Below are 576,716 nucleotides of genomic sequence, written 5' to 3'. Positions count from 1 at the left end.
GTTTTAGGATTTGAGTCCTCTTCTAGCTGCCCGCAGAATTAACAAGAGGATTAGGTTGGCTCATGAGCACCTTCTCATGCCGAAGTAGACACCAGGGAACTGAAAACACAGCTGGGACACTTAGATTATGCATGTGACAAACCCTCGAGGAACTGCCAGCCAGATGCCCACAGAAAAGCCAGCATTCCTTGTGCAGCACAGATATGAAACTAATGATGCATTCCATGATTCAGCCATTGAGATAAAACCATCTGTTGGTTTATTCACCCACCATTTTGTCACTACAGATGAGCATTAAGAAAAAAACATGGCACGAAAAGCAATTTACATGGGGAGGTTTCTGGTGTGTAGATACGCCCTAATGACTACACACATCCCTAAATTTGAAACTGTCTATTACAGCACTATCTTATGTTGCACCATCCACACAGTATGTATGTGACCACAGCAGGTTGAAAAATTAAACTACTGGCTGCAGTAAACTTTCAGATTAATTAATTTATGAGGATAACATGTAAGATGTAAGAAGACTTGAGAAAAGTCAATCAGGTTAATATTACTAGCTTTTAAAAATTGTAAACAAATGGCATTGTCATACAAAATGGCTAAGTTTGTTCCTATCAAATGAAAAGATGCAAAACTGAAAAATTAGTAGTCCAACCATAGCCAACTTATTATTCTGAGTGCTTATATAGTAGTAATACTCATAACAGTGACATCAACATGAAAGTCTTGGTTTTTTAGAAAGCTAGAACTTTTTATTGGAAAGCAATATTTTAATTCAGATGTTGTCACTCACTGTCTTGTTTTGCAAATGTATCTACCCAAAAAAGCATTGTGGAGACTTGTAAATTTTCCAGTTAATCTATGCTATAAGCAAGTGAATAATAACATTTTATGGATCATTAAGATTTAGAAAATGTTTTTATACAATTTTACCAGCATACCTCAGAGATATTGCAGGTTTGTTTCCAGACCACCACAATAAAGCAAATTTCACAATAAAGCAAGTCACATTCATCTTTTGGTTTCCCTGTGCATATAAAAATTATATTTATACTACACTGTAGTCTATTAAGTGTGCAACAGTATTATGTCTCCAAAACCAATGTACATACCCTAATTTGAAAATACTTTGTTGCTAAAATTAAAAAATGCTAACCACCATCTGAGCTTTCAGCAAGTCATAGTATTAACAAAGGTCACTGACAACATATCACCATAACAAACAGAATAATGAAAAAGTTTGAAATATTGTGAGAACTACCAAAATGTGACACAGAGACATGAAGTGATCAAATGCTGTTGGAAAAAATGGTGCTGATAGACTTGCTCAACAGTGTTACCACGAGCCCTCAATTTGTAAAAAACACAGTATCTGTGAAGCACAATAAAGCAAGGTATGCCTGTTTGTTGATTCCATTAACCACCCAGTATGTTAGTTACTATCATCTGCATTTAACCATGAGACTCATGAGTATAGGAGAGAGACATGGCCCTGTCCTCTTGCCCCATCACAGAACGGGTAATCAGAAGAGTTTAGACTTGAACCTAGATTTTCTAAATCCAAATCAAGTTGAATTTCCAATAAGTGAACAGATTTTTCTATTTACTAGTTAAATTAACATGTTTTCCCTCTTCATATGAGTATTGCATTGACAAAAGTTAAATACCCACTACATACCTACAAGTATGCTGTAAAATTTTTAAAAATATTTTTAAATGTAAATAAACACAGGAAATCTTGACAATTTTCATGTTAAGAACCTTAATTTCATAGCAAAATTATTTGGCACTTACCACCATTAGAAATTTATATATTATTTAAGACAATTATTTTCCTTACAATCTGTTTGGCTAGAAGATGAAGAAAACTAAAATTGGCTAACCTAAGATTTTAGAAGCTTTAAGTATACAAGAGCTGAACCTTTTCTCTGGGATGTAACTATTATTTGTTTTTCTCTCTCTCTTTCTGTCCCCAGAAACAAAATTAAAAACAACTTTTACTGCTTTAAAATAGACTTTGAACAACTACTTTAAATATATGAATCCATATATTTATTTTATTATAAATGACAGGAAACATGAAAAGTTCCAGAGGACTATAATAAAAAATCAATTTATATAAAAAACAAGATATTATAGCAACACTTCAATGAGTATTGCTAAGAGACAGGAAGAGTATCTTCTATCTAGGACAGAAAATGCAAAGCATTTTCTTTCGATCACAGCTCATTTTATCTATAACTTAAAATAATGAACCTATCCCTTGGAACTCTGGGAGAAATAAGCAATTCATTTCCCAAGCGTGAAGGGGAAGAATCCTTGTGAAAATGATGTACCTCAGTTTTTCCCCAAAGTTGGCAGCCCTCACAGTCATTAAAAGACGTACAAGGCAGCAGCGTTTACCTTTGGCTCCTGTCCCACATCTCTTTTAGATCCCTCCTCCCTCCCCTCTTCCTGTCTTTTCTTCCGATGTGCTAGAGCTGCTTGCTAACAGGATCATCCCTCCAGATGGAGTGTATTGTCTGCGTGTGTCCATTTATTTTCTATGGGTCTTGAGGATAAGTACCCCTAAAATCTAAAGAATTACTATCTTAAGACAGTTATTGTGTGCTTATAGGTTATTTAATTTTGAGTAGGCAATCTATACTTTTTCATTAACTTGAAATCAAAGATATTTACTGTAAAGTATCATCTTGTTTCAATTGTTTTCCTAATTTTCCTGGTTTCCATTCATTCCACCAAAAAGTAACTTATATTAGTCTCAAGTGTTCTTTCACCTATACTTTAAGCATATATGAGAAAAATATATAGTCTGTCTTCCTTCCCACTAGAATTTTATTTTTTATTTTATTATTATTACTTTTTTTTTTTTTTTTTTTTTTTTTGCGGTACGCGGGCCTCTCACTGTTGTGGCCTCTCCCGTTGCGGAGCACAGGCTCCGGACACCCAGGCTCAGCGGCCATGGCTCACGGGCCCAGCCGCTCCGCGGCATGTGGGATCCTCCCAGACCCGGGCACGAACCCGCGCCCCCCGCACCGGCAGGCGGACTCTCAACCACTGCACCACCAGGGAAGCCCCCTCCCACTAGAATTTTTTACTCAGATAATTGAATAACATACAAATGTTTATGTTGCCTTTTTAAAAAATTCACAATATATTCTGAAGATTTTGCATTCAACTACATAAGAGATTCTTCTTTTAAATTGTTAAAATATGCTTCATTTATATTAACACTATAAGAAGGCCTGTATGTCTCTAAAAAGCAGTTTAAATGTTACACAGAATAATACCTAATCAGAGAAACGCAACTCAAAACTACAATGAGGTATCACTGCACACCAGTCAAAATGGCCATCATCAAAAAGTCTACAAGTAATAAATGCTGGAGAGGGGTGTGGAGAAAAGGGAACCTTCCTACAATGTTGGTGGAAATGTAAATTAATGCAGCCACTCTGGGAAACAGTATGGAGGTTTCTTAAGAAACTGAAAATGGAGTTACCACATGATCCAGCAATCCTACTCCTAGGCATATATCTGGAAGACTAAAGCTCATTTGAAAAGATGCATACACCCAATGTTCATAGTGGCAGTATTTATAATAAGCAAAACATAGAATCAACCTAAGTGTCCATCAGCAGAAGAATGGATAAAGAAGATGTGGTGTGTATACATATAAATATATATATATATATGTGTGTGTGTGTATATATATATATATATACACACACATACACACACACATACATACATAATATACATACACACAATAGAACATTAGCCATAAGAAAGAATGAAATAATGCCATTTATAGCAACATGGATGGACCTACAGATTATCATACTAAGTGAAGTAAGTCAAAGACAAATATATCACTTATATATGGAATCTAGAAAAATGATGCAAATGAACTTATCTACAACATAGATATAGAATCACAGACACAGTAAACTAACTTGTGGTTACCAAAGGGGAAGGGGGGAAGGGATAAATTGGGGATTAACAGATGCATACTACCATATATAAAATAAACAGCAAGGGAACTGTATAGCACAGGGAACTGTATGTTGTAATAAACTATAATGGAATAAAATCAAATAAAGAATATAGATATATACATATATGTATAACTGAATCACTTGGCTGTATACCAGAAACTAACACAATATTGTAAATCAACTACACTTCAATTTTAAAAAAGAATAATACCTAATCAAATTGTATAATTCATTTAACAGAATTTTTTCCTCCTGTGGGCAAATTGAGTCTATAAGGTGACATCTACAGGTAATAAGCAATTGCCCTTCAATACAAGACCAAACACAGTAGATACACACTCAGTAGTAAACAAAAGAGCTAGTTACCTTTTTAAGAATGACAATATTTTAAGTGAACATATGTGTGTTTAACTCAAATGAAATACATCACCTCTTAATAATTGCATACTTAGGATTATTACCTAAGTAACAACTATTTTATGTAATACCACAAATCATGGAATTAACATGTGTGTGGGTGTATAAAATTTTTCCAGTCCAGCAGAAAAATCAACCCTGTAATGTAAAGAACACTGAACTGCACTTCCATTCAAGCCTTTTTAAATGTAAAATTCACAAAGTATAACATGTGTTCAAAAAATTACACAAATCATAAATGTCCAGTCTACAAATTTTCACAAAGTGAACACACCTGTATAACAAGCATCCTAATAAAGAAATGGAATACTTACCAGCACCCTGAAGATGCTCGCATGAAAAGAACAGCCAGAGGTACTATCTTGACTGAAGAAAGAACAAGTATCTTTTATGAGACATTGAAGAAAAATTATTAAAATCCTGAAACTATTAACTCGAATACTTCACTCCCTCTCCATATAGGAAGTCTATAACCTCCTACCCTCTCAGCTTTTCTACAAAATGCTATAAATATAGTGCATGCTTGAAATCACAGGAATGTGAAGGTTTGAAGAATGGGGCATATTCAAGAAGGGCACAAAAGTCCAAGTTCTCAATCCCAAGGGAATATAACAAATTCCGTACTAATTTGTGTCTGGAATTTAAATCTCAGAGATTAGATTAGATGGAGATGGATTAGATCTCCATCTCCAAGATGGAGAACCAGAAAGTGTCAGGGCTTCTAGTGAGTACCAGCTCTCAGCATCTTTTGAACATCGGGCAATTACAACTAATTAACTGTTAATTACAACAATTGACAATAAGGAGGGCTAACCATGACTGAGTGTTTTGCCATGACATAAGCTCTTCTAGACACTTTATAGGATTATCTCATTTAATTTTCATATCAACTTTATAAGGTAAGTACAAGTATTATCCCTATTTTAAAGATGAGCTAAGTAAGGTAGAGAGGGACCCTATTTGGAATGGGTCATCCAGCTTGGAAGTGGTGGAGGCAGTATTTTAAAGCCAGGCAGTCTGATTTCCACTACAGGAGGGGCTCACAACAAGTCTCTGACAGAAGTCGGAGGGTTCTAAGAGTCAGCTTGGCAAGAAGTCATGGAGCATATGAGGGACCTCAGTTGATCAGGCAGCAGAGTACAATAGGGCTCCAGGCACAGGAACTCAGGAAACTGGAGTCCAACTCAGTATTCAGAGTCCCAAGGGGATTTAGCATGGTCAGTGTTAGGGTTCTCATCACCCATTCCACTGGGACTCCCTGGTGATAGTTTAGAGGGTCTCCAAAATTGAGGCGATTTTCCTCCAGCAGATTGTATTCTCTCAGTCAGCCTCTAACACTGGCCTCTGGGTAATGATAGGCTTCTTTTAGTTTAATGATCCTTTCCATGGAGGTATCACAAGGCTCACAGATCTATTCTTTCTTGAGAAGAGAATTCCCTGACTTCTTGTGTTAAAAATATACATATATGTTGATATGTATATTTCAATGGCTTTAGACAACAAAAGTTTATTTTGTGATTATGGAATCCCATGTGGGTAGATTTTATTTTTTAGTTATGCCATCTAGCACTGGTGATTGTGACGGAAAACTGATAGGAAAATGGCAGAAGCACACCTACTGAGAACTGCCTCAGCCTGTAAGTCCTAACTGCAGAGGAATCTGAGTAACAGAGCAGTACATGTGGTATCTGGTGAGCTCTATGTGCCCACCACACACAGCTTACTCTTTCAGAAGTTGGAGACATTCCTGTTGCCTTTCCTTGTTCTGGATTATTGATCCTGGCATTCTGTTTGGTCAATTGTGAGTCTCAAATTTCATTGGCCGTTTCTCCAGGGAGGCCTCCAAGACCCTTATACAAATTTTATTTCTTGTAGGGAATGCTGTAATATCCAAGTGTGGATATGAACCTCTTTTAAAAAAAATGTATTAATGTAATTTGAATTAATTTTCTAACTCAAGGAAATAATTCCTATGGTTTTCTCTTGGTGCCAGTGACAGCACTTTATAGATATTGGAGATGAAACATTCTAGAAAATATACTGATTGAGCTCTTTGGACCAATAGCTTTGGTTCTCAATTTCCATGACTCTTACTGATTATCACTCTTCAATTTCTGATCATTTCTCCCACTTAGGTGATTAAAAACCTTCTAGTCGTTGGCTCTTTTTACTTTTTAATATTTTTTCTATTCAATTCCTCTTCACATGAAATATTATAATAGTTTCATATCAATAATATAGAACTTTACTGGCAATGAGGCTGTTTGCATCCCTGTATTTATGGTGCTCTTAGAAGTTTTATCTTGCCTGGTTGTACTCAAAATTCATTGTTTGACTCCATTTCCAAAGCTGAATAATAATAATATCTCTTTGTTAATTATTTAAATCAAGGTTAACAATTGCACACAGAAGAAAATACTACTCCATCCTCCCCATGCAGAAACCAATCTAACTGAGACTTGAAAAGATGCTTCCAGATATAGAAGCATATAGAAATAGTGAGTTTTTCAGATGTATGCTAGCAATAGTGTGTTTTTCTAGACTAGAAATAGTGAGTTTTTCAGATGTATGCTTCTGCAGCATTTTTCTAGACTAGAAATAGTGAGTTTTTCAGATGTATGCTTCTGCAGGATTTTTCTAGACTAGAAATAGTGAGCTTTTCAGATGTATGCTAGCAATAGTGTGTTTTTCTAGACTAGAAATAGTGAGTTTTTCAGATGTATGCTTCTGCAGCATTTTTCTAGACTAGAAATAGTGAGTTTTTCAGATGTATGCTTCTGCAGGATTTTTCTTTTCCACATAGTCCCCAGAGTGCTTTATTGAGGTCCATGTAGTCTTGATCCAGAGAATTCCTGATAAACAAATGTTTGATAATTGTAAGGGCTCCAAGATTCCAGGACCAATCAAATTCTTGGGTATAACCTTTAGAGGGAAACCTAAACCAGATGGTAAATTCAAGAATTAAATTGGCCTCTGAATCACAGATGGCTTGAAACCAAACAAACTAAATATGCTAATATTAGACTAATAAGAACATGGATTCTTTCAGATGTAAGTGAAATATGCATATACATTTATACACTACATATACATACACACATCCACACACAAAGGTACATATATAAAACCAAATCAAACTAGCTAAAGCAAAGAATGGGAAGTCAAGGACTTGAAATTTGAGCATGACTGGATGAAGGGACCCAAAGGATATCAAGACCTTGCCACCCTATATTGCTCTGCTCTGCTTGGCCTCATTCTTAGACATTTCCCTCCACATGCAGCTGATGCTTGCAATCCTGATTGTTCCTGCAATCATTGTTGTGAAGATCAATTGCCCAATCTCCCAAGGTGGGGTTGGTGGATAGGAGGGTTAGTCCCACCCCAGCTGAACAAGTTTATTTTGGAGTGATAGGAGTTTCCCATTGGAGGTGACTCAGAGAACAATATTTTTCCTAATAGTGGAAATTAAAGGATATAATCCTGAGCTCTCTCTCCCATTAGTGAATTACCTAGCACAAGCCTAAGCCTCGAGAGAATGAGGCAAGCTGCCTCCAGATCATGGACAGCAACCTCAAACCATAGCACCTTCTTTACCAAAATTATGTTTAATGTGTTAGGATGATCGTGGTTGTTTTATCATGACTATCTTTGCTTATATTTTCCTGTGTAGTATTTTAATTTACCACCTTTACCCTTTTGGACTCTACTTTTTACCTCTTATTGTTCATATGTTGCTAATTTTACATTCTTGTTATTTCCATACTCTTTTTTAAAAGTATCAGCCAAACATCATAGCAGGGGCAGATGTGAGGTTGATCTATGCTGTAAATCAGGGATATTAGGTAGCTGTCTCATGTATGATACTGGCCAAAGTTCAAATACTGTCTGCACTGAGCTGGCCCAAGAGAGATTCCTCTAGCAACTAATGATGCTCAAAAGAATGCCTGGCAAATTTTAGATGTTCAATAAATATGTACTGAGTCAATGACTATCTTCCCCATTTCATCCTTATTTGGATTCCTTAACTATAAAATTAATCTACAGTGAGAATAAATTACCCTCCTTCAATTTACAAATGAAGAATGGAGGGCAAGATAGGCTAAGTAACCTGAGAACAATAAGTGATTCATTGAGTCAGGCTTAGAATTTGTGTACATATCATGTAACTTGATTGAATAGATGTTAATTAATGATTGCTATACGCAAACCACTTTGCTAGGTGATGGTGAGATAGATAATTAAGATGTTATTCCTATCCATCCTAAGCATACAATCTAATTAGAAAAATATAGAATCTAAACCATAGCATGAAATACGTACTACTTAGATTTAAAGAAGCAGGAAGTCCACAGGACGGTGAGATTGATTATGATGAATAGACCTAGTAAAGATTTAAAAATGAGGTGACTTAATTTTCCCTTACTGGATAAGACTTTAAACGGTAAAGAATGGAGAATGCTGGGCTAATGTAATAATACAAGTCATAATTTAAACCAGTGAAAGTTGAAGGAACTTGGATATCCGAAGTGATAAAGTATAGGTAGTGATAAATTTAGCATTACAAATTTATTAGAGTCCATGGATAGGAAAAAAATAATTTCAGAGACCATAGCCTCATTGAAATTTTTGAGGAGAAACTTGTCATCGTTCCCCATTTATTTTAGAATTTCTAGCTTGAACCCTTCCAGTAGAGCAAGAATAAACTACCTAATTCAGTAACCAAGGATCTCTCCACTCAGCTTTCTCAATCTAGTTCACTGTTTACAGTGGTGAGAATACTGCCCTGCCTAAACCCTGAAAACTGTTGAATAAACTCATTTTGACCTAACCCATTGGCTGGGCTCAGTCCTTGTTCCAGTGCCTCAGTTTTACAGATAAAAATCCTTATAGCGGCATAGTTAATTGAAATCTGCATTGGCCTATGCTAAGTGGCTTTTAAGATGCACACCCAGAATTAGATCAGTTGCCCCCAGCTTCTTAGCCTCTAGTCTTGTTTACCTTACCCTTGTTCAAACTTATACTTAGTCTCAGCTGGGCTCCCTTCACACCCAAGGTCTACCTCCAGCATTTCCATTTCTTCTATATTCCTACTAGTTTCTTCTACCTCTAGGTTCAGCCCACCAAATGACTGGTACCACACTAAGATATCTAAACCCTGTTGGTTGAAATAACAGAGAAATGCTCTCTGTGTCCCAACACAGGCAAAAATGAGAATTGGACAATAATAGCATTTGTTGTTTGACTGGTGTATACTAAATAAGACAAAATGATCAGTCACTGTGGACATTTTGTTTGAATCCTAGATCAGAAAAGATTGCTTTCTGCCTCCTTAGAAGTTACAGGCATTTTGGTCATGCTAATAATCATTTCATAAACAATAAGTAGTCTGTACTGTTACAAGTCCTACAGATATTAAAGGCTGAAAATGTACAAATAGCAATCTAAAGCTGGCTATTTGTAGCTAAATTATAAGAGAGTCTCAAAAGATGTACCTTCGATTAGAACATTACTCACAATTGCAGTAACACATGCCAAAAGAAAAATTTTTCATGTATCAGAAATTGGACCCAGGTAATTTGCTTGACATCACCTAACAACTTAGAAAACAAATCATTGCATCTCTGCTAGTGTTTCCTGAATGATGAATGCAATCAATATAAGTGATAGCTCTTTAGACGAGAGCCCCATCTCTTCTTCCAAATAATGTGATGGTCTTAGGCCTTTTGCGTCCATCTTAGTTTGCATGTCTAGCTAAGATAAACATGGTATTTACACATCTCACTGCAGGATCATTAGCAATTTCCCTTTGGAGATAAATATTTTAAAATGCCATACTGCCATAAGCGAATCTCAACATATAATTTATGTATAAATAAAGAATAAAAGAATGAATGAAAACTATTCTCATTTTAATACAGAAATCTTTCTATAAATTTGTTTCTTGAACAAGTTTTTTATTAAAGTCCAAAATATTTATCTCAGTATATTTTGATAATTTACTATTTTAACTATAGTTTATGTAAGTTTTAAATTTATTTATAACATGATTATTTAGCTCTGACTTTATGAATTCTTTTAGTTTAATACTTATTTCCAATAAAAACATGCAAAGACTCATAATAATAAATAATAAAACTGTAAATGCCTGTTTGCACTGCTTTAAGTCTAAATTTACAGATCTTAAAAATAAAAATTCTCTCGTTTCTATCTAGGTTTCAAAATATTTTTTTTAGACATCTTTATTGGAGTATAATTGCTTTACAATGTTGTGTTAGTTTCTGCTGTATAACAAAGTGAATCAGCTATATGTATACATATATCCCCATATCCCCTCCTCAAACTAATTTTAAATGTGTCTAGAGTGTCATGATCAAAAGCAACCTTTTCAAAATGTGATGTATAGCTCAACACTCATATCTAAAACCAAAAAGACTCTCTTATTGATCTATTGACTTCTGAGGGCAATTATGGTGGTTTCAGACATTAAAATTGCTATTAACTACGATATTGTTTGGGCAGTGGCAAAGCCATGCTATTAGTTAACGTTCAAACTGATATTGATTGGCTTTTTTCGACAATAAATATAAACTTGCTAGACACCATTGTTCAACTATTTCTTTTCTGACAGTTATGGAACTAGCAAAAAGAGATTCAAAATGGAAGAGATTCAAAATGGTGTTGCATGACCATTCCCATACCTGAGACAAAATTACTGCTTTATTTATGTCCATATAGCACTCTGTATGTGCCTCTAGTGGAACATTTACTGCATAGTATTTGTTTACTTTTGTACATGAATTCTAAGTTCTTTAAATTCCAGTGGCCTACTTAATTGGAAGGCTCTCAGATATTCATAATTGAATAAATATTTTCAAATGAATGAACTTATGATAGATAAATTTCAATCAGCAGCAATAAGTCTAGAGAGGTGTGACCAATAAGGTGTTGGGTGACGATTGAAATGTTCTAGGTGAATGCTATTCAATACAGGAACCACTAACCACATGTGACCATCACACACTTGATATGTGGCTGATATCACTGAATTTTAAATTTTATTTTTCTTTAAAGTTAAATTAAAATATAAAGAGATATACAGTGAGCAGTTATTGTGCTGGACAGCACATTTCTAGATGTTCTTTAAGGAATAAACTTTGGCAATCTTCCAAAAGTATAGATAATTTTCTTCTATAAGTGTCAGGAAATCCAAAAGCTGAAATGGGAATTCAACTATAGATTTCTCTATAGCTATGAGACAGATGTCATAGTCAAGTTTTCATTGATAATGACCAAAAACCACTGAATAGCTAAATAGTGAGAAGATATTCCACAACCAGATCTAAAGACTCCAAAATTCTTGCCTTTTGCTGTCATGATTATTTACTGAGCCCCAGAGCCAAAATCAACTGAAGCAGATGAACAGAAATTAAATGCAAAAGAGGGTGGCCAACCCTATTGGCCAATAGAGTTGGCCAATAGAGTTGGCCAACTTAGATACTTTTCAGGATTATTTTTTCAGTCACTGACTTCTCCCAGTTACCACTCTAAAGAGTATTAAAAATGCATAATAATTTCAGTCTTTTACATGTAGCTGTCCAGTTTTCTCAGAACCACTTATTGAAGAGGCTGTCTTTTCTCCATTGTGTATTCTTCCCTCCTTTATCAAAGATAAGTTGACTATATGTGCGTGGGTTTATCTGTGGGCTTTCTATCCTGTTCCATTGATCTATATTTCTGTTTTTGTGCCAGTACCATACTGCCTTGATTACTGTAGCTTTGTAGTATAGTATGAAGCCAGGAAGCCTGACTCCTCCAGCTGTTTTTTTTTGTTTGTTTGTTTTTTCCTCAAGATTGCTTTGGCTATTCAAGGTCTTTTGTGTTTCCGTATAAATTGTGAAATTTTTTTTTCTAGCTCTGTGAAAAATGCCATTGGTAGTTTGACAGGGATTGCATTGAATCTGTAGATTGCTTTGGGTAGCATAGTCATTTTCACAATGTTGATTCTTCCAATTCAAGAACATGGTATATCTTTCCATCTGTTTGTATTGTCTTTAATTTATTTCATCAGTGTCTTACAGTTTTCTACATACAGGTCATCTGTCTCCTCAGGTAGGTTTATTCCTAGGTATTTTATTCTTTTGTTGTAGTGGTATATGGGAGTGAATCTGTAGGTTGCTTTGGGCAGTTAGAACACTTCCTACCACCATACACAAAAATAAACTCAAAATGGATTAAAGACCTAAATGTAAGGCCAGACACTATAAAACTCTTAGAGGAAAACATAGGCAGAACACTATGACATAAATCACAGCAACATCCTTTTTGACCCACCTCCTAGAGAAATGGAAATAAAAACAAAAATAAACAAATGGGACCTAATGAAACTTAAAAGCTTTTGCACAGCAAAGGAAACCATAAACAAGATGAAAAGACAACCCTCAGAATGGGAGAAAATATTTGCAAACAAAGCAACTGACAAAGGACTAATCTCAAAAATATACAAGCAGCTCATGCTGCTCAATATCAAAAAAACAAACAACCCAATCCAAAAGTGGTCAGAAGATCTAAATAGACATTTCTCCAAAGAAGATACACAGATTGCCAACAAAGACATGAAAGGATGCTCAACGTCACTAATCATTAGAGAAATGCAAATCAAAACCACAATGAGGTATCACCTCACACCAGTCAGAATGGCCATCATCAAAAAATCTACAAACAGTAAATGCTGGAGAGGGTGTGGAGAAAAGGGAACCCTCTTGTACTGTTGGTGGGAATGTAAACTGATACAGCCACTATGGAGAACAGCAGGAGGTTCCTTAAAAAACTAAAAATAGAACTACCATACGACCCAGCAATTCCACTACTGGGCATATACCCTGAGAAAACCATAATTCAAAAAGAGTCATGCACCACGATGTTCATTGCAGCACTGTTTACAATAGCCAGGACATGGAAGCAACCTAAGTGTCCATCAACAGATGAATGGATAAAGAAGATGTGGCACATATATACAATGGAATGTTACTCAGCCATAAAAAGAAACAAAATTGAGTTATTTGTAGTGAGGTGGATGGACCTAGAGTCTGTCATACAGAGTGAAGTAAGTCAGAAAGAAAAAAACAAATACCGTATGCTAACACATATATGGAATGTAAAAGAAAAAAAAAGAAAAAAATGGTTCTGATGAACCTAGAGGCAGGACAGGAATAAAGATGCAGATGTAGAGTGGACTTGAGGACACGGGGAGGGGGAAGGGTAAGCTGGTATGAAGTGAGACAGTAGCATTGACATATATACACTACTAAATGTAAAATAGCTAGCTAGTAGGAAGCAGCTGCATCGCACCAGGAGATCAGCTCAGTGCTTTGTGAACACCTAGAGGGGTGGGATAGGGAGTGTGCGAGGGAGACGCAAGAGGGAGGGGATATGGGGATATATGTATACATATAGCTGATTCACTTTGTTATACAGCAGAAACTAACACAACATTGTGAATCAACTATACCTCAATAAAAAATGTGTAAGAGTAGACTTTGATTAATTTGTTACTTTTAATTGAAACATTTCTATTGAGTCCATTTCTCAAATCATATAATGGCTTTTGAGGGAAAATAGGATATTAAATAATACCATTCAATTTTGGAATACATTGCATGCAAATAGAACTCTAAGATTTATATCAGTTGTCTTCAAGATGGTATTTTTCAATGAGGGAATCTATGAAGATAAGAATGGTGGCCACAAATTAATATTTCATAAGTATCAATCACAGTCATACCTTTGCTGTGGATCAGACTACCCAGGTTGCCTAAAATACTAGACTGTCTTTAACTGAAATTACATCAACTTACTGGCTAAACTGAATATCTCATGCTGAGCAGAGCACAGTAATACATGCCTTTCATTAATATAAAATTAGTTATGTATTATTTTCTAAATACTATTTGGTGATCAAAACCTTCCAAATATGTGATAGATGAGAGAAAGTAATTTTTAAAATTTTTATTGGAGTATAGTTGATTTACAATGTTGTGTTAGTTTCTGCTATACAACAAAGTGAATCAGTTATACATATACATACACTTTTTTTTTAGAATCTTTTCCCATATAGGTCATTACAGAGTATTGAGAAGAATTCCCTGTGTTATACAGTAAGTCCTTATTAGTTATCTATTTTATATATAGTAATATATATATATTAATCCCAATCTCCCAATTTACCCCTACTCCCCGACCCCTCCCCCTTCCGCTTCCCCCCGTGGTAACCATAAGTTTGTTTTCTACATCTGTGACTCTATTTCTGTTTTGTAAATAAGTTCATTTGTACCATATTTTTTAGATTCCACATATAAGTGATATCATATGATATTTGTCTTAGAGAGAGAAAGTAATTTAAAAAGACCCTTAAATGAAAAACTTGGGAATGGTAGAGTTTTAAGAAGCCATGATTAAAGACTGCAAATTAATATAATTGAAAATTTCACTTATAACAAGAAGTACAATGTCATCTAGAAATGAAACGTGAAATTATAAATCCATAATGATCTGCCAATTTAAATGCAACTTAGAAGGAAGAGTATTTGAAATTTTAAAGCAAACTGTATGCTTGCTCTTATGTATGTGTACATTTTTACTTATAAATTGTTAGGCAGTCACTTGAGAATATTGCAGCACTTCATTCAAAATTTGAAAAGAAAGATATATCAGCTGTCTCAGTTGACATTCCCCTCGTATGTAAAAAGCTAATGTATACTCAGATGGCTCTTAAACTTTGCTTCTATCTCCACTCTTTCCCTCATGATCACAAAAATAACTCAGTGAAGATCCTCTCAGATTTAAGCAAAACAAAATTCTTGTGATCCCAAAGATCACCAAATAATATAACTGAATAATTTTGATAGTTTTAAAACTGATTTGATCTGCACATCCAAAACCCACTGAATTTAAAACTCAGAGTTTAATGATTGGATTAATCTTTACCATCTAAAGTGTTTGATTTATACTGGCTGACATTCTCTAACAATGATTTTTCAGGATGAAGTTTCCTTTTAAATTATTCAAGTTAATCACTGACATTGAATGATAAGCTAGCATTAGCAGATGTAGATACATGCAGAGTATTTACTGCCTATGTTAAATTCTGCAGGATATTATACTTTTAAGGACCAGGATGGACAAAGATGAAAATCTGGTCTCATTCTGTTGAAAACCTAGTGACTTTTCTATTAGCATCAGTCCACTTTGTCAAAAGTGAGAAGATTTACATAAAATTACTAAGAAACATGGAACATTAAATTAAGGACTAATTCTGTGGTTGTATGCTTTCCATTTATCATCTACATTACCAATGAATCATTTTAATTTAAAATGCATTAAATAAAACTATTTTATAATCTAACCTACTTTCTCAGAAATTATTAGAATAAAAAGTAACTTTTTAACAATTAAAAAGTTTTACAAACTTTAATAAAAATTGTTTATAAAAATTGCATCAAAATGTGCTTTTGCCTCTCTCTCATATATGTGAAATGAGGTGGGAGAAAATATTTGGATGCAATGTGACCGACAAGGGATTGATTAATTCACAAAATATACAAACAGCTCATATAGCTCAATATCAAAAAACAACCCAATCAAAAAATTGGCAGAAGACCTGAATAGGCATTTCTCCAAAGAAGACATACAGATGGCCAAAAGGTATATGAAAAGATGCTCAGCATTGCTAATTATTAGAGAAATACAAACCAAAACTACAATGAGATATCACTTCACTCCAGTCAGAATGGACATCATCAAAAAGTCTACAAATAATAAATGCTGGAGAGGGTGTAGAGAAAAGAGAATCCTCCTACACTGTTGGTGGAACGTAAATTGGTGCAGCCACTATGTAGAACAGTATGGAGGTTCCTTAAAAAACTAAAAATAGAGCTACCACATGATCCTACAATCCCACTCCTGGGCATATATCCAGAGAAAACCATAATTCGTAAAGGTACATGCACCCTAATGTTCATTGCAGCACTATTTACAATGGCCAAGACATAGAAGCAACCTAAATGTCCATCGACAGATGAATGGATAAAGATGTGGTGCATATACACGATGGAATATTACTCAGCCATAAAAAAAGAATGAAATAATGCCATTTGCAGCAACATAGATGGACCTAGAGATCATACTAAGTAAGCCAGAGAAAGACAAATATCATATGATATCGCTTATATGCAGAATCTAAAAGAAAAAAAGAAAAGACAAATGAAGTTATTTCCAAAAACAGAAAGAGACTCACAGACATAGAAAACAAACGTATGGTTAACAAAGGGAAAAGGGGGTTGGGGGGAGGGATAAATTAAGAGGCTGGGATTAACTTATACATACTACTGTGTATAAAATAGATAACCAACAAGGACCTATTGTATAGCACAGGGAACTATACTCAATATTATTTAATAACCTATAAGGGAAAGAATATGTATATATATATACACACGTATATATAAAATATATACATACCTATATGTATATATGTATAACAGAATTGCTGTGCTATACACCTGATACATGATACTGTAAATCAACTATACTTCAAAAAAATTTTTTTTAAAGAAAGAAGCAACAGATAATTTAAGAAAGTGGTTATAAAAAGATCCTTAAATGAAAAACTTGGGAATGGACACAATCTCTAAATTCGAAATGATTTTCTGCATTTAAAGGATGGAGCTTTTAGGAAATGGATTAAGTCAAACAATTTATTATATTAGTTGTTCACTAGTGAATTAGAAATGGTTCCTGTCCTAGTTTAATATGTCAAGGAAAGAAAACACTTTCCAAAATAAGTGTCTATGAAATGCTTGATTGTTCATATCCTTAGCCAAGGAAGTTCACTAAGTCAGCTTATCTTCTGGCCTTCAAATTAGAAGACTTCTCTGTTATTAAATTAGCAACAAATTAATAAACAAATTACCCTTTGGCAACTGGGTTCAAATACAATAAGGCTAAATTTTGATTACCTTTCCCAAATCAAGTAACTGATTTTGTACCATAAGAATTTATTGACATAAAAATGTCTGTGAACATTTTAGCAATTCCCTATTTATTAAATCCAAGCATTGCAATTTTTAAGCATTAACATGCTTACAGTAATGAAATAAAGAATGATTGCCAGCACAAAAAGATCAGTGACCTTATCTATAGTTAAGGTCTAAATTCGGCTTTATTAAACTGATAGCCTGGTTCTTTATATCATTGTGTTACTGAGAATGAGATATTAACCAGATATTACTCAGGTATTAAAAATACTCTGCATTTGTTTGCTAAGGCTGCCTTAAGCTACCACATATTACGTGACTTAAAGCAATAGAAATTTATCCTCCCACAGTTCTGGAGACTAGAATCCTGAAATCAAAATTTTGGCAGGGCCATGTTCCCTCTGAAGGCCGTAGGAAGATGTCTTTCTTGCTTCTTCATAGCTTCTGATGGCTCCCAGCCACCCCTGGGAGATAATAGGAGTTAGAATTTGAAAGGTGTCTTTGTAGATTTAATTAAGGACCTTGAGGTGGGCCCTAAATTCAATGACTAGTGTTCTTATAAGAATAGGAGAGGACACATGCACACACACAGACGGGGAGAAGGCCATGCGAAGACAGAGGCAATGCTTGGAGTGATGCAGCTACAAGCCAAAGAATGCCAGGGGTGGCTGGGAGCCATCAGAATTTGAACATATCTTTTTAGGTTACAATTCAATGGACTGAAGTCTCTAAGTGGTTAGACCAAAAATATTGATTTGATTCAATCCCTTTTCTATTCTAAGAAATGTTAAGATTTTGCTAAATACATCAAATGCCTAAGGTATGTGAGAAATGAGATGGGGGATATAAAGAGGAAAACTAGTTAACTTATGATCATCTTACAACTAATTTCAGAGAGTATTTCTAATAGGATAAAAAGAAAAAGTGTCTGACCCCCACTGATAAAAGTACATTCCTCATGAAAGAAACAAGAAGAGCAGGTAGAAATATTCTGTGGTAAGGGTATTACCTTAAGATAAACAGCTTACTTGGAAGTTCAATTTAATAGACTATTGAAATAATTTATATACTAATTTTATACATTTTCTCAGTGTAATTCTTTAGATACAATTATATCTACCATTTTTTGTTATATGAATTTTATTCTCTTAATGGTATTATGACTATGAATATTGAAAAGATTTTTTTCAGATGTCCTCGATCAATACTAAGCCAAAATCTCTAATGGCTAAAATCCCAAAACCTGGCAGTACCAAATGCTAGCAAGAATGCAGAGCAAGAGGAAATGTCGCTCATTGCTCGTGGAAATGCAAAATTGTACAGCCACTTTGCAAGACAGTTCGGCAGTTTCTTACAAGAATTCTATCATAAGATCCAGCAATCTAGCTCCTACATACTTACCCAAACAAGCTAAAGACATCCACACAAAAATCTGAGTATGAGTTATAGAAGCTTTGCTCATAATTGCCCAAAACTGGAAGCAACCAAGATATCCTTTAAAAGTGAACGGGTAAAAAAAAAAAAAAAAAAAAGTGAATGGGTAAACTGTGGTACATCCATACAATGGTATATTATTCCACAATAAAAAGATATGAGCTATCAAGTCATGAAAAGACGTGGAGGAAAAAATATACTGCTAAGAAAAAAACCTGAAAGGGCTACATACTATGATTCCAAATATATGACATTGCAGAAAAGGCAAAACTATGTTGACAGTATAAAAAAAATCAGTGATTACCAGAGGTTCAGGGTAGGAGAATGAATAGGTAGAGCACAGAGGATTTAAGTCAATGAAACTACACTGTATAACACCGTAATGGTGAGTACACATTATACATTTGTCGAAAACCATAGAACTACAAATACAGAGTGAACCCTAATGTAAGAAATATAATTTAGTTAATAATGTGTCAATATTAGTTTATTAATTGTAAGAAATGTACCACACTCATCAAGATGTTAATATGAGAAACTGTGGGGAGAGGGAGTATATGGGAAAGAAATTCTCTGTAGTGTATTTTCTGAAAATCTATAACTGTTTTAAAAATTAAAGTTTATTAATAAAAAATTATGTTTCTTCTTATCCTAAATCAAGTTTGATTGAACCAATGCAGCCCTTGAGAGTTATGTAGGATTACCCTCCTGACCCATGATGCCTGGTTTATGAGCAATCATTCTATTTTCCTCTTCTGTATATTTTCTGGAGCTCTGTTACAATAATGTTTAAAAGCCAAGAAATAAACCTGTATTTGAGAACTAAATCTCTAAATGTAAACTTATTAGCATTTTAGATTCTCTATCCAGCAGGAAATTACTTAATCAATTTATTTTAATTTTTTGGCCTGTACGATCTCTCTCAAAATCTTTAAAATGGTATTAGACAGGGGCTGAAATTTTCATTTTTTTAAAAAAATGCCATTTCCTATAAATTTTGTAATATTTTATATTCCAAGAACAATTGTATGTGTTAAATGACAGCAGCAATATTCTAATATGTGCTTAATTTTTTCATTTCCTCTGTCTCTTTGGGCATTGGGGCAGAGCTATCCAATGCCACAGAATGTACTTTTTCCCTTTTGGTGCTATTATTACTGCCCTTATTTGAAGTTTTCCATACTTTTGTAATAATACAAGACATTAATCTAAGGAGCACATCTTGGAGTCACACATAAAAATAAAGATTTCTCTCTTCAAAAGTATGTTGTTTATCCTTCTATAATACTACCACAAACACCAAAATTTTTAAAGTGTAAAACATGGAGAAAATCTGCTCTTTGGAGTTTGGAGATTTTGTTTTCTTTTGTATGGGGACAAATTATGCCAAACAACAATGTCAAATCATATTGACTAAACTTATTATGGTTTCTATGAAGTTATATTATTTTAAATAACTATAATACTGCCTTCTGCTTTTAGTTTAAACATTTTATAATAAAACTTTATAAAGTATATGGTAGAATTTGAGTTATAAAGGAGGAAATAGTACAAATAGTTCATTGAAATAGTCTGTTTTAACCTTGTTCGAACACTTATGTTATCTTCTGTAGAATGAAGCATATAATTTGCTTTTGATTTCCCATTTCCCCAAGACTATTTGAATGTACAGCCTCCATAAACTATTATCTACCTAGGGAATATGGAAGTTCTTTGTATAATGTACTACATAGCACTGAACTGAAAAATCTAATTAACGTACATGGTAGAGGAATCTACGTGCGTTCAATTGTCTGTGTTATTTGCTGACCTGTAGATAACTTTCAGCTTACTATTTTCAAATAAATAATAAAGTCCACTAATAACAATGGCTTTTCATTAACTTATCGCCCTGTGATTGTCAACTCAACTGTGTGCCTCTCTCCTTAATTGGGACCCAAAATGCTTAGGTAAGTTTAAACTATCATGAAATATTTACTTGGTTGCATTTGCAAATTATACAGTACTCATGTGAATAATTGTGAAGTAGACAAAGCTTCTATGTTTGCTTTTCCTTCCTCCCATTTGATGGTCCTTTGCCCAGGTGCCTTTTGCCTCCACCACCATTTTCTTGGCTTCCTCAGGACTCGTATTATGGCAATTCTATATGGCATCCAGTGTGTTATAACGTTGGATATTTTCCCAAGACTCTTTGGCAAGGGCATGAACTGTCAGCAAGCACCAGTGGCCCCCGGGGTGTAGGCTGCTGCAGCCTTAAACAATATAGACCTAGTTGTGCTAAGCAGGCATGGCTGAAGCAAAGATTATACAGAAAAAAAAATAGGTTACAGGAAATTATTAGTGTTATGGTTAGATAGGAAACATAAATACACTTCCCCAACTAAGCTACTTCTTATGTTGTCTTGATCTATGTGACTTTGAGGTGAAGGAATGAACTTTGGAGGAGCTAAATTTGGATTCCTATTGTTTGTCCATAAGCTCAAAGATCACTACACCACATGGTCTCACTTTGTCTCTAAATAGTCTTAGTATATATGAGAAAGTAGACTTCCCATGGATGCAGCCTTATCAGACTTAAGTGATTCCTTGGAAAGAGGTAGTAGAAACAGCCAGTGTACACAGGACTAAAAATGTCTGCTTGTAAAAGGTGGCCAAAGCTTTAGTCTTAGATATAACCCACACTCAGTTCAGTACTGGGGTGCCAGAAACAAAGTTTTTAAGCAATAACTTAAATTAGGAGGGTTTTTTTTAACACACTAAATGTGAAACAAAGGAACCTCAAATAAGACCTGTTTTGGGGGTTTCCAGTACTGCACATTTGAAACTTTGCAAGACCACATTTTTTCCAAACACCCTTCTCTCAGAGAGAAGGTAATATTCACAGGCGGGCAATGGCCATAATCCAAATATGGTAGATCCACAGTGCCAAAATTAACTTGACCCAGTAGGGTTCCAGTTCATTTTCAATGTTCAGGTAAGGACAATTGGCAGCAATTGCTATCCTGGTGAAAACAACACTGAGATGATATCCTCAGTACTACCGAGTCCCTGCTACGCTCCTTGGCAAAAGATACTGGGTTCTGGAAGCATAAATTGGCCTGAGGTAACTCCTCAGGAAGATGGAAATTTGCTTGTTGTTTTTAACTTAGTGTGACTAAGGCAAGTGCTGTGATAATCTACGTCTTATTCAGTCTTTGGTCTCCTTAAAAAGTCAAGCATGTCATAAATCATACCAATGTTTTCTTAGGTTCCTCTCCCAAGGTAATAGAAATAAAAACAAAAATAAACAGATGGGAGCTAATCAAACCTTCAGGCTTCTGCACAGCAAAGGAAACCATAAACAAAATGGAAAGATGACCTACAGAATGGGAGGAAACATTTGCAAACAATGAGACCAACAAGGGATTAATCTCCAAAATATACAAACAGCTCACACAACTCAACAACAAAAAAAAACAAACCAAAAAAAAAAAAAAATGGGCAGAAGATCTAAATAGACATTTCTCCAAAGAAGACATACAGATGGTCAACAAGCACATGAAAGGATGCTCAACATCACTAATTATTAGAGAAATGCAAATCAAAACTACAGTGAGGTATCACCTCACACTGGACAGAATGGCCATCATTTAAGTCTACAAATAACAAATGCTGGAGAGGATGTGGAGAAAAGGGAATCCTCCTACACCATTGGTGGAAATGTGAGTTGGTGCAGCCACTGTGGAAAACAGTACTAAGGTCCCTCAAAAACCTAAAAATAGAGTTTCCATATGATCCTGCAATCCCACTCCTGGGCATATATCCAGACAAAACTATAATTCAAAAAGATACATGCACCCCTATGTGCATAGCAGCACTATTCACAACAGCTAAGACATGGAAACAACCTAAATGTCCATCGACAGATGAATGGATAAAGAAGCTGTGGTACATACCCACAATAGAATACTACTATTCAGCCATAAAAAAAAAAAATGAAATAATGCCATTTGCAACAACATGGATGGACCTAGAGATTATCATACTAAGTATCAATAAGTCAGAAAGAGAAAGACAAACACCATATGATATCACTTATATGTGGAATCTAAAATCTGACACAAATGAACTTATCTACAAAACAGAAACAGACTCAAAGACATAGAGAACAGACCTGTGGTTGCCAAGGGGGAGGGGTTGGGGGAGGGATGGAGTAGGTGTTTGGGGTTAGCAGATGTAAACTAGTGTATACAGAATGTATAAATGTATATATATGAATCACTTTGCTGTATGGAAGAAATTAACACAACATTGTAAGTCAACTATACTTCAATTAAAAAAAGGTCAAGCATGTCAAAGTTGGCTTTGAGAATATGGAAGCTACTGGGTAGCTGAACCTACTCCAGACAGACACAGATCTCACTGAGGCGGTTGATGCAGCCCAGCTCTCTATGCATTGAGAACATCTCTAATTGAGACTTGGAGAAAGACAGGAGAGAAGGCTTTGGACTTTTCACTCACAAAGAAGGGAAGAATTTTGGATTTCAATCATTTGTCCACTGTACTTTAACTTGCAAAGGGAATATTTGAATATTAATTTTCCCATAAAATTGATGAGGTAGCCATATTCAAATTTATATTCCTATGTTGCTAACATTTTGTTACTGAACTATGAACATTTTTCTTGAAACATCTTTATGCTATATTTATTGAAGTATAAAGAACTTCTGATGAAACTGGATAAAGTTTTAGGTAAATAAAAGAATGAATTTTCAGGGTTAGTTGCATAGCAATCATGAATTCAGTATCATTATTGTCCTGTTCTGACCATTTTAAGAGTCTTTTGTTCCCAGAAAGATATTCAGATGCAGCGGCTAGGATCAGGGGAGTGACCACATGAAGGTGACAGCTGGAGACTCAGATTTGGCTTATCTCTCTGAGAGCTATATCCACACATGACAGACAAGATAATTTTGGCACTGTGGACCTACAATCTCTGGATAGTATGTATAGGTGGGGTATTAGCTCCTCTCCAAGAGGAGGGTGCTGGAAGAAAAAATGCTGTCTTCTTTCAAAGTTTAACAGAGAATAAGGTTTGGGAAAATTTTAAGAGAAAATGTCGGTTTCCTTCCACGTGGAAATTGATCAGAAAGCGTAATATTCCCAACCTCTCTCCACGCCCTTTACTCACTCTGCGCAAAGGGAGATGCAGTGACTTTTCTAATTGTAAATGTGATAAGGATATAATGGGCTTGCTGAGCTCTTGTTTTCTCTCAGGAGCTGCTTTTTGCCTGTAGGATGGAGACCTTCTCTGTTTCTACAGCAAGATTTTGACTTAACAGTAAGAGCCTTCTTCTGGTCCTGTTTTGCCATAATTGAATAGGTACATCTGTCTAATTCTAGGTTTCATTTCCCAGGCCCACTTGGTGGTTACATTAAGCTACATACTCCAACTTATAGTAGCAATAAAGATGATGTTTCTGCTTTACATTTTCCTTACTCTTTTTTGGGGGGGATTTATCATTTTTTTAGATGCCACTGAGGAAAAAACACAGTGTTTCATAACCTCAAAGATCCTAACACCTGTGCTCAGTCTAGTATCTGGAAACACATCTCTGAACAGTTGTATTTTAATTGGAGTAGTTATGAATTTATTCCCCCAAAACGTATGACTATTGCTAACCAACACTACCATAAATTAGCATAGGAATCATACCTCACATATCATCATCTCTCTGGGCAATGTTTCCCTGATGAATGTCTATTTTAACATCCAAATTTCATAAAATGTACATTTTTCTCAATACAATGTTGACTAGCTGATGTTTACACAAGAGTAGTTTATAACTCTGTCTCCAAAACTCAAACAAGATGATATGCAGGGAAAGTCTTGGATTACAACCCAGACGCAATTAAGAGGACATCATCAGAATTATGTATAGACATTTTAAGGATGCCAAATGTTAATATTGGGCAGGTATGTATGTCTGAGATATCACTAGAGCTGAAGGAGGCATCAGTGCCTAAGAGGTCACAAAGATGCTAGAACAGACATCCTTGAAAGAGACAGTGATATGAAGAGCTACTCTTTTTGAAAGTTTCTTGTTTCTTTATGAAACATAATCACAGAAAAAGGGAAAGTCCATTTTGCAGTTTTTTCATTCTTATTCATTGACCACCTCCACTGAAAGTATGAAAAAGCCATCAAGGGCAGGGGAATCTATAGCATCACCTCCAAAAGTGTTTTAAAAAACTGTTTCCTGCTTTGGTATTTGTTTGATGTTGTTGCTTTTCAACCCAGCCCAACCATATCATCACTTTTTTGTTTTGTTTTTTCTTTTACAGCAATGGGCAGCCACATAACCTAGACCTGGCCAATGAAATGTAAATGGAAGTCTGCATGGCACTGTTTGTGGGAAATCTTTTATTATTATTATATAAGTTTCAGGTATATAGAATTATGGCTCAATATCTGTAAACACTACAGAGTGACTGACCACCATCATAAGTCTAGTTACCATCCATCACCATACAGTTGACCCTTTTCACCCATACTGTCCATATTCATGGCCTTCTGTCACAAAAAATGACATTTTCAACGATCCAACTTATTTCTTAATTTTGTTCAAGCTTCAATTTTCAACTTTACTTCATTGAAAACATTCATTATGTGACATTTTCCAGTTGTTTTATTGTATACGTTTGTCTGCTTTTAAAGATAAATTTATTTAATGTCAGGCATTACTTACCATGTTGTAGATACAGTATTTGTGACTCTATTAACTTTACATGTTAATGTACAGAAAGCAACTTTTAAATTATCTAATCAGCATAAAATGATGCTCTAAGCATTTCACACCTGTACATATATATGCGTGTGTTACACATATATACATATATGGTTTTCCCAATTAAAAAAAATATGGAACCAGGAATAAGCTCTTATTTAGCACTGTCACCCCAAACATCCGATGTTCAGAAATAGATTGGTGTTAAAATGCTTTACCTTCTAGAAAGCACTTCTCAAATGATACAATGTTAGCACATGCATGCACGCCCACACACACACAGTACTAATTTAAAATAAACTTGCTAGTTGGAGCTGCATGCATAAGTTCTCAATTGCTTTCAGTTCCCAGTATTACTCCTTTAGAATTACAGAATTTAGACAGAAATAATCACTTTTATGACTATTGGTAAAAATGAATTATTGGTATATGATGCAAGCAAACTACAGACTTTAACAATGGTACATTCAGGGAACTATATTCAAGATCCTGTGATAAACCATAATGTTAAACAATATGAAAAATAATGTAAATATATATGTATAACTGAATCACTTTGCTGTAGAGCAGAAATTAACACTGTAAATCAGTTATACTTCAATAGTTTCTTTTTAAAAAACAGCTAAAATAAAATAAAAAAAGAGATAAATGATAAACAATGGTTCATTTTTCATTTAGGGATTCAGATATCAGAACCTTTTTTTTTTTAATAGATCTTTCCTGGAGTATAATTGCTTCACAATACTGTGTTAGTTTCTATGGTACAACAAAGTGAACCAACCATATGCATACATATGTCCCCAAATCTCCTCCCTCCCATCCTCCCCATCCCACCCCTCTAGGTGGTCACAAAGCACCGAGCTGATCTCCCTGTGCTATGCTGCTGCTTCCCACTAGCTATTTTACATTTGGGAGTATATATATGTCGATGCTACTCTCACTTTGCCCAGCTTCCCTCTTCCACCCTGTGTCCTCAATTCCATTCTCTATGTCTACATCTTTATTCCTGCCCAGCAACTAGGTTCATCAGTACCTTTTTTTTTTAGATTCCACCTATATGTGTTAGAATACTGTATTTTTCTTTTTCTGACTTACTTTACTCTGTATGACAGACTCTAGGTCCATCCACCTGACAACAAGTAACTCAATTTCGTTTCTTTTTATGGCTGAGTAATATTCCATTGTATATATGTGCCACAACTTCTCTATCCATTCATCTGTCAATGGACATTCAGGTTGCTTCCATGTCCTGGCTACTGTAAATAGTGCTGCAATGAACATTGTGGTACATGTCTCTTTTTGAATTATGGTTTTATCGGGGTATATGCCCAATAGTGGGATTGCTAGGTCATATGGTAGTTCTATTTTTAGTTTTGTAAGGAACCTCCATACTGTTTTCCATAGTGGTTGTATCAATTTACATTCCCACCAACAGTGCAAGAGGGTTCCCTTTTCACCACACCCTTTCCAGCATTTATTGTTTCTAGATTTTTTGACAATGGCCATTCTGACCAGCATGAGGTGATACCTGAATTGTAGTTTTGATTGGCATTTCTTTAATAATTAGTGATGTTGAGCTCTTTTCACGTGACTCTTGGCCATCTGTACGTCTTCCTTGGAGAAATGTCTATTTAGGTCTTCCGCCCATTTTTTAATTGGATTGTATATTTGATATTGAGCTCCATGAGCTGTTTGTATATTTGGAGATTAATCCTTTGTCTGTCGTTTCATTTGCAAATATTCTGTCCCATTCTGAGGGTTGTCTTTTTGTCTTGTTTATGGTTTCCCTTGCTGTGCAAAAGCTTCGAAATTTCATTAGGTCCCATTTGTTTGTTTTTGTTTTTATTTCCATTACTCTAGGAGGTGAGTCAAAGAAGATCTTGCTGTGGTTTATGTTAAAGAGTGTTTTTCCTATGTTTTCCTCTATGAGTTCTATAGTGTTTGGTCTTACATTTAGGTCTTTAACCCATTTGGAGTTTATTTTTGTGTATGGTGCTACAGAGTGTTCTAATTTCATTCTTTTACACGTAGCTGTCCAGTTTTCCCAGCACCACTTATTAAAAAGGCTGTCCTTTCTCCACTGTATGGTCTTGCCTCCCTTGTCGTAAATTAGGTGACCATATGTGCATGGGTTTATCTCTGAGCGTTCTATCCTGTACCGTTGATCAATATTTCTGTCTTTGTGCCAGTACCATACTGTCTTGATTACTGTAGCTTTGTGGTATAGTTTGAAGTTGGGGAGCCTGATTCCTCTAGCTCCGTTTTTCTTTCTCAAGATTGCTTTGGCTATTCGGGGTCTTTTGTGTTTCCATACAAATTGTGAAATTTTTTGTTCTAGTTCTGTGAAAAATGCCAGTGGTAGTTTGATACGGATTGCATTGAATCTGTAGATTGCTTCAGGTAGTATAGTCATTTTCACAATGTTGATTCTTCCAATCCAAGAACATGGTATATCTCTCCATCTGTTTGTATCATCTTTAATTTCTTTCATCAGTGTCTTATAGTTTTCTACATACAGGTCTTTTGTCTCCTTAGGTAGGTTTATTCCTAGGTATTTTATCCTTTTTGTTGCAATGGTGAATGGGAGTGTTTCCTTAAATTCTCTTTCTGATTTTTCATTGTTGTTGTATAGGAATTCCAGAGATTTCTGTGCATTAATTTTGTATCCTGCAACGTTACCAAGTTCACTGATTAGTTCTAGGAGTTTTGTGGTGGCATCTTTAGGATTTTCTATGTATAGTATCATGTCATCTGCAAACAGTGACAGTTTTACTTTTTTTTCCAATTTGTACTCCTTTTATTTCATTTTCTTCTCTGATTGCCATGGCTAGGACTTCCAAAGCTATGTTGAATAAGAGTTGTGAGAGTGGACATCCTTGTCTTGTTTCTGATCTTCGTGGAAATGCTTTCAGTTTTTCACCATTGAGTATGATGCTTGCTGTGGGTTTGTCATATATGGCCCTTTATTGTGTTGATGTAGGTTGCCTCTATGTCCATTTTCTGTAGAGTTTTTATCATAAATCAGTGTTGAATTTTGTCAAAAGCTTTTTCTGCATCTATTGAGATGATCATATGCTTTTTATTCCTTAATTTGTCAATGTGGTGTATCCCATTGATTGATTTGCATATATAGAAGAATCCTTGCATCCCTGGTGTAAATCCCACTTGATAATGGTGCATGATCCTTTTAGTGTGTTGTTGGATTCTGTTTGCTTGTATTTTTTCAGGATTTTTGCATCTATGTTCATCAATGATATTGGTCTATAATTTTTATTTTTGTGATATCTTTCTCTGGTTTTGGTATCAGGATAATGGTGGTTTCATAGAATGAATTTGGGTGTGTTTCTCCCTCTGCAACTGTTTGGAAGAGTTTGAGAAGGATCCATGTTAGCTCTTCTCTAAATGTTTGGTAGAATTGCCTGTGAAGCATTCTGGTCCTGGACTTTTGTTTCTTGGAAAATTTTTAATTATGGTTTTAATTTCATTACTTGTGATAAGTGTGTTTATATTTTCTAATTCTTCCCAGTTCAGTCTTGGAAAACTGTACCTTTCCAAGAATTTTTCCATTTCTTCGTGGCTGTCCATTTTATTGGATATAGTTTTTTGTAGTAGTCTCTTATAATCCTTTGTATTTCTGTGGTGTCAGTTGTGATTTCTCCTTTTTCATTTCTAATTTTATTGATTTGCATCCTCTCCCTTTTTTCTTGATGAGTCTGGCTAAGGGTTTATCAATTTTGTTTATCTTCTCAAAGAACCAGCTTTTAGTTTTATTGATCTTTGCTATTGTTTTCTTCATTTCTATTTCATTTATTTCTGCTCTGATTTTACGATATCTTTCCGTCTACTGACTTTGGGTTTTCTTTGTTTTCTCTCTCTAGTTGTTTTAAGTATAGGGTTAGATTGTTTGAGATTGTTTTGTTTCCTGAGGTGAGACTGAATTGTTATAAACTTGCCTCTATTTTTTTTCTTCTTCGTTTTCTTCAGAGATCTCTTGGTTATTTAGTAGGTCACTGTTTAGCCTCCATGTATTTGTGTTTTTTACAGTTTTTTTTTTCCTGTAACTTATTTCCAATCTCATAGCATTGTGGTCACAAAAGATGCTTCATACGATTTCAATTTTCTTAAATTTTCTGAGGCTTGATTTGTGACCCAAGTAGTGTTCTATACTGGGGAATGTTCCATGTACACTTGAGAAGAAAGCATATTCTGCCACTTTTGAGTGGAATGTTCTATAAATTTTAAATCTATCTTGTCTATTGTATCATTTAAAGCTTGTGTTTCCTTATTTATTTTCTGTTTGGATGATCTGTCCATTGGTATAAGTGGCGTGTTAAAGTCTCCTACTATTATTGTGTTACTGTCAATTTCTCCTTTCATGGTTGTTAGCATTTGCCTTATGTATTGAGATGCTCTTATGTTGGGTACATAAACATTTATAATTGTTATATCTTCTTCTTGGATTGATCCTTTGATCATTATGTAGTGACTTTGTCTCTTGTCATAGTCTTTATTGTAAAGTGTATTTTAACAGATATGAGTATTGTTACTGTAGCTTTTTGATTTCTATTTGCATGGAATATCTTTTTCCATCCCTTCACTTTCAGTCTGTATGTGTCCTTAGGTCTGAATTGGGTCTCTTGTAGACAGCATATATATGGGTGTTGTTTTTGTATCCATTCAGCCAGTCTGTGTCTTTTGGTTGGGGCATTGAATCCATTTACATTCAAGGTTATTATTGATATGTATGTTCCTATTACCGTTTTCTTAGTTGTTTTGGGTTTGTTTTTGTGGGTCTTTTTCTTCTCTTGTGTTTCCCGCCTAGGAAGTTCCTTTAGCATTTGTCATAAAGCTGGTTTGGCGGTGCTGAATATTCTTAGCTTTTACTTGTCTGAAAAGCTTTTGATTTCTCTGTCGAATCTGAATGAGATCCTTGCTGAGTAATCTTGGTTGTAGGTTTTTCTCTTTCATCATTTTAAGTATATTCTGCCACTCCCTTCAGGCCCACAGTTTCTGCTGTAAAATCCCCTGATAACCTTATGGGGATTCCTTTATATGTTATTTTTTGTTTTTCTCTTGCTGCTTTTAATATTTTTTCTCAGATGCCTATTAAAAAATTAGTTATTACTTCCATCTGATCATTACAAATATGAGACCTCCTAAAATATACTAAAGATAATTACCTATAAAATTCAGAAATGGAACATAAACAAGTTTATAATATTAAATATTCAAAATACAGAGAAATACATATGCTAAACTGTTAAAAATTAGAAATATTGGAAAAAGTGGGCTATATGATACACAAAAAATTTTTAATGAGGAAAAATGAACTACCTCAAAAATTTTTGAAGTACTCCTTTTCCCTGTCTCCATGATGCTACTACACCTTGTGGTTTTCCTCCTACCTTTCTGGATACATTTAATAAATCTCCCTTAGGGAATGAGCAGAAAGAGCCTTAAACTCAATGTATTCATTAGGCTACTTTTCTTCTTACTTTATTCATATTTCCTGGTTACTTCCTCCACTGGGAGGTCCCTCAATTACCTCTATATTCTGATAACTACAAATCTGTAATCTCTAGCTGTTACCACTTTTGAATATCACTCCACATATCCAACTTCTGATGAACATCTCCATTAAATGCTCAATATGTCCAACAATTCAATGTTTTCTCAGAAAGTCCTCCTGTATTCTCTAGCTCAGTAAATGTTCCACCATCCACCATCATATCCAAACAAGAGTGAATTTTACTCGTCTCACTGAAACTCACATGTAATCATCAAATGTCATTGACAGCATTTCCATAATACCAGTTAAATCCATCCAATTCTCTCCTCCCTGTTCGTAACCTTGCTGAGGTTGTCATGATCTTCTAGACCATCATCATCCATTGGACTAATTGCCTCATTTTTTGACAATCTTAAATAGGCTATTCACACTGCGTTGTGGACACTTTAAAATATAACCATGCCAGTCCTCTGCTCAAAATCAGTCAATAAGTAAAACCTCAGTTCCTTATAAACCTTTTCAGACACACCTTCTATCGCATGCCCTTTCATATTCAGTTCAACCATACTGAATGTTTCCTACACATGAAGTGCTTTTTCTGCATCTAAACCTTTGAACAATATTATACAAGCTGAAATACTGCTCCAACACCTCTACTTTTTTCTTTACCTAATTACTTGTATGAATATTCTATAGTTCTAATTAGATAGGCTTTCATCAGGAAGTTTTCTCTGACATCCCAACACCAGGCTAGGTGTCCTTTTTATGTGTTCTACAATATCTGGCACTTAGCCCTCTTTGTCTTTTACTACTTTGAACTGTAATGGATTAATGCATTTAACAGTGAGGGTGTGAACTTTTCACTAGTTACAAACATCATTTCAGGACCTTATCCTTGTTATATTCCCAGTGTTTGGTGCAGGTCTTTATAGTGAGTGCTCAACCTCTATTTCCTAAAAATATTGAAGACTAAGAGGAAAGCAATATCACTGCCAGGAACAGGGACATTGACAATGGAAGCTGATTTGGGGACTGAAAGTTATTTCAGTTATATATTGAGATTAAAGCAGTACTGGAATTCCCAAAGGAAAGTTTTGGTAGAGATTTGGCAATATAGAATTGAGCTTTTGATTCTAGGCATAGGTTTTAGCCACACGAATGCTGGTGGTAACTGAAGTGGTAAAAGCAAACTAGGTTCTGAACATAAAGGAAAAACAAATCTTCAGAAGAAATTATGAAAGTGCTAAAATGATTAGTTTTATTGTGTAGAAATCAATATTTGGCTTTCTGTTAATATGGTGGACATTACTGGGAGATTGTTTGCTTTGCTGACTAGCTTCATAAATCAGCTGATATAAAGTATCATTGTTTAATATCAGCCTTTACTTTTCCTCAGAATAATAAAGTACAAAAACTCTAGATACTTTAATTAAAATTTAATATCTATTTTGGTATTAAGAAATAGTTAATAGTATATATTTGACGCATTAAAAGAATATCTTTAAGATAATAGGGAATTTTATGAATTTCCTTTAAGGGATCCTTGCATAGGCAGAAAGTATTTGTGATAACAGCCATAAAACCATGTTTTTGTATGACACAACATCTAATGGACAGATGTTTAGAAGAACACTGATTTTTCAATGTTAGTTTCACAGTTTTCGGTAAATGGGCAAAAACTGAGTGAAGTTATTTATACTTCTCTAAATAATTCCACTTTCCCAAATGGATTCACAATGATTTTATGAAAGCTTCTCCCCTCCTTCAAAATAACGTTTGTCAGTTACACATTCCAGTCACCACTTACAGTTAACACAGCAATACTGTAGGAAATGGAAATAAACATTTTCAGTTGAAACCATAATATATGAAAATCTCCAACATCAATAAAGGAGGAAATTTTTCTGAGTATTTAGAAATGTTATCTTTTTCAGGGCTTCCCTGGTGGTGCAGTGGTTAAGAATCTGCCTGCCAATGCAGGAAACATGGGTTCGAGTCCTGGTCTCAGAAGATCCCACATGCCGCACAGCAACTAAGCCTGTGTGCCACAACTACTGAACCTGCACTCTAGAGCCGGCAAGCCACAACTACTGAAGCCCGCATGCCTAGAGCCCATATTCCACAACAAGAGAAGCCACTGCAATGAGAAGCCCATGCACCACAATGAAGGGTAGCCCATGCTCGCTGCAACTACAGAAAGCCTGCACACAGCAATGAAGACCCAACGCAGCCAAAAATAAATAAATAATTTTTAAAAAATATAAACCTATTGAGTTGATAAAATATCAGAAGTTCTAAAATAATTTAAAAAAAGAAATGTTATCTTTTTCATTTTAATAAAAGTTTCATGTTGAAAATTTTAGTATTCTAACAAAAAATTCGTAATAGCACGAGTTGTTTGAGATATAGTTTGTAAAAAACCTAATAAGGGAATATAATTTGAGCTGATTAGAAAATCTCAGGGAGGGCAGACAGCAGAAGCAAGAAGAACTACAATCCTGCAGCCTGTGGAACAAAAATCACATTCACAGAGAGATAGACAAGATGAAAAGGCAGAGGGTTAAAACCCAAAACAATTAAGAAAATGGTCATAGGAACATACATATCAATAATTACCTTAAATGTGAATGGATTAAACGCTCCAACCAAAAGACACAGAGTTGCTGAATGGATACAAAAACAAGACCCATATATATGCTGCCTACAAGAGACCCACTTCAGACCTAGGGACACATACAGACTGAAAGTGAGGGGATGGAAAAAGATATTCCATGCAAATGGAAATCAAAAGAAAGCTGGAGTAGCTATACTCATATCAGATAAAATAGACTTTAAAATAAAGAATGTTACAAGAGACAAGGAATGACACTACATAATGACCAAGGGATCAATCCAAGAAGAAGATATAACAATTATAAATATATATGCACCCAACATAGGAGCACCTCAATACATAAGGCCAATGCTAACAGCTATAAAAGAGGAAACCAACAGTAACACAGTAATAGTGGGGGACTTTAACACCTCACTTACACCAATGGACAGATAATCCAAAATGAAAATAAATAAGGAAACACAAGCTTTAAATGACACAATAGACCAGCTCGATTTAATTGATATTTATAGGACATTCCATCCAAAAACAGCAGATTACACTTTCTTCTCAAGTGCGCACAAAACGTTCTCCAGGATAGATCACATCTTGGGTCACAAATCAAGCCTCAGTAAATTTATGAAAATTGAAATCATATCAATCATCTTTTCTGACCAAAAAGCTATGAGATTTGAAATGAATTACAGGGAAATAAACGTAAAAAACACAAGCACATGGAAGCTAAACAATACGTTACTAAATAACCAAGAGCTCACTGAAGAAACCAAAGAGGTAATCACAAAATACGTAGAGACAAATGACAATGAAAACACGATAATCCAAAACATATGGGATGCAGCAAAAGCAGTTCTAAGAGGGAAGTTTATAGCTATACAAGCCTATCTCAAGAAACAAGAAAAATCTCAAATAAACAATCTAACCTTACACCTAAAGCAACTAGAGAAAGAAGAACAAGCAAAACCCAAAGTTAGCAGAAGAAATCATAAAGATCAGAGCAGAAATAAATGAATTAGAAACAAAGAAAACAAGGTCAATAAAACTAAAAGTTGGTTCTTTGAGAAGATAAACAGAATTGATAAACCATTATCCAGATTCATCAAGAAAAAGAGGACTCAAATCAATAAAATTAGAAATGAAAAAGGAGAAGTCACAACAGACACTGCAGAAATACAATGCATCCTAAGAAACTACTACAAGCAACTCTACGCCAATAAAATGGACAACCTGGAAGAAATGGACAAATTCTCAGAAAACTATAACCTTCCAAGACTGAACCAGGAAGAAACAGAAAATATGAACAGACCAATCATAAGTACTGAAATTGAAACTGTGATTAAACATCTTCAAAGAAACAAAAATCCAGGACCAGATGGCTTCACAGGTGAATTCTATCAAACATTTAGAGAAGAGCTAACACCCATCCTTCTCAAACTCTTCCAAAAAACTGAAGAGGAAGGATCACTCCCAAACTCATTCTATGAGGCCACCATCACCCTGATACCAAAACCAGACAAAGATACTACAAAAAAAGAAAATTACAGACCAATATCACTGATGAATATAGATGCAAAAACCCTCAATACTAGCAAACAGAATCCAACAGCACATTAAAAGGATCCTACATCACGATCAAGTGGGATTTATCCCAGGGATGCAAGGATTCTTCGATATACACAAATCAATCAATGTGATACACCATATTAACAAATTGAAGAATAAAAACCATATGACCATCTCAATAGATGCAGAAAAAGCTTTTGACAAAATTCGACAATGATTTATGATAAAAACTCTCCAGAAAGTGGGCATAGAGGGAACCTACCTCAAAACCATAAAGGCCATACATGACAAACCCACAGCAAACATCATTCTCAATGGTGAAAAACTGAAAGCATTTCCTCTAAGATCAGGAACAAGACAAGGATGTCCACTCTCACCACTATTATTCAACATAGTTTTGCAAGTCCTAGCCATGGCAAGCAGGGAAGAAAAAGAAATAAAAGGAATACAAATTAGAAAAAAAGAAGTAAAACTGTCACTGCTTGCAGATGACATGATACTATACATAGAGAATCCTAAAAATGCCACCAGAAAACTAGTAGAGCTAATGAATGAATGTGGTAAAGTTGCAGGATACAAAATTAATGCACAGAAATCTCTTGCATTCCTATATCCTAATGACGAAAAATCTGAAAGAGAAATTATGGAAACACTCCCATTTACCATAGCAACAAAAGAATAAAATACCTAGGAATAAACCTACCTAGGGAGACAAAAGACCTATTTGCAGAAAACTATAACACACTGATGAAAGAAATTAAAGATGATACCAACAGATGGAGAAATATACCATGTTCTTGGAATGGAAGAATCAACATTGTGAAAATGACTATACTACCCAAAGCAATATACAGATTCAATGCAATCCCTATCAAATTACCAATGGCATTTTTTACAGAACTAGAACAAATCATCTTAAAATTTGTATGGAAACATTAAAGATCCCGAATAGCCAAAGCAGTCAGGAGGGGAAAAAACGGAGCTGGAGGCATCAGACTCCCTGACTTCAGACTATATTACAAAGCTACAGTAACCAAGACAATATGGTACCAGTACAAAAACAGAAACATAGATCAATGGAACAAGATAGAAAGCCCAGAGATAAACTCACACACCTATGGTCAACTAATCTATGACAAAGGAGACAAAGATATACAATGGAGAAAAGACAGTCTCTTCAATATGTGGTGCTGGGAAAACTAGACAGCTACATGTAAAAGAATGAAATTACAACACTCCCTAGGGCTTCCCTGGTGGCGCAGTGGTTGAGAGTCCACCTGACGATGCAGGGGACACGGGTTCATGCCCCGATCCGGGAGGATCCCACATGCTGCGGAGCGGCTGGGCCCGTGAACCATGGCTGCTGAGCATGCGTGTCCGGAGCCTGTGCTCCACAACAGGAGAGGCCACAACAGTGAGAGGCCCGCATACCGCAAAAAAAAAAAAAAAAAAAAAAAAAAGAACACTCCCTAACACCATACACAAAAATAAACTCAAAATGGATTTGAGACTTAAATGTAAGAGTGGACACTATAAAACTCTTAGAGGAAAACATAGGCAGAACACTCTTTGACATAAATCACAGCAAGATCTTTTTTGATCCACCTCCTAGAGTAATGAAAATTAAAAAAATAAACAAATGGGACCTAATGAAACTTCAAAGCTTTTGCACAGCAAAGGAAACCATAAACAAGATGAAAAGACAACACTCAGAATGGGAGAAAATATTTGCAAATGAATCAACCGACAAAGGATTAATCTCTAAAATATATAAACAGTGCATGCAGCTCAATAGTAAAGAAACAAACAACCCAATCCAAAAATGGGCAGAAGACCTAAATAGACATTTCTCCAAAGAAGACATACAGATGGCCAAGAGGCACATGAAAAGCTGCTCAACATCACTAATTATTAGAGAAATGCAAATCAAAACTACAATGAGGCATCACCCCACCCCAGTTAGAATTGGCATCATCAGAAAATCTACAAACAACAAATGCTGGAGAGGGTGTGGAGAATAGGGAACACTCTTGCACTGTTTGTGGCAATGTAAATTGATACAGCCACTGTGGAGAACAGTATGGAGGTTCCTTAAAAAACTAAAATAGAATTACCATATGATCCAGCAATCTCACTACTGAGCATATACCCAGAGAAAACCATAATTCAAAAAGACACATGCACCCAATGTTCATTGCAGCACTATTTACAATAGTCAGGTCATGGAAGCAACCTAAATGCCCAACGACAGATGAATGCATAAAGAAGATGTGGCACATATATACAATGGAATGTTACTCAGCCATAAAAAGGAACAAAATTGAGTCATTTGTTGAGACGTCGATGGATCTAGAGACTGTCATACAGAGTGAAGTCAGAAAAACAAATATCGTATATTAATTCATGTATGTGGAACCTAGAAAAATGGTACAGGTGAACCAGTTTGCAGGGCGGAATTTGAGACACAGATGTAGAGAACAAACGTATGGACACCAAGGGAGGAAAACCACGGTGGGGTGGGAATGGTGGTGTGCTGAATTGGGCAATTGGGATTGACATGTATACACTGATGTGTATAAAATTGATGACTAATAAGAACCTGCAGTATAAAAAAAAAAAAAAAAACAACTAATACTAAACTTTCTTTGGGTTATTTGTATGGAAATATGTTAACATAAATGTTTCAGACATTATATGAAATTTCTAAAAATCTTATATGTTCTGGTATAACGTTATGTCATAATTTTAGTTATTACTTTAAAATATATATCTCAGAAATAACAAAAAAAAAGAAAATCTCAGACATGTCAATGATTACTATTAATAACAGGCATGATATTTTTGCTGTTACTGTTTTCCATAGTGGTTGTACCAATTTACAAATCCCACCAACAGTGCACAAAGGTTCCCTTTTCTCCACATCCACACCAACCTCTGGCCATTCATAATGGTATCAATTCTAATGCAAGTCAGTGTTTAGGTTTTTCTTCAGTTTCTATTTAATTCATGCTTGATTTTCGTTTTTACTTTATCCAAGTAGATCTAAAAGTCATCACAAATTTCTACTATACAAGATGTTAATGAGTTATAATATGTAGTCCAATAGTTCTCTCCAATTTTAGAGTAAAACAACTTTAAAGTTAATCTTATTAAAAAATAATTGAACATACCTTATGATTCTTGAAGTTAATCTCTTTTCATAAGTTTTAAAAACTCATAAGGACAACATAATGTCTTAAATGAAAACAGGATTAACTTTTCTAAAAGTAGGGTCAGTAGATTTAACCTTAATAAAGGTAGGAAATGGATTTTAAATAACTTTATTTACATACATAAAATCTTACTGTGTCAAAAAGTTACTGAACCCTTGAGCTGAAGCAATGCAAACAAAAATACAGTCTACTGCCTCTTTTTATTCAAGACTTTGAAAACACAGGGTTTTTAAAGTTTATTTTATTTTATTTATTGTGTTGGGTCTTCATTGCTACACGCGGGCTTTTCTCTGGTTGCTGCGAGTGGGGGCTACTCTTCATCGTGGTGCACGGGCTTCTCATTGTGGTGGCTTCTCTTGTTGCGTAGCACGGGCTCTAGGCGTATGGGCTTCAGTAGTTGCGGCACGTGGGCTCTAGAACGCAGGCTAAGTAGTTGCGGTGTACGGGCTTCGTTGCTCTGCAGCATGTGGGATCTTCCTGGACCAGGGCTTGAACCCATGTCCCCTGCATTGGCAAGTGGGTTCCCAACCACTGCACCACCAGGGAAGCCCGAAAACAGTTTCTTGATAAGTGATACGTTCAGGTTCAAATATAGGATTGATCAATTATGGAAATGCATTGGTTTCTTGACCTTTTTAAATTACGCTATATAACCATAAAAAAGGTGCTGTTTGAAACCAAAAATATAGAAATTTACATCTTTAATATGAAAGCTGTGCTTTGTTTTTTGTTGCTGTTGATTTGAGTTTCTGCTGCCTCAATACTCATTTTGGATCAAACTTAAGCCCACATTTCTTTTTCAACTGAAATGAGATTATTTCCTTCTTTGTTCAGGATGCTCGTAAAATATGAAAACTCTTGCTCATATATGTAACAAGTTGGAAACTGCAGCAAAATGTTTATTGCTGTACTGTGAAGGGCTGGCTACTCTTCTTCACATAAATCCAGAACTTATCTAGAAGCAAATCAGTAATCTCATATTGAGTATGATCAGACTACGGTTCCTCCTCTCTCTTAAAGTCAAGTTTCCAAGCCAAGTAGAAGAGTCAGAGAAAAGACCCTCCCCTGTCACGTACCTGTATTGAAAGTAATGTTCAATGTTAAGCAGTTCTCCCAGGTAGTTTCAATGACACTTGATATTTGCCTTTTCTCAAATCTTGCCTTCCCGTCACTCAAATGCAAGCAGCATTGAAAACATCAAGATTTGTTTGCATCACGATTTTCACAAAGTTTCAATTTATTTTTTTAACCTTTTAAAAATTTTTCTTTTAACAATAAAATATTGTTGACTATAGATTCTATGATGTTCAGCAGATGTCTAGAACTTACTCATCTTGCATAATTGAGACTTTATGCCTGTTAATTAATATCTCCCTATTTCCTCCTTCCCCCAGCTCCTGGCAAACATAATCAAGGTAATTCTACCTTGATTCTATGAGTTTAACTATTTTAGATACATCATATAAGTAGAATCATGCAGCATTTCTTTTGTGATTGGTTTACTTCACTTAGGAACTCTTACAACTTAAAAAGCTAATAAAACCTGACTTAAAAATGAGCTAGACACTAAGGAAAACATATAAATGGCCAATAGGTGTATGGAAAGATGCTAAACCTCACTAGTCAGAGAAATATGAACCAAAATCACAATAAGATAATGTCTCACACCTGTTCCTATGGCTATTGTCAGTTTTCTTTAAAGTGGAAGAACCTTGCCACTAGAGGTCAAAACATTTCCCCCGTGCCTTGAAGAGACTTGGCAACTGGTTCATATGAGGAAAATTGTTTGCTAAGTAGGTTGGTTTCTAGAGCCATCTTTCATCTTCAAAGAACTCTGCAAAATCTGGCCTTTTTTGAACGTGTTTCTACAATTTACCGTCAAACTTGCATGATCCAGGTTTTGTAATTTAAAAAAAAAAAAATGAAAAGCAAAAAAAGAAGAAGAAAGGAAGAAACTACAGGACCAAGGAGGAACTACTTAACCCCAGGACAGCAAACTAGCCTGTCAAAATGCAATTTCCAGGTTTTTGAGTGGGAAACCCCAGCTCTTGGTTCTGTCCCCAGATTTCACACTGGGAACTGCTAGTAGTTTAGTCTGCAGTTTCCCCTGTAGTTTCCCATTTGTTTGGAACCTTCCCCAGATTTCACGCTGGGAATTGTTGATGACTACAAGCTGGAGTGGGATTGGGTCTGACTTAAAAATGGGACGGGATCCGGGATTGGATTAGGTCCAATTTAAAAACCAGACCGGGTCTGATTTAGGCTGAACTGCGTCCAGTGAAAGGCCTTAGGTGAATAAGATTTTGTTTAAACGGAACCCTTTATACCCAGAGTGTATAAAGGTGCCACCCTCCTACACATGTTTATTTTATGCCTGAGAACTCTGATCCCAGAAGCTGTAGATATTTACAAAAATGGCATTATCTTACTAAGCTTGCTTTGTGTCCTGAGAGCCTAGCTTGGTAGCTGTCAGGTTCAGTCTCTAAAATATGGACAAATAGAAATGTAAGTTGCACCCAATTTGCGGCTAGATGTGGCTAGATGGGTTGAACTCCATTTGCAGCTAGGACCTACCAAACTGCTGTGAGCCCTCAGGGGAAATTACAATGGCCATCAGGGGGACCATTCCAAACAGATAAGAATTAAGAAGTGCACTTAAAAGCATAGAGCTCACAAATCGAACAGAATACAAACAAATAGAAGGGGATACCTATTTTAATTAGTATCCAGAAGCCTCCAATATGCATCACTGAAAGATTTTAGAAGGCTAACAAAAAGTTAAAAAGATAAAATGTATCTAAAACAAAAGCTAAACCCCATTACTTGAGGAATTGGAAACTGTCTAACAAATCTGCAGATCTTAGAAATTCCAAGTTCACCTGTACCTTTCCCTTTTTGCCAGTACATCAAACTTCACCTATTTCCCTCATAGTGCTTGAAAAGATCAAGACAGAAAACAGAATTGTCCTGCACTTAACCTGTGCCTTTGTGATGTAGATTTCCCAACCCCATCTTCTCTAGAACCTAATAGCAATTCTTTGAAATGCAAACTTTGGGGAGAAGGTTCTCAACAGAAGAAAAAGAAGTATTTAGATATTAGGCTTGTGAGAAATCTTACAAATCTCCACAAATATTAGTACTTATAATGTCTCTGTGTCTATATGTTTGTATGTGTCCATATAAATACACATATGTTGCAGATGTATGTTTTTCTATTTCCAGATGGTATTGCCAAAATTAATTTGTAAAAAAAAAAAAAAGCTCTATGTTTAGATGTTTTGAAGGCAAGCTTTTGTAAGGATTGATCATTCTAAAGTTCTCAGAAATACAATAGAAATTAACCCAAATGCTTTTCAAGTTCATGTGATCTGGGATAATCTTCAGTAATTTAAGTTTATTGGTTTAGTTAAAATAGTCATGTGTTTAAAGTTATTGACATTAAATATAATGCAGATAAACTTTTATTCTGCCTTGGTTTACGAGTCAAATTTATGATTATCTCTGTTGTGAAATTTGTCATCGAATAACAGCTTAGAATGATGGCTAATTTTGTCTACTGTCTCATGAAGTTTGAGGGTAATCTAAATATAATTGTTGGGAGCCAATGATTTAGATGGAAGTGAGATAAGAGTTTAGAGATAAACTTTTTGGCAACAATTATATTTAATGGTATGTATACCCAAAAACTGCTTCCAAAGTCTTTTTGTAACAAAATTTAGTTACCAAAGTAACTAGTTCATTCTAGTTACTAAGTTAAATTATGATAGAAATTTATTAAATATCTAGATCATTTCCAAATAAACTATGGTGAAATATTAATTACTGATCATAGATTTAACTACTTTGGGCTATGTATTGCAAAGAAAATAAAACATGTCTACTAGTAGACAATTTTTATAATATTGAATAATTGTACTGTGAAAAAGCATGTTTCTAGAAATAAATTTGCCAGTCTAAAAAAAAAGCTGGTATGATGTATAGTTCACAGTAGTTATTTCTCAGTTTTCAGTAGACATTAATGTTTCTAAGGTTTAGGAATTCTAATTAATATATGTATTAAAGCCACTAGAAATAAGGTAACCAACTCTGTATACAAGGAAAGTAGGATGTGTTTTTTGGCCAAGAAAAGGTATGAGGTATGGAGATGAGTTCTTGTTAAAGGACATGAGAGTAATTTTATCTGAACTAAAATTTGATTATTTCAGAATAGGAAAGAAGAAAATAAGGGGTAAACTAGGGACCAAGAAAGCTGGGAAGAAAACAAGAAATCTTGTATAATCAAGTTGGCTAAAACTGAATTGTTATTGTGGGAGTTTTAAGAATGAGCTTTAATATCAATAGTGTACTTACATAAAACAAACAATTTTCTTTCATCTGCTAAAAGAACAACACTTTATTGGACTATTGGTCTGCTCTTGGTAAGAGATTATGAAAGATTTTCTTTGCCTTTTAAAAATAGTATGCTTAGAAAACAAGAATTCTGTGTTTTGCCAAAATAGTTGTCCATGTTTATTAGGTTTTTGATTACTTAAACTGGTACTCTTGACATTTAAAAAGCTAAGCTTTCCTCAAAACTATGTCACCTGAAACTGCTGTCATCAAAACTAAGGTTCACATCAAAAGGACTGAAACTGAATATCAGCCCTAAATGACTTTCATGCAAAGACAGCAGCAACAGAATCTACAAAGATTGTGGCACATTTGGATTACTTCCATTCTGCTTCTGCTAAAAATAACCCCTCATTGCCATATTTTTGCCATCCTGATGTCCATATAACATGGCAACAGTCTGTTCCTGAATCAGAAGTTAAGATGGATAAATGATGACTAAATTATATATATTCTAAATTATATATAAATTATAGGAACCCCAACACAGCCACTTGGTCTTTCCCAGCTCCCTGGGAAACCCCATTTTCAGTCTTCACATACCTTTACACACCATAGTGCACCTAAGAAAATGTATTTTTGTCCCCAGAGGCCTCAGACCTCCCCCCACCCTCTGGACCCTTTAAACACTTCATTCAACTGCCACTTAGTATGAGTTATCAATATGCTCTTGTTACTGTATATATGTCTTCTGGATGGGCTGAAGTCTTCCCCTATCGCAAGGCTGATTCCCTCACAGTGGCAAAGAAACTGTTAGAAAATGTGTTTCCCATTTGAGGTATACCTTTCACAATAAACAGTGATCTAGCCACCCACTTCACTGAGCACATCATATGAGCCTTAATGAAAACCTTACAAACTTCTTGGAATTATCACTGTTCCTATCACCCTCAATCAGGCAAGGTCAAGAGAATTAATGGAAAAAAGGGATCCCAAATTCTTCCAGTTTACTCAAATACCTGGGTACAACTCACTAACACTTCCAATTTTCTCTCACCCCTCTGATTTGGAATCACTAAGAACACAGACTGCCCTTAAATATCCTTGGTAGGAACCATACCACATTCTTCTCACTACCCAAATGGCAATCAAATTTGAGGGACTGGAACCTTGGATATACATCTCACAACTGCAGAAGAGCCCAGCTGACACCTGGTCCTATACAAATGCTGGAGACCTCTGAATCAAATTAAAGGGGAAGTAGCTGACATCAAGGTAGACTGCTTCCACCCCAGACAATGAATTCAGACTTCATACCTTAAACATGAAACACTTTCTCCTCCTTTTTCTTTCCTCTACTCTGGCATTGGCCTGGAAAGATAACACCCTCATCTGTATCTTCTAGGCCATTGATATGGGGGTAAATTTTTAGATTGCTGGACTTATCAAAGATTCCTATCTAACCATCTGGACCAGACTCCCCACCCCCCAAGCGATCTCACCAGCAGTACCCATCTTTGCAAGGCATTTAGAATGACTGTTTCAGGATAGGAGATTCTCTTTGCACATGCACTAAAAACATGACTGACCCTTGATCTGAATGGGTAAATGCAGCAATCTCTGTGAAATGACCCATTTCCTACTTAGAAGTAAATGTCAATACAAATGAGAATATGATCAGAAACCTTTCCATAACCCTTAGATATTTGCAGATTCCATTGTTAAGACATTAGCTGCCCAGCAAAGATCCTTAGACTCTCTGGCCAAGGTTGTACTTGATAATAAGATAGCCCTTAATTATTTTTCAGTTGGGCAAGTAGGTGTCTGCACTGTGGCCAACCCTCCACTGTGTACCTGAATCAACACTTCTAGGAAAATTGAAATTCAGTTATGTAAAATCATTGAGCAAGCCACTTGGCTTAAAATGCTGACTCCTTCAGTGTGGGCTTTGATGGGTTTGGGTCTTGGTGACCATGACTCTAAAGTGCACTCTAAACATTGGGAATTATTCTCCTTATAATCTCCCTGTTGCATTGTATTCGCTAAAAAGCTTTAAACGCATGTCCTCAGCTGCTAACCACCGAACAAATGATCTCCCTAAGACTGGGATATCAGAAAAGCAAAAAGAATGACAGACTTAAGGATTGTGAACCTGAAACTTTCACCTGTGAATGTCACAGGGCTTAAGGAAAAACGTCATGCTCTGTGGATGCAACAACAAAGATCAAGAAAGCTGAGGAAACTACTGAGTAATAGCTAAGAATGGTGCTAATGCCTTAAATTTATCATATCTCTCAGGCTGAAATTTTGATCAAAAGGAGGCATTTTTTAAAAAGAAGAAAAAAAGAAACTAGACCCAAGAGGAACCACTTGCCCCTAGCACAGCAAAAGAAGACTTAATTGCAGTTTCAACCTCTCCCCAGAGTGGAGGTCAGCACTAGCGAGGTAACCTTGCCTGCAACAATCCTGTCTTTTGCTAATAATCATCTCATCCTGCCTTGTTTCAATAAAAGCCTTCCATTTTGTACAGCTCCTCAGAAACCTATTTACTAGATGGGATACTGCCCAATTCATGAATAACTGAATAAAGACAATTAGATCTTTACATTTACTCAGTTGAATTTTTTTTTAAACACAATATTTCTAAAAGAAAGTGGGGGGGGCAGGTAATAAGTCATGAAGCAAAAAATTCCTTCTTTAAAATGTTTACTTCTTTTAGTCTGTCTGTAGTACATAAGGGTAGACTCTGTGAAGTAATTTGTGAGTGATAGGCTGATATCAGCTCATCACCTCCATGCAATTCAGTGCTCACCAATCATGAATGGCCTCCCCAATTTTGTGTCAAAAGAATGAGACTAGACTAAATGATAATGGTGCTACAGTGCACTGTCATACGGTACAGAAAGACCACTAATAAACTTGCTCATGTCCATCACCATGAGTGTTGATATCACATGACGTGTTCAACTCAAATGATTTTTTAAATCTCCCTTTCTTGTGTAATCCCCCAAGTTTCTGTGGAACCCTAGTTAAGAATCAAAAGTCTCAGTTGTTATTTTAAAAAAATCTATAAACCTGAAATTTCTGGATTTATGGAGCACAGCTACAATGAGGAATGAAAATTACTCATACTGGCAAGTATAGATACTGAGTCTCCATAACTCAGTGGCTCCCCTAAATGGCTTATAAATTATGGAGCAGTGCTCAGTCTCTGCAAAACCAAAATATCAAAATATATCCAACTTGGAAAAGAATATTTAGGAAGATGCCTATGACGTTGTGAGGCACCCCAGATATCAGTGCAGCATCTAGTACTGCTTCATTCTTCTATACATTCTTACTCAAAACCAACCTTAATTGATGATTAAGATTTATATTTTCTTTGAATCATATTGACAACTTAGTCATTTGTGATAATGCAAAAGGAAATAAAATTTTGTTCTTGTTAAGTTTGAAGTGCCTATTAAACAACCATGTAGAGATATCAAATAGGGAGTCAAATATGATTAACAAGCCTGGAGCTGCAGTGTAAGTCAGTGTTAAGTATACATATATTCAGGATCTAAATATATATTTCTGTATATTTATGAACATGAGTATGAATGAAATAACAGGAAAATAAAGTCCAAGAATTAAGCCTACAGTATTACAATATTATAAAGATGAAATAAAAGAACAATCAAAATAAACTTAAATGCAGTGGGCAGTGAGAAAGTCAGTTTAGGATATTATTATAAAATCCAAGAGAAAAATGTGCCCCAAAAGGAGAAAATGGTCTCATTTTAACCAATGCTGCTAAACACCAAGAAAGAGAAGTATGATAGATTTAGAAGCATAGGAAACCTGACAAGAGCAATCTCATTGTAGGGTTGAGGTCACTCCACTAATTGAAGGCTGTATGTTAAGGAAATGGAGAAAACAAGACTTCAAGTCAAGGAGGTATCTTTAAGATACAGGATAGTAAATATTTATAGGCTGATGGAAATGAAAACAGAGGGAGAAAACAAGGGTGTAAGGGCAGCAGTGGTTCCTAGGGAGTTCCCATTTTTTAAGGCAATAAACTCCCTTTATGTGCTTCAACGAGTTTGGGTCTTGTGTCTTACAACTGAATGAGCCTGACTGATACAAGCCACCACCAGGATTATTTGGAAGTTGGAGACACATTCAGAAAGAGACACTACTTCTGGCAGTTCTCCAAATAAAAGTGACACAACCAAGGAGAAAGCTTGAGTATTTTCCAGTCTGGAATGATAATGGGGACTTGAAATTTTCTGTAAGTGACAACAAATAGTTCCCATTTACCCACAACTCTCTAGATGTAAATTGCTTCCAAGATGTGCCTAAGGAATCTGGACACTATCCACTGGGCTTTAGAAATCTTGGTGAAAAGTCCCTGTCCACCGTTTGCACAGAAGGATGGCAATTCACCCCTGCCCCCAGTGTACTGAAAATCAGAGTCCTAATTTGGGGACTTACAAACTCTGTAGAAGTTTCTCCCCATATAGTGTTTGATATTAGGCAGTGTACAACCCTGATGACTTGGAACTTGGAGTCAGATTCATTTCAATTTAAAAGTTTTTGTTTTAGTTTTATTAGTTATACACTTGAGTATTATGGAGAAAATTCATACCAAATACATATTTTCTAAACCAATGCCTGATTGGAACTTTGTAAAAATGAAATTAAATATGTGTTTATTCCTACATCTTCTTTTAATTCCTCAAAATGTGCTTTTAATAAATAATAAGCATTCTAACTTGATTTTTCCCAATTAAATTTCCCAATTAAATTTCTGAATTTTACTTAGTATTATACTGACAGTCTATATGTGTTCTGTGTTTCAAAAACAAAAGGCAAAAGTTCTGGTCCAAGAGAGCAGTATAGGAAGACCCTGAACTCACCTCCTCCCAAAGACATGCTGACTCTAAACCTACAGATAGAGCACTTCCTCCTAAGAACTGAGGGATGATGGAACAGTTTCTGCACAACAAATGATAGAGGAACCACAGAGAGATGGAGACATGGTTTCCACAAAAACCCACCCCTGACACAGCAAGCTGCATTAGGGAGGGATGTTTCTGAGTGGTTTGTGTGCAGACTTACCTGCCCTGGGGCTCACAAAATAGGCAAACAAACAAAAACTACCAAACCCCCCCCCCAAAAAAAAAAAAAAACCCAGCAGCTTAAAGGACACCTAGACTACACATGAAGGAAATCCATTTACTAACCCCATACATCTACCAATGGGCAGGGAACTTCTGGAACTCTCTCCAGAGCTGGAGGCACCAGAGAGCACGATTTTTTGTGTGTGTGCTCCCCCTCCACCTTAATAGTACAGGTAGGGACACAGTCCAGGCACTCTGACTAGCCTGCCAAGAGGGAGGGGGTATGTGGACATCTGTATGCATATGACTGATTCACTTTGTTGTATAACAGAAATTAACACAGTATTGTGAAGCAATTATACTGCAATAAAGGTCTATTAAAAAAAAAGGAACTGGGTTTCCCTGTTGGTGTAGTGGTTGAAAGTCCGCCTGCCGATGCAGGGGACACGGGTTCGTGCCCCGGGCTGGAAGGATCCCACATGCCACGGAGCGGCTGGGCCCGTGAGCCATGGCTACTGAGCCTGCGTGTCCGGAGCCTGTGCTCCGCAACGGGAGAGACCACAGCAGTGAGAGGCCCGTGTACCGCAAAAAAAATAATAATAATAATAAAAAGCAACTGATGAAATATTTAAAACTTGTAACAAATTCTGTGAAACAGAGTACTGAGATAGAGACATTCAGAGATAAAGCTACATCATTATACTGAGTAATCAGGAAAGATCTCTTTGAGGAGGTGACATTAAAACTAACCTTGAATTTTAAGAAAGAACCAGAGAATAGCTGGCACTGCACTGTAGACATGTGAAAGATGATTAAGGCATGAAAGACCCTGGCATGTTTAAAAAAAATAAAAAACATGCTGAAGAGGATATCAAAGTGGTAGTGGGAGAAACAACTTTTTGGTGGTGGAGGTGGGAATCAAAAGTTCAGTTTTGGTTATGTTAATTTTGTTAAATTTTTTTAGACTTCCATACAGAGATGTCTAGTAGGTGGTTGAATATATGTATTTCAAGCTCAGAAGAGTCTAAACATAAAAAAAAAAAATGAGAAGTAACAGTATATGGGTTATATTTAAACTCATGCAAATGAATAAACTCATCTAGTAAAAGAGTATATAAAGAGAGGGTCAAGGACTGAAATGGGAGGAACAAAAGTGTTTGGAGGGTGTGAGGTCAGCTGCTCTAGGACCACTATTAGGGGTAATGCTAAGAACATAATATGGTTTATCAGTTATATTCTTCTCCCAAAATCAAACACTGGAGTCTGTTAAAACAGAGTGGAATTTCATGGTCATTGTGTATGTCTAATATTATAGCTAAATTGTTTCTGGCAACAGAAACAACCCAGGGTCCCTGGCCCCCATCAATAACAGCTGTCTTCCCAAGGCAGCCTTGGCATGCTAGGCCCACTCCAGCTCCAGCCATTCCACCAGGATGGCCCTGGTGTGGTACACCCTGAGACCCCCTGCCATGCATCTGCTCCAGCTCCAGCCAGTCAGTACACAGTCTAACACAGGGGACACTCCTACACAAGGGCACACCTTCAAGACCAGGAGAAGTAGCTGTTTTGCTTAAGTCATAGAAACAAACACCAAAACTCAAACAAAATGAGGAAATAAAAGAATATGTTCCAAATAATAGAACAAGGTAAAACCTCAGGGGAAAAAAAACCCTAATGAAATGGAGATAAGTAAATAACCTGCTAAAAGAGTTCAAAGTAATACAGTAATAGTTACAAAGATGCTAACTGAACTCATGAGGAAAAAGGAGGAAATGAAACAATGAAAATGTCAACAAAGAGAAAATATGAAGAACAACAAATCAGATCGGAAGAATACAATAACTAAAATGAAAAAAACACACTAGAGGAATCAACAGTAGATTAGATGATGCAGAAGAACAGATCAGTGATCTAGAAGACAGAGTAGAGGAGATCACCCAGCCATTAAGGAAAAAACAGGACGTTTAAAAATGAAGATAGTTTAAGGGACTTCTGGGACAACATCAAGTGTACCAATATTCCCATTATATGGGTCCCAGAAGGAGAAAGAGAAAGGGGCAACAAACTTATTTGAAGAAAACAATGGCTGAAAACTAACCTGGAGACAGAAGCAGATCCAGCTCAGGAAGCAGAAACTTCCAAACAAAAGTGAACCCAAAGGGTTTCCCTGGTGGTGCAGTGGTTAAGAATCCACCTGCCAATGCAGAGGACACAGGTTCGAGCCCTGGTCCAGGAAGATCACACATGCCTCAGAGCGACTAAGCCCATGTGCCACAACTACTGAGCCTGCGCTCTAGAGCCTGTGAGCCACACCTACTGAAGCCTGCACACCTAGAGCCTATGCTCCACTACAAGAGAAGCCACTGCAATGAGAAGCCCGCGTACTACAATGAAGAGTAGCCCTGCTCACTGCAACTAGAGAAAGTCCATGCACAGCAAAGAAGACCCAATGCAGCTGAAAATAAATTTATAAAAAAAAAAAGTGAACCCAAAGAGATACACACCAAGACATAGTATAATTAAAATGGCAAAAGTTAAAGAGAATTTTAAAGACAGCAAAAGAAAAACAATCACATAGGGAAACCCCATAAGACTATCAACTGATATTTCAGCAGAAACTTTGCAGGCCAGAAGGGTATCAGAACATATTTAAAGTGATGAATACATTAAAACAAAACAAAAAACAACCTTACAACCAAGAATACTCTACTTAGCAAGTTTATCATTCAGGATTGAAGGAGAGATAAAGATTTCCCTAGACAAGAAAAAACTAAAGGAGTTCATCACCACTAAATCAGCATTACAAGAAATGTTAAAGGGTCTTCTTTAAGCAAAAAAAAAAAAAAAAAAAGGGCTATAACTAGAATTAAGAAAATATATGAAAGAAAAATTTCTCACTGGTGAAGGCAACTATACAGTTAAAGCAATGGACCAGCCACTTAAAAAGCTAGTATAAAAGTTAAGACAAAAGTAGTAAAATCAAGTATAACATAATAAGTAGTTAAGGAATACACAAAATAAAAAGATGTAAAATACAGCATCAAAAACAAAACATGCTGGGGAGAGTAAAAAGGTAGTGCTTTTATAATGCATTCAAACCTAAGTGACTATTAGCTTAAAATAAACTGCTATATCTATCAATAGATATATCTATCTCATGGTAACCACCAAAAAAAAAAAAAAAAAAAAAATCAAACCACAGAGGAAGACCAAGGGAAGAAGAAAGGGAAGGGAGAAGAAGGACAAAAAGCAACCCCAAAACAATTTTTAAAATTGCAATAAGTACATACCTATCACAAATCATTTTAATGTCAATGGACTAAATACTCCAATCAAAAACAAAGAGTGGTTAAATGAATTAAAAAAAAAAAACCTCAAAGGCCCATCTATACACTGCCTAGAAGAGACCCACTTCAGATATAAAAACACACACAAAGTGAAGCAATGGAAAAATACTCCATGAAAATGGAAACAAAAAGAAAGCTGGGGTAGCAACACTCAAAGTAGACTTTGAAACAAAGACTGTAACAAAAGATAAAGAAGGATATTACATAATGACAAAGGGGTCAATCCAAAAAAGATGATGTAACATTTGTGAATATTTATGAACCCAACATATGAGCACCTAATATAGGAAGGAAATATTAAAGTTATAAAGGGAAAAATTCAGAGTAAAACAATAATGGTAAAGGACTTCAATACCCCACTCATATCAATGTACATATCATCCAGACAGAAAATTAATAAGGAAACACTGGCCCTCAATGACACATCTGACCAGCTAGACTTTATACAAAACATTTCATCCCCAAACTGCAGAATACACATTCTTTTCAAGTGCACATGGAACATTCTCCAGGATAGACCACATGCTAGGCCACAAATTCAGTCAACAAATTTAAGAAGACTGAAGTCATATCAAGCATCTTGTCTGACCACAAAGGTATTTAACTAGAAATAAATTACAGGAAGAAAACTGGAGAAAACACAAGCACATGGAGACTAAACAACATATTACTAAACAATGGTTCAAAGAAATCTAAAAGGAAAACAAGAAACCATGAAACAAATAAAAATGAAAACAACTTTCCAAAATCTACAGGACACAGCAAAAGCAGTTCTAAGAGGGAGGTACATAGCATTACAGGCCTATCTCAGAAACATAAGAAAACCCTCAAATAATGTAACATGACACCTAAAGGAACTAGAGAAAAAAGTCCAAAGTTAGTAGAAAAAGGAAATAAAGATCCAAGAAGAAATAGATGAAATAGAGACAAAAAAATGAAAAGATCCATGAAACTAAGAGCTGTTTTTCTGCAAATATAATATTGATAAGCCTTTGGTTAGACTCAAAAGGAAGAAGGTATGACAGACACCACAGAAATACAATCATGAGAGATTACTACAAACAATTATATGCCAACAAATTGGATAACCTAGAAGAAATGGACAAATTCCCTAGAAACACCTTCTTCCAAGACTGAATCAGGGAGAAATAGAAAATCTGAACAGATCATTTACTAGTAATGATATGCAATCAGTAATCAAAAAACTCGCAGCAAACAGAAGTCCAGGATCAGTGGCTTCACAGTGGAATTCTGTGAAACATTTAAAAGTTAATACCGATTCTCAAACTATTCCCAAAAAAATTGAAGAAGGAGAAACAATTCCAAACTCATTCAATGAGGCCAGCATTACCTTGATACCAAAACCAGATAAAGACACTACAAAAAAGAAAATTACAGGTCAATTTCTGATGAACATAAATGTAAAAATCCTAAAAATATTAGTAAGCCAAATTAAACAAGACATTAAAAGGATCATATACCATGATTAAATGGAATTAATTCCAGGGATGCAAGGATGAATCAACATCCACAAATTAGTCAGTGTAGTAACCATGTTAACAAAATAAATAAAAATCATATGATCATTAATAGATGCCAAAAAAGCATTTAACAAAATTCAACATCCATTTATGATAAAACCTCTCTTTAGTGGGTATGGAGGGAACATACCTCAACATAATGAAGGCCACATATGACAAGCCCATAGGTAACATTATACTCAATAGTGAAAAGCTGAAAGCTTCTTCTTTAAGATCAGGAACAAATGCCCACTCTCACTTTTATTCAACATAATATTGGAAGCCCTAGCCATAACAATCAGACAAGAAAAACAGATAAAAGGCATCTACATTGGAAAGGAAGGAGTAAACCTTTCACTATTTGCAGATGACATGATATTATACATAGAAAACCGAAAGACTCCACAAAAAAAACTTTACAACTAATAAATTAAATCAGTAAAGTTTCAGGGTACAAATCAATATACAGAAATCTGCTGCATTTCTATACACTAATAATAAACTATCAGAAAGAAATTGAGAAAAAAATTCCATTTACCATTGCATCAAAAAGAATACCTAGGAATAAATTTAACCAAGGAGGTGAAGGATCTATATCCTGAAAACTAACACAATGACGAAAGAAAATTAAGATGACACAAATAAATGGAAAGATAAACCATGCTCATGGATTGGAAGGATATTGTTAAGATATCCATACTACCAAAGAAATCTACAGATTCAGTGCAATGTCGATCAAAATACCCATAGCATTTTTCACAAAACTAGAACAAATAATCCTAAAATTCATATGCCTCTACAGAAGACCCCAAATAGCCAAAGGATTCTGGAGGAGGAAGAACTAAGCTGGAGGTATCACATTCCCTGATTTCAGACTATTACAAAGCTATAGTAATTGAACTATATGGTACCAGTACAAAAATGGACATGTAGCTCAATGGAACTGAATAGAGCACTCAGAAATAAACCTGTGCTTATATTGTCAATTAATATATGACAAAGGAGGCAAGAATACAGTGAGGAAAAGACAGTCTCTTCAATAAACAGTGTTGGGCAAACTGGACAGCTACATGCAAAAGAATAAAACTAGACCACTTTCTTATACCGTATACAAAAACAAACTCAAAATGAATTGAAGACTTAATCATTAAGACCTGAAACCATAGAACTCCTAGAAGAAAAAACAGAGTAAGCTCTTTGCCAGTCTTAGAGTTTTTATTTACAGATCTAATTTGGGGGGGGGGGTCTGTTTCCTCAGGCAAGAGCAACAGAAATATAAACAAACAAATGGGACTACACAAAACTAAAGAACTTTTGCAGAGCAAAGGAAATCATCAACAAAATGTAAGGGTGTTCTAATGAATGGGGGAAGATATTTGCAAATGGTATGTCTGATAAGAGGTTAATATCCAAAATATATAAACAACTCATACAACTATCAAAAAAACCCCTAAACAATTTAATGAAAAAATGGGCTAAGGACCTGAATAGACATTTTTCCAAAGAAAATATACATATGACCAACAGACATGTGAAAAAGTATTCAACATCACTAATTCACCAGGGAAATGTAAATCAAAACCATAATGAGATATCACCTCCCACATGTCCAAATGGCTGTCATCAAAAAGAAATATGATGATGTGGAAAAAAGGGAACTTTCATGCACTGTTGGAGGGAATGTAAATTGGTGCAGCCACTATGGAAAATAGTAGGGAGGTTCTTCAAAAAAATAAAAATAGAACTACCATATAATCTAGCAATTCTACTTCTGGTATTTTTCCAAAGAAAACAAAAACACCGATTCAAAAAGATGTAGGCACACTTCTGTTCATTGGAGCATTATTTACAATGGCCAGGGTATGGAAGCAACCTACATGCCCATTGATAAATAGATAAAAAAGATGTGGTAAACATATATACAATGGAATATCTCTCAGCCATAAATAAGAATAAAATCTTCCCATTTGCAACAATATGGTTGGACCTAGAGGGTATTACGGTAAGTGAAATAAGTGAAATCATATGGTAATTGTCTTTCTCTGTCTGACTTACATGGAATCTAAAAAACAAATGAACAAACATAACAGAAACAGAAACAGATACAGAGAACAAACTGGTGGTTTCCAGAGAGGATGGGGGCGGGGGATGAGCAAAATAGGTGAAGGGGATCAAGAGGTGCAAAGTTCCAGCTATAGAAGTCACAGGGATGTAATGTACAGCATAGGCAATATAGTCAATAATACTGTAATAACTTTGTATGGTGACAGATGGTAATTAGACTTACTGTGATCGTGTAATGTATAAAAATATCGAATCACTATGTTGTACACCTGAAACTAACATAATATTGTAAGTCAGTTATACTTCAATTACAAAAAATCATCCATATTTCAAAGTTAGCAGATATATACTTATGTAGAAGAAACTTTCAATCACTATAATTAGTTACATCTGCAGAAAACTTACAGTTGTTGTAACCCCTCTTCCCTCAAAAATCAAACTGCTGAGTATTTGAGGTTTCCTTTTGTGATATTTTTAGCAAAAAATAATAATGAAATAGAGTGAACTATTAGAAAGTGTAAATGAATTTCAAATATGAATAATTTGCATAGTTAAATATCATTTGTGCCCAAAGTGAAAACAATAGCTTTGGAAAAGTAAACCTCTAATATTATGCTTCTCAAGAGATTTTTTGTTTTTTGTTAGGTCATGGGAAATGTTTCTCTGTGTAAAAGAGAAACGGGATTTCAAAAAGCTAGGACTGTGCTGTTGCAAAAGAAAATTCATTCAGATGACAAAAATCACAACATCCAGATAAGTTGCTTTTTTAAAATGCCTAACGTTGAATACACATTTCCTGGCTTAATCTGTAGCCAGTTCCCCTAGTTAGCGTAACATATAAACCATCAAAGACACACCCTTCCACACAGTGTAACAAAGGATTTCTCTTTGAATCTCCATCTCCCTCCCTCCCTTCCTCTTTCCAGATATTTTACTTTATATCTCTTTTATTTTTCTGTACTGAGACAACATGGAAGAAGATGGTTATGCCATAATTCCTAATTGGTAAAATTTATCCCAAGTTTATCCCACATTACAGCTGGAATCCCTGGGATCTAGTTTTGAATTCCTGGGAAAGGGACATGATTTGACATAGTTTGTGTCAACCCCTGGTCCAATCTCCTATCATCACAAGCTAATAAGATAATAGAAACATAGATATAATATAAACAGGTATTTTAGGAAACACCTCAAAAAACCTTATGGCCAAATATGGAGAAAGATGGCATGCATTCTCAGAGAAAGGGACTCCAAAATATATCTGTTCAAAATACCTTTAAAATGTATTTAGAAAGTAATATGACAGATTATCCTCTTTTTAAAAAGCCTTTGGAGAATGGCTTTTATATTTAATCAATATGACAATTTCATCTTTTCTGCACTTAGATCATGTCTGATAAAGGTTTTTAGCCCTCAGAACTGTAGTAGCCAAAGATATCCTCTTGGTTTACCTCCATATACCTTGGCTCAGACTAACACTTGTGATACAAATGTGGACAGAGTGGGTAGCAGGCAAGGCAGGACCCAGAAAACTTCAACTTCACTAGGTCCATAGAATAAAATGACAATAGGGTGACCAGGGATTTTAAATAGTGGTTAATGCAGCCCTAGGAATGACTGATGTACTTGCTTTTACTTTGAAATCAGCTTATACAAAATTGATTAAAAGGGTGTGAATTTCCATTTTCTACTTAAGCCTTTCCATGAGTGTATTTTTCACTAGGCTCTATTAAGATGTGGAACATAAATCATGGAAAACAAGGTATACTTGAAGCAGAAAATTCAGGACCAATAGATTCTTAATGAAACTCAACCGCTCAGTGTCCCCTAAGGACTTGTTATGGTTGTGGAGAAAGGACAGGCCTTGGAGCCAGTTAGACCTGGGTTTGAATCCTGACATCTGCCCTCAACTTATCCTTTGGGACAGCCATGGGTAATATCCTTAAATTACCTGAATGTCAGGTTCTTTATTCATCATGAATTTCAAAAGTAGTGCTCAAAGTGGTGTTCATGTGAATTAAAATTGATAATTGCACATTGCTAAGAGGAATGTAAAATGGTGCAGCCGCTTTAGAAAACAGTCTGGCAACTTATCCAAAGTTTAAGTGTAGAACTAATATATGACCCAGCAATTCTACTCCTAGGATATACACCCAAGAGAACTGAAAACATACTTCTACAAAAGATATATGCCTGAATGTTCATAGCAGCATCATTAAGAGTCAAAAAATGGAAACAACCTATATATCCATCAGCTGGTGAATGGATAAACAATGTGATAGTCACAATGAAATATTTCTCAGCAATAAAAAGGAATAAAGCATTGATACATGGCTAAGCCTTGACAATGCTACCCTAAGCGAAATAAGCCAGTCACAAAAGACCATATGTTGTATGATTCTATTTATATGAAATGTTCACAGTAGGCAAATCTATAGACAGAATGTAGATTAGTGGTTGCCTAGGGCTGGGGAGAATGAGAAATAACAATTAATAGGTACAGGGTTTCCTTCTGATGTGATGAAATGTCCTAAAATTACATTGTGGCGATGACTGCATAACTCTGACTATATTAAAAAACATTAGGGCTTCCCTGGCGGCTCAGTGGTTGAGAGTCCACCTGCCGATGCAGGGTACACGGGTTTGTGCCCTGGTCCGGGAGGATCCCACATTCCGCAGAGCGGCTGGGCCTGTGAGCCATGGCCGCTGAGCCTACACGTCCGGAGCCTGTGCTCCGCAACGGGAGAGGCCACGACAGTGAGAGGCCCACATACCGCAAAAAAAATAATAATAATAACATTAAATGGCATACTTTAAACGGGTAAGTTTTATGTTATACAAATTATATTTTGGTAAAATTCTTTTAAAAAGTGATAATGGGTGAAATATGTATCAATTTATAATTCATTCATGCCAGGATAAATTTTATATATAGACTTTCCCTTCATATTTCTAGTCATAGCACCTCATCGTAGCTTAGAATAAATAGGAATAGGAATAAAATAATAAATACTCTAATTACTATTTAAATACCTTAAATAACATTAGTGTTAACTAATAATACTATTTATAAAAATAGCTATGAATTATACTAGGCACTGGGCTAAGCATTTTGTATTTATAAATATCCTTAATAATCATGTGAGAGATATGTAAAATGGATTAAGAGTACTTAAAAGCTGGGGCTCTGAAACTGTTGATTATTGCCCCAATTTATAAGTCTAGTAAATAGTAGAGTAGATAAACCCAATTCTAGTTGATTCCATATGTCAAACTCTTCAACAATATGCAGCCTCCCCTTCAGGGCCCTGATGGATATATGTAAGTAGTTTTAGAACATCTCATTTAATCATACATTTATAATTTCCCCCCAAATTTTAGCTAAGTTCATTACATAAACTAGACTGGACAATATTGTTTCTTTCTGTAAATTCTCAGTACCTCCGAGATACCCTGAGAGAATATTAACTCCCTTCTGAATTAGATATTGCAATGATGGGCATACTCTTAATTACTGATTGATTTGTACAAACCAGGTCCACATCAACAGGCTCCACAGCACCCCTTCACCAGGATAATGAAGTCTAATTCTGCATCCATAACAGAATTTCCTTCATCATCAACTGGGTAACCACTGGGATCCTGGGCCAATGCAACATGCCTCAGCAACATTGGCAGGAGTCCTTCCAAGATAATATTGTGCAGGCAAACGATTATCTATTAATGCACTGTCAGAAGAGCATATGAGGTTACTTCTATCTTGCACAGTGGATTTCTTAAAATTTTGTTAACAAGCAGAGCTTTAGTTTTAAAATGTTCCCAATAATAAAAGTTAACGTTCACCAAAATGCTAACTATAACATAGGTATTGGTTTTTCACATGTATAATCTCTTTTAATTTAACAATACTACAAACTAGGTACTATCATTACTTTTTTACAGATATGGAATATGGGGTAGAGGGAAGTAGAACCAGGATATATCAGGCAGCCTAGCTTAAAGCCTATAACCTCTTAACAATTACTCTACAGTGACTCCAAATGCTTAAAAAATCAATATCAGTAAATAAAAATCCTTAAACAATGTCACCATAAAAATCCATATACAAGAAGGTTCTATAATGTCTAAGAAACCAATTAAAAATTTCAGTGTTGGGACTTCCCTGGCGGTCCAGTGGCTAGACTTTGCCTTCCAATGCAGGCGGTGTGGGTTCCTTCCCTGGTCGTGGAGTTAGATCCCAAGATCCCACATGGCTTGCAGCCAAAAAACCAAAACATAAAAACAGAAGCAGTATTGTAACAAATTCAATAACGAGTTAAAAAAAAAAAAAGTTCCCCTACTTAAGAAAAAAAAATTTCAGTGTTGAGATTTTATTTTGTGATCTTTTTTTAAACACTCCAGGAAAACTAAAATACCATGATGCATGAACTGTATACTGGGTTTTTAAATAGTTAAGTCTATAAATAATTATGTAAACAAATTACAAACACAACATAGTTAAATAGATTAGTTTTGTATTGGTGTTGTTAAAAACCCATTGCTAGTTTTGTCTGAGTGTCTGTTTTGTTTTTGTTTTTTAAAACTTGTTCTACATTCAATCAATGATTACAAAAATTAAGGGTTAGTGTTAAATTAATAGACCTTTATATTTCAAATTTCACTAACTGAGTAGCTGGGGGTCCACTGAGACTTTTATCATGTCAATGTTTAAATAAAAACTTACCCTTGAATGCCTTTAGATGGGGCATGTATTCTTCATGTATATCCTATATCAGCCCATGAATTTATGGCATTGACAAACATGTTATATTAGTTGAAAATGAGTTTATTATGTTAGTTCAGAATGCAGCCCCAGTCATGCAGATTCCTGTTAAAATTGAGGAGGGGGAAGAAGAGAGGATGCCATCTATACAGAATATTTTCGGACATTTTGATTCATTTGTAAAATATATAAGTATTTTCTTATATTGCTAGTATAAAGAGTTTGCTTTTAGTACTCTCGTAAGTCTTTTGTCAAGTAGAAGGAAAAGTAGAGGGAAAAGAAATGCTATCATCACACATAATTGATCTCTACATAGTAATGAGAACAGGAGAGTCAAGATAAAACGAAGGCCTCTTGATTTATTAATCCCCAAAAGCTATTCTTAGGTTAAACTTAAGGGTGAAACTGCCCTAACTCTACACTGGTAGGAATAAGGGGGGACAATGACGAGTTTCTAGCAGTCTGGAGTAGGCCACTGAGAAATTCTGAAGTAACAGCCATAAAACTGGCTTGGGTTTGTCCGTACAAGTCTGAAACCTTAAAGCAAGAGGCAAAACTGAATCCTTTCAGAATGGTGAGTATAATAGCAGAAATGAATTCAAGGTGGTATTCTGAAAACCAAAGTAATTAAGATAGGAATCAATGAACAGAGTTCAAACACCCAAGAGTTAGGACTAGAGGCAGAAAACAGGCTAAAATGGGTCAAAGAGCCAGCAGGATAAAAAGGAGGGCAAAGCAGATGCCTGGCTAAGAGTTTTGCCAAGCAGCTGGGTGTTCCTGCACAATGTCAAAACAAATGGAGGTTTTCAACTCAAGAGGTTTCAGTTGTTCAAAAGCAGTATCTAAGTATATGTCTATATGTTTGGTGGTGATAAGAATTGGATATTTTTTAAAAGACAGCTTAACAGAAGGTAAGGTTTTAGAACATTGGCAAGAAGTGAGACAAGCTTCCAGAAGACAGTATTGTCCCCAAACTGGTATAATTCCACAGTAAACTAATACAGTATGTAACTTAAAGCTGAAACTCAACAGTAACAAAATTAAGATAACCACAATACTTTCTAACATGCCTTACAAAACTATGAGTATGATAAATTGGTGATAATCTGAAATTAAAGCTCATGAAATTTTTGTATGTGAAAAAGGAAAAAAAAGATTAAGCAAACTATTGCAAAGCATAAAGTAGTACCTGTATTTATCATCACTACCTCTTCACGTCACTAAAACACAGATAATTTGAAGGAAATACTGTAGCTAATATATTATCCAATAGCCTTGTGAAAATAACTTGTATCCAGGATACAGTTATAAAATTTATATCACAAACAATAATTTAAATTATAAGTTATTAATTTGTGGCTTCACAGCAGACAACTAGCTAGAAGATCTCTAAGCTAATTATTACCAACCATAAGCCTGATGACCAAGCCTTATCCCTAGCCGATTTCTCAAGGTTTACATCAATTGTGTGTATTGAATAGGGAATGAAAATATTTTTTAAAAAAATCACTCCAGTGCTCTTGTTGAAAATAAATATTTTTTTCATTTGGACCCAAGTAAGTAGATTTTTCAAAGATTAGCAAATTTGTTTATAAAGTGACGTTCTAAAGCAGTTGAATAAACACAATTAACTTTTCCTGGAAGTGTATTATAAATAACTTACTGTTGATGTGGCACTCTAAACCAGTTGAATAAACAGTTAAACAATTTACTTATATTGTAAATTAGATAACTGATACAATATTAAATAAGCTTTAAAATTGGCAAAACTTTGGTAATTAGTTATATCTATGGAAACAACTTACTGACTATACTGGCATCATTTTGTTTACGTATATTGGCACATTTTCTGGCTTTATGAGGCATCCATGCCGTGTCTGAGCATTTCAGTTTTAAGTCAAATATAATTCTTTTTGTGAAGTAGGTTGATACTAAATTGTCATGGATTCCATTGAGATAAGGTCAAAATATGATTTTGTAAATTTTGCATGTCAAGAATTATGCTGAAATACATACAGGAAAAGCAAAAGAAGCAAATGATAAAATCTGCATCATAGAAAGAGCTAGACTGTGAAGAAAGAAGGACCTAGATTTGTCTCAGCTCTCCAACTTTTTTGCTACTTCAGAATTTTATACAATTTACACACTCTCTTTCAACCTTAGTTTAGTCAACTGAAAAATAGGTTTAATAACACCTGCCTTGTTGGGTTGCTAAGAGTATTTACAATAATATGTATAACTCCCTTAGCATGGCACTTAGCATACAATGAAAGCTGTATAAATTTGTTCTTGCTAATATTTGTATAATTATCATACTGTGAACTCTTGACCAGAAATTGTATTTTTCATTTAAATTATTTCTCAATCTAATTTTAATATATTTTGTTATTAACATCTAAAGTCTCTTATTCTCTCTAGTAAGTAGGCACTGAATCTTTTTCCAATCTTGACTATTTCTTCTGGGCTTGCCAAATAATAGCCTTTCTTTAAACTACTTCAATACCCTTTCATCATATGTACCCCGTAATATTAACATGCATATATTTTAACAATGCCTTTACATATTAGTTATATTTTTCCCATTAATTAGAAAATAAGTTTTGTGGCAGTCCAGTGGTTAAGACTCCACCCTTCCAGTTCAGGGGGGCATGTGTTCAATCCCTGGTTGGGGAACTAGGATCCCACATGCCTGCGGCATGGCAAAAAAAAAAAAAAAAAAGTTTGGTACTATGCTCCCAACGCTGTGTGTTAAGCTCAGTGGAGACAAAGGAAACAATGTCTATACTTTGGGGACTTCGAGTCTAGCTTGGAATACACGTGTTACCATGGTATGATATGGAGAGGTTCAGGATGCCAAGAGATTATATCAGAGTTACAGTTATAGTTTTTTTCTGATAACATTAACTACATGACATATGAAAATGAAGTTACTTTAAAAATGTTCTAATAATTAGAAAGATGAAGCTGAAAATCACAAGAGGTACCATAAAAAATAGCAAAATTCTGCAACCTACTCAATGTGAAATGAACTCAGAAAGGAATAAACAGGAAAAAACAGTTAAGAGGTTGTGATTCAATATACACTTCTCCTCAAACTAAATGGATGCCACCTTATGGTTTAATCACAGATGTTAGAGTGGTAAGAATTGACTCTAGCTTCCTGTTGGGAAGTTAATGCCCTTCTCTGAATAGTTCCCAGCACCTCTAATGGATACATATCTTATTTGACTTAGTGGAACGCAACTTCTAACTTCATTCCCCAAACCTATTTCTCCTACTGTGTTTGTGAGTTATTACCCATTACACAGCTCAAGACTCTCTGGAAATAACTGATTCCTTCTAATCCATTATTCCCTCATAAACTATAACTAAGAAAGTTTTATTTTCTTTCTGCAATGAATGTCGCATCCATTTCCCTCCTTTCGCCTTCCCTGTGTTACTTGTCTTGTAGGTCACACCCTCATCACATCTTGACCGCTCTTCTAATTATCCCTGCCTCCAATCTCTCTTCTCCTTTCTTTTCTCCTTTCCCTCCTTCATCCTGCCCAAAAGTAATTTCCCTACATCACAACTCTTACCATAACATTCCTCCATTTCAGTAAACCCTTTCTGGCTCCCAATGGTCAATAAAGATTCATCTATTTAGCCTTGTTTTAAAAACATTTGTTTCAAGCACACTTTTCTGCAATCCTTATTAATCTTAGGAAAGAATACTGATTTTCTTAATTTCAAGGACAAGAGATGGCATCAGATAGAGGTCTCAAAAAATTCAAACAAAAATTTAAGCTACGTTGAAGGAATTATATTTGCCAGCACAAAGGAGGTAATGGTCCATTCCATTATACCTGCCTTAGAAAAAGGGTAAATAATGAAAGTTTACGGACATATTTTTTAATATCCTGTTGCCAGAAACAATTTAGCTATAATATATAGACATACACAATGACCATGAAATTCCACTGTTTTAACAGACTTCAGTGTTTGATTTTGGGAGAAGGATATAACTGATAGACCATATTATGTTCTTAGAATTACCCCTAATAGTGGTCCATAGAGCAGCTGACCCCACACCCTCCAAACACTTCTGTTCCTCCCATTTCAGTCCTTGACCCTCTTTATATACTCTTTCTAGATGAGTTCATTCATTTGCATGAGTTTAAATATAACCCATATACTGTTATTTCCCAATTTTTTTCTTTATGCTCAAACTCTTCTGAGCTTGAAATACATATATTCAACCACCTACTAGACATCTCTGTATGGAAGTCTAAAAAAATTTAACAAAATCAACATAACCAAAACTGAACTTTTGATTCCCACCTCCACCACCAAAAAGTTGTTTCTCCCACTACCACTTTGATATCCTCTTCAGCACTTTTTTTTTTTTTTTAAACAAGCCAGGGTCTTTCATGCCTTAATGATGTTTCACACGTCCACAGTGCAGTGCCAGCTATTCTCTGGTTATTTCTTAAAATTCAAGGTTTTTTTTTTTTTTTTTTTTTTTTTTTTTTTTTTTTTTTTTTTGCGGTACGCGGGCCTCTCACTGTTGTGGCCTCTCCCGTTGCAGAGCACAGGCTCCGGATGCGCAGGCTCAGCGGCCATGGCTCACGGGCCCAGCTGCTCCGCGGTATGTGGGATCTTCGCGGACCAGGGCACGAACCCATGTCCCCGGCATCAGCAGGCGGACTCTCAACCACTGTGCCACCAGGCAAGCCCCAAGGTTAGTTTTAATGTCACCTCCTCAAAGAGATCTTTCCTGATTACTCAGTATAATGATGTAGCTTCATCTCTGAATGTCTCTATCTTGGTAATCTTTCACAGAATTTGTTACAAGTTTTAAATATTTCATCAAGTTGCTTCTTTTTTAATAGATCTTTCTTTACTGGAGTATAATTGCTTCACAATACTGTGTTAGTTTCTGTTGTACAACAAAGTGAATCAGTCATATGCATACATATGTCCCCATATCCCCTCCCTATCCCCATCTCTAGGTCATCGCAAAGCACAGAGCTGATCTTCCCGTGCTATGCTGCTGCTTCACACTAGCTATTTTACATTCGGTAGTGTTTGTGTCGATGCTACTCTCAGTTTGTCCCAGCTTCCCCCTCCACCTCTCAGTTTGTCCCAGCTTCCCCCTCCACCTCCCCCTGTGTCCTCAAGTCTATTCTCTGTGCCTACGTCTTTATTCCTGCCCTGTCACTAGGTTCATCAGTACTTTTTTTTTTTTTTTTTTAAGATTCCATATATATGTGTTAGCATATGGTATTTTTCTTTTTCTGACTTACTTCACTCTGTATGACAGACTCTATGTCCATTCACCTCACTACAAATAACTCAGTTTCATTTCTTTTTATGGCTGAGTAATATTCCATTGTACTTATGTGCCACATCTTTATCCATTCAGCTGTCAGTGGACATTTAGGTTGCTTTCATGTCCTGGCTATTGTAAATAGTGCTGCAATGAACAGTGTGGTAAATGTCTCTTTTTGAATTATGGTTTTCTCAGGGTATATGCCATATATGACAAACCCACAGCAAACACCATACCCAATGGTGAAAAACTGAAAGCATTTCCACTAAGATCAGGAACAAGACAAGGATGTCCACTCTCACCACTATTATTCAACATAGTTTTGGAAGTCCTAGCTATGGCAATCAGAGAAGAAAAAGAAATAAGAGGAATACAAATTGGAAAAGAAATAAAACTGTCACTGTTTGCAGATGACAAGATACTATATATAGAAAATCCTAAAGATGCCCCCAGAAAACTACTAGAGCTAATCAATGAATTTGGTAAGGTTGCAGGATACAAAATTAATACACAGAAATCTCTAGCATTCCTATACACTAACAACAAAAAATCAGAAACAGAAATTAAGGAAACAATCCCATTTACCACTGCAACAAAAAGAATAAAATACCTAGGAATAAACACCTAAGGAGGCGAAATACTTGTACTCAGAGAACTATAAAACACTGATGAAAGAAATCAAAGATGACAAACAGATTGAGAAATACACCATGTTCTTGGATTGGAAGAATCAACATTGTGAAAATGACTATACTACCCAAAGCAATTTATAGATTCAATGCAATCCGTATCAAACTACCAATGGCATTCCTCACAGAATTAGAACAAAAAATTTTACAATTCATATGGAGACACAAAAGACCCCGAATAGCCAAAGCAATCATGAGGAAGAAAAACAGAGCTGGAGGAATCAGGCTCCCCAACTTCAAACTATACCACAAAGCTACAGTAATCAAGATAGTATGGTACTGGCACAAAAACAGAACAATAGATCAGTGGTACAGGATAGAAAGCCCAGAGATAAGCCATCAGTTGCTTTTATCTGTCTCCTTTATCCAATTATAAACTCCGTGAGGGCAAGGACTATATCTTTCCTGTTCAACAATCTAGCTCCAGAGTCTTGCATAGTACCCGGTACATAGCAGTATCTCTGAAAACATTTACTAAGTGAATAAATAGGTGCAAAAGGAAAAAAAAAAAAAAACAGCACTGAAAGACTATGTAAGATATCACTGCAAGTGAGAATGCCTTTACCAGCTACTTTTAAATTGCATCTGTACTGCATTTAGGAAACCTCAGTATATGAAAAAAGTCACATTACAAAGAATTTGTGTTAATAAAAGATAAACCAAAGTGAATATTATATGAAAGTTAGTGCTTTACAGATATTAACTACTTAATCCTCTTTACAAACTTATAGGGTACCAACTAATACCATACACACATTAAATAAAGAAACTGAGGGGCAAGTCTGTGTCTTGCCCAAAGTCACATTGTTAAAAGTAGAAAATCCAGGATTTGAGTGCAGGCAGTCTGGCTTCAGTCTGCATGCTAGCTAAACCACAATAGTTTTGCCAAAATGCCTTTATATCTAGGCATCTCTCTTAGCTTTTTTTAAATGTAGTTTCATTTGCAAAAAAAGAAAAAAAAATGTGAAGTGCAAGTAAGCCCTCAGGACTATATCTGTGGTATAAAGTATAACTGTATCCCTATCTAGGGCTAACAAGCTCTGCCAGGTTAGAACATGGGTATGATTTTTCCCTCATTGACTTAGGACTGGACCAAACAGGTTCCACTTTTCTAATTAGAAAAAGCCATTTCATCATTTAAATTTTTTGCACAATCATACATTCATCCATTAGTTATCTCCAAAAGCGCTGTCAGCAAAAATTGTATCTTCAAAAAATGACAAGAGCTTATAAACTTGGCCTTACATATGAAAGTTAATAGCCAAGAGCAACTGTGTTTCCTAATCCAATGTAGTCCTTAAAGAATTCTAGAATTATTGATGCCATAAAATTCATTTAATTAGAACTTTAGCATTAAGATTCAAGGAAAACTAGTAGATATTGAATCCAATTCTTGGAATAGCACTTTACCTGGTATAAAAAACTGAATTCCAAGAAATAAATCCTTTGTGTGTTACCTACATCTAATTTTCAAGTACAATTACCATATACAGTGTCGCACTGTTTGTTTTTTTTTTAAGAATTTCCTTTTCAAAATGTGAATGAAAATAAACATCACTATTCTGAAAGGCTTAGCAAATACATCCTGTACTTGTCTTAAGAAAAATTGTTTAGAAACACTACAGATGGTATTTAGGCATTCCATTTTATAAGCAATTGATGGTTTCCTTTATGATTTCTACTTTATCAGGGATAAAGAGCAGTAATTATAAGTATCTTGTAAGCAAGTCAAAGCAGGGCTAAACATGTACATTTCAATTGTCATTCAGTTATATAAGTTTAAATTTAAAGCCTTTACTTAGGTCTAAAAAGGATACCATCATGGTATAAAGCTCACCATTATTCCCCATATAACATACCCTGAGAAAATTACCCACTCATGGGAAGTGTGGTATTAGCTGTATTTATACTTTCTCAGTCTCTTTTGTCAAGAAAAGTGTTTCTACCAGAAGAATACCAGTACACAGTTATGAGTATAGATTAGGGTACTGAGAGTAGCATGAGAGTGGAAACACAGTTTTGTAAGTTATAGTAAGTCCCCAACATATTGTCCTTACAAGGCTCATTAAAACTTGCTCTTGTTACATTGGGCATTAGATTCTGACTATATTAATTAAATGGGATCCACTCAGTCTACTTTCACCCTATAATAATGCTTGAAGTCATTAGGACATTATGAAAACAAAAATATGAATTGAAGATTACCAAACCAATTAATGGAATGAGAACTTTTAGAGTTTACTGTTTGTGGTAGACAATCCTATGATGATCCTTGAATAACATCCTCCTCATGAGTGTACACAGGACCTTTAACTTGATTCTAAACAGAATATGGCAAAGGTGGGAAATCACTCCTGTAATTATGTTAGTTTATATGACAAAGATGAAGGGATTTGGCAGATGTAATGAAGGTCCCTAATCAATTGAGTTTAAGTTAGTCAAAGGGGAAAAGAGGAAATTATCCAGTCAAAGGGGAAAAGAGGAAATTATCCTCATTGGGACTGCATAAACAAGTAAACTTTTTAACAGTGGGTCTAGAGTTTAGAGCCATAACAAGTCAAAGAGATACTCTTCCTGGTGTCAAAGAAGTAAACCACCATGTTGTGAACTGCCAATGGAGAGAGGTAGCCGCTAGGAGATGAGAATCACAGTCTTAACAAATATAAGGAATTCAATTCTGTCAACAATAAGTTTGTGAGAGGACCATAAGCTCTAGATGAGAAGCCAGCCCAATATGACATCTGGATTTCAGTCTTGTGAGACTAAGCAGAGGACCCTGTTGATCAGCGCTCAGACTTCAGACCTACAAAACAGTGACATGATAAATGGGTATGTTTTAAGCTATGAAAGCTGTGGTTGTTATGCAGCATAGAAAATATACTAGGAGACAGGACTACTGGAATGGGGGAGTAAGTACATCTGAAAATCTACTCCTCCATAAGAGCAATAAAAACACTAACAAAGATTCTCAAAATTAACTTTCAGAACTCTGAGAAAAAAAAAAAAGACTTACACCAACCTGAGTATTGCTTACTCCAGGAAAAGAGTTGAATCCTGTTAAGAACAGCTGGCCCAGTCATGTTTTAACCTACATTATCCCATCACCTTCTCCCCACCTCTGCTCTGGCCTTGAAAAGTCAGTCTTAAAACCAAGATAGCTATGAAAATTGCTAGACTAGCAACCACTGGATGGGAAAAAAGAGGTTTAGAATGGTTTTGAACCGAAAGCCCTATTCCTAGAGAACTTGTCATTATTTGACTTATGTGGTTACTCCCTGAAAACCCACACTCATAGAACCTGTTTTATTTGACCTGATTTAGAACTCTCTCAGGGAAAACAACTTTTCTCCTAAGATTTTTGTCAGGGAAAAAAAAAAACCAGTTGCAATTGTCTAACACTATACCTGCTTGAGGCAAGAACAACAATGAAGCATACAAGAAGCTTAAAACAAGGGATGGAGGGAGGATTTAAAAGGAAAAACTGTGGGATTAGATGCCTGTAGGGAAATTTTAAAAACTGACATATTCCTGGGAACCTAGAAAGTCTTGAAAATGTGGTGATAAGTAAAGGCCCGAGAGGCCCTTAATCTCCCATCTGTAGCTCACCTCCAGGAGCTCCACAAGCAGGAAGTGATGGCTATGATAAGTTGTAAACTGCTGCACCCCAGTACTCCCAGAGTCCCTTAGAAAAGTGTGGGAGACTTACCCTTTCAAGACCTTTAAGGAAATCTCTGTCCAATTCATTAGCTGGCCACTAAGCTACCTGGGCAGAGAAATCAGTGGCCACAATGACAAAGAATACAGTCCAGCAGCAACAAACACAGGGGAGGACATGGTGGGGGGAACAGTTCTTTTAATGTCTTATTTAAAATGTCTTATTTTCAAACAAATTACAAGACAGGCAAAAAAACAGGTTGCATAGCTATACACCAGGGGGGGAAAAAAAATCAGTAGAACCTGTCCCTGAGGAAACCCAGACACTGGAGTTACAAAGCAAAGATTTTTAAACAGTTACTATAAATATGTTGAAATAACTAAAGGAAACCATGTCTAAAGAACAAAGGAACGTATGAGAATGAAAAAGACTATCATTAAATAGAAATTATAAAAAAAAGAACCAAATAGAAAATCTAGAGTTGAAAAAAATCAAAAGTTCACAAAAGATTAGAACAGAAATAAATGAAATAAAGAAAAATAATAGAAACAACCAAAACCAGAGGTTATCCATTGAATCACATGGCTCCAGAACTCATACAACCTGGCTTCAAAATTTACTACAAAGTTAGAGTAATCAGGACAGTGTAGTTCTGGCTTAAGAACAGATATATATTCAATGTAATAGAAAAAAAAAAAAAAAGAAAAATGACAAAAAACTTTAGCTAGACTAGTTGAGAAAGTGAGACAAATTACTAAAACAGGAATGAAAACAGAAGACATTACTCACTACCTTATAGAAATAAAGATTAAGGGAATATTAATTATTCACAATCCTGTCAAATTAAATAACTTGATGAAATGGACAAATATTCAGAAAGACATAAAGTACTAAAACTGACTCAAGGGCTTCCCTGGTGGCGCGGTGGTTGAGAGTCCGCCTGCCAATGCAGGGGACACAGGTTCATGCCCCGGTCCGGGAATATCCCACATGCTGCGGAGCGGCTGGGCCTGTGAGCCTTGGCCGCTGAGCCTGCGCGTCCGGAGCCTGTGCTCCGCAACGGGAGAGGCCACAACAGTGAGAGGCCCGCGTACCGCAAAAAAAAAAAAAAAAAAAAAAACTGACTCAGAAAGAAACATCTAAATTGACCTATAACAAGACACTAAATTAGTAATCAAAAAATTCTCACAGAGACAGGCCTTGATGGTTTCACTGATAAATCCTGTCAAACGTTTAAAGTAGTAACGGTTGTTCACAAACTCTTGTGAAAAAATTGAAGATGGAACACTTCCCAACTTACTTCACGAGGCCAGTCTTCCCAGAATTCCAATACCAGTCGAAGATATCATAAGAAAAATACACGCTAATATCCCTTATGAATATAGACACAAATTCTCAAAATATTAGAAAACTGAATCCAGCAACAAAAAGAATTATAAAAACGACCAAGTGAGATTTATCCCAAGAATGCAAGGTTGATTCACTATATGAAATCAGAATATAGCTTCTTAACACAACGGGGAAAGAATAACCTTTTTAACAAGTGGTGCTTGGACAACTGGATATCTGCAAACAAAATAAAGTTGCACCCCAACCTTACACCATATAAAAAGTTACTTCAAAATGGAGCAGAGCTAAATGTAAGACCCAAAACAATAGAACTCTTTGAATACAATATGAGTCAATCTTTGTGATCTTGGATTAATGTTTCTTAAACATGACACAAAAGCAAACACATAAACTGGACTTCATCAATATTAAAAAGCACTGTGATTCAAAGGGTATCATCAAAAAATTAAAAAGACAATCCATGGAATCAAGGACATATTTGCAATTCTCATATGATAAGGAAGTGGTATTCAGAATATATAAAGAACTCTTATAGTTCAACAATAAAACAGACAAATAACCAAACTTTAAAATGGACAAATGATTTAGACATTTCTCCAAAGACAACACACAAATGGCTGATAAACACATGAAAAGATGTTTACTATCATAAGTCATTAGGGAAATGCAAACCACAACTGCAATGAGATACTATTTCACCACATTAGAATTGTTAAAATAAAAATATAGATGATTACCAGTGTTGACAACTCAAACTCTGGAGCAAGAATACTTGTATTCAAATGCAAGTGTTGTCATCCACTATGACCATAGACTAGTGGTTCAGCCTCCCTATGCCTCAGTTCTCATTGGGAAAATGTTAGTAACCTTATAGACTTGTTTTAAGGTTAACTCAAATAATAAGTATAAAAAGAAAGGACAAAAAAGTTTTAAAGTGGTAGAAGTATATAACACTTTAAGTCTTAATAAAAACACCTCACAAAAAATCTCTATCTCCCCTAAAAAAGAAACACAAAACATGAAACTAGAAATTAGAATGGTAACATAACTCTTTATAAAAAAATGTAAAGAATTCTAATATTGATCTTGTCTTACCTGTGTACAACTACATTTGAAAAGCTGATAAAATGAATTTCCAAACTGACCCTGGAATAACAAAAACTAAACATGTTGTTTTACCAGAAAGGAAACTGGGGGGAAAAAAATAAACCACCACCACCACCAACCCCCACCACCCCCACCACCCCCCTCCCCGCCAAAAAAAAAAACAAAAACCTGAAATTACTAGGCTTAAACCTTTTCATAGGCACACGTTACCAACCTTTCATGGATTAGGAAACTCCACTGTTGTTTAAACCACTCAAAATGTAAGATAAGAAATTCTTTACAGTACCAGCATGGAATTAATCCCAACATTAATAGTACAATAAAAGATCTATAGAATCAATGTTATCAATAAATAATGATGCAAATTCCTAAATAAAATTATAGTAAATAGAGTTCAGTAACACCAAGTGAGGTCATTTTGGGAATGTCAGGATAAACTATTTGAACTATTAATATAACTTAACATAATACCAATTTGGAGGAAAAGGCCTATTACGGGACAGATCTAGATTGCCCTTATACGGACCTACACATCTCAGAATCAGAGTCAGCATCATGTTTAATGAAGAATTACAAACATTCTATGGTAGGCAGTATTATAAGATGGACCTTAAGATTTCTGCTCCCTTAATGTATATACCTTGCATAATTCTTTCATTGAATGTGGGCAGAACCTGTAAACATAACATGATGGATATACTAATATGTATAAAATGGATAACTAATGAGAACCTGCTATATAAAAAAGTAAAATAAAATTCAAAAAAAATAACATGATGGGATGTCATTCCTTGATTATATTTTGTTACATACAAAAGGTATTTTACATGAATAATTACAGTTACCTATCAGTTGATTCTGAGCTCACAGAAAGGGAGATCATTCAAGTGGTCTTGTCCTGATCATGTGAACCCCTTAACAGCACCTAGAACCTTCCTGGAATAAATAAATAAATGAAAGACAAAGGTAATAAGTACTAAAAACCCATCACTTCCTATTTTACTACTGTCTATACTTTTCAGGTTACTTATGTCTGATACACCTGTATGGAATAAATGCTATAGAATAGGGTAAAAAAAAAAAAAAATCTGAAGCATAAGAGGGTATGTGGGTGGGGGAGGGGATCTCCAGGCAGGAACTGTAGGTGGCCCCTAGGATCTGGGAACTGCCACCAGCTAACAACCAGAAAGAGAACAGGAGTCCTCAGTCCTGTAACCACCAGAAACTGATTTCTACCAACAATCGTATGATCTAAAGAGGACTTCAAGTTCCAGGAAGTATGCAGCCTGGCTAATAACTTAATTTCAGCCTTGTAAGATTCTGAGCAGAGAATCCAGCTAAGCTGTGTCCATATTTCTTATCCACAGAAACTGCAGAATGACTTTGTTGCTTTAAGCCTTAAGTCTGTGATAACTTGTAATACAAAAATAGAAAACCAATACACATTCTCACCAAAGTTAAATGAAACAAAAACTTCCAACTCAACTCCCAAGTTAATATTCATCTTGAAATAGTGTGGTAGGTAGTATTCTCCGAAAAATGGTCGCTGTAGTAATTTTAATCCCACATACTTTTCTAGGATTTTGTCATTCCTTCATCATAAGGTGGAGATTTTTCCTGTCCTTGAAACTTGGTAGATTTTTGTGATTCTCCTGGTGAATACCACAGAAGCGACACTGTATGAATTCTGAGGTTAGGTCCTGTTGACTGAAAATATACGCGCAACCTAAAAGTTGAGAGTTATGTTTTATTCGGTGGAAATTTTTAGGACTTAAGCCTGGGAGGCAGAATTCAAGTAACCCTGAGAGAACTGCTCCCAGGAGGCGAAGTGGGGGAACCAGGTTATATAGACATTTTGCAACAAAGGGCAGGTACCCGGGAACATCAAAAGATTATTATTAAATAAAACCAGATATCCCAAGTTAAGGAATTCAGCGCTTTTCCATGTATGGGAAGATGCAAGAGTCTGGGCTCACGGAAATCATTCCTTTGATATGCACCTCAGCCACCTGGGGCCAGTATCCTGTGCTTTCACATCCTGAGTTTCCTCAGGGCTCACCGTAGGGAGTGGCTGCAGTCTGATAGCTGCTAGATGGCAGGTATTCTTTCCTTCCCGAGTTCCCGCAGGGCTCACCAGATCACATTCGTGGTGGCTGCATTTGCTGACGACTGTGACATCCTTTGTTTAATGATATGGCAGGAAATATTCCATTTCTCAGTCCTAAAAGGCAGCTTGGCTTTCACCTGGTTCTCTCCCTCTCGGGATATTTCTTGGAAGCCAGCCATCATGTTGCAGAGAGGCCTATTGTCCAGACATCTAGTCACTTTTGTTGCCACGAGTAAAGCAGAGATGAGGTGTCCTTGCCAACTACTACCCAAACTGCAGATTTGTGAGCAAAATAAATGTTATTTTTTTAAATTGTGGGTTTTTTTAAAGTAGCAATAGATACCAGAACAAAAGATAATAATTTTTAAAGATTGAGAAGAGGCAAAGTTAAATAATGTAATTCACCATTTCAAATATAACAAAAAATCTAAATGAATCAACTAAAATAAAATCAAAATACTTCAAGTGGGCTTTGTGGTAGTTAATTTTGTGTGTCAAGGGGCAATAATGACTTGTACGAGTGAGGCAGCTCTTAACAGGGGTTGACCTCCCCCCAACCTCACCCCCTACACCCAGAGGACAACTGTTAATGTCTGGAGACATTTGGGGTTCATAACTAGGGGAGTGCTACTCGCATCTTGTGGGTAGAGGCCAAGGATCCTCTTAAACATCTTTAAATGCACAGGACAATCTCCAAAATAAAGAATTATTTGGTCCAGGATACCAACAGTACCAAGACTGAGGAAACACTAGGCTAGTGAATGGCAATGGAAAGGAATGGGCATCTTTAAGGTATAGTCAACACCCAGTGTCCTCAGGTGATTGCCCACATCCCCCCACCGGGATACCAAAATCCAAGGATGCTCAAGTCACTATATAAAATAGCTTAGTATGGTGGGCCCTCCATATGCACGGATGTGAAACCTGGGAATATGGAGGGCCAACAGTATATGTCAGAGGTAGAATTAACAGAACTGCTTATGCAAGAACATGGAAAGGGAGGCACAATCCCTGGCTTTTTGGTGATCACTAACAAATCTGAAACCAGATTTGTCCAATTCCAAAGCCTTTGCTTTTAACCACCAAGAACAAAAAACTGAAGTGACTATACCAGCCCAAAGAATCAGACTTCTAAGTTGTCTAGATATCAAAAGTACAGAATGAAGAGTATTATTGGGTATCAGCTTCCTGACGTCTGACTGTGGTCTAGATCCTACTTCTACTGCAGTCATTTTTTAAGTACCACAGCATTTTTTTGTGCTTGCTTCAGATTGATTCCAAGCATGAAGCCAGGAATTCAAAGTATCTTAATTAAATCTCTCCTGTAGATTTGAATTTACTTGTCATCTGGAATGAAAGAGGAGCTCAGAGACTTTTAACTTAATTGGGGTGCAAGCCCTTTTGTTTGGCCCCCATGCTGTTTGGCACCCCTGGTCCTGTTGCCTGTCTGAGACAAGCTTCCCTTTAGACTGCAGTCAGCAAAAATGAGACATCAGGAAAAGTGCTGATGCCTTAAACCACTGCAACCCCAAACCACTTAATATACAGGTTTAATGCATTTGGTAATTAAAATTTAATTCTTTAAAGATATACAATAGAAACAACTTCTTTTGCAAGCATTCAATCCATTGTGCTGCTAAGAATAAAGTTGAAAAGGGAATTGAAATGGGGTTGCTTCTCCTTTTTAATTAAGCATTAATCACACCCCGATCAGTAAAACTGTAGCATGTGCTTTGCCCTGGCTGATTGATCACCATTCTTGCCAAGTTTTGAGCCTTCTCTCTCAGAGAGAGCTCTTTTATCACAGAAAACCTGTGAATACAGAGAAGCCCCTATAAAAAAAATGGTCTATCATTGAAGTATAAATGATATTTCAAGAAATTTAAGCTATCTCCCCAAACAAAAACTCAGCATAAAGCTCAAAGTTAGCAGATGAACCAGGGTCCAAACCATATTTTTATCCTCCTGAGACTCTTAGGTTTAAATAATTTACTGAAAGAGCTCATAATATATCCCATTTGAATAAATAATCCAGTACCTATTTAGTAAGGAAATATAGAGCCTAATGGAATTTTGGTTCCTAGCTATATCCTGCTCAGAACAAAAAAATGTTGCCCTGTCAAGCAAATTTGAGAAATACTGCCTTTCATATTCACTCTCCAGGAGAGACACAATTCACGTTAGCGTTTTAAAGCTCTGAAAAAATCCTGCAATATAACTTGCAATAAGAAGAACGAAGTGTCTTACTTTGTTCAATCTAATATTTCCAAGCCATGGAACTCTTAAAAAGTGACACCCATTAAGATCCTGCAGAACTAGTATTCCAAAAAACATGTTTGGAGAAACACTTGATTCTTCCCTCCCAAACTTTGACATCTGTTTATGTAGTAAATCTACTGAGGTGAGAAGAAAGTACTTTAGCTGCCTCATAATAATTCATCTATTCAATATTTACTTACATGTACCAAAAGTCATATACAAAAATTTTCATAGCAGCACTATTTTTAATGGCCCCAAACCATAAACACTCAATATCCAGCAACAGTAGAATGGATAAATATATACGGCGTAGGCAGTCAATGAAACACAGAATAGCAATGAAAATGGATCACTGATACACATGACAATATAGACAAATCACATGAAAATATTGAGTCAAAGACATAGAACACGTAGTGTACAATTTTATTAAAGTCCAAAAACAGGTGTCATGGGTTGAATTGTGCCCCCGCCCCCATTCATAATGTTGAAGTACTAACCTCCGGCATCTCAGAATGTGACTTTGTCAATAGGGTCGTTGCAGATGTAATTAAGATTAAGTCATACTGGAGTAGCCTGGGCCCCTAATCCAATAGGACTAGTGTCCTTATAAAAGGGGAAATTTGGACGCAAGAGACATACACATGGGAGGAATACCAGAGATTGGGGTGATGCAGCTACAAGCAAAAAAAATGCCAAAGATTGCCAGCAAACCACCAGAAGCTAGGGGAGAGGCATGGACAGATTCTTCCTCACCGCCTTCACAAGGAACCAACTCTGCAGACACCTTGATCTTGAACCCCTAGCCTCCAAAACTATGAGACAACACATTTCTGTTGTTTAAGTCACCCAGTTTGTGGTACTTGTTACGGCAGCCCTAGCAAACTAATACAACAGGCAAATCCAATTCATGGCATTAGAAGTCAGAAGAGTGACTATCTCTGCGAGAGTGGGGCTGGGGAAGGGATAGCGATTTCAGAGAGGATGAGCTGGGAGGGTGGTGGTGTGCTTCTGGGGAGCTGACAGTATCTTCATCTGAATGGTAGTTACTGGTTATGTGTGTATGTCATTATATTAAAGCTTAACCAGCTGTACACTTAAGATTTGTGCACTTTTCAGTTGTGAGCTATGTTTCAATAAATATGATTTTAAAAATATTTACCAGTAAACACGGTCCTATCCTTGAGGAACTTTCCCATCCTTAGAGATGAAAAGAAGGCAAAAAGAAAGTACAGTGGGAAAATAACTTCTGAGGAATGGGTCAGTACAAGTACAGCCGAAGCACGCTCAGTCTTGGGGGCAGGGGGCTACAGGGATAGAGTTCCAGAGGAATCGATGACAGGTAGCTGGGACTTGAGGAATGAGTACAAACTGTAAGATGAAGGAGTGCAAAATACATTCCAGTCAGAGCAAACAGCTTGTCAAATAATGAGGGGAAAAAGTAAAAGCAAAAATAGGCAGGAGAGAGCATGACTCATGTAAGGATCTAAAAGTTTCACTGGCTGAAGCACAGAGTGGAAGGTGTGGGGAAAACACATGGAGAAATGAGCAACAGCTGTGAAATGGAGGGCTTTGGAAGAGGCTGAAAAGCTATGGAGGCATGAATAGGACTTAATTAGAAATCAGAGTTTTAAGTTTTATTTGTTCAAATATTTAAAAAAACTAATATAAATTGATGAAAATATGCCCTCCCTTTTTCCAGGTGGCACTGAACTCTGTAAATTCCAGAAAATAACTTTGTTCCAGCTAATCACAGGGTTCATACTTTACAAAGAGAATAAGGACCAAAGATGGGGTGTGGGCTTTATACTTTTGAAAAAGAGTAATCAACTTTCACCTAGAAAATAATGTAGAGGTCAGTTCTAAGAGCATTAGTTTTAAAGTTAACTGCACCGGCCTTTGAGGCCTTGTCCTCTGACCTGCTAGCAGTTGGCCTTGTGTGCATCTCTCCAGACGTTCATTTCCCCATCTGTGAGTTGGAGAAAAGAATAACTCCTTTCTCCTAGGGTTGCTGAAAGCGTTAAATGAGATATACAAATAAAATACTTGTCTTAGTTTCCTATTGCTACGGGAACAGGCTACCACAAAGTTAATCGCTTAAATAAACACCAAGTTTTTTTTTACCTTATAGGTCTGTAGGTACAAAGTCTGCAGAGGGTCCCCCTGGGCTAAAAGCAGGGTATGCGCAGGGATGTTTTCCTTTGTGGAAACTCTAGGGAAGAATCCATTTCCTTACCTTGGCCAGCTTCCAGCAGCTGTCTGTGCTCCTTGGCTCATGGCTGCCTACCTCCATCTTCAAAGCCAGACACAGCAAGACGAGACCTCTCACCTTGCCACCCATCTAGCCTTCTGACTAGAGCTGGAAAAGGTGCTCCCTTTTTAAGGACTCTTGTGATTAGATTGGACCCACCTGGATAACCCCCAGCTCAAGGTCCTTAATCTCAATCACATGTGCAAAGCCTCGTTTAACATTTAAAGGAACAGATTCATGGGTTTTAAGAATTATGTCATGGACCCCATGGGGTCCATACATCTATCATAATACTGAACAGAACGCCCAAATAAATGAAGCTCTCAAAAATTGTCCTCTTACATTTAAATTTTTTTTTTTTTTTTTTTTTTTTGCGGAACGCGGGCCTCTCACTGTTGTGGCCTCTTCCGTTGCGGAGCACAGGCTCCGGACGCGCAGGCTCAGCGGCCATGGCTCACGGGCCCAGACGCTGCGCGGCATGTGGGATCTTCCCGGACCGGGGCACGAACCCTTGTCCCCTGCATCAGCAGGCGGACTCTCAACCACTGCGCCACCAGGGAAGCCCACATTTAAATTTTTAATGTTTTTATTTTTACCAGTTTTATTGAGATATAAATGCTGTACAATGCTGTATAAGTCCTGTTTTTGAACTATCAAGTCCCAGTTAACAATGAAGTCATTGGTATGGAAAATTTACTCCAATAATATTTGAAGTTTTCCTACAAAACTAAGGGTTTTCAATATCTAATAAGACTTCTTTTGAAAAAAAAATCTAAATACAGCAGACAACCTTAAATGGTGGTAGAGGGGAACAAACTAGTTCCCATATCAAATCATCACCATTTCCAACCTCAAATGTCAGTCTTGTATAGGATGGGAAAGTGCCCTCCCCTCAACACCAACAAAGAATTATCCAGTACAAAATGTCAATAGTGCCATGGTTGAGAAATGCTGGTGTAGGGCAAGAAAACTTTTAGAGCAGGTTTCAATGCAAATGTCTGGCAGAGAATTAACTGGCATATATGTGTAGCAGCCTCCCTTCCTGTACCCACTAGATGCCAGTAGCACCCCCACCCCGTCCCCTGCCCCACCCCCAGTTGAGACAAAACTATCTCCAGACACTGCCAAATGTCCCCCAGGGGTCAAAATTGTCTGCGGTTGAGAACCACTGCTCTGAACTAAAATATATAAACTCTCTGGTTAATGGAGTCACATTTCAGAAACAGCACTGAAAACAAAAGCCAGAACACACTGCCAAAATATTTGTAAAAAATGAACCTACTTGTGATATATGCTACATTTCATTTGCTTAGATGCATAATACACTAATAAGACTGAAGAGTAAATACATATTCTGATGCTTGCTTTTCTTAAAATGTCATTTTCTCAGCAATATTGCCTGAGTATGTAGGTGAAGTGAAAAGAAAATGTAAATGGAAGATGCAGGTGCAAAGTAACACAAGAGAGCCTGTCTTCTATTTAAGTCTTTTGAATAATCTGTACTTCTGTCTTACACTGAAGGAGACACCAATAAGTACTTCTTATACACAGAAACTTCTGTTACGCCTTTTAAAGTTTTAGGCAGATGCTAAAAGGGGCCATCTTCATGAAACTGTGGAGGCTGGATAAAGAAAGTACGAGTGATTGAATGGTATTCAAGACTGAAAGAAAGAAAATGTCCTACACAAAACCTATTGTACAGCAGAGTCTGAATGTTTTCCTCTTTCATGAAATGGAGTAATTGTGTTCCATCTTCACTCCCACCACTCAAAAAGAGCTTACTTCTAGTATCTCTAGAAGTTCCACTAATGACAAACACCTGAAGTTTTGAAAACAGCAAAACCCAAAAACTCTTGGAATCTTATGTGATTGAAATAAATCTTCAAATAAAACACACTGTAAAACCATCTTAATGTTTCTAATTAATGTTTCAAATTATTGTTGGCTTTTCTTTTTTTGTCTTCCACTTCTTTTCTGGAATAGATTTATTTTCAGTTTTCTAATCTACTACAAGATACAATATATGCATTTATTTTAGCAATATGATCTTTAAAAATGATAAAACCAGAAAGTTGGAATTAATAAAATAATTTTATTAACTTCATGACTAAATTCTATATACAAAAAAGTATATATATTATGACTGTTTGGTAAATACCAAATTGAATAGAGTGAAATATTACATTCTGAAACTTAGCAAAATAGTGTTACTATAAACCAAGTCTCCAGTATTAGGTCTAGCCAATAAAACACACAGCTATAAAAGACCTGTGTGCACATTGGACTTTATCCAGTAATTACTGCAGATGATGAGATAGTTTGGAATATGACATTTTTTATTCACATGTTATGGCCCAAATGAGAACACCTGCCCAAATGCATTATGGGCAGGCCATCTGCTGTTTGTCTGACAACTGGCCTGAATAAAGAGAAATAAAGTCTTCATAGATATGTGTATAGATGGAATTTTAATAGAATATATTTATAATGTTACTAGTAAACTGAATAATAAAAATATCATTGTATTGTTCAAGTTAACATTTGTTATTTTCATCACTATTATTAGAATTTCATTTCTTTTTGGACCACAAATAAAGATTTTTTTTTTCTGAATAGTTCCCAAATGCATAACGGCAGGTAAGCCAGACAGATTGTAGCCAGGAAGAGCCTCTCAACTGGATAATTAATATGCACACCACACCATAAACATTGTGACAGACTGCACATTCAAAAATAGCTGCACCCTTCCAGCTGACACACCCTTGCTTTTACAGTACGACCTTGGCTCTCCTTCAACTGACAGATCATACCTATGTCCACTCCCCTTGAATGTGAGTAGGTGTGTGACTCACTTGTAACCAACAGAAGTGGTGGCAGGGATGGGACTGGCACCACATGGTTTCTAAGGCAGCTTCCACCTTGTTCACTGAAACACTTGCACTTGGAACCTTGAACTTGCATGTAAGCTGTCATGGTTGTGAGGAAGTCAAGCCACGCAGAGAGGCCAAGGATAGGCACACCTGTCGGCCATCCTAGAGTTTGGGTCCTGCCAGCCCAAGGGCAACATGTGAGTGAACAAGCCATCATATGATACTAGGCCCCAGGCATCAAGTGAAACCCCTCTCCCAGCTGCTGAGTCTTCCAGCTGAGGCCCCAGACATTGTGGAGCAGAGACAGGTCATCCCCACTGTGCCTTCTAGAAATTCCTGACCCACAGAAGCCATGAGCACCTGAAAGCTTGTTTTACACCACAGAGTTTGGGCTGGTTTGTTTCACAGCAATTGTCACTGGAACAAATGGGCTAACCATAAGCAAACATATTTTAATATGATCTTCGTATTAAATTTAACAACACACAACAAATCCATGGGTAGTATTAAACTTTATTGATACTACATTGACCCAAAAAGTAGACTTTAAAATCAGGTCCCTACAAATTTTGCTTTGCCAGTTACATGGGTGCTAATTTTTATTTTATTAACATTATTTTTAATAAACAACAAAAAAATGTTAAACCCTAAATCCGTAGGCCAATGCTAATTTTTAATTGCAGCTATTTTTTTCTTTCAAAGATAAGTTAATTGAAAGTCAGTTGCCTTTAGAGTGTCTATTTATTTGAACAGTTTTCATCAGATTTTCTAGGTAGAGTAAATCACTTGGGTTTCCCTCCAAGCATCCAAGGTCAAAAGAAACACATTAAGCCATATTCAACAGAGAATCTCCCAGATGTTCTCTGAGAATCTAACACTACAGACAGTTTAGCAGTAGTAGCACTTGGCCTCTAACCTGACTGTAAAAGTATTCCATGTTCATAATGCCTGTAAATTACTTGGTTCCAGGATTTCCTTTTAGTGGACTGATGACCCTGAGCCTCTAAAGCTATTTAGTATAAGTGGCCTGAATCTGGCATTGCTTAGAAATTTAAGCTGGGCTCAAAAGGACTAGAAGTGAATCAGTAGCCTCCTCCAAGACTGAAATGCTGTACTGAAGCCTAAGAGCTCAGTTTGAAAGAACAATTCTAGTCAAGATCATTGTTTCCATGGTCGCCTTCCTAGTGTTGATAACCTGAGTGAGAGCTGATTGCAGAAAACTACTTAATAACTAACTTCCTGACTCAAGTGTTCCATGGGTAACAGTGTTCAGCTAAACTCAGTGGGCTTGTATTTATACCACGAGGTTTCTCTAAAACCTCAAAGAGCCTCCCTTGTGTTTTATCATATTTAAATTTAAATTATTCCTAGAGGATATCTTGAGAGTGGATACTATTACCTCCAGTTAAGGGCAAAAGTTCACAGAATTAATGGGGAAGAGCATTTTCTCTTCTGATTCATGTTTCACAGAGCAAGAGGTTCAACTAGAATAACACTCCCGGTTTCTTGCCCCATTCTACCACTCCCTCCTCTCCAGAGGGGAATATGGGAGAAACTTTGCTGGGACTGAGGTTGGTGGGTAGTCAGTGTATCCACAAGGTGCATAAATTCTAAGTTCCTCCATGCTAGTGGATTTACAAGGACAAGTTCTCCTAAGGGAAGACTGAAGACTTGGCAAACTTGGGGACTGTGACTGGGTAACTCTGACTTATTAGTCTGTCTCTTGTTATCAGTGATATTTTATTCTTTCCAACCTGACTTTTATTCTCTCCTTTGGTTCCAAATTCTGGTAGGGAACAGGGATATTATAACTAATCCCTCTACTGTCAACAGGATGAATAAATATGTCAGTCTGATTCTCTATTACAGGGAAATTCATCGTACAGATTTGCCAGGTTCTCTCAATTCCCTCATTCCTTAGCATTAATTCACATTGTCCTTCAGATCACAGCTATGCCCTATATAGTGATGGCTGTGTCTGCCCACCATTATCATTGTAGTCTGCTTCTTACATCCTTCCTAAATACAATCTCTGCATATTTCCATCATACCATCTCTTATACAGACTTGACTTTTCACCCATCAACTTAAAGCAATTAGAGAGCAGTAAACTCATCATTCTCATTTTTGTGGCCCCCATATTTAAAGCAGAATATTAAGCATGGGAGGCACACCATAAACACTTGTTAATTAATTTTAGGTATGAAGGATGTGGTAGGCAGAATTCTAAAGATGTCTCTCCAAGTTCTCTGTCTCCTGGTTATTCATTCAAATACTAACCTAACTATTGGTATGAAGGGACTTTGTAGATGGAATTAAGGTTACTAACTGGCTAACTTTAAAACAGGGAAATGATCTTGGATTTACCCAGGTGGACCCAATATAGTCCCATGAGCCCTTAAAAGCTGACAAAGAAGGCCAAAGAGTCAGTCAGAGATATATAGCAGAAAATGGGGAGAGAAGAGATATGAGGCCAAAAGGGAGGTTAAAGAGACCTGAAGCGTGAGAATGACTCAACCTGTCATTGTGAGTTGAAGATGGAGGAAGGTGGCCATGAGCCAAAGAATTTTGCAACTCGTAGAAGCTGAGAATGACCCCAGTCAACAGCCAACGAGGAAATGGGGGCCTCACTCCTGCAGTCATGTGGAACAGAATTGTGCCAAGCTTTAAATGAGCTTGGAAGAGGATTTATCCCCAGAACCTCCAGAAAGGAAGTCACCCTGCTGACACCTTAATTTTGGCCTTGTGAAACCCAGAGCAGAGAACCAGCTGAGACAAGCTGTGCCTGGACTTCCAGTCTACCGAACTATTAGATAATAAGTAGGCGGGTTTTTTAAAGCTGCTAATTTGTGGTAATTTGTTATGGCAGTGATAGAAAACCCATACAGAGGTTATTAACCAGGATAATAATTAATCAGTTCTGTGTAGGCCGCTACATTCAAGTGGACACTTAACAAGATAAATATAGAAATCTCCAAGGAATGTTAAGACCATGATATAGTTCCAAATCAGGGGTTATCATCCTTGCTGATGGCATTGGCTATTTACCATCTTAACTCCTTGTCAGAAGAGGAGTCTCATAATTATCGTAACAACTTGAATATGAATACGTTCAATGTGTTAGGCAGAATTCTGATTGTCCCCAAGATCTTTGCCCCCCTGTGTACATAACCTCCTCTTGAATGTAGGTGGGACCTATAGAATATGATGGGATAGTCGCTCCCTTGATTCTTTTAAGGCATGTAAGATCCATCATAGCAGACTAGAGTGGGATTTTCCTGCTGGCTTTAAAGAATAAGCTGCCATGTTTTGAAAGGGCTACATGGCTAGGACCTGAGGGAGGACTCCATGAACTGACAGCAACCACTGATCTATGGCCAACAATTAAATAGGGATTTCCCCACTGCAAGGACCAGAATTCTCCCAACAACCTCAGTAAGCTTGGAAAAGAACCCCAAGCCCCAAGTGAGAATCCAGCTATGGCCTACATGTTGATTTCAGTCTGGTGAGACCCTGAGGAGAAGACTCACTAGAGCAGTGCTCAGACTTCATAACTCAGAACTGAGTGATAATAAATAGGTATGTTTTAAGCCGTGAAGTTTGTGTGGGCAATTCATTATGCAACAATATAAAACTAATACAGTTCTGCTTATTTAACCCAAGCCTATCATTTCATAGACAGTGTTATAGAGGATAATCACCTACAAAGGCAAAACTGCTGCTAAATTACAGAGTTGGGATTAAAAGCCAGGTTTTGACTTTGTGCTTCCATGTATTATGCAACTGCTACCTTGTCAAATGGATTATTCATGTATTCCAAACCATTCTACACCTGATTTTATCAAACTTCATCAAACTATTTACTACACTATGATACTGATAAGTTATACATACACGTTCACATACACACACACATAGAGACACACACAAAATTACATACCATATTGTCTCATCCCAGGGAGCCACTGTCCTATCAAGGACAACTTAACTTATTGGAGAGCCACTTTGGACACTCAGTATTAACTTGCACAAGACAGTTGCAATTCTCCTCCAGGAACTTTAAATTTTTGACTATGTGTAACTGATTTGATATTCTCTTTGAGATGAAAATTGCCACAAAGAAGTTTGCCTATTTAGAATTTGTAGGATTAAAACAGTTGTAAGACTAGAGCTTAGGTGTTGTCCATAAGCAAAAAGAGCATCTTCATGTAGACAGACCCATGAAACTCTTTCTCTGTAAATGCTTGATAGATATGTTTCTGAGCACTATAACATCTATTGGTTTGAATACTGGTGCCACAAGAGCAGCTGTGTGTGCATCTCAAGGACAGTTTTCCATCAGTGTTCAGCTTTGGGAGTATATATATGAGGATGGTCTATATTTACTGTGAGACTCCTTTCCCTGAGACTGACCGTGACAGCCAATTATTGCCAGATGGAATAACAAGAAAAGAAGACAAGAGAACGTTCATCTGAAAAAGCACGGCTTTCCTTTTCTTGTTTTTCCCTTCAAATGTCATTAAATCAGAATCCAAAATCTGACTCTCATAGTTATGGTTTACTTTTACAAATCGGGAAGAAATTAAACAGGACAGGGAAACAAATTCAAACAGAATGTTCAGCAAGGAAAAAAATAAATTCTCTAATTAGAAAGCAGGAAGGCCAGTTATTAAGGGCAAAACTACTCACTCCAAGCAAAAGAGCCTGCTTTCAAACTAAATAGATGTCTTTATTCCATGATTAACAGGTGGGAAAAGGGTCTCCATCTGAACTTCTTTCCTTTGACCACCAAGATTTTGAGCTAAGATTTAAACTGGAGTATATTTTAAATACATTTCCATTTGAATGTTAATAAGTGGAAAGACAAAGCTATTTCTCAATTAATAGAGAGTTTTCCAGTGTCAGCAAGAGTTTTCCAGTGTGGCGTTTTAAGACATAATGAAATGTGTATAAAGTATAAAGTAATACTTCTTGGACAAGGAAGGAATTGTGGGAAAGGAAATTCACATAAATATGAATATTTGGAGGCTGGCTTATATGGCCTCACACCCCATAAATGACTCAATATGAGATGCACTGTACCCATTTTCCAATTAAAGAATACTGTATGCATGTGCATAAGTACAATAAACCTCTGTAAAATCTATAAATTCTCCACAAAAATCTTCAACTTTTTAATTAAATTTTATTCTATCATTTCTCTTAAACCTTAGAAAATATTTTCCTATATGTATAAAAATTACATTAAGTGGCAGTGCTACATTCCCTAAGAAATGTTAAAAGATGTGTTATTTTGCAATATCATTTTGCAATGATCTTTGAAAAAGATAGCTTTTCAAGGTACTTATGCTTCTCATGAGGTTTTTAACTAGGTTTCCAGAGACATAAAGTTTATCTTTGTTGAGAGATTTGGTTGCTTATGAAACAAATTAAAAATATCCATTCATAAATATTAAAATCTCTACCCAAAAAAAGTGGTGCCAATGCACGTCACAGATTTGGGAATGTTCTGATGAGTTACTTGAAGTTAGCAGAAATCAACTGTTATCAACATCAGCATGTTACAAACCATTATATATAGAATGAATACACAACAAGGTCCTATTGTATAGCACAGAGAACTAGATTCAGTATCCTGTCATAAACCATAATGGAAAAGAATATGAAAAAGAATATATATGTGTATATATATATATATATATATATATATATGTATAAAACTGAATCACTTTGCTGTGCACCAGAAACTAACACAACATTGTAAATCAACTATACTTCAATAAAAAATAAAATAAAATCATCATCATGTGATAACAGATGTGATAGAGTCACATCCTCATGGTGTAGTTGCCTCAGGAACCGGCTTTTCTTGTGTGACCTTCTTCTACAAAATAGTTACCAGAAGGCCCCAACAGATTTCCCTTTGTGTCAGTGTTCAACAGGGGATATACACCTATCCCTAAACCAATCATTGGCAAAAGGAGCACCTTGCTGGTTTAAATCAATCATGACTCATCACCTGAAGCTGGGGGAGGCACCTACTTCCCTGAGCATGTGCTCACCAACTTATTACTGAAAAAAACTTGGTTTCGGACAGGGAGCATGAAGGGAGAAGCTATTGGATAGGCCTGGTATTAGCAAACTACAGACACACTCATTTGTTTGTGCATTGTCTATGGCTCCTTTCACACAACAGCACAATCAAGTAGATGTGACAGGACCACGTAGATACAAAACCTAAACTATTTCTTACCTGGCCCTTTGAAGAAAAAGTTTTCCAGTCCCTGAGATAAGGTAATCAGGTGTCTTCCATAATTTACAGGACAAAGACCAAAACATTCTAGAACTACCTACTATAATTATGATAAAGAAATAATTGAGATGGTGTCTATAAGCTACCCACAGAAAGACAACTTACTGCTTTAAAATCTTTTTCTTTAGCATATTTAGCCAGCTGTTACTTATCGAATACAGATGAGGCTTGGGAATGCAATTGGAATAGAGAAAACCTAGAAAACAGGTAGCACAACCAGCATTTGTAGAGGAGAGGGGAATGTGGGATGTGGAAGACCCTAGCTACTTCCAAAATGACCGAGTTTTCCAGAGAAGAACGTGATGAATCTGCACAGTAGGCCATGCCTCTTCCCTGTACCCTCGTAACCAAACCAAAACATTACTCTAAGTGTATACTTCCAAGGGATTTTTGAGCCCAAATACAGGTGTGGAACTCCAACAAACATTAAAATCTGTCTAGCAAGATTGCCCTATTGGATAGTAACATATTAAAACTGTTTTCCAATGGTCAGAACATGAAGTTCCTTTCCCTTTGCCAAATAGAGTACATAAGGTTCTCTTATGTACGCCAAGAAGGTGAAGCTAAAAGGATCAGAAAAGGATTGGAAAAAATTATGAGTCACTTTTCTCCCTCTTGCAAGATCCCCAAACACTGGCAGTTGGAGAGGAAGAGGTAGACATTTCAGGTTTGATCAAAATGACATGAGTCAGAAATGCTAAAAAAAGCCAATGAGCTGCAAATAATTTTGATAGAGCCAATAAAAAGAGTGGATTCCAAAACTTTCTTCTTCACAATATTTGACAGAAGGGGATAATACGAGAAAAGCTTAGGTTAGCTGCTGCTTCTGACATAAAAGAGAACAGAGATATAAGCAATGTGTAGGTACAGTGAACTAATGAAACTCCATCCCCATCTTTTAAACTTTTCCTGATGTGCACAGGATTCTTTCTTGATGTGCACAGTCACTTTGACTCATATAGACACAGTTCTGAGGATTGGGTTAGAGGCATGAGAGAGTTAGTGCACATGTGTGTGTATGTGTGCATGGATGTAACAATATTTCTCAATCATCAACGAAATCACCATGATGTGAAAGAAAAATTAACCATCATCTGGTTTCTTTGATTAATAAACACTCTCAAACCAGATTCTCAGTCTCCAAACTGAAAGCTTCTGAGATTCTTTATGAAGTCTTAGAAACACAATGACATATTTCATGAAACTTGGCTGAACCCCAGGCTTGCTTCCTTGAGCACATCAACTCTGAATGAAATAGTTTATTGCCTCATTATAACAATTCCCTTCCATTCTGTGCTATAGAACAAAGCTTTAAGAAAAACCAACTTCTGGATGGCTGTCACTCAATTTTTTCACATGTAGGTTTTTTTTTTTTTTAACATCTTTATTGGAGTATAATTGCTTTACAATGGTATGTTAGTTTCAGCTTCACAACAAAATGAATCAGTTATATATACACATATATTCCCATATCTCTTCCCGCTTGCGTCTCCCTCCCTCCCACCCTCCCTACCCCACCCCTCCAGGCGGTCACAAAGCACCGAGCTGATCTCCCTGTGCTATGCGGCCGCCTCCCACCAGCTAACTGCCTTACGTTTGGTAGTGTATATATGTCCATGCCTCTTTATCGCTTTGTCACAGTTTACCCTTCCCCCTCCCCATAGCCTCAAGTCCATTCTCTAGTAAGTCTGTGTCTCCATTCCTGTTTCACCCCTAGGTTTTTCATGACATTTTTTTTTTTTTAATTCCATATATATGTGTTAGCACACGGTATCCGTCTCTCTCCCTCCGACCCACTTCACTCTGTATGACAGACTCCAGGTCTATCCACCTCATCACAAACAGCTCAACCTCGTCTCTCCCTACGGCTGAGTAATATTCCATTGTACATATGTGCCACATCTTCTCCATCCATTCATCCGATGATGGACACTTAGGTTGTCTCCATCTCCGGGCCATTGCAAATAGAGCTGCAATGAACATCCCGGTACATGACTCTTTTTGAATTATGGTTTTCTCAGGGCACATGCCCAGCAGTGGGACTGCTGGGTCATACGGTAGTTTCATTTGTAGCTTTTTAAGGAACCTCCATACTGTTCTCCACAGTGGCTGCATCAATCCACATTCCCACCAACAGTGTAAGAGGGCTCCCCTTTCTCCACACCCTCTCCAGCATCTACCGTCCCCAGATTCTTTGATGATGGCCATTCTGACTGGCGTGAGACGACATCTCACCGCAGTTCCGACCCGCATCTCTCCAATGATTAGCGATGCTGAGCACTCCCTCATGTGCTTGCTGGCACTCTGCACATCCTCCCTGGAGAAATGTCTATCCAGGTCCCCCGCCCACCCCTGGATTGGGTTGCCTGTTCCCCTGTCATTAAGCTGCATGAGCTGCCCACAAATCCTGGAGATCAATCCCCTGCCAGTTGCTTCACCCGCAAACACCTTCTCCCATTCTGAGGGCTGTCCTCCGGTCCTCCCCATGGTCTCCCCTGCTGCGCAAAAGCCTCTAAGCTCCATTAGGTCCCATTTGTCTACCTCTGCTTCCATCTCAACATCATATTGAATGCTGATTTCTAATCAACAGTATTACAGAAGGGTTCTATTTCATTGAGTTAAATATTTTCCCTCACCCACAAAATGTATTTATAGTAAATAAAAGTAGGTTTTTAACAAGATAAAGATCACTTTTCTAAGTTTTTGTTATTGCAAACAATAACTGAATTTAAATGAAATTTATTCATTTATAATTTATTCATTTATAATTAACTTGCAAATTGTTTATCTTTAAAGCTTCAGTTATTATTTTCATTTTAAAAAATAGTGTTTTGAATGTTTACTTTGTTAATGTGACTCAATGTAACCTTTCTTTAAGGCTTTTTATCTTTTCTATTACAGAAGTCCTCAGTATTTACCTCTTTCTAAATTTGCTTGCCCTGCCCCCTTAAATTCAATAATACTATAGAAAGAAAAATAAAAACACATCATACACTGGAGGAAAAAAAGTTACATTTTCTTCCTAACCCCCCGAAAAGGAAGAGGTGGAAAGAAAATTAAACATTTTAAACTACGTAACCTGATGCAGGTATCTAGAATGTGCTCTGTAGCAAATAGTTATGGAAGCTTGTTATACAATGGCATATGTAGGTGGGATCCCTGTGGTCTATTTGTGATTGTAAATCATTTTAAGTTAAGCACTTACTGAAATTGCTTTATCTGATGGGGAATAGGAAACATTGCAAGTGACACAGACACAGGTTCAAAGTGATAAAACTTCCATGTAAAAGTGGCCTTAAGGTTAGTTGTGTATGTGAAATAAAGAGTGATAACTGGAACAAATTGCACTAGTTCTCCTAATGGTGAAACAAAATTCTGCTCTTGATTTATATTAATACAATATTCTACATAACATTTCAGTTCATTAAGCTAAGAGGTTTACAGAAAAAAATTCTGTAAGTGATACAGTTCAATATAACAATCATCAAATATGAAGAACTGTCCTCTCAGATATCAATCTGGTGTGATTCATTTTACTGTAAACAATCATATGAATCTAAAATTAAAAAAACTTTATATAGAAACATATATACCTAGCCACAGGCACTCTTGTTCAGTCAGAGACAATATTATTGACCAGACCTAACTATTCCAACTATAATAACTATAAGCAAATATCTTTTAGAGAAATCTCGACAGCTATTGAATTACTGGACCAAGTCTGCAAGTTCTGACAATCTTGGTTATGTTGTTGTCTCAATATAATCATTTAGGTTTTGTTAGAAAAGTTAATAGTATTAAAGTACCACAATATAAAAAGAGAGGAGAGGAGTAAATATTAATTATATTGAATTAATGTTGAATATATGATTTTGTAAAAGGCTAGCCTAATTAATATCCATAGGAAGAAAGTAATTTTTCATAAATTAGGATGTCATTATTCAAAAAAAATTTTAAGTTGCCTGAAAACCCAAATAAATACACATTGAATAATAACAATAGCCAGCTATTATATAGCATTTAACATCTTCCAGACACTACAGTAAGTGATTTACATATTTTAAATCATGTTATCTCAAAACAACCCTAGGTAGTAGAAGCTATTATAATTCCCATCCTACAGATAAAGAAACTGAGTTTAAGTAATTTACCAAAAGTCACACAGCCAATATTTGGGGAAATTATGATTCAAACTCAGGCCTTCTTGCTCCAGAATTCATGCACTTTACCGTAAAACTTTTAAGATAATTCATTTGCAACAGTACCTATTGAAAGAAATTGATAAGGGAATATATTTCTTTATATAAAAAGGACTACTAGCCACAATAATTGAAATTATGAGACTTCTTTTCTATTACTTTATTATGTCTAAGGTGTTACACAAACAGATGTTGGAGAAATATTGAATATTGGAGAAAAGTAAAGAAGATCAATTAACACAAATATTTCATCTGAATATATTCATGGTTTGAATATGTTCTGAACACTTAGTGCCTTGACAAATATTATATTTATGTAACTATCAATTCATTTATAAAGTGTTTTTTTCCCTAGGGTTTACTAGAAGTCAATCAATTTTAGTCTCTGGAAGAGAACAAAAATATGAAATAGAAAAATGAGTAAATTAATTGGAATATCAGAATTGCTGAATTCTCTTGTTTTAGTGGAATATTAACTACAGCTCAGTTATATTTCTCCTGTTCTGAAATATATTTCTACTTGGTATCTAAAACCTCAGGAATTTCTATATTTGAGTAACCCTAACATAGATATACACGAAGCACTTAAGTATTCTGCAACCATCAAATGCAAAGTAGATCCCAGTCAATCAGCCAGCTGCATTTACCACATACTGATCTAGGCATTCAGCCAGCTATCATCTGCATATATTTCTCAGAAAATTGTATAACACCTGATGATTCTCCTAGCAGATCTGCATACACATTTAATAAGAAAAGACCACTGAACACCAGACAACACCAGATTTGGAAATTCTTGGTATAAAAAAATAGATGGTGGAAAGTTGAGTAGGAAGAGAAGGAAGCAGACACACAATGGCCTCACAGCATGACATGACCTAGGTGGATTGACCATAATCTGGAGTCTGGTCTTCAATCTCTCAAGGCCAGAAACTGGGACATAATACTGTACTCAGAAATACGTGATAAAATTACTCTAGCTAAATTCTCACCCAAAATATGTATAATTAAGAATATCGGGCTTCCCTGGTGGCGCAGTGGTTGAGAGTCCGCCTGCCTTTTCAGGGGACACGGGTTCGTGCCCTGGTCCGGGAAGATCCCACATGCCGCGGAGCGCGCAGGCTCAGCGGCTGAGCCATAATCGCTGAGCCTGCGCGTCCGGAGCCTGTGCTCCGCAACGGGAGAAGCCACAACAGTGAGAGGCCCGCGTACCGCAAAAAAAAAATTAATTAATTAATTTTAAAAAAAGAATATCAACTTATTGATTTCCTCCAATATTTTGAGCCAAATGATTGGATCAGTAGGTGATTGGTGGCACAGAATTAAGGCAAAGCCCAAGGGCTGACATGGTGAATATTTTACTGGAGCCATGATGAGGTCTAAAAAATATATATTTGCCCACAGCAAAAAACACTTTGCTCATGAATGAACTGAGTCCCCCAGATGTCATATCTCTCTTGCTGGATAATGCTTAATCTGAAAGTCCAAAATTTGCTTCTCTTCAAGGAGCTTCTCTGTACAAGCCAATTCATTTTTTCTTTAATTACAGTTTTCTAAGTAGGTCTAGAGAATGTGATTTCTATTCTCAATAGATTTTTGTTTTATTTTGTTTTATTCTCAAAAAGAAAACATGTTTCTCCAAGTTCTTTAGAGGCACCTCCTCCATTATATGGTCTGATCAAAATATTAATATAGGGTTGAATAATTCAAGTTTTAAGTAAAGCCCAGGTCAATTCACAGTAGATCAATAATACCTGGGTCAATGCCATCAAAGAATCCACAAAGGCCAGTCTGAGTCAACATAGTTTCTTAAAATGCTTCTTTCTTCTCATCCTCAATGTGTTTGTTTCTCTGGCTTATATTTCTCCTGCTGATCTAAAAACACATGAATTTCCCCAACATCACATTACCATCTTCATTTTTCTTTCCACTGTTTCTCAAGAGGAATCTCCTTCAATTCTATCGCCACCACACCCCAGCAGGTGACCTACAAATCTCTATTTCAAGCACTAACTTCTCTCAGCATTTCAAAATATCTATGTCACATGGATCACGTTACCTCCAACTTTCAATCTTCAACATAAATTCATCATCTTCCCACATTATTAAATTTTCCACATTATTAAAGGACAGAAAGAATATGAATTACAGTCCTCCCTCGGTATCTGTGGGAGGATTGGTTCCAGGACCCACGTAGATACAAAAATCCATGTATGCTCAAGTCTTATAGTGGGCCCTCCGTGATCACTGGTTCGGCATCACATATTCAACCAACCTCAGATCCCATATGGAGTTTGCAATCCGCAGTTGGTTGAATCCATGAATGCGGAACCCACAGATACAGAGGGCCTACTTTATATATTTTTTTAAAAGTCCAGGTATAAGTGTACCTGCGCATTTCAAACCTGTGTTGTTCAAGGGTCAACTGTTTTTGTACTATCCAAGCAGAGTCCTACCTGGTCCCATTTGCTTGCTCTATTTTTTTCTGCTTTTCCTGTACGTGGGAATTTTCAGATCCCAGGACAAGCAGTGGGCCATTGTGGAAAGAACCTTAAAGTAACATTCAGCTTTCATGCTTCATAGCTTCCCCTCCACTTGTATGGAATGGGTCTACAGGGACTCCTCATATAATTGTATGCACCATCAGGAAAAGAACTTACTGGCAAAGTCAAACAGTAAACAATGGTGCTTTAGAAAAGTTATATTTTGCCACGTATAAAATTATAAGCATATAGAAAGGGCAGCAGTCCTGAGTTTACCACTGTCCCCTCTATAAATGTTATAGGACTTTTAAACTTTGGGGATTATCAAGTTTACCCTCCCATTTTGTAAGAAAGTGATTGAGGTTTAAAGAGGTTATACAAATTGTCCAAAAGCCAAGGAGCTAATTATCCATGTCTTCAAATTCTTCAATGCCTTTTTAATCTCTCCATTTACCCTCAGATGCTAGAAGAGTGTTCTGAGACAGTGGACTCCAGAAAGATGCTTTTTTTCTAGAAATCTAGCCATTTTTATTAAATTTGTCTGGGAACTCACGGAAAAGGGAAACAGTTACTAACATTTTGTTTCTGTGAATTTAAGTGGCAGAAGATGGAATAGTGCAATGAGATAAAGAGCAGGAAAGAGATGGGGACAAATAATTCAGTTAGATAACTGAGCCCTTTTTAGCACCATAATCCATGGGATATTTCCTCATTTCTCTCAAGTATTTAGAGTCATTAAACATTGGTATAGTTTCCCAGCTTCATCCCCACCTTTTCTCCTATCAATTCCTGACATTCAAGTATAATATTCTTTAAAAAGTTAGGTAATAAATATTATTAACAGAAAATACTATATACAGCAAACATTAAACGTACAGCCTGGAATACACATTAAAATTTCTTAGGTGGTTTTAGCTACAAAACTCATTGCCATTATCTCTAACCATTGATGTTTATTTAGTTTTCTAAATGGACCTACAAAACTTCAGGGCACCAGAATGTCGTTCCCAACTTTCCCAGGATTCCACTGCACACAGGGAATCCTGGATGCAGCCAAGAGGTCATAGTCATTGGCTCAGGTTCTGCTTCCAGATCACTTGGGCTGTGAACTTTCATGTCTCAGATTCTAGTAGTAAATTTTACAACACATAACTCCATGACATCACGCCAAAGCAGAGGAGCTGTATCGCTTTTATTGATAACTGCCATTTGTTTTCTCATTTTCTATCTTTTTTTGGAGAGGTGGAAATAGAATCAATTTCCCTTTCTATAGGTTCTCCAAAGGCTCTTCACCCTACTCAGTCAGTCCTCCACTGATGACCTTCTTTATATCCTACCCCTATATCACAGTCTTACTATGCTTTTAATTTCCAGAGAGAATAAAAATTCCTACCTGCACTAGTGAATATCAGATTCAACTATGTTTATATGAGAGATAACTGTCAAATGATGGTAATAGACATAGTTTTTATTTGGGTATAAACACATGCACATATACACAGATTCACATATTCATTCATAGGTTCGCACACACACACACACACACATACACACACACACACCAGCCTGATTGTAGCATTATTATCTTCCATAAAATAACAATAAAGGAAACAAAATAAACAATTACAGAAACCATTTGTTAGCTTTTTCATTTCTACTGCAACTGCACTTAAGTCCATCTATGCCTATACCTGCAACTGAGAGCCCTGCTCAAAGAAATGAGGCATCAGCTCCAATTTGATATATTCCTAGGTCTTGGCTGAGAGCATTTCATCAGAGACGAACTGCACCTAATGCAATCACCAGAATTAAAGCAGTTAAGAGAATGCAGCTCCCTGCCAAGAAACTCTGCCATGTTGTGCTCTCGTTCGCTTGCCATTCCAGAAAGTATGTAACTAGTACTAATAAGTTACTGGCTGCAGTTCCAGAAAGAGCAGCAAGAACAAAATTGCTGACCTTGGTACATTTGTCCTCACTCTATAATCCATGAAATTCTCACTGATTGATCTACAAGGTAATGCATCCATCCATTCCATTACCATTCTCTCCAAGGGCCTTTTAGGAACTTTCAAAATCAATGTAATTCTGTAAATAAAATGAATCTCCATCAATAGGACTATAAATATGAAAACAGGAAGAGCTGTCATATTTTAACCAACCAGAAAACATGAGGGGAGGGTAATTCTAACACGATGATCCAATTTTACTTCAGGAAAATAATGTAATTACTATAAAAATAATAAGGTATTACATTAATTAAAGTTTATTTAAAGCTTTTTAAGGTTCCAAATTTTAAGTTAAAGATGACTCAAAACATTTCCCTAATTTAGGCTTATATGTAATTAAATTCTAAACATATATATAGATATGGAAAAATTAAATGAGTGGGTATTTTTCAGTGGAAATTAGAATAAGGGACACATTTCAGTTGCTTATAATTCTGAAACTATTAAATAAAAGAAAAAGATGATTTAGAATGTAAATTGTGGTACATATGGAAAAATAATCTATTTTAATGATGAAGTTTTGTGACAAATGCTTTTTCATAAGAAAGGCAAAATTGAGCCTGACAATACCATCTTTTAATTTGAGTGTAATTTTTCAAACAAAATGATTTTTCTCAGTGTTTTTCTGTTTAAATTCCCAGAGACAAATTGAGTTTTTGAGATTCTTGTTTAGCAAAGAAATGTTTTTGATGTAGATAAAAATATACACTGTATATCTTTATACATGTGTGTGTAATAGAGCTAGATGTGCATACACACAAGTCATAATGGTAAAGAAATGACTACCTGAATGAGCCATTTCTCCTAGAAAGGCCAGCACTTCCAGATATACAAGAAAGGAACACACACATACACACACACACACACACCCCTACATATCATTACTGTCATTTTTAAAAATGAAATGTGCTTAACACTTTTCAAGCAAATGCAGCATTTATTTCAGAGGTGGATGACGACTTTATTTTGGAAGGTTAGTAACAGACCACTTTAGATTTACAAAGTTAGTTCCAGGGCCTAGTACACAACAAAGGTTGAAAGTAAAATTGTCCTGCAGAATAAAAATTTGGGGGTTTGAGAAAGGTAGTTTGAGAGAAGTTAGGAAGAAAGATCTTGAGGACTAGGTGGATTACTAGAGAAAGGCACCTGCTGAAAAATGCTCTAGGTAGGGAGACATAAGAAAACATAAGATATTTAATATATTCAGGTTGATATTTTTGGCGTGTTGTAATTCTTATCCATTATCCTGAATCTTTCATTTACAAAATGCTAATAATAATAGCTGATTTTAGTTGATTTCTTTGTAGAAGGGGCGTAATGAAGAAAAAGTCGGGTAGAGAGAAAAGAGGAATTGCAGAAGCAATGATAGATAAATAAATAAGAATATAGTAGGAGAAGGAATTCAGAATTAAAGGTGTCTGGACAATATAAATTCCTCGATAATTCTCAGCAATAATGAAGAGAGTGCTGGTTTCACACTATACATGAGCTATTTTAAGTGGATATTAGAGGAAGATTTGGGGCCACTCAGGATACCCAAAACATCTGACATCTATCATTCATCTTTGGTACTAGTTAAAGATATTAAGCACAAAATATTGCTGTGTTACAAAAACTGATAATTTAGTGTAATACGAATGTAAAATGAGGTAAGCAAAAAAATAATCTTTCTTTCTGTATCTCACAGTAAGTAGCATGTGGACTTCAAATTAGGCACATCTAACTGGATTATCACACTGAGAGAGATTATAAAATGTGCTTGTCTTAGCTCTGGTTGCTATAACAAAGTACTAGACTGGGTGGCTTAAACAACAGACATTTATTTCTCACAGTTCTGGAGGCTGAGAAGCTCGAGATTAGGGTGGCAGCATGGTCTGGTTCTGGTGAGGGCCTTCTTCCTGCCTTGTAGATAGGCGGCTGTCTTCTTGCTGGATCCTCACATGGCAGAGAGAGAGGAAGCAAGCTCTCTGGTGTCTCTTCTTATAAAGATGTTAATCCCATCATAAGGGCTCCACTATCAGGACCTCTTCTAAACCTAATCACCTCTCAAAGGCTCCACCTCCAAATCACCGTGGTCTAGGGCTTCAATACATGAATTTAGGAAAGACACAATTTAGTCAATAGCAGTTCCTAACGACAAAAACTGCTTATACATTATATATATGTATATGTATATATGTGTGTATGTATGTATATGTACACGTATATGTATATACACACACATACACATATTAAACATATTCATACATATAGTAACATGTATATATGTGTAATATGCAGCTTTTTAATTGAGGGTATCTGCTTCTCTATAAACTTACTCTGTAAACAGCCTACTCTACATAGCTCACACTTTACACACTTTCTACCCCAGCACGTATAGGCGTGTGCATGCGCACACACACACATACTTGCACACAAACACAGGATAAACTACTAAGTGAAAATGTAACTTGTAACAAAATAATTGTTTCCCTGGGGAAAGTGTCAAGGTCCAGATAAAACACTCAGAGGTGGATTCTTTTAGGGTAGTGATTAGCATTCATCTAAGAGGTGATGCACCCCATCCCCAGGATGTGTGCTACATGGGAAGTGTTTTGTAAGAGTATATAAACAGTGAGCTTAGACAGTGTACAAGTTCTTTCTGAGTCAACTTTATAAATGGTACTCAACTACTTTGAATAAAGCATTGAGACTGCCCAGAAAATCAAAGATAATTACTGAATAAAAATAGAAGTGAATCCTAATTTCAAATCAAAATATTTTAATATTGTGCTTTTAATTTCTCTTCTTCCATAATATTGGAGAAACTCAAGAGTTGACTGTATTTGTGTGAGTAAACTAATATACAAAGAAAATATGCTTTAAGGCAGTGATGGTATTTTAGAAACACTTATCCACCCATTCATTCATTCAGCAAATATTTAGTGAATGCCAACCATGTCTTGAATACTATACTAGGCACAAGGAAGACAATACTAGGCACAAGGAAGACAAAAATAAGTGAATCTTACCTGTTCTCAAACAGTATCTGATCTATGTTAGTAAGAGAGAATCCACTCTAACGGAGCAGCATGGTATACTATGATAGAGGTAGACTGGACTGCTGTGACTTCTCAGAGATGATTTCAAGTTAGAAAAGACTTCCAAGAATGAAAACCCTGATGTGAGAGAAGCAACTGGCTAGATGAAGGAGTAGGAGACAGGTAGACAGAATCCAGTAGGAACATGACAGTCTATGCGTTGGAGATGGAAGAAGATAACTGGGCGGAGTGCTGGGGGTCACTCCTTGCTTCCACAAAAGCAACTCTGTTTTTGTCTGTTTTTTGAGTTTATCTAACACTGTATTTCAGTGAAGTTTCATAAAAATAAAAAAGATCAAGAGCTTGTAATAAGGAACTGTTAGGAGTTTGAAATAGCCAGAACTGAGAGGGCATGTGTGAAACTGGTATAACATTAACAGGATTGGCAAAGAACAAATTGTAAACTTGATTAAATGAGAACCTAAGTATAACAAGATGAGATGGAACTTTCCTCTTATATAAGGATAAAAGACTCTAATCAAAACTGGCACCGTCACACCTCAGTAGGAAAACAAAAGAGAGAGAGCCATTTACTTAACACTAGGTATGGTTCCTCTTATAATGCAAGCACTGGTTGGGTGTGTCAACAAAAAGCAAAATTCTTCTTACTCACAATAATGATAAAATCTGTTGTTCCAAACAGAACAAGATCAAGGTCAGGCTAGTAAGAAAAACACATTTTTCTTAACTTAATTTTTTTCCATGTGAACTTTCCTCTTGATGTGATTGATATGTTCACATCTTAGGTAACTTGATAAAGGCTAACACTCTCTAGTGGAAGATAGAACTGGAATTAATGCCACTTCCCATCTCCTATAGACTGAATGTTTGTGTGTGTGTCCCCCCCCACCTCCCCAATTCTTGTATTGAAATCCTAACCCACAGTGTGATGGTATTAGAAGGTGGGGCCTTTGGAAGGTGATTAGGTCATGAGGGCAGAGCCTCTTGAATGGGATTAGTGCTGTTACAGAAGAGACACCAGAGGACTCCCTTGCTCCCTTCCGCCACGTGAGGACATAGCAAAAAGATGGTCATCTATGAACCAGGAAGCAGGCTTTCACCATATACTGAATCAGTAGTACCTTGGTCTTGGGTTTCTCAGCCTCCCGAACTGTAAGAAATAAATGTCTGTTGTTTATAAGCCATCCAACCTAAAGTTTTTTCATATCAGCCTGAAGGGACTAAGACACCATCCTAGATCCCTTATGGCATGATCAGAGGAGAGCTCCATTAGCATTTGGCTGAATCTTAGAGTGTCATCCAATTTTGCAAGACTTGGATGAAATCTCCTCCGCTTGTGAGACAGAGGAAGTACCTTGAGGGAAGGAATAAAAACCCCGGCACAATGGATTTAAATGGACAGCTGATGAGGGAAGGAAAGGTAAAAGGGACTACTGGCCTTAGTCTGAAAAGGTTTTCACGTTAGTAATACAGAAGACTAAGTCTATACTGTGTCTGTCTTTTTTCCTCAACTGATGCACTAACATTCTGAGAGCAATGTGGCCCTCTGGCTGCAGGATCTGTATTACCTATATTGTAGTCTAGTATGTTTATTCTGAAGAAAATGAGCAAGGCAAGATGGCCTAAGGAAGTGATGACGGACGTAGAGGCACAACTACAGAAGTGGGGTGTCAGTTTCACCAAACCACCTCCACCCTCACTGGGTAGATTATAAAGGGAAATCACCACTGTTTATCAACAGTATCCAAGAGATCCATAAGATGACAGTGGAAGAAGAGATCATCTAAATATAAAAACAGTAAGATCAGGAAAAGAAACAACTGGATATCTAGATTAAAAAAGAACAGTAAAAGGACTTGATCATGAAGTTGCTAGAGGACCACTGAAGGATTTATGTGGAAGAACATAGATGTTTGTGTATGTGTACACACTTGAGAGCATTATATGTCCTCTTCCTCCATATAGACTTATTCATCAATGTTTGAGAATATGTGTCTTGCTTAAAAAGCTTATTCCCATTGCCAAAGCCTCAGATCTATCTCTATAGATAGATAGATACATAAATAAATACATAAATAGATATATAATCGATATAGATGATATAGTAGTAGATATAGATATGTTCAAGAACTGAGAGGAGTCTGAGATTTTAACATCTTTGCAAACTAATTTATCCTGACAGTTTTATTAATGCTGGCAGAAGATATGAGACTCCTGGATCAGAAACAAAGGACTTTATTATTCACAGCACAGGAGGCAACATGAACTTCATGTTCACAGGGGTTCCTATTGGTGCATTGCCTAGGTGAATGCTACACATAAAGTCAGGAATGCTACACATAAATCCTGTGTTGTAGCTGATTAGCCCTAAGTACCTCCATTCTTATAAAGCCCCAATCTTATAAAGGGGGCTACAAGAAAACTTGCCCAACCTTTGTCTTGGAAAGACATATTACTTTTATTATCCTGGACAGCAAACTTATGTGTTTTCTACCTTAAGGAAATACTGGTTGTTATAAAAACTTCCCATATTTTCCAGAATAAAAGCTTATATAAGATATTCAGAAATGAAAGAGACAAATGGTGAATTATATGTGTGTATGTACATTTTCTTCTAATTACTTCATAATTTCTAATGTTTAGTTCTTTAATCCATATGAACTTTAAGGTCTCAGAAGACATTTGCTGTTACTTATAGCAAAGCATCCTAAATAAAGCAGAGAAGTGGACTATTCTAGCTATATAATTATGTATCAGTTTACACACAGGCATGGAAAGGAGACCAGATATAACAGAGATCAAACAGTTGGCAGTAGATACCTATAGAGAGGTGTCCATAAGTGAGTGTATTCAAAGGGCTTTCATATTTTGTTTCAAGTGTCTACATGTTTGCCTCTTATACAAATAAAACATGGATTACATAAGTATTAGTCAGCTTTCTCTAGGTGATGCTGAGGTTACAAAGAATCTCAAATTATTGGTACACAATAGTAGTAAATCTTCATTTCTAACTCAGTTATGCTGGGTTCACTATGGTTCTGTTCTACACTTCAGAAAATAAGCTGAAAAAATATCAGCTACCTATAATATAGGTTTCTGCGTAGGCCTGGAATATATCCCATTCTCTTATATTTCAATGGCGAAAGCAATGACCACAGATAAAGTCAGTGAGGCAGGGTTATTTAATCTATTTTCAGGGAAGGTTAGGAAAACAATTAGGAACAATAGTAAAATAATAGCATGTGCAACTTTTAAGAAAAATAAAGGGTCATTTTTTAAATGATGCAAGAATAAAAGAAAAGATAAGGGAAAAAAGAAAAGAAGGAAGGAAGGAAGGAGGGAGATTTAGCTACTGTGTTGCTAATAAGCTGGATATCAACCAGACTGGAGATAGAGAGACCACCTTCAAGGCTCTTGCTGTTATCTACACAAAAAATGAAAAACTGCTAGGAGGCATATCCAGTAATGAGGTAGGACCTATAGTGATATGACTTTCATCATTCTTAAAGAAACAGAATCTAAGAAAATTTTTACAATGAAGATGATGAAAAGATCAAATATTAAATATTTTAATTATAGGATGAAATCACTGAATAAATTGTTACTCAAGGTAAATTTTCCCTGTGTGAAAATTCAACTGTTTACCCAAAGTCAACATAGTAGCATTTTCAACATGCTAATTTATTGCTACATTAAATAAAAGGGTTATAAATTGTGATGTATACTAAAGTTATAAGAATAGACTTATATTGGAATAACTCAAATAATTTGTAGTATTGCCTATCTATGAAGCAAATTTTGCTATCTTATTATTTTAAGATATTAAAATAATGTTATGGGCTGAATGTCTGTGTCCTCTCAAAATTCATATATTGAAGCCCTCATCCCCAGTGTATTGGTATCTGGAGATGGGACCTTGGGAGGTACTTGGGTCAGGATAGCAGGGCCTTGGTCTTATGAAATTAGTGCCCTTACAAGAAGAGACCCAAGAGAGCTGACCCCAGCATATGAGCACACAGAGAGAAGGTGGATATGTGAGACGCCACCAGAAGTTGACAATGCTGGCACCCTGATCTCAGATATCTGCCTCCATAACTGTGAGAAAATAAATTTTTATAATGTAAGGCACTCATTCTATGGTATTTTGTTATGGCAGCCCAAGCTGACTAAGATTTGTTAACAAAATAAATAGGAGTCCAGACATGGCAGACCAAAAACAACAATTTAAAAACCCCCTTCACAGTGTTTCAATATTTGAAAGGATTCAATAAGTATGTAAATAACGGATAAATAACACTCTTCTTTGGGAACCAAGCTTCTTTGGGAACCAAGCCTTATCTATCTAGCCCAAATAATACAAAAAGCACTTGCCAAACTGGAGTGTTTAGATAATATCACATATCTTTTTACAATTTGATTTTGTGCTTTCCTCAGCTAATCTGAAGAACAGATTTTTTTCAAACAGATTGGTTAACGCCTGTTACTACAGCCAACACAGTATGGCTCCTTATGCTACGCTCCACTGAATGTTGAATGAATGAATGATTTCATTTTTACTTCAAGGTAAACTGTAAGTCCCCATGAATCTGTCTTGTCACCCCTCAGCTCCTGGACTTTCTAAAACGCTTTTCATCCACATAGATTCACTCTATACCCTATTTAAAGTATAGAAAAAACTCAGGCTGTTATAATATCCATTTCACTATTAAAAGCTGCTCTAGTTATGCACAAAGGTGGAGAGAAGATGGGATCAGTCTTACCAGTGACCTGTGTGGATGACAGTGAGCACTGTGGATAATAATAAAAAACAATAACTAACATTTATTGAGCAATTTATATGTGCCAGGCATGGTATTAAGAATCTTATAATAAACACTTAACTGTTAAAATAACCCTCTGTCAAAGATACTGTTATTATTGCCACTTTACAAATGAGGAAGCTGAAGTTAAAGGAATTTAAGTAAATATCTGGGTTATTTACTACCCATCATAGACATGATCACATAAAAAAGAAACCAAAGCTGGAAAAAAATACAGATTAAGACACAGCTACCAATTTCCTCTCTATTCTAGTTCCTTGATGCCGTGAAAATCTTTGTGTAGAAAGAAACTCCCTGGCTTTCCAAAATATGTTTGGTTAAAGAGATCTTTGTCATAGAAATACAGGCTCTATTAGGATCACACACACACACACACACCACACACACACATACACACACACACACACACACACACACACAATACTAGAGTTTCATTTATTACTCGACATGATGTATATATTTTTTGCCTTGCAACTTCCAGGCATTCACCAGTCACACTCCAGCAACATCACACCATTTCTGTATTATCAGAAATGTATCCAAATATGATTTCCCCAAAGATAAGTGGCCCATAGGGAGAGTTTGATGAATGCCCTCCTGCAGAGGATTTTTAATGGATTTTTACTTCTGCCTAACCTTCTTTAGTTGAGGCTCTGTTGAAGGTGAGGCAATACCAGATGATCTGTTAGGGCCCTTTCTAAGCCTCAAGCTCTATTATAGAGATGCTAATATCCTGAGGAACTCAAGAACCTTCACCATCTATTATATCTATTGTTCAAATTCATGGAATTTCCTCTGGTGCTGTTGCATAACATTTTCTTTTTTAATATGTTAAATTATTCAATTCACTTCCATTCTTCTCTACCCAACCCCAGCCCCTTCTAATACCATGCTTTCTGAATATATGCTGCCAGAAGGAATAACTCTTGCAAATTAATAAGGCTTGTCATAGAAAATGTCAATATAATATTGGAATAACAGAGCAATAAACTGAAAGCAATTCCATAAAGTAATGGTGCACGTCTAAAAAAAATCTGTCCTTTGTCAGGTTTTTAGTGAGTTTTAATAAGAGATCTAATTTTGTTAAAGTAAAAATTATTTTATTAATATGTTTTATGTGATAGGATTTTATTAAAATAAACTCTCCATTGTTTTCTTTTTTATCATTAAGAAAACTCTCCTTTTTTATAGAAATTATTTCTGTGGAATATACAGCAATTAATAGTGAAGAAATTCTAATAAGATATAAAACAAGTTTGTTTACTAAATATATTTCAAATATCTTAGTATATATATCTCATGTGGCTAAATTTGGCACCCCATGGAAGAAGTAAACAACATAAAACTACTAAATGGGGCCTAAATTATTTAGATAAAGAATAAATACATCCCAATTCAAATTTAGGGGGCTAGAAGAATTACACAGTTCTATAAGTCTACAATGAATTCCATAGTATTGTCATTACTAAGGATGAAAACATTAAAGTAATTTTCCAAATAAGAGTTTTATGAAAATGTTATAATATATGCATAAAAGCACATATATATGTATATATGTATCTATATAAGAGATGATATGTGAGAGTACATTTTGATGTGTAAATTGCACATATTATTGACCCTCTTAGGAAATACTGCATTCCCCATACTTTATACCCCCTTTGCAATAGCACTTATTCCCTCCTAAAATAGTAAGTATGCAATTATACTTAGTATGTTAATCGCTTATTGGCTAACTTCCACTACAAAATATGATCATGCAGGGTGGGATCTTCTTTTAAAACTCTTTTATTATATGAAAATTTAAACATATGGAAAAGTAGGCAAAATAGTATAATGTACCTCCCCACTCAAGTACTCATTACCAACTTTATTATCAACTCATGGACATCTTTTTACATCTATACCCATATATTCTACATATACTCTGGATTATTTTGAAATAAATCTTGGACTACCTATCATTTCATCTGTAAATAGTTTAGCATGTACCTCTATAAGACAGAGACTGTGTAAAATATGAAACTGTAATGCTACTCTCGCATCTAAACAAAGTTAACAGTAATATCTTAATTCCATCAACTATCTAATCAGTGTTCTAAATTCACTTGTGTCACTTATTTTTTACAAATGTTTGAATGAAGATCCAAATAAGTATCTTCACTAAAAAAACATACATATAAGAATCTAAGACACACGGTGAGTATTAAGCTTGCTTACTACTAGGCGAGGCAGGGAAAATTTGATCCAACACAAAGAAGCTAGGTTCTGTGGGACAAGGTCTTCAGAATAAGTAGCAAAGAATAATCACAGACCATTTGTTGAAGTATGAGAATTTACTCATGTGTAGGAATATACAACAGCCCCTTAGAAGATTGTCACCTAACAGAAGGCAAGGACAGGGTTGTGTAAAGCCTTATAAGGAAAAGCAATTGATCTTTTTAAAACAAATCCTTTGGCTTGCTGGTTCACAGCAGGGCTGAGCAGAGGCAAGTTGCTGACCCCAGTTCCCTTTATTGAGTACAGATAGTGTAGCTGAGTCACAAACTGCAGACTGTCACAAAGTTCATTATCAGGCTGTTGTTCTGCTGATTCTGACCAATTTTCCAAGAAGACTTGGTCCTACCTGCTTAACTTGCAACCTCCTCCACCTTCCTGATTCTGGATCATGTAGAAGACAAATCCTTTGCTTGGGCTCAAAGCTCAGAGAGATTTTCTTTGTTAATACATTGAAACTGTTTGATTCATCTCTTACATCTTTTATAAGTTTCCACTCTTCTCCAGACAAGATAAACAAATTGCCAATAAGCACATGAAAAGTTTCCCAACATCATTAGTCATTAGGGAAGTGTAGATCAAAACCACAATGAGATACCACTTCACACCCACCAGGATAACTATAATCAAAAAGACAGTAACAAGTGTTTATAAGATATAGAGGCACTGGAACCCTCTTATACTGCTGGTAGGAATGTGAGATGGTGGAGCCACTTTGGAAAATATTTTGGCAGTTCTTCAAAAAGTTGTACATAGAGTTACCATATGACCCAGCAATTGGATTCCTGGTTATATATCCAAGAGAACTGATAACACATCTATACAAATGTTCATAGCAGCACGATTCACAATAACCAAAAGTGAAAACAGCTTAATGTCTACCAGCTGGGAACAGGTAAACAAAATGTGATCTATCCATACAGTGGAATATTATTCAGCCATCGAAAAGAATGAAGTACTAATAGATACGTGAGTATACACATTAATGAATCTTGAAAATATGCTAAGTGAAATAAGCCAGACACAAAAAGCTACATTTTGTATGATTCCATTTATATGAATGTCCAGAATAGGCAAATCCAGAGAGATAGAAAGTAGATTACAGCTTGTCAGGGGCTGTGGGAAGGTGCATTGGGGAGTGACAGCTAATGAGTAAAGATTTTCTTTGGGGGGTGATGAAAATATGCTAGAATTCAATAGTGGTGATGTTGCTAAAAAACATTCAATTGTCCACTTTAAAAGGGTGAATCTTATGCTATGAAAATTATCTCTCAAATTTTAAAAGTACTTAAAACTTTTACACCAGTGCTGTATTAGTACAGTTTTGAAGGAACAATAAACCAGACTCCAACGTAATTTGTAAAGATTTAACATAACATAAAGGAAGCATGTGCATTTGTAAGAGTATGTGTGTTCATAGGGAAATACACAGACATGTTAACAAGCATTGTGTCTAGGTGGTAGAATTGGGGATGAATTGTATTTTCTTTTCTCTTTTTTATATTTTCTAAAATTTCCACAATGAGTCAGAACAAAAATAAACATATTTTTTTACAAACAACCCAAAAACTCCCATCTGTAAATATGCATATATTGATATATTTGGTAGTGTCCCACAGTTCTCTTAGGTTCTCTTCATTTTTCTTCATGGTTTTTTCCTTTCTGCTGCAGAGACTGGAAAATTTCAATGACTTATCTTCAAGTTCATTGATTCTTTTTTCTATCTGCTCAAATCTGTTGTTAAAAATTTCTAGTGAATTTTTTTATTGTGATTATTATACTTCTCAGATCCAGCATTTCTGTTTGGTTCCTCCTTCTTATAATTTCTATCTCATTGTTGATAATCTCTATATAGTGAGACAAAATTATCTTGGTTTCCTTCAGTTCACTGTCTATGATTTCCTTTAGCTCTTTGAGTATACCTTAGACAGTTACTTTATAAAGTCCGTGTTTAATAAGTCCAGCATCTGGGTTTTCTCAAAGATCATTTCTATTAACTTCTTTACTTCCTGTGAATGGGCCATACTTAACTGTTCTTGAGTGATATCAGCAACATGGTGACATAAGACGTTCCTTCTTTTTCTCCCTCCATCTAAATTAATGAATTAGTTATTCATTCACTAACAAAACACCTTGGAAGGTCTTTTAGGTCCTAGGACCTTACTCTTAGGGACTCAGGAGAAGTCCTGCCCACGAGTGCAACTGATAAGAGACAGGACAAACCTTTATATAGACTAAGAACCAGCAGAGCCAACAAAATAGCCTAGACCCTTTCACTACTGTCTGGCAAAAATTGGATGAGTCCCAACCCAGGCAGGCACTCATGAATGAGAGAAAAACTCACTGAAGTCTACCCCTCTTGAAGAGAGACTCTAGTACACCATTAGAGAAAAAAAAAAAAAAAGAAGAAGAAGAAAAATATGGGTTTTACTGGCAGGGAAGGTGGTAAAAGAATCTTCTATGGTGCTGCCTCTACCCCAAGGAAACACTAAACAGGACTGACTTATCTGGCAGAGGTGACCTGTCCTGTGGGGAAAAGGAAAGCGGTGAGTGCTCAGCTGTGCTAGCCAGGCATGGACCTGGCTGGAGAAATCCATTCCTCTCCACCAGTCCACAAAGAACTGAGGTGGGAGTTCTACTACTAGGGGGAGGAAGGATATTGGAAAAGAGGCAGGTAAGAATTTCAAACAGTGTTAAAGGGATTGTGCTCAGCAGGAATTCCACCCATAAGCCTCTGAAAATACCACTCCTGGGGATCTTCCTACCAGATCCACAACACCCCCAACCCACTGAGTGCTAAGCCCACACCTCCCCCCAACTCTCCTTGTGCGTGCTCCTAAGTGTATCTGTGAGAGCAAGCTCTGGTAGACAGGGAGTACTCAGAAAACAGGGAGCAGTCAGTGAGCAATGAGGAAACCACAAACATGAACTATAATACCACCTCCTCAAAAACACAAGAAAGATTTCCAATAGCCAGCCTGGTGAATTATAAGAACCAGACAAGACATAAAAGTTTACAAATTCAGCCACAAGTGACAGCAAGAAGAGTGGAGTAGGTTCACCTTTAAAAACACAGAGGCAAAACTCAGATACCATAGAACAAAACCATAGAACATAACACTCCTTCTGCTGAAGGCAATGAGCACAGAGTTAAGGAGGAACCTGCTCCTTCAACTGGGAGAGCACCAGTCCATAACTACAAGGAGTATGAAAAGCCAAGGAAATATGGCATCACAAAAAGAAAATAACAATTCTGCAGCAACCAAGCTTACAGGCATAAAATATTGTGATTTAACTGATAAAGAATTTTAAATTGCAGTTATGAAGAAAAGCAATGTTACAAAAAAAACTTAGAAAGGCAATTCAATAAAATCAGTAATAAAGTATATGAACAAAATGAGTTCTTTTCCAAAGATATTGAAATTATAAAACAGAACCAAACAGAAATTCTGGAGCTGAAGAATTTATAAATGAGATGAAGAATGCAATAGAGAGCATCTGTAGCATGGAAGAGCAGATGGAGAAAAGAATAAGTGACATGAAGGATAGGAATTTTGTAATAGGAATTTTGTAATAACACAGAAGAGACAAAAGAACAGAGATTTGAAAAGCATGAAGAAAGCCTATGTGAGCCATAGAATTCCATAGAAAAGACAAACATAAGAAAAATTGGGGTCCCAGAAGGAGAAGGCAGCAGAGAGTTTACTTAAAAAATATAATAGCTGAGAACTTCTCAAACCTAGGGAAAGACTTCTACATACAAGTCCATGAAGCTAATAGAGCACCATATTTTCTTAATGCCAAAAGGTATTCTCCAAAACACATTATAATGACATCGTCAAAAATCAATGATAGGGCTTCCCTGGTGGCGCAGTGGTTGAGAGTCCGCCTGCCGATGCAGGGGACGCGGGTTCGTGCCCCGGTCCGGGAGGATCCCACATGCCGCAGAGCGGCTGGGCCCGTGAGCCATGGCTGCTAAGCCTGCACGTCCGGAGTCTGTGCTGTGCAACGGGAGAGGCCACAACAGTGAGAGACCCGTGTACCGCAAAAAAACCCCAAAACAAACAATGATAAAGAAAGAATCTTAAAGGCAGTGGAGGGGGGGAAATGTAGCCTACAAAGAAACTACCATTAGCTATGAGTAGATTTCTCAAGAAACTCTACAAACCAGAAAAGAATGGAATGACATAATCAGTGTTAAAAGATAAAATCTGCCAGCCAAGACTACTTTTTCCAGCAAAGTTATCCTTCAGGAGAAATAAAGGCTGCCCAAGACAATGAACAGCTGAGGGAGGTCACCACCACTAGACCTGCCTTGAAAAGGTGCTGAAAGGAGTTCTTCAAACCAAAATGATAAGATGCTAATCAGCAACATGAAAACATATTCAAGTACGTAACATACAGATAAAGGTGAAAATATATATAGACAGACTTAGAAAATTGTAACTTTATATTAGGATGATGCTTTAATAATTCAACTATAGTATAAAGGCTAAAGGAAAAGAGTAGTAAAAGTAACAATAGCTACTATAAATTGTTAACAAATATACAACATCAAAAGAGGTAAATTGTAACATCAGTAATATAAAAGGGAGGAGTAAAAGGTGGAGACTTTATAGGCAATCGAAGCTAAATTGCTATCAGCCTGAAATGGAATGTTTTATTTTTAAGTTATTTTATGTAAGCCACAAAGTAAAAACCTGGAGCAAGTCCACAATAGGCAAAGAGATGGGAAACAGAGCATACCACCATGCAAAATAACCAATTTACAAAGCTAGACAGAAAGAGAAGGAAAAAGAAATAATGGAAATACAAAACAACCAGAAAGCAATTAATAAGATGGCATTAGTAAGCCCTTACATATCATTAATTACTCTAAATGTAAATGGACTGAATTCATCAATCAAAGGCACAGAGTAGCTGGATGGGTCAAAAAACAGGACCCAACTATATGTTGCCAACAAGAGGCCCACTTGATTCTTAAGGATGTACATAGACTCAAAGAGAAAGGATGGAAAAAAATTTTCCATGTAGGTGGAAAACAAAAGAAAGCAGGGGAAGCTATACTTATCTCAGGCAAAATAGACTTTAAGCCAAAAATGGTAACAAGAGACAAGGAAGCTCATTATATAATGATAAAGGGATCAATCCATCAAGAAGGTATAGCAATTGTTAGTGAATATGCACTCAACATTGGAACACTTAAATATACTAACAGATATGAAGGGAGAAATAGACAGTACAATAATAGTAGGGGATTTCAACATCCCACTTTCAACAGTGAATAGATCATCCAAACAGAAAATCAACAAGAAAATGATGGATTTGAACCAAACATTAGACCAAATGGACCTAAAAGATGTCTATAAAACATTCCATCCAACGGGAGCAAAATACACATTCTTCTCAAGTGCACATAGAACATTCTCAAGAATAAATCATATGATAGTACACAAAACTAGTCTTAATAAATTTAAGAAGATTGAAATTATACCAAGTATATTTTCTGACCTCAGTAGTATGAAACTAGAAATCAACAACACAAGGAAACCTGGAAAATTTACAAATATGTAAAAACTAAACAACACACTGCTCAACAGCCAACAAGTCAAAGAAGAAATCAAAAGAAAAATCAAAGACTACCTCAAAACAAATAAAAATGGAAATATAACATACCAAAACCTACACTGCAAAAGCAGATCTGAGAGAGAAGTTTATGGTGATAAGTACATACATTAAGAAATTAGAAAGATCACAAATAAATAACCTTACTTTACACCTCAAAGAACCAGAAAAAGAAAAACAGCTTAAGCCCAAAGTTAGTAGAAGGAAGGAAATAATGAAATCAGAGTGGAAGTAAATAAAACAGAAACCATAAAACAATAGAAAATATAAATAAAACTGAATGCTTTTTTTAAAAAAAGATAAACAAAATTGATAAACCTTTAATGAGACTAAGAAAGAGAGAAGACTCAAATAAAATCAGAAATGTAAGAGGAAAAATGACAAACGATACTACAGAAATACACAGGATAATAAGAGACTACTATGAACAATTAGATATCAACAAGTTAGACAACCTGGAAGAAATGGATAAGTTCCTAGAATCATACAACCTACCACGAACGAAACAAGAAGAAACAGAATGTCTGAACAGGAAGAGTAAGGAGACTGAATCAGTAATCAAAACCCTCCCAACACAGAAAACCCCAAAACCAGATGGCTTCAATGGCAAATTCTAGCAAACACTTAGAGAAGAATTCATGCCAATCTTTCTCAAACTCTTCCAAAAAAAAAAAAATTGCAGAGAAGGGAACTCTTCTAAACCCATTCCACGAGACCATTCCACGAGATGCCAAAGCCAGATAAGGACAACACAAAAAAGAAAACTACAGGCCAATATTCCTGGTGAAAAAAGATGCAAAGTGTCTCAATAGGGCTTCCCTGGTGACGCAGTGGTTGAGAGTCCGCCTGCCGATGCAGGGGACACAGGTTCGTGCCCCGGTCCAGAAAGATCCCACATGCCGCAGAGTGGCTGGGCCCGTGAGTCATGGCCGCTGAGCCTGCACGTCCAGAGCCTGTGCTCCACAATGGGAGAGGCCACAACAGTGAGAGGCCCATGTACAGAAAAAGAAAAGAAAAAAGTCTCAACAAATATTAGCAAGCCAAATACAAAAACGCATTAAAAGGATTATACACCATGATCAAGTAAGATTTATCTCTGGGATGCAGGGATGGTTCAACATATTCAAATTAATAAATGTGATAAACCACATTAGTAGGATGAAATATAAAAATCATATGATCATCTTAATAGATGTAGAAAAATAATTTTACAAAATATCCTTTCAAAATAAAAACCCTAAGACTGGGTATAGAAGGAACATACTTCAACATAATAAAGGTCATATATGACAAACTCACAGCTACAGTTATATTCAATACCAAAAAAATTAAAAGCTTTTCCCCTAGAATCAGGAACAAGGGTGCCCACTCTCACCAATCTTATCTAACATAGTACTGAAGTCCTAGCTAGAGCAATCAGGCAAGATAAAGAAATAAAAGGCATCCATATTGGAAAGGAAGAAGTAAAATTGTCATTATTTGCAGTGATATGATCTTATATATTGAAAATCCCGAAGATTCAACTTAAAATCTGTTGGAACTAATTAATGAATTCAGTAAAACTGCAGGATATAAAGTTAATACACAGAAGTCAGTTACATTTCTATACACTAACAGTGAAACATCTAAAAAAGAAATAAAGAAGCTGTCCGTTTACAATAGTATCAACACAATAAAACATTTAGGAATAAATTTAACCACGGATGTGAAAGATCTGTACAATAAAAACTACAAGACTTTGTTCAAAGAAATCAAAGAAGACACAAATAGAAAGACATCTCTTGTTCATGGAAGAGTTTATATTGTTAAAATGTCCATTCTACCCAAAGACATCTATAGATTCAACACAGTCTCTATCAAAATTCCAAAGGCATTTTTCACAGAAATATAAAAAATGATCCTAAAATTTGTATAGAATCACAAAAGACCATGAATAACTAAAGAAATCATGAAGAAGAAAACCACAGGCACCACACTTCCTGATTTCAAACTACTACGAAGATATAATAATTAAAACAGTATGGTACTGGTATAAAAATAGACACAGATCAGTGGAACAGAACAGAGAGCCCAGAATCAAACCCCTATATATATGGTCAACTAATATTTGATAAGGAAGTCAAGAACATCCAATGGGGAAAGGATAGTCTCTTCAACAAATGGTGTTTGAAAAACTGAATAATCACATGCAGAAAAATGAAATGAAATTAGACCCATATCTTAACACTACTCACAAAATTAACTCCAAATGGATCAAAGACTTAAATACAAGACCTGATATTGTAAAACTCCTAGAAGAAAACATAGGGAAGAAGCTCTTTTACATTGGTCTTGGCAATGATTTTTTTTTTTTTTTGGATATAACACCAAAAGCACAAACAACAACAGAAAAAAAAATTAAAACTACATCAAGCTTAAAACCTTCTGCAGTGCAAAAGAAACAATTAACAAAGTAAAACGACAATCTACAGAGTGGGAGAGAATATTTGCAAACCATGTATCAGATAAGGGGTTAATATTGAAAATTTATAAAGAACTCATATAACTCAATAACAACAAACAAACAATGTTTGACTGAAAAATGGACAGAGGAACTAAATAGACATTTTTCCAAAGAAGGCATCTAAATGACCAACAGGTACATGAAAAGGTGCTCAAGATCACTAATCATCAGGGAAATGCAAATCAAAACCACAATGAGATATTACCTCAGACTTATGAGAATGACTATCATCAAGAAGACAAAAGATAACTGTTGGTGAGAAGAAAAAAGAACCCTTGTGCACAGTTGGTGGGTTTGTAGTTTCGTCCAGTCACTTTGGAGAACAGTATGGAGGTTCCTCAAAAAATTAAATATAGGACAACTGTATGATCCAGCAATCCCACTTCTGGGTATATATACAAAGGAAATGAAAACAGGTAATTGAAGAGATATATGCACTCCCATGTTTATTGCAGAATTGTTTACAATAGCCAAGATATGGAAACAATCTAAATGTCCAGCAACAACAGATGAATGGATATACAAAATGGAATACTATTTAACCATGAGAAAAAAGGAAATCCTGCCATTTGCAACAACATGGATGGACCCCAACATTATGCTAAATGAGATAAGTCAGACAGAGAAAGACAAACACTGCATGATATCCCTTATATGTGGAATCTAAAAAACAAAGAAACAAACAAAAAAATGGATTCAAAACAACAGAGTAAAATGGTGGTTACCAAAACCTGGGGAGGGGGATGCATAGGGGGAGAGGAAGAGCTGTTGTTTAAGGGTAACTAACTTGCAGCTAGTAGATAAATAAGTCCTAGAGATCTATTACACATTGAAGACAACAAAGCTGTATTAAAAACATTAGGCTTGCTAAAGACTGGGTCTTAAGTGATCCCACCACTAGAAGAAATGATAATTATGTAATGTGATAGAGGTGTTAGCTACTGGTACAATGACAATCATATTGCAATATAAATATATCAAATCAATATGTACTGCACCTTTAGCTTACACAATGTTATATGTTAATTACATCTCAAAAATAAATAAATAACACCACAAAATTCACTGTTCATACTAATATTCAGGCATTTTTCTTGAATAAGGGTTCCTTTGATTGTTATAAGACTTTGGTTAATTACCAAATTCTGAAAGAGTTGATTCTGACCAATTATGCCAGTGTTTTCACTGCTTTTAGGAGGTTTTATTCCACTATTCTAGAAGTGCTTCTCCATGGTTCCTTTTTGAGGAGAATGATATTTATAGACCATAATATGGTTCTGGAAATGCTCATTGCTATTGCTCTTTGGTCTTCTATTCTTTCTAGACTGTCTCTGTTTTAGGACTGGAATATGAAAATTAAAATAATAACACTTCATAAGTTCAATACATTTAGTCCATACTTTAGGACTACAGGATTTTTACTTATTTTTATCAACCTTAATCTGTATTTACTTTCTCCCATAATGAAAACCATAGATCTCAACAAAACCAAGAAATTTTTGTTAGCATATTATTGGGATAGATTCCTAGAAGTAGGATTACTAGGTCAAAGGGTAAACATATACATAGTTTTGCTAGATATTGTCAACTCCGCCTTCACAGAGATTGAACCAGTTTGCATTCCTACTGCAAATACACAAGCATGTCCTTTTCCCCCACTGACACACCAACAGAATATGTTGTCAAACATTTAGATTTTGACACTGAGAAATAGTATCCTGTGTAGTTTTTTTTTTAATTCTTTAAAGTCTATTTATATTACAAGTGTTTTTTATTGAAATATATTTGACATATAACACTGTGTACATTTAAGGTGTACAACATGTTGATTTGATATATTTATATACTGTAGTACGATTGCCATTGTGACGATAGTTGGCACCTCTATCATGTCACATATCCGTGTAGTTTTTTTTAATGAAAAAAAATCTTCGTTAGAGTGCTATAAAATGTAAGGTGCTATAATATTATAATATAGGTAGTTTGCAATAAAATTTTATTAAACAATTACAAAAGATTTTAGTTGTAACAGATTCTCTCTTTTAAGCCTGACCATTCTCTACATTACATTGAACTTTGTCTTGAGTAGGTTTTTTGTTTTGTTTTTATTATCTGTTACCATACAAAGATATTACATTATTATTGACTATATTCCCCATACTATGCATTTTGTACCCATGACTCATTCGTTTTGTAACTGGAAGTTTGTACCACTTAATTTCCCTTACCTGTTTCTCTCATCCCCCTACCCCCCTCCCTCTGGTAACTACCTGTTTTTTCTCTGTATCTTTGATTCTGTTTCTGTTTTATGTTTGCTATTTTGTTTTGTTTTTTAGATTCCACATACAGGAAATCATACGGGATTTGTGTTTCTCTGTCTGACTTATTTCACTTAACGTAATATCCTCTAGGTCCATCCATGTTGTCGCAAATGGCAAGCTTTCATCATGTTTTATGGCTGAGTAATAGTCCATTGTATTATATACCACATCTTCTCTATCCATTCATTTATCAATGGGCAATTAGGTTGTTTCCATATCTTGTCTATACTCAATAATGCTGCAAGGAACAGGGGTGCATATATCTTTTCAAATTAGTGCTTTTGTTTTCTTTGATAAATACCCAGGACTGAAATTGCTGGATTGAATGGAAGTTCTATTTTTAATTTCTTGAGGAAACTCCATACTGTTTTTCATAGTGACTGCACCAATTTACAGGCTCATAAACAGTGCATTAGGGTTCCCTTTTCTCCACATCCTCGACAACACTTGTTATTTGTTGTCTTTTTGATAATAGTCATTCTGAGAGATGTAAAGTGATACCTCTTTGTGGTTTTCATTTGCATTTCCCTGAGTATTAGTGGTATTGAGCATCTTTTCACATTCTTATTCGTCACTTGTGTATCTTCTTTGTAAAAATGTCTACTCAGGTCCTAGGCACATTTTTAATTGGGTTTTTTTTTTATGTTGAAGTGTACGAGTTCTTTGTATATTTGGGGTATTAACTCCTTACCAGATATATCATTTGCAAATATCTTCTCCTAATAAGTAGGCAGCCTTTTCATTTTGTTGACAGTTTACTTCACTGTGCAAAAACATTTTAGCTTGATGTCATCCCATTTGTTTATTTTTGCTTTTTTTTCTCTTGCCTGAGGACGCATATCCAAGAAACTATTGCTAAGACTGATGTCAAAGAGTGTACTGTCTATGTTTTATTCTAGTTTTATGGTTTCAGGTCTTACATTTAAGTATTTAATCCATTTTGAATTTATTTTTGTATATGGTATGAGAAAGTAGTCCAGTTTGATTCTTTTGTACATAGCTGTTCAGTTTTCCCAACACCATTTATTGAAGAGGCTTTCGTTTTCCTATTTTATATTCTTGCCTCCTTTTTATAGATTAATTGACCATATAAGTGTGTTTTTTTCTGGCCTCTCTATTCTGTTACATTGCATTGATCTATGTGTCTGTCTTTGTGCCAGTACCATACTGTTTACGTTACTGAAGCTTTGCATTATAGTTTGAAATGAGGAAGCATGATGCCTCTAGCTTTGTTCTTCTTCTCAAGATTGTTTTGGCTATACAGCATCTTTTGTTTGTCCATACAAACATTCCTCATGAGGATCACATACTGGGCCACAAACAAGTTTCAGTAAGTTTAAGAAGACTGAAATCATATCAAGCATTTTTCTGACCACAATGCTATGAGACTAGAAATCAACTACAAGAAAAAATGCAGAACACACAAACACATAAATGCTAAAAACATGCTACTGAACAAGCAATGGGTCACTAAAGAAATCAAAGGGAAATCAAAAAATACCTGGAGAAAAATAAAAATGAAAAACACAAGATCCAAAATCTGTGGAATGTAGCAAAAGCAGTTCTAAGAGAGAAGTTTATAGCACTACAAGCCTACCTCAGGAAACAAGAATAATCTCATATAAAAAACACCTAACCTCACACCTAAAGGAATTAGAAAATGAAGAACAAATAAACCCAAAGTTAGTAGAAGGGAAGAAATAATAAAGATCAGAATGGAAATAAATGAAATAGAGACCAAAGAAACTACAGGAAAAAGATTAATGAAACTAAGAGTTGGTTCTACGAAGAGATAAACAAAATTGATAAACCTTTAGCCAGACTCATAAAAAAAAGGAGAGGGCCCAAATAAACAAAATTAGAAATAAAAAAGGAGAAGTTACAACTTACACCACAGAAATACTGAAGATCATAAGAGATTAGTGTGGACAATTATACACCAATTTAAAAAAAAACAACCTAGAAAAAATGAACAAATTCCTAGAAATGTACAATTTCCCAAGACCAAATCAGGAAGAAATAGAAAATATGGAAAGACCAATTACCAGTAATGAAACTGAATTAATTAAAAAAAAAAAAAAAAAAAAAAAAACAAAAACTCCCAACAAACAAGGGTTCAGAACCAGACAACTTCACAGGTGAATTCTACCAAACATTTAGAGAGGAGTTAATACCTATCCTTCTCAAACTATTTCAAAAAATTGTAGAGGAAGGACTGCTTCCAAACTCTTTCTAGGAGGCCAGCATCACCCTGATAACAAAACCAGATAAAGACATCAAAAAAAAAGAAAAAGAAAAGAAAAGAAAAAATTTACAGGCCAATATCACTGATGAACATAGATGCAAAAATTCTCAACAAAATATTAGCAAATCAGAACCCTAGTGTAGTTTTATTTTGTAATTCTCTCATTTTCAAAACAAAAAAAGTTTAACATATTTTTATTAGGTTGAAAGCCATTTGCATTTTTTCCTGTGAAGTATCTGTTCTACTCTCTAATTCATTTTTTAATGAGGCTACTAGTCTTTTTCTTCTTTTTAAAAAAGTTACTTATGTAAGTTACAATTTCTTTTTTCAATTCTGCTATTTGTTCTTTTACTTTGTTTTGATGCTTTTTTACATGCAAGAAAAGCATTTTTTTAAATCATCAAATTTATCAATATATTTTCTTAATACTTCTAGATATTAAGTTGCAGTGAGAAAAGTTTCTTGCCACTTTTAGATTATAGAAGTGTTCACTTATGTTTCCCTCTAGTTACTGCATGGTTTTATATTTTACATTTGACCCTGATTCATTTGGAATTTATCTGGTGAATGGTGTAAGAAATGAATGAGAGCAGAGTTCTTAGCTTTTTTTTTTTTGGCTGATATTTTCCAAGTACCCACAACAAGTAACTAGCCCATATTAGGGGCTCTGAAAATATTCAGTGAGTGTATGACTAAGTGAATAAGAGGAAGTTAGGAATAAACATTCATTTAACAACTAAAACACCCCAGGTGATTTAACTTACATTATTTCAGTAAATCTTTATAACAACCCTCTAAGGTGTTTTTGTTTGCAAATTTTTTTAATCATTAAAGAGGAAACAAGTCCAGAGAGATGAGGCACTTGGTTCAAGACTGAACCACCGGTGAGTGGTAGAGCTGTAAACCAGTGTGCCATTCTTGATTTGTCTGACTCACCATGCGTGCATGTACATGGATGTTCACTGCAGGGCAGTGTGCTTTTCAAGATCCTAGATCTGGATTTAGACAGATTTATAGGCTCTTACCTTATCTCCACCACTTTCTAGTCCTGGCCAATTTATTTAACTCTCTATGCCTTGGGGTTTTGTTTTTGTTTTGTTTTTAATCTATGATATTGTTCCTACTTCATAAATTTATTGTGAGAACTAAATGAGAAAATGCATGCAAAAGTCTTAGATCATGGTACATGTAAGGGCTTGGTAAATATTAGTCACTGTTATTTATTCACTTTCTCTTTTCTACCTTTCTTCCACTGGCTTGATCATCAAATATCCAAAACATCTTTAAAGGGTTTGGTTATATGCAACGCAGCCAATTTCTTTCTACTGTGTGCTTTCAGGTATATCACTTTCCCAACAGCCCTCTTGACAGTGTACACTTAAAATTCTTACCATTGAAATTTTTAGAATTTTTTAAAAGTCTTAAAATTCTAACCCACTAATGGTTTAGCTCTAAGGTAGCTACCTTATTTTTGGAAAGGCATAGTTAAAATACATTTGAGCATAAGGAACCAGACAAGTTAACGGTATCAGCTGGATGCAATGTTTGACCCTCAGGGGATAAACACAAGAGGGGCATATTTCCAAGTACAAGGTTAGCAGTGACATATCAAGACGGCTAAGGATGTTGGGCAGCAGCATATTGGGGAAGGGTCAAAGAGAGCACATGGGGTGGTGAGCTATTTCGTGTTCAACTCTATTTCATGTTCCAAAGCTTAGACCTGTGTTCCTTGTGCTTGACCTACATGTTCAGAAATCCTCCCCACTACCTCTTCATACAGCCAACATTATCCTTCTTCTTAGGGTATATATCTGGATCATTTTATAAGCAACTCCCCTGGCCTCACCCATGGTCAGTGCTGTGAACACCACACTATGGGCAGTCTGAAGTTGGGACTGAAAATAGGAAGCCGACTCTTGAATCAGCCTCCAACCAGTCTGATAATCTTATGGGGTAAGCAAGCAGGGGGTTACCTCAACCATATATGGGTCCTTACCTACTACCTTTCAGCCCAGCCTTTGGATCTGGAACAGAAAGAAGATCACCAGTAGACTGGGGATTAGGCAGGGCAAGGATGGGAGGAAGGGATTACAAAGGATGTGAGGAAACTTGGGGAATGATGGATATGTTCATTATCTTGAGAGTGGTGATGCTATTATGAGTGGATGACTACATCAAAGTTTATCAAATCATATACATTAAACATATGCCATTTATCATATGTCAAATACACTTCAAAAAGGCTGTTTTTAAAAAATAGTCATGGAATTAAAAAATAAATAAAAGCATACAAAACAAAAGAGAGAGAGAAAGAGAGAGATTTAGGAGTTAAAATTGACCTGGTTGGGTGACTAGTTAGTGAAGCAGGCTAAGCTGACTTTCCCATCTTGCTTGGAGAACCAGGGTATGGGAGAGAGGCACAAGTTTGAAGTGAGAGAGGTATGTGAAAGGATTCTGAAAACTGTAGGGGAAAAAAGTACCAATACTAGTAAGAAGTACTTATTTTTCTAGATGCTGAACATACAACTGTTTTAATTTTATTTTCTTGTGTTAAGAACATCATCATGAGATCTATCTTATCAAATTTTAAGTGCAAAATACATTATTGTTGACTACAGACACAATGTTGTACAGCAGTCATCTAGAGTTTATTCATTTTACATAACTGAAACTTTATACATGTTGATTAGTAACTCCCCATTTCACCCTCCTGCAGCCCCTGGCATCCATCATTCCACTTCCTGATTCTATGAATTTGACTAATTTAGTTATCTCCTATAAGTAGAATCATGCAGTATTTGTCCTTCTGTTATATGCTTTTTCAATTTAGCGTAATGTCCTAAAGGTTTATCCAAAGTATAGTTAACTGTCCTCCCAAGACAGAAAAGCTATGAAAGGAAGCACAAAATTAATACTTGAGCAGTGGCAGAAACGAGTGCTAGGGGAACTCAGAGTGCGCTGTTCTGCTATTGAGTGGTAATGGAAGCCTGCTTCACTCCTTCCTGAGTTAATTAGTTAGAAAAAAATGTCAGTCCCATACAGGCACAGTGTCAAGTTAATTACATGAAATATAAGACCCATTTGAGTTGCATTTGCTAAAATCTTAGAAACATTCCAGTATTAGTGATTGCTTTATACTTTTACTGAAAGAGTGATTTATGATTAGAAAAATGGTGAATAAAACTAATTCATAACAGAAGCTCATAACTTTTAGAATAAAGTCTTAATAATAAGATTTTTGACAAATATTTGAGGACATTAATTAGTGTTTTTGAGGAGGGACCAGTAATTGAAAGGCGTTGTCTGTCTTATTACCCTCTACCTTTGAGTTATTTGCATTCGTCTCATTCAAACTACCAGCCCAGTAAGGATGGAATGCTTGTCTCATTTCTGTATCTCCCAGACAGCTCCCAAAACTGTCCCTAAACAGAGCTTTGAAAGAGGTGATGCTGAATAAATATTTATTGAATGGACTGGGATAGATGCCCTCTTATCCAAAGCAATCATGTACTTTTTCAATTAATAAAAAATTTTAGGGCTTCCCTGGTGGCACAGTGGTTGAGAGTCTGCCTGCCGATGCAGGGGACACGGGTTCGTGCCCCGGTCTGGGAAGATCCCACATGCCGCGGAGCGGCTGGGCCCGTGAGCCATGGCCGCTGAGCCTGCGCGTCCGGAGCCTGTGCTCCGCAAAGGGAGAAGCCACAACAGTGAGAGGCCCGTGTACCGCAAAAAGAAAAAAAAAAAATTTAATTAAAGCTGGAAGTCATTAACATAGAATATGCATGTGCTTCAAACATTGTATTTTAATTGAAAATAATGTAAGTACACATTAACTCCCCAGGTTTTAATGTAGACACAAGGTCTTCTTACCCTGTTGTCTTTTATGTATAAATCACAACACACATGGTATATGAATTCAGGATTCGATTTCTTTAAAGTGGAGTGAAAACTTAAAGACTCCTGTGAAGCAAGCCAATGCAGAAATAGAATGATAATTTTCTCTTAAGTTTGTAAGATTTCTTGCTTAAAGCTAGAATAACAGCAATTTCTAAACAATTTACCTTCACTAAATTTTCCAAATTCAATTTAATTTCATAATAGCAACTCTTTTCCTTTTAAAATTCATATTTCATTGCTTTATTGGATATTTAATAAAAGTCATATTATAAGTCATGTGTTCATTGCTTTTCTCTCCTACTAAAATATAAGCTACATGAATATACAAAATTCATCAGTCTTGCTTATCAATCTATTCTGAGGGAGAATGTGCCAGAGTAGTTTCATTCATTCATTTTTGTACAAATGGTTAAGATGTAATTGGCAGAAACAGGACTAGAAACAGATACAACTGACTATATTGTGTACATTAACCTAACAACCAAGGTAGCAAGAGGAGCCTCTGAGCTATGAGCCTTTGGTTTGCATCAGGCATCAGTCCATATGTCATACAAAGGGAATGGAACTGCCATTTAATCTAGTGGATGGTTAGATGTTTCTTAAATTACAGAACTTCCCAGTATTTATTTCACCATAGCACCAAGGAAAATAACACTGTTAAAAATATTAGAGTAAATGATCTGACAGTTCTGAGAGCTCTAGCTGCCCAAGTCTCTGTCCAGCCATCCCAAGGGCTGAGGCACTCAATAACCCATCGGTGAACACTTGCTGCAGGTTGGGAAGTTCTGACTCAAAGCTTATACTTTTATGACAGCTTCTGAAGTGGCCCAGATATCATCACCTCCTACACCATTGCTATTGATAGTGGAGCACTGCTATAGCCAGACCAGGTTTCCATTCCTTTTGGGTCCTAGTGCCTTGCTGGCTGACTCCTTCAGGAAGTCAGTGTCAGTGTCACTACTTGTTGAAGCTCTGGCTATCTACAAAAATGTGAGCCAAATGAAGCCTCCTGCCCTGGCTTCCCATGGGGATCTACTTTCTGTTGACATACTTGCTCATTCAACCAGGCCACAGTGATTCCTTACCAAACAAAGGAGAAGGATCCTTCTCTCATTGTCACTCATTCAGAGGTGTTGCACAGCAAAACTGGTTGAGCCCCAAATGCTGCAGCTTTCCAGTAGGAGATATATTTAAATTCACCCACATCCTTTTCTCCAAGAAGTACCCACTTCAGCTGGGTGGTGGCATCTGGATGGTGCCCTGGATCAACTCTCCCCACTCCACGATGACCCAGGGCCTGTTGTTCACCTCAGACTCCTCTCTCCAACTTCTCTTTTTTAAAAACCTGGCTTTGATTAGGGATCCCTTAGTCTATCTGATGCTATCTTTCAATCCCAAAAGAAAAAACAAAAGAGAAAAGACCCAATCTTGAATTAATCTAGAAATGAGATGGTACTAGAATGGTACTGATCTGAACTAGAATGGTGGCAATAAAAATAGAGGTAAGTGGACAAATCATAGAGATATTTAGAAGACAGATTCAATGGGACTTGGTGATTAGGTGGAGGGAGAGGTATGGGAGCCAGGTCTTAGTTTAAGCAACTGTGTTGGATGCTGATACTACTAAATGAGACAGGGAGCGGGTGGGAGACAGCAAGAGAAATAGGTTAAAGGACATGTTGACTTTCACTTAAATTTGGAATATCCACATGAAGGTACCACATGGGTCAGCTCTAAGGAGAAAACTGCTTATATAGGGCACTGATATGCACTTGGTAATTGAATCCATGAGATTAGATCACTCAAGAAAGTTCTGTAAATTATGTAAAAGGAAGATTTTGAGTGCACTCCTAAATAACACCAAAATTTAAGGAATAGACAGAAGAAGATGAAAAAACAAAATATTCTTAAGGGGAAAGGTTAGAAAGTTAGGGGAAGTATTAAGGAATCCAAAGGATAAGAGCATTTCAAAGACAGTGAGTGGTCAAGACTGTCCAATGCCACTGAAAATACCCACTGGATTCAACTAGCAGATCGATTACTTTTCAAGAGCAGTTACAGTGAAGTGGTAAGAAAGACACTGCCCTCGTCTACCAATTCTAAGACCCATGGGGTGTAGATGATGAAACAGCTTGTATTTGAGAGAGCTGAAGGAGAAAGAGTGTTCTCCAAGTAGAAGAGCCTCAACTCTGGGACAATAAAAGAAAAATACAATAAAGAAATGAAGGATTTGTCTTTATTGTGGATCAGAAACAATAGAGAGCAGAGTGGAAAAGTTTGGGCAGAATGGGAGGTTAAGTCATGGGGGAAGAAGGCAGAAGGGAATAGCACTGTGGGAGAATATGAATCGGGGAGTAAAATTTTGAGGAATAAAAAAGAATGACATATAAGAAAGACTTCATGAGTTTAGCTGTCTACAAGTTCTCCAGATGAATAAGTCCTAGGGGAACTGAAATGGATGAGGGTGTGGAAAAAGGAAAGGAGGGCAAACAGATTCTCTGGAGTTGTAGAATAAGTCTGCCATGAGCTGGCTGGGAGTTCTGCTAAGAGGGAACTAGCAGTAGAACTATTTTTCACATGACTCTCACTCTTATTTAAGAAATTAGCAGCCTTTGATGGTAGGGAAGATGCTGTCAGATAGAATCCTGATTATTTGCACAAGACGCCAGAAAAAGGCTTTGAGTTCCAGGCTTCTGGCACAAAGTCTCCCAAGGAACAGCAATTGGTCTTTCCTGGGCTCTTCGAATTGTGTGCTAAGTGATCTCTCTTATTCACCTTCATCTCCTATAATCCATCCTTTACAACAGTTCTATGAATCTTTAATGCAAGTATGACTGTATCAGTTATGCATTGCTGCATAACACATCACCCCATAACTTAGTGCCTTAAAACAATGGCATTTATTTAACTTAGAAAGCCTTGGGAGGCCATTTGGGCTGGGTTATTGAAGATCTTCTGCCAGCCTCAGAAGGATTCACTCAAATATTTGCTGTCAGCTGGGCACTGTCACTCTCACTCACATGTCTGGCAATTGGCTGGGTGTCACCAGCTCTTTGCTGGTCTTGCCTTAAATGACTGAAACAACTGGAGCTCCTCTTCTTCCAGATCTATTTATTGAATTCCTACTATACCTTCAATACCTAGGTCAGACATCACTTCTTTATGAAGCCTTAAATGACTCTGCAAAACAGGTATTTACACCAATCCTCAGGGCTTCCACGAGCCATTACACATATCTCTAATAGCAATTCTTTCAATGTATCATCATTGCTATCATATGTGCACATACCCTCACCAGACTGTTAAGGGCAAAGACTTCATCTTTTCATTCACTTTGGCTGGCATGGTGTTTGTTTGCATCAAAGAAACACTCAATAAGTGTTTTGGGTGAAAGGATACCTGATTATGTGCTATCTTACACCTCCTTGAGGATTCAGAAGGGCTAATGGTATAGAGAGGGGTCTGCTGAGTGAGCTATACTCCCAGAGTGAGTATAAAGTTCCCCTCTAGTGTTGAACAGATCACTGCTTTAGTGGCAGCCAAGGAGACTGCAAAATAAGGAATAGGCTAAAATATATTGGAAACAAAAGTACAGTTTCTTTACAGACATGAACGTAGATTAATTGATTTCCTTGAAATTAATTTAAGTGGTAGTATAAATAAATAATTGATGAAGAATCTCTTGCCAGTGGACTGAAGGTATATTATAAACTATTGCATACGGCACAAAAGCAAAAATGCCATGCCACTTTGTGATTAAAGTGTCTAAACCAGACTACATAGCTTAAAAAATAATACCAACCTGTCTTTTTGTAATGGTTGAGAAAACTGAAACTGTAACTGGTGACATGAAATAACAAGGAAGTTAGTTCTCCTATAAAGAAAATCTGTATCATTTAATAATAGTAGGCTCTCCAGGGGCCTAGCCAACAACCTCATCTTGATTAGCGGACCATATACACAACTAACAAAAAAAATAACTGAATAAATATGTGTAACTTCTCAATGAATGCATAAGGCTAGTTGAAGCTGATAAATTAAAGCAGAAATGTGAATTGAATTTGTATCAGCTCCTCTGCCTCCATCACCAGGTGTTTTGAATTTAGCATGAAAATATCTACAGTCTAAAATATGAAAGTCTCCTTCCACAATTGGGAATCTTCTGTGAGTTACTATAAAGAATCTCTAGGAACTAGTCATACTCTGTTGCACCAGTTCATTCACTTGATATATCTCTCAGACATGGAGAGGGTAGATGAGTGGAAGCTCAATACTGTTCTATAATTCTAATTCTGGCATGTTATACTTGAATACACACCTAGCATGGCAGCTCTCCTAGCTTGAATCTAAGTGAGGTGCAGACTTTTCTTGGACATCTCTGGAGAACTTATAGAGCAGCAGGACAAGAGAATTCTAAGGGAGCTTCTGAAGAAAAACAAATCCTGAAGAAGGAAGGAGCCAGTGAGTTTACTTTAATAAGTAAAAGCAATGAAAACCAAAAGCCTTGGTCATCGGAAGAGAGGGAGTATCTTAAGCACATTGAATTCTGTTACTTGGGTCTGTCCCATGTTCTCGTGCACTATGACTCATGATTTATACTTACAAAATGAGGAATTTTAAATTATTCCAAGTACAGGTGAACAAACAACAGTGATTTCCCCCACCCCCATTCTAAAGCATGTTACAAAAAGACAACCTATTTTATACTTTTGTGTCATGAAGACCCCAGTCTTCAGTGATGGTGCCTGGCAGGGCTCAGCTCCAACTATTGGCTGGGATGTGTAGAATGGCCTGGTCCCTCTTTCCCCAAATGGCTTCTTCCAAGCATGGTAACTGGGGCCCAGAAAGAACCATTCCAAGAGGTAAAGGCAGAAACTGCAGATCTCTTAAGGCCCAACCTCAGACACTACACAACATCACTTCTGCTGCATTCTGTTGGTGAAAACAAGTCACATAACCAACTTAGAATCAAGGGGAATAACCTTTCAGTGGAAAGCGTGACAAAGAATTCATGTTCATCTTCACCACAATGTGAGGAACCCCCTAGAAACTCCTGGAAATATTTGAAGAGCACTTTTTATGAGGTCAATGACTTACATTGGAAAGAGGAAGCAAAAGTCTGTGGAACTGGATTATTAGTGTTACTGTAAACCTACCTGTACCTAGTAAAGCCTGGGAAAATTCAAATAAAGCAGGGCTACTTCTAACACACCTTTCCAGTCAGTTGCTTTACCCAAACTATACAAATAAAGTACGCATAACACCCCAAGTGCCCACTACATATGTCTCGGTACCCATCCTCAGCACCATACTCTCAGCCCAGAACCTGTCAGCAAAGCACCTGACACTTTTTTTCCTTGCTGACTTTACGGCTACCTATGGTCTTTACCTCATTCCTTTCACGCACTACCTTAAGAGAGTGCATTAACTCCATTCTTCCTGACCAAGTGGAAAAACCACCTTGAGTACTGAATGTGTTCTATTCCTTTGGTCTTTTACTTCTTGGATTTTGAGCCCTTTCCAGTTACTCTACCTTGTGTCACCCAGGAAAAGCATGCTCATTTTACCTTCCTCCTTCTTGCCTTTCATTTCTTCTTTATTGGTCAGAGTCTTTGTTACATGCAACAGAAAAAAGCTCTTGTTGACTTAAATATTAAAAAAAAAAAATTAAAGCATATGTTGCAGCCCTTAACAACTAGAAAGATATATTGAATCTCTAGAAAGGTTGGGGGAAAAGCAGGTATGGAAAAGACTGGAATAAAAGATGTAAAGCAGCAGCCAGAACCATAGCCAAAATTATGCCACAAAGTCAATCCCCTAAAATCTTAATGCCAACCTTGGACACTTGATGTCATTCCTGGAGCGCTGCCACAGATGCTCCTGGAAACTTGATTTTCTTGCTACTGCTGCTGCAGCTCATCACTACCAAATGGAATCTCCACTCCTTTCACTTGCTTGAGTCATTAATTACCCATGCAGATTTCTTTTGGAGTGTGATGGGAATGTTCTGGAATTAGTTAGTGTCAATGGTTATACAACTCTGTGACTGTATGAGAGACGACTGAAGTGTATACTTTAAAGGGGTGAATTTTTTAAAATAAATAATTACCCATACAATCCCATGGTGAGTGCAAACAAGCCTACATCACATGTTCCCATTCTAGCTGGAAGAATGGCTAGACCACTAAGTATCCAATTCTCAGATTCTGTAAAGGGAGGAAGTGACACTCTGTTGTCTACCAACACTCATGAGGCAAGAGATTCCCAAATATAAGAAGGAGAATTAAGATGATTTCCAGGGGAAAAAAACCAAATAATTAGTATAATTCATCCCTTAGACTGTACAATATCCACATGAGACCTTCTTCAAATTTTTCAGGTTTAAAAAATGCTGCCACATAATTAATACCATAACTATCGCCTATATGCTGAAAACACCTATAGCCTTTATTTAAGGAGGGATGATCCAAATTTTAATCAACATCCATTAAATCCTGGATCTCTTGCAACTATAGGTCTGCCATGATCCTATTTCAATATTCTGTGACATGTGTACTAAACTGTAAATTGAACAACCACCAAACTACCTGATATAAAAGTGACAGAAAGAAAAAGGAAATAAAAGGAAACACACATGTATATACACATACATAACACACATACATACACACACCCCTATATGGCAAAGAAGAAAATGTAGGAGAAAACTACAATCTTATCTCTATAGCTATTCATAAAGGTGTTTTTATTTTTATGACTCCCTTCTTATAATTTTTTCCCATCAGCTAGCCAGTTAGTTTTCCCAGTAGACTGATCAAATTATAATTTATAAAAGGCTCTGTTGGAATAGCATTAAATTAGACCACTTGCCAAGGAAGTACTAGAGAGCAGCCAAAATATTAGATGAGTTCTATTCAGAGACTTCCCATCCTTTAATGTATATCACATATGTTATTACCCTTGATGGTGAAGATCAATCATAAGAGCCAGCTTCATAGCCCTCCTTTTTGAATGATAATTCAGTGGCTTGAGGAGTCCAAAATGGCTAGGCAGAAGTTTTATCTTCTAATTCAACATAGAACTTGCTGTGTCCCTGGTAGAAACATTTCTCCCTTGAGTACAAACACCTCTGCACTAGTAGAGTATAGTGTTTTAGGGACAGGAAATATTTCTAGCCATAATCATATGTCACTGAGAACATGCAGCTCCCAATTCCATCCACTAGTTCCTCTATTCATGAGTGACACGACACCCTGTATTAGCTGCTGGTTAAGAGTATCAATGCATCCTAGAGGACAATATCCTAAATATGCAACTGTGACCTCTTAGCAGACATGATAATCATTTAACCATTCCCCCATCCTTAAAGGTCAACAGCTAGTAGATCGTGGGGTATATGGTAAAATTCATGAATCTGATGGGCAGCTGCCCAGTAAATTGAGTTCCTTGGTCAGGAGCAAGATTGTGTGCAAACTTCATGATGTTGTAAAAGGAAATCAGTAAGTTCATGGTCTGGCAAATGCATGAAAAGCAGGGCAAGCAAATTTCAGTGCAGAGTAACTAACTATTTTACACAGTAGAAGTGTCTAAAATAATCAACCTATGATTATATTTCTACTTTAGGGTCATATTTTCCACAAGCTTATCAACAGTTTTCTCCACTAGGGGCCTTCTGATGAGCTTTCGTGTGGAATAAAAGAGTCTTACATCCAAATACATATTCACTATACATTTCACTTCTTTTTTAATTCTTCTTTTAATTTCCTTAACTTCACCACCAAACTATTAGCCATGGCCCAGGAAACAATATAGCTACTCAGATCAGGCCATCTCTCTGTCCAGGCAATACGGACATGGAGTGTTTTGCTCCAGGTTCTGTCCAGTGGGAAGATTTTCTTTTCCATTTTCCTTCAAAGCAAACTGTGAAGTCAGCTATTATACTGCAACAGTACACTTCCATAATGCTAGGCCCACTTTTCCTAGCAACTCTTCATGAGGCTAAAAGATGGAAATTGAGGGAAGGATGGCATTGCAGCAAAACAGACACATCCAAGTCACTTGCACAATTTGTTTTTCATGTCCTGCTGTGGCCTAGTACTGTTAACACAGTTTATAAGTCCCTTTTTTTTCTGAGATTTGCCTTTACCCTCTGTTACTTATGTGTCTTTTCAAGACTAAAGCAGAATGTATCTTATATTTTCTGCTTTTGGGGTAGAGGAAGAAAGGTTAGCCAGACCAATAGCTGCATACCAGTAGCTAGGTGCTCTATTTATTTGCTCCCATTAAGAGGCCACATCTGGAAACTGCAGCTGCTATAGGAGTAACAATCTGATTAAGCTTCCAGCAATTCACTACCATTCTCAAAGTTCATATCCAATCCCTGTAAGCAATAGGCAAGCTGGCAGATTAAAAGGAAATGTGAAGAACTCATTACCCCTGTTTCTTTCAAGACCAAAAATGGCACTGATATTTGTATTTCCCTTAGATGTACTATAGATGTACTATTTATTAGGGAGGCAGAGCTCCAGAAATTTCCACTTAGTCCTCTTTAGCATAACAGCTCTTGTTCTCTAGGGCAAGAAATAGAAGAGTGGATTCTGCCTATTGCTAAGCATATCCTGAGTGCAGAAAAATAGGGTGGTGTCAAGGTCTCACAGGGCCTGGCATATGGCAGATGAACCAAGATTCCATTTGTGTTCTGACTCTCAGGGTGTCCTGGGTCACCAGAAATTAGAATTAACACAGATCTAGTAACAGCAACAACAACAAAAAACTTTTGAAGTCTTTGTATAGCCCTTTTCCCTGTGCCAACCAAGGACCTTTGAGATGCCTGGTAAATGACCAAGGACCCCTGAAAAAGGCTAGGAGTCAGAGACTCTGTTTGTACTATCATGTTATCGAAGGTTGTACCCTCAAAGGTGCTATTTTTTATTCAAGGTCTCTGGGTGTGTGAACTAACTTAGGTCTGGAAATTGAACATAGATCTATGACTGTCAAAAGATGAATCAAGTTAGATTTCTGTTCACCAGACCTGGAAATTTTCCAGTTATACAAATCAAATACGAAATTTGTAGGTTTCTCATCCATTTTGGTCCAAGGATCCCATGATTAGTTTGGCAATACCAAAGATCCCAGCTGGACTAATCACTGTTATCATCAGGCAGGCCTTGCAGACTATGACAATAACTGTGCCCTCCTTTGATCCTAGAAGTTAGATATGGCTAGTTGGAAGCTGCTACCTTGGATCCTGTTACCTCCACTGGAGTCAGAGAATCCACTTCAGTGGCAATGTTTCCATTATTTCTGGCTTAGAGAGAACAGTTATGAAAGTGATTTTCAAGAACACTTGTAGTCACCCAAAGGCTTAGTGAAAGAAATACATTCTGGGCCTTCTTAGGGGACATAATCTGGGGATAGATGGACAGGTTACCATCCTTCAATATTCCCATCTTCATAAGTCAGTAAATAGCTTTTTCTATATTAATTCTCGCATTAGAATCACCTGAATATTTTTTAAGTATCAATACCTGGATCCTACCCCTGGACATTCAATGCGATTGACCTGGGTTGGCTTGAGCATTGGTATTTTCCAAACATTCCAGGGGATTCTAATGTAGAGCCAGAATCGAGAACCGCTGCCACTATATCCCTATGGGTCTATGGCCTGCAAACACTCTTGACAGTAAGTTCCATAACGATCAGGATTCTTAATTCAAGCAATAGAATCCAACTCTGATTTAAGCAAGGATAGATAGCGAAATGATATTCAAGTAAGTCACAGAATTGCGGGGAACACTGGAGAACATGGCTTGGAAAATGCACAAATAATAAGGCAGGCATCAGTCAGGATTAAGGTAAAATCCTGCAACAAAACCAGTCTGGTGTGTACATCGCAGCTTGCTCTATGACAGCTGGCCACGAGCGCTGGAGGCTGCTGCTGTCCTACCCTCTGCTGCCCTGATTCTTTATATCACTGGATCATGATTCCTCACACGGAACAACTATGACTAGTTAAGCCTATGACATGGCTATACCCCTTGTTGCCCAGAAGGCTGGGAGAGGGAATATCTGCCCTTTTCAACTTCTTATTGGAAGGTGCTCTCTGAATTTCACCAAAATTCAAGGTAAATAACTCCAAAAATATCAAAACAAGGTTCAGCTGCTAGGCAGCCAAAAAATGATAGACACTTTCCATATCCTGTTATAAACATCATACTGAAACATACCAATTATACAGCACCATTAGGGAAGGAGAAACCCTGTGAGTTGGAAATCTTGAAACTTATACTTTACATGCGATGCACGTGTTAACTCGCAAAGTTAAAAATCTTTCTAAAATAGATTATACATTCTCTCATACTTACAGGTGACACAAAACAAAATTTAAACTTGTGTTCCTGAAATCATTAGGAACAGCAATTGGTAACTTGGGGTATAAAACAATAGTTACTGAGGTCCTGATAGCCTTCTATTATACCGTTAAAAAGTCCCAGAATGCTAGAGCTGTAGTGCCCTGTTTTTTTATCCTTTTTCTTCCCCTTGGCTTCCAGGTTCTTCAATTGTGTTTTTTTATTTTTAGTAGTCCAACTTTCTTTTAATTTTTTCTTTCTAATCTGCTGTAGGCTGGAAAAACAAGTAACTCTGAGAATTGGAGAGTTTAAATTGGTAAGTTAAAGACTACATGATCTGAGCCTCGTGTACTTCTGTGATTACAGTACATAAATTCACTTCTACTATTTGGAATGCTCAGGAGGCAGTTATGTTTACTTCAGTGGTTTCCAGGTATCCTAGTGACATTGGGAAATATAATCTCCAGATGCATGAAGAAGAAAAGAGAAGGAACTTTTCTTTGGTAAGATTCTACGAGAGCCACTTTAAAGACATAATCTCATTGAGGGTAAGTTTTACGGAAGGGGAAAGCTGAAGCTGGAAGGCACCATGATAGATTAAGAGGTAGAGTCTATTCCCCTTCCTCTTGAATTTTGATTGGACTTTGTGTCTCCCTTGATGAAAAGAAAGTGACAGAAGTTCTGGAACTTCTAAGGCTAAGTCACAAGAAGGCTTGCAGTTCCTGCCTGGGTCCGTTGGGATGTTCACTCTGGGAAAAGCTAGCTTCCATGCAAGGAGTGCAGTTCCCCTGAGACTGACATGGTGAAGATGTCAGGCACTGGCGTGCTTTTCCACAGCCCTAGCTGAGCCCAGTCTTCCAGCCATCTCCAATATGGTGCCAGATATTCACAAGAAGCCATTGTGGCCTCCCCACAGCAGCCCACCCACCACCCAAATACCACTGAGAGACAGCCAGTGCCACCTGGCGCTAAGGAATCACCAGCTGTGCCCACTCAAATTCCTGACCCACAAAATCATGAGATATGACAGAATTGTTGTTTTAAGCCACTTGGTTTCTCGACAGTATTTTACACAGCAATAGATAACCAGAAAAGACATTAAATAAATTGATTGGTTCCTTTAGCTAACATGTATTCAAATCAGGAGTCAAACTCATATTGTCTTAACACCCCCTAATTTCATAGTGCCTCCAGTGAGAGACTAGGATGTTTATACTGTGAAACTATTTTTTAAGTAGACAAAATGTCAAAGTCTTTTTGTTCTTTTAATATCTGATTTTTGTATAAAAGCTTATAGCTTAAAAAATGTCACACTTTCTCATATCTTTCATTCTTAAAACCATACATTGAAATAAATCTTATTGTTTCTATTTTATAAAAGAAAAGGCTACAAACAATGAAACTGTGTCTCCAATCTGGGTTCTCTGACTCCAAAAGGGACACTCTTACCATTAAAGTAAAATACTTTTTCATCTATTCCATACTTAGTCCTTTACAATGAAATTTTTAAAGACAAAATAATCTATCTTCAGCTTGGATTCCAGTGGAGGGCTTAGTGTTATTGCTACCTTCATGCCAAAATAAAACTTCAGGATGAGAAAGCAAAAATGTATGCCAAGGAAATTAATATTGTTACCTTCAATTCTAATTCTGGCTTTAAGTTTTATAGTATCCCATTTACTATAGTTGTCCCTTCCTGCACTAAATAGTTCTATCTTGCTACTCAGACAAGAAATCCAGAAAGTGTTTCTATCAGCAAAATGTTCATTAGCCCCCTTAACTGCTAAAGTGATGTAGCTCATGGCAGTGGGCATTGATATTAAGTTCCATCCTTTCCAATTAAAATATTATATTCCTCTTCCCGATCATTCTTTAGACCTTAGCTGATCTCTCATGTTCATTTTTATGACCAATCCTACTTGCCTAAAAACTATGAAATCAATAAACGAGTTAGACAATTTTAAAGAGCAATAGGTATTTCTTTAGAGCTTCAAAATATATACCTTGCATTTTTTTTAGTGAGTTTTTCTAAACATCCATTTTTAAAGATATCATTAGTCAATTTAAAACCTTCTCAAAATTGAGCAAAAGAATACATTCTATATAAACTAGAATAAAAATAAGCTTCCATTTACACTTTTATTCATATAGATGATGGAATAGTAGATGTTGCCTACTTCCCCCTCAAGTCCCACCTCATAACATTGATGTAGCTAACATATACTCAGTTTCCTCGTACAGTTAAAATCCAGCCAAAACTTACATTCAGTGTGCAGTGCACTATACAGGAACTTATTGTGAAGAGCAGTTCTAGAAAATATTCAGGTAAAGGAACATCAGGCAGAATCCTGAAATGAAAAAAAAAAAAGTGTTGGGCATTACTTTAGGTGATTGACAAGGATAAAAATCATGCAGCTGTAAAGAATAATCTCCCTAGAATGGGAAGGTCTGTTTGATTGAAGGAAAGTTTTACCCTAAGAGTATAGACTAGGGAGATGAGAGCAGACATAAAATGCAAGTTACAAAGCAGCTATCCATCTCCTGTGATACTGAGCTTACACTCAAATATCTCTTTATCCTGGCAAGATTTGCTGAATTGTATAATATTCATCAGTATTAATTCTTGGACCTGAGTAATCAACACTCATCTTTAACTGGAAATTTTCTCTTTCAATTTTCCTTCTTTTTTATCCTTATTAAGTTTTGGACAACTTTATCTGCTTCAATTAGATATATACTTTTCAAAACCGATTTGGACCATGACCAAGCAAATATAGATTTCATTACGGAAACCAAAGGCGGATTTTTCTCATTTTTCAAAGACTGCTACACAGTAATTTCATTAATGCTCCTAACCTTGGATGGGAAACTTTCTTATATCCTCACAAACACAGACATCAGCAAAAAATTTGTGGTAAATGGAAACAGACAATGGTGTTGAAAAATATAGCTATTGGCTTCATTTTTTATCTTCCTGTTTTTCAGTATTGACATATTTTCTATTGTTAGGATGACGTATTTCAAATGCAGGTCAGGCATCTTTTTAACCACAAAAATATTCAAATATATACCTTCCAGCTTCTTGGGTATTAACAGGAAATCCCTACATTTAGTACTGAAAAAAATCCTAAAACTGACTATAGGATAGGAATAAGAAAATAGAAAAAAAAAAAAAATAGAGGCAGGGTGAAAATTAAGACACCATGGGGATTCTCATTAAGAAAAACAAAACAATTTTAAAACTAGAATAAAGATTGTATTGTTTTAAACCTACACAAAAAATGCATAGCCATCTCTAATCCAATATCCTCAATTTACTACTGAGTAAACAGAGGTCTTAAAATACTCATTAACTTGCCGGAAGTTACAAAATTGGAGTAAAAATCTTAAGACCACTACTTTTTTTTTTTTTAAGGCATATGAACTGTTTTATTCCATTTTATTTGTCATGGTATTATACATGAGTATTATTAGTCCCACTATATAGGTAAGTCTTAGAGGGGAGAGAGTACATGCCCATGGTAGCAGTTGTAAAGATGGCAACTCCTCATTCTTTTTATTTGTTTGTTTGTTTTTTAACATCTTTATTGGAGTATAATTTCTTTACGATGTTAAGTTTCTGCTGTATAACAAAGTGAATCAGCTATATGTATACATATATCCCCATAACCCCTCCCTCTTGCATATCCCTCCCACCCTCCCTATCCCACCCTTCTAGGTGGTCACAAAGCACTGAGCTGATCTCCCTGTGCTATGTGGCTGCTTCCCACTAGCTATCTATTTTACACTTGTTAGTGTATACATGTCCATGCCACTCTCTCACTTTGTCCCAGGTTACCCTTCCTGCCCCTGCCCCATATCCTCAAGTCCATTCTCTAGTAGGTCTGCATCTTTATTCCCGACTTGCCCCTAGGTTCTTCAGACCATTTTCTCTTTTTTTTTTTAGATTCCATATATATGTTAGCACACGGTATTTGTTTTTCTCTTTCTGACTTACTTCACTCTGTATGACAGTCTCTAGGTCCATCCACGTCTCTGCAAATGGCACAATTTCATTTCTTTTTATGGCTAAGTAATATTCCATTGTATATATGTACCACATCTTTTTTATCCATTCCTCTGTTGATGGACATTTAGGTTGCTTCCATGTCCTAGCTATTGTAAATAGTGCTGCAATGAACACAGGGGTGCATGTAGCTTTTTGAATTACAGTTTTCTCCAGGTATATGCCCAGGAGTGGGATTGCTGGGTCATATGGTAGCTCAATATCAAAACAAAAACAAACAAACAAACAACCCAATCAAAAAATGGGCAGAAGACTTAAATAGACATTTCACCAAAGAAGACATACAGATTGCCAACAAACACATGAAAAGATGCTCAACATCACTAATTATTAGAGAAATGCAAATCAAAACTACAAAGACGTATCACCTCACACCAGTCAGAATAGTCATCATCAAAAAATCTAGGGGGCTTCCGGGAAAATGGAGGAAGAGGAAGACGTGGAGATGACCTTCCTCCCCACAGATACACCAGAAATACATCTACACGTGGAACAACTCCTACAGAACACCTACTGAACACTGGCAGAAGACCTCAGACCTCCTAAAAGGCAAGAAACCTCCCATGTACCGGGGTAGGGCAAAAGAAAAAAGAATAAACAGAGACAAAAGAATAGGGACGGGACCTGCACCGGTGGGAGGGAGCTGTGAAGGAGGAAAGGTTTCCACACACTAGGAAGCCCCTTTGCAGGTGGAGACTGCGGGTGGCGGAGGGGGAAATCTTCGGAGCCCCGGAGCAGAGCACAGCAACAGGGGTATGGAGGGCAAAGCAGAGAGACTCCCGCACAGAGGATCAGGGTCGACCGACACTCACCAGCCTGAGGGGCTTGTCTGCTCACCCGCCAGGTGGGCGGGGCTGAGAGTTGAGGCTCGGGCTTCGGTCGAAGCGCGGGGAGAGAACTGGGGTTGGCGGCGTGAACACAGCCTGCAGGGGGTTAGTGCACCACGACTAGCCAGGAGGGAGTCCGGGGAAAAGTCTGGACCTGCCGAAGAGCCAGACTTTTTCTTACCTCTTTGTTTCCTGGTGCGTGAGGAGAGGGGATTAAGAGCGCTGCTTAAAGGAGCTCTAGAGACGGGCGTGAGCCGAGGCTAAAATCACGGGCCCCAGAGACCGGCATGAGACGCTAAGGCTGCTGCTGCCGCCACCAAGAAGCCTGTGTGCGAGCACAGGTCACTAACCCCCTGCCAGGGAGCCTGTGCAGCCCGCCATTGCCAAGGTCCCGGGATCCAGGGACAGCTTCCCCGAGAGAACGCACAGCGCGCCTCAGGCGGGTGCAACGTCATGCCGGCCTCTGCCGCCGCAGGCTCGCCCCGCACTCCGTGCCCCTCCCTCCCCCCGGCCTGAGTGAGCCAGAGCCCCCGAATCAGCGGCTCCTTTAACCCCGTCCTGCCTGAGCGAAGAACAGACATCCTCCAGCGACCTACACGCAGAGGCGGGACCAAATACAAAGCTGAGCCCCTGGCAGCTGTGAGAACAAAGAAGAGGAAGGGAAATCTCTCCCAGCAGCTTCAGAAGCAGCAGATTAAAGCTCCACAGTCAATTTGATGTACCCTGCATCTGTGGAATACATGAACAGACAATGAATCATCCCAAATTAAGGAGGTGAACTTTGAGAGAAAGATTTATGATTTTTTTCCCCTTTTCCTCTTTTTGTGAGTGTGTATGTGTATGCTTCTGTGTGAGATTTTGTCTGTATAGCTTTGCTTCCACCATTTGTCCTAGGGTTCTATCCGTCCGTTTTTTTTTTGTTTGTTTGTTTTTTCTCTTAATTTTTTTTATTTTAATAACTGCATTATATTTTATCTTACTTTATTTTATTTTACTTTATCTCCTTTCTTTTTTCCTTCCTTCCCTCCTTCCTTCCTTCCTCCCTCCCTCCCTCCTTTCTTTCTTTCTTTCTTTCTTTCTTTCTTTCTTTCTTTCTCTCTCTTTCTTTCTCCTTCTACTAATTCTTCCTTTCTACTTTTTCTCCCTTTTATTCTGAGCCATGTGGATGAAAGGCTCTTGGTGCTGCAGCCAGGAGTCAGTGCTGTGCCTCTGAAGTGGGAGAGCCAACTTCACGACACTGATCCACAAGAGACCTCCCAGCTCCACGTGATATCAAACAGCGAAAATATCCCAGAGATCTCCATCTCAACACCAGCACTCAGCTTCACTCAACGACCAGCAAGCTACAGTGTGGACATTCTATGCCAAACAACTAGCAAGACAGGAACACAACCCCACCCACTGGCAGAGAGGCTGCCTAAAATCATAAGTCCACAGACATCCCAAAACACACCACCAGACATGGACCTGCCCACCAGAAAGACAAGATCCAGCCTCATCCACCAGAACACAGGCACTAGTCCCCTCCACCAGGAAGCCTACACAACCCACTGAACCAACCTTAGCCACTGGGGACAGACACCAAAAACAACGGGAACTGCGAACCTGCAGCCTGCAAAAAGGAGACCCAAAACACAGTAAGATAAGCAAAATGAGAAAACAAAAAAACACACAACAGATGAAGGAGCAAGATAAAAACCCACCAGATGTGACAAATGAAGAGGAAATAGGCAGTCTACCTGAAAAAGAATTCAGAATAATGATAGCAAAGATGATCCAAAATCTTGGAAATAGAATAGACAAAATGCAAGAAACATTTAACAAGGACCTAGAAGAACTAAAGATGAAACAAGCAATGATGAAGAACACAATAAATGAAATTAAAAATACTCTAGATTGGATCAATAGCAGAAAAACTGAGGCAGAAGAACGGATAAGTGATCTGGAAGATGAAATAGTGGAAATAACTACTGCAGAGCAGAATAAAGAAAAAAGAATGAAAAGAACTGAGGACAGTCTCAGAGAACTCTGGGACAACATTAAACACAGCAACATTTGAATTATAGGGGTTCCAGAAGAAGAAGAGAAAAAGAAAGGGACTGAGAAAATATTTGAAGAGATTATAGTTGAAAACTTCCCTAATATGGGAAAGGAAATAGTTAATCAAGTCCAGGAAGCACAGAGAGTCCCATACAGGATATATCCAAGGAGAAATACACCAAGACACCTATTAATCAAACTGTCAAAAATTAAATACAAAGAAAACATATTAAAAGCAGCAAGGGAAAAACAACAAATAACACACAAGGGAATCCCCATAAGGTTAACAGCTCATCTTTCAGCAGAAACTATGCAAGCCAGAAGGGACTGGCAGGACATATTTAAAGTGATGAAGGAGAAAAACCTGCAACCAAGATTACTCTACCCAGCAAGGATCTCATTCAGATTTGATGGAGAAATTAAAACCTTTACAGACAAGCAAAACCTGATAGAGTTCAGCACCACAAAACCAGCTTTACAACAAATGCTAAAGGAACTTCTATAGGCAAGAAACACAAGAGAAGGAAAAGACCTACAATAACGAACCCAAAACAATTAAGAAAATGGGAATAGGAACATACATATCGATAATTACCTTAAATGTAAATGGACTAAATGCTCCCACCAAAAGACACAGATTGGCTGAATGGATACAAAAACAAGACCCATATATTTGCTGTCTACAAGAGGCCCACTTCAGACCTAGAGACACATACAGACTGAAAGTAAGGGGATGGAAAAAGATATTCCATGCAAATGGAAACCAAAAGAAAGCTGGAGTAGCAATTCTCATATCAGACAAAATAGACTTTAAAATAAAGACTATTAGAAGAGACAAAGAAGGACACTACATAATGATGAAGGGATCGATCCAAGAAGAAGATATAACAATTGTAAATATTTATGCACCCAACATAGGAGCACCTCAATACATAAGGCAAGTACTAACAGCCATAAAAGGGGAAATCAACAGTAACACATTCATAGTAGGGGACTTTAACACCCCACTTTCACCAACAGACAGATCATCCAAAATGAAAATAAATAAGGAAACACAAGCTTTAAATGATACATTAAACAAGATGGACTTAATTGATATTTATAGGACATTCCATCCAAAAACAACAGAATACACATTTTTCTCAAGTGCTCATGGAACGTTCTCCAGGATAGATCATATCTTGGGTCACAAATCAAGCCTTGGTAAATTTAAGAAAATTGAAATTGTATCAAGTATCTTTTCCAACTACAATGCTATGAGACTCGATATCAATTACAGGAAAAGATCTGTAAAAAATACAAACACATGGAGGCTAAACAATACACTACTTAATAACGAAGTGATCACTGAAGAAATCAAAGAGAAAATAAAAAAATACCTAGAAACAAATGACAATGGAGACACAGCGACCCAATACCTATGGGATGCAGCAAAAGCAGTTCTAAGACCGAAGTTTATAGCAATACAATCCTACCTTAAGAAACAGGAAACATCTCAAATAAACAACCTAACCTTTCACCTAAAGCAATTAGAGAAAGAAGAACAAAAAAACCCCAAAGTTAGCAGAAGGAAAGAAATCATAAAAATCATATCAGAAATAAATGAAAAAGAAATGAAGGAAATGATAGCAAAGATCAATAAAACTAAAAGCTGGTTCTTTGAGAAGATAAACAAAATTGATAAACCATTAGCCAGACTCATCAAGAAAAAAGGGAGAGGGAGAAGACTCAAATCAATACAATTAGAAATGAAAAAGGAGAAGTAACAACTGACACTGCAGAAATACAAAAGGTCATGAGAGATTACTACAAGAAATTCTATGCCAATAAAATGGACAACCTGGAAGAAATGGACAAATTCTTAGAAAGGCACAACCTGCCAAGACTGAATCAGGAAGAAATAGAAAATATGAACAGACCAATAACAAGCACTGAAATTGAAACTGTGATTAAAAATCCATCAACAAACAAAAGCCCAGGACCAGATGGCTTCACAGGCGAATTCTATCAGACGTTTAGAGAAGAACTAACACCTATCCTTCTCAAACTCTTGTAAAATATAGCAGAGGAAGGAACCCTCCCAAACTCATTCTACAAGGCCACCATCACCCTGATACCAAAACCAGACAAGGATGTCACAAAGAAAGAAAACTACAGGCCAGTATCACTGATGAACATAAATGCAAAAATCCTCAACAAAATGCTAGCAAACAGAATCCAACAGCACATTAAAAGGATCATACACCATGATCAAGTGGGGTTTATCCCAGGAATGCAAGTATTCTTCAATATACACAAATCAATCAACGTGATACACCATATTAACAAATTGAAGGAGAAAAAACATATGATCATCTCAATAGATGCAGAGAAAACTTTTGACAAGTTCAACACCCATTTATGATAAAAAAACCCTGCAGAAAGTAGGCATAGAGGGAACTCACCTCAACATAATAAAGGCCATATATGACAAACCCACAGCCAACATTGCCCTCAGTGGTGAAAAACTGAAAGCATTTCCACTAAGATCAGGAACAAGACAAGGTTGCCCACTCTTACCACTCTTATTCAACATGGTTTTGGAAGTTTTAGCTACAGCAATCAGAGAAGAAAAGGAAATAAACTGATTTCAAAACGGAAAAGAAGAAGTAAAGCTGTCACTGTTTGCAGATGACATGACACTATACATAGAGAATCCTAAAGATACTACCAGAAAACTACTAGAGCTAATCAATGAATTTGGTAAAGTAGCAGGATACAAAATGAATGCACAGAAATCTCTGGCATTCCTATACACTAAGGATGAAAAATCTGAAGTGAAATCAAGAAAACACTCCCATTTACCATTGCAACAAAAAGAATAAAATATCTAGGAATAAACCTACCTAAGGAGACAAAAGACCTGTATGCAGAAAATTATAAGACACTGATGAAAGAAATTAAAGATGATACAAATAGATGGAGAGATATACCATGTTCTTGGATTGGAAGAATCAACATTGTGAAAATGAGTATAGTATCCAAAGCAATCTACAGATTCAATGCAATCCCTATCAAACTACCACTGGCATTTTTCACAGAACTAGATCAAAAACTTTCACAATTTGTATGGAAACACAAAAGACCCCAAATAGCCAAAGCAATCTTGAGAACGGAAAACGGAGCTGGAGGAATCAGGCTCCCTGACCTCAGACTATACTACAAAGCTACAGTAATCAAGACAGTATGGTACTGGCACAAAAACAGAAAGATAGATCAATGGAACAGGATAGAAAGCCCAGAGATAAACCCACACACATATGGTCACCTTATCTTTGATAAAGGAGGCAGGAATGTACAGTGGAGAAAGGACAGCCTCTTCAATAAGTGGTGCTGGGAAAACTGGACAGGTACATGTAAAAGTATGAGATTAGATCACTCCTTAATACCATACACAAAAATAGGCTCAAAATGGATTAAAGACCTAAATGTAAGGGCAGAAACTATCAAACTCTTAGAGGAAAACATAGGCAGAACACTCTATGACATAAATCACAGCAAGATCCTTTCTGACCCACCTCCTAGAGAAATGGAAATAAAAACAAAAATAAAGAAATGGACCTAATGAAACTTCAAAGCTTTTGCACAGCAAAAGAAACCCATAAACAAGACCAAAAGACAACCCTCAGAATGGGAGAAAATATTTGCAAATGAAGCAACTGACAAAGGATTAATCTCCAAAATTTATAAGCAGCTCATGCAGCTCAATAACAAAAAAACAAACAACCCAATCCAAAAATGGGCAGAAGACCTAAATAGACATTTCTCCAAAGAAGATATACAGACTGCCAACAAACACATGAAAGAATGCTCAACATCACTAATCATTAGAGAAATAAAAATCAAAACTACTATGAGATGTCATCTCGCACCTGTCAGAATGGCCATCATCAAAAAATCTAGAAACAATAAATGCTGGAGAGGGTGTGGAGAAAAGTGAACCCTCTTGCACTGTTGGTGGGAATGTAAATTGATACAGCCACTGTGGAGAACAGTATGGAGGTTCCTTAAAAAACTACAAGTAGAAATACCATATGACCCAGTAATCCCACTACTGGGCATATACCCTGAGAAAATCATAATTCAAAAAGAGTCATGTACCAAAATGTTCATTGCAGCTCTATTTACAATAGCCCAGTGATGGAAACAACCTAAGTGTCCATTATTGGCTGAATGGATAAAGAAGATGTGGCACATATATACAATGGAATATTACTCAGCCATAAAAAGAAACGAAATTGAGCTATTTGTAATGTGGTGGATAGACCTAGAGTCTGTCATACAGAGTGAAGTAAGTCAGAAAGAGAAAGACAAATACCGTATGCTAACACATATATATGGAATTTAAGAAAAAAAATAATGTCATGAAGAACCTAGGGGTAAGACAGGAATAAAGACACAGACCTATTAGAGAACAAACTTGAGGATATGGGGAGGGGGAAGGGTAAGCTGTGACAAAGCGAGAGAGAGGCATGGACATATATAACCTACCAAACGTAAGGTAGATAGCTAGTGGGAAGCAGCCGCATAGCACAGGGAGATCAGCTCGGTGCTTTGTGACCGCCTGGAGGGGTGGGATAAGGAGGGTGGGAGGGAGGGAAACGCAAGAGGGAAGAGATATGGGAACGTATGTATATGTATAACTGATTCACTTTGTTATAAAGCAGAAACTAACACACCATTGTAAAGCAATTATACTCCAATAAAGATGTAAAATAAATAAATAAATAAAGTAAATAAATAAATAAAAGCTACCCGGTGATTATCATGTTTAGCCAGGTTTGAGAAATGCTGAATTAGACACACTTATTGGCCAGGTAGAAAAAGTCCCATAATTGTAGTCACGTGAGACCCAGACATGCTTGCCAGTTGTATTTGCCCATTGCAAGTAACTTGTGCAAGTCCTAATTTTCTTACTTACAAGACAGTAATGGTAATAACCTGTAGGTTGTTGTGCGTTTTCTGAAACAAAAAAAAATCTACCCACAGAAAATGCTGCAGAGAGTGTAAAGAAAAGGGAACCCTCTTGCACTGTTGGTGGAAATGTAAATTGATACAGCCACTAGGGAGAACAGTATGGTGGTTCCTTAAAACACTAAAAATAGAACTACCATATGACCCACCAATCCCACTCCTGGGCATATACCCTGTTTTTTGTTTGTTTGTTTGTTTGTTTGCGGTACGCGGGTCTCTCACTGTTGTGGCCTCTCCCGCTGCGGAGCACAGGCTCCGGACGCTCAGGCTCAGCGGCCATGGCCCACGGGTCCAGCCGCCCCGCAGCATGCGGGATTCTCCCGGACCGGGGCACGAATCCACGTCCCCTGCATCGGCAGGCAGACTCTCAACCACTGCGCCAACAGGGAAGCCCCCATGTACCCTGTTTTGAAGTTCTTAACTACACCTTTTTTTTAAAGTTATCTTCTATTGCCTGAAATATCTTTATTTCCCCTTGGGATAATTCTTGAGTTGATCATCAACATACAACCAATGTCTCCTAGGAAGAAAAAGTCATATTATCTGCCCTAGTTATTACCACTCAGCTTATTCCATTTCTGTAGAAAAGAAGTTGCTGTTAGTTTCTGCTTTTGTTTTTTCCTTGTTTTATGTTTTTGTCTTTTATTCCCCCCCCTTTTTTTTTTTGCCAGAAATAAAACACCAAGCTTCTAGCCATGCTGTGCTCCAGTGTAAGTGAAGTAAACTATCACATTTATAGGCATACAGGAGTTATAATTAGTCTGTTTACACTGATAGTGTCATTATCTAATGTTTAAGTGTCTGTTCTGATTGGTCACCATCTTTTTTGTATCAGTAGTTAAGTATTACATTATGACTGACTTAGGACCCATGCCATTCATTTGTATTGCAGTCTCTTAGTCTGCAACCCTCTCTCACTGTACAACTTTCCTAAGTATTTACATTGTAAGCTTCCTGTACTCTGGCTCATCAACATAAATTCATTCATCTGATTTCTATTTGTAATAAATGTGTTGAGATATCCTGACAGCCTTCCTCCTGCCCTCTTTATTGCTGTAAGCTTTAAAAGCTTCTTATATCTTTATCATAATTTTAATGGAATCTCAGAAAGAAAGGATATGTCCCACATGGGCTCACTCTGTAGCTTCGATGTAGAAGTTAAAAATTATTTAATAAACTAGAACAAATTGAACAAATTATAGTTTGATAGAGATGGGGCAAATTATAAAATAAAACATAATTATGTGTTCAATTATAAAATAAAATACGTAATAAAATTCTAATAGTGCTTTTATATTTCAGATGCTGTGACAAACACAACTGATTAGAGAGAAGTTTATACATGACTTGTGTAATTTAAGGTAATATCAAATGTGAGAAAAATACTCTTCGCTCACTTCCAAAAATATGAACAGAAGAGAAACTGAACTTCTAAGAAAGTTTTAAAGTTTATAAATTTAACAAGAATATTATGAATCTGATGAAACTAAAGGTATCTATATATTTAAAAGTGATAAAAGGAAATGGAAGATAAAACTAAGGAGCTAAGAGGATAGCAAGGAGAAGAAATTGCTAACAGTAAGAATAGAATGAATAAAATAATTGAAAAGGGGATACTGCTATCTGTAAGAACAGAATGAGCAAAATAATTGAAAAAGGAACATCAAATCATCCACCAGCTGGAGTATGGAATCCAGAAAGCGATGGTGAAATACAAGGCTGATAAAGAAAGTTAGGGCTGTATTGTGGAAGGCTGTGCTTCTCAAACTGGAGTTTGTGAGAAACCAGGGGAAATGTAGCAATTTGCCAGATGTTCACATACTCCCTGGAACATATTCCTGGAGCATCCAGAGAAGCAATTTAATGGTAAGAATTTAAAACGTTATTGGAATACAATGACATTTTTAATCAATTTTAATACAAAATATGAAATATCAAAGACATTTTAGGTGAAAACCTGCATTTTCTTGAGAATTTTTCTTCACCTTCTTTAGTAGTCAGAGGTATAATGATAGAAAAATTTAAGAATCATCACTGTAGTTTTATTTTAATGAGTAGACAATATGGATCCAAGGAGTGGTATGGTCAGAATGGTGCTTTAGTTCATCTAATCTGGAAGCAGGATAAAAGATGGAGTGAAAATGGGATAGGTATGAGGTTCCAGGACTCTTTAGGTGCTATAACTAGCCCAAGCTAGCAATAATAAAAGTTCAAGTAGAATAGTACATTACGGACGGGAAGAAAAATGTAAAAACAAATTCATTACAGATAGTGACTATCAAACTTGGCATATGACTATACTTGGGGACTCAGGAAAAAAGTCTGGATAATCCATTAGATATTGTGGTGCCGTTGCGGGATTACAGGAAGAGGTTTGTAACGTTTGGTTTGGTTTGAAGCTGCAAACAAATTTAATGTTACCATGTCTTGTGTTTGTAAGATTTATAATATTCAGAGAAATAAGTGAAAGGATCCTTGGGAAGATACTCTGTGTTAGCAGAAAGGAGTGGATATTTTTTGTAAGATGATTCCATCAGTGATTTCCCAATTAACCTCAGAATCAGCAACTTTCAATGTGGTAGGAAAAGTAGATGGACACCTATAGAAGTGAAAGCATGGTTCAGCAGCAGATGCTCAGGGTACAGTTTAAGGTGGGAAGGAGGGTGTAGTGGGGACAATTAGCTCTACCCTGGGCCTGTAGCAAGGAGACGGCTAGAAGCAGAGTAAGTAAACCAGCGCTCTAAAGAAAACTGAACAAATCTGTGAGGTCAAATAACATATGAAATTAGAGTATTTACATATAAAGAGACACCAATAATGCTTCATTACAGTAATCCAGATATTTATATCACCTCCAATAGCTTATTATTTTCCTATACTTATTTCATCTTGGGTATCACTGGTATTAGGGAGAAATTTATATTTATTCAATACCTGAGATGCCATTTGATTTCACTGAAAAAACACTTAGCTTGAAAAATAATGTCCAGTGGGATTCAAAGGAAAAAATTTGAAATAAGAATCAGCAGATCCAGCTTTTTTCTAACCTTCTAATACCTAGCTGTGATTTTTGACAAAGTGGATGTTTGCATTCATTCATTCATTCATTCATTTACTAATTATTAACTGAGCATCTACTCCCCACATTCCAAGCTCTGAGAGTTTGTGATACATCAATGAAAGCAAATATTCCTGCTCTCATGGAGATTGTACTCTTGCAGGAGGATACAGAAATAAAAAATGAACATAATGTATAATTAAATTTAGTACGTTACACCATGATAAGTTTTGTGGAAAAATTTAAAAGTAGAGCAGAGGAAATAGTGAGTGCCAGAGCTGGGGGAAGTAGTGTCAATGTTTAGAATGATCAGGATAGGTCTTATTTCAAATACAACATCTTAGCAGGAACTTGAAAAAGTTAGCCATGAGGATAACCAGGAAGGGTATATGTGTGTGTGTGTGTGTGTGTGTGTGTGTATGTTCAGGGTCGGGGGAGGATGCTATTTTCATATTATCCATAGACCCTAGCTTAGCATCACAGAGATAATCAAATTCTGATATATATTTCTTTAGTATATATAAATACAGAATTATTTAGTCTCTCTATGTCTCAGTTTTCTTATCTACAAAATGAAGGAATTGAACTAGATCCAGAATTATCTATGTCAGAATAGCAAGGGTTAAGTGGTGACAGTATTAAAGAGAATATGTATAAAGTCTCTGTTACAGGAAGTACTTTGGTCCATTCATAAAACAGAGAAAAGGCCAGTTTTTCTGATACAGGAAGAACATGGAGGACTATTATATAAGATAAGATTGGAATGGAAATGACGTCCTGGATCCATCATAATTTTGCAACATTAGCTGGTGGTGAATTCAAATTATCAAGTCAACATTTACATTCTTTAAGCAAATTAAATACATTGGATAAAAGATAAAATAATGCACGTAGTAAAGGTAAATTTTGTTTTCTGAAGCATCTGTTTCACATATACATGTTAGTGTTTGTGTGAATTGGTCACCACATAAAGATTTCTTCTGGGGAACATAATCAAAAAAGTTTGATAGTGATCATGCGGGGCCTTAAAAATGATGTTAAATTTTAGAAAGCATAACACAAAAGAGATGTCCAGACCCATTCAGGGTAGCTAAAGAAAGCAGATCTTCATGTTGCAGGTAGCAGTATTTATACACACCATAAGAGAGAACTTCCTAACAGCTCCATCAATTCAACTACGTGCTTGGCTTTCCATCACTGGAAGTTGAATGGTGATCTGTCGGAGATACTGTGGAAGGATTCTTGCCTACCTTTAGGACATGGACCTTAAAGAGCAAGGCTTTACTCCAGGGCATGGAGCATAAAATGATGCACGATGTCTTTCCTCATCAGGAAGTTTGTGATTAAATTTAAAGTCACACACACATAAAAAATAACAGTAAACAACCAACAGAAAATATAAAAAAAGAGTGATAAAGATGGTAAAAATTCAAAGGTAGATAAAATCACTCTGAGTCAGGATGAACCAAGGAAAGCTCAGTAAGGAAAAGGGAGTTTTAGCTGAATCTTGAGGTGGAAGTGGTCGTGCATAGTTAGAAAAAAAGAGTTCCCATCAGGAGGAGACAAATGTGCATGAGTTGGGATAAGCAGGTGCAACCTGTCTGGTGACTGTAGATAAACCCATCTGGCAAACTCTACTGAGGACAGGGACCTGACTGAGGCCTGGCAGGTTATAAATAGGGAAGTCAAAATTGGGTCAGATTTTGTTGGACTTTGTCTTGAAGTATTGACCTGATGCAAGGGTTGGTTCAGGAAAATTTTCTGAACAGATGTGTCCATTTACATTAGAGAGACTGTAAGAGAAAACTGAATATGTATGTAAAGGTGTCCATCAAGGTGTAGTCAGGAAAACAGAAAACATTCCAGGTATTTCAATCAAGAAGGAATCAAATACAGTGGATTAGTTATTTATAAAACTCCTGCAAGGGGCCTCCCTGGTGGCGCAGTGGTTGAGAGTCCGCCTGCCGATGCAGGGGACACGGGTTCGTGCCCCGGTGCGGGAGGATCCCACATGCCGCGGAGCGGCTAGGTCCGTGAGCCATGGCCGCTGAGCCTGCGCGTCCGGAGCCTGTGCTCCGCAACGGGAGAGGCCACAACAGTGAGAGGTCCGCATACCGCAAAAAAAAAAAAAAAAAAAAAAAAAAACTCCTACAAGGGCTTCAGGAGTGAAGCTGAAAAAACAGGGTGGCATAAGCTCTCCAGTTGACGTCTGACTTTTAGAGGGTCGAACACTTCAGGAAACCTAAACCTATGATCTGAGCTGCTTATAGCACCCAGGAGAGTAATTCACAGGGGGGAAACCAGAGGCTACTGAAAACTTCCCATCTGTCAAACCCCACACAACAGCTTACTGCAGATAAAGGAGCAATAGTATGGCTTTGGCTTCATTTCTGCCTTCCAAGTCTCACACTAGTCTCTTAATGGTGAAGTTGAAACCTGAACCTTGCTGGTAAAGTATGCTGGTAAAGGATGTAGTCCCTAGGCTTCTAGGCTCATTGCCCAGAAGAGAGACTAGTACGCTTGTTAAAAATACATGCACACGGGCTTCCCTGGTGGCACAGTGGTTGAGAGTCCGCCTGCTGATGCAGGGGACATGGGTTCGTGCCCCGGTCCGGGAAGATCCCACATGCCGCGGAGCGGCTGGGCCCGTGAGCCATGGCCGCTGAGCCTGCGCGTCCGGAGCGTACCACAAAAAAAAAAAACATACATACACTCAGCCCCTGGTCCCTGAAGATGCATCAACACTCCATTCTTTCTTTAAGACTCCTCAAATCTCTCTTCTCTCACCCTACAATCAATAGTATTTTCAATCTAGACTTTGAATAGAAATTCTTTCTCTGACTCATCATGACGACTTCCATATTCTTTCTTGGGCAGGAGTAGATTAATTTTTCTCTGTATTCTTTTCTTTCCTTAGGCAATAAACATAGAGAACCCTAACAATAGAATGTGGAAGCAACTGGGGAAGAAGGAAATTTCAGGGGAAATTTTCAATGCTATTTCAAAAAGTTTATCCCACCACAAGCCAGGCATCTTCTCCTTTTCCTCCTCAAGAGCATAAATCAATTAGTCAAGTGAAAATTTTTAAAAGGGGAAAACACAATACATTCATCTATTTTCATCTCATCTACTAAAGAGTAGATATAGCAATGTCTCAATATGTACATTATTATCTCATACACATTCTTACTGTATCTTAAAAAGAAACTTACATAAAGACTGCTTAACATTCCTCAGAACAGCAAACCCAAGCAAGTCAGAACAGTCTGAGAATTTTTTAGTTTAAAGAGCACTCCAACACTGAAATGATCACTTCTTAAAATCTGTGTTATTAAGCTTTGCTCATGTGGCAAGTGACTTGTGTCTAGGAAGTTATTTAGCAATTATTTCTCATTATTTTAATAGGCATACACACAGTCAGTTAAAATTTCTTTCCAGGGATGATCCCATAAAGGCTGACTGGCAAATGAGAATTTTCTCATCACTCAATCATTCGGAAAGAACAGCTATTTTCTATATAATCAATTCCATCAGCAATTATGATAATCAATAGCTCAGCAATTCATTCAGCAGGAATCAGTTAGATTCATTTGTCTCAGGCACTGAAATAACCCAGTGTTCTTTTCAACATTTCAGTTCATACATTACTTTAATTCCACATCTAAATGATACAAAACTAAAATTTTGTCATAAGAAAATAAAATGAGCTTCTATACCAAGCTAAATGTAAGAAATTTATTTTTAACTCCTTGTTCTTTAAAATAGAGGTTATTATTTTAATAAATTGCATCAAAATAAATTTAATCTACATACGGTGTGCAAATGATACAGTATATGCTGTTACAAATTGAATAATCAAATAAAAATCACTACCAATAAACACATTATATATTGGGAGTGTCTGAATTTGGGAGGTAAACCAAGTAAAATATATCAAGTAAAGTCATTTTTTTATCCTTAGACTTTTTTTCTACCTAAAAAAAATATAGACTTAGAAAAGAATGAGTTGAGATCTCAATGTGAATATTATACTTTTTAATTTAGGTAAATAATGCTGCTTGAATAATTAGAACTCATGCGGTAAAAAGATAAAGCAAACAGAGAAAAAAAGTTTTATGGTTTAAGGTGAATAATTTAAAGGAGAAAAAAATCACAGAATCTTACTGAAAGTTTAAATCAATTTAATATAATCATTGGAAGAACAAAAAGGCTTCATGCCATGCCATATATTACTGATGCAAAAGATAGATGATGATTAAAGATAATCATTCAAGAAGACTACGGTTGATGCATTTATTAAGGGAAAACTACAATCTGAAACCAATTCAAAACACAACCAACTTACCTGCTGCTGAATTTTTTATTCACCTTATGGATGTCATTTTTTAAACTGGTTGTTTGGCAGTGCACTCAGATTTTCACCTTAATTTTACTTTAAAAACCTTTATGCTGGTACTAACCTTGTATTCCAGATCAAAGTCACTAATGTTTTGTCTATTTAAAAAAAATTTTTTCCAATGGTGTGGTATTTATAATAGATACTTCATTATCAACAGAGACTAAAGTCACAGTAAATGAGATGTGTCACAAAGCTGCCTTGAAATGGTTTGTAATAGTTCCCAACCCCAAAGTAATTCCTTATCATGCGAACAAAGAAGAGAAAGGGAAACTTCTCCGTGCAGCCTCAGGAGCAGCAGATTAAATCTCCACAATCAACTTGATGTACCCTGCATGTGTGGAATACCTGAATATACAATGAATCATCGCAAAATCGAGGCAGTGGATTTTGGGAGCAACTGTAGACTTCGGGTTTGCTGTATGTGACTGACTAGTTTCAGATTTTTATATTTATCTTAGTTTTTAGCTCTTGTTATCATTGGTGGATTTGTTCATTGGTTTGGTTGCTCTCTTCTTTTTTTTAATTACCTTTTTTATTTTAACAATATTTTTTTATTTTTTACTTTACTAACTTTATTTATTTTTCTTTCTCTCTTTTTTTCTCCCTTTCCTTCTGAGCCATGTGGCTGACAGTGTCTTGGTGCTCCAGCCGGCTGTCAGGACTGAGTCTCTGAGGTGGGAGAGCCAAGTTCAGTACATTGGACCACCAGAGGCCTCCCAGCTCCACGTAATATCAACTGGCAAGAGCTCTCCCAGAGATCTCCATCTCAACACTAAGACCCAGCTCCACTCAACGACCAGCAAGCTCCAGTGCTGGATAGACCATGCCAAACAACTAGCAAGACAGGAACACAACCCCACCCATTAGCAGAGAGGCTGCCTAAAATCATACTAAATTCACAAACACCCCAAAACACACCACCAGACACAGTCCTGATGAACAGAAAGACAAGATCCAGCCTCATGCACCAGAACACAGGCACCAGTCCCCTCCACCAGGAAGCCTACACAACCCACCTGAACCAACCTTGCCCACTGGGGGCAGACACCAAAAACAACGGGAGCTATGAACCTGCAGCCTGTGAAAAGGAGATCCCAAACACAGTTAGTTAAGCAAAATGAGAAGACAGAGAAAAACACAGCAGATGAAGGAGCAAAGTAACAACCCACCAGACCAAACAAATGAAGAGGAAATAGGCAGTCTACCTGAAAAAGAATTCAGAGTAATGATAGTAAAGATGATACAAAATGTTGGAAATATAATGGAGGAGACACAAGAAACATTTAACAAGGACCTAGAAGAGCTAAAGAGCAAACAAACAATGATGAACAACACAATAAATGAAATTAAAAATTCTCTAGAAGGAATCAATAGCAGAATAACTGAGGCAAAAGAACAGATAAGTGACCTGGAACATAAAATAGTGGAAATAACTACCACAGAGCAGAATAAAGAAAAAAGAATGAAAACAATTGAGGACAGTCTCAGTGACCACTGGGACAATATTAAACACACCAACATTCAAATTATAGGGGTCCCAGAAGAAGAAGAGAAAAAGAAAGGGACTGAGAAAATATTTGAAGCAATTATAATTGAAAACTTTCCTAATACGGGAAAGGAAGTAGTCAATCAAGTCCAGGAAGTGCAGAGTTCCATACAGGATAAATCCAAGGAGAAAAATGCCAAGACACTTTTAGTCAAACTATCAAAAATTAAATACAAAGAAAAAAATTAAAAGCAGCAAGGGAAAAGCAACAAATAACGTACAAAAGAATCCCCATAAGGTTAACAGCTGATCTTTCAGCATAAACTATACAAGCCAGAAGGGAGTGGCAGGATATATTTAAATTGATGAAAGGAAGAAACCTACAGCCAAGATTACTCTACCCAGCAAGGATCTCACTCAGATTCAACAGAAAAATTAAAACCTTTATAGACAAGCAAAAGCTAAGAGAATTCAGCACCACCAAACCAGCTTTGCAACAAAAGCTAAAGGAACTTCTCTTGGCAGGAAACATAAGAGAAGGAAAAGACCTACAGTAACAAACCCCAAACAATTAAGAAAATGGTAATAGGAACATACATATCTATAATTACCTTAAATGAAAATGTAAATGGATTAAAAGCTCCAACTAAAAGACATAGACTGGCTGAATGGATACAAAAACAAGTCATGTATATATGCTGTCTACAAGAGACCCACTTCAGACCTAGGGAGACATACAAACTGAAAGTGAGGGGATGGAAAAAGATATTCCATGCAAATGGAAATCAAAAACAAGCTGGTGTGGCAATTCTCATATCAGACAAAATAGACTTTAAAATAAAGACTATTACAAGAGACAAAGAAGGACACTACATAATGATCAAGGGATCAAACCGAGAAGAAGATATAACAATTGTAAATATTCATTCACCCAACATAGGAGCACCTCAATACATAAGGCAAATGCTAATAGCCATAAAAGGGGAAATCGTAGTAGGGGACTTTAACACCCCACTTTCACCAATGCACAGATCATCCAAAATGAAAATAAATAAGGAAACACAAGCTTTAAAAGATACATTAAACATGATGGACTTAATTGATATTTTATAGGAAAGTCCATCCAAAACCATCAGAATACATTTTCTTCTCAAGTGCTCATGAAACATTCTCAAGGATAGATCATATCTTGGGTCACAAATCAAGCCTTCGTAAATTTAAGAAAATTGAAATTGTATCAAGTATCTTTTCTGACCACAACACTATGAGACTAGATATAAATTATCTAGTTACAGTTATCAATTACAGGAAAAAAATCTGTAAAAAATACAAACACATGGAGGCTAAACAATACACTACTAAATAAACAAGAGATCACTGCAGAATTCAAAGAGGAAATCAAAATACCTAGAAAAACATGACAATGAAAACACGACGACCCAAAGTCAATGGGATGTAGCAAAAGCAGTTATAAGAAGGAAGTTTATAGCAATACAATCCTACCTCAAGAAACAAGAAAAATCTCAAATAAACAACCTAACCTTACACCTAAAGCAACTAGAGAAAGAATAACAACAACAAAAAAAAAACCCAAAGTTAGCAGAAGGAAAGAAATCATAAAGATCAGATCAGAAATCAATGAAAAAGAAATGAAGGAAACTATAGAAAGGATCAATAAAACTAAAAGCTGGTTCTTTGAGAAGATAAACAAAATTGATAAACCATTAGCCAGACTCAGTAAGAAAAAAAGGGAGAAGACTCAAATCAACAGAGTTAGAAATGAAAAAGGAGAGAAGTAACAACTGACACTACAGAAATACAAAGGATCATGAGAGATTACTACAAGCAGCTATATGCCAAAAAAAAATGGACAACCGAGAAGAAATGGACAAATTCTTAGAAAAGCACAACCTTCTGAGGCTGAACCAGGAAGAAATAGAAAATATAAACCGACCAATCACAAGCACTGAAATTGAAACTGTGATTAAAAATCTTCCAACAAATAAAAGCCCAGGACCAGATGGCTTCACAGGCGAATTCTATCAAACATTTAAAGAAGAGCTAACACCTATCCTTCTCATACTCTTCCAAAATATAGCAGAGGGAGGAAAACTCCCAAACTCATTCTACGAGGCCACCATCACCCGGATAGCAAAATCAGACAAAGATGTCACAAAAAATGGAAACTACAGACCAATATCACTGATGAACACAGATGCAAAAATCCTCAACAAAATACTAGCAAACAGAATCTAACAGCACATTAAAAGGATCATAACACCATGATCAAGTGGGGTTTATTCCAGGAATGCAAGGATTCTTCAATATACACATATCAATCAACATGATACACCATATTAACAAATTGAAGGAGAAAAACCATATGATAATCTCAATATATGCAGAAAAAGCTTTTGACAAAATTCAACAACCATTTATGATAAAAACTCTCCAGAAAATAGGCATAGAGGGAACGCACCTGAACATAATAAAGGCCATATATGACAAACACACAGCTAACATAGTTATCAATGGTGAAAAACTGAAACCATTTCCACTAAGATCAGGAAGAAGAAAAAGTTGCCCACTCTTACCACTATTATTCAACATAGTTTTGGAAGTTTTAGCCACAGCAATCAGAGAAGAAAAAGAAATAAAAGGAACACAACTTGGAAATGAAGAAGTAAAGCTGTCACTGTTTGCAGATGACATGATACTATATAGAGAGAATCCTAAAGATGCTACCAGAAAACTACTAGAGCTAATCAATGAATTTGGTAAAGTAGCAGGATGCAAAATTAATGCACAGCAATCTCTTGCATTCCTATACACTAATGATGAAAAATCTGAAAGAGAAATTAAGGAAACACTCCCATTTACCATTGCAACAAAAAGAATAAAATACCTAGGAATAAACTTACCTAAGGAGACAAAAGACCTGTATGCAGAAAATTATAAGACACTGATGAAAGATATTAAAGATGATACCAACAGATGGAGAGATATACCATGTTCTTGGATGGGAAAAATCAACAGTGAAAATGACTCTACTACCCAAAGCAACCTACAGATTCAATGCAATCCCTATCAAACTACCAATGGCAGTTTTCACAGAACTAGAAGGAAAACTTTCACAATTTGTATGGAAACACAAAAGACTCTGAATAGCCAAAGCAATCTTGAGAAAGAAAATTGGAACTGGAGGAATCAGGCTCCCTGACTTCAGACTATACTACAAAGCTACAGTAATCAAGACAGTATGGTGCTGGAACAAAAACAGAAAGATAGATCAATGGAACAGGATAGAAAGGCCAGAGATAAACCCATGCACACATCGTCACTTTATCTTTTGATAAAGGAGGGAAGAATATACAATGGAGAAAAGACAGCCTCTTCAGTAAGTGGTGCTGGGAAAGCTGGACAGCTACATGTGAAAGAATGAAATTAGAACACTCCCTAACACCATACACAAAAATTAATTCAAAATGGATTAAAGACCTAAATGTAAGGCCAGACACTATAAAACTCTTAGAGGAAAACATGAGGAGAACACCCTATGACATAAATCACAGCAAGATCCTTTTTGACCCACCTTCTAGAGAAATGGAAATAAAAACAAAAATAAACAAATGGGACCTAATGAAACTTAAAAGCTTTTGCACAGCAAAGGAAACCATAAACAAGACAAAAAGACAACCCTCATAATGGGAGAATATTTGCAAACGAAGCAACTGACAAAGGATTAATCTCCAAAATATACAAGCAGCTCAATATCAAAAAAACAAACAACTGAATCCAAAATGGGCAGAAGACCTAGACACTTCTCCAAAGAAGATATACTGATTGCCAGCAAACACATGAAAGGATGCTCAACATCACTAATCATTAGAGAAATGCAAATCAAAACTACAATGAGGTATCACCTCACACCAGTTAGAATGGCCATCATCAAAAAAATCTACAAGCAATAAATGCTGGAGAGGGTGTGGAGAAAAGGGAACTCTCTTGAACTGTTGGTGGGGATGTCAATTGATACAGCCACTATGGAGAACAGTATGGAGGTTAACTAAAAATAGAACTACCATATGACCCAGCAATCTCACTACGGGGTATATACCCTGAGAAAACCATAATGTACCGCAATGTTCACTGCAGCACTATTTACAATAGCCAGGACATGGAAGCAACCTAAGTGTCCATCAACAGATGAATGGATAAAGAAGATGTGGCCCATATATACAATGGAATATTACTCAGCTATAAAAAGAAGAGAAACTGAGTTATTTGTAGTGAGGTGGATGGACCTAGAGTCTGTCATACAGAGTAAAGTAAGTCAGAAAGAGAAAAACAAATACTGTATGCTAACACATATATATGGAATCTAAAAAAAAAAAAAAAAAAGGGTTCTGAAGAACCTAGTGGAAGGACAGGAATAAAGATGCAGACACAGAGAATGGATGCAGAGAAGGGGAAGGGTAAGCTGGGACAAAGTGAGAGAGTGGCATGGACATATACACTACCAAATATAAAATAGATAGCTAGTGGGAAGAAGCTGCATAGCACAGGGAGATTAGCTCAGTGCTTTGTGACCACCTAGAGGGGTGGGATAGGGAGGGTGGGAGGGAGATGCAAGAAGGAGGAGGTATGGGGATATATGTATATGTATAGCTGATTCATTTTGTTTTACAGCAGAAACTAACACAACATTGTAAAGCAATTATACTCCAATAAAGATGTTAAAAAAAAAAAAAAAAGCAGATATGGGGGAAAAAAAAAAAAAAAGGAGCTGTAGTTACATTCCCAAATAGGGTGTTGAGGGCTGAACTAAAACAGATATGGGCAATGTGAGTTACAAGTGGAAAAAAAATAATTATTCAAGAAAAACCCACAGGTCTTTAATAACTTATTACTGAGTAGGGGACAAAGGTTCAAATAAGGACTGTAATTTTACTACTTTTGAATAACAAATAATGAAGTTGTGTACCTAACTGAGAAACACAGAAAGAGAACATAATCGAGGTAAAGAAAAAAAGGTTCTGTTTTGGACATATCCTCCAAGTTGCCACAATTAGAGTTTAAAGAGAGAGAGAGAGTTTTAGAGGTCACTGGGGTACAAATGGTAGTTGAAGGTCACATTTCTTGGGGTGGGAGATAGTTCTCCATGGATCTTTTTCATTTTTGCATATCTTGGAAGCAGATGCACTGATGGCCTTTGTTCTGGACTATATTTTCAAGGATGTTTGTGTGGTTAATAACCTTAGATATAGTTAGTGTCTCCCTCTAGAGCACAGGGAGGTTTAGTTCCTGTCCAGCATAGGAAAGATAATGTCTTCCTGCAGGGTAAAGATCAGGCAGACTTAACAGCCCATTACACAATATTTGGTTTCTCTAAGCTCAGGATTCCTTCTATAATGCAACCCACAAAGTGACCTTCTTTGTGTCCCTCTGTGGGAATTAGACCTCAGAGAATAGTGCAAATGCTGATTCTCTAGCCACTACTAGTGTTGTGAGTAAAAAGATTCCTTGTCTCTGACCCAAGAGTTGCATGACACTGTGGCAGGTTAACTTGCAAGTAAAGTAAAACCTCAGACCCTTCACAGTTCTTTACATCTGGAAAACCTCAACATTTAAGGGTTAAAAATGAAAGAAATTGCCTCATCATATTGAAAAGGGCTAGCCAACTAGGCAGAAAGATACAGAGCTTTCTTTCCAGAGAGAAGAGAATTTTCAAGAAGGAAATTTTCAACAATGCAGAGATGTCAAGTAAGATGAGGACTTCAAAGGTCAGTTCGATTTGGTAACATCAACAAGAACACTTTCAAGGTGAGATAGAGTTCAAGAACAATATTCAGTGGATGGAGGGTAAAATTTAGGGAAGGATAGACTGAGAGTAGATTGAAACATCTATTTAAAGAAGTTTGGTCTCAAACATAAATCGTACCAATGTTTTCATAGGTCAGTCTCCCAAAGAAATAGAAATAAAAACAAAAATAAACAAATGGGACCTAATCAAATGTATAAGCTTTTGCACAGCAAAGGAAACCATAAACAAAATGAAAAGAAACGAAACAACCTACAGAACTGGGAGAAAATATTTACAAATTATGCAACCAACAAGGGCTTAATTTCCAAAATATACCAACAGCTCATAAAACCCAATAACAAAAAACAAACAACCCAATTAAAAACTGGGCAGAAGACTTAAATAGACATTTCTCCAAAGAAGACATACAGATGGCCAAGACGCACATGAAAAGATGCTCGACAACACTAATTAATAGAGAAATGCACATCAAAACTACAAGGAGTTATCACCTCACACCAGTCAGAATGACCATCATTAAAAAGTCTACAAATAACAAATGCTAGAGATGGTGTGGAGAAAAGGGAACCCTCTTACACTGTTGGTGGGAGTGTAAATTGATGCAGCCATTATGGAAAACAGTATGGAGGTTTCTCTGAAAACTAAAAATAGAGTTGCCATATGATCCAGAAATCCCACTCTTGGGCATATAGCCAGACAAAACTATAACTCAAAAAGATACATGCACCCCTATGTTCACAGCAGCACTATTTACAATAGCCAAGGCATGGAAACAATCTAAACGTCCATCGACAGATAAATGGATAAAAAGATGTGGTGCATAAATATACAATGGAATACTACTCAGTCATAAAAAAAGAATGAAATAATGCTATTTGCAGCAACATGTATGCAACTAAAGATTATCATACTAAGTGAATTAAGTCAGAAAGAGAAGGACAAATACCATATGATATCACTTATACGTGGAATCTAAATACAACACAAATATCTACGGAACAGAAACAGACTCACAGACATAGAGAACAGACTTGTGGTTGCCAAGGGGGTGGGCGGGGGGGTGGCAGAGGGAAGTATTGGGAGTTTGGGATTAGCAGATGCAAACTGGTATAAATACTATGGATAAACAATAAGGTCCTACTGTATAGCACAGGGAACTATATTCAATACCCTGTGATAAACCATAATGGAAAAGAATATGTAAAAGAATATACATGTATAACTAAGTCACTTTGCTGTACAGCAGAAATTAACACAACATTGTAAATAACTATACTTCAATAAAATTTTTAAAAATAAAATAAATAAAATAAAATAAGAAGTTTGGTCTCAAATAAAATTTTGGCCTTGAAGAGAAGTAAACATTTAGGGCTGTAGTTTGATGAGAGGGCAAAATTAATAAAAAGGATTTTTTGCGTGTATTATTTTATTTTTTAATTAGAGAAAAAAAGAAAAGAAAAGAAAAGAAAATACCCAGTACTTAGATGACAAGAGAAAAACTGAAGATTGGGAGGAAGGAGAAATGAAACAGAGCAAGAATTAAAATTAAGTGAATGCTAAAATGAAAAAAAAAAATTTTAACCTGCTCAACAACTCTTTAGGGATGAAGAAAGAGTCCATCACAAATGAACTCTCTGACTAGTCTGTTGGCTGAGAATATAGCAGGTCATACAAAAGAGAAGTGGAAAATTACTTGGAATAGCAATATTTAGAGAACCTTATTGGAGAGAACACATGAAAACAAATGACGTTTTATGATTCAGAAATCCACATTTCTCAAGTATAAAGGAAAAAGAAGCCAAATCAAGCGTGTGTTGTTTTTCTAGGGCTGTTGGGTAGGTGGCTTAAACAACAGAAATGTACTGTTTCATAGTTCTGGAGGCTTTAAGTCCTAGATCAAGGTGCAGGCAGGGTGGTTCTTTCTGAGAGCTGTTAAGGGAGAATCTGTTTAATGTCTCTCCCTCAGCTTCTGGTACTTAGCTGGCAATCTTTGACACTCCTTCACTTGTAGAATCATCATCCTGATCTCTTTATCTATACACGGTGTTCTCCCTATGTGCACGTCTGTATCCAAATTTCCCCTTTATATAAGGATATGGTTCATATTGTATTAAGGTCCATCCTAATGTCCTCATCCTAACTTGACTACATCTACAAAGTCTCTATTTTCCAAAAATGTCACATTTTGAGGTACTGGGGGTTAGGATTTCAACTTTTTTTTTATCTTTTAGGGGGACACAATTCAACCCATAACAAAGTTTATACTCATCTTTCAAAGAGAAGTCTTCTCCCACTAGCTCAGATAGCTCTCTACAATTCTTAAAATTGTTACCAGCATGTGTTGAGGCGAGTGTGTATGAGAAGCCCCTCATACTGTCTGGGATGAAACATGGCTCACTAAGTATCTTCTATGCCTCTGTATTTGTTTACTAGGGAAGCCATAATGAATAACCTCAGATTGGGTGACTTAAACAGTAGAAATTTATTTTCTTACAGTTATGAAGGCCAGAAGTCCAAGATCAAGGTGTCAGCAGATGTGGTTACTCCTGCGGCCTCTCCCTGGCTGGCAGATGGCCACCCTTTGGCTGCCTCTTCACATAGTCATCCCTCTGTGTATGCACTGCCCTGGTATCTGTATGTCCAAATTTCCTCTTCTTTTAAGGACACAAATCAGATTGGATTAGGGCCCACCCTAATGTTCTTATTTTAATTACCTCTTTAAAGACCCTACATCTAAATAAAGTTTCATTCTGCGACATTGGGGGTTATGGCTTCAACTTATAGCTTCTGAGGAGACATAATTCAGCCTATAAGAGCCCCCTAAGTTATACTTCCCAGACAAATGCAGTAACAAGAATCTATGCATATTTCTGTTTGGGTAATGAAAGAGACTTCCTTCTCCCTACATGACTTTCTCTATCCCCATTCTAAGGTCCACCTAGTTGTTACGAGATCTCTTACTCATGGAGAAAGTGCAATGGGCTCTCTTACCAGTTACCAGTCCCTAGAGAGGGTCATTCAAACCTACAGCATCATATGAGAAAAAACAATACAGAAATAAAACATTCAAATGTGAATTAAACAATAGACAGACTTTCCCTTATTGTGGTTTAAAAGTTAAATACAAAACTATGTAACTAAGAGAAAGAAAATTGCTAGAGTCCCTCTTAGAATTGAACAATTTCTGGCCTGAAAGTCTTAGTTTACTGGAAAAGAAATGTTGCATATTTATGAAATAAGATTGGAAATCCAGTACATAATTTCCTAGCTTTTTACTAACCTGAAATAAAATATATAACGTTATATTTCATAGAAAATGTAATTTAGTAGCATAAATCATGAGTTGAGGGCATGAAAAAAGAAATTACAAAAAAGAAATTACAAAAGAAAGTTTCCAAGTTAACTTAACTCTAACCCAGTTTTAGAGTCAGCAATCAATACCAAAATCTTCCATAACCTCCCTAACAAAATTTGCTGTAGATTTGTACATTGGATAATCATTGAAATGTAACAAATATTTGCCTTTCAAATTTTCTGATGAAGTAGGTAAATTGGATTAGGTTGCTTATGTTAAATAGCAATGCATCATTATCAACTGTGAGCTTCCTCCTTCTCAAATGCGCCATCACAGCATTCATGTTAAAAAAATTTTAATGCATTTCTTAATACTCTCAAATATTCAAAACTTCACTTGAGCTTTTCTCGCCAAGAAAAAAATGCCTTAGTGTCTCATATTCTAACGAATTTGTCTCCAATATTTCATTCAGTGAGTACCTCTGAATGATAAATGATCACTGGCTCTGCTAAAACACTGATGTTTTCCTCCTAAACTTCTTAAAATTTTTAATGTAATGTCTGTCTGCCTGGTTCTTTACTCAGGCTTCATCAGCAACTTGATTGTAGTCTCAAGGAGTGCAATGCTTTGGTTAAAATTCTTCACTTCTTACTAAATAACACCATACTTATCACCTTATCAGGAAAGAAATGACACTACTGACACAAAATTTCAAGCTCCAAATACTTACGGCATTCTCAATTCTCAAATATCCTTGAGAGAACTATGTGCCTTAGTATTAATGAAAGCAGTCCAAGTCTTTTGTGCATTCATTTATTCATTAAATTTACTCATTTATCATGCAATTTTTTTAGAATGTGCTCTGAGCCAAGTATTTTATTAGAGCTTAAAGATACAAAGATGAAAGAGAAGGTCTATGCCCTCAGGTGGTTTACAGTGCCTTATAATGTGTATTCCAATGCAGGACTGACAATTGTGGATTGAATCAGAAAGCAGGCATGATTGACTGCAAAGAGAAGCTGGGTGTGTGTGCATGTGTGCCCTTGTATTCAAAGAGCAAGACGTGGTAAGATAACCATGATATTATTAGTGGGTACAAGCATAAGTCCTTTCCATGAAGCCTACTCATAAAACCTGTCCTTCAGTTGTAGTAGTAACCACCATTTTCAAGAGCATGAGCTGTATTTGATTCATAAATGACCTCATCCACCCAACACACAATGGGATAATTGCTCACGCCATATATACACATCATTTGAAGCCATGATTCCATTTGTGCTAATAGCAATATTCTTGTTTATTCTACTCTCACTTAATTTACTTAACTATAAACAACTACTGAAATATTAATGAGGCAGACACTCATTACACATGTTTAATTTAGATTCATTATTATTAATTTTATCAAAAACTAACAAATACCTAGTTTGTGTCAGGCATTGTATTAGGCACTGGGAATAAATTAATAAGTAAAAACTGACAGAGGCCCAGCATCCTTGGAGCTCTCATAGAGAGATGGGAATTATTTAAGTATAACACAATTTAAAATAAATTATAATTGTGGTAAGTGCCGACAAGGGCACTTAGAGGAATCTCTGACCCAGGGCAGGAGGCCAATGAAGCATTCTTAGAAAAAGTGAAGACTGATCTACAGTCTCAGGGAAGAGCAGAAGTATGAGGTGAAGGAGAGCTTGAGTGTAAGAGATGGAGATGATCTTGGAAGAGGGAATGATCCTTAATGAGAAGCAGCCAATCACACTGAGGAATAGAGTAGATGAAGAATAGAAAGTAGGGCTGAGAAATGTGAAAAAAAAAAAAAAAGAGATGCACAGGAGGAGGATGGATGCCAGGCTATGCTTGGACCTGGAAACCATGTTCAAAATTTTGGTCTTTATCCTAAGAGCAACGGGAATCCATTAATGTATTTTTTTTTGAACTAGGTATTTTATTGAGGTATGATTGGAATAAAAAAAAATCTGTACAATTTAATGTATGAAACTTGATGAGTTTAGAGATAACTATATATCCATGAAACCATCATCATAATCAATACCATAAATATATCTATCATGTCGAAAAATTTCCTCCTGACCTCTTTATTTATGGGGTTTTTTTTGTGATAGGAATACAAGATCTACCTCTTAGCAAGATTTTAAGCATAAGACATAGTATCATTGGGGCTTCCCTGGTGGTGCAGTGGTTAAGAGTCCACTTGCCAATGCAGGGGACACGGGTTCGATTCCTGGTCCAGGAAGATCCCACATGCAGCAGAGCAACTAAGCCCGAGAGCCACAACTACTGAACCCCATGCTCCACAACAAGAGAAGCCACCGCACCAAGAAGCCCACACACTGTGACGAAGAGTAGCCCCCACTCGCTGCAACTAAAGAAAGCCCACACACGAAGACCCAATGCAGCCAAAAGTAATAAATAAATAAATAATTTTTAAAAGAAGACATAGTGTTGTTAACTATGAGAACTATACTGTACAATGAATCTCTAGGACTTACTCATCTTGCATAACTGAAACTTTGTACCCTTTGACCAAGTTTCCCCTGCCCCTGAGACCCTGGCAACTACTATTCTATTCTCTGCTTCATGAGTTTGACTATTTTAGATTCCTCATGTAAGTGCAATCATGTAGTATTTGTCCTTCTGTGGCTAGCTTATTTCATTTAGCATTATGTCCTCCAGGATCATCTATATTGTCACAACAGCAGGATTTCCAGAAATGACTGCTTGTTCAAGTGTTTTTTAAAATAATATCCTTTACATAATTCCTTGATCATATAAAAAAGAATTCTTTCAATGTTTACAAATGGGAAATCTCCTGAATATATTTTAATTCACTCATGTTTAACCAACCAAAATCTAAAATTTGTTATAAAATTTTAATTTGCTTGAAAATAGTGTGGTTACTGTTGTTTCTCAGACAGTATGAACCTGGGTGAGATTCTTGCAAACACACTTATTTTTACCCCAAGGGCACATGATAGATTCTCTCTTATTTTTTGCAGAGAAAAGTCTGTATACAAATAGGGACAGTCTATTTTAAATTAATTAATGTCATGCTGTTTGTCTTCAATATATCTTCAGTAAATAGATGGAAGGAAAGTGCGGCAATAAAGTGTGGCAGTACGCTTACTGAATCTTAATTACAAAGTTTGTTCTCCCGCTGAAACATCCTTCCAGCACGTTCAGCCATTTTCTCTGCACTCCTCTCTGAACTCTGAATCCACCAGCAGATCCTCTACATTGATTTTGTTACTTTGATCCTCAAGGATTCATGAATGGCAAATGCAGCTGGATTGTCAGCAAATGTCTAATCTGGAAAACATCTCTATCATTTCTCGTAAACTTTTTTGGATCCACATTAATTTCAACTTCAATTCTTTTAAGTGATGCTTCAGTTCAGCCATGATTTTTTGGAACTTTCACCAAACCCACCATATCCTGCTGTTTTTGTCACTCTTTCTTTTTTCAGTTTTTCTGAAATTGTAATTCCATATATCATAAGGTAGTTTTGTTTTTCTCAAAATTAGAAGAAATGATAGTATCCTATAGGGGTTACTTTGTTTCTTTTTATTTATTTTTTTCTTGATCTGGAGGAGGATTTTCCTTTTAGAGTATCCTTTTTCTGCATCAAAATTAACATGCGAACCCCCAAATTCAGATCAGGGTGTGGGCTGCTGCTTGTTAATTTCTAACATTTAAACTTTGTGCTACAGTTTCCCCCTGCTATTCAAAAGTAGAGCTTTTCTACAAAACTTTTCATAAGCCGAAATGGCGGAAAAGGAAGAAACAATTACCTTAGGACACATTTTGCTAATGTATGCACAAAAAAGATAAAGCATAAATGCTCACAGGCACTGTTCAAAGCTATGGTGGCTTGATGCTGAGATGCTGAGTGTAGTTCCCAGGGAAGCAGCTTGATGGCGCCACTCTTGCTGCTCAGGATGTGCACTGCCTTTATAATGGCTTGTTGCAAAACAAATGCTGAATATTATTTTCACTTTTCTCCTTTTTTTGTAAAAGGAAAAATCCTCTTAAGTTTTCTTTCAGTTAGTGAAAAGAAGTACTAATGTAGGTCTTTCATAAAAGCAAAGTGGCATAAAGCAAACTTTCGAAAAGCGTGGCATACCTGTGTTTGGTAGGTGTTCTTTGTCATTGAACTCCTACTCTATCACTTTTATGGTCTGGTGAGTCTTCATTTTTTTTAATATTCTTCCTCTTTTTCCTGTTGCTCCAATGACAACTTCACTTGCTTTGTCTTCTATCAACACTCAGTCCAGGGATTATGTCAATACAAACAACACATTGTTACATGGCATGTTGTTTCATGAGTCTATAATCTATGACATCTTTTTTTTTTTTTTTTTTTTTTTTTTTTTGCGGTACGCGGGCCTCTCACTGCTGTGGCCTCTCCCATTGCGGAGCACAGGCTCCGGACGCGCAGGCTCAGCGGCCATGACTCACGGGCCGAGCCGCTCCGCAGCATGTGGGATCCTCCCGGACCGGGGCACGAACCCGCGTCCCCCGCATCGGCAGGCGGACCCTCAACCACTGCGCCACCAGGGAAGCCCTATGACATCTTTTAATCATTATTTTCTGCTAAACACAGTATTTTCATCATTTTCATTGTTTCAGATATCTGACTTGTATAAACACTGAGAAGCAATAAAACAGAATCACCTTTATCCTGAGTCTTGACAAGTTTTGACATAATTAGCATAGTTCAGTTTCCCATTCAAAATTGACCTCTTTTAGGTGTTTATGTCTTCACTGATGCCTACTCTGCATTCATTTCCATAATTATTATCATTGCTGCCCCCAACACAGTTGTGGAAAGTCTTTTGTTTGTGCTCCCTCTGTTTTTATCCCATTCACTTCCACACTGCTGTTGTTTGAGCTAAAGATCTCATTATAATTTCAAGACCCATATATGGCAGCTTTAACATAATTTTGCTATCTTGAGAGCTTGACTGTCTTTAAGAAACTAATTATAAAGTCTACTGTACTGACACTGACAATGACTAACCCACTGAGAAATATTTCATCCATTTCTTTTCTGTCACCTATTATTCATTTAGCCTCTTCATCTAAACCCAACAATGCTGCTTTGTTTACTTCTCTATGAAGCATAAACTTGAATTGTTTTCTTTCTTACATTATGACTTACATGTATTTGTACTGTTAGTATTTCCTGTGAATTTCCATTGAAATAATTACCATCAGAATTCTTATGAATTTTCTTTAGTATGAAACTCATTTATGGAAGGTGTTTACTATTGTATTTTATCACTTGACACTGGAGTAGATAAACTATGATCTGCCTTCACCTATTTACCCTTCAGGTGAGTCTCAGGAGCCCAGACACAGCCGAACAACGTGACTCTGTTTCAGGGTTTCTCTATTAACAAATAGTTTAGTCAACTTCAGTAATGAACCCACTGTCCTGCTTTCTCTTTTTGGTTGAAGGGGTAAGATTTGCTATTGCATGTTCTGTGCTTGAGCAGTACTTAGATCTTCAGACTGGCCTTCCTTCCTGCTTTGGGTTAATCTATATTCATACTCATGGTGATTCAACCAGTATTAGAATCCTTCTGTGAGGTGAACTCGGTTGCCACATCTTGGTCTATGGACTGCCATGGTGATCTGATGGCAGGTGATCTGATCTCCAGGCTCCTGGTTTCCTGGAATGTCACAGACACTCTATTAAAGTATTTGAATACTTTTAAATTTTAAAACTGTCACCTTGGTTACAGAAGACAGAACTGGTTGAAAGGTGACAAGAATGGACACAAAGAGATCAGTTAGGAGACTGCCACATCAAAGAAATAATGGAGCTTTGAAAAGGCCATATTTGAAATGGGAAAGGAGAAATGTGGACAGATTTAAGAAACATTAAGAATGTAAAAGATAATGGAATGATGGAATGATGAATGGAATATGGGGCACAGAGAAGAGAGAAGTGTCAAGAATTATTCCTGGGGTTCAAACTCAGGTTATAAGATAGAGAGTGTCGGCCACTGAAAGAGACTGTTGGGAAAAGACTAGGTTTTGCAAGTTGGGAGTGAACAACAAAGTGTAAGATCATGAGTTTGAGTTTTTGAGTAATTGAAGGGAACTTTAGAGGATATAAATGAAAAGCTGACATCTGAATAAAGGTTCTGGGGATCACTTGAGATTATCAGATGTATCCATGTGCTCATGCTTTCATAACAAAATACCACAGGCACAGATTGAGTGCTTAAACAACAGACATTTATTTTCTCACTGTTACAGCAGCTACAAATCCATGACCAAGGTTCTTGCAAATTTGGTTCCTGGTGAGAGCCTTCTTCCTGGCTTATAGACAGCCTCCATCCTACTGTGTACTCATGTAGGTTTTCCTCTGCACACCAGGAGATAGAAAAACAGAGAGAGAGAGAGAGAGACAGAGCTCTTTGGTGTCTGTTCTTATAAGAACACTAATCCTACCTGGATCAGGGGCCCACCCTTATGACTTCATTTAACCTTAATTACTTCCTTAGAGGCCTCATCTCCAAATATGGTCACACTGGGGGTTAGAACTTCAACAAAAGAATTTACAGGACACAAATATTCAGTCCATAACACCAGGCCAAAGATGTAATTTTGTGAATTATTCTCATATAGGTGGTGACTGAAACAAGGAGAATTGATAAGACTACCTTGGGAGAGTATAAAACAAGGAAGAAAATTAAACCAACACTTTATACATTGAGAAATGATAAACTAATGAATGGGAGGGTTATCTTGCAAAAGAAGCAAAGAATAAGCTATAATAACAGATGAAATGAAAAACATAAGTCTGTAATCAAGGGAAGAGAATGTTAGGTGCTCACAAAAGTCCAAGAAAGGGTATAACCAAAAAATATCCTTTTTTTTTTTTTTTTTTTTTGCGGTACGCAGGCCTCTCACTGTTGTGGCCTCTCCCATTATGGAGCACAGGCTCCGGACGCTCAGGCTCAGTGGCCATGGCTCACAGGCCCAGCTGCTCCACGGCATGTGGGATCTTCCCAGACCGGGGCACGAACCTACGCCCCCTGCATTGGCAGGCGGACTCTCAACCACTGCGCCACCAGGGAAGCCCTCCATTTTTAATTTAGTGACACAGAAGTGACCTTAGCTAGCTAGAGATATTTCAGAAAAGAGGTACGGCTGAAAGATGTACTACAGTCGGTTGAGAATAGAGGAAAAAAAGGAGACGTTGCCTGTGAAAGAGAGGCGAGATACAGAGGAAGGCTTTGACAGTTAGGTATGATTTTTTTTTTTTTAATGGAGGAAAGTTAAATATATTTTTTACATGATGGGGTAGGCAGAGCACAGAGGATTTTAGGGCAGTAGAACTATCTTGTATGATACTATAATAATAGATACATGGCATTATACATTTGTCAAAACCCATAGAGTCTATAATGCCAACAGTGAGCCTTAGTGTTAACTATGGATTTGGGGTGATAAAAACATGTCAAAGCAGGTCCATTGACTGTTAAAAAAATGTGTCACTGTGGTGCAGGATGTGCAAGGCTATGCATATGTAAGTTCAGAGGATATATGGGAACTCTCTGTACTTTCCACTCAATTTTGCTATGAACCTGTAAGTGCTCTAAAAAATAAAATCTATAACAAAAAGAAAGATGAAAACAATCATAAACAAGGTAAAAATTTAAACCAAAATCTTGGTGAAATATCTGTAGCACATATAACCAAACCAAAGAATTGGTACTCAAAATAAGAAAAAAGTTTCTACAATCAACACAAAGAAGGTAAACAACCAAAGAGAAGAAATAGACAAAGAAGATGAATTAGCAATTCTCAGAAGGAAATTGGTCAATAAATATAAGAAAGGGTATTTGACCTCATTACTAATCAGGGAATTTACACATCAAGTTTGGCAAAAAATAACATGTATCTCAAATTACAGTAAATGTTGGCAAGAATGTGGGAAAATAGCATCTCTCTCGTAAAATGTCAATGGGAATATAAACTGATTTAACTCATTTGGAGAGCAGACTGTCAATATCTAGTAAACTTCGAGAGGCACATATCCTACAACTCAACAAACACACTGCTACAGGCCTGACTTAGAGAAACGCTCACACATTGTACAAGGATAAATGAAGATTTATTGTTGCAAAAAAGTAGAAACAACCTATCTACCCTCAGTAGGGGAGATGACTGAGCTATGGTTTGTAATATACAATACCATAAGCCATTGAAATGAATGAACTAGATATACATATATCAACATGGATAAATCTCAAAAACAGTGTTCAATGATAAAACAAACTTGAAAAACAATACAGTATACCATTTATATAAATTTTTAAATATATAAAAGTAGTACATATTAAAAAAAAAAAGATGAGACCTATCTACTTGAAAAAGAGAAAGAGGGAGAGAGAGATTAAATGTACATGAGAAAGAGAGTGTGATATTTTATGGAAAACAGGAGAATAAACAGCCATATGAATACCCAATGGTGAAGGCATAAGATCCCAGCCATCTTTCCCCACTCTACTCCAGAATGCTGGGAGCTAGACCTTATCCTCAAGGATGAGATTGAAGATGATTTCCTGGAGATTATGATTAGCCCAAGAAGTAATACCTGAAGATACAGACAGGAGGAGTTCCTCAATATATAATTCTTCCAAATCATCCTACAGTAAAGCTCCCTACCTGTATACTTAGAACTTACGATCTGCTTATTTTTCTAAATCACGAGCAGAAATATTAGACATTTGGGGAATGCTTCTAAAATGAAAGCTGGAAAACCAATAAGGCAGGAAAGAAAAACATGAAAAGAAAAGAAACCTGTAAGATAACTACCATTAATATCTTCAAAAACTCTAAAAAGATACTGCATTCATGGGGCATGATTTTTAAAATGGTAATGGAAAGGAAAAACACAACAGCAGGAACGGGAGATAAGGCTGAGGAAACCTCCCAATAGGAGAATAAAAAGAAAGAGATGAAAAATAAGAGAGAAAAAAAAAAAAGAGAGGACAGTGCAGGACACCTAACATTTAGAAAAGAAAAGATCCATAAAGAAATAACAGGAACTCATTAATGATCAAATTCAAGAAAAATTTTTAGATTTGAAGGACATGAGTTTTTGGATTATAATGTCTCATGGAGTATTACCCCCTCAAAAAAAAAGAATGAAAATTGTCCTATGCCAAGGCACATTACTGTAAAATTTCAGAACAAAAGGACAAAGAAAAGACTCTACAAACTTTTAAGAGATTAATTAATTAAAAGTAACTTACATGAACAAAATTTGAAACAGCTTCACAACAGTGACAGTAGAGCAAATGGATACTGGAGAAATACCTTCAAAATTCTGAAGGTTAATGATCTATAAACTAGATTTCTATATCCCTTCAAACTATCAGTAAAGCATGAGGGCTGAATAAAAACAAGTTCAGACATGAGAGGTCTCAAAAAATTTATTTCCCATGCACCCTTCACCAAGAAACTACAAAAAAAATGTACAAAAGAGAAAATTATGAAAACAGAAGCTTCAAAAATGATAAAAAGGAAAAGGAATTCCCTCAAAAAACAGGAAGGAAGATTCCCAAGGTGTCAGTTACACATCTGGCAGAAATAGCAACCACCCCAGTTGGGAGAGTATGATACAAGAGATAGAAAGAAGGCTGTCGTTATGTCATCATCATACTTTCGTTTTAACCTGAGGACAGAATGATCACGTAATTCTAATACAGAACTTTTCTGTACTTGTATTGCCATGATCATGTTCTGTAAAATCCCTATTCACCCAGTATGTTTTGCTACCGTGGAACAACTAGAGACTTTGGGAGGATAGCAGGTAGCGTTTCAATATTAGTGGCTGTTTTTCTAAACTAGCCTCTTATATTACACAGCTTTAAATATGGATAATGTCTTGAGGCCAAATTATCAATAATAATGACATAGTCACAAGCCATTAAATAAAATGAAAAAAATTCTGTAGAATTTAATTTTTTGGTGTTGATTTTGATATTCTATTAGAACAACTTCTCTATCACACCACCTCTCTGATTTCTCTCTCTCTCTCTCTCTCAATCTGTCTCTGTCCCTCTCTCTCCATGTATATACACACACATTTTCATCACAGATAGATATAAATTACATATGATATATATCATGTATGTATGATAGGATATATGTATAATTTGATATATGAAACATAATATATATGATCATAAATTATACATATTTGTCACATATATCATGTATATGATACTGTATCACATGTATGTATAAGTCTGATATGATGTGTGATATATAGCAATAGAAAGATACAGATAGAGATGAGAGAGACAGAGATAGAAATGATAGAGGTACATCTGTAATGAAAGTGTCCAGCTATAAGCACAGTTATTTATCCTAGTATAGGCTGGTATGGGGCTGCTTTCTTCTTTGTGCTTTTCAGTCCTCAGAAGTACAATTACTCTGCAAAGCAATCTATTACCGCCTGCACAATTCCTTACCTGCTCTTTGTATGTGTCACTCTACTTCTTTAAAATGAAGTCAAAGAAAATTTGTCCAAAATAAATATTAAGAAATAGACAGATATAGACAAATAGATTTTCTATTTTTCTCCAAAAACATGCTGCTGTTGACTTGCCTTTGTAAGACTGCTTGAGAGTCCTGATATAGTCAATGACCAAATGGAAGTTCAGCTCTGAAATAGTAATCTCATTTGAAGTGAAGTCACTGTAAAATTTTGGTACTTCCAGCCATCACAAATTAATCAGCGTCAGACCAGGTCAGCATTTTAATGAAAACCAAACAAAACTATTTTGGCTACTTCAGACATTGACAATTTTATAGGCAACAAAATGTCTTCTGAGGTCAGTGCAGAATTGCACTGTCAGCATTTCAATAAATAGTACTTTAAGTTAGCAATGCCAGTATCAGTGATGTGAAGATCCTACGGTTCTTTGGTAAAAGAAAAAATATTTCCCCTTTCTTATTCGCCAAATTTTGTATTATATTATTACATCTTTCCTCTTCCACTATATTTGGCTGTTTGTAATAGCCTTCATCCCCTTTTCTAAACTTTTTGGGCAGAATTGTTCTGATGCAGCTTGTACATTTAACTCCTTCAGAGTGGGTCTCCTCTTGCATTCGCCATCTCTAGACTATGTCATGTCCATGTCATATATAAAATCCATAAAGAGCTTGTACTCGGAAACTGCTATGTCAACCATGAAAATGAATATTTAACTTGAATTGCATGCAGTGTACCTAATGAGAAATTTAATACACTCTGCAATATTTTTCTGTTTCCTCAATGTTTGAAAATCTACTTAGATGTGGATTGAAGAAAAATAAATATTATTTGTGAAGGTCTAAAACTTTGATTCCCTTAGCTTAAATTTGTCTACCAGAGCAATTAGGTTGAAAATCATGTTAACAAAATCAAAAGTGACAAATTTAATTCACGTGTTTCAAGGAGCATCTCTCAAAATATTGGCCAGAATGTTTCCCTCATTCCGGACAATGGTGGCAAAATGTCTGGTATGAGGCATAACTAGGCCTGTGCTAAAGGGAGAGACGAATCAGTGCTAGTCAGAAGATGCCAATATGTTTGCAGGGAAGCACGTGGAGACAATCTGTTTTAAACCTGGCCCACCTGTCCCCCTTCCCAGCAAGTCTTTTTCTATCTATGGTAAAGATCTCTAACAAAAACTGAGGGATTTCAGATCCAGTTAGCACTTCTAACAAAATACAAACTTAGTTTTAACAAAGGAACTGTCCAAGTATTTATATACTGAAAGAAGAGACCAGCCTATAAAATGCAATACTGTGAATTAAAAGGCACTAGTCTAAAAGTCAGAATCCTTGGGTTCTAGACCTAGTGCTTCCACTAACCAGCTGTGGACTGGGCACATTTCACCTATGTGGAGCTTAGTTTCCTTATCTATAAAATGAAGAAACTGGAAAAAATTACTTAAGGGATTTTTTTATAACACCCTAAAAAATTAATCACTAGTATTAGAAAAGCAACTTAAATGCATGCCCTACTGATTATCACTATCCTTATGTGGGTAAATGAAGATTAGCCATTAGTATCCACAAATACCAAGATACCTATTGATCTATTAAGCAATGAACTTCTCCTGGTAAAGCTCACTTTATTCCTGAGAGCAATTTAAACAGTGAAAATAGAATCCTTACAGCCAAACAAACTTCTAGAGAAGCTGAGAATGACAGAACAGCTAAAGTGTTTTTTCCTACCTTTAGAATCATATTCAATTCTTTATCATATCTATATCAGATGCTCTGTAATACATGCTTAAACTCTCAAATACAAAGTTTATGCGTATTAGATTCTAGTGTATTTTCCTACCACAGTTTTTCACTATAAGCTATTTTCAAAAGTATGAAACATTTGAAAATAACAAAAAGGCCTTTCTTATTGAAACAGGAGATTCTTTTAGGTCCCAATAGCTAAGGGTAAGCCAAATGATTTAGTTTCTTCATCAACAGCAAACTTTTTATCATCCTACCTTTCTGCATAGAGCATTAAATATCTAAGAAACTGTTAACAGGGAGTGTTTACTAAATCACTAAAGCCAGAGCAGCCAAACATTTCTTAAAATCTCTGCCAGATTTACAATTTGCAAAGTCATGCTAAAAGCATTTTGATTGGCACTTTCATTTAAGTTCTAAAATACTCTGCTATTGCACTTTTAAAATCTAGCATGAGAGTCTTTGGTTTCAATTAATTTGACCTTGCCCCTCCAGGACATCTTTAATAATAGCACCATCAAATTAGATAGGAACACAAAGATGAAACCCTCTGACAGAGACTGGAATCTATGTCATGTGTAAATGTCCAATACCTATTCTACTGTATAGGAAAAAAAGACAAAGCTGTACCTAACTCTTTGGTCAAACCTTAAGTTGAAAGCAAGTTATTTAAGCTCATAGATATTTTAATTTGGCGTCACTAGTGATCACTAATAAATGGATATATTTTTACTACAACTTCAAATACTTTTTTTTCTGCTCTCATAACATGTTTCTACTTGATCACCTCTATGATGCTCTTAGGATAACCTAATAAGCACTTGAAACTCCAGGTCTCCAGGAAGAGGTAATGGGGAGGAGAAGCTGGACCTGTCTCCTCCTGTTCACTTGCCTGACTCTCCTGCCCTCCTGAACCCACTGCTGATCTTTTCCTTCTTCCTATGATGCAGTTCTGCCTTCCTGCTTCACCATCTCTGCCCTATCCCCAAAATGTCCTTTAGATCTTCAACCATTCCAAGTGCTTTGGGGTCCAAAGTTGAGGCATTGGCTACAGTCGCCATACCAAATTGTGGCAGATGTCTTCAGCCTAAAACATCAATGGTTTGTGCTTAGTTTAGTAAAACAGGCACTCAAAATTCAAGGTTGAAATTCAGAATTTATATATATTTAAAATTCTTCTTTACAAAAATAAAATATTTTATTAAATGGGAAAAAATGAGCAAACCTAAGCTCTTGGATCTCAACACCCCTTCTCAAGCCCACTCTCTATGTAAATCTCCCCCCACCCCCCAGTCTACTCTTTCACAGCTAATGGTACTAACATCTACTCAGCTGTTCAACCTGCGAGTGATTCTTGGTTCTACCCTCTCCTTACTCTGCACATCCAGCATATCTGCAAGGCTTGTCATTTCTACCCTTCAAATATATTTTGGATCTATCTACTTCACTCATCTGCACTGCTACCACCTTCATCCAATCCATCATCACCACTGCCCTTAACAACTTTACTGCCTTTAAATGGGTTCCCTGTGTCTACTCTGTCCCTTTCACACCACAACAGCCAGCATAAGGTTTTTAAACAGAAATCTATTCTTGCTGAAACATGTTCAAGGGCTTCATACTGCAATTCAAATAAAACCCAGACTCCTTCTTGAGGTCTCCAAGGCCATACAAATCTAAACACCTGATGACCCTCCATCCAGTTTCGTTTCACTACCCTTTATTCATTGTGCTTTGACCACCTTGACCCCCTTTCAGTTTTTCAAACAGCCTCTCACACCTCAAAGAAAATGTCCCTCCATAGGTGCTTTTCCTAAGGATCCATCTATGCAGGTTTCCCACCACTTCCTCCCCCACCCCGCTCTGTTGATCTTCATTACATGCTCTTTTTGTTACCTTCATAGCATTTATCATCATCTATTAATATGTAGCTGGTTGTTTGCTTCACTCTTAATTGACTTTCCCTCCATTAAACTGTTAGCTCCATGAGGGTATACACCCCATCTCTACTGTATCACCTGTGCCTTGCTCAGTGCTGATTCCTAGTAGGGGCTCAACAAATATTGGGAGGTGTGTGCCTTACATTGGTGTTATAGGCTAAATTGTGTCTCCCCAAAATTCATATGTTGAAGTCCTAACTCCTAGTACCTCAGAATGTAACCATGTTAGGAGATAAGGTCATTAAGGAGGTGATCAAGTCAAAATAAGGCCATTAGGGTGGGTATTAATCAAATCTGACTGATGTCCTTATAAGAAGAGGAAATTTGAACACAAAAAACAGACACCAGAGATGTGTGCACACAGAGAAAGGCCCATATGAGGGCACAGCAAGAAGGCGGCCACCTGCAAGCCATAGAGAGAGGCCTCAGAAGAAATCAAACCTTCTAACACCTTGATAGTGGACTTCTAGCCCCCAGAATTGTAAGAAAATTGATTTCTGTTGTTTAAGCCATCCAGTCTGTGAAACTTTGTTATAGCAGCCCTAGGAAACTAATACAATTGGAAATTAAAATGTAAATAGAAAATTAAATCACATTATGCTCCTAAGTAGTACTGTTATATATTTGAGTCATGGTTGATCTTGAACTCATAGTTATAACATGGCTTAGTGTGAATTCCAGATCTGTTCATTATCTAGTCAATCTGGTTAACAAAGGCAGATAAATTCTAAGATTTTCCACCTAGATTTGGCAAACTTCTAAAATTTTCCAAAATGATTTGTCAAACTTATTTATTTTTATCTGCATAAATGACAACTTTGACTAATATCATGCTTCTGTAACATATTCAGGTCAGCCTCATCTGTTCAGTTGTTGATAAGATTATTCAAATGTATCACCATCAGCCATTACCAAGGGTAAAGCTGGTAACAGCTTTATGCTCTGTTGACATTGCATAGACTATGCATGAACAATAAAAAGTCTTCTCAAACAGAAAGTAGTAATTTTATATAGTTCTGTAACTGTGTTCATCTCAATTTTCAAATTCGAAATGAATAATCAACAGTTCTTTAATCTCAATATGAAAATCATTATAAACCAATTTTTTTCAAACTTTTGAAGTCCTGAATATTAAAACAAATCTATAGCCAGTATGCCTCTAGGTATAGATCTAAAACGCTGCAGAGAGTAGGTTGCATTTCTGCCCCCCAACCTCACTACTTTAAAAATGGATGTCAAACAGAGGTGGTACATATGGCAACTACTGTAAATACAAAATGAATCCAGAAAAAGATTTTCAGCCTACAACATCATCAGCAGGTTTGGGCAGTTCTGACGCCTATAATTACTACTCATTTGAAATCATTATTCTGTCACTTGGCATGCCATCCATTTTGAAGTTCAAAGATTATAAACAGAGTTTGTCATAGATTTAATATCCCTATATAGAAACCTTGCCATTTTTTTGCCCATAGGGTTTAATGGGTTTCAGAATTTTTGTTTCTCTTTTTGTTTTCATTTGGCATTACAGTTTTCAGCTCCTATTGTCTCCCACTTTTAAGTATAGGGATTTTCTAAATTCATGAATATACCAAACAAGACGTGTCTATGAAAAGTCATAGATCTTGATCTTCATACCCAGTTCCTCCAACCATCTTTCTCTCTCTCTCTCTACCTCTCTCCCCCCACCCCTTTCTTCTACCCAAATTACCTCAGCAGGAATTATCTCATTTTACAAAGGAAAAAAGTATTTTTACATTTACAGAATCCCATATAATTTTCACAAAACATTTCAGAGTTGAACAGATGCCAAGAAATATTTTCAAGTTCTTCCAGAATTTCCACTGCTCCTATTTGGAGTTTCAGGAAAAAAAATTAAACTCCATTATTATTAAGAGTAGTAAGTCAATTACTCCTTTTTTTCTCAGGAAGACAGAGATTCTAAGTTTGGTCTCTTTCACCTGATTGCACAGTTACCAATGCGAAATCCTTCCTCCATAAACAGCTTCCATACAGTTGAATGCAACTAACCCATAGGCTGCTCATGAGCGTGGAACATAGTTGGCATTCATAAAGTCCTGAATGGGTGAAAGGAAAAGGTGTAATGTTTTCCTGCAGACTGCAGAGATAGAGCACAACCAATACAATGAAAGAGTTGATGGTCATTTTCCTAAATGGGTGGTTAGAGTTATAGAACCCATGTTTTTTTAAAAAAACATCTTTTTAAAAAAATGGCCTTTTGTCCTCACTACTGAAATTGTGTTGCCTCATAGATTTTTGTCATATTCACCTTCCACCAAAGTGCTTTAAGTCAGTAGCTTAAATTAGTAGCGTTTCTCCAAATTTCTCTCTATGTCTGTTTCCTCTGCAAGGAAACTCTTAGTGGACACAGTGGCTGAGCCTGATTCCAGTCAAAATGAGACCAGAAGGACCACAATATGTGGTACTCTGGCCTTTCCCACTATCGTTGGTCTTATATTTACTGAGATGTGAATGTGGGAAGGGCCAGTGGCGTATTCCTCCTTGCTATCATTGCTATCTCCTGCCCAGGCAAAAATAACTCAAGCAATCTAAAGTAATTGTATTAGTATATAAACTTAGAAGCCATAGAAAGGAGTTGAACATATTTTAATAACTGAATGTATTCCATTTTTAATATAAAAATACATACTCAAACTTTGAGAGGGGAAGAGGACATCATATTCAAAGCTGTGGCCTCCAGACCCTGTATCCTTCATTTTACATTAAATAATTTCTCTCACAGTTATCACTGCCAGGCCTCCTATATATCACCTATCAATATGGCATCAAAATAGTGCAATTAATCTAATTAGGCAATATTCAATTACTTCTGTTTGGGAAAAAAGATATACTTTCTCTTTCAGCCACAGTCATTATTGATTAAATAGAGAAGGGTTAGAAAGAGCATCTCTAAGCCCAGATTTTCAGGCTTCTTCAGCCAAGATTAAAGTAGTGTTTGGGCAAAAAGTTGATTCTTGCATTTCCTCTAGCTGGTGGATTGAGCAATCAAGCAAATCACAAAGTTCAGGAAATTGCTTACTTGCGGGGGAATCACTCTGTATGCTGAAGTGCAAGTTAACCCTAAACTTATAATTACACTCTCTGATCTGTGGATTGGTGTAGAAATGTCATATATGGACACCTGAAAATTAGCTCAGCTCTTGGAACCTTGCCCTTAAAGAATATTAGTCTTCTCTAATAATAAATGAAGGCAAGAACTAATTACTGCAATGATAGCAATTGTGGAGTGGTATCCCCAAGAGATAAAACGGTTATCTTGTGAGAACTAAATTAAGAAAATCAGCCATCATTAACATAGGACACATTCATTTTTGAGCAATATAGGTGCAATTAATCAGGCTTTTAGAATACACTGTCTCAACTAATGCTACCTAAATAATATTTACATTTGGATTTTTAAGTCTTAGTTATGTCCCAAAGGAACTCTTGATTTCCACCTTCAACAGTGGGTACATTTTCCTCTACTAGTGATTGCCATTTCAGTTGTTGTTTAACTTTACCAGTACCCATTTATTTGCAATAAAATCTCAGAAGTCATCTTTGATTGATTCCTCTCATCCAATCCACTACCAAGTCTTATTTCTATATCAAAATACATCTGAATCTGGTTCCCTCACTCCATCTCTAGCACAACCAGACTAGTGTGGGCCACCATCATCTCTCAGTTGGTCAACTACAGTAGTCTTCCCATTTTACTCCCTCTGTCTGATAGCCCATTTTTTACTGTAGTTTAAATGTAGACTGAATGACACTCTAGCTACTCTAGTTTAATACCTATCTACCAATGGCTTCTTATGACTCTACAATAAACCCCCAGCTTCTTCCTATGGTTTATCCAATCCTGGAGAGTCTGGCTTCTGTCTACTTCTCTCATCTCCTCTTAGCGTCCTCCACCTTACTCACTTTGTGACCTCCTTTCTGTTCTTTAAAAATTGCCAAGTGTATTAGTTTCCTGAGGCTGCCATAATAATTTACCATAAATTTGGGGGTCTTAAAACAATAGAAGCTTATTCCCTCACAGTTTTGTAGGCCAGAAGCTCAAATCAAGTTATTGGCACCGCTATGCTTCCTCTGAAGGCTCTAAGAGAGAATCTTTCCTTGCCTCTTTCTAGCTCTGGTGACTCTCGGTAGTTCTTGACTTTTGGTAGCTTAACTCCAATATCTGCCTCTGCCCTCATATGGCCTTCTCCTCTGTGTCTCTGTGCTCTCCTCTTCTGTCTGTTGTATGTACACTTTACATTGGATTCAGGGCCCACACAGTTAATCCAGGATGATCTCATCTCACGATTCTTAACTTAATTATATGTGCAAAGACTCTTTTTCTAAATAAGGTCATATTCACAGGTTCTATGGCATGAGCATAGCTTTTTGGAGGCTAACATTCAACCCACTACAGCAAGGGTTTTTCAATTTTAGGCCTTTTTTAAAACTGAAGTATAGTTGATTTACAATATTATATTACTTTCAGGAGTACAGTACAGTGACTCAGTATTTTACAGATTATACACATTAAAAGTTGTGCAGCAACATGGACGGACCTAGTGACTGTCATACTGAGTGAAGTAAGTCAGACAGAGAGAAATATCGTATGATATCGCTTATATGCACAATCTAAAAAGAAATGATACAAATGAATGTATTCACAAAACAGAAATGGACTCACAGACTTAGAGAATAACTTATGGCTACCGGGGCAGGGTGCAGGGGGGTAGGGAAAGTATAGTTACGGAGTTTGGGACTGACATGTACACACTGCTATATTTAAAAAGGATAACCAACAAGGACCTACTATATAGCACAGGGAACTCTGCTCAATGTTATGTGGCAGCCTGGATGGGAGGGGACGTTGGGGGAGAATGGATACATGTATATGTATGGCTGAGTCACCTTCCTGTGCACCTGAAACTATCACAACATTGTTAATTGGCTATACTCCAATACAAAATAAAAAGTTAAAAAAAATAATAAGTGACAAAAGTAATGCATAATTGGATCTTATTATTTACCTTTAAGCAAAACATTTAATTAGACACTTGGTAGCTAAAAGATATGAACTAAATTGTTAGAGAAAAAAATTTTTTTTAAAGTTGTCACAAGATAATAGCTATAATTCTCTGTGCTACACAATATATCCTATTGCTTATCTATTTTTATACATAGTAGCTTGTATCTCTTAGGCCCATACCCCTATTTTGCCCATCCCCCCTTTCCTCTCCCCTTGGTAACCACTACTTTGCTTTCTGTATCTGTGAGTTTGTTTCTGTTTTGTATAAAGTAAGTAATTACTTGAGCAGTTAGATTCCACATATAACTGATATCATAAAGTGTTTGTCTTTCTCTGTCTGACTTATTTCATTAAGAATAATATTCTCCAGGTCCATCCATGCTGCTGCAAATGGTAGAATTTCATTCTTCTTTATGGCTGAGTAATATTCCATTGTATATATATACCCCATCTTCTTTATCCATTCATCTCTTGATGGGCATTTGTCCTCTGTAATTCTTGTTTCCTCTGCTTGGAGCACTCTCCTCTGAATATTTTGATTCATCACCCAGGTCTCACCTCAAATATTATACACTGTCCTTACTCAACCTTTCCCAAAACTTCTTTGGGTAATCCATCCTAGCCAAGCTACCTCTCCTCATTGCATTTTTCCCCATTACCCTGTTTATTCTCACCACACCATTCATCTAAATCTGGAGGGTTTGTCCTTTTTATTTACTTCTTATTGTCTGTCTCCCACTCGCAAACAAAATCTCCATAAGGGCATAAAATCTGTCTGTTTTACTCACTGCTGAGCCCCTCCCATCTAGCACAGTACCCAGCATGTAATAGCTGCTCAGTAAATATTTATCAAATACATAAATACAGTCTTTACAACAACTCTGTGAAGGAGGATGAAATTAGCCATCTGAGGTATAAACTTGGGAATAGGCTAAATCAAATCAAAATCTAATTAAGAGAACCAGGACACAAGCTCAAACATGACTGAATTATTATTGATACAATAAATGGTTATCTAATCAATTATTTATAATCTACCTAAAGAATAAAAAGTCTGTTCCCCCCTCTGTTTGCAGAAAAGAAATAATCTACTTGAAATCCAGAAAGTGAGAAGCCCTAAAACAGGAAAATAATAGTGTGTCTCCAGAATGAGATAGATTGCTCTCCTAAGAATCACAGTGAGTCAGGACTGGGTACATAACTTATGGGGCCCAATGCAAAAAGAAAATGCAGGGCCACTTGTTAAAGGGCAGGAAACGTGTAAAAAAATAAAGCTTTTCCTTTTTTGTGCAGTTTCTCCGTCAATTGTCATGGTATTTTTTATTTATTATTTAATGTCTTTCTAAATGAAGAAAAGTTAATATTTTTATTTACTAGCATGAATTTTACTGTTTATCTTGATATTGTACAATGTTAGTTTTAAATGAAAATATAAGAGCATTTAACTTGTATGTTAAATCATCAAAATTATACAATTTGTATTTTGGGACTCATATACTCATGTGTATTTCATTCTTACCAGAAAAGTGGAAACAGCACAAAACTGACTCAACCATTTTTATTTCACTTCTTAATACATGCAACATTTTACCAACACTTTCTATGTCTGGCTACTGATGAGTGGGAAAAGGAATTACAGGTTGCTATTTTTTTTTACCTTCTATGTCATCATTTTCATCAAAAGTGGTTGGCTAATACAGAGAAGTAACATTTGAGTAAGAAAGAATATAATAGGGTTCCTTGGTCATTTGTGTCTCTCATAACACCACTGCCTTCTTCCTGCTTTCTAAGCAAGTCCTGGCCAGAATGAAAAGCATGGCCTCTTGGTTTGTCAGCACCCTGCTTACTCAGTGCAAATAACAAGCTTTGAGTACCTTTGAACTCCCACACACAAAAGTCCATTGGAATTCTGTGCTCACGGAGCATCCTGAACACCATATGAGAAAAGAGTGGCAAGAAACAGCAGACACACATACTGCACTATCTCCTCTGTTCACAGTTGTGTTCTACTGTCCCATCAGACTTCACTTACAAAACACAAGTTCAAAGATAACATTACTAAGAATTTTAAGACTTCAGTAACAGAGCATTAAACCAAAGGTGGGTCTCTTTTAAGTGTGGGCCTTGTGTGACTGTACAGATCAGGTGACCCTGAAGTCAGTCCTGCAATGAATAGTCTGGTATTCTAGGCCAAGCTACTCCTACAGTGAACATGGATTCATCTGGCAATCATCTCAGTGACCTGAATCATTAAGAGGATACAACCAACTTCCCCTGCTCTACACCTATGATGCAATCTTAAAACTGTAATTTGCCATCTCATATAGACTTTTCTCCAAGTAGCAAAGAGTAAGTTAAATTACCAACTGTAGTTTAATATTGTCATTCTGCTGTATGCATAAGACTCTTGTGAATTTAGTTAACAAAGAAAATGGCCAGAACCTGATCATATGCATATTCATGACCAAGTAATCACGTTAGATCCGTATCTCCATTATTTCACCTTGTACTCAAGAGAATTTTTCTCATAAAATATTTTACATGGAAGCTTACTAATATCAACTGATATTAGTAATGGGATATGAAGCTCATTTTAAACCAAATGCTTAACCTATTGGTAGACTATTGAATATATGGAATAAAGGAAAGATCACCCAGCTATGATTTAGATTGCCTGAATTGTAGCTCCCAGATCTGCTTCATACTAGCTGGGTAACAAGGGCAAGTTTTATAACTCCTCTAATTCTTCGAATTCCTCATCTCCGAGATGAGGATTTTAGAGCAAATAGTCCCTCATATCCCTTTCTCACTTAGAATTCTACGATTCTATAGTACCAAACAAACACACACCGAAAGAACACACAAAAAGCATGTGCTATTATCACATAGTTCTGAGGCATGTGATTCCTCCTACAGATCTTGTGAGGCCCCAGTATAAGGCCATATCAATCGAGTGGGGTGAAGAGTATTTTCAGAGGAAGGTGGATAGAATAGAGCCGTTCATCCGAGACCTGATTAATAAATGTGTATTTATAGGTGTGCCATGCTCTAAAAACTCTTTTTAGGAAACAAAGTAACTATTTTTTCCTACCTAAAAACTAAAATCTTTAAAATAGAAAATATTCCCAGATGCTTCTCAGCAGGGATGTGTGTGGATTTTTTTTAAATTTTAGATGGGATTTTAAGTGTATACTTGCCCCCAAAACCTGCAGGACATTGTCTGTTGGTTCCTGTGATAGTCTGTCTTAACATTTCAGGCAAGATTAAAAAGAAGCAACATTTTTCCACTTCTCTAAATTCTGCTTAAGAGTTTGGTGTTTTTTGTGTTTTTGTTTTTTATTGATGTTTAGCTTTTCATGTTACATCATGCAAATCTGAACCACATAAGGTAGCTTTCTCTTATATAGTTATTGCTAATCTGTAGTGGATAGATTTTATATCGTCTCCCTTTGACACACAAAAACGCATGTGTAAGAATCATAAAATTTGCCACTGGAGTAGACTTAACTGAGCCCTTCCTCTGATACTCAGCTGTGAATCATATATCAAGTCATTTAACTTATATGAGCCATAGCTCACTCATTTTTACAAGAAAAAAGACTGGACTAGATGACCCAGTTATTTAATTGAGTTTATTCTATTGAATCTATTCTAAAAGTCTAGGAATCTATAGTTTCTAGTTTATATTTTCTATCATTTTGAACTTTTGATTAATGATTTATTCTTAAACCTAGATTTTTTGATTACAAAAATACAGTTACATGACTTGTACTTGAATCTTAAGTAAAATATAACCCCAGTTTATACGTATTCCAGTAAGTAATAAAATAATGCTTTAACCATTAGGATTTCATTTCCAAAATAACAATTGCTATTGGTTATTGAGCGCTTTACATTAAGGTATTTATGTATTTTAAATACTTAAAATCTGTTTTGACATAGTTATTTCCATTGTACAGGTGAGAAAAGTGAGGCTTAGAGAGGTTAAGTAATTTACCCAAGTCCCCAAAGCCAATTGGTGGAGTCAGGATTCCAACACCATCCCTCTGTCTCCATAGGCCATCCTTGTAATTGAGTCTAGATTATGCTCCTGTATCTGTCTATGACAGCCAACAACAACAACGACAAATGAATAAAATGACTTTCTAACCACAGGTCAAACAAAATTAACGTAAGGATACAGATTTTCAGCCCGTAAGGGAAAATTATATAATTTTTAAAGACTGCAGTCAGCAGATTTTCTTTAAATAAAAGTTGGGGGAGGAGGAAATAATCACAGTTAAAGCAAGCTGAAGAGCATTTGAAACAAATCATATGACAAGAGTGGATTGTGAAGCTTGGTTCTTTTTTATTTCCTGCTTTTAACTGGATCTAAAACACATAACTAAGTTTAGTAGGCAATTTATTACCAATATAATCAAGAGAGGAGGAAAAGTGAGGAAATAAAGAGAAATCATTCATTAAGTGTTCTCTAATTAAAGTATGTCATGTCCTTTCTATACCACTTGTAGCAACAAGAGAAAGCTGTATCTGAAATAAAGGGTTCTTGGGCTAACATTCAAGATACATTAAAATAAAATGTCCCCAATTAATAAAATGGTATGAAATTTAATTGCCTATAACAGTCTTTTTATGGAAAAAAATAATAATACTCTGTAGCTTAGGAGTAGTGTGAAATATATCTGTAAACCACTAAGAAGCCTTTTGTTATGAAACTCTGAAATGCTGATGCAGCCCTGGTATCAGCAAATATATCATTTTATTGCAGAAGTTCAAGGCCCATGGCAATTCAACAGAAAATTAATTAGTATCACCTCACCATAAATCTCAACAGTATTAGCTAAAATGCCAATTTTGTAATCACTTTTCATTAAAGCCAAAAATACTAATTAAAATTGATTTTTGCCTGTGCTTTGGTAAACGGCTGCCAGTTAATGGCTTTCAGTTGTAATGCAGACCTTTACTTAAATTAATTTTGTATGTTGTCTCCTTCCTTTTTGTAAAGATAATAAAGTGTGAAAGGATAAGAGATGAGGATGCAGAAAAGGGCACTTCACGTGCAGGAGGAATAGTGAAACACACAGAATTCTGGGGCTTTTGCTAATTCTAGCATGACCATGTTCCTTTATGTGCTATTTTTAAATATGTTATTTCATAAGCAAAAATAAATAAGGCTCCTTAACATATAAGTGATAAGAATTCATTCTTATAAGTTGTTTGAATGATTTTTAAAGAATTTTCTGAATAAAGTCATATTCTTATTTGTGTGATGTCACCCATTTGTAAAAAACAAAACCATGAACTTGGCCCATGTTTGGAGGATCACTGGGAACCAATCAAGAATAATTTAGGGCTTCCCTGGTGGCGCAGTGGTTGAGAGTCCGCCTGCCAATGCAGGGGACGCGGGTTCGTGCCCCGGTCCGGGAAGATCCCACATGCCGCGGAGCGGCTGCGCCTGTTGAGCCATGGCCGCTGAGCCTGCGCGTCCGGAGCCTGTGCTCCGCGACGGGAGAGGCCACAGCGGTGAGAGGCCCGCGTACCGCAAAAAAAAAAAAAAAAAAAAAGAATAATTTAAGTCTCAACATATATTAAATGGAAGGTGATACCTATATAAGCGTCAAATCCCTTTCATTAGAGCTAAATAGAAAAATAACAAACTATAAATCTCTTAAAGGTTAATCCACAAAGGCTTTAATTGTTCTTTTAACTTTTTAATTAATATAAAATAATTGATATGGTGCCAGAGTTGAGTTTTGAGGGGCATCAGGATGGGATAGATGAGGACAAGGGGTTGGGTTTTTCCAATAAGTGATGAGATATAGTTAGTCATCTGTAGTCAGGTTCTCTGAGGACCCAAAACTTAGAACCAGAAGCCACATGGGCAAAATCAAATTCAGAATTGTAGGGTTCCATGGACGCAGAATGAAAAGTTGGCCAATATTTCTGAATTTAGACCAAGCATACGGGAAAAGGTACAAAGGAGATTCCAAATAAGAAGGCCAGGTTCAAGATTCGAAGAACCAATAAACACAGGCAAAAATCCATTTTAACTACTATTTTTGGCTTTAATGAAAAGTGATTATAAAATTAAGATTAAATCTTAAAATCTTAGATTAAATTCTAAGATTTCTAAGAGGTAGGAATGGGAGGGGAGCAGAATTTATGGTGTTCAGATTCAGAGACCTGCACGGAACGTGTATGATTTTCTATAGGACTCTGTGACCTTGGGACCTTTACTCTTTACCCCTAACCCTCAACCCTAACTATTACCACTAAAGATTTACACTTCCTATTCCATTCTCATACAAAAGCAAAATATATTTCTTCTTAAGATGTTAGGAGGATAGAAATTTTAATAAACAAATATACTCTAAGAGTTAATAAATAATAGTTGTAAATCTCTCAGGTTCATTTGCAATATGTTTATACAAAGGAATTACTTACTACACCCTTGACATTAGGGCAGCATAAATCCCAACTATTATGAATGCCCCAAATCAGAATTATCACTATACCAAATAGCTGCCATCCTAAAATGGGATAAAATATGACTGAATATTTCAGTTTGTACCATGAATTCATAACAAGGAAGTCATTTGGGGTTCCCCATAGACTTACCTAGGGGCAAGTCTTATGATCTCTTTATCCAAGTATATTTTGCTCACATAGCTAGGATCATATTTTAGATTCTGACTTCTAAGCATCACTAACAGAACATTCAAAAGTTCTGCATGTAAGATAACATGAAGAGGGGATTTATGATTGATGTTTGCCACTACATTATTTGTTCGACATCCCCAATATCTAAAATTGCCCCAAACTTACATCATTAAGTCATTTACCATTCATTTTAATGATACAGAAACTAGCCAGAAAATACTCAGTAGCCATTAAATTGTTCTTTGCAACTCTACTCTGAAACGAGTGTGTTCAGTAATTTCCCAAGCAGCGTTCCAACAGTGTAATATTTTAGTAATTGTTGGCAGGTATTTTGTCACTTATTTGAAGCAGTCATCAAACATAAAAAGAGATTCTATTAAACTGGGTTTGAGCAATGTAGCATAAGAAACACTCATCCTTGTCACTAGAAAGAGAGTAGAACCAGCAAAACAACAATTCAGTGAAATACCACAGAAACAGTTTTAATCTCCATTATATAGAATTCAACTAAAACTGCAATATCCATCGGGCTTCCTAAAATTGACTAAAGGAACACTCACAATGAATTTCTATCATGATTACCACTGCCCTTAAATTTGTAACTTTTATTGATCATTAAAATGCCTGAAGTTAATTTAAGGTTTATTTTTGTTTGATTTAGATGTGAGACATATCTTCTGAACCCTTGGATACTGGAAAATGTCTTTCTGTGTTCAAAAACATAGAAGATAACTTGGCTAAATGAAAATTTAGCACTTCAAGTTTTCCCTCTCAAAATTCTATCACTTTAACTCCATTTTACTGTAGCATTTAGCACTGAGAAGTCTGAGGCTAGACATTTTTTTTTTTCTTTTTTTCCTTTTGGAAACAACCTAATAACTTTTCCCCAAAGAAGGAGGTGCCAGATGCTTTTCTGATTTTTGTTTTCAAAGATTTTGTAAGGCTGTATCTAGATGTAGACTTGTGTCATTGATTTTGCATAAATGAAAAGGAAATTTTCAATCTGTACTGATTTTTTTCAATTCTAGTTTATTTTCCTCAATTAAGACTCTGGTTACTGCTGCTAAGTGTTCTAATGCTTATGTCAGATATCCTACAATTATCAAGCATTCTACATGTTATTTTCTTCCATATATCTATTTACTCACATACTTTTTTATACCTCTACCTTTATTCTCTCCAATCTTGAAGAGCTTCTAAAATGATGCACTCTATCACTGATTTAATTCTTCCATGGTATCAATTGTGCTCTTCACTACACCCTTAAAATCTTCATTGTCTCTTCCATCATCATTTTAGTTTTCTACCTCAACCTCTATTCTCCAAATGACTTTCTGTTTCTAATAGAGGCTAGATCTTCATATTTTGAAAGATGACATTTTTCTAATAACTTTTTTGACTCCCATTGTGGATCATTTTAAAAGAATGTGTTTTTGTTGTTTTTTGCGGTACGCAGGCCTCTCACTGTTGTGGCCTCTCTTGTTGCGGAGCACAGACTCCGGACGCGCAGGCTCAGCGGCCATGGCTCACGGGCCTAGCCACTCCGTGGCAAGTGGGATCTTTCCAGACCGGGGCACGAACCCGTGTCCCCTGCATTGGCAGGCAGACTCTCAACCACTGCGCCACCGGGGAAGCCCTAAAAGAATGTTTTTCCTCTAACATTTCAAGATATGCTTCCTGTCTTCATTTTAAAATACATTTGAGAGTTCCCTCATTTGCAGTGTCTAATCCTGCTAATAAAATTAAAAATTTTTATAACTAAAATTTTCTAAAAGTCAGAGTGTATAGGTTTTATTTGGCCCTACTCTCTATTTACTTGGGTGTCAATTAAATCTCCCTCCAAGACACAGGATAGCTTGATGTATACAATTCCTAAGTATCAGTATATGGCAGGTTTTAATTCAATGTAGGTATATTGGGATAAAAATAGAGTTCTTTATTATTCCCACCCTCTGATATTCTGAACAGATGTTAAATATGAAAATCTACAATATCCTTGTCATACTGAGAGAAGTCAGTCAGACAGAGAAAGAGAAGGATCGTTTGATACCACTTACATGTGGAATCTAAAAAGCAATGATAAAAATGAACATATTTACAAAACAGAAATGGACTCACAGACTTAGAGAATGAATTTATGGTTACCGTGGGAAGAGGGAAGGGTGGAGGGAAGGGATAGTTAGGAAGTTTGGGATTGACATGTACACACTGCTATACTTAAAAAGGATAACCAACAAGGACCTACTGTATAGCGCAGGGAACTCTGCTCAATGTTATGTGGCAGCCTGGATGGGAGGGGAGTCTGGAGCAGAATGGATACATATATATGTATAGTTGAGTCACTTTGTTGTGCACCTGAAACTATCACAACATTGTTAATCGGCTATACTCCAATATAAAATACAAAAAAAAAAAGAAAAGGAAAGAAAATCTACAATCTTCAGAAGGCATTGTTATCAGGTTCTCATGCCTTTGTTGAATGCACTAACCTTCTAGAATATCAGTCATTCCAAAATTTTTTGTTCTTTCGTTTTTGGAAATTTGTGGTCTTTGCATAGATAAAATATTATTGATAATTATTGGATATGGTAAAATAATATTGTTCAAGCTGCCACAAATAGTAAAATATTTACAATAGAAAGAACCCTACCCAGGATCCTGGCTACTATTAAAGTTCTAATTATTTTAGAGGAATTTTGTTGAAGTTAACCTTTTTCCCTGCCAAGTCAAAGAAGAGTTATTTTCACAAAGGAGAGAAATACTTATAATCTCAAGTAACAGATATCAATTGGAAAAGTTTTTCAACACTACCTTAAATTTTTACTCAGCATAACACATAACAGGACTTCTCTTTCCAATCAAGATGGAAAGGATTATGATTCCCGATAAAGGAGAAACAAACAAGCTAAGCCCTATAATTGCCCCATCTTTTTGGCTGGACAGAGATTCCAGACCACAATGCAGGAAGGAGGAGTCCAAGCAGAGCCCAGAGGTCTCCCTGAGAGGACCAGAGTTAAGAGTTCAAGGAGGCCAAGATGGCTAGAGTTTATAGGGCAGAGCGCCAGAGAGTAGAGTCCTTCACAGAGAAAGTGTTTCTGAAATATGCAGAGGATCCCTCTCAAGTCTCCAGATGCACATGAGTGAGGAAACTACCCAAAGCCAGGAAAAAAACACCCGAAAGGACTAGTGGTGATATTCTTCACAGCTCATACAGGGCCAGGAATAGTTTGTGTTCTCACTACCCAGACTGGAAAATTTTCATAATTCACAGGCCATCAGAGTACTCAGAAAGGTATCACCTCAGTAATGTGGCAAGATTAATCTAGGACTACAGGCTGCTCTGATCCCACTTAAAAAAAGCTTAAAAGCAAGCCGTTAAAAGGTCAAACAATTTCCACATAACCTAACTGCATCCTAGAAAAAACCTCAAGAATACTTACAGGAATAAAAAATAATCGGCACCCAACAAGAAAAAATACATAACATCTGGCAAGCACTCTAATTATCAGACATGCAAAGGAGGAAAATATGACCTAAAATGAGGAAAAAGAAATCAATCAATAAGAACAGATAAGAAATGTCAGATGATAAAATTAGTAAAGACATTAAAATATGCACTTAACTATAATTCATATATGCAAGAACACAGAGGTAAGATTGAGCATTTTAAGTAAACAGTAAAGATTTTTTTTTTTTTTTTTGCGGTACGCGGGCCTCTCACTGTTGCGGCCTCTCCCATTGCGGAGCACAGGCTCCGGATGCGCAGGCTCAGCGGCCATGGCTCACGGGCCCAGCCGCTCCGCGGCATGTGGGATCTTCCCAGACCGGGGCACGAAAACGTGTCCCCTGCATCAGCAGGCGGACTCTCAACCACTGCGCCACCAGGGAAGCCCCAACAGTAAAGATTTTAACAGATAAACTGAATTTCTGAAGTAAAAAATTCAATGTCTGAGATAAAAAATTAAATTAATGGTAGATTAGATATTGAAGGAGAAAAGATTTGTGAACTTGTAGACATACTAGAAATTATCCAAAGGGAAGCACAAGACAAACAAAAAAGACTGAAAAAAGGAATTAACATAGCATTAGTAAACTGTGGCACAACTTCAGGCAGACTAGTATATGTGTAATTGCAGTTTCCAAAAGAGAGAAGAGGGTTGAGGGAAACAGGAAAACAATTTGAAGAAATAGTGGCTAACTTCTAGTTTCCAGTGACACATGTAAGAAGCTTAGAAGTTGCTACTATATCCTACTAACAAATAAAAAGCTGAAAAAATTGAAAAATCAGTAAGTTTCATAGATCTGTAAAAGAAGTGAAGTCACAGGGCAAACTGCTGCCTCCAAACTGGAGAGACAGACAGGTGGATACAGAAAATCACAGTATACCATTAGAAGAATCTTCTGTGGGGATCAGTGCCAGGGTAGGAAAACCTGAACTGAAATTGACAAATTGTGGACAAGTCTGAGAGTTAAAAACTCCAGGAGGCTCCAGTCATACAGAAGTAATACTTCTGTGAGTTTTACCTCCAGGAGTTCAACCAGGTTTACTTCTCACAGTAAATATTGGGGGAGATCCCTCATGCTTCCAGCAGGGAAAGGAGGAAGAGAACCATCTTGAAATACAGCAAAGCACTCTGTTTTTATTAACAAGTTCTTCCCTCAGGGGAAACTAGTTAACGAGAACCTACCCCGCTGGGGTTTTACCAGAGTCTAATTGACCAGGAGGAAGGGAAACACCCAATTCCAGCTTACTCTGGCCATCCTGTTCCCCCTAAGAGGGGAGAAAACAACTGGGAAACACTTCTGCAGAAGTAGTACCCAAAAGTTTTGAAAAATTTAATGAAAACTTTAAACATGTTGATCCAAAAAGCCCTAAAAAAGAAATATTAAGAAAACTACACGAAAGCTTAAAACCAGTTATAAAGAGGAAATCTGTGATGGGTAATTTTAGGTGTCAGCTTGACTGGGCCACAGGGTACCCACGTTAAATATTACTTCTGGATGTGTCTGTGGGAATGTTTCCAAATGAAATTAGCATTTGAATCAGTGGACTCAGGAGATTGCCCTCACCAAAGGGCAGTGGTGGGGGTCTCTGTTGAAGGCCTGAATAGCAAAAAGCAGGGCAAGGATGATTCCCTTCTCACCCGCCTGCATGAGCAGAGACATTGATCTTCTCCTGTCCTTGGTCTGGGACTTACACCATCAGCAGTTCCCCTGATTCTCTAGCCTTCAGACTCAGACTAGAATTACATCACCAGCCTTCTGGGGTCTCCAGCTTGCAGATGGAAAATCATAGAACTTCTCAACCTCCATAATCACATGAGATAATTCCTCAAAATACATATGCATTATTCCTCTCATAGATATAAAACATATATAAATATATATAAATTTTATGTATCTTTTTCCTGTTTTTCTGGAGAACCCTAATACAAAATCTTGAAAGCACCCAGAGAAAAATAGACACATTATATACAGAAAAACAAAAATAAGAATGATGGTAGATTTTGCATCCAAAAACTGGAAGTAGAACATCTTTAAAATATGAAAAGAAGAAAACCGCCAAACTAGAATTCTATAGCAAGCAAAAATGTCTTCCAAAACAAAATCCTTCAAGAAGAAAGAAAATGATACTAAACATAAAAATGGGTCTAAACAAGCAAATGAAGAGAACAGAAAATAATAAACATGTGAACAAATATAAGGATAATATTAAAAAAAAGGTGAGTTTTTTAGCCTTCTGCTAGTAAAATCTCTCGCCCTGTAATATTACAAAGATCCAAGCAGAACTTAAGATTTTCCCCACTTCATCTTAACATAGGGGATGGGCAAAAAGAGGCTTTTCTAGAGATGACTGTTTCTCTCATCTGAAGTGACCTACTGTAGTACAGCAACCAGGTCTTTCTCAGTTGCTTGAACAATAAGCCAGCTGATACCATCCCTCCTCTTTTCCAGCCAAAGAGGCTATGCCTGAACTCTGATTCCCATATTCCCATGTCTCCTCCCTGGAGAGAGGAATTCAACTTCCTATGAACCCTCCAAAGCACCTAGGTATTGGGTTGCAAGGTTTCCCAGACAATTTATATAAAGGGCTGGCTTCCAAATCCAGACTTCCTGGTGACCCAGTGGTCTGTTTGTATATCTCCTAACAAGGTTGCTCTCACAGTTGCCCTATAAGAAGGCAAAGTGACAGGAAAGTGGACACCCTCCATGCTAATGCAAATCTAATGTTTCTACTAGATGGCCTAGGCTCCAGTATTACCTCCATGGAATAAAGAGAATGCAGGTACCACGTGCCTCTTCCCTTCTTATCGTCCTTGATTTGTAGGCTTCTCCCAGTCAAGCCTGTACCTTAACCCTGTAGGACATGGTGGAAGTCTTCCCAAGCAAGCCCTGATACATGACACATGTGGTGACTGTGATGGGACTCAATTTGCACCAAAATTATTATGTCTTTTGTACCGAAGATGATTTACAGTAATCATATCAATCGCCACTCATCTTAGGTGACTTGGTGCACAAAAAGGAGAACCCCCCCATGTTCTCTAACAAAGATCTTTCAAAGTGCCAAGCAGGCAAAAGTTTTCACAACAGAGGGAGGAAATGAAGTCTAAAAACATTTTATGCTTTCCTAACATTACCATTGTTATAAATTATAGGAATCATTTCATAAGAATAGAACATTCTCAGCCTAACTGTACTGTGCTTTCCTAGTGACAGTTTTAAAATGTGTGCATTCCCAGAAGGAAGCACAGTCATGCTACAAATGACAGGAGGCAGGCTTGCCAAGTCACTGCTAGGATGAGCTAAAACAGGGGTGCTTAATTCAATTTCATAGCCCTAACAATCAGTGGACATTTCTCTCAGACTCTGGGATTAGGCTGACGCAAACTTATTTTAAGGTGTTATGGGTTTTCTTCTTTGTTTCTGTGTTTTATAGACATTTTTGTGAGCATACAGGAGAGACTATGTCAATAGACCTTAAGCTGTATATTATATTATTTATTTATTTATTTAAACAGATTGCATGGTTTTCTGCAGAAGTGGTACCTATTGTTTGTCTATTTATTTATTCGGCTGCACCAGGTCTTAGTTGCAGCAGGCGGGCTCCTTAGTTGCGGCTCACAGGCTCCTTGGTTGCAGCATGTGGGCTCCTTAGTTGTGGCATGTGAACTCCTAGTTGCAGCATGCATGTGGGATCTAGCACCCCGATCAGGGATCAAACCCGGGCTCCCTATATTGGGAGCTCAGAGTCTTATCCACTGCGCAACCAGGGAAGTCCCAATCTGTATATTATTTTAAATGCGACATCTTTAAACTAACCTTGGGTCTTGATTCTCTTCTTCTGTCTTGAGTTCTTTCCCAGGATGTTCTCATGGTCCTTTATGTAAATCTATTCTTGTTGGCTCTATCTCACCAGTTCATTAGAAGTGGAGATTTATGTGAAAGAAGTTTGATAACTGCAAAATACAAATAGATTATCACTCCCATATTTCCCCTGCTGTGAGTAAATAACTATGTTCTAATCATCCCCTAAGTCAGAGTGATTTGTTCCCTGTAGTCTGAGATTATAGGACTATTACTTAGTGTCATCTTACCACAAATAAATTCACACATTGATTATTAAAGTTGCAAAACTATTTTATCACAGGATACTATAGGAGGGATCAATTCTTAATATCACCTGAAGAAAACAAGAAAGTGATGGCAGAGAAGTAACAGGTGTACCTGTGAAAAATGATTTTTGAATCATGAATATTAACAAATCAGTGGGTCATGAAATCAGTTATTTGGTTATGATCATCATTTTAAAATATAAAACAGTATAAATAGGAAGAATAGAAAAATAAAACTGCATTGCTCATAGTAACAGTAAGTACGAGTGTGTGTTTGCATGGGCTATGTGTCCATCTAATGCTTATTTCTGTTGGTGGGTGATAGGCAAAAGCCAATTGCTTAAAATGTGATTTCAGTTTGGGTTCTCTTTCTGCTTCTTCCTTGAACCCCGATGTGGTTACAAAAATTGAATACTTTACAAATACTTCTCTAATCTCTAAAAAGATATTTATTGAATTTCCTAAAAGATGATTTGTAACAACCTAATTTACTATTTTGAATGGCTGCATATTACTTCCTAGTATGGATGTAGGATTGTTTGTTCACCTATTTGGGTAGTTTGCTTTTTTCCAGTTTTGTGATTAACAGTTCTGCTAAAAACATCCTAAACATGCCCTTAACTACTGTGATTTTATTTCTTTGGCCTAGATCCCCATAAGTGGGAGTGTTCTTCACAGGGTTTACAAACTGACACCTGAAGTCATTTCGTAACATCCGTATATTTTGTTTCAGACTTCCTGTACTTCTGGCTTCACATTTATGAATCTGTGCTGAAATGACTTATTACCTTTTCTTTAGAATCTGGGTGTCCCAGTCTGGGTTCTTGGTTACAAACAAAAGAATCAACTTGGGTAATAAATCAGTAAGATCCAGTTGGAAAGTACATCTGTCACTAACACAACTAAGAGAAAGCTGGAATACGAGACTCAGAACATGGGAAGAATGCATCCAGGTTTGTGAGAAGGCATCTGATACCATACTATCCATCAGAGTTAATATTCAACACTGAGGCTTAAAACTCTTTAACTGTCTATGAGACAGTCTTTAACTGTCTATGAGGCTTAAAACTCTTAAACTGTCTATGAGTCTATGTCCCTCCGTAAAGATTTCAAAGCCAAAGTAGAGAAGCAACTTGCATGAGCCTAGGACACAGGCCACCTCACTAGCTTCTAGGGATCAGTCCCACTCAGTTCTCCATAAAGTAAGCAAAGTGAGCCTCCTACACATTTTCTGATGCCTTTCAGATGTTTTAGAGTTCACAGCTTGTACTACTCAAGATCCATTTTTACAAACTTCTTTACATATTTCCCATTCCAAAACAAAAATTTTAATGACACATTTCAACTTTTCCTGGTGTAGTCACAAAAGGGCTCCTCTCCTCCCAAAGCCTCATTAGTTACTTCATCTAGATTATAATTATCCTCCCTATAGTTTTTCACTGTTTTATCTGGACATTCCACAACCAGTGAACTGAATTGTAAATTTTACCACAACCAACTCCCTTAAATTAGAATAGGAAAAGAAAATGACCAAAAATAAAAAAAATTGAGGGGCTTCCCTGGTGGTACAGTGGTTGAGAATCTGCCTGCCAATGCAGGGGACACAGGTTCGAGCCCTGGTCCAGGAAGATCCCACATGCCACGGATCAACTAAGCCCATGCACCACAACTACCAAGCCTGCACTCTAGAGCCCGTGAGCCACAACTACTGAAGCCCACGCACCTAGAGCCCGTGCTCCACAACAAAGAGAAGCCACCGCAGTGAGAAGCCTGAGCAACGCAACAAAGAGCAGCCCTGGCTCGCCGCAACTAGAGAAAGCCCGTGCGCAGCAATGAAGACACAACACAGCCAAAAATAAATAAATTTATTTAAAAAAAAAAATTGACAACTAGTTCAACTAACTAAAAATATTCAGAACACAATGAAGAAGAAAATATAGGCAGAGGCTACAATCTTCGATTCTGCGACTGGCTGTGTGACTGTAACCAGTATTTATGATTCTCCTCCTCCACTATGCACTCTATACTCTCACTGCCTTAAAACAGTGCCTCTGCTAATCAAGATCTTATTTAGTTAGATATAGCAAATTTTTATTCCAAAGGGAAGAGAACTTTTATCGATTATCTTCACTGTGATAATAACTCCCAAATCTCAGAACCTTGTAAGAACAAACATGTATTTCTCATCAAGTTACATGAAAGTTGCCAGTCACCTGTGGGTTGGTTCCAGGTTGAACATCTGCTCCATGTCTCTTCTTACTCATGGACCTAGGCTGAAGGAGGAATCATCCGGCCCTTTCCTGATCCATTCACTCTTCTCTCTCTTCAATCCACCAACACTACGCTCCCCAGTCTCCAACTAAGTTTTCACCCTCATCTCTCAAATGAAACAGCTCTTGTTAAGCAGGGACAGGGCTGGGGTGAGATAAGTGAGGCAATAAAACTTTGTACCTTGTGTTGGGCACAAAATTCAAGAGGCAATAAAAACTCATCTATGCGGCTTCCCTGGTGGCGCAGTGGTTGAGAGTCCGCCTGCCGATGAAGGGGACACGGGTTCGTGCCACGGTCCGGGAAGATCCCGCATGCCGTGCAGCAGCTGGGCCCGTGAGCCATGGCCGCTGAGCCTGCGCGTCCCGAGCCTGTGCTCCGCAACGGGAAAGACCACAACAGTGAGAGACCCGCGTACCACAAAAAAAAAACACTCATCTATGAAGATGAATAATTTTCAAGCAGTATTTTAGAAGTCAAAATTAATGCCAAAGGTCACAATGAACTCATCAAATGTTTAAATAAAGACAAGCTCAATATTTTTGATGTTTCCTTTTGCCTCAGACTCCAATATGGCTCAGCATGGTACTATTACCAGTTCTGTCATTATTTAAACTTTGAATATTGCATTCATTGTGAATTTTGCATTAATTTTTAAAAATATTGTATTAAGGTATCATTTAATTGAGTTAAAATACTGAGATTTTTGGCAACCAAGGCAAGTACCTCACTTGGCTTACCCTAGTCCTGGCCCTGTAATTAAGATCACCAGTGACACCGATATTGCTGAAGCCAGTGACTCAACTTTCAGCTCTCTTCTTACTTGACCTGTGAGCAGCATTTCACATGGCCGATCACTATCTTCTTTAAATAAATCCTCTATGTAGCTTCCAGGACACAGTTCTCTCAGATCTCCTCCTAGCTCACTGGGCACGCCTTCTTTGTGTCCTTTGCTAATTCCTACACATTCTTTTAACACTGGAGGGCCCGGGTTTCTGTTCTCAGACGTTTCTCTTCATTTTTTTCTACACACTCCCTAGGGTAGCTAATTGAGTTCCATAGCTTTAAAAAATGCTTTTAATTTAAAAATTCAAATTTATATATTCGCTTGGTCCATTCCAGCTGCTATAACAAAATTCCATAGACTGGGTGGCTTATAAACAACATAATTTTATTTCTCACAGTTCCAGAGGCTGGGAAATCTTAGATAAGGATGTCAGCTTGGCAGGGTTCTGGTGAAGGCCCTCAATCAGGTTGCAGATGGCTGACTTCTCACTGTGTCATCACATGGTGGAAGGGGCTAGAAAGTCCTCTAGTGTCCCTTTTATAAGAGCACTAATCCCAATAACAAGAGCTCTACCCTCATAACCTAAGCACCTCCAAGAGGTCCTACCTCCTAACACCATCACTTTGGAGGTTATGGTTTTAACATATGAATTGGGGGCACAAGCATTAGGACCACAGCACCCTGAAGTACAAACTAGCACATCCAACTGCCTTTTGGTCACCATCTTGTTCCCTGGCTTGCTTGCTCTCAGATTTATTCCGTGCCTTCTCTTGTTTCCTTCCATTCTGGCTTCCAGACCATTTCAGCCAGTGGATTGCACTGACAAAAGCCTAGAGGGCAAGAGTAAAATAAAAGCCAGGTTATTTCTATCCCCTCACTCTGTTTTCTGTGGGATCTCAAGCAACAAGTGTTACTCTTCCGTTGCCTCTGCTCCAGCTGGATCCTGAATCCACTGGGTAACTCCCATCTTGGCTCTATATCCATGATGGCTCCAATTTTTTCCCAGTTTTACTGAGAAATAATTGACATATATCACTGTACAGGTTTAAGGTATACAGCATGATGGTTTGATATATATATAATGTAAAATGATTACTACAATAGATTCAGTTAACATCCATCTTTTCATACAGATACAATAGAAAAAAGAGAAAAAAGGAAAAAAAAAATCACCTTGTCATAAGAATTCATAGGATTTACTCTCTTAACAACTTTCCTATATCTTATATTTTTTGACTCTGGAAATGCCACCTCCTTTAGTGGTTCCTCCAGCCTAAAGAGTGGTAGCCATTTCCTGCTGTGGCTAATCTCAGATCAAAAACCTTGATTCTTCTCCATCTTTTATAACACAGATTTAAGCCATCAACAAAATTATCTGGCTTTACTCTAAAAATGCATCCAGAGTGTGATTACTTCTCACTATCTCCCACTACTACCAACCTGCTCTAAGACACAGTCACCTCTCACCTTAACCATTGCAATTTTAGTCACCTAATTGCATCCTCTTTTCCACCTAATGTATTCATTTTACATCAGCCACGATGGTCCTTTTAAAATATAATTTGGATCATGTCTCACTTCTGCATAAAATTATCTGTTTCCCAACTCACTCAAAGATGGCCTGCAATGCCCACTATGATCTGCTGCCTCTATCCCTAGCCCCACCTCATTCACTATGTATCAGCTACTCTGATCACCTTGAAATTCAGGCTACTGCTTTTATAGTCCTTGCATTTCCTCTTCCTTATACTTGGAACATTTCTCCCCAGATATTTTCATGATGTGTTTCCTCTCTTCCATCAGGCTTCTATTGGTATAGTACAACCTAACACCCAATATTAAGTTACAGTGCCCTATCCTCTAACCTCTCCTATTTTCCTTGACTTTATTTTGTTTTTCTGTATAGCATTCATCAGAATTTGATGTGTGATGTATTTAGATGCTAATTTGTTTAATATCAGTCTCTCCCCTCTATGATCTCAAGAGGACAGGAACTTGTTCTTTCTTTCACTGCTACATTTTTAGCATTTAGAAAGATGACTGACACAGAACAGGCACTCAATAGCCAGTTTTGAATGAATGAATGAATAACATGCACATGTTATACCATCACATTTAAGATAACTTCTTTCCAGGTCCAACCAGCAAAATGTAATCGATATAGTGAAACTGTGTGTTGATTGAATCCTGGGTCAAATTTTGAAGATGTAATGATAGCTTTTAGAAGTCCTGTTATCTTTTCCTCAATGGAATAAAAGGAATAAGAAAAAAATCATTTTTCAAATAAATAATTGCATACCAGGTGTCAGGGTACATTGATTTGCTCCAGTAAGGAGATCACATTTGAAACAGCAGCTGTGATTGAAGTAACCACCTGTCATTTTCTAGAACTCATCTATCTTCAGCACTAGCCATATTTTAAAGATAAATGAGGATGGGGTAGAAATCAACTGTGCACATCTTTTAAGTATTTGATTGTGGCACTAACATCTGCTCTTCCTCAGTGATGCACTATTGCTTGGGTCAAAACTGTTTATCAGCTAACTCACCATAAATGCCTATACTGACTGGCAGTCTGCAGTAGCACTGTGAATCCCAAGAAATTAGTGCCCACTCACAGGCATTGTCAATTAATGATAAATATGGCACAGTTTTGATAGCAAGTGGAAACCGGATGATTTAGAGAATCCTAGAATGAAGATTCACACTATGTGTTTGTTTTTCCTGAAAAGTGCTTTAAACTTCCTTTATAGATACTGGGTCATTGGATTGATTCATCTGACAATTAGGAAAAGGGGTGTACATTCTCTAAAATGTGATTCATCAGGCTTCAGTTCAAATCAAGCAGGGTCTTAGTGGACTTCCCTGCTACCTAATATGGGATGCAGTTAAGCCATTCTGACACTACACTAACTTTGTTGCCCACATTGTCAGCGATAGTAAAGAGAGGCTCCTTGGCCTCTGCTTCCCCAGAATCCAACTATCCTTACTGCAATCAAGGCAACAGTTTCACCTCCAGTATCTCACTGTGTGCCCAATCTACTGAGAACAACCTCTAAAGCCCCTTTCCAAAGTAATGGCATTTTTCTCACAACTTTATTTTTCAAGGTCTTGGTAAATAAAGTATATTCTGGTAAATAAAGTATATTTACCAAGCATATTCTTGGTAAATAAACTATGACATTAGGTCATATTAGATAAATTCACCCCATTACTTTAGTCTCCTGAAGTCTTTGAACGTCTTCTCCATTATAACCAAGAAATTTCTGGCATCTCTCTTTCATTAAATTTGGGCCATCATTAAGTACAGGTTTCAATCTGTATTTGAAAGCTGAGCAAGCAAACAATTAAGATCATTCTCAGAGTAGAAATGAGGAAAGTTGTCTTAGTAAGGGATCTCCCACAGATCAAAAACTTATCATATCTTTAGGCAAAAAGAGAACAACTTTTTCAGAAAGGGGAGGAAAGGCTTGCACTGGTTGGCATGAATGATTCAGCAGAATTGACAATTTAAGCTTTGCCAAGTGCTTCACATCATCTTAGATACTGTTGTCCCAATTCTCAGTTTCCAGACTTTCCTAGAAGAAATATCATGGACCAGAAAATCGACTAACATACTAATTTAGTAACTAAAATTAGGATCAAATTATATATTTGGCTCCTAACTCAACCCTATGGCTTCAAAAGGTTAGTGAATCTTTGGCAAAGTCATAGAACATCAGTGCCTTGAGCTGAGAATCTAGGCACTTAAACTTGTCATTCTACTTCTCTGACCTGTCCAGTACTGTTAGAAAAAGCCATCCCACCTCACAGTCCTTGATTTCTTTATACCTCTCCTATTTTTATAAGGCAAGAGACATTGGATTTTCCAAAGATTTGCCTTCAAAAAATATTTTATTATAATCGACCACATGTCAAAATTTAAATAACTGTATCACTACTACATACAATGAATTTCCAGATTATTTTTCCAGAATCTTAAGAAGATTTTCACTGCCTTTAGTCCCTACTCTATCAGATTCCACCTATTTCCACTCCTATGAACAATTTCTATATTCTTAGTTATCAACAACAGGATCCTATTCTGGGGAGTGGGCAAGATGGCAGAGTAGGAAGACCCTAAGTTCACCTCTTCTCATGGGCACAAAAAAATTACAATTTACAGAGCAGCTAATCAATGAGAAAGAGCTGAAGACTAGCAGAAAAACATTTCCACCACTAAAAATATAAAGAAGGGACCACAATGAGATGGGTAGGAGGGGCAGAGACACAGTATAGTCAAGACCCACACCCCAGGGTAGGTGATCCACAAATGGAAGGACAGTCATAATTGCAGAGGTTCTCCCCAAGGAGCAAGGGGTCTGAGCCCCACATGAGGCTCCCCAGTCCACGGGCCCTGCACCAGGAAGACAAGTTTCTCGAATGTCTGGCTCTCAGGGCCAATGGGGCTTGCGTATGAGAGAATCAAAGAGCAACAGGAAACAAAGACTCCACTCTCAAAGGGCACATGCAAAATGTCACACATTCTAAGAGGTAATAATTTAAAAGGAGCCTGGGTCAGACACACTTGCTCATCTTGAAGAGCCTCTCAGAGAGGGAGGAAGCCAGTGGGACTCCCCCTGAAGATATAGATGCTGGCAGCAGCCATTTCAGGTAGGTTGTTCTATCATGAGGACATTGGTGCTGGCAAGCGTCATTTTGGAATCATCTCTCTAGCTTATTAGTGCTGGGACCCTGCCCTACCCACCAGCTGTCTAGCACCAGTCTAAGACCCCATAGGCAGAGCAGCCAGTGCTGTGGGGATGCAGCAACACCCACCATCAGGCTAGACCAGCACCAGGACTCACAAGACCCCAGCTGTGCCCAGAGGGGAGTGTGCTACTGGGTCCTATAGGACAACTCCTACATAAAGCCACTTCTCCAAGATGGAGAAATGTAACCAAACTACCAAATACATACAAATAGACACAGAGAATTAGGTAAAATGAGGTGACAAAGGAACACATATCAAACAAAAGAACAAGATAAAACCCCAGAATAACTAAGCAAATTGGAAATAGGCTACCTACCTAATACAGAAATCAAGGTAATGATCTTAAAGATGTTCAATGAACTTAGGAGAAGAAGGGTTGAATACAGTGAGAAGCTTAATAAAGAGTTAGGGGACTTCCCTTGTGGTGCAGTGGTTAAGAATCCACCTGCCAATGCAGGGAACACGGGTTCGAGCCCTGGTCCGGGAAGATCCCACATGCCGCAGAGCAACTAAGCCTGTACTCCACAACTACTGAGCTCACTTACCTAGGGCCTGTGCTCCACAACAAGAGAGGCCACTGCAATGAGAAGCCCGCACACTGCAAGGAAGGGTAGCTCCCGCTCGCCGCAACTAGAGAAAGCCCGCAGGCAGCAATGAAGATCAATCGGAGCCAAAAAGTAATTAATTAATTAATTTTTAAGAAAGAGAAAATATAAGGAGGAACCAAACAGCTGAATAACGCAATAACTAAATTAAAAAATACACTAGAAGAATTCAGCAGTAGTTTAGATGATACAGAGGAATGGTTAAGTGAACTGGAAGACAGAGTAGTGGAAATCAACCAAGCTGAAGAGAAAAAAAAAAAAAGATTTAAAAATGAGGACAGTTTAAGAGAAGAGAGAGAGAAAGGGGCAGAGAACATTTTTGAAGATATAATGGCTGAAAACTTTCCTAAAGTGGAAAAGAAAATAGATATCCAGGTCCAGGAAAACAGCAACCCAAATAAGTCCACATCAAGACACATTGTAATTAAAATGGCAAAAAATTAAAGATAAAGAGAGAATATTAAAGGCAGCAAGAGAAGAGCAACCAGTTACACACAAGAGAACACCCATAAGACTGTCAGGTCACTTTTCAGCAGAAACTTTGCTGACCAGAAGAGAGTGGCACAATATAATTAAAGTGATAAAAGGAAAAAAAGCCACAAATAAGAATACTCTACCCAAAAATGGTATCATTCAGAACTGAAGGAGAGATAAAGACTTGTACAGACAAGTAAAAGCTAAAAGAGTTCAGCACCACTAAACCAGCTTTACAAGAAATATTAAACAGACTTCTGTAAGTAAAAAGAAAAGGCTATAACTAGAAATATGAAAATTACAAAATGAAAAATCTCATTAGTAAAAGCAAATATACAGTAAAGGTAATAGATCAACACTTATAAACCTAGTACGAAGATTAGAAGAAAAAAGTAGTAAAAATCATCTATATTTACAATAAGTAGTTAAGATATATAGAAAACACACAACTAACTGCTGAACAATCATCGACAGGAAGACACTGGAACTCCCCAAAAACGATACCACACATCCAAAGACAAAGGAGAAGTTGCAATGAGACAGTAGGAGGGGCGCAATCACAATAAAATCAAATCCCATAACTGCAGGGTGGCTGACTCACAAACTGAAGAACACTTATACCACAGAAGTCCACCCACTGGAGTGAAGGTTCTGAGCCCCACGTCAGGCTTCCCAACCTGGGGGCCCAGCAATGGGAGGAAGAATTCCTAGAAAATCAGAAGACTAGTGGGATTTGATTGCAGGACTTTGAAAGGACTAGGGGAAACAGAAACTCCACTCTTGGAGGGCACACACAAAGTAGTATGCACATCAGGACCCAGGGGAAGGAGCAGTGACCCCAGGGGTGACCGAATCAGACCTACCTGCTAGTGTTTGAGGGTCTTCTGCAGAGGCGGGGGTGGCTGTGGCACAGCATGGGGACAAGGACCCTGGCAGCAGAAGTTCTGGGAAGTACTTGGCATGAGTCCTACCAGAATCAGGCATTAGCCCCACAAAAGAGCTGGGTACGCTCCAGTGCTGGGTCGCCTCAGGCCAAACAACCAACAGGGAGGGAACCCAACCCCACCCAACAGCAGACAAGTGGATTAAAGTTTTACTAAGCTCTGCCCACAAGAGCAACAGTCAGCTCTACCCACCACCAGTCCCTCCCATAAGGAAGCTTCTATAAGACTCTTAGATAGCCTTATCCACCGGAGGGCAGACAGCAGAAGCAAGAACAACAATCCTGCAGCCTGTGGAATGAAAACCACATTCACAGAAACATAGACAAAATGAAAAGGCAGAGGACTATGTATCAGATGAAGGAACAAGATAAAACACCAAAAAAGCAACTAAATGAAGTGGAGATAGGCAACCTTCCAGAAAAAGAATTCAGAATAATGATAGTGAAGATGATCCAGGACCTCGGAAAAAGAATGGAGGCAAAGATCGAGAAGATGCAAGAAATGTTTAACAAAGACATAAAAGAATTAAAGAATAAAGAAGCAGATTTGAACAATACAATAGCTGAAATGAAAAATACACTAGAAAGAATCATTAGCAGAATAACTGAGGCAGAAGAACAGATAAGTGACCTGGAAGACAGAACGGGGGAATTCACTGCCATGGAACAGAATAAAGAAAAAAGAATGAAAAGAAATGAAGACAGTCTAAGAGACCTCTGGGAAACATTAAACGTACCAATATTCTCATTATAGGAGTCCAAGAAGGAGCAGAAAGGACCCAAGAAAATATATGAAGAGATTATAGTCGAAAATTTCCCTAACATGGGAAAGAAAATAGCCACCCAAGTCCAGGAAGCGCAGAGTCCCATACAGTATAAACCCAAGGAGAAACACGCTAAGACACATCGTAATCAAATTGGCAAAAATTAAAGACAAAGAAAAATTATTGAAAGCAGCAAGGGAAAAATGACAAATAATATACAAGGGAACTCCCATAAGGTTAACAGCTGATTTCTCAGCAGAAACTCTACAAGCCAGAAGGGAGTGGCATGATATATTTAAAGTGAAGAAAGGGAAGAACCTACAACCAAGATTACTCTATCTGGCAAGGATCTCATTCAGATTTGATGGAGAAATCAAAAGCTTTACACAGAAGGAAAAGCTAAGAGAATTCAGCACCGCCAAACCAGCTCTACAAACAAATGCTAAATGAACTTCTCTAAGTGGGAAACATAAGAGAAGAAAAGGACCTAGAAAAACAAACCCATAATAATTAAGAAAATGGTAATAGGAACATACATATTAATAATTACCTTAAATGTGAATGGATTAAATGCTCCAACCAAAAGACACAGGCTCGCTGAATGGATACAAAAACAAGACTCATCTATATGCTGTCTACAAGAGACCCACTTCAGACCTAGAGACACATACAGACTGAAAGTGAGGGGATGGAAAAAGATATTCCATACAAATGGAAGTAAAAAGAAACCTGAAGTAGCAATACTCATATCATATAAAATAGACTTTAAAGTAAAAATGTTACAAGAGACAAGGAAGGACACTACATAATGATCAAGGGATCAATCCAAGAATAAGATATAACAATTATAAATATATATGCACCCAACATAGGAGCACCTCAGTACATAAGGCAAATGCTAACAGAGATAAAAGAGGAAATCAACAGCAACACAATTATAGTGGGGGACTTTAACACCTCACTTACACCAATGGACAGATCATCCAGACAGAAAATTAACAAGGAAACACAAGCTTTAACTGACACATTAGACCAGTTAGATTTAATTGATTCTTATAGGACATTCCATCCCAAAACAGCAGATTACACTTTCTTCTCAAGTGCACACAGAACATTCCCCAGGATAGATCACATCTTGGGTCACAAATCAAGCCTCGGTAAATTTAAGAAAATTGAAATCATATCAAGCATCTTTTCTGACCACAGTACTATTAGATTAGAAATCAAATACAGGGAAAGAAATGTAAAAAATACAAACACATGGAGGCTAAACAATATGTTCCTAAATAACCAAGAGACCACTGAAGACGTCAAAGAGGAAATCAAAAAATACATAGAGACAAAATACAATGAAAACACAATGATTCAAAACCTATGGGATGCAACAAAAGCACTTCTAAGAGGGAAGTTTATAGCAATACAACCCTACCTCAAGAAACAAGAAAAATAAACAATCTAATATTACACCTAAAGGAGCTAGAGAAAGAAGAACAAACAAAACCCAAAGTTAGTAGATGAAAAGAAATCATAAAGATCAGAACAGAAATAAATGAAATAAAAACAAAGCAACCAATAGCAAACATCAATAAAACTAAAAGCTGGTTCTTTGAGGAGATAAACAAAACTGATAAGCCGTTAGTCAGACTCATCAAGAAAAAGAGGGAGAGGACTCAAATCAATAAAATTAGAAATGAAAAAGGAGAAGTTACAATGGACACCACAGAAGTACAAAGCATCCTAAGAGACTACTACAAGCAACCCTATGCCAATAAAATGGACAACCTAGAAGAAATGGACAGATTCTTAGAAAGGTATAACCTTCCAAGACTGAACCAGGAAGAAATAGAAAACATGAATAGACGAATCGCAAGTAATGAAATTGAAAATGTGATTAAAAATATTCCAACAAACAAAAGCCCAGGACCAGATGGCTTCACAGGTGAATTCTATCAAACATTTAGAGAAGACCTAACACCCATCCTTCTCAAACTCTTCCAAAATATAGCAGAGGGAGTAACACTCCCAAACTCATTCCACAAAGCCACCATCACCCTGATACCAAAACCAGACAAAGACGTTACAAAAAAAGAAAACTACAGGCCAACATCTCTGATGAACATAGATGTAAATATCCTCAACAAAATACTAGCAAACAGAATCCAACAACACATTAAAAGGATCATACACGATGATCAAGTGGGATTCATCCCAGGAATGCAAGGGTTCTTCAATGCATGCAAATCAATCAGTGTGATACACCATATTAACAAATTGAAGAATAAAAACCACATTATCATTTCAATAGGTGCCGAAAAAGCTTTTGATAAATTCAACACCCATTTATGATAAAAACTCTCCAGAGAGTGAACACAGAGGGAACCTACCTCAACATAATAAAGGTCATATACGACAAACCCACAGCAAACATCATGCTCAATGGTGAAAAACTGAAAGCATTTCCTCTAAGATCAGGAACAAGACAAGGATGTCCACTCTCACCACTATTATTCAACATAATTTTGGAAGTCCTAGCCATGGCAATCAGAGAAGAAAAAGATATAAAAGGAATACAATTTGGAAAAGAAGAAGTAAAACTGTCACTGTTTGCAGATGACATGATACTATATAGAGAGAATCCTAAAGATGCCACCAGAAAGCTATTAGAGGTAAACAATGCATTTGGTAAAGTTGCAGTATACAATATTAATGCACTGAAATCTCTTGCATTCCTATACATAACAACGAAAGTTCAGATAAGAGAAATTAAAGAAATAATCCTATTCACCATTGCAATGAAAAGAATAAAATACCTAGGAATAAACCTACCTAAGGAGGTAAAAGACCTGTACTCAGAAAACTACAAGACACTGATGAAAGAAATCAAAGATGACACAAACAGATGGAAAGATATACCATGTTCTTGGATTGGAAGAATCAACATTGTGAAAATGACTATACTACCCAAAGCAATATACAGATTCAATGCAATCCCTATCAAATTACCAATGGCATTTTTTATAGAACTAGAACAAAAAATCTTAAAATTTGTATGGAGACACAAAAGACCCTGAATAGCCAAAGCAGTCTTGAGGGAAAAAAACAGAGCTGGAGGTATCAGACTCCCTGACTTCAGACTATACTACAATGCTACAGTAATCAAGACAATACGGTACTGGCAAAAGATAGAAATATAGATCAATGGTACAGGATAGAAGGCCCAGAGATAAACCCCTGCACATATGGTCACCTTATCTTTTGGTAAAGGAGGAAAGAATATAAAATGGAGAAAAGACAGCCTCTTCAATAAGTGGTGCTGGGATAACTGGACAGCCACATGTAAATGAATGAAATTAGAATACTCCCTAATACCATACACAAAAATAAACTCAAAATGGATTAGAGACCTAAATGTAAGACCGGACACTATAAAACTCTTAGAGGAAATCATAGGAAGAACACTCTTTGACATAAATCACAGCAAGATCTTTTTTGATCCACCTCCTACAGTAATGGAAATAAAAACAAAAATAAACAAATGGGACCTAATGAAACTTAAAAGCTTTTGCACAGCAAAGGAAACTACAAACAAGACGAAAAGACAACCCTCAGAATGGGAGAAAATATTTGCAAACAAATCAACGGACAAAGGATTAATCTCCAAAATATATAAACAGCTCATGCAGCTCAATATTAAAAAAACAAACAACCCAATCCAAAAATGGGCAGAAGACCTAAATAGACATTTCTCCAAAGAAGACATACAGATGGCCAAGAAGCACATGAAAAGCTGCTCAACATCACTAATGATTAGAGAAATGCAAATCAAAACTTCAGTGAGGTATCACCTCACACCAGTTAGAATGGGCATCATCAGGAAATCTACAAACAATAAAGGCTGGAGAGGGTGTGGAGAAAAGGGAACCCTCTTGCACTGTTGGTGGGAATGTAAATTGATACAGCCACTATGGAGAACAGTATGGAGGTTCCTCAAAAAACTAAAAATAGAATTACCATATGATCTAACAATCGCATTACTGGGCATATACCCAGAGGAAACCATAATTCAAAAAGACACATGCACCCCAATGTTCATTGCAGCACTATTTACAATAGCCAGGTCATGGAAGAAACCTAAATACCCATCAACAGATGAATGGATAAAGAAGATGTGGTACATATATACAATGGAATATTACTCAGCCATAAAAAGGACCGAAATTGAGTCATTTGTAGAGACTTGGATGGATCTAGCGACTGTCACACAGAGTGAAGTAAGCCAGAAAGAGAAAAACAAATATTATACATTAACGCATATACGTGGAACCTAGAAAAATGGTACAGATGAACTGGTTTGCAGGGCAGAAATTGAGACATAGATGTAGAGAACAAATGTATGGACACCAAGGGGGGAAAGCATCGGTGGGGTGGAGGTGGTTGTGTGATGAATTGGGCAATTGGGATTGACATGTATACACTGATGTATATAAAATTGATGACTAATAAGGACCTGCTGTATAAAAAAAAAAAAAATTACCAAACTTCCCAAAGTAATCTACAGATTCAGTGCACTCCCTATCAAAATACCAATGGCATTTTTCACAGAACTAGAAAGTATAATTCTAAAATTTGTATGAATTCACAAAGGACACTGAATAGCCAAAATAATCTTGAGAAAGAAGAAAAAATCTTGAAGTATCACACCCCCTGATTTCAAACTATACTATAAAGCTATAGTAATCAAGACAGTATGGTACTGGCATAAAAACATACACATAGATCAAAGGAACAGAAAAGGGAGCCCAGAAATGAACTTACATTTATAGGGTCAATTAATCTATGACACTGGAGGCAAGAATATATAATGGGGAAAAGACAGCTTCTTCAATAAATGGTGTTGGGAAATCTAGATAGCTACATGCATAAGAATCAAACTTGACTACTTTCTCACACCATACACAAAAATAAACTCAAAATGGATTGAAGACTTAAATGTAAGACCTGAAACCACAAAACTCCTAGAAGAAAACATAGGCAGTACAATTTTTGACATTAGTCTTAGCAGTACATTTTTGGATCTGTCTCCAAAGGCAAAGGAAACAAAAGCAAAAATAAACAAGTGGGACTACATCAAACTAAAAACTTTTGCACAGCTAGTGAAATTATTAGGCAGCCTACTGAATGGGAGAAGATATTTGCAAACAATATATCTGATAAGGGGTTAACGTCCAAAATATACAGAGAACTCATACAACTCAACATCAAAAAAAAAAAAAAAACCTGATTAAAAAATAAGCAGAGGATCTCAATAGACATTTTTCCAAAGAAGACATACAGCTGGCCAAGACATATGAAAAGATTCTCAGCATCACTAATCATCAGAGAAATGGAAATCAAAGCCACAATGAAATATCATCTCATGCTGTCAGAATGGCTATTATCAAAAAGACAACAAATAACAAGTTTTGGCAAGCATGTGGAGAAAAAAGAACCCTCATGCACTTTAGTGGGAATGTAAATTGGTGCAGTCACTATGGAAAACAGTATGGAGGTTCCTCAAGAAAATTAAAAATAGAACTACCATACAATCCAGCAATTCCACTTCTGGTTATTTTTCAAAAGAAAATGATAACACTAGTTTGAAAAGATATATGCACCCCATGTTCATTGCAGCACTATTCACAATAGCCAAGACAAAGAAGCAATCTACATGCCTATTGACAGATTAATGAGTAAAGAGGGCACGTATATATATGCAATGGAATATTACTCAGCCATAAAAAAAGAATGAAATCTTGCCATTCACGACTACATGGATGGATCTACAGGGCATTATGCTAAGTGAAATAAGCCAGACAGAGAAAGACAAATGCCGTATGATTTCACTTATATATGGAATTTTAAAAACAAAACAAAGGAACAAGCATAGTAAAACAGAAACAGAGTCTCAGATACACAAAACAAACAGGTGATTGTCAGAGGGAAGAGGATTGGAGAGATGAGAGAAATAGGAGAGGGAGATTAAGAGGTACAAAATAAATGGGTCACAGTTTGAAATATACAGTGTAGGGAATATAGTCAATAATAATTATTATTTTTGTATGGTGACAGAGAGTAACTAGACTTACTGTGGTGATCATTCTGAAATGTATAGAAATACTGAGTCACTATGTTGTGCACCTGTAAATAACATAGTGTTGTAGGTCAATTGTACTTCAAAAACAAACTCATATAAAAAAAATCAAATTTGTGGTTATAAGAGGTAGGGGGTAGAGGGAGGGGAAATGGGATGAAGGTGGTCAAAAGGAACAAACTTCCAGTTATAAGATAAATAAGTACTAGGGATGTGATGTACAACATGATTAATATAATTAACACTACTGTATGTTATATATTAGAGCTGTTAAAAGGGTAAATCGTAAGAGTTCTCATCACAAGGTAAAAAATTTTTCTATTTCTTTAATGTTGTATCTGTATGAGATGATGGATGTTCACTAAATTTATTTTGGTAATTATTTCGTGATGTTTGTAAGTAAAATCATTATCCCATACACCTTAAATTTATACAGTGCTGCATGTCAATTATATCTCAATAGATCTGAGGGGAAAAAGTATTACTTGAGCAGAAAAGGTATTTTCTGGAATATATATTGCTGTATAACAGATTATTTGGAATGTAGCAATTGAAAGCAATAAGCAGTCATTATATCAAGTTTATATAGGTCAGGACACTGGGCATGGTTTAGCTGGTGCTACTGGCTGAGGGTCTTCCAAGAAGCTATCATCTATATGTAGACTGGGGCTGCAGTCATTTTAAAGCTCAGATGGAAGACCTGCTTCCCAGCGCAATCACATGAGTATCGACAAACCTCAGGTTCTTGCTAGTTCTCAGCTAGAGACATTAATTCTTTGCCATGTGGGTCTCCCCACAGGGCAAGAGAGCAAAAAAGAGTACACACGACACAGAAGCCACAGTCTCTTTGTAACCTGATCTCAGAAGTGACATCCCATCACTTTTGCCATATTCTATTTGTTAGAATTGAGTCATTAGGTCCAACCCATACTCAAGGGGAGATCACTCAAGGAGACATGAATCATTGGGTCACGGATCACCGGGGCCATCGTAGAGGGCTGCCTACCACAGATATCCCAGTGCCCTACATAATTTACAAGAAGGCTAGAGAACCTGTTCAGAAAGCCCCAGGATCAAAGACAGGCTAACAGCCAAGAACACAGCTAGGTCACATCTAAGGAACAGTGTGACTGTAATGCCACCACTGGATACTTGGTACTGTCCTCATTTGTACTGCTGCACTCCTGGACTTTGACTCCTGTGATGATTAATTCTCCGTGTCAGTTTGACTGGGCTAAAGGATACCCAGATAGCTGGCAAAACACTATTTTGGGGTATGTCTCCAAGGGTGTTTCTAGAAGAGATTAACATTTGAATCAGTAGACTGGGTAAAGAAGATCGCCCTCACCAATGTTGGGCAGGGAGGCATCATCCAATCTGTTGAGGGCATGAATAGAGCAAAAAGGTAGAGGGAGGGCAAATTTGCTCTCTGTTTGAGGTGGGACATCCATCTTCTTCTGCTCTCAGATATCAGAGCTCCTGGTTCTCAGGCCTTCAACTCAGACTGAATCATACCACTGTTTCCTGAGTCTCCAGCTTGCAGATGGCAGATCCTGGGACTTCTCAGGCTCCATAATCATGTGAGCCAAGTTCTATGATAAATCTTCTCATATATCTATATCCATATTTATATCTATCCTATTGGTTCTGTTTCCCTGGAGAATACTGAGTGATACAACTCCACTATTACCACTAACTTAAAAATCTTTTAACTAATTATAAGATTCAGAGCTTGACCTGAATATAAGATATAAGACCTGAGCTTGAACATCCATTTGCCTAAGACTAAGTCACTTACCCGAGCCTTAACAGACAGAAAGTTGAGAGAGGAATGTATGCCCTCTTTGTCCCATTATGAGAGGTAGAACCTATTTGAGATTCCCTCTACTATAAGGGAAGAGTTTTAGATTCAAGATAACCATAAATAAATAGACAGATAAAGACCTAGACAGATTTACAGGTACATAAAATGTCTCTTGTACTTATCTAATACATACAAAGTCTCCTTGAATTGTTGCCTTTTTTGCTATGAAAGCAAGCAATGGTTATTATTATGGTAATTAAAATTCCAAAATATTTGTGTATTAATCCACATTCTCTACATTCAGTGGAACTCAGTGCATTCTTCAGTTTCTAAAAAGTTTAAAATATACACAGAATGGTTTAATCTGCCTTCATAGCGGATTCAAACAAGGTCAGACATGTTGATAAACAAAGTATCTGGTGATAACATACTGTGATTGTAAGACCATAATTTAAGGTAGAAATTCCTACAACCCCCTCCCCAATAACTCTGTTGAACACTTGCCTACAGTCAGACCAGTTTATGAACTATTACCACCCATTTTATGTAAAGTTGAGATCCCTATAAATACATCTGTATCTTTAGGAGAGATGCTATTTGTTTATACCCAACTGAAAGTGATATCTCACTTCATTTTTTTTGATGAGGAAGAAATTAAAGAGGCCATAAAAATGCTTTAAAAAATTAAGGAAAGTGACAAAGGGAATAAGGCAAAATGGAGGACATTATGTGCTTAGCCCGCTTAATAATTTTTTGTGTCAGGTTCTGAATCAGACCAGACCCAAAAAATAAGAAGAGACTAAATTTATAAAATCACCTTTCATTTTTATCATCAAAAAAAAAGATATGTCAGTCATTTATCTTAGATGATAAAGTATATATCGGTCTGTAAAATGGGTTGAGCTAAATAAGTGACTTTGAAATCATTTATTCAACAACATTCAACAAATACTTAATGGGCATATATTACATAATGGTAATTGTCCAGGCACTGGGGACAAAACAGTTAAGAAGACAAAACTAGTTCTTGATCTTATGAAGCCTATACGTAAAAAGAGATGATAAGTTACATAGATAAGAGAGAGAGAGAGAGATAAAGAAGTCTTAAAAGGAAATAAGATGCTGGGATGGAGAATAACAGATAGGAGAGGTAGTTAATTTACTTGAAGTATACAAAAAATTTCCTACAGACAGATGACATCTAAGATAAGCCCTGAAATATACAATTTATTCCATTTTTTTGTATTTTTATTGATATGGATTAGAGGAGCTGAAATGACCGTGGGATCACAAAAAATATAGAATTGAGGATCAAGTCAAGAAAGAATAAGGCAGTGGTTAACGTTAAAAGGCATCATACCTTACCTGAGTGTTTGCCTTCCAGCACTCATTTCAAGATGAAATTCTTATTACCTAAGTTACATCTAACAAATCATACCAAACTTTAGGTAATTCACATGTGATTCTTCTATACAACTATAGAGCAATATTATCATCATTAATAATAATTTGTAGTTTTCTTTCAATGATTCCCAAACTATTTAGGTTTGTGCCAATTTAGTTTAATTATTGCTATAAGAAAACTAATGAAAAGGTATGTTATTTCTGGAAAGAAATTTTTAAAGGTATTATTTTCTTTGTTCTTGAGTTTCCTTTGTTGAAACAGAATTAAAGAGACAAATTTTGTGAGACTTGATTTTAAACCTCATGCACTTCAAGAACTGTAATTTTGAAATTTGTCCAAAATTTAATGATGTGTTTAACCTTTTGAAGATATCTTGCAGGCTCCTTGAAGTTAGCAAACCATGTCTTCCATGACACCTTGCACATGGTTGGTACCCAATAAATGCTTACTTATGACTGATTTAAAGGAATCAAATGGATTCCATTTACATAAAACATCCTTTGATTCCTTTCGATCAGTGTCACACAAAAGAAGAAACAATTTTGGTGTATGAAGAAAGCAAAGGAGTGCTTTTTCAGAATGTTAATGCATACAATAGAGGAAAGTCACATTTGTTATAAGCCTGCCATAAAGTGGAGCTGTAATCATGCAACTGTTTCATCTGCCATCAATTAGTTTGATGAAAACAGGCTAACAGTGCAGTAGTGATTAGCAGGAAAGATTAAATTTACTTCAGTTTTAATTACAAATCTTTGCCCTTAAAGTTTTATTAGATTGAAAGAAACCCTACTGTTGCCTTGTTTCTCCTCCACAGTTGATGTGCATTTTATTATTTCACTGTGAAATTACTAATGCATTTTATTTGGTACTTATTTCTAACTACAGACTTTATCCACAAATGTTACTGATATGCTCATATGCCAGAATAAGCGTAACTAAGACTATTCAAATCTTACTAATTCAAGTACAAATAATCTTTAGTAGCAAATGTGGCGTCTATTATATGCAGAGAACTCTGAGGTTTACATATTTGTCACTCAAGTTATTCGTTTCATTCAATGACTGATTCATTCATTTATTCATTCAGCAAATATTAATTTAGTGTCTATTATGTCCCAGGCACTGATCTAGGTGATTAGGATACATAAGTGAACAAAAGAAACAAAAATCACAGACCTCACAGAATCTATATTATAGTGGTTGGAAATAAACCCATAACAAATGGGCTGAATTGTGACCCCCAAAATTCATATGTTGAAGTTCTAATCTCCAGTACCTCAAAATGCAACCGCATTAAGGGATAAGGTCTTTAAAGAGGTCATTAAATTAAAATGAGGTTTTTAGTGTGGGCCCTAATTCAATATGACTGGTGTCCTTACAAATAGAAGAAATTTGAACATGGACATGCATACAGAGGAAAGACTATGTGAAGACTAAGGGAGAAGACAGCCATCTACAAATAAGGAGAAAAGCCTCAAAATGAAATCAACCCTGTCAACCACTTGATCTCAGGCTTCTAGCCTCCAGACTGTGAGAAAATAAATTTCTGTTATTTAAGGGACCCATTCTGTGGTATTTTGTTACGGCAGCCCTAGAAAACTAATACACCAATAAACAAAGCAAAGCATAAAGAAGTAAATTATATCATTTAGAAAGGTATACATGCTAAAAAAAAAAACAATAGAGAAATAAAAGAGAACTGTGAAGTAGGTGGAGCCTTCATTTACTTCCATCTCTGAGAAAGTCACTACAAAATGTGCATACTCACCAGTTCTATAAAAATAAGACCAGAGCCAGAGGGCTTCTTGATGAGCGGAAAGAAATGTTTTCATAACTCTCTACCAATTGTTTCTTCTATCATTCTTCCCTTGTTAATAGCCATATAGCAAAATTTGATCCTTATGAGTATGCTTTACAGCATCAAAATTTTCTAATATGTCAAGGTTAAGCTAGCTGAGCAACCAGTGTTGGACAACTATTTCATATTCGATAAAATTTTTTTTAGAAAACACATAAATGTCTACTTTTAAATATTACATTTTTATTGTGCTTTGAGTCCAAAACTCAGTATTTCTGAACTTAATATAGCAGCAGTTAGAGAAAACACAGACACTTTAAAAACTGTGAGAAGTGTTTCCCTTTAATTCTAAAAGGAGAAGCAGAAATTTTCTTGTGGGTAGAGTCTTTTGGGCTCTGGGAAATAACACTGCTGTGCAGACCTGGTCAAGCAAATGTAAGCCACAAGATAGATATATTCACTGTTCTTGAGGTTAGACCAGACATTAGTTAAGTAACGCAAATGCATATAGTTCAGCCTTATGAAGTATTCTATTTAATAATGTAAAATTCTCTGGGTCAGTGAGTGATGAGCAGTGCAGAAGGTATGTTTCCAAAGAAAGTCTCCATCATCTTCTATGGGTTAGCCAAAAATAGTCCCATGACATTACCGCTCTGTATTGATGTTTCCAGGAGCATGACTTTCAATAAAATAGAACTTCCAAAGATTGGCAAAATGCTTCACGATATCATCAAAGAGTGAGGTAAGCAGTGACTCAGTGGATTTAGCCATTACTCACTCCCCTCCTACCCCACCATGTGGAGATGCACCTTGCCAGTTCCAGAAAAGAGTTATCCATAGACTTGCTATCTTCAGAATTGCCTATTTTCAATTAGGCATGGAAGCAAAGGAGCAAAATGTCCTTCTTGATGACATCCTCAGATTTGTGCACAAATCAAGCAGAATTTCATTCTTCTCAATTTTTATGTCTTACTTGTATAGTCCTAAATAAACCAGTTTAGAAACTTTAATTCATCTGAACTTCTAAGTCTCATAGATTTCGTCAAGACTCATGAGTTGTGCCTGACCCAACTTTTTCTCTATCATTATTATGCCCACAGTTCTATCTGCCAGAGTATAAAATTCACAATTAAATGAAGGAAAGGATGCCAGTTGTCCCTAGACTAACAGTTGAAGCCATGTCTTTATTATCATGCTGAGAAATATTTCCAAAATACACTCAAAGCATTCAGATTTTTAATTTCTTCATTGGCAACTAAGTTAATTGGGGAAAAATAAGGTAAGGAGATAGTTTTAGGTAGAAATGCAGCAAAAACAGTCATTGAAGAGTCTCTGGCCAACAATTTCAGCATGGTGAACAAATACATATTGAAGATTGTAGGGCAGCCAAAGTTATTCTCATGGGGGGAAAAAACTGTCTCCTGCCTTCTCTTTTACCGTAGCTAATCACTAGTTTTTCATGCTTTGAAAAGCAGATATTTTGTGCCTTTTCAACTCCTTTCCAAGGCATGTTTATATTACACAAAAATTCTTTCCAGGAAAGTCATTTGTATACTGTTTTATTGATCCTCACAGCCTCTGTATGAGAAAGAGCGATGGAATGTAAAAATATTTACATTTTGTAGATCAAGAATACTAAGGTCATATAAGGGGTAAAGGTAATTCCTGCTTTAAACCCTAGATCCTCCAACTCCCCTCTACCAATGTAATTATTCAAGGAGAGACAACAAGCTAGAGCATATCTGCCAAAGATGATCCAGGGCACAAGTTCAGAAGAGTGTCATATGCTATACCTGCCCCAGGCAGCTGTGTCTTTATAGATAAGAGTTAAACCAGATACACAGCCAAGAACTCTGCACATTTTGACACTTGGTTGCTCTTCATTCCTGATTAGGTTCATGGTTCCACACACTGGCATCCTTTTTGTTACCCAAGCTCCACTCTGTCCTGACCCACGCTTTTCCCACCCTTGCCTGCTACTATCTCTGCCGGGTGGCCTGCATCCTGTAGATTACTAGCTGGAACAGGCAACCAACTGGCCACCCAGTTGTTCACAACCACTTAGCCTCCACACCACCTCCCCTTCTGAGCAGTTCCAGCTGGGGAATCTCTTTGTAGTGAGCCAGCCCCCATACTCTTAATATCAGCTGGTCCCAGTTAGTTGCTACAGCTAAGCAATCAGACCCACCTATATCCTAACATAGGCCAAACCCAAGAATACTACTAAAGTGGCTAGGTTATCTCTTCTTTCAGTGTTGCTAGCCACTCCAGAGCTAGCCACAGCCCATTCTTGCTCGATATCTGTCAAATAATCCCTGTTAAATCTTCAGTTAGGCATGTAGACAATAGATGCTAACACCTTAATATGCTTCTTCCTTCCTCCGTCATCAGTCTTGCCCTCCCAGGCTTATCTCTATGGAAACGTGGAGAAAGCATTGAGCTTGAAATAAAGAAATCAGATTCAAAGAGAACCTGAGCAATTAAACTCTCAGAGCCTCTCTTGTTGGGAACACTGAAAAAGATCCATGCTTATTAGAGAGCTTAGAACAATACACAACCCCTAAGAGCTTCTCAGTACAAGTTAAGGAAAATTTGAATTGAATTTAGAAAAGCATTTCTAGGCAAAAATAATTAAGCAATAAGTAAAATTATCGGGGTGGGGGAGCATGGGTGTTGAAAGAGCCAACTACCCTGGCTATTCAAAATTAACTGGAAACTTGTGGCTTGGGACTGGAAAAGTCAGACTCCCCGGTGCCCATTTTTCTCTTTAAAACTTCCATTTGATTAACCTCCAGGTGTCCAAATAAAGACGTATTCTTCAAGGGGGAGACTGTAGCAGGTCAAAAATGCCCCCATAAAAGATATTCACATCAATCCCTGGAGCCTGTTACCTTATTTGAAAAAAGGTCTCATTCGCAGATGTAATTAAGAATCTTGAGATGAAATCATCGTGGATTATCTAGGTGTGCCCTAGAAGTGTTCTTAGAAGAGAAACACAGAGGAAATTTGAAAAAGAGGAGAGGCATCTATGTGACCACAGAGGCAGTGATTGGAGTAATGCAGCTACAAGCTAAGGAAGGCCTGGAGCCACCAGTAGCTGGAAGAGGCAAGGAATAAAATCTCCCCTAGAGCCTTTGAAGGAAGTACAGTCCTGCCTACACCATGATTTCAGATTTCTGGCCTCCAGAACAGTGAGAGAATAAACTTCTCTTGTTTTACATCACCAAGTTTGTGGTAATTTGTTGCAGCGGCTTCAGCAAAGTAATCCAGTAACCTTGACAGAAACCTACTTGTATTAGTCCAGGATGCTATAACAAAACACCATAGACTGAGAGCCTGAAACAACAGACATGGCAAGTTCAAGATCAAGGTGCTGGCAGATTTGGTTCCTGGTGACGGCCCTCTCCTGGTTTGCAGACAGCTACCTTCTTACTGTGTTCTCACATGACACAGAGAGAGAGAGAGACAGAGAGAGAGAGAGACTGGAAGCAAGCTTTCTGGTGCCTCCTCTTATAAGGGAACTAAGCCCAACATAAGGGCCCTACCATCATGAGTTCATCTAAACTTAATATTATTCTAAAAGCCTTATCTCCAAATATTATTACATTTGGCAGTTAGGGCTTCAACATATGAATGGGGAAGGGGCGGGGGGGACACAAACATTCAGTCCATAGCACTCTTCCAATGATATTTAAGGAACACAGATCCCTCACAGGGGGATGACCTAGTTGTGCTTCCTCCAATATCATACATTCTCCCGTGATTTACCATTCACAGAGGATGGCTTTGTATTCTCTACTATGAGGTCGTGGGGAAAGCATAGAGACTTAGCATATACCCTCTAAACAGTTTTAACTATTACTCTAGTTATTAATTCCGTCACTCTGAAATCCATTCATGCATTCAATTAAGCTATATAAGGTATATAATAAGCAATTTTTAGTTGATATCACTGGGGATCAAGGTGGAGGAATATATAAATGTTTTATTTAACACACAATCTGGAATCTGGGGTCCTTCTATCTAGAATGACCTGGTTTACTTTACTCCAACAGAGCAAGGAGAATAAACTTAAAGTTAACGTTTCTCAACTGAAAGGAAACTGGACACTAGACAGAGTGAACTAGAGTTGGAATCAAAAAACAGGTAGCCAGGAGTGTGAGTGCAGCAAAGCTCAATTTGTGATGCATATGCCCAGGGTACTGGAACCAAAATGAGGAATCTCTTGACAGTCACTTAGTTCCAAGGATAACGCGCTGTTCTGATTTTCCCCTTACCTCTCTGGCCACTGCTTCTCAGTCTCATTTGCTTGAACTTCCTCCTCTGCTTGTCCTCTAAATATCAGGGTATCCCTGAGTTCAGTACTCTTGTCTCTTCTAGCTACATTCAGACCTAATCAATGTCCTCTAAGGCCATGGTATATAATGCCTCCTATATGCTGACAAACTCCAAACATGTCTCTAGCCCACCTCTTGACATTCCACTAGAGGTCTATGGTGGAGAAATCTGTATTTCAAAAATAACAAATCCAAAACAGTCTCACAAATTCCTCAGCACCCCCTCCAGCTCACTTCTTCAGCCTTCCTCATTTCATTAAAATGCATCTTCGTTCACCCAAATACTTAGCCAAAAATCTAGACGTCATCCCTGAGTCCCCTTTCCTTTCCATGCCTCACAGCCAATCCATCAGTAATTTTATCAGTTCTGTCTTTAAAATATTTTCCAAATCTGACCACATCCCATTACTTGCAGTGCTGCCAACCTAGTCCATGTTGTCATCATTTCTTACCTGGATTATTTCAATAACATGCCAACTCATCTGCTCCTTCTTTCTACTCTTGGCCTCTTATAGTCTATTTTTTATACAGCAGGTAGGATGAGATTTTAAAAGAAGTATCATACCAATTTTATGCTCAAAATCCTATAATGTTTTCTCTTTATACTTATAAGAAAATTCAACATCCTTACAGTAGCCTATAATGCCACATATATAAGCTCCAGTACCTCTGACCACATCTCTAACCTCTGCCTAAAACACTCTTATCTCAGATATTTGTATTACTTATTTCATTCAAGTCTATGACCAAATCTCACCGTATTAGAGAGGCTTTTTTGGATCACTGCTTAAGCTAGCTTTCCTTCATCACTCACTAACTCTTTATCTTGCTTCATTGTTTTTTTGTGTTGTCATGTTATATATTTACTCACTGGTTATTTATGATCTGTTTCCCCCACTAGAATGTAAACTCCATGAAGTCAACAATTTTGTCTATCTTATTCACTGCTGTATTTCCAACATTTAAAATAGTGTAAGGCACTCGACAAATATTTGTTGACTGAATGATATCTACTGCAGCTGCCATGACAAAACACATAGACTGGGTGGCTTAAACAAAAAATATATATACATGTATATTCTCACAGTTCTGGAGGCTGGAAGTCCAAAATCAAGATTCCAGCTGATTTGGTTTTTGCTGAGAGCTCTCTTCCTGGCTTGTAGACACCTGCCTTCTAGCTATGTCCTCACATGGTATTTCCTTGGTAATGTACACAGGGGGAGAGAGAGAGAGGGAGAATTTTTGGTGTCTCTTCTTATAAATATACTAATCCTATCAGATCAGGGCCTCATCCTCATGACCTCATCTAACTTTACTTCCTTAAAGGCCCCATATCCAAAAATAGCCACAGGGCAGGTTAAGACTTCAACATAATGACTTTTGGAAGGACACAAATACTCGGTCCATAACAAATAAAGTAAAAGCAAACAACTAACACTGAAGAAGAAACCGATGTTCTGTGCTAAGAGGAACTGAAGAGTTTAAAGAATAAAATTTTAAAAATTTAAAATCTGGGGCTTCCCTGGTGGCACAGTGGTTGAGAGTCCGCCTACCAATGCAGGGGACACGGGCTCGTGCCCCGGTCCGGGAAGATCCCACATGCCGCGGAGTGGCTGGGCTCGTGAGCCATGGCCACTGAGCCTGTGCGTCCGGAGCCTGTGCTCCGCAACAGGAGAGGCCACAACAGTGAGAGGCCCGCGTACCGCAAAAAAAAAAAAAAAAAAAAAAAAAATTAAAAATCTACCAAAATGAGAAAGGTAAAAAATAAAAGGATGGGGGCTTGACTTCATGCCTTATCACACATTACTTATGTAAATGATGGATGGTGATTAAAGATAATCATTCAGGTAGACTATGTTTGATATATGTATTAGGATACAACTGTAATTTGAAAGCACTTAAAAACGCGAAAAAATTTGACTAGTGCTTGTAGCTGTCAGTCATATTGTCAGCATCTTTTTATCTCCTCTTTATTCCTTTAACCAGTTCCTTGACCTAGTTTTGGTTGGCAAACTTGTGAGCTTCCTGGGTGAAATCTGAAACTGCCCCTTCCCAGAGGGCAAGGAAAGACAGAAGAAAGAGGCAGATCACTCCAGAATGTCAGGAGTTTTAATAAGCAAGGGAACTTGCTTGTCTCAGGAAACAGCAAGACAAGTAGATCTCTACCTCTACCTGCCAGAATCTAAAAAGCTTATACAGAGGCCTTAACTGGGTTCAGCCATGTGTTCAGTCCAGATGGTCTCAACAATGCATTACTCTCACAAAGCTATGTCCTTGAAGTGGCTCCTAGTATGGGAATGAATGGTGGGCTGAATGTACATTCCAAGGACAGGCAAGGGGTTGAGAAGCCTCCAATTGCCCAGGTCCAGCTCTTGGGTCACATTCTCTTGATGACTTCCTTCAACATCTAGACTACAATTTTTCAAACTGATGTTATTAAAGTGATGCAGAGCATACTCTAGATGACTAGCAACCCACAGTTATTTCTTAAAGTCTCCACAGAACTTCAAGTTAGTATTGTTTGAGCCATGCAAACAATTTCAAATCTGCTTCTTGCTTCTTGAGAGGGAAAAAAAAAAAGAAATGTTGGGCTTAAACAGAAAGTACCCTTGAAGTCCATTTGCTGAAGGTTGTATAGTTGTTTGCAATTATTCACTATCACCCTTCCCAGTAAGAAGATTATCCACCCCCATCCATTTCCATATGACTAGCCAGTGCTTTCTATGGGAAGAGAAGAGTCCCCAGCCTCATTAACTTTGGGCTTGGCCATATAACGCTTTGGCCAACGGAATGTGGGTAAATAAGACATACGCTATGCCCAAGCAGAAGTGTTTAGAGCATCGTGAGTTCCCCCAGCTCTATTGCTCTTTCCCTCTGCTTCAAAAATAGGCAAGTCCCCCACAAGAGCTGCTTCCTCAATCCATGGCCCTGTATGAGAAGACATATGGAGCAGAGCCACAGCTGCCCCATATATGAAACATGCATAAGAAATAAGCTCTTATTTATAAGCCGATGAGATTCAGGCAATGTTAGTTACTACAGCAATGCTAATTAGTGAAATTACAAGAAACAAGGATAAAAATAAAAGCCAGATTTTTTATTTTTGTCATACTAATTTTGCGTTCCCTACATATCTGTTTCTATAACATACAATACTACTCTCAACTAACTTCCACTAATACCCACATTTCTGCTTGCTTTGAGCATAGGCTAGGAACACATAGCTTACAATAATAATGAAAATAACTAGCATTTTTGGCTGTTTATTATGTGACAAACATGGTGTTAAGAACTTGTGCACAGATCATATCTTCCTTACAAAAGCTCTACATTTTAATCTACATTGTTCATATAAGGGAGCTGATACTTAAAATGTTTAAGTAACTTTTCTTAGGTCATGCAACTAACAAGTCGTAGAATTAGGACTAGACAGGCAGGTTATAATCAGATCATGAAGGGAATTGGAAGGGTGGGATAGATTGGCCAAGCAGGGTATTTGACCCATACAGTGACCCTTCCAAGAAATCTCAGAGTATTTGCCCTAACAACAATCCCCTCTTGAACCAACTATGAGCATTTCCAACACGTGGGTCTCCTTGCGCTAGTCCACCCTGACTCTGCCACCCTGGCTGTTGATAACTGGACAAAACACAAGTTCCTGACCCCAACACAGCCACCTTGACCATACTCTCTTGAACTAGGATCTGTGTCTCATTTGAGGGTAGCATTCTCAACATCAGCTAACAGCCTATGAGGTGACCTGAATTGAGAGGTCTGTTCAATAGGATTAACCTGAGCTGGGTGTTGACTAACTAAGCTCACCACCTCTTCTCTGCTGGAGAGTTGGAAGGTGAGATGGTCAAAGGGAAACCCAGGCAGAATGATGAAGAGAAATATCATGAGACATGGAAGACTGGGGAGGTTGCTGGTCAGATTCCCATCTGTGAAACAAAACGCATCCTAACTTGCACCAAAATTCCACCACTTGCATTTTATTTCTTTCTCCTAGCTTGGGGAACAAACAAGATTGGCAAAGAGTACCTGTTTTCATTAAGTAAGCTTCCCAGAAATTACACAAGTTTCAATGCACAAAACTTACTTTCACATAATGCTTTCAAAGTTCACAAACTCTACCTCCCTACTAGCTTAGTGTCATTGTCAGGAAAGAGAACAAGCCAGCCCATTTAATCAGCTCTCAATAGTATATCATTAGACTGAATGTTACCAGTTACCATGGCAGATGCCCAGCATTGTTGCCCAGGAGAGATAATATAGGGGATAAGAGTATCTCCCCTCTTTGTGGTAGTAACAAACCAGCTTATACCCACAGTGCCTGGATATATGTTTTGAGCAAACTCCTTTGTCTCCATCCCCAAAAGCCAATGAAATGGAGATTCAGTTCTACTAAGTTTTCTTTCCAGTCCTATTATTAAGAAGCAGAAGATCGGTATCCATAATACTTGTGTATCACTTAGCACTGTTTGGGTAGTAAAGAATAGAGGAAACAGAAGAATACTCCTTCAACCTCTCTCAATAACTTAGTGTCTTAAAAATTCCATCAGAGTAGGCTGAAATCATCCCTAATATTTGCAAGGACCTAAGAAGAGCAGTTGAAAAAATGACAGTGGATAGCTGACCACTGGCAGCACTTTAAGTAGAAAAATTCTTAGGGATGATCACACCAGAACTGTTTTTGAATGACCAGCACAGAAAACTAGAGCTAAGCTTTACCCTAAATAATTTTTAGTCTGTGTTCCCCAAGAGCAGACACTGAAACAAGTATTTGAGTGAAAGCAGTTTATCTGAGAGGTGATCACAAGACACACATGTAACAGGAGTGAGAATGTGAGATGAGGAAGGAAGGAAGCCAGTACATTATTGATCAGGTAAACTCTGCAGTCAAGTCACTGGAAAAATCAAACAAATAACATAAGAAATTTCAAAACTAATTAGATTCCCACAGTGGTTCCTAATGTATAGTCCCTGACTCCCTGAGACAGTTACTAGAACTCCCAACAAGCTTTTACACTGAAATTATATCCTGAATGCCATATTCAATATACTATCTTTCATTCATTCATCCATTAATTTATTCATTCATTCACCCATTTATTAAACAACCACAATCCCACCACAGCCACATTTGTAGATATAATTAAGGTAGCACAGTAACTCAAGTGGACAATTTTTATTTGTAAATCCTATAGCATTATGACCCAATTCACTAGTATTCTTTTCTATCTCTTCTGGGTATTTTTTCATAGTGACTAACCTTTAGGAGTTCTCACAGGAGGAGAAAAAAATAAATTTAATGTAAGACATTATGTGACAAGAGGGAGTACACAAACCTGAAATTTAAAAGACCTCTGTTTTATTTCCTACACTTCTTCCTAATAACTAGTAAACTGGGACCAGTCAGTTAAGCTTCTTAGGCTTCAATTTCCTCAAATGTACAATTAATTACCTGCTCAATTAGAGTATGATAGTTAAGTTATTCTAAAATCCTATGTGCATTAATAAAGGTGATACAGAGTGCTTTATGATTATTTGAAGAGATATTCTTTAAAAATTTTCAGCAGACAAGGGACAGGCTCATAGGAAAGCATTATAAAGATTAATCTAGAGTATCATTTGGACAGAGAGTAAGTCAGGGGCTATTGCAATAGTCTAAGGGTGAGAGTGGGGCCTGACATGAAGATGGTCAGTAGAAATTAAAAGATAGAGGGGAATGATGTATTTATTAAAGGAAAAAATATGTTTGTGACGACAAATGAGAGCAAACTGGCAGAAGTCACGATGTCATTTAGTTTAGGTGTCTGGGAGATGATAATGACAACAGCTGAATGCCCAGACACTCACAGCACCAGCATCCCAATGCCCAGCCACCAATCCTTCTTGCTCCTGTCAGTATCCTGTAAGTCTTCACCATCTCAAAACAGAGGAGATGCAACACGGATAAACTTCAAATAGAGAATTAAATGTACCTGTCACGTTAAAAGACATGACTTTCCTTCACCTTAATTAGAATATTAAAGATATACCTAGAATGATGTCCATCTCATAGTAGGCACTCAGTATTTGTTGAGTGAACTGGGCCCATTTTCAGTCTTCTCTGAAGAAGAAACAGGAATGCCTGAGAAGCCCTGTGCAACATGTAGAATAGAATAGTAACCACGTCTATGAAATCTGCAAAATCTCCCTTGGCAAACCTGCTTCACTGAAATGTCATCGTCTTTCACTACCATCAACAGTTTAAGAGAAAGAAGGAAAATAACATCTTCCTATTACCTGAGCTTTAAACCTTTCTGACACATACTAAAAGTGTAGATGATTTATTCATAGCAAAACCGTAAAGTTAAGGACTAAACTTCAGCTTGAGAGAATGAAAACAGCAGGATCCTTTAAAAATAAAAATATTACCTTTCAGAAAGAGCTGTAGCAGACTTGAACTATTTGGGACAAATTTTCCTTCCTTTATTAGTGGGAGAGAGAAATTTTCAGTAAGAAAATAATAGCTATAGCAAGTTATATTTTTATGTTCTTCCCCCAAAAACACAGTGGAAGAAAATATCCCTTTCCATCACCTGAATCTTCAAAACCCAAGCTCCCAATTTTGCCTTAAAATACACATTTATGTTTTCTTCTCTTGCCTTGCTGTCTACTCAGACTGTAGTAGTGATTCCAGCCAACTAGTTACTGTATTTATTCCTAAAAGAAACAATGGGGAAAAGCAGAGGTGTTATTTTACATTTTTTTTTCAACCAGGTTATCTGCCAGAAATTCTATTTGCCTCCAAGTTAATATTTAACACAACCATTAAACATTTGGACAAAAATATATAATATCATGTTTCTCCCTATATACTTATCCTTACTATCACACACTTGCCACAGTGCAGAGTAAATATGGAAACTGGTAGCATTACACACAACATACATAACAAATATGGGAAATTCTCTTTAAATATTTTACCATACTAAAAATCCTACTAACTTCAAAAGCACTTTGGTTCAAATAAATGTTCAGAAGTCATTATGTTTTCTAAGAACATTAGAAAGTGGTCCTTACTAATACTTACACTGTCAAAGAAGAATTTTGCTTCCTGAAAGCTAGACTAAATTGTTATGTTTTTCATTTCACCTTTCTTAAATAAACAGAGCTGTCAAAATCTGATGGATCTTTCATAATGATGGTGCTAAAAACTTAAGTGGAAGCATTCAAAAATCTCAAAAATTTTAGGCATCCCTTTAAAAGCAAGTTTGTTTTTAAGTGTTGTTTCTGTCTCCCTCAATAGCTGGTATTTGAATGCTTTATTTTTTTCCAGTTATAACCCACGAATGATTCACATTATTCAGAAAAAAACCTTACCTGTGGGAGAAAGAGACAGCACAGACAAATTACATTTGTGGAAAAGTGGACTCCTGATTAAATAAAAATGGATTTTAAAAAGAAGATGTAGAATGCTGGGATTTTGAGAAGGAGGCAGTGGGACTATTATGAAGAGTTTAAATATGGGACAGAGAAGAAGAAGCAAATAAGTTGCAGTGATAATTTGTCAAGAGTTCCGGCTGTAGGTCTTCACCAGATGAAACTTCTCCAGTTACTTGTGGGAATATTTGACCCACCAGGTGAATTCCCTGAGTTAAACCAATTTTCTTTTTAACCATTCTAACTATGGACAGTCCAAGTTGTCCATATGAGAATTTGAACATGGCAGTGATTTCAAAACAATATAGATCATGTCTGTGTGTCTGGCTAGACTTATTTGTCCCGTGTGCATTCATTCCTTCAGCCTAACTGACTGTGACTCCAATGGTGTTCTTTTGAAAGGTAAGCCAGCCAACAATTCCAGGGTATTGTGAGTTTCAATTAGGCTGTACGCCATTAAGAGTAAATTTGGACTCTTTTTATTTTTTTTTTTTTGCATTCAAATGATATTTATAGAACTTTCTATCTCAAATGCAGAACACACTTTTTCAATGCCAATGAAATATTTATAAATATTGATAAAATATGAGTCTCTGAAGGAAATACCAGATACCCCAAAACTGAAATTGTACTGGCCATCTTCTCTGACCACAATGCAATAAACCATAAATTTACAAGTATTCAATATTTAAGTAAGAAAACCCAACGTTTTGAAAACCCCAAAACAGTCCTAAATAATTCTTTGGTCACCAAGAAAATCCAAATTGCAAACATAGGTGATTATAAACAGATGTAAATTTGGACTCTTTAAGTTATAGGTTATTTTTCACATTCTACTCATTTTATGTTTTATTACATAATTGAATTATATGTAGCATTTTCTAAATAAAATGTGATTTGTATAATTTATGTTTTAGAGTTCAATTAATTGTGCTCACTAGGCATACAGTAATCATTCCTCAACTCCTAGGTTTATACTTTCAGGGAAAAAAGTGCATTTCTTTGTTTTATAATTTTAGTTTGTTTTAAAATGAAATACCTGTTAAACACAAGTTCAAAATGAAGGAGACTAGAGGAAAAAATCATCATACATATAGTTCAACTCCTACATGATAAATGACCATTGGACCTAAATTATTCAACTGAATGGAATTGCATTCATGAAGAGAATCACGAACAGAGTTTGGACTCAGTTGTCTATGATGGAAAAAATATGAGAAGGCAATGCTTCAGAATTGCAAAAAAATCAGAAAATCAATGTACCAAATAGTTTCCTGATATTTTTTCTCTTTTATTCATCACAGAATTCTATGAAGTATGTCTGAAACCCAATACAGTTTTAAAGTGGGTTTGTTTATTTCAAAAAACATCAGTAATTGTAGTATATTTCTGGGACATTTCATCTATTTTAATGAACCTTTTCAAAGAGTAACCAGACTAGGCTAAATTTGCGTCATTTATCTGGAACCAATATGCCAACAGAGAAACATAAAACAAAAGATGATTTAGCCATCCCTATCATTACAAAAATTGGAACAATTTACACAGGGGAAATTATAAGACTTAAACAATAAATGTTTCCTAACTTTATGTGTTATAATACCTCTAGCAAAGCATCCTTCACTGGAACAATAACTCCCTATGACTCTTTTCTTCATTTTCTTCAAAACAAATGCACTTACTTAAAACTACACAGTGTAATAATAGGTTTGTACAAGGTTTTGACCTAATTCAAGAAATTATCCCACTATCCTCTGATCAGTTTTCAACTGTTCCACACTCCATATTAGGATTTTGTTTGAACCAATATTGATCTAAAATATATTTAGTGACATAATTACTATGTGGAAAATATAGAAACTCTGCATATCTAAAAATCTCCAGTTAAGTCCTATGTTTGATGCCACCATATCTTTTGTATAAATTGAAAAACCTTTAAGGAAGTTTGCCCACCAATATAACCTCTGCTACGTGGTTCATTTATTTGCTATATCTTGTTTCCAATTAAATGTCCCAGAAATATACTCCAATTACTGATGTTTTTTGAAATAAACAAACCCACTTTAAAACAATATTGGGTTTCAGACATTCACTTTAAGACAATATTGGGTTTCAGACATACTGCACAGAATTCTGTGATGAGTAAAAGAGAATAAATAGCAGATTCAGTTTCAGGACTTTCCTGGGTTCTCTTAGGAACTGCGGAATGCCTTCGGTACCTTAGACAGTGTACGCAATCAACAAGTGCCAATATTTTTGCACATCGATATTTCTAAAACATTAATTACAATGCATGAACCTAATCAAAATCTGAAGTTATTCCTGCAGATCTGAACACAAAGTGTTTATGAAAATCAGTACAAATACCAGGTTACCAGTTTGGTGAGGGTCTTATATCCCAAGCACATTATTCTCTGTCTGGCTCATGATTAAGTATACAGTAAATACATATTGGATAAATGAAGAAAACATTTCATTGGTAAAAATACATATTTTCCATAACAGATGACATTTTGAATTATCAGCTCTTTGAAAAGTTATTCAAAAAGGCTACAAGGAGGCCTCAGCCCACCTCCAGATAAGCACACTTCTCGATTCTATGATGCCTGACTGTGACTGCTTAACTTATCTTTTAGACAACTACATCATACATTTCCATTTTTTTTCTTGAATTAGTTTTTTTCCCAAATCAACTTAACAAATATCCTTTAAAAATCTACTATGTGTACAACATTTGCCATAGAAATTTCTTGAATATTTTGATTTTTCAATCCTAATACATCAACACAAAATATTTGTATTTAATGATGTCACTGAACCCCAAATTAGAAAGAAAAAAGCTCTTTGTCATACACTGATAGGTTCACAGTTGCATCTGTAACATTAAGCCAAGAATTGTTAGTCGATGGCAACTTCTGAAGTGTCAGACTGAAGGCACTAAGCTGCTTAAGTGCTTCACAAGGCTGCCAAATTGAAAAAGGATGGCAGAGTGGACAGGGGTAACATTATAATTCTGCCACCAGTTTCCTGGTAGTGAAGTTTTAAATACTGGGAAGAGTTACCACGGATGTGTATAAAACCATTTTAGGACATGTTTCTCAACAGAAAGATAACTCTTGCCGAGCTGGTCTAGTGGTAATCTTATCATTTTAGCCTGAGATACCACTAGTTCTGATTCTAAGGTCAGAATGGAAAGAATATTTTAAACAACAATAATAATGCTACCATTTTTAACACTGAGTGACTGTACTGAATCTAAATATCAGTATAGCTATAATCGACTTCCTTCTGATTTGTTCACCCCTCAGTGCTTCTGAGTGGGTGAAGAGGTATAAGACGAGCAATAGATGTGGCAGTAACATATGTGAGGAGGCCTATCTCCTCCTTTCTGGGCTGAGGCCTCCTTGTAGCCTTTCTGAATAACTTTTCAAAGAGCTGATAATTCAAAATGCCATCTGTTATGGAAAATATGTATTTTTACCAATGGTGGCTCCTATCTGGGGCAGAGGCATGGCTGGAGGGGAGCTCCCTGTTTCCTAGAGTGGATGTGGATACTGTTGGCTCCTAAAAGAGACCAGCCCTTCAATCGGGGGCCAGTCAAGCTGTTCAAGGTGCCTCAGAAAGATGAGATATAACGTACATGAAGAGGCTTTTATGATCCAGAGGATGTCTGGTCATTTGCTCTCTCCTGAATCTAACGTTGTCTCCAGATAACTTTAACACAGACCTTTTTAGATCCGTGGGTTGTAACCAACTCACAGAAATCCCTAAACAAGGCTATTTAAAATTGACCTTTAAATATTCCTTACCAATACAGAGTGAAATTTGGAGCCTCTTTATTTTATTTTATTTATCTATTTTATTTTATTTTTTAGGCCACGTCCAAAGGAGAATTTCTCTTATTTCTTCATTTTTTAAATTTTTATTGGAGTATAGTTGATTTACAGTGTTGTGTTAGTTTCAGGTGTACAGCAAAGTGAATCAGTTATACATATACATATATCCACTCTGTTTTAGATTCTTTTCCCATATAAGTCATTACAGAGTACTGAGTAGAGTTCCCTGTGCTGTACAGTAGGTTCTTATTAGTTATCTATTTTATATGTAGTAGTGTGTATACGTCAATCCCAATCTCCTAATTTATCCCTCCCCCCTTTGTCTCCTGGTAACCATAAGTTTGTTTTCTATATCTTTTATAGCACTTACTATGAGCTAGGTACAGTTCTAACGTGCCTCATAAACACTGCCTCTTTTAATAATCATAATGACCTTTTAATAATCATAATGACCCCAGGAGTTCGGTAATATTATTGCTATTCCTATTTTACAAATAAAGAAACTGAGGCAAGGAGAGTAAATGTACAACTTGCCCAAGTCATGCTGCAAGGAAATGGCAGAAGTAAAATCCAGCTGATCTGGCCCCAGAGTCCAGGCTCATAAATGCTTTGCTACACACCTATCCTAGCTGATTGCTTTTTTAGTGAATGGCACTGGTACCTGTATTTGAATCCATACTCTGCCATTGACCAACTGTTTGAAAAATTATTTGCTTCCTCTATCTGTAAAATGGGAATAACATGGCCTACTCAAATGAAATGGACTGAAGTAAAGCTAAATTCAGCCTAGTGTTTTCTGGCACCTGGCAGGCATAACCACGACCGAGTGTTGCTAGTTTAATCACATCATTGCCAACAGTGATGGCAGGATATCTTCACACAAATAAAAATAATATTGATATTAGCTACTATGTTTAGAACGTCTAATATAGTTTTGACAATTCATTATTTCATTTAATCTTTGCAAAAGTGCTACAAAGAAAAAATGATTCCTGTTTCACATATTAAAAATATATGATACCAAAACTGAGTAATAAACCTGAGAACTCATATCTATATAGTGGGAGAGTTTGTGTGATTTTTTGAAAAAGAGAAAAAAATGAATTGGAGGCCAGTGAAGTGACTGCTTGTATATGTGTGAGTAATGGGTTTTAAAATAAACAAACAAATGAATTTATAAGCTGTAAAGATTTAATTGTCCTTATTTGACCCGATTCTTTTCCACTTAATTCAAATGATTATATGTTTTATTTCCTAAAAGCCATGGGTATATATTTCAGGTACATCAACGAAGATAATATCAACACCATTCTATTTAATCTTCCCAAGAGTATTTCTGCTGTAACTGAAGTTTTTGTTTTGCTTTGTTTTCAAAATCCTTGAGGAAGATTTAATGTAGTAGAAGTAGAGTATGCTAATACATATTGATTTAGACCCCTGACACCACTCATATAGTAGAAGCTAAAACCTTCTTCCTTTTAAAAGCCAATTTACATATTATTCTTGATTGCAAGAGCATGTTGTCTGTTCCAGTATCCATTACACACCGTAAGTAATTGAAAACATATGATCAACTGTCTCCTCAAGCTAGCAAAACTATGTGAAAATAGAAGAAATTTTACTAACTTGTCTTTTCTCAGGACAATAATGCTTGCTTATGTTCAGCAACCAAAAATTTTATTTATTAATTATTTTTCTAAGAAATAGGCAAACAAATGAAATGTTTCTTTTAGCCAGTAAACTGTGTACTCATCCGTAAGGCAAAATTAAAGAAATTCTTCCCTGCATTTTGAGCTATATATAGAATAACTGCCATCCATCCCTTCAATGTGCTATTGAATGAATATGTATTATTAAATGAAATAACACATGTAAAATGCCGAACAGTCTGCTCATCGCTTAGAACAAAATCAATCAATATTGGCTTTAATTTTAAACTTTGGATTGCTAATATATTTTTTTCTGAAGTCTTTATGATCTGCCAGTGTAGACAGTATAAAAAGTTTTTAATTTAGGTGAAAAAGATCTTTACTAAGAGGTTTGTCATTGCATTTTACCTGCCATTTGAGGAAAGCTTGGTATGCGCTGAACAGCAATCTGTCAACATTGAGGCAGAAAAGAGAAGTGCATCAGAAGCTAGATAAAGCTGGTGAAGGTAAACACCAAGGGCTTTTGATTTTAACAGCACTCTGTCTGTCCTCTACCAAAGAATATGCAGTATACTGAATGTGTCCTCCCAAAATTCACATGCTGAAAGCTTAACCCCCAATGTGATGGCATTAGGAGGTAATTAGGGCATGAGGGTGGTGCCCTCATGAATGGGATTAGTGCTCTTATAAAAGAGACTCCAGAGAGTTCTCTCTCTTGCCCTCTTTCTGCTATGTGAGAATACAATATGGAGATGGTTGGCTGTATCTTGGAAAAGGGCCTTACCAGAACCTAACCACGCTGGTACCCTGACCTTGGACTTCCAGCCTCCAGAACTGTGAGAAATAAATTTTTGTTGTTTATATAAGCTACAAGTCTATGGTTCTTTGTTAATAGAAGCTCAAATTAAGACAGAATGTATTGATCCTAAGGACACTGGAGTCTTTGATCCTCAGAAGGCCTCTCTGTTCATCAATATACATTTCTGTGGTCCCTATAAACTGCTTAGAGTAGAAGACAAGATGTCTTCCACCCCACGAGAGTGTCCATTAGGGTCCGAGTGTTGGAGCCAGGGCCAAGGAGGAGCTCCCTTTTCTTCGGGGCTAAAGTACCCACGATAAATTCATGGAGAACCTAGTTTGAGGCCACTTGCAGATATTCTGCTTCAGGATCAGAACTTCATTTACTTCATGTCTCAGAGCAGCTATCTTACTACTCAAAGCCAGCATGTTAGGAAAGGGCTTAAAAATTGAAAGTAAAAGTTAAAAAAAAAAAATAAAGAAGTTTGAAATATAAAAATTATTAAAAAGTTAAAGAGAAAACTGAAGGAAATTAGAGCTAAGTTCTTGACATCTTTTCGACTGGGATTTTATATGTTAGTAGTCATTTCTATACTTGCTTTAGTAGCAGCACAGAAAAATAATCTTTAAGGAAGAATCAAGAGTTAGGGTCAGTATTAAGTTTTAATCATTTAATTCATATAACTTGACAAGTCTAGAAAACAAGTGGGCAGAATCATAAACTGATGTGTTATTATACTCATGGAAAATAGACTATATCCAGATATTTTCTATAAAAGTGACCTATTTTATAATTATTAAATTTGCTTTTCTTTTGCAAATAAATGATAATAGACTAACCACTGTGTTGTACACTTGAAACTAAACACTGTAAATCAATTATCCTTCAATAAAAAATTTAAAAATTAAAGAAAAGATAATAGGATTGTGGGAAATAATCAATGGGAAGATGAGGCCAATTTCATGGCATAAACTTTCTCCCTTCCCTACCTAGGCTTTTTTAACAACTCATGAAGAACCAACATATCACAGTGTAATACACTGCAATAGGAGGACTAAATGTATTTGCTGGCAGCAGAAGCATGTGTCTGTTCAACAGTCCCCAGGTAATCCTTAGCATGATGGACCTGAATAAGCCATTTTGGCTTTAAACAGTAAATGAGGCATGTCATTAAACTGTATTTATAACAAAACAAAGACATCCTTATGGACCATTTGCCTAGAGCCTCATGGGCTCTTTAAATACACCCCCAGGAAAGTTCTCCGTGCAGGCAGCTAGGCCAATAAAACTGAATACTGGCACATTATCAAACTGTTATCAAAATTCCCTGAAGTGGGTGGCCCTTTTTCTCATACATTCTGCCTCCATTGACTGAAAATGCCCTCTGGTTTTCAACTCAGCTACAGTCAAGTCGTTTGCCTGTTTATTTTTACTCTGCCCTACCTTACCCTGCATTTGTTCTGTGGTCTGTGGTCACAGGCCCTGTACTTCCACACCTACCTTCCATCTTAGATGGTGGCCCATGCCCAGGACTTCCAAATAGCCTCTCGCTTCCTATCTGGCCTGGTCCTGGGCTCTGACTCTGGCATACACTGGATTATTAATTTTTTAGCTCATTTGGGTGTTTCCTCTTTAAAAACCAAAGCAAAAAAACCCCAGTATGCTAAACTAATTTTTAGGAACAGGTTGCAGTCTATTTTTCAGGAAGTTCAATCTTGAAAGCTGAAACCTATCTCAGGAAAAAAAAAAAGAAAGAAAGAAAGAAAAAAGCTGTTCTGAGAGCAAGGTTTGGATTTTGAACTTTCACCCTTGTTACTTTTTATAATTAATATGAGTATTTGTCACAGTGCTATCAGCAGAACCACATTTCCCTCTGTTGCCCATGAGACCTCTTTAATAATTTATTATTGGTGTGGGGAAGCTAAGGAAGCCCTTTCTCCATAGAATGAGGAGAAATACTTTACAGAACATCAGGTGAACCTTTTTCTTATTCCCCAAGGAAGCTTTTAACATTCACAAGAGAGAAGGAGCTAATGTGTTTTTCTTATTCGAATGATACCATGGCAAAAATACAGATAAAAGAAGTGAATTCCTGGAACAAGAAACACAAATGGGAGCAGCAATAGGTAGCTAATTAGACATCTGGCCCAGTTAAGTAGCAGTTACCAAAGTTCATGTAGAACTTCAGGAGACCAGAAAAGATAAGCAGAAGAGCACTCCCCACCCCAACATACCTTAGGACTAAAACTCTATTAGAGTTTTATTAGAGTCATATATTTCTTACAGGCCAAGGGTCAAGGTTATGAGATTCTTCTATAAATTTAGCAAATATCTAGTAGAAGAATGTTAAAATAGGCTCAATATCAGTTATGACTGAGGCCCTAAGTCAAAAATATAAATTAATCTAATATTGTAAGTCAACTACAGTTTAATAAAACACACACACACACACACACACACACACACACATATATATATATATATATATATATATTACTATCATGTTCCAAATGGACTTGCTAGACCACCAAGATATAACAATATTTGAAAAGGAGACAGGCAAAACCCAATTTTGCAACTTTTATTTTAGCACCCACTTTGTGTTTTAAGAGGTTGAAACTAGGTATTTGAAAGAAAATTTATTTTGAAAAAAATTGTTGGAGCACTGTGGCTGCTTCTCTCTCCCCTACCATGAAGGAGAAGAGGGAGTGTTTCTCTCTTCCACCTGAGCATGATGAAAAAAATTCCAAAGGTCCATCTGGAGAGGTTGATATATGTCCCCTGATATGATCAGCTGAAAGATTGACCATTCATGTCAAGAGACTTCAGGGGAGAGATCCCTGACTGAGGAAAGGTCTACAAAGATCCTACAACCCATCATTTTCCATCTGCCCAGCCCAAAGAATGCTGATGGCAAGACAAATAAGTAAAACCTTTCCTGCTCCCTTCTTCTGCATGATCCTGGTGAAGCCAGAAACACAGACAGCAAGAAAAGGAAGGAAAGAAAGAGACTATAGTGGGAGAAGGAGAGGAAGCTGGTCATGTCCCACCTCCTCGTGCAGGTTCCGGACTACAGCAGACCTCCCCTGGGGAAGGGAAGAAGCTTTGACTTAAAACAAGATTATTTTATTATTACTCACATCTAGACATACCAATGATTGAAATGAGGTTATTTGGAAGACTGAAGTGACCTGAGATTTTCTGCAGGGGGAGCAGAATAACTAGTCCCACAGGGTGGATTTGAAGAAAAGGGAAACAAAATTAAAGTTGCTTTACAATACATGTTTGTACTCTCATCTGTTCAATGGTCTGGATATAAAGATAATTCTTCATGTTCTTCTCTCAGAATAAAATGTATGTTTTCCTATAAGTCAAGGAAATGCACTTCTCTTAAGTTGATATTTTTTAAGTAATATATATTTAGCTAATAAAAATTACCTACTCAAATCATTTTTAATCTTTAAATTCCTCTAGGATGTTATGGTAGGAATCATGTAAATTCAGAGTTTCCAGGTCCTAAGAGGTCTCATCCAGAAGGAAAAACATTATTATTTAGTTTTTTCTCTCTTGCTAGAGTTTCCTTCCTGTAGCCTCATTTTTTCCTAGACTTCAGAATATATTTTACATTCTATAATTCAATTTACTAACAATGGGTATTTGATCTTATCAAAAAGGATTTTTTTTTCTGGCTTGAAAAAAACTAACCAAACCAGATGCCACATAATATATACAAAGAATAACAAGTCATTCAGTTCAACAGAAGCCCTGGATACAAGGATCATCGGGCAATCATGTTGAAGAGGTAGGCACAGCCAGAACACAAAAAGTCTTGAACACAAAACGTCCTGGACACTTCACCTCATTTTGAGGTCTGCAATGTAAGTGAGATTCAGGGCTTCACTTCTCACTTCAGAACTTTAAGGAATTGATTCCTTCCCCCAGTGCTTCAGCAATTAGGCCAAAGGCATGAAACCCAGTCTTGAGTGGTCAGATATTCTCTAGCAACACCCTGACTATTGAGGGAGTGACCCAAAGAGGTACAGACAGTTAGAAATAATTAAGATGATGGTGACAGCAGAGTCAAGAGCCCAGCTGCACAAGAGTTGGGATTGTTATCTAGTATTATTTAAGGGTGTGATTCCCTCTAGAACACCAAATTAAAAATTTCTTAGGATTAATTCTCAACTGTGTATTCAACTGATATTTCTAGACTCTAACATACTTAAATTCAGCACTGAAAAACACCTAAACTGTTTGAAACTATAATGGAAATATCAGTATATAGTACATAAAGTTATAAGTAAATATTCTTATATACTGGCATGTTAGCTGAAGGCAAGTTTCTCATTTTCTATGCAAGAAGGAAGGGAAACAAAAGAAGATCTATAGAGCAGAGTTGGTAGGAAAATATCTTCAGCTTTCAAGACATACAACTTACAGTGATTCTAATTATGCCTTTTCCCAAACATTAAAGCTAAGTGTGGACATACAGAGACAGAGACAGAGATAGAGAGACAAGGAGAGACAGAGAGAGATAGAGAGGAGAGGAAAGGGAAGAAATGGAATATATATTTTTTATTTTATATATTTTATTTTTATATTAAATAAATGTCAATATATAGTATTTTGTATATTATATTTATATGTTTATTAAAATATATACATATATAATATAATGGTTTGGTTATAATTAAAATTAAAATCAACTATAGGTAACAATGGCATTTCATGAAGAGTTTTAGGAGGCCTGAAATTTCCCAAAGTCCTATGCATTGATTGTTATTCTCCTCAGCAAGAACCACAGAGGAGCCTCAAAGAGCTCTGTAGGAGACAAAAGTCTTATTAAGTTTTAATCTAAACTCTGTCTCTTGTTATGTTTACCAAGAAGAATCAAGAAGTTTCCAGAAATGTTTGTATGTTTACCCCCAAGTTCTTCTTTAATTCTTCATGAATGGAACCTTAATTAATGAGTTAGTAAAGTACTGACTATTTAGTCCATGGCATCTATTTGTTTTTGAAAAATGGAATGTATTTACTATGGGTTGTAAATAACCTCAAAAGCCTTGAATTAATTGACACATCATGGGCTCTTCTGTTAGCTGAAAAGAGTTTGGCTCTTTCATTGCAGGATGATACAAAATAAAATGAACTCAAGCAGATCAAAATCCAAACACATGGCACTGCTTGCTTTTGTTTTGTTACATTTTAGCTTTTGACTTAAAAAAATGATTGTATAAATACCCAGCCAAATGTTATTTTGAAACTCTAATATAAATCTTGCTAAGTATTAAATTTCTGGTTATGTGTTCCTTAGAGTTTTAGAGCATTTGAAATAGTCTATACGTACATATGCAGGGGTAGGAAGGAACTCTTTAAGTGCTCCTAGTCTATTAGATAAAACCATAGCATTTCAGAGTTAGGAGAAACTCAATGTCCTCTTTATCAACACTTCATGTGACAGATGAGGCCCAAAGAGAAATGAGTGCTTTCATCAAATCCCCACCAAACGGCCCTAAGAGAGCCAGGACAGATTTTCAGGTTAGTGGTCATCCTATAAGAGCATGCTAGGTCTAATCTTTGACTCCATTTTGCTCTTGGATATAAAACCAAGACCTTAAATAGTTTCCAAGTCCTTTAAAATATTCAAGCAAAAAACAATATTTTAACATAGAAAGTCAAGGACTGATAATCTCATCCATACTATTTTGCTTTCAAATTCTTCCTTTTCTCAATTGCAGTAGTTATTCAGCAAATATTACTCTTCTCCCATGTACATTTATATGTAAGTTCTCTAATGTATATTTGGTGTTGAACCTTTACAAGGTGTGGGTTAAAACTTCCCATAGGAAATAACAGCCAACAAGCCAATTAGCTATGTCCAGGTATATGCGGCAGGCCCAGCAGAACTTGAAGCCTGTACAGTCAGTGGAATTTGAATGTCATATTGTATCAACAAACTTAGCAAGATCCATGACTTCCTGCATGGGAGTTTTTCCTAAAAACACCAAATGTTCCATTTTTCTCATGACTTCACACACCAAGATGATTCAGGTAAGGCAAAAATTAATACTTTTTGCAACTGTTAGAAATTTTCATCCTCTACATTGTGCCAATAATACTGTTTTATATTTATATTTTACATAATGGTTTTTTTTTAGGGATTTGGAGGCAGATAAATGACTTCCTTTGAGGCCAGATGCCTTGTATTTACATCAAAACATTTGCCCCAATACGCTCCTCCCCGCCAAGTTGTGTCTTTCTCAGAGTCAAGAAGCAGGGGACGAGTTGTAAGTATAATGTCAGATGGCTTATGATTTGTTTTAATAACCAGCAGTGGGATGCTTGTTATTCACATTAAACACATAATAGACAAAGCAGGTGGTGCAGTTTTTGCTCCTGAGAGATCATAAGAGACTGAAATATAATGATGTTGTATTCTATAGTACGTTTCCCCTCAAGCTCTCTCTCCAGAATCAAAGAAAATTTGTGTTACTGTGATTTAAAATACTGCATGGGTAGCTCTTTGCTTTTTTATTAAGTCAGTGTTAGAAGAAAACCGATTATGAATACATATTACTTTTTAAGTGTTCTCCCTTGGCAAGGGTCTGGATGGATGTTCTGGTTACCTAGGAGATGAAGACAAAATGAAAATTGATTGACTTATCAAATTGATTGTGAGCTGAGCTTCAAGTGGCAGCTGTGTGTGCTGTACACGAAATGTAACTGCATGGAAGTGATTTTTTTTTATTTGTCACATCAATAATAAAGCCACATAGATTACTAGGTAGAATAAAGTGGCTATATTTTATTAGAAAATGCAGTATTGAATGATTATCCTAATGATTACAGTTGGGAAAGATATTTTTTTTAAAGTAATTATGGCCTGGATGTTTGTTTTAATGTGTCACTAAAAAAGACTGCATTGGTGACAGTAGAATTCTATACATGGTAGGAGCCCTGCTGCTGGCTTCCTTTTCGATAATAATAACCCTGCCTTCTGTTGGCTGAGATTAGGCTAGTGGGAAGGAAACTTAATGGATCTTACTGTAAAAGCAGCTATAACCTCCACCCCCTCTATTCCTCTATTCTTCATGCAATTTTTCTATATAATGAGGCAGGACAAGCCATAGACAAAAAAAAAAAAGAAAAGAAAAGAAAAAGAAGAAGTTTCATTTTCTGAACTCTCCTAACTTCTCATAAAGACCTTCTCTCCCTCTTTAAAACAGCACACCTCTTCCTCCAACTTTGCCATTTTGTGATGTCCTCTTATTACCCACAGCCCTCTATCAACCACCCCAGTATTAAAACTGCTATGTCCAGTGTCTAATACTGGTCAGAATCTTGCTCTTATACAATAATCCAGATGGAAATAACGTGCAAATTAAAATGTTTCTAGGTTATAAGAGTCTAAGGAGTTATTCCTCTAAGATTTATTTTCATTGTGCTGGAGACAGAGCCTTAAACCAAAAGAATGGGCCTCTCACGGTAGAAGGTATCCTCTCCTGGGAGACAAATGATCATAGGAAGCTTCCTTTTTACTCCTCAATTCACACCCTGTAGTCACCATAAAATTGCAATATGTGAACCAGAACAATTTATCTCAGGAACTAATTGAAAACTGGACCAAAAAAAGAAGAAGGAAAAACAACTGGAATTTTCCCTCTCTCACTGTAGAAATGCCATTCTCCCATGACCGTGTGATTCTATGAAAACTTCCAGTAAATACAGACATTGCCAGCTTTGCTACTAAGTGGTGAAACTGAACAGGTAAATAGCAAATCCCAGATTGATATGAGTGGTGGAGTTGAGGAGCAGATGACTTAATGCTGGAAATAGCAATTGTCCATAAAGTAATGCTCTTGGTATAATGAACAAAGATTACTAAAAGGGCAATAAAATAAAATGCTGGGTTTAAGGGAAGATAAATACAAACTACTGATGGACATAAGAGAAGAGTTAAAATGTAGTGCTAGTCATGTTTCCAGATAGGAAGTGCCTATATTGTAGATATATCAGTTTTCTCTGAATTAATCTATAAATTTAATGCAATCCCAATCAAAATCCAAATGAGAGTTTTTCTTAGGAACTAGGTTATAGGACTCAATTTCATTCCAAATTTGTGAAAACAAAGATTAATAATAAGAAACTTTCTCTATTAGATATAAATATATATTATAAAGTGATAATAAATAGTGCAATATTGCTGCCAAAGTCAACAACTTAGTAATAGAAAGGACAGACTCAATATATGTAAGAATCTAAGGATCTAGTAACTGGTAGTGGAAGTATTTCAAATTAGTGAAAAATTGATATGAAAGTAAATAAATTAGATATTCTGAGCCGAAATATTCATTCAAATATTCATTCATTCTACCATTATACCAAAATAAATTAAAAATCAAACATAAATGGAAAAAAACTATGAACTAGAAGAAAATCTAAGGGTCTACTGATATAAATTTAGGGTGAGGGAAGCCTTTTTAAAAATGATACCGGGCTTCCCTGGTGGCGCAGTGGTTGAGAGTCCGCCTGCCGATGCAGGGGACACGGGTTCGTTACCCGGTCTGGGAAGATCCCACATGCCGCGGAGCGGCTGGACCTGTGAGCCATGGCCGCTGAGCCTGCGCGTCCGGAGCCTGTGCTCCGCAACGGGAGAGGCCACAACAGTGAGAGGCCCGCATACCGCAAAAAAAAAAAAAAAAAAAAAAAAAAAAAAAAAAAAAAAAAAAAATGATACAAAAGGCAAAACCCATGAAGAAAAAGAATGGTGTAACTACATAAAAATTAAATTTTTAAAATTAGAAAAAACTGCACATGACAAAAGCAAAAATAAAAAAAAGTGAGACTACATCAAACTAAAAAGTTTCTGCACAGCAAAGGAAACAAAATAAAAATGCAACCTATGGAATGGTAGAAAACATTTGCAAACCACATAACTACTTATCCAAAATATATAAGGAACTCAGGCAACTCATTACAAAATAAATAAATAACCTGATTAAAAAGTGGGCTGAGGATCTCAATAGTCATTTCTCTAAAGAAGACATGCAAATGGCCAATAGGTATCTGACAACATCACTAATCATCAGGAAAATACAAATCAAAACTATCACATGACACTTGTTAGGGTGTCTATAATCAAAACAAAAGGAGAGGTTGGATAAAGGGTACAAACATTCAATTACAAGATGAATAAGTTCTGAGACTCTAATTTATAGCATGGTGACTATAGTTAATAGTACTGTATTGTACACTTGAAATTTGCTAAGAGAGTAGATCTTAAGCATTCTGACCAAAAAAAAAAAAAAAAAGTAATTATGTGTTGATGTCTTAATTAAATTGATTTAATTGTGGGAATCACTTCACAATGTATATACATATGTATAAAATCGTATTGTACATGTTAACCATATTACAATTTTATTTATTAATTATACATTGATAAAGCTAGAAAAGATAAAACACACACACAAAATGAGTCAAGAAAACTAAGCAAAAAAAATATTCATATGGAAAAGGCAAACAATAAACTAGAAAATATTTTAATTATATTTTTGATAAAGGTTTAATATCATTCCTATATAGAGATCTTATAAAGTATATTTTTATACTTTATAAGTGGTGATGGTATTAAAGAGAATATGTATAAAGTTCCTGATAAAGGAAGTACTTTGGCCTATTCAAAAAACAGAGAAAAGGACAGTTTTGCTGATACAGGAAGAACATGGAGGACTATTGTATAAGATGAGATTGGAATGGAAATAAGGTCCTGGATCAGTGTTTTGCAACATTAGCTGGTGGTGAACTCAAATTATCAAATCAACATTTAGTGAATTGATACAGCCACTATGGAGAACAGTATGGAGGTTCCTTAAAAAACTAAAAATAGAACTACCATATGACCCAGCAATCCCATTATTGGGCGTATATCCAGAGAAAACCATAATTCAAAAAAACACGTACCCCAATGTTCATTGCAGCACTATTTACAACAGCCAGGTCATGGAAGCAAATTAAATGTCCATCAGCAGATGAATGGATAAAGATGTGGTATATACATACAATGGAATATTACTCAGCCCTAAAAAGAAACGAAATTGGGTCATTTGTAGAGACATGAATGGATCTAGAAACTGTCGTACAGAGTGAAATAAGTCAGAAAGAGGAAAACGAATATTGTATATGAACGCATATATGTGGAATTTGAAAAAGTTGGTATAGATGATCTTATTTACAAAGCAGAAATAGAGACACAGGCATAGAGAACAAACATATGGATACCAAAGGGGAAAAGGGGGAAGGGTGGGATGAATTGGGAGATTGGGATTGACATATATACACTACTGATACTATATATAAAATAGATAACTAATGAGAACCTACTGTATAGCACTGGAGACTCTACTCCATGCTCTGTGGTGACCTTAATGAGAAGGAAATCCAAAAAAGAGGGGATATATGTATATGTATAGCTGATTCACTTCGCTGTACAGTATAAACTAACACAATATTGTAAAGCAACTATACTCCAATTTTTAAAAAATAAATTTAAAAAAACAAAGAATTAGTTAATAAATTAAAAACAAAAGATTAAAAATATAGGAGGTTTGCATTGGTGTCAGCAATACAAGTGGAAAAGCCCATTATATTTCTGGCTAAAATTGTATGATTGCTGAGCAATAGAAATATTTTTAACTTAAAGACACTTCTAAAATTATAAACTTGCATACTTAGTTCTTAGGATTCAACGCTTTATCACCTACATCCCTATTATAGGTTGAATTGTGTCCTCTAAAAAGTCCTAACCCCAGATGCCTATGAATGGGACCATATTTGGAAACAGGGTCTTTGTAAATGACCCTAAATGACTTTAAAGTGTGGTCATTAGGGTAGGTTCTAATACAATACAATATAACAGGTGTCTTTATAAGAAGAGGAAAACGCCATGTGAAGACAGACAAACATGGAGAGGGCCTTGCCTTGTGACAATAGGCAGAAATTGGAGTGATGTAGCTGTAAGACAACGAATCCAAGGATCGGTAGCCACTACCAGAAGCCAAGCAGAGGTAAAGAAGGATTCTACCCAGAGTCTCAGAGGGAGCATAGCCCTGCTGGCACTTTGTTTTCAGACTTCTAGCTTCCAGACTATAAGAGAATAAATTGTCTGTTGTTTTAAGCCACACAGTTTGTGGTACTTTGTTATAGCTAGAAACTGATACAGTCCCTAACCAGCATTCTTCATTATCACCTTGGTTGTAAAAGAAAATGCGAACTGTATTAAATAAAGTGTGATATGACGGTATCTTATCAGCCTCTCTGCACTCATGGGCGACAGCTTTCAATTCCAGTGTATGACTGAAGACAGCCTGAGCCTTAGGTGCTTTAAGATAGACCAGCACCAGCTTGGAGTATGACATCCTATTTTTTTTTTATTAATTTTTATTGGAGTATAGTTGCTTTACAATGTTGTGTTAGTTCCAGAAAAAATAAATAAATAAATTTTCAATTAAAAAGTGGGCAAATAAAATAGCCAACAATTCATAAAATATGAAATACAAATTGGCACTTAATATGTGAAATAAGCCAATCAGTAGTAAGGAAATACAAATTAATAAGATGTATGTATGAACATATTTCTTAAAACAATCATAAACAGTATAAAAGAAAAATTATGTAAACGCCCTAAAAATGGGGACTTTGTTAAATGACACATAATACATCCACACTATGTAATATTATAAAGCCACTGTAAAAGTTAATACTGATTTTATGGTTATAGCCATGGAAAGATATTTATAACATATTTGAAGTTAAAAAATAAAGCAGGTTAAGTGGCATTTTTTACAGACATAGAAAAAACAATTCAAAAATTCATATGGAGCTACAAAGGACACCAAATAGCCAAATCAATCTGGAGAAAAAAGAACAAAGCTGGAGGCATCACACTCCTGATTTCAAAATATATTACAAAGCTACAGTAGTCAAAACAGTGTGTCTGGCATACAGACATATAGTCAGTGAAACAGAATACAGAGCCCCAAAATAACCCTGTGCATATAGGATCAATTGATCTTCAATAAAGATGCCAAAAATACACAATGAGGAAAGGACAGTCTCTTCAACAAACGGTGCTGGAAAAACTGAATATCCACAAATAAAAGAATGAAATTAGACCCTTCTTTTACACCACACAAAAATCAGCTCAAAATAGATTAAAGACTTAAACATAAGACGTGGAACTGTAAAATTCCTAGAATAAAACATGGGGGAAAAGCTTCATGATGTTGGTCTTGGCAATGACTTCTTGTATGTGACATCAAAAAGCATAGGCAACAAAAGCAAAAACAGACAAACAGGGATTACATCAAACTAAAAAGCTTCTGCTCAGCAAAGGAAACAATCAACAAAATGAAAGACAACCTATGGAATGGGAGAAATACCTGCAAACCCTGTATCTGATAAGAGGTTAACATCAATATATATATAATGAACTCCAACAACTCAATAGCAAAAACACAAATAACCCAATTTAAAATGGACAAAGGAATTGAATAGACATTTCCCCAAAGAAGACATACATATGGCAAGTAAGTATTTGAAAAGATGCTCAACATCACTAATCATCAGTGAAATGCAAATCAAAACCACCATGAGATACCATCTTACACTTGTTAGTATGGTTATTATCGAAAAAGCAAAAGGCAGCAATTGTTAATGAGTATGTGGACAAATTTGAGTGCTGTTAATGGGAATGCAAAATGGTGCAGCCACTATGGAAAACGGAATGGAAGTTCCTCAAAAAATTGAAAATGGGGGCTTCCTTGGTGGCGCAGTGGTTGAGAGTCTGCCTGCTGATGCAGGGGACACGGATTCGTGCCCCGGTCCGGGAAGATCCCACATGCCGCAGAGAGGCTAGGCCTGTGAGCCATGGCCGCTGAGCCTGCGCGTCCGGAGCCTGTGCTCCGCAACAGGAGAGGCCACAATAGTGAGAGGCCCGTGTACCGCAAAAAAAAAAAAAATTGAAAACGGAACCACCATATAATCCAGCATTCTCACTTCTGGGTATTTATCCAAAAGAACTGAAATCAGGACCTCAAAGAGATATTAGCACTCCCATGTTCATTGCAGCATTGTTCACAACAGCCAAGATCTGGAAACAACCTAAATGTCTATCAATGGATGAACAGATAAAGAAAATGTGGTACATACATACAATGGAAGATTATTCACCCTTAAAAAAGAAGGAAATCCTTCAATATTCAACAACAGTGATGAACCTTTTGGACATAATGCTAAGGGAAATAAGCTAGAGACAGAAGAACAAATACCACATGATTCCACTTCAGTGACATATCTAAAGCATTCAGACTTACAGAATTAGAGAGTGGAATGGTAGGTTCCAGGTGCTGAGGGTAGGAGGAAATGGGAAGTGCCAATCAATGGGCATAAACCTCTAGAGATCTACTGTAAACACTGTGCCTAAAGTTAACAATACTGTATTGTACACTTAAATATTTGTTAAGAGAATAGATCTCATGTTGAGTCTTCTTACCACAATTTTTAAAAATAATAAAATTAAATTTTAAAAATTTTTAAATAGAAAGAAAATACCTGTTGAAAAATAAAGTAGGTTAGAAAAAATATGTTATAAATTCATACAAGTAAATACATGAGAGTATATAGGTGAAAGGATATTGTGATTACGTTTAAGTCAAAATTTATATAAAAGTATACATGATGGTATTTATATGTGCACGCTTTACAAGTAAACACTAGGGCTTCCCTGGTGGTGCAGTGGTTGAGAGTCCGCCTGCCGATGCAGGGGACATGGGTTCGTGCCCCGGTCCAGGAAGATCCCACATGCCGCAGAAAGGCTGGGCCCGTGAGCCATGGCCGCTGAGCCTGCGCGTCCGGAGCCTGTGCTCCGCAACGGGAGAGGCCACAAGAGTGAGAGGCCCGCGTACCGCCAAACAAAAACAAAAATACATGTAAACACTAAGTGGCTAGATTGTGGTTGGTTTTCTTTCTTAATTCTTTAGTTTTGTTTTAAAAGATTTTTTTAAAACATGAAGAATTTTTATAATCAGAAAAGTAATTAATAAAATTTTCCTATAATAATATCATTCCTTAATGGGATAAAAAATAAGGTTACCTTTAATCTAAATATTACATTCCACTTGCTATATCTATTTAGGCTTAAAAGTTGAGAAACTATATTGTTCACGCCCCAAAACAAACTCAGTCCTTTTCAACTAAATGTTTTGCTTCCTTTATAAAATCTTCATTCATGGAAACCCCTTTAAATACTTATAAAGAAAACTTTGTAAATACTTATAGAACTCAAATGAGATTTTTAGTAAAGGATCTGAGTGGCCTAGACTATATGATTCCCCACCACTCACAAAGCAATTCAGAGATACAGCTCTTCTTGTGTAGGGAGTAAACGTTGCCAGTAAACACCCACATACTTTCAATAAACCTGAGTTGAAAAAAAAAGTGGTCTGTTTAGAGTATGTTAGAAACTCAAGAAGTGAATTCCTCATTTGTTTCTTTCTCTGATGTGATGTGGAACTACAAAAAATCTTTCTAAAGACAGTGAAAAGTATCTTCATATCATCCAGCCTAGGAAGTATGCCATTGTCAAATATGCAGAATTACGAAAATCTCTACAAAGACCAATAATGAAAGCCCCGACAGAAATACTTGGGCCTATGTCACATCTGCTTTTATAATTTGGTTTTTATACATTTTCATTTAATTTTCTTTTTCCACAGTTAGTTCTCATGCTAGTAAATAATAGAACCATTGTGTGATATTTTATTAATCCTCCATTCTTTTAGCTTTCCCTAATATTCCTTGACTCAGGGTAAAAAAAAATAAATTATAAATAGGTAAGTTGCTTAGCCACTCATAGAAAGGTGTTTAGTATGAGGTAAAGCCACATGCTAAACCTCCAGCTCTGAATTACATCCATGAGTCTCTCTCTACCTACCCATCACACATGCTTTTCTCAAACTCACAGCATTGTGTAGATATAATTTATAAATGTTTGATTTATTGTTTTCCTTCCTTTTCCCTGAAGCTTAGTTGACCGTTATTTCTGTTGGCTCCTCTAGGTGCCTTGGGACAACTGACATTTGCGAGACTTAACCTGAGCCCTACAAGTTACAGGAGCTTGGAGACCTCAGCTGTCACTTCTGTTTCTGTGGAAACCCAAATCAGATTGCCAAAAATGAGGTTAGTCCCTTAAAAATCATACCATTTTTAAAGAAAAAAAATACTGCCCACCACCATCATATTATTTGAAACAGTGCTTTGTTGAAAGCCATTTTCTTGTTTATAAGGATTAAATACCTGTTTCCATGGTAGCAGATTAATACACTACAAAGATACAGCTGAACTCTGAAAGTTCCTTCTGGCAGCACCTACACCCTCGGAGCCTATTGTGCTCAGGAAGCCACCTGCAGTCTGGGGCTCTAAACACGGTTTCTTAAACAATAATAAAGAACTACTTTGTTTCTATACATATATGTTTCCCATAGATGGAATACATTAAACAGTGACAGAAGGATTTATTTAATAATGATAATAATAATAACTATTTTTTTACTGTCTACAATAGGACCGAAAATGTGCAGGGTACTTTACTTAAATGACCTCCAGTCCTCACTATTATTGTCTCCATTTTTTCATGGAAGGTTATACAGGTATTGACAAGGGAGGGAGCCATGATTCAAACTCAGATCTGTCCTGCTTTGGGGCCAGAGCTCTTCTCTCATCCTTTTCAAAGTGAAGAATGGAACAGAGACAGAACAGTTAATCCCTGCCCTCACTGCCAACACAGGTGTGTGCACACAGAGTCACATACACACAATGCATGTGGGTGATTCAATCCATATATGGTGAATGACGTGAGAGGAAATATGATTTCATAGATGTGTTTAAGCACTGTTAGCTCCTTCTCCAACCAGGTCATGAAAAGAATGTCCAGGTGCCCCTGAAGCCCAAAAATGGAACCTAATCTCACAAGCCTGCAATCTTTCGATAGAATTCAACGCAATATCCTTTCCCGCTTCACACCTCACCTTCTCACCACCAACCACAACCTAGCATATAAATTAAACAATACCTAGAGTATAGGCTTTATACATAACATAGGTGTGCTGACTTAAATGAATGAGTAACTTCTTTGAAATTCTTAACCAAATAATGAAAATATTAGTCAATTCAAATGACTGCAGCAGGAATTGAACAGATACATTATTTTACCCTGCAATAATATTTTTCTTGTTTGCTTGAGAGTGTATATTTCTACTATGTAATCAAAGGCATAGGTGACCACACATTCTTCAGAAAATTAGCTAGGGACAGTAGTGTTCATTTATGTCTTATTCTAAATTAATTCTGTCAGAGTTAAAAATAAACCCCCAAAAGCTCTGTGGACATACTCAGTAGAAATTGGATCTATTTCAACATAAAACAGCTGTGTTTCACATCTTTTCTCAGGCAAAATGTAGATGGAAAACTGATGTAACAGATTTTGTCTCCAGGCAAAATGAAATGGATGATTTTAATGTCAGTAAAGGAAAAAAGGACAGGGCAGTTTCCCAAAAGAGCAACTCAGTGCTCACTTTTAATTTATGTCAATATTTTTCTATTGAAGTAGGAAAAGAAAGCATGGAATAGAACGTTTTTTGGAGGAGCAAAGTTGAGGCATCCCTGACATCACAATCACACACTGTTTATCCTTGAACTATTTGTATTCTTTGGAATAGGAGTAAAGTTATTTCTAAATTAAAGAGGTTAGAAAACATGGCATCAAAGGCCTAAGTGACATTTCATTTGAAGATACAAATGCAGTGTTTCCTAAAACCACAAGCACCTCTCCTAAGACCAAACACTCTGAAAAACAATACAAAACCTAGTTCCTCAAGAAAAAAAAAAAAGGTGATTTTTTTCCCCCCAAAAAATAAGTGGCCATTGGCAACTTATTACTGCCAACAGTCTGCTCCATCAGTTTTCAGATCTTTAGAAGTGATACTTAGAATTTCCAAACCTCTGTGCTCAGCCGTAATGTTAATCACCACCGTAATCCAAATGAAACTACAATAAACCAAAAATCTGTAGTAATCAAGGAAAATGTATTCCAAATGGATAAGCAAAAAAGATTCAAAACTTATACTTAATTATACTTGAAAAGTTATAAATTAGAACTAAGAAAGCAAAACCAGCCTATACCAGAAATAGAAGATAAATAAACCCTAATCTATAGTTCTGTATATTTATTTACCCACAAATTCCAGCTAAGCAGGAAAACAATCATTAAATGGAGAATCCTGTACTTACAGTAAATGTTACCTTAAAAAAATGTCAAGAATTCCCTCAAATATATTTCTAAACTGAGAAAAGTTTCTCCCTCTTCCACTCCTCCTCTGTCTATGGTAGGCAACAGTCCCCCCAAAAATGTCCATGACCTAATCCTTGGAACCTATGAATACAGGTTACATGGCAAAAGAGACTTTGCAGATATAATTAAGGCTTTAAATTTTTAAAATTATCCTGAATTATCTCGGCCGGCTCAATCTAGTCTCATGAGCTCTACAAAGCAGAGACGTTCTCCAGCTGGAAGATGAGAAAGGCAAAGGAGAGTCCAACCATGAGGATTCAATACACAGTTGGTGGTTCTAAGATGCAGCTCTTGCTATTTCTGGCAAATGCAAATGGCAGAGTGTAAAGAATTAAGGGGAAGAAAAAGGTGTGCCAAGTTCTTTGACCTCCTCAAACTTTACTTTCCTCATCTACAAACTGGAGAGAATGCTAGCTCCCTGACAGGTTTAGGAATGAATAAAGGGTTAATAAACGTACAAACACGTAGAAGATACTGAATCCTTCTCAGTCCCTCTTCCACAGTCTCCTATAAAGCTTTCTGGAGGTTGCAATCCCAAGTTCAAGAAACACTATTTCAACCACTCCATACATAAGTGGCTGCACAAAGCAACGAAAGTTTATATGACAAACTTGATCAAAGTGATTGAAATCTTCCTGGAAAGCATTTCCGAGTACTATCCCATAGAAGTCAGGTCTGATGTCACACAAGCACTAATAATGCTTCTCGACAACTCAGGTAAAAGAAGAGGATGTTCTTATAATTTCAAGTTTATAGAGACCTTCTTACAGCCTGAATGACAAAAATAATATTTGAAATAATTTTAATAAATTATAAAAAATAATATATCAAAAAACACAGTACATGGGCTTCCCTGGTGGCGCAGTGGTTGAGAGTCCGCCTGCCGATGCAGGGGACAAGGGTTCGTGCCCCGGTCCAGGAAGATCCCACATGCCGCGGAGCGGCTGGGCCCATGAGCCATGGCCGCTGAGCCTGCACGCCCGGAGCCTGTGCTCTGCAACGGGAGAGGCCACAACAGTGAGAGGCCTGCATACCAAAAAAAAAAAAAACAGAGTACAAAGAGCAAAAGGAATAATTAAGGACAAGAGTAGTAAACTGTAGATAATCTGCCCAATTCCAATGTAGAAAATTGTAGTGTAGAGTGTACACTGACAATCTCATAGCTAAAGAGCTGGGTAGGAAACAATTACCAATAACTTCTGAAGTTGGTGAACTGGCCAAACTTGGTGAATTGATTATTAGATGAATTGATTAATGGGAGAATTGATTTTCAGAGATCTGGCCAGCTTCTCACTGGCACATGAAAGGTGCTAAATAAATATCTGTTGAATGAATGGTGAGTATTGGTATCATGTTTGGCCTTAAATTTAGCTTTGAAATTCCTGGAATAATACACTGTTATGATTAAAATAAAAAGAAACAATTATCTACCCACCCCTTTTCCAGACTTCTAACTAAAAGTATAGAAACTTAAAAAACAATAAGTAAAATTTTACATTTAATCTATCAGTTTTACAGTTTTGTCAAGTTAAGGAAAGTGTGTCTCTTACGGAAACTTTAGATGATAAAATATAACATGGTTTCTGTGAAAATATAACTCATTACATTAAGTTTGAGAATCATTCATGATTTAAAATTATTTGAATTTTGTCCTAGACTTTCATAAATAGTCAAAATATTTGTCGACTTGACTGTTCAGCGTTCTAACAAGGAGTGTAAATATTGAGGACCCTTTGTGTCCCTTGAATTGAGTAATGACTGGCCACAATTCAACATAAGATGTAGGAGCAACAGAGTCATGTGAGTGTGAGAAAGAGAAATTAAGAGAAAACTTAATTGAGGAAATGACACTTAAGATGACCCTAGCCCTCAAAGGATAGGGAGTTTCCCAGTAAACAGTGAAGGAGGAGCACTCCTGGCAGAATATTTCATGAGGAACATTGGATTCAAGGCCTTGAGCTCAGGAAAACTAGAGTGAGTTTGAGGAACTGAAAAGTGGCCAGTGTGCCAAGAATGTGATGTACAAAGGAAAGATAAATTATAGTGTAGGAATGATAATATGTAGGAAATTAGGAGGGAGTCAGCCATTGCAAGACTTTGTTGGACATTTTAAAGCAATTAGATTTTTTTTCCTAAGTACAGTGGAAAACCGAGGTGTGGGTATATGTATTTCTTCTAAATTTTTCTTTTAGTTTATATTTATATTTTAATGACTTGATTGTTTCTTTATTTTTTAAGAGTGGGTTTAAATTTTTAAGAATATATAATTACCATCTATTAACATATATTCCATATTAAGTAATATGAAGAAAACGTCACTGGTCTTTCTAAATGCAACTTCAGGTGGCTGTCCTGAACAATTAGTAGATCTTCTCTCTATATTAAAAGGATATTTTGCCTGCCTCAGCAGTAATGTATCTTCTCTATAAAATCGTTTGAAATTTGGCAATCCCTATTCTCTTGATGTAATTATTCTTCTACATTTAGTGATTCATTAATGAGGCTTTCAATAGTGATTAAAGATGTTTTGTCTGGCAAGGAAGTATCTCTTTTGATGTATCTTTTACCAAAATAGTCTTCAAACATCTACCACACTATGTAAGATAACCCCAATTTCAAGACTTTAAGATCAATTTTCATTAAGACAACTTTATCAGAAAGTACTTATTAAGATGTATTTCCTTATCCAGTGGATGGCCCGAGTAGAAGATATTGATATTATTTCAATAAATTGTATTTATACTAAAAATTCTATAGACCAGAAAGGCATTCAACCCAATTGACTCCCTACTAATCAGGTTATTTATTATAAATGTTATTTTGGTTCATCATATCTGTTTGTTGTTATTGTTGTTGTTTTACAAAACATTATTTATTTTTCAAAGACCTTCATAAAATTCAAAATCATATGAGACGGTAGGAAAGTATAAGGCAGCCATAATGAGAAATAAAAGTGGGAACAAGGCATGTTCGTTGCTGGAGGAATCTCACTGTGGGACAGAGGAACAGACAGGCCATTGTTATTTCTCATTACATTTATTAAATATGGATTTTATGTGAATCTATCCTACATATATTTCCCCATCCATCCCTTAACTTGATCTCTCCAGGGCTAGATATTGATGAGAAGGAAAGAGGAAGAAGGAGGAGAAGAAGGTGGGAAGAGAAGAGTGTCGCTAATTCCTAAGTATTGCTTTGCCCAGGATGTATTTTAGTAACTTAGTTAGAAGTTCGTTTATTTCTTGGGACGGAATCCTTAGAAGATGCCTAATAATGAGATCTTAAGCTTCTGGATACGTACCAATAATGCCATTGGGCAGGCATGTTTTGGTCTGAATGAATTAACATTCCAGAAAAAGCCTTATTCTCTTTAGGTGAGGCATTATTCACTACATCACTTATGAAATGGGTGGTAGCATCCCACTCATCTACTTTATTAGTAAATGTTGAGGTTTGGCAGAATTCCTGTCTTCTGTTGATTTTGGAACAAATTGGGAAATAAGACAGGAGAGAGAGAGAGATGGAAATTAAAATGTTGGCTTTATTTTTCTAAGCTGATTGGAAAATGTGAATTTAGTTCTGTGGTCAAAAGGCTGGCTATCATCCCTGCTCCCACACTATCACCACCTATACGGACACATACACACTTTATACTTGAGGAAGTCCACAAAAGAAAATTCTGAATCTGCAGAACAGATGCACTTATCCAAAACTGGTCACTCGTACCGGCCCAAGGCAACACGAGAAGGAAGAGAGAGTTAATCCCCAGGTCCAATAGAGAAAACAAACCCAAATGCCACTTATCAATTAAGAAACTCACTTCGTCTCATGTATTGGAATGAATAGCGGGTGGGGCAAGAGGCCAGGAATGTTACTCTAGCAGGAGTCTGTCCACATAAAAACATGCAGCATGGGGCTACCCTGGTGGCGCAGTGGTTGAGAGTCTGCCTGCTGATGCAGGGGACACGGGTTCGAGCCCTGGTCTGGGAGGATCCCACATGCCGTGGAGCAGCTAGGCCTGTGAGCCACAGCTACTGAGCCTGTGCGTCTGGAGCCTGTGCTCCGCAGCGAGAGGTCGCGACAGTGAGAGGCCTACGCACCACCATGAGGAGTGGCCCCCACTCCCCGCAACTAGAGAAAGCCCTCGCACAGAGATGGAGACCCAGCACAGCTAAAAATGAATAAATAAATGAATAAGTTTATTTTAAAAAAATGCAGCAAATGGAAAGGAGGTTAAACTCATACCAAGCCCAAAGAGTAGATCCCAAGAATTCTCCAGATATTAAAAATTAAGAAACCGTAAGGTTGAATCCATCTTTAGGACATCAAAATTCATAATCTAGATTTAATATCATATTAATTCCTCAAAGAACTCTCCTAGGTATTACATACCATTATTTAAAACATCATACTATATCTCCAGGATTTAGGGAGAAGGAAGGAAAAGCCACTTTTGTATTTTTTCTAATCTCACAAAACAATGATGTATTTAAATAGTTAACTTTAATCTTATCATAAAATTTGTATGCACTATCAGAAAAAAAAAGCTAGAATTTCCTAAAAAGTAAAATGTAACATAAGCCAATATTTATTTCCTAATAAAAACTTAACTCAGCATTTAAGCTGAAGAATCACTGGTTCTGTTAAGCTGCTTGTGGATTTATTTCATGTAACATTTTCATATAGAAAGCTGGTATTGATATTTTGAATGGTATTCACAATGTAATCTTAGCATACCCCTTCTCCTTCTCCCCTTTACTTCACATTTTCCTGTTAATTTTTGTTCTTCCATATATTCACTATTCTCTCCTTGAATATGAAAAATATAAATTTATAAAATTTAAGATATCAAATAAATGTTTACTATTTAATTTCTAAATTCCCAAAAAGTTCTCTCCAATTATAATTTATGCAATGGAGTGACCTATTCTTTTTTCTTTTGATAACTTAAGAAATCACAAATGAATGTTTAAGATAAAATGAATATGAGAAGAAAATTATCCAAGACCTTGACATTTAAAGCAACTTATTTACCCTTCCAACCTATTAACTGGAAGATTTTGGGGGAGCAACAGTTTCATTTAATCATGTTGAGCAAAAGAATCAACTGACACTGTTAAAAGAAGCAACTTAAACAGATATCCTAGGTGTCCACATTCCTGGACTATATCATTTTCTGGACAGTTACAAAAACACCATTGATGGCTCCTGGCAAGCTATGCACTCTGGAGGATAAGGAACCCTTATTCTTAAATGTCTTTTGATTTCTAAAGTTGAAAGGCATTCAGTAACAATCACTGAGTTCTGAAATGACACAAGCACCAGGTGCATGGGAATCATCAGTGAGAATAAGATAAAGATTTCTTCTTCCATCAAAGACAAATGCCCTATGTAGTAAGAAATTCCAAATGAGCTCTGCTCTGATCCCACTGGTTACCATTTGGTAAATGTTTATTCGGTGTCACTGGGGGAACGGGAATTCAAAGCTGACAAAGCATGGGTCTTCCTTCATTAAGTTTACCCCAATTTTGTTGGAGGTAAACATGATAAATAGCAATGTCATAGAAATGGTACTCAACAACAGGTACCAATAATGTGCTCTGTGTTGTATCTTTGATTTTTTTAAACAAGGCTTGGAAGGATACTTATAAGAAGACTACGTTATGAGGAGAAAGGACTGGCTCCCAAATGTGAGCCATCCTCTAGAATCAAAGGATGGTCAGGGGATTGGGGGTTAGTTAGGGTAAGGTACAAACTGGCTGACAACAGAGATTTCAACAGGTAAGACATATGATTCAAATATTATCATTGAGAAAGACATAACACCATAAAACTCCTAGAAGAGAACATAGGCAAAACATTCTCTGATATAAATCACACCAGTGTTTTCTTAGGTCCGTCTACCATGGCAAGAGAAATAAAAGCAAAAATAGGGAGTGTCCTGGTGGTCTAGTGGTTACGATTCTGGGCTTTCACTGCCACGGTCTGGATTCACTCCCTGGTTGCGGAACTGGGATACCGCAAGCCACATGGTGTGGCCAAAATATTAAAATAAAAAAATAAAATAAAAGTAAAAATAAACAAATGGGACCTTATCAAACTTAAAAGCTTTTGCACAGCAAAGGAAACCATAAACAAAATGAAAAGGCAACCTATGGACTGGGATAAAATATTTGCAAATGATGCGACCAACAAGGGCTTAATTTCCAAAATACACAAATAGCTCATACAACTCAATAACAAAAAAACAAACAACCCAATCAAAAAATGGGCAGAAGATCTAAATTGACGTTTCTCCAAAGAAGACATACAGATGGCCAAGATGCATATGAAAAGATGCTCAACATCGCTAATTATTTGAGAAATGCAAATCAAAACTACAATGAGGTATCACCTCACACCAGTCAGAATGGCCATCATTTAAAAGTCTACAAATAACAAAGGCTACAGAGGATGTGGAGAAAAGGGAACCCTCCTAACAAATGCTGGAGAGGGTGTAGGAATGTATATTGGTACAGCCACTATGGAGAACAGTGTGGAAGTCCCTCAAAAAACTAAAAATAGAGTTGCCATATGATCCTACCAGCCCACGCCTGAGCATATACCCAGAAAAAACTCTAATTCGAAAAGATACATGCACCCCTATGTTCATAGCAGCACTATTTACAATAGCCAAAACAAGAAAGCAACTTCAACGTCCATCAACATATGAGTGGATAAAGATGTGGTAAATATATACAATGGAATATTACTCAGCCATAAAAAGAATGAAATAATGCCATTTGCAGCAACATAGATGGACCTAGAGATTATCATCCTTAGTGAAGTAAGTCAGAAAGAGAAAGACAAATACCATATGATATCACTTATATGTAGAATCTAAAATATGACACAAAGAATTTATCTACAAAAGAGAAACAGACTCACAGACACAGAGAACAGACTTGTAGTTGCCAAGGGAGAGGGAGGTGGGGGAGGGATGAGTTGGGAGTTTGAGGTTAGCAGATGCAAACTATTATGTGTATATATATATATATATATATATATATATATATATATATATATAAAAAAAACTGAATCACTTTGCTATACACCAGGAACTAACACAACATTGTAAATCAACTGTACTTCAGTAAATTAAAATATATATATATATATATATAATCGTTGAGGCATAGAGCCAACACGAATGATCTAAGAAGAAGAAGAGTACACTGTTAAATGTATAGGGAAATCTAGACAATAACAAGTAATTCAGGAGAGGTGACTCTAAACAGTGCAAGGAGATATGCAAGCAGAATGTGGAGCACTGGGCAATGCAAAGCTACCAAGATCCCAACCCATGTGTGGGGCTCAGAAGCACCTGATCTTCCTTCAGAAACAAGCAACAGAAGACAGGTCCCAGACCTTGAACACCTGCCCTGTCTGTGCCTCTGAAGGCAGATTTCTGGAGATGGCACTTAAAGCTGGAACTGGATCTATCAATGTGAGTTTTCAACAGGCTGAAGTTTACTGTGCCCATTAGCAGAGGGGTTCTAGAACTTAAAGTTTCTAAGTTTAAAAGAAGAAAGAATTTGGGGAATCTAATTTTTAAAAAAGGAAGCTATAGGTAAAATAATTGTCTGCCTCTCACAGTTTGGAGCCAGGACCAACCACAAACAAAAGCACATCAATTCCAGCCACCTTTCATGCAACAGAGGAAGAAACCATGTACCAAATAAGTACTGAGTGTAATATCTTTGAGTTTTATACAAAGCTGCTCTATGTACAGAAAGGAGATGGTGGATCATGGAAAAAGACATACTATTAACACCAAAAGAAGCATGAATGACCAGAAACATGGATAAACCCCTGGCTTTAAGTAGCAGAGGAGACTGACAGGACAAAAGTATGGACAGGTCCCTGAGAGCTGCAGGTGTATGAAGGAGGCTCTATCACTCCCTACCCAACACAAGCAATTGTCAGTGCTTAAGAGAAAACACACATTCCCAAGAGACCTGAGCAAAAAACAGGATGGCCTCTAAAAGGGTCTGGAACCAGGTCCAATGTTGAGGGGTGGGTCCTCACACCAAGCAATTTTCCAACACCAGTTGGGTGTCCTACAATTCAATTCCATTCTGACACTATCTACCCAGAGATGGCATCAGATCCCACAGATTATGGCCTCAATCCCACAAAACTGCCGACCGCCCCCCTTTGGATGCCAGTCACAAGTCCAGGTTATCACCTGTGCTTCTGGCCTACCATAGATTAGAGTTTCCCACAACCCCCTCCTGGGGTCTGACTAATTTGCCAGTAGCTCACAGAACTTAGGAAACTACTTACCAGATGGCCAGTTTATTACAAAGGATATTAAAGGATACAAGTTAACAGCCAGATGAAGAGATACATAGAGCAAAGTAGGAAGGAAGGGGCGTAGACCGTCCATACTCTGATCATGCCACTCTCCCCTAATCTCCATGTGCTCACCAACCTGGAAGCCCTCCAAACCCTGTCTTTTTGGGTTTTTATGAAGGCTTCCTTACATGTGCACGATTGATTAAATCATTGGCCATTGGTGATTCAGTGCAGCCCTTAGCCCCTCTGCGCTCCCTGCAAATCAAAGGATGAGACTGTAAATTCCAACCCTCTAGTCCTGGTTGGTTCCCCTGGCAACCAGCCCCCATCCTTAGGTAACAAAGGGGCTTTCCAAAAGTCACCTCATTAACATTACAAAAGACACCTTTATCTCTCCCCTCACTTAGGAAATTCGAAGGATTTGGGGAGCTCTGTGCAAGCAGTGTGGACAAGAAGCAAATATCTATTTCTTATTATAAATCACAATATCACAATCTCATGATGGAGGAATTTAGCAATGAATACTGCCTGACATTACCACTGGAAATTCCTGGAGATTTTAAGGAAAACTCCTGCAACTGTGCCGGACAAGCACTGTTCTAACATAAACCACTCATGGGTTTATGGTCCACTCATGGGTTCTAAGGGACCTAGATTGAACTGTGTAGTTAAGAGAATGAATGAACCCATTGGTCCACTCATGTAGTTAAGAGAATGAATGAACCCATTGGTCCACTCATGGGTTCTAAGGGACCTAGATTGAACTGTGTAGTTAAGAGACCATGTAATTTGTGTCAAGCAACAAGGTAGGCATTGGTCCTGCTGTGATTCTGCCCTTCAAAGAAACAGCAATTTGGGGCCTAGAGTAGGTACATAGCAAATATTCCTTGAATATTTGAATACTGATTGATTAATTAATTGATTGACCCTGGGCTACTAGAAATATGTTTCAGAATAACTCCAGTTTCAGGAAGAATGAAGACTATCTTTGCTCTTCTTTTTGTCAGTGCTTAAGCCACATGGTGTGGCCAAAATTCACAATTCTCCAAATTCCAGCCACACATCTCCTGTTGAAAGGAGAGGTATGTGCACAAGTAGCAATAACATTGTTATTGGGTAGAAGGTATTTTGAAGAACACAGTGGAACCTACTAGGCTCATTCAGTTCAGCAAATCTTAGAGCCTGAGGTTAATCTAAGAGTCCCTAGTTGCAAAAGAAAACCCAGGCTCCTAGGGAGAAACTGTGATGAGAAATTTAGGGCAAAAAAGCTAAGACACCCTGAAGCTAGAATTAAGATACTTCACAAAAGAGAGGATATTATAGGGTGTGCCAGGAAGACAAAGAATTTTAAATATGGAAGAGTAAAAGGATATGATTCTCCTTTGGACCTTAGGTTTGTAGTAACTGAAAGAAGACTCACTTATATCATTAACAAGTGCACCAAACCAAGAGTGTCTTAGTTTGACTTTCTGGCAGAAGAACCTCAGTAATTGGAGAAATAAAACTTCCATGATCAAAAGAAGCTACACTTATTTGCCAGCCACATGAAGAGGCTTCTTTTCACCACTGAGGGCAAAGGGGTTTCTTTGGGACTTTTTGCATCATCAGACACTGGAGCAAATGGAAATCAATAACAAGAGAGGCCCAGGCAGGAGTCATTGTAAGGAGTTACTAAAAACGAGCTGAACGCCTAAGGAATCACCCTACTTGAGGCCTTTTTCTCCTCTCAATGAAGTGAATTACTCTGACTCTACAAGAGATGACGGGAAAAGTCTGTGAGACAATTTTGGAGTTGTGGATAAAACAATGAACAAGCAAAGCAACTAATTCAGAGGCTGACATCCAGACCTGTACTTCTGGATCATAATCCAATCCTGTGGTTGAGGTGACCTGAGCAATAAGAGCTAGACGAGAGAGGACTCAGCCATCTTCCATCTGAACAGATCAATCAAAAAGCCTTTTTAAACTCTAAGAAATATTGGGAGGTAAATAATCTTTCTTTCTTCTTGCCCCTGATAACCCAGCTCTTGTGTACGCCTTCAAACTCCTCTTCTTAGTGATATCCATATCCACTGCGGCCCTAATTTGCAACTGTATTTCTACAATCACTGCCAGGATGAAACAGCACTTTCTTCAGGGCCCCTGAAGAAAGTTTAAATTCAGACTAGAGTCATGAGCCCAAGTCCTAAGTATACTGCCTGAGACCATGAGTGCCATCTCTCCATCATTTCTTACCAAATAGGAGCCTGATAGATAACTACAGATTTGCAGATACGAATTCCATAAAACACACATAACATTAAAATGTTTAAGAAATCATATTTTAATAATGGCATATATAAGAACTAGGAATTCTCATATTGCTTCAGAACTACAATCCATCCAGCCCGGTTTTATGTTGCCAAAACCAGTCTCCTAAATAATTTTTTTTTTTAATCTGAGTTTCCCTTGATAGCCATTGATAGCTCTCATTTAAAAGAATAATTAAGTAATTTTAAATGTGACACGTCTTGGTCATGTAACTCATTTTTTTTTTCTTTTTGTAACAAGGTGACCCTGGGTCTTTCATGCATTCATTCTTTTTTTCCCTTTACTAATTTTTATTTTGTTCCTTTTTAATGTGGCGTTCCTTTCACAGCACCATGATGCTAAGCATTGAGATACAATGGTGAATAAGATGTGGACCCTGTGCTCAAGAAACTCAAAATTTAGCAGAAGAAAGTGATGTGCAGTCATCTGTAAGCTAAGAATGAAAACAATTACATCATAAGGATATGAGCAATGTTCAACAGAAGCCCAAAGGAAATAGCAATTTGTTGTAATGGAGGAGGGAGAGATAGAGGTGAATTTGAAAATTGAATAAACTGCCAGTAAAAATTAAAATAATAATAATGATGATGATAGAAGAAGAAGGAGGGGGTACGGAGGGGAGGGGAAGAGCTAGAGGGAAAGGGAGAAAGAGAAGAAGAAGAAGAAGAAGGAGAAGAGGAGGAAGAAGGAAGGAAGCAAAGAAAAAGCACATATAGTGAAATGGAAAGATGTGGTTGCACCACATAATGTGTGAAGGGATGAGATCGAGGTGAGACCAGATGGATCCCAGCACACGGTGAATGTTGAATTTGAAACTAGTGAGCTTGAATTTTGTCAGCACATCATTGGAAGACTCTGGAGGTTTGTAAAGTACAGAATGACAGGATTCCCCGTTTTATGTTTTAGGAAGAAACTTGTATGACTGGATGTATATGTTTTGAGGAGGAAGGGCATCTATGTAAAGTTACTGCTAAGTTACGACAATGGCAATGTAAGTGGGGAATTTATAGTCTTAGAGATGTCATGTAGATAAACTTTCCAGATGAAATTAAAATGTAAATTTAATTATCCTACGAATAGTCTTTTCTGAAGGATGAGTTTAAACGAAGCAGAAATTTTCAAACTGTTGTTTGCTGATTGTTTCCAGATGTTCTTGGCTTTTATTTTATTTGCCTACATGTAACAAAGGAAAGTGCTAAACAGGATGAGGGGAAAACTAACAGTTGTGGACCTAACACACCTGTGGCACCATGTTTCATGTTAAAAATGGCAGTTGGCAGCTATCTGGTTAACTTGATCAAAGTAGATCCAGCAAAGCAGAAATAGATCACACAAACCAAAAGTTCTCTAAGATATCCAAACAGACATTGATTATGTTAAACAGATCACAACATGAAGCAGCAATGTTTATAGATATTCACCAATAGTTAAACCAGAAGTTCTTTGTCTGAAAAATAAACCTCAACCGTTGGAGACAAAGAATTCAAAACAAACCTTTTTAAAACCAACACTGAAACAGACTAGAACAAATTCTTACATAAAAGACACTATCCACAAATATGTGTACCGACTTACTCTGAAAAAAGAAAAATATTCCCCTCTGTAGCATAGCTACCAGGTCACTTCCCTTGAACTCACTAATAAGCCAAATTATTGGCTTTTATTTTTTGAACTGAAATAAATTAATTCTCTTTGCTTTGGGCATTTTCATGTATACATTTTAAGTATGCATGTGTGTGTGTTTGTGTCCGTGTATGTATTCATTCTACAGATATTCTTTCTGCACTTTTAATTTCCTTTTATTCTGCTTGGATAAATGTCATGGCTTTTTGCAGGTCATTCACATGTAAAATACTAAACACATGTACCTATCATTCTCTAGATGAGATGTATTTGATACATAAAAGACAATTTTTTTAATTTTATTCCAACTTCAAAGGTAGCTTTTCTCTCTTGAAGAAATTTTAAAACATGAATGTCATATTAATTTGTATAATCTCTGATTTAACATGTCTCGATTAAATACTTCCACACAGATGAATAACAGGTTGTGATTATGCACTCTGAATACACTTTGCCTTAACTGTGTATGTTTGTGATTTTTTGGCAAGTTGTTTCTACTGATGGGAGAATAAAAGCTATTAAAAGATTAAATATAAAGTGATTTCATTTTAGCTAAATGCTCTTTATTTTTCTGGTGCTTTCCTCTAAGCATTAATGTAAAAGGTCATGAATGGGTGAAATGAAAGTAGGGACATAAAAGAAGCAGAGCAGCATGGGGGCATACTTTCAACTGTATATTAGAGAGAAGCTATACAAAGATGCAGAAGCCAAAGGCAGAGCAGAAAGAGGAGAAAGAGGTCTTTTTCTGGTCAGAAAGATGATGCTTGTGATGGTGCCATCTTCTGGAATCTTCCCAATCTGACATTTTTCTATGTAAATACCAGTAAACTCTGACAAATAGATCAGCAAATTAGAATGGTTCTTATCTAACACAATTTTGGGATATACTCTCTGAAGTAAATACCAATGGATGACTTAAGTGGCATCCCTGGCATATCGAAGTGAATAAAAGAACAAATGAAGGAAACCCTTTTGTCAGCACTTTTGGGGAGAAGGATTAGTTAACTACCTTTCCATGAAGGAAGTGTTACTTAAAAATTCTCCCTAGATTTATTAACTACTCACTATGCTTGTGATAATGCAATTTATTTTCTCAAAACCTTTTGTATTTCAAGGAAAAAATACTACTTTATAAGCTGGGCTTCTCTCCAGTTTTTCTGAAAGTTTCCTTTTAATGATCACATCTGGCAATAAAATAGCTCCCATGCCCAGGTATCAATATTATGCATAATTACTCACAGATGGCCAGTAAGCCACCCCGGCCCAGACAGAACAGACAAATCCTCAGGGTCAGCTTGCCCATCTGCAACAAACCTCTACAAGGGAACTCAAGAGAATCCATGTGTCAGAATCACTGCCCAAATCCACCAGCTCATGAGAAAACTGCTTTCAGATCAAAAACGGGACTAAATTAAAACTCTGACTGCTCAACCAGCACAACGAAATAGAATTGATTATATTCTCAGTTCTTCACACTGGAGTACAAAAGTTCAATTTATAAGAAGAAAATAAGCTTTAGCTACTTATGTGCTTCAAAGTACAAAAAAATAAAGCTTTTAGGGTAAGTTTAGGTTACACCTTTGAGAGAGGATATGTTCTTCATTCCTCATTTTTGAGAAAAGTATAGAGAAAAATGCAAGTTATTTCTGCTTTTCCACGCCCTTAAAAATAGGTCCTTATACACTTACCATTGATCTCTGGGGTAATCCAGCTCCACATGTGGAAGACGCTGAATTTATTGGTGTGATTTGATCTACCCAGGACCAGGAAACGTCCTAGAAACTTCTACTCATGGAATTGAATTTGTCTTACTTCCAATTCTTTTTAATATCTTCAGCTCTTTTGATGTGGTCACATTAAAGATTGAAGAAAAAACAATGAAAACCTTAGGGGAAGCAAACACTGAGCCCTTTTTTCTTCAAATAAGTCTATTCACTGTTGTCCACTCTTTTTATGAGCTCTCATATATTGAGAATTTATCACCCGAAGCTTGTTTATATTTGAGGAGCAATGTGTTACCATCCATTTGTCTTCCTTTAACTAAAACCATAGTAGCAATATAATCCCATCCCTCAGTCATATTTTAAAGGTTTTGTTAAGAGGTGTGTTTGTAGCCTGCTCACTGGAGATGGCTCTTAGGAATTAAAAATCACAGTTTAAGGACTGTGATGAGTCAGTAAATCAGACTTCTCTTTGCTCAGAAGCAAGCATAAGGACCAGCTGGGGATAGGTAAGTTAAATGATATTCTTTCCCTAGTCACGACTTCATTTACTGATCTTGTTTGAATACTTGCCCACAACATTTTCCCCAGACACCTCTGAAAGGATTTTAAATAAGGATGCTTTTCTTGAGCCATCTGGCAGCTTCCTGGAAAGCAACAGTGCAAGATGTCGCTACTCACAGAGATTGATTAGATTCACAGAGGAACCTTTCAAAGCTGGTCATTTACAACAAGATGCTCACTGCGGGCCAAACTTGCTTTAAGGTAGCTCTGGCTGAACTGATACCAATATGGTCAATCGGCATTTCAAAGATAATAAGCTCAATTCTCAGACATAAGAAATGGTAAAAAAAACAGGTTACACTGACACTGAAGTCATACGCAAAGGGAAAGAGGCAAAAGAACTTCCCCAAAAGGTGAATTCAGATATAGCGTACCGTTCACTCAACAAGCATTTATAGAGCACCTACTACGTAGCAGATATTATTAGGTACTAGGAAGATAGGGATGACAGAGGCACAATCCTTGCACCCCAGAAGTTCATGATCTTGTAAAGGAGAGAGCCATATAAGCAAATAACTTGCAGTTTATTTTGAAGGTTACTGAAATAATACATAAATAAAACATGAAAGATGAAAATCTGAACTAATCCTAGTGAGAAATAATCCCAGCAAAAAGGAAAGTGCAAACTTAAGAGATATAAACAAATATTGTTTCTTGAAGATTAACTGGATGTGGGAGGTGTGGAGAGAAAAGCATTCAGGTTTGGGAAAGTGAATGGGGAAAGCAGGAGGAATAAAACAGAAGAGAAGGCTGAAGGAGAGATACAGACTGGGGAGTCATCAGTGCATCCGGATGGATTAAAGTCATGCAAAGAGATAACAGTGTATTACCCTTTAAGAAAAGGAAAAGACCAAGAACAGATTCTGAACCACACCAAGTTTTAGGAGATAACAGAACAAGAGAATCTGGTGAAGTAGACTGAAAAGTAACAGTTGGTGAGAAAGGAGACCAAAACACAGTGGCCTTGCAGATGCCAAAATAAGTTTCAAAACAGGGAGCAGTCAATTGTATCACATGTCTCAGAAAAGTTAAGATGGAGACTGAAAAATATTTCTGGGATTTAAATATTAAGAAAATGTTACTGAACTTGGCCAGAGCAGTCAACAGAGCCTTGAAAGCAGTATCACATGGTGGGCATATTGGTGTTTGAGGAGCCATTTAATCTATCATCCAACATAAACTTAACTGAAGAACTTAACAGATCGCATTGGCTGAGAAACTGGAATATTTATTTATTCAGTGATTAGTTTCAGCTTTTACACAGAAAAATTCAGGCCAGCTATAAGAGTGTTTTGTCAACTTGCCCACAATATTCTAAATCCAATAAGCTTAGATACCAGCAGTGCTGCTGTGCAGGGTCTTGGGAAGACTCTGTTGCCAGCATTAACCCTTTGTTTTCTGTATCATAGAGAACTCTAGGATATCCCTGAGGGGAAGGGATGGAGAGGATGGAGTGGAGGGGACGTAGTGGCTTTTTACCAACAGTGTAGAAATATATCAATATTTCACCAACTTATATGGCCATATCTATACAGATAGATAATCAACCCTCAGATAACCAATAAAGAAAACTGATAACATAGATAATTTCAACTTGAAATTATTAGCTTTTCAATCTTAGAGTGGTAAGTGGTAACATATTTTTTTTCAATTTACTTGTGTATCCTGTATGCAATTTATACATTCTGAATATATTCTGCATTGTTTCAGAACCCAACATGGTTTAGACAATGGGAGATCTAAGACAAGTGGAAGGTCAGCTCTTGTGACCTTAAATTCCATTCAGGGAAATAAATTGTGCATAGCTAAAACAATTGGCAATAATTACTAACATCTAAGCAATAATGTGGTGATGAGAAAAAATTAATTTAATATAAATCCTGGTGGGGCTAAGCTCAAGGGAGTGATCAGGATGGCATAATGTTATTTAAGGAAGGCTTTCAGAGGTGAGACTTGTGCTGAAAAACAGGGTATTAATAGAAATACTTTCCTTGTAAATACAATTGAAACTCTTCATTAGTCCTCTGTGTTCACATTTTATCACAAAGTAAACAGGAGTGAAACTTTAGAGTCAGTTGGTAGAGTCAAACAAGCCCTTGACTCAATAGACCAGAATCCCAGGCCTTTTTTTGTGATACTTTATGGTGAGACCCTGGAAAAGGAATCTGCCTTTCTTCTTTTTTGATCTTAACTGGTCTTATATGTAAAAGGACTCTTCGGATTACCTGTTTTCTAATATCTCCTCCAGTTCCAGGGAGTCTGATCTATCAGTTCTCAGATTCTAACTCCTCTCTAGTTGAAGAACGAGGCCAGCATTAGCAGAGTAAGTTGTGTTTTTGAACCACCAAAGAGTAGATTAAAATGAAGAATTACCTGCAGGGATCTGACAAGAGCATCTTGAAGAGCAGAGATCCAGATATGCACATTCAACCCTGCTACATCATGCAACACAGGATGGGCTTCTCTGCCAACTCTTCACCGCATAGTTAACAATTCCCTTATCGACTCCTCACTGTTCACCAACCATGATGTCGGTGCTGATACCACTGAAGTTTTTGATAATACTTTAGAGCACAGCCACTATTATCTTTTAAAGGGTAGTAATTCCATTTTAATTTCCTGAAAATTCTAACTATGACTACAGTGAGTGTATTTGTTATAACACTGAATCACCTTTTTTTAAATTGAAATTACCATGTTAAAATAACATCCAAGCTGTCCTAAATCTGGAGATGTAGGAAAATAATTTTCTGTTTCTCTTTCCTGATAAGACCTACTTACTTTTTCTAAATTATAAATGCCAATTGACTCAGACCATGGACTGTTAACCTTTGGAAAGTAAAAGAGGAAAATGAGGTAATTTTTTATGAGTAAGTTAAACTTATATTCTTTACAATAACAGATTTTTTATTAATTGTAATAAATACTGTAGTCTATGACTCTTTGCACATTTTTTTTAATTTACCTCATCTTCATATGATAAAAGAGAATTTTCTCAAGTTAATACTCATGATCAAAATCCATGATTTTCATCAAAACTCAAGAGTATAGAATCTCCTGAGGATCTTTTCTGAATTACAAATGGCTCACTGTTTTAAAAAAGGGATTTCCTTAAACTATGTCCTCACATTATCAAACATCTATGCAGACATTGAGAAATGCTGAGGAAATAAGACCAAAAACTTAGTGAACCAAGTAAAGTTGACTGGGAAGCCTCAAAGATACATGCACTTTCCACTTGAGCCAAGGATTCATCATTGCTCTATTTTTCTTTCATAAATTGGCCCTGATTACTTCTGAGGGTAAAATCAGAAAGATTCTGTAGTTTTGGGATACCCTATACCCAGGGCTAAAAGGTGACAGCAGAAATATTTTATAGCAATAGCTCTCATCTCAAAGGCCAATTTTTGTAAACTGTGTACCTTCCCCCTGCTTTTTAAAAAAATCTTCCTAATTCTTTATTTCCTTTTAGTGAGGGTGATTGCATCCTTGACATAGAAGGAGCAAGCATTTTTGTCTTCATGGGCAAGAAAGAAAAAGTAAGTTTAAGAGACTCAAGGAGAGAAAAAGCATCCATGGAACAGAGTAGTGTCAGCCAGAAAAGACAAGGAACTCAGGTTAAATGCTCCAATCTTGCACCAAAACAGAAGGAACACACTGAACCACTCTGGGCCAAGGAAGGACCTTCAGGCTTGGCAGTGAAAGACCCATATGGGACTTCCCTGGCAGTCCAGTGGTTAAGACTCTGCACTTCCACTGCAGGGGGCATGGGTTCGAACCCTGGTCGGGGAAATAAGATCCCGCATGCCTCGCCGCGTGGCCAAAAAAAGTAAAAAATAAATTAAAAATTTATTTTAAAAGAAAGACCCATATGTAGTTCCCCTACATTCAGAGAGTGGACTGAATTTTCCAGCTTATAACCAAAGGTTCAGAGCTAAATAAACCTGCCTTTGTTGTACTGCTCTTTCCTTATATTTCCAGCAAGTTTAGACAGAAATAGCATCCTAGACTCTAACTTTCTCACTAACTTCCACTGAGAAAATCTTAATTTTGGTTTTACAATCGTCCTTATTTGTATCCCTTTGGCTCTCAACACTGAGTGTTTGTTTATTCCTAGAAAGAGTCTGACAGGAACAGATGAACATCTGAATTTCTATACTTTTGCAAGCTGGCTCTGCACATAGACACTGAACAAGTGCTTTTGAAGATAATGTTATTGGAAGACTAAAATAAAAAAGTAGTAGGATACCAGGATGTATTAACAGGGATGCAACTTGCCAGGAGTCAGGAAGCAACCTTCCTCTTCTTGGCAATGGCCTGACCCTAATAGAATACTGTGTCCAGTGTTTGTCTTTGCAGTTTAAAATGAATATGAAGAAATTTGAGAGGGGCTAAAGGAGAGCAAAAAAAGTAAAATACACTGAGGAAAAGAAAATGAAAAGCAGTTATTTGGAAAAAAGAGTAAAGATACCAAGGTTGTTTAAACTGGAAAAGAAAAGCCTGGGAGAGATTTCATGGGAAGTGTCATAGCAAGTAAAAAAATCAACCAAATTATTCTGCATCTTGATCAAGGAAATAATGAGAGGAAATGTGCTAAAATTAGAGTGAGGGCAAGAGCTTGAGTAGGCATAAGAAAGAAATTCTTGGCCTTGACATTGGAACTCTGGAGTATACTGTCAAAAAAGTTGTGAAATTTCTTGGAAACATCAATAACAATCTGTACTAATTGACGAAAGCATTTTTCTGCCACAAGAAAAACATTTAAATCAGATAACTTCTTGAAGTCCCGATCCTGGGGCATATTTATATGAATTTAGCTACCTACAAAGCAAGGTCATATCAAAATTCCCAAGCCCAAAACATTTTTTTCATAAACAGTATTTAGGTCTCTGACTCCGCCAGGTTTTATTTGATTAGATTTAAGAAGCCTGAAGTTTGTGCTCAAAGATTTTTTTATTATTTCTATAATGTATCTTTGTCTCTTTTCTTGCATCAGAGTCTCTTTTTAGTAATTATTTAGGGCTCTGAGATTACTGAAAAGAAGATAAGGACATTCTGGTTTATAGCATATGAGACATCCAAGTTGACTTCCTGGTCAAGCCTTCTACAAAAAAGGTACAAAATAAAACCATCTCCCATTTCTATAATTCATGGTCCCTTTCCAGGTAAGTTTCCTTCACCACATTAATAACGGTCTACTCAGTGTGGTTTCCCAAGGCCTGAATGAACAAAATGTGGAGGAGAAAAGAGAGAGAGGAAGTTAAGAAAGAAGTATGAATGAGATCAAAGAGCATAAAATAGGAAGAATAAGAAGTTTGAACTTTAGTTTGATGAGGTGGGGGGACACTGAAAGATTTTAGGTATAAAAGAGATCTAATCCAATGTTCATTTTATTTAAATCATTCTGAAAGTGTAGAGAATGGAATAGAATGAGGTGAGACCAGATGTGAGATATGATGATGGCTTAAACATGGTAGTGGCAATCAAGGTGGAGCATGTCAAGTGGTTCCAGAGATATTTAAGAGGCATAGTGATTAATTAGATGAAATACAGGGTTGGTGAATGAGAGAAAAATCAAGGACAATTCTCAGGTATCTGATATAAAGAAAGATAGGGAGGACAGAGGTGCTTCTTTTCCAATTTAGTCACTCTAAGCCTGAAAGCTCCAAGGATACATATAAGAAGATTCCCTGGCAGTTATGTGAACTCCTCAAAATCTTTTTCTTCCTGGATCAAAGGCATTGGCATTCAGTTGAACAAATAGTTGAATTGCCTTTAACATATTTCTGAGGCTTTGCTGAGATATCCTTGTTTAATCCTCAAAATTTACTTGACAAATGTCATACCTGACAAATGTCCCATAAATTATTTGACAAATGAAGTACTAGAAACACCAAACCATGCAAGTCTGGAATCCAAATGCCCTGACTGTTTCATAGCACTTCAGATTTTTGTGAAAATTCTATTCCCCCAAATCAAGTGATTTTTTCCCCACTTCCGAGGGCAATTCAAAACTTCAACTACTCTAAATCTTATGTGCAGTAGCAAATCCACTCATTATATAATTTTCAGGTTTATTTGGAAACTCTAAGATAAGCTGCTTTGGTGGTTTCTGCATTAGCACTCCCCTGGCGACTGTGTCAGGGTTGTCATGCAGTTTTAATTGAATCTGCTTAACACTCTCCTGGAGATTAAAGGTAAGTGCTTCCAAGAGGAAAGAAAAGTAATAGAACAGAAGAGCTTAAAGTCAGGCTGTAAGATTTCAAGAGAAAGGAATAGAACAATTGTAATATAGCACTTACATCTATGACAATAATAGCACAGATTCTACTAAATAAACACTTCAGTGTTTCTTTAATTCACGGTTTGTTCTCAGGGAAACTGTCTCAAAGATGGACAACGGGAGGTCAAGAGTAGCCATTTATTCATTCAATGAATGTCATCTGCAATCATGAAATGAATCTAGGAATATTATTATTAATCCCATGACTTCAGGCAGGTAACTTTATTTAAGGGAAAGAAAAGAAAGCATAATTATTTTTAAACTGGCCATTTTGATTCATTTGGTCAAGGTGGTAGGCTGAAAATTTCTTAGAAGAGAATTGCTCTTTTGTTGAAAACATCTTAATGACATGTTTATTATGGCAATTTCTGAGTGAATGAAATGGAGACAAAACACCTTTAATCCATAATTCTTAACTAGAAGTTTTTTTTCAAACACATATATAATATTTAACTTGCAACTGAAAAGCCAAGGATGTGACACAATTAGGCTGCACTTCCAGAATATATATGCTTTTACACTTCTCACACAGACAATTTAATCTGGAAAACTTCTTGAGCCAAATGTATTACCCAGCATGACTCTGCAGCTTTCTAGAAATTGCATCCTAAAGACAGCTAAATTACATCTGAGAACTGGGAATCCATTTCCTTCCAGAAATTATTCACAAAAAGAAACAAAGACTAGATTGTTTTAAGTAGCTTCATGTCTCCAGCACGTTACTGTTGCAACCACCATTAACACTGTACTTGGGGTTTATAAAACTGGTGAAATCAGTTCCCAGTCAGAAGAAGAAAGCTGAAAGTAATCAAATTGTTACACAATGAGATATTCTAAGTCCATATCCAAATTTAGCATTCCATAGAGTTATATGTACCCCATGATGCATTTTTTAAAATCACACAATAGTAATCTACCAATCTATGAATGATTTCTCCATATTCACACCCAGTAATACATTCCCAAACTGAGAAATCCTTTCCACAGTCTTTACTGAACACATACTAAGCACCTCCCATGTGAGGGGAGGGGCGCCAGGGTGAAAGCAATAGAGAGTTCAAGTCCATATTCCCAATTTAGCATTAGGTATATTCCTATGTTATGCCCCTAATTTAGCAGGCAAAGGAGAACGCTAAAAGTTTCCAGTCTGCAATGAAGCAACTGTAACTCAATATTTTTAGGTATAGAGGGTGGTTATTATTGGACAAAAATAGAAGCTTCTAAAACAGTCTAAGAATCTCATTTCATATTCAGCTTTGGCCAGTAGAAGTCAATCAATTAACTCTCAATTAGTTCACCTCATACAGAATAAGGTTGATAATAAAGGAATCATTAAATCTCTATTTCTAAGAAGTTTGTCTATGTGCCCACCACCTTCACCCCACTAGTCACCGTCAGATGGATGTCAGCAAAGAAAATGAAACATATTTCTCAGCAAAAATGCAGCTGGGGGCAAGGAGGGGAGCTACCAAAAATCTACATAATGGTTATATAAACACTTATCTCTAAACTTCTGCTCCTTCTAACCTTGGAAAGGTGGAGCATCGTTATATCTCTAAAGGAAACCACAGGAACAACATGACCCTTAAGAGCATGCTATTCTGCATTAATGCATTAACATGCATTCAAGATTAATTTCCACATCAGGACAAATAAACATTCATTATTAAAGAGAAAATTCCACAGTTATCACATCAGGGACTTATGGTCCCAATTGGACGATTCAATTATTGGCCTAAGGAAGGGTCCTTTTAAAAGAGCCACTTTGAAAAGTCTGTGAAAATTGATTTTAACTAACTGCTTCTCAATGTCTCTACCTCATGTCAAATAGTGTCAGGTCCTTACACATAAACATGGCTACAGCTTAAAAGAAAAAAAGCTTATTTTTCATAAGCTCATTTTTTATTTCATTCTGCATCCTCCTCATAGTAAAAAGGAAGAAATAAAAATGTGTCCTCTACAGACATACCTTCTTTACACTTCACTTTACTACTCTTTGCAGATATTGCATTTTTTACAAATTGAAGGTTTGTGGCAACCTTACTTCAAGCAAGTCTATTGGTGCCATTTTTCCAACATTATTTGCCCACTTTGTGTCTCTGAATCACATTTTGGTAATTCTTGCAATATTTCAAACCCTCCACCAGCAAAATATTAAGACTCACTGAAGACTCAGACGATGGTTAGCATTTTTTAGCAATAAAGTATTTTTTAATTAAGACATGCACTTTTTAGACATAATGCTATTGCACACTTATTAGACTATAGTATATTGTAAGCATAACTTTTATATACACTGATAAACCAAAAAAATTGTGTGACTTGCTTTATCACAATATTCGCTTTACCGTGGTAGTCTGGAACCGAACCCATAATATCTCCAAGGTACACCTGTACTTATCTGGTCACTGCCCAATTTCCCAGATATTCATAAGCAGCATCTGCAGTAGAGAAGTATGATGCTCTGGCTGCTGTTAGAGTTCATTATCATTGTTGTATATGTGCTCAGGTCAAGCTGAAGACATTTCACAGCACAATCTTCAAGACCAACAACTTTTAAAGATACCTATAAAGTCAATTGTTCCTTTCCAATTCTACCTTACTAGTAGGGGTCTTTGTTTTACTCAATCTGACTTCTGCTGAGAGCACTAAGCAGTGGGCAACCCAAGTTGCAGTTGTTCCCTTTCTTCTGTGCCATTTGAATCATCTGTCCTTCACTCTCCACCTTTCTAGGAACAACATACTGCAGAGAATCATATGGTAGACCAAGTCAGGTTCACAGTGAAAGAACTTCGTCAAAAGGTTGCTCTCAGCAGAGGAAGGAAATGTTCTTCTTTTTTATTGCCCATCAAACCTATCATGGTACACTTCCCATCAGCATTTCTGTTCCTGGTTTTGCTTTCAGCAAAGCCTATCCTGATAAAACTCGTGTCCATTTCTAGCCTAGATACGAAGGAACTGGATACACATCATAATATTAGATCAATTCTTCTTCAAACTAGAAGTGCTTCCCTTTTTTTTTTATATTTGCCAAATGCAAAGAAAAGCACTTCCCCTTTTTAGTTGAAATAAAAGAGTCTCAGAACACTTCCTGTATTAGAAACATAATGCATAGCAACAGAAATGGGTCCCAATTTATGGTGGCCTCAGACAGCCTACCATTTCTTACAAGTTATGGCACAGTCATCAATAACTCTGACATCCAGATTTCATAATGCAACCATGAAAATGAAGATCAGAAGATAAAGGCTCCAGTGGTGAGGTTAACATAGACTTCTATTGTCAGTGATCCCCAAAAACCAAAACAGTGTCTTTGTTTAAGCCTAATGTACAGTTTCAGCAGAACTGGGATCCTAACACCAAACCACCCTTGAATACTTGCTCATTTATCATACTAAGCATCTCATACAATTATTCTTCCAGTTGGAAACTTGGGCAGAGAAATGAGATGTCTATTACTGGCTTAATGCTAGGTAACAAAAAATACAGGTCCGCTGTAACATTTTTGCAACTTTAGTTGAGATGACAAAGAGTCAGTCTAGGTGCTATAACTGATACAACGGACTGGGTGGCTTATACACAACAGAAATTTATTTCTCACTGTTCTGGAAACTGGCAAGTCCAGGATCAAGGTGCCAACAGATTCAGTGTCTTGTGAGATCCCCCTTTGTAGTGCATAGACAGCTGTCTTCTTGCTTTATCCTCACATGGGTGACGAGGTGAGGGAGCTCTCTGGGGTCTCTTTTAGAAAGACACTAATCCCATTCATGAGGGCTCCCCCCTCATGACCTAATCAGATCCCAAAGGCCCCACCTCCAAAATACCATTGGGGATTAGGTTTCAACCTACAAAATTTTTGGTGGGAAAGGGGAGTTAACAAACATTCAGGCTATAACAATATTTATATATTTTTTTAATTACACAGGTAAATCACAACTGTATATTAAAACATTTAAATACTTCAGATAAGATCAAAACTCCCCTTCCAGGAACGCTCTCCATTCATTCCCCAGGGATAAACCCTATTCTTGTAGCTCCCACACTCACCCTCTTCTAGCCCTGCCACCTCAGTGTTATGAAGAAGCCCAGACCAACTTACCAGAAGATGAGAGATCATGTGGAGGAGAGCTGAGGAGTCTCAGGCAATATCCAGCACCCATTGCCACACATCTGAGTGAAGACAACCTGGACCCTCCAGCCACAGTGGAGTCTTCAAGATAACTGCAGATTAAATGATCCCAGCATAAGGACCTCACAGATTTCCAACCTACGGATAATGAGAAATAATAAACTATTGCTTTAACCCTGGTTTGTTACACAGCAACAGATAACTGAAAAGTAACCTTTGCCCATTTTTCTATTAGGCTAGATCTTTCTCATTATTAGAATGCTGTTTTAAGTTTGTATCCTAAAATATACTCCTTTTTAGATTTCACAAATATTTTCTTCTAGTCTATCAGTTGTATTAATCAGTGTTCATCAAGAAAAACAGAACCGGTAGGAAATATCTGTTAACAGAGTTATTGCAGGGAATTGGCTTATGCAATTGTAGAGGTTGCCTAGGTAAATAAGTTCAAAATCCATAGGGCAGGCCTGCTCAAATGAACTGAAGCTGCAGTCCATGAGGCAGAATTTCTTCTCCTTCAAGAAAACCTCAATTCTGATCTTAAGGGCTTCCAAAAGATTAAACCAAGCCCACCCACATAATCTAAAATAATCTCCTTTACTTAAAGTCAACTAATTATGGACTTTAACAGCATCTTCAAAATACCTTCTCAGCAACACCTAGGTTAGTGTTTGAATAAATAATGGAGACTGTAGCTTACCGAAGCAGACATAAAAAATTGACCATCACACTTGTCTTTAAATTTACATGGTGCCGTTAATCAAAATTAAGTTTTTTATTTTGATGTAATCAAATGTATCAATCTTCTCCTTTATGTTTTTGGTACCATGTTTAAAAACAACTGCTTGAGAGAAAGAAGAACAAAAAAAACCCAAAGCTAGCAGAAGGAAAGAAATCATAAAGATCAGATCAGAAATCAATGAAAAAGAAATGAAGGAAATGATAGCAAAGATCAATAAAACGAAAAGCTGGTTCTTTGAGAAGATAAACAAAATTGATAAACCATTAGCCAGACTCATCAAGAAAAAAAGGGAGAAGACTCAGATCAATAGAATTAGAAATGAAAAAGGAGAAGTAACTGACACTGCAGAAATACAAAATATCATGAGAGATTACTACAAGCAACCCTATGCCAATAAAATGGACAACCTGGAAGAAATGGACAAATTCTTAGAAATGAACAACCTGCCAAGACTGAATCAGGAAGAAATAGAAAATATGAACAGACCAATCACAAGCACTGAAATTGAAACTGTGATTAAAAATCCATCAACAAACAAAAGCCCAGGACCAGATGGCTTCACAGGCGAATTCTATCAAACATTTAGAGAAGAGCTAACACCTATCCTTCTCAAACTCTTCCAAAATATAGCAGAGGGAGGAACACTCCCAAACTCATTCTACAAGGCCACCATCACCCTGATACCAAAACCAGACAAGGATGTCACAAAGAAAGAAAACTACAGGCCAATATCACTGATGAACATAGATGCAAAGATCCTCAACAAAATACTAGCAAACAGAATCCAACAGCACATTAAAAGGATCATACACCATGATCAAGTGGGATTTATCCCAGGGATGCAAGGATTCTTCAATATGTGCAAATCAATCAATGTGATACACCATATTAACAAACTGAAGGAGAAAAACCATATGGTCATCTCAATAGATGCAGAGAAAGCTTTTGACAAAATTCAACAACGATTTATGATAAAAACCCTGCAAAAAGTAGGCATAGAGGGAACTTTCCTCAACATAATAAAGGCCATATATGATAAACCCATAGCCAACATCGTCCTCAATGGTGAAAAACTGAAAGCATTTCCACTGAGATCAGGAACAAGACAAGGTTGCCCACTCTCACCACTCTTATTCAACATAGTTTTGGAAGTTTTAGTCACAGCAATCAGAGAAGAAAATAAAATAAAAGGAATCCAAATCAGAAAAGAAGAAGTAAAGCTGTCACTGTTTGCAGATGACATGATACTATACATAGAGAATCCTAAAGATGCTACCAGAAAACTACTAGAGCTAATCAATGAATTTGGTAAAGTAGCAGGATACAAAATTAATGCGCAGAAATCTCTGGCATTCCTATACACTAATGATGAAAAATCTGAAAGTGAAATCAAGAAAACACTCCCATTTACCATTGCAACAAAAAGAATAAAATATCTAGGAATAAACCTACCTAAGGAGACAAAGACCTGTATGCAGAAAACTATAAGACACTGATGAAAGAAATTAAAGATGATACAAATAGAAGGAGAGATATACCATGTTCTTGGATTGGAAGAATCAACATTGTGAAAATGACTCTACTACCCAAAGCAATCTACAGATTCAATGCAATCCCTATCAAACTACCACTGGCATTTTTCACAGAACTAGATCAAAAAATTTCACAATTTGTGTGTAAACACAAAAGACCCCAAATAGCCAAAGCAATCTTAAGAATGAAAAACGGAGCTGGAGGAATCAGGCTCCCTGACTTCAGACTATACTACAAAGCTACAGTAATCAAGACAGTATGGTACTGGCACAAAATATATAGAGAGAGAGATCAATGGAACAGGATAGAAAGCCCAGAGGTAAACCCACACAGATATGGTCACCTTATCTTTGATAAAGGAGGCAGGAATGTACAGTGGAAAAAGGACAGCCTCTTCAATAAGTGGTGCTGGGAAAACTGGACAGGTACATGTAAAGGTATGAGATTAGAACACTCCCTAACAACATACACAAAAATAAGCTCAAAATGGATTAAAGACCTAAATGTAAGGGCAGAAACTATCAAACTCTTAGAGGAAAACATAGGCAGAACACTCTACGACATAAATCACAGCAAGATCCTTTTTGACCCCCCTCCTAGAGAAATGGAAATAAAAACAAAAATAAACAAATGGGACCTAATGAAACTTCAAAGCTTTTGCACAGCAAAGGAAACCATAAACAAGACCAAAAGACAACCCTCAGAATGGGAAAAAATATTTGCAAATGAAGCAACTGACAAAGGATTAATCTCCAAAATTTATAAGCAGCTCATGCAGCTCAGTATCAAAAAAAACAAACAACCCAATCCAAAAATGGGCAGAAGACCTAAATAGACATTTCTCCAAAGATATACAGATTGCCAACAAACACATGAAAGAATGCTCAACATCATTAATCATTAGAGAAATGCAAATCAAAACTACAATGAGATATTATCTCACACTGGTCAGATTGGCCATCATCAAAAAATCTAGAAACAATAAATGCTGGAGAGGGTGTGGAGAAAAGGGAACACTCTTGCACTGCTGATGGGAATGCGAATTGGTTCAGCCACTATGGAGAACAGTATGGAGGTTCCTTAAAAAACTACAGATAGAACTACCATATGACCCAGCAATCCCACTACTGGACATATACACTGAGAAAACCAAAATTCAAAAAGAGTCATGTACCAAAATGTTCATTGCAGCTCTATTTACAATAGCCCGGAGACGGAAACAACCTAAGTGCCCATCATCAGATGAATGGATAAAGAAGATGTGGCACATATATACAATGGAATATTACTCAGCCATAAAAAGAAATGAAATTGAGCTACTTGTAATGAGGTGGATAGACCTAGAGTCTGTCATACAGAGTGAAGTAACTCAGAAAGAGCAAGACAAATACCATATGCAAACACATATATATGGAATTTAAGAAAAAAAAATGTCATGAAGAACCTAGGGGTAAGACAGGAATAAAGACACAGACCTACTGGAGAACGGACTTGAGGATATGGGGAGGGGGAAGGGTGAGCTGTGACAGGGCGAGAGAGAGTCAGGGACATATATACACTAACAAACGTAAGGTAGATAGCTAGTGGGAAGCAGCTGCATGGCACAGGGATATCGGCTCGGTGCTTTGTGACCGCCTGGAGGGGTGGGATAGGGAGGGTGGGAGGGAGGGAGACGCAAGAGGGAAGAGGTATAAGAACATATGTATATGTGTAACTGATTCACTTTGTTATAAAGCAGAAACTAACACACCACTGTAAAGCAATTATACCCCAATAAAGATGTTAAAAAAAAAAAAAAGATACATGCTACAAGTATACATTGTATAGGACAGGGACTGTAGCCAATATTTTATAATTACTATAAGTGGTGTATAACCTTTAAAATGTGAATCACTATATCGTACACCTTTTATGTAATATTGTACATCAACTATATTTCAATTAAAAAACATTCAAATGGATAAAGAAGATGTGATGCACACATATGCACACACACAATGGAATACTACTCAGCCATAAAAAAGAATGGAATCTTTCCATTTGCAACAACATGGATATAGCTGGAGGGTATTGTGCTTAGTGAAATAATTCAGACAGAGAAAGGCAAATACTATATGATTCCTTTTATATGTGGAATCTATAAAACAAAACAAATGAACAAATAAAATAAAATAGAAACTGACTCACAGATGCACAGAGAACAAACTGGCAATTGCCAGAGTGGAGGGGGTGGGGGAATGGACGAAATAAGTAAAGAGGATTAAGACTTACAAACTTCCAGTCATATAATAAATGCATGGGGATGCAATATAAAGCATAGGGAACACAGCCAACAATATTGTAATCACTTTGTACGGTGACAGATGGTTTCTAGACTTATCATGAAGATCATTTCATAATGTATATAAATGTTGAACCACTATGTTGTACCCCTGAAACAAATATTATATGCCAATTATACGTCAATAAAAAATAATAATAAAAAATTTAAAAACCATTTCTTTTGCCCATGTTTCTAAACAAATTCTATTATATTTTATGATCTTTGTGAGTTTGTGTGCTTGTTTTTGCTCTTAGAATTACTATTAGATACACTATCTACCTGAATTTTTTAACGACCATGTATAGTAGGAAAACAAACCTTTCCCCTAAAATGGATAATCAAATGTCCTTACACAATTTTTTGTAAAGTTAACTTTTGATCCATTCATTTGAAATGCCATGTTGCTTTTAAGTAAAGGTTTCACAGGAACATTATCTTTCTGTTTTTTACCTTTTATTAAGGTACTTGGCCAATATTTCCTTCACATTGTAAACCAAAGCCAATTCATTGATTAGAATGACAGTATAGTTGTACCATCCTGAGTATTTAGAGGAGTTGATGCCCTGCTCCTTAATCTGTGTATGCATGTGTGTTAAACATTAGAAACGAGCTTTTTGGATTCTACAGATTGTACTACTGTTATTGCTATGTGACACTATTCCAGGCATTAAAATAGGCCCTGAGAAGGAAACCTGAGGCAAGTTAAACTACCAGTTGCTCTTTATAAAATCTGAAATTAGGTCTGAGAATACATCAGAGTCTGCCTTGTCTTTAGAACTAAAAGGAAATGAAGTCATGAAAGTTATATCATGGCTATATTTTACCAAGTTGACTGAGTATAAGAAAAATAAAACTAAAGACTGAGAAGAATAAAGCAGGGTACACAAAGATTCAGAGATAAGAGATAGCAAGCAACACATGTTGGCTCTCTATTTCCTTATTCTAGACCCTACCAAGACCTATCTTTGTTCTGGGCCTGGAATCCCATGAAAACTCTCTTAAGTCCTTATTGATAGTTTCCTTTTGTGTAAGTGGCATAGATGCCCTTATCTTATCCAAATGGAAGTTTGTTGGTTTATTTAAAAAGCACACAAATGAGAAACTTAACTAGATACAATACAGCGAGTCTTATAATCTGACAGTATGCTTTACAGCAGGAATGAAGAGTATCTATTAATACAATGAGTTACTTAATCAGAGATTATTTAAGAGCGCTTCTATTCTGCTCACAACAGATAATCCAATTTCCCCTGGTAACAACAACATTCTGTGTATTATTTTTTTAATTTTTTGTGTATATAAGACACATCCAGAAAAGTGTATAAAACATAAATGTAACAGCTTTACAAAGAGAGGTTATACTTGTAACCTCCAACCAGGTCAAAAAATGAAACATTAGCAGAACCCCAGAAGCCTCCATAATGTTTCCTCCCTATTACTATAACCCTCTGCTCCTCAAAATCAACCACTATATTCTCTTCTAGCATTGTAAGTGTGCCTGCTGACAAATTTTATGTAAATGGAATCTTAAACTATTATTTTGTCTTATTTATTTTCCCTAATACTATGTTTGCGAGATTAATCCACTGTAATTTGTCATAGTAGGTCATTAATTTTCTCCGCTGTATCATATTTGTTTACATGAATATAACTGAATTTACATGCCCATTCATTGCCTCATGGAAATGAGGCTGTTTCTAGGGTTTTGGCTGTTATGAATAATACTGAGATATATATTTCTGTAACATCTTTCAGTGAAGATAGTTTTGAGTTGCAGTTGGATTTTTACCCAGGAGTGAAATCCCTGGGTCATTCACTGGGTTTGCTCAGTTTGGGTAGATAATGCCAAGCTGCAGGACTACCTACATAACTTTCTGGGCCCAGTGATATGTGAAAATTCACAGCCCCTTGTTCAAAAATTATTAAGAATTTCAAGACAGAAACAACAGAACACTAAAACAAGTGCAGGGCCCTTCTAAACCCTCTGTGACCACACAGGTCACTCACCCATGAAGCTGATCCTGCCAGACTTTTTCCCAAATTGGTTGTACCAATTTTTACACTCCAGAATTTTTCATATCATTTGGATTCATGGAATTGTGAGTCTTGTAATGGGGCTGACCATTTTATGATTGGAAGAGTAGCCCCAGAATTCTATCTCAGGAAAAAACATTTGGGAGAACTCCTTGTTTAATAAAGCTCACAGGGAAAAGGGAGACATTCTGAAGGAAAAACCAAGGCAACCAAAATGAATACTGGATTTTATTCATGGGACAAAATGAAGAATGTATTTCCCTCTGAACTGAGTAGGAGAGGCGAGAGGTAAAAGACAGAGAAAGGAAAGAAGAAAGAGAGAGGTATGAATTTGGGTGGTGAAAAATGCCCATTGTCAGAACTTCACTAATAAGAGTTTGTAATGTTCAATTTTCATTTGTTTGCATTTCTAAATTGTAAGCATTTCTCCCTATTTCCCACCAATAAACTTTCCTAACTGTGTGAGGATAGTTTCTTTATAAACATTGATAAGGAGCAATGTGCCACATTTAAACAAGGCCTCTGTGGAAACAAAATTAGACACCATAGTAACAAAAATCCAGCAGAAGCAGTAAACTGGAATCAGAGATGCCCACATGTCCATAGGCCCTTGGGAATTTTTGAAACTGCTTAGACCTTCACAAAGCATAAAATGTAGGTTTCAGCTGATTTTATTTAAAAGCAGGGCCCACAAGCACTATATATAAGAAGTAGTTATTTCCATATCAATTGACAGCTATCATGAACACTGCACTACTTCACCTCTAAATAAATGTAATCTGATAGGAATACAGAACTTTGCTTTCTTGTCAAAATAGAACAGCAATCATCTTTAATACTCAAGGGTTCCAGTATACCAGTAGACACCGGAATAGCCTGTAGAAGTGACAGCATTTCTGCACAAAAATGGCAAAACCGAGTGGAGAGAATATGGTGACTAGTGCGATGAGATGGTGTCAACGGTAAGTACCATTTTCATCAGTGGGGACTGAAGCAGGATGGGGGGGGTTCATTCCATGTAGTGATTAACCATATTTCATGAAAAGCAATCCGGTAATAGGTGTGTGTGGATTGAGGTTGTGGATGGAGGAAACTAGGGAGAGAGAAGGGATGTTTCCAGAGAGGTAGGATCCTCAATAGCAAGTTAGAGCAAAGCCACTAGAACACAAGTTATACAATTTCTAGAAGCTTAAGAAGCTTCAAGTTACACTTTTTCTGGTGTTGTAGGTTATTTCTGTTTATTCTTCCCAGCCAGAGTTTTGACCTCTACAAGCACATCAAGGACATGTGCCTTATTTCATTTATCTTGGTATCCTTGGGCTTTAGCACAGCATCTGGCATATATTAGGCGCTTAATAATGCTTGTTAATTATCTGACATATGAATTAAACGAGGTGACAAACTTTCATTTAAAAAACACAGAAAATTTTTCCACCAATGAAAGTTATCTGAAAAGCTTACCAAAATGAAAAGGTGAGAAAAGTTATCCAAAAACCACAATCATAGTTAATAAAGAACCAAGAGTAAAAAAAGAAATCTAAGTTCCACTGGTTAAAGAGATGAATTTCTAGACAATGTGAAGATTGTCAGAACCACAGGAATATAGAATGTATCCATGAGGAGACAATGTATTTTTCTGAAAACACAATGAGAAGGGATTAGACAAAACTCCAAGTATGACTTTGGGCAAATAATTTTATCCATAAAAATTACAAACCTGGATCACCCTTTCTGTGGGCTTTTGCTGCCTGTACCCAGGACACTAAACACTCCCAAGACAAGACAGAGAGCTATTCAGACTTGGCACGTTATGAATTCTTGCAATCTAACTTCGAACAAGCCCTCTGTATTCACCAATCCCGTAACCATGACCAGCTCTGCTCCTCCCAGTGACTAGTTCAAGACCTCTTTTCTCTGCTGTCTCCCTCCTTCTTCCTTAGCAGATGACTTCTCCGACTTTACAGAAAATTAAGGCACTGGCGCCATCAAGTTCTTGTCGTACATTAACCCCTGTCCTCATCTTCGTGCCTATCTATCTCCATATCTACCCTTCTTTTCCAAAATTATAATGGAAGTTGTTTCCCTTCCCCTCTCCAAAGATTACTCCTCCATGTATGTTCTCAGTCACACCCCTTCCTAATTTCTGTGGACCTTGAATCCTAGACTTATCAACCATCTCCCCAGCATCTTTTCACACTGCTGGATTCCTATGTTTTGTATGATTCCAAATATGCAAATGTATAGCCTAACTTTAAAACAAAATATAATAAAACAAAAACCTTCTATTGACTTCTATTGAAGAAGCTCGCCTTCTCAGTACTATGAAATTTCTCTGAACTACCGAATTTTTTCAGTGATTTCTGCCCAATAGCTTTTTTTCTTTATCCCACCTTATAATATCTTTAACTCCTTGAAAAGGATTTAAGGGTTTCTCTCCTGTCTATCTTTCAAACCCAGCTTCCATACTTCATCATTTTTGATAAAAGATTTATTCTGTCAAACCAAAACCATTAAGGTCATCTTGCTAGTTTCTTCTAACTCTTTGCATCTCACAACCCATCAGTCACCAAGTCCTATCAATTCTTCCCTGACATGGACTTTTAGATGTGTCCCTTGTTCTTCATTGCCTAAATCCCTAACTATTTATGCTTGGGATACTGAAATTGCCTACTAGCTAGTTATATGAATTAGGAAGTGCTGTGTCAATAAATGATCCCAAAATCTCAATGACTGATAGCAAGAGAGTTTATTTCAAGTTTAAGATATGGGTTGTTGCGGGACTCTGCTTCATGATTCTTCACCCTGAGATTCAAGGTGATGAAGCCGCCCTTGTATAAGAAATTGCCAATCTCACAGTAAAAAGAAAAGAGAACATGGCAAACCATAATTCAGCTCTTGAAGCTTCTCCTTGGAAGTGGCACTCATCACTTTTTATTGCTTCCAAATAGCACATTCCCTGTGTCTTCATGCTCTGCTCACCATCTCCCACCTCACCCAACCAGCAGTGCCACTGAAAAACCTACATCCTCTTCAGCATTCTCAGAAGATATTCCTTGTGTACATCAAGACACTCCAGATCCCTCTCCAATAATTCCTTCCCTAATTCTTGTCGGTGCTACACTCCTTAGAGATTTCATATATCAGTATACAATGCTAGTATAGGTGGCTAGTTTGCACATCAATTGCATCTATATATCTAATTTCTCCAACTATATTGTATATATTTTGTGATCAACAATAATTCTTAATAACTGCCATTTCAATTCTTGATTTTTGCCCATTTCCAAACAATTAGGAAAGTCTCTGATACAAAACAATTTGTAATGCCTCTAAGGCATGCCATGAGATAGTCATGACCCTAACCAGAGTGAGCTTGGTGGGGAGTATAGAGGAAACACAGAGTAATGAAAGGTAAATGTGGTTATGAGTGCTGGTTGTTCTAGAGATAGACTGCCCTGGTACAAATCTATGGCTCCATCACTTACAAACTGGGTCACCATTAGCAAGTCATTTATTTATTTTTTTGCTACATTATCTCTTATGGATCAGTATATTAATATGATTATATCATATGATTGTTTTAATGAAAAATTAAGTAAATACATAAAAAATGATTATAAAATTGACTGGTACAAATTAAGCCCTCAATAAAGATTAGGTGTTGTTGGGGATTTCCCTGGTGGTCCAGTGGTTAAGACCTCACCTTTCAATGCAGAGGGTGTGGGTTCGATCCCTGGCTGGGGAGCTAAGATCCCACATACCTCAGGGCCAAAAAACCAAAACATAAAACAGAAGCAATATTGTAACAAATTCAATAAAGACTTCTAAAAATGGTCCACATCAAAAAAATCTTTTAAAAAAAATTAGGCGCGGGCTTCCCTGGTGGCACAGTGGTTGAGAGTCCACCTGCCGATGCAGGGGACATGGGTTCGTGCCCCGGTCCGGGAAGATGCCACATGCCGCGGAGCGGCTAGGGCCGTGAGCCATGGCCGCTGAGCCTGCGCATCCGGAGCCTGTGCTCCGCAACGGGAGAGACCACAACAGTGAGAGGCCCGCGTACCGCAAAAAATAAAAAATAAAAAAATTAGGCACTGTTGCTGCTACCATTAGTGGGCAGTCTACAGTCTCAAAAGAACTTTGTTATTTTCTACTCTCATGACCATTAAGAATAAAGTGTATGAGAAAACTCATATTCTCTAGTGTTACTTGCGAATCTGGCATCAGGAAATATTACTAAAATATTCCAAATACTTATGATATTTCTTTTGTTCCCCATAGCACTGAGGGCTGCCCAAGATCCACTCGAGATGTTCAATAAATATTTGTTGGTTGGCATAACCTCTCATCTCTCAGCTTCCAAATCTTAAAAATGGGAATAATATCTGCAGTACTGCAGTACTTAAATTACAAAGTTATTTTAAATATACAATTTATTTGTTTTAGAAAACAAAATGAAACAATATAGGCATATAAATTTCTTTTGATGATAATGAAAGCGGGAGATGGGCTATTTGGGGTGATAGGAGAAAACAAAAAGAAAAGATTATATAAATTTTGCTGTTCAATATTATAAAAGGTAGAGGTAACATAAGGCTATTTATGAAGAAAACGTTATAACAATAAAAATTAAAAGTGGTCAAATAATATAGTATTGTTTGAAGTTAGAAAACAAAAAGTGACATGCTTTGAGACACTCTAAGAAAAAATATCAAATTCTTCAACAAGTGGTGCTGGGAAAAACTGAACAGCTACATGTAAAAAAAAAATGAAATTAGAACATTCTCTAACACCATACACAAAAATAGACCCAAAATGGATCAAAGACCTAAATGTAAGGCCGGACACTATAAAAATCTTAGAAGAAAACACAGGCAGAACACTCTTTGACATAAATCACAGCAATATATTTTTTGATCCACCTCCTAGAGTAATGAAAATAAAAATAAACAAATGGGACCTAATTAAACTTAAAAGCATCTTCAAAACAAAGGAAACCATAAACAAAACAAAAAGACAACCCACAGAACTGGAGAAAATATTTGCAAAAACAGCGACTGACAGGGGATTAATCTCCAAAATACATAAACAGCTCATGCAGCTCTATGTCAAAAAAACAAACAACCCAATCAAGAAATGGGCAGAAGATCTAAATAGACATTTCTCCCATGAATACATACAGATGGCCAAAAAGTACATGAAAAGATGCTCAGCATCACTAATTATCAGAGAAATGCGAATCAAAACAACGTTGAGGTATCACCTCACACCATTCAGAATGGCCATCACCAGAAAGTCTACAAACAATAAATGCCGGAGAGGGTGTGGAGAAAAGGGAACCCTCCTATACTGTTGGTGGGAATGTAAATTGGTACAACCATTATGGAGAACAGTATGGAGTTTCCTTAAAAAAACTAAAAATAGAACCACCATATGATCCAGCAATCCCACTCCTGGTCATATATCCAGAGAAAACTCTAACTCAAAAAGATACATGCACCTCTATGTTCACAGCAGCACTACTTACAATAGCCAAGACACGGAAGCAACCTAAATGTCCATTGACAGATGAATGGATAAAGAAGAGGTGGTACTTATATACAGTGGAATATTACTCAGCCACATAAAAGAATGAGATAATGACATTTGCAGCAACATGGATACAACTAGAGATTATCATACTAAGTGAAATAAGTCAGACAGAGAAGGACAAATATACGGTATCACGTATATGTGGAATCTAAAAAAATGATGTAAATGAACTTATTTACAAAACAGAAATAGAGTCACAGATGTAGAAAACAATCTTACGGTTACCAGAGGGGAAAGGGGGCGGAGGGATAAATTGAGAAATTGGGATTGACATACACACACTACTCTACATAAAACAGATAACTAAGAAGGACCTACGGTATAGCACAAGGAACTCTACTCAGTACTCTGTAATGACCTATATGGGAAAAGAATCTAAAAAGAGTGGATATATGTATCTGTTTTAAAAAAAAAAGATAACATTAAAAAAAGAAAGAAAAGCAAAAAGTGACACACTCTGAGACAATCTAAGAAAAAAATCAAATTCTTGCAATGGCTTCAGTATAAAGTGAGAAAGGAAAAAAGGATCACTGTTGAGAATAAAACGCAAATTTAAAACATGTATGATTTTCTCTACTGAAGATCTGGAACAATTAGAGAACAAGGCCTGGAGATGGAGGCAAGGGAGAGAGAGAGAGAAAGGGAAAGAGAAAGGGAAATGAATGAACTGGGTATTAACAAGATAGCTCCCCACTGACATTTACCAGATTCTGTTAGGTCCTTAAGCATCTCTAACTCCAGAACTTTAAGAAGTTACTTTTCCTATTCTCAGAATTTTGTGGTATATTTCCATCCATGTATTCTATTTTATTTTACTTACTTGTACTTTTCTACAAGAAAATAACTTTTCAACTATGTCATTAAAATGGTAAATTGGCAACTTCAACTGAAATCTAGTTTAGAAATGATGAATTGTTAGTGATATTATTCATATCATGAAAGTACACAACCGCAACCTGGCAAAGACATTAGTTTGATGTATAAAAATATCCTGTGCCTGTTTCTGCAAAATACATTTCAAAAAAAGAAAAATAGCAATGTTGCTTCTGTAGTGGGTTTCCATTTGGAAGAAATAAAATGTTCCCGACTAAATGTGTTGGCTTTCTATTAAGGGGTATGTTTTCTTCCAGCAAACCCTTAGTTCACCAGCGTTTGATGTTAGAAATATTTCCTTAGTGAAAAATACAACTGTACTATCATTGGCTCTCATCTTTTATTTTAAGTGGATTTCTAGTGACTATAATACATATATGGGATTCAGGTTGGAATCTATCACTAATACTCACTTAGCATAGAAATTGAGACATAGATTTATTATTTCTAAGCCTCCTTTCTTAAAATACATCATAATATAGCTTTGAAAATATAACTCAGCACAGTAACTAATATTCACAGTTCAGAAGTAAACAGGTCCCACTGTCCTTTATCCACCCCTCAAATAATCCTCCTCTCACCGTTTTTCCACAGGCTCTTGGTGGTTTCCACAGCAATGGAAGTGGAGAGAGGCACATTTCTGGAAACATAACTATCCTTTCATTCTCCTCCTACTCAACAATGTTATATAGTTCATCTTTTTCTATAACTTCAGTTGAAAAAACCTTTATTTTGTTATAGCTAAAACTGACTAGACTAGCTAGGTCTCCATCACCTTATGCTTCACTTTCACGTCCTCTTTCCATATGTTCTTTTTTTTCTTTCTTTTGTTAATGATTCCTTTACACCTAATTGCTTAAAGTAGCTTACTTATTAGTTAAAGCTATATCAGGCACCTGGCATTTTTCCTCTTTGAAACACTCCCTAACACTCCTCTTCTTTGAAAGCATTCTTCATTCCAGAAGAGGAGGTCATGGTACAATAACCCCGGAGACCACCAGAGCCCATCTCGGGACCTCCTGACACCCAGCCTTGATGGCTTTGAAATGTTCCATGAGAAGAGAAGAATACAGACCCCGCACCTGCCCTGATCCTTATCAAGAACCCTATTTTGGGGACTTCCCTGGCTGTCCAGTGGTTAAGACTCTGCACTCCTACTGCAGGGGTCACAGTTTCGATTCCTGCTCAGGGAACTAAGATCCCACCTGCCGCCCAGCATGGCCAAAGATGAAAAAAAAAAAAAAACCTATTTTGAGCTAACACTATGAAGTTTTACTCACTGAACCCTTTCAAGGAGGACACAGTCTTAAGGGCACTAGCCTGCTGTGGCCTCCTTTGGCAAAGAAATAAAGCTACTCTTTTCTTCTTCAACTAAAACTCTGTCTCCGTGATTTTGATTTGGTGCTGGTGTACAGAGACTGAGATTTCAGTAGCAATACTGCGCGCCCAAAAATCACTTCTCCAACTTTCGCCCTATTACCCAATTTGCAATTCTTCTCTAGGTCTGTTTTCTGAAAGCACAGTGCTCATCACTTGACCATCTCTGTACAAGCTGTTCTCCCCAGCACACCCTCCCTTTCTCTCTGTATCTGAACCCTACCTGCACTCTAGGAGTCTGCTCAAGGCCCCTTTCTGTGTGTAGCCCTCCCCACGGTCTTGAACTTGTGTTGACCTCCCTTCTTCAGAAAACTTTTAATCCTAGAGCATGCCACACACTCGACTGCATTAATAATCTATACCTTTTGTGGTTACCGATGTTTTCATGTGTGCTAGTCTTGAGACTCCAGGGAGGTTTATAAATTCATTGAAGACAGTGTTATGGTTTATTCTTCTTTTTACACTGTGTAGTAAATTTCAATACTGGACTAGCACAGTAGTTCCCAGTTTATTTATTTGCAAAGAATACATGTTTGATAAATACAAACACTAATTCTTACAAAACCTTTAAAGAGTTGAAAGATGAGAACACTAAAATTCAAATTTTAAGCTCATTCATGGTAGCTACCATGCTATTAAACTGTTTTTGACCCCTATTCAATGTATTCAATATAATGCAATGAAGAATCATCAAATACTTCTGCCTGAATCATCTACCTACACTATTTCTGTTACTAATAAGCTAAATTTTACCCCATTAAAGTTAGCCTCACAAAAAAAGGAAGAGAATTTCTGTTCTGTACTTTGGACAGATGGAAGAGCAGCTACATCTTTCATTTATCCTTTTAGGTCTTTATTCATTCATTTAATAACTATTTAGTAAAAGCCTACTATACACAAAGGATTAACCTGCTAAGGACCAGAATGCTACCATTCTATAATCCATTCCTTTATGCCTTGAAAAGCTTCTAATCTTCACAAACCCTCTATTAAATGAAAATACACCAGAGGGAAGAAATATTTTGAACCACTGTTAGGTAACACCTTTACCAGAATCACTGACTAACTTCTAAGTGCAAGAATGATGCCTGGAGAAACAGAGAAAGTACTAAAAGATGTGGTAAGTGGTAATGTCAAGCCTTACCTAAAATCTGATCTAGAAAATGACCAAATCCCCTTGGATAGAGCTGGGCAGGGATGTGTTCAACTCTCTCCCATTTCCCTATTTTCCTGTGACCAATCTTCAAATTTTCTTCACTCTGGGACATATTTTTTTGAAGGTTTTCTACCTAGGATAGATCGTAGAAAGAAAGGGAATTTCCAAAATAGCCCCAATAAAGCAAGCACAACCATTATCTGCTCACAAATCAAGTCATTCTATTCAGGGGCGGGGCAGGGAGAGCTCTTACTTCTTGGTTATTCACAGTAACTTACTTAAATATTTGGCCTTTTTGAACAATGCATTTTGAGACCCCAAGCAAGTATAGTTCCTTTGTATAACCTACAATGAAAAAGAAGATTTTTTTTCATCTCACAAAGGAAAGGCTAAACTTCCATAAAATGCCAATACAAATATCAGCACATGTTATGTTTTATTAGTTGGACTAATATGAATGATTAGGTCAGGGAATGTCTGTGAACATGCTTTTTAAGATTTTTATCCTGATCTTTGAGAACTGAGCTATGCGGTTTTGCTGCCCTCTGGAGGAGAGTCAAGAATCATTACATTTACTAATTGGACACTGGTATTCTCCTTACATTATGTTTATTGAAACTGATTAACTAACTGACTATATTAATCAAGTCACAAATTACAATAATAACTATTGCAACACAAAATGTCTCCTAAACATCTCAAAGAACTAAATAATCACAATAATATTAAACTTCCAGTTAACCAATACAAGTTATTGGGTCTACTATTTGCCCCTTATGGACAATTAACATGGAATAATCACTTACTCAGAGGCATTCAGAAAGGTGTTACCCATCTATAGTCCTGAATTCCCTGTATAAAATACACCAAATAAAATAACCCCAAGCGAGAAATCATTCAAATTCATTATAGATAAATTTATTCCTTTATTTGCAGGTGAATTTGAAATTTGTGTATATTTTGCTGGAAATATTGCAGTTTCTACAATTTAAATCTTTCTCCCAATTCACATAATCAGTAGTTCCCAGTTTATTTATTCAACAGGATTTATTCAGAGCCTTCTATGAGCTCCTTCTGAATTATGCCAAAGGTCGGTTGAGAAACTGATGAATTATTTAATTCTCTTCTGCTGTCCTATGATTCTCCCTCTGATGCTTCAAGTGTGTGACCAAATTTACACACAGCACAAAAGTCAGATATCAGAATACTGGCCTCAATGCATTCATCCTCACTCCTTCTCCACCTGAATAATCAAACCATTAATATGTATTAAGAACTCTCTTCCTGCACAGTTTGCAAGTTCTAGAGTTTTAAACTGAGGAACTGGGAGTCAACTTCCAGATTTTCTGCCACAGTCACTACTCTGGACACGTGCTGAACAAGTAACCACAAGGGTTGAATGAGGTGGGCTTCACTGAGGCCGCCCCTCTGCAGAACGGATGAAACAGAGCACCTGGACTGTCCTCAGTGCTTTCTTATCCTCTTACTTTCACCCTACCCAGGTGCCTAGTGTCACTGAAACTGAGTAGGATCCTTTGGGACTCCTGGGCACAAAAGCCTTTCTGTGTCCCCCATTTCTTAATTACAGGAAATAGGTCTCATTCAGCCATCTGACCTTCCCTGAGTTCCAACAGACAGGTTCAAACAGTTGTTAATTAGGGAAGGGAGGGGATGCAGAGACAAGGGAGGAACAGTCAAGAAACAATAGTGCAGCCTTGGGACAGGGTCCTGATTCCCCCTCAAAGGATACATATAACAATATTTTTGAGATGTTTCTCAGATACTGAAAGCCCCACCTGGTGGGAGAAGTTAACTGTATGCTGCCCACAAGCACACAGACCCCAGACCCAGTTGGAACCAGAAGGTTGACGATGCTGACTCCCACTTACCTCACCACCAACCAATCAGAAGAACGTCCATGAGCTGATCACGCCCTCTTTGAACCATTACTATAAAACTCCTCCTACCCACTCCAGGTCAGGACACACAGTTTTGAAGGCATTTGCCAGGCCCCCTTTGCCTGGCAAAGCAATAAAGCTATTCTTTTCTACTTCACCCAAAATTCTGTCTCCAAGATTAATTCAATGTTAGGTACAGAGGCCAGATTCAGCATCATCACCCCCCTTCACTTTGGTTGCCCAAATATTCCACCAATACACACTTTACTCCAGACAACCCAGTGTTTTAGGGTCCGTACTATTCTTTTTATAATTCCTACCCCTAGAATATCTTACTAACCCTGAGTCCCTATTATAGCTGGAACCTGCTTGATAAAGTGGTATCAAATTGTATTAACTAATTCAGACCGTGGGCATCATGAGTGATAATTGATAGATGTCTTTGTCTTCTTATGCAGCATTTTAACAGAGCCAAATAAGGAAGATCTTCATAGCAATATAGCAGAATGTTTAAGAGTACACCTAGTTGATTCTACAAGATGGATATGATGGTGTAAAAAAATTTTTTTTTAAACAGACTTTTAACTTGCTCTCTAGACTCATTAATGTCCACCCTGGACAAAATACCAAGAAAATATTGCTTTGCTTTGCTTTTCCTTTTTTATTTTTTCAAATTTTTATTTGTTTGTTTGTTTGTTTGTTTATGGTCCTGCTCAACTAAAAAATCCTCTGCCCTCATTCAGACAGTAAAAAGTCCAGTCCAGTCCAGTCTAGTCTAATCACATAACTGAAACCTTCCTTTCAAGTTATAACTTCTCCCCTCTCCCAGCTCCAACGTGCTTTGGGCTTGGATGTCTGCAGCAGGTAAGTAGGATGAAGCTGGCTTCCTTTCTCTTCCTTGCTCACCCCCTCTCCTGCTAGGTCAGGCCCAGAGTACAGTTGTGATCTTGTATCACTGTCCTCTGGTATCCAAGGCTGATTCTCCTCTAAAGGTTTTTTGGGGCAGGCCCTCAGAAACCCTCTCATGAAGGTACGTTAACTGCCTCTCCTCCAGCAGACTGCTGACTATTCTCCCCTCCTCCACCCCTGGCTTCTGACCGTCCATTCCTCTCCTCGTGCTTTCCTTCATCACTCACAGCAATACCCTAGGGAGGATGTAGGATGATGTAGTAAATTTCCTGTGGGTTAACCTTTAACCCAGAGAGACAGTAGGCATCATTGAGCTGGTCTAAATTTCCTTCCTAATCCTGCTTCTGATGGATGAATTATTCTGAGGCACGCTTTTTCTTTAGAGCCACGGAGCAGTGGCTAACTTGGCATATCACCTCAAATTTGCTTCTTATCTTTCTCTGCCTCATCTCTTTCCTTCTCTCTTGCTGCGCTGTGATGTGCCTCCCAATTAAGCATTATCACCTCAACCTTGCCTAAGACTCCTTCTTTTTTAATTGGACCTGAAATAGGAAACCAGAAATACCATCATATTTCATAAGTTTTCCTTTACTGTGGAATAAATCCAAACAATCAATTTCGATTTCATCTGGAAAATAAAGAAATTTGGACTTTGCATTGAGATAATTTGATAGGGCACTGAACATTTATTACTAATCACAGCATGATTAATTTAGGCATCTTCTGCACACCCACTGCACCAACCTAGTCCAGAGCAACATAATCTCTTGCCTAGACTTGAACCACAAATTCCTACTGGTCTCCCTGACTCTAGCATTTTCCTGCTTCAACACATTCTCCCTACTGCTGCCAGAATGACTGCCTCAGGATACACTAACTGCCTTTGGGACCTCTGTTAAAGAGGCATCTCTTACCTTTGGACTCCTCAGGCATGAATCAAAACATGAATGACTTCCTCTCTCAAACTCCACAAGATGCAAGCATTCCTTGACACTCTTCCCTCTTCCAAAGAAAGGGGGGAGGAGGAACGGCACACCAACAGCACTCTCCAAAGGACTCCTGACTCTCAGCTTAATAAACAAGCCCCCAAATCCCAAAGCTTAACACAATATATGCTTACCTTTCACACATGTCACAGTTCAATGAGAGATGGAGGTGGAATAAAGGCTCTGTTCCATCTAGTCTTTCAGGGACCCAGCTTCCTTCCATCTAGTAGCTCCTTCATCCCCCAGGATTTACAATCCTATTCCAGGTCCTCTGCCTCCCATCTGCCAAGGAGCAAAGAAAGCAAGCATGGAGGACTGGGGTTTAAGGCCCAGCCTGTAAGGGGCACACATGGCTTCTGCATAACACCCCCTGTAATGTTTAATTTTACATGTCAACTTTCAGGGTGCTTTTGGATGATATTGACATTAAAATCAGTGAACTTTGAGAAAAGCAGTTGGCCCTCCATAATGTGGGTGGGCCCAATCCAATCAGTTGAAGGCGTGATTAGAACAAAAATAGCAGCCTCTCTGAGCAAGAGGGAATTCTCCAACTGACTGCCTTCAGACTGCATCTGTGTCATCAGCTCCCCTATGTCTCGAGCCTGCCAGCCCTCACTGCAGATTCTGGACTCACCAGCCTCCATAATCATGTGAGCCAATTCCTCCTAATAAATCTCTGTATACACACACACACACACACACACACGCACGCACGCACGCACGCACGCACTCACACACATCCTGGTATTGATTCTGTTTCTCTGGAGAACGCTGACTAATAAGTCCCCTTGGCCACAATGCAGGCCCCTAACTTCAAGGAAGCTTGGCAATGTAGCACTTTCTAAAACAGACATATGATCGTGTAACTTCCCTGTGTTAAGGGAGACTTCCTATTGCTCTCAGAACAAGGTCCAAACTTATTATCAAGTCACGAGTTCTCCAAATTCTTATCTTTTTCTACATCTCCATTTGAACCTCTAATGCTCTCCCACTACACACTCTGATGGATTTCATCTGATGGGTCTCACCCTCTATTGACTGCAGGTCTTCCTTATACATTATTAACGACAATAGCTAACACTTACTGAGCACTTATCATCTGCCAAGCACTGTCCCCCCCAAAATTAAATGCATTTCTCATTTAATCCTTACAACAGCCCTGTGAGGTGAGTATTATTACAAATACTTTACAGATGGAAAAACTGTGACACAGAGAACTTAGGTAATTCACCCAAGGTCCAACAGCAAGTAAATAATGAAGGATTCAAATTCCTCATCTAACTTGAAAACCTCCTTCACCTCCAGTTTCTCTTTACCAAACTCTACCACTATCGCCCCTTCACCTGTCTAATACTTTATCATCCTTAGGATATCAATCAAAACCTCTCTCTTTCAGGACATATTTATGACTCCATAGACTTCATCAGGTCTACCCACTAAAGCTTTCAAGGAACCCTTTATCTCCCCTATGATAGCACATTCATTGTGACTACTTATATAATTGAACATCACCTATCTATCTCCCTTAGTGTTTAAGTTCAGGATGGCAGAAGTACATACATACACACACACCAGAGAGAGATGACAAAATATTTCATGTACAGTATTAACAAAAAGATAAAATATGTAGTGCACTAAATATCTGTCATTTGCCCCTTCAGACCCACCCTTTACCCTTTGTCTTGGTCAGTTCAAACTGTTATACAAAGTACCATAAACTGGGTGGCTCATCAACAATAGAAATCTATTTCTCAACAGTTCTGGAGGCTGGAAGGTGGAGATGATGGTGGCAGCGTGGTCAGGTTCTAGTGACAGCCCTCTTCTGGGCTGCAGACTGACGATCTCTTTCTATCCTCACACAGCAGAAGCAGGGCTAGAGGGCTTTCTGGGGTCCCTTTCAGAAGACTCTAATCCCTTATAAAATCCACCCTCATGACCTTATTACCTCTCAAAGGCCCCACATCCTAATACCATCAAACTGTCAATTAGGGGCTTCCTTGGTGGTGCAGTGGTTGAGAGTCCACCTGCCGATGCAGGGGACACGGGTTCGTGCCCTGGTCCGGGAAGATCCCACATGCCGCGGAGCGGCTGGGCCCGTGAGCCATGGCCGCTGAGCCTGCGTGTCTGGAGCCTGTGCTCCGCAACGGGAGAGCCCACAACAGTGAGAGGCCCGCGTACCGCAAAAAAAAAAAAAAAAAAACTGTCAGTTAGGATTTCAACATGAATTTTGGGAAGACACAAATATTCAGTTCATTGCATTCCAGCCCTGGCTCCAAAAATGCATGTCCTTCTCACATGCAAAATATATTCATTCCATTCCAGTAACCGAAAGTCTTAACTCATTCCAGCATCAACTCTAAAGTCCAAAGTCTCATAAAAATCATCTAAATCAGATATGAATGAGACTCATACTAAAGCAAAATTCCTCTCCAGCTGTGAACCAATGAAATCAAGCAAGTCATGTGCTTCTAAAATGCAATGGTAGGACAGGCATAGGACAGACATTCCCATTTCAAATGGGAGAAAAAGGAGAGAAGGAAGGAGTAATGGGTCCTTAGCAAACCCAAAACCTAGCAAGGCAAAATTCATGAGATCTTAAGACTCAAGAATAATCCTCTTTGGCTCCATACTCTACCTTTCAGTCCCACTAGGGTGGTCCCACCTTCTAGACCCACTGGGGTGTCACTATCACCCTGAAGCTTGGCAAGGAACTGCCTGTGCTGTTTCTCTCTGCAGTGGCTCCACCCATGCCATGGTTCTCTGTCAGGATGGGGGTCACACCTCCAGGACTCCACTGAGCTTTGGTCCCACCCTTTGAAATCAAGGTGGATATAGTCCTGTCCCCTGGACCCAAGCATTCTGGGCCTGTGTTAGGAGTGAACTCTGATGATCTTCTGAATCGCCTTCAGGGTCTTCTTCCCTTGTCTTGACAATAGCATGTTTGTAGTCAAATAGTTCTATGGTCCGGTCCTGAAGGATCTAAGAAGTTTGACAGACTTCCCTCATTTTGTCCCATTTCCTCTGCCAGTCCCAGCTGGCAGTTTTTCCGTTGGTATAATCCCATCTCTATTCTTGGCTTTTGTTGAGATGGTTGATTAATTGCATGGTTCACATCCCTTAGTGTTCTCTTCCAAACACACTTTCTTATCTTTTGCAATATGAATAGGCTAAGAATTTTCCAAATCTGCAAGCTCTGGTTCATTTTTGCTTAATGGTTCTATCTTCAAAGCATTTCTGTCTCCTCACATTCCACTATAAGCAGTCAGAAGGAACCAGGCTTCTCCTTCAACATTTTCTTAGAAATCGCTTCAGCTAAATAGCCAATTTCATCACTGGCAAGTTCTACCTTCCACAAAAGACTAGAACACCAACACAATTTAGGCAAATTTTTTGTCATCTGATAACAAGGATCACCTTTCCTCCAGTTTCTAATAACCTATTCCTTATTTCCATCTGAGACTCAATCAAAATAGCCTTTACTGTCCATATTTATATCAACATTCTGTTCATGAGTTATTAGGTATTCTCTAAGGAGAAGGAAGCTTTCTCTACAGCTCTCTTCTTTCTGAGCTCTCATCAGAATCACCTTTAAAAATCTATTCACAACAATCTCCGTTTCTTCCAGCATCCACCTCAAAACTCTTCCAGCCTCTACCCATTACCCAGTTTCAATCACATTTTTAGGTATTTGTTAGAGCAGCATTCCCACTTACTGGTACCATTTTCTGTCTTAGTCCAGGCTTCTACAGCAAAGTACCATAGACTGGGTAGTTTACAAACAGCCTAAATTTATTTCTCACAGTTCTAGAGGCTGGAAGTCTGAGATCAGGGTGTCAGCCTGCCTGGATTCTGGTAAGGACCCCTTCCTAGGTTACAGACTGCCAACTTTTCCTTGAATCATCAAATGGAAGAAAGAGGGTGAAAGACTCCTCAGGGTCCCTTTTATAAAGGCACCAATCCCATTTTTGAGGGCTTCATCCTCATGAACTAATCATCTCCAAAAGTATCCACCTCCTAATACCATCACATTTGGGGTTAGGATTTCAACATATGAATGGGGGGGCACAAACATTCAGTCCATTGCACCCTTCTCTACTCTATTTTGTGTCCAAGGAGGCTGACATTTGTGGGCCATGTCAATGGTCTCCCACGCTCTCTGGTTTCTGTTGGGTTTGTCCAATGGGAGGGCATGGAAGGTAACCAGATGGTAAGTGAAGAACAAGGTCAAGGTGTCTCCTCCTTGATTTTTCCTTGTCCTTCTGCAGATGCCCACAGCTCTTGTAAGGTAGTCCTCTCCTATAAGTGCTCCCTCCAATATCTGGTAACCATTACTTCCCCCTCTTGCTACTCTCTACTGTCATTAATCTTTGGATATTTCACTGTCCCTTGTTGAGTTTTCTTAACCCTTTCCCACACCTTTGAAAAGAGCCCATTCATTAAACTCTCCTCCATTACTTCATTTGAGTATTTGCTATCTCTTTCTCGCCAGGACCCCAATTAATACACATAGCAGAAAACTTAATAAAAAATGTGCAAAATTTATATTAAGAAGCTTTAAAACACTAGTAATGGACACAAAAATGAGCATGAAAAAATGTAAAAACATACCATATTCTTGAATAGGAAAAATCAACCTAATAAAGGTGCAAATCTCCATTAATTAGTCCATAATTTTAAACTGATTCTAGTAAAAATACTAGCGATACTTATAACTAAAGAAGCCAATCTTAAAGTTTATATTAAAATATAACAAGCAAAAATAAACAGGAAAATTCTGAAAAAAAGAGAGTAACATGGAAGAACCAGCCCTACTGGTTATAAGTTAAAAGATACAATATCAAGAATAACACAGTTCCTGCTCAAAAACTGATTTAAAAATTCATTAAAATAAAAAAGAAAGTTCAAACATAGACCTAAGTATATGAAATACTTTAGTATGTCATAAGAGTGTTTCAAATGTTGAAAAAGATAAATCGTTCAATAAATGATTTGGGGACAATCCAAACATTCACTGAAAAAAGTAGTCTTCCTTCTCTTTTTTTATTTTCCTTTTCTTTTTACAGATTTATTGAGGCATAACTGATAGACAAAAAAGCTGCACATATTTAATGTATACAATTTGATGAGTCTGAATACATGCGTACAACTATGATATCATCACTACAATCAAGGTAATAAACATATCCATCACCTCCAAAAGTTTCCTTGTGTCTAGTTTTTTTTTTTCTGTTTTTTGGGTTTTTTTGTTTTTGTTTGGAGTAGAACATAGTATGAAATCCATCCTCTCAAATTTTTAAGTGCACGATACTATTTTGTTAACTACAGGCGCTACGTTGTACAGCAGATTTCTAGAACTTACTCAGCTCGTATAACTGTAACTTTATACCTAGTGAACAACAACTGCCCCTCTTCTCTTCGCCCATCCCCTGGCAACCACAATTCCATTAATATTTTTTGCTTCTATAAATTTGACTATTTTAGATAGCTCATGGAAGTGGAATCATGGAGTATTTGTCCTTCTGTGACTGATTTATTTCACTTAGCGTAATGGCTTTCAGGTCCATCCATGCTGTTGTAAATGGTAAGATTTCCTTCTATTTTTAAGACTGAATGATATTCCATTGTATGTATATACCACATTTTCTTTCTTTATTCATCTGTTGATGGAAATTTGGGCTGTTCCCATATCTCGGCTATTGTGAATAGCTACAGTGAACATGGGAGTACTAATATCTCTTTGAGATTCTGCTTTCAATTCTGGGTATCCAAATACATACCCAGAAGTGGGATTGCTGAATCATCCAGTAGTTCTATTTTTAATTTTTTAGGAACATCCATACTATTTTCCTTTTCTTAATCTCAGTTAATTTGGGCTTCCTATCCCTTTTTCCTGAGGTGTGTTTAAATTCTGTGGCACCTAAGCATCAAAAGAAGATCATCTGATCCTGTGGGTCATCTGAGCCTAGTGGCATTTATTACGTGTCCATTGCCTCCTTCTGGTCCTTAGTACAGGCAGGGAATATCGAGACATGCCTCATCCCTGTCTGCATGGCTCCTTCAGGTCCAACACAATCTCTGCTACTACTGGGAGACTTCTAAGGGTTAAGACTTTTTCTACATCAATATCATATTGGGGTACAGGACATCTGTGTGATTGTCTAAGGTGCCACATTTCCTCTAAAATATGGTACCTTCAAAGAATGGCTGTGCTAAGTGTTCTTAGTGGTCCTATATATGTATACTTTTAATGGTTAAAGTATTATTAGGGTCTAAGTTTATAAAGATCAAAACTGGGCAGCACGAGTGTGTAAGTAGAATCCAATAAGGAAACAGAAACAGATGACATCTTGCCATCTCTCCAGTGCTCTTCCTAAGGAGCAAGGCAGAGATACCTTTAATCACAGATACTACAAATTCATTTGAAATGTTTGTATCTGCTGGAGAAGATCTACCCTGCTCTTATCCCCAGCTCTGCCTTTTTATTTCCTTGGGACCTTAGCATTTTGGAAAATAAATGCCAGGGAGAGAATGAAAACCAATTTGATTTCACCAAACCTTCACCTTCCACATTCCTATCCAAGCAATGAGCACAGAATAGCATATACACTTAAATAAAGGAAAGGGCAAAAGAGTGAAGGCAAATATGAGGGTGGTGGAGGGAGAGCTGGGATTTCAAAAATCTACAAAATGCCATATTTATAATATAAAAAGATCCTTTAAAAGGACACTGAATGTCACAAGAAAACCAACTAAAAAATCAACTGCTTCACTTGACAATAATAATACATAAGCACATTTAAGAATGAAAGAGAGAAAACAGAAAGATTAAATTTTTTGCTTATTTTGGGCTTTGCTGGGGAATTCATTTGGGTGACTTCCACTACAAACTTATGTTTCCATTTAGACATACTGAAGTACTTCATTGAACCTACTGCAAAAACCATTCTCAACTAACACCCTCCCTTTTATTCTCCTTCCCTTTATTTGTCCCTCAGGAAGAAATTCTCCTCCCCATTTATGTTCTTACCCCAAAACGCCACCACTAGGATCTTGATTCAATCAAAGACCCTCCCAGCATTTCTAATGGCTCCTTTCTCTTCTCATGCTAACATGCTCAGACTTCTGCTCTTCAGCCCATCCCATATGTGTATTCTAGATTCATCTTTACCAAAACCTCACTGTTCTTTTTTGACTATGAAATATAGCAGGTACCTCTTACTTTAAGATTCAAGCACTTCAAAATATGGCACTTTAAGAAAAAGGTCATGCTAAGTGTTCTTAATGGTCCTATATGTGTATGCCACTAATGATTAAAGTATTATTGGGTTCTAGGTTTATAAAGGTCAAAGACCAGCAGCACAGTGTATAAGTCAAGATTCAACCAGGAATCAGAAACCACTCTGAATATTTAAATCAGAGGGAATTGTGTGTAGGAAACTGATAACACAAGTGAGGCAAAAGCTGAGAAGCCAAATAAAGCTTCTGGTTGATACCAGCAGGCTTGAGGAACCAAAGGAGGAGGTGGTGTTACAGGAGCTCCAGGGCTGGGTCACCCAGGAGAACCTGGAACCATGGCAACCATTATCATAGACAGCAGGAGCCACAGAGGAGATGCAGGCACTGCCAGAAATCCCACCTGGGGCAAAGAGATAGAGGGAAAATGCCCCATTTCCCAGTGTATTTCCATCCCCTCATACCCTAGTCATCTATCTTGCCTTCTTTCTGTAACCTTACTCTTGCCCTGCAGCCCTGACCTTTAGACTGCTCCCCTATTCTGGACTTGGCTCATGTGGCCCTCACATCCCTATATCTCCAGCACTTCTTGCTACTCCAGATCCTGGCCCACCCTCACAGTACCACCAGTTCAGCTCTCAAGACCTTGCCTGAGTGAGTTTTCTGATACATGCAAATGAGAGACTCCTGATCCAATTCACAAACATCAATGCGGTCTGTCATCTGTTCCATAAATCTTACATTTTGTGCCTAAGAATAATGATGTCTTTTCTTTTACTTTCTCATTTTCTATTCATTTTCATCAGCAGCACTATCGGTTGACATTCTTTTTGGAGTTACTGTTCATAGAGAAACATAGTTTTAATACTTCATCAGACATTATGTTCATAAGAACAGATAGAAATAATATAACTCCTGTGAACTAGAAATGCTGCACAGTCTTCTAGGTCTAAAACAAAAGGAAAACACATTCACAAGCTGAGCGAAGGGGACATCAGTGGACCCCATCGTGAGGCATCAGGACACTAGATTTGGCAGTTTGGCACAGTGAGTATATATACGGGCTTTGAGCCAGGCAGACATGTGACCATCTTAAGCCTCAGTTTCTTCATCTGTATATGGACATTTTACTAGTCCGTCTCTTATGGAGCTGCCATATTAAATGAGATAATTCCTGTAACAGAATATTCAAAGTTCCTTGCACATACTGAGACCAATAAAATGTCAGCTTTTTTTTTTTTTTATTCCTACTAGAAATGGCAGAGGCTGATAATAGATGGAAGTTGACATTACCCAACACAGAAAATAAGTGAAGCATGAATTTATGGAATTGTTGGTCAAAATATATGTCTGTCATTTTTGACAAATTGCTGAAGGGAATCATAAGTACTATAGACCAGTGACTCTAACTTTAGTACCAGAAAATCTGGCAGACTAATAAACTACTAAATATACAAAGAGAGATGTGTATACATACACACAGGTACAGACATAACTTGGAGATAATTTCAGGTTTGGTTCCAGACCACCACCATAAACAGAATATCCCAATAAAGGGAGTCATGCAAGTTTTTTGGCTTCCAAGCATATAGAAAAGTTATGTTTACACTATACTATAGTCTATTAAGTGTGCAATAGCATTATGTCTAAAAACACAATGTACATACTTTAATTAAAAAATGCTTTACCACTGGGACTTCCCTGGTGGCGCAGTAGTTGAGACTCCACACTCCCGACACAGGGGGCCCAAGTTTGATCCCCATTCCTGGAACTAGATCCCACATGTATGCTGCAACTAAGAGTTTGCATGCCACAACTAAGGAGCCAGTGAGCCACAACTAAGGAACCTGACTGCTGCAACTAAGGAGCCCACGAGCCACAACTAAGGAGCCCATCTGCTGCAAATAAGACCTGATGCAACCAAATAAATAACAAATAAATAATTTTTTTTAAATGCTTTCCTTCTAAAAACATTCTAACCATCTGAGCCTTCAACGAGTTGTAATCTTTTTGCTGGAGGAGAGTCTTGCCTCCATGTTGAGGGCTGCTGACTGATCAGGGTTGCTGAAGGTTAGGATGACTGTGGTAATTTCTTAAAATAAGACAACAATGAAGTTTGCCACATTGATTGACTCTTCCTTTCACAAATGAATTCTCTGTAGGCATGCAATGCTGTTTGATAGTATTTTATCCACAGTAGAATTTCTTTCAAAATTACAGTCAATCCTCTCAAACCTTGCCACTTCTTTATCAACTAAGTTCACAAAATATTCTATACCCTTTGTTGTCATTTCAACAATCTTCATAGCATCTTTGCCAGGACTAGATTCCATCTTAAAATACTACTGTCTTTACTCATCCATAAGAAGCAACTCCTCATCCATTAAGGTATTATCATAAGATTGCAGCAATTCAGTCACATCTTCAGGCACTACTTCTAATTCCAGTTCCCTCGCTAGTTTCACCACATCTGCAGTTACTTCCTCCATTGAAATCTTGAACCCCTCAAAGTCACCCAGGAGGGTTGGAATCAACTTCTTCCTAACTCCTGTTAATGTTGATATTTTGACCTCTTCCCATGAATCATGAGTTTTCTTAATGATATCTAGAATGATGAATACTTTCCAGAAGGTTTTCAATTTACTTTGCCCAGATCCATCAGAGGAATCGCTATCTATGGCAGCTATAGAATTACAAAATGTACTTCCTGAAAAATAAGACTTGAAAGTTGAAATTAATACTTGGTCCATGGGCTGCAGAATGGATGTTGTGTTAGCCGGCATGAAAACAACATTAATCTCATTATACATCTCCATCAGAGCTCTTGGGTAACCAGGTGCATTGTAAATGAGCAGTAATATTTTGAAAGAAATCTTTTTTTCTGAGCAATAGCTCTCAACAGTGGGCTTGAAATATTCAGTAAACCATGTTGTAAACAGACATGCGGTCATCCAGGCTTTGTTGTTCCATTTATAGAGCAAAGGCAGAGTATATTTAGCACAATTCTGAAGGGCCCTAGAATTTCAGAATGACAAATGAGCATTGGCTTCAACTTAAAGTCACCAGCTGCATTATCCCCTAACAAGAGAGTCAGCCTGTCCTTTGACGCTTTGAAGCCAGGCATTGACTACTCCTCTCTAGCTATGAAAGTCCTAGATGGCATCTTCTTCCAAAAGAAGGCTGTTTTGTCTACAATGAAAATGTGTTGCTAAGTGTAGCCATCTTCATTAATTATCTGAGCTAGAGCTTCTGGATAACTTGCTGCAGCTTCTACATCAGCACTTGAGGTTTTATCTTGCACTTTGATGTTATGAAGACAGCTTCTTTCCTTAAACTTCATGAACCAACCTCTGCTAGCTTCAGATTTTTCTTCTGCAGCTTCCTCTCCTCTCTCAGCACTCACAGAATTAAAGAGACTTAGGGCCTTGCTCTGGATTAGGCTTTGGCTGAAGGGAATGTTGTGGCTAGTTTGGGTCTTCTATCTAGACCACTAAGACTTTCTGCACATCAGCAATAAGGCTGTTTCACTGTCTTATCATTCATGTCTTCAGTGAAGCAGCACTTTTAATTTCCTTCAAGAACTTTTCCTTTGCATTCAGAACTTGGCTAACTGTTTGGTGCAAGAGGCCTAGCTTTTGGCCTATCTCGGCTTTCAACATGCCTTCTTTCACTTGAACATTTAGAGGCCATTGTAAGGTTATTAACTGGACTAATTTCAATATTGCTGTGTCTCAGGGAATAGGGAGGCCTGAGGAGAGGGAGAGAGACGGGGAATGGCAGTCGGAGGAGCAGTCAGAACACACACAACATTTATCGATTAAGTTCACCGTCTTAGGGACTTTCCTGGCAGTCCAGTAGTAAGACTTCACCTTCCAATGCAAGGGGTGCAGGTTCGATCCCTGGTCTGGGAGCTAAGATCCCACATGCCTCGCAGCCAAAAACCAAAACATAAAACAGAAGCAATATTGTAACCAATTCAATAAAGACTTTTAAAATGGTTCACATCAAAAAAAATCTTAAAAAAAAAGAAGTTCACCGTCGTATATGGGCACGGTTCGTAGTGCCCCCAAACAATTACAATAGTAACATCAAAGATCACTGATAGCAAATGTAATAATAATGAAAGAGTTTGAAATATTGTGAGAATTACCAAAATGTGACACAGAGACACGAAGTGAGCAAATGCTGTTGGAAAAATGGCACCAACAGACTTGCTCAATGCAGGGTTGCCACAAAACTTCATTTTGTGAAATATGCAACATCTGTGAAGCACAATAAAGCAAAGCACAATGAAACAGGGTGTACCTGTATACCTACAGATTTGAAACCACCTAAAAAATTAACATAAATCCTCCCTGACCTCAACTGTTACTAACAAGTAACCATATATTTAATCCCACATGAAAATATATTACAACACTTGTAAAGTACTTAATTATAGATGCAAGGATAATTTACAGCAGAATGTATGTGCACGAAATGCAAGTCTGAGCCCACAAGTCACATGTGCAAGAGATAGAATTTTATTTTTCTGGAATTCAGTTCATTATCTATTTCAAACTCGCATTCAGAAACTAAATCTCATGCAATACAAAGCCCTCCAGCCACCCCACAACTACCTCCCCTCCACTGGAGTGAGGAGACGAAAGCAGCATCAGTAACAGTTCCCCTAGTAGCCATAGCAGAGCCTGAAATGAAAGGAAAACTAGGTAATACTGACCTTGTGTTCACTTAAATTTTTGACATTTTTTTCACCATGCACTTTTATGTTAATTTTGAGTTTTCATATATTGCATTAAAATATTATTTATCTTGATTAGTGAGTTCTTTGGTACCCCATTAAATTTTGCACCCAACGTGGGTGACTCACATGTTCCACCCTAGTCTCAAACCTTCTTCTTTCACCCTGAGATCAAGTTTAAGTTCCAGGAGCTTATATAGTTGTGAAGGGTGAAGAGAGTAGGCTGGAGATGTAGGGTTGTCGTCTATCGAAACCAGCATTCTTTGAGATGCGTTTCTGGCAGGTCATTTGGCCTCAACTTCAAGACCCTTCAAAACTGGCCCTTATTCAATCACTTCCATGCCCACTCCAAGTTGCTCAGAAAACATTCATCTGCAATTCCATATCACTCTGGGGCTTCAGGTCAATTATTAGGGTTGTCTGAGATACTTTACCACCTCTGTCCTACTCTTGCATGCAGAGAAATTGTTCTACTCCTCTGCATGGCACAAAAAGATAGGCAGGAGCCCTGGGTGGTTGACTGAAGCCCATCTTCCTGGACACATCACACCACAAATTTTACACTTGATGTGTAATTTCAGAATATGTCCAGTCCTTGGCAGTCCATCTACTTTCCCAGGCTCCCCCTGGGAATGGAGGCACTTGTCCAGAGGGTGCTGATAAATGTTTAACAACCAGTTCTCCAAGGTGGGATGGAAGAGCATTTGCCAATTTTCAGAAAGGAACACTCTCACCAGGGCTGATTTCAAGTCACCCGTGTAATACCAACAAGCTCACTCTACTCCTAAAAATGTGACAACTGGCTCTCAGAAGCAGGGATAAAGCAGACCCTGCACACTACAGCACAGGTCTCCTCAATTTCAGAGCCCCCAAAGCCTATCCAAGATCTCTGTCATTCTAGGGTTAAGGGCAAAGAAGGCAAAAAAGCAAGTGTTAGCCTCCAGTTTTCAGTGACAGTCTCATATCTAATCTCTTATTTGCCTTCTCACCTTCTTTCTTCTCTGGCCAAGAAAAATAAGGAGCAGAAAGAACAACACTTTATCTAATCTTCCAAATCCATTGACTACTGGAAACAGAAATAGATTAGTCAAGAATTTACCTCTTTTGTAATCTGATTTATCTGTGTTGTCCCTTCCCTACGGCAATGTAGGCAGAATATCTAATTGTTGAAATGGAGAAAACTGGATTTAGGAAATGTTAAAGGAAAAAGTATCAGTTTACATCTCAACACATATTATTCCACCACATAGTCAAAATAATCTCCAAAGATAAGTGAAATAATAATCTCTTATTTAACAACTTACAGTTTACTTGTTCATGTTGACCTGAAACAAACAGACTATCAGATGTTTCTCCAGCAAAGATGGGTTTATTCAAGATCAGCGGAGAATTGCAGTTTGGAGTCTGCAACCATAGTGAGCCACATGCAAGTGCCCACATGGCAAGGGAAATTTTAAAGAGGGGAAAAGGGAGTTGGAAAGGCTATAGTGTTCCCGGTGAATTTGAGGTTCTTGATGTCTCGCCGCAGAAAAAATTCAGTGAGAGACAAAGTGATAGGTAAGAAGTGGATTTATTGAGAGAGTATTTAGAAAGAAACACACGCCACAGGCAGAGTGTGGGCCATCTCAGAAGGCAAGAGAGCCTCGAAATATGGCGTGGTTAGTTTTTCTGGGCTGGATAATTTCATAGGCTAATGAGTGGGAGGATTCTTCTGATTATTTCAGGTAAGGGGCGGAGATTTCCAGGAATTGGGCCACTGCCCACTTTTTGGCCTTTTATGGTTAGCCTTAGAACTGTCATGGTGCTAGTGGATGAGTCATTTAGCATGCTAATGTATTACAATGAGCGTATAATGGGGCTCAAGTTCTACTGGTAGTCAAATCTTCCACCATCTTGCATCTAGTTAATCCTAACCAGTTTTTGTCATGTCCTATGGCTATGTCATTCTTTTAAAGGTTGTGCCCTGCCTCCTTCCCTCCTGTTTCATTAGGCTACAAATAATCCATGGCTTTTCATTGGCTGAGTCCTTGACAGGAAAGAAGTCTCTCTTCTTCCTGCTGGGCTCTGCTATCATCACAGGGTGTGAGAACTCCTTCTTCTGGTCTCTCAACTCTATTTAATTGAGGTTTCTGCTTAATAATTTTTTTGCATGCAACACAGATTTATTGCATGCTATTACAAGCTCACTAAGTGTCAGGGTTTACGCTAGGTACTAAATATATAAAGATGAGTAAGTCTGGCTAATCTTTAGGAGTTCACAAACCTCACAGACATTCTCTAGAGTATTGGTTAAAATTAAATATATATATATATATATATTCCCATATATATTTGATTGCAAACCATATATGCATATAAATTATATAAACTATATGCATACCACATAATAAATACATATATACACTATATATACACATAAACTTAGGTGTTAAAACAAAAGCAAACAAACGACAAAAAAAAAAAAACAAGAAAATGACTTATTGTAAATCCACCTTTACAGAGGGGTAAGGAAGAGCTTTGTGCTCAAGAAGAGGCTTCTAGATGTTGGCAATATTCTATTTCTTGATCTAAGTGGTACTTACATTGAGGTTCCTTAATTGGTACTATACATCTATAGTTTCATGTTATTTTGATTATGTTATTTTCTTATTTTAAATGCCCCGCTAGTGGTTTTGCTAGTTGACTATGTCAAGAATTTTTCTTTTCATGTCTCATATTTTTAGTCCTAAGCATAATCACTTTCTAGGTTTCCCAGCAAGCTGAGTTTCTAATATTCCTGAGGGTGGTTGTTTTGGGGACAGTATCTTTGTGTTTTTTTCCTAACAGCTTTATACATTTAGCCCTCATTTTCTTTTCTAAACAGAAATGGATATGTTTTATCCTTCTCACCAACAGGATGTTAAATTAAATTGTGCTGGGATCAGTTTTCATGATGGCCCAATATTGAACAAAGAGGTACTTTCTTGTAGATGAATTTTAAAAAACTCTAGGGTATGTGAAATCACCAGCAACTGAAGATAGACAACAATCCTGCTTTTTCATAGGACGAGGACTGGGGCTGGGATCTCAATTCAGACCTATGAACAGAGGAAGCTTGAACCAGCAAGACCCCAGGAATCAAGGTTTGGGGCAAGGATATTCCATAAACTAAAAGGGAGCAACAAAAGGAAAATCTGCAAAAATTTCTTAAGGTCTCAGACCAGAGAGTACTGCCTACATGTTCAAAAGGCTCATAGCAGATTAGTATTAGTAAGTAGCTCATACTCAGCTACTTACTAATTATGGGACCTGAAGCAACTCACTCCACCTCTGAGCTTGCTTCCTCACCCGTAAAAAAGGGAATAATAACAGTAACTACTTTGGGGGATGTTTATAGGCCTATGATGATGTATGTTGAACGCTCTGTACATGTAAGAGTACATGATTACAGAAATATATTCATTTTAACAAAATTATACAGTAAAATAATTTGGATGTTACCTAGATTTATTTTGTTAGCATTTTATTGTGGAAACTCCCTAATCCAGTAACGTATTTATTATCCAGGGACAGACATTTTGTGTATAACCTAAGATTGTCTAATGGCTAGTGCTAAAAGAAACAAGCAGTTACAACCAATTGACGGATTCCATCTAGAACATACAATTTGAAATATTTATGTCAATAAATATAATTGAGCATAAAAATATTATTTTTAATGTGCTCTGAGTGCACATTGTAACATATATTTCTAAAAATACACAAAGGTACTCAAACCACATGTGTGGAAGACATAAGGGAACTTTTATCTTCTATTCTTTTGCCTGTGCTTTCATGTCTCAGGCCTTCATAACCTCTCAGAAAAAGCTCTACATCTTGTAAGGACAGTAGAGGGGTCACAGAGCCATCAATTAAGTGACAGGAACTGGATCTCAGAAACCCTTCTCTCAGTCCTTGAGCTAGACTAACTTCACTCTAACTCTCAACAATTAGTGTGTCCAGACTACATGGATTTTGCTACCTAATTTTCCAAAATAATGGTTGAGGGAAATTTTAAAACTCCTGACTATTTGTCCCTGACTCATATACTCTCACCTAGGAAACTGCCCGGGGCAGGTTCCATTCCTCACTATTACCATATAAATGGGAAATTCAATTTCCTTCACTACAGCTACTTACTCATTACCTCCCTGCTCCCTTCCACCATCACACTGACACTTCTCCCATCCAGCCCCCGGACATTAGTTCCAGGGATTCCCTCAAATCCCAACTCTTTACACAATATTTGGAATTGCACATGATTCCAATGCAAGAAAATGGTAGGAGTCCCCTCCCACTACTACCACAGTCTGATGACCCCCTCCCCAGTTTTTACCTTAGTAGTAAACCAAATAACCACCCCCCCCGATTAAAAAAAAAATTCCCTTCATCAATCAATCAACAAATGCTACTTCAATAGAGAGATCTCTTAAAAGAAATTTTAGGACTTTAAAAAAGCATGAATTAGCCAAGAACTACTGAATATATTTCGGAATTACAGATTCCTGGCAGTGTATACTATGCCAAGTCTTTATGCCGAGATTCCATCTTAGCTTAGAATGGATTCTCCATTCTGTGAAGATTAAGGTCGGCATCAATGAATGGGATATTGTCGGTCTTATTGGAATAGACTTGGGGGAAAATAAAACTGTCACATCTGTTCTTTTCTAAAGCCCTACGTACTTTCTGCCTGACAGAGTAGAACATGCATGATACTTTCAAGCTTTTAGGCTGCAAGAGAGAGGTCCACCACAGACCTCACTGAGGACTGATTAAAGGTTTATGATGTTATATTTGGCATTGCAAGGAAACCAAAGCTAAATTGATAAAGTTCTTTATAAGAACTTTATCAGCAAAGCAGTTGAAAACCCCCAAAGAAGAACATTCCATCACTGTAGTTATGTTCAGGTCTGTTTTGTTCACTTTTGTATTGTAGCTCTATTGTCTGGCAGAGTACTTGATATATAATTAATATATAATAAATATTTGTTGAATTAAAAGAAAATGCTACTTCATTACCCCAGTCAATCAACCAATCATTGACCGCTCAACAACTGCTGCTTCATTACATCACTACAGTTCTTACTATTTTACTTAATCCCCCGTTCACCCCTCAGTCCTAACTAATTTCTCCTCACTCAACCATCCACCAGAAGGAATCTCCCCGACAACCTGTGTGGAGTAGATTTCTCTCTAGACTATCTCAGTACTCCATCATACCACCATTCAATTGTTTCTTAATCCTTATCCCAATATAATTGTTTAATGTTTCTTGCTTAGTGTTAATACTTTTTTTTGGTTTATAATCCCATAAGATATTTTGAGCCCCACAGGGGCAGGATCTTGTCTGCCTATTCCACCTCTTTGCTCCAGCACCTGAACCAATGCCTGACACATAGTCTGTCAAAAATAGGAAAGGGTCGGGCTTTCCTGGTGGCGCAGTGGTTGAGAGTCCGCCTGCCGATGCAGGAGACACGGGTTCGTGGCCTGGTCCGGGAAGATCCCACATGCCGCGGAGCGGCTGGGCCCGTGAGCCATGGCCGCTGGGCCTGTGTGTCCGGAGGCTGTACTCCACAACGGGAGAGGCCACAGCAGTGAGAGGCCCGCGTACCGTAAAAAAAAAAAAAAAAAATGAACAGCAATAGCAGTAGGCAGAGTATTGGCAATTTTGCCCAGTTCCCTGAGCCCAAGTCCTACAGGGTGACACCGACAGGGCCAGATGATACCTGCACACACAGTTGGGTTGTGGTATAAGACATGAACCCTGAGTGTAGAGATTCCAAAAGTCTTATAATGGGCAGTAAACATGCCTGCCCTTCACTCCAGAGGGAGACATGATCTCTATCTTCCAAAGCCATTCAATATATGAACATCCATGAAGGATATTCTGGGACAAAGGGCAGTCAGTGCCTCTCTTGTAAGATGTGTAGGAACACAAGAGACCCATAAAAATTGTCTGCCAACAAGTAGTGGATCAGAAAATATTTGTTGATTGAATGAATAAACGAACTAGAGCACCAATCCAGCATACATGGTAGAATTAAAAATATAAAATAAAAAATAAATAAAATAAGATAATTGTTTTAAATAAAATAATAAAATAAAATAGGAAGTCTCCGTTTTTTTATTTCCAAAGACCCTTCCTTACCCAGTGGTACGCTGGCAAAGATTTAGCAACCAACGCTTCATTTTGCAGCATTTCTCAGTTTTCTTGGTAAGAACATTCCCAACGTGACCAGTTACAGGCTACTGATGTCCCTGATTGCAGAGTTGTGAGAGACACACAGCAGCACACTGTTAGCTAGTATTTTCACCATACAAATACTAAACATGTAAATCACCTCAACAAGTGATTTTACTATCAGTAACGTAGTAAAATTGTAGTAAAATAATTAGGGAGTGATGAGTTTTGAGCATGTATTATTTTAGTTTTAAAAACAATTTAATTTTAAGTTTATATGGTTTAATTTTTAATAACATCTTTAACAACTGGCTCACAAAATTCTTGAAAATGTAACACTTGGCTCTTGTGAGTGGGTATGATCAAGCTCCAATACACCGCAGCCCGTATTGTTGTTATTTCCTATCCCTCCCTGTCTTTGGTGTCACTCTGATTCCTCCAGCCCCTTTATGTACCTTATTTCCAGATCTTCTGTTTCTCTTAAACTGGGCTTCTCATCCTGTTCTTCAAGGCTGAGCTCTGCCTCACTTCCTTTACTACCTTCGCCTGACCCTACTCCCAAAAACCTTCAGGTCTGTACTTCACAACTGCCAGCCCCTCTCCCGCTAACACTAACACATACATCATACCAGCCAATGGAAGCCCCCCACAACTCCGCCACCCCCAGGGAGGGGTCCAGGGATTCCACGTAGCCTTCATCAGTAATCATGTCCATAGCAGGGGAGACCACCACTGGATTCCCAACTGATACCTTTCAAGGCATTTTCTCATGGAATCATTGTCACAACTTTTTGTTAGGCTCTTTTGGTGCCATATTTTAAGTACCTCATGTATTCTAATTGGGATTTATAAACAAATCAGAGATGCTGATATCTCTTCTTATATGAAAGATGCATTTGGACTTCCTAACTTAGAAAGGAACTTGGAAAACATATTCAAATAGAAGACTACTTGACGTATATTTGCTTTATAGAACTATGTCCACCAGAGGGCAGCAAAAAATTTTATATGTGAATAACATTCACTCAATGCAGAAATTGAGAACACACCTGTATTATTACTTGCTAAATAGAAAGCCATTAGAGTCCTAGACAGCAACATTACTTCAAGTTTATGTGGCAATAAATAAATAAATAAATAGGAGACCTTATTTCTTAAGACTAAAAAAAAATCATGAATGCATGAATATTCCTATTTATTTTTTGAGAATTTCAATACTATGAAGAAATATCATGATAAAGCTCAAATTTCATTTTTTACTTCAAAGCCTCAATGCAGTAGTCCCCTTTATCCACATTTTTGCTTCCCATGATTTCAGTTACCTTTAGTCAACTGTGGTCTGAAAATATTAAATGGAAAATTCTAGAAAACAACAATTCGTAAGTTTTAAATTACAGCCATTCTGAGTAGCATGATGAAATCTCTCACCATCCCACCCAGGAAGGGAAACATCCTTTTGTCCAGGGTATCCACACTGTATACACTACCCGCCCATTACTAGAGGAAAAAACATAGTATATATATATGATTTGTTACTATCCACAGTTTCAGGCATCCACTGGGGGTCTTGGATATCCCACGGATAGGGAAGGACTACAGCATTAACTTTCTTAGTAGTTGAATCTCCAGGTGGTTACTCACAGATCCATTTAACATATATTATTTGCACACTTATCATGTTCAAAACATTGTGCTAGCAATCACCACTTCTGAGGCATAACTTGAGGAATACAGAAATGATTGCCTGTCTGTATTAGGCAGAGTTCTCCAGAGAAACAGAACCAACAGGAGATACATATGTGTATAAAGAAATTTTTTTTTTATGAATTTGCTCATGCAATTATGGAGGCTGGAAGTCTGAAACCTGTAGGGCAGGCTGGCAGGCTGAAAATTCAGGCAGGAGTTGATGGTGCAGTCTAGGAAACCTCAGCCTTTGCTCTTAAGCCCTTCAGCTGGCTGGATGAGGCCCATCCACATTATAAAACTTAATGTCCTTTACATAAAATAAGCTGAATGTAGATATTAACAACATCTACAAAATGCCTTCACAAAAACACCAAGTTTAGAGTTTAATAACTGGTTACGATAGCCTAGCCAAGTTGACCTATAAAACTAACCATCACATTGCTCCAAAACATTTCCCCTGTCCAAGGGCCATGTCCCAGAAATGCCATCCTTGGAAAACTGTGCTTTGAGTCATGAATTGCTCTTCCCAGATACCTTCTAAAATGCATATATCCTTGCTGGGTAAATACACCTATTTAGACACTAATGTGTGTCTGCCAGGTTATCACATATGTTTCTCCAGACGAGAAAGTCTGTGGCATTCTGTAAGCACAGAGTAGCAGGAGGTTCTGATATGCTAAAAAGAAACCTGTGATTTATCATCAACAACCACCAATATCCTAATTTTACATACAACTTCCCCTCCTCAAAAGAGCTGGTGTTCTTGGTATGGTGTAAGAAACTACATATTTGTTGATTTTAGAAACTGCATCCACCTTGTAACCCAGCAACTAAACAACTACAGCATGATGCTTCACTCCCTAACTCTTGTTCAATGTGACATGCAAAGTTTCAGTTCAAAGTACTTTGCTTAACAAAATCCAACAGCACATTAAAAGCATCATACACCATGTTCAAGTGGGTTTTTTCTGAGGGATGCAAGGATTCTTCAATATGCGCAAATCAATCAATGTGATAAACCATACTAAAAAATTGAAGAAGAAAAACCATATGATCATCTCAATGGATGCAGAAAAAGCTTTCAACAAACTTCAACACCCATTTACGATAAAAACCCTCCAGAAAGTAGGCATAGAGGGAGCTTACCTCAACATAATAAAGGCCATATATGACAAACCCACAGCCAACATCATTCTCAATGGCAAAAAACTGAAACCATTTCCACTAAAATCAGGAACAAGACAAGGTTGCCCACTCTCACCACTCTTATTCAACATAGTTTTGGAAGTTTTAGCCACAGCAATCAGAGAAGAAAAAGAAAAAAAAGGAATCCAAATCAGAAAAGAAGAAGTAAAGCTGTTACTGTTTGCAGATGACATGATACTATACATAGAGAATCCTAAAGATGCTACCAGAAAATTACGAGAGCTAATCAATGAATTTGGTAAAGTAGCAGGATACAAAATGAATGCACAGAAGTCTCTTGCATTCCTATACACTAACGATGAAAAATCTGAAAGAGAAATTAAGGAAACACTCCCATTTACCATTGCAACAAAAGGAATAAAATACCTAGGAATAAACCTACCTAAGGAGACAAAAGACCTGTATGCAGAAAACTATAAGACACTGATGAAAGAAATTAAAGATGATACAAACAGATGGAGAGATATACCATGTTCTTGGATTGGAAGAATCAACATTGTGAAAATGACTATACTACCCAAAACAGTCTACAGATTCAATGCAATCCCTATCAAACTACGAATGTCATTTTTCACAGAACTAGAACAAAAAATTTCACAATTTGTATGGAAACACAAAAGACCCCAAATAGCCACAGCAATCTTGAGAAAGAAAAACGTAGCTGGTGGAATCAGGCTCCCTGACTTCAGACTATACTACAAAGCTACAGTAATCAAGATAGTATGGTACTGGCACAAAAACAGAAAGATAGATCAATGGAACAGGATAGAAAGCCCAGAGGTAAACCCACACACACATGGTCACCTTATCTTTGATAAAGGAGGAAAGAATATATAATGGAGAAAAGACAGCCTCTTCAATAAGTGGTGCTGGGAAAACTGGACAGCTACATGTGAAAGAATGAAATTAGAACACTCCCTAACACCGTACACAGAAAACTCAAAATGGATTAAGACCTAAATGTAAGGCAGGACACTATCAAACTCTTAGAGGAAAACATAAGCAGAACACTCTATGACATAAATCACAACAAGATCCTTTTTGACCCACCTCCTAGAGAAATGGAAATAAAAACAAAACTAAACAAATGGGACCTAATGAAGCTTAAAAGCTTTTGCACAGCAAAGGAAACCATAAACAAGACCAAAAGACAACCCTCAGAATGGGAGAAAATATTTGCAAACAAAGCAACGGACAAAGGATTAACCTCCAAAATTTACAAGCAGCTCATGCAGCTCAATATCAAAAAAACAAAAAACCCAATCCAAAGACCTAAATAGACATTTCTCCAAAGAAGACATACAGATTGCCAATAAACACATGAAAGAATGCTCAACATCATTAATCATTAGAGAAATGCAAATCAAAACTATAATGAGGTATCACCTAACACTGGTCAGAACTGCCATCATCAAAAAAAATCTAGAAACAATAAATGCTGGAGAGGGTGTGGAGAAAAGGGACCCCTCTTGCACTGTTGGTGGGAATGTAAATTGATATAGCCACTATGGAGAACAGTATGGAGGTTCCTTAAAAAACTAAAAATAGAACTACCATATGACCCAGCACTCCCACTACTGGGCATACACCCTGAGAAAACCATAATTCAAAAAGAGTCATGTACCACAATGTTCTATTTACAACAGCCAGGACATGGAAGCAACCTAAGTGTCCATCAACAGATGAATGGATAAAGAAAATGTGGCACTGTGGCTTCCATGGTTGTGCAGTGGTTAAGAATCTGCTTGCCAATGCAGGGGACATGGGTTCAAGCCCTAGCCTGGGAAGATACCACATGCCATGAAGCAACTAAGCCCATGCGCCACAACTACTGAGCCTGCGCTCTAGAGCTCACGTGCCACAACTACTGAGCCCACGTGCCCAAACTACTGAAGCCCACACTCCTAGAGCCCATGCTCCACAACAAGAGAAGCCACTGCAATGAGAAGCCTGCGCACCATAACAAAGAGTAGCCCCAACTTGCCACAACCAGCGAAAGCCCACACATAGCAACGAAGACCCAACGCAGCCAAAATTAAAAAAACAAAAATTTAAAATGTGGCACATATATACAATGGAATATTACTCAGCCATAAAAAGACGTGAAACTGAGTTATTTGTAGTGAGGTGGATGGACCTAGAGACTGTCATACAGAGTGAAGTAAGTCAGAAAGAGAAAAACAAATACCGTATGCTAACACATATATATGGAATCTAAAAAAAAAAAAAAAGGGTTCTGAAGAACCTAGGGCAGGACAGGAATAAAGACGCAGACGTAGAGAATGGACTTGAGGACACAGGGAGGGGGAAGGGTAAGCTGGGATGAAGTGAGAGAGTGGCATGGACACATATACACTACCAAACGTAAAACAGATAGCTAGTGGGAAGCAGCCGCATAGCACAGAGAGATCAGCTCAGGGCTCTGTGTCCACCTAACGGGGTGGGATAGGAAGGGTGGGAGGGAGACGCAAGAGGGAAGAGATATGGGGATATATGTATACATATAGCTGATTCGCTTTGTTATACAGCAGAAACTAACACACCATCATAAAGCAATTATACTCCAATAAAGATGTTAAAAAAAAAAAAGAGTGCTTTGCTTACTGTACTTCAGTTAAAAGATTCACAGGCTTTCCCTGGCAGTCCTGTGGTTAAGACTCTGGGCTTTCACTGCAGGGGGCGTGGGTTCGATCCCTGGTTGGAGAACTAAGATCCTGCATGCCGTGCAGCGTGGCTTGGGGTGGCGAGGGGGGAGAAAGAAAAAAAAGATTCACAAAAAGAATGGATAACCTGACTCCAATGATGAGTCATTGGACTCCAAGATAAACCCAAAATGAGAAATATTCTAGTAAAAAGGGAAGAGTGTGTTTTTTAAAACTGTCAATGTCATAAAAGACTAAAATTAAAGACAAAGATTAAAAGACACTAAAGAGATATGACAAGTAAAATCAGTACATCACATCACCCTAAACTGGATGCTGTACTAGAGAGAAAAAAACTGCTACGAAGGACAGCGGTCAATTCACAGATTGGAACACAGACAGTGAATTGAATAGAGGTCAGGGTTGTTCTGCTTTTGTTTTAAGTTTCATAACTGTGCTATGATTATGTGGGGGAGTGTCATTCTTAAGAGGAGATTGGGTTTGCAAAAAAATGAATAATACATATATATGTGAAGAAAGAGCAAGAGATAAAGGAAATGGAACAAAATGTAGGCAAATCAGGGTAAGGGGCGTACAGGTATTCTTTGTGCTGTTCTTACAACTTTTATTGACTTGAAATTCTTTCCAAATCAAAACTTGTTTTAAAAGTTTACCACAATTAGTTATGCCCCTTTGTAAGAAATTCATTCATATGCTTTAAATTGATAGTGATATTGCTTCAAGAAATCAACCCATCAGGATTCTTTCTAACTCACATCATATCACTGTCCAGTATGAGTGGTGATGGGGGAGGGGAAGGCTCCCTCCTATGCCCGCAATTCAGGAACCAGGATCCTTCCCAACAGAGGCCCCACCCTCCTTTGGTTCCCTAGAGTCCTCTCCAATCAGCCAGGGAATAAAAGAGAATTGCACATGGATTGTTCTCTATGTGGCAATCTGGAAATTGTCCCATCTTTGTTGCTCACTTGCCATTGCCTAGAACACTCACATGGTGACACCTACCTGCAAGGAAGCCTAGAAAATGTGGTCTATCTGGGGGCTCAAGAAGACGATAATACTGGTGTTGGGGAGCACTAACAACTGACAAAATTAGCATCTTATTTTACAGAGATTCGGGGACACTTCATTGAAAAAAACAGAGAGAAGAAATAACCCCTTCTGAGAAAAGTGAGCACAGAAAATTACCTTGAGATCAAAAAAATCTTGAGATCAAAACTATGTCTATCTCTCAAACTCTTTCTCCCCATGGAGGATAAACAGTCAAGATGGTGGAGTAGAGTTGAAATTGGAGGCAACTTAATATCAGAAACTGAGTTTTTAAAAAATAGTCACAGAAGTTATTTTATATGTGTGCACCATGGCATTAACAATAGAAATACAGGGCCATGATGCCTGCAAAACTAGGTGGACACTCAGGGATGATGCACAAACCTGAGATGGGTTTCTCAGTGAGGAGGATTTACTCCTCCCATCTGCCTATCCATCCCCCTCTCCCCATTATTCTCCTTCCAGGAACATTTCCAATTATGTCTCTTTCACGAAATCTCTTTGCTCCAGATAACATTCATTTCTTTCAATTTGTCTCTTACTGCCTCTCTAGCTAACATGAAATGTTTTAGACTGTGCCAATTCTTTCTTCTGCGTTTAGAATAATTATTCAAGTTTCCAGAATATAGCTGGTCTCTATTTTGTATACCCTACACTTAGCCCAGTGTTGGGCCCATGAAAAGGGGTGAATAGATATTTGTCACTTGATTTGCTTCCATTTCTGGAGTTGGGTGAGAGGGGTGTCTCCTTAGAACACACAGATCTTAGTTGCTAAGAGGAAACTTATGAGTTCTCCTCCAGCATACTCTCAAACAAGGACCAGTCACACTTAATAAGTGACTGAGCATAGCCACTTTGAATAAAGTGTAAAAGACCATTCTTTTTATTTTTTTAAAGTCTTTATTGAATTTGTTACAATATTGCTTCTGCTTTATGCTTTGGTTTTTTGGCCTCAAGGCACGTGGAATCTTAGCTCCCTGACCAGGGATCGAATCTGCACCCCTTGCATTGGAAGGCGAAGTCTTAACCACTGGACCTCCAGGGAAGTCCCCAGACATTCTTTTTAATCACATTCACCTTTTTCCCCTTAAACTCCTCATGAAGACTTTGGTGATCTCTAAAAAAAAAAAAGATGGATATGGTCTAGGATCCCCAGACTGAAATGAGCATGGCAAAGCCAGTGTTCTGGACAAAGGACTGATTTCTATGTTTTGCTCCTCTGGGCCCCCAGTGCAGACAGCTGTTTTCAGGTAGTGTCTTCCCAATCCAGTCATTTACAACAACATGTGAAGCAAGCTTTAACTGAAGGACTTTGTGACAATAAAAGGGTTAATTTAAATGAAAAGGATCTGTATTATAAAATTTTAAAGTGACAATATTTTACTATACAGTTAACTAATAATAATATAAATATAATAATAATTATATACTGAATACAAATAACAAATGGCATACAGAGAATTCTAATATTAATTTCCAGTATTTTCCTCAGTACGTCTTGGGTGAAAATCCTTAGTCAAGGATGATTAACAGAATCATCACCAGGTTCAATTCAGGTCCGATTTCTCTTGTCTCCTGCTTATCCAATTTCTTCAACCCTTCTCTTGAAAGCCACACTGTTTGTGGTTTTACAGGCGTGCACCACAAGTCACTTCCTTCTAGCAGAATCGTTATTCTTACTATCTGCTCATGGGCTTGCTCAATGTTCCATTTAATATCTGCTCTTAATAGTTATGCTGTTAACATAGGTGTTTTCATTGCTTTCCACTATGCCTACACAATGCCTTCTGCCATTTGCCTCTGTTTTGAGCCATCTGTGTCCCATGGGGAACACTCACTTAGGGCATACTCTATGTTCAGGTGATGGAGAGGGCTCTAATTTCCTCACATTTGAAGAGGAAGAAAAGCTACTTAATGAGAGCAGAGTTGAAAAAGAGATCACCTCCTGGGAAGTAACAGGGATGCCATGCTTACTTGCCCCTGAAATAGCATCAACTTTCAACTCAGAAGTTTCTCAGGAGTATTTAACCCTATCGTGCTCAATATCAGGTTGGCCACATTAGTATGTGTTATATTTCTCAATATTTCTATGGGCAATCTAGCAAAGTATCAGAGAAAAAATTACTTTCTGAAATGCATATAAAAACCAGATCAGTGGCAAATGCAGAATACCAGATATTTCAGAGGAGAATTTTGTTCCACACTTGTCAGTTTGATGTTTCTGTTTTCTCAGATTTCTCAGCTGAAATATCTTAGCTTTCTTCCTTGAAGGAAAGAAACATTTCATATTTTCATAAATTGTGTTTATAATATTCACATAATAAATATTGTAAGTACTTGGTCTCAACTATAAGAGATCACAATACTCTTTCATGCGAGAACACTCATGCCATCACGCTCTGAAGTGAACAGAATCATGGTACATGCAGGAAAAATGTACTTCTCTGCTCCCTTATCTCTAGTTTATGGCTTGGTACATTTTCTAACTTTAATCCATTAATTCAGTCAGTTACTATACAACCCCACTGAAATCAAGGCCATGGAGTTCAATTTAACATGGATCAGTTGTAGTCTCACTATGTTTGGTGACAAACACACTAAAACTTTCATCTTGATCAGTCCTCCTACAAATCCATGTCAAGAGTCATAGGTGAGATCAGAGAAGATGTTCATCACAACTATTTGAAAAACAACTCCAAATGCATGTGCTGACAAGGGTCAAAAACACCAGCTGCCACTGGAAGGATGATATGCCTTAACTGGTTTACAAATCTTATAGGGAGCAACGATAAGAAGAGCCTTTCTCATGTCACTTACATTGACCTAAAACCGACTGTCAGATGTTCCTCCAGCAAAGATGGGTTTATTTGGATTAGCGATAATTGCAGTTCAGTGCCTGCAACCATGGTGAGGCACATGCAAGTCCCCACACAGCAAGGGAGGAAGAATGCTTTTATAGAGGAGAAAAGGAAGTTGGGAGGGAGGGCTATAGTAAACAATCCATAGCTTTTCATTGGCTGAGTCCTTGCCAGGAAAGAAGAGGAGTCTTTCTTCCTCCTGTTGGGCTCTGCTATCATCGCAGAGCATGAGAGCTACCCCTTCCAGTCTCCCAAAACTATTTAATTGAGGTTTCTATTTATTAATTTTTCACACTTACAATATCATGAATTTTCAAAAGATATACACAGGTTTTTTTCTATGGTAAATGAGTTGAAATTATCCTTTAAATAATATATTTCATGATGAAAATCATGTTGTATAATGAGCTATAATTACAATTCATCATTCAAATATAGAAATTCAGCTCATTTGACACCACGTAATCAAGATCAGTACTGCATTTCTCGCTGGCTTTATTTTCACCCTTGTTAAAACTTATAAGTGCAGTAGTACATGCATTCAAGAATTTAGCAAATGTGCAGTGAGGATTTTGTCTCAGAGTAACTGACATTAAGTTTCATGAGTCATTTTGATCAAGAATCCCTCTGTTTTTAAAGTCTCTTTTAAGTTTCTAACATAACCATGGTGTGCTACACCTATGTATAATATGAAATAAGTATCAGACATGATCCACTGTGTCAGAGTTCTCCAAAGAAACAGAATCAATAGGATATATATATATATATATATATATATATATATATATATATATATATATATATACTGCGTTGGCGAAAAGGTTCGTTCGTTTTTTTCTGATTGGCTCTAGTAGCACTTAGTTGTCTTTAACTTCATTCGAAACAATTTTGTTAGATTGTATGTGACAGCTGTCATATCAGCGTGCATTTAAAAAAAGACATCAAAATTCGTGAATTTTTGTGTAGCCATTTTTTTATTGGAATATGTATAATTGCCTTACAATGTTGTGTTAGTTTCTGCTGTACGATGAAGTGAATCAGCAATATGTATACCTATATCCCTTCCCTCTTGGACCTCCCTCACACCTCCCCCCATCCTACCCATCTAGGTCGTCACAGAGCACTGAGCTGAGCTTCCTGTGCTTTACAGCATGTTCCCGCTAGCTATCTGTTTTATGCATGGTAGTGTATATATGTCAATCCTAATCTCCCAATTCATCCCACCCCCCCTTCCCCCCCTGTGTCCACATGTCCGTTCTCTACATCTACGTCTCTATTCTTGCCCTGCAAATAGGTCCATCTGTACCATTTTTCTAGATTCCACATATATGCGTTAATATATGATATTTGTTTTTCTCTTTCTGGCTTACTTCACTCTGTATGACAGACTCTAGCCATTTTAATATTGAAGATGGAAGAAAAAAGCAACATTTTCGGCATATTATGGTTTATTAATTCAAGAAAGGTAAAAACGTAACCGAAACACACAAAAAAAGATTTGTGCAGGGAATGGAGAAGGTGCTGTGACTGACTGAACGTGCCAAAAGTGGTTTGCGAAGTTTTGTGCTGGAGATTTCTCACTGGACAATGCTCCACAGTAGAGTAGACCAGTTAAAGTTGATAGCGATCAAATCGGGACATTAATTGAGAACAATCAACGTTATACCACGTGGGAGATAGCCGACATACTCAAAATATCCAAATCAAGCACTGAAAATCATTTGCACCAGTTTGGTTATGTTCATCGCTTTGATGTTTGGGTTCCACATAAGTTAAGCAAAAACAAACCTTCTTGACCGTATTTCGTCACGCGATTCTCCACTGAAACTTAACAAAAACGTTCCATTTTTAAAACAAATTGTGATGGGCGATGAAAAGGGAATACAGTACAATAATATGGAATGGAAGAGATTGTGGGGCAAGAGAAATGAACCACCAACAACCATACTAAAGGCCAGTCTTCATGCAAAGAAGGTGATGCTGTGCATATGGTGGGAATAGAAGGGAGTCCTCTATTATGAGCTCCTTCCAGAAAACCAAACGATTAATTCCAACAAGTACTGCTCCCAATTAGACCAACTGAAAGAAGCACTCGACGAAAAGCGTCCAGAATTAATCAACAGAAAATGCATAATCTTCCATCAGGATAATGCAAGACTGCATGTTTCTTTGATGACCAGGCAAAAACTTTTACAGCTTGGCTGGGAAGTTCTGATTCGTCCGTCGTATTCACCAGACACTGCACCTTCGGATTTCCGTTTATTTCTGTCTTTACAAAATTCTCTTAATGGAAAAAATTTCAATTCCCTGGAAGACTGTAAAAAGCACCTGGAACAGTTCTTTGCTCAAAAAGATAAAAAATTTGGGGAAGATGGAATTATGAATTTGCCTGAAAAATGGCAGAAGGTAGTGGAAGAAAAGGGTGAATGCATTGTTCAATAAAGTTCTTGGTGAAAATGAAAAATGTGTCTTTTATTTTTACTTAAAAAGAGAAGGCCCTTTTTGGCCAACCCTGTATATACATATATATGGTGGGAGGGCAGGTGGGGGAGAGAGATAGAGAGAGACGTTTCCAAGGAACTGGCTCGCATGACTATGGAGGCTAGAACTCCCAAGATCTGCATTCAGCAAGACCCAGGAAAGCCAATGACATAAGTTCCTGTCTGAAACTCGGCAGCATGTGGAACCAGGAAAAGTCAATATTTCAATTTGTGTATGAAGGCAGGAAAAGGCCAATGTCCCTCAAAGCAGTCAGGCAGGAGAAGTTCCCTCTTTCTCAACCTTTTTGTTCTATTTAGGTTATTTGGAGGCCCACCCACCTTCGTGGGTCCACTGATTCAAATGCTAATCTCATTCAGAAACATCCTCACAGACAACCCAGAGTAATGTTTGGCCAAATGTCTGGGCACCCCAGTGGCCCAGTCAAGTTAACGCACAGAATTAACCATCACACTCGCATACACAAAAAGTTTATAACTTCGTTAAGAAATAAGGCAAACACAATTAATAGTGGTAAACAATGACAAAATGATATATAATTTCTAATTTGAGTGATAATGCCTATAATTCCTATGGAACTTTAGAGACGAAGTAATTCCTGATTAATTATATAATAAATATGTTTTCATTAGTTTACAGGTGATTAAGTCCAAAGAATTAAAGGGTAAATAAGGGTTGATTGTTCAAAAAATAAATGTCTAAAATGACTTAAAAATGAGGAGAAAAAAACCCTCAAGCACAGACTTGAGGGAGAAAAATAACAGACTGCTTCAGCATTTTTCCTGTATAAATCTTGATTCCATTTTATACCTATACGTGGAAGATTGCTTTAGCTGAGAGAAAAGTGGCTTTTGATGCCACATTTTCCCAAAACACCTGCTGGTCTTGCGGTTTCAGCAAATAATTCAACCTGCTGAGAATTCTTAGGTTACAATTTTTATATTCATGGCTTCTCAAAAATTTTTAGAGGTTTGCAGAAGGGGGAAAGCAAGTGAGCCAAGCTAAAAGTAACATATTACTCACTGCCTTGGTTTGCTACCCACTATCCACCAGATTCTATTCTTTCACAGGTAGTATTTTAATGTAAGAGAGACAAGGAATTATGTCACATCCAGTTATTTCTCCAAGGCTTAAGCAATGGCATGTAAGCAATTCTATTCACCAACCTTGAGAGCAGTTTTTACTGCAAACTAATAATATAAATTATTATGCAAAAGTTAACGATATGGCTCTAATATTTCTTAAAGATATCAATACCAAACAGCAGCAGAGTCACTGAAGTGTCTATAGCTGAAAACCTATTACCTTTCTTCAACTTAAGCTTTCAGTAATTCTAGATCAACTCTCCAATCTGACATAACCAGTTTTCTAGTAAAGCTCAATAGCTCCCCTTTCCACCAACAAGAATGGCAAAATCTACTCCATTTTTCTTGATTCTCCCCACTATATTATGACATTAATTTTCTAAATGGTCACTGTCTCTGCTGGGATCTGAAAGACTGAAGCAGCTATGTCTCTTGAAATGTTCCTGTCATTCTAGAACAGCCTTTTCTCAACTGTGGAAGATGAGACACGAGGAGACGTGTCTCCCCCATGACCAACACTTGTTATATGGAGATCCTGGAGTTCCAATGGCCCAAGATGAAGAGCTGGGGAGCCTTGGTGTTGAGAGATTTGAAGGATCTGGTACTGGGAGAATGAGCCCACAGAACACAGAACGCTGGAACACCACACAAACGGAAGGGACTCCAGACTTCAAGAGGAGGTCCCAGCAAGAAACCCGAGTAGACTAGGTAGGATTACCTATACTTTAGTGGACACGATCCAAAGAAAACCAGGCACTGAATAGGCTAATCACTGCTCAACAGAGACCAGCAAGAAGAGAGGAGGTAGCCCAACACCAGAAGGCTATCTCCACACTGCAATAAACAATTCAATCTTCTCTCAGAACAAACATGCCACCTTGGGGAAAAGGAGGGAAAGAGAAGACCTTATGAGAGGTGGGGAGAAAGAATCCTGGAGTTTGAACTTTGAACTGATGGAATATTTTATTCTACCATCTGCCTTAAAGACTAATCACAAAGATTAAATCAATTACAGTACAAAGAAACCTTTGTTAAACCAGAAGAGGCTACGTTACCTCTAACAGGCAAGACAAGTGTTTTCTACCACACTCATGCTCCCACTAGTAGCAGAACTGGGATATCCAGAGCTAGATAAGATCAATTATAGCAAAATTTTAAAAAGCAGCATATTGTATGCAGATTTGTATTGCAGTGTAAACTTTAACCCCAAAATGCAGAAATGAATAAGATGTAGTTCACATCTTCTTTGAACTCACACTCTTTATGGGGAAAAATTCCATAAGAACATGGTGTGATAAATGGAAAAATGGAGATAAGTATAAGCACAAAATTGGCACAAAGGAGAGATACATATGGAATACATATGGAAGCTAGGAGGAGGATAAGAAAAGGCTTCCTAGAAAAGAAAACTATGTTGGGTTTTAGAGGATGAATATGAGTTCATCATGCATTGGGGAGAGTCCCCTGCAGGTAAACAGAACAATAAGTCAAAGACACAGAAGAGTGGAAGAGTTAATAGTGCTCAGTTTAGTCTTTTTTTAACATCTTTATTGGAGTTTAATTGCTTTACAATGGTGTGTTAGTTTCTGCTTTATAACAAAGTGAATCAGTTATATATATACATACGTTCCCATATCTCTTCCCTCTTGCATCTCCCTCCATCCCACCCTCCCTATCCCACCCCTCTAGGTGGTCACAAAGCACCGAGCTGATCTCCCTGTGCTATGCGGCTGCTTCCCACTACCTATCTATTTTACATTTGGTAGTGTATATATGTCCATGCCACTCTCTCACTTTGTCCCAGCTTATAGTCTTAAATGGAGCATAATAGAGAAAAATCAACTTCAGACAGAATTCCATTCTCTGGTTACTAATGTTACAGCCTAGAGGATAGAAACTACCTTTGTTTCAAGATGTTAAAATTCTATTTTTAAAGAGAAAATATTTAATAGTGCATTCAGTGTAATGGAGAAAAAAAAAAACTGTAGTATTGTTCAGCCACCAAAAGTGAGAAGTGACATTTCAAAGATAAATTTGCGAGGTTACTGTTCTTGTCCTCAATCCATAAAATAGACTCCAGATGGTTACAAATATTTACTTCTAAGATGTAATAAGTGAGATCTGTTTTCATTCTATCCAGTCTCAAGATCTTTAGTAATTTCCAGCTTTGAAAACTATGAATCTCCATACAGGAGGTGCTAGATGTCACTAATTAACTGTTGTGTTTTGAGAAGTCTTCTTAACGACTATTAAAAATTTTTATCACAATAATTTTGTCATATTGACAATAATGGGTATTTTAGAGCCATCATCTTATATACTCTTCATAATTCTTGCTCAAAGATTATTATGCACAATTTCGTTAAGTGGTGGTTTACAAACAAGTTATGTTTCAAATGATCTCAACAGAATTTTTTTTCAAAATCCTTTTTTTTAATAGACTTTTTTTTAGAGACATTTTCAGTGCAGAGCAAAACTGAGCAGAGTTGCAGAGTTTTCATATTCCCCTTGCCTCCACACAGGCACAGCCTCTCCCACTATCAGCATCCCCCCCAGAGTGGTAGATTTATTATAATCAATGAACCTACACTGACATACCATTATCACCCAAAGTCCATAGTTTACATTAGGATTCACTCTTGCTGTGTACATTCTATGGGTTTGGACAAATGTATAATGACATGTATCCACCATTATAGCATCATACAGAGTAGTTTCACTGAATTAAAAATCCCTGTGCTGTATTCATCCCTCCTTCCCCCTTAACTCCTGGCAACTACTGATCTTTCTACTGTCTCCATGTTTTCACCTTTTCCAGAATGTCATATTGTTGGAATCATACAGTATGCAGCCTTTTCAGATTGGCTTCTTTTACTTAGCAATATGTATTTAAGATTCCGCTATGTCTTTTGATGGCTTAATAGCTCATTTCTTTTTATCCCTGAATAATATTCCACAGTTTATCCTTTCACCTACAAAGGACATCTTGATTGCTTCAAAGTTTTAGCCATTATGAATAAAGCTGCCACAAACATTTGTGTACAGGCTTCTGTATGGACATAAATATTCCCTATTTGATTTTAATGACTTTTCTTGTTGAAGTATAGTTGATTTACAATATTATATTAGTTTCAGGTGTACAACATAGTGATTCAATATTTTTACAATATATATCATACTCCATTTAAACATAGTAAAATATTTGCTATATCTCCTGGGCTGCACAATAATATACTTATAGCTTATTTAATTTTGCCAAATGCTTTTTCTCCATCTATTGAGATGATCATGTGATTTTTATCCTTCTTTTTGTCAATGTGGTGTATCACATTAATTGATTTGCAGATATTAAACCATCCTTGAATCCCTAGAATAAGTCTCACTTGAGCATGGTGTATGATCCTTTTTGTATAATGTTGAATTCAATTTGCTAATACTTTGTTGAGGATTTTTGCATCTATATTCATCAGAGACACTGGCCTGTAATTTTCCTTTTATGTGATGTCTTTGTCTGGTTTTGGTATCAGGGTAATGGTGGCCTCACAGAATGAATTTGAGAGTGTTCCCTTCTCTTCAATTTTTCGGAATAGTTTGAGAAGGACAGGTATTTCCTGTTTTCTTTATATGTTTGGTAGAACTTCCCTGTGAAGCACTCCAGTCCTGGACTTTCATTTGCTGGGAGCTTTTTTTTTTTTTTTTTTTTTTTACAAATTCAGTTTCACTACTAGTGATTGGTCTGTTTATCTTGTCTACTTCTTCCTGATTAAGGCTTGGAAGATTTATGTTTCTAGGAATTTATCCATCTTCTAGGTTGTCCAATTTGTTGCCGTATAACTGTTTGTAGTATTCTCTTCTGTTTCTTGTATCTCTGTGATATTGGTTATTATTTCTCCCTTTCATTTCTTATTTTATTTATTTGAGTCCTTTCTTTTCCTTGATGAGACTTAGCTAAAGGCTTATCAATTCTGTTTATTTAAAAAAAAAAAACAGCTCTTGATTTCATTGATCTTTTCTGTTGTTTTGGGGGGTTTTTTTTGGTCTCTTATTTATTTCCTCCCTGATCTATATTACTTCCTTCTTTCTGCTGACTTTGGCTTTTGTTTGTTCTTCTTTTTCTAATTTCTTTATTTGGTAGGTTAGTTTGCTTACCTGAGATTTTTTTTCTTGTTTCCTGAGGTAGGCCTGTTTTGTTATAAACTTCCCTCTCACAACTGCTTTTGCTGTGTTCCATAAATTTTGGAAAGTTGTGTTTTTATTTTCTTTTGTCTCAAGGTATTTTCTGATTTCCTCTTTGATTTCTTCATTGACCCACTGTTTTTTAAAATATTTATTTATTTATTTTTGGCTGTGTCTGGTCTTAGTTGTGGCATGCAGGCTCCAGAGAGTGCGAGCTCAGTAGCTGAGGTTTCTTCCTGTCTTATGGATGCCTCCTCTAGTTGTGACTCTCTATTTCTCATTCCCCATTAGTTTATTGTCTGTGTTTGTTATAAACCACCACAAGCCCATTTGGGAATATGAGAGAGGACAGGTGAGAAGATGGAAAGATAAATTTAAAAAGACAAGCAGAAATGACCAGCTCCTGCAAGATCTATATAGAACACAATACCAGTACCTTATGTGGAGCCTGGAATACTGTTAATGCCTAATATTATACTTTTTTAATATTTTTAAGTGAAAAGGCATTCTCAGGTAATATTTGCCCCATCAAGATATTCAGGAAGATATGTTTCTAACTGAAAGATATGTCAATGATACTGAGCATGGGTTAGACTGCCAGCTCCCACCAGTGCTTGGGGATGGGCTGAGAACTAACCCTGGAGTGGCAGTGAGGACACACCAAGAATAAGCCAGAGAACTTGGCAGGTAACATCCAAGGGAGACTCCCCTATGGATCTGCAGAGGGCTTAGAGTCAGTTCATCTCTTCTGCTGAAAACAGGTTGATCTGCCAATAAGAGAAAGTTAGGATAAGGCATGACTTACAGAGGAGTAGACACACACATACACACACATAGTGTGTTTGGGTGAGGGGGCATGAATTTAGAGGAGAAACCCCATATTGTCTATTCAGAATGTATTTTGTAATAAGGAGAAATTGTAGGACAAGCATTTGTGTTCCAAAGGGCTCAAAAACAAGCCAATGTATAGTTGATCAGTCACATCATAGAAATATGGCTCCTGAATAACAATTCGGATATGGCTCCTGAATAACAATGCCAACTTTATTATCCAATAATAAGCTGAACCAATGGTACTTTAACGTTAAAACTTGGGGTTTAAAAGCCCCCTTTCTCACTCCTGAGAGACTAGTGGGCAAAGAGTAAGAATACCAGAATCTGTAGAGTTGGGGAAGCTGTGACAGGAGCATTGATTCTGATTATGGTTTTCCAAAGGCACAATTATGGCCTGGTCTGAAGGGCTGCCTATCTGTGGTACCGTGCAGGGGAACCATTCTGAGGAAATTATTGGAGGGAGTAGCACTACTGCTTGTATAATTTTCCCAGGGGAAACTACACTGATGTATTCATTACAACAAAAACAGAGATTTCCACGTCCTGCCACTGCAACTGGGGGTATAAAAAGTCAAATAAAAACAGGGACCCTGCCCTAAGGTTAGTTAAGGGTCCCAACGTTGACTTTTTTCTTATAAGTTGACCTCTAGTCTCTTTCAAAATCCTTGCCCTTTTGAGGCAGGGAGAAGCTGGTGTATGCCCCTGAAAGGAGTGTTATGCTCCTAATGAGTGTACTTGCTTTGGGCTCTTTATTTTTCTCGAGTTTGCTCTGAAACCTGAACTGAAGAGCCCTGGCAGCACATCATGCCCTCTTGATATACAAGTTGTATACCACTGCCGATAATTCTGTGCTATTTGGAATTAATCAGAGACTGGAGGTAAGAGCAGAAAGGAGAATGCTTGCCTTTCTGAACAGGGGTTTTTCAAAGGAACTTCTGGTTCTCTAGGGCATTGTGTCTCCTAACCTCTCATTTCCCTCTAATGTCATCCTTATTTCTCTCCTCCCATTTAGAACCAAATTTCACCAAGGTTGTTCTATCGTCATCCTCTTTGCTTCTGTATCTCCCATCCAGTCCTCTGCTCGCTGCCCTCATCACTCCACAAAACCCACCTCACCAACATCCAGAGCGCCTCCATGTCAAGAAATCTGAAGGCCAATTTCCAGTCCTGTTACTGGAGCTCTCAATAACATTCAACACATTTGACCATGTTCTCCTCTGAAAACCCTCCTGTTCCTTGACCTCTGTTAGACTAGGCTCCCCTGGGTTTGTGTGTGTGTGTATGTTTTTCTCTTCTCTAGCCACTTCTAGCATGTTCTTCTCATTCTCTTCTCATGGAACCTCCAATCTTTACCTGATAATTATACATGGGATTTCCTCATGAAAGTATTCCAGATACTCTTGTAACCTCACTCTCCATTCTCACACAGGACCAGGAGTTGAATGGGGATGGCGCCCACTAGAGATATGTATACTGCGTGGATTTACATCGGGATGATTTCACCCACCCTCATAGCTTCAATTAGTACCTCTTTGCCAATAACTCCAACTTTGTATTTCCAGCTGAGAACTTCCTTTTTAATACAGGTCCACATGCCTACAGCCTATGCAACATCTCCGTCTGTATGTTTTACAGGTACCTCATTACTTAATATATTCAAAACTGAACTTGAGGCCTGATGTTCTTGCAGTGTGCTACCTCACAGACTGAAACCTAGGAGCTTTCTTTGATACCTTTGTCTCCACTGCTTCTCATATCCAATCACCAGCTAAAGGCTGCCAAGTCTACCTTCTAAATACATCTTGAACCACATCCACTTCTCTTCACCCAAAAGCCACCACAAAAGGCTGAGTCTCCAAATGAACCCTCACCTGGACTAGGATGACGTCTTCTAAATGATCTTCCTGAACCACTTCCCGTGTTCCACCATCCATTCTCCACACGACAGCCAGAGTACGTTTTGTAAGTGTGTAACAAGCATGCAGAGATGTAACATCCTTTAGGTCTCTGAAAACCAGCTTAGTTCTAAAACCCCATATGCACTTAGAAGTAGAAAACTGCATCTTGAAAAAGCAAGATTAACTACATCATTGGGTTAAATACTCCAATTCAACCAATCAATCACTTCAAGATTCTCCTCAGGATTCTCCAAGCTGTGTTCCTTCCACTTGAGGATGATCTATGATCCTGTGATGATTACACATTATCCTGGCCTTGGGAGAGTGAGGTATAAGGTAACTTTTCCATAATTATCCTTTATCCTTAGTGACCTCTGTTGAGATTGACCTCATCTTGACTAACACCCACCAATGAGGTCCCCTGTTCTTCCACAGCTTCTGATAGCCAACCTACTGATAATAACAACAACAACTGGCTTTTATTCTAAGTCCTCTACATACATCAACTCATTTAATCCATAACCCTTTGGGTCTGCCTGTCATCTCTTAGCACTTTGTGCCCCCTTCCTCGCCTCAGGAAACTGAGGACCTTTGTTGTTTTCCACATTGCACTGCATGTGCTTGCTGGACTCTCTCAGTGTGCTCTTAAACCTGTTCAATCCAGCATCTCGCTGAACCACTGCTCTTCTGTCACTCCAGTGCCATGTGGGATGAGGCTTCTCTCTGGCCATTGTAGTCTCCCCATGCTGCTCCCAGGAAAGTAAGATAGGGCTTCCTCTGCTCTCAGATTCACAGAATAGGTTGGTCATTCCTATAATTCCCCCAACGCCAACCCCTTCAAGATCTAAAACTTGGGGGCTTCCCTGGTGGCGCAGTGGTTGAGAGTCCGCCTGCCGATGCAGGGGACACGGGTTCGTGCTCCGGTCCGGGAAGATCCCACACGCCGCGGAGCGGCTAGGCCCGTGAGCCGTGGCCGCTGAGCCTGCGCGTCCGGAGCCTGTGCTCCGCAACAGGAGAGGCCACAACAGTGAGGCCCACGTACTGCAAAAAAAAAAAAAGATCTAAAACTTGAAAGAGAGAAGGGTGCCTCAACACTTTCTTATTCATACCAACTGTTGACTCCCTTGCTCCCTAATCTCAATTCTGAAGCTCTACTCACCTGCCAAAAGTGTAAAAAAACAAACAAACAAAAAACGCTTCTCTGTATGTCAGAGGAATCTGGAACCTGGCTTTGAATCTTCTCTCTTATTTATGAATAAATTCTATATACTCTTTCTTCAGGCTCTGACCATTGATGATAAAAATCCCACCTTGAGGAGATTCATAAAAACTTTTCTGGCTCAAGAATTAGGCTTTTCATTGAAAACTTAGGCTTTCAACTATACCTCAGTGAAGCTGAAAAAAGAAAACTTAGGCTTTTAAGATTCTTATCACTGGTATGGGTTTCAAATAATCAATGGACTTCTTTTTCGAGTCTGAATCTGTTCTTCCTCTTAGCTAATGGATGCCACTGCCGGAAATGATAAAGACTGCAGAACACTGAGAAAAAAAAAATGTGAGAAAGGAAAAAAACCCTCAGTTTTAAAAACCTCCTAATTTTATCCTGAGATAAATGCAAATATGATTGATTAAGCATCTATCCCAATACACACATGCCCTCTTGAGATTCTGTTTCTCTTTTTTCAATTGAGAGATAATTGACATACAACATTGTGTAAGTTTAAGATATACCATGTGTTGATTTGATACCTTTATATATTGCATTATGATTACCATCATAGCATTAGCTAAGACCTCCACCACATCACATAATTATTTCATTTTGTGGTGAGAGTATTTAAGATCTAGTCTCTTAGCAATTTTGGAAGTTTATAATACACTATTGACTCTAATCACTGTGCTGTGCATTAGATCTCCAGGACTTATTTATCTACTAGTTCCAAGTTTGTGCCCTTAGACAACATCTTCCCAATTCCCCCAGGTCCCAACGCCTTGTAACCACCATTCTACTCTGTTTTTACAAGTTCCAATTTTTAAGGAAACTTTTAATTATTGTATAACTCACATACAGAAGAGCAGACAAATCATGAATGTACAGCTTGATGAATTTTCACCAAGAAAACATATACGCTTGAGACAGCCACTGATGAGGAAGTAAAACACAACCAGTATCCCACCTATACCCTCAAAAGGAACTACCACCTGGACTTCCACCACTATCCATTAACTTTTCCAGTTTTTGAACTTTATATTAATGGAATCACACACTGTGTTTGTGTTTGGCTTCCTTCCCTCAAAATTATGTACATGGGATTCATTCTACAGTGTTGCACATGGCAGTAGCTTATTCATTGTCATTGCCTTGTAGGTTTCCCTTGCATGACTACATCACAATTTATTTGTCCACTCTACTGTTGATGAACGTTTTGGTTGTGTCCAGTTTATAAGGTTATTGTGAACAAGCTGCTAAGAACATTCATATACATGCCTTTTGGTGCACACAATGTATGCATTTCTGTTGCTATACACCTAGCAACAGTATTACTAATTCATAGGCTTATGTGTTTAGCTATATAATTGCTATTGCCCATTTTTTGAAAGTTGTACAAATTTAATTCTCATTAGTAACATCTGAGAATTCCAACTGCTCCACACCACCTACACTTAGAATTAGTGGTCTTTTTAATTATAGCTATTATCATGAGTGTATGGTGGTATCTTATTGTGTTAAAATTTGCATCTCCCTGAGGACTTAGGCAACTTTTCATGTGACTGCTTTCCATTTGTTTTGTCCACCCAGGTAACTGAAAATTCTAGTAAAATCTCATAGACTAGAAAAGGGGCAGTTAAAAAAAGAGGAAAAAAGGAAGCTAGGCAGACAAAAGAATTTTAAATTGGTCATTGCATATGATCCCCATTTCTCTTGGAATATGGCATAAATATGAACTATTTAGTCCTGCATGACCTAGCTCCTCCCTACTTTGCCATGTGTGTCACGTACTTCTCTCCCCTCTTGTGTTCTAGATGTTGACATCTCAACTCCAATGCATCAAGTTCTCCCCAGATCCGGGGCCTTTGCTCTTGCTTGACTGCTGTACCCTCTGTCGTACTTTTGTCTCGATCTCTAACCACCTCCCCTCACTTAGTTATCTCTTGATTAGGTCTTAGCTAAAATATGACTTCCTCAGGGAAGCCTTTTCCAAACTAGCTGTAGTCACTATCTTTCGAACTCCAAGGATATATTCTTTTCATTTATTGATATATCATTCATAACAATAATGTCAATTCTATTTAACATACAAATCCCCTACACTCTAAGCTCTATGAAGAAAGAGACTATGTCTGTCATGTTCATGGCAGGATTATTAGCCAGAGTACAGTACCCAGTCCATGCGAAGCCCTTAGTGATCCTGTTTTATTTTGTTTGGCTCAATAACCACTCAGTCTAACATTTCTTCCTTGCCTTTAGCAGGTGTTTCTCCCTCAAATGTTGGTGTCAGCAGAGTCTCTACCTTAACTTGGTGTTTCTCTCTGCCTACCCTCTATCCAAAGGCAAACCCATCTATTCACATGGACTTAACTACCTATATGCTATGACTTAAAATATATATTTCTGGACTTCTCTGGTGGCGCAGTGGTTAAGAATCCGCCTGCCAATGCAGGGGACACGGGTTCGAGCCCTGGTCCGGGAAGATCCCACATGCCACGGAGCAACTAAGCCCGTGCGCCACACACAACTACTGAACCTGCGCTCTAGAGCCCGCAAGCCACAACTACTGAGCCCGCATGCCACAACTACTGAAGCCTGCGTGCGTAGAGCTCTTGCTCCGCAGCAAGAGAAGCCACCTCAATGAGAAGCCTGCGCACCGCAACGAAGAGTACCCCCCACTCGCCACAACTAGAGAAAGCCTGTGCGCAGCAACGAAGACCCAACGCAGCCAAAAATAAATTAAATAAATAAATAAAAAATAAAATATATATTTCTTCCACGCTGATCACATGCTTCATATTTTTGGGTTTTTTTGTTTTGTTTTTTGTTTTGCTTTTTGGTTTTTTGGGGGGTTTTTTGGCGGTATGCGGGCCTCTCACTGTTGTGGCCTCTCCCGTTGCGGAGCACAGGCTCCAGACGCGCAGGCTCAGCGGCCATGGCTCACGGGCCCAGCCGCTCCATGGCATGTGGGATCTTCCCGGACCAGGGCACAAACCCATGTCCCCTGCATCGGCAGGAGGACTCTCAACCACCGCGCCACCAGGGAAGCCCACATGCTTCATATTTTTATATCTAATTGCCTACTAAGTATTTCCAACTAGATGTTACACAGACACTTCAAACTCAACATGTTCCAACAGAGCTCATCTTTTTTCCCACTCCCCCACTCCCACCCCAACCTGTTCCTCCTTCTCTTACATTTACAATTTCAATTAATGGTGCCATTGTCTACCAAGTTTCCTAAAGCATAAATCTTGTAGTCATTCTAAACTCCTTTCTGTAGTCATTCTAAACTCCTTTCTGTCTACCTACATCTTTTCATTCACTAACTAATTATTCCTCCCACAGGATTCTATAATCCTTCTTCCCATCCCTACTACTACTGCCTAATCAGGTTTCCATTCTTTCTTACCTTGACTACTGAAATAGCCTCCTAATAACTCTTTATCTCAATGTTGCCCACCTTTGAAGCCTTCCCCACATAGCAGCCAGAATGATGTACCTAAAATTCAATTTGACTGTGGAGTTTCCATGCTTAAACCCCTTTCAAGGCTTTCCATATCCTTGTTATTCAGTTAACAGACTAGGCCCTCTGTAACTTGACTCTACTTTTTCACGTCTACCTTCCATTTTACCTTCGAATAATCACCAACTGCTTTCAATTCCTATTAAACAATGATGTTGCCTTCATCTTTACCCAAGCCTGAAATGTCACTCAGCTCTTACTTATCCTTCAAGATTAGATTCTGGGAACATCTCTTCCAAGAAGCCCATACCTCTGGCTTGGACTGAGTTCACTCTGCTCTCCCACATACCTCCAGCAAACCTCTCATTATTACCACATAACTTGAGAGTAGCTATTTATAGTCTGTCTCCTCCACTAAACAATCAAATCCTTGAGAACTGGCCCAATATAATATTTGTTTTTGTGCCCCAGGATGTAGTGGACAGCCCAGCACATGTTAGGTATCTAAAAATAGCTATAGCACTGGAATTTTTATGTTGACTTTGAATCTCTGCAACAGAATCCTTTATCTATTTTATCCTTTCTTTCTTGTATTCTGTTGAATTCCAATTTCATTCCTGGTGACAATGTGCCCAGCTCAATGCTGACATTTCCCAACCTCCCTTGCCATGACAGAAGACCAATGCAGTGTAAAAACTCATTGCTGGCTTTCTGGAAACTGCTTTAAAAGACGCTGACTCAACTGGGAAAAAGATGCTTTTGTCATTTATTCCTCCCCTCCTTTTGCCTGAAACATATTCACAATGTCTAGAGTTCCAGGAGACATCATGAGACCTTGAAGAGGCAAATCCATGCTGTAAAGATGGGACTCTGTACCCTAACGACCATGGAGCTTTCATACAAGCCTAGGACAGCATTCTTTTAGACTTCTGCTACATAAGAGACAATGACCCATACTTTGTTTAGCCTGTGTCTTTGTTACCAGCAGCTGAATGCAATAGTTCTGAATAAAGTTTCTTCTTAAATGATGCAACTGAAAACTAAAATTGATCATAAAAAAATACTTAATTGGGATTATCTAGGATGAACACACTTCTATTTCTAAATGTACTACCCTATTCAACTTCATCCAGAAACTGGCAGGCTGGGCGACTTTTTATAGATAGTGAGCTACTTTGTTTTCCCAACTGTTATTTAACTCTGTGACTTGTCACTTCAGTAAAGTTGGAGTTTCTGAGGTAATTACATGAGTAACTTTTATAGTACTCTTATTCACAGCTAGTAACTATTATGGGGGCTTCATATTGCCTAATTAAGAAAAAAGGACAGAGTAGTTAGAGTTCTTTCAAGGATTTATAACCAAGAAAGCGTTAATAAACCATTATGTATTTACATGTATCTATGTGTATGCACAGATATAAATATTTATGCGGATAGCAAATATAAATGATTTTTCTTTCACTTAGTTGCTCCATTTATCAAGTATAAAATAAAACAGTGAAAACAACATACATAAATACACACACAGGTTTCAAACATACATTGGATTCTGGGTCTCCAACTTAACAGGTATCATACCTTGTGTTTCTAAGGACTTCATCTATTGATCTTGTTCACCCCCAGGGCAACCACAGGCCATTTTCACACCATATTGACTCAGTTTAAACTCTATTCAGTTGCTACCTAGACACTGGCAGCGTGTGGCCTCTCCTCCAGGCATTTAAGGCTGACTTTTCGACAATCATCAGTGCCCACTTTCTGAGTGGCTCTGAACTGCTTAGAGTCTGTACCACCAGCTGTTTCTATGTCACTCTTTAGAGTTCCTCCCTCCCAGGGGATAGTCATTCACTGTGTGCAATGATTTCTGCACATACTCATTCCCTTCTGAGCCATTTAAAGTCCATGTAAGACAAAGCCTTGACCCAGCCTTGTTTTGCTTTGTTTTTAAGTATAAATAATAGGATTTGAGATCAGATACTTTCAGACTGTAAATGGCATATCTTGACTCTGCTGTTTTACACTTAATAGGTACATGCTTTTAATAACAAGCAGGTTGTCCAAGGTTCATTCATTGACTTACTAGTATTAAGTGTCTGCTATGTGCTTAGCACTGTGCTAGGTCACACATACTACACTGAGCAAAAACAGGTATGGTATCTAATTCCATGTTGTGGGGAATACAGGTATTATGCAAATTATCACAGAAATGAGTTTACAGTTGAAAACTGAGATTAGTGCTAAAAGGAAAGGAATATGGTTCTATGAGTCTGCTAATCACAGATTAGCACCCTAGCAAGTAAGCTAGAAAAATTGAATTTTAAAAACTCCGTGTGAATATGTCATAAAGCTACTAAGGATATGAGGACTCATGGGGCTCAAATCCAAGAGAGGAGGGAAGTGCAGGGAGGTGAACCTGACAGTAAGAGTGACTTTTCCTCTTAACGGCATTTGCTAATTCTCAGTGGAGAATCAGAAGATGAGCAGAGCTTCCTAGAGTCTTGTGGGGCTGGGAAACAAAAGTTGAAGTTTAGGGCCCACAAAGAAAGGGAAGCCTTGATAAACTCCATGGCTTTCCTTTAAGAAAGGACAGCACTCTTGAACTCCCTTCTCCATGACTCATTCATGGAGCACCTTCAACCAGTACTCCAGACACTCATGGCTCTTCACCTAGTAGATGGCTCGAAATTTCAGTCCTGATGTATCTGAGCCATTGATACTTCTGCTTATAAAGCGTTTGCTTCATTCAGTCTTTTATTAAACTGTACTAGTGGACACAGCAGTACTAGAAGGAAATTCTACTTTCATTCTATCCGTGAAGATTACTTTCATTCTATCTATGCTGCTCTCTGGACACACTGTGTAGTGAAACCTTTGATAGGATTAATCAATCACTTCCTTTTTGCCCATTTACCCAGCGGCATGAGTAAACTTAAATGGCCAAGAAGCAGTCTAAGCTTCAGGTTTAATGGAATGATTGCTATATCCCAAGTGGAAACAGCCCACTGTTAAATACTAAAATATTCAAACTAAATCCAGAGAATGAGGATGGGAGGTAAAACATTTTCAAGTAGATTATTAAGTACAATTAGGAGAAGTTCCACTCTCACTTCCATTCTATTTTCTCCAAACCCATATATTCAATCTATGGAAGAAATAATACTGTATATTAATCATTGGCTAAAAAAGATATTACAAGATGGTCCTCTCTTCACAAGGTGTTGTATCTCAGCTATACTGTATTCAAGACTCCAGTTAGACCACAGATGTTTCTGGGCCCTGATGTACCTTAGACCACTTAACTACCATTGCCCCACTTCTTTCACTGTAAAATAAACTTTCACTGTAAAATAAACTCCAGTTAGACCACAGATGTTTCTGGGCCCTGATGTACCTTAGACCACTCAACTACCATTGCCCCACTTGTTTCACTGTAAAATAAACTTCTTTGGTCAGAGGGCGGTTGGCTAGAATACCATAATAGTTCATAAAATAGTCCATGAATAGTGATACTAAAAGAAAAAACTAACTGGGAGGAAAGGTAAATTAAAATTTAAAGTGTCACATGCCCCTCCATGATGGAAGGCATCTAGCTGCCCTCCCCAGGGTATGGTACTACACTACAAGCTCAAGGTTGATAGCTGTTGCTGGAAAGTACAGCCAAGTCAGATTTTTGAGGAGTCCATGTTTTAATTCCTGTCACCATATCCACTTTTACCAATATTAAGGAGGCTTGAGAAAGAGGCAGGGCAGCACAAATAGAGTGAGTCATCTTGTACACACGCTCATTAAAAGCCTATCCTTTTAGTGGTCATTCACATAGGATACATTTAGTCACACTTTGGAACCTCACTGAAAGAGGTTCAGTCATATATGTCTCCTCACAAACTCTTTATGGTCAGTCTTACAACTCTGTTTCTTTTAGGTCCCTGACAATCTGATTAGATCATTAGCCACTGCTCATCAATCAGTATAGATACTTACCTCAGGCTTTCTACTAACAAAGTGAACAAAAAGATAAATTGTTTGAATTTATGTCCACTGGGAGAATTTTCTATGTCCACTGTCCTGCAGGGCCATTCCTAAGGGAGGTGATGAACCAACTCCTTGTTGGTACAAATGTGTAGAGACCCACTTTTCACCAAACTCAAATGCTTTCCTCTTTAGTCAACGATCTGAAGTAATTCTCCCATGAGAGTGGAGTGCAACAGAGCAGGAGGGGGCAAGGTGAGAGTTAATGAAACTACTCATGCAACTTACTTCTTCCTTTACACCCGGATTGGACCCAGTCCTGGATATATCATTTCCACTTGCTGATGGAGGACTTCAGGCCATGTTTAACATCCATGTTTGTTTCTTATCCTTCACTACTTACTGTATAATCTTCTGTTCTTCATCTTATTGGTAAAGAAATAATCCAAACTGGCTCAACTTTATGCTTCTGATCTCCTACTATTATTACCTTGGCTCACTCCCCTCCAGTTACTCTCTTCCTCCATCAAGCCAGTCCTGTTCATGACCTGTGCCCTTCTTGTTCTTTCTGCCTAAAATATTCTTGCCCTGGAAATGCACAAGCTACTTCAACACCTCCTTCAGGCCATGGCTCAAACAATACATTCTCAGTGACACATTCCCTGCAACACTTTCAAAGTTAAACCCTTCCCCACCCTGGTAATCGTAATTTACCCTGATTTATTTTTCTCCTTACACAGATCACCTTCTAACATACTATATTTTTCAATTTATTTGTTTATCCTCCGTTTTCTTCTACTAGACTACCAATTACATGAGGGAATTTTCATCTGCCTAGTTTATTGCTGTGTCTCCAGTGCCGAGAAAACTGTGTGCACGTACTGGGTATTCAATAAATATCTTAGTGAACGAACAAGTGAATGAATCTTACCCTTCAAAGTCCTAACAAATTTTAAATTTTGTTTGAAGGTATTCGAATGAATCAAAAACAAACAGCATTGTTGAATGAACATGTCTGGTCTTATTCACTTATATTTATTTACATGTAAGAAACTCACCCCCTCCCTTTTTTCCCCCTACAGTCTTCCAATCTACATATATTATAAAAATTTTGAGTGAGAAGAAATCAGTTCAGTTTGTTCTTCTTTCCCAACATCCGCTAGTTTGTAGAATAATAATGCCACTGGTTGTTTCTGATTCAAACACAGTGTGAGGCTTTGTTTCTTACAAGTCAACCGAGCAAGCAAACAAGTAGAATTACTCCCAGCTTGAAGAGGCACATTGAATCCAGAATCTCAGTGAATGTCCCCATCATGCTAAAATCAGCATGATCTAAACTCATCAGTTCCCCTTTGGCCTTACTCCCTCAGAATATACACACACACACACATAAAATTCTGATATAAATTAACAAAGTTTTACAATTTTTTTGTGGGAATTCTTTCATCTCAGAGTTTTGCTTTTAAATTGGTTCCCAGAGTATGATGGGATCTGACAACAGTTAAAGCTTTGGAACAAAGAAAGGCGTAAGGGTGGGACAGAAGAAGAACTGGCTTCCCTCAGCCAGGTAAATCCCTTAGATGGGCCTATTAAAGTATTTGTTAAGGGTCTTTAAGCAAAGAGGAGAGAAAGGAGAGAAAGAAGGGCTGCTTCACTGGGAGCCTCACAAGCCATTTTAAAGACTTAGAATTTTGCTCTGAATGAGATGGAAAGCCATTTGAGGGTTTTGAAAAGTTCATCCATGATGCTCTGTTGAGAATAGACTGAAGGGGAACCAAAGCTGGAGCAGAGAGATCAGTTAGGAGGCTATTACTGTTAGGGGAACCGCCACCCTGGCCAGGCACCATAGTAACAATTTGCATGCGTCATCTTAAACAGGAGGTCCTGGTAAGGAATGGGGAACAAGCTACCACCAACCGGAAGAATTTGGGGAAGGTCAAAAGGAGAGAGGAGACTCCAGTCCAGATGTCCTACCAACTTCCCAGAATCCTTCTCACTGGAATCCATCTTGGCTGCATGATGCTCATGCCACCAGGAAGGACCTTGAGTCAGAGTGATTGGCCAGAGACAACCTGGAAACTAACCCAATTACCATAAAACCCGAGACTGCAAGCCACGTGGCAGAGCAGTTCTCCTGAGTTCCCTTACCCTCCTGCTCTCCGCCCGGGCACCCCTTCCCAATAAAGTCTCTTGCTTTGTCAGCACGTGTGACTCCTTGGACAATTCATTTCCAAGTGTCAGACAAGAGCCCACTCTCGGGCCCTGGAAGGGGTCCCCCTTCCTGTAACATTACAATAATGCAGTACAGAAGTGACAGTGATTTGAACTGGGACTGTAGCAGAGGCACTACTATACAGAAGAAGTGGGGAGAGTATTTTGAAAGTAGAGCCAACAAGATTTGCTGACCGATCAGATGTGGGTCGGGATAGAGAGGAGTCAAGAGTGACTCTTGGGCTTCCCTGGTGGCACAGTGGGTGAGAGTCTGCCTGCCGATGCAGGGGGCGCGGGTTCATGTCCCGGTCCGGGAAGATCCCACATGCCATGGAGCGGCTGGGCCCGTGAGCCATGGCTGCTGAGCCTGCGCGTCCGGAGCCTGTGCTCCGCAATGGGAGAGGCCACAACAGTGAGAGGCCCGCGTACCACAAAAAAAAAAAAAAAAAGAGTGACTCTTGAGTTTTGGTCCTGAGCAATTGGAAGAATGGAATCATCACTAACTGAGAAAAAGACAAGAGGAAATGCAAGCTTGAGGTTAGCAGCATGAGGCAAAAGGGAAAATCAGGAGTTCAGTGATGGATGTATTAATGGACAATGAATGGGTCATATGAATCTGGCATTCAGGGGCAAGCTCTACACTGCAGATGTAAATCTCCAAGTTTTCAGTATATAGAAGATATTTAAAATCACGGACTGGATGAGATCAATGGAATGATCTCCAATAGAAAAGACTTCCAAGCTGCTTTGGAAAGCAGTCTGGCAATTCCTCAAAGGTTAAACCTAGAGTTATCCTATAATCTAGCAAATCCACTGTTAGGTACATACCCAAGAGAAATGAAAACATGTCCATACAAAATATTGAACAACATGAGGCTTAAGGGCACAGACCCTTCTGCAGTTGACAATTAGAGTATAACTTTATAATCAGTCCTTCGTATCCATGGTTCTACATCCTCCGATTCAACCAAACATGGATTATGTATTACTGTAGTACCCATTTATTGAAAAAAATCCACATATAAGTGAACATGTGCAGTTCAAACCTGTGTTGTTCAAGGGTCAGCTGTGTACCTATGATCACAGCAAGAGTATTCATAATAGTCAAAAAGTGGACACAACCCAACTATCAACTGATGAATGGTTAAAGTGTGGTATACGCATACAATGGAATGTAATTTGGAAATCAAAAGGAATGAAATACATAGTACAACGTGTATGAACCTTGAAAACATTATGCTAAGAGAAAGAAGCCAGTCACAAAGGACCACATATTGTATGATTCCATTTTTATGAAATGTCCAGAATAAGCAAATCTATAGAGGCAGTGGTTGCCTAGGGCTGGGAATGGCGGGAAGGAAAGCTAAGTAGGGGGTAGAAACTAAGGGGCAGGGGGTTTCTTTTGACAGTGATGACAATGTTCTAAAATTGATTATGGTAAACATTGCACAACTCTAAATATACTAAAAACCATTTTGTACACTGGTTGTACACTTTGAATTGTACACTTCAAATGGTTGAATTGTATGCTATGTGAAATATATCTCAATAATACTATCCAAAAAATAAAGAAAGAAAGAAGGAAAGGAAAGAAAAAAATAAAGAAGACTTCCAAGGTTCGAGTCCTGAGGCCATCAGACATTTGGGGATTGATGATGCTTATTAGACATCCAAGAGGAAGTTTTGAGTAGGCGGTTGGGTATGTGAATTTGGAGATGAGGAGAAAGGTCTGGGCTTGAAAAGTAAATCTGAAAGCCCTTAGTATATAGGTAGTATTTAAAACCTTTGTATTAAGTGAGATCACCTAGACAGTGAGTGTAGAAAACGTAGAGATCTGAGGCTGAGTCTGGGGCACATCAATGTTAGAGACTGGGAATATACAGAGGGACCAGAGCACAGGGCATGGAGCAAATGATCCTGAAAAGGAGGAGCCAGTAAAGTAAGAACAGAACCAAGAGTACAGTATCCTAAAAGTTAAGTGAAGAAAATATTTAAGGGAAGAGTGATCATCTGTCAAATACTGACAACAGCTCAAGTAAGATGAAAACTAAGAGCAAGCACTGGTTTTAGCTATGCAAAAGTCAACGGCGATTTTATGAGAGCTGCTTTGTAGGAGTCATGAGAATGAATGCCTGATTAGAAAATAGGAGATGAGCAAACCGCAGATAACAAGTAGATAGAACCATTGAGAAGATGTGCTTTTCACAGAAGCAGAAAAATGACCCAGTAAATAAAGTGAAATAGAGTCTAGAAATTTTTTTCCCCCTAAGATAGGAGAAATAGTAGCATTTTATAAGCTCGTGAAAATGAGCAGGCAGCAGAGAGAACATGATTTTACAGAACAGAAAAGCCAACTGCTGATGTGCAGTCTTTAAACATGTGAAAGGGGATGGAAATTGGTGAGCCAGTGGAAGGGATTGGCCTTAGCCAAGAGTGTGGCAAGTTCACCTGTAGTAATGAAAGACAGAATATATGGTCACAGAGCATTCGGGTGGGTGGACATGGTGGTAGGGGCATACTATAACTGTTCTGGTGGCTTTTATCATCCCAGTAAAATAGGAAACAAGATCTCAGCAAAGAGTGAGGATGGAGAAGGAAACACTGAGGAGAGAGAAGAAAAGAAAACAGTCTTTGGGTAATGGCAAGTGGAGAACGAGAGAAGTGCAGTATTGTTGCTAGACAGTTATTAAGTGACCATTTGTGATTAATACTAATGAGTTAAGAGTGAGACCAGTCAGCAGGGTGATGCTTTTCTCCAGATCTGTTCAGTTGTATGATGGTAGGTCCTAATAAATGAGAGTTGGCTTCAACCAGCATTGGGATTAACAAAATAGGAAAATGCTCACAAGTTTGTAAAAAAGAAAAACAGGAGATTTTATAGAGAGTATGATTATAGCACTTCTATAGGAACAAAACAGACTGAAAGGAAATGTTTACATTGGGTATGATTTTACAGGCAATTTGAATTTCTTACATATTCTCTAAATGTTTTTGCAAAAATCAAAGCTCACTCAATCTATCTTAAACAAGCTAGTATTCGGGACCATCCCATATAACCAAAGACAGAAAGCAGGGCCAGGTCTCACAAGAAATTTAAATCTGAAAGCAATAAAACAAGACAACAATTCTTTTTGTCCCTGCTCTCACTGAGCACATCACCTCTTACTCTCTTATGCTTCCTCTGGGAATCTGAATCATTCCTCTGATTTCCTCTGCTTGTGGATCAATGCACAGGATCCCAATGTGGCTGCTTTTGTCTCAGCCCTTAGTTCCAGAGACCACCATCACCTGACTGTTTGTCTTCCTCAGATACACAATAGGCAAGCTGATTGGTTCAGCTTGAATTAGGGCTCCGTGTTTGGTTCAATCAGCTGGGACCAGGAATGGGAAGTCAGCTGTTCAAAATATGATGGGCACCCAACCCCTTTCTTCCAAATGTCAGGAACAGAGGTAACTCCAATGAAACAGGCCAAGCAGGACCCCAAATATATCTCTAAGAAAGCACATATGACTTTAATAAGAAGAACAAATACTTTAAGATAAATACTTCTAAAGAAGAGATCAAAAGGAGATATTAAGTATTAAACACTTAGTTTCCCCTTTTTCTGTCAAATATTCCTTCTCTGTTTCAGGTAGGTTTTTCATCATTGTAACGTCCAAAAAGCTTCTATTGAGTGCTTATTAGCACAAGGCACCATGTCCTCCACTGCATAGAATGAGTCTGACAGGCATAAAATCATATTTAACAGTAAAATTTAATTTTTGAAGAAAACATTGAGAACCTGGAATGCATCCCTAACAAAATGGAACTGTTGATAAAATCAAATATTCTGAAGATTCCCTCCCTTCATCATTATTTTCCTGCAGCTATTAGATTTGAATGCTATATTGGAGGTGAAAATAGCAGAATAAAACTGAAATGTAAGTCTATTTGTGGCTTTCTAGTCTAAGGTTATTTTTAGATATTTTTATGTATATTTAGTTATTTTTAGTTGCACAAATTATACACGATACATGTTTGCGTATATAAAATTCAAGTAAATACAGAAGCATATAGAGACAAAGAAAAGGCTTCTTTGTCTTCCCTCTCTCACCCCTGAGTAACCCCAATTCCATAGCCCTTTGCAGAGGAAAACACAGGTAACAGTATTCTTTCAACCGTTTTTCTAGGTTAGTTTTATTACTGTTTTGTTATTAAGCCTTTTCTTTTTCATTTTTAAACTTGCCTTTCTTTCTTTATGCAGATGACTTCCTGTCAGTATTCCTGGTAAGTTATATACCCCAGTGGCCTTGCATCCAGGTTCCATAAAGACATTTTTAATAATATCCCAATGATCTAATCTTTTAAGGCTCTAATATTTCACCCGTTTTTTTTAAAGCAGACATTTTATGGACTGGTGAAGAGCATCATTAGAAACATACATCTCTGAAGCCATAATAGTTTTATAATTTGTTCTGCCTCACAAATAACCACAGCCAGTCTTCCAAGAGGACAATCCTTTAAACCAAATCTCTAACATTACAGCGGCTTATGGCTATTTCAGATAATGGGAGCTGTCCAGTGTGTGATGTGTTCAGTCTCTTCCATTTAGGGAGGATCTGTTGTACTAATAATCGACTTGAAAATAAGCTCTGCACTAGAAATTCAGCAGTGAATAACGGAAATAAGTAAGCTTACAAAATTTATTGGAAATTTCTTTCTGAAGGTCAGAGAACATATCAAGCACAACAGCAAATGTGCATTTTTAATAGTATATCATATTCTTATGAGACTCTGCTATAAAGCTTATTGTACTTCCCTTTCAAAAAACCTGGTTAGGAACTTCCCTGGTGGTCCAGTGGGACCTGGGCTCCCAATGCAGGCGGCCCAGGTTCGATCCCTGGTCAGGGAACTAGATCCCGCATGCTGCAGCTAAAGATCCCACACGCTGCAACGAAGATCCGACATGCCGCAGCTAAGACCTGGTGCAGCCAAGATAAATAAATTAATTTGAAAAAAGAAACACTGGTTAAAGAGACTTCAATCAACACCTACTTTGTAGATTCGTCTAAATTTCTGGAATAATAAATTAGATGTAATAAAAGAAAAAAAACTCTGGATTTTTTCCCTAAAAAAAGAAAAATCTCCCAAAATATGTCCTTTGTGGACCTTGTCATGAGTCATATGTGTATAGAAACACACTTTATCACTTAAAAGCTATGTCATCTTGAACAGGAATGAGAATTTGTCTGATTCTTGGTTTCCCCATTTTTCAACTGGAAATAATAATGTCTATTTCGCAAGTCTTATATAATGTATGGATAGCAGAGGCTTTGCCATGTGCCTGGTCCATCACTGATTCCAACTGGTGGTAGATAATTCCCATGCTGATGGCAAACTCTACCCCAAGTGTCTGTCTTATTTCTCAACTTTTCTTCCTCAGGACTTGTTCTGAAGATGTAAAATTTTTCATCCTTCTGAGAACATTCCAGAAACATGGAGCAGTTAACAACCAGAGGGGCAACCCTCAACCAATGAGGAACGGGAGTCAGTGGATAAATGCCTCAGTCTTCCGTTTTTGAAGGGACAATTCTGAAGCCCATTCTATACAGTTGTTTGGAGGGTCCGCAGTGGAATTGAGCACCAGTTGCCCATAGCAAAACTGGCTCAATAATGTACCCTTAATTAGCTTCCTGGAGTCATCTCTCTAACAGATTACCTTCTCCCAAATGCTTATCTCAGACTCCACTTTGAGGAAAAAAAACAAACAAACTAAAGGGCTTTTAACAGTGCAAGTACATAATATGTGGTTGGTACATGATGGTTCCGTTCCCTGCATCTCTTCTTAAATGCCATTCACTCTACTGATGAGTCAGTTTTCCAGTCCTTATCAAGGACTTACTCTTGGCAAAATAATGTTCTAGATACAACTATCCAATATGGTAACCACTAGTGACACATGGCTATTGAGGACTTAAAACGTGGCTGGTCCAAATTAAGAGGTGCTGACAGTGTACGCTATACAACAGATTTTGAAAACTTAGAATAAAAGAAGAATGTAAACTATCTTATTAATAATTGTATGTTGATTAGTTGAAATCATAGTATTTTACACACACTGAGTTAAATAAAATGTATTATTAACATTAATTTCACGTTTGTTTTTACTTTTTATAATGTAGCCACATTACCAAAATTTTTTAATCACATTAGTAATTCAGCCTGGCTGAATTAGAAAAATGCATAGAGGAATGAAACCTATCAAAGTAATAAGCACTCCCACTGTTTCCTTAGTTTCTTGTTGGTCATGGTTCTTAGCATTAAGAATCTTTCAGTCCGAGTGAAATCTTTCGCCCATTTCCCAGTGTCTGGAACATAATAAGTATTCAGTGTTTTCTTCTGCACAAATAAATTAGAGATTTCATTACAAGAAGAAATAGGAGGTAAATTTTATAAAATAGGTTGGTGTTGGACTACACAGGATGTCAATGTAATTTATTTCAGAGGCAATATAACATCCTTAAAGGTTTTGGTACTATTTATTAGAAAGATTCATGTGGAATCAGTATGTAGGATGCAAAAGTCAGAGTGAGACTAAAGCCTAGCTGGAAGGCGATTGCAAAATGCTGGGGAGGTCACTAGAAGGGAGTGGCCATGGCAATGGAAGAGAATCAGATCATAAGATAAAATTAAGAAAATGCTAGAACCTGATTGGTTCTTGGTGGAGAAAGAAGAGAGGAAGGAATGTTTTCATGTCTTCATTGCAGTATGAAATCCATTAAAAATCCATGCTCTATAATTATTATTGTAAAAAAAAAAAGTTGCCCCAAGAACTTTCCCTCACTCTATTCATTCTAAGGCATTTTCTAACTCAGGAAAAGAAAAATTACTGCAGAACAGCAGAAAAGGATTTCAGATTCTTTACTGTTAGCTTCAAAAGCAGTGTTCCAGGACAACAAAGACATTGCAAAAGTACTTGCAGAAAGAGACTACATCATTCCTCTCCACTGAACCTTCCATGCCCAGAAGATAAGAGCCTTCTGATTAGGATGAAAAGAAGTCATGAAGGAGAAGCAAAGGGGTTAAACGCACACCTGAGGAGGACTGGAACAGGATCTTCTCTCACAAGTGTGTAGCTTAGGGAGACAGAAGGTTGGAGAAAAGTGTGGTGTTCTAGATCTACCACTTCAATTTGGTACCCCAGGACACAAATGATGGTGTGGGTCTCTCTACACCATAATAACATCGAGCCAACAATTACACACGGCTGGGTATGACACAAGGGAATAATGAGGCTCTGATTCTACCTTAAACTCGCCACCGAGAAGTGGACAAATAAACTTTCCCCACTTCCCCAAGAAGGGCTCAGATGTTTGTTGAAGGAGACAGCTGAGGGCCAAAGGGGCTTAAATTTGTAACCCAAATGCCAGTGTGAATCATGGAACTGAGGTTTTTACAAGTGCAGAGATTTCAGAAGGTGACCTTAGGAAGAGTGACAAATACTATGACCACCAAAGATCAGATACTCTCTCTCCCTGACTTCCCACCTCAACTTCAATCCTGTCATTATCATAAATATGCCTTGGAACAGGAGTGCCACCCTAAAGAGAAGGAGAGGAAGGTAAAATCCAGAACTGACACAATTTTAAGCTTGACTGAAAAAGTATGACAAAGACTGAGTTCACCTGGAAATGACTAGATACAGTTTTATAGCATCAGGAGAAATCAGGCATATAATAGAAACTAAATGTAAAAACAGGAAAATAAAATGTTACCTGTTTTGCATATATGATTTCAGGGCCCACGAAAATTATACTTACAGCAGGTATAAAGGCATTTACTGCATTCTTAAGAGGATTAAGAACTCTCTTTGGGGAACTATAACAAATTTTGTAAAAAAAAAAAAAAAACATAATAAATCATTGACTGAAATGCTGTGACACTAAATTGAAATTAACAAAGTGAACTGCTATTTTCCTCATGCCTGGCCTTCCCTCTGAGGCATGGTCTGATTCTAATTTAGTGCTGAGTTTGAATAACTAAGGTGATAAGGGTCACTAACCAGTATTCTTCAGTATAGGTATTGAAGGTAACCTGATAGTTAAGATAAACTCTAGAGAAGTGGTTCTTAAGGGAGAAGATGGGGGAGAGGCAGCAGGTAGTTGGCGGGGGAGGGGAGAAGGAGGAAGGGGGTGGCACCCCATGGGACAGTTGGCGATGTCTAGAGATAGTTTTGGTTGTCATAACTTAGGGTGGTGCGACAAGCATCTAGTAGGCAGAGGCCAGAGATGCTGCTAAACATCCTACAATGCACAGACAGTCCCCACAACAATCAATAGTCAAAATGTCAATAATGTCAAGGTTGAGAGACCTGCTCTAGAGGTGAGTGAGAAGACTAACCACGCTGAGGATCCTGGCAGCTTCATAAAGTTGACCTATCACTTTGAATTGTTAATATAAAAAAGTTATTGTTCACCAGATCTTTTGTTCTAGGAAGAGCTTGGATAGAACTTCTAGAATTTTTACAAAAAATACTTTTTCTTTTAAAGGGCTCTTGATGATGATAATGATAAAATTCAGGTGAACTTAGTTCTAGTCATAGTTTAGAGCAAGAAAGACCCAGATAACAATCTACTCATCTCTCTATTTTGGATTCTATATTCTGGGCACTTAACTATAGTTATCAGGGGAAGGACAGAAAAGAGGGAAAGGAAGAAGCCTGTAAGAGAAAGAAGCTCAATATTATCATTTCTATTATGCTGGGGAATGAATAACTAGGTCATTTAGTAATATTAGCTTTGAAAAATATAAACTTCAAATTTTAAAATGGTCATTAGATTGTTTTAAGAAATATTTTAAATTCTAAATAAAAATAGTCTTTAAATACTTTCCTTTCCTCCTTTGATTGTAGAATTCAATTCATCAATAAATAAATACATTGCCTCCCTCTTAATTTCAGCAATCTGTTCTTGAATAGTTCAGTAAAAAATACTTACTGTGAACCTAATTACCATGATTTTAATGGGAAAAATTATAATGTATATGTCAACCACAAACCCACAGCCAATTTCCTAAAATGCAGTAAAACACCCCTAAAGAATTAACGAACTATCATGTTAGAACATAAAATGTTTAAACATTACTTCCCAATAAATCAATATAGTTAATAACTTAGCAATATACTGAACATCTCCTCTCTGAAGACTCAAGAGCTTTTCAAATATCAACATGTGGGTCTGATGTTGCGGCTGAAATAACTCAAAAACACTCCTATACATTGTTTCATTGGACATATTTTGTTGATTTTTCATTTCACTGACAATTAACAGTGCTATGTACTTTTTCATGTGCTTACAGGGTATTTGTATATCTTCCTTTGTTAAATTCTGTTCAAGTATTTTAGCTATTTCTTTTATTTAATTGTATGTATTTTTACAAGTCCTTTGTCAAATATATTACTTTGAAAATTTTTTGTCCAGTTTATAGTTGGCTTTTCATTTCTTAAATATCTTTCAAAGAGCAGAAGCTTTTAATTTTAATGAATACAATTATTTAATTTTTACTTTTATGGTTAGTGGTTTCTATAAGAAATTTTTACCTACTTCTAGGTCACAAAGATATTCTCATGTTTCTTTCTTCCAGAAGCTTTATACATACTAGAATGGCTGAAAATAAAGGTTGACAACACCTAATATAGGCAAGGATGTGGAGCAACCAGATCTTTCATAAATTGCTGCTGAGACTGCAAAATGGAACAAGTACTTTGGAAAATTGCTTGGCAGGTTCTTAAGCTGTGAAACTGTTAAACGTATACCTACTCTATGACCCAGCAATTCTAGGTATTTATTCAAGAGAAGTGAAAACAAGTCCATCAAAAGTTTATACAAAAATACTTACAGCGACCATATTCGTAACAGCTTAGAAATGGAAGCCACACAATTGTCCAAAAAGAGGTAGCAGAAAAACATACTGCAGTACTGTATATTCATATAATGATAAATGAACTACTGCTACAAACAATAATATAGATGAATCTCAAAAATATGATGAGCAAAAGAAGCCAGACACAAAAGAGTTCATACTTTATGGTTCCACTTATATGAATTTCAAAACAGGTAAAATAATTGACATTGATAGAAATTAGAATAGTGATTGCCTTGGGGTAGAGGGAAAGATAGGGGATTGAACAGGAAGGGATACAAGGGAACTTTCTAAGGTGTTGAAAATGTTTTATATTTTGACAATGGTGTGGATTGCCTGGGTGTATTGATTTATTATTGGCTTGTATACTTGAAATTTGTGCATTTCACCACATGTAAATTATACCTAAAAAATATAGAGCATATTATATTTTAGAAGCACAAGTATAAATTTTTCCTACAGCTGAGATATGTACACTTTATGACATATTAAAAGTCACAGGCATTCTACTAGAAAAATGTTAAACTAGGAGAAATCCTGTTGGGGTATGCCTGTATTTCCTACATGCCTGGGAAGATCTGTCTTTGTCTATGCCCTTTTAGATGTATTAAGTAGAGAGTCAGATTATGTGCTGAAGGTTGTTTCACTCTGGATTACAACATTGTAACTCAGTGGGAATTCCCAACAGTGGGGCTGTGTTCTCCACTATGTTTGATCTGTACTACTGGGCAAGTGCCAAGAGTTAATTCAATCTCTACCGAAAGTTGTAAATACAAAACATGGAATAACAGGGTTTTATTTATAAAATAACAAGGTTGGAAAATATTTTTGTAAGCTATAAAATTACATGTAACCCACTGGAACCAGGGTGAGTGTACACTTGATCAGTGACCGAGATCTGCTAAGACTCCAACTCAGTCTTAATAGTACAAAAGAGACTACATAACTGCAGGTAAAGCATTAACAAAACTTCTTGTCCTTTATGAACAAACTTGACCCTGGTTAACTTTACAGTACTGTTTCCCTGGAAACCTGAAAAAGGTAGAATGGCAGTGGTGCTACTAGGCAATATTTCTCACGATAAAAAAATTACAAATTGCATCTGGCAGGAGAGAAACTATACATGAACTATAAAAACCTGGTGGGAAACCACAGTATGGGGCTCCCTGCATATGATGACTCTAATAACGAGGCAGGCTCTAGAATTTATGATTGGGAAATTCACTGCTGTTAGACTCATTGTCATCTCTGTCCTACGAATAAGTCACTCTTCAATGCCACAACATAAAGTGGAGATAGCATCTGCTCCTGTACAACAGTAGGAATGTCATGAACATAAAATAATATATGAAATACTTTGACCTCCTCAGAAGAAAATCAAAACATGTTTTGGGGCTTCCCTGGTGGCACAGTGGTTGAGAGTCTGCCGGCTGATGCAGGGGACACAGGTTCGTGCCCTGGTCCGGGAAGATCCCACATGCTGCGGAGCGGCTGGGCCCATGAGCCATGGCCGCTGAGCCTACGCGTCCGGAGCCTGCGCTCCACAACGAGAGAGGTCACGGCGGTGAGAGGTCCGCGTACCGCAAAAAAAAAAAAACAAAAACATGTTTTGGTACAGGCACAGCTGCTAGCCTTACGTCCCTGGACATTTTTGACAATATTCTACTTTTTGTTTTCCTCTCAGATATATACATAAGCAGTTCCTCTTTTTAAAATACTAAGTTTATGTGTATCAAAGATGAAAATTATAATCTCTCCCCTACATCTGGTTAACTGAAACTAGCCATTAAATATCACAAACAAGAAGCAAACAAAGGGAAGAGTCAAATACCATTAGAGAAGTTAGTGACCAGAGAGTAGACAGAAACAAAAAATGGAAATCCCCAAACCATTCTAAAGCAGAGAGAAAAAAATTAAGGATATTTAGACTTAAAGGCACTTGATACAAACTTTAAATAGATAAACTAAGAGTAGCTCCTGAATAGTCTCCCATGAGCATATAAATTAATCTATCTGTTGACTCTATCAGAAATCAGTATAATACTCTAAGTCACTACCTTTTTTTGAGTTTTGCTATATAAACCTTTTTCCTACAGAAACTTTTAATGTTCCCAACCTAAAAAGTAAGCCAATGAACCTAATATTATGATGCACTGTAGAGAGACTGAGACTCATCCTGAGAATACATGAATTTGTCCTTTGAACTTTAATTATGAAAAAGAGCTGGATATAGTCATCTTCTCTTACTGAGTTCCAGATAGAAAGCCCACATCCTCATTTGTCAGCTAACATTACCATTTGCACATATTGAATGACTTTGCAAAAAAAAAAGGTTCAACATATCAATGACTAGATAGCTACTTTGGGCGGATAAAGGCTTTTTTTGTTTTGTTTTATTTTTGAGGACATAAAACCACTACAGTTTTCCAGATGATTAAACTGAAATATTTAACAATCTGCAATTCTAATTTATTTTCTAGGCATACATGCAAATTTTACCAATAGCCTGTAGCAAAATACTTAAGCTGCCACAAATTGATCGACACATTCTAGCCAGAGTCAGTTCCATTCTCCTGGGTGTTTAAGAAGTACCTAGGGGTAGAGATGGAGGAGAAAAAGGAAAACTAACCCACCCGACTCCTTAACCCTATAATCTTCTCCACCAATGAGTTTATGTCTGAGTGGATAAGAAATAAACAATATGGCCAAAATTGTCTACACTGGTGTCACTCCTTCTATGGCAATAGAAAAGAGCCTCTCTCAAATGGTGCCTTATAGTAGAATCCATGTGGGCCCATTGCAGAGATGACAGGATAGACTACCTCTAGGAGGTACCAACTAGGAGTGCCTAAAAGACTAACCAGTTCCACTAGTTATACTGAATTGGAATGCTAATAAGCACTTGCTCTGTGATAACAGTGTGTTAGATAGATGACTCTGTGATTATTCATTTGTACCCTTATTGTCAATTCCTCAAGGATATGCATGAACAGAAGAGTGGTCATTTAGTCTCAGCAGCTACTGAAGATACTGCTACTCTATCAATTAGGATGTTTTCAGCTATAATCAACAAGTAACAGAAAAGCAGACCAAAAATGGATTAAATGAAGTAGACATTATTATCTTATTTTTAAAAAGGTGAATCCAAGGTTGCTGCAGTGATTCAATTATGTCACATGGGTCCAGGTCCTTTCTATCTTTCCACTCTTCTAACCTCAGTATGTTAGCAATGTCTGCCTTCATGGTCACAAGATGGCAGGTAAAGCTTCAACATCACATCAACACAAGAGTAAAGAATCGCCAAAGCAAAAAGAAGGGGGTGAGCAGAATTTTTTTTTTTATTTCCAGAGGTTTTTCCATTCTACCACATTTTTGCTTACCTCTCACTTGCCAAGACTGAAACTTGTCCATTGTTAGTCTAGATGAAGAAGAATATAATTTCCATAACTGGCATAGAAGAGTTCTCTAGGGCTAGAGAACAGAGAACAAAGATGGATCCTCCCTGCCCTACTCTACCAATGAAGACAATGAGGATGGTTTACATGGAAGAGGAGGAAATAGCTATAACCAGCAGTATTTGCATAGCTCATTAACAAAATAGTATATAGCAGATCCTGAAAAGTCAGCACACTCTCAAATCATTCATTCATTCATTTATTCATTCAACAAATATTTGGCAGGCACTATTCTCTGTCCCTGAGATATATGAGAGAAGAAAATATAACTTCCAAACCTCATGGAATTTACATGCTAGAGGAAGAAGACAGACAATAAACAATAAGTATGATAAATAAGATAAATGTATCTCATATATACATATTTCATATATACATGAAAGTAATGATTTCTTTTTAAAGACTGGGGTAAGGTGGGACTGAGAGGAAGCTTTAAGTAGGGTGATTGGAGAAGGCCTCCTAAGGGAGTGATAATGATTAAACAGCAAAAGGTCAGACTGTTACCTTCCCAGTCCACCCTAATTTTTCAGATGGCCTCAAGATAACTGCAACTAAAATAAAAGAACATGTCAGAGGAAGAAGAAGAAAGCAAAAACTGAAGTACTGTATAGAATATATCCAGAAAAAATTTTGGTTGTGCTTACAGACATATTGGAAGCAAATAAACTACGAGCTTACTAAGATTGAGGAAATTGTGTTGGTAAAGAATCTATGAGCCTGAGAACCAAAGATCCATCTGACTCTGAGCCTTAAAACAACCTACAGGCTTACAAAAAGCTGCAAAATACACACAGCCCCTAAGGGGAACATATTCCCACAACACATTTCAGATGTGGCCAGGAAGAATAATAGATGAGGAAGGTTCCAGAAGGTAGCGCAAGGGGCCACAGAGAGCAATGGATAAGAATTCCCTCCCAGAGAGTAAAAACAGGATGCAGTCAAGGCACTTCTGCCACTGCCAGAGCAGAGGTCTTTTTCTTTTTTTTTTTTTTTTGCGGTACGCGGGCCTCTCACTGCTGTGGCCTCTCCCGTTGCGGAGCATAGGCTCCAGACGCACAGGCTCAGCGGCCATGGCTCACGGGCCCAGCCGCTCCGCGGCATGTGGGATCTTCCCGGACCGGGGCACGGACCCGTGTCCCCTGCATCGGCAGGTGGACTCTCAACCACTGCACCTCCAGGGGTCTTTGAGACCCCTGCCCAGCTGGTCTCCATCAGTGCTATGGACCAATGACTGCTGTGTCTCTCATTGTTTTCTTACCTGAATAGGGGTTTTAATTTTTTGGGCCACCCTGATCTACCTGAGTTACATCTGGACCTGAGTGAAAAGACTAAACATCACTCAGAAATCCTTGGATTTGAGCTGGATACAGTAAGTAAATGGAACTTTGAGCTGTCTCCCTTGGGAAAGGGGTGAGTGTGCTCTATGTGTCTTGTGTGGAGAAAGGATGAATGTGAGAAGGACATACACAACACTTGGCAGCCAGAATTGCAGGTTATGTGAGAGACAGCTAGCTTCCCATCAATATTCATCCACTCCTTATTCCTGGCACATAATTAGGTTACATTTCCCAGTCTCCCTTGCAGACTGATGTAACCATGTGACTAAAATCTCAGCTATGATAATGTGAGTAGCTGTGATACGCACCTGTCTCTTCAGGACTCCAGCCTTTAAGAGAGGTGTGCCTCATCCACACTGTTCCCCTCTCCACTGGCTGAACCTGAGGTGGTGAACAAGCGTTGACATGATGACAAGGTGCCAGAGGATAAAAGAGTCACAAGATGACAAGATGGGAGAATCTGGGTCCCTGAATCACCATGTGGCAGAGAGTTGCTACCAACCTGGAACACCCTCGATTATTCCATGAGGGAGAAATAACCTTCTTGTTCATTGTCACTGATTTTCTAAGTCTATTTTTACTACAACTTAGTCTACTCTAACACAGAAATTTAACTCCCCAGCTAATGTAGAAATTATCTTCTATATATTTTAAGATGGCAAAAAAGAACATAATGTTGATACATTTTTGAAAACTTTTGTCTTAGTTTGGGCTGCTATTACCCATACCATAGAACACCATAGACTAGGTGGCTTATAAACAACACAAATTTATTTCTCACAGTTCTGGAGGCTGGAACTCCAAAATTCAGGTGCTGGCAGATTCAGTGTCTGGCGAGATCCTACTTCCTGGTTCATAAACAACCACCTTTTCACTGAGTCCCATGTGGCAGAAGGGAAAGGGAGCCCTCTAAGGTCTCTTTTAGAAGGGCACTAATCCTATTCATGAGGGCTCCACCCTCATGACCAAATCACCTCCCAAAGGCCTCACCTCCAAATACCATCACACTGGTGGTTAGGATTTCAACATATGAATTTGGGGAGAACATTCAATCTATTGCAGCTTTCTTTCAAAATAGCTAAAATTTTTAAAGTATTAAAAACTATCATTTTCCAGTTATTCTGGAAAAAAAAAACTGTGGTGGAACCCCTCATTTCCTACAGATTATAGATAAGTGAATCATTACTATACTTAACATGTAAAATTTATCAGAATAATGAAAAAAAAGCAGAATACAAAAATATATGCCAATGTGGTACTTAGACATCTTTATAGTGCTACAGCAATTAAAATGTAAATATATTTCAATGCCATTAAAAACTCCATTCCAAAAGCAATTACTTAATGCCTGTCCCTTGCATCGGTGGTAAATTTCTCAAGAGTAGGCACTCTCTTGCTCTCTACTGTATAACTAATACCTGGAAAAGTATCTCAAATATAAAGAGCGTTTAATAAGAAATTGTTAAATGAACAAATAAATAAATGAATGATTAAATGAATGAAAAAAAGTATTTTAAAAATTGAATTAGTTTTAACTTTTGTGAAAAAGTACACGTTTAGTAGAAATTCCAAAAACAAAAAAGTTGTATTCTTTTTCACTTACCATTAATGCTATCATCTCCCGTCCACAAACCTCACTGAATTAAAGAAAATCCTGAAAATTTTAAAATTCTGAAATTTAAAATTCTCTAACTCAATTGGTACACTAATAGTTAACTCAGAAATATGTCGGGATTTCAATGTCTAGCTTGAGTATTCCATACCCAGACATCTTATATTTATACAATGAAATATAAAAATAAACCTCTGGTAAAATATTGTGAAACAGACTGTTTTCTAACTTCAGACATCAATCCCAAACTTCCCTTTTATCACCTTGAATTTAACAGTGGGAATGGTGCACATTACTAAGGACTGGATTTGAACCACAGTGGAAAAAAAAAAAAAAATCAATAGCTTAGTAGTTAACTCCCGATCTCCTCCCAGCAATGCCAACAGTGAATTCATCTACAGACTGGAAATAGGTTTGGTTTGTTCTGCTTGCACAACAGGACAATGGATCAACAGACAGCTTACCCATAAAGTCAGCATTACTGAAACTATAAGTGGTAAATCCCTTTAATGCAAATATTTGTAGCCCAAACTTTCGAAGGGATGCTGGTCTAAGCTTAAGAGGACCCATAATTTTAAGAGAGACATTTTCTTCAGAGTTAAGAATTCCAATAGAGCAGTACTAAACTTTGTCTATAATCCTATAAAAATTAGACTTTTAGAAAATTGATCAACAACACTGAAATAAGCCTACCACACTGCTCAATTTGAGTGTAAAGCAAAAAGAATTCTAAAACAGTCGATTTTTGCTTTCTTGCTTGCTAAAAATGAGAAATAGGATAGGTATTTTACCTCAAATAGGTTATTTAAGCCAGCATTGAATCTAAGATTGAAAATTTAGTGTTCAGAGTTTATTAACCAATTTTAATTTTTAATACATGATTCATTCACTTAACACATTCATTCAAGAAATATCTATTGAGTACTGTGCCAGAGATTGCTTGTTGCCTATTCTAATATACACTGTTCCTATTTAGAAGCCCTGATTTTTAGCTGGGCACATGGATGCTGGAATAAAGGTCTGATCCCAAGTCTCCCTTTCATCCAGGCTCTTACCACTGGAAGGGTGGGAGGTAACCAGAAATGTTTTGTAGCAGCTTCTCAGAAATATCCTTAAAAAGCAGCTGGTATATATTCTTTGCCCTGTCTTCTCATCTTCTTCCACCCTGCTGTTTAACATTTGTCTCTAATGAAAGGGGCTATCTCTTGCACAAAAAGATGAGCCCATGTCCTAGGGATGACAGAGTAGAAAACTAGGAGCAGCATGCATTCCTGAGGACTTTGTGGGTCAGAGCCACCACACCTACCCTAGACTGCACATCCCCAGACTTTAATGTAAGAGAAAAAATAAAGCCCTATCTTTTAAAGTTACTTGTATTCAGGGTTTTTATATTACTGCAGTGAAACCTAATCCTAACTGATACAAGCACAATCTGTAAGGTAAGTGTTGAAATACAAGATGACTAAAGCAGGGTTCCTTGCAAACAACCGGCTTAAATTCTAGCGATGAATATTGAAGTATAAAGAACACCAGAGTGAATTAACAATAGTTTTTGCCTGTTTGTTATATTTTCAAACCAACTCCCTTCTTCTGGTAACAACAACCACTTTTCTTTGGAGGAGTTCTTCTCCCATATTATGAGATCAAATTTTAATCCCTGCAGCCCCATTCCTGAGCCAACCTGTTTTCTGGGGAGGGGTGAGGTGGGAGATGTGGGAATGTAATCCAAGCCTGGCCAATTGAAGTACTGGTTTGGCCAAAAAGTTCATTCGGCTTTTCCGTAACATCTTAATGCAAAAGCCAAATGAACTTTTTGGCCAACCCAATACTAGCCACTATAATTGATTCAGAAATGAGCATATGAATTAAACTTGGCCATTGAGAATCCTGCTGTATTAACAACCATCGCTACAATATGTTGCATAACAAAACAACCCACAACTCAGTGCTTATAACAACAAGTATCTATCACAGGTTTGTAGGTCAGGTAGGCCTCCCTAGCTTTAGGCTGCTGATTGGACGCAGGTCTGCTCCACATCTTTCATCCTCCTTGCACTGGCAACTATCTGGGCGAAATTCTCTTAGTGATATATGACAGAGGCACAAGAAGCCAAGTTAAATCACACAAGCTCATTTAAGGTCTCTGCTCACGTCATGTTCATTAATATTCTATCAGGGTGGGGAAATATATTCTGCCCACTAAGGTGAGCTATGAGGTCACATGGCAGAGGGAGGGTATGAAGAAGTGGAAATAATAATGCAATTGATTATGCACACATCTTGAGTTTCTGGGTCCTTTAGGGTCATGGTACTAGAAGGCTCTAAGCCTGGGGCTGCATGCATCAGTCTTCCAGGCTAAATGGATGAAGCACATCTCCAACAGCAGAGAATGAATTAACACATAAAGAGAAGCAAAGACAGCAAAGGTAAGAGATGGATGAATAAATACACTAAGTATACTGAATCCTTTACTTTAAAATAGGAACATGCCAGAAAAAATACCAAGAATAGCAGTGGTATGAACAAGAGTTGTGGGGATTCAGAAAAGCGAGAAGATTAGAGAAATTTTTATAGCAGACATTCATTGGAATGATGAGCGAGGGTCATTTGCACCAGAGCAGACATAAAAATGATATTCAGAAAAGAAAATTATGTAAACTCTCTAGCAGTCATTGTTGGTTTATATACCTAACTTGTTTTCCTCGCCTCTGTTATAGAGGTTGAAAAAACTAAATACTCACTTCCCTAGAATCCATTGTTGTCATGTAATTTCTAGTGATTAGATATAAGCAGAAATCTACTGGGGTCTCTCAGGAAAGCTTTTCCTTCCTCACAAAAATGAAAGAGGCAGCTTTCCCTCCCACTTCTCCCTACATCTTCCATTTCCATCCTCTTGCCTGGAAGACAATATGTTGCTTAACTGTAGGGCAGCCATTCTGCTCTTGAAAGGGAAAGCCAGAATAGATGCAGAGAAGGTAGTCCCGATATAATGAGCCAGTGAACCACTGCCGGGAGATGGCTCCTCAGATCTTGTTCGGTGAAACAAATAAAACCTTACCTGATTCAGACACTGTTAATCAGGTTTCCTGTTACTTTCATCTGAAAGGATTCCTAACTGATTTAAGCCTGAAGTCAAGGTAATGTCAGTTTTAGGTCAAGAACAAATTATATAACTAATCTTTGTATCTATCCCCTTACAGTTTGTAACACATTTTTGCACACTTTACTCAGTTACTAAATTAGAAAGGATTGCAGTTAATTAAAAATAAAATCCTTGACTATCCAAGTAAATGTTAGGTTTTATCAAATGAGACAGTAAACTGGAAAGCCCATTGTAACTGTCTAAATGCTGAATAGATTCATGTATTACTGTTAGGAGAAAGGCAACATGCCATGACAAGTTTTTGAGAAGGGGAGTTCACCTGTGTTTATTTCATAATGGACTGTGAAAGACAGACTGAAAAAAAACTAGATCGGAAGCAAAGAGATCTGGGAAGAAGCTCTTATTTGATGAATGAAGGATCCACTGACAAAATAACAAGGGATTCTAGCCAGGATGGAGTAAGGAGTACCAGAATAGCTCTTCAAAGTTAGAAAACAGGGCAAAATTTATGAAATATCTATTTTCAGACACTGAAACACACGCAGAGCAAACATGTCATCCCAGAAAGAAAGGAAACAAATGAGGTGAGCCCTACAATTGCCCTAGTTTTATGCCTGGAGGTACTTTCAAACCATGGTCCACATGAGGAGATCCAAGCAAAGCTGGGAGGAGGAGACAAAGATTGAGTCTGGGGAGTACAAGATGTCTGGAATTTGTAATCAGGAATGCTAGAAAGGAAGAGCTATACACAGAAAGAGTTTCAGAACACGTTTTAAGTCTTCACCTGAATACTAAGCTATGCATGTACAGGGTGAAGCTCCAACAGGCTGGGCAAAAAATTAATTACCAGGGAAAAAAGAATTACTTGGGAACTACAATACGAACAACTACTGGAACTCATAGGGAAAGTAATTATTTGAGTTTTCTCCAAGTAGAGTATAGAAACTTTATTAAAGACCTGTGACATACAATAGACAGCCTAAGCCACTCCTTAAGAGAGAACTAGAAATTCTTACAGCAAAAGGATAGTCTAGAGTCTCACAAAAGTTTAATAGGCTACTAGAGTAACAGCCTCCCAAATAAAGCCCAACACTCTTTAAAAATCTAGACACTCAATGTATTAGTTTTTTAATGCTGCCATAACAAATTAACACAAATTTAATGGCTTAAGACAATACCATTTACTATCTTACAGTTCTGTAGGTAAGAAGTCCAGGTACAATGGATTTCTAATCCTCCATTTAGAATTTCACAAAGCTAAAATCAAGATGTAGACCAGGTTCTGGATTGAACTTCCAAATCCATTCAGTTTTTTGGTTGAATTTAGTTCTCCAAGTTTTAGGACTTAAGTCCCCATTTCCTTGCTGGCTGTCAGCTGGGATCCAGTCTTTGCTCCTAGAGCAATGCTAACTCAAAGTTTCTAATCACTTTGACTTCCTCTTCTGCTGCATCGCTTGACTTTAGTTGGAGAAAGTTCTTTGCTTTTAAGGGTTCATGTGATTAAACTGGGATCACTCCCCAGTAATCCAGGATAATCTCCCTCTTAAAGTCCACAACCTTAATTATATCTGCAAAATCTCTTTTGCTATGTTACATACATATTCACAGGATGCAGGGATTAGGGTGTGAACATCTTTGGGGAGCTATTCTGCCTACTACACTCAACAATATCACTTTTACATTGTTCAGCAACTAATCAATGCATATCATATAAAAAGCAAGAAAATATGACGTACCCAGCAGCGGAAAAAATAGTCCGTTAATAGAAACAGGCAGCACATTAGTATAAAGACATAGAGGGGTTAAAAATAAAAAGAGGAGAAAAGAAACACATGGAATCACTAATCATAAGAGAGCAGGAGTGGCTATATTGATATCGGATAAAGTAGATTTCAGGAGAAGAAATGCCACCAGAGATAAAAATATCACCAATGATAAAAGGGTCAAATCATCAAGAAAATAAAACAGTCCTAACTATGTAAAATGGCATAACCACATGGGAAAGCAGTTTGGCAATTTATTTTAAAATTAAAAGTAAGTGTACACTTACCATACGTACGACTCGGCAATTCCACTCCTAGTTATTTCCCTAAGAGAAAGAAAACATAAACACACAGAGACTTTTACATTAATACTCATAGCAGCTTTATAATAGTCTCCAAACTAGAAACAATTCAAGTATTCATCAATATGTGAATGGATAAACAAATTGTGGAATATTATTCAGCAATAAAAGGAACTACTATTACAAAACATCATTGTGAATCTCAAAAACATGCTGAATGAGAGCAATCACAAAATAATACATACCATTTATTCCCATGTACATAAAGTCCTAGAGCAGGTAAAACTTGTCTTTAGTGATATAAATTAGATCAGATGTTGGTGGGAGGCTTGACTGAGAAGGGGCATAGGGAATTCTGGGGTCGTGGAAATGTTCTGTATCTTAATTGGGGTGGTGGACTCAGCAACTGTACTTTTAAAACGGGAAAAATTTTTTTCTGTAAGTTAAATCCCAATGTGTAGGCTTTTAAAAATAATTTAAAAATAAAAAACAAGGTGAAAGGTTTAAGGAGAGTTAAAAAGGCAAAATGCCACAGAAAGATAACCCTGAGAAATGAAAAGAACTTGTTCGATACAAGAAAATCGTTAAGCCGCAGCACACAGACAGGATCTTCGTTGTGGCATGCATGTGGGATCTAGTTCCCTCACCAGAGATCGAACCCAGGCCCCTGCTTTAGGAGCAGAGTCTTACCCACTGGACCACCAGGGAAGTCCCTTGTTAGTGATTTTAGAAAGCACTTTCATTGAAAAGATGGGTAGAATCCAAGATGTAAGACATTTTAGTCATATTTACTTAGAATGTGAAATTCAAGTAGAAAACGCATAGATTTTTCTATTTCAATTAGTGCTTCTCAAACTTTCATCTGCATAGGAATCACCTGGGGGGTCTTGTTAAAATACAGGTTCTGATTCAAGAAGTCTTGGGTGAGACTCGATAGTCTACGTTTCTAACAAGATACGAGGCAGGTGAGGCCAATGTTGCTGCTTCATCTCCTACACTTCAAGTAGCAAAAACACAGACCACTTTTCTGGGGCACTGATGGTTTATATCAAGTGTCAGTTTGGTCTAGAAGTTCCCAAGATCTATGGAATCCATTCCTACCACCGGTTACATGTAGACTGACAAGCTAGTCCCCTTTCTCTTTGTTGGTGTAACCAGGACAGCTGTTTATGATGCTCTGGAAAATAGCAGCGATTTTACGTCAGCAGCCTTGGGTTCAAGTCCCAGCTCTGTTTCTAACCAATAGATAATCTGGGTTAGTCATTTTTAGGATGCAAAAGAAGAAAACTCTTTTCGTTTCTCTTCTCTGGCTGTTTTGAGGATTACAATAGAAAATGTAAGTGAAAGTGTTACATGAATTATAACCTTAAAAAAATGGTTTAAAATGTCAAGCAAAGTGGGCAAAAAGAGATCAGCTTTTTAAAGAGGCAGGCCCTAAAGTAAGAGGTGGGGCTCCGGGATTATCCTCGTGGGCGTGTAAGGAATGCGCCATATTACAGGGGAGGGACGCCCCATTTCCAAGACAATCTGTAAAAAATAAGCTTCTGTATTTAAGATTATCCCTAAATTATGAAACTTGAAAACGAACTTTTCCCTCATTAAATACTTCAACTGGCACCTAACTCAAAGATCAAATGATACTATTTTGCTTCAGTCTACCGATTTCACACGAAGTTCCACCCACGCATCTCTGGCCCTCTCACCCATCCACTCGTCACTTTTCTGCCCCCGCCCCTGCGGCCCCCGCCCGGGGGCAGTAGTTTCCACTACCCTGAAGGGGGAGGTGGTAACGGACTCCTCTATCTACTTGCCTAGAGGAGGGGGCGTGCGAGGAGCTACCTTCCACAGAACGGTAAGAGACCCCGGCCAAGAGGGGCGGAATCAAGAGAAAATTCGAGTTGAGGCCGCGGCGTCGGTGCAGCAGGGAAGCGGCGGTGCCCGCGGCCGCCGAGCGAGCGCGCGGCTTCGCTATCAGCCGCGCCGTCCCCCATCCCCCCCAGAGCCTCCGAGGGATGGCACCGGCGGGAGGGGGCGGGGCCGGCGCACGGCAGCCTTCTCCGCTGCGGCCGCCTGCGCTGCGGCCGGAAACAATAGTGGAGGAGCCTGGGCCGCGCGGATCGGCAGCGGCGCGCGAAGCCGGACGGTAAAGCCCCAGCTCCCCTGCCCCCGACTGCCTGCGCCCCGGTCCCCGCACCCTCGGTCCAGCCGCCTTCGCACTCTGAGCCCCGCGGCCCCTGGCGCTGCTCCACGCGGGCTCCCCCGACGGACGGTCGGAGAGAATGACACGGGTTCGCGGCACCCTGAGGGGCAAGCGCGCGCCCCCAACGCCGGGGACCCGGCTCCCAGAGGCGCTGAGTCCAGATGGACCAGCTGCCGTGGCCCTCGAACGCCTTCTTCCTGGGTGGGTGGAAGCCCGGGGCGAGGGGACGCGGCGCTCCCGCCGGCCGGGCTCCGGGACCCCCAGCCTTGCTTGGCCACCCCGCCTCCGGCCGTGCCCGGGCCGCACAGCGGAGCCGCTGCCCGACCTTCCGTGAGGATGCTTTGTAAGCGGCCGGGCCCCCTCCCTAGTGTTCACTTTTCCATGTGCATTTTCCTGCCCCGGATCTCGAATAGGAAACCTCGCTACGCCGAGCTAGCGAAACGCCTCTGAGGTTCCCACAATGAAGTTAGCAAAGCAGTGTCCCGAGCAGATCGTTCGTCCTACCTTTAACAGCGTTAAGTAGGTTGACCCCGGTAGCTGAATAGGTGTCGCTGCTAGGATCATTCACCTACTCAGGGATGGGGGTGGGCTAGAATACCCGAAAACTGCTTTCCGTCAGACCCCGTCAACTAAATAAAACACAAGACCGAAAAAGGCGCTTAGGCGTAGTGTCACTTACGGCTAGGCTTTAAGTTTTACTAGCTTTGTGTCTTTGCACAATAAAAGTATAATATTGAAGTACAAGTATGGCAATGCTCGTTTGATGGGGCTGTTGCTTTAGATAACCTGAACAGCATCCTTTGTCTTCCTAGAAGTTCCTAATATTGCCGTTAATAGCAAGTTCTTGAAATTGTGTAACTTTCTTTTTCTGTTTCTTAACAGGGGCACTATGAACGAAGAGGAGCAGTTTGTAAGCATTGATTTGAATGATGACAACATCTGCAGTGTTTGTAAACTGGGAACAGACAAAGAAACACTCTCCTTCTGCCACGTTTGTTTTGAGCTAAATATTGATGGTAAGGACACAGTGTAATTAATTTTATGGCATGAACTTTACAGAACTATTTTATGCTGAACTAGTTACAAGGTAAAACTAAAATTTCTTGAATGATTGTAAATTGTGTCAAGTAGGAAGTGGAGATCTGTTAAAGATAAGGGTTTCTGGAAATGAAACTGAAGGTAGCACAGCTATGAATTTAAGAGAAACTTTTTTTTTTTAACTCCCACAGCATTAATCCCAATTTTACTAATATAAAAATGAGGAATGAATATTGACTAGTAAACTTTGCTGGTTTGAGAGCTTAAGTTGTCAGATTTTAACATACGTGTGTGTGTGTTTTGTTTTGTTTTAATATTAAGAAATAACATAACCAAACATTTACATTGATAGGCGAATGTAATTTTATTCTTTTGGCCTACCGTGCTAGTACCTAATTGAGGTGAGCTATAACTTTTTTCCCCAGTGCTATCTTATTATCTGCAACACATTTTAAAATTTTTAGATAACCTCTTTTCGGTGATCACACACACCTTTAAACTAAAAAGGCTTTTAAAATTTCTCAGTAGTATCTCTAAGAATATACGAAAAAGAGTTCTCCAAATACTTAAAAAAAAATCTCTATTAAAGTATTTGGGTTGGTGCACAATTAATGTGTCTGTGGGTATCAGTAGTTTGTCCCTGAGAAACATGTGGGATATGTTTTCTTAATCTTGATGTTACCGTGATAAATTCTGATTTTTTTTTTTAATATTTGAGTCACACTAAAAAAGAATCTTAATATTCTGGCAATAAAAAAAGTTGGCCTGCCATTTGAATTTTGAATTGTAACATTTCAGTAGAGAGATTTTGTTAGATCTTTAGATTAATTTGTATTATCTCTACTTGTTCTATTTATTAAATAGGAAATATCAAATGTTCTTGCCATTAAAAAACAATAGGATTATGTACCTTGAGATTCCTATTAAGACTTGTTTTTCAGAAATTGTTGTAAGCGCCAAATTAATATATATAGATACTCTGTAGTAAAAGTCAAAATTATAACCATAAGTAGACTACTAAAAACATGTAGAGTTAATTATATGACATTCATTTTCCATTTAAGATCATATTGGTTTTGACAGTTTTGCCATTGTACTCAGAACTGTAGTTGCTAAACATGATAATCGATGGAAGATCATGGATTTCCTGTGGGTTGCATAGAACGCATAAAACTTTGGCTTTAGTAAATGTAGCATTATAACTAATTTCAAAGGGGTGACTTAAAAACATGATTCTTCTGTAGCATTTAAATTACCATGTCCTTAATCATGCTAGAGTGAAAGATATTAATGTATGTTCTTTAGAAATAGAGTTGGCCCTATACATTCTTTTACATTGTAGATTTTAGTTTTAGATGGGCAAAGGCATTAGAAATGACTCAGCCAAACCTGTATTTACATTGAGGAAAACTGGCAACCAGGTAGTTGGACTGTTCAAGGTTGCTCTAGCAGTGATGGCAAGCTGTTGTTATGTGCCAGGCATTGTACTAAGCACCTTACATGGATTATCTATTTCAGCTCAAAATAGCTCTGGGATGGCTACTATTATCCATTTTAAAGTTGATGGAGTCTAACCTTCAAGACCTAAAAAATGCACTTTGAAGTTGCCCAGCAGTGAATGACAGTGCTGGGCTTTGAAGCCTGCCAATCTAGTTCTAGTATATGTGATTTTAATTCCATTGATCTACTGTCAGTAGTTATTTTAGTTGATAGGGCTAATATTAGAAACCTGTTTTCCTGAGTCCTAATTGCTCTCCTTGATATTCGGTCAGCCAACTTTTCCTTATCAGTGCTTCCTGCTAAATCATTAGTGTTGTTCATGCTGTGATAGGATTTATCTACAGAAATGTAAACTTTCATATTTGCTTTTCTAGCCTGTTTTTAATGCCTTTTAACTGGTTCTTCATCATTGTATAGAGAATATACAAGTATTCCTCAGGTACCATCTTATAAATATTTCATCTCTGATAACATTTATCTCAATATATAAGCTTGTCATAAGCCCTATGTGTTGAAATAAGAGTTGTCTTTAACTTAAAAGACGAAAATTATTCTCAATTTGTATTAGAACTCTATATTCTATGTACACTCAAGGTTGTATATTTTTAAATGTCAATTAAGTCTTCATAAGAAAAATTATTTTAGAATTTTCTTCTCAATTTATCTGAAGTCAATTCCTAGATCTCACAGATACATTTTATATTTACTACAGTGATGAGCTTGTGCATATAACCATTTTAATATCATGAGATTTTTTTTCTAAGTATTAGGAATTTTAGGGGAAAAGGAGGGAAATGAGAACGCTGAATTCCTCAAAATTTCTATTTTTATATCAGTATACAGGTTTTTATTTTTATTTATTTATTTTTTGTGGTACGCGGGCCTCTCACTCTTGTGGCCTCTCCTGTCGCGGAGCACAGGCTCCGGACGCGCAGGCTTAGCGGCCATGGCTCATGGGCCTAGCCGCTCTGCAGTATGTGGGATCTTCCCGGACTGGGGCACGAACCCGTGTACCCTGCATCGGCAGGCGGACTCTTAACCACTGTGCCACCAGGGAAGCCCAGTATACAGGTTTTTTAAAAATCAATGGTAAAAAGTGATAATAAAGTAATCACATACCTGAAAAATAACAAAGTCTGTTCTTTGTCTCTGTCAGTAAACCTTTTTAAACGTTTTTGAAGTTTTCTTTCCCCTACCAAATTCTCAGCACAGTGCCAATCAATAAATAGATAAGAGGGACTTTAAAAAAATATGACATTTAACTTTACTATTTTTGGTATAACTTTTTTGTAGTATGGTAATGTTGCTGTTACTTGGTTTCTTAGCTTTCTAATTGCTGAGTTTGCTCTAAAGCCTTCTATTCTTTTTTCAGCTAAGAGGCTAGATAAAAATTTTCTTGGAATTTTTAGGGTAGTTTTGAGTCCACAGGTTTGTAGTAAACAAAAATATTTTACACCTTTTGGATTACTTATGTCAAATCAAAACTGCGCTAATCAAGTGTTGCTTATGTCAAATCAAAACTAGTCTAATCAAATTTTTTAAAATGTGCTCATGCATATATTTATAAAATTAAGATGAAAGAAAGAAATAACAAAAGACAGTCTAATCTTGTAGGAGAGATTTCATATTCTGAGCTTGGCTCTAAGTTGCCTTTTTTTCTATGACTTTACAGTACTTAAAAGTAAACGAGTACCTACATTTCATATACTTTCAACCCATAGGTGATATACTTCAAGGACCTAATAAATGCACTTTAAGGAGATTGATGGGGGGGCACTTATAATTCACCATTAGAATTACTTGTCCACTTCTAGGATTAGGAGATAGCTGCTTAAACTTCTTAATACTGATGGCCTGTCCTTGACACTAAGACGCTATATGCATGAATGATCAAATACATTAATATGCCTCATGGTTCATGGTGCTAAAATCTCTAAAGTTATTTACCAACTACTATTACCTAGGCTATTAAGTCTGGGAGGAAGGTAGCCCAGAGTGGTCAGGAGCCAGTAATGAAACTCAACTGTAATATAAGAAAGTCAGAAATGAAACTACAGCTGGGGGATGGGAGAGAGATCCAGGGCTCCAATCTATTACTTCATACTGTCAGTTTTCATTTTTACCAAAATACTGTGCAAATAGTATTTGTACCTTCCTCTAATAATTGACTTCCTTTCTATTCTATAGAGAGAAACTTTTTTTTTTTTTTTTTCCTGTACACGGGCCTCTCACTGTTGTGGCCTCTCCTGTTGCGGAGCACAGGCTCCGGACGCGGAGGCTCAGCGGCCATGGCTCACGGGCCCAACCGCTCCGTGGCATGTGGGATCCTCCCAGACCGGGGCACGAACCCGTGTCCCCTGCATCGGCAGGCGGACTCTCAACCACTGCACCACCAGGGAAGCCCGAGAGAAACTTTTTTATAAGACAAGATCAGTTCCTCTTATGCCAAAGTTTTCCGTGTGAGTTGATCTTGCTAGTTGATTAGTAAGCATTTTTAATGCCTACTAGTCCATCTTGGACTGTAAAATCCATCTCAGACTTCATTTTCCTCTAATTTGTTGAACTGCCCAGGAACTTTTCTAGAAACAGACCCTAATGCAGATCCTTAGTAATCTTTCCAGCAAGAGAAGTCTATAGGTGTTTTCTCTTGATTAAGGCACCAGTGAACCCAATGCTCACTTTTAATTTCATTCTTCCTTGATTCTCTGTGTCTTTGACCAAAACATGGTTCACATGGTCAGTAGTCAGGAAGCAGTTTGAATCTCAATATTAAATCTTGACTTAGCTTGGAAGTCAAGATTGATTATTAACTACTCAAAGCCTGTCAACAGCTCTTCCTTTGACTTGCTTCTGGCACATCAGCATCTTTCCACTTAAGTAAAAGCCCACCACTTTACTTGTGATAAGGAGACTGTATATTGCTAATTCAATCTGGCATTAACCTCTTTCTCTTGTTTCCCGTAATGACAAACATCATGCCTTGCTATTAACTAAAAGAGCACTTTTAAATATAAAGCCTAATATGCCTTTTGAACTTCAGCTTGGCTATCTTTGATATACTTAGAAATACAGATGAAAGGTTTATTTTTTCTTTAACTGCCTTTTAATTCTACTTTAAATAAATTTGAACACTTTTTAAATGGCTCTGATAGTAAAATCTCATTATTTGGACAGGAGTAGGGAGGGTAGAAGTGAAATGTAGGTTTAATTGGTGATAACTTTAAATTATAGAATATTTTTTAAAAATAAAACTAGGCTAACAACATCTGGTAAAGACTTGTGACTTAACTAACAACCCATATCTGAAGAGCCAGGTTCCAGATTCTTATCCCAGTCCTAGTAATGGTGGCCTCTTTTTAGTTACTCCCAACTTTTTCTCCTTTTAACTTTAAGCTGTCTAATTTTAAAGTCTAGGATGAATTTAAAATTGAGATCATACATGAATTTCAGTTGGAATGGTGTATTCTATTAGGAGTTAGGTCTGGCTGTATGTAATAGAAAATCCAAATAATAATGATGAAATAAAATGGAATGGATATTTATATGTCTCATATTAAAAGAAGTTGAGTCTGGAGTTGGTATGGTAGCTCCATGATCAGAAAGACTCAAGCTGCTTCTGTTTTTCTAATCCACTTTCCTTAACACATATTTTTTTTTTTTTTTTTTTGCGGTACACGGGCCTCTCACTATTGGGGCCTCTCCTGTCACGGAGCACAGGCTCCAGACGCGCAGGCTCAGCGGCCATGGCTCATGGGCCCAGCCGCTCCGCGGCATGTGGGACCTTCCCGGACCGGGGCACGAACCCATGTCCCCTGCATCGGCAGGGGGACTCTCAACCACTGCGCCACCAGGGAAGCCCCTTAACACATATTTGCCATAGTCAGTCATCTCATGAGCCAGGGTGGATGCTAGAACTCCAGCCATTGCTTCCTTATTCTCAGACAGAAAAGAAAGGACATCTGACAAAAGATACATGTTAGCATTCTCTCCTGCATCTAAAAAGGAGCTTTTCCTAAAGTCCCACCTAACAATTTCTTATACATTCCACTCCCCTTTCAAGAGAAGCTGCTCCAAATAAAATCAGTGTTTTCCAAAGAAAGGGACAAAGGACATTGAGTATGCACCTAGCAAAATCGGCCATAGAGAGGCCTTTCTGGTAATTAAAGGTTACCACATTGAAGACAAACTATTTGAGCTATAACTAAGACCAACAAGTAATGCTCTGGTGATTCTTCTAACCCAGGAGTTTGAACTGGAAGGGATTTTTAGAGAATGAGGCATTGTATTCTGAGGATGGGCATGCAGCCAGATCTCATGTGAACTTGTTGCCAAAAAGCTTATAAGAATTTTCAAGTTTCTGACCCATCTCGGTACATAAAATGTGATGTTTAACGCTACTGCTCATTATCGGTAAGTTAGATGTTACAAACTTAGGAAAACCACTTCCTGCTTTCTCCCAGCCTCTGTTCATGACAGACTAACATGGTAATGCCACCTTCCTCATACCTTTACAGGAAAGATTGCTTTTCTACAGCTGGATACATCTGCTACTGCTCCACTTCTGCTCTAGTGATTGAGCATGTGGGCCTTGGGCTCAGACCTGGCCTTGAATCTTGACCCTGCCACTTACTAATTGGGTTTTCTTGGCGAGATACCTAAGTTTATTGTGTCATACTGGTTCTCAAATGTTACCAGTAAGAGCAGTTTTATATTTTTATTTCTTAATCTTGAAATTATTGTGCCAGAATCTAATTCAAAAGGCTGAACTCAGAAGGGATTGACACAGAAGGGATTCAGATCAGGTCTCTGGTGTCAGAGCAGTTGTAACCATTGTGAGAAATGGACATTGACCTTTGCCATATTTTAAGTTTTAAATTGCAGACCAGCCCTGCTATGTTGATGGCATTCACTTATTGGTTTTGCTAATGCCTCTGATTAGTCCTGATAATCTTTGTAGTGTCTTTTTTGTTGTTGTTGTTTTTTACGTTGGCATGCTCTGTCCTAGACCTTCCATCGTCACTCTGTCTGGGCTTTAATGGCCTTTTATGCGCTGATATGTAGCAGATCTCCTCCTACCTCTTTCTCCCCACCCCCAAGCTACACATCTATATATGCAACTAGTTTGTAGACATCTTCACTTGTATAGCCCATAAGTACTTCCAACTACATGTCTAAAGTTAAACTATTATTCCTGTACCACGTGTATCTCCTTTCAAAATGAATGAGTAAATAAATTAAATAAGTGAATTCCCCTCCACACCCGCGATCAGAAGTGTTGGGGTTGGAAGCGCACTGTGGAGAAGGTATGGACTTACATGCCTGGCGAAAATGCGTGCAAGGCAGCGCCGCAGGAAAGAACCTGCCTGCCCTGGCGCTTGGAAAGGCACTTCTCAAAGCGGTCTTCCCTGCCCTAGCACTTCCCGCCCCTGCCACCGGTGTCAGCCCCAACCTGCTTGTCCTCATAGCGCCCTTTCCTTCATGGCACTTGCTATAATTTGTTGCTGTAACTATTTGCTTATGTGTTTGTTTAATGCGCCACCCCTCCCCCATTTCTAATTGCGTAAAGACATGGATTAGAGTCTTTTATTTACTAGTATATAATCAACAGTAGTACAAGGACTGGCAAGAAGTTATGAATGAGTATGTGATTGATCAGTGAATCAGTCTAAAGGAGACTTGAGAGAACTGTCTTTTTTTATATTTTTCCCTTAAACTGGCCCACAGTGAAACTTCTGCTATTTTTCTGCCCTTTCACAGAATTGCCTGAGACCTTTCTGGAGTCTCCGAAAAGTTTTACAAATTTTACTAATAGAAGAACTTTGTATCATATTCAAAAGAAAAATGTAGCGAATAATACTAAGAGTGATATATGGTTATCTTTTTCAGTCAGGAAGGTAGAAAACAGACATAGTATTTTTCTCCAAACACAGAGCAAGAAGTCTTAAACAGAGCTGTGTTTAGAGTGGGAGTTTCTACATTCATTTACACACTGCAACTCTTGTTATTCAGAACACCTCAGCATAGTGATGTTTGCTCATAATGATGACCCCCAAGGTATTTGATGATCCAGAGTTCCTTTTAAATCAGTAATAATAAAAGTATGTTCTTTAAATCAATGATTTTAAGTTGAAAACAAAGAAACAATATACAACCCAGAATATCTTATTAATAGAAACATCATAATTATAAATAAAGGATTTGTTAAAATAGATAAAAATGACATTCTGATTCAAATTCATAATTCATTCCTTCCAGTGTGTTGACAAAGATGAAAAAAAATGTTTTATGAGTTATACGGAAACAAATTAAACCTAGATTGAAAATCTTTTAATACTTAGGTCAAAAATATTAATATCTATTCTCAGAAAAGGGATGCACTTTTCATGGTTGAAATAATTTGAATAACTGTTACTAGAGAGTTTATAAAGGGAAATTAGCTTATCTATTCTCAGAAAAGGGATGCACTTTTCATGGTTGAAATAATTTGAATAACTGTTACTAGAGAGTTTATAAAGAGAAATTAGCTTCCCAGAAATAAAGAGTAATTTTTCTGTTGCATGCAAAATAATGCCTGTGAAGAAAGAAGACAAAGATAAGTTTCTGTCTCTACTCTGGAAGAAGTGAAATAATCACTCTCTAGTTGGGAGAAGCTAGTCCAACTGTCAGATACTTAAGGGATTTACACTTTTAGGTAAGTGACTTACCTAAATAATTTAAGTCAGTATTGTTTGTCAGGTATTCTGTGTTACATGCATCATTTCGTTCTTAATACAACTATATGAGCTAGGTGCTAGCTTATCCCAATTTGATGAATGAGGGAAATGAGTAGAGAGTCTGGGAAACTAGTCCAAAATCACACAGCTTGGAAGTCCAAACCTAAGGTATCTGATTCCAAAAAGTCCAAGTGCCTAAATCATTTCTCCTTCCAAAAAAAATTACATGAACTCTTAAGAATCTAGGAGATATTAAGTAACTTTCAGGCAAAGTTACAGATGAATTACACAAATGTGAATGTTCAAGCAAGGAACAAAATTTGGGTCTCAAGAAATGCTTGCTTTTTAAAAGTTACTTCTACCTATGATATTATTTGATTAATACACATTTGGTGGAATATCCAAAAATAGACATTTCTCATGACCTAAGAGAGTGGGATGATGCAATCTCCATATAGATTACAATCTAAATAGTCTGTCAAGAAAATGTGGTCTTTTAGAACTCTTGGATTAGATTGATGATTATCAGAGAGGAGGAAAGAATTAGGAAGAAGAGACGCACACATGACAGTCTTGCTAGTCCCTGCCTAGAAGGAACAAGGAAGTTGAGCTGCACACTGACATTTGCTACAGAATCATACAGGTGGCAGCTGGTGATGAGGCAATTCTTCTAACACTGCTCTCCGTCCTTCCAACCATTCAAGTAATAGAGGCTAACATACTTATCCTGATTAGTCTTCCTCTGAAGACAGAATAGGGTTCTAAGTAAGTGGAGGCAGACAGTGCAAACAACAGTGAAAAGATTAGCACCAATCCTGGAATTGCACGCTATCTCCCTTTTGCTCATCTGCCCCGGTAGTCGCCTGGAACACTTTTCCGGAAAGAGAGAGAAGAAACAGGTGATAAGACAACATAACTTTATAAGGCACTGTAGATGTTCAGAGGTGCTTTTACAGCATCTTAATTTAATCTCCACATTATAAAGGATATTAACATTCTGAATTTCAGATAAGTTGTTACATGCAAAATGTATAAATGATTGAAATCAAAGTGGCTAAGTAACGCTGCAGAATTATCAAAATGTTATCAACTATAGTTCTGGATAGAGTGGATTTAAATTATTCTAATCCAGTTTGGCACACATTAGGATTTAGATAAGGGGAATAAACCCATTAAACACTGAGCCTTGGATTTATAGTTTGTAATAAAGGGGGACAGTGTCTGTTTATTTACAAAAAAATTTAAACTAGTGTATCTATTTCTGTTAGCTTTTTGGCATTACTGTCTCAACTGTAAAACAGTAAGGCAAAATAATGGTTTGTGTGTACCCATCAAAATCTGAATCTCAGAGTTAAAGCTATGTTCATAGCAATTTTTATACACATTGATTAAGTAAATATTAATTGAGCAACTGCTGTGTGCCAGAAATTGTTCTGGTAGCTAAGGATAAGGCAGTTAACAAAACAAACATAAACTTGTGAAGCTTACATGAGAAGACGGAAAAGACATCAGAATAAGTTATATGGTACATTGGAAGGCGATATAGGATTATTTGCCTTTTATGAAGAATAAATTCAATCGCTGATACATTTTTCCACGTATTACCTTACTTAAAATTCAGTTAGTGTTTATTTCCTATATAATGTGGAGATTAAAATTAATAGACAGTAAAAACGCCTTCCATCCTCTAAAGTGTTATACAGATATACTTAAATGACATCTTTAATATCTAAAACTCATGATAACTGGTGTAATAATATCTACAATGAATTTAGTGAATGATAATTATTAGTCTGGCTTTTTTTTGTTTTTTTTTTTTATTTTTGGCTGCGTTGGGTCTTCGTTGCTGCGTGCAAGTTTTCTCTAGTTGTGACTTGCAGGCTCTAGAGTGCAGGCTCAGTAGCCGTGGCTCATGGGCTCAGTCGCTCCACGACATGTGGGATCCTCCCGGACCAGGGCCCGAACCCACGTCCCCTGAGTTGGCAGGCAGATTCTTAACCACTGCACCACCAGGGAAGCCCCCAGTCTGTTTTGAAAACAGAGTTCACATGTTGAAGTTTGGTGTTATTGGAGGGGAAGTGTTTCAAAATTAACATGAAGTCCTCTTTTATTCATACTTCTATATTTTTATCTTCAAATATTAAAGAGGATCTTTAGTATCTTTAAGTGTTGGGAAAGATTTTAAAGGTTTTGTATTCTTACTACTTCCTCATTAACACTGTTCGCAGTATTTGCCCTGAGCACATTTCTGTTATTTAGTATTAAAGTATCTTTTATAATCTTGACCAAATCTCACCAGAATAATTTCAATATATCAACCATCAAGTTTCAACTCAATGTCAATCAACATTTTGGCTGTATTTCTACTACAAAGTAGAATAAATACAATATAATAAAATATAATTCCTATATAGTAAATCAGACAGTTCTCCATAAAACTCAGCCTTAGATTACTAGTGTATTTACTAACCAAATGAAATAGCAGTCGTAAGTATCTGCAGAAAGAAAATATCACAATTCTCGGTAGAGACTAATTACAGAACAATTTAATTTCATGCTTCTTACATTCTGTCTCTCTTTTCTACCACCCACTCTTCCTTCATTTATTTATCCTCTCCTTCATTTGTTTTATCGTATATTGACACATCATCTTGCCTACCTACAGTTATCTTCTCCGTAGTAACCTGGCAGATTGACCAAAAAGATGATTAGAATGGCAGAAATGCTCATGTCGCCCATGTTTAAAAAAGAGAAAAAATCAAGGGAAAAAGCTTTCCTCTCTTTCCCTTAAGCCATAGTTCTTGAAAGAGCAGTGTTCATTCATTGTCTCCCTCTGTCTCCTCCCAACTTAATCTTCCGTGCCCCTGTAACTGGCATACCTCCTATGCTTTCATCATTGACTTCCTAGTTATCAACACAATAAATAGGTTCATGTTCCTGCCGTTTTCAAAATCTGACATTTAACATTTCCCTCTTTTTTGAAACACTCAGCTCCCTGGGTTCTGTGATAAAATATCTCGGGCCTCTTATTTCTGCCCTCTTTTCTTCCTAGGGTCACTGCTTATTACAGGTCCCTGAAATACTAGTGTTTCATTGAATTCTGTCCTTGTCTTTCTTTTTTTCTCATATCGCACTCATCTATTTCTTTCACTGCATTGGCTTCAGCTGTACCTCTGTAAGCTAATGGAACTCCACAAACATATCACAGGCCAAATCTGTCTTTTAAGCACCAGACTTATCAATATACATCCAACCACCTGCTGGACCTCTCCATTTAGATATTCTACAGCCGTCTTGAATTTACGTTTCTCAAACTAAATTTCTCTCCTTATTTCCATATACACATGCATTTTTATTTCCTTCATCTTTGGTTCACATGGAATTCCAGGCCCTATACCCCAGAAATTTTGTTTCAGTAGGTCTACAGTTGAGATATTTTGTTTCAGTAGGTCTACAGTTGAGTCTAGGAATTTGCATTTTAATAAGAATCCCAGCTGACTCTTATGCAGGTGGTTTCAGGACCAAACTTTGAAAAACTGCCCTTAGCGAATGAATGGTTCCAGTTTCTTCAGGACTGTCCACATAAAGTTGTGTAGATGCAGTGAGGAATTATGGCTGAAATCTTACCTAAGCTCTGCTTTTCAAGCCGTGCACCCTGGCAGGGATGGCTTTTCAGTTCTCAAAGGCAAATTGGCCTGTGGCCTTGCAGCAACGCTGTTCCCTCACTGCTTCCCTCCCACCCACCCTCTCCATGCAGTCTGTCCCTGAGTCCTGTTGATTCTCCCCAATCTGTTCCTGACTTTTCATTCCCACTGCTATACCTTTGACCAGGCCTTTATTCCTTCTTACCAATACTACTTCAAGACCCACTTAATCAGTTTCATAGACTTTATCCCCCTTTCCCCATCGCTACCACACACCCCTAGTTCTCTCTCAGTATCACCAGAAAGGTCTTTAAAATGCAAATCTGAGCATGCTGTTCATTTTCTTAGAACTCTTCGATTCCTTACTATTTTCATCTGGTTAGGCTGTTAACTCCCTAACATGACATGTAGGACATTTCATGACCAGGTGTCTGCTTAACTGGCTACCTTGACCTTTCATTACCCTTCCAAAGGCACTCTACAAGCCAATCATTTGTGCACGCTGTCTCTCCCTTCCTCTCTTTTCCTCCATTTCTTTCTCACTTCCACACTTTTGTTTATCTAGTTCCCTCTGTTTTGAACCATTGACTTCTTCCTCCAAGTATGCAACTGCTTAACTTTTGGAGTACGTGTATTAAATAGAGGTGATGTTGCCTGTGTTCACAGTGCTGCTGCGAGGATCACAGAAAGATGATGAATATAGGAGCTCTTTGGTAAATATAGTATGTGATGCAAATGTTCGTGTTGATTTAAATTGAAATATAGAAGGGTTTTGTTTTCATCTCATCTGAAAAGATGAAATTCTACTGAAAAGATTACTATGATTTGTTTGTATATTGAACAACTCCTCCGTTGCCAAAATAATTCATTGTTTTATGTACATTGAGGAGGTTTGACTTTATCCTGAGTTTACCTTCTTATGATTTGGCTTTCAGTAGATTTTTCTGCTCTAGCTGCCGTAATTTCCTTCATGTAGGAGCTGCCCAGCCAATCCTTTCCCCACAGTTTCTTTCAACAGTATGAATTCTGTTCTTGTATCAGTGTCTTTTTCCTTCATTCCCTTTGAAGTCTTCCGGGTCTCCAACAAGGATTGCCAGATAAAACTATACTGTCATTATAATCTTACTTTGGGGGAGAGGGACTTCTTGCATTTGAAGGTTATCCTTTGATAGATACATTGTTAGCCTAAGGAAATTCTCAATTTAAAAACATATTCAGAATATTGGGATATTTTAGGTATGTGTATCTTTACCATTTCAGCTGTAAATTTTTTGTTTTACTTAGTTCACTGGAACATACAGTACAAAACCTAATTTGTCTCGGACTAAGGAACGCCATTTCCTTTCCCAGACCGAAATGTTTCCTTATGGGCATTTTTTTTTAATGTTTTAAATTTTCACTATTAAAAATGAGAAAAGATTTTTTTTCTCCCATAATAGTCTTTTTTTCCATTAAAAAAGCAAACTATGCCTATTACAGAAAAATCAAAATACAGGAAGCAAGAAGAATTTTAAGATTATAATCCCACCTATCTACCAATAATCTCGTAATATTTTTGGTATGTTGTTTTTCTAAATTATTTTCTGCATAGAGTATGCATGTGTGCGTGGTAAATTGTGTTTAAAAAATGAAATCAGGCTATATATACTATTTATAACCAGTCTTTTAATTTAATATATCAGAAACATCTTTTTCGTGTCAATAGGTAAAATTCTACTATGCTGACATTTTTGTAAAAGGTTTCATTGCATTGGACCATAATTTTTAAAACTTTGTTTCATCATGGAATGATTTTATTGTACACTAGTTCTCCAAACCCTTTGTTCTAATCAAAGTTCTTTTTACTCTAGAATTGCTATGATTCAATTATAATACACAGTCACAATATTTTTTTAATATTTTACAGTATGATTCATCAGTTATCACCTTTTTTTTTTTTTAATCACCTTTTTTTAATCTTTAGTTTTTCTAATCAAATGGTTGGTGAATTGTAGTGATTGTTTCCCATGTCTTAATTTTTACCATTTACTACCTATAGTAGTAATTAAATTATAAATGCCTTCAAATTCACTTTCTAGTAAATCTCTAATTAATAGATATTGCTATAAAGCATTTATATAAGGAATAGTCAACTAGAATTTCAGGAACAGTGATTCAAATATAAGCAGAGAAGTTGAGATGCAAAACAGATGTTTTATAAATAGCTGCAGGACAGCTTTTCATTTTGTTTTTCTTATTTGTAAGAAAATAAATCAGTCAAAACCTTAACTGGGCAGATGGCAGGCAGTTCAGGAGATAAAGGGCAGAGTGCATATGGCTATCACATTTCTGGCTTTTGAACCCATAAATTTCCTTTGTTTTAGTGGTTTATCCTCTTTCATCCAGTGTTACTATGAAAGCCTTTTTTCCAGACTGTCTTTTGTTTAGGTAATGTGTATATTTTTTAACCTTGCCTATTTTTAGGGAAGTTTTATTTAGGAGAAAAATGGAACAAGTAGAGGGTTACTTGGGTCAACTGGATTATTGACTTAAAATTTTTTATAATATAACTTTTAATTCTTTGTGCCACTTAAAAATTATAGTCTAAATATAATATATTTTAATGTGCTAGAAAAACAATTTTAGCTTTTTATATTCTGTGCTGCTGTGAGCTTAGTATCCTGAACATGGATAGCTTCCATTCATATTTTTTTCCAAGTACCCTTTCACTTCATCAATTACCTATGGACAAGCTGCCCTGTCCCATATGGTAACCTAACCACAATTTGGTTATTTAAATTTAAGTTAATTAAAATTAAAGTTAAAACTTTAATTCCTCGGTCATACTAGCTACATTTCAAAGGCTCAATAGCCACATGTAGCTAGTGGCTATCCTATTATATAGCACAGATTGAGAACGTGTCCATCTTCACAGAGAGTTCTATTGGACCTTTCTTGTTAAAACAGGTAGCTAAGTTTGAGAGCAGAACTGAGTGTGGATTGTTATTTTTTTGTACCCTGTTAGTAATAAACAGTTGTTATGTAGGTGTGTTTCCCCAATTTCCCAACCATTATAATGAAAAAGTAAAATTCACTGAGAAAGGTTTTCTTTTTGACACATCATTTGCAGTTTATATATCCATCAATAAAAGAACTCAGTTCTGCTGTGGCTACCTTGGTTATTTGAGGTTGAGATTTATCTTTTAACATCATCTCTCTGAACACTTTGCTGATTGAAATTTGCCCTTATAATTCCTTTATTGGATTAAGCTGCTTTGACCAACTGCTTAATCCTCTTAGCTCACACAAAAATTTTAAAATGGCATAAACATCTCCTAAGCAGAAATATGCTGTCTAAAGACCACCTGTTGGTATGTCTTTCTTTAAGGCAGTGATTCTCAAAATGTGGAAAAAGCAAGTTGCTGAACCCATCTGTATATCGGCTTAGTACAGTTGCCAGTAATACACTGTTGCGTATTTGAATACGGCAGACTGTAGGTGGCATGAGGGGGTGGGGAAAGGAGCACTGTTTATCATAGTACTCACTAAGGCACATAGGACAACTGGTAAAATTTTCCAAGAGGTAGAAGCCTGTCCTGTTTTGGGTTTAAGGAAGGAAGTAGGTGCTCCAACTATCCATCCTTGCCTTCCCACCTTCGGGCTGATCTGCCTTTTGTCAGTGACAGGATAGACAATCTGAGCATCCTCCCACTGCATGTGTGACCAGCAGTAGGTATAATGGTAATAACTCTTCTTGAATCATGGCTTGGCTGCTGCTTGATCGTCAAATGCAGAGTAGCCTGGTCGCTTTGGGTGTCAAAGCATCATTGGGACAACCATTATTTACACAGAAGCAATCCAGACCTATGTCATCACAGAGTCTGAGTATAGTGTGAGAGTCACTAACCAACATGGCTGCGGAGCTTGCTAGGTCACAAGTTCCTGCACACTCATGAAAGGAAGGATAAGGACTGTTTGAATTGGAGAGCACTTACCTAATGTTCAGGCAGTAGCTGCTTCTCATTACTAGCCAGTTGCTGTCAGATCTTCTGATTTTGTTTTTAAGAGAAACCAAGAAATTGAAAATTGTAAGTGAATCTTTAAGAAAAAGAACACTTGTAGGCTAAACTTAACTTGCTGCAGTATGGATCCAGACTTCAGGCTGTGGGTGTGCCACCTCTACTTACAGAACTTTTCCTCTAGTCATTTTATCAGAAATGGAAACCTGATCCTCAAAATCAAAGGCATAACAGCTCAGTCCTTTCATTCTTAGTACAACAAAGTTTAGCTCTCCCTCCATCTTTACAGTTAACAGTTACTTAAAGAAGTACATAAACATGGCTTAATATGGGCAACATGTAAACATGCAGGTGCTTGTCCTCCCTTTCCTAGCAACCAAGATAAGATCATCATAAAAAGAAAACACCTTAATTCTTGGAAAAGTCTTTACTCTGGGCAAAATGTGAGCCTCCATAAAAAAGATTTTGAAGCAGTACTGCGTGAATTGTTGCACAGATGTTGGTCATGTCTAAAGGCAGTGTGCTTAAAATTTCTTCACAGCCTGTTAACAACCTGGAACTTAAATTATAACTAAATTATCTTGTCTTATTTAAAAATTAAGAAAGAACACACAAACCCACCATTTGGAAAACTAATACTGCCAGTTCTCTAATTCTGGTTCTTTTACGTTTGTAGTAAAAGTCGAAGTGCTTACTCCCTTAGAGCTTTCCAGTCTCCTACTGATATGGTAACATGTATTACAGCTTTACATCCAACTATTGGTTGTATTATATTTGCTCTACCTATGGAATACCAAATTATATGAAGCCAGTCCTTTGAGAAATGAAATATAGTAGTCAAATTCAGAAGGAATTTGACAGAGAGTAATACTCTTTGACAGAGAGTATATATGCGTAAGGCAGTCAGATGATATGATATTTGAGAACGTGTGAAATAAAAGGCATGTAACATCAGTGTAGTCGGCTGAGAGATGGTACTGTTTGACAGGACCAGCTAGGGAACCATCAGGGAAAGATTGCATAATTACCACCAAATCATAAATAAGATCTTCTTCAAGAGGCTGGGGGTAAAAGCAGAAGGTAATGGGACACGTCATAGAACTCTTAAGTGTTTTGGGTTTTGTGGCTATTTTTTAGTGCCATTGAGAGTATCATCCTGTGAGAGGAAAAATTATGTTACTACAATAGGCATATTAAATATATGCATGGAAATATCTTTGTTTTAAAAGGGTGACACTGATAGGTAGACAGGAAGATCTACATTTGAGTGGCTCTTGCTCTTTTATGAGTATAACCGAGTTTTCTTAAAGCAAATTGATCCTAAAGAGGAATTTAAAGAATAAAAATGGGGATAGCATGCCAGATGGGTTAGTGGGAGGGTTTTCAAAGTGCGTGAGAATGGTGTAACAAAATCAGAAATGAAAGTGGGAAGACTTTAAAAAGAAAACTGTTGATAGAAACAGCTTAACTTTTTAAAATACCACTGTTCATACAGAAATGTACTGCCTAGGGGCTTCCCTGGTAGCACAGTGGTTAAGAATCCGCCTGCCAATGCAGGGGACATGGGTTCGAGCCCTGGTACAGGAAAATCCCACATTCTGCGGAGCAACTAAGCCAGTGCGCCACAACTACTGAGCCTGCATTCTAGAGCCCATGAGCCACAACTACTGAAGCCCACGTGCCTAGAGCCCGTGCTCAGCAACAAGGGAAGCCATCGCAATGAGAAGACTTCGCACCGCAACGAAGAGTAGCCCCGCTCGCCGCAACTAGAGAAAGCCCGCGCGCAGCAACAAAGACCCAACGCAGCCAAAAATAAATAAATAAATAAAAAAGAAATGTACCGCCTATATAAATTTCTAAACAGCCTCTATCCAGAAGAAACGAGTACATACTTCTAAAAAATATTAGCAATTACAGTTGCCAAGTAAGGTCTTGGTTCTCTAATAATCATGAACTCAAGACACAGTTACATGGACATCTTTGTGTTATGTTTTAAAGATTTTATGATAGTTAAGGTGTCAATTATATTGGCCCTCAGAATTTTTATTAGTAAGGAAGTTTCAGTGCAATTTTTGTTGAACTGGTTTGAAAATTACTTATAACTCAGGTTCTCAAAAGTATCAACTTATTTAATTGCATTTAGATTCATTCCCTTTCAAAAGCTGCTGAAGAAATAAATGGTACTCAGAGCGGTTTACACTTGTAAATGCAATTAAAATTGTAAAGTCAGTTGGGAAACTCACTGGGATCTCTGATAATAGCAGTGGTTGTTACTCTTATATTCGAACTGATAAAGTGGAAAAAACAAAATCACTTCAGGAGTTTATACAATGACACCTATATTGCTGATACAAATTAAGTGGGCTACTCACATTCTTTTCTAGATTAAAAAGTAATTTGTTCAAGTATACGAAGTAGTCCGTGTATTAAATTTTTTGTTTCTTCTGCTACTGCATATTTTAAGCTATGTTTATAAGACAAACATTTTCAAATTGAACTTTAAAACTGATTCAAGTTTTAAATTTTTAGTGAGCTAAAGAAGTTACAGGTACAGATCTGGATGAATGAGCCACAGTATACATAAAATAGCCTTCTTGTATATTCACTGTATGTACATTTCTAATGAAAATATGTAATTGAATAGAAGTTCCTGATTTTGTATGGCCGATTGAATGATGCCACAGGAATGCCATTTCTGTATCAGTGCCACTCATTAGTTCTTGGGACTAATGGCACGTTAAACTATAAACATAGGAGTAACTTTACTGGAAGATGCCTTTAATTAACTTCTGAGAGCCTGGCCTAATTACACGTCCTACTTACCTTGCTAGGATGGGCAAAACTTCATGGCAGTAGACCTCAAATAATAACTGGTAATAAGTTTTAGGTTTGTTTTTTAATATAATTTTAATTTTCCTTTATTCATTTAATTTTCCTTGAGTATTCGCTGTGTGCCAGGCACTATGACAATAAGGATGCATATAAAACAGATGGTCCCCTTTCTCACAGAACTTACCTTCTAGCAGGGGATAAAGGCCAGTGAAGAAGCAACTGTACAGTCTGGTGTGATTAACTCAGATATTACTGGTTAGAAAAGGCTTCTTTAGAGGAAGTGAGAACTAGATGGGATGGTGAGGAAGACCCAGATAATGTAGTGGGAGTAATAATGGAGTGAAGGAGGATTTAATATGCTGTACTGCTAGACTTTAGGGGGGGAAAAATCTGTTAAGATGGATAGTAAAACATCTGGGATGGGGGTGCAGGGAAGAACTGTCAAGGAGGACACCCAGGTTTCTTCCTTGAGCAGGTGGTGGTACCAGACTCAGGAAGAAGATTGGGTTTGGGTGGTAAAAATGGAGGAAGAGGAGTGTCATTTAGGCAGGGTGAGTTTCAGAAGCCTATGGGACATCTAAGTAGAAATATTTCCCACATTCAGAACTCTTCCTGACATGAATTTTTTTTATGTCTTTTATAGGGGATTTTTCACCTGAGTGTCTGAATCGGAAATTTATTTTACATTTATGTATTTTCACATTAAATTGAATATTGTAGTTCTCTGACTTGCTGTTTATCTCAGCAGATTACCAATATGCATATAATCATGTGCTTACCGGGTTCCAAGCATTCATTTGGGGATTTAAGTAAAAGTTAAAAAATTATTTCTGGAGGACAAAAAGTTATATTACATGAATTACTAAGAAGCAGCGTTGGGTAAAAATATCTTTAAAAGCCCACATTAGTCTTCAGATAAACATCCATCATACTGATTTGTTGTTGAAGCTGTGGGGTACATCAGGAAATTTGTTTCATATAATTTTTTATCTTTTTTTAATACAATTTCTGAACATTCCAAATAAAATTTTAAAAACCCGAAAAAACAAGGGCTTCCCTAGTGGCACATTGGTTGAGAGTCCGCCTGCCAATGCAGGGGACACGGGTTCGTGCCCCGGTTCGGGAAGATCCCACATGCCATGGAGCGGCTGGGCCCGTGAGCCATGGCCGCTGAGCCTGCGTGTCCGGAGCCTGTGCTCTGCAACGGGAGAGGCCACAACAGTGAGAGGCCCGCGCCACACACACACACGCGCGCGCACACACACACACACACCACACACACACACCACACACACACACACACCACACACACATTATATATAAAACAGCAAAAAATAATGCCTTTCTGTAGCCTAGTTTAGAACCCTTTTTATATGCTGAAGGATTTCCTTTCATACATAGTAAAGGAGAAACAATTTACGGTGTTTAGATTCAGCTAAAGCATTGCTACATGATTAGTGCTGTGGCAGTGGACCGAGTGAGAATGAGACTGTTTACTGTTTCAGGGATTAGCTAGCCGTCAGCCTCATCTTAGGCCAGTGAGCCCTAAGAGAGTTTATAAAGAGTAAGGAAGCTCTTTAATGAATCCTCCAAAGTTAGTAAAGTAAGCAAGCTATCAGGTTCTCTCTGCCTAGCAGTAAGTATTAGAATCAAACAGCAGAATGGAGGTATTTCTTATTTTGTCTATAATTGATACTAACTACCTTTTTGTCTTACTTATGATATGAAACATGCATAATAACAATACTTTTAATATTTTTATTCTAATCAAGGTTTGTGAACTTCCTTTTTTATGTTAATTTACCAGGTTTTGAAATACAGCTGTGAGGTTTTGCACTTAAATATTTTAATTCTGCTGGAAATTTGACCCAACCAGACAATAACTGGTAAAAAATATGTATACACACAGTTGCAGTACAGGTACCAAAGGGGTAAATAAAACGTGTATGAAATTCTGTTTAAGTTCAGTTTTTACACTCAGTGGAAGAAACAAGGCTGAGATAGTTGAGTTTTCCTGGTGAGAGTCGTTGACTCTCGTCTGCTTAGACTGTTAGTGTTTAGGAGGCATGCCCCATAGCTTACTTGTGAGGGAACTGACAGCCCAGTTAGCGCTGGTTTTGGCAGTCTTAGCAAGACCTACCATTGGCTGATGTTATGTCATTTTGGAACAAATTAGTATTCGCAAGCACTTTTATACCTGATTTGATGCCATTAAAGCACAAATACTTCATTATCTTAGTATTAGCCAGCATTTGCAGTTCAGTTAATAAAATTGTTACAACTTCAGTTTTTAAAACAAGGGGTGAATACAGAATGTAATTTTTTCTGACGAAGTCAGCTAAAACTTTTTTTTTAACCTAGCACCTGAGTGGCTCTCCACTTACTCTGTTTTCAAAGCTAAGCAGATTTAGACTGCTTAATTCTGGCAGGCATTAATTTTCAGTTCCACATCCCTTATTCACCTTCAGTATAAAAGCACTGCTGTTTGACCTTAAATGGTTTGAACTTACGAAAATGTATGAATGTATTCTATATTTGGAAGTGTGTTGTGTATTTGAAAAGGTATTCTGTATTTTAAAAAACAATTGAGATAGTATGCTTAAGCCGTACTAAAAAGTTGGGAAACATAAACATGTAATATGAATATTTCCATTATTTATGGTGCATAATGAACACTTGTGAGTTCAAGAATTATACTGGCTATTGTATCTTGGTAGACTGAATGTGTTGCTATATGAGTAATAATTGTGTGTAATGCATTTCTTTTAGAGATAAAATTATCTTGATAAAGTTTTAATAAGTATCAAACATGTGAAAACATTTTAGATGCTTTTCTTACTTAAAAAAATAAACAGTTCATCGACTTTTTGAGGCTTTTATTAATGTGTATTTTTCTGGTTCTGGTTTATCTTTCCCCAGTAGAAACGTAACTAATAACTTAAGTTCATGATTTACTGTGTTTTTTGTTGGGAAAAAAATTGTCAAGCATTTCTCTTATTGAGCCTATAATAGAAATTTTTTTCAAGTGTGTACTTCAGGAGGATTAGTGAAGAAAGCACTATAATATCAAGGCCAAGATTCTGTAAATGTAAACTGCTGGTTCAGTAGTATTTTTTAATATTATGCAACAACATGCCTCTGGGCTGAGGTTGAAATTGAATCATTAAGCCCTTAGAAAGGCTTTACTATTCATAAGAATTTAATATTTCTGCTATTCAGAATTTACTGAATAGTTAAATTGAAGCATAAATTATTAGTCTGTATTTTATATTAATACCAATATTCTTCAGCATTTTTCCTCTGATTTACAAATTATCAGTGACTGTGTTTTACTAAGATTTGTATTTCTCAATGCACCTTATAAAAAACAAAACTGTCTCAAGTCTTCTGTTTCTTTTTTTTCTTTAGGAATACCAAAATCTAATCTCTTGCACACCAAATCATTAAGGGGCCATAAAGACTGCTTTGAAAAATACCATTTGATTGCAAACCAGGAGTGTCCTCGATCTAAGCTTTCAAAAAGTACTTATGAAGAAGTTAAAACCATTTTGAGTAAGAAGATAAACTGGATTGTACAATATGCACAAAATAAGGATCTGGATTCAGATTCCGAATGTTCTAAAAATCCCCAGCATCACCTGTTTAATTTCAGGCATAAGCCAGATAAAAAGTTACTCCCACAGTTTGACTCCCAAGTACCAAAGTATTCTGCAAAGTGGATAGATGGAAATGCAGGTGGCCTCTCAAACTGTACACAAAGAATATTGGAACAGAGGGAAAATACGGACTTTGGGCTTGCTGTGTTACAAGATTCAGGTGCCACTTTATGCCACAATAGTCAATTGTGGCCTCATAGTCACAACCAGGAACAGAAAAAAGAAGAGACAGTCTCTAGTCCAGAGGCTAATGTCCAAACCCAGCATCCACATTACAGCAGAGAAGAATGTAAGTAAAAATAGGGAGAAAAGGTAAAGGTTGGAGTTTTGTTGGGGTTTTATATGTTTTATATATGTGATGTGTCAAGAATTTTGCTGTGATATTATAGATTTGGTAAATACAGTATTTAAATGACAGGTTCACCCTAGCAAAAAATGAGATGTCTTAAAACTCTTCGTCATTTCTTTGGAATATTCCTTAGTAGGTCCTAAACCATTGGAATTCTGCAGGCCCATCATTTGTTTTGCCATTTTAAATTATTAACGGAATGGAATCGACAACTGTGAATTGGAAAGTTCAGGGTTCATATAGTTTAGAAGTACAGCCTCAACCATTGACAAACACACACTGGCACGTTGCTAATCCCTACAAGACTAATTGGGGGTGGCATTTCAAAAGCAGAAATCTGACATTTCACTAAAGGCCAAAGGTAATGTGTGTACTTGGAAAAAGTGACTCATTCAGTCTGCATATTATTTCTTCAAAAACTCATAGAAGCTAAGATAATTTTAATTGACTTAAAATCAAGTGATCTTAGAGCTAGAAGGGCGCTTGGGATTCTGCATATGAATTATCTAAGGTTATATAGCTAGGTAGACAAATTGATTTTTCAAACTATTTCCATAGCACTTTAGTGTTTTTCAAGCTACACATCATGAAGCATGTAGTGCTTAAGCAAAATCAACTTGATGGGTAGTGACTAGCACTTTTTAAAAACTGAAACAGAATGAGAAATAGCAGAATCCATTGGACCTAATGCTAAGAGTTTTTCAGTGAACGTTTTATTACAGGTGGAGGTAGACTGGGAGTGAAATGTTTCTTACTGTGGGTTGTGGTCAGAACTTGAAAACTCAACACTTTAGGAGTTAATGAATGAATCTTGGGGCCCTGCAGAATGTTATGTGGGAAGATAAGTGCAAATATTTCTTTTAAATAGGATATTGTGTTGGTGGTGTAGATAACTTCTTTTCCCAGGTTGTCATGGTAATAATGAATATGTTTTCATGTTTCAGTGAATTCGATGACTCTTGGTGAGGTAAAGCAACTGAATGCAGAGCTCCGGCAACAAATACAGGGTAAAGACTCAGTGTCAGTGCTTTTTACATGTGCAAATTTTGATACAGAAAATCCCCTGTTAGCTTCATCTGCATTTAAATTATGGGATTAGAACCTGCTCGAGTTTCCAGAGCAAAAAGAATTCTTATTATTATTCTTTATGAACTGCAGGTGAAATAGGTTCTTTTTTAGGTGAAAACGGAGACAACTTAATCTCTACCTCTTACTAACATGTTTTTGACTACCTACTATTGTACCAGGCACTGTGCACATGTGCTCCTTAGCAGTTCTTTTAGGGCAGGTGGTATTGGCCCCGTTTTTTCTTAATTATTATTAAATTTTCTAAACACAAAAGTAATCAGAATAGTATAGTGGAACCGTTGACCCATCTTTCCCAGTTTCAACTATAATCAAAAGCATAGCTAATTTTCCTTCATCTCTGCGTGCACCCATTCCCCTCGACCCACCCCTACCTCCAGCATGGATTATTTTAAAACAAATCCCAGACAACATTTTGTTTTGTCCGTAAATAGTGTAGGATTTTCTCAAAAAAATAACATCATTTTTTAGGCAATCACAACCTCTATCACATCTTTAAAAAAAAATGGCTAGTAATTTGTTAACATCATCAAATAGGATGCTGAAACAGTGTTCAAATTCCCCAACTGTTCCTTTTTTTTTTTTTCCTGCAATTGATTTCCATTTAGGTGAGGAAACTAACTGTGCTTCAGAGACATTAAGTTGCTTGCAGTTGCTTTAGTTGCTTAGATCATGCTTTCAGTCAGTAACAGATTAAGGATTATAACCCCTGTCTTTAACTCCAAAGCTAGTAGTCTTTCTTGACCACACACCCTCTCAGAATAATAAGATAATAATAATAGCACCTTATATTTATCACGTACTTATTCTGCGGTAAGTACAAGTATGATCTTATTTAATACTCACAATAAACCTGTGAGGTGCCTACTTTCATTATCGAGGTTATATATAAGAAGAAATTAAAACATAGTTTAGGACTTCCCTGGTGGCGCAGTGGTTAAGAATCCACCTGCCATTGCAGGGGACATGGGTTCGAGCCCTGGTCCGGAAAGATCCCACATGCCACAGAGCAGCTAAGCCCGTGCGCCACAACTACTGAGCCTGCACTCTAGAGCCCGCAAGCCACAACTGCTGAGCCCATGAGCCACAACTACTGAAGCCCGTGCGCCTAGAGCCGCACTCCGCAACGAGAAGCCACTGCAATGAGAAGCCCGAGCACTGCAACGAAGCGCTCACCGCAACTAGAGAAAGCCCGCGCACAGCAACGAAGACCCAAAAACAAATAAATTACTAAAAAAAAAAAAACATAGTTTAAGTTACTTGCCTGAGACTCGTGAGAGTCAGAACAAGGATTCAAAACTCCGGTAGTCTGATTCCAAAGCCTCTTGGGGGGGTTCCAGACCTGGGTATTAATGGGCACTTTACTGTCCATAAGTCATATTAGAAATTGATTGAACCTGTTTATCTGTTCAGATTGAGAAAAGTATCTCAGAGGTAGCTGTAACTGCCATTTCTGCTATGCATCTCTAAGTCATTGCTTGACTCTCAAGTTTCATTTGATGGAGAAAAGAAAAACAGTATTCCAGTTGGCTATGCAAAGCATACAACTTCCTAGGATGATCAAAACACAACCGTTTCCTTGGTTTCAAACTACTTTCATTGCAAACATTTGCCCAGTGCATTCATTTTAATTAAAGTACTTGAAATATAAATCATAGATTAGCTTTCTGTGTACTAAAAATGGAACTACTTTTTAAATCTTTACAGAAGTTTTTGAAGAGTTAGCCCACCAAGTGCAAGAAAAAGATTCTTTGGCCTCAGAGCTCCATGTCCGCCACATTGCCATCGAACAGCTTCTCAAGAACTATTCCAAGTTACCGTGTCTGCAAATGGGACGAACGGGAATGAAGTCACACCTACCCATAAACAACTGAACTCTAAACTTACACGTCCTTCCTATGGCCTGCCATTTTTTTGGCCTGCCGGGCATGCACACTTTGAAGAAGTTGAAGAAAGTTATGGTCAATTATTTTATGGTCATTAAATTTGCAAAACTTAAGGCAGTGTTTAACATCTTTGTCAAATAAAGCAGATCATTACACCCTAGTCTTCTAGGGTTAATCATTTTGGTTCATTTGGGAAATCTTTTTTCCCATAATTACTAAACAGCCCTCCCTAACTTTTACCATATGTGACTACTTAAATATACTGTTAGAGTGTGACTTTGTTAAACATGGTTTAATGTAATTCACCTGTCAGAACAACAGAAGGTTAACAAAGTTCTTAGGTTAGTCTAAACTACTAAAGATAACATTTAAGAGGTAAATGGAATTCATAATATCACCTCTTATTTATTGAGCAATATTTTAATATGAAAATTTTATATATAAAAATAGTATTTTAGGTACCTTTTCATTCTGTTTATAAATGTGTATTTGAATGGCTCTGTATATTATATTTACACTTTCATGTGTGAATGTTACCCATATTTCAGATCACTGCATTTTATTCTCTTAATAATGTTTTTACAGCTGTTATCTTATTTTCCAAAGATAAATGTATTTTGGCATAGAAATCTATCTAGTTGAATTGTTTTGACTTCTAATAACTCTTATGAAAGAGGAATTAATAACTTTTTAAAGCAAGTATACAGGAAAATAAAAGACATTATTTTTTTCTAACAAAAATAGTTATGAGTCCAAGAAGAAAATGCTAATCTAGTTTCTGTATGTCAGCTTGTCTCCATAGAAGTAAAAGCCTATTCTACGTCATTATTACTTTCATCCTAATGACTTTGATGTGTTAGATTTGGACAGAATTTAAGTAAAGTCTCACTTCCAAGTCAAATGTAATGTCTATCTTCAAATATAATATGCCATGAAATTGTTGTCCTATCTTTGAAAAAAATTAAAATCATTTTGTGTACCACTTAAGATAAAAGTTCAAGAATCCTCAACTGTCCAAATTCTGTTATCAACATCACTGAAAGTAGTGCCCAAAGAAAGCATTTTCTAAACTTTAGAATCTAAAGGAAAAGAGAAGATTGCTAGTCACAGAAAAACAGTACTCTTAATTCAAAAAAAAAGTCCATTTTTAAGAGGATACTCTTATTGCCTATCATGTTTCCAAAGAATTCTGAACAAATAGTTTGTCTCAAACAGCTAGATAAGTTTTCAAATAATATAGTAAAAGCTATAACCAATGCAGAATTAAAATGGGCTCTAAATTCTGTTTTCAACTAGTACTTAGAATGTATTTATGAGGTAAGATCCTTTGCTTGAAAGAATCCACAGAAAAGCCCATTAACTTGGCAGTTTCACACATAAAGATATGAATAACTTCTGCCTTAAATTTGGCAGCCTGCCCTGGTTTGGGTCATATTTTAGTCTTGAACACAAAGAGTATTTGACTAAGCAAAGAAACACCTCAATCTAGTAGAAAACAACTTTTTGTAACGCTAAAATGTGTTAAATTTGCCTGAGGATATCAATTGATATCTCACTGATTTTGTTTTCTTTGAAATATGACATAACTGCTTTTCGGAGGGAGCTTTTGAAAGATGTTTTCAACTTCTCTCAATCCTTTGAGTCACCCAGAATGAATTTAAAATCCAGGGAGTGGGGGCTTCCCTGGTGACACAGTGGTTGAGAGTCCGCCTACCAATGCAGGGGACACGGGTTTGTGCCCCGGTCCGGGAAGATCTCACATGCCGCGGAGCGGCTGGGCCCGTGAGCCATGGCCGCTGAGCCTGCGCGTCCAGAGCCTGTGCTCCGCAGTGGGAGAGGCCACAGCGGTGACAGGCCTGCGTACCACAAAAAAAAAAAAAAAAAAAAAAATCCAGGGAGTGGGAATGCATTGCCTTAGTTGTGATAAGCTTTAATTGAATGTGTGCAATATCAAAATCTATAAACCATAAGTTGAATAAAGACATTTCCTGATGAAGCCGATAAGTATCTCAGTGCTTCGTTGTTATGGTCAGATTTTCAAATTTGACTTTACTCTTTTTTGACATAATTCATTAAGAATCTTCCCAGCCAGGGTGCTTCTACACATTTGTGGTTCTATTTAGGTCACTTAGGGACAGTCGTAAAAGTTTGGGATGTGTTGCCTTTGATGTAAGTAGTAGCTTGTTGCCAGAACATGAGCCATATGGTGCAGTCCCAAATATAACAGTGTTATCCAAAGAAAGTGTTTGCTTATTTCTTAGAGTTTCTGGCGAATTTATAGCATTACTAATGAGTTTGGCACAATTGCATGGGGGCGTATATACCAAGGTCTTAATTGAGGAGTCTAATTTATTCCATTTAGATATTTCTTACTTAAGCCCTTCAAAGGCAAGGTGCTCTTAAAAAATACCTGTGGTGCTGGTACTCGCACTAGTACTTAATTTGGAAGGATATCCTAGTTAAAAAAAATTTTTGAAAAAAGTATTTTGCACAGCAGTTTATCCAAATATTTGGTAAACTTATTTTATATTCCTATGTTAGTTTTCTTGAATATTCAATTATTGTATATGCTAAAATAAGGGTAAGGGATAGAGTTGAGTTTTCAGCGAACATGAAATACCGCAAATATTGGTTACCATGCTTGGCTATTTTTCTGCAGAGTTGTTAGTACTTTTTGAGGAAGTTTAGAAGAAAACCTCACATATACCTTTAGTTTCAAAAATGGTAAAAAAAGAGACTGCTAATCAGCCATTATTGACATCTTCACAGCTTATGTGACTAAAGGGAGTGAAATAAGACTAATATTTTTTTCACTTTAGATTTCATAATTAGACAAGTTGAATTAAGTTTAAAACATCAGTTGTTTAAAGTTATTTTGACCACACAAGATTGTTCTCTTTAAAGATTTAAAATGCTTGCAGCCTTTTATTTAAGCTAAAAACCTATTTACCTTGCGATTATTATCCTTTGATCCTAGTATTTAGTATCCAAATTAGTCTTTTTTTTTCTTAAAGGCATGCACTTAAGAGACCAATAATAGATGATGCATGCAGGCAGCAGGATAGTGTTTCTTTCCATTATGTAGTTGCTTACACACAGTGTTGGAGCAGAGAAATGTTGTTAGTTTTTCAAATTATATGTTCATTTCACCACAAAGTGCCCATTTTTATATGCATTTGAGGATTGTTTTTAAAAGAAATTCATGTTGGAAAGTGATTTCAGAAATACAGTCAAAAGATATTCTTTTGTTGTTGGCATCTTGACAAGCATCTTGAGATTCCTCGGGTTTTTTATTTTACTGTATTCTTTACCACTGAAAATGGTTTAAAGTTCATTCTTTTTTGTTTATATATTTTTTTTACCTAGGTGTTTACAATGTTGAGGCTTTCGGTCAGTTTTTGCCACATTTTGGGTTTTTTTTTTAATATTTTGGGATGAGTGTGTTAATGTTTACCAGTTTTGGCTTTATTTTGTTTTGTTTTGGAAGAAATCTGCTAGTGTTATTAATGTTGTAAAATGTAATACAAAATGTATATGCTCAAAACCTCAGTAGGAACTTTTAAAGAAATTATTTGTGTAGCTTAGTAGGAGGTTCAGGTTAGTGACCATAAAATTAAGTTACGTGACATAAAAAATTTTCAAATGGTACAGTGTAAAGTTCTTGTAGTGTTATTTTTATGCTAAAGTAAGATATGTGAGTAATTTTAAGTACTTAATAAAAAGTTTAGTACTCTACAAATAGATTTTTTTAAAATATCTTTTGTTCAGATGTGGCTGAAAAGCAAAGATAATTGATTTCATTTCAGTGTTCAATTGCATTTTTAACTTTAGGTTGGTGGAAATAATTATTTGAGGAAATTTGTGGTGGTGGGGTGGGAGAGAGTTTATTACCAAAATAATAAGGTAATAAGGCTCTGGCACAAGTAAAGGTATCTTGGAGGGGGGCTGTAATACTGTGCTTGGAATAACAAGGTTCTGTCCAGCGTCTTAAGTATTTTCATTCACTTCATCCTTTCATAACTGCCCTTATGATAATGTAGTCTAACCTATTAAGCAGCTTGGTCACCTTGCTATGAACCATATCATAGCAAGTCTCTAGCGTTGAGATTTCTTGAGCACCTAGTTTGTAACATATGCTTTTCCTATTCTTTTTAGTTTAAAATAATCCAGATTACTAATGCATTTCAGTGATGTTGAATTAGTCCGCAATTTTAATCCTACCAAATTAAAAAGTTTAAAAATCATGAAGATGAGTATTGCCCTCCACCCTCCCTTCAGAAAAAGTGTTAGTTGAACTTCCCTCAACTGCACAGAAAGCAAAGGGAATTTTAGTAAATGTGTGTTTCTTCTTTCAAACATGTAGAATGTTTATTTCCATTCTACTGCCTCCAAAAGAGGCATTTTAGAAAGTGTTCAGTAGTGACTTCTGTTAAATGCCATTCATACTTTTACAATTTGTGTGTGTGTTAATGTTGCTTTAAACTTGAGTAGAAATTCGTACAAAATTGTCTTAAGACCTTTGAGAAAAGAAAATGAAGCTGCAGTGATGAAAACCAAGTTGGTTTCAAAAAAGTTTATTTAGACATTACTTGGCTGTTATATTTTCCTTTTAAAACTGCAATAATTTATATATTTGTATTGCTCTGCTTTGGAACTGTAACTACATATGCTTGTCTACTATTTTTAATTTTACAACAATAAAATAAATATTTTATTATCTGCTAGCTTCAGTGGATATTTTTGTGTCCGTATATTTTCTTTAAATTATTGACCCAAATGAAAAGTTTTGTTTTTCACGATTAGGGAGTCTATACTTAGAATTGTTATCTAACAATTTCTTAATTTTTTGTGAGAATCTTTCTTTGATACTTAATATTCCCTCTGTCCCAGGAGTTCAGAAGCAGAAAATAAGATTCCTGTGGCTTTCTAGATGTCTATACAACTTTTTAATTTGGAGTGTACTTTTTACATACAATAAATACACAGATTTTAAGTGTGTTGTTTGAGTTTTAATAAGTGTATACAACTGTGTAACCATCCCCTCTTTGGGCCCCTTTCTAATCTCTTCACTCTCCATTTCCTTTCCACTGTTCTGATCTCTGTCACCGTAATTTGCATTTGCCTGACTTAGAACTTGACATAAATATTATTCTACAGGATGTGCTCATTTGCTTCTGGCTTTTTTCACTCAGCCAGCTGCTCTGAAATTCATCTATATTAATGCAGGGTTCAGTAGTTCATTCCCTCTTTTTTAGCTGACTAGTCTTTGGTGTGTATTATAATTTGTTTAGCCATTCATCCTGTTGATGGACTTTTGAGTTGTTTCCAGTTTAAGGTTATATGAATAAAGCTGTTGTGAATATTTTTAAGTTGGCCTTTAAAAGGGTATTAAAATAATAAAGTATTCAAAATTACTCATGGTTAGCACTATGAATCTGAATTTTGTTTTTAATTATCATTTTTCCCACAAATGATTTTTAAAGTAATTTATATACCTTGTGGTAATAATTTGAAACTAGGAAACAGTTGTTCAAGAGATAAGAGGAAGATTACAAAATAAGGGATGTTTGAGCATTGAAACATTTAATGGGTTGCAAAGAATACTGATCGTCCTTGAAGGTCTCTTCAAAGTCTAACAGTCTAAGACCACTTTGTTTTCCAGAAGAGGCAATGAAGACCAAGAGAGTCTGGTTTGGAGAAAGTACTGGAAAGAGCGCCAGACCACAAATGAAGTTGTTCTCCTATTTAGCTTTAACTGCTTTGTGACGTTAAGGGAAATTAATCACTTAAATTTTTCTAAGCCTGAATTCACAAGCTAGAGCCAACAGTTGGTAAAATGTAAGCCTTATGCTTCATCATCTTTGTTCCTGCACAGGTTCTGAGCCTTCTCAAGAATTTTCAAAGTACTTGTAAAATGATTTGTTCGCCCTCATTTTTAAATGTCATTACAGGACCCAGAATTCTTTGTAGGTGTCTTAGAGACTGGTAAGTAGGTGTGAGTAGGATGAATAGAAAGGAGGGGGAGCTGCAGGCAGAACGCCTTTTAAATCATTTATATATTGGTGTTCTAAATTATTAATTAAAAGGTTTTAAAAGGTTTTATCTTTGGAATCTGATCTAGATGATGTCTTAGATCCCTTGTAAAGTTCCACACGACTTGCAAGTTTACATCAGTGTATTTTTCTTTGGAGGGGTAGGGGCGACATGTGCTCTGCATCTGAATCCCATTCCAGTGTTCAAATGGCACAGACCACTTTTACCTGTGGAAGCAAAAACTTCACCCAACCTCCCTTGCAACTTGGACACTGCACCCTAATTGGCGAAGCAAAGAAACTGGGTAGGAGAGGATCCACGCTGAGAGCAGCAGCGTCTAACTATCACTAGGGGAAACATCTGGTATAGCCAATGGGGACAACAGGTAAGCTCCTAGCATCTGGTGTTGAGTAGCCATTGCTCTGAGAATTTGGCCATGAACCTATTAGCCGATGAATCACCTTTGTTGCTGCCTGGTTTCCAAGCTTCCTGGGCAATCTCTACCCATTGAATAAATTCCTTTTCAGCCTAAATCAACCAGTTGCCTTCTCTGGCTTGCAACTGAGAACCTTGTTACACCTCATTTCAGTGCTCTCCCGCTCTGAGATCTTACAGAATTGGTTTCTAAAAGTGAACTGCTGAGAGCCACCACATAGCTGAACTATCCCTCAGGACCACATGGTCTGCCTTGGGTTAGCTGAAACTGATGCGAAGGTTCTAAAGAGAAATTAAATCTTTTGGTAATGTAGATGTCTGTTTTCCTGTTTTGTTTTGTTTTGTTTAAAGGAATTTTGCCTTTTTTAAAAAAATTTTATTTATGGCTGTGTTGGCTCTTCGTTTCTGTGCGAGGGCTTTCTCTAGTTGGGGCAAGTGGGGGCTACTCTTCGTTGTGGTGCACGGGCTTCTCATTGCAGTGGCTTCTCTTGTTGCGGATCACAGGCTCTAGGCGCGTGGGCTTCAGTGGTTGTGGCTCGCAGCCTCTAGAGCGCAGGCTCAGTAGTTGTGACTCGTGGGCTTAGTTGCTCCGCAGCATGTGGGATCTTCCCGGACCAGGGCTCGAACCCGTGTCCCCTGCATTGGCAGGCGGATTCTTTTTTTTTTTAATTAATTAATTTATTTTATTTTTGGCTGTGCTGGGTCTCCGTCTCTGTGCGAGGGCTTTCTCTAGTTGCGGCAAGCGGGGGCCACTCTTCATCGCGGTGCGCGGGCCTCTCACTATCGTGGCCTCTCTTGTTGTGGAACACAGGCTCCAGACGCGCAGGCTGGCTCAGTAATTGTGGCTCACGGGGCTAGTTGCTCCGCGGCATGTGGGATCTTCCCAGACCAGGGCTCGAACCCATGTCCCCTGCATCGGCAGGCAGATTCTCAACCACTGCGCCACCAGGGAAGCCCTGTTTTCCTGTTAAAAGTGTTCATTGTTCATTGGTGGGGTGACTTTGGAGCACTTCTCTCTGTCCTCCACGAATTACTGTAAGTGCTCACAGTTTGTATCTACAAGGATCTTGCAGGAAGTGATCTAATACAAACCAGTGATGATCATAACTTTAGCTCTGAGCTTGGCCTGTGTTCTCCCTGGTCATACGAAATGACCCCGGCACAGTAAGCATATGTTGAATGAAGGAGTGAATAAGACTTCAGAGGCAGCACCAGGATTGCATGTTCTCTATGTCAGTAGTTACAAAAAAAAATGTCTAAGGCCCTCATCCAGTGACTGAATACTGCACATTCTCTTCACATACCCCATTCTCCACAACATTGTGACTCTATTTTAGGCCTTTGATGACTAGTACTTATTCTGTCTCTGTTTCTCCTCCAAACCAGTAGTTCTCTAACTTTGAGCTTCATGAAACATACGTCACGTGGCTGCACATCCAGAGTTTCTGAATCAGTAGATCAGGGTGGGACCCAAGAATTTCATCTAACGAAGTCCCAGGTGCCGCTGATCCTGCTTTTTTACACAGCACTTTGCAAACCACCGCTCCAAACCATCCGCTGCCCCAGAGTTTACTTCCCAAAAGATGTGATATTACTATTGTACTTCCTTCCTCAGCCTTTTATAGGTTACCACTGCCTAGAGAATAAAAATCAATCCTCACAGCTCAGCATTAAAAGACTTCACCATTGGGTTCCCACCTATTTTCCATTTTAATTATTTCATCAAATTGAGATTGTGTTCCAGGAACTCTTAACAAACCCTGTAGGCTTTGGGTCTAAGAGATATAAAAGCCAACAGAGCTATATTGGCCAACTGAAAAGGATTCTGCCCAGCAATTAAATAAGGATTGAAAAAGGTCCACTGGATTTAGCAACTAGGAATTCAACGAGAACAGTTTTACTGGAACTATGGGAGCAAAAGTAGATCATAATGATTTGAAGTGTGTGTGGGCAAGTAGGATAGTGGATTGGGGGTATGAGCTCTAAAAAGTCTAACCATAAAATAAAGTTGAGGAAGTCAGGATGGTGGGTCCAAGGTTTTTGTTTTGTTTCAAGTTGGGGAGTATCAATACTTAAACATGAGTAAATACTGAGAAGACAGATCTAGTGGAAAGGCTAAAGATGGAGAGGCTGCAGTAATCAAAGGAGTAAAGTACTGAAGAGGCAGAACAATGTGGCACACCTAGAATGAATTGTCTTTGAAGAGGCCAAGGATCATCTCAGGCTTTGATATTGGACAGACGGTAAAACTGCAGATGAAAGTATTTGAAGGAGATTCGTTGGAGGGTAAGTTGAGAAAGTGCCTACCTGGCTGTTTCTATTCTCTATGAAAGAAAAGGAAAAGATGATGGGGTCAGAAGCTCAAGGGAAGGGGTGAATAGCTGCTTCTTGAGGAATGAGAAGAGTCCTGGCTACAACTGGAAGGGTTGCCAGACTGTTTAGATGAGGTGGAGATTGGCACCCATGACTCACCATTGATTGAATTTCTCTAAATTTGCATTCAGATTTTGTTACTGTAAATACCTACAGAGATGGAGTATTTTTGCAATTGGAGTAAACTAAACTGAGAGCACTACTGAAAATAAATCAGAATCTGAAACTCAGATAAATTTGTGGCTCAAAAATTCACAAAACTGGGCTTCCCTGGTGGCGCAATGGTTGAGAGTCCGCCTGCCGATTCAGGGGACACGGGTTCCTGCCCCGGTCTGGGAGGATCCCACATGCTGCAGAGCGGCTGGGCCCGTGGGCCATGGCCGCTGAGCCTGCGCGTCCGGAGCCTGTGCTGCGCAACGGGAGAGGCCACAACAGTGAGAGGCCCGCGTACCAAAAAAAAAAAAAAAAATTCACAAAACCCTACCCAATAGATAAAATTTCAAGTGTGTGGAAAATGAGAAATTTGAAAAGATCCTATAAATAGTATGTAGGAAACAAAATGAATTCTGTAGCTTTAATTTAAGCAATAATTTCCAAGCAATTATTTTCACTTGTCCTCTCAGTAATTGGTCTTACAGGCAAGAGTTGACTAAGGCTGTTTTGAAGGGCAAGCCCTTATAGGTCAGTTGGTATCAAGCTTCAGCAGAGGAAGGTGGGGAAATGCGAAACCTAGATAAAAGGAGGTTTATGAGAGGCCATCCGTACACAGAACGTGGAAGAAAGCCAGGGCATAGCTAAACACTGAGTTTCAGATCTGTAACTTCAAAGCAAAGAAAAGGAGAGGTAAAAGGAGAAGGGCTCTTCTGGGGGAAAGAGTTAACTGAAATGAAAGTGATGACGGCAGAAGAGGAAGTTTTAATGAGCAAGGCCATTGCTCTACTGAAATTCGGGAACTTGGGGTCTAGCCCTCCTCTGCCACTCCTGGTCTCCACTCCACCTCTCTTAGCCTCTGTTATCTCGCCTGTCAAAAGTAGACTTGAACATTGTGATCTTTAGGGGAACTTCCAGCTCTTACACTCTGTAAGGATAATGAATTTTAAGAAACTTGCAAGGGAAAATTTCCTCGGCCTCTGCATGAACAGCAGAACTGAGCTGAAAGGACATAAAGGAAGTGTGGTTTCATGAAGAAGGAACAGTGAGGTGCTTTTACAACAAGATATTTCTATGACCATCTGAAAAAAAAGAAGAGACGGCGGAATGAACATGGCTCATAAACAACTCTACCATTCTCTAGGTACTGTCTGTGGAAAGGAAAAAAGGACAGTAAGTCTTGACACCTCATCACTTTCCCACATTCTCTTATCAGGGAGAAGTATTTGGGGAGACTGTTCTCTTAGGAGTGACAGTGGGGCTGTTCTCCCACACAATCAGAAGCTGGGTCACCCCGAGCACAACTCCTAAAGACTGGCTCAGACATTTCCACCTGTGAATGGAAAATGAAAAATGTAAAGTCAGTGCAGTAAGCTGTTTGGTAGGACATGATTTCTTCAATTAATAGAACTCCTTTATTCTGAGATTACTTCTTTCCTATTATGGGAGCAGAAAATTGTTCTTTCCTTCATGAAGTGATAACAGTAGATGATTAGTTTTCATTTTTATTTATTTGTTTGGTTTTGAGTCCTTACTGGTAAAAATTAAAACCACAATCTTATGTTGGTGCATTATTCAGAGCTCTGCAGAGAAACAAAACCAATACGGATAGGTAGATAGGTAGCTTGGTAGGTAGGTAGGTGGACAGACAGAGAGATGGGGTGGGGAAGGGGTTGATTGATTTTAGGGAATCGGCTTACTCAATTGTGGGTGCTGCAGGCTGGAAACTCTGGCAAGAGTTGATGTTGCAGTCTTGGACCTAAAAGCAGTCTGGAGGCAGAATCCCTTCTGCTTCAGGGAAACTTAGTCTTTTCTCTTAAGGCCTTCAATTGATTGGGTGAGGCCCACCCACATTAGGGAGTTATGGAGCATAATCTGCTTTGTACAAAGTCTACTGACTCAAATATTAATCATATCTAAAAACTATTTTCACAGCAACATCTAGACTGGTGTTGAAACAACTGGGCACAAAAGCCAAGGCCAGTTAGCACATAAAATTAATCATCACAATGGATTCACATGTTTATTTTAATATTCCATGAATTTAATAAGTCTGGAAACCATGGATCTGGCATTACCTCATCCAGGCATCTGCCTCTAAGCAGCACTACCCCAAACCCCTCAGCTCAGGTCTCTGATTTCCAGAGAAGGAAGTGTACTCAAGAGGTTCTTGTACTATTCTGAATTTTTCCATGTGTTCTAAGAGGGCTTAGAGGAACAGCTTTTCATCATTTTTTAAATAATCCTTTGTGTAAGAAAGACAGTTATCTAATTCTCTTTTTTCTCTTAACATGGTGTTGGTCTTAAATTATTTGAAGACCGAGTTTTATACAAAAAGTAAAAGATGTATATGGCCCCTAGTAGATTCAATACGCAGTGATTTTAGATAAATCACTGAAGGTTTTATAACATTGAATATTTGGTGTACCGCTCTTACTCTCCTTGCTCTCTCCTACCTCCACCCCAAAAATAACTCTCCAGACAGTTATTCTGCATCAGAGAAAGATATCACTCAATCTCAACCACCACCAGCCCAAAGAGCACATTCTTGAGGTAAATGTACACAGTGCTGGGTGGGAGAAGAGCTCAGGAGTGCCCCACGACTAACCGGGTAAATAACTAAATTGCTGGCTAGCTCGTTTCGGGGAGTTGGCTCCCTTTGTCCTGATCAGATAGCTCAGAGACTAGGAAGGGCAGCATCTGGGCCCCCTGCTGAGTTTCTCCCCACTGTTGCTGCCACACTACTTCTCACAAACGCACCCCAAAAAATGTGGGGTCCTGGGCACTGCTGCTGCCCTACAGAGATCGGGGAGCTTCCCTCACTTAACAGAAAAGGCTGGAGGAGTTGAACTAGTGACATGCAAAACCCCATTTCCTTTGCTTCTTCCACCTCTTCTCATCCTCATACCTGTTCGAACAAAGTCCAAGCCAGCAGATTTCATGTCCTGCAGGGCTCTGCTGCCCTTCGTCAGAGTACAGATGGAATTTCTCTCCCAGATCGATACAGATGGGGCTCATCTCGGAGAACAAGTGAACCAGCATGTAAGATACATACACGTCATAGGAGACCACTAAATATGTGGTGCTAAAGGGGACTTTGAGAGTCTCATAAGTTTTATTTGATTTGCTCTTGTTTTATTTTACGAGAATGCTTTCTTCAAAAAATAAAAATCCTTCAAGTACAACTAAGGTGTAATATATATGAAAGTGCTGCTGCTCTAAGTGAAAGACAATGGAGATTATCACAGCACAGCCCACTTTACATCCTTCTCAGTGACTATCACCCCAGTTCCCCAAAACTGCTACCATGAACCCTGAAAGCAGCTCTGAGTGACCTACAGGCCCTGGGTATCTACAAAACGCCAATTAGAAACTGCTGATCTAGTCTCATCCCCTTAGCTGGCCTAAATTGCTTAAGAAGCTTCCAAACATTCTACAGAACTTTTTTTTTTTTTTTTTGCGGTACGCGGGCCTCTCACTGTTGTGGCCTCTCCCGTTGCGGAGCACAGGCCCCGGACGCGCAGGCTCAGCGGCCATGGCTCACGGGCCCAGCCGCTCCGTGGCATGTGGGATCTTCCTGGACCGGGGCACAAACCCGTGTCCCCTGCATCGGCAGGCTCTCAACCACTGCGCCACCAGGGAGGCCCTCTACAGAACTTTTTAGCCACAGAGGCAAAGACTGAACCGCAAATCTCCTGATTTCATTTCCAGAGCTCCCATGATATGATACCACCTCTGTCTGGACTCCTAGTTTTTATTTCTCTGTCTAAAGGAATTGTAGGACATTTATCCACACTCTGAGGGACCACAGAAACAGCCAGGAGAGGAAAACAGAGGGAAAAGAAAAGCCAGGGTAAGTTTCTCCTGCTAGGCAATGCAAGATTTAGTCTGAACCGGGACAACTGCTAGTGAATCCAGAGGGTGCCTTATCTGTCCTCATTCTGGAAGGCAACCAGGATAGGCTACAAGAATAGTTCCCATCAGAGCCTGAAGACAGCAAGTGCCTTTCTTATATCAAAAAGACAGTTTTAGCAAAACTCATTGCTACGAAATGTCAAAGCTTATAAATGCCCACTGCTTTACCTAGAAAATAAAGGGAAAAACATACTCCACAGCTCCTGACTGTTTCTTCAAAACAGGCGAAAAAGTCAAATATGATCACAGTCATATATATTCAAGGGACTGTGCACAGTGTGGGTGGAATTTCCTCTGTCAACAGAAGGAAATGGCAACAGTGTGTGCAAAGCCCCAAATGTCCTATATTAATTATATTATATTATATTTATTATATTATAGTATATTACATTACATTACATTATATTACATTACATTATATATTACATTACATTACATTATATTATATTAATCTCTTGTAGAAATGACATATTTCTGTACCATACCCTAGAACCATTGAGAAGAAGGCTAACATGGGACCAGCAAGGAAGCTCATTATGAAGCCTAATTCCAATCTCATACCTAAGTGAATTTGAAATGGAAACCTAGTTAGCTACAAAGAAACTTTAGAACAAGATCTGAAACTGTTATTTAAATAACCCTCTTCTTACTCATTACCAGTAACTTACTGCTCATTAGAAGTAAAAGGAGGACCTATCCAATTACTCACTGCTCGGGACTGCTGGAAAGCAAGAATCCCTGTCTGCTGCAGCCTGCAGCTTGGCCACACGTCTGGGTGTGCCGCCAAGTTCTGACCAGTCAACTTAGGTAAAATCTCATGACTGGAGATACTAGAAGTAGCACCAGCAAAATGACCTAAGAAAATGCACAAAGTTTATGTTGCCCTTTTTCCTTTCCTTCTGGAACAATTCAGTCTAAGAGCTATTAGATGGGACAAACAAGGGTGGTGTCCACAGGGGTGTAGAGGGGTAGGGCAACTGGTATGGGGTGTTAGAGTTGGAGCAGGTGGGGGGATGCTCATGCAGGCTCTCAGGCCGCCAGAGGGGTGAGGAGGGCACCCATGGGGGCATCAGCAGAGATAAGAGCCTGGATGTGGGGTGTCGGAGCCCCAGTGGGCTGAAGAGGGCACCTGCAGGGGGAAGAGTGGCAATGGAAAATTGGTAACACACACAGAGATTGATCAGATAAGTAAATATATTAAGGATAGGGCTTCCCTGGTGGTCAGTGGTTGAGAGTCCACCTGCTGATGCAGGGGACACGGGTTCGTGCCCCAGTCCGGGAGGATCCCACATGCCACGGAGTGGCTGGGCCCGTGAGCCATGGCCGCTGAGCCTGTGCGTCCGGAGCCTGTGCTCTGCGACGGGAGAGGCCACAACAGTGAGAGGCCCACGTACCACAAAAAAAATAAATTAAAAAAAAAATATATATATATATATATAGAGAGAGAGAGAGAGAGAGAGAGAGGATAATGGGAACCTGGTTTCTCATTCCTGAAGGAGTTACAAGTTGGAAAGGGAAAAAACTAGAAGGATCCCTGTGGGTTTGACTAGAATTGAAGATAATGAGGTAAACTCATCATTTTCAAATAGATACATGCATACATATATATATATACATACATGCACAATCAAACATACCATGTGTGCTTGTCCACTGAGAGAGTCTGGGAGAGTGACCTCCAACAAAAGCAGTGGGTACACATAGAACTCAAATCTTAGTTTCTAAAACCATTCTCCACTAAATCAGCACCCTTTAGGGAACTGATTGATTTTAGTGCTGAGGCAGGGAAAGAACAAGATGAGTCTTTTTGTCCCCAAAAAGTCCTCAAAACATGATGTGGACATGTCAAAAGAACACAGAAGCTATGTTGAAGGGGCTCCATTGACCAAATGGGAGACAATTTAAGTATCAAAATAGTGAATTAGTTGAATAAAATTTAAAAATATGTGTCCATACTGATTTTTAAAAATGAATAAATGGAGAGTTTGTCATGAGAGGTGGGAGAGTTATTAATGCCAAAATCTCAGCTCCTGTGCACCAGTGCCAAATCGAATCTCGGAGACAGAGTTTTAGGTGAAGTAGAAAAGAATAGCTTTATTGCTTTGCCAGGCAAAGCGGGGCACAGAGGGCTCATGACTGGAAAACTGCATGTCCCAACCTGGGAGGATTTGGTGAGGAGTTTTATAGCAATGGTTCAAGGGCAGGGTGGCTGATAAGATTTGAGTGTGTGCAGGGCCTGTACACCTTTAATCTGGTCTCAGGTAATCTCTATTTTTTTTTTTTTTTTTTTTTTTGCTGTAAGCGGGCCTCACTGTTGCGGCCTCTCCCGTTGCGGAGCACAGGCTCCGGAAGCGCAGGCTCAGCGGCCATGGCTCACGGGCCCAGCCGCTCTGCGGCATGTGGGATCTTCCCAGACCAGGCACGAACCTGTGTCCCTGCATCGGCAGGTGGACTCTCAACCACTGCGCCACCAGGGAAGCCCTCAGGTAATCTCTTGATGAGCTTCTCTGGTTCCTTTAATCTGGCCTCAGGTGGTCTTCTCTGGAATGAAGAATGCTAACTCCATTTGCTGGGGAGTTTTAGTTCTGTAAAGAGCTCAAAGATATTGTTATGTGTATACCTTGAGGCAGAACCAGGAACTTGCCCCAAGAATGCACTATTGTTTCTTTGCTGCTCCTCCCTTGTCTTGCATCCCCTCCCTTCCCTGATTAGCAACTGTTCGAACCTGCCCTTTGGGACTCAGGGAAGGTCATGGAGGCTGGAGTCTGTTCCTACAAAGAATGGAGGACACAGAAAGGTTTCTGTGCCCCGGAGCCCCACAGGGTCCTGCTCAGTTTCATTACCTCCCCCTAGGGGGCTTCCCTGGTGGCACAGTGGTTGAGAATCCGCCTGCCAGTGCAGGGTACACGGGTTCGAGCCCTGGTCTGGGAAGATCCCACATGCTGCAGAGCAGCTGGGCCCGTGAGCCACAACTACTGAGCCTGCGCGTCTGGAGCTTGTGCTCCACAACAAGAGAGAACGCGATAGTGAGAGGCCCACGCACCGCGATGAAGAGTGGCCCCCGCTTGCCACAACTAGAGAAAGCCCTCGCACAGAAACGAAGACCCAACACAGAAAAAATAAATAAATAATCTCCCTCTAAATAATTATTATTTACAAAGAGAAAAACTTTAAGGCTCCACCTTAATCAAGTGATAAAGCAATGTCAGGAAAGGAGGCAAGAACATACAATGGAGAAAAGACAGCTTCTTCAATAAGTGGTGCTGGGTAAACTGGACAGCTACACGTAAAAGAACGAAATTAGAACACTCCCTAACACCACACACAAAAGTAAACTCCAAATGCATTAAAGACCTAAATGTAAGGCCAGACACTATTAAACTCTTAGAGGAAAACATAGGCAGAACACTCTATGACATAAGTCACAGCAAGATCCTTTTTGACTCACCTCCTAGAGAAATGGAAATAAAAACAAAAATAAACAAACGGGACCTAATGAAATTTAAAAGCTTTTGCACAACAAAGGAAACCGTCAACAAGATGAAAAGACAGCCCTCAGAATGGGAGAAAATATTTGCAGATGAAGCAACTGACAAAGGATTAATCTCCAAAATATACAAGCAGCTCATGCAGCTCAATATCAAAAACACAAACAACACAATCCAAAAACAGGTGGAAGACCTAAATACACATTTCTCCGAAGAAGATACACAGATTGGCAACAAACACATGAAAGAATGCTCAACATCATTAATCATTAGAGAAATGCAAATCAAAACCACAATGAGGTACCACCTCCCACCAGTCAGAACTGTCATCATCAAGAAATCTACAAAACAATAAATGCTGGAGAGGGTGTGGAGAAAAGGGAACCCTCTTGCACTATTGGTGGAAATGTAGATTGATACAGCCACTATGGAGAACAGTATGGAGGTTCCTTAAAAAACTAAAAATAGAACTACCATATGACCCAGCAATCCCACTACTGGGCATATACCCTGAGAAAACCATAATTCAAGAAGAGACATGCACCACAATGTTCATTGCAGCACTATTTATAACAGCGAGGACATGGAAGCAACCTAAATGTCCATCAACAGATGAATAGATAAAGATGTGGCACATATATACAATGGAATATTACTCAGCCATAAAAAGAAACAAAATTGAGTTATTTGTAGTGAGGTGGATGGACCTAGAGTCTGTCATACAGAGTGAAGTAAGTCAGAAAAAGAAAAACAAATACCATATGCTAACACATATATATGGAATCTAAAAAAAAAATCGTTTTGGGTCTTCCCTGGTGGTGCAGTGGTTGAGAGTCCGCCTGCCGATGCGGGGGACATGGGTTCGTGCCCCGGTCCGGGAGGATCCCACATGCCGTGGAGCGGCTGGGCCTGTGAGCCATGGCCGCTGAGCCTGCGCGTCTGCAGCCTGTGCTCCGCAACGGGAGAGGCCACAACAGTGAGAGGCCTGCGTACCGCAAAAAAAAAAAAAAAAATTGTTTTGATGAATCTAGTGGCAGGACAGGAATAAAGACACAGACATAGAGAATGGACTTGAGGACACGGGGGGGGGGGGTGGCGGGGGGGAAGGGGAAGCTGGGACGAAGTGAGAGAGTGGCATGGACATATATACACTACCAAAAGTAAAATAGATAGCTAGTGGGAAGCAGCCGCATAGCACAGGGAGATCAACTCAGTGCTCTGTGACCACCTAGAGGGTGGGATAGGGATGGTGGGAGGGAGGCTTAAGAGGGCGGGGATATGGGGATATATGTATACATATAGCTGATCCACTTTGTTATACAGCAGAAACAAACACAACACAGTAAAGCAATTATACTCCAATAAAGATGTTAAAAAAAAAAAAGTTGTATCAGGGAGTGAGGGTAAGGGTGGGGTGGGAAGAGGCATGAGATTGCTATTTCTTATAAGAAATACAATTGACCTTTTTTAATAATATAAATGTGTAACTATGATAAAAATATTAAATTGGAAAAAATTTAATAAAAATTCGTATCTGTTATTCTTAGGTCTTATTCACTGAAGCCTAGAAGATAAACAACAAATATTATAAATTAAGACTATTCAATGATAACATAGTATGTGAAATAAGAAAAATACATGAAAAAGTTTTCACAAAGGAGAAAATCATTTAATGTCTTTTAACACAAATCCTGATCTTTAGGGTTTGAAATGTTACCAAGATGAATGAAGCAATTCAGAAAGTTTAGTGAATACTATTGTGAATTATGGTTGGTAATACTCTCTAGCTAACATTTGTAGAGTCTTACTGAAGGGCAAAAACTGTTCTTAGTGCTTTATACCCGTTATCATGTTTAACTTTCACAATTTCTCTATGATGTAGGTACAGTTAATATTCCCATTCTACAGATGAGGAAACTGAGGTACAGAGACTTTAAGAACCTAGCCCCACATCACACAGAGGGGTGAACTCAGAGAGTGTCACTCTAGCGCCTATGTATTTAATCATTACACTGACAGTTTTAATTTTTTAGTTCTATTCCTCCTCAAGTTTAATCAGTCAGCTAAGATCTAGTAATGTTGTCCCTCAAAACATCTCTAAGAGCTATCTCTGCCACCATGACTATCTCAACCTTAATTCTAACCCTGCTATTTAATTCCTTGATTACTAAGAAGACTTCTAATTCCTCTCTGTTATGCACTGAATGTTTGTGTCCGCCCAAATGTCACATGTTGAGGCTCTAACCCTCAATGTGATGGTGTTAGGATGTGGGGCCTTTGAGTTGTACTTAGGTTTTGTATAAGGTCAAGAGGGTGGGGCCCATGACGGGATTCTCTCTCTCTCTCTCTCTCTCTCTCTCTCTGTCTCTCTCTCTCTGCCTTGTGAGGACACAGGGAGAAAGCAGTCGTCTGTAAGCCAGGAAGAGAGCCCTCACCAGGAACCGAATGGCCAGCAACTGATTTTGGCCTTTCCAGCCTCCAGCACTATAAGAAATAAATATCTGTTGTTTAAGCCACCCAGTCTATAGTATTTGTTATAGCAGCCCAAGCTAATATACTCTCCCTATACATACTGCTATACAGACTGTCTCCATACTGGTCCATACTCAAGGCTATCTCCCAAGTAAGCTTTCAAAGACAGATTTATCCATGTCACACTCCTACTTAAAAATATGTGAGGGTATGGTGCCTGAGGGAGGGTTCAAATCCATCAGGAGGGTATTCGAAGCTTCGTACCATTGGATTCAGTTAGTTTTACTAACTTTTTTCTTTTTTTAATTTTTATTTATTTATTTATTTTTGAATTTTATTTTATTTAGTTTTTTATACAGCAGGTTCTTATTAGTTATCCATTTTATACATATTAGTGTATATATGTCAATTGGGAGATTTGGAGATTGGGATTGACATATACTTTTACTAACTTTATTTCTCACTACACTTTTCTATGAAATGTTCCCTCCAGCTAGTTCCCCAAACACATCCAAACAAATGTTTGGATATACATCCTATATCTCTCTGCCTTTATATATGCTCTCTGGCCGTTTCTGGAATGCCGTGCCCCTGTTCTCTCTCCAGAAACTTCTTTTTACCTTTTAAGATACACTCTAAGAGTCCAATCTTCTGAAAAGATTTCTCCAAATCTCTGTGCTCCCATAATACTTTGCTTATAGCTCTATTTTGGCAAGCATTTATTTAGGGTCTCTCCCTATGGGCAAGGACAGAATCTCCTTGTCTTTGTATCCTCATCCCTTGCACATTAGTAGACTCTCATTAAATTAATGTTGAGGGAATGAATTGAATCTAAGAATATACTCCTTCCAAATTCTGATGGCCATTAACTTTGGCCAGAATAGTAGATAATTTTAACAAGTAGAGGTTAAGTTTAGAGATAATCTTGCTTATCTAATTTCCTAACATTGCAAATTTCCTGCAGTTCCACATCCAGTTCACTGATCAACTATCAAACTGAAGGATAGCTTGTCATTACATCTGCAGTGAGTGACTTGCCTGGGGAAAAGTACACGTCACACATTTACATTTTGGCCTTAAGGTAAAAGCACTTTTCTGTTTTCTGAACAGAGGAAGAGTCTTGAAGCCTAAAACAGTAAATTCAGTGCTGATTGTGGTTAGCAATGAAAACCACTTAGAAAAATATAGTTTTTTGGAGGCACGTTCCTGGTCTCGAGCTGGTATTTGTGACCATTATCAACACTGATGAGCTACCAAATTCCAAAGTCCCACACAGATGACTTGTGCAAACACAGCCTGTAACAAGCTATTCAGCCAAAACCTTTTAACTGCTAACTATCACTGGTGACCTTAAAACTTCCACTGGAAGGAAAGGCCTAACATTTACATGAAAGGTCATTCTGGGGTAGGGTGGTGAGATGGATGGCTAAGGAGAGATCACTTAGGAGGCACCTGCAATAGCCTAGATGGAAGGAGACAAAGACATTTCTTTGAAGTACTCTGATGTACTATTATTTGAAGTAAAGACTGCCATATCTAGAGACACACATGTGCACACACACTTCCAGTGTCTGTGTTTACCAGCACATTTGAACCTACAGATTATATTCTTTTCTGGGTAGCAGTAGTATAAAAGAAAGAACACTAGACTAAAAATCAGGATATCTGACCAGAGGAACTTGGAATAAATGATAATAACAAATAATGATCACAAAAAGTGATATAATAATCACTAATGATTTCCATATATTAAATGAGTTAGTCCTCTTAATAAACCTAAGAGGAGGGGACTTTTACTTTACAGGTAGGAAACTGAGGCACAACAAGATTTAGCTGACCACATCATACAGTTGTACATAGTGATGCTGGGATTTGAGAGCAGGCACTCTGGTTAACTGTGTCTGGGCTTGTAGCCACTAGCTCCAACATTCTAGTATCTATTTACAAAATACACTGCTCTTATCACTCATGAGTTTTCCCACTTGTTTGGGTTTCTAAGCATCAGGAGATTTGTCTCCAAACAGCCCTTATGCTAAAGAGTATCTATATGAGAGGAGAAATTATACATTCAAATAGTCATGCAATATTAATTAAATGGACTATATCATAGGTGATCTTTTAGTTTACAAAGTAGGAGACAACTAATAAAGGATGCTGTTTCTTCAACCATCATTTACCTGCCTATTCATAAATTTATCCTTAGGTCATAAAAACTCCCATTTTGTAACAGGCACATAAACAGACGCCTCCTATAATTCAATGATTTTATACCCCATCACCTCCTGCATCCACTTCAATCCCACAAAGTGAAAAATGCTTCTTTTAAAAAACAGAAAGTAAAAACCACATCGAAATCACTGTAGATTTAACCCTTCTGGTACCCAAGAGTGTTTTCTCTGGAAAACCTCTAGAAGCACTATTCAACTCAATACTAACTCTGGCAATATTGTATCACCTGATACTAACAACACCAATTAGTATTCAGAAATTAAACCAAGTGAGAGCATTTGAGTGTCCTGGATGAGATAGGCACCTGGGAGGTCTGCAGTGCTTGAGTGGCTAGCAACCTGATCTCAGCAAAAATGTCTGATAAACTCAACTTGCCTTATAATTTCCCAACTCCACTTCCACCAAGATTAAACTTCAGGATTTTATTTCTTTACCCAGAGCAGGAACATATCTGACCGTGGCTGTTTCTCAGCCCGCCAGTTTTATGGGGGCAGTGAAATAGACTGTATTGTGTTATTAAACCATAACCAGGCAGTAAATTACAGGGAGGAAAACAAAAGCAAATTCTGCCGAGCAGGATGGGTTTTTTTGTTTGTTTTTTAAGTGGACGACTTTACCTTAGTCTGAATGAGCAAATAGTACAACGTTTCTTAGGAATTTGTTACCATACTTCATCCTTATTTTGTCTTTAGCAACAGAAGCAATATTTGAAAGAAACAGTTTCCACATGGGTGAAGGTGAGCTGAGAGGATACTGGTGCCCTAGCAGTTTTGACAGTTTCTAAGTAACCCTGTTTCAGTAATTCTTAGGATTTTGCTTTTGAATCTGTGGACAAACATACAGGGGAGAAGATCAAACTCAAATATTTCAACCTTCTCAGCTTTCCTTGAACTGCTGAGGGTTGGCAGCAGCGAGGGTTGGCAGCAGCATATTTTGCTCACGGAGATCAAATTTTTTTTTTTAAATAAATTTATTTATTTATTTTTAGCTGTGTTGGGTCTTCGTTTCTGTGCGAGGGCTTTCTCTAGTAGCAGCGAGCAGGGGCCACTCTTCATTGCGGTGCGCAGCGCCTCTCACTATCGCGGCCTCTCTTGTTGCGGAGCACAGGCTCCAGACGCGCAGGCTCGTAGTTGTGGCTCACGGGCCCAGTTGCTCCGCGGCATGTGGGATCTTCCCAGACCAGGGCTCGAATCCGTGTCCCCTGCATTGGCAGGCAGATTCTCTGCCACTGCGCCACCAGGGAAGCCCCGGAGATCAAAATTTTTAAGGAGGAGTCAATGGGGAGAGAAGGAAACAGAGCAATGTCATAAAATACACAAAAACCAGTCTTTGCCCCAATAGTGTTAAGACTATGTGTGCCTGGATAGGGGTGTGGTGAATGGTGGTTCTTGGGTAGGCTGAAAGTATTGGCCTCCCATCAAACCTATTTCTACCTAATTTTTCAAACCACTCCCACCCCCAGAGCTGGAGCAGAATTTGGGAGATGAAGGCCACAGCAACTTTGTACCAAATAGCAAAGCACAAAACTTAGTAGCTTCTCTGCTTGCTTCAATATTCCCTGCTTCCTTCAATAATGACACAAGCAATCACCGAAGGATCCTTATTAAACACTATGTGTGTTACACTATAAAAGCAAAAAAAAAAAAGAACCCGTACATGAATGTTCTCCACCTACACACACCAACCCCCCATTATTCAAAACAACATTGAGGGAAGAAAACTGAAGTGACATCATCATGCATCATAGGACGGAAATTAATGTTTTTATTTGGTAGATAGAGAACCTGAAGTTCTAAGAACCTGCTGTCGTTCTCAAGCCCACAAAGCTTCAAAATTCTGTTGTAGCAATTTTGAGAACAGAGAGAAGTTCAAGGTCAAAACTGCCCATAGCAGGGGCTCTGGATCTTTGGCAGCCTCCCTTTTCAACAAGGTCTCAGATTCTAAAGAATTGGGGGGATTAAACTTTATACCTTATTTTTTTTTAAGTCAAGTGAAAATGTTTCCTTAATATAGTCGTAAAATTCTTAAATCTTACATAGTTTCTTTAGAAACAGATTCCCTTCCACTGTCTGGAGAGTTAGGAAAGCTGTTTGCATAACAAATAACAACCATCAAAAATTTTCATCAGAAGACAGGAGACTTTTCCTAGAAGTTCAAGAGGTCTATGACTTTTGAGGATGATTCACCTGTAATTTTGCTGAGAAAACGAATTAGCTCTTGCTCAAGAGGGTTCTGTAAAACAAGGCTTTTTCAAGGATCTTTGAAAAACGAAGAAAGTAGAGGGAAAAAAATGAAACCAGTATATGGAGTGGTGAGGACAGAAATTATGCTCCTTAATAAAAATATGGGGCTTCCCTGGGGGCGCAGTGGTTAAGAATCCGCTTGCCAATGCAGGGGACACGGGTTCAAGCCCTGGTCCGGAAAGATCCCACATGCTGCAGAGCATCTAAGCCCAAGAGCCACAACTACTGTGCCCACGTGCCGCATCTACTGAAGCCCGTGCGCTCTACATCCCGTGCTCCACAAGAGAAGCCACTGCAATAAGAAGCCTGCGCACTGCAACGAAGAGTAGCCCCCCCACTCGCTGCAACTAGAGAAAGCCTGCGCACAGCAACAAATACCCAACACAGCCAAAATAAATAAATAAATAAATTTATTTTATAAATAAATAAATAAAAATATGAAAGAGCAGTCTGTTCACTACAGCAAACAGAACTGTGTAGCCAAAACAGTTATATCTTGGAATAGGAGATAGCCAGTGCCTGAGAGAAAAAATAAGAGCATACAGAAACAAGTATTGTACTACTCTCGAACATTTTTTAGGCCACCTCTTAGATCCTAGTACAGTAGTCCCCCTTTATACATGGTTTTGCTTTCCATGATCTCAGTTACACTTGGTCAACTGTGGTCCAAAAATATTAAATGGAAATTTCCAGAAATAAAAAATGCATAAGTTTTAAATAGCAAGCCCCTGCAGAGTGGCATGAGGAAGGAACTCTTGTGTGGTCCCGCTCCCTGAAGCCAGGGATCTGAATCACTCAGTTATCAGATTGACTGTCACTATATCATAGTGCTTGTTGTGTTCAAGTAACCCTTGTTTTACTTAATAATGGTCCCAAAGTGAAAGAGTAGTGATGCTGGCAATTTGAATATGCCAAAGGGAAGCCATAAAGGGCTTGCTTTAAGTGAAGAGGTGAAAGTTCTCAACTTAAGGAAAGGAAAAAATTGTACTCTGTGGTTGCTAAGACCTACGTAAGAAAGAATCTTCTATCCATGAAATTATGAAGAAGGAAAAAGAAATTTGTGCTGTTGTTTTCCTGCCATACTTCAAACTGCAAAAGTTACAGCCACAGTGCAGGAGAAGTGGTTAGTGAAGGTGGAAAAGGCATTAAATTTGTACAATAATATATTTTGAAAGAGAAAGACCATATTCACAAAACTTTTTTACAGTATATTATTATAATTGTTCTATTCTATTATTAGTTATTGTTGTTACTCTCTTACTGTGCCTAATTTATAAGTTAAACTTTATCATAGGTATGTATGGGTGTATAGGAAAAAACGTAGTATATACAGGGTTCGGTACTATCTGTACTTTTAGGCACCCACTGGGGGCTTGGAATATATCCTCCACAGATAAGCTGGGACTACTGTATCTCAATATGGTAGCCCTAGAAGGAGCTTTAGAGACACTTCCATTCTGACAAACTTAAAAGGAAAAATTTGAGGCCACTTCTGAGGCACTCATCCACCACTTCTGGAGACACTCCTCAGGTACACTTCCCTTTGTGAAATCTGTCTTAACTCCCCAAGCAGAGAGAGGGGGCTCCTTTTCTAGGTTCACAGAGCCCTTATTCCTATTGCTACCATTCTGGCATGGGTTACAACCATATTATTACTTCTTTACATGTCCATGAGCACCAGTTGTTAAGAAGGTGTGAACTAGTACTTATGTCTATTTGTGTTAACATCCTCTGTGCTTGCATGAAAAGATGATAGTCACTAATTATTAGGGAAACACAAATCAAAACCACAATGAAATATCATCTCACGCCTGTTAGAACAGCTATTATCAAAAAGGCAAGAAACAACACGTGTTGGCAAAGATGTAAAGAAAAGGGAACCCTTGTACACTGCTGGTAGGAATGTAAACTGGTGCAGCCATTACAGAAAACAGTATGGAGGTTCCTCAAAAAATTAAAAATAGAATATGATCCAGTTATTTCACTTCTGGGTATTTATCCAAAGAAAAAAAAACACTAATTTGAAAAGATATATGCACCCCTACATTCAACAAAACATTATTTACAATAGCCAAGATATGGAAACAATGTAAGTACCCATTAATGGATGAATGGATAAGCAAGATGTGGTATATAAATACAATGGAAGGTTATTCAGCCATTAAAAAGAATGAAACTTGCCATTTGTGACAACATGGACGGACCTTGAGGGTATTATGTTAAGTGAAATAAGTCAAATGGAGAAAGACAAATACCATATGATTTCACTCATATATGAAATATAATAATAATAAACTAAATAAATGAACATATAGATACAGAGAACAGAGTAGTGGTTACCAGAGGGGAAGAGGGGGAAGGGTGAAATGGGTAAAGGAGGTCAACTGTAGGGTGACAGATGGAAACTAAACTTTTTGCGGTGAACATGATGTAACATACACAGAAGTCAAAAGATAATGTTTTACTCATGAAACTTATATAATGTTATAAACCAATGTTACCTTAATAAAAAAAATACTTTCGAAAAAGGATCCTCAGGACTTCCCTGGTGGCGCAGTGGTTAAGAATCTGCCTGCCAATGCAGGGAACACGGGTTCGATCCCTGGTCCTGGAAGATCCCACATACCTCAGAGAAACTAAGCCCATGCGCCACAACTACTGAGCCTGCGCTCTGGAGCCCGAGAGCCACAACTACTGAGCCCACGTGCCACAACTACTGAAGCCCGCGTGCCTAGAGCCCGTGCTCCAGAACAAGAGAAGCCACCGCAATGAGAAGCCTGAGCACCACAACGAAGAGTAGCCCCTGCTCACAGCAACTAGAGAAAGCCCTGGTGCAGCAACAAACACCCAACGCAGCAAAACATAAATTAATTAAATAAATATTTTTTTAAAAAAAAGCATCCTCTGTGCTTAGCAAAATTTGACTCAATAAATGGGTATTAACTAATTGATTGCTCAATTAAATGACAAATTATTGCATAAGGAAAATAAGGTCACACTCCTTAACTGGCTACCCAGATCACACAGCTACTTTGTATCAAATTACCTCTCCTCAAAGTCCAGCAAAGTGTTTTTATTATAACAAGAAAAATTCTATAATGAAGCTTGGAAAAACCTTAGGTCATCACCCAAATGTGTGCCAAAATTAGCTAGCTTCTTTTTTAATATTTAAACGCTAACACCATGCTAGAAGAGAATCTGAAGCTTCAGAGCAAATGCCAAAAACAATTTGGTTCAATTTTTCAACATAATTGTACCTCACTTTGTCTGGTGATCTGGCGCTGTGCTGGGAATAAGGGCACCAAGACAGATGGCACAGATGCTGGCTCCCAAGGATGGTGATCTAGCAGGCCCTTCATGGAAATCACAGGGATTCCTTTAATTTTTTAAAATAAATACAATTGCTTCTGAGAAAAATATAATATATGTAGTTTTTTAAACAAATAAAAGGAAAAAGATGGAGTAAATAAGGAAAACGGCATCAACACTAAGCTCTGGTGAGCTCTGGGGCGGTGGGGGGAGCGGGCTGGGGTTCTGCTGCTCCCAGCCAGCCGGGCTATTCAGTGCTCCACTGGGGTGATGGGTTGGTGGTGTCCTTGACATTCTTTCTTAGACCACCATAGTCCATATACACTAAGGGCCATGCCAATGCTTCAGTGCTCTGTTCCAAGGGGGAAAAAGAGCCATACCATCACAACATGGAGAGTGAAAAGGGCCAGGAAAGTCAGCTCGAACACCAGCCTGATGTTCCACCATCTACACCTGCGTCATACAACTCCACCCCCCACCTCCCCCTCCCCTCCTCACTCAGTCTTTCCTTGGCACTTGCTTTCTCTTCCAGAAATGGCTGGAAGTCTCTGCATGGCCAAGGTTAAGACCAACTTCATGGACATGTGACCTGGGCACTCAGAAGGGTCCCACACTTGCTCTCTACTCTGCTGTTGCCATCTTGAAATTCTACATAATTTTTTATCAAAGGATCCCTCATTTTCATTTTGCACTGGATCCCACAAATTCCGTTCTTGTGCCCTCATTCTTTTGAAATCTAGGCATTAGGACGGTAACAGAGAAGAATAAACCTGACTCCCAATAGCCTAAAATATACCTGATAGCTCATTCTCAAGGCTCTGCCTCCCAGGCTTGACTTTTAAAGGTATAATAAAAAGTTGCAGAACAGAAAATAATTGCCTTGTTGGAGTTTTATAGGAACATTGTGACAAGACCTACTTGGACAGCTGCAAGAACAAAGGACTCTGGGACCAAGAAGTTTGCAACAACTAGCCACACCCCCTCCCCGTTTAGTATAAAAGAAACCTGAATTCTAACTCGGGTAAGATGGTGCTTTGGGACACTAGTGTGCCATCTTCTCTATCTGCTGGCTTTCTGAATAAAGTCTCTATTCCTTGCCCCAACACCTCGTCTCTCGATTTATTGGCCTGTCGTGCAGCGAACAGTACGAGCTTGGACTCCGTAACAGGACCACACAGGTTCCCTGTCAGCACAGCACATGACCCGTATGTGGTATATGGCATCCCAGGCCTTATCGCAACAGAGTATTGAAGTCTAAACAGTGCTTGACCTTCAAGTGCTACTGTCCTTTCTCTGGGAGTTGAGGAATACAGTACAAGGATTTACTGTATGGATTTACAGATTCCCTCACAGGCTCAAGGGAGCAATAATTTCAAAACAATGCCAGTTAGGAAGGTTGATCTTCTCATCAGTCACAGACCACTGACACACTGGCACAGTCCAAACTGTTTCTGGGTCTCTCAAACATCCCCCTGGGTAAAGAGATCAGGGCTAAGTGGACAAAAGTAACAGAGGCATAATTATGTTACTACACTGTTATTACACTCACACTATTACTATAGCTTATTACAATGGGTCTCGGAATCCAGTGCCTGAACCTGCGGCATCAGCATCCCCTGGGAATTTGTTAGAAATATACAGTCTTAGATCTACTGAATCAAATTCGGGGGAGGGGGACAGCAACTTGAGTTTAAGAAATCTATCTAGGTGATCCTCATGGCATTGAGAACCACTGGCTCATTAGAAATGGAAGAAACAATATTTTCTCATTGCAAATATACAGCATCAATTACTAAAAATATCCTCTACCATTCAACTTATAGGAGGAAAGTTACACTTTTTCATTCATTTATCTACTTCAATCATAATTGCTTTTATGCTTATGCTAAATACATTCGTGTGTGTGTGTGTGTGTGTGTGTGTGTGTGTGCGCGTAAGCCCCTCAGGTGAGCCAGGCACTGCATTGGATATAAGGATAATGGTTTGTGTCATAAAAGGGCTTATAATCCAATGCAGGTGAATATGAGAGGCAAATTCATAAATATGAATAGCTCTGTCCAGAACGCTGGATGAGAGATTCAAGAAAGTGCAGCATGTGTTTGACCAAGGCAAAAATCACATAGTTTGTTGGGGCAGCGTTAGGGAAAATTTACTGAATGCACAGTGCAGCCAGAATTTTGATGTGCAGTGAATGGGGAAGAGAACCTTCCTGGCACGCAAGAGCACAAAGACAAGAGATGGAGAAGAACAGTGTGTGTTTCCAGATGAGCATCTAATTCCATTTCATTAGAGTGTAGATTTTTGAAAAGGATTAATCTGAGAACAAAACAAAGAAAAACCAGAATACTAGTGTGGGAACAACTTTTGGAGGGAGGGCCCTGAGAGCGAGGCAGAGCTCTGTCTTCTGATGAGTGAGAAGGGTGTCCTGAGGCCTGTAATAGAGGCGAGTAGAACAAGTTTCTCAAGTCCCTTCTCTGTCTCAGCCAGAACTCCACCATGGGATGCCAGGCAAAGCACTTAAGCTCTCTGAAACACTGTTTTGACAAAGAGAAAAGCATACATGTCCTTCTATTTCACAGGTAAAATAAGATGAGCAGAAATGAGTTGAAGCCATTTGGAGACAGAGCTACGTTTCTGGACCCACCACTGGTGAGACTAGATATTTCTTCATGGCTCTTTCTTCAGTAGCCAATGCACAGGATGCTATTTGTAATTCGCCTTTTTATTCTTTCACATCAGAATCCTTCATGGGAAATGGGGACTTTTTTTCCAAGTCAAGAGTAATTCGTAGTTTGGAAAGTTGTCCTGGGCAAGGCTATTGTTAAGCTTCCACTTTTAGACACCAGGCTTCCAGCACATCCATCCCCACTCCCATCTCCTGCATGGTGCTACTCAGTAGCCATAGGCCTCTTTAAATCCAGGGTCAAGAGACATCTGTGACGACATGATGGGCTCTGAGGCGGGGGAGGATATCATTTGTTAACTACCTTTCTAGCTGTTTCTGCCTGTTTCATTACACTCACTCTTCCAGACTTTTCTAAGCCAAGGCAAAGAAATGTGGGCAAATAAATTACAAAAAGTCAATTAAAAAAAAAAAATATATATATGCATGGAAAAAAATTCTCTCTTTTGAATGTTAGTTCTTGTGGGCAAAGACCATCTATGGTTAATTCTGAATTGCACTCAAATGATATAAAGTCATTTGATACTCTGAGGGCCTCAGAAGCAATAACAAAATAGCCAGGGGAAGGTAAAGTAGTATTACTTCTATGAAAGGCATGTTGGCAATGCCCATCAAAACTTAAAGTGCATGTAGAATGTGAGCCAAAGTTATACTTCTATTACTTATCTTACAGATATACTCAAACAGGCAAACTGGCTCTGTACAAAGTCGTCCAATAAAATATTGTTTGTGTTAACATTTCTTTAAAAGGAATTAGAAAACCAAAATGACCATGAATAGGGAACTGGCTAAATAAAGTATAGCCATAGAATACTTGTCAACCAGAGCAAAGAATGGGGAAATGCTTTATGTACTGATAGGGAGAAAGTTCTAATATATAGTGGTTTTGATAAATGTGGTAGCACAGTGTGATAAGTATATTACCATAAAAAATTTTAGAAGAGTTTATATATATTTGTTTATACAAAAAATATGGGAACAAAAGAAATAACATTGGCAACTTATAAGGAAAGAAATTTGAGGACGTGAGATGAGAGAGACTTTTCATTGCATATCCTTTGGTTCCTTTGGATTTAGTTGTGTAGATGCATTACCAATTAAGAAAATAAGTGAAGAAAATAAGAATTCTAAACAGGTTTAAAAAATAGCTAAATTATTATTATTATTTTTTGCAGTACGTGGGCCTCTCACTGTTGTGGCCTCTCCCATTGCGGAGCACAGGCTCTAGACGAGCAGGCTCAGCGGCCATGGTTCATGGGCCCAGCCGCTCCGTGGCATGTGGGATCTCCCCAGACCGGGGCACGAACCCGTGTCCCCTGCATCGGCAAGTGGACTCTCAACCACTGTGCCACCAGGGAAACCCTAAAAAATAGCTAAATTATTAACCTGAAAAAAATTTCTAGTTTTTCTTAACATAATCATTCTAAAAGACTGTCAGCTTTGAAGCTCTTTTTTCTAGAAGCTCAATGAAACTTCTCCACTCTAAAAATAATATATATTTATTTACTTATTTATTTATTTATCTATCCTGCTAAGAAAAACAGGATGAACCAAATATCCTTCTTTGCCCTTACCTCAAAGAGACAAGGCCAAAGAGATGAGCCAGAGAGGAAAAAGTCACTGGGAGAGCAATCATGAAAAATATGTGAAAGTGTGAAAGGGGAAGCTACATTAGGCCAGGTATTTATTTCGATGTCCCTTGCTTCAGAGAAAGATGCCATTGGACTTAACAAATTATATGCCCGCAATAATGCAAGGTCCATAAAAATAAACCAGTTGCTCAATAAAAATTAACTAATCACTCACTCAACGAGCACACAAAATTTGGTAATGAAACCAGAGAAAGTCATTGCATGTGACCTCATAAAGAAATCACCATGCCAAGTAATGAATAACTGACCCAATAATAGCCTTGCAGTAGTCACTGTAAGTTCACAGTGCTGCTATTTATAATATCTTTAAACACAGGCAGAAGTCATAATCACAAAACATAACTGAATACAAGCAATTGTACAAGGGCCCAAAAAACAATGAAATCTAGATAGGTAGCCCTGCCACAGTCTGTTTAAGTTAAGGATGGATTTCAGATCATCTGAGGAAAGGAAGGACTGCATATTTTTCAAGCTGTCCTCCATAAATATCACTCTTCTCAGTGGGCTTTTGCATCATACTGAGTGGCTGTGAATTTAATGTTACACTTCCTGACAAGTGCCTGAGGACATTCTCAGGTGCTGCTTTAGGACAGAATAATGGCTTTTAATCATCAGCAAAGTTAGCACTGAATTAACAACTTTTAACATAAGCTGAAGAGTGTTTCCATCCCATGTGGAGGTAGAAGATCTAGCTACTTCTGCATAGAAGTGAGATGACAAAAGGGTCAAGATTTCCCTTAAGAACATTTTAGGCCCATTCCAACATAGGCATGAATGGAAGATTGATGCTTAAAACTTGACCAAAATTTAATTTTTTTTAGAGTATTTATTTATTTGTTTATTTTTTTAATTCTGGTGTGACTAAGGAATATATATATATTTTTAACATCTTTATTACAGTATAATTGCTTTACAATGGTGTGTCAGTTTCTGCTTTATAACAAAGTGAATCAGTTATACATATACATATATCCCCATATCTCTTCCCTCTTGCATCTCCCTCCCTCCCATCCTCCCTATCCCACCCCTCTAGGTGGTCACACAGCACCGAGCTGATCTCCCTGTGCTACGCGGCTGCTTCCCACTACCTATCTATTTTACGTCTGGTAGTGTATATATGTCCATGCCACTCTCTCACTTTGTCCCAGCTTACCTTATTCCCATCTTACTCCTAGGTCCCTAGGTTCTTCTGACCGTTTTCTTTCTTTTTTTTTTTTTTTAGATTCCACATATATGTGTTAGCATACAGTATTTGTTTTTCTCTTTCTGACTTACTTCATTCTGTATGACAGTCTCTAGGTCCATCCACCTCACTACAAAAACTCAGTTTCGTTCCTTTTTATGGCTGAGTAATATTCCATTGTATATATGTGCCACATCTTCTTTATCCATTCATCTGTTGATGGACACTTAGGTTGCTTCCATGTCCTGGCCAAAATTTAATTTTTTTTAAATAATTTTAAAAATATTAAAAACAAAAATGTCATGCATTTTTATTATCAATTATGCGAGGTTTTAAAACTGTTGCAAGACCATATAGTATATATTAGCTTTTATACTGCTAATGCACAACTAACAGCAAACTTGATTAGATTAACAGAAATCTGTCTTAATTGCACCTTTATATATCACACTAGAGAGACAAATGCCACAAGGTCAGCAGAAACATTGAGTTCTGAGCACTTGAATGGCAGGATAACTTTTTTGTGTTGTAATCCATCACATAAAGAATAACAAAAGGAGGAAATTCTGCAGTCTCACGTTACAAAAAAAAACGTACTGCTGTAAAATATTAAGAGGGAGTAAAGGATATCTGTAACACAAAGTAACAACTAGTATCAAACAGCAAACAAAACCTTTAAATAAAAATATCAAAATACACATAGCAACTGAGCACAAATACTGCATTAAATACAGTAAAGATTTAATAGGACTAGTTAATAAAAGACACAAATATAGGGGGAGCTAGGGCAACCAGTAAAGACAAAAGGCAAATCAGTAAAACACAAAAAGGATTATAACTTTTAAAAAGTTTCTGTAAAATCTGCAGTGTTAAAAGACAACAGGTGCCCATTTGTTGGCTGTTTTTCATTCGTAATGATGTCTACTTTGAAAAAATTATCATGAATTTAAAGAATTTCATGGAAGAACCAAGTTTTTCTATGATATTAAAATCTTTTAATGTACAGTGTTAGGTATTATATGAATGGAAAAACACCCCCCAAAAATCGTGCTCCAACTAGGGGAAAAACAATTGTTCTGATTTTTTTCCCCAAAATTTAATATTTTTGCCCGAAAAAGATAAAGACATGTATAATCAAAAGTTCATCTTAGTCATTTTTTAAAGCCAGAAATGCACTGAGAGAACATTTAAATTTCAGTAAATGGCTTCATGGTAAAAGACCAAAAATAAACAGGTTACAAAATGTATGTCTTGCTAACTAAGTCAGTTGACTTACATGCATGTAAGCAAAAAGCCAGTTGAATGTTAGAGGAGGCTTAAATAAGAAAGCTGATTTGGCTACATTTTATCTGAAGTTATTCTTTTTGGCAGTGTATCAGTTAGAATAAGTTTCAGCCTTGTTTAACAGAAAAACCAAAATAACAGTGGCTGAAGTAAGAGAATTCTTTGTATATAAAAGAAGTCTAAAGATAGGAAATTTGGGGCTGGTACAGTGGTTCAGTAGTCATCAGGGACCAAGGTTCCTCTGATCTTTTTCCTCAACCACCCTTAGCCATCCCAGGATGGTTTTCATTTGCAAGGTCACCTGCATGGTCCAAGATGGCAGCTGCAGCTTCTGCCAACATGCCCAAGTACAAAGAAGGAGGAAGAAAGATGGCACAACACCCAACTGAGTGTTGGGGAAATATAATTAAAAACAAAATCTTCTCCCAATCTAGAAATCCTCTCCACAAAAGTAGAGAACCGGTTTGCAGGGCAGAAGTTGAGACACAGATGTAGAGAACAGACGTATGGATGCCAAGGGGGGAAAACTGCGGTGGGTTGGGGATGGTGGTGTGCCGACTTGGGCGACTGGGATTGACATGTATACGCTGATGTGTATAAAATTGATGACTAATAAGAACCTGCAGTATAAAACAAACAAACAAAACAACTAATACTAAACTTTCTTTGGGTTATTTGTATGGAAATATGTTAATATAAATGTTTCAGACATTACATGAAATTTCTAAAAATTTTATATGTTCTGGTATAATGTTATAAGTCATAATTCTAGTTATTACTTTAAAATGTATATCTCAGAAATAACTAAATTTCCTTGTCAATTGCATTATTATGAACTCTCATCAAATCTTTAACCATGGTTTTTAAGTCTTTTGTCATTTACAGACAGTTCTGGGTGTACTCTGATGCTTTTGCAAAAATGTTCCTATAAAAGGTTTTCATCTTCAAGGAATTAATGGAAAAGACTCTGACAAGTACAGGTTTCTGATAACTGACTATACTGCTGAACTGAATGAATAAGCATTTTCAGAACTCTAATGGAAAACTGATGAAGTCATAAAAGTGCTAACAAAAGATCAAGATGAAAAAACAAAATTAATTACATGGGACTGAGTGAACTGATGAGGATGATTATAATTTTTGTGACTGTTTGAATAAAAAAAAAAAATCCCCACAAGGACTCAGAGGCAAAAAATATACAAATCAACTTTCACTGCAAAGAAAAGGAGCTGTTACAGTGGAGGATTACTGGACTGAATGTCAATATTACGACATAGTATGAGTGTGTTTCGTGTTTGGTAATTGCAATCGTTGCTTTTGCTGTGGTCATCCATTTACAATGCTTGGTGTCAGTCTATTTATCTCTTGTAAAAATAAAATACTGTGTGTGTGTGTGTGGGAAAAAAAAAAAGTCACCCAGAATTGGCCTAAAATAAATAAATAAAAATAAATAAATAAATATTTTGAAAAAGAATTTACCCTGACACAACCAGGAGGCATGAATTTGCACATATAATTCATCTTTTTCTATGAAACAAATTGTTATCTAATTTTTGGATTAAATTTTTTTTTTTTCGATACGCGGGCCTCTCACTGCTGTGGCCTCTCCCGCCGTGGAGCACAGGCTCCGGACGCGCAGGCCCAGCGCTCCGTGGCCCACGGGCCCAGCCGCTCCGCGGCATGTGGGATCCTCCCGGACCGGGGCACGAAGCCGTGTCCCCTGCATCGGCAGGCGGACTCTCAACCACTGCGCCACCAGGGAAGCCCTGGATAAAAGTTTTTGAACAAAGTTAACAACATCCTTACTTCATATTCAGTGGAGTACCATTATATAATAAAAAGATGACTAAAAAAAGAAAGCACTTTTTTATTCTTTTTTAAAAATATTTATTTGTTTATTTATTTATGGCTGCACCAGGTCTTAGTTGCGGCACGTGGGATCATTTTTTTTTTTTTTTAGTTGCGGCATGCAGACTTCTTAGTTGTGGCACGCATGCGGGATCTAGTACCCTGACCAGGGATCAAACCCGGGCGCCCTGCATTGGGAGCGTGCAATCTTACCCACTGGACCACCAGGGAAGTCCCAACAGTTCTATTCTTGAATAAACATTAAATAAGCATGTGATGCCATAAAAAAGAATGAAATAATGCCATTTGCAGCAACATGGATGGACTTAGAAATTATCATATTAAGTGAAGAAAGCCAGACAGAGAAAGGCAAATATCATATGATATCACTTATATGTGGAATTCTAAAAGAAAAAAAAAAAAAGGCACAATTAACTTATTTCCAAAACAGAAAGACACTCACAGACACAGAAAACAAATTTATGGTTACCAAAGGGGAAAGGGGAGTGTGAGGAGGGATAATTTAGGAGACTGGGATTAACATATACACACTACTATGTATAAAATAGATAACGAGCAAGGATCTACTGTACAGCACAGGGAACTATACTTGATACAATATAATAACCTATAAGGGAAATGAATTTGAAAAAGAATATATACATATATATGTATAACTGAATCTCTGTGCTGTACACCTGAAACTTACACGATATTGCAAATCAACTGTACTTCAATTTAAAAATTTAAAAAAAAAAAGTGATGCCCAACACAGGCAATCTGGTAAGAGACCATAAAATACAGAGAGAAATCCCACCTGTCACCCACATAGCCAATCAGATAGAACACATTACATACAGGTTCTCAAGTTTAACAATAACTAGTCCTTAGGTCAGAAGACTTGACAGCACCATTTTATTTCACATAGTTCATCCTACATTTACCTGGAGGTGCCCATCTGTTAGGTACTCGGCTTTATGTAAAGGAAAAACAAACTTCTCATATCTTTGTGTTAGAACGTAATTTTACAACTTGGAGCCAGGTCAACTTGAGTTAGGCTCCTACACTCCTGCTGAAACTTGGAGACAGGGCGCTATCTTCCTTGGATGTTTACATGGAAAAAAGATGGTTCCCTAGTTCTTGAGAAATGGATTCCTGGGTCGAAAAGCTGACAAAAGCCCTATCTAGTTCACAAAAGAATTTATATACACTTCAACGAGAAGAGAAGGTACTTCCAATCACAATTTGTAACGTAAATGCTCTAAGAAAAAAGAGGGAGAGGGAAATCTCTTCCCTAATTTTCAACAAGGAGAATTAAGTATCTTACTTTTAATTTGTATTTGTCCTTACATGTGTCAACAGCCTTTAATGGATGGTCCCATTTACAACAGCAACAAAAATTATAAAATACTTAGGAACTATCTTAACAAGAAATGAACAAAAACTAAAGATAGAAAATTTTAAGAAAAAATTTCGTGTCCTCTCTGAAGGACACAAAAGAAAACTTGATCAAAAGGAAGGGCATGCTTCTTTTTAGTCTGAGAAAAAACTTGACATCACATAAATGTCAATTACCCATGTGCTTTTTAATCCTTGTTATACAATAAATAATGACTTTTCAAAAAAAAACTAGACAAGATAACAATGTCATTCATTTTAAAAAATTAAATAGGCAAAAACGGCCAAGAAAACGGCCAAGTGAAGAGCAATACAGGAGGACTGATCATTGTTGAAATATATTACAAACCCTTAACAGTTACAGCAGTGTTGTCTGGCTCATGAATAAATAGACCAAGTTACAGAATAGAATGTCCAAAAATAGACCAAGATACATAAGAGGATTAAGGATGACAATTCCAACCAATAGGGAAAAGATAAGCAATTTAATTTATGCTGGTGGGACAACTGGGTAGCCAGCTCGGAAAAAAATCAAAATAGAACACAAATCTCACAATGTACACTAGAAGAAATTCTTAATCAAAAATTTTTATAAAAAGAAAGCCATAAATGTACTAGAAGAAAACAAGAAAAGATCTTTCTATGACTCCAACATCCAGAGTCTTAAAAGAAGACTAATAAATTCAATTACATAATCGACGCTTATGTGTGACAAAACAAAACAGAGAATCAAAACCAAAAAGCTTATAAGCAAAATCAAAAAACAATGACAAATTGGTAAAGATATTTGAAATTTATTGTAGACCAAGACCTAACATCCATAAAATATAAAATGTATTTCAACAGGTAAGAAAAATAAAAAACTATAAAAATGGATAAAGGATATGGATAGACAATTCACCAAAAAGAAAATATAAATGCATCTCAAATATCTGGAAAAGATGTGTAATCTCCCTTGTAACATAAGAAATACAGATCAGAACTACCTTTCATTTTTACTCATCAGATGAATAAAAAGCCAAAAGTTTGATAATATACTCTGTTGGTTAAACTGTGGAAAAATGGGCACTGTCATAAATCACTGATGGAGCTATAGCTTGTCACAACCCCTAATGGAATATAATTGGACAACATCTACAGGAATAACAAATTCATAACATATTCTTGGAATTAGCAATTCCATTTCTAACATTTTATTCTACAGAAATACTCATATATATGTAAAAGGGTATATATACACAGTTACTAACTGAAGCATTTTTTTGTAATAGCAAAATTTGGAAAAATCCAATAAAATATTATATAGCTACAAAAAGAATGAGGAAGTTATTTATGTACTGTTATATAATTATCTGCAAAATATATTAATATAAAAAAATACATAGAGGGCTTCCCTGGTGGCGCAGTGGTTGAGAGTCTGCCTATCAATGCAGGGGACACGGGTTCGTGCCCCGGTCCAGGAAGATCCCACATGCCACGGAGCGGCTAGGTCCGTAAGCCATGGTGGCCGAGCCTGCTCGTCTAGAGCCTGTGCTCCACAATGGGAGAGGTAACAACAGTGAGAGGCCCGCGTACCGCAAAAAAAAAAAAAAAAAAAGAAAAAAAAAATACATAGAACCATTTGTATAATATACTACCTGCCATTTATGTTAAAAGGTCAGAAAATAACATTTGTATTTATGTATTAATAAAACTAATTTCCATTTCTCTCCCTCTCCTTCTCCACCTCTTCGGATTCCTCCCCCTCCACCCACAAAAACATAATAAAAATTTCAGGATTAATTAAATAAATGTGGCTACCTTGCTGGAAAGAGGGTGCCAGCTGGGGCAAGTAAGGATGGGCGGAAAGGAGACTGCTCAGTGTAGTTTTTTTTTTTTTTTTTAACATCTTTATTGGAGTATAATTGCTTTACAATGGTGTGTTAGTCTCTGCTTTAAAACAAAATGAATCAGTTATACATAAACATATGTTCCCATATCTCCACCCTCTTGCGTCTCCCTCCCTCCCACCCTCCCTATCCCACCCATCCAGGTGGTCACAAAGCACAGAGCTGATCTCCCTGTGCTATGCGGCTGCTTCCCACTAGCTATCTATTTGGTAATGTATATATGTCCATGCCACTCTCTCGTTTTGTCAGAGCTTACCCTTCCCCCACCCCATATTCTCAAGTCCATTCTCTAGCAGGTCTGTGTCTTTTTTCCTGTTTTACCCCTAGGTTCTTCATGACTTTTTTTTTTCTTAAATTCCATATATATGTGTTAGCATACGGTATTTGTCTTTCTCTTTCTGACTTACTTCACTCTGTATGACAGACTCTAGGTCCATCCACCTCATTACAAATAGCTCAAATTCGTTTCTTTTTATGAGTAATAAATTCGTTTCTTTTTATGAGTAATATTCCATTGTAGGTATATGCCACATTTCTTTATCCATTCATCTGATGATGGAAACTTAGGTTGTTTCCATCTCTGGGCTATTGTAAATAGAGCTGCAATGAACATTTTGGTACATGACTCTTTTTGAATTATGGTTTTCTCAGGGTATATGCCCAGTAGTGGGATTGCTGGGTCATATGGTAGTTCTATTTGTAGTTTTTAAGGAACCACCATACTGTTCTCCATAGTGGCTGTACCAATTCACATTCCCACCAGCAGTGCAAGAGGGTTCCCTTTTCTCTACACCCTCTCCAGCATTTATTGTTTCTAGATTTTTTGATGATGGCCATTCTGACTGGTGTGAGATGATATCTCATTGTAGATTTGATTTGCATTTCTCTAATGATTAATGATGTCGAGCATTCTTTCATGTGTTTGTTGGCAGTCTGTATATCTTCTTTGGAGAAATGTCTATTTAGGTCTTCTGCCCATTTTGGATTGGGTTGTTTGTTTTTTTGTTATTGTTCTGCATGAGCTACTTATAAATTTTGTATATTAATCCTTTGTCAGTTGCTTCATTTGCAAATATTTTCTCCCATTCTGAGGGTTGTCTTTTGGTCTTCTTTATGGTTTCCTTTAAAGCTTTGAAGTGTCATTAGGTCCCATTTGTTTATTTTTGTTTTTATTTCCATTTCTCTAGGAGGTAGGTCAAAAAGGACCTTGCTGTGATTTATGTCATAGAGTGTTCTGCCTATGCTTTCCTCTATGAGTTTGATAGTTTCTGGCCTTACATTTAGGTCTTTAATCCATTTTGAGCCTATTTTTGTGTATGGTGTTAGGGAGTGATCTAATCTCATACCTTTATATGTACCTGTCCAGTTTCCCCAGCACCACTTATTGAAGAGGCTGTCCTTTCTCCACTGTACATTTCCTGCCTCCTTTATCAAAGATAAGGTGACCATATGTGTGTGGGTTTATCTCTGGGCTTTCTATCCTCTTCCATTGATCTATCTTTTTGGTTTTTTGCCAGTACCATACTGTCTTGAGTACTGTAGCTTTGTAGTATAGTCTGAAGTCAGGAAGCCTGATTCCTCCAGCTCCTTTTTTCGTTCTCAAGATTGCTTTGGCTATTCGAGGTCTTTTGTGTTTCCATACAAATTGTGAATTTTTTTTGTTCTAGTTCTGTGAAAAATGCCAGTGGTAGTTTGATAGGGATTGCACTGAATCTGTAGATTGCTTTGGGTAGTAGAGTCATTTTCACAATGTTGATTTTTCCAATCCAAGAGCATGGTATATCTCTCCATCTATTTGTATTATCTTTAATTTCTTTCATCAGTGTCTTATAATTTTCTGCATACAGGTCTTTTGTCTCCTTAGGTAGGTTTATTCCTAGATATTTTATTCTTTTTGTTGCAATGGTAAATGGGAGTGTTTTCTTGATTTCACTTTCAGATTTTTCATCATTAGTGTATAGGAATGCCAGAGATTTCTGCGCACTAATTTTGTATTTTGCTACTTTACCAAATTCATTGATTAGCTCTAGTAGTTTTCTGGTAGCATCTTTAGGATTCTCTATGTATAGTATCATGTCATCTGCAAACAGTGACAGCTTTACTTCTTCTTTTCCAATTTGGAGTCCTTTTATTTCCTTTTCTTCTCTGATTGCTCTGGCTAAAACTTCCAAAACTACGTTGAATAAGAGAGGTGAGAGTGGGCAACCTTGTCTTGTTCCTGATCTTAGTGGAAATACTTTCAGTTTTTCACCATTGAGGACCATGTTTGCTGTGGGTTTGTCATATATGGCCTTTATTTTGTTGAGGAAAGTTCCCTCTATGCCTACTTTCTGCAGTGTTTTTGTCATAAATCATTGTTGAATTTTGTCAAAAGCTTTCTCTGCATCTATTGAGATGTTCATATGGTTTTTCTCCTTCAGTTTGTTAATATGGTGTAATACGTTGATTGATTTGCATATATTGAAGAATCCTTGCATTCCTGGAATAAACCCCACTTGATCATGGTGTATGATCCTTTTAATGCGCTGTTGGATTCTGTTTGCTAGTAGTTTGTTGAGAATTTTTGCATCTATGTTCATCAGTGATATTGGCCTGTAGTTTTCTTTCTTTGTGACACCCTTGTCTGGTTTTGGTATCAAGGTGATGGTGGCCTCGTAGAATGAGTTTGGGAGTGTTCCTCCCTCTGCCATATTTTGGAAGAGTTTGAGAAGGATAGGTGTTAGCTCTTCTCTAAATGTTTGATAGAATTCGCCTGTGAAGTCATCTGGTCCTGGGCTTTTGTTTGTTGGAAGATTTTTAATCACAGTCTTAATTTCAGTGCTTGTGACTGGTCTGTTCATATTTTCTATTTCTTCCTGATTCAGTCTTGGCAGGTTGTTCATTTCTAAGAATTTGTCCATTTCTTCCAGGTTGTCCATTTTATTGGCATAGAGTTGCTTGTAGTAATCTCTCATGATCTTTTGTATTTCTGCAGTGTCAGTTGTTACTTCTCCTTTTTCATTTCTAATTCTATTGATTTGAGTCTTCTCCCTTTTTTTCTTGATGAGTCTGGCTAATGGTTTATCAATTTTGTTTATCTTCTCAAAGAACCAGCTTTTCGTTTTATTGATCTTTGCTATCGTTTCCTTCATTTCTTTTTCATTTATTTCTGATCTGGTTTTTATGATTTCTTTCCTTCTGCTAACTTTGGGGTTTTTTTGTTCTTCTTCCTCTAATTGCTTTAGGTGCAAGGTTAGGTTGTTTATTCGAGATGTTTCCTGTTTCTTAAGGTAGGATTGTATTGCTATAAACTTCCCTTTTACAACTGCTTTTGCTGCATACCATAGGTTTTGGGTTGTCGTGTCTCCATTGTCATTTGTTTCTAGGTACTTTTTGATTTCCTCTTTGATTTCTTCAGTGATCACTTCGTTATTAAGTAGTGTATTGTCTAGCCTCCATGTGTTTGTATTTTTTACAGATCTTTTCCTGTAATTGATATCTAGTCTCGTAGCATTTGTGGTCAGAAAAGATACTTGATACAATTTCAATTTTCTTAAATTTACCAAGGCTTGATTTGTGACCCAAGATATTATCTATCCTGGAGAATGTTCTATGCGCACTTGAGAAAAATATGTATTCTGTTGTTTTTGGATGGAATGTCCTATAAATATCAATTAAGTACATCTTGTTTAATGTATCATTTAAAGCTTGTGTTTCCTTATTTGTTTTCATTTTGGATGATCTGTCCTTTGGTGAACGTGGGGTGTTAAAGTCCCCTACTATGAATGTGTCTCGATTTCCCCTTTTATGGCTCTAAGTATTTGCCTTATGTATTCAGGTGCTCCTATGTTGGGTGCATAAATATTTACAATTGTTATATCTTCTTCTTGGATTGATCCCTTGATCATTATGTAGTGTCCTTCTTTGTCTCTTCTAATAGTCTTTATTTTAAAGTCTATTTTGTCTGATATGAGAATTTCTACTCCAGCTTTCTTTTGGTTTCCATTTGCATGGAATATCTTTTTCCATCCCCTTACTTTCAGTCTGTATGTGTCTCTAGGTCTGAAGTGGGTCTCTTGTAGATAGCAATTATATGGGTCTTGTTTTTGTATCCATTCAGCCAATCTGTGTCTTTTGGTGGGAGCATTTAGTCCATTTACATTTAAGGTAATTATCGATATGCATGTTCCTATTCCCATTTTCTTAATTGTTTTGGGCTTGTTATTGTAGGTCTTTTCCTTCTCTTGTGTTTCTTGCCTATAGAAGTTCCTTTAGCATTTGCTGTAAAGCTGGTTTGGTGGTGCTGAACTCTCTCAGCTTTTGCTTGTCTGTAAAGGTTTTAATTTCTCCATCAAATCTGAATGAGATCCTTGCTGGGTAGGGTAATCTTGGTTGCAGGTTTTTCTCCTTCATCACTTTAAATATGTCCTGCCACTCCCTTCTGGCTTGCAGAGTTTCTGCTGAAAGCTCAGCTGTTAACCTTATGTGGATTCCCTTGTGTGTTATTTGTTGTTTTTCCCTTGCTGCTTCTAATATGCTTTCTTTGTATTTAATTTTTGACAGTTTGATTAGTATGTGTCTTGGCGTATTTCTCCTTGGATTTACCCTATATGGGACTCTCTGTGCTTCCTGGACTTGATTAACTATTTCCTTTCCCATATTAGGGAAGTTTTCAACTTTAATCTCTTCAAATATTTTGTCCCTTTCTTTTTCTCTTCTTCTTCTGGAACCCCTGTAATTCAAATGTTGGTGTGTTTAATGTTGTCCCAGAGGTCTCTGAGACTGTCCTCAGTTCTTTTCATTCTTTTTTCTTTATTCTGCTCTGCAGTAGTTATTTCCACTATTTTATCTTCCAGGTCACTTATCCGTTCTTTTGCCTCAGTTATTCTGCTATTGATCCCATCTAGAGTATTTTTCATTTCATTTATTGTGTTGTTCATCGTTGCTTGTTTCATCTTTAGTTTTTCTATGTCCTTATTAAATGTTTCTTGCATTTTCTCTATTCTATTTTCAAGATTTTAGATCATCTTTACTATCATTATTCTGAATTCTTTTTCAGGTAGACTGCCTATTTCCTCTTCATTTGTTAGGTCTGGTGGGTTTTTATCTTGCTCCTTCATCTACTGTGTGTTTTTCTGTCTTCTCATTTTGCTTATCTTACTGTGTTTGGGGTCTTCTTTTTGCAGGTTCGTAGTTCCTATTGTTTTTGGTGTCTGTCCCCAGTGTCTATAGTTGGTTCAGTGGGTTGTGTAGACTTCCCTGTGGAGGGGACTAGTGCCTGTGTTCCAGCGGATGAGGCTGGATCTTGTCTTTCTGGTGGGCAGGTCCACGTCTGGTGGTGTGTTTTTGGGGTGTCTGTGAACTTAGTATGATTTTAGGCAGCCTCTCTGCTAAGGGGTGGGGTTGTGTTCCTGTCTTGCTAGTTGTTTGGCATAGGGTGTCCAGCACTGTAGCTTGCTGGTTGTTGAGTGAAGCTGGGTGCTGGTGTTGAGATGGAGCTCTCTGGCAGATTTTCGCCATTTGATATTATGTGGAGCTGGGAGGTCTCTGTGGACCAGTGTCCTGAAGTTGGCTCTCCTACCTCAGAGGCACAGCAGTGACTCCTGGCTGCAGCACCAACAGCCTTTCATCCACACGGCTCAGAATAAAAAGGAGAAAAAGAAGAAAGAAAGAAAGAAAGAAAAGAAAGAAAGAAAGAAAGAAAGAAAGAAAGAAAGAGAAGAAAGAAAGAAAGAAGGAAAGAAAGGAAGGAAGGAAGGAAGAAAGGAAGGAAGGATGGGAGGAAGGATGGGAGGAAGGAAGGAAGAAGGGAGGGAGGGAGGGAGGAAGGAAGGAAGGAGGGAAGGAAGGAAGGAGGGAAGGAAGGAAAGAAAGAAAGAAAGATAGAAGATAAAATAAACTAAAATAAAGTTATTAAAATAAAAGCTAAGTATTAAGAGAAAAAAAATTTTTAAAGAAAAAAATACAAAAAAAAAAAAAAAAAAAAAACTGATGGATAGACCCCTAGGACAAATGGTGGAAGCAAAGCTATACAGACAAAATCTCATACAGAAGCATACACATACACACTCACAAAAAGAGGAAAAGGGGAAAAAATCATAGATCTTGCTCTCGAAGTCCACCTCCTCAATTTGGGATGATTCATTGTCTATTCAGGTATTCCACAGATGCAGGTACATCAAGTTGATTGTGGAGCTTTAATCCGCTGCTTCTGAGGCTGCTGGGGGTTATTTCCCTTTCTCTTCTTTGTTCTCACAGGTCCTGGGGCTCAGCTTTGGATTTGGCCCCGCCTCTGCGTGTAGGTTGCTGGAGGGCGTCTGTTCTCAGCTCAGACACGATGGGGTTAAAGGAGCAGCTGCTTCGGGGACTCTGGCTCACTCAGGCCGGGGGGAGGGAGGGGTACGAAGTGCGGGGTGAGCCTGCGGCGGCAGAGGCCAGCAAGACGTTGCACCAGCCTGAGGCACGCCGTGCGTTCTCCCGGGGAAGTTGTCCCTGGATCCTGGGACGCTGGCAGTGGCGGGCTGCATAGGCTCCCCGGAAGGGGGGTATGGATAGTGACCTGTGTTCGCACACAGGCTTCTTGGTGGCGGCAGCAGCAGCCTTAGCGTCTCATGCCCGTCTCTGGGGTCTGTGCTTTTAGCCGCGACTCGCGCCCGTCTCTGGAGCTCCTTTAAGCAGCGCTCTTAATCCCCTCTCCTCGCACACCAGGAAACAAAGAGGTAAGAAAAAGTCTGGCTCTTCGGCAGGTCCAGACTTTTTCCTGGACTCCCTCCCGGCTAGCAGTGGCGCACTAGCCCCCTTCAGGCTGTGTTCACGCCGTCAACCCCAGTCCTCTCCCTGCGCTCCGACCGAAGCCCGAGCCTCCGCTCCCAGCGCCGCCCGCCCCGGCGGGTGAACAGACAAGCCTCTCGGGCTGGTGAGTGCCGGTCGGCACCGATCCTCTGTGCGGGAATCTCTCGGCTTTGCCCTCCGCACCCTGTGCTCTCCGCCGCAGCTCCAAAGCTTCCCCCCTCCGCCACCCGCAGTCTCCGCCCACGAAGGGGCTTCCTAGCGTGTGGAAACCTTTCCTCCTTCACAGCTCCCTCCCACTGGTGCAGGTCCCGTCCCTATCCTTTTGTCTCTGTTTATTTTTTTTCTTTTGCCCTACCCAAGTATGTGGGGAGTTTCTTGCCTCTTGGGAGGTCTGAGGTCTTCTGCCAGCGTTCAGTAGGTGTTCTGTAGGAGTTGTTCCACATGTAGATGTATTTCTGGTGTATCTGTGGGGAGGAAGGTGATCTCTGCGTCTTACTCTTCCGCCATCTTCCCCCGAGTCTATTTGCATCTGTCAGTGTCGATTTTTATAGGTATTCTTAACCAAGCAGATTCATTACTATTTTAAGTAACAATTAAAAACTTTAAAAACAGAATATATATTAAGCATATGCACATTAGACCATAATTAAGTCAGCTTTGAGTCAAAGCCAAAAAAAATCAATTAAAAATCATAAATGCCTATATTTTTCTAAAACATTTCTATACCTAATTATTTAAATAGCCAGTAGTAGAAGCCCTTAGGTCTAAATCCCTTTTACTGAATGCTTAGCTGGGAAGAGCTTAGACTTGCAGTGTATCAAGAAGGGCATGGTCTTATGATTTAGGCTATATTTCCATTTAGTTAACATATTTATAATTTAGTAAAAAGGCTGCCCTTGTACCAAATGTGATAAATTATTTCCTCAATTTAATCAGATGGACTCACATTGTTAGAACTGAGTTTTTGCTTTAATTTTTTTTTTAATTGTCCACTATTTGACCATTCTGTTTTACAGTCTTCCCAGGGTAACTCCTTTGAGATTTTAAATTATACGTAAAATAGGAAGGAGCATAAATGAGGCCCTGTTGGAAAGCAGCTCAGCATTTACAAAGTTCTGTTAGGAGAACCACTGACCGAAACCGCTCACCCTGGCCAGGCACCACAGTAACTATTTGCATGAGTTATTTTATGACAGGAGGTCCTGGTAAGGAGCACGGAGCTAACAAGCCACCACCAACCGGAAGAATTCGGGAAAGGTCAAAAGGAGAGAGAAGACACCAGTCCATATGTCCTGCCAACCTCTCAGAATCCTCCTGGCTGGAATCCATCTTGGCTGAGTGATGTTCACGCCACCAGGAAGGACCCTGAGTCAGAATGATTGGCCAGAGACAACCCGGAAACTAACCCCATCACCATAAAACCCGAGACTACGAGCCACATGGCAGAGCAGTTCTCCTGGGTTCCCTTACCCTCCTGCTCTCCGCCCGGGCACCCCTTCCCAATAAAGTCTCTTGCTTTGTCAGCACGTGTGACTCCTCGGGCAATTCATTTCCGAGTGTTAGACAAGAGCCCACTCTCGGGCCCTGGAAGGGGTCCCCCTTCCTGCAACAGGTCTGGCAATTGACCTAATTATTATATTTGCTATTAGAGAGCCTTCTAAGAACTGAGTTTCCACAGCCTCACTCACATAATTTATAATTCAGGTATATCACAGGTTACTGGATTACTAGGTCTGATCATCTCTTCCACGCAAATTGTTTTATACTCGAGTTTTTGTTTTTTAAGAAGTCGACGCAAAGCTTCATACCCAAAATGTGAATGCAGTCAGGACCCTGTGCAGGGAGAAAACAGGATGGTTGATGTGCTTTAAAAATAAATTAGAGAAAGTCACCCAGAAGCAAATCTTCTCTGTTTTAGGAAGCATTTGAGTAGTCTTCCTTAGTTAGTTAAATAACTTAAGGGGGAAATAGGCCCACATGGGGTGCGTAAAGGGCTCCGAAGGGTGAAAAAGCAGCTTTTGTTTTTCAAGCAAGGTTTTATTGTTCAAGGAAGCAGCAGGTAGGAAGCTGTCACTTGGAAGGAAATGAGTCTTTTTACATAAAGAATCCAGAACCTCTGGGAGGCAAGGTTTCAATGGTCCAACTCCGCTCCCAGAGCCTTGAAGTTAGGAAAACTCTGGGTCAACCAGGGTGGCCCTGGAGACAGTAACCTGGAGAGGAGGGTCGGTCTGACTGAGGACCTGGGGTTTGTGAAGGAAATGGACAGAGTTGTTGAGGGAGGGGTAAGCACTGGCTTGAGCACAGTGCAGCTGACGAATCTGGCCTCGACAGTCGTGTTTGGAAAACAGGTGAGTGAGCACCAAGAGAACTTGGTCAGCCAACCGTGTCATCAGTCTCTGATGGTGTTTGGAAAGTCTGGTGTTTGCAAATATGACCAACCTGGCTGGAGTCCTTAACGATTGAGTTCTTAAGAAGGAGGTTCTAGACCTCTTATTCATGGGCAAATGCGGGTGGCAGGGAAGGATCGGGAGTTTGGGATTAGCAGATGCAAACTATTATATATAGGATGGATAACAACGAGGACCTATTGTTTAGCACAGGGAACTATAATCAATATCCTGTGATAAACCATAATGGAAAAGGATATGAAAAAGAATACATAGATGTATAAATGAGTCACTTTGCTGTACAGCATAAATTAACACAACATTGTAAATCAACTATACTTCAATTAAAAAGAAAAAAAGGCAAAAGGATACCAGGGACATTGATTGAGCAAATAAGAGGATGCAGCAAATCTGCCCCTAGTTTTGAGGCAGCGACGCACATTTGAAAACATCCTATGTGAACTTATGAAACTTTGTTTTTTATATCAGGTCACTCACATTACTCACTCAGCTGACTGTGGTTCTTTGTTTCCCAGGTAGTGAGAAAGGTTCAAACTCAAATGCCTTCAGGAATAAAGCAGCTGAAACAATTGTCATATAACAAGGAATGCTTGTGACCACAGAAAACTAAAGGGTACATCTCTTACTCAGGGGAATCCAATTCAATGATATTTAAAAATCTGAGCTAAGACAAAGAAAAAAATATCATAAGCCTGTATGTCGTTGAAGTCATAACTTCAACTGTCACTTTGATACTCCACAACTTCAGTATAGCTAGAACCTGTTCTGATTTACTCCTATGTGTTTCTGCTCCCCCAGGGTCACTAAGGAAGACTTTTAAAGGCTCCTATAAAGAAAAGTCAACACCTTATCGGGCCACAACTCAGCTTCAAGCTCTAGGTCCTAAAGACCCAGAGATGACTAAGACAAGTCCTCGATGAGGTGCCAGATGCAGTTTGATACTGTCAGGACAATTTGCTGAGTTTCCTGTATCCTGTCCCCTCATTCATCAAGGATACTTCTCTGTAACATTGCTGGATAAACCCACTTTCACTTCCTTATGGGTTTTTGTGCAATATTTATGACTCATTTCTTTTATCACATTAGAAACCCGTTCATGCCTTTATCAGCTCGTGCCTACCCACATCTCACCCTCATTGTTCCTCCTTCCACTGCAGTCTCTGGATACGCACAAACCCTGGCTTACACCTCTGACTCTGCCTTCTGCACTATGTACCCAGCAGAGTTCCTGGCCCACCGTGTGATTTTTGTGTGCTTAATGATATCAACTGAGTTCTGTTGGCCTGGAATTCTGGTTGACACTCTTGATCTTTCTCTTTGTGAGTCTCTTGATATGGACATGAATCTTTGCACTTAAACACAAGGTTAAGAGACCTAGTTTCCTGGTCTCTGAACCTTGCCTTCTCTCTGGTTTGGTGTGACATTTTGACTTTGCTTTTCCTCTCTGTAAGCAGAGTGCCCTGTACCCTTCTCTCCCCCATGAACAGATGTTTCAACACTAAGATGCAATTTCTTTTCTGCACTCTCAGCTCCTCAAGCTTGTAGTTTCGCCTAGTTCTTTTCAGTTTGTCCCAACTTCTTGTTACTTATAATTCCCCTGATACTTTTGAAAATATCTTTCTGTAAAGCTCCTCTTAGAAAGGTGAGAAACTTAGAGTGTAAAAATGAATAGTAAAAGAGAAGGAACTCATGCACTAGAGACCCCATCTTTAGAGAAAACTTAATCCCCATCATCCATTAAAAATGGTAAAGCATTAATAGGAAGATTTTGGCTGCAGAATAAAAGTCCTTCCTATATCTACCTTATCTGCCCCATTCTGTTCCCCTATTTTTAGTCCTCAAATTATGTTTTTTTTTTCATCAAAGAAAATATCCATGTGACTATATGGGTATGCAACAGATCATTTTTGGCTACTTAATTCTTACCTAAGAAGTTGCTCTCTATTTCTCTAAAGATTTATTTCCTATACGATTTCCACTGTGAGTTTTTCATTTTAATTAGTGAAATCCATCCTCATTCTTGCAGCCATAGGACCTTTCTCACCACCTGTACATTCGGTTTAGCCAATACAAACACTTCTTTCCCTTCTCACTCATTTATTTCTCACTAAATTCTCAAAGGGCACAGTGTTTAAGCCTCACTAGACAACATTTCCTTTAGGAGTAACTTTTTAAAAACACAAATAGCCTAATAAAACACCATATATTTCTAAATCTGTTTTCTAAATATACATTAAATTTTAGGGGTGAAAAAGAAAAGTCAAACTCAAAATTATTTCCAGTCATTTTGATTTCACATATTTCACATACTTTTCCTTTGCTGAAATTCTAGAATTACAACACTTTGTAAATATGGGATGAAGGCCACTCTCAGAGGCCAGTCAACTGAGCCTTGTCATTCACTTTTGATTTGATGGCTATGCTATGCCTACAATAATAGTCCGATTGTTTCAAAAGTGAAACATTTGTTAAAATCACAATTCATTTTGTCACTAAGTGAATATGAATAGTATATGAATATGAATAGTGCTGGAAGCCCAGGCAATTCCAGTTTTTCCCAAATCATCATCCACCCCTACCCCAAGTTCCTTGTTTAACATACTTTCCACAACCATTATTACTTGATGATTTGGTTCCAAGGCTGAGGGGAAACTCTATTCACCCTTCATGGAGGAATGCTACCCTGTGAATTCCTAAGGGAAAACACATTGAGAGTTCCAGTTTGGACTGTACCAAGTACACCCACATTCCTAGAGCTATAAAATTCAACTCTGCTCTGACATGAAGAAGAAAGAAGTAACAAGATGGGTTAGTGCTGGCAGTGGGGCTAGGAAAGGGGAAGGTGGCAGGCATGTGGAGGACTGGGTATGAGTGACCACAAGACTTGGTCAGCCAGCTCAACAAAATAAGGAAGTTCCTGACGTCAGGGAGAGAAGGGAACTCCAAGCCAGCTACAAAACGGGAAGTGTACGTAAATGATGTTTATAGAACGCATGTTCATAAGCAAGAGAATGTACCTCTATTTGACCTTAAATACTTATTATGAAATATTTGGGGACTTTTCTAAGGAGAAAGCTGCAATTGTTTGCTATTGCTGGTAAATGTCTTATAGGCTGTGGCATTATGGGAATTTGCCTAGCTTTTTGTGGCTGCCACCCAAAACTGGTGACCACAAAGTCAAAGTTAAATATAAGCTAAAATTAAATTACTCCCCTTCTTTGTTTTTGTAGTTCTGCTGAATGAAGACATTTTAGCAGTGATTTCATATTCATTAGGAGGATGGAATGTCACAGCAAGTCAATCATAGTCATAATGAAAATGCCAAGACATTCTTGTATGTTTTTCCACAATCCACTATATTCAATTGGGATAAAGTACAGGATGTCTAGTGATATAATACTATAAATAGATGTAAATGCACTTTATCTCTCAATGTGAATAGATAGAGATGATAGAAATTTTTGAGTTGTGTTCAACAGCTTCCAAAGAACATCTAAATTTCTAGCTATAAAAGCAAATTTTTCAGGATTAAACTTCAAGCTCTTTTATATAACAAATCTGAAAACTATCCCCCTAGAAATAACCAAGGAAAAACACACAGTGTTTTCAGAGGGAAGAAAATCATTATCAACACTCACAAAAATGGAGGGTGAGTGAGTTTGTTAAGTGTGGACATGTTAGAAGCTTGAACAGAGGGGTATTTAGAACAGAAGAATAGATCAGTGAATTCTGAATCTTTTTGGAACTGCTACCTCCAATCCACAATTATACTTTTTGCTTCATGGTATAGTCCATCTTCTGGAAGCATGCAACCCTTCCCACAGTTGTTACAGTTCATTGTATTTGGTATCAGTTTAAGAACACGTGCAGGCATGAAACAAAACCAAGGTTGTTCTCAGCACAGCCCGTGATTTTCTGTGAGCAATCCCAGCACGATTAACTCTCTACATAAGAACCATAAAATATTCAACTACACCAACCAGTTCCTCCTACTGGGGGTGGGCTCTCATGATAGGAAAGGAGGAAGAGAAAATTAAATTCTGAGCACATTATCAAGGAGAAATGTTCCCATAGGTTGTAGTTATTTTAGAGCACCATGCAGAACACTTATCAGTAATATTTGCATAGTAAAAGAAAACGTTTGCAAAGAGACATCAGGCATTAGAATCTTCTACCACCTACTTGTCATATTTTTGCAAATCAGGTGAATCTTCTAGTCCTCTGTGATGTGGTCCATGAGGGGTTCTAAGATGTGTTACTTTGAAATAGTTAAGAAATTTATTCATTTACAAAATACAAATATATCCACAAACAATCACAAAAGAGGGTGGTTTATTAAATGGGAAGTTGAGGATTCCTTGGACACATAGTAGACACCCAACCTAAACTAATAGATGAGGAGGGTCAGGTAGACTTTCCTGGGAGTGAATGAGAGCATGGAATTTTAAAGGACGAGAAAGAAGGGATTTAGACCATTCTTTGAATGACGGCCTTGGGAAAAAAGGGCAAGAGCAGGGCATATTCAAGGTACTGAGAGAAATGGCTGCAGTGTCAGGGGTGGAGAGAGAGATGGACAAGGGGGGAAAGCAGGAGGAGAGATGGTGAATAAGAATAAGGTGGAGGGCTTCCCTGGTGGCGCAGTGGTTGGGAATCCACATGCCGATGCAGGGGACACGGGTTCGTGCCCCGGTCCGGGAAGATCCCACATGCTGCGGAGCGGCTGGGCCCGTGAGCCATGGCCACTGAGCCTGCGTGTCCGGAGCCTGTGCTCCGCAACGGGTGGAAATGCCAAAGATCTGGCTGGGGAAATAAGGGTAGACCAGATTTGGCAGGTTTAGATCTACTATCAGTTTTTTTTTTTTTTTTCAAGAATTTTGTTTTCCTCAGGGGGAAATAAATGAAGCCACTTAAAAACTTAAAGCTTCTGGAACTAATATAAAGAGAATTGTGGCTAAGAAATACCACTCCAGCTGCACTGGAGATTAAGCATTAGTCCAGGATAAAGGTGGTAGTGAGTGTCAGACTAGAAAAGTGGTAGTGCTGAACACAGATAATGGAGATAGAAACAACTGGATGGAATTGAGATGCATTTAAGAAGCAGACTCAGCAGAACATGGTGAGGACTGGGTTGTGAGGCTGAAGGAAGAGGCAATTAGGTGGGGATACAGGAGACAAGAAACGAGGATACAGGGAAATAGTGGTCAACGAGGAGATTAAAGGTCAGAGGGAAACCAGGTATAGAGCGAGAAAGGAGGGTGTTGGCAAAGATCATTTTTTAATACACCTAGTATCCACTGAGATGTTGCCTTCAAGAGCCCAGGCAAGATCTCCAGGGATGGACCTTAGAAGAAAGATAACAGCAGAGAGCTAGTCATTGGTTAGATTTGATCATTTTGCTGAAAGAGCTCTTAAAAGAATAGACCCTGGAATTTAATTAAAAAGTAGGCCCTTCTCAGTCACAGTTTTTTCTATCTGGATTTTTTTTTAAGTATAGGGGTGTGTGCGTGTGTGTGTATGTGTGTATGTGTGTGTGTGTGTGTGTGTGTGTTTATTCTGATGGGAATTTTGTATAATCAAGACTTTGTATAGCCAGAAAAGAAGTTATATTGCAAATATTTTTTTGTAATTTTAATGCCATTCAAGATGGATACGTTTACTTAAAATATTAAAGACAGTATTGCCTAGCAGGCACTTGCCTAGGACTTGCTCAACTTGAAAAGTAAATACGAAAAGAAATATGTAGGTTAATTCGTGTCCCAACCAGAATACTGTTTTCCCTTTTTTGTGTCTGAGGAAAGACTTTATCTTCTCTGTTCATTCAGACTTTTCCTCAAGATTCTAAATTCACCATCTTTTCTTTTTTCTTACCTATAACTGGCATTTGGCTGTGTAATATTCCTCTCTTCCTTTCTTCTTCCTGCCTTCCCTCACAATCTCTCTCACTCAGAAAAAAAAAAAAAAAGTCTTCTCAATGTGCTGAGGGGCGTCAATTGTGGCATGGAGCTGTCAATCAATGAACGTTTTTTCTAAAACAGACTATTTTCTATTCAACTAGGCTAGATGCTCACTCCACTGGACACTGGCCTGTCTGCTATCAAGTTCCAGATTTATATCCCAGTGCTTTTCAGATATCTTTCTAGGATGAATGGAATGGATCGTAAAAGGGCAACTTGAGCCCATTCAGAGGCACAAGGAGAGGGAAAGGAGGCTGAATACATTCTCACCATTCCCACAGGTACCCCCTCATAGAGCTAATGTACAAAATTCAATTCTCCCGCAGAAGCACGCTAACTAGAATAGCAGTTAGAGCTGATGAGGCAATCGAACTGAAAGAAGAGGGGTTATTCAGTCTCTCTCTTTCTCTCCCTTTTTGTTCTCATCTCTCTCTATCCTGCATTACCTTTTTCAATAAAAATAAAATCCCCCAAACCATCACCACAGTCTAATCATGAAAACAACATCAGAGAAACCCAAATAGAGAAATCTTCTACAAAATACGCAGCCAGTACTCTTCAAAACTGTCAAGGTCATGAAAAATAAGGAAAGACTGAGAAAATGCCCAGGCCATAGCGACCAGGAGATATGGCAATTAATAGAGCATTGTCTCCTGGATGGGATCCTGGAAGACAAAAAAGGATGTTAGTGAGAAAACTAATGAAATCCAAATAAAGTCTGGATTTATAGTAACGGATGAATACTGGTTTCACAGTTTTACCAGTGTGCCATGGGAATGGAGAATGCTAACATTAAGGCAAACTGGCTGAGGGTCTACAGGAATTCTGTGCTTACTTTGATAATTTTCTGTTAATCTAATTTTATTCCAAAGATAAAAAGTTTATTTAAAAAATAAAACCTTCGGGACTTCCCTGGTGGCTCAGTGGTTGAGAATCCGCCTGCCAATGCGGGGCACATGGGTTCGAGCCCTGATCCGGGAAGATCCCACATGCTGTGGAGCAACTAAGCCTGTGCGCCACAACTACTGAAGCCCGGGTGCCTAGAACCTGTGCTCCGCAACAAGAGAAGCCACCGCAATGAGAAGCCTGCGCACCGCAACGAAGAGTAGCCCCCACACGCAGCAACTAGAGAAAGCCCGCGCACAGCAACGAAGACCCAACACAGCCAAATAAATAAATTAAATTAAATTAAATTAAAAACTTCATCTCATCTTTTGCCCTCTTATAGCAGTAATACCCAAATATAAATAATATTTTCTATTGTACAGTGTGTTCACCTCTGTTCTACATTATCTAATTTAATACTCGGAGCAGCTCCACTTGTAGCCAGACTTGGTATTACGGTCCCCATTTTACACACAAGGAAACGGATGAAAGGTTTGAGAGGCGGGAATTTGCCCATCGTTCACTGTGTTGATTAGGGTACAGGCTAAGCTATTTTTACAAGAAGACCTCAAAAATACAGTGGCTCCAAGAAAACCCTTCTTAAAATGTGAGATATAACTAACATTTAACATTGTGTAAGTTTAAAGGTATACAACTTGTTGATTTGATACCGCTATATACGTATTGCAATATGATTACCACCATGGAGTTATCTAACACTTCTTTCTCCAAAAAAAACTCCATTTAATTATTTACTTATCTCTCATATCACAGTCTAGAGACAGTGTGAAATAGTTTGAGGACCCAGGCTCCTTCCATCATCTTCTTTGGGTTTTGCCTTTAGCAGGTGAACACAGGCTCACTAATGCCACATCTGTATTCCAACCCAGGAGAAAGAGGAAAAAAAGAGGGGGAACGCAGGTAACTCCTTCTTGTTGAACACATTATAAGGAACTACCCACATCATTTTTACTTGCAACTCATTGGCCGAAACTTATTCACACAGCTACACCTAACCTAAATGCGGTCATCTGGGAGGTAGTAACTGAGAGACTGGCCCTAGAAGGATGAAAAAGGGAGGGACAACTAACCAAATCTGCCACAATCACCAGCCTTCTTAGCAGTGGAAAGAAGCCTTTAACCTAGGTTTTCTGATCTTAAGTTTGCTATTCCTATTGCCTGCTGAATATACATTTGTACTCTCTATTCATCTCTATATAAAAGGACAACAAATAATGAACTCAGTTACTTTTTGGTTTTACTTTTTAATATCTTTTCTATAAATTTATTTATTTACAATTAATAAAATTATTGACTTATTAGTCATATCTTTCTGGGTCACATCCTTCTGATGTTCATGTATTTTTGTGACATCAATTTAAATGTGTTTATATTTTCTGAAATGTTTGTCCAGAGTAGTACTGTCTTCTACTTTTCCCTTAAAGCGAGAGAAAGACTGAATTACCAGACAGACAGCTGAAGAGAACTCAGCTGTTCTATGCTGTATGGCCCATTTTGTCAACTGCCCTGTGACCTTAGAAACCTATTTATCTGACCATTTATCTCCAGGATCAAATCCAGGAACCTAAAGATTATATGTAATTTAAAGACCCTCTGAGAAAAAGACACAATTACTAATTCAAAATTAAGTATGAAAAAGTACTCATTTATAATGAGAAATGAAAGCATAACAAAAAATTCTAAAAGCTCACAAATACCATAAATATCACAAAATCCTGAAAAATAAGATATTTTTATGCCGCCTCACATACTATAATTCTTTTCCCCTACAGTTTTGGCTGCATACTCTTTGATAATGTTTTCATATGATGACAATTTTGTAATATTTTTCTAAGGGGAACAAACATAAAATTTTCATCTAGCATGATTAATTGAATTTTGTTGTTCTGTCATTGATAGTTGAGAACCATTCAAAAAGGCAACTTCACACTCAGTTGTACTTGTTTATATTATTGCTATTGGTTTTGCCTTACAAACACAGCAATTATAATGAGTTATATTTTGTGGGATTCCCATCTAAAAGAAGAGGAAAAATGGTGTACATATGGTTATATGTGCTACATTATCAAGTATATTTCTGACAGAAGGGACTCTCTACTTTGACTAGGCTTCAGAAACAACTGAGTCCTCTCTGCTTACGGATTTTTGCATTTTTTGTTTTTTTTTGCAATGTTGTGTTTTACAATTTTTTCTTTCTTTTTTTTTTTTTTTGGCGGTATGCGGGCCTCTCACTGTTGTGGCCTCTCCCATTGCAGAGCACAGGCTCCGGACGCGCAGGCTCAGCGGCCATGGCTCACGGGCCCAGCCGCTCTGCGGCATGTGGGATCTTCCTGGACTGGGGCATGAACCCGTGTCCCCTGCATCGGCAGGCGAACTCTCAACCACTGCGCCACCAGGGAAGCCCGTGTTTTACAATTTTTAAGAGCAGTTTTAGGTTTACAACAAAATTGAGAGGAACGTACAGAGATTCCTGTATACTCCATGTCCCCCATTATTAATTATCACTCACCAGAATGCTATATTTTTACCAAGGGTGAACCTACATCAACACACCATAATCATCCAAAGGCCATAGTTTACCTTGGGTTCTCTCTGATTTTTGTACCCTCTGTGGCTTTGGACAAATATATAATGACATATATCCATCATTATAGTATCATCCAGAGTATTTTCACAGAGAATAAAAATTCTCTGTGTTCTTTGACTAATCACTTCTTCCATCCCCCCCTCCCCAACTCCTGGAAACAACTGATCTTTAAGCTGTCTCCATTTTTGCCTTTTCCAAAATATCATATAGTTGGAATCATACAGTATGCAGCCTTTTCAGATTGGTTTCTTTCACTTAGTAATATGCATTTAAGATTCCTCCATGTCTTTCCATGGTCTGCTTTACACATCAGATGACTGGAAACCTTTCTCCCAAACTAGTTTCTAACACCCTTCATTTCAAGCCTTCTTTCTTCTCTACTGTCCACTGGAGTTGGAGACTGAGTCGGGGGGAGAGGACCGCCATGTCTGGAAACCTACTCCTACCTCGGGACAGCTAGCAGTAACTTAATCATACATGGAAGTGACTTAGAACCTTCTAAATATACTCCACCACACCCCACCTAAGTGCATCCTCACTTCAACTTCCCTCAGCAAGTTGCCACAAATGCCCCAATGTCATCTAAGATGAGGTGAAGCAAGATGGAGGAGAAGTCCAGAGGAGTCAGAAAGGAAAGAGACAGCAGTAATCTGAAGATGATGGTTTCTCTTGTAAAGTTTACAGAAATGTGTGACGATGTAAGTAATCACATTGTTAGGGCCCCTCCCAGAGTCTTGGAAGGAGCCTGTGCTGGTGAAGTACCCTGAAGCTTAAGCTTTACAATAATCTGCCTCCTTTCTCTCACATGTAAAATAGGGATAATACTGGCCTAGCTTATTGAAGGGATTGAGTGGGGAAGATTCACATAAACACTTTGAAAATGAAAGTCTCCTGGGAGAGTAGGTGCATGTACACGTAACACAGGAAACATGTGGAGGATTTGCCCCCAACCTTATAATCTCAGTGAATGTAAAAATGAATCTCTTTCTGGTTTATTTCCAACAGTGCTTGCTTTCCTTTTATCCTCACTTTTACATATAATTCTGGTATCTCCTTCCCCCACCTGGCTTGTATTTTGTTCATTTTGCCATGTTTTATTTCCTGCGTTTTCTGCTCCTTTTTTTTAAAAAATCTCCCTCGAGCCCCTCCCCTCCCCCTCCACTCGCAACTCCTGTGTTTTATGTCCACTTATGTAGCCACAGAGCTGCTCCCTTAGCTTTTTCTAAGCTGCTTTCCATATCTCTAAAACCTATGGATGCGATGATAGCCATCAATCTAGGAGAGACAGGCAGCCACATGATGCCTGACTCTCCAGATGGAGTTTCCGGGTGACCCTGTCTGACCACCAGGCTCAACTTATGAAATACAAACTCTGATGAAATTCATGGCAGGAGAACTCCCTGCACGATGTGGGGCAACAGCATGATGGATAGACCGGTGATGATGGATAGCTCCTCTCTCACCCTTAGTCCATGAATTTTGGTTCAAGAGTTTCCTCCAGCAGGGACTGAATTGTCCCAGAGATAACAACACTCAACCAGGAGCTGGGCTCTGAGTTTATTGCTTGCTTAGGGATATCTACTACCCTCATTACTCAGGAAAGCAAATTATTACTAACGATGTAAGGTTTTAGTTCATTTCAGTGGTTTTTAAATTAAACAGCTTGGCAGGTGGATCAAGATGCCAAGTACTGTAAAAAAAAAAAAAAAAACTCTTCTAAAGTATGGACAAAGCATGGAATTAAAGTAGAAGGGAAGATTTATATATTGAAGCTTAATAATCCTCCTTGTCATCTGTTCGTTCTTTTTGGGAAATAACTATTACAGCCCACTATAATCTTAATCCTGCATAGCTGTTTATTTGTTTAAATACATGACCCTTTTTTAGTATTAGGAAATGAATCTGAAATCTGAATATGAAAAAAATTGGGTGACTTTCATATGCCTGCTAACACTGTCTCATTAATCCTCATGGCGCCTCTGAAAGATGTATGGAATGTATTTTTATCTCCATTTTACAGAATGTGAAACCAAGATATCCCAAAGCTCTTTAACATACTTAAGATCACACAGTGACTCAGTAACATAGTCAGAAATAAAGCCAGCTTTTCTAACAAGAAGGGCTCTGACAATTAATCAGAAACACAGCAAGTCTGCTCTTTGATGACTAGAAATTTCATCTGAAGCCAGATGATGATTTGAGCAGGAAAAAGTTGTCACAGCTGGTGATTATATTATATCTTTAGGAGTTTTCTGTCCAAAAACCTGTAACATAACATAACCTGTTTAGATTTGGTACATCACAGCGAAGATAATGACCCAAAAAAATTCTTATAAAGAATATCTTATTCTACCTCATTTATCTCATTTATAAAATTCAGAAGTCATTCCTATGGAAAGCAGTATCCATAGACCCCAGGGGAAAAAGAAGTTGCAATGCATATTTCAAGATCTGGTAAGAAGACAATCAAGCATCTGAGAAATTGGACTCAGTTACCTCCTAGGGCATCTGGTTCCTGGTCCTGGAAACAACACTGCAAAGTATAAATAATAATGGCCACTTCTGCATGGAATAGATGTGGCAAAAATCACCCTTTGTATCCCCAGTGTTTGGTTTAGCCCAATGAGCAGGTATTCAATGCATAATTATTGACTATGAAGGGGGAGGATATGTAAATAACCAATGATAATCAGATGGGCTGCTATCGCTCTGCTCAACATATTTCCACCTGCAGATGATATTAATGTGCCTGGAGTATTTCAGGTTCTTTCCACTACCTAACACATTTCCAACCAAGAGAGTTCTTCTATCTAACTTCAACAAAAAGAATTTCCCATCTCTATGAATACCAAGGTTTTACATTAGTAACTGCCATCACGTCACTTTAACTGAACAGATAACCACTAATTCAGTGGTTTCCCAACTGTTTGGAACATAATAATCACCTGGGGTGCGTGTTACACATAGATTCTCAGGCCTCCAGCAATTTTGATTCAGATGGGAGGGCAGAACTCAACATTTAAACAAGAACCCCAGGAGGTTTGATACAGGCATTCCAAGGCCACTCTTAGAGGAAAAAAAAAAAAAAAAAAACCTCTATATAATGGGCCTATTCCAGAGATAAAGAAATAGAGATTCAGAAAAGATTCTTGCCCAAGGCAATTCATTCCATCATTCAGTCATTTGACAGGTACTTACTGTGGGTATAGATGACCAGACACTATTGGTTTGTGCAAAACTGGAACCTGGTCTGGTCCACAATCAATTACTATTTCTAATCTGCCTGCAGCCAGATGTTATGCAAGTTCCAAACAGTACACGAGACTGGCTGGGGTGAACTCAGGAAAGGTTCATTGGAGCAGGCAGAATTTGGACCAAATTCCAGCCACTAACATGAAGAGAAGGAAACTGGGCCAGCAAAGATAGTGGCTTCATATATACAATGGAAGATTATTCAGCCATAAAAAGAAACGAAATTGAGTTATTTGTAGTGAGGTGGATGGACCTAGAGTCTGTCATACAGGGTGAAGTAAGTCAGAAAGAGAAAAACAAATACCGTTTGCTTACACATATACATGGAATCTTAAAAAAAAAAAAAATGCTTCTGATGAACCTAGGGGCAGGACAGGAATAAAGACGCAGATGTAGAGAATGGACTTGAGGACACAGGGAGGAGGAAGGGTAAGCTGCGATGAAGTGAGAGAGTGATAATGACATATATATACTACCAAATGTAAAATAGATAGCTAGTGGGAAGCTATCTATTTTAGTGGGAAGCAGCCGCCTAGCACAGGGAGATCAGCTCCGTGCTTTGTGACCACCTAGAGGGGTGGGATAGGGAGAGCGGGAGGGAGACTCAAGAGGCAGGAGATAGGGCTTCCCTGATGGTGCAGTGGTTGAGAGTCCGCCTGCCGATGCAGGGGACACGGGTTTGTGCCCCAGTCCGGGAAGATCCCACATGTCGCGGAGCAGCTAGGCCCGTGAGCCATGGCCGCTGAGCCTGCGCGTCTGGAGCCTGTGCTCCGCAATGGGAGAGGCCACAACAGTGAGAGGCCGGCGTACCGAAAAAAAAAAAAAAAGAGGGAGGAGATATGGGGATATATATGTTTAACTGCTTCACTTTGTTATAAAGCAGAAACTAACACACCATTGTAAAGCAATTATACTCCAATGAAGATGTTAAAAAAAAAAAGGAGAAGAGTAATCAGTGGTGGTTGAAATCAGAGTAATGTTTACTTTGAGCAGGATGTAGTGACTGGGAAGGGTCAAGAGGAGACTTCTGGGATTCTGAGAAAATTCTGTCTTCATCTGGGTGTTTGCCTTGTGAAAATTCATCAAACTGTACACTTAATGATTGTGTAGTTCTTCTGCATGTTCACAAATTATGAATTACTTTAAAACAAATTAAAATTATAAACTTAAAAAAAAAAAAGTGGCTTTTTTAGAACCTCAGGTTGCACTCAGAGGACCAGATAAGTGAGGCAGAGAAAGCACAAGGGTGATGTAACTCAGGAACCCCACTCAGCATATTTCAGGAGACCTCAAAGCCTTATCTCTAGTATCTCTTGGGTAGTTCTCACTGCTACACTCAAGTTTTTTGGGAACAGGAGAATCCCACCGGCCATGACCCAAGCCCTCCATACCCAAGTACGCTTGAGTCTCCAGTGTCAGCAGGCTTGTCCTAAGCACCTCTCTTCCCCCAGGCTTTCCAGCAGAAAGAACCTCTTCCTCAGAAACAATTTATTGATGCAGAAAGATAGGGCATACGATGGAAAGGGCTGCATGCAAAAATCAGACAAGAAGTATAAATATGACCTGGGGAAAGTCCTCAGGATGCAGGGGCCTCATGATGGAGAAGAGAAACACTAATCAAGATGCAGAAGCATGGAGTGATTTCTCAGGGCACTTTGGTTCTCAGCCTGGGTTGTGTATTAGAATCACCTATGGAGATTTTGAAAAACTATTGAAGCCTTGGCATCCCCATGACCAATGGAATCAGGAGTTCTAAGGTGGAGTCCAGACATCAGTACATTTTGAAAGCCACCAGGTGGTTCTAGTATGCACCCAAAAGGCTGTGAACCACTGATCTAATAAGGCAGAGCTTGAGGAAAACAAATGCAATATAAGTGTACTGGAGCCAATGAGTTGAGATTCAGATGGCTTTAAATAGAACGCTTTTGGGCTTCCCTGGTGGCGCAGTGGTTGAGAGTCCGCCTGCCGATGCAGGGGACACCGGTTCGTGCCCCGGTCCGGGAAGATCCCACATGCCGCAGAGCGGCTGGGCCCGTGAGCCATGGCCACTGAGCCTGCGCGTCCAGAGCCTGTGCTCCACGGCGGGAGAGGCCACAGCAGTGAAAGGCCCGCGTACCGCAAAAAAAAAAAAGAACGATTTCAACCTGGGACTAAGTGGTCAAGCAAGAAAGGCATAAGTGATCCAAAGAGCGTGGGTTAAATGTGTGAGGCAGCCAATCTGAGAGGGACACCTAGATCTTGCCTGAGGACCTTGTAGAGGACCTGAGTGGTAAGCTACATGTGCCAGCTTAGAGAAACTGAATTCATAAATAAATCAATAAATCTATTACTACCTCCACTTGTCAAATAAGGAAACTCAGTCATGCATATGTAAAATTGCCCAACGCTCTCAATACAGCAATTGCCCAAAAATAAATAAATGATTACCAAATCAAATTGATTTTGATACAGGCAATAGAATATATTTGGTTGAATTATAGGGCATTGACATTTGTATAGGTTATAAATAGTTGAATATTGGCAATTTCACATGGCTTATCCTAATATATTCCCATCCAATCTTGTCTCTAGGTTGTTTCTTATTCAATTGTTGCTGCTCACATATTTATAACAGAAAGTCTAACTGTATCTTGGCCTGAGAGTCCTCCAGAGCCTTCTTCTAAATACCAATTCTATCCTACCAGAATTGTCTATATTTACATGTCAACTTGTCTGTCTTTCTATTTGTCTCATATCAGCAATCGGTTCCACTTGATAAAGAGCATAAACCAAGAGAAGAAGAGTAAATAACTGACTCTCCCTGGCAACAAAATCAGACTAATAAACTTTTTATAGGGCTATCAACCTTAGCAGGAAAAACTGAGATTGACTAGGCAGCTTCCACCTTTCCGTGAGAACAAGGGCAAATCTTGCATCCAAGTAACAGAAATGAAGTCTGTGAACTTAATCTCTAATAAAATGTTTAATAAAATCAGAGAAGAAGAACACACTCTTATCCCCTTAGAATGTTCTGGGTATCAGAATATCCTAGAAGAAACTTTGCTGGCTCTAACATCAGTTCAGTAAATACGGCTATGCCAAGGAAAGTTTGGTTGTCATCCTAACTCTGTACTCCTCACAGGGTCCCATGTTTTATTCAGCCTCACCAGATTGCTTTGAGTAAGCTCCATGAGGTCAAGGCCACCTCTGTTTTATTCAGCTCTTGATCACCAGTGCCTGGGCCAGTACATGGCATGAGCTAAAGGTGGATACGTATTTTGGAAAGAATATGTTTATAAAAGCAGGAGTTGATGTAGTCACAATACAAACAATGGCTGGTTTTCTAATCCCAACTTGCTGGTAACTGGCTATGTGATATTGGACCAGTCATTTAAATTCTTTGGGCCTCCCTTTTCCTTGTGAGTAAAAGAGGGGATCGGGATGGCATCCCTCTTCACCTCTGTAATTCCAGAGCACAGAAGTAAGTGTGATGGGGCTAGTCTTGTGCACAGCACAGTTAACATTTCTTTCCGTCGTCTGTTCATCAGTCCTCTCTGTACTTACCCAAGAGCACAGCAGAAAAGGGCAGGGAGTACAAAATTATGACCCAAATTACAAAGAATTCTCAGGAGGCTTCTCAGGGTATCTGAGTTTGCCTGACCACAGGAGATTTTACAATAACAAGGCTCAGAGGGACAAAGCCTCAGCATGCAGAAGTTAGATTCTTTGTGCATTGTCTGATTCGATTTAGGAATAATTTCTCAATCATATTCCCTTCCATGAGGTCTACACTTTTGTTTCAGTTCAGCGAAGATTCTATTCCCTCTCTTTCTAAAAAGAATTGAAAAATTTCTGTGAAAAGCCAGCTCCTCCCCAGTGGAAGGAGACCAGCTAACAGCATCTTCTTAGCCAGGTCGGACTTTTAAAGCTCTCTGTCTTTGAGGAGAGACACATTCCCCAAGAGATAAATGGCACATGTCCTAGGGCTCCACTCTATTCTGAAGGAGGGAAGGTGACCCCAAAACCCACCACTTTTAACCCTCTATTTCCCAACCTCATCATAATCCTTTCTACAAGGTCATAAGTTGGATCAAAAGGACTATATACTCTAAAGGAAAGGGAAAAAGTGGAAGAAAACACAGATAAAAAGACCTGGCAGTCTACATATCTACTCATCTAATAGAAAAAAGTCCTTGAACTCCACATATATACATCCCTATACATGTCTAGGTAGATAACAGAAAGAGGTCTTAGACACTTAATTTCTTAATGAAGTTTGACCAACATCGTTAAATCGTTGATACTTTTTGGAACATTTAGTCGTTTATGAAGCAACTATGAGGAAAATATCACTGTCCTGATCAGAGACAGAGAATACCACATTCCTGACGATCCCATGGTTTACTGCTGTGTCCTAGAGCAATTCAAACCTTAGCAGCTCAAAGCAATGTTCATTTTATTATATCTTAAGATCTTGTGTATCACATCAGGAATTCAGGCTAGACTCAGATGGGTAATTTTTCTGCTGCCTGTGACATTGTCTGAGGTTGCCCAGGATGTTTGCCTGGTGGATGGGTTTGGTGGAGGGTCCAATGTGGTTTCATGCACATGTCTGACACCCAGGCAGTGATGACTGGGAGGCTGGGCTCAGCTGGGGCCACTGGCCAGAGTGCCTATGCTGAGTTCTCCAGCACAATGGTCTCAAGTAGCTGGACTCACATGGCTTAGTGTTCTTGGAGGAAGTTTTCTAAAAACCAGGAGATGGAACTTTTGCCAGTTTCTCAATGGCTGGGCTAGGCAACCAGTAAAATATCATTTCTGCCATTTTCTCCTAGTCAAAGCAATCACTGAGCCACACGTTTTCAAGGCAAAGGGATATAGACAACCACCCCCCCCCAAACCTCTTGAAAGGAAGAGAGTAAAAGAACTCAGTTTAATGTGCTGTAACTCACAAGGTCCCCCCAAGGTAACACTTCCTGGGGCACCCACATCTGGAATTGGGCAAGTCAGTATGGGCTGCTGGGACCTACTTATAAAAAAGCACAAGAGGTCTGCCAGAAAAAGAGCTGTGGGAAACACTGAAACCAATGCCAGGATGGAGGATGTGAAGACAAAGAGGCTGCAGTGTAATCAGTAATCACTGGTTCATGACACACATGCTGGAGACAGGAGCCCCTCTGAGGAGGGAGGACAAGCAGAGCTGAGCGTAGATGATTAAGACAGGTAACTGTGCTACTGTGAAGTGTCAATTATATTGTCCCTCTGATCCCGCTGGTGAGGAAACTGGGGTCATAATTCTTTTCAGGAAATGAGAGCTCTGAAAAATGGAAAGACTGTATAAAATAAGTTACAATCTTTAGAGGTTTTTTTTTTTTTTTTAATAATGAAAGCTTTCCTACTTGGGAAGAACTTTAGCATTCTCTAGGGAAACTTTAAAAACTTATGCACACTTTTTTCCCTTCTGCATGTAGTGGATGTGTGTGAGCCCCCCAAATTGCCCTTTAAGACAAGGTACTCATTCCCTATCCACTGGGAGTGTTGGCAGCTGAGCCAAAGTTCTCATCTGAGTTGCTTCCTAGGAATCATTCTGTTCTGAAAAGAGCCACCTTGTCCAATGGGAAGCCTCCTTCTAATTACTAACCCTTCTCATGGGATCAGCTGATGCCTTCTTGATGGCTACCTTACAGTTCAACCTTCCCTCTGTGCAATCTTACCTCCTCTTGTCCATAAGAGTTGAACTCAAGAACACTCCCAGTAAGTTTCTGCACACAAAGCTCCATCTCAGAGTTTGTTCCCTGGGAAACCCAACCATAAATGTATCAGTAATTGGGGTCCCATGATGAAAGGAATCTCTGTGTACTCTGGAAGCCCTGGGAGTGACCAGGTGAGATGGAACCAGCCACCCAGGGCACTTGCCAATTACACTGCCCCCCAACAGGAGAGCCTCAGAATGGCAACCACATAACCAAGGGAAAAGGCTCTGAATGTTTCCTGGGGGTGAACCTTGTTCTCTACTCCAGCGGTCCCCAAACTTTTTGGCACCAGGGACCAGTTTCATGGACGGCAATTTTTCCATGGTCCAGGGTGGTGGGGGGACAGGAGGAAGGTTTCGGAATGATTCAAGTGCATTACATTTGATGTGCACTTTACTTCTATTATTATTACATTGTAATATAAAATGAAATAATTATACAACTCACCATAATGCAGAATCAGTGGGAGCCCTTAGCTTGTTTTCACTTGCCACTCACTGACAGGGTTTTGATATGAGTCTGCAAGCAACTGATTTATTATGGACTCCGTGCAGTCAAACCTCTCTGCTAATGATAATCTGTATTTGCAGCCATTCCCCAGCGCTAGCATCACCGCCCCAGCTCCACCGCAGATCATCAGGCATTAGATTCTCATAAGGAGCGCATAACCCTCACGTGCGCAGTTCACAGTAGGGTTCGCGCGCCTATGAGAATCTAATGCCACTGCTGATCTGACAGGACGCGGAGCTCAGGTGGTAATGTGAAAGATGGGGAGCGGCTGTAAATACAGATGAACCTTTGCTCGCTTGCACGCCGCTCACCTCCTGCTGTGCAGCCCTGTTCCTAACAGGCCATGGACCAGTACTGGTCCATGGCCCAGGTGTTGCGGACCCCTGCTGTACTCCATTCAGCCACGTGCTGGCAAACTGGCTCTCTGGAGAAAAAAGAGCCCTAATTTATAGGCTTTGCAGATATCCATGTGTAAATTCTACCCTGGCTGATTTCAAGCTATGGACTTTTTAACAACTGGGCTCATTAAATTCCTAAATATTTCACAATCTCTTGGGGACCAGTAAGAGCCACCTCCAGTGCATCAATGCCTATGAGCAAACTGACCCGCTCAGACCTGCCTGGACCAGCCGTGGGCACCAAACTCACAGCAAATCCAGTACAGGCCTAGGCTTCTTGTGGCATGAGAATCAGAAAAAGATCATAGTGGTTAAGCAAAGCAGTCAAATACTCTCCGGGTGAATTTGAATGCAAAGTATATAGAGAATATGAGCAGTGGACACCAGGGAGTAAAAGCTAAGAAGGCAGATGCAGGGGTGCACAGGGACCAGGACGTGGTGGAAACTATGAGCAAGCAGTTGGTAGTGAGAGATAACCGAGTGAGGCCGAGAACAGAAACTGAAAGACACTCCAAGTGATGTAGAGACAGGAGGAGTAGCTGAGCGGTCTTAAAGGTGGGGCCATACGGCAGAGAGCGATCAACCTACACAGTGGACACGGTGCCTCCAGAGCTGCATTATACCCCAGACAGCAGTACAGAGCTCTGCTAAGTGGATTGCCTATCCAGCTGGGGAGGTCTCCATCTTCCTTATTTTCATATACATCCTTACAATCAGACCCTGTTATTTGAAGTAATCAGAGAAAATTGCTGCTGCTTACAAAGACACCAGTTTATTAACCCCAGGTCACCATCTGAGCTGAACAGCCACAAGGCAGAAACAAATTCAGAGTGTGTGCAAAGGTTTTTGACATCAGCAGAAACAACCCAAAATAAAGACAGCAGAATCCCTGTGACAATAAGGGAAAGACAAAGCCATTTTCTTCTGAGGGTCTAAATATCTATCAAACCAGCATGATTAAGTCACTCTTTTGCCTGTTAGTGAAGAGAAAGACTGCTAGGGACTTGAGAACCACTCCTTATTAATTCAACAAATATGTAATGAAGGTCTATTTTGAGAGCCCCACACTGAGTAGGACTCTGGGGATGCAATGGTAACAGACAGAAACAGACAGACTCTCCATTGTGGAGCCTGTAGTCTAGTGGAGGAGGTAAATATTTGATCAAAAGATGTCCATAGAAAACATAGAACCCAACCGTGCCACCTGCTAAGAAGCAGAGACACGGGTCCCATGAGACTTCACAGTGAGGTTGAGGTGATTTGACGCAGATGAGGAGATCAGAGAAGTCCCTAAAAAGTGATGGGTGAATTAAGATCTGAACAACGTGTTCAAGTGAAGAGAGGAGGAAAAAGTACATCAAACTTTAAAACTTCTGCACGGCAAAGGAAACAATCAACAGAGTAAAAAGGCAACCTACAGACGGGAGAAAATATTTGCAAACCATATATTTGACACTCAGAATATATAATAAAAACTCCTATAACTCAACAACAATAACAACAAAATAACCTGATTTTAAAAATGAGCAAAGAACTTCAATATATATTTCTCAAAGAAGATAAATTGCCAAAAAGCATATGAAACATCATTGATTATCATATAAATAATCATAGAAATGAAAACCACAATGAGCTATACTACCTCATACCTACCCACTATAGAAAAAAAAGAAAGAAAGAAAAGAACAAGTATTGGACAAGGATGTGGAGAAATTGGAACTTCTGTGCACTGTTTGTAGAAATGTAAAATGGTACAACTACTATGGAAAACAATATGGAGGTTCCTCAAAAAATTAAAAATAGAATTACCAAAGGATCCATCCATCCCACCTCTTGTTATATATCCAATAGGATCTCAAAGAGATATGTGCATACCCATGTTCATTGCAGCATTAAACACAATGGCCAAGAAGTGGAAGCAACCTAAATGTCCACCAACAAATGAATGGATAAAGAAAAAATATGTATATACACACACACACACATACAATGGCACATTAGTCTTAAAAAAGAAGGAAATCCTGTCATATACAACATGGATAAGCCCTGTCGACACTATGCTAAATGAAATAAGCTAGTCACAAAAAAAAGACAAAACTGCATGATTCCATTTATGTGAGGTACTTAATGTAGTCAAACTCGTAGAAACAGAAATAGAATGTGGTCACCAGGGGCTGGGGGAAGAGGGAAATGAATAGTTGTTGTTCAATGGGTAGAGTTTTAGCTTTGCAGGAAGAAATAGTTCTAGAGATCTGTTGTACAAAAATAAGCATATAGTTCGTACTATAGTACTGTACACTTAAAAATGCCTAAGATAGTAAATTTTACATTTTGTGCTCTTCACCACAATTTTTTTTAAAACAGGAAATAACCCAAGTGTCTATTCACAGATGAACGGATAAATTGTGATATATACATACAAGGGTTTCAGCCATAAAAAGGAATGGAGTAGAGGCTACAACCTGGATGAACCTTGAAAACACTATGCTAAGTGAAAGAAGCTGGATACAAAAAGTTACATGTTGCATGATTCTATTTATAGAAAATAGAAATACATGGAATAGGTTAATTCATAGAGACAGAAAGCAAATGAGTTGTTGCTAGGGGACAGGACAAAGTGAAGAATGGAGAATAACTGTTTAGTGGATACCAGGTTTTCTTTGCGGACGCTGAAAATATTTTAGAACTAGGTATAGCTGGTGGTTGAACAATACTGTGAATGTACTAAATGCCACTGAGGACTTCCCTGGTGGTCCAGTGGTTGAGACTCAGTGATTCCAATATAGGGGGCACGGGTTCGATCCCTGGTGGGGGAACTAAGATCCCACATGCCGTGTGGAGCAGCCAAGAAACAAATAAAAAGTCAAAATAAAAAAAAATAAATGCCACTGAATTACTCTCTTTAAAATAGTTTTATGTTATGTGAATTTCAGCTCAGTAAAAAATTAAAGCATTAAATATGATGTTTTAACATTAAATATATATACATTTAATATATTTTATATGTGTATATACGTGTGTGTGCATATATATATACATACATACACATACAGGATTCTTGGACTGACAGCCTCTTCCTATCTAACTAGATTAAATAAGACAACTAGGACCACCCACTATAAATCTCTCATTTTAAATCCCATCACCTTGCATGCAAACATGGACATCCACACTTTTACCTCATTTCATGCTAAGAGAATGAGGTGTCCTTCTCAGTTAAAGAAAACTCCTCCAAATCCCTCCATTCTTTCCTCCTAGCTCTCACTCTCCAACTTTTCCTTTTCTCTTATTCAATCCTTTCCTTTCTATTTTTTCTCCTCTTTAGCCTATAAATAAGGCCAAGTCTCTCCCACCCTAAAAAAAATACGTTATTAACCTTGTACTGCTCCCTATAATTTGCTTCTTTCCATTCTCTGCCAAGTTTCTCAAAGAGCAGTCAGCATTCACCTTCTGCTTCAGTTTGCCTCCCCAAGGTCAACAATGACTCCATACTGCCAAATCTAATGAATATTTAAGTCTTTACTGTAAAAACGAGTCCTTTGATTTCTTTCCATGTTTCCTTTGTTGATACTATCCCCATTTACTCCTTTTTTTTTTTTTTCTTTAAGTGAAAGCAGGTTTATTGAGAGAGATACACATTCCATAGACAGAGTGTGGGCCGCCTCAGAAGGCAAGAGAGGTGGCCTGATTGCATCTACTCTTAAAAAATTCTTGCTCCCAAGGACCCATTTCCAGCCCACTCATGCTGCACACTCTGTGTAATTTCAATCACTCCTGTGGTTTTGACAACCACCTATATATATGATCATGATGAGTTTCTAATCTACACCTCTGACTGAGACTTCTCCCAAAGATTCAGACACATATACCCGGTGTCTTACTGAACATTTCCACCTGGATGTCACCTCGAAACCTCAGACTCAGCATGTCTAAAAGAACACCTCAACTCTCACACAAAGCTTTTCTCCTTCCATAGTACCAATAACCACCCAATTAGCTAAGCCAAAAACCTGAGATTCACCTTTGAACCTTTAAAATTCCTCATTCTACTCTCTCCTATAACTTTATTTTAGAAATTACCCAGTTCTGCTAATTATACCTCATATGTGTCTCAGAATTGTAGATCAGATGACGAGATCATGTCACTCCCTACTTAAAATTCTCCAGTGGCTTTTCATTGCATTTGGCATAAAATGGACATTCTAAGGCCCCACATAATCTGCCCTCCCTCCCTCTCCCACATCTCCTGCAGCTTGGACCCTCTGCTACTGGCCTGTAGCCACATTGTGTCTCTTTGTGTTCTTCAAACACTAAAGTTCATTCATATCTGTAGGTTGTGTCGTTTGAGGTTTCCTCTTCCTGGAAATGTTTCCTGCCAGCTCTTTGCACGGCTTGCTCTTTCCTTTTATCTACTCAACACAAAATCCATCCCTGAGAGCCCTAATCCTACTCCACCACCCTCAACAAGAAGACCCTTGCAGACACATCATCACCTTTGTCTTCTTCATGGCACCCATCACTATCTGATTTGTTTATTTCCTTATTGTCTATTTCCTTTATTAGAATAGCACTTATCATTTTGGAAATATTGTGTTTGTTTAACTTGTTTTGGGCCCATCTTCCCTACTAAAATTTAAATTTTATGAGAGCTGAGATCTTGTAAATATCTTATATATCCAACTCCAGTCCCCCTTCTGGTAGCTCATGAATTCCTCTCTCACCCTCCTGGCTCAATACTGCTGATGTCCCAGCAAGTTTTATGCCTGGTCTTGGTTGAAATATGACAAAGAGAAAGAAAGACAAAAAACTCTCTCCATTCACCTTCTGAGAAAAGGCTGGAGCTCCTAGTTTTTGTATTTTGACCCTTCCAAGGGTAGCACCATGTTCACATAAAGGCTCCGTGATTCAACGTTTATTAGGCACCTTCTATGTGCCTTGTACTATATTAAGGGTTGTGTGGGTTACACTGGTGAATTCAGCCCTATGTCTCGCCTACAGGAGCTCGTACTTTTATCAGGGAAGACACACAAACAACTGTGCGTTAGGTTATCTGAGACAATTCTGATAGCTGGATCACGTGTCCTGGTTTGTGATTCAGAATATCTTGATCTTGTAACAACTCAACATGATAAATACTTATCAATGGTATGAACAAAGTTCTCTGGGAGCATACAAAAAGCAACTAATTCTGCTGGTAGAATCAGGGGAAACTTCACAACAGATCAGTTAGTCGAATCTTGATGTAACTATGGGATTAGTCGGATCTTGAGGTAACTATGGGATTTTTTCCAACTGGAGAAGATGGAGAACAGCATTCAAAGCAAACTGAAAAACATGAGCAAATGTACAGAAGTGAGTGGGACCAAGTACGAGGGAAGAGAGTGAGAGAAAAGGAAAAAACCCACTAAGGTGAATACTACAGAATGACAAGAGCTTGGTGGTTGAGAGCCTTGAATGTCGTGGTGAGGAATGTTAATTCCCCCCCTCCCAATTCACTGGTTCCCCACACCTGAGCTGCACTGGCTATAGAAGAATCACCTGGAGGGACTTCCCTGGTGGTCCAATGGTAAAGAATCTGCCTTGCAATGCAGGTGACAGGGGTTCGATCCCTGGTCAGGGAACTAAGATCCCACACGCCACGGGGCAGCCCGTGCATCACAACTACAGAGTCCACACACCCTGAAGCCTGCGTGCCACAACTTGAGAAGAGAAAAACCTGCACGCCACAACTAGAGAGAAGCCCGCGTACCACAACGAAGAGCCCACGCTGCAACGAAAGATCCCACATGCCGCAACTAAGACCTGACACAGACAAAAATAAATAGATAAATAGATAAATAAATCTTAAAAAAAAAAAAGAATTACCTGGAAAACTTGTTTAAAATATATATTCTTGGGAATCAGACCTGGATAATCTGATTTAGACAATTTGGAATGGATATCTGGACTGTTCCTGAGAAATTCAGTTGATGAGCTCAGATTGGGAACCATGACTTGGAGACTAGAGGAAGCCCTTCTTAGTCTTTCTCCACTGGCTGCTACCAAGATCTAAAACTGGTTTGTTCAGCCTGGGAGAGTTCCCTAACAGGACAGGAAGCAGATTGGTTATCCTATATCCATCGAGAGTGGACTCTGGGTCTAGTCCTGCTGTTCTATCCATCACCCCATGTGCTTGGGCACTCAATGTCCATTAGGCCCAGCTCCAGGGGCTTCTGTCTCAATGTCCTCATCAGAAATCCAGTTTTCCCCTAGGCTTGTGGCTTCTGGAAGAACCCCAAGTTACTTGGTTGGGGCCTGACAACCTGCCTAATATTAGCACTTCCTCCCCTGTAGGGCAGGATATTAGTGAAGGTCTTACTCCAAAGCAAAGAGAATCCCAGAGACACTTGTCATCACCAAACTCATCAGAAATGTGGCAAATAAAGGTTTCAGCAGGAGGATGACATAACTGGGTCTATATTTCAGGAAGATGGATTACAAAAAAATAGGGAGGAACATTTAGAAGACAGCAGTAGTAGTTCAAGGGGAGAGACGGTAAAGAACTGTGCAAGGAGTGGCTGAGAAAATAAAAAGAAGGGGACTGAGAACTTGGTCACAGATTAGAGGCAGAGAGAACAAGAGCAGAGATGATGCCAAGGTTTCTACTTTTATAAAGCCATGTTTTAGCTGCATTAGCAATTTGCTATGAACATCTCTCAGAATCTCAGGAGAAATAAACATTCCGAAAACAAAACGTGACTTTGGATTATTTTTACCAGAGAAATCCTCTCCTAGCCAAATACTAAAGCAATGCACATGTGTTCAAATTAGTCAGAAGTAAAATTGTTAAGTAAAGCTGAAATACTCATGTGAAAAAAAAGGAAACAGAAAGATGAGCAGCCTGCCACTTATTTTTTTTTTATTTTCAGATTAGCAATATTGAATGCAAAGAGCCTCCTCTCTAAAATAAACTATTAATGTTTTTTTATTTTTCTAAGATAACATCTCAAGGGATTACTTTGGGTCCAGAATAATAGCATTACTTTGGGTGGTCAAAAATGATTGCTTTGTACATTTCCAGGCACTTTTGATATTTGTGGTGGACAAAATTAGTTCCAGCCAGGAGGAAGGCTTGCGACACGCGGTAGTTTCAGTGTTTTATAAATGGGCTGTAATACACTGTGACATCATTTAATAATAGTGCTTCCCCATGCAATGAAAACTTTGAGTAAGATTAAAAAATAGGTAACAAGTGATTAAGAAGCAAATCGTTAATCCCTTAAGGGGATAACTTAATACTAGATTTGCTCTTGGGCCTTAGAGGTGTCATTCAATGATAGAGTTATTGTCCTAAAAATAACACTCTAATATTCAAATGCTGTCCAATTGCCATATCTTGATTCCTTGAAATATTATAGCTGCCTCCTTTACTCTGCTTGAAGTTGCTAAGTAGAACCAATAGTCAAATTTAGCAGTAAACCTGCTGATGTAGGATTCTTCATTCTTAATTTGGAGAGTGCCCAGCTCTAAATTAGAATACAACAAAACACTCAGGTTTTACCTGCAAAGAAACTTAACTCAAATGCTGAGTCCACAAATTCCCGAAATGCAGATTTGCCTTCTCAACTTGTCAGCCACAACTACTGGAGAAGCACCATGGACTTGCATGCTAAAGCAGCTCTTTCTTTAACCAGAATTTTACTTTTTCCTGGCTTTCTTCTTTCAACAAAATAACAGAACAATTGCCAAACTCCTCTTCTGTTCCACAAATACTTTCCTACCACGGAGGGAGCTTTAATAGCACACACCGTAGAAATTATTTTCCTCCTTGATGAGTTCATTTTGGCCTTATGTGCTCAGGAAGGAGGAACATGCCCTATTACCAGAGATCAGATGAATAATTGCTTATGAGTAAGAAGAACGCTCCTGGGCCTGAGGAAGGGAGTTGCCAGCTCCTTCCTCCGTATCACATCCCTTTACAAGTAACAGTTGGTAGGCTGCCCCGTGATTTTCCACACTCCAGATTTAGAGGGAGTGATGCTCTTCGTCATTAAGATAAACCACAGAAAAGAGGAAAAAAATAAAGGAGCAGCAGGTGTGGTCTAATTCACTGTGCCTGAACTTCTGACAAAGAAGAAAAACCCCCTACACTTACATGTAAGGACAAAGCTCTACCGCAGCAGGAATTTGGAATTGAAAGCCAAGTTACCAGGTAATGAGTTTGGAATTGTCTTAAGTCAAGTTGCAAAGAAAATCAGCACAGGCTAGGACTTGATGGGGTGTCTGAGGACTCGATGTCTCCCTTCTTAGGCTTCTCCAGAGCTGATGTTTAAGAGTAGAGATGGTGTGACCTGAAACCCAGAGTTCTCGGGAAATTCAAGATGGAAAGGTCCTGTGGAGCAAAACGAAACCTTTCGTATCTTCTTAAAAATGCTTTCACTTTCAGTAAACTTCTGTACAGTGGTGAGTGGAGCAAATACAGCTGTGTTGTCCCCATAAAGAATGGGGAGGGAGAATGTAGAAGAGGCAAAAACGTCTATACTCCAAGCCTGACAGAGCCACATCAGATTTTCAATCCTTCCAGTAGGGGCAAACGTTGGCTCCATGTTACGGGTATTGTTACTGAATCTTGGAAATGTTACATCGCTAGCTCAAGGTCAAATGACTAAAAAAAGGCAGGGCCAAGCGGGGCCAAACTCCATATCTGGGGTTTATCCTTTGTCCTACTGGTTCCCCAATGCCGGTCCCTGGCCTGATGGTAGCCTGGTTGCTCAGAAGACCCAGCTGGGCAGTGTTGTCAAAATGCCTGAATCACAGGCTCTAAAATATCTAATACAATAGGTCTGGAATGAGACCTGGGAAACTGTGTTTTTAATAAATTTCCTTGACATTCCTTTGCAACAAGACTTGGGAACCATTGCAGTATGTACTCTTCTAAGCATTTTTTCCAGCAGTTAACTAATTGATTTTGTGGAAATCTTAGCTCATCTCCTAAATCAGAGTATAATGCATCTGTCACTCATAGGCAATGTATCTGATGTTTCTATGAACCATGAAATACATTTTCAAAATATTTAGACTTCCAGTTCTCCTTTAGAAAATGTCCTTTAGGATGTGCTTCCTTACGTTCAGAAAATGAGGGCGCCTCCTTGGGACTAATGTATACAATTGTCTTGCTGCCAAACTCTGTAGTTTCCTGCAAGGTTCAAGATTTTCCTTACTTCTGGGTAGCTCAGCATGCCAGGGCTACGGGTGCTCAGGACAAACTCTCCACCTCTTAGATATTTTTGATTTACTGTACCTCCAGGGCTTTATTTGTTTTAGACATGGGCTATGCATCTATTCCAACCAATTTTCTAAAGTACACTTTTTCCTAAGACAGTTTTAATTTTGGCTTCCTGATAAGGACTCTGTTGAGCCTCTCTTGATACCTGGGGGGAAGCTTTTTATATCCTTACGCCTTCCAGCTGGAGGTTCTTTGTGTACCCCTAGGTCCAGGTCTCCAAAGCTTATTTCTCCTTCTCACTCACCCTCTTTTGTGAAGGAGTCCACAGCTGGACTAAGGCAGGGTGTAGCACACTGTGATCCAGGGACCAAATCTAGCCTGGCACCTGTTTTTGTAAATGACATTTTACTGGGCCACAACCAGGCCCATTCATCTGCTTGTCCATGGCTGCTTTCATGTTACAGTGGCGAAACTCAGTAGCCAGAAGTAGACAGAGACCGTACGGCCTGCAAAGCCAGAAGTATTTACTTTCTGGCCCTTTACAGAAAAAGTTTGCCGATCCCTGGACTAAAGGAACATTTCTAGTGTAAATATTTATAAATTTTCCTCCGATAGAGAAACACCACATATACTTCTAGGATCGCTCAAAAACACATACGCTGTGAGGATTTTGTCATTTGCCTATTTTTCTTTATTTTTAATCCTTAGGTTTAGGGATAATATACATATTCTTTTTTTTAATCTCATGTTCAGATTTCACTGGTTTATTAAAGAGGCAAAATTAGGGCCTAAAAATGATGAACAGTATCTTCAATAAAGCCATTTTTTAATACATGATGAATCACCTAGTTACATATGTAAGGGGAAGGGGTGTGGAAAAGATTATTTGAATCTCTGTTAATTTGTCATAATTCTCTCCACTTAACCTTTCCCCCATCTGCTAAATTGAACCCCAATTTCACCAATTTGTCATTTGTATTGCTGATAACAAAAGGAAACAGTATTATCTATTAATTTTCCCTAAACCATCTTGATAATTGGTGATAGATCAAAGTATGTATATAATAAAATATTAACCCAGTAAATTTTTAGAAAAAAAGTCTCATTTCTTTCTATGAAAATAAGGAATAACATGCCTTTAAAAACCTCATTACTCTTTTAAAATCCCACAAAAGTTACTAAAGAAAATCTTCCAGATTTGATATTTAATGATTGACAAAAAGCAACTGGCTTGTACCTGAAATCTGCACCTTGTCTTTAATTATGCTCACTTTGCCTGCCAAGTTACTGATATTTAAAAGTACCAGCACGCCCTCTTGTGGCACATTGCAGTGACTGTTCTTTTCTACTGCTAATTTAGAAGTTTGGTATAGACCCATTGAATTGTATGTAAATCGTTTTACAGGAGACCACTCTATCTTATATTTCATCTGTGATTGCTTCCTATAGGACAATAATCAATAATATATGCTGGGACTTGCAGAATGAACTTCTAAAATTACCCTTGACTGTAATGAAACATGATTATCACTGTTTGACACGCACCCTGAGTACCCAAGAACAGTAAATAATAAGTCCACCATCCATTTTCAGTCCATAGGACTACTTTGTAAGAGAAAAAACAAAGTCTAACATTATCATCTTCTTGCCTTTCAGACATTATGAAGACCCTCCACCTACTCTGCTTTCCAATTTCAGGATGTGAATATATACATAAGTGTATGTATTTTTATCAAAGGGCACAAAAAAATTCCCCTACATAGAACAAAAAGGTTTTATGCAAGTCAAATCTACATCCCAGTTTCTAGTTGCCTCCTTTCAAGCAGAGTTTTGTGTACCTGTTCTGGCCACTTGACTTTATGAATTCATTGGTTTAGGCTGTAGTGCAAGCCCATGGATTCCCCTAGATTATATTTTGGCACTTATGAGACCAACTACCCATAATATCTCCTCTGGACTGCTTGGGATTTTGTTTTGTTTTGTTTTGTTTTTCAGTATGCAAGTCCCATCACTTACTAGCTTAACTGGGATCCCTTGAGCAATTTACTTTAATGCTCCCAGCCTTAACTTCTCACCTGTAAAATGGAGAGATTAATAATGACACTTTCATATAGCTGTCGTGAAGATTAAATACAAGAATGAATGTTAAGGTGCCTAGCTCAGGCTGGGAACAGAAGAAGAGATTAATATGTGTTACAGTCAGTATTGCTATTAGGTTTCTAAACGTACCCTAACACTGTGATATTATTCCCCCCTCTCCTTTCCCCATTCCCACTTTTCTAGTGTATTTTTGGACTGTTTTATTAAATTTTTTGTTTGTTTATATTTGCTTTTGCTTCCTGTGCGGCAATGGAAAAACAGGCTTTAAAAATGTGGGTTCTTGTTTCTGAACCCTGAATTTCTATTGATTTCTTACTTCTCTAACACAGGAAAACTGTATTATAGGGCCAATACCTAGAAATGTAAATAGTGGAATATCTCTGCACTACACAGGTATGAATCCTTGGACACCCTTTTTATTGGAGAGCTGAAATAGACCTCCTGATAAGATGTTTAAAAAGCCTAAAGAGCAATGTGAGGAAGTACTCACTGTTTGTTTTTTCAGTGGTCAGACGATTCTTCTGCCATTTATCTGGAAATTTCTGATGCAGATAAAGCAACTCCCACCTCATGGATCTGTCCATTTTGGAAGAATAATAAACATTGACTATGGTACAACATCACTGGATGGAACAGATGCTCTAACTACTGAGGATATTTTTTTTGTCCATAGCTTCATCAAACATCAAAAGTGAATTTCGAGGTCAGCTCCAGCTGAAAAGTACTTATTTAAGAACCCCCATATTTGTTTCCCTAGCAATGCTCGGACATCATGTCAAGTTTCTTATACTCAAAAATAGGGCCTAAACAGGCATATTGATTCTTCTTATACGACTTATATTTGAAGGTGTTTCAACCTCTTTATTAGATGTAGCAAGAGTAAAATATGCGAGAGAGAGAGAGAGAGAGATGATTCCAAACAGATTACTACAGATAATAACTAATAAATAAATTTTTAACTATACCCACATTGGATTGTTGCCTGTTACTCAGGAATTAAATGTTGAGTTGCAAGGTATCATCACTATAGTAATTAGAAGTCACTGGAATGTTGAAAATGTGGGAAGGTGTTAAACTTAGATCAAAGTGAGTATATGTCACATTATCAATCCTATTCCTGCAGGAGCTAATTTTCTTCAACAGATCTTCCTTATACATCACATGAAAGGCTCTGTTCTCTCTTTTGTGCCAATTTTCAAAATCATTTAAATTAGCAAATTAATTTTTGGTCTTCAGAAATAATAGTTTTCATTTTTTTCAAACTGTAACTTAAAATAACCATGCCCCAATGCTATTTAGCTTTCACTGAATGATAAATAGTACAAATGTCTTGTGTTTTCTGGATACACAGTTTTAAGTAATCCTTTTTTTTAACCTCAGAAGCACCCCATCTGATCTGCCTTGTGACTGTTCTCTGCGAATCATTCAAAGCTGGCATGTTGTAGGATTTTAGTGCTTTTTGTGGCATTAACTTCCCTGTCCACAAACAAACTACCCAGATGAGATCAAACAGTTGATGGCATTTATATTTTCCTAGACATCAGAAAGAATTCAATCCCACAAAATTAAATGACTTAGGAGAAAAAAAGTGACCATGTGAGTGTTTCACATCAAAGACAGAAAAACTTTTCATCTCTGTTTAGTGTTCCAAACTCCAGGCAGTCTCTCTCTCTCTCTCTCTTTTTTTTTTTTTTTTTCCTTCACTTTTTCTCTATTCCCTTTCTCTCCGCCTCTGAATTATGATTAGGAAGCTGGAGGACAGATTTGACCTTCACTCGTGCTCATTTTTAGTAATACACAAAGTCTAACAGAGGACTGTTCTGCTTCTTCACAAATGATTGATTGTGCTTCTTTGGAATTCCTGACACAAATCTGTGGGGTGCTGGCCGTTGTCTCGCCAACAGGAAACCCCTGAAGGAGCACTGTGTTCCCAGTAGTGCAAAAGCATGTGTCGCTAGTTACCTGTCTTGCTTTGTCCACTGCCCATTGTTTTCTAAAAATAATGAATGTTCATGACCCAGCTTTTTACTACAACTTTCTGGAGTTGACCTTCCTTGGATTGTGTCTCTGGAAGAGCCAAGTGAAGGGCTGTATTTCGAAAGACTGTATTTTGCTTCCAACCAGAGCCCCTGATAGAGCAGCACCTCCCATAGGTCTAGACTGAGGAGAGGATGAGAGGTGCAGTGCTTCCAAGGTTCTACGTGACCAGCTGGATACAGTTCATAACAATCAAAATATACTCTCTCTCTTCTGCCCAAAAGCCTGAGGAGAATGAGGTACAGCTCATTATTAAAAAAAAAAAAAAAAAAATCCTACTAGTAACTGGTCCTGACACACAGAGAGTCCAGAGCATGTCCAGAGGTAAAATAATTATTATGCCTGACAGTCCTTACAAAGTCTGTCTTGAGTGGGAGACTGGGCATCCCTTTCCTCTGCAGCCTCTTTTCTCTCCCCATGTCCCCAACGATGCCTACCCCATCCTCGGGGTACTGGCTCCATCTGGGGAGTGTAGTAGGCAGTAGGATTCCTTGAGGTCATGATGACCAATTTTCCTAGACAACTCAACCTCTGCTGTATTTGCCTTCTCCCTCGTAAGAAGAGGCTTAGGCATTTCAACAACTTCTGATTAGAGCATGTAAAATAAAGATAAACCCTTTTCCTTATATGTTTAATGTGCTTAACATTTCTTTCACTTGAGTCTGTATTATAAAATCCCCTCCTCAGAAGTAAACAAGGAAGAAAAATTTTTAAACTACATATAGATAGACAGATAGATAGATAGATAGACAGATAGAGATATATCCACTCAAGAATTTCAAACATAAATTAGTGTCTTCTTTGAACCCAGAATTGTAGTAGGTCTTGGGTGTATAGAAACGAATAATTCATAGGCACAATTTCAGTGTCTGTGGATTCAGAAATTAGCTGGAGGTGGTGTGGGAGTTGTAAACAGACATATAAAAGGTTCATGGTAGTGCAGTCCTGTAAGAACTTACATCTTGATATGAACAAAGTTTTGGTTAGCTCTTAGTAATGTACCATTCCCTGGGAGAGACTGGGCCAGTGGGAGGCACGCACAAGAACAGAAGGGAAAGCATGTACCTTGACTAATGTTCCTAGACTTAGCTTCCCCAGGGCCATTTCCAAAGTGGACCTGTGCCATCTTATACAGTGGGTTCACATTCCACACCTGGTGTTTAACTACGATGAAATGGGCACAGCCACAGAATGACGAGAGTGGAGATGCCAGGAGGAAAAGGTGACATGGGTTGGAATAAACTTTTGGTGCTCACACCCCTGTAGGGTATATTAGTTTGCTAGGGCTGCTATAACAAAGTAGCACTGATAGGGACTTCCCTGGTGGTCCAGTGGGTAAGACTCCACACTCCCAATGCAGGGGGCCCGGGTTTAATCCCTGGTCAGGGAACTAGATCCCGCATGCCACAACTAAGAGTCCACATGCCGCAAATAAGATGTCCACATGCCACAACTAAGAAGTCCGCATGCCACAATGAATAGCCCTGTACCGTGACTAGGACACGATGCGGCCAAAATAAATAAATAAATAAATAAATAAATATATTTTTTAAAAAGTATCACTGACTGGATGGCTTAAGCAACAGGAATTTATTTCCTCACAGTTTTGGAGTCTAAGATCAAGGTGTTGGCAGAGTTGGTTTCTTCTAAAGGCCTCTTTCCTTGGCTTATATAGATGGTTGTCTTCCTCTGATATCTTTACGTGGTCTTCCTTCTGTGTGTGTGTCTGTGTCTTAACCTCCTCTTCCGATAAGGACATCAGTCATATTGGATTACAGTCCACCCATATGACCTCATTTTACCTTAATCCCCTCCTTAAGGGCCTTATCTCCAAATATAGTCATATTCTAAGGCACTGGGAGATTAGGACTTGACAAAGATTCTCTCCTTGACCAAACTTTGGTCAGGCTGGTTTTTTGTTTTCCCCTTATTTATTTATTTATTTTGATTTTTTAGTTTTTAAACAAAAATTTTCGATAAGGTAACCCAATAAGATATAGTCAGTTACAATATCATTCTCTAATCAAATAAAAAATTTTATATACTTTTATTATGCATGAGAGTATTTCTATAAATGACTGGTTTTATATTGTTTAATGACTAATTCTTAGGTATTAGCAGTTTTTTCCCCCAGTTTTATTGACACATAATTGACATGCAGTACTGTATAAGTCTGAGGTATAAGCATAATCATTTGACTTACACACATCAACAAACGATGACCACACTAAGTTTAGTGAACATCCATCATCTCATATAGATGCAAAATTAAAGAAATAGAAAAAAATTGTTTTCTTTGTGATGAGAACTCTCAGGATTTACTATCTTAACTTTCATATCTAATGTACGGCAGCGTTTGTTATACATACCATGTTGTACATTGATACATCCCTCGTACTTACTTGCTTATAACTGGAAGTCTGACCTTATGACTGCTTTTTCCAATTCCCCCCTCCCCACCCACCGACTTCGGTAACCACAAATCTGATCTCCTTTTCTATGAGTTTGCTTGTTTGATTGGTTGGTTGGTTTGAAGTACAATTGACCTACAGCACTATGTTAGTTCCTTATACACAACATAGTGATTTGATATTTCTGTACATATTAAAATGGTCACCATGATAAGTCTAGTTACCTTCTGTCATCATACAAAGATATTACGTAATTATTGACTATATTCCCCACACTGTACATTTCATACCTGTGACTCATTTATTTCATAACTGAAAGTTTGTACCTCTGAATTTCCCACACCTATTTCTCTCCTTTCCCTGCCCCCATCCCCTCTGGCAATCATCTGTTTATTCTCTACATCTATGACTCTGTTTCTGTCAGTTATATTTGTTCATTTGTTTTGCTTTTTAGATTCCACGTCCAAGTGAAATCATGCCATATTTATCTTTCTGTGTCTCAGTCCTTTTTTTACTCCTTTCTTCTTTTTTTTTTTTTGCTCTCTTCTCTTGTGATTCGATGATTATCTTTAGTGTTATGTTTGGATTTCTTTCTTTTTTGTGTGTATCCATTATAGATTTTTGGTTTGTGGTTACCATGAGGTTTATATATAACACTATTTACATATTACATGATTATTTTAAGTTACTGATCTCTTAAGTTCAAACACATTTTAAGAACCCTGCATTTTTACTCCCCAACTCTATGTTTACTGTTTTTGACATCATGTTTTGCATCTTTTTGTTTTGTGTATCCCTCAACTATTTATTGTGGATATTTTATTAGTATTGTCTTTTAACCTTCTACTAGTTTTATAAGTGTCTGACCTATTACTTTTACTGTGTATCTGCCTTTACCTATGAGATTTTTCCTTTTATAATTTTCAGATTTTTAGTTATGGCCTTTTCTTTTCCACTTAGAGAAGTCCCTTTAGGTTTCTTGTAAAGCTAGTTTGGTGGTGCTAAACTCCTAGCTTTTGCTTTTCTGTAAAACTTTTGATCTCTCCTTCAAATATGAATGATATCCTTGCTGGGTAGAATATTCTTGGTTGTAGGTATTCCTTTTCATCGCTTTAAATATATTTTGCCACTCCCTTCTCATTTAATTCTCTCTTTATCTTTATTTTTTTCATTTTAATTACAATGTGTCTTGGTGTGATCCTCTTTGGGTCGATCCTGTTTGGGACTCTCTGTTCTTCCTGGACCTGGATGTCTGTTTCCTTTTCCAAGTTAGGAAAGTTTTCAGCCTTTATGTCTTCAAATATGTTCTCTGCCCCTTTATCTCTCTTTTCTCCTTCTGGGACTCCTTTAATGTGAATGTTAATATGCTTCATGTGGTCCCAGAGGTCTCTTAAACTGTCCTCATTTCTTTTTATTCTCTTTTCTGCTCAGCTTCAGTGATTTCCACTACTCTGTCTTCCAGTGCACTGATCTGTTCTGTATCATTTAAATTACTATTGATTCCTTCTAGTATATTTTTTATTTCAGTTGTTGTATCCGTCAGCTCTGATTCTTCTTTACATCTTCTAACTCTCTGGTAAACTTCTCACTGTGTTCATCCATTCTTCTCCTGAGTTGACTGAGCATCTTTAGGATCATTACCTTGATCAGGTAGATTGCTTATCTCTACTTCATCTAGTTTCTCTGGGCTTTTATCTTGTTGTTTCATTTGCAACATATTCCTCTGTCTTCTCATTTTGTGCTAATTTGCCATTTCTATTTCTGTGTACTTAGTAGGTTGATTATGTTTCCTGATCCTGGAGAAGTAGCCTTATGTAGGAGATGTCCCATGCATCCCAGGAATGCAATCCCCTCTGGTCACCAGAGCTATATGCTCTAGGGGTGCCCTCTATGTGGGCTGCATGGGTCCTTCTATTGTGGTGAGCTGATTACTATGGGTGTGCTGTTAGGTGGGGCTGGACCCCAACCAGGTTGGTTGCCAGGTCCTACCTTGTGCGGAGCCTGTCGTTCTGTTGGTGGATGGGCCTTGGTCACAAGATGGCTAGCTGCAGAGCACGGGGCATTGGCGGTGGGGGGTGGGGGGTCCCAGTGCTAGTTCTGGTTCACTAGTGGGCAAAGGCAGGGCTTGGCATAGCTAGCTGCAGGGCTGGGAGTCCTGGAGCTGGTGTCAGCCTAATGGTGAGTAGTGCCAGATCCTGGGGCAGCTGGCTGAGGGACACAAGGTGTCCTGAAACTGATGTCAGCTTGCTGGTGGGTGGGGCTAGGGCCCAGGGGTAGGGTCCCAGGGCTGTTGCTCACCCCCTGGTGGATGAGGATGGGTCCTGGTATGTCTGGTGCACAGGGCCAGGTCTCACGGTGGCTAGGGCCTCAGGGATCCAAAGGCAGCCAGCCTGCTGGTGTGTGGGGCTGTGTCCCCAAGCCAGCTAGGTGCTTGACCTGTGGTGTCCCAAGACTGGTGCAAACTGGCTGGTGGGCAGGGCTGGGTCTTGGCACTAATAAGCTAGAGGGAGAATTCCAAAATGCTGTTTGCCAGCACCAGTGTCCTCGTGGTAGAACAAGCCCCCCAAATCCTGCTGCCAGCATCTATGTCCCCAGAGGGCGTCCAAATTGCCTCCCCCTCTTCTCCAGGAGGCTCTCCAAGATCAGAAAGTGAGTCTGACTCATGTTGCTTTCAGACTTCTGCTTCTACCCTGGCTCTTGGAGTATGTGAGATTTTGTCTGTGCCCTTTACGAGTGGAGTCTCTATTTTCCACAGCCCTGTGGATCTCCTGAAAGTAAGCCCCACTGGCCTTCAAAGCCAAATGTTCTGGGGGCTCATCTTCCCAGTGAAGGACCCCTGGACTGAGGACCCCGATGTGGGTCTCAGACCCCTTGCTCTTTGGGGAGAACCTCTGCAATTATAGTTATCCTCCTGCTAATAGGTCGCTCACCTGGGGGTGGGGGTCCTGGCTATACCACGCCTCTGCCCCTCCTCCCCATCTTGTTGTGGTTCCTTCTTTATATCTTTAATTGCAGATGATCTTTTCTGCTAGTCTTCAGGTCATTCTCATCAATAGTTGCTCTGTATATATCAATAGTTGTAATTTTGGAATGTCCATGGGAGGAGGTGAGCTCAGAGTCTTCCTACTCTGCCACCATGCCCACTCCCTGGTCAGTCTCTTCTGAGTCTGCTTTTTCACTAGGCCTGACCTTGGGCTTCTATGTCCTTCCTTGTAGAGTACAGTTCTAGCAAGAATCCTGCTACATCAGTTTAACTAGAATCCCCCATCCTCAACATCTGATCACCTGCAGTATCTGTTTGAGGTCTTCATCATCTACTTTCCAGGTGATAACTAATCACCCTGGCTTGCCTTCAGCAAGAATCCTGATAGGTCAGTTTAGAATCCTCCCTTAAGTATGATGTTTCCTCTTGATAAATTTCTACCCACTGATTCCCCACCCTGCGTCTTGACTACAAATTCCCATTTTTACTTACATTCGGAGTCAAGCCAAATCTCTCTCCCCTTACTACAAAACCCCATTGTAATGGTTCCTATACCTTTTGTGATAGTCCCCCTGAATAAAGTCGGGGGGAAGGGAGAGAGAGAGGAGATTCCTGGTTTTCTTAAAGCTCTGTAGGAGGGCATGGATTGGTTGGGGCAACCTAGGGCTCTGTACTGGGGAGTAAGGAGAGGAGAATGAAACAAAGTGGTTGTCATCCTGTAGGATGTGGAAAAATAAACCCAATGAAAAAACAAAATCAAGCAATGCTGTGACCTTTAACTATGTGTATCTCATGGCAATTGAAACTCCCACTACTATTCCATCACCAAAGAATCATTTTTATAATTATTACCAGGTATTAACTGCCTACTAGTTCAGTCCAGCAGAGACATTAAGGGCCTTAGAGTCAGACAACCTTGCATTTGAGTCCCAGCTGCACCAGGTACCATGTGACCTTGAACAATTCAACTTCTCTGTACCTCATTTTCTCATCTGAAAAATTTGACTGTGTCTTCCTCAGACGGCTCTAGTTAGGAATACATGAGATAGTAAAAATTATTATTATTTAGCATTAATATTGTCAGGGACTATATACACTAGATGTTTTACATATTTTATCTTTTTATTTTATTTTTTTCTTTTTGGGGGGGGACACAATTAAGTCCTTAAAAATACCCAAAATAATTAAAATCAGGGTCTCAAAGAGGCATTTGAACACTCATGTTCATAGCAGCATTATTCACAATAACCAAAAGGTGGAAGCAACCCAAATGTTCATCAGCAGATGAACAGATTAAACAAAATGGAGGATATACATACAATGGAATATTATTCAGACTTACAAAGGAAATAAACTCTATATATGCTACAACATGGATGAATGTTGGGGACATTATGCTAAGTGGATTAAAAATAGTCACAAAAAAGACAAATACTGTATGATTCTACCTACATGTCACCTATAAAATTCATAGAAACAGAAAGTACAAGTATGGTTGCCAGGGGCTAAGAGGAGATAGGAATGAGGAGTTAGTGTTTAATGGGTACAGAATTTCAGTTTTGCAAGATGAAATAGTTTTGGAGATTAGTTGCACAACAATGTGAATGTATTGAACACTACTGAACTGTATACCTAAAAATGGTTAAGATGATAAATATTATGTTATGTATATTTTACATAAATTTTAAATCAAAAAATTACATAGATGGAGTGGAACTCACCAGAAAAGATACCCCACATCCAAAGACAAAGGAGAAGCCACAATGAGATGGTAGGAGGGGCACAATCACAATAAAATCAAATCCAATAACTGCTGGGTGGGTGACTCACAAACTGGAGAACACTTACACCACAGAAGTCCACCCACTGGAGTGAAGGTTCTGAGCCCCACGTCAGGCTTCCCAACCTGAGGGTCCAGCAACAGGAGGAGGAATTCCTAGAGAATCAGAATTTGAAGGCTAGCAGGATTTGACTGCAGGACTTCGACAGGCCTCAGGGAAACAGAGACTCCACTCTTGGAGGGCACACACAAAGTAGTGTGCACTTTGGGACCCAGGGGAAGGAGCAGTGACCCCATAGGAGACCAAACCAGACATACCTGCTAGTGTTGGAGGGTCTCCTGCAGAGGCAGGGGATGGCTGTGTCTCACTGTGAGGACAAGGACATTGGCAGCAGAAGTTCTGGGAAGTACTCCTTGGCATGAGCCCTCCCAGAGACCACCATTAGCTCCACCAAAGTGCCCGGGTAGGCTTCAGTGTTAGGTTGACTGAGACCAAACAACCAACAGGGAGGGAACCCAGCCCCACCCATCAGCAGACAAGCAGATTAAAGTTTTACTGAGCTCTGCCCAAAAGAGCAACACCCAGCTCTACCCACCACCAGTCCCTCCCATCAGGAAACTTGCACAAGCCTCTTACAAAGCCTCATCCACCAGAGGGCAGACAGCAGAAGAAGAAGCAAGAAGACAGGAGGGCAGAAGCAAGAAGAACTACAATCCTGCAGCCTGTGGAACAAAAATCACATTTACAGAAAGATAGACAAGATGAAAAGGCAGAGGGCTATGTACCAGATGAAGGAACAAGATAAAACCCCAGAAAAACAACTAAATGAAGTGGAGATAGGCAACCTTCCAGAAAAAAAATTCAGAATAATGATAGTGAAGATGATCCAGGACCTCAGAAAAAGAATGGAGGCAAAGATCAAGAAGATGCAAGAAATGTTTAACAAACACCTAGAAGAATTAAAGAACAAACAAACAGAATGAACAATACAATAACTGAAATGAAAAATACACTCAAAGGGATCAATAGCAGAATAACTGAGGCAGAAGAACGGATAAGTGACCTGGAAGACAGAATGGTGGAATTCACTGCTGCAGAACAGAATAAAGAAAAAAGAATGAAAAGAAATGAAGACAGCCTAAGAGACCTTTGGAACTACATTAAACGCAGCAACATTCACATTATAGGGGTCCCAGAAGGAGAATAGAGAGAGAAAGGACCCAAGAAAATATTTGAAGAGATTATAGTCAAAAACTTCCCTAACATGGGAAAGGAAATAGCCACCCAAATCCAGGAAGTGCAGACAGACCCTACAGAATAAACCCAAGGAGAAATACACTGAGACACATAGTAATCAAATTGGCAAAAATTAAAGACAAAGAAAAATTATTGAAAGCAGCAAGGGAAAAATGACAAATAATATACAAGGGAACTCCCATAAGGTTAACAGCTGATTTCTCAGCAGAAACTCTACAAGCCAGAAGGGAGTGGCATGACATATTTAAAGTGATGAAAGGGAATAACCTACAAGCAATATTACTCTACCCAGCAAGGTTCTTATTCAGATTCAATGGAGAAATCAAAAGCTTTACAGACAAGCAAAAACAAAGAGAATTCAGCACCACAAAACCAGCTCTACAACAAATGCTAAAGGAACTTCTCTAAGTGGGAAACATAACAGAAGAAAAGAACCTACAAAAACAAACCCAAAACAATTAAGAAAATGGTCATAGGAACATACAAATTGATAATTACCTTGAACGTGAATGGATTAAATGTTCCAACCAAAAGACACAGGCTCGCTGAATGGATACAAAAACAAGACCCGTATATATGCTGTCTACAAGAGACCCACTTTAGACCTATGGACACATACAGACTGAAAGTGAGGGGATAGGAAAAGATATTCCATGCAAATGGAAATCAGAAGAAAGCTGGAGTAGCAATACTCGTATCAGATAAAATAGGCTTTAAAATAAAGAATGTTACAAGAGACAAGGAAGGACACTACATAATGTTCAAGGGATCAATCCAAGAAGAAGATATAACAATTATAAATATATATGCACCCAACATAGGAGCACCTCAATACATAAGGCCAATGCTAATAGCTATAAAAGAAGAAATTGACAGTAACACAATAATAGTGGGGGACTTTAACAAATCATTTACACCCATGGACAGATCATCCAAACAGAAAAGCAATAAGGAAACATATACTTTAAATGACACAATAGACCAGATAGATGTAATTGATATTTATAGGACATTCCATCCAAAAACAGCAGATTACACTTTCTTCTCAAGTGCGCACGGAACATTCTCCAGGATAGATCACATCTTGGGTCACAAATCAAGCCTCAGCAAATTTAAGGAAATTGAAATCATATCAAGCATCTTTTCTGAGCATAATGCTATGAGATTAGAAATCAATTACAGGGAAAAAAACGTAGAAAACACAAACACATGGAGGCTAAACAGCCTCCTAAATAACCATGAGATCACTGAAGAAATCAAAGAGGAAATCAAAAAATACAGAGAGACAAATGAAAATGAAAACATGATGATCCAAAACCTATGGGATGCAGGAAAAGCAGTTCTAAGAGGGAAGTTTATAGCAATACAAGCCTACCTCAAGAAACAAGAAAAATCTCAAATAATCTAAACTTACACCTAAGGGAACTAGAGAAAGAAGAATAAACAAAACTCAAAGTTAGCAGAAGGAAATAAATCATAAAGATCAGAGCATAAATAAATGAAATAGAAACAAAGAAAATAATAGCAAAGATCAATAAAACTAAAAGCTCGTTCTTCGAGAAGACAAACAAAATTGATAAACCATTAGCCAGACTCATCAAGAAAAAGAGGGAGAGGACGCAAATCAATAAAATTAGAAATGAAAAAGGAAAAGTTACAACAGACACCGCAGAAATACAAAGCATCCTAACAGACTACTACAAGCAACTCTATGCCAATAAAATGGACAACCTGGAAGAAATGGACAAATTCTTAGAAAGGTTAATCTTCCAAGACTGAACCAGGAAGAAATAGAAAATATGAACAGACAAATCACAAGTAATGAAATTGAAACTGTGATTAAAAATCTTCCAACAAACAAAAGTCTGGGACCAGATGGCTTCACAGGTGAATTCTATCAAACATTTAGAGAAGAGCTAACACACATCCTTCTCAAACTCTTCCCAAAAATTGCAGAGGAAGGAGCACTCCCAAACTCATTCTAGGAAGCAACCATCACCCTGATACCAAAACCAGAAAAGGATGTCACAAAGAAAGAAAACTACAGGCCAATATCACTGATGAACATAGATGCAAAAATCCTCAACAAAATACTAGCAAACAGAATCCACCACATATTAAAAGGATCATACACCATGGTCAAGTGGGATTTACCCCAGGGAGGCAAGAATTCTTCAATATACACAAATCAATCAATGTGATACACCATATTAACAAATTGAAGAATAAAAACCATATGATCATCTCAATAGATGCAGAAAAGGTTTTTGGCAAAATTCAACACCAATTTATGATAAAAACTCTCCAGAAAGTGGGCATAGAGGGAACCTACCTCATCATAATAAAGGCCATATACAACAAACTCACAGCAAACATCATTCTCAATGGTGAAAAACTGAAAGCATTTCCTCTAATATCAGGAACAAGAAAAAGATGTCCACTGTCACCACTATTATTCAACATAGTTTTGGAAGTCCTAGCCATGACAATCAGAGAAGAAAAGAAAGAAAAGTTATACAAATTGGAAAAGAAGAAGTAAAACTGTCACTGTTTGCAGATGACATAATACTATACATAGAGAATCCCAAAAATACCACCAGAAAACTACTAGAGCTAATCAATGAATTTGGTAAAATTGCAGGATACAAAATTAATGCACAGAAATCTCTTGCATTCCTATACACTAATGACGAAAAATGTGAAAGAGAAATTAAGGAAACACTCCCATTTACCATTGCAACAAAAAGAATAAAATACCTAGGAATATACCTACCTAGGGAGACAAAAGACCTGTATGCAGAAAACTATAAGACACTGATGAAAGAAATTAAAGATGATAGCAGCAGATGGAGAGATATACCATGTTCTTGGATTGGAAGAATGAATACTGTGAAAATGACTATACTACCCAAAGCAATCTACAGATTCAGTGCAATCCCTATCAAATTACCAATGGCTTTTTTTACGGGACTAGAACAAAAAATCTTAAAATTTGTATGGAGACACAAAGGACCCCAAATAGCCAAAGCAGTCTTGAGGGAAAAAAAAAGGAGTGGGAGGAATCAGACTCCCTGACTTCAGACTATACTACAAAGCTACAGTAATCAAGACAATATGGTACTGGCACAAAAACAGAAACATAGATCAATGGAACAAGATAGAAAGCCCAGAGATAAACCCACGCACCTATGGTCAACTAATCTATGACAAAGGAGGCAAGGATATACAATGGAAAAAGACAGTCTCTTCAAGTAGTGCTGGGAAAACTGGACAGCTACATGTAAAAGAATGAAATTAGAACACTCCCTAACACCACACACAAAAATAAACTCAAAATGGATTCGAGACCTAAATTTAAGACTGGACACTATAAAACTCTTAGAAGAAAACATAGGAAGAACACTCTTTGACATAAATCACAGCAAGATCTTTTTTGACCCACCTCCTAGAGTAATGGAAATAAAAACAAAAATAAACAAATGGGACCTAATGAAACTTAAAAGCTTTTGCACAGCAAAGGAAACTACAAACAAGACGAAAAGACAACCCTCAGAATGGGAGAAAATATTTGCAAACAAATCAACGGACAAAGGATTAATCTCCAAAATATATAAACAGCTCATGCAGCTCAATATTAAAAAAACAAACAACCCAATCCAAAAATGGGCAGAAGACCTAAATAGACATTTCTCCAAAGAAGACATACAGATGGCCAAGAAGCACATGAAAAGCTGCTCAACATCACTAATTATCAGAGAAATGCAAATCAAAACTACAATGAGGTATCACCTCACACCAGTTAGAATGGGCATCATCAGAAAATCTACAAACAACAAATGCTGGAGGGGGTGTGGAGAAAAGGGAACCCTCTCACACTGTAGGTGTGAATGTAAATTGATACAGCCACTATGGAGAACAGTATGGAGGTTCCTTAAAAAACTAAAAATAGAACTACCATATGACCCAGCAATCCCACTACTGGGCATATATCCTGAGAGAACCATAATTCAAAAAGACACGTGCACCCCCAATGTTCATTGCAGCACTATTTACAATAGCCAGGACATGGAAGCAACCTAAATGCCCATCGACAGATGAATGGATAAAGAAGATATGGTACAGATATACAATGGAATATTACTCAGCCATAAAAAGAAACGAAACTGGGTCATTTGTAGAGATGTAGATGAATCTAGAGACTGTCATACAGAGTGAAGTAAGTCAGAAAGAGAAAAACAAATATTGTACATTAACACATATATGTGGAACCTAGAAAAATGGTCCAGATGAACTGGTTTGCAGGGCAAAAATTGAGACACAGATGTAGCGAACAAACGTACAGACACCAAGGGGGGAAAATGGCAGGGGGGTGGTGGGTGGTGGTGTGATGAATTGGGAGAGTGGGATTGACATGTATACAGTGATGTGTGTAAAATGGATAACTGATAAGAACCTGCTGTATAAAACAATAAATAAAATAAAATTCAAAAACAATTACATAGATGTATACACATGTTGTACCATTGTTAATTTCTTTGTTTTGATAATGTACTGTATTTATTTAAGATGCAACCATTTACAGACACTGGGTGAAAGGTATAGGGGGACTTTTCTGTACTATCTTTGCAATTTCCTATGAATCTACAATTACTTCAAAGCAAACAGGTTTTAAAAATTATATTCTTGTATTAAAAAAAAATTAAGTTAGAGAATTCCCATTCAATCTCTTGGACCAGGATAACAGAACTTCATGGATTACCCACATCATGCCCATGAGGGTAACTTTGATTGGAAAGAAGCTCACAAGCTTGGACCCAGCAGGACAAAGTAACCCATGTAATTGATACTGACCCAGTCCCTTGGACTCTTTAATCAATAGAAATTGACAAGAGGCCAGATGAGAATTTCAGGCAAAGCTTTATTGGAGCTCATGCTGCAGCATGAGGAAGAGAAAACAAGAGTAAGGTGCCCATGCTCACGCCTATTTTATCTATTTTTAATCTTCTACAAAAATCCTGTGACGTATATATCATCAGCCCCCTGTCTCCTAGTATCCCACCTACCCCTGCTATCGCTGAGGACAATTTACATGAGATTCATGAGAGCTTTACTCCCAAAACTGATGGAAAGGGTAGGTTCAAGATCACTTCTTTCCTCTCTTCTTTGGATGGTGCATTTATCCTGTGCATAACTGTTCTCCTGGGCAGTTCCTATGACAACCTCTCTCTGGGATATTTTTCTGCTCATCCATAGTACTCATGGCTCTTCTTGTTACCAAGAAAAAAAAGAAAAAAACATACCAAATAAAGCCTTACATAGAGGGTTTTGTTGATGGGAAATATTTGCTAATGGGGAATCTCAGAAAGGAGCTATGATATTACATCAACCAAGTCAGTAAATTGCTTTAAACTGTTTTCATTTAAATGTTATAAAGCCCCATATACACCCACTCTCTCCAGCACAATAATTGGTAACATGTGCAATGAGATGTCATAGTTACTAGTACAAGGCAAAGCAGAGGAACAGTTTAATTCTGATGGATCTTTTAAAAAATCTTTTTCTTGATGTTTCTTTCAGTTTTATTGTCTGTTGCAATTTGCTTTACAATACCACAGTGTGTAAACATTTGGAACTCTGTGTGCACAATTTAATCTACACCCTATGGATCAATGAGCATATGAAGTGGTCTAATATAATTAGCATCCTAAGAATTGGCCAGGTGGCACTCAAAAGTATTTTTGTCAAAATCAACACCAAAAGTTTTATTATTTAGTGTGTAAGAAGGAATTTCTAATTGGTGAAATTAGTGGAGTTTAAGTTATGCGATTGTTAGAAGTTGTGCATCTCCACCTTTGCAGGAACAAAGTATGAATACCTGTCTGGACCAGTAGTTCATAGCAGGGGGATAGTTGGTATGGCCCTGTGCCCCTCCCGTCAGTAGACGATCTTGTTATCTGATCTGACTAAAAGGCCTGACCCTCTCTCCATCAGAACACACCTGTCTTCATCTTGGAGAGAGCCTTTCATGAAGGTCCTGGTTAATGTGTCAGGGCCGAAACCGAAAATATTAGAAGTAAACAGAGACTGCATGATTGCTTTGTGCTTGCTTGCTACCCAATATTTGTTTACTTAAAATAATATGGTCTGAAATGTGCTTTTGCTACAACTGCCTGGTAGAAAGGTGGTAAGATGAAAATATAGAGCTGACACCCCCTCTAACTCCTGGAGAGTTCTTATGGAGTCTAAAATTACCTGACATTTGTGCAACAGTAAACTGGGTTAAGTTGGTTCAAATTCTCATACTCCATTCTTTAACTCATACCTCATAATAATCTGTATACCTGAATTTCCCCTGCCACACTGGCATTTGTTTTCATTGATGGGGTCATTGATCCTTATGCAAGTGCAGTTTACTGGTCAGAATATCATCTTCAGGCAATGTAGAAATGCTCTGGTTTCCATAACCACCATTTAGGTACTGAGTCATAAGTCCTCAGATTAATTCCCAGATGATTTTTTTTTCCCTTTTAAGAATATTTTAGAGTTTTTGTTCATAGCAAAATTTAATGGAACGTACTGAGATTTCCCATTACACTCTGTCCTCAATACAGACACAGTTTCCCCCACTATCAACATCTCCCACCACAGTGGTAGATTTGCTACAATTGGTGAGCCTACACTGACATATCATTATCATGCAAAGTCCATAGCTTGACACTAGGTTTTACTCTTGGTTCTGTACATTCTATGGGTTTTGACAAACATATAATGACATGTATTCACCATGATAGTATCAATACAGAATAGTTACAATGACCTAAAAGTCTTCTGTGTTCCACCTGTTCATGCTTCTCTCCCACCCCCAACCCCTGGCAACCACTGATCTTTTTATTGTCTCCATAGGTTTGTCTTTTTCAGAATATCACAGTATGAAATCACACAGTATGTGGCCTTCTTAGTTTGGCTTCTTTCACTTAGTAATATGCATTTACGTTTCCTCCATGTTTTTTCATGGCTTAATAGCTCATTTCATTTTAGTGCTGAATAATATTCCTTTGTCTGGATGTACCATAGTTTGTTTATCCATTCACCTACTAAAGGACATCTTGGTTGCTCCCACATTTTAGCAATTATAAATAAAGTTGCTATAAACATTTGTGTGCAGGTGTTTATGTGGACAAAAGTTTTCAACTCCTTTGGATAAATACTAAGAAGTATGATTGCTAGATCACATGCTAATGGAATGTTTAGTTTTATCTTATAAAACTAAATGAAATGTTTAGTTTTATCTTGATTGCCAACTGTCTTGCAACGTGGCTGTATCATTTTGCATTCCCACCAGTAATGAATGAGGGTTCCTGTTGCTCTACATCCCTGCCAGTGTTTGGTGTTGTCAGTGCTCTGGATTTTGGCCACTCCAATAACTGTGTGGTGAATACATGTCATTATTTGTTTGTTTTAATTTACATTTGTTTTAAATTACATTTTAATTTACATCATTGTTTTAATTTACATTTCCCTAATGACATGTAAAATAGAACATCTTTTCATATGTTTTATTTGCTATTTGTATATCTTCTTTGGTGAGGTATCTTTCGGGTCTTTTGCCAATTTTTAAATCAAGTTGTTAGTTTTCTTACTGTTGGTTTTTAAAAGTTCTTTGTGTATTTTGAATAATAGTCCTTTATTAGATGTGTCTTTTGCAAAGATTTTCTCCCAGTCTGTGTCTTGCCTTGTTATTCTTTGACCAGACTCATTTTTAATGTAGTGGAAACATACGTACTTGCTTGTTCACTGGACTTATTCATTTACTGCCCTTTCATTCCTTCAAGTATTTATTAAGTACCTGCTAAGTATGAGGCACTGTGCTAGGCATGCAGAAGACAGTGGTAACCAACATAGGCATAGGGTTGCATTTGCCGCTGAGCCATTAACAGCTCATATTTTAAATCCTTCAACCTGTATGCACACCTTTTGTGATTTATCCTCTGAAATGTTGTGGAGCCTTTCCAGAGACTACTCTGATTACTCTCCTTATCATGGCAGATAATCTCACCTAACTGGTCTCATTTTTCAATCAGGTTCTCCCCTTTCCAACTCCTCCTCTACATGGGTAATAATTATTTTCTAAAATTTAGATACAATAGGGTTATATTTCTGGTTAAAAAACATGTATGATCTACAGCTATAATGGCTATCAGTTTAACTCTACAACATTGGAGTGCAAGAAACATGCTTTCTCTTAACTTCTCTAAAATAGTTACATTATGCTGAGCCCTCTCCTACTCAGTCAGTGAGAAATTCAAATTCAGTCTTTTTATTGGGTTCCTTCCTTCCACCAAAGATCTTTTGAAACATACAGGGATCTCACACAGAATATTCAAGAATGAGCCCTCCGGTCTTAGATTATAATGCTCAACTCTGATCTTCATTCACCTTGACTGCATCCAGGTGATCTTATGAAAGCTGGTAATGCCAAGCTTAGGTCTTTAGAAATATTTGGTTTCTGCCCGGCAATTCAAAAGCCTCTGGGAGAAGGAAACATAAAAGTTAGGCACCTTCTTTGGTGGACGAAGGTAAAAATACACAAAACAAGGGAATTCCCCAGTGGTCCAGCGGTTAGGACTCTGCACCCCCAATGCAGGGGGCCTGGGGTTTGATACCTGGTCAGTGAACTAGATCCCGCATGCCGCAACTAAGAGCTGGCATGCCATAATTAAAAGATTCTGCATGCCACAACTAAAAAAAAAAAAAAAAAAAAAGACCCAGCACATCCAAATAAATAAACATTTTTTAAAAATAAACAAGAGAAACAAAAACACTAATTAATATTCAAATTATCATGCCTTGTGGGGAGAATCCAGACTCCTTACCATGGCTATAAGGTATATCTATACTTCCCAGTTTCACCTTTATCTCACAATGTGCTGGAGCCAGTTCACACCAGCTCATGAGAGCTGAGTGTTCGATTTTCAGGGATGTTGTGAGCCAGTTATTAAACATAGTTATTATTAAAAATTAAATGATATAAACTTATCTCCCTCCCACCCCCATCTCCCTAGAGAGCCCTCCTATCCCCATCTGAGATCCCAAATCAACTTGCAAGTACTTTTATTACAACAAATCTGACACTGTTCCTAACTGTCGTTTTCAGTAAAATATCCCCCAGACTATGAGCTTGTAAATAAGACATTTCAATCATATTTGTCTCCCTTTCTCCTAGCAGAGGGACTGGCACTAATAGTAGGAATTCAATAATTATTTGGTGAGTGAGTGAGGAAATAACTCTGGGAGGTTAAAACTTATTCCCTTCCCGATATCATGGAATCACTCCTCTACCCAGCAGCACTTGCAGTTTCCCAAATCAAGCTTTACATGCCTAGAAGCCTGACATGATTGGTCACCACCGTAAAAGCTTGGTTTCCCTCCTAAAGAGATGCAACTTTCACTCTCCAAGGCTTTTACTCTGGGGGAGGGTTAAAATGCAGATCAAATATAAGAAGTAAAGAAACAAAGCACCTTCAAAAACTCCCTGAAGTACAGAAAGCAAATCATAAGTCTCAACATCTTATCATAATGTCCTGAAATGGAAAAGTCCATGTGGCTGGTTGGTAAGCCAGTGCAGGGCTCTCTTCATCCCAACTGAGATTTTGGAGGCAGAGAATGGATATCGAGAAAACTGATGGCTGGTGTGCCTAGTATTTTTGGGCCAGTGGTGGATGGACAAAATGTCCAAGAGGGTTGCTCATTGCATAAATATACTTGGGGAACATCCTTTTGAAAAGAATGTCATGAACATTCTGGAAGGTTTACCTGTCAAATGTGTCAAAGACTGGAAAAAACTAAGGTTGAAAACCATTGCTTTTGATTTTAGACTGTGCAACCCCAAGTACAGAACTGCTTGACCTAATTTCTGATTCCACAAACAGCTTTGGGGAAATAGTCATTGCTTTGCCCTAGGCTTCCCAGAACAAGAACCAAATGTCCCCAAGGACACCAAATGACACCACCACCCCACCACCGAGCTGGTACTGGCAAAGAGGTAGGCTATTTGCAGAGAGCATGCCGCCTCTGCTGTGAGTGGGCAGTAAACTACCAGGGAGATGCGTGCTGCCTGCCTGGAGACAGGGTTGCTAGGTGCCTCTGAAGTAGTGAGACCAAGAGGTGTGCATTATTTCCCCCACACTTCTTATTTTACACAGTGACAGTTGTAGCCTGGAAACAACAGGAAAGAATAGTGTCTGTGATGTTAGAAATAATGGCCAGCCAAGTGCCCTATGGGGCAGAAGGAGCAGGGCTGAGGCTTTTATCAAGAGCAGGAGAAAAAAAGTAATGTGATTTGGTTTCACCATAATTGCTTAAGCAGCCTGGGTGAGAACTAATTATGAGTTCATCTGGCTCCAGAGAAACCCCACCTCTTCCCTTCTCCAGGATGGTACTAAAATATCAGCATTGCATCACCAGAAATCACTCCCATTGGTGGCCTTTCTTAAGGAGAGCAGCGTGCTCTGTTTCTCTGAAAGCCACTGGAATCTGAATAGACCCAGGAATTTATATCTTTCCAAGGCAAATAAAATATTCCTGGCACTTACTTGTCACTTGAAAGCTCATAGAGTGCTTGCCCATTATTATGTCATATAGGAAGTGTTGTTTTAAAAATGTGGGAGTGATGAAATGCAGAGAAGGAAATGAAGGGACAAGTAATAGGCCCTACATCACTACGATAGCCCTGGCACTATTAGACTCAGGGTAGGTCCTGGGTTTCAGAACCAGGATGTTCACTGATGATATTTTGATGCTCCGGGGTTCTCAAAGGGCTCCAAGGGCCCTAAAGAGACAAGGAGTTTTGCTCAGAAAGTTGGTCACCTAATTCTCAGAAGAGCAGAGCTAACATTGAAAGTCAACAAGATAGGACTTGAATTCATGGAGGTTAGTAGTTCAAATTACAAAACTAGATGCAAGCAAAGTAATACTGCTATAATGTGATTATTTGGAATCTATGGGAGCTCTGAGAAAGAGGCAAGTTGGTATACAGTAGTAGGAAGAACATGGGTTCAAATCCTGGCTTCAACCTGGGTTCAAACCCTAACTCTGATGCTTACTAGCTATACATGTTACTTACCTTTTCTGAGTGTCGGAGTCAACTGAGAAATGAGGTAAAATTATCAGTTCCTTTGCAGGATCTGTGTAAGGATGAGAAATAATATGTAACGTGCCTACACTGTACTTGGAACAGAGGATGTACAAGGTAACTGGCAGCACATGTCACAGTTCTGTCTCTCCTGCTGAGAAGGCCTAATCTGAGTGCTGCTACGTGTGTAGCACTGTGGAGGATACAAAGACACACCAGGAATGACTTTTGTCTTTTGAACCATCACAGGCTAGTTAGATGGGGAGGACAGTAGGGCCAGAAGGAGTGTAAGGGCTATCTTAGAAGCAGCAGTAAAACAACACTGTAGAATTAGACACTACAGATCTTCCTCAACTTATGATGGGGCTAAGTCCCAATAAACCCTTCATAAATTGAAAATATCATTAAGTCAAAAATTCATTTAATACACCTAAGCTACTGAACATCAGAGCTTAGCTTAGCCTAATTTACACGTCTTCAGAACACTTATATTAGCCAACAGTTGGGAAAAATCATCTAACACAAAACCTATTTTATAATGCAGTGTTGAGTATCTCATGTGATTTATTGAATACTGTACTGAAAGTAAAAAGCAGAATGGTTGTATGGTTCCTAAGTTGTTCTCTGTGTATCAGTTGTTTACCCTTGTGATCACGTGGCTGACTGGGAGCTGAGGCTCGCTGCAGCTGCCCAGCATCATGAGAGAGTATTGTGCTGCTTATTGCTAGCCCAGGAAAAGATCAGAATTCAAAATTTGAAGTGTAGTTTATACTGAACAAGTATAGCTTTCACACTACCTTAAAGTCAAAAAATCATAAGTTGAAATCATCCCAAGTTAGGGACTGTCTGCAAATGGTGTAGTGCAAATTCTTGCAAAGTAGGAAGTCAGGGAAAAGGAAGAACACCTCAGGTAGAACAATAACTTCAACCACCTGAACAGAAAAACAAACCCAAGTGGGCTTTGCCAACCACTAAGATTAACACAGAGGTGAAACTGTAGATTTAACAAAAACAGAAGAGTGATCCATTGAGAAGAGGCTCATTTTAGCGCTCAAGGACAGGCGAGGAAAAGCCAGCTGTGGCTGCTTATTCCCCAAGGTAGCATTCTTGAAGAGCATTGGAGCCCTTTGGAAGTCCTAAGCATGGACCTTGACTGAGTTCACCTGTGGTGGTTAGGAGACGAGAAACCACCTTTATTCTTCAAGAAAAGTCAGCTTATAGTTAGGAAATCAGGAGCAGAAATAAGTCATCTAACTCCATAAAAAGTCCAAACTGAAATACAGGTTTAAAATGTATTACTTTATAAAATTAAATGGCTTGTTTTACCCATGACTCTGCTGATCTCCCTTGTCATATATTTCTTTAAAGTGGATGTACGCCCAATTTCATAAACATAGATGGACAATGAACGGCACTTTATTTTCTGTAAGTCATAGTAGTTTGAATTGGCACCCCCAGGAAAAATCCAATCTTTATGATTGGTCACTCCCCTAGTGGGAGAAGAGGAGAGAAAACACAACAGCATTGATTACATGTTTAAGTTACACCCATGCTTAATACTGTGTATAGATTTCCCTAAATACAATATGAACTTAATATAAATGACATTTTCTCCAAAAATTATTCCACAGAAATAAAAGGAGTTGCCTTCTATTTCAGCCTATACAAAGTCTCTCCTGTTATGGGAAACCTATTCAATTATCCTGATGCAGTCTTAATAGTGGAAGTTTAAAATGCTCATTGAAGTCAGCTGATGGAGTTGGTTTTAAAAAAAAGGAGGCAAAAATTTACACACATTTGAAATCATTCCTTGAGGTAGGAATTCTAAATTATAACAGTTGGATGGCACTGTAAAAAATCATTTTAAAAAGATCAACTTAAAGACTAGTTTAGTGATTACACTGGAAAGATAATAAATATAGACCCATGGTATGAACTGAATGTGCCTCCCCCAAATTCATATGTTGAAATCCTAACCCCCAATGTGATGGTATGGGAGGAGGGGCCTTTGAGAAGCAGTTAAGTCATGAGGATGGAGCTCTCATAAATGGGATTAGTGTCCTCACCAAACACCAAATCTGCCAGCACTTTGATCTTGGACTTCCCCGCCTCCATAATTGTGAGAAATAAATGTTGGTGGTTTAAGCCACTCAGTCTATGGTATTTTTGTTATAGCAGCCTGAACAGACCAAGACAACCCATATATAAAATAAACCAACTGTGGAGTAAAGATGACTAACTGGACATATTCATTTGTTTTTTATAATTTTCTGAAACCCCATTAAAACATGGTAAAGAATTTTTTTTCCAGACATCAAATCACAAGGACAATGAATGAGGAAAAACATGACGACATCAAAATTTGAAAGTTAGAGGAGATCCCTGGTGGCCTCGTGGTTAGGATTCTGGGTTTTCACTGCCATGGCCCGGGTTCAATCCCTGGTTGGGGAACTGAGATCTCACAAGCCATGCGGCGCAGCCCAAAAAAACCAACCAAACAACAACAACAAAACAAACAAAAATTTGAAAGTTGGGAAGATTAATGAAAGGTAACTGATGTACCAGATCCAAGAGTACTGGTTCCCAAGATGATGGTATAAAAGCTGAGAAGCACTGATTACACGCAAGTCTTGGGAATTTGTGGCACTGGGCGGCTCTGGAAGTAGGGTTGAAGCTAGAGCAAAAGATAAGAAGCAGTTAGAGCCTCAACTCCCATATTTACCCCCCCAAAAAATCCCAGAAGTTTATTTTTTGGAAAAGCTAAAACAGAGGGCTCTAGGAGAGCTGAGGGACTGCAATACTAAACAGAAAATTTTAAATATGCAGAGACTTCCCTGGTTGTCCAGTAGTAAAGAATCTGCCTTCCAATGCAGGGGACGGGGATTCAATCCCTGGTAGGGGAACTAAGATCCCACATGCCACAGGGCAACTAAGCCCACGCACCACAACTGCTGAGCTCGTGCGCCTCAGCGAGAGAGCCTGTGTACCACAAACTACAGAGCCCACGCACTCTGGACCCCATGCACCACAACTATAGAGCCCATGTGTCCTGGAGCCTGTGTGCCATAACTAGAGAGAGAAAACCTGCATGCTGCAACAAAGAGCCCACACCACAATGAAAGATCCCTCATACCACAACTAAGACCTGACGCAGCCCCCAAAATTAATTAAATAAATAAATATTTTTTAAAAATATGTGAATGTTGGCATTTTGGAAACAAAAACTCATCCTTGCCCCTACTCCTCTTTCTTTACCTGGCTCTCAGAATGCTAGCAATCAGGTCTAAGCCTTCCAGAAAGGAGTTCAAAACTCTTTCTTTAATGAATCCAACCCAACTCACTAAAGAAAAAAGGGAAAGCCTAGACCTGCATTGTCCAATATAGTAGCCACTAGCCGCTTGTAGTGATTTACATTAAAACTTAGATTAATTAAATTAAAGCATCATTTCCTTAGTTGCACTAGCCACATTTCAAGTGATCAACAGACATGTATGGCTATTGCTTATGGTATTGTACAGTGCAGACAGACAACATGTGGAATAAAGACTGACTGAACATATTCATTTGGTTTTTATACTTTTCTGAAAACCCATTAAAGCATGGTAAAAAAAATTTTTTCAAGACATCAGATCACAAGGACAATGAATGAGGAAAAACATGACAGCATCAAAATTTGAAAGTTGGGGGAGCTCATTGCATAAAGTTATATTAGATAGCACTGGTCTACACAGATCTTTCGACAGCAGAGTCAACAGTCTCCACTCTCACACACTGTGTGCCACACTCTCAAATATATGCAAACATGAAGGATCACCAGATGTCTAAGACATCTTTTAACACAAAAAAAAGAGAACTGAGTTACAATTTAAGCAAACTGGAAGAACCATAGAACATACTCAGAGAAAAAGCATATTATCACTGATATCTTCGTGGAGGTAAGAAAAAATAGTTTCTCTGAAACAAGTGTAGCTTGTTGTAAAAAAAATAAAATCAATACATCAAAATATAAGATATTCGAAATTTTAAAAATACAATGACATAATTGAAAAACTTAATAAAAGTGTTAGAAGATAAAACTGGAAAAATTGCTCAGAAAGCAGAATGGAAAAGAGAGAAAATAATCAGAAAATTAGAGAACAAGTTCATAAGTTCAACTCCTTTTATTTAAAGGAGTTCCCAAGAAGCAGAACAGAGAAAATGAGGGGAGAACATTATCTAAGAAACATTTCAAGTGAATTTTCCAGAATGGAATGACCTAAGTACCCAGACTGAAAGAAAATCCAGAAAACCCAGGCAATGGCTGAAAATAAACCACACCAAAGTCACATCATCATGAAATCTTAAAACACTGGGACAGAGGCAAGCTTGGGCTGGAGGCAGGGGGATGGTCACTTAAAAATATTGAGACCCTGAATAGTTTCACATTTTTTCAACAGTACACTAGAAGTATAAGAGCAATGCCATAAAAAATTCTGAAGGAAAATATTTCTCAACATAGATGTCTGTATCCAGCCAACCTATCAATTAAGCATGAGGGAAGAATAAGGACATTTTCAAATATTCAGGGTATCAAAAATTTTACATCACCTGCACCCTCTCTCAGCCACTTAGAAGCTGTGCTTCACTAAAGTCAGTGAATAAACCAAAACAAAGAAAAGGAAGGAAGCCATAAGACCCTGGAGATGGACACCTTACAGGGGAGAGATATGGAGGGAATCGCAGAACCCTGGTTACAAACAATGCCACAATTACAGCTGTGTGAGGGCTCTAAGAACAGCCTTTCCAGATTAGGACAGGCTAGCCTGCTACAGGAAGGAGTGCTTCAGGGATATGCAATGTCAGAATACCTGAACACATCAACAGATTTAAGCGATTGGCAGAAAGTTTCAATTAAGAATGCATAGAAAACTTATTTTTTTAAGTTAAAGGACAATTTTTTAATCCAGAGAAAACACAGTTGTGAATGGGAAAAAATAATCATGCTAATAATCGTGGGAGAAATCATTGTATTCCATAAGGCATAGTTGTGAATAGCATTTACATCATCATAATAATGCAATAATTTTGCTCTGACTCAAATTAAGAAATAACTACACTAGACAGATGGGGAGCAAAAAAGAATGCATGTGTTGGGGTGGGGTGAAAGTATGAGGACTAAAGAAAAATTATCATCTTCCAAAATGGGATATGTTAATATTAATAGATAATGACTGAAAAAATCCAGAACGGAGAAATTAGCATAAAATTTAGGATAAAGATCATAAAGCTAAGGAAAAAACAAAGAGTTGAAAGTGGTTGCTTCTGGGTGTTGGGGATCAGGGAGGGTTGCTTCCCTGGTGGCACAGTGGTTGAGAATCTGCCTGCTAATGCAGGGGACACGGGTTTGAGCCCTGGTCTGGGAAGATCCCACACGCCGCGGAGCAACTAGGCCCATGAGCCACAACTACTGAGCCTGCGCATCTGGAGCCTGTGAGAGGCCCGTGCACCGCGATGAAGAGTGGCCTCCGCTTGCCGCAACTAGAGAAAGCCCTCGCACAGAAACGAAGACCCAACACAGCAAAAATAAATTAATTAATAAACTCCTACCCCTAACATCTTCTTAAAAAAAAAAAAGGATTACAGGCTGTACATAAAAAAAAAAAACTTGCTAAAGTGGCACGTTGATTATTTTGAATTAAAGTTGCTTGAGAAACAACTGGTGTAAAAATGACATAAAAAACCACTCTGACTCCCCTCTGACTGACCCACTGAAAGTGAGAAATAAATCTCCTATGTGAAGGTATCCTCCCTATACCAGTAGGATAGAAAGCATCTTTGTTGCCAGAGATAGGGAATTCAAGGCTAAGAAAGCTGTATAAGTAAACTCTGTAACTGTTTTATTAGTTTGCTACCCTAAGTACAAGCTGTTTTGTTTTGTTAAATCTTCACAATTGTTTCTTTGTCTAAAAATGATATATAAATAGTCTGCTTTGGTCACTTCAGGGCTCCTAGTTATATAAGACCTCTGTTCAAGCAAATTAAATTTTTTTCTCTTGTGTCCATTTAATTATTAGAGCAGCCAAAAGAACTCAGGAAGGGTAGGGGAAATTTTTCACCCTCCTCAACAGTTGGTGTAGTCAATAGGATACTGGCTGAACCCACTCCCCAACCCCCAGTCACGCACTCACTTTGAGCTACCGCAGCTGAGAGCTCCTTGAACCTCTGACAAAAGCTGGCAGAAGGTAAGAGTTCTTACCTCATCAGCTTCCTGGATCTCTGCCTGCAGAATGCAATGGAAGGGAAAGTGCTAAGAACTCTTCTTCTCTCTTTTAAAATTTAGATTAACAAGAGAAAATATTTGTGGAACTTGTTTCTTGGACACAGAAACTCTGGTAAATTTGGTAATGAGTACTGATCCTTTTCCTCCCAGAGATGATCACTATTTTCTTTGTGTTTGTCTTCTGTGTCATTTTTCATAAGGAGGAAAAACCATAGGACAGAATGCAAGAATACCCCCTATAAGGCTGCTGTTCCAGTCAGCTTCACAGACCCAAGTACACCACTCTCACCAGATGGAATTCTGTTTAGACAAACTTTCCTGTGAGTGCCCTATGTAGAAACCAGATGAGGTTTTTCCTTCCAGCTTGTTCTGTGTCCTGAGAGCTTGGCCTTTTGACCAATGAGGATATTCTCTTTGGTCTCTGCCATCCAGAGGGTGCACTTATTGGGGTGCACCTTGGTGACTAATTAAATAGACTAGGGTTCTAAGACACAAAGTCACAAACAGCACTCTCTTTGTCCAGTGATGCCAGTTCTCTGGGGAATTTGTCATAAGGGGCCTTGGATGTCTCAACCTTCATTGTTTGTTAGCGCTGAAAAAAATCCCATTCGAGTGTCACAGATTAGCAAGTTTGTAACTGGAGTTGTCTCATATTCTCAAGGGAGACCAGAGACACCATTTTCACTACACCATTCTTACCACCTGTATCCACAAAAGGCTTTCACTTTCTTCAACTAACTGAGAGTGAAATTTCTGGATCTTAGAAGGGCTGCATACTCTCTGTGAGAGGCCTCTTGCGTCTTTGGTTAAGCCAGAAAAGGCTTATTGGCTTGAAAGGAATTCTATGTGTGATCAAACTGTATAAGATTTAATAAATTTGTTATAAGGGTTTTAAAAGTAAGCTTTAATATCAATAGGGTACATATGGAAAACTGGAACTTAATTTTCTTTAATCTGCTAGAAGGACAAAGTTTGACTGGATTATTGGTCTGCTCCTGATAAGAGATTGATAAAGGTTTTCTTTACCTTTTAAAGTAATCTGCCTTAAAACAAAAACAAAAACAACAAACAAAATAAGGATTTTGTGTTTTATGCAAAATAATTTCCTGTGTTTGCTATCTTCATTAGTTCTTTGATTACTTAAGTAAACTGAGTCTTTTCAATATTAAAAAACATAAGGCTTTTTACAACTATTTAACTTTCTGTATTGGCCCATGAAGTCTTTGTCACTTTGGTTAAATGATAACTAAGTATTATTTCACAGTAACCTATGGGCCAATTTGACCAAGTGTTTTAAAACCTTCTGATATCTCTGACAAACTTCCCCAAATCAAATTCTAAATAAAGTCTTACTGACCTGGAAGTAACTTTGGGGTCTTCCAGAAGCCCCTGGAACACCTGAAAAGATTTGTTCTCTCTCCTTATAAAAGAGAGGTTAAACTAATTAGGTTCATTTGGTATGTTAAATTACATAGGAAGCATTGTCAAATAAGTGATGATAAACCTTCTTAGGTTACATTTTATATATATATATGTATGTACACACACATATATATATAATGAGTAAATGTTATTAATATAAATTTCTTTAAATTGTATGAAATTCCTAAAATTTGGATGTCCTGATATAATGTTATCAGTCATAATTCTAGTTATTATCTTCAGTGTTTTATTCACAGAAATAACCAAATTTCCTTGTCACTTGCACTGTAATGGACTCTCATCAAGACCTTTAACCATGGCTATTTTTAACTCTTTTATCATTTAGACAGTTATACTCATTTGCTTTTACAAAAGCTTCCTGAAAACATGTTTCATCTTCAGAGAAGTTCATGGAAGGGAATCCAAAAAGTACTCTAGAATATAATTTCTGAATATAACTTTCAAATCATACCACTGAACTGGCTAAAAATTTACAGAACGCTAGTGAAAAACAACAAATGGCTTGATAAAACTAACAAAAGATCAAGATGAACAAGAATTAATTACATGGGACTGAATGAACTGAGGAAGATGATTATAATGTTTTATGATATTTTTCACTTGAAACATTGCTAATTTTTTTTAAAAAAATGTTTTGTTTCTCCAGATTTAAGAAAAACTTCTCTTTTATTTGACTTAGAGCATTTTTGTTCTTGTCTTTTAACAGCTTAGAGCAATTTGGTAAATTATACCTTTGTAAGCAGAATAGAAACATTTATCTTTTTTCTCCCTGACTGATCTCTCCAGAACTCAAAAACTCATGATTATTCTTATTTTCATGGCAATACAGTTATCTCCACAAGTTCAATAAGAATCTGTTCTCTGGACTTCCCTGGTGACACAGTGGTTAAGAAACCTCCTACCAATGCAGGGGACACGGGTTCAATACCTGGTCCAGGAAGATGCCATATGCCACGGAGCAACTAAGCCTGTGCACCACAACTACTGAGCCTGCGCTCTAGAGCCCGCAGGTCACAACTACTGAGCCCACGTGCCCTAGAGCCTGTGCTCCTCAACTACAGAAGCCCACGCACGTAGAGCCAATGCTCCACAACAAGAGAAGCCACCTCAATGAGAAGCCCACGCACCGCAACGAAGAGTAGCCCCCACTTACTGCAACGAGAAGTCCTCATACAGCAACAAAGACCCAATGCAGCCAAAAATTTTTAAAATGTTTTTTAAAAAAGAGTCTGTTCTCCTTGTAACAGGACACAATTGGAAACATCGGTTGTATTGCCAAGGCTTTACCTGGAATTTCATATTTGAGAATATACATAGATTCAGATATGACCAGACAGCTTTGAGGAACTAAGATAGACTTTATGGAGCCAATATAGCCCCTTGGAAAATCAGCCTGGTACCTTGCTTATAGGGGTCCCAGAAACCTTACCAGGTGTGTAAGGAAGATCACTTCCTGGCAGGCCCAGGAGCCTCAGGATATTTGGGGAACCTCGAGAAGAGAGGGATTCAGCCACACCTATAGGTATTGCAGGTGATGTCTGATGGCAAATGTCTGGCTTGGCTTCTTAGCCTTGAGAGGCTATTAAAAGTTCAATCTGAAGATTCCTTATGAAAAGTTCCAGCAAAACAGATTTTTAAAATCCTATATAATAATCACTATTCTTGCTGAACCCATATAAATAACCAGGCCAAATTTATTAAATCTAGACTTATTTTGCAAACAAATTAGTCTTAAAGACTATCTTTGGTAAAAATGTAAGTGATTTTAAAGAGAAAAATTATGTTTCAGTAGAAGCTATAAAACACACTTGCAGATATCAGCTTCTAGTTTTATTCATTTTCTTCGAGATTTTGTTTTCTACCTATAAACTGGACGGAATCTTCAATTCTTCTGGTATCCTCCAATATTTGGCTACAACTCTTGAAATAGGTTTCCAATTTTTCCTCTCATCCTTTTGACTTGGAATCATTGCCTAAGAGTGCCCTTTTTCCTGAAGCCATGCAAACTGAAGCTGGATGACTTGATATAAACTTCAGATAAATCACCAAAATTGCTTATATTTATTTAAGCAATCTTCTTCATGCCTGTTGATGTGTAGGCTACTCAGAAAGTTTTCCTGAACACCCAGTAACATCATCAGAGACATTTCAAACTGCAGAAGATGCTTCAACCCTGACATTGAGAAATGATCTTGACTAGTTGCTCCCTGGGCTCAGAAACTGATTTATAGTTGACTCCAATCATTAACCTCTGTTTTTCTTTTATTTCCATAGATACACCTTTTATTAAATACCTGATTGCTTGTGCAATGTAGGCCTGACTTTGGGGGCCCAATTGCATCACCACCGCCTGAAATGAATTTAACTAAACTGACCTATTCTCAGGACTAAGAAACTGATTCAATGAAATAATAGAGCAATCTATCAACTCAGCTTTTAATATGTGAAATTTCCAGGGACGTTTCAGGGGAGGAAACTGTTGGGGCTCAGGGCAAGCCACCCCCAAATATGCCAAAGTGACATATCAATTATTTTGAATTAAAGTTACTTGAGAAACAGCTGATGAAAAAAATGATATAAAAAAAAAAAACTCTGACCCTCCTTTTTCCCCCTGAAAGTGGGAAATAAATCTCCCATGTGGGACTTCCCTGGTGGCACAGTGGTTAATAATCCTCCTGCCAATGCAGGGGACATGCGTTCGATCCCTGGTCCAGCAAGGTCCCACATGCCGTGGAGCAACTAAGTTCGTACGCCACAACTACTACGCCTAGAGCCTGTATTCTGCAACAAGCGAAGCCATCGCAATGAGAAGCCTGCATACTGCAACAAAGAGTAGCCCCGCTCGCCACAACTAGAGAAAGCCCTCCCGCAGCAACAAAGACCCAGCACAGCCATAAATAACTAAATAAACAAACAAACAAATAATTTTTAAAATCTCCCATGTAGAGGTATCTTCCATATACCAGGAGGATAGAAAGCATCCTTATCACCAGAGTTAGGGAATTCAAAACAAAGAAAGTTGTATAAACAAACTTTGTTACTTCTTCATTAGTTTGCTACCCAAGCACAAGACCATTTGTTTTGTTAAATCTTCACAAATAATTGTTTCCTCTGTGTAAAAATGATATATAAACAGCTTGCTTTTTTCGCTCTGGGGGTCTTATTTCTATGAAAGCTCCATACCTATGAATTATTTTTTTTTCTTCTGGTTAATCTGTCCTGTGTCAATTTAATTATTAAAGCAGCCAAAAGAATTCAAGGTTAGAAGGGAAAATTTCCTCCTCCCTGACATGGGAAAAAGAGAAATAGACGAGAGAGACTAAATGTTTTTTTTGCACTTTCCTGTTGGGTTATTTTATTTCCTAAAGTTTGCGCACCTATAACTTTGATTTTTTTTTTTTTTTTTTTTAATGAGGGGGGAAAGTTACAGGTGAAAAAAACCCATGCCTGCAGGCCAAATGTTGTATAAATGATTACTTGTGTCTCGGGGAAATCTTCTAATGACAGCATCATACACAAATTCCTTTCACCCCCAGTGTTGCTATCTCTTCTAAGCTTCCCACAGGTTTTCTGTTTTATGTCATGATGCCTGCCTCCAAATTCTTCAGTTTCCCTATGGCCCCTCCCATGTCTCACCTGCCTGTATTTCTTGCTTAGAGTTATGAATCTAGTACTTCTAAATAGTTCTATATGCTTATCTACATCTCTAATTATAACAAAGTTTTTGAGAACTGGAAGTATGTTTTGCACTTCTTTGAAAACCTAGCACCTGATTCCATTCTTGCAACAGTGTGGATACACATAAATATTTCCTAGTAATTATTTACTGAACATGTTATTATGTGATATAGTCACTTTATACATGTCATCTAATGCTAAAACAACTCTGCAAGGGGAGTTTAATAATGATCCTTTTAGGGGTCTTCCCTGGTGGCGCAGTGGTTGAGAGTCCGCCTGCCGATGCAGGGGACAGGGTTCGTGCCCCAGTCCGGGAAGATCCCACATGCCGCGGAGCGGATGGGCCCATGAGCCATGGCCGCTGAGCCTGCGCGTCTGGAGCCTGTGCTCCGCAACGGGAGAGGCCACAACAGTGAGAGGCCCGCGTACCGCAGAAAAAAAATAATAATAATAATTGTCCTTTTACAGATGAAGTGGGGAAAAGAGAAAGGGCAATAAATTTTCACCATAATTCTGAGTGTAAGAAATATCACATTTCTTCATTTTATTTAAATCAAATTGAGCTGCTTAAAGCAGCTATCAACTGGCAGGAAATTCTATTTCAGTCATTACTGGACTACCCTCCTCCACTCCCATTTCCAGGTGATACAAAGGTTGAGGACGGGACTGCCTTTTGCAATCTAAACTATTGAAAGGAAAGCTGTGGTCCCCTCTGATCCCCACTGTATGCTCATTGTCTAGGCCACATGGATAAGCTTGAACAAGAGTATCTGTCATCCCCATTCCTGAGACCATGACTCCTAGAGGCCTTCCTCCCTAGCATCCTGTAGGAGCCCCCTCACTGGGAGTTAACAAGCAGGACCTGGCTGGGCTACCTCCTTTGAAAACCACTCAAACCTCTTTCCTCCTGCTTGTCTCAAGAAATTGCTGCCAGAAGTCAGTTCTATCTCCACTCCCAGCAACCCCCCAAAGCCATTATCTTTCTTCTCTTCCACTCTGTGTGAGGGGGTATAATCCCCTCAATGAGTATAACTTTCCAAAACATGCCCCATCCCCCTAAAAAAAAAGAATGAAGCTAGCCTCTGGCAACATCTGGCTTTCCATTCAGCAACCCAAGGTCCCTGGGGCGAAGGAACACAATGGCTTGGCTACTTTCTTGGAATGGGAAGGGAAAAAAAATCCTTTAGCAGTGAAAACAAAGTGAATTTTTTTTTTTTTTTATTGTAGAGAAAAAAAATTCTGCCTCCAATATAAATACACATATACATATATAATATAAACATAGAGAAGTATTCATATAATTATAATATACACAGTTGAATGAATGCCTGTGTGAAAAGGTGATTTTCACTGTAAAAGCAGTAACTTTTATTACAATGACCTGTCTCATCCTCCAGTCTTCTACTATTGCCTTTGAACCACATTCCAAACCCAGGGAAAAAACATGTTTATAAAACTGCAGAGGTCAAGGCCAGTAATGGAAATTGATTTTACACGCTCAGTGGAGTGTTTTTAAACCCATGGAACAGTCTAAGGGAAAAGAAATCTATTTAATTACTCGACAGTCTTTTGTAGTCCATTAAAAAGGCTCCACAATTGTCCACCTCTCCTGAACCAACTTAACATAAATCCCTCCCATTTAAAAAGCGCTTAGAAATTGCACAGAATGTGACCTTCTGAAGAGATGAAAACTACAGAGGATGAACTCGAACTGAGAATAATGATTCCTACATGAAGACAAGCTGCTTCCTTTAAATGTTTTTAATGAGGCAGAAATTTTCACTTGAAGCTCCTGCCCAATACCTGAATAGCTTGTCCCTTTGAACTTGTATTTTTCTCCCTTCATTCTCTGTTTGATGAGATGATGGGGAAGTAATCAATAGGCTTTGCCTCAGGAGCAATTATGGTGCATTTTTGCCTTTATTCTTTTTTAATTTCAGTCTATCACGGTCCACAGTAAAAATCTTTTTCCCGCATTTCAAGGCAAATTCATGATAATTTGTAATATATTTTACTCTTATTAACAATTGACTGCTTTTAAAATTCTTACCAACTTTAGATAGAAAATAAAGAAAAATAAAACGACATGTAAATTAGATTTAAGGAGCTGTATATCTGAATAACTACTTGGTTATACAAGCAAGTGTGTTTTTCTTGATAGGTCAGTGCTAAATGAGTTTCCTGGGACAACTGTCCTCCAGCTAGGGAAGTCAGATTGCAAGTCCTTCTAAAGATCAATATGTTCATTATATCATTAATTTAATTAATTCCACTTAATTAAAGTTCTTGAATAAGTATATAGTCAAGCACTATTGTCTGGAATTTTAGTAGTCTTTCTATAAAGCCATAATTAATTAATTATGCATTAACTATACAGTATCTATTCTAGGACACTAACTTGGAAACCATGATTAATCGTTTTGTACTACCACTACTGGTTTGAAACAAATTATATTTCAGATTGATTTATAGTTCCCTCTCCCCATACTAACAAGACTTCACTATATCATAACTGTTATTTCAAGGTAGGTACTCATCTAAAGCTACTCCTACCTTCTTGTCTTAATTTAATTTAATTTACCTTTCACCTGATTCCTTCCCTTGCAGCCCAATTCGGTGACGGTTGCTTCTTTCAATTGGTCCTAAACCTGCCAGAGAGTTGACATTTATCTTCTTCCACACTGTGGTTTCCAGGTCTTGTTTTTTAAACAAACTTCAATAATTTCTATTGCTCTTTTGAAATTCATGTTATTTGCTTCTATGAGACCCACCTCAGCCAATTATCCATGACCTTCCATAAGTTTTTTTTTAAGAATTTAATTTATTTTATTTTATTATTTATTTATTTTTGGCTGTGTTGGGTCTTCATTGCTATGCACGGGCTCTCTCTATAGTTGCGGTGAGCGGGGACTACTCTTTGTTGCGGTGCGCGGGCTTCTCCTGGTGGCTTCGCTTGTTGCAGAGCACAGGCTCCAGGTGCGTGGGCTTCAGTAGTTGTGGCTTGCGGGCTCTAGAGTGCAGGCTCAGTAGTTGTGGCTCACGGGCTTAGTTGCTCCACGGCATGTGAGATCTTCCTGGACCAGGGCTCAAACCCACGTCCTCTGCATTGGCAGGAGGATTTTTAACCACTGCGTCAACAGGGAAGTCCTTTCCATAAGGTTTTGAATTACTAGGCAAACTTTCTTCCCCATCTATGGTAGGCTAATAAATGGGAACACAAAATATATCTATGCACCCCTGGAACCTGTAAATGCTACCTTATTTGGAAAAGAATTTGATGTCATTAAATTAAGGATTTTGAGATAGGAGATTGTCTTAAATCATCTAGGTGAGTCCTAAGTGCTGTCACAGGTGTGTAACGGAGCAGGGCACTTTGGGGCCTTCCCAGGACAGACCCTCCCTCTATATCCTCTTCTTTAGCTTCTCTCTGAAGACCCAGGATAACAGTATCTGATGAACATTTCCTGAGTTATCTTACAGATGCTGAAAGCCCCACCAAATGGAAGACATTAACTACTTGATGATCATGAGCACATAGCCCCCAGGCCTACTGGAGCCTAAGGATTGATAATGCTAACCCCTGTGACATTGCCCTGTTACCTCACGATTAACCTATCAGAGAATTGTGCATAAGCTAATCACATACCCTGTAACTCCCCTCCCTCACCTGGCCTTAAAAGTGCCTTCCTGAAACTCATTGGGGAATTCTGGCTTTTTGAGCACTAGCTGTCCTGGACTCCTTGCTGGGTGCCCTGAAATAAATGTTGTAATTTCCTTCACCATAACCAGTGTCAGTAGATTGGCTTCACTGCTCATGGGTGAGCGGATCCAAGTTTGGTTTTGTCATAGGTGTCCTTACAAGAGAGAGGCGGAGGGAGATTTGACACACACACAAAGGAGAAGACAATGTGAAGACAGACAGAGGGATTTGAAGATGCTGACCTTAAAGATTGGAGTGATGCAGCCACAAGACAAGGAATGCCAGTAGTTATCAGAAGCTAGAAGAAAAGAGAAATCTATTCTCCCTTAGAACCTCTGGAGTGAGCATAGCCCTGCCTACACCTTGATTTCAACCTAGTGATACTGATTTTGAACTTGTGGCCTCCAGAACTGAGAAAGAATAAATTTCTGTTGTTTTAAGACATCAAGTGTGTGGTATTACAAAGCCATAGGAAACTAATATACTATCCAATTCTTTACCTTCATTCCCTAAGACTCAACCATCTATATAGTGCCAAGAAGTCATATAGAAAACCAGTAGAGAAGGACTAACAAAAGCCCATGAATACTCTCAAGAACAAGGGAGTAATATCAATATCTTTAAATATTACCAAAAGGTTGAGATAGAGATTTTAAAGTGCCTATTGGATTAGGCAATTACGAAGTCTTTAGTAACCATAAGAAGAATAGTTCAATATGGTAGTAGGGGTGTCAGTCCATATCCAGTATCCAGTAGATTGAGCAGTGAATTGGAAGTTAGAAAGACAAAATTAGTAAGACTAGACTCAGTTTTCAAAAATCACGTTTGTACACAACTGACGCTTTAGGCACAGAACCTAGGACCCACAAAATTGTTTTAATTTATTTTGGAATCTAATGAAAACATTAACTTTTAGGTCAAAGAAAGTGTTTTAATATATATTAATATGTTTATCTTTATATAAGTGCAATTGTAAAATATAAATGTAAAATCATTTTTTTATGGAGGAGGGGGGCCCATGAAGGCAAAAATGCATAGGGCTTATGAAAGTCATTATGTGGTCCTGCCTAGGAGGGGCAAATAATATAAGAAAAAAGGGTAATATTAAAGGCACCAACTAGGGACTTCCCTGGCAGTCCAGCGGTTAAGACTCCACACTTCCACTGCAGGGGGCACGGGTTTGATCCCTGGTCAGGGAACTAAGATCCCACATGCCGGCCATGCAGCATGACAAAAAACAATTTAAAAATTTTAAAAATAAAGGCGGCCACTAAAGAATGTTGCTCGCCACCCGGTTCTACAAGAATTAAGTCACTAGCCACTGCAGTTGCTGACCTTCAACACAACCTGAGAGGAATTCAGGACAGAGATCAGGAATGAGGCACTCTGTGCTCTGGGAACACTGACGGAACAGACTTTCTGCTAGTTAGATACTTTCAGGAGAAAATTTTATGAACCCCAATTTTTGCATCTTCCCATACTTAGAAAAGCACTAAAATCATTAACAGAGACAATCTGTTCCTCGTGACTAACAGTGACCTTCTGCCAAGATGTGTGTTTGATTGCACGTACTCGTTCTCCCAAATCACATATATGCTGACCTCCCCCCTTACCTCTTTGGAGAAGTTCTCCAGAGTTATCTGAGAAACCATCTTCTGGTATAGTCCTCAGTAAGTCCCCAAATAAAACTGAAACTCACAACTCTAACACTGCATTTTTAACATATATATATTAATTATTGAAGTATAGTTGATTTACATGTTGTCTTAGTTTCAGATGTACAGCACAGTGATTCAGATAGATATATATATTCTTTCTCAGATTCTTTTCTCTTATAGGATATTACAAAATATTGCATATGGTTCCCTATGTTATACAGTTACAAAATATTGCATATGGTTCCCTGTGTTATACAGTCGGTCCTTGTTGGTTATCTATTTTATATATAGTAGTATGTGTATGTTAATCCCAGCCTCCTAATTTATCCCTCCCGCCCCTTTCCCCTTTGGTAGCCATAAGTTTGTTTTCTATGTCTGTGGGTCTATTTATGTTTTGTAAATAAGTTCATTTGTATCTTTTTTTTTTAGATTCCAAATATAATTGTGCATTTTTATTTCAGTCAACAAATCAGAGATCTTAATGAAACTATTATGAATTTATAGTCAAATTAAGAGAGCAAAAGACCTAGAAGAATAAAAGATGATTGTGATGAGGGATGGAATGTAAGAGTTTTAAGTTTTCAGAAATGGAGAAGGGTCTTACAGATGATGAGAAGCTCTGGGATGTTGTGGTGAAAGGTGGAAGGGAGGCGGCTGTTGTAGTAAAGGAGATCGAGGACCATGATAGTAGGAGGTTGAGAAGGTCATTAATGCTGAAGTGATCCAGGATGGTGCAAAGGTTAGAAAGACTAGGATTACAGATGGACCAAAGATTTATGTAGAAAAATAAACACCAAAAAATTTGAAGTTCTATAAGAAACAAAGGAAATGTTTTCTCATTTGTTTACAAAATTCACATTACGAGGAATTTTGAGAAGCTCCTTAATAAAGTTTTATAATAATGAAATCTATTTTAAGTATTTCTTTTCTGCCAAAAAAATATGTGAACTTCTTTCTTTTTGTGTTTAATTGATGTAATGGACATATAACATTACATTAATTTCAGCTGTTCATCATAATGATTTGATGTTTGTATGTACTACTAAATGATCACCACAATAAGTCTAGTTAACGTCTGTCACTACACATAGTTACAAAAGTTTATTTCTTGTGATGAGAACTTTTAAGATCTATTCTCTTAGCAACTTTCAAATATGCAATACAGAATGATTAACTATAGTCATCATGCTGTACAGAAATTTTTTAAATTATCCCAAAACAGGGACTGTATAGGTACGATATAAAATATGCAATTGGAGAGATTAATAAACTAAACCCATGTGAATAAAATTGTTCTGCCTGACAAACACCAAAACCAAAATGGCAACTTAATAAACTAAAAAAATATATATTGCAACTCGTATTTCAGTAGAGGTCTATTTTCCTTATTATATAAAGATTGTGCAACAAAATAACAGGAAAACAGGTAAGGGTCTGTACCCAGTTACACCATGGTGCAGGGGTGGCGGTCCCCACACTACCAAACAATTCTCTGACACAAGTTGTGTGTTCTTCTACAGATTCAACTCAATTCTGACACTATCTACCTGGAGGTAGCATCAGATTCCACAGATTAAAGGTTCAGTGCCACAAGGATGCCCTCTACTTCAGATACCAATCATAAGTTCAAGTTATTACCTGTGCTACTGACCTACTGGCTATAAATTGGAGGTTCCCACAACTCTACCCTTAGGTTTGATTAATTTGCTAGAGGAGTTTACAGAACTCAGGAAACCTATTTGTTCACTAGATTACCAGTTTACTACAAAGTATATTAAAGGATACAATCAATAGCCAGGTGAAGAGATACATAGGGCAATGTCCTGAACAAAGAAGCTTCTATCTTCATGGAGTTTGGGGTCCAGCATGGTGGCACATGGAAGAGTTCTGTTTTACCAACCTGGAAGTTCTACAGACCCCCTCCTTTTGGAGTTTTATGGAGGCTGAATTACTTAGGCATGATTAAATCATTGATCTTTGATGATTAATCCAACCTCCACCCCACTCTTCTCTCTTCTCTGGAGGTCAGGGGATAGGACTGAAAGCCCTAACCCTCTAATCACATGGTTGATTCTCCTGGCAACCAGCTCCCATCCTTAGGTGTGGACTAAAAGTCATCTCATTAACAAAACAAAAGATACTTTTTAATCACTCTCATTACTTAGGAAGTTCCAAGAGTTTTAGCTCTGTGTGAAAAAACGGGACCGTTACAGATATATATATATATACATACACACATATGATATGTTTAATAAGATACATATATATCTTATAAATCACACTATCAAAATAGGCAAAGGAGATGGCCAACAATTCACAGAAAAGGAAATATGCTGTTAAACATTTAAAAAGTTGCTCATCCTCACTCAACATAGGAGAATCACAAACTAAAATTTCAATGAAATATTTTTCAATTATCAAATTGGCAAAGGTAAAAGAATGAATAAAATATGGTGTTGGCAAGGATAATGGGAAACAGACTCAAATATCACTGATGGGTATGTAAATCAGTACACAGCCTATGGAGAGCAATTTTGTTAATATCTACCACAACTTTTTCTTTTTTGGTAACAATGGAATATTTATGTGGGAATATCTTATTACACATGTAAATATATACACACAATTCCCTACCCCCACCCTGCACACACCTGCGTACACACACACACATTTTCCTGTCTAACATTTCTTTGGAAAGAGAAAGGACAGAGAGCTCTAGAAATTCTTGAATAGAAACCAGAACATTTTCTACCACAACTTTTAAAAAGCAAATAATTTTGACCCAGCAATCTCACTTCTAGGAACTGACACCACAAATAACTTGCAAATATAAAAGGTGACACAGGTAAAGTGCTATTTATAGCAGCCTCATTTGCAATGGTAGAAAGTTTTTTAAAGGAAAATTTGTATATACTGATAAAAAATTTTTTTTTAATCTTTTGTTAGTACCTATCAATAATTACTTTAAATGTCAGTGGACTAAATACCCTTATCAAAAGACATAGGGTGGTTGGTTTGATTAAAACAAACAAGCAAATGAACAAACAAACAAGACCCATCTATATGATGCTTACAAGAGACTCACTTTAGAACTAAAGACACACAGGGACTGAAAGTGAGGAGATGGAAGAAGATATCCCATACAAATGAAAATAGCAGGAAATTGAGGGTACCAATACTCATATCAGACAAAATAGACTTTAAAACAAAAGTCTATAACAAGAAAAAAGAAGGACATTATATACTGATAAAGGGATCAATACAAGAAGAGTATATTACTCTGGTTAACATTTACGCACCCAATACAGAAGCACCTAAATATATAAAGCAAATATTAACAGACGTAAAGGGAGAAATTGCCAAGAATACAATAATAGTAGGGAACTTTAACACCCCACTTACATCAATGGACAAAAAAAAAAAAATCAATGAGGCAACAGTGGCCTTAAAATATACAATACACCAGTTGAAATTAATAGATATCTATAGGACCTTCCATCCCAAAGCAGCATAGTAGACATTCTTTTCAAGTATAGATGGGACATTCTCCATTATAGATCATATGCTGGGCCACAAAACAAGTCTTAACAAATGTAGGAGGATAGATATTATATCCAGCATTTTTTCCAACCACCACAACAGTATGAAACTAGAAATCTCTTACAGGAAGAAAAATGGGAAAAGCACAAACACATGGAGATAAAACAATACACTACTAAAAAACCAATGGGTCAATGAAGAACTCAATCAGGAAATCAGAAAATACCTCAAAACAAATGAAAATGGAAACACAACTTTCCAAAATGTATGGGATGCAGTGAAAGTAGTTCTAAGAGGGAAGTTTATAGTGATACAGGCCTTTCTCAAGAAGCATGAAAAATCTCAAATAAACAAACTAACCTCCTATCTAAAGGAATTAGAAAAAGAAGGACAAATAAAGCCCAAAGAAGAAAGGAAATAATAAAGATCAGAGAGGAAATAAATAAAATAGAGACAAAAAATAGAAAAGATCAATGAAACCAGGAACTGGTTCTTTGAAAAGACAAACAAAATTGATAAACCATTAGCTATGCTCATCAAGAAAAGAGAGAGGACTTAAATAAATAAAATAAGAAAGGAAAGAGGAGAAACAACAACTGATACCACAGAGATAGAAAAAATCATAAGAGCATACTATGAACAGTTGTATGCCAACAAATTGAACAACCTAGAAGAAATGAACAAATTTCTAGAAACATACAACCTTCCAAGACTGAATCAGGGAGAAATTGATAATCTGAACAGACCAATCACTAGTAGTAAAATAATTTGCAATTTAAAAAAACTTCTAGAAAACACAAGTCCAGGACTAGGCAACTTCACAGGGGAATTCTACCAAACATATAAAGAAGAGCTAATAACTATCCTTCTCAAACTATTCCAGAAAATTGAAGAGATGGGAACACTCCCAAATCCATTGTACAAGGCCACCATTACCATGATACAAAAACCACTACCAAAAAAGAAAATTACAGGCCAATATCTTTGATAAATACAGATGCAAAAATCCTCAACAAAATATTAGCAAATCGGGGGCTTCCCTGGTGGCACAGTGGTTGAGAGTCCGCCTGCTGATGCAGAGGATACGGGTTCGTGCCCCGGTCTGGGAAGACCCCACGTGCCGTGGAGCTGCTAGGCCCGTGAGCCATGGCCGCTGGGCCTGCGCGTCCGGAGCCTGTGCTCCACGACGGGAGAGGCCGTGGCAGTGAGAGGCCCGCATACCGCAAAAAAAAAAAAAATTAGCAAATCGAATTCAACAATATATAAAAAGGATAATACACCATAATCGTGGGATTTATTCCAGGGATGCAAAGATAGTTCAATATCTGCAAATCAATCAACATGATACACCACATTAACAAAAGGAAGGATAAAAATTACATGATCATATCAATACACACAGAAAAAGCTTTTGACAAAATTCAACATCCATTCATGATAAAAACTCTTATCAAAGTTGGTTTAGAGGGAATATGTTTCAACATAATAAAGGCCACTTATGACAAACCCACAGCTAACATCATACTCAGTGATAAAAAGCTGAAAGTTTTTCCTCTAAAATCAGGATAAAGACAAGGATGCAGACTCTTGCCACTTCTATTTAATGTAGTATGGAAAGCCTAGCCACAGAAATCAGACAAGAAATAAATAAAAGGAATTCAAATTGGAAGGGAAGAAGTTGTCACTATTTGCAAATAACATATTATACATAGAAAACCTGAAGTTTCCAAAAAAGACTATTAGAACTAATAAATGAATTCAGCAAAGTTGCAGGATGTGAGGTTAATATACAGAAATCTGTTGCTTTTCTATACACTAACAGTGAACTATCACAAAGAGAAATTAAGGAAACAACCCCATTAACAATCACATCAAAAAGAATAAAATACCTAGGAATAAACTAAACCAATGAGTAAAAGACCTATACTCTGAAAAACTATAAAAGACTGATGAAGGAATTTGAAAATGATACAAAGAAATAGAAAGATATACTGTTTTTGTATCAGAATTAATATTGTTAAAATGTTCATACTACCCAAAGCAATCTACAGATTTAATGCACTTACTATCAAATGCCCATGACATTTTTCACATAACTAGAACAAATAATCCTAAAATTTATATAGAACCTAAAATTTATAAAGACCCAAAATTGCTGAAGCAATCTTGAGAAAAGAAAACAAAGCTGAAGGTATCACACTCCCTGACTTCAGACTATATACACAGCTACAGTAATCAAGACAGTATGGTACTGGCACAAAAACACACAGATTAATGGAACAGAATAAAGAACCCAGAAATAAACCCATGAACTTATGTTAATTAATCTATAACCAAGGAGGCAATAATATATAATGGAGAAAAGACAGTCTCTTCAATAAGTTGTGCTGGGAAAACTGGACACCTTCATGTAAAGGAATGAGATAAGAACATTTCCTCATACTATAAACAAACAAACAACTCAAAATGGATTAAAGACCTAAATGTAAGACCAGAAACCATAAAACCCCTAGAAGAGAACATAGGCAGAACATGATTTACATAAATTGTAGCAATTTATTTTTGATCTGTCTCCTAAAGGAAAAGAAATAAAAGCAAAAATAGACAAGTGGGACCTAATTAAACTTAAAAGCTTTTGCACAGCAAAGGAAACCATCAACAAAACAAAAAGACAACATACTGAATGGGAGAAAATCTTTGCAAATAAAATGACCAATAAGAAGTTAATATTCAAAAGATATTAACAGCTCATACAACTTAATGCCAAGAAAAAACAACAAAAAATTTAAAAATGGGTAGAAGATCTAAATAGATGTTTTTCCAAAGAAGATATACAGATGGCAAACAGGCACATGAAAAATGCTCAACATCGTTAATCATCAGAGAAATGCAGATCAAACCCACAATGAAATATCGCCTCACACCTATCAAAATGACTGTCATCAATGGCTGTGGCGAAAAGGGCACCCTCCTACACGGTTGGTGGGAATGTAAATTGGTACAACCATTACAGAGGACAGTGTGGAGGTTCCTTAAAAAACTAAAAACAGAACTACCATATGATCCAGCAGTCCCACTCTTGGGCATATATCTGGAGAAAAACATTGTTCGAAAGGATACATGTACCCCAATGTTCATTGCAGCACTGTTTACAATAGCCAAGACATGGAAGCAACCTAAATGTCCATCAATAGATGAATGGATAAAGAAGATGTGGTACATATTTACACTGGAATATTACTCAGCCATTAAAATGAATGAAATAATGCCATTTGCAGCAACATGGATGGACCTGGAGATTGTCATACTAAGTGAAGTAAGTCAGACAGAGAAAGACACATATCATATGATATCACTTATATGCGAAACCTAAAAAAAAAAAAAAATACAAATGAACTTACAAAACAGAAACAGACTCACAGACTTAGAGAAGGAACTTATGGTTGCCAGGGGGGAAGGGTGTGGGGGAGGGATAGATTGGGAGTTTGGGATTGACATGTACACACTGTTATATTTAAAATAAAATGCCTTTCCACAAATAACAAATGTTGGCTACGATGTGGATAAAAGGGAATCCTAGCACACTGTTAGTGGAAATGTAAATTGGTGCAACCAGAGTGGAAAACATTATGCAGGTTCTAAAAAACCCAAAAGAGAACTACCATATGATCCAGCCATTCCACTACTGTGTATATATCCAAAAAAATTAAAACACTAATTTGAAAATATACATGCACCCGCATCTTCACAGCAGCATTATTTACAACAGCCAAGATATGGAAGTAACATAAGTGTCCATCAACAGATGAATGGATAATGGATATATATATATAATGGAATATTACTCAGCCATAAAAGAGAATGAAATTCTGCCATTTGTAGGAATGTAGATGGACTTAGAAAGTATTATGCTTAATGAAATAAGTCAGACAGAAAAAAGACAAATAGTCTGTTATCATTTATATGTGGAATCTAAAAAATAAAACAAACAAATATATATAAGAAAACAGATTCACAGATATGGGGAACAAGTCAGAAGAGGGGCGAATAGGGGTATAAGATTAAGAGATTAAAAACTACTATGTGTAAAATAAATAAGCAACAAGGTATATTGTAAAGTACAGGAAAATATAGTCCTTATTTTATAATAACTTTAAATGGAGTATAATCTATAAAAATATTGAATCACTATGTTGTTCAACTGAAACTAATATTGTAAATCAACTATACTTCAATTAAAAATAAAAATAAAGGGACTTCCCTGGTAGCTCAGTGGTTAAGAATCCTCCTGCCAATGCAGGGGACATAGTTCGAGCCCTGGTCTGGGAAGATCCCACATGCTGCAGAACAACTAAGCCTATGCACCCCAACTACTGAAGCCTGCACACCTAGAGCCCGTGCTCTGCAACAAGAGAAGCCACCGCAATGAGAAGCCTGCAAACCACAAGGAAGAGTAGCCCCCGCTCACTGCAACTAGAAAAAGCCCGTGCACGGCAACAAAGACCCAACGCAGCTATAAATAAATAAATAAATAAATTTAAAATAAATAAATAAAAAATTTTAAATGAAAATAAAATAATCTGTTAAGCAAAAACATGAAAGGTTTTAGAACAGTGCATATAATATCGTACTATTTTCTATTTCTAAAAACAAATAATTTATATATAAATAGGCATGTATATTCATATATGTATAAATATGCATATATATGCATATGATTGTATTTTCATAAACTATTTCTGGAAGGATATCCAAAAATCGGTGATAATAGTTGCTTCTAGAGAGGGGTACTGGAATACTGAAAGACATGGGGAGAAGATAATTTTCATTTCACACTTTTTTATGAGTAACTACTTGTCAGAGTCCTCATTAATCATGGAAGTGACCCGATTACTTGAGGCAGGGGAGTAGGTATTAGAGTTGTGTATCACACAACTCAAAGACAGAGAGCTTTTTGGATATGATTGGAGAGTCAAGGTTTGAAAGTTACTATGAGGGTCTAAGTGAATATCATCTGCTGGTTCAGAGATACAAATGAAGAGAGAATGGCTAACATGTTTAAAGAAAGCTACCTGAGTAGTGATGATGTCAAGGAAAAGCCAAGTTTACATTAGGACAAGAACACAGTGAGTTCCGATAAGAGATTGAGGATTTTGTGGAGAATGGAATAATATTTCTAGAGAGCAATAGAAAGGGTTGTGAGAGAGGTCAGCACTGGGAAGCAATGAGAAGATGACTCAGAGGAAAAGAAGCACAGAGCGTGAAGAAGATAATAAGAAAGAAATGCCTGAGGAGCCTGCATTCTAGACCTGAGGGTAAGAGCCATGAGAGGCATGAAAGTAATTAACAGCTAACAAGGTTCTGTGGTTTCATCAGTATCAGTTTGGGCACAAGCCCCAAGTCACCCAATGGTGTTAGCTGGTGGCCTAGTCTGTAAGTGCTGAGATTGGCACTGGCTAGAACCCATGTGTTCTCAACTATTAGGCTATGGCATTTATTCAAAAGGCTCTTTGCACAGTGTCCCTAATAGAAATTCAATTAAAAATTATTTCTGAGACTTCCGGGAAGATGGCGGAAGAGGAAGACGCAGAGATCACCTTCCTCCCCACAGATACACCAGAAATACATCTACACGTGGAACAACTCCTACAGAGCACCTACTGAACACTGGCAGAAGACCTCAAACCTCCCAAAAGGCAAGAAACTCCCCCACATACCTGGGTAGGGCAAAAGAAAAAAAGAAAAAACAGAGACAAAAGAATAAGGACGGCACCTGCACCAGTGGGAGGGAGCTGTGAAGGAGGAAAAGTTTCCACACACTAGGAAGCCCCTTCGCGGGCGGAGACTGCAGGAGGCGGTGGGGGGAGTTTTGGTACCGCGGAGGAGTGCACAGCAACGGGTGCGGAGGGCAAAGCGAGGAGATTCCCGCACAGAGGATCGGTGCCAACCGGCACTCACCAGCCCGAGAGGCTTGCCTGCTCACCCGCTGGGGCGGGCGGGGCTGCGAGCTCAGGCTCGGGTTTCCGTTTCGGTCGGAGCACAGGGAGAGGACTGGGGTTGGCGGCTTGAACATAGCCTGAAGGGGTTAGTGCACCACGGCTAGCCGGGAGGGAGTCCGGGGAAAAGTCTGCACCTGCCGAAGAGGCAAGAGACTTTTTCTTCCCTCTTTGTTTCCTGGTGTGCGAAGAGAGGGGATCGCTGCTTAAAGGACCTCCAGAGACGGGCACGAGCCGCGGCTAAAAGTGCGGACCCCAGAGACAGACATGAGACGCTAAGGCCGCTGCTGCCGCCACCAAGAAGCCTGTGTGCGAACACAGGTCACTATCCACACCCCCCTTACGGGGAGCCTGTGCAGCCCGCCACTGCCAGGGTCCCGGGATCCAGGGACAACTCCCCCGGGAGAACGCACGGCGCGCCTCAGGCTGGCAACGTCTCGCCGGCCTCTGCTGCCACAGGCCCGCCCCGCACTCCGTGACCCTCCCTACCCACCCCCCACCCCCGGCCTGAGTGAGCCAGAGCCTCCGAATCAGCGGCTCCTTTAACCCCGTCCTGTCTGAGCAAAGAACAGACGCCCTCCGGTGACCTACACGCACAGGCGGGGCCAAATACAAAGCTGAGCCCCTGGGAGCTGTGAGAACAAAGAAGAGAAAGGGAAATCTCTCCCAGCAGCCTCAGAAGCAGTGGATTAAAGCTCCACAATCAACTTGATGTACCCTGCATCTGTGGAATACATGAATAGACAACGAATCATCCCAAATTAAGGAGCTGTGTGGATGAAAGGCTCTTGGTGCTGCAGCCAGGAGTTACTGCTGTGCCTCTGAGGTGGGAGAGCCAACTTCAGGACACTGGTCCACAAGAGGCCTCCCAGCTGCACATAATATCAAACGGCGAAAATCTCCCAGAGATCTCCATCTCAACGCCAGCACCCAGCTTCACTCAACGACCAGCAAGCTACAGTGCTGGACATCCCATGCCAAACAACTAGCAAGACAGGAACACAACCCCACCCATTAGCAGAGAGGCTGCCCAAAATCATAATAAGTCTACAGACACCCCAAAACACACCACCAGACGTGGACCTGCCCACCAGAAAGACAAGATCCAGCCTCATCCACCAGAACACAGACACTAGTACCCTCCACCAGGAAGCCTACACAACCCACTGAACCAACCTTAGCCACTGGGGAAAGACTCTAAAAACAACAGGAACTATGAACCTTCAGCCTGCAAAAAGGAGACCCCAAAAACAGTAAGATAAGCAAAATGAAAAGACAGAAAAACACACAGCAGATGAAGGAGCAAGATAAAAATCCACCAGACCTAACAAATGAAGAGGAAATAGGCAGTCTACCTGAAAAAGAATTCAGAATAATGATAGTAAAGATGATCCAAAATCTTGGAAATAGAATAGACAAAATGCAAGAAACAGTTAACAAGGACCTAGAAGAACCAAAGATGAAACAAACAATGATGAACAACACAATAAATGAAATGAAAAATACTCTAGATGGGATCAATAGCAGAATAACTGAGGCAGAAGAACGGATAAGAGACCTGGAAGATAAAATACTGGAAATAACTAATGCAGAGCAGAATAAAGAAAAAAGAATGAAAAGAACTGAGGACAGTCTCAGAGACCTCTGGGACAACATTAAACGCACCAACATTCGAATTATAGGGGTTCCAGAAGAAGAAGAGAAAAAGAAAGGGACTGAGAAAATATTTGAAGATATTATAGTTTAAAACTTCCCTAATATGAGAAAGGAAATAGTTAATCAAGTCCAGGAAGCACAGAGAGTCCCATACAGGATAAATCCAAGGAGAAATACGCCAAGACACATATTAGTCAAACTGTCAAAAATTAAATACAAAGAAAGCATATTAAAAGCAGCAAGGGAAAAATAACAAATAACACACAAGGGAATCCCCATAAGGTTAACAGCTGATCTTTCAGCAAAAACTCTGCAAGCCAGAAGGGAGTGGCAGGACATGTTGAAAGTGTTGAAGGAGAAAAACCTGCAACCAAGATTACTCTACCCAGCAAGAATCTCATTCAGATTTGACGGAGAAATTAAAACCTTTACAGACAAGCAAAAGCTGAGAGAGTTCAGCACCACCAAACCAGCTCTACAACAACTGCTATAGGAACTTCTCTAGGCAAGAAACACAAAAGAAGGAAAAGACCTACAATAACGAACCCAAAACAATTAAGAAAATGGGAATGGGAACATACATACCGATAATTACCTTAAATGTAAATGGACTAAATGCTCCCACCAAAAGACACAGATTGGCTGAATGGATACAAAAACAAGACGCATATATTTGCTGTCTACAAGAGACCCACTTCAGACCTAGAGACACATACAGACTGAAAGTAAGTGGATGGAAAAAGGTATTTCATGCAAATGGAAACCAAAAGAAAGCTGGAGTAGCAATTCTCATATCAGACAAAATAGACTTTAAAATAAAGACTATTAGAAGAGACAAAGAAGGACACTACATAATGATCAAGGGATCGATCCAAGAAGAAGATATAACAATTATAAATATTTATGCACCCAACATAGGAGCACCTCAATACATAAGGCAAATACTGAAAGCCATAAAAGGGGAAATCGACAGTAACACATTCATAATAGGGGACTTTAACACCCCACTTTCACCAATGGACAGATCATCCAAAATGAAAATAAATAAGGAAACACAAGCTTTAAATGATACATTAAACAAGATGGACTTAATTGATATTTATAGGACATTCCATCCAAAAACAACAGAATACACATTTTTCTCAAGTGCTCATGGAACATTCTCCAGGATAGATCATATCTTGGGTCACAAATCAAGCCTTGGTAAATTTAAGAAAATGGAAATTGTATCAAGTATCTTTTCCGACCACAACGCTATGAGACTAGATATCAATTACAGGAAAAGATCTGTAAAAAATACAAACACATGGAGGCTAAACAATTCACTACTTAATAACGAAGTGATCACTGAAGAAATCAAAGAGGAAATTACAAAATACCTAGAAACAAATGACAATGGGGACATGATGACTCAAAATCTATGGGATGCAGCAAAAGCAGTTCTAAGAGGGAAGTTTATAGCAATACAATCCTACCTTAAGAAACAGGAAACATCTCAAATAAACAACCTAACCTTGCACCTAAAGCAATTAGAGAAAGAAGAACAAAAAAACCCCAAAGTTAGCAGAAGGAAAGAAATCATAAAAATCAGATCAGAAATAAATGAAAAAGAAATGAAGGAAAGGATAGCAAAGATCAATAAAACTAAAAGCTGGTTCTTTGAAAGGATAAACAAAATTGATAAACCATTAGCCAGACTCATCAAGAAAAAAAGGGAGAAGACTGAAATCAATAGAATTAGAAATGAAAAAGGAGAAGTAACAACTGACACTGCAGAAATACAAAAGATCATGAGAGATTACTACAAGCGACTCTATGCCAATGAAATGGACAACCTGGAAGAAATGGACAAATTCTTAGAAAGGCACAAACTGCCAAGACTGAATCAGGAAGAAATAGAAAATATGAACAGACCAATCACAGGCACTGAAATTGAAACTGTGATTAAAAATCTTCCAACAAGCAAAAGCCCAGGACCAGATGGCTTCACAGGTGAATTCTATCAAACATTTAGAGAAGAGCTATGACCTATCCTTCTCAAACTCTTCCAAAATATAGCAGAGGGAGGAACACTCCCCAACTCATTCTGCGAGGCCACCATCACCCTGATACCAACACCAGATAAGGATGTCACAAAGAAAGAAAACTACAGGCCAATATCACTGATGAACATAGATGCAAAAATCCTCAACAAAATACTAGCAAACAGAATCCAACAGCGCATTAAAAGGATCACACACCATGATCAAGTGGGGTTTATTCCAGGAATGCAAGGATTCTTCAATATACGCAAATCAATCAACGTGATACACTATATTAACAAATTGAAGGGGAAAAACCATATGATCATCTCAATAGATGCAGAGAAAGCTTTTGACAAAATTCAACACCCATTTATGACAAAAAAAAAAAAAACCCTGCAGAAAGTAGGCATAGAGGGAACTTTCCTCAACATAATAAAGGCCATATATGACAAACCCACAGCCAACATCGTCCTCAATGGTGAAAAACTGAAAGCATTTCCACAAAGATCAGGAAGAAGACAAGGTTGCCCACTCTCACCACTCTTATTCAACATAGTTTTGGAAGTTTCAGCCACAGCAATCAGAGAAGAAAAGGAAATAAAAGGAATCCAAATAGGAAAAGAAGAAATAAAGCTGTCACTCTTTGCAGATGACATGATACTATACATAGAGAATCCTAAAGATGCTACCAGAAAACTACTAGAGCTAATCAATGAATTTGGTAAAGTAGCAGGATACAAAATTAATGCACAGAAATCTCTGGCATTCCTATACACTAAGGATGAAAAATCTGAAAGTGAAATCAAGAAAACACTCCCATTTACCATTGCAACAAAAAGAATAAAATATCTAGGAATAAACCTACCTAAACAGACAAAAGACCTGTATGCAGAAAATTATAAGACACTGATGAAAGAAATTAAAGATGATACAAATAGATGGAGAGATATACCATGTTCTTGGATTGGAAGAATCAACATTGTGAAAATGACTCTACTACCCAAAGCAATCTACAGATTCAATGCAATCCCTATCAAACTACCACTGGCATTTTTCACAGAACTAGAACAAAAAATTTCACAATTTGTATGGAAACACAAAAGACCCTGAATAGCCAAAGCAATCTTGAGAACGAAAAACGGAACTGGAGGAATCAGGCTTCCTGACTTCAGACTATACTACAAAGCTACAGTAATCAAGACAGTATGGTACTGGCACAAAAACAGAAATATAGATCAATGGAAGAGGATAGAAAGCCCAGAGATAAAGCCACACACATATGGTCACCTTATCTTTGATAAAGGAGGCAGGAATGTACAGTGGAGAAAGGATAGCCTCTTCAATAAGTGGTGCTGGGAAAACTGGACAGCTACATGTAAAAGTATGAGATTAGATCACTCCCTAACACCATACACAAAAATAAGCTCCAAATGGATTAAAGACCTAAATGTAAGGCCAAACTCTTAGAAGAAAACATAGGCAGGACACTCTATGACATAAATCACAGCAAGGTCCTTTTTGACCCACCTCCTAGAGAAATGGAAATAAATACAAAAATAAACAAATGGGACCTAATGATACTTCAAAGCTTTTGCGCAGCAAAGGAAACCATAAACAAGTCCAAAAGACAACCCTCAGAATGGGAGAAAAGATTTGCAAATGAAGCAACTGACAAAGGATTAATCTCTAAAATTTATAAGCAGCTCATGCAGCTTAATAACAAAAAAACAAACAACCCAATCCAAAAATGGGCAGAAGACCTAAATAGACATTTCTCCAAAGAAGATATACAGACTGCCAACAAACACATGAAAGAATGCTCAACATCACTAATCATTAGAGAAATGCAAATCAAAACTACAATGAGATATCATCTCACACCAGTCAGAATGGCCATCATCAAAAAATCTAGAAACAATAAATGCTGGAGAGGGTGTGGAGAAAAGGGAATGCTCTTACACTGTTGGTGGGAATGTAAATTGATACAGCCACTGTGGAGAACAGTATGGAGGTTCCTTATAAAACTACAAATGGAACTACCATATGACCCAGCAATCCCACTACTGGACATATACCCTGAGAAAACCATAATTCAAAAAGAGTCATGTACCAAAATGTTCATTGCAGCTCTATTTACAATAGCCCAGAGATGGAAACCACCTAAGTGTCCATCATCAGATGAATGGATAAAGAAGATGTGGCACATATATACAATGGAATATTACTCAGCCATAAAAAGAAACGAAATTGAGCTATTTGTAATGAGGTGGATAGACCTAGAGTCTGTCATACAGAGTGAAGTAAGTCAGAAAGAGAGAGACAAATACCGCATGCTAACACATATGTATGGAATTTAAGAAAAAAAAATGTCATGAAAAACCTAGGGGTGAAACAGGAATAAAGACACAGACTTACTAGAGAATGGACTTGAGGCTATGGGGAGGGGGAAGGGTAAACTGTGACAAAGCGAGAGAGAGGCATGGACATATATACACTACCAAACTTAAGGTAGATAGCTAGTGGGAAGCAGCCGCATAGCACAGGGAGATCAGCTTGGTGCTTTGTGACCGCCTGGAGGGGTGGGATAGGGAGGGTGGGAGGGAGGGAGACACAAGCGGGAAGAGATATGGGAACATATGTATATATATAACTGATTCATTTTGTTGTGAAGCTGAAACTAACATACCATTGTAAAGCAATTATACTCCAATAAAGATGTTAAAATGAAAAAAAAAATTATTTCTGTGTGGCCACAAAATTCAACCCTAAGTAGTGATGGCCACCCACATGGAGGGCCTTTCCCCCAACCTTATCATCCAACCCGAAATTTCACTTTCTGACCAATTTTTCCAATGTTCCCAATCACTCACTATAACTGAAATTATATGTGGAATTTAAGAAAGAAAACAAAACTCCTAGAAACAGAGGAGACTCGTGGTTGCCAGGGATGGGGGCTGTAGGGGCAAATGGGTGAAGCTGGTCAAAAAAGACAAACTTCCAATTATAAGACGAATACGTTCTGGGGATCTAATGCACAGCATGGTGACCATAGTTATCAATATACATTGGTAGATTCCTGAGGGTGGGAGCCGGGAGGGGGAATGGGGAGTCAGTGTTTAATGGGGACAGTTTCAGTTTAGAAAGGTGAAAAATTCGGGTGATGGATGATGATGAGAGTTGCACAAAAATGTGAATGTACTTAGTGCCACCGAACTGTACAGTTAAGTATGGTTAAAATAGTATGTTTTATGTGACTTTTACCACAATTAAAAAACTTAAAAAAAAAGAAGAAAATAGTGTATTGTATACATGAACGTTGCTAAGAGAACTTAAAATTTCTTACCATGTACAAAAAAAATAAAAATGTAGCAATGTGAGATGATAGATGTATTAACTAGTCTTATTAACAAACGTGGTAATCATTTCACAATATATACATATGTCACATCATCACTTTGTACACCTTAAACTTACACAATGTTACATGTCAATTATATTTTAATAAAGCTGGGAAAAAAAGCACCTGACATGCTTTTTAAAAAAACAAACAACAACAACAAAAACCAGGTATCTAGGTCACCCCTCCCAATCTGATTTAATTATTCTAAGATAGGGACCAAGAATAATATTTTTTTAAACTTCCCCAGGCAATTCTATGTATAGCCAAGGTTGAGAGCTAATTTACTTCAACACATTTGTTATAAAGATAAAGGAACTAAGGAAGATTATCCAAGGTCTACCATCTAGAAAGTGAAGCTAAAGTAGGAATCCAAGTCTCCTGCCTCTGAGTCTAGTACTCATTACCCGGCATCACGTTGCTTTGACCCATGATTCTGTCCTCTCTCTCAGCTTCACCTGGCTCTTTACCCAACCTTAAGGCAACAATTAAAAATACCAAAATGTGACCAGCATGTCCCTCACATGGACCCACATGTCCAGCTCCCAACCCCTGCGGAAGCCCAAGCTTCTATTTCTGTTCCATTGTGCACTGTTGCTGTGCATTGCTTGAGAAAGTTGCTGAATGGTGCCTGTTGGTCCACAACCTATTCACACTATCTAATCTCAGCATGTCCTCCTTCTGCTTGGCCATCCTTACTTCACTCTTTTTGTTCCTTTTCATGTCACCCAGAGAGGTTGCTCCAAACTCGCCTTAGCTCTGTAACCCCTAGGCCGATTAAACCATCTGAAATTAATGCCATCTATTTCCCTAGCCTCTCCTCTGCCTGAAATCACCTCTATATTTTCATCTATTCTTTTTTCATGTCTAACTTTTGCCTGTGATTAGATTTAACACCGCCCCCCCTTTTTTTTCTCTGATATATGTTTTCTCTGTCTCCCCCTCTTTCTCCAGTCAGGCATTTCTCCTCTACTGCCATTTCCCTCTCTGCCTACAAATTTAGGAGTTTTTCCCATCCTGAATGCAATGCTTCCCTTACAATTACAGCCCTATTAACTCACTAATCACCACCCACTTTTCTTTCTCTTTTTAATTTGTCTATTGCAAGGTTTACAATCACTGCCTCAGGGTTTCTACCTCATCCCTGTAATGTGACTTCCAACATCCATCTGCTGAAACCATGCTCTTATTTATATATACTGGATTACTTGTCAAAATTAAGCTTTATTCATTGTGCTTGCAGGAAGGAGCACTCTCCTTTCTTTCGCCTGTTTTTCATTACGTTGCAGCATTGCATTCTCAATTTTATTTCTGCCCCCCGCCTCTCTTTTCTGCCTCTGTCTCTTCTGGCTCTCAATTTTCTGATCATACCTCAGTACCTCAGACTGGGAATAGCAATACTGCTGTGTTATCTGGGAGTTTGTCAGGCATACAGGATCTCAGGGTCCCGCCTCAGACCTACTGAGTCAGTCTGTCTTTCAATAACATGCCCAGGTGATTCATATACATGGTAAAGCTTCAGAAGCGTTGCTCTAATTTTCTGCCCTTGGCCATTTTCTCTAACCTTTGTTCACTCTATTCTTGATCTGATCCCAAACTCCGAGTAACCATTCTAAACAAAAATTCCCAAATTTATTCCTCTGACCATGAGTTCCTTCCAACCTTTTTCAATAAGCTTTTGAACATCTGCTATGGGTTTTCAATGGACAATGTATCATGTTCAAAGGAAGTCTTGATCTCTTCTCTCTGTTCTTTCTTCCTTATAACAATTAATGAACACTTTCCCAGGCACCTGGGGTTATACTTTGTTGCTGTTGTTAACTTTGATTCCTTTTTCTCTGCAACTGACCTTCACACGATAGTCGTAATTTGTTCCATCCCTTAAAACGTCTTTTGCATTCTTATTACTTAAAAAACAGAGAATGATAAATAGATGATAATCACTTATGATGAGTTATGAGACAAGTATTCTTCTAGGAGCTTTACAAATGTAAACTCATTTAAACTTGCCCTTTTTGGACAATATTATCTAATTATCTTGCCCCCTTATAGACTCTGGTCACTTTTTACTTGGATCTCTGCTACTGCCCAACTGCTCTGGTCACCTGCTTACTTCTACACTCTCTTCAATCAAGGAACTTATGACGAAAATCCTAACTAACATTTCTGTATAGTATAAGGTTTACAGAGTAATTCCACAAGGATTATCTTATTTAACCCTCAGAAGAAAAACAAAACAAAAAAACCCAGAAAAACTATGAGCATGGTGTTATATCCATTTTATAAATAAGTAAAATGGGATTCTAAGTATTTATATGATTTGTTCAAAACCAACAGCTGACTTCTTATACTTATCCTGTGCAGCTGTCTCTTCCTAAAATACAGATACAGCCTCCTCTTAACAAAACAAAATGAAACAACGTTGATGTCTTCTAAGCCCCTACAGAATGATGCAACCCACCTTTCCAGTTTTAACTCCCCTACACCCTACTCTGCAATTACTCACTATTCCCAGAATGTTCCAGTGCTTTCCCAATTCTTCTCCTATTCACACTGTTCCCACCACCACCTGCAATGCCCTTTTCCCCAACACTCAAGGCCCTGCTCAAATGGCCTCACCACCAAGAAACCCCTACCCTATCACCAAAGGCAGGCCAAATTAATGCATGCTTTCTCTCTTTTACCAAATAATTTAGAGCACGGTGAATCAGAGCATTGCTTCTGGAGTCTGCCCCTGGGTGCTAGGCCTGGCTGTGTCATTTACCACCTATGGGCCTTGGGCTTCAGTTCCTATCAGTGAAGCGAGAACGATAATAGTACCCAGCTCATTAGGTTATGATGAAATACCAGGCACAGGACTAAACACAGATACACAGCAGTGACAAAACTGATAAGGTTTCTGCAGCTATGAAGCTTCACTCAGAGGGGGAAATAAAAATAAATGAGTAAAAATAAATGTGGATATATAAATGTCAACAGCAAAGCCCATTAACAATTCCCAGGAAATAAAGTTAGAATCTGGGTAATAAAATAAAGTCTAACCTTTTTCTTCCTTTGTGCTTAGTCTAGTCTCACTTGCTCATAGGGTGCCCGTGCAGAGGCCTCACACCCGGCCCTTCAGACCAGAGTTCCTGGTATGAAACGGCTGTGCCGACACCTCATCTTGGGACCGTGTGCAGAAGCTGCACACAACACGGTGACGCAAGACGGCGGCAGCGGGCGGTGTGCAGAGACGGCAGGCCTGGCGCTGCGATCTGGAGCCTGAGCCGCGCAGCCGCAGCGGCCCTGCGAGAACTCTACCTTCTTCCTCTCCCCAGTGAGGAGATCCTTATAAAGCAGCCCCGCCCACGGCCTGTTAGGTAGAGCATGTGCTCTAGAGCGGGAGCACACTTTCCATTCTCTGATCTGAGAATGCTTTCCTTTGCTTCTGAACTGAGCTCGGTCTAGTCTCATTCTATGGCTCGAACCCCCTGTCTTAGCTAATTACTATTTAACGTCTCAGCTGATTACTATTTAAAAGCCCTCTAAGAAGGTGGAAAATGAGCAGGGCTGATCCATTCAAAGTGCTGAAGGAAGAGTGCCCCAGGTGGAGCAAACAGTGCAAAGGACTAGAAGAATGAAAGAAATGGGATATTTGCAGAACTGCCATGTGCTGTAGCAGAAGCCTAGCAAGTGAAGGGGAGAAGAAACTGAGATGAAATTGGAGAGAGAAACCGGGTTCATGAACGACGGTAAAAAGATTTTATTACATTTGCGTTTTACTGGGAAGAATTGAAACATTTTAAGTGGAAAAACAACATTGTCCAAATTTTGTTTTTAAAAGAATGCTCTGGGGAAAAAAAGGAAGGAAAGAGAAAGGGAGGGAGGGAGGGAGAAAGGAAAAAAGAAAGAAAGAAAGAAAGGGAAAGAAAGAAAGAGAGAGGGAGGGAGGGAGGGAGGAAGGAAGGAAGAAAGGAAGAGAGAAAGAAAGAAAAGAAAAGAAAGAAAGAAAAATGGATGCTGATGTTCGTAGAAATGAAACAACCATGTTCACATATTAGCACGGGGCAGGTAAGCACTTAATGGAAAATTGTATCTTCCAAAGGTGCCAGCACCAATATAGCCCATCTCTCATGCTCTTCTTACAATGTGATGTTGGCACTCTGCTGTCAAGAGGTGGAGTCTAGGTCCCCTTCCTCTGATTGAGGTGGGCCTATGACTAGAGCAGTAGTGATACCATGTGACTGCCCAGGCTAAGGCATAAAAGACAGTAGAGCTTTGTCACTGAAACCCACCCACCATGGGGTGAGGAAGCCAAGCAGCTACATGGAAGAGCCACAGGAAGGTGTTAGAGCCACTGCCCAGTAGAGATACCAGGTAACAGCTGGAACCAACCTCTAGACCCTTGAGTAAGTGAGCCTTCAGGTGATTCTAGCCTTCAGCTTTGAGCCACTCTAAGTGATGCAGAGTAAAGCAGAGAGAACCTGTCCCTGCCAAACCCTACCAAAATGCAGACTTGTAAACAAATTAAATGTTGTCATTGTTTTAAGCCACTAGATTTGGGGGTGGTTGGTTGCACAGCATTCGAAAAATGAAGAAGTAAGTGTTAGTATTAATATCATGTCTGCTAATTGCCTATCCAATAGTATCTCTCCCCTTCCTTTTTAGAATCAGAGCCACAGTTTTCTTTGGAGCAGCAAAATAACCAGCCAGAAGAACTTATTTCCCTAGATAGCTTGCAGCTAAGGGTTGACATGTGATTCATTTCTAGCTAATGAAATGTAAGTGGACATTTATTGTTAGGGCTTCCAGAAAAGCTATTGTATTTCTGAAAAAAAAGGGACAGTCTCAGTTAACAGGTATCTTTTGCCTCCATGTTTCCCACCTTATTGCCCAGAACTTGAATACAAAACCTGGAACCATCTTGCAGTAGTAAAGGTCTAGCTTCATGGGCGTGCAACCCATGTAGTTGCACAGGGCCCTAAGTTGTAGTTTAATGTTCTTGAAATTCTTAATATTTGAACAAGCCCCCCCCCCCACCATTTTCATTTTGCACTGGGCCCCACAAGTTACATAGCCAGCACTGGTCTCGCACTAAGAGCTGGAAGTTAGAAGGAGCTAGTTCCCCTGAAGTCTTATTGGAATAGAAGAGCAGACTTCTGCCCTTGGTGCTTCTTGTTGACATGAAGGAAATAACCCACTTTCTTGCTTAAGTCACTCCAGCAGAGCTCAATGTTGCTGATACCCTCTTTAGCACTCACCCCTGCTATCTTAGATTAATATAACTGGGTATCAAAGTTTCCCTTGTTACACTATAGGAGTCTATCAATACGTAAGAGCCAAGGCATTTCTCACTGACCTGTGTGTTCTCTGTGGACTTTAGAACAGAACTTTCATTCAGGGGCATCTCCTAATTCTAGGCACCATGTTAAAGATAGGACTCTGCCGCAGACACATAAAAAGATTGTTCCATACAATGCATTAATTAAAATTATAAAGCTAACACACTTTAGGGGAGAGTCAATAAACGTTTGATAAATGTAACTGTGAACAATTACTAACTGTCACCTCAGGTTTGCCATCAGCCCAAGAATGACACCTTGGTATGTGGTTTTGTCGAACAGTTTTATTATACCTGTATAGCTTGATTAGGAAACCAGACCTATGCATGCTTATCTTTTTTCCAGGTTTCGGGACAGTACAGCTCTCCATATCCATGGGTTCTACATCCATGGATTCAACCAACCATGGATCAAAAATATTTGAAAAAAATTCCAGAAATTTCCAGAAAGCAAAGCTTAAATTTGCTGTGTGCCAGCAACCGTTTACACAGCATTTATATTGTATTAGGTATTATAAGTAATCTAGAGATGATTTAAAGAATAAGGAGAAAAAAAAGTATTATATGCAAATACTACACCATTTTAAATAAGGGACTTGAGCATCCGCAGATTTTGGTATTGGTCCTGGAACCAATCCCAAAAATGTGCTCTGCCCAGGAATTTTAGGGCACTGAAACTATTCTGTATAATACTATAATAATGGATACACTTGCCAAAAGCCATTGAATGTACACCACCACAAGTGAACCCTAATGTAAGCCATGAACTTTGGGTGATAATGTGTCACTGTAGGTTCATTGATTGTCACAGACATACCACTTTTGTGGGGGGATGTTGATACTGGGGGAGGCTGGGGAGAGCTGAGAGCATTCAGGGAATCTCTGTAGTTTCCACTCAATTTTGCTGTGAACTTAAAACTACTCTAAAAAATAGTGTTTAAAAAATAAAAAAAAGGGCTCCCCTGGTGGCGCAGTGGTTGAGAGTCTGCCTGCCGATGCAGGGGACATGGGTTCGTGCCCTGGTCCGGGAGGATCCCACATGCCGCGGAGCGGCTGGGCCCATGAGCCGTGGCCACTGAGCCTGCGCGTCCGGAGCCTGTGCTCCACAACGGGAGAGGCCACAACAGTGAGAGGCCCGCGTACCACATAAAAATAAATAAATAAATAAATAAAAATGAAAAAAAAATAAAGTGTATTAAAAAGAAACTATTCAAAAACATTTTTTATAAAAACAATTTTATACATTTTAATGTATCACCTTTACGTATATTTTACACAAATACTTCTTTCCTTTTGGGGTTTCTCCTGCTAGATTTGACTTGTGTTGTATTCTCTTATTTCTTGAACATGGGCAGATTACATATCATCTTGGCAGTGAGTTAACTGAGAGGCAGTCAGGCAGAGAACTTAATTGCTTGGCCTTTGAAGTCAGACAATCAGACAATTTGACCATATGAGTTTGGGTCTGTATGACACCTCTGAACCTCAGTCTCCTTATTTGGAGAACTGGAATAGTAACAGTCATTGTTATAGACTTGTTCTGAGGAGGAGTAAATGAGGAGATTTAAGGTACCTTGCACATATTGTGTGCTGAATAAACATTAGTACAGTGGACTGTTATTGATTCTGGCCATTCATAATCCATTCCCTCTAAGTTTGGTAACCACATCCCTATTTCCCTTCAGGGCAGTACCTCTGCCAATCTCAGACCACGTGGTTTTCTTGATGCTGGCCCCACCCCAACTCCAGCTGGTATGCTGGACACAAGCCAGAGCCAGTCAACTCATCACATTCCCCAGGCCAGGCCAATTCATTTAGGGATGGACAAGCAACCCAACTCAGGCTGAGAATATAGTAAGACTTTTGCTGAAACTTCTGGACAGCATCAGGTACTCTTTTCTTTTCTTTTTTTTTTAAAAGAAATTATTTATTTATTTATTTATTTTATTTTTGGTTGTGTTGGGTCTTTGTTGCTGTGCGGGCTTTCTCTAGTTGCGGTGAGCAGGGGCTACTCTTCATTGTGTGGTGTGCGGGCTTCTCACTGACGTGGCTTCTCTTGTTGCGGAGCATGGGCTCTAGGCACGTGGGCTTCAGTAGTTGTGGCTCTTAGGCTTAGTTGCTCCATGGCATGTGGGATCTTCCCGGACCAGGACTCGAACACGTGTCCCCTGCATTGGCAGGTGGATTCTTAACATCTGTGCCACCAGGGAAGTCCAGGCACTCTTTTCTAGTGGCCTTAAGGCTGAGAAAATGTAAGGTCTGGAGCTGCTGTAGCCCTTTTCTTTTTTTGGGGGGGAAGGAGGGGAACTGTAAACAAAAGAAATTTATTTCTTGAGAAGTCCAAGATCAATGCCAGTAGATCCAGTGTCTGGTGAGAGTCCACTTTCTGGTTTGCCAATGGTAATTTTCTTGCTGTGTCCTCACATGGTGGAGAGAGAGAGAAAGCAATCATCCTTCTCAAGTCTATTCTTATAAGGGCACTAATCTCATTCATGGGCCCTCCACCCTCATGACCTAATTACCTCCCGAAGGCCCCACCTCCAAATTCCATCACATTGGGGATTTAGGCTTCAACATCTGATTTGGGGAGGATGTAAACATTCAGTCCATAGCAAGGAATCAATGGTTTATGAGACATTTGATAAGATTAGTTCAGAGAACATCCTGGGGTACATTTTATTTCAAAGAAATTATTATCAAGTCCAGCCTTTGGAAGAAAGAGAGCATAAAGTAAATTGTGGAAACTAAAAATATCATTTATGTCTCTGATTTATTACCCTTATTTATGTCTCTGGTTCTAAAACCCTTATTCGTGCATATTTTACTAATTTGTTATAATTTCATTTAGGTTGAGAGTCATCACTCATTCTTTGAAAGAATTTAAGAAACAATAAGTAAGTTTAACTTAGTAATAAAATCTACCAGCTTTGTAATCAGCCTAGTTGGATTCCTGGTTATGCCATTTACTGTCTGTATTTGGGCAAGTTACTAAACATCTCTAAATCTTAGTTTCCTCATCTATAAAGTGGGGATAGTGCCTTTCTCTTCAGTAGTTGTGAAGATTAAAAGAAGTAATGTAAGTGTTGTAGCCCTTTTAACATCACAGGAAGAGAAGATGTCTAAGAACAGCGTCAGAGAGAAGAGCAGAGAGCCTGGGAGAGAGAAACTGGACCCTCATGGCATCACAAGTCCCTGCGCCTTTTAGTTATGTGATCAAATAACCTCCCTTTTTACTTCAGCCAACGTTGGTTGAGTTTTCTGTCCAAGGCAAGAAAAGAGTTGCAACTGATTCAGCTATTATTACCAATGAAAATGTTATTGAAAAGATGATGTACATCAAGGATGAAGAACGTAATTGAGATATAATATTTTAATTACTCAAAATTATACCAACCTGACAATTACTTTTGCAGTCTGCATATTACTTCAGAAAAACAGAAGGGAACTTTCTCAACCTGATAAGAGGCATATATGAAAATACTACAGCTAGTGTCATACAAATGGTGAAAGATTGAACACATCCCTCCTAAGATGGGGAACAAGGCAAAGATGTCCACTCTCATCATTTCCACTCAGTGTTGTACTGGAGGTTCTAACACTATAATAAGGTAAGAGAAGAAAATAAAAGCAAACAGATTGTAAAGGAAGAAACAAATCCCTATATATTCACAAACAACACGGTTATCTATGTACAAATCGTAAAGAATCTGCAAATAAGCTACTAGAACTAAAACTGAGTTTAGTAAGATGGCAAGTTTAAAGTCAATATAAAAAAATTATATTTCTATGCATTAGCAATAAACAGACACTGAAGTTAAAATTTACCATTTACAATGGCATCAAAAACATGAAATGCTTAAGAATAAATTTGACAAAAGCTGTGTGTGACTCAAACACTAAAAATTACAAACATTGCTAAGAAAAATTTTAAAAGACAAGTAAGTTGAGAGATAAAATGTGTTCATAGATTAGAAGACTCAGTATTATTAAGATGCTAATTCTCTCCAAAATCTGCAAATAGATTCAAGGCATCCTAGTCAAAATCCCAGGAGGCTACTTTGTAGAAGTGGCAAGTTGATTTTAAAATATATATGAAAATGTAAAAGGTTCAGAATAGCCAAAACAACTTGAGGAGAAAAGAACAAAGTTACAGGACATTTTGGGTTTTTAAAAGTATTTTTCTAGGAAGTCATTTCTAGGAGTATAATTATTGGATAAAAGGCTAGAAACATCTTTAAGAAAAACCAATCTTATTAAAGTAAATTTTGCAGATAAAAACTGTTTTAGATTTACAATATTTTAAAAGTAAATTAGTCGTTGTAACGAGCTTGAGAAATGCCTGAGAGACTCTATCCTTCAGACCAGGTGAGAAGGAAGAGGGAAGGAGTGAGAGTGTGGCAAGTGAAGTATATGATGGACAGGGAGAAAAATCTAAGTTACTAAGTAAGTTAATATAGTGGTAAATTTACTAATAAGTAAAAGAAACATACCCTATTACACAGAAGATATTTTACAAATATTTGATGCTTATTAATTATGCTTTAATTCAGCAAAAAGTAACAACATCAATTTTTAGAAGCTCCAGAGACTGCACTGAACTGGGAATCTGCCGATCTAAAACTTTAGTACTGGGCCTATCACTTATCAGCACTTGGGCAGATCACTTTACCTATCTGGGTCTGAGCCTTGATATTTTCAAAAGGAGCCTACTCCATTAAAAAAAATGAAATAATGCCATTTGTAGCAACATGGATGGGCCTGGAGATTATCATACTAAGTGAAGTAAATCAGAGAAAGAAGGATATCATACGATATTGCTTATATGCAGAATCTAAAAAAAAAAAAATGATGCAAACAAACTTATTTACAAAACAGACACAGACTCACAGACTTAAAAAACAAATTTATGGTTACCAGGGGGAAGAGTGGGGGGTGTGGGGGAGGGATAGACTGGGAGTTTGTGATTGACATGTACACACTGCTACATTTAAAATAGGCTTCCCCCAGAGACTTCCCTGGGGGCCCAGTGGTTAAGATTCTGTGCTCCCAATACAGGGGGTCCGGGTTTGATCCCTGGTCAGGGAACTAGATCCCGCATGACACAGCTTAGAGCCTGCATGCCACAACTAAAGATCCTGCATGCCGCAATGAAGATTCTGCGTGTCACAACTAAGACCCGGCACAGCCAAAAAATAAAATAATAAAATAAAATAGATAACCAACAAGGACCTACTGTGTAGCACAGGGAACTCTGCTCAATACTCTGTAATAACCTAAATGGGGAAAGAATTTGAAAAAGAATAGATACACGTATATGTATAACTGAATCACTTTGCTGTACACCTGAAACTAACACAACATTGTTAATCAACTGTACTCCAATATAAAATAATTTTTTTTAAAAAAAAGGAGGCTACTGAAGGAAAAAATTTCTAAGAGCTCTTTCCAGATCTATGCTAAAAATTCTATTTAGACTCTCTGTGTTTTTGAGATAATTTCCATTCATTTCTTCTCTGTAGACTCCAACTCCTTGTAATTTACTTTTTTTTTTTTTTTTTTTTTTTTTTTTTTTTTTTTGCGGTACGCGGGCCTGTCACTGTTGTGGCCTCTCCCGTTGCGGAGCACAGGCTCCTGATGCGCAGGCTCAGCGGCCATGGCTCACGGGCCCAGCTGCTCCGCGGCACGCGGGATCCTCCCGGACCGGGGCATGAACCCGCGCCCCCTGCATCGGCAGGCGGACCCCCAACCACTGCGCCACCAGTGAAGCCCTAATTTACATACTTTTATTGTAGAATATTACTCTGAGATTATTGTGGTTGTGTTCAAGGAATGAGAGGCTATGAAATGGTTTTCCCTTTCACCATCCAGGAAGAGTAAAGAAGGCATTTAGCATGTTTCCGTCGTTGATTATGGGTACTTCTATTTTTTCTTCTTTCTGCAGTCCTCCAATATGTAGTCTTTGACACATTACATGCCTGAAATAGCACCGTTATTTCTCTCTACTGATTTCTAGAGAAAGCTAGAGTATTGGAGGATACATGAGTAAACTAAAAAAGGTTCAAGATTCTAAATAAAAATAACTGCTTCAAGTTCACCAGCCGACCTTTCTCTAGCTACATCTGAAAAGCTCCCTCTGATATTTTTGTAAGTCTGATTCCTGACTTAACTGGAAGAGCTATTGCGCTTATCAGGCTCTTAATTCAAAAATATAGCTTATTTAGGCTATCTCTTTTTAGTGTATAAAGCTAGAATTTTAAAAAGATATGTAACATGAACAAAATTTTGCAAAGTCTTAAAGTACTTTTTCTTTTCACTGTGGTAGAATGAGGTACCCCTACCTTATTCTGCCCTAGGCAGGTCCCAGATGGCAGATCCTCCCATATAGAGCTCCACTATTAGGTAGAGTTTAGGAGAAATGAAATCTCTCCTCTGAAGATCATACTTCTGGGTTCATGACCTTTTGCAATTTTCCTTCCTCTTCTGTTCACTTTATTCCAGAACAAACCTTCGGTCCAAAAGACCTGCTAATCTTTACTAGTGCGTGTGAGGCTATTTTGAGATATTAGCTTCATATAATTAAAGAAAATTCCAGACGTGGTCTCATGGTACACAATTACCTTAGCACAGGTTTAAAGAATTAGACTTAAACCTTGGGACCATCTTAATCGTAGCTCTAGCCAGAATCTAAACCCCCTGCTTCAAACCCTTCATACCTACAGACACGGGCTTTGACCTAAGTCTCTTCCTTTTTTTATATAAATTTATTTATTTTATTTATTTAATTTTGGCTGCGTTGGATCTTTGTTGCTGTGCACGGGCTTTCTCTAGTTGTGGCGAGCGGGGTTTACTGTTTGTTGCGGTGTGCGGGCTTTTCATTGCGATGGCTTCTCTTGTTGCGGAGCACGGGCTCTAGGTGCTCGGGCTTCAGTAGTTGTGGCACGTGGTCTCAGTAGTTGTGGCTCGCGGGCTCTAGAGCACAGGATCAGTAGCTGTGGCGCATGGGCTTAGCTGCTTCGCGGCATGTAGGATCTTCCTGGACCAGGATTCGAACCTGTGTCCCTGTATTGTCAGGCTGACTCTTAACCACTGCGCCACCAGGGAAGCCCCTCTTCCTTTTAGTTTTAAGTAGAAGTAAAACCTCTGATGACCAACTGAATTACCAAGTTGGCTTGTGTCTCCTAAATATCGCCCTTTGGAAACCTTGACCGGTTTGTCCTAATCTCCTTTTAGCTGAGCCTCCACACCAATATGCAACTCTGTTATTCTGCTTGCTTTCCTTACCTGTTCTTTGTATAATTCTTCCCATCCTTGATCTTTCCTAAAGCTGTTAACTCAAAGTGTATTGTCTTAGATTTCCCTCTAAGCCCTTAAACTTTGTATGTCACAGACTTTTAAACTCAGGTCCCAATTTTGTTTATTTTTTTAAAAGATTTTTTTGATGTGGACCATTTTTAAAGTCTTTACTGAATTTGTTACAATATTGCCTCTGTTTTATGATTTGGTTTTTTGGCTGCGAGGCATGTGGGATCAGAGCTCCCCCGACCAGGGATGGAACCCGCACCACCCCACATTGGAAGGCAAAGTCTTAACCACTGGACTGGCAGGGAAGTCCCTCAGGACCCAGTTTTAACCTGCAGATTGTACAACCCTTCACTCTTGAAGAGATATGTGAATTTTGTCAACTTCAAATGGTCCACTCTGAATCTCTTACTATGTGGTACTAAAACTGGAAATACATAAGTTATTTATACCCAAATCCACAAATGTGTTTGCTACTTCCTGTTGAAAGTTTTCCAAATTCAGACTTTTTAGAATACTGTGAAATACACCTCATCTTCCCTTTATTGTCACCTCAATCAAGTGGTGTCTAGTTTACTGCACTTGGGGGTGTTAGGCAGCACAAACAAATGTCTTTAGCTTCACTCTGTCTTAGATGGTAGTAATATGGAGAAATGTATAAAATGACAATCTGTAAAGAAATGTATAAAATGAAAATGATATCAAGAGTGAATTTTTTTAAAAAACTAAAATCATTAATACTGTCACGTTGATCTCACCAGGTCTCTATGAAAATAGATATTTGATACATTTGAGGTGTTGCTGGAATCTACATTGATTACTGTACACTAGGTTTCTAAAGTAGTTGTGGCAGTGTTTTAGCCACAAAACTTATTTCATTAAAAATGAATACAAGTTGACATCTGTGAGCGCTATCTCACACTTGAGTAAAAATAAAGTCAGCTGCTGCCTGGCTGCAGCAGAACTTTTATTTGACACTTTCAAATACTTGGCTTAAAATGAAGTAGTGTGCTGGCCAACAAAAAGCAAAAGAGCGTGGAAAGCAGCGGGGTGATGAAATTGGCTAAGAGCAAGACATTTGCAGTCCAACTGTTTTATTTTATAGTCTAGGACTATAAAAGCAACAAACTGTAAAACTATACTAAACCATTTACCACTGAATTCTATAATACATGCTTCTACAGTGTGTCATAATCTATCCTTTTCCTAAGAAAAAAAAATTTGTCAGCTTTATATTTCAGTCAAAGAACCCACAATGCCAATTTAACAGTAATCTATTTAGTGGGCTTAATACATTTTTACTATTCAGATTTCCATCACCCTCTTAATACTGATCTTTCTACAATTATCTTAACATCTACACTTGATGTCTCCATTTTTTCAAATTTGATTCACTTTCTTTGGTAGGTGTAGGGGAGCTGGGGTGAGGCTTTATGTTTCTCTGCATCGTCTCTCTCTCTCACTTTCCATTTCTGCTTCCTTTGTCTTCTTGATCTATGCCATTTCACTTTCTACACAGGCATTCCCTTTTCCATAACCCACCACCCTCTTTTGGAAAGCATCTCTCCAATTCTTCTGCTCCCATAAGAAGCTGACTCAAAGCTGAGTGGGGAGCAGAATTTACTGATGGTACAGAGCAAAAGATAGAGGATTATACTGCAGAGCAATATGGAAAATAAATTATAAATAAATGTTAGAACAAACTCAGCATGTGGGATATTTTAAATGACAACCCAGTTTCTTCGATAAGACAATAGCATGAGAAACAAAGAAAAAGAGAAGGAAGAAGGTCTTCTCTAGATTAAAAAAACTCAAGAGTCAAATTATTCAAATGCAATGTTTGAGACAACCAAGGACATTTTAATATGAACTGGATATTTGACAGTATCAAAATGATATCCAAGAATTATTATTAATTTTGTTAGGTGTGAAAATCGCAGTTATTTTTAAAAGTTACTAAGTTTTATAAAAAAACATATTTTTAGAAATGCATCTTGAAGTATATGGAAGTGAAATGACAGCATTTCTGAGATTTGTTTTCAAATATTCAGCAAAGAGAGAAAACAGATTAAGTGAGCGTGGGGCAAACTTGATAACCGTCAAATCTTTATGGATATGGGGGCTTTGTTGTGCTATTCTCTTTTGTATGTGTTTAAATTTCATACAACTTTCTAATTTAAAAATAAAAAATAACATATTCCTGTTCTTAGAACTTCTCATTAATCCTGAATCTTAGAAATTTTCACTGGCGTTTCTTCTCCATTTAAGAACTAGCCCAACATATTTTTGGGTTGCCTTGATTTCTCCCTAGAATCTAGCTCTTAATCTCTTGCCTACATCCAAACCTCAAATGTACATTTATTTCCCACCCAGGGCAATGTGGAGTATCCTGGGTTAATATGGCTATACTCAGAGAACCTGATATCCATAAACAAAATTGTCCATCCAGGTGTTTTCCTATTTGTCCTGTAACATCATTGATTTCCCTTTTCTCTCTCTCATCATTCGCCCTTTAAAAATACTTTTAAAACACCTATATTGGAGCATTAAAATGATGTGTTATCATGCCGCGGAGCAGCTAGGCCCGTGAGCCATGGCCACTAAGCCTGTGCATCCAGCGCCTGTGCTCTGCAACGGGAGAGGCCACGACAGTGAGAGGCCCGCGTATTGCAAAAAAAAAAAAGATGTGTTATTATTTTACTTGTCTGTTTTCTCCCAGTAAAGTATAACCTCCTTGAAGACAGCTACCGTGGTGGTTAATTTTATGTGTCAACTTGACTGGGCCACCTGGTGACCAATTATTTGGTCAAACATTATTCTGAGTGTTTCTGTGTGGGTGTTTTTGAATGAGATTAACATTAAATCAGTAGACTGGGCAAAACAGATTGTCTTCCATGATGTGGGTGCGCTTCATTCAATCAGTTGAAGGCCAGAATAGAACAAAAATGCTGACCCTCCCTTAAGTCAGAGAGAATTCCTGCCTTCAAACTGGGACATCTGCTTTTTCCTGCCTCTAGACTCAAACTGGAACATTGGCTCTTACTGGGTCTCAAGCCTGCTAACCACTGGACTCGAAATACACTTGGGTCTCTAGCTTGCTGACTCACCCTGAAGATCTTGGGATTTCTCAGCCTCCGTGATCACATGAGCCAATTCCTTATAATAAATCTTTATGCACACACACACCCCCCCTATTGGTTCTGTTCCTCTGGAGGATTCTGACTAATATAGAGACCATATTTTATGTATTTCTAAAGAACCCAGAACTGGTACAGTGCCTAACAGAGAGATGTTTCTTTTAAAGGTTTGCTGAATGAATTGGTATTTCATTTTTTTTAAACTTCTTTTTTTTTTTTTTAATAGGAGATGGAGCAATCTGCTCTCTCTCTCTCTCTCTTTTTAAATTAGTTAGTTTATTTGTTTAATTTTGGCTGTGTTGGGTCTTCGTTGCTGCGTGTGGGCTTCCTCTAGTTGCAGCGAGCAGGGGCTACTCTTTGTTGCGGTGCGCGGGCTTCCCATCGCAGTGGCTTCTCTTGTTGCGGAGCACGGGCTGTAGGCGCACGGGCTTCAGTAGTTGTGGCTCGTGGGCTCTAGTGGCACACGGGCTTAGTTGCTCCACAGCATGTGGGATCTTCCCGGATCAGGGCTCGAACCCGTGTCCCCTGCATTGGCAGGAGGATTCTTAACCAATGCGCCACCAGGGAAGTCCCTGAACTGGTATTTTAATACAGTGTTTTTATTACCTCCTGAGTGTAAGACTTAGATTTGATTATTTATTTGTTTACTTATTTTTTAAAAAAGGAAAAGTTGGGCCCTACATTGGAATGAGAAAATGTGAATTCCTTGCTTTTTAAAAAATGCAACTAAAAAGTTAATCAACTAAAAAAAAGAAGGAAACTACTGAAGTAGACCAAAATTCAAACAGTTTCCATATTTCACTGATCCATTCTTTAAATTTTGTCACATCCATTTTTTATCAAACTGGGTCTGAATTTTCTCATCATGGACCATGAATCTGGCTCCTTCTCACGTGTCTCCCTGGCCTTTCATCCCTCTCATCTTTCTCAGTAGCAGTTTCCTAATAAACTGCTTTTATCTTATCCTAAGATTTTCAGCAGGTCTCCACTATCTACATCCTTTATTCTGGTATTCAAAGTTGCTCACAAACTGATTCCAACCTACCTTTTCAGGCTTGTCTGTCATTAAACTTTCAATCAAATCCTCTGCCCTTCCCCTTTGACACACTGAACTAAATTTACTCCAGTTCTTAGAATGCCTTCCCCCTTACTCTTATCCACTCCAAATTCTGGAATTAGAAAACTTTGGTTCTAGTCTTTTCCAATACCGCCATGTTGTGTGAAATGGGGCAATTGTCAAATAACTTCTCTGGAACTCAGTTTCCTTATCTGCATGAAAATGAGATAAGACAAGAGGATCCTTCGTTCTTTCACAATTAAAAAAAAAGTTACGGTTTCTTCACCTTTCAGGACAGCTGTGTCATTTTTTGAACACAGAACAAACAGTTCTTGAGTATCACTTATGAGCAATGAACGCCTGCTCCATGAAGCCAACCAGAACAGCCCTACCCCACCCCTAACAGCTTGACTTGCTGACTCCCATGTACTTACTGTCTATGTCATTCATTTGACATATATTATTTTTACACCGTATCTTAAATATAGTATTAGCTCCTTAATAGCAAGAACTTACACTTCTGCATATCCTTGACAGATTAAGTTCTCAAACTTTGAAGAGTATAACCTGAGAAACTTGTTAAAATGCTGATTCCCAAGCCTCCCATCCACCTCTTTCCAATTCTGATTCAGTAATTGATAATCTACATTGTAATAAACACCACCCCACCCCATCCAATGATTCTGATTCAGGTGGTCCAGGGAGCACACTTAGAAAACAACTCAAAGTTGTTTTCTGTTGTATATAGCACATCCTCTTGCTTGCACTTGGGCTCAAAAAATTTTTTTTTTGAAAGTCTTTTAATTCAGAAGGAGAGGTATACTTGCACTGACACAGATCTAAACTAGAAAATGGCTCAGGAGGAAGGGGAAATTCTAAAATTTTCTGCCCATGTTATCAATAATATTATCCAAGAGGAAAGAAAAGGAGAAAATGCATAGGAAACAAAAGAGACTGCACAAGGTGCTGCCTGATGGATCAGCTACAAATAAAAAAGACATCAGCTGAAACCCTCAACAATGGTGAAGGAAAGGCTGTCAGGATGAGCTGATACTTCTCAAGCAGCTGTTTAGCTAAGTCCAGAGAAAGAGTTCGGATCCCTGCTCAGCTGCAGATGGAGACAGACAGCAAAATCTTCAAAATTTCATTTTGTGTTCCTACTTTGCCCCAAGCAAACTTAAATAAGAAAAAACAAAACAAACCTCACAGAGGGGTGGGGTGGGATGGTGGGGGTTAAAGAAAAAGAAGGAATGGTAACTTTGAGGGGATTCATATCTCGGATCATAGAGTCACTTATAGATTGAGGGTGTATTGTCAATCATCTTTGAGGAAATATTTAAAATAAGAGAAGTCTAAAGAATTTGAAAATGAGATATATCCCAATTTTGAGAGAAGGAAGAAAGTGGGTTCTGAAAATTACAGACTTGAGCTCTTTCATGATTTTAAAACAGATTATTAAAAAGCTTGTCAGCTCTTAGCGATGGAAGAGATGAAAACTTTGAGGTAGTTTAGGTATGCCAAGGACATGAACGTCAAGCTCCTTGTTTTCTTTTATGATAGATGGGGAGATGCTATAGAAGTTACAACTAATGATTTCAGCAAGGCATTTGACAAACTAACGATATTCTTATGAATAAGATTTTTTTTTAAGTTCTTCTATTAGGTCAATTCAGAGTTAGTTGACTAATTTTTTTCAGACGTGATTAACGGAGTGAAGCCTCTGGGGCTTTCTTGGTGATTTTCATTAATTCAACAAATATTTATTGAACATTTCACCATGTGCCAGGAACTGCTGTTGGTAGTGGGAAGCCAATGGTGAATAAATCAAAGTCCCTCATCTCAAGGGACTTGGTAGAGGGAGACAGATAATAGACAAGTAAACGATTATATTCTGTGTCAGGTACTGGTGAGAAAAAGAAAAAAATAAAAAGGCTAAAGGGAAAAAAGAGTAAGGAGAGATTTCTTCTAAAGGCTGTTTAGAGAGGCTGATAGGATATGGTTATAACAGATCTTTAGTTCAGAGACCAGAACAGATGTAATGAGCTGTTCAGTTATCAGGGGAAGAATATTCCAGGTAGCAGGACAGCAAGTATATGAGCCCTGAGATGGAAGCATGCTTGGCCAAGAGGCCCTCTGATAGGTGGAATGACGGTCCCCCAAAGATGTCATGTGATTAATTCCCAGAACCTGTGAATCTGCTATATTATATTAAGGCAAAGGGACTTTGCAGATAGAATTAAAGTTCCAGACCTTAAAATAGATTATCCTGGATTATCCAGGTGGGTCCCATCTAATCACATGAGTCCTTAAGGCAGAGAACTTTCTCTGGCAGCAAGAGAGATTTGGCAGAAAAGGAAATCAGAGAAATTCCAAGTGTGAGAATAATGCCACACACTGTTGCTGGCTCTGAGATGTGCAGTCCCCTGAGCAAGGACCAGAGAGAGGCCTTAGCTGACAGCCAGAGAGGAAACAGGGACCTCAGTCCTATAAACATGAAGCATTAGGTTCTGCTAACAACCAGAAAAAACAGCTAAACCAAAGGAACTTCTGACCAGCAGAATTATGAAATAATAAATCTGTATTGCTTTAGCTGCTAAATTTGTGGCAATTTGTGGCCTTTTGTTATGGCAGCAATAGAATACTAATAGACCATGACAATGGATTGAAATGAGGGGGGAGTGTAATAGGAGATGAAAGGGTGGATTGGAAGAAGGTGAACAAGGGGGGGCAGCTCCTATGGGGTCTTGCAGACCATTGTAAGGCCTTTATCTTTTACTGTGGGTGAAATGGGGAGTCAGTGGGGGATTGGGGCAGGCAAAACATAATCAAACTTACGTTGTAAAAGGATCATTTTGAACTACCCTGTATAAGAATCCAGTTAGATGGATGTTGCAATAGTTCACACAACTGTATAAACTTGGGGAAATTGTAAGAGAGAGAGGATGTCAGGTTCTGGGTACATTAGGCTGAACTATATAAAACTGCCCTTTGAGTGGGTCAAAAAAGAGTAGAAAATCAAAGGATGAGTCAAGAGGATTTGCTCATAGATGGCCTATGGCATGCTTGGGAGAGAGGAGTCATTGTTGATCCCCAAACCATCTTGAGCCAAGGGTAGAAGAGTGGTACTGAGATAACAAACAATGCAGGAGGAGCAAGTCTAGAGGAAGATTGGGGACCAGGGGCAGAGAAGGGTTCATCTTGGGACTTATTATGTACGAAATGCCAATCAGAATCCAAGTGGAGATGTTCATTAAGCTGTTAGATACACAAGTCTAGAGTTCAGAGGATTGTCTGGAACTGGAACTATTAATTAGGGACTCTCACATCAACGGTGTTCAAAGCCTTAAGATGATGAGTTCAAATACCATGGAAAAGAGTGTAAAGAGAGAAGAATAGTACCTCCCGGCTTACCCCTTTCTGAAAATCTCTCCTAGATCGTATTTTTTTTCTCTGATTTGTAAACACAAATAAATGAACAATCCCACAAACCAAAATATTTTAAAAATATTTAGTTATGTATTTAATGAATTACCTGCCTTAAAAATAATAAAATTGGAGACTTCTCTGGTGGTGCAGTGGTTAAGGATCCACCTGACAATGCAGGGGACATAGCTAGCTTATTACTCTCACCAACTTTCCTTCTGGGAAAAAAAAAAATAAGTATTCGTGAGCACTTTAGGCTAGTATAAAAACATTAAAACACTTAAAAAAAACCCCAACTCTGTCATAAATCTTTCTCTCTGTATCATGACTCTTTCATTCTCTGTCTTATTCTTTCTCTCAGAGATAAAGTTTTTATTTATTTATGTATGTTATGTATGTTACATAAATATCTATCTATATGTATTACAAATATACATCTAAATATATATCTGTATATATACATATATGTCGTATATATATATATATATATGTAACATTTTGTATCACAAAGAGTTGATGAAATCTTCCTACAAGATAGAAAAATTCCTGACCTGCTGCAATTATCTAAAGTACCTAAAATACTCCTATAAACACAATTACAAAATATTTTCTCCAACTACATCACAAAATATTAATGTACTAACTTTAGTTCCATGTTTTGAGCCTCTCCTGGGCTGGGTGTGGGTTGGGAATATGCTCTTTATGGTAACATCTATTGGATCATCTGCTGACAAAGCAGATTTTTTAAAGCTTACCCATAATCGCCCTAATTAAGCCATCAAGTGTCAGGACTTGCTGTGTGAATTTGATTAACTCTAGCCATCTCTGTGGTGCAACTGATGTTGCCGCATCAAGGGACTGACTGCCTTGGGAGCAATTTCCTTATGCGTATGGCATCTCCCCCTCCACCTTCCTGTACTGAAAAAGTATTAAGGAAGGTTTGCAATGCTGCCCTCCAAGTCTGTGAAACTTCCTTTTAGCTGGGAGCCCAATCACATCCAAAACCTTTTTTATGCCTACATTACTATTGCCTTTATACCTTTCCGTGGCACTTAATTTATCAATATAGTACAACTTGTAATATGTAAGGTAGATTGTTCACGTCTCTAACTCCCACTAGATTGTGAGCAACTTATTTGTTCATCTTTTGATCCTCCCTAATGGACATACTGTCCCCAATACTCTAGCACAAATATTTAATATTAAGCAGAAGAAGCCACCTGAAGACCAACATCCAATCTTCCCTCCCCCACCCCATCCCCAACCATCCCCATCACCACACAACTGACTGAAAAGAGCAAAGAAAAATAAAAACAAAGGGAGTTGTTTTCTTATTGAAAGCATGCTTTACAGTGTTCACTAAGGGATCTTTTTAAACCTACTTATCACATGCCTTTGAGGAAATACTATTGAATGAAGGTCATTGTGATGGTTAATCTTATGTGTCAACTTGGTTAGACTATGGTGCCCAGTTGTTTGGTCAACCACTAGTCTAGATGATGCTGTGATTGGTATTTTGTAGACGTGATTAACATTTACAATCAATGAACTTTAAACGAGGAGATTACCCTCAATAATGTAGGTGGGCTTCAACAAGTTGAAGGCCTTCAGAGCAAAAAATGAGGTTTTCCACAGTGGAAGGAATACCATTCCTTCCTCAACACCTTAACATAAAAATCACCCCTATGGATTCTGGACTCAAGACTACAACTTTAACTCTTGTGTTTCCAGCCTGCCCCCTGCCCTACAAATTTCAGACTTGCCAGCTTCCACAATTGAATGAGCCAATACCTTAAAATAAATCTCTGTATCCATATATGTATCCAGAGAGCTCTAACACAGTTGTGTTTCTAAGCAGTTCTTTTACAATATTTCTGAATGTTTTGCTAAATGAATATATCTATATTCTTACTTTTGTTATACTGAATAAGGGTAGGAGTTTATATACTAATTAATGGAAGTCTGTTTCTCTGTTGGTATGAAGAACAAGAGAGTATTGTCAAAGGAACCCAACAACAATGGCACCTCTTCTGGCAAGCATGGAAATCTTACACCAGAGGTTTCCAGTACGAAGTTCTATTTGAGTCCAGAGTGTACAGCCTACCTAAGTACTATAACGTATACATTTGCCTAAGCTAGTTCATATGAATTGACAAATCCTAACCAATTTCCAATAAAGAAACTGAGAAGTTTAATGAAAACATTTTCTTCCAAAAAAGATGGGCTATAGTTGGGGGGGGGCAGGGAGGAGGGTTTTAAGAGTTAATGCAACTCAATATAAGAGGTTGGTTTGCCCAGTTTCCATTGCTTCATTCATCAGGAGAGTTTCTGCTGCGACTCTTGGAAGTCAGTTTTATTGCATGATGTAATGGAGAAAATAATGAAGATTACAAATTTTCTTTATGCTTATGTTTTTTTAAACCACTGCCAGTTTGTGGATATTGAAGAAGTCAAAGCAAAGAAAGTATTATAGATTTAGTTTGTTTTAATTTATCCAGGTGGTTAGGTCCTGGAAATTTTTGAAGAAATATATTGAAGTGTTTTTAGAATTAAAAAGTCTTAAATCCCACTTGGTAGACCTCCAAAGGCCCCCAAAGGCTGCACACTTTCCCCTGATGTTACATAACAGAACTCTCTCTGTCCACTATAAAAGTGGATGGTTTTGTATTCAGATTCAAACTTGACACATGTGGATTGAGAAGGTGTTGCCTGACACTGTTCTGTTTTCAATGCTGAACTTCTCTGAGCTCAAAAGGAATAACAGATTTGAAAGAGTTACACTCATTTAGTGAAAAAATAAGTCCTGATTTTGGAAGCTAGTCATAGATTTTGGTGATTGTTGAGTCGTGGTCTCTGTGACTTTGTGATACAACCACAGGATGTATGGGATTATAGAGGCCCTGCCCTATTTAGGTGGCTCATTTTCCAAAGAAACAGCCTGTGCTAAAAGCAAACTACATCTATTAACACACGATCTTAGTGAACATTTAGAGTTAACTGAGAAAAGAAAGAAACTGTCAAAGGAAAAATCCATATTAATGGGTAATTGTTTGTATCAGCTCTGCTCCCCTTTTCCAGCCTCCTAAAGAGGAGGGTCCTGACTTGAGACCAATTCTTTTGGGCTTGTGTGATTCTGAATTAGGAGGAAAGAGAGCTGGGGGGAAAGATCTAAAGCACGCAGCCAGGACTGGAGAAGAGTAGGGCGTTTTGAAAGACAGGCACACAAGCAGCTACCTTGTGTGAGAACAGTGGGTGAGAGAGAAAAGAGAAGTGTTTAAGATCCCTTGTTTGTTATTTACCTGCTTCGAAGTGCCTAGGCTATAAGAATTTTTTGTATTTTGAAATTAGGTTTCAGGTACTTGCCTGTGTGTTTTGAGTACAGTAGTGCTCTAAGTAAGACTGGGCCATGCGGGTCACAGATTTATAAACATCACACAAAATACTAATCTTGAGCTTTAGAAATTTCTGGACAAATTCTGAGTAGTGTTTGTCACTGCCTAGCTATTTTTGTTTTTTTGCGGTACACGGGCCTCTCACTGTTGGGGCCTCTCCCATTGCGGAGCACAGGCTCCGGACGCGCAGGCTCAGAGGCCATGGCTCACGGGCGCAGCCGCTCCGCGGCATGTGGGATCTTCCCGGACCGGGGCACGAACCCGCGTCCCCTGCATCGACAGGCGGACCCTCAACCACTGCGCCACCAGGGAAGCCCTGCCTAGCTATTTTATGAAATTGTAGAGAGAAAAGCCTTCATCAGTAAAATAACCTCAATCAGATTGTTATGAGATTAGAATGAAAACACCTTCATATCTCCTAGAATAGACTAGGGTGTGAATATAAGTATCCTCCTTAAATTGACCAGTGAGTAGCTCTGGGTAGAACAGTATACTTTTTTTTTTTTTAAATACAAATAAAGTTTATTGTACTGGTTTGGGAATTGCATATTTTTTACTGCTAAAAGCATTAACGTTTTGAATTGCAAATAGGCTATACTCACCATCAGTAACACAAATTTTAAATATTCATAGAACTGAGCTGAAAACATGCTGCCAGGCATAGCAGGCAGTGAAATATCTGGTCAACGTATAACTTGAACAATCATTTCTTGAGTAATTTACAATATGTTTTGGCTAGAAACAGTGAAAGCTGGCTCTCTTTTAATTAAAAAAAAGTAGAAATATCTTGTCTTTTTCTGGCCTGTTTAATGTATTAAAGTGCTTTCACAAAACTAATACCGTGGCGCCAGTTCAATACAAAAGGTTGGAAAGATGTTCCTCTTTTTTTTCATTAAGTTAACGTACCTTTTCCACATTTGTTCAAGATTAAGCTTTGTATCTGGAAGTCCTTGACTAGAAGTGGCTGGGAAATAGAAAGCTTGGACTCTGAAGGTTTCATTCAGCCAACATCCCTGCAGCCCCTCCTTTGTGCAAGACACTGTACTCAGTGCCAAGCTGGGACACAAGGGTCAACAGGAGGCAGTCCCTGCTCTGAGGGAGCCACCAGCCCGGCCAGGGAGGGGCCCAACTAGGACTTCGAAACAAACTGAAAGATCACAAGGCAGCTGCACAGCTGACGTGCCCGTAACTATCACAGCAAGGAAGAGCATCAGTCCACAAAGGCAAAGTCCGCCTTCCGTCTGATCTGTGTAGACCCCCACGCCCCCCAACCCGCCCCCGAAGCCCCAGGTCTAGAGAACTGGACCTCTACAGAGCAGGGTCTAGTATTCGCCCTCCCGGCCGGAGGGTGTCAGGGCGCAGGGCGACAAGAAGAAACGAGAGGGGGAAGCAGAGGCCTAGGCAGCAGAGGGGAAGTGGCCCACGCGACCCCCGAAGACGCTGCAGCAGGTAGGGCGGGCTGGCGAGGGTCCGCTCGGCTCTCAGCGCCGTTCCTTCCCGAGGAGGGAAGCCCGCGGTGCTGCGGCCCTCGCCGTCTGACCTGAAGCTCCGCTGGCGCGTCGCAAGACTGAAGGCGCTTCGAGGCTCGCACAGCGAGGCCGGAGCCTTGGGGGCGGGACGTCGACGAAGCCCTGCCTCTGGCTCCTCCCCCCCCAGGAGCGCGAGCCGGTCCCGCGCGGCGCCATCCCTTTCCCGGGTCATCGCCCCTCCCCTCTTCCGGGCCGCGAGCCCCCCGCGCGCCGCTTCAGAGCCGCGTTCGCTCGCTCGCTCGCTCGCTCGCGCGCGCCCACCAGCCCGCCCTCTCAGCGCGCGCTCGGCCGCCCGACGACGCGGGAGCCGCACGCGCCAGACTAGGCTCGCCGCGCTCACTGCCGCCGAGCGCCGGCCAGCTGAGGCGGCGCCCTCGGTTCCCGGCCAGGAGGGAATCTGTGGCCCCAGAGCGGAGGCGGCGGCGGTGAGGATACCGGGCCGGGAGGAGGCGGACATGGCGGGGCTGAGGGCTTCGGGAGGAGGGTGGTCCGGGCGCCTTTGCGGCCACGTCGAAGGCTCGCGGGCGGGCAGCGCGCGGGGGAACCAGGAGGAGTGCGGGGTCGAACCTGCTTGCATCGGCTCTGGCCCAGCGCGAAGGAAGGGCTGGGGACGGAGGGGGGCGGCCCGCGAGCGTTTCCGCGGGACCCTCAGCGGCATCGCGACGGAGGAGACGCCGCCTCGAGGCTCCTGCCACGTTTTCACCGCGCGTTACCTTCTGCTCGCGGTGGGCGACAGCCCTGCGCCTGCCCACGCCCCCTCCCCCTCCGCGTCTGTGGGTTTTCTGGAGCCGGGGATCCGGCTCGCTGTCTGGGTGGGCGGGGGGGAGTCGCGCCTGAGGGGAGCCCGGTCCTTGAACCCGGAGCTGCCGGAGGCTGGAGCCTTCCCGGGGGCTGCGGACCCTGCGAGGCTGTTCGCGGGAGGAAGGGAAGGGGGCTCGGGGCGCTGCGCCCTTAACTCAGGAAAACCCGCGATTGCAGAAGTTGGACGCGCGTGCAGGCCGTTCTTCCAAGAGTGGGTGGGGACGTTTGGTGCCTACTCACCCGGCGCTCTTCAAACCCAAGCGCGAGTGCCGAGCAGCAGGCTTGGAGGGCTTACAAAGCCCAACTCCCGGCCCCGTGGGAATCCTGTCGCTCGGGGTCCAGAGCCCGCTTTGTGTTCCCGCGGAGCCTGGTCGAGGGCTCGTCACCCCCCGCGGCCGGGACCTCCCCCCGCCACCCCCCCTTCCTCAACCTTGGGAACGTCTGTCGGGAGAAATACTTGTTTCTAGAAACGGCCGCGATGAAGCTCTTCGTTACAAGAGAGGGAAAAGTACAAAGTTATGAACTCCTGGAAGGCAGGACTGCGTTTTCCTTTGGGTTCTCTCCCCGCCGCCGTGAGCAGAGGACCCTGTGGAACAAAGTAGAACTTGAGGGGCAGCCGCCTCGGTGACTACGTCCGAGGATGACGTCACCGTGCGATGTTTAAAATGGGAGCTTTTCGCTCCGAGTGTGGGTGGAGGAATTGCGGCGACTTACTCGGGGCGCCTAAGGGCTTCTTGGCCCTGCTGGCTTCTGGTTTCTCTCTCCCTGACCTCATAATTCTCCCCTCTAGGGCTGCCCTTTTGGTACTCCTAGAATACTGACCGGTGGAGGTGGGTTAAATTCTCAGCTCTTCCAGGCATCATTCCCTCAAACTGAAAAAAAAAAAAAGTAATTCCATATGACTCATCTTGTGTTACAACCCAAAGCCACCACTAAGTGGTTCTTTTCCTTCCTTTCTTCCTTTTATTTTTTGATATGAAACAAAGAAGAAAAAATAAAAGGAAAACAAAACTCAGATATGTGGAACATAGTTGGCCAATTTAATGAATAAGGAGAATGAGCTAGTTAGGGATTGAGTACCTTTCTAGTTTTCTTTGGTGGGGTGGAGGCTAATGGAGTTCCATCAGCAAGTTTCATCCCAAACCATGTATTAAATTGCAGTGGGTTTTCTTTTCCATCATAAGGTGGTGGAGTATAAATATAGCTTTATAAGTGGAAATGGCTGACTTTTTTTCAGGAGGAGGCTGCACAGCAGTTGTGGAGGGCTGGGATTGTGTGCAGCTGGCCATAGAAGGTAGACTTGGCATTCTAGGGTTTCCAGGAGGAAGGTCTGGGTGTCTTCCCATCTAGCATCAGGGTGGCCATGGCTGCCAGCACACCTCTCAAATAACATATAGAATTTATTTCACACTGAGGTCCCTTGTTTGAATTTGCACAAGGAGGAAAGGAATCTTATGAAGATGGACTTTAAGAGCAACTTTGAGAAAAGAAAAAGGAAGCTAACAGAATCAGCTGTATTTTTTAAATGTGAAAGAACACAAACTATAGGCTGGGTTGGTCAGTTTTTGCACTAAACATAACAGGGGCTGTATGTCTTTAATAATTGGCTCTGAAAAGGTGATGTTGCTTAATAAACGCAGCATCTGAATAACTCCAAGTTACTTACAGCAGCCAAATGAATGAGCTCATCAAGCAAAGAAAGAATATACATCGAAACAATCCCAGTACAAGGTTTTTGCCTTTATGCATTAATCAGTGATAAATCAGATCTGTCATTTAAAAAGAGTCCTTCTTGAGGCAGTTCCAATATGCAGCTGAATCTCCGATTATTTCTTTTAGATTTTCTGTGAATGACCCTGAATTTCCACTCTCTTAAATATGTTTTGATAGAGTTGGGGTTTTTTGGTCATATTTTTTAGGTAAATATATCTCTGTTCTTGAAAGAGTGCTTACAGAAGCTCGATAATGGATTTTTTTTCTTTGTGTATAACAGCTTTATTGAAATATAATTCACATACTATACGATTCACACATTTAAAATGTACAGGTCTTCAGTTTTAGTACATTCACAGAGTTGTACAACCATCAGCACAGTCAATTTTAGGACATTTTCATCACCTCAAAAGGAAATCTTATACTCACTGACATCACTCCTTCCCCCCCATCCTCCTACCCCTAGGCCACTAATCTACCTTCTGTTTATATAGATTTGCTTATTCTGGACATTTCATATAATTGGTGTCATACAGTATTTGGTCTTTTGGCTTCTTTCCCTTCGCATAATGTATTCAAGTTTCATACATGTTGTAGCACATATCAGTATGTCATTTCTTTTTGTTGCTGAATAATATACCACACTTTATTTGTCCATTTATCAGTTGATCAACATTTAGTTTATTTCTACTTTTTAGTTATTATGAATAATGTTTCTGTGGACATTTGTGTACAAGTTTTTGTGTGAACATATGGTTTCATTTCTCTTGGGTATAGAGCTAGGAGTAGAATTGCTGGGTCATATGGTAGCTATATATATGACCTTTTTAGGAACTGCCAAAGTAGTGACTACAATACTGGATTTTAAAGTGGACTTTTTTATGTTTTAAAATACAAGTTATTTTATAGAACTTTAAACTTGAATTATTGTAGCTAAATATTGACACATTTAAGTAAAAACTATATAATGGTATCATTGTAATGCTTCTCTTTGAGTGATATCTCTGATTTTATTTTAGCTAACAGGAGCAATTTGGTGTGCTCTCTTTACTGAACTCCTTTACAAAGCTAGGTGATAAGACTCTTGAACAGTATTTTATAATAAGGTCTTTATGGCATAAATTAGTGACTGTTCCCTACTCCAGATATGAACCAGTGAAACAAGATAAAATTAGGAGGAGGAAGGGGTGCTGCTGTAAAGGAGGGATATTTTGCAGAGCTTTATCTTCAAGTTTTGATGTTTTGGTTTTTTGAGAAAAACTATTTTATCTTTGCAGGGAAAGATGAAGAACGAAATTGCTGCCGTAGTCTTCTTTTTCACAAGGCTAGTTCGAAAACATGATAAGTTGAAAAAAGAAGCAGTCGAGAGGTTTGCTGAGAAATTGACTCTAATACTTCAAGAAAAATATAAAAATCACTGGTATCCGGAAAAACCATCAAAAGGACAGGCCTACAGGTAAAGGAATAGCTTGGACAGTTAGATTGGACTAAATGAAGAGGCTGATCAGCTCCTCAAATGAGTGCCAGGCCAGAGGAATGATGGGTGTGTCCAGTCCATGCCTTTCACAGTTTATCTGCAAAATACCCAGCTCAGGAGTGTGTCAGTTTTATTTTTTCCTTATTCACTTTAAAATACAAGTATTCGTTGTTCGAGTCCCACTGCCTGGACTTGGGGGGCCAATAGTATAGGCTCATGGGAGTTAGTCTTGTGGTCATAGTGTGGTTCCTGAGTGTTTTTCTTTAAGTATCACAGGTAGTTGAGGGCTTTCCCAATTGTAGAGAACCCCTAAAACTATCACTTAAAAGGGGGCATGGTAAGGGTTGAGGGAAATGAGTTCCTTGTATTTAAAAGTAAATTACATGTTACGTGTTAGAAGTTTTTTGGCAAATTAGAACTAAGGTTATTAGACACCTAACATGTTCTTGACACAGGAATAATTTCATTTGTACTGTGCATAATTCGTTGTAGTAGAAGCCATTGTAACCATTTTATAGATGAAGGTAACTTACCTATGATTCACATCTGGTAAGTTTAGCTCTGGGATTTGAATTCAGGTCTCACTGACCCTAAATTCTTATGAGCTTTCTGTATACCACAGTCCTCCCATAGCCTTGTCTCTGAGAGTGAAGGCAATTCTCACTCCCAGCTATCTTTTGTACTGTGGTTTATAAGTTACATTTACAGTTTAAAGAAGAGCAGCCTCCTGTAAAACATGTCCTGGCATGCTCACTCTTTAGTATTTATGTGACTACTTGGGAACCTGAGTTGAGAATATTCTGCTAAACTCAGCTGTTCAAACCATGCCCCATTAGTGGATGTGACCAAAAAAATAAAAGTGGAACAGTTGTGACTATCATGAATACAGAAATTCTTTTATTTATGCATATTGCTGTCCCCAAAGATTCCTCCACAAATCAGCCCTTCACAGTAAAAAGAACTTCCTTTCAGTCGCTGAGCTCTTGAAAGTGTAAGACTGTTCACGGAGTGTGCAAGGGAGGTGAAAATATGATTTGTTTAGTTCTCATTTGCTAAAAGCCAGGTGAGCATATGATCTGTTGAAAAGAAAAGAATCAAAGTAATTGATATATTTTCCTCTTCATTTCTATCCAAAGAGGTTTCCTAGTATATTGGAAAATGTGGTGAGTGAAAGTAGAAATGTGGATGTTCTATATAAAGCACTCAAGTTACTGTTTTTTATCCTCTCACTTGATTCTCTTAATTTTTTTCTGCACATCTTCATTTCTGATAGAGTGAACAGCTTTTGTGAATTAGAGCTGTTCAAGCTTTTTACACTGATGTAACTGACATTGGACTAAGGCTTTTGGAAGTGCCAAGCCACCATACTATTACTGAAAAAGGAGACACTATCAAGTAAATGCTTAAAGGTCAGACTGTACAATTTTATTTCCATTAATTCTGAAAACTTGAGGAAAAAAGTTATCCACAGGATTAAATTGGCATATAATCAGAAGTATCATTATTGAGTCATTTTGAAGCCGTCTTTGAAGTAGAAAACTATTAGAGTTAATTGTGGGTCGTTTCTTTTATAAAAATGAATAGACTATAGGATTAACCAGAGTTAGTAGACTCTTCAATCCGTAAAGTTCTTTTTCTTCTAAAGTTTTTATAAATTAGTATGTTTCTCTGCAGGGAGGTATGTTTCTCTTATACAAATAAGAGCAATTTGGTAACATTATCAAGATCTATAAAAATATTCACAGTCTTTGAAAAGTGAATCTCCTAAAATCTATTCTAGAAGCATAATCAGAAATGCAGACAAATATGTATGAATATGGATATTTCTTACACTTTATAATTGCAAAAAAATTGGAAAGCGCTACACTGTCAACATTAAGTAAACAATGGACTATTTTTATGCAGCTTTTAAAATCTTGTTTTTGAAGAGTGGTTAATGGGTAAATCGTTGCAGTATCTAGACTGAAAAAAATAGCATAAAAATATGTAAGGTATGCAAATTTTGTTGAAGCGAGTCTCTATTTAAGCATCTATATTTACATATATTTTTTTAAGCTTAGAGCCTACATGTCCCTCATTGTAGATAAAAAAAACAAACACATACATCTAAGATCTACCTTACGCTTAATTGCTTTTGATCCTGGTGCACGTGGGACTTTTGAATCAACCTACACAACATTAGAATCTGTAACATAGGACCATCTTATAGAAAGGAATAAAGAGTATCTTACATGGCTTAAAATATTTTTTTTTACTCTGAATTTGCTAAATTGTTAACGGTGATGTTACGATAAGTACAGGCATAATAGGGTTGTCTAATAAAGTGAACTTTGGCATCTCGTCTGGATCTGAGCTCTGGATTCATTACTTTCTAGCTGTGTAATTTTGGGCAAGTTACTCAAACTCTCTCTGCCTCCTTTCTTTTTTACAGTGGAGAAAATAGTATCTAACTCACAGGATCATTGTGAAAATTTAAAAAGTTAACATAGGCATACCTTATTTTATTGTGCTTTGCTTTATTGCGCATCACAGACATTGCGTTTTTTATAAACTGAAGGTTTGTGCAGCTGCATTAAGCAAGGCTGTCAGTGCCAGTTTTCCAACAGCAGTTGCTCACTTTGTGTCTCTGTGTCACATTTTGGTAATTCTTACAGTATTTCAAACTTTTTCATTATTATATTTGTTTTGGTGATCTGTGATCAGTGATCTTTGGTGTTACTGTTACAAAGACTTGCTGAAGGCTCAGATGGTTACCATTTTTTAGCAATAAAGTAGTTTTTAATTAAGCTATGTACATTGTTTTTTAGACATAATGCTATTGCACACTTAATAGACTACAGTGTACTGTAATACAACTTTTATATATACTGGGAAACCAAAAATTTGTGTGACTAGCTCTATTGAGATACTCGCTTTATTGCTGTGGTCTGGAACCAAACCTGCAATGTCTGAGGTATGCCTGTACATGCAGAGCGTTCAGAAGACTCTCTATTGCATGGTAAACCTTCAAAAAGAGTTATTATTATTATTTAGAAATACATATTAGCTGTTACCTAATGAGAACTTTTTTCACTGTTTTAAATGAAAGTTGAAATTAACTAATAATTAAACTTTAAAAAAATTTAAATAGTATATTCTGTTGATGTTACAGTATTGTATTTAGTGATATAATCAGTATTTGTCAATTAACTTATATTTTCCATATTTTTGGGGTCTGAAGAAGTAAAATGACTTAATCTAAATTCACCCAATAATACTAGTACTCAGGACTCGTACTAAAACCTGGGTTCTCTTGATTGATTTCTTAGTTGTAGGCAGTAAATACTTTCATTGTAGCTAACGTTTCTCTATCTAAGCAGAATACTTACTTTAACAGGTATTTTTGCATTCATACTGAGAACCATCTTTGAGCATTCTGATAGGTAGCTGTGAATGGTATTTCTTAGGTTAGAAAAATTGGAACAGATGGGAATTCCCTGGCAGTCCAGTGGTTAGGACTCTGTGCTTTCACTGCTGTGGGCATGGGTTAGATTCCTGGTTGGGGAACTAAGATCCCTGCAAGCCATGTGGTACGACCAAAAAAAAAAAAAAGGAACAGTCTTTAGTGGTTTAGAATTTTTTTCTCTCTTTCAATAACTTAAAAAAAAAAAAAAGGAAAACTCGAGTAACAGAGGTTAAGTGAAATAAGCCAATAACACTTTTGGATTTTTTTTCTAATTAATTTATTTGGCTGCATCGGGTCTTAGTTGTGGCATGCAGGATCTTCATTGTGGCATGCAGGATCTTCTGTTGTGGTGCGCGGGCTTCTCTCTCATCACTGCTTGCGGGCTCCAGAGTGCACCGGCTCAGTAGTTGCGGTGTGAGGTCTTAGTTCCCTGACCAGGGACCAAACCCGCGTCCCCTGCATTGGAAGACGGATTCTAAACCACTGAACTGCCAGGGAAGTCCCTGGATTATATTTTAATCTTAAGTACATGGTATGAATGGTTCTGTGTCCTTGACTGATTCGGTATTTAGAGAACAATTATAGGTAAGGCATAGGATACCCTTCTTAAGCAAGGTAACAACAGATCAAAACTTGTCACAAGAATTTCCAAATATTATTTGAACCATTGGTCGAGGTCTTTTGTGAGTTGGAGATTTTGTTATATAGGAATTTGACCTATTAAAACTTTTACTTCAAAGCTCTAAGTAATTTCTTGCAACTTTCATACTCCTTGCTCATTTAATGTACGTGTGAGATTGAGTAGTTTCTGTGTGAAATGAAGTAGAGCCAGTTCTATTGATTCCCCTGTGCTCACACAGACTCTTCTTTCCACCAGGCTGGGTAGTCTTGATGCTGCTGCCTCTTTGCCTTTAGTTCAGATTTATTATCTATTTAGGATAGATATTCCTGGGTTCTTTGCCAGGGTTCACTTTATTTTTTTAAATTCATGTTGGCAAAAACTAATAGATATAACAAAGTTTCTGATTTACATTTATTTAAAGCTATTAACATTACTCCACTTTGTTGTAGATGCATTCGTGTCAATAAGTTTCAGAGAGTTGATCCTGATGTCCTGAAAGCCTGTGAGAACAGCTGCATTTTGTACAGTGACCTGGGCTTGCCAAAGGAACTCACTCTATGGGTGGACCCATGTGAGGTGTGCTGTCGGTGAGTTCTTGAGTTTGGCAGCTTAATTGATTACCATGCTGGAACTGATTTTATGAAATTCTCTCAGGTACTGCCTACACATGTATTTTTATAGCCAGGAGCTGGTTGTTTGGCTTTCTCAGCTGTGAATTTTGTAAACTATTCTTCTTGGAACTCAAAAACTGACAGAGCAGGGTTTTTTTTTTTTAGAGCTTTACCAAGAACGCTATTGTAGAATTTAGACACCTAGACTCCCTATAGGTCAATTATATCTCCTTTCATTGGTGGTGCCCTTGTCTTTCCCCTCTTCAAATTAGGAAAGATGCTAATCCCAAATAATACTGGATATTAACTTTTGGTTGATTTCTGTTTCTGTTTGTTTCTACTCTTGCCTCCCTCCCCCTTTTTGGTTTTTAAGTGGCTGAGTGATATTTTCATGGTTTTATTTTCATAATGGAAATTATTTCTCATCTCCTAATGAGCAGAATTGTAAAAGGTGAGTGTTAGGTATGAAATCTAATTGAACTTCATTCTAAAAATACTCATTGTGGGCTTCCCTGGTGGTGCAGTGGTTAAGAATCGGCCTGCCAAGGCAGGGGACACGGGTTTGAGCCCTGGTCCAGGAAGATTCCACACGCTGTGGAGCAACTAAGCCCATGCGCCACAACTACTGAGCCTGTGCTCTAGAGTCTGCGAGCCACAACTACTGAGCCCAAGTGCTGCAACTACTGAAGCCCACGTGCCTAGAGCCCGTGCTCTGCAACAAGAGAAGCCACTGCAATGAGAAGCCCGTGGACCGCAACGAAGAGTAGCCCCCGCTCCCTGCAACTACAGAAAGCCCGCGCGCAGCAACAAAGACACAACACAGCCATAGATAAATAGATAAATAAATAAATAAAATAAAAATACTCATTTTGGACCAGGCATTCTTAGTTGAAAGGTTTTTAAAAAATGAAAGTGACATTCTTCTTTCAGGTAGTTCAGAGTGTAATAAGGGAGAAGAAAGAATAAGCAGATTACAACAGAGTGTGATTTGTGCTATAATAGAATTATGTACAAAATGCAGTAGTTGGTGGCACAAAGGAGAAAGTCACTGCCTCAGGAAAGACTATAGTCAGCCCTTGGTATTGGTGAGGGATTAGTTCCAGAACATGCCCCCGCCCCGGCCACATGCACACACACACACAGAGGCAATATCCTCGGATGCTCAAGTCCCTTATATAAAATAGTGTAGTATTTGCATATAACCTATGCATAACCTCCCATATACTTTAAATCATCTCTAGATTTCTTATAGTACCTAATGCAATGTAAATGCTGTGTAAATAGTTGTAAGTACAATGTGAATGCTATGTAAATAGTTGCTTGAATTGAAAAAAAATCAAGTTTTGCTTTTAGGAACTTCTGGATTGTTTTTCCCCAAATGTTTTTGGTCTGTGGTTGGTTGAATGCATGGATGCAGAACCCATGGATAAGGAGGGCTGACTGTAGAGTAGGTGATACTTGAGCTGAGTGGGGAAGGATGAGTTGCAGTTGACTAGATGACAAGGTTGGAAGGACATTTCCAGGCAGGAGGAACAGGATAAATAGATGCATGGAACCCCTGTGAGTAATTTCCTACAGCTGTTCCTTTAGGGTTTTCTCTTTGGTTTAGAGGTACAGTTCACCCATTGATTATAGTAGAGGTGCTTTTTGATGCAACCCTAATATGTTCCAAAGGTGGTCATAGCCTTTGACCTGATCTCCAGCAGTGAAAGTGGTGGTGAAGACATGTTGGAAAAATACATGGTAATCCTGCAACAATTTTCTGGACCACCCTGGAGCTGCTTGATATAAGCTGGTGGCTTATATAAGCTTATTGCTTTGGGAAACCGGGTGTAGGTAGTAGATTCTCCAATACTTATTTCTCAGAAAAAGGAAGAGCAAGATACCTCAATTTTTGGTCTAAGAAGGTCAAACATTTTTAGAGTCTGGGACTAATTAAGCACTTACCGTAGGCCAGGATCAGACTTTGTTTTATAGACTTGGACCACTGAATGAATCCCTGCAGAAGACCTCAGTATACAAGAAATAGCTATCACAAAGTTACTATATTGAAATGTTTACTTTTTATGAGGCCCACACTTTGATCATGACTTACTCTTACTTAACACACAGTTCTTTTAAGTTAGTTGTGTAGTTTTTCAGCCCATAAAAAATTATGTGGCATTTGAAAGGGGATTGTTCCTAGTACAGTTGGCCTTCTGTATCTGAGGGTTCCACATCCATGAATTCAACCAACTTTAGTTCAAAAATATTTGAGGTGGGGGAAAAGAAGTTCCAAAAAGCAAAACTTGAATTTGCCATGCTATGCAACTATTTATATAACATTTACATTGTATTAGATATGATAAGTAATCTAGAGATGATTTAAAGTGTATGGGAGAGTGTGCATAGGTTGTATGCAAAGTACCATGCCATTTTATTTAAGGTACTTGGGCATCCACAGATTTTGGCATTGGATGGAGGCAGGGATGGTCCTGGAACCAATCCCCCAGGATACTGTTGTCATAAAGCTACAAAAAAAAGTAATAGTCTGACATAGAGGCAGGAACAAAAAAGCAAAAGAGTTGACCCAAATGTATTATCACAACATCAAATAATGAATACTTAATACAACGATCTTAAGTCATTAGGGAAAAGTTTCCATATCCAAGGATGTTTAAGAAGTTGGCTAATTATATAAACATTTTGGACATATTTATTTGAAATGCTTAAACTACATCTTGGCACCTGAAGATAAAAGCTTTAGTTACATGGACATTCTACTTAAGTGGATACTTCATTACTTGATGATGCCAGATAATAAAAAATTACTGTGCTTTAATCTTGTTAATATAAGAAAATCTTTGCATTCAGTAGCCTTCTAATTATTTTATATATGATCAGAATTTTGCCCCAAAGTGGCTATGATGTGAGGTTTTTCACAGTTAATAGAAATTATTGATATTTTCAGAATATGAGTGCTCATTCAGTAATGATAGAAATCCCAGAAAGAAAGACCTGTTAGTGATTGGGTAGAGGTGATTGCTATAAGTTAATAGAGGAGACTGAGATATTAGTGCTTTTGGACCAAAACTGGAACTATTCTGAAAATTAAAGCTGATATAGCAGTTATATAATTGAATAAATATCTGAGTCATTAAAAATAATAACTCATTGGTATACTAAAGACTAAGGTTATGAAAAAAATTGAAATGCACTCAAAGAGAACATTCTTCATAGTTATTCCATCAGGATAAATATTGGAAGAGTGCAACATGTTATATAGTTACAAATATTTCACTAAGTGAAATATTTTAGAAGATACTGAATAGACAACAGATCCTATAAGGAGAAGGCCTGCAAATAGCTGGCAGCTTTATTATCTACTCAATATTCTACACTTCTTTTTTTGTTTGTAATTTCTGTAATCCTTTCTTTTCCTGATAAAGAGCAATAGATACTATTGATTTGTTTCAAATTAACTCAGTAGACCTGAATGTTTTAGCAGTGTGTCATTGAAATTTGGAAAATTTAAAAGTTGTCCATTACGAATTCTGAGGAATTACCTGCACATTCTAATGTACAGTAATATAGTAAGTAGCTTCACTTACCCTGAAGAGAGCCCTCATACCAAAATACTACCACGGGAAAAATGCAGAACCTAACTGAGCTTGAGTGTCGAAGAAACCTGAGTTAATAAAGCTGATCCTTCAATCATTAGATGTCTGCCCTTGGATTAGGTTTCTGTTTCTACAGAGGCAGGGATTTTTCTCAAATTTCTTGCCTTTCTGTTTTGCTTGAATTTTGACTCCATTAATGGGCAATACTGAAGGTAGGCCTAAGCCCATTGTTAATACTGCTGGTATTAATATATGAATTAACTGATTTTATTGAAATTTGTTGCGTCTTTAAACCTGGAGAGGACCAAGGGGTAGATTTCCACTGCTACAACCCAAGGCTAAGTAGTCTTGAAATTATACTTCATGAATTCTGTGTTGTGAAGAACCCTTCCCACTGTTCAGGCATCTTCTAAGAAGAATCACCAGCTGAAGACTAACCACTAGCCAGCTATCTTCAGCTTCCTCATTCTGCAGATAGGAAACTAAGGCCAGGAGAGATTAAATAACTTGCTCCTGATAACAGAGCTAGTTAATGACAGAACAGAACCAGAAACATGTCTAGTGCTCTTTCCACCATCCTGCAGCAACTCCTTTTATGAGAGAGACTGAAAAAGAATAGAAAAGGAAATTATGTACCATATTTAGATTGCATTTATGGCCTCATCCAGCCTATGAGAACGGAAGATAGCACAGTTGAAAGAAACAGAACTCACCTGTGAGACTACTTGATTGCCATTTAAACTTTCAAAGGCTTTGTTGCAGTTAGGCCTTTTACTTAATTGTAGATATAATCCTGATTCAGAAATAATTTGAGATAAGAATTATCATGAATGAAATTAATTGACATCATAGTCAATTAACCCTATTTTCTGTTGATGTTTTTATATTTTTTAAGCTTAGAATCACTTTGTTTAATTACATGCTATGTAAGACTGCTTAACAATTCATTTCCTTTGTCCTAACTTCCTAGAAATTGTTTCATATTGTTTATGTTGTGCAATCTATTTGAATGGATTTGTGGGTTTCTCCTCTGTCCTCTCAATGAAAACTCCTAGTTTTACTGTGTGTTGTGCTATTTTCCCTCATTTCAGAATTTATTTTCCTTTTTTTCTAGTACCCAACAGCCGAAGTTACATGTTCTGACAATTATTTTTCTTAGATCAAAGCTTTAAAAATGTTTTGGAAGGATAAAAACATTTGCTTAATTTTAAAAAAATAAGATGAGGGGTAAGCATTTATCATAGGAATCTCTATGAAATCAGCAGAAAAATTCAAGCAAAATCCTTTTATTTTCCTCAACAGTAGTACTTCAACAGTTGCCTCAGTTCTCGTTTTTGTCAGTGTGGATATAGGAAATAGAGGCCTCTTTTTTATTTAATCATGGTAAAAGTAAATCCCATAGGAAATGTCTGGTTGATTTTTGACTTGAATTACTAGGATCTGTTATAAGGGTCAGTTAAAAATTTGTTAGAAAGTTCTGTATGGCCAGTTTCAGTGGTACGTACAAAAATGTAATCAAAACAATGAGTTTCTCTGATATCGTAGACAACTATTTTTGTCAGGAGGCAGTAGAAAAGAAAATTGGAAAAGAGAATGAGGTCACTTTTTATTTGTACTTTAATAGACCAGGAGTAGAAAATTGTGGCCTGCCTGTTGGCATGGAGCTGGGTTAGGATACTATAGATGTAGAATCAAGTTCTGGGAGGGTTCCTTCTTTGCCTGGAACTGATGGCATGTCCAGACCTGTTCAGTTGTTTTTGTGGACATTCCTTGCTTTGTTGATGTGACTTCAAGGTGTGTAAGTTTTTTGGTTTTTTTATTCTTAGGTATGGAGAGAAAAACAACGCATTCATTGTTGCCAGCTTTGAAAATGAGGATGAGAACAAGGATGAGATTTCCAAGAAAGTGACCAGGGCCCTTGATAAGGTTACCTCTGATTATCATTCAGGGTCCTCTTCTTCAGATGAAGAAACAAGTAAGGAAGTAGAAGTGAAACCCAATTCAGTGGCTGCGACCCCCAGCCCCGTGTACCAGGTAACTATGAAGTGGCTCCATATTGAAGGTCATGAGCAAGGCTTGCAAGGGCATTCTAGGTAGTCCTGCTTATGTTGCCCAAAGTTTCTGAGTTGAAATTCTGGATCACAGTTCTTGCCTTCCCACGCTAAGGGGAAGCTGCTACCTCTGAGATGAAATAGGCATCCTGAGTCATATTATCAAAGGTCTGCTTTACTAAATAAGTGGGATGAATACATTGTAAAAACAATAGAAAAAATAATGGTGATAAAACATTCCTGATGTTTTAAAAATCCTTATTGCATTCAAAAATAGCTACTCATTTTTTTGTAGCCTTTAACACTTCCAATTTGTACCTAACTTTCATGTTCTTTCCCTTTCTATGATTAAAGAGAAACCTCACTAAATTATTCTTTAATTTTTCACTCAAGCCAGAACAATATCTTTCTTTGCTTTAACATTTAAAGAGTCATATAGCTACTAATACTAAAATTTAAAGAAGTCCTTTGAGTTGAGCCTTATTCTGTACGTGTAGTTTTTCTAATTTTGAGTATATTTTTAAATATACCTATTTTTATTAATTTGGACTTAATTAGACATAATTAAACATACCAGGTTTCTGGTAGGGTTTGATTTGGGCTAAAATGAGAATTTAGACCTTAATGAGTAAGAAATCAGAGTATCATGAGTATGAGAAACTGAACCTTTAAATCCAGGATACATTTATATAATGAACATCCTTTCAGTATAACTTAATTTTTGAGTATTTATTTATTTATTTATTTATTTATTTATTTATTTACTTACTTACTTACTTACTTATTTAGCGGTACGCAGGCCTCTCACTGTTGTGGCCTCTCCCGTTGCGGAGCACAGGCTCCGGACACGCAGGCTCAGCAGCCATGGCTCACGGGCCCAGCCGCTCCGCGGCATGTGGGATCTTCCCGGACCAGGGCACAAACCCGCGTCCCCTGCATCAGCAGGCGGACTCTCAACCACTGCGCCACCAGGGAAGCCCTATTTTTTTTTAATTGTTGAATTACCCTTCTTAGGCTTGAGAGGAAGCTTAGTTCTGAAGATTGTCACATTCTTAGGGGTATATGTATATGTGTATATTATAACATATGCACCTGCTTTAAAAAAAAAATACAAACCAAAACAAAAAGTTGAAACAGTATGAAAAAGTATAGGGGCTTCCCTGGTAGTGCAGTGGTTAAGAATCCACCTGCCAATGCTGGGGACACTGGGTCGAGCCCTGGTCTGGGAAGATCCCACATGCCGCCGAGCAACTAAGCCCGTGTGCCACAACTACTGAGCCTGCACTTTAGAGCCCGCAAGCCACAACTACTGAGCCCACGTGCCACAACTACTGAAGCCTGCACACCTAGAGCCCGTGCTCCGCAACAAGAGAAGCCACTGCAATGACAATCCCGCGCACCACAATGAAGAGTAGCCCCCACTCACCGCAACTAGAGAAAGCCCACACACAGCAACAAAGACCCAACAGAGCCATAAATAAATAAATTTATTTAAAAAAAAAAGAGTATAATAGTGACACGTCCTCCTCTTCCCACAATGACCAGTCTTGTGCCCTTGCATGGAGGTTTTCATTACCAGTTATTTTTATATTCTTCCCAAGAGATTCCCTATATAGATAAGTAGACATAATATTTGTAATTCAGGGATCATTTTTAAGACCATGGCCATAAATATTTTGGACATTTTTTCCCTCTGTATGATGTATTATGTACTACAGATTACAGCTGTTAAATTGCCTGGAATTCATTCAGGTGTGTGCTAATTTTACCTCAAGAATTTTATTTGTTACACAGCAAAGCAAGAATGTAAATTCCAAATTGAAGTGATTGCTGCTAATTTTTTCAAGTAAATTGACCTTTAATTTTTAGATTTTCTTTTAAAATTAAATTGTATTTGTTTTCCCCTATGTTGAAAGACTATTAGGATAAAATTATAACAGAAAGGCATAGAAATTGAACTGTCCTTTATGTGCTTTTCTCCTTGACATTATATTCACTTACAAAACATTTCATGACTGAGAAGCATAGCTCTTAAAATCATTGTGTAGAAAGCTGGTGCAGATGGTCCACTTTAATCTTTTTTACCTATACATTTTTCCATCTTGAAGCTGGCATTACCAAGAGCCTTAAAAAAGAGGTTATCAAAGTATGGGCAAAGTAATTCTGAGCTTTGTTCTCTGAGGGGGGGGTCTGTGTTTTCTGAAAGGAACCTCCAGAGATAATTCTACTAATTAAGAATGAAAATTATGTTATTTCTCCCCAAATTGATTATAGTTTCAACTTGCTATCAATCAAAATCCCAAAAGGCTTTTTCTAGATAAAATTTAAAGAAAGGAGAATCAATTCAGAGATCTCACACTAATATTAAGTCATTATGTTTATCAAGATAGTGTGATAATGATTTAAAGATATATAAATGTATTATTGGAACAGATAGAGAGTCCAGAAGTAGACCCATGTATGTACAATTTCGTTTTTGTTTTTTTTAAATAAAAGTGCCAAAGCAATTCAGTAGGGTAAGTATACAAGAACTAGTGCTGGAACAATTGGATAATCTATATATTAAAAAAAAAAAAAAAGTGAACCTAACTGCTACCTGATACCATACATTAGAAAACTAATTTGAGGGACTTCCCTGATGGCACAGTGGTTAAGAATCCACCTGCCATTGCAGGGGACACGGGTTCGATCCCTGGTCTGGGAAGATCTCACGTGCCGCGGAGCCACTAAGTCCATGCGCCACAACTACTGAAGCCCTTGTGCCTAGAGCCCGAGCTCTGCAACAAGAGAACCCACCTCAATGAGAAGCCCGCACACTGCAACAAAGAGTAGCCCCTGCTCGCTGCAACTAGAGAAAGCCCACGCGCAGCAACAAAGACCCAGTACAGCCAAATAATAAATAAAAATAAATAAATAAATAAAAAGAAACCATTAAGAAAACGAATGGGCAGAAGCATAGACTGGGACAAAATATTCTTAATACATATATTTGTCAATGGACTTGTTTCCAGAATATACTTTAAAAATCACTCCTATAAATCAATAATAAAAGACATGATCCAATTAAAAACAGTGGGCAAAAGATGAGAATAAACACTGTACAAAAGAAGTTATATAAATGGCCAGTAAGCAAATGAAAAAGGTGCTCAACCTTATTTGTCATCAGGAAAATTCAAATTGAAACTGCAGTGAAACACTACTTCCAGAATGGCTAAAATTAAAACGTCTGACAATACCAAATGTTGGCAAGGATGTGAAGCAGCTGGATTCATAAACTGTTGATGGAAGTGTAAAATGGTATAACCACTTTGGAAAACTGGCATTTACAAAGTTAAATATGCATCTGCCCTATAACCCAACAGTTCCACTCCTAAGTATTTAACAAGAGAAATGAAAAAAACAAATATCTACAAAGCCTCATATTAGAATGTTTATAACAGCTTTTTTCATAATCATTTAATTAAAAAAAGGAAAACAACCTAAATACCCCATTAACAAGTGAATGGGAGGAAATTGTGTATTCATTCACACAGTAGGATAATAGCATTAAAACAGAAAGAACTAATAATAGACACAATACGGAAGGACCTAAAAAATATCTGATTGAGCAAAAGAATTTTGCCGGGGATTTCTTGGTGGTCCAGTGATTAGGACTCCCCTCTTTCACTGCGGAGGGCGTGGGTTTGATCCCTGATTGGGGAACTAAGATCCCACAAGCCAGGCGGTGTGGCCAAAAAAAAATTTTTGCCAGATACAAAAGAATACATGCCACATGATTCCATTTATATTAAGTTCACAAACAGGGAAAACTCAGTCTGGTGATAAAAATCAGAACAGTGGTTGTCTGTGGGATTGTGTCTTTCTGACAGTTTTAAAAGCTTATCAACACCCCAATGTACAAAGAAATGAAAACATTCCACTTTGCTACTGGTTTGTAGTATAGGTCAATTAGTTTGAACTCTAAATTCTTTATTTCCCCATTATTGTAGATAATCAAGAATTAACTGTGCTAAGGTTATTCACTGCTGCATTGTTTCGTTTGCTTTTGTGCATTGTTTTTTTGATATTAAAAGACTGAAAGCAGCCTAAATGTACTATCAACAAGACACCAGTTAATTTAGTTATGGCATAGTCATTGCATTACTGTCTAGCTGTAAAATGACAAAAAAAGTCATTATGTACTGAGATGAATGTCTCTGAGATGTATTTATCAAGTGCAAAAAGCAGTATACAGAATTTTGTGAGTTTCTATAAATGTATATATAGATGTATACCAAGTATATTCACAGAATATCTCTAAAGATGATCAAACAATTGATTAGTGTCAGCTGCCTCTGAGAGGGTAGCTGGTAATCACATAAAGAAGAGAGACTTTTTTCCACTGTAAACAATTTTGTACCTTTTGAATTTTCTATCATGAATGCAGTGCTGTTACACAGAATATAAATTTTTAAATGCCTATACTAGGAAGAGCAGATTAGAAATCAGAGAACTCTGAAACTCATAGTCACAGGGTGTGGCATTCTGAGCAGAGAGGTCTGAAACTGCTGATAACATTTTGAATGATGTGAACTTGATGTCCCACTTGACTTATGGGATGACCTAAGACTGTTTTCCAAAATGCTGAACTGGCTACATTAGAATCACCTGCAGGGTCATCAAAATACTTGGCCTTTCTTCCTAAAGTTTTGTTAATATTGTTCAGTAGACCAGGGCTGGGGCATGAACATTCTGTATTTAAAAGCTTCTTAGGTGACTCTTTAGCCAGCTGTGGAAACCAGTGGTCTAAAACATGATGTGTCCTTACAAGCTTCTATTCATTCCGTGTTTTTATCTTCTTTGGTTGAAATAGCCAGAAAATATCCGGTTGCTTTAGAGTGGTGTATTTGAGTTTATTCATTTACACTCATTTAGTGGAAAAACGCTGATTGATCACCTATTATATTTGAGGTTTTTAACATATTTAGACTTGATTGTAGGAATGTGCCTTAGACCTACTCTTAAGGTTGTGGGTGGGTGATTTTGTTTTTCTTTAATGAGTAATCTGGAAGGTCACCTAGTTTTTATATAACACATGATTAATTTTTTCTTTTTATTAACTTACTGTTTTCTCTTCTTTACAGATTTCAGAGGTGATATTCCCACCTCTTCCAATGTGGCACCCTTTACCCAGAAAAAAACCAGGAATGTACCGAGGGAATGGTCATCAAAGTCACTACCCTCCTCCTGTTCCATTTGGTTATCCAAATCAGGGAAGGAAGAATAAACCGTATCGCCCAATTCCAGTAACATGGGTACCTCCTCCTGGAATGCATTGTGACCGGAATCACTGGATTAATCCTCACATGTTAGCACCTCACTAGCTGCTTTGATTCTGTTGGTGTCATGTTGAGAGAAGGTAGAATAAGCCTGACTGCATATTAAAAGTTCATACTCAAAGTAGTAAAGTTAGATGGGCTAAACCATCAAACTTATTTTTATAGAGAAGTTATTGAGAATAATCTTTCTTAAAAAATATATATGCACTTTAGATATATTGATATAGTTTGAGAAACTTTATTAAAGTTAGTCAAGTGCCTGAGTTTTTAATATTGGACTTGAGTATTTATATATTGTGCATCAACTCTGTTGGATATGAGAACACTGTAGGAGTGGACGATCTGTTCTAGCACCTTTGAGCATTTACTTTATGGAGAGTATGTAAGTTATTTATACACAAGGAAATCTATTTTATGTCATTGTTTAGAAGAATTGCGTGAAATCATGTAGTTGCAAATAAAAAGTAGTTTGAGGCATGACAATGTGTGCTTCTGTTCTGTGCATAAAAAGGGAGAAAGGGCAAAGGGTATCTCACTTCCATATGTTTAATTAAATATTTAGCAAAGAATAAAACTAACAATTTTAACTTTTCTTTAAAAAATTGACTTTTTATTAGCCATACCTTTCCCAAAGGCTATAGTATCAAAAGATTCATATAAAACGTCTAAAGTTTGTTAGTAGTAGATAACTGAAAATATAAATATAATGAAACATCTTTCAACCATTAGAG

At 37.9% G+C, this 576,716-nt stretch overlaps 2 protein-coding genes and 2 long non-coding RNA genes across 10 annotated transcripts; 2 read left to right on the top strand and 2 right to left on the bottom strand.

Moving 5' to 3' along the window:
- Positions 1-169,613: 169,613 nt before the first annotated feature.
- LOC137225340 (uncharacterized) lies at positions 169,614-371,804 on the bottom strand. 4 transcript variants are annotated; one of them, XR_010943804.1, is made up of 6 exons: positions 371,636-371,804; positions 368,917-368,955; positions 298,612-298,759; positions 279,031-279,198; positions 196,614-196,750; positions 169,614-169,752 (listed from the first exon to the last, which is right to left on the bottom strand). It is a non-coding gene; the product is annotated as an uncharacterized lncRNA (long non-coding RNA). The 4 variants fall into 4 exon arrangements; XR_010943805.1 differs by lacking the exon at positions 298,612-298,759; XR_010943806.1 differs by lacking the exons at positions 279,031-279,198; positions 298,612-298,759; positions 368,917-368,955; positions 371,636-371,804 and adding exons at positions 194,435-194,565; positions 199,120-199,285; positions 199,358-200,960.
- Positions 370,656-402,557, top strand: C5H21orf91 (chromosome 5 C21orf91 homolog). 3 transcript variants are annotated; one of them, XM_067739237.1, is made up of 5 exons: positions 370,656-370,783; positions 372,014-372,147; positions 394,265-394,801; positions 395,806-395,868; positions 397,655-402,557. In XM_067739237.1, exons 2-5 carry the CDS (start codon positions 372,021-372,023, stop codon positions 397,819-397,821), a joined length of 894 nt encoding a protein of 297 aa, XP_067595338.1. In that variant the 5' UTR covers positions 370,656-370,783; positions 372,014-372,020; the 3' UTR covers positions 397,822-402,557. The 3 variants fall into 3 exon arrangements, with proteins under 3 accessions (XP_067595338.1, XP_067595337.1, XP_067595339.1); XM_067739236.1 differs by lacking the exon at positions 370,656-370,783 and adding an exon at positions 370,948-371,074; XM_067739238.1 differs by lacking the exons at positions 370,656-370,783; positions 397,655-402,557 and adding exons at positions 370,973-371,074; positions 396,909-397,635.
- Positions 402,558-476,749: 74,192 nt separating this feature from the next.
- LOC137225338 (uncharacterized) lies at positions 476,750-556,418 on the bottom strand. The gene is made up of 3 exons (XR_010943802.1): positions 556,360-556,418; positions 500,403-500,514; positions 476,750-476,816 (listed from the first exon to the last, which is right to left on the bottom strand). It is a non-coding gene; the product is annotated as an uncharacterized lncRNA (long non-coding RNA).
- Positions 556,419-556,544: 126 nt separating this feature from the next.
- Positions 556,545-576,462, top strand: BTG3 (BTG anti-proliferation factor 3). 2 transcript variants are annotated; one of them, XM_067739234.1, is made up of 5 exons: positions 556,553-556,773; positions 560,140-560,318; positions 564,856-564,993; positions 570,443-570,650; positions 575,791-576,462. In XM_067739234.1, exons 2-5 carry the CDS (start codon positions 560,146-560,148, stop codon positions 576,028-576,030), a joined length of 759 nt encoding a protein of 252 aa, XP_067595335.1. In that variant the 5' UTR covers positions 556,553-556,773; positions 560,140-560,145; the 3' UTR covers positions 576,031-576,462. The 2 variants fall into 2 exon arrangements, with proteins under 2 accessions (XP_067595336.1, XP_067595335.1); XM_067739235.1 differs by lacking the exon at positions 564,856-564,993 and having other exon boundaries at positions 556,545-556,773.
- The last annotated feature ends 254 nt before the right edge of the window (positions 576,463-576,716 follow it).

The sequence above is a fragment of the Pseudorca crassidens genome, chromosome 5 (assembly GCF_039906515.1).
Source record: "Pseudorca crassidens isolate mPseCra1 chromosome 5, mPseCra1.hap1, whole genome shotgun sequence".
In the NCBI taxonomy this organism is placed as follows: domain Eukaryota; kingdom Metazoa; phylum Chordata; class Mammalia; order Artiodactyla; family Delphinidae; genus Pseudorca; species Pseudorca crassidens.
The sequence above is the reverse complement of the archived record's forward strand: the minus strand, read 5'-3'. Positions and strand labels throughout refer to the sequence as shown.

What these genes read in the sequence shown, in the direction of transcription:
- C5H21orf91 (XM_067739237.1), top strand. Translation starts at nt 372,021, where the DNA reads ATGAACGAAGAGGAGCAGTTTGTAAGCATTGATTTGAATGATGACAAC. An exon ending in ACATTACAGCAGAGAAGAAT is followed by an intron (nt 394,802 to 395,805) that starts GTAAGTAAAAAT and finishes TTCATGTTTCAG; the next exon opens with TGAATTCGATGACTCTTGGT. An exon ending in GCTCCGGCAACAAATACAGG is followed by an intron (nt 395,869 to 397,654) that starts GTAAAGACTCAG and finishes AAATCTTTACAG; the next exon opens with AAGTTTTTGAAGAGTTAGCC.
- BTG3 (XM_067739234.1), top strand. Translation starts at nt 560,146, where the DNA reads ATGAAGAACGAAATTGCTGCCGTAGTCTTCTTTTTCACAAGGCTAGTT. An exon ending in TCAAAAGGACAGGCCTACAG is followed by an intron (nt 560,319 to 564,855) that starts GTAAAGGAATAG and finishes ACTTTGTTGTAG; the next exon opens with ATGCATTCGTGTCAATAAGT. An exon ending in CCCCCAGCCCCGTGTACCAG is followed by an intron (nt 570,651 to 575,790) that starts GTAACTATGAAG and finishes TCTTCTTTACAG; the next exon opens with ATTTCAGAGGTGATATTCCC.